The sequence below is a fragment of the Atractosteus spatula genome, chromosome 20 (genome assembly GCF_055471065.1).
Source record: "Atractosteus spatula isolate fAtrSpa1 chromosome 20, fAtrSpa1.hap1, whole genome shotgun sequence".
Classification (NCBI taxonomy): domain Eukaryota; kingdom Metazoa; phylum Chordata; class Actinopteri; order Semionotiformes; family Lepisosteidae; genus Atractosteus; species Atractosteus spatula.
In genome coordinates this window covers 13252098-13818336 of record NC_142725.1, presented here as the reverse complement: position 1 = coordinate 13818336, position 566239 = coordinate 13252098, and the positions used below count along the sequence as shown (strand labels likewise).

The 566239-nt window shown below is 38.7% G+C and overlaps 16 protein-coding genes across 28 annotated transcripts; 10 read left to right on the top strand and 6 right to left on the bottom strand.

The window, feature by feature from the left end:
- Positions 1-2646: 2646 nt before the first annotated feature.
- Positions 2647-4710, bottom strand: LOC148817590 (ventricular natriuretic peptide-like). The gene is made up of 3 exons (XM_088938272.1): positions 4510-4710; positions 4076-4379; positions 2647-3339 (listed from the first exon to the last, which is right to left on the bottom strand). Exons 1-3 carry the CDS (start codon positions 4621-4623, stop codon positions 3311-3313), a joined length of 447 nt encoding a protein of 148 aa, XP_088794398.1. The 5' UTR covers positions 4624-4710; the 3' UTR covers positions 2647-3310.
- A 1882-nt stretch (positions 4711-6592) lies between these two features.
- Positions 6593-8347, bottom strand: nppal (natriuretic peptide A-like). Its single transcript, XM_088938049.1, has 3 exons — positions 8118-8347; positions 7350-7657; positions 6593-6899 (listed from the first exon to the last, which is right to left on the bottom strand). Exons 1-2 carry the CDS (start codon positions 8199-8201, stop codon positions 7358-7360), a joined length of 384 nt encoding a protein of 127 aa, XP_088794175.1. The 5' UTR covers positions 8202-8347; the 3' UTR covers positions 6593-6899; positions 7350-7357.
- A 23651-nt stretch (positions 8348-31998) lies between these two features.
- LOC148817588 (uncharacterized) lies at positions 31999-41663 on the bottom strand. Its single transcript, XM_088938270.1, has 8 exons — positions 41494-41663; positions 38684-39812; positions 36682-36816; positions 36259-36433; positions 35178-35276; positions 33978-34069; positions 32922-33062; positions 31999-32307 (listed from the first exon to the last, which is right to left on the bottom strand). The coding sequence occupies exons 1-8, from the start codon at positions 41661-41663 to the stop codon at positions 31999-32001; spliced, it is 2250 nt and encodes a 749-aa protein (XP_088794396.1).
- A 2798-nt stretch (positions 41664-44461) lies between these two features.
- kiaa2013 (KIAA2013 ortholog) lies at positions 44462-52837 on the bottom strand. The gene is made up of 3 exons (XM_088938269.1): positions 50954-52837; positions 49168-50021; positions 44462-46341 (listed from the first exon to the last, which is right to left on the bottom strand). The coding sequence occupies exons 1-3, from the start codon at positions 51906-51908 to the stop codon at positions 46315-46317; spliced, it is 1836 nt and encodes a 611-aa protein (XP_088794395.1). The 5' UTR covers positions 51909-52837; the 3' UTR covers positions 44462-46314.
- Positions 52838-52907: 70 nt separating this feature from the next.
- On the top strand, positions 52908-69792 carry plod1a (procollagen-lysine, 2-oxoglutarate 5-dioxygenase 1a). 4 transcript variants are annotated; one of them, XR_016094599.1, is made up of 21 exons: positions 52908-52982; positions 53756-54131; positions 55872-55963; positions 56348-56481; positions 56873-57036; positions 57295-57407; positions 57646-57709; positions 59926-60023; positions 60397-60498; positions 60913-61044; positions 61985-62106; positions 62514-62618; positions 62960-63085; positions 63408-63549; positions 63921-64034; positions 64481-64546; positions 64907-65011; positions 65413-65559; positions 66506-66786; positions 66878-67003; positions 68301-69792. XR_016094599.1 is itself a non-coding variant. In XM_088938268.1 (21 exons), exons 2-21 carry the CDS (start codon positions 54038-54040, stop codon positions 68454-68456), a joined length of 2328 nt encoding a protein of 775 aa, XP_088794394.1. In that variant the 5' UTR covers positions 52908-52982; positions 53756-54037; the 3' UTR covers positions 68457-69792. The 4 variants fall into 4 exon arrangements, 3 of the variants coding, with proteins under 3 accessions (XP_088794394.1, XP_088794392.1, XP_088794393.1); XM_088938268.1 differs by having other exon boundaries at positions 66506-66631; XM_088938266.1 differs by lacking the exon at positions 66506-66786.
- Positions 69793-71134: 1342 nt separating this feature from the next.
- On the top strand, positions 71135-90879 carry mfn2 (mitofusin 2). Of its 2 annotated transcripts, none has more exons than XM_088938264.1 (18): positions 71135-71503; positions 75749-75927; positions 76758-76893; positions 77788-77950; positions 80949-81073; positions 81307-81415; positions 81812-81919; positions 82316-82469; positions 82762-82829; positions 82925-83046; positions 83246-83372; positions 83518-83622; positions 84270-84372; positions 85233-85453; positions 85768-85923; positions 86248-86444; positions 87113-87247; positions 88765-90879. In XM_088938264.1, the coding sequence occupies exons 2-18, from the start codon at positions 75753-75755 to the stop codon at positions 88832-88834; spliced, it is 2274 nt and encodes a 757-aa protein (XP_088794390.1). In that variant the 5' UTR covers positions 71135-71503; positions 75749-75752; the 3' UTR covers positions 88835-90879. The 2 variants fall into 2 exon arrangements, with proteins under 2 accessions (XP_088794390.1, XP_088794391.1); XM_088938265.1 differs by lacking the exon at positions 71135-71503 and adding an exon at positions 73585-73663.
- An 87549-nt stretch (positions 90880-178428) lies between these two features.
- Positions 178429-179559, top strand: LOC148817584 (uncharacterized). The gene has a single exon (XM_088938331.1). The coding sequence runs from the start codon at positions 178429-178431 to the stop codon at positions 179557-179559; it is 1131 nt and encodes a 376-aa protein (XP_088794457.1).
- A 12204-nt stretch (positions 179560-191763) lies between these two features.
- Positions 191764-415684, top strand: prdm16 (PR domain containing 16). 4 transcript variants are annotated; one of them, XM_088938064.1, is made up of 17 exons: positions 191764-191903; positions 260157-260506; positions 297280-297330; positions 378143-378271; positions 385695-385797; positions 390944-391145; positions 391761-391908; positions 392483-392636; positions 394543-396043; positions 396370-396454; positions 399169-399338; positions 400171-400248; positions 404799-404968; positions 405426-405597; positions 407747-407989; positions 408603-408777; positions 410691-415684. In XM_088938064.1, exons 1-17 carry the CDS (start codon positions 191867-191869, stop codon positions 410823-410825), a joined length of 3903 nt encoding a protein of 1300 aa, XP_088794190.1. In that variant the 5' UTR covers positions 191764-191866; the 3' UTR covers positions 410826-415684. The 4 variants fall into 4 exon arrangements, with proteins under 4 accessions (XP_088794190.1, XP_088794188.1, XP_088794191.1 ...); XM_088938062.1 differs by having other exon boundaries at positions 396367-396454; XM_088938065.1 differs by lacking the exon at positions 408603-408777 and having other exon boundaries at positions 396367-396454.
- A 1191-nt stretch (positions 415685-416875) lies between these two features.
- tprg1l (tumor protein p63 regulated 1-like) lies at positions 416876-424111 on the top strand. The gene is made up of 6 exons (XM_088937992.1): positions 416876-417352; positions 418759-418850; positions 419527-419577; positions 419993-420118; positions 421339-421492; positions 422005-424111. Exons 1-6 carry the CDS (start codon positions 417098-417100, stop codon positions 422197-422199), a joined length of 873 nt encoding a protein of 290 aa, XP_088794118.1. The 5' UTR covers positions 416876-417097; the 3' UTR covers positions 422200-424111.
- Positions 424112-426481: 2370 nt separating this feature from the next.
- On the bottom strand, positions 426482-441776 carry wrap73 (WD repeat containing, antisense to TP73). The gene is made up of 13 exons (XM_088937993.1): positions 441679-441776; positions 440305-440376; positions 439806-439958; positions 438789-438905; positions 433225-433297; positions 432346-432449; positions 430921-431007; positions 430287-430421; positions 430049-430126; positions 429539-429644; positions 428659-428784; positions 427989-428180; positions 426482-427108 (listed from the first exon to the last, which is right to left on the bottom strand). The coding sequence occupies exons 2-13, from the start codon at positions 440371-440373 to the stop codon at positions 426999-427001; spliced, it is 1350 nt and encodes a 449-aa protein (XP_088794119.1). The 5' UTR covers positions 440374-440376; positions 441679-441776; the 3' UTR covers positions 426482-426998.
- Positions 441777-455349: 13573 nt separating this feature from the next.
- Positions 455350-498038, top strand: tp73 (tumor protein p73). Of its 2 annotated transcripts, XM_088938249.1 has the most exons (13): positions 455350-455438; positions 457141-457279; positions 472378-472623; positions 487985-488171; positions 488439-488554; positions 489841-489950; positions 490906-491048; positions 491144-491232; positions 492135-492259; positions 492769-492920; positions 493271-493403; positions 495626-495719; positions 496218-498038. In XM_088938249.1, the coding sequence occupies exons 1-13, from the start codon at positions 455380-455382 to the stop codon at positions 496542-496544; spliced, it is 1920 nt and encodes a 639-aa protein (XP_088794375.1). In that variant the 5' UTR covers positions 455350-455379; the 3' UTR covers positions 496545-498038. The 2 variants fall into 2 exon arrangements, with proteins under 2 accessions (XP_088794375.1, XP_088794374.1); XM_088938248.1 differs by lacking the exons at positions 455350-455438; positions 457141-457279 and adding an exon at positions 470105-470383.
- A 4651-nt stretch (positions 498039-502689) lies between these two features.
- Positions 502690-519176, bottom strand: LOC148817579 (uncharacterized). 2 transcript variants are annotated; one of them, XM_088938054.1, is made up of 9 exons: positions 517850-519176; positions 510127-510708; positions 509514-509584; positions 508902-509010; positions 508682-508812; positions 507726-507833; positions 507090-507208; positions 505566-505722; positions 502690-504972 (listed from the first exon to the last, which is right to left on the bottom strand). In XM_088938054.1, exons 1-9 carry the CDS (start codon positions 518092-518094, stop codon positions 504824-504826), a joined length of 1671 nt encoding a protein of 556 aa, XP_088794180.1. In that variant the 5' UTR covers positions 518095-519176; the 3' UTR covers positions 502690-504823. The 2 variants fall into 2 exon arrangements, with proteins under 2 accessions (XP_088794180.1, XP_088794181.1); XM_088938055.1 differs by having other exon boundaries at positions 505556-505722; positions 517850-519175.
- A 1741-nt stretch (positions 519177-520917) lies between these two features.
- On the top strand, positions 520918-531286 carry rer1 (retention in endoplasmic reticulum sorting receptor 1). 4 transcript variants are annotated; one of them, XM_088937991.1, is made up of 8 exons: positions 520918-520988; positions 522568-522653; positions 524457-524561; positions 525391-525490; positions 526503-526581; positions 528295-528430; positions 528646-528700; positions 530062-531286. In XM_088937991.1, exons 2-8 carry the CDS (start codon positions 522573-522575, stop codon positions 530070-530072), a joined length of 567 nt encoding a protein of 188 aa, XP_088794117.1. In that variant the 5' UTR covers positions 520918-520988; positions 522568-522572; the 3' UTR covers positions 530073-531286. The 4 variants fall into 4 exon arrangements, with proteins under 4 accessions (XP_088794117.1, XP_088794113.1, XP_088794114.1 ...); XM_088937987.1 differs by having other exon boundaries at positions 520922-520988; positions 528646-531286; XM_088937988.1 differs by lacking the exon at positions 520918-520988 and adding an exon at positions 520999-521140 and having other exon boundaries at positions 528646-531286.
- A 1381-nt stretch (positions 531287-532667) lies between these two features.
- Positions 532668-536891, top strand: LOC148817577 (taste receptor type 1 member 1-like). Its single transcript, XM_088937985.1, has 5 exons — positions 532668-532931; positions 533114-533866; positions 534174-534383; positions 535313-535433; positions 535960-536891. Exons 1-5 carry the CDS (start codon positions 532668-532670, stop codon positions 536889-536891), a joined length of 2280 nt encoding a protein of 759 aa, XP_088794111.1.
- A 3139-nt stretch (positions 536892-540030) lies between these two features.
- On the top strand, positions 540031-545112 carry LOC148817576 (taste receptor type 1 member 1-like). The gene is made up of 6 exons (XM_088937986.1): positions 540031-540137; positions 541220-541517; positions 541648-542400; positions 542715-542924; positions 543800-543920; positions 544178-545112. Exons 2-6 carry the CDS (start codon positions 541260-541262, stop codon positions 545110-545112), a joined length of 2277 nt encoding a protein of 758 aa, XP_088794112.1. The 5' UTR covers positions 540031-540137; positions 541220-541259.
- A 3285-nt stretch (positions 545113-548397) lies between these two features.
- Positions 548398-552085, top strand: LOC148817575 (taste receptor type 1 member 1-like). Its single transcript, XM_088938493.1, has 5 exons — positions 548398-548655; positions 548785-549525; positions 549802-550011; positions 550746-550866; positions 551151-552085. The coding sequence occupies exons 1-5, from the start codon at positions 548398-548400 to the stop codon at positions 552083-552085; spliced, it is 2265 nt and encodes a 754-aa protein (XP_088794619.1).
- Positions 552086-566239: the final 14154 nt, after the last annotated feature.

The following is a 566239-nucleotide window of genomic DNA, read 5'->3' as shown; positions in this document are numbered from 1 at the left end:
TATTTGGTCTTGAATGACAGGCGATGCACTTTGGGGAAAGAGTGAGGACAGACCTCAACTGAATTATCTGCAAATGCTATGAGAATTAAGCATTTATGGTAAATACCCAACACATTCTGTGCTCTCAACTTTTAACGTCATCAAAACATACGGAACAATTGTTCCTTAATTGGTTACAAGATACAGTACAGTTTCTATACCCTATGGTGTGCCAAAAGTATTTCACTCCATAAAAATTTAGTAATACTTTTAATTCTCAGCAAAATAAGACCAAAAACACAAGTATCTCTGAAATCACAAATCACACATTACATCAAAGTCTTTGCCCTTTGCCCTATACCTTAAAGAAACTAACTTGTTATACATTGTCATCTCAAGTCAACTGAATTTACATTTTGTGTCTCTATCCTAGAAGATACAAAACACCAGAAAGATGAACTCTTCCAATACTAACTTCTAGGATGATTTTGTCAAATGCAACATAGCATCGAAGTGAAAGCTTTGATTATACTGTAGGTCATTTTAATTAATTGAATACAGCAGGATCAGATAATCTAGGTGTGGGGTCTTCAGCCCTGGTGTTATAGGTGGACCTTAAATCATCAATTTCTAAAGACCTAGAACAATTGTGATAATTAAAGAAACAATTAACAAGAATTTATTAAACAAGATCCCGTAGCTGAACAAATTATTTGCTTAATTTATCACTAACATTACAATGTCTAATATTGACAAACAAAAACAAGTCATTCAGGGTGAAATTATAAACAGGATTGAGGCTCTCCAAAGCTAGGGTTGGAGGCTCATGATCTAGGTATAGTCGAGTAGATGCAATTCCACATTTATTGTTGTTAAACCTGTACAAAGCTGACGAAACCTATCCAAATCGGCAGGTTTTTAATAGATGCATAGCTCTTATGCTATTAATTCAACAACGAAATTGAATTTATTTATTTCAGTGTATCGGAACAACCGCAGTAATCGTAGTGCTTCGCGTCTGGGGTACTTTTCCTGCAGCACATTGCCCGCCATACTTTGTGAAGGCATAACAACACGATGCAACAAACCGGTGCATTCATGGACTCTCGAGAATGGTGTCGATAAACTCTGAGCTTTTAAAATGAAATAGTATATTAGTGAAACCGATAACCTCCAAACTCCAGTCAGATCACGACCCAGTCGGAAATCGAAACCAGAAACTAAGAGCCATCAAGAAGCAGGGAGCCACCGTGTTGCGTTAATTGGCAGTTTCACAATTTCTGCGTCAGTGGAAAGTATAATCGCATTTGTAAATGTGTTTGAAGGGTATGCTGATTAAAGGAATGAAAATCCAAACCGACTCGGTTAACCGGAGTATATTTAAGTCTCTTCTATACGACTCGAACACATTCTTTAATCAGTTATTTAAAAACTGTATTTATGCAGTATACAGTAGTTCTAAGCATTTCCAATGCGATCTTTTTATTTGTTTATTAATATTCTACGTGTCTGCATCTGTGTACATTTTCATGTGACTGGGTACAGGATTCAGTCACTGCAGCAGAGTGATAAAAGGCGATCTATACACCCTAAAACAGGGGTCTCAAACCTGTGAGCCAGGTGTCTCAAACCGAGCCTTGTGTCTTTTGGTTTTTGTTCCAAATTGTTCCAAACCGGATAGTCAATAAAAAATTAACCTATTCCTAACCAAAATGTAACACAGCATTTCTCTGAAGGTCTTTTACAGTTGAATACACGAGAAACTTCATAAGAGATACAGTTACTCTATCTATAAGTCACCTCATAGTCAGGTCAGAGTATTACAATTATACACTTTATTATTATTACACTATAAATTACTACACCCACTTTGTAACTGAGAAGGTACAAAAACCAAAAAACACAAGATTGAGTTTGAAGCCCATGTAGTGAATAGTTTAAAATTGAAATATTATATAACTGGAATATTATATTTCCTTAGCAACCAAAAGGGGAGGGGGGCACACAGACTTTGTGTAAATTAATTTAGATAAGATGAGGTTTGGATTTGGTGCAAAACGCCATATAAAATCCAAAAAGCAAACGTAAAAAACACCATTAAGACAACTTTGCGCTGTCTTTGGAGAGAAAAGTTCAGATGGTTTCGGTTACATGTGATATCCATGACGTTTTGGTGATTTGTTTATCCTTTTATGACGTCACTCTAACGGAATTTGATCATAATCTTTTTATTTAAGAAGTATGTAGTTGTTTCATCTAATTTACGTTGTGAAAATAGCGATTTTGACTATGTAAAGTTCATATACCGTATAAACTCTATACTGTACTGTATGTTTAACCTGTAGGATTAGGTCTAGGTATTAAACCAAGGAGCTCAAGTAACGGTAGATATAACAATGAATTCAAAACAGAAATTACCCAAAGTTTGTATTCTTAATTAACTCTGAATAACTATTCTGTAACTGCTTTACTTTGGTTTTGGTAGTGTCCACTATTATACGTCTGAATCTTTTGGTGTTCTTCATCAAATACAGAACATGTAAGTGTCACAAAAACTGGTCACCAAGGGTAATTTTTATTATTGGTACCGTCCAGTCCAACAACTCTAACAGATCACTCTCAAAGTATTTTTAATCTAGTCACGAACTACACAATGCAAGCAAGACGTAAATTAAACGCTCTTTATTATAAATAATTTTCCAAAACATCGTTTGTTCTAAACATTCAAATAACAACATATGCATATAACAGAATTAAGAAGCAGAAAATTATAGAATGTGAGTTAAAACTCTATTCTAAATATATTGCCATGTGTTTACGATACTCTTAGAAAACTGATTTGGTGTACTGCATTCTTCTTGAACGATCTTAAACGTTTCCTAATCATTCTTTCTTAAACTGTATTTCAGTACTCTTGTTTCTATTAAATAATTTTCTTTTGTCGGTTTTGGCCAGATTACTTCTCGCTGTCACTAATTGTAAACTACAAGTGCAGCTACTCAATCTACTAGTAGGCTTTCTTCTGTGTCCTGATTTCTAATTCGCGACCCCAGATCCATTTGAAGGAGTCCTGACTATATTGAGTACCCCAATTATTCCATTACCAACAAACTATAATTTAAGCCGCGAAATCACTCTGAGATATAGTACGCAATTACAGATTTTTGAGGCTACAAAAATCTCCAACAGGCCTTCTTCTGCTTGGTTGTCTAGCTGTATAAAATGTTTGTGGACGTTTTCTTAAATTCTTTTTTTCTAATTCCAAGTGGAGTTTGACATCTGGTGACTGTCGAGTTGATCCTCTGTGCCGAGTCTGTACAGGGCGTGAAGCTCAGTTGCCGAATATTCTCTTCTTGGTACCTGGCGGGAGAAAAAATACGCTTTTTTAGGAAGTTGAATAGGTAAAATTACAGTCTAGTGAAATGACCTACTGCTTATATTGATTACTATAGAATAATAGCACAAATCTTATGTACTGTCGAATATTCTCATACAATGTGTAATTACAAAACCGAATATCCCCCACTCTAAAAATGTGTAGTCAAAGAGTTTGTCAGATGTCAGTTGTAGTTATACATGGAACCATATTTACTGATGATGCTGTGCTTGGTGACGTTGTTATGAAGACACCATAGGTTTACAAGCGGTGGTTATTACAAATTATGTTGTATTTCTAACTATACAGTAAAAACTAACGAAATATGCTCAGAATTAAGACCCAGAATCATTCATAGAAACTCTAAGTTTCCAACTGAGTAACATGAGCATTCTGCAGACACGTGTTCAAATATTCTACAGCTTGCTTCAGATTATATTGTAATGCAACTTCAGTACATACAGTAGGATCGTTTTTACAAGAAGGTTACTTTCCTCTTATTAAAAGGATACAAAATGTATTTGACCTTCAGTGAAGATGGGCGATTTTACGCACAGATTGTTAAAGCATTGGAGTGTCGAACTGTGCATTTTGAGTTCCCCAACACATAGTAATTTTGAAATGTGTTACTATTAGTGATTTAAGATATGTCTGATCGTACAAACAGCACCTCTTCGTGACTAGATTTCTTAAGAGAAACTGAATGTAAGGAATATGTACCAAATTTGGAGCTGTTGCATCCTAATCCACTCCAGGAACCAATTCTGTCAACTCTATTTCCAAAACAACCACCGAAAGACTTAGTGGTCCTCGCCAAACCAGCCAAATCTCGGAGTCGGGATCTTGGCGAATTTTCTTGGATTAATCTGTTAGGATTCAGCAACAGATTTTCCTCTTGCTGTCGAAGAATCCCCGGAGAAACAAGAGCGTCTTCTCCTGAATCCATACTTAGTTCTTCTGATCCGGGGTAGAGTTCATTTTCTTCACTGGGGGTCAGTTTCTCTTCTAGTCGCTCAATTATGTCCTGTAGTGAAAAAGTACAAGAAAAAAAATTAAGACAGTTCTCCCCACTACCATATTATCAGCTGGTTTCTCACGGTTGAGAAGTAGGAAACATTTAAGATTTGAAATTACTTTTGCCATGGAGCTCTTACCTTCAGGGTGTCGAGATCTTGGGTGCTGTACCTATTGAACAAAGTGCTTGCCCTTGCTGCATTGTATATTGTCAACAAAATTAAAAAGGAACAGTAAACGTCTAACTTTGCCATTCCTTTTCAGATTCGGAATTCGTGAGACTTCTTGAACGCTGCGTGTGAAATGCGTCTACAACGTGATTATTCGGAAGGTGTGCCTTTAATATATACCCGGACCGTGCTGTCGGCATCTGTGATAAACCGCTTGTTATGACAGAAATCAACTTGACATTCCATCACGTCCGACTTGATAAGTGCTCTAGTTTCAGCTAAGGCGTGACTGCCTTTTAAGATAATATTTGGTGGAGTCTTAGAGCTGAACTACTCCAAAGTGCACATTGAAGACCATCCAGTCCGCGAGTAATTTCTGTTGTCACAGGTAAAAGGCGCAGCTGACCATTTTTGTAAATATTTTTTATTTATGCGTCGATAACGCATTTCCACGATTCCTACTTGAAATGGTTTTAAAATGTATGTTTCAGAGTACACGTTGTGCAGACAGCGCACCATTCCCACGCCTCCAAACTCCAAACTATTTTAGTAGAAACTGTAATACAGCTGTATTCTGAATATCTCGACTTCACATAGAGTTTTGGATAGTACTGTACTGTAGTTATGTGGTTTCTTGAAATTGAAGTGTTACTTTTATAAGCCCCTCTTGTCACGCTGGGATACATGAAACACTTTTTAAAGTTCTTTGCATGTAACGAGCCGTCAGATGCATTCGTTATTCATTTGGTGGTGGATGCTGCACGTTGGTGGTGGTGGAGGGGAGTCCCCATTACCTGTAAAGCGCTTTGAGTGGTGTCCAGAAAAACGCTATATGAGTGTAAGCAATTATTAATATTATTCAGTGAAACCGACTGAAACTCTCGATCGTGTATAAGGTATGGCTGTAAAGTATTACTTTCTTAATTACTGAAAAATAATAGATTTGTAGCGGACCAGTGCGTGTTAAGTGATATGAATATGTTGGAGAATAATACACGGTGTTCTGTCATCAGGTAACTGGTTTTGAATGCTCTGAGACCGCTGGCGCTGTAGGCTACACATCTCCTGTCGAGTGGCCTCGTGGCCACTATGTGGCCTACAGTATGTGCTCTTTCTTTAGTGTGATATAAGTTGAAAATCAGTAACAGACTCCTTCTCTTCAATTGAACTTGAAGCCTTCAAGCCTACCTTTACTCTGTGTGTGTGCGTAAATATTAGTTGATTCCAAACAGAATAGACCATATCAGAAAAGCGGGCTCTTTATGTAAAGAAATAGATTTAAAAATACACGTGTATTTGCCTTTACAAACTTCCTCATCCCGTCGTGTAATAGGTGTATGGCTTTACAATTTGACCACTGTTGATGGGACTCTGTTGGTGGACAATGTTTTCTTCACTGTATTTGCGATAAGACATAAATCATGTCTTGAAACATACATATGCTTAAATGAAAAAAGCACTTTTAAAGTTCGTTTCTCCAAGGTCTTCTTAAAGAACTAAGCGCTTTTGCACAAAATAAATGGCACGGAAAGCAATCACATACTGTAGGGGATTGGCATTCAGAGAGTGGTTGTGTTTGAAAATAGCCGTTGTGTTTTTAGCTCAATAAATGATGTAAACGTCCCACTATCGAGCTGTTTTAATGCTACGAACATGGCAGGTACTGTAGCTCCAAGGTGTAAAGATGTCACTGTAGCACAAGAGCTTCGATTTAAATTTCAGTCCAATATGACGCACACTGACAACAGAAGTCCCAATAAAATACTGCTGTCACACGGTGTCCCCAATGGTTTGCAAACTTGAAATTACTACTATCTTTTCCGTGTTATTTTTCATTCATTTAAAAAGAGAACCTTGTGAAAATGAAGAACAGAAACCTTCCACAGCATGGAGCCAGTTCCCTGGTAGTGTCTTTAAGGAAAAGACAAGTTTGAAGTTTCATCGGTGAATCTATTTGCTTGGTGAAGACATTCACTTCGTTTTTAGAAGGTAAACAAATCATTGAGCCGAATGCAGAAAATGCACGTTTCGAAATGACAAACAGAATTCACCATTTACTTACTAAGCAAAATATTTATTTTGTTTTTATGCAATTCCATAGATATTTCAAGGTATTTTGTACAAGAAGAATAAATAGGTAAAACAATATTAATAGACTTCATAGCCTAATAGTTTCATTTAAAATATATACATCTCTAAACTAGAACCATTCAATTGAAAACAAACACATTACATCTTTATTAAATACTTTCATAATAAATACTGTTGTAAACTTTCAGGCCATTCTTTCTGGAATGAGTAGAAGAGCGTCCATTGTGTAAGGTGACTTTCCCGAGTTTACTCCTTGGGCTCGGTAACACCTGGAAAGAAAGAAAACATACCCATTCGTGAGTGCGAGAGCAGGACAGCCGCAGCTCAGAGCCGCTCTGTGAACTTCTCTTCTCATCACGCACAGCCAGGCTTGCAAGTCTAACTTTGCGCACGAACTAACGCACGAGTTAAGATTGTTTTTTTGCACACAACAGCCTAGCCTCCTGGTTCTGAAATAAAGGACACCTTATTAATCTAATCAACACTAGGCTTGATACGGTATGCTGTAGCTTTCTCACTTGGGCAGACTTTCGCGTTTTCGCTTTGCGCCTTAAATCCTGCGCGCTGTGTCTCATGGAGACTACATTGTAGAAAACATACTGTATGTCGCTGTAATATGCGTTTTCTGCACTCGATCTGATTTAAAATTTGCAACTTATCAACGAGCAAATAGTTAATGGGCATTCCATTTGAAAATAGCCATCGTATTTTTAGCTTACCGGCCTGGTTAGCACCCCAGTCCACTCGTGGAGCCGATCCTTTCCAGCCGGACTCCGAAGCAGCTCCTCAGATTCCCTTTCTTCATTCTCCTCCATGATCTCTTGGAGGATGTCAGAATATCGCTGAAGAGCCGCAGCATCAGGTCCTCGTTCGCAGACTGCTCGGGATCTCTTGAGTTTTGGTTCCACGGCAATTCTGATGCCGTGTTGTAGGCACCATTTTCTGCTGTCAAGTCTCCTTCTCCCTCAGCCTCTTCTGAGGCGGGATAAGGTGGATTACGTTCCTCTTCCAAGAGCTGTGTGAGGGTCTGAGAAAAAAAACCCAACAACAAACTGTTAAGGAGCCCTGACACGCAGAAGAGCAGGTGCTCGCCTTACGAATGCCAAGCCATTGGCCTTGCTCGTTATTATACAGGAATACATTGCCTTTCACAAGAGGGAATAACAGAAAAGTTCCTTCACAACCTTCACACGAATCCAGAACAACGAATTTCTGAATGTAAGGTCGTACAGACACACCTGCAATGCTGTACAGTAGGTTGGTGTTTAAATTCTAAAGGTAACACCACGAGATTTTCATATGGAAAATAAATTAAATAAAGACGCTTTATTTCACATTATTGATGCTATAACAAGGATATTTTATTTCTAATTTGAGCAAGTGTTTAAATAGTAGCTTGATCCAACTGAAAGGAATAAATACAATCTATACGCTTGGAATCAGTGTCAGCAAAGTACTCTTAAGTCCACAAACTCTAAAAGTCTTACCTGCAGGTGGGACACCGGTTTAGCTCCAATCTGGTTCAGAAGCAGCACCAGTACAGCGCAGTAGATGCTGACTTTTGTCATCATTCTTGAAATTCAGTTTGGGTTTTTTTTTCTCCTTTTCTGCTTCGTGGGGATACCGAGACTCCTTTTATCAAATTTACCGGAGTTTTATTACCGTGAGCTTCGGCAGGTTTCTCTTCGCTCTCCTATGCCGGTCCTCTGCTTTTATATCGCTCGTGAATGTCGTCACCGAGACCTGTGCGATTCCAATTAAATGTCCGAGTTAAAAGGAAAAGTGGGCTTGTCGTTTTCAGAATCTCTGAAGGACTATCTACTACCTTGCTGATAGATAATACCCATTAGTCTGTTGTAATAACCTGTGAAAACAGCAATCATTCGTGATACGAAGGATGTGTAATCCTAATTACGGTGATTGCTGTAGTTAGAAACTACCGCTGCTTGAAGAAAATACCAACAAAAGTGAAAGATACTTGACGCCAACCCATTTCAAGGCAATAGAATAGATAAAGCATATAAAGTTATCTCTATTAATCAACAAAACATATCGATTATGTTTAAATTCTTCAATGCTGTCTAAACATTTTTGTTTCTTTTTTGAACATTTTTTCCTTGAATAACAATAGATCACGTTCAGTATTAATTAATTTAATACTAATACTAATTAACAGTAATTAATCAATGCTGCTCATATTGTGACTAATATAATTGTAAAATACAAACTAAGGCAAATATTTAATGTGCATTATTTACTTTCTTGATTCTGAAGTTCTGACTTTGTTTCCATCATGATACTTTGATTTGAAAACAATAAATAACCTGTTGAAAATCAAATAAAATGTCCTGTTAGTTACAGCTGGACATGAATGTAGGTTAGCTGTTGAATCAAAAGTTGTGCAGTCAGCATTTAGGAGGCTAAAGGTACAACAACTGATCACCTGGCTTTAGCAAATTAATTAAGAATATATCAACACCTTGGATATGTGAAACACCTGATTGTATTGCCTTATTATTTTTATGCATTTTGCTTCATGGCAACTGGTACTGTAATATGAATACATATTTGTTGTTCCTAAAGTGTCACTAAAGTTTTGGTGCATGCTGTGCCAGTCTGTAGAGCTGGCTGCTCCATTTCATGGTCTGATCACAGACAGATCAGGTGGTTTGTAATCATTATAACTGCATTGGGCTTTTTACTTATTCACTAGAATAATCGCATGCAGATGACCTTATTCTGCACGTTTCTTGATGCAAGAGATATGAGTCAGGAAGTTTTGCTGAAAATCTTAAGAACTTTAAATTTCAGTGCAATAAAAATGTAAACATTAAAAAGCAAATATTTACTCGAATACACATAAAACAAGCATTTCAGAAACTTCACAATGGTTCATATTTAGTATTTTTACTGTAGTTTGCATTCCCTATGCTTATTGAAGACATGGTGAGTGCGTATGTTAAACACCTCAGCTCAGCTGTTAGCATTCACAAAGTCTGTGTGTAGGGCAACTACTGTATGCTGCTAACATCTGCTAAACTTCCAAATTCTTGTGAGCTTGTAAATATAAGAATTTTTTAAATTAATATCCGTAATACTACTGGTAGCAGCGGTACAATACAGTATATTCTGTAATATATTAGCGGTAATAGTATTCTGTCATTTTATCTTTTTGCCTTTGTTTGACCACTTGAATTGATATTTCAAACCCTAGATTCAAGCCATCCAGCAAAACCTAATATCTGGGAGAGTACTAGAACAAAATCACTTGTGCTAAAAATGCCCATTGGGTGGGCTAGCTTCAACATCGTAAATAGCAAATTACATAAAAAATGAAATTGTTCCTTCTGATTTAACAAAGTCAATGCTTATTATACCACAGACACCAGCGTAGTATTAAGAGATTGTTGTAGTTATATTCTCAAGTTGTACACATGGCCTCTCAAAAAAGAGCTGGTTACATGGTCACGTCACCTGGCATCCAGCCTATTCTTACTGTAAAAGAAGGGCTACCCTGAACCAGCATTCCTCACACTGCACGAGCTATGCTAGTTTGCATCACAAACTAGGCTTTGTGCAGTGTGTGGCTGTGAATGCTGTACTTTATTTGTTAAATATTACCTTTTGTCATGCAATAAAATATAACCGCACAACCAGGTTATGCATTTTTGTAGATTTGTTTAAAAGTATGTTACACATACTCAAGCTACAAATCTGCATGTACATGTGCAAAATACAAAAAACTAAATATACTTACAATATTTAATCACGAAGGAGATATACTGTGCTCTCTTGCACTTAGAAAACTCTGGCTTTGGTTCCCTTATTCATGTTCATAAAATTAAAAAAGGGCATAAGTTAACAACATTTATTAAAGGAATTTCAATATTAATTCAAGATTAATAAATACTTATTCAAGATGAATAAATCCCTAGGGCCTGATGGTACCTTGCCAATTGTATTCAAGGGAACAAGATATATTATTCAAAAGCCATTGATGCAACTCTTTCAACAGTCACTCAAGAAAGGGTTAGGACTGGAGAATTAGTAATGTAGTACCCATCCACAAGAAGGGTGATAAATTTCAACCCAGTACATGTAGACCAGAAAGACTGACATCTATTAAGTGTAAGGTTATCCAAATAAATATCAGAACTAAATTAGAAGATAACATAATTTAGAAAAGGTAGATCTAGCGTAATCAACATCTTAGACTTCTTGGGCGGAGTGGTGGCTCTGTGGATAAGGATCTGTGCCTGTGGCTGGAAGGTTGCTGGTTCAAATCCCGCAGCCAGCAGAGGAATCCTACTCCATTGGACCCCTTAACCCCGACTGCTCCAGGGGTGCTGTACATGGCAGACCCTGCGATCTGACCCCAGACTCTCTCCCTGTCTGTGTGTCTCATGGAGAGCAAGCTGGTGTATGTGAAAAGATCATTCCTAATGCAAGAAATTGTAAAGGGTTAATAAAGTGATGTTGTTGTTCTTTCAACATGCCATGGATTTGAACAGAATACATTAGTTTGATTTTGCTTTATTTAAGGAGAAAGGTATGTTGCTGTAAGCCAAAATGTTTACTTAAAACTGCAATGGTATAATAATCATGATGTCATACTCCACATATTCATTTAAACCTCTAAGAAATCATCCCTAAAACAATGATGGTTAATTCCAACATTTTAATACTCTTTTAATCAGCTATGATGATTTGTTGAAGATGGTAGTTTTCTTGTCGTTTTCTGCACTAGTTATAGCTCCACAATTTGTTCCAGATTTACTTTGCTTCCCATATATATTATCTTTCCAGTTTCTTTTAGTGAGTCAATAATGTAAACATTTTATCAAGGAAATGTAAGGCTTCAGAAAAGACCTTTTGGTTTCTACATGGCACTCACAGCACACAGTTTTAAATGTCACGGTTTACAGTTCAAAAGCTATTTCACCCTGCATCTCTCAACTGGTAACCCACTGAAGTTGTGCAGGTGTGAGCCTGGTCAGTACCTGGATGGGAGACCTCCTGGGAAAGCTAAGGCTGCTGCTGGAAGTGTGAGTGCAACCAGCAGGGGGCGCTCAACCTATGGTTTGCATGGGTTCTAATGCCCCTGTGTAGTGACGGGGACACTATACTGTAAAAATGACAGTGGGTAAAATGTTAAACTGAGGTCTTGACTCTCTGTGGTTATTAAAATTCCCAGGGTGTTTTTCGAAATGGGATCTTGTCCTGGCCAGATTTCCAATAGGCCTTTAACCAGTCATGGTTAAGCCTTTAACCTCCTGATAATGCCCATCTGACTGCATGATAAAAGGTAAGATGAACTGGCTTACTGATTACTTGCAGGGGGGGCTACCCATCTGAAATGGAGTCCCTATTCCCTGTGAAGTGCTTTGAGTGGATGGTCCGTATAAAAAATAACAATAACACAGTTATTATTACTATTAACAAAAGTTCTCCAACCTCTCCCAGCCAAGACTCAAATCACCCAAGACTGCAGCTTTTGCTTCATCCTGAATGGAAAATCCTGTGACAATGTTTCACACTTTTCAAAGTTTCCTCTTCGAAATGGCATGTTTTTTTTCTTGCCTCTTGCCTGTTTCTCTTCAGAATTCAGTCCACTCACCTCCTTTTGGAGCTTCTATAGCTGTCAGAGCAAATCTGAAGAGCCCCTGGAAGTAGAAAGTACTGTATGTGTGTGAATTAATTGCAGGGGGTCACCTACTTTCACGGCATGAAATGAGTTCTCCACAGACTGTTTGCAATAATAATGCCATCCTTTGTGGCCTACCATGTTGAATAAGATTCTAGAATCAAATATCTAAATATTTGATGTATTGTTAATTATGTTGTCCACGTTTTGTATTGTCCATACAGGCCCTAAATGTGATATGATATGAGAAGATTCCAAAAATGTTAGAATATTACACATTAAAAATTGGAATGCATTTATTACATCTGTCAAAACAGCTTTTTGCTCTTTTTGCAAATTCCATTGCCATCCACAGCGATGACATTTTTATTACATACACTTCCATCGAACTATTCTCCAAGACTTAAATGACCCAGGTCAGTTGGGTCCCTTATAAGGAGTCATGTGGATCACCATGGTAACCACAAATGATCCAAATACAGCACATGTACAGTATCCCAAACCACAAGAGAGTAAAAAACAATTTAATTATTTTAGAAACACAGGAATATTCTTTTTAAAAGTCTATGACCATTCTTATTATACAGATTCTCTGGGATATCTCTACTACCCATAAGAAATCCTAATAAATTTGAGCAAAGTGTTGAATGTAACACAGAACAGTACACATGACTTTTCTTTTGATATTCTATATTTTTTTAATGAAATCTCTTCCTTTTTATTACATTGACTCTGACTCTAGAAACTGGTGGCTTACTGTACTGATTTGGTCAGGTATTCAGTTGTATAAAATGAGATTCCTCTGGGTCACTGGGAAACTGCATGCCTCTGTACTTTTTTCTCGCTGAAGTAAATGAAATGAATAATTCTGATGAGCATGGTGAAATTATTTATTTCTCCTCCTGTCACTTTCCCTTTTTCCATCTCAAAACCGAATAACTCAAGGTGTCTGAATAACCTGTGCAGAGGATATAACCAGATTATCTCCCTGATCATCCTGCTGAATGCATAAATAAAAATCAATATCAAATGGAAAACTTATTAAGATACTTCATGCCTCAAAGCTATTGACCACGCTTCAAAAATCACAACCCTAACTTACTTTTTTATCTGATTTATAAGGCTGCAGAAATGGAGATCATCCAAGGAAAATTGTATTATTGGCAAAGTAATTGACTTGGTAATGAACAACTTCAAACAAAAATGAAAGACTTTCAGGCTGAAAGAACTGTAGATGTAGATGTTGTTGTGTGACACTTGAAACTTTAAATGACGAATCCAACATTATTGTTGGTAGGAGCTTCTTATCTCTGACCAATGGAATGTTGGTATCAAATAGCAGGTATTCAATTTATAAAAAGCAAATGGGTCAAGGATTAATTTGATCTGGCCTCTTTTCCAATAGAACATTTGTATTTTCTTTAGTTGTGTGTGTTTTCAGTCAATTTTTAAATTGAAGAAAAATTGTTTGCACTGTTGCTTTGCCCTTTTTGAATCACGAGTCTGTATGACTATGTGTCAGTTGTTAATATACTGTATAGAAGATCCCAAGCTCTAAGGCACATTTGTACACTGAGCTCCTGTCTGGCATGCATCATTATTTTGTGAGGAAGCTGACTTTAGGGGTTAATTAAAGTGTGTTTGTCATTGCATCAGCTGTGATTATGTTAGTCGTTTAATGTCATTGGCATTTCTGTGCCATATGAAGCTGCTATTTATGAAATAATTTATATAGAGGTTCCATTCTGTTGTGAGCTTCATATTGTAAGTAAAGTAATTTCCAAACTAAATGTGATGCATAGTTTTGAGTTTTTAGAAATGAGTTCCCAGTTTTTAGAAATAAACATGGAAATTAAAAATTATTGGAATAAAAATTGTTTTAAATAGAACAAGCTTTGAATATGTCTGACCTACAGATTAAATGAAAATTTATTTTCCATGTTTAGGCATGCTGCTCATATTCTATTCTCTTTGGGTTTAAATTGATTTCTCGGAAATTACCATTTCTTAGCCTTTAAATAAGCTTTCCTAAAATATGTTTTAGTAAATCCAAGTACGTTGTAAAGCTCTTCAGTCACTGTTACACCTTTTCTATAGTTCTTCATTAAGAGAGATTGTAATGTCTCTACAAGAATAGTGAAGGGTAAAATTCTGATGTCCCTAATGCACACTTGTTGATCAAAACATTTATATACCTGTCCATCCTTCAACATATCCAAATAACAGAGTCATTACTGCATACTGAATTAATTAATAGTCATCAAATAAAATATTTCTACCTTTTGGTGTTTGCAAATACCAATATTAAATTAGGTTATTAATGTCAGAGTATTGGGGAATGAATTAAATTCCAGGACATATTTATTATGTTTCATGAAGGTATATTTTATAAGGTTTGCTTTTAAAATGTATTTGTGCAGGAAACTAGGAACAAGACCTGCCTTACGCCTTACGTACAGTGTGTAGATGTGATACTGCTATCAATTTCCAAATAGACATGAGCATTTCCAGTGTCTTGTTAATCTTCTAATAGATAACATGCCCAAATTTCTGCAAGATAGTGCATTTTATTTCATTTTCAGTTAAAGACATATCCATGGAATTGAAAATTGGTTCCTCAGTCACTGCTTCTTATCATCCTTGCATTTTCTCTTTACCTACCAAAGTTGTCAAAGACTTCCACGCGGTGCTGAACATTTTGGAGTGTTTATTTAAACTCTCTACAGTTCCCTGAAGAAGCACATTTCCCTACAGCAGAGTTTTTGATCGGCTTACACACGGTGCTGAAGGCTTCTTCTAGCGTTCCACTGAATGTTTTCCTGATAGTGGGTTCGTAGCCATGGATACAGAACTGTATCTTCACTTAAAGTTTCTGAGGACTTTTGAACTTGGCTACCACTTTTTATTGTGTAATACCCTGGAGGCCTCATGACATATAACTAAGAAGTGCTCATCACTTCCCTGCGTTGGAGAAGGAACCAGGGCTGTGTTATTTACGTGTCTAACACTGTCTTCTCCATGTATACCTATCCCCCCCAGTGCTGTATGAAAAGCACTTTTAACCTTTTATTCAATACTGTACTCAGTGAACTTGTTTGATCCAAGTCTGAGCCCTGGGCGTGATATGAGCAGAGGCCTCTTGAGTGAGTTTGCTAGTTTCAGACATGAAAAAAACACGACTCTTTCTTCGCAGGCTGGAATGAAAATTTGCATGGTCCCTTTAAAAGTATTATTCCTACTGGTTGTTATTGTTATTAACCAAGTAAACACTAAATGATGTAGTAAATATCCTTAATATTAATTTCTGTGAATGTTTGCATCTGGTCTACCTTTATAATATTCACACAAACACTTACAATCTACAGTTCTACTTTTGCAGTGTTTTTGTACAGCTCGAAAAGCCTACTCAGTAAGAAAATACTGAAACATGCATAGATTCCCTTGGTGTACTTTTATAGGGCAGGCTGTTTGAAACTTTCAGTTTTCTTCTAGAAATATAAAAGAGCTTGGAGGCACTTTCACAGCGTTCTGAAGAATTTGAGGAAGTGTGGTTTTTGCTTGGGTACTCTCAAGAACACATTTATACAAAGGGTAATAAATGAAAGAAGGCCATTTGAGTCATCTGATCTTTTTGGTTGCTAGTAGCTCATGGATCAGAGAACTTCATCCAGCTGTTACTTAAATGAAGCCAGGCTATCAGCTTTTACCATTGTGACTCTGCAGCTTGTTCTGTACTCTGGGACTCTGTTTGCTACTCACTGTTTTTTTCAGTAGCTTTCTATATTTCCTTTCACCACGCTGTTCACAATTTCTTCTTTCACAAGGCACGGCTCATTGAGCATCTGCGTCCAGATGATTTAGTGCTGTGCTGGTAATTAGCATGTTGATGAGGGAGGGAGTCGCAGTGCTCATTTTTTGTCTCAGTGTGGGTCACTGCATCCTTTATGTGAAGGTGACTGCTGCCCATGGGCTGGAGGAATGCAGAACATCAGGCAGAGAAGGAGCCTTGGCCAAGAGAGGCTTTTTATAGAACGAGAAAGGGGTTTCATTTTCCCAATCCAAGAGAAACTCTATGGTCTAAACTTGGATTTTTTGTAACCGAACAGAGCTGATTAAAAAAATATTCCAGTTAAATATTTAAACATTCCTCTTTCCAAATTGTTGCCTAGTTTTCTTTAATTTTGCATGATGGATCACCGTGCCTATAGTATTCATTGACTTTGTATTACCCTCAATATTAGAGATATAAAGTTTGCATCATTATACATATGATTATCCAGCTCTGGAATTAGTTGTTTTTTTTGTCAGAATTTCAAAGTGCATGTGTTACATTTTGCCGTCTCACTGTTGAAAGTGGTTACTATGACTTCAGCATGACATCAATGGACTAGTCAGTGTCTTCCATTTTACTGCTGCTGACGTGGGGAAAGGTGTGGGTTCATCATTAAGGTGCTGGTACTGCATAATGCCATGGCGCATGATTGAAAGCAATGACACAGGCTGATTTGGGGCAGGGCATTTCCGATCACAAGAATTTACAACTGGCCACATTCATCACATCCAGCTGGTACTGATGGCCTCAAAAGAGACAAGGGATGCTTTAATTAATTTCAGTTTTAATAGAATATTACCATCAGCTGTGTCTCCTTACTAAGGTATTAATTGAAATGTAGTTAAGAAAATGAATGTTAAACTCAAAATGTTTTTTTTTAGATTTTACGTTTTTTTAAATCTAAAGTCTTTTAAAGAAATGGTTTATGTGTCTTTAAAAGGATTATGTAATGCAGAATAAACTAATTCTGACACCTTTTACAAAAGGAAGTAAAATGTTTGATAAAACTGTATTTCCTACAGTACGGATTTAAGTCATGGTCCTCAAATTACTACCGCTCACCAGTTCTCTGAATACGAACTTTCATGGCAAAGTTTCGGTTTGGGATGAATTAACAAGAAAGCTGTGTTTGCAGACAATGTTGCACTGCAAGAATTAAATTCACTTGATTGCTCCCTGTTGCAAAAGGCTGCAAAATGTCAATTAGCCCAACTCTGGTTCCATGCTGAGTGGTAAATTTGATATCTTGAAGTTAATTACTCATCATTTGCTGGATGTCTTTGTCCTGCTGGGGATGGTACGCTTCATGGATGGGCAGGACCCTCTCACTGTAGGAAATGGATTTCCTGAGGAACTGGAAAAAAGCATACTCTCTCGATTTTGGGGACAGCCAAAAGTCACTTGGCATCAGGTACATTCTAATATGCTCTAGTACCACAGTGATAAATGTTATGGAAGCAGAGTGTAAGTATGATTTCTAACACATTAGCTACTCACTGTGGAACCTCCACATTGGTTAAATTGTAAATGATTTACATAACATACAGTGTTGATTTTCTTTGGAACTTCAGCTTGTTCCAACTACTGTTTTTTATTTTTTTATTTTTCCATTCTGTAGAATTTGTCAAGCAGTGAGATCTGGATCAGTTCAGCCAATGTGGCCTTCATGTTGAGAGGACTGAAATGTTTCAGGTTTACATTTAAATGCATTTCCTTCATCTGAATGCTAAATTGGTCACACATCCTGTTATGTTTAATTGAAAAGCTGGCAAAGATTCTCGGAAAGGCTCTATTTCCATGGTAGTCCAATGGTCATTAACATAGTCAGGTAAAAATTTTACTAACCTGGCCGAACCCTGCCAGTTCTATCTTTGGAACCATGTCTGGCTGAGGAGTCACATGCTTCTGTGACACTAAAGACCTAATTTTTCCCTGGATGATGTTGCTGTAGTTCTGCTTTCTTTTACCTTTTATGCTGTATTTTATTCCTCAATATTTTACAGTCTTATATGCAGTTATCATGATGTATGCATGTGCAGTAAGCTTTTTGAAAGGCAGCAAGATGTACATGTAGGAATAAGTGAGAATAAAATCCTGTGTTGGCAAGACCCATCAGACACTACAGAGGACTGGCCCTCGTGTCAGTGTATTAACAGTGAAATGGGACTAATTGAGAATTCTGCCATAGTACTGCATGTTCTAAGGTTAGCTGCTCTGTTAACCTCATATTAAATTAAATAAATACAGCTTTTTCATTGTTATGATGTACTGCTAAGAGACTTTTGAAGTTGTATCTTTTGCACTAACATCCTCCTACTTGAATTAAATTGGAATTCTAATACTAATCTACTGAATATTAATATTTCACTGGTTCAGAATGCAGACTCACATCTGTTTCTGCTCTTACCTTTATAATAACACATATCAGGTAAGACTTGCTGTGTACTCTATATTCTCTCTCCACTGGTGTACCCCAAGGTTCTGTCCAGGTTCCCATTCTGTTCTCCTCCATGCCTGCTCCTAGAGTCCTCTCATCTCCTCCCACTGCTTTTCCTGTCATTTTTATAATGACACTGCTCAAATGTTCCTCACATTTCCTTTCACTGATACTAATACTTCCTCCCATATCTCACAGCCTCCTCCTCCTTCCAGCATCTGAACTTTATTTGCTCTATGTCTGGCCTTTCCTACTTCCCTCTTCTTTCTCCCTCCCTTTGGACTTCTCCATCTCTTTGCCTCTTCACTCCGCTGCCACCCTCTCCCCTCCTCCTCTGCCAGCAATCTTAGTGTTGACCCCTCCCCTCTCTCTCCTGCTGCCAACACACTTTGCACCCAATCCTTAGCAATTATTCTGCACAGCACCCAGTCCCCTCCTTCACCCTCTGGCTCATATGGCTTATCCAGAATTATTTGGCTTTCTCATGCTGCTGTATTCCTCCTGTACTCTGATTATGATTATTTGTGATTTTCGGGCTTGTATCATTTTAGCCCTTTGAATGGCAAGGAACCCCTACCTTGCCAATCTTGCACTATCCCTACCTTATACTGCAAAATGAATCAAAAAGTAAATTTCAAGATTGTGAAGTAAAAAATCAAACCAACTGCCTATTGCAGATTGCAAGACCAAAATGTAAAATGTGGTTATGATGTCTTAGTTCACAGAGGTTTTACTGGAAACCAAGCTTTAGGCCCTTGATTTCCAATTTAAGGATGAAAGTTTTAATTAAATTCAATTTGAAAGATATTACTACATCTGTCCTCTTAGTTATCCAAATACAAGAAAGACTTGAAATAAAACACAACTACACTTGCTGGTGGTATTTTACAATTTTGTTGCCAACAAAAACAGTTGAGTTTTTAAAATTTAGTCAAAACTAACCAACTTTGATTTTTAGAAAGTTCAAAACAGAACCGTGTTGACAGAACATATTAAGGGAAATCAAATTATACATTGAAACATGGCATAACAGAAGGAGTTAATTGCGAAGCTGCTTTCACAGTGTTTAACCCAATGGAAAGTCTAGCAGTGCTCTAGTTTTTAGGAAAGGGCTACAGTCTGGTCTTTTCCAGTGCAGCAAGGCTTTCAGACTTCATAATCAGACCTGCAGGTCAAAAGGACATTGAAGGATAAAAGCAGAATCTCACACTTAATTACGGATAGGAAGAAGGACCCATAGCCACTGGGTTTGCAAACCTGAGCTGTCAGCACTGTCTTTGCACTTCATTATTAGATACTGTCTTATCAAAACTTACACTGCTTAAACCAGGAAATGAAGTAACCAGTTCTTCTGGAATTCACATAACTTAATTCTGATATCTCTTCAGAAATGTCTATATGAATTTTACTCTGCAATTTTAGACATTCTCTTTTTAGACAATATAACCATGAATACAGACAGGATCCAAAACGTCCATAGCACCACAACCTTTCCTATGAAATTAGATGAATTACATGATTTATGTACAGCTAATCGTGGAACTCTAGAGTTTTAAGTACTCCAAGGATATGGTAAAATATTCTGGGTTGCAGTTATTATTCAATAATACAAAGATCTTTAATGTTCTGCATTGTACTCCCAATGCAGTAATGATGAATCCAAATATACTGGTTCATACTGTATCTGTAATTCAGTAGTGATATCGGTCTATAGTGTTTGGTAATGTAATTGTAAGTAAGAGGTTATAATAGTCTACTGTGCTATATTGTCATCGTCTCCATCTGATCACAAGAGTTCACAAGTCTGTTTTGGCACTGGGACCTCATGTTCTGCAATCCTGTTCACTAGGGACCTTCCATTTTCAAACTGACTTCCACACAAATCACAATAAAGTCCATTAGAATGCTGTAATGCTGATATTAAAAATAAAATATTCCAAAAAGTTGTGTATACAAATAGATTGTAGTGTCAGCTCCATTTGCTTAACTAACATATTTCCATTCATGACAGGAAAAAATATTTCTGAGCATTTCAAACGTATTTGCTGATCTCGTGGTGAAGTGTTTCTGAGGATCCACTAAATGGTCTCCAAAGATGCCATTTTAATGCTTGGCAATAACCAATTTAAGTTGCTAGTTGCAATAATGATCTGTGCGTCTGTGTTTGTATGTCCCCTGTGATGGACTAGCATCTCGTCCAGAGTGACCCTGGATTGGATAAAGTAGTTAGAAAATGGATGGATGTTACATTTACATTTCGTAGCCTTTGTACGTTTTTTAGGAACTTTTTAATAATTATTGGAACTTTCCCTACGTCTAATGTGCAAAAAGGATACAGATTTCTTGTTTTGGACAGGGTGGTGATTATTATTGATGAGATGAAACCAGTCATCTGTTTTCTTCAGTAGGAATTAGCACCTAATTTATTAATAAAAACGATCACTTTTTATCAAAGGTGAAAATAATATGACAGCAGAACTAATTAATAAAGGAATAAGGTAATATTCAGATATTTGAACTATTATAGTTTCTGTTGAAAATCTTTATAATTACATTTGGATAAGAAAGGTTATACCATTATGCATATCTGCATAACTGTTTTTCCTATGTGTTTCCTTCATATTCAAGCTTTAATAAAAAAAAATCAGTGTTAATGTGTGGAATAGGCAGAAGAGCCTGTCTGTTGCTGCTTTGCAGCGTTTGTTTGTCATAATAGAATGACATCTTCCATTGAGAGCAAATCATAAATCTCTGGTATTAAATAAAGGGCATTCTGGAACAATACTCACCTCACCTCAATATTGAAGGGAAGAGGACTTGCAATCTTCTCCAGTGATTGAGTGACATGCTGTGGGCTGTGACTCCTCTTAGTGTTTGTTCCAGATAACAAGCAGCTCTCCTATGTCTGTTGTCATCTCTTTAGTGTCAGTAGCAATGCTTTAGATTAAAAAAGACGTTTAAGACATGTGCATTTCCCCGAGAATTCAGCTCAAATGTGAATGGAATTAAATAGTATTTATAAAAGACAGCTTTACTCAGCAGCCAGCTCCCTGTTGATTGTACAGGTTGATAAACAGACAATTCATTTTTTTCCAAATATCTCAGTTGTAACAGTGGTAACAGTAATTTAGTTGCAGGTAAAAGTTATGCTCTATGATTAAGAGAGCATAAGAAGTTTGCTGATTCTTTTTTCTTCAGAAAGCATTAGGAAAGATGGGTTTTTAATTTCTCTATCTCTTAGATAGTCACTGGATGTGGAGACTTTGAATGAAATGCACACTGACAATTTTGTGGCTGCAGCAAAACACCCATTTATAGATGTAATTCCCAATTAAAACACTGTTACAAGCAGAGACACTCCATTACTAATTCAACAGATGACAGAGTACACAAAATTTCATGCAGCATATCACAACAGTCTTGCAAGATGTGATAACCACAAAACACTGTGTATCACAGATCATATTTGATTGAAATGTTTAATAGATTTAATAAAAAATTGTCTTAATTTTACAGCATAAATAATCCGTTGTAGTATATTTGTCTCTTGTATGCATAGCCTATATATTATCACTCTGTATCAAAAGGTATTTTCTATATATTGTCACCTTCTCAAGTGTCATGGGTGTTGTTTTTTTCATTGGTGTTGAAGTGTTAAACTCCGGGTTAGACATTACATCATATCAACCACATGGAGAAAAACAGACCCACATGACTGTGAATCAGTTTATGGCACTGTTTTATTTACTGTACCTGCATATCACACTGCATAGCCTGTGTGTGCCCTTTATTTAACACCCAATATGTTCATAAAGAAGAAGATGCTACACTACCCATGAAAAGCCACAAGTAAATTTCCCTTTTTTAGACCCATAGCAGGAATTTCTTTAAAAGGCTTTGTTTCTGTTGTAGCTCAAATGCTTAAAATACCATTAAGGGTGATAGCAATTTCAGAATCATGTAAGAAAAAAACAAAAATAAAGACATGCAAAATATATTTTTCCTGTCATATGGTTATGGGTTCATCCAAACTGGGAACATGCTGGAGTTAAAGCTGAGTTAAAAAGGGACAAATTAATTGTTCAGTAGTTAATTACTGTACATTCAAGGAATCAAATGCATTTTTGGTGACATTTGTATAAATTTAAGAGAAAGTAAAGGAAATTGATTACTTTGTGAACTGAGTAGATACACATACAGTATACATTCAATACACACATAACAGAAGTTCAGTTCAGTCTGTTCAGTCAAGGGAGTCCAAATCCATCAGCTGAAACTTAAGTCTTAAGTTCAGATATACGTTTCATGTCACATATTCAGTTAGTGTTTTACAATTCATCCATTCATCGTTACGAAAAATATGTTTGTAACGGTACCGTGAATTCAATGTGATGTGTGTACCCTCCTGTTTCATTCAGGCTCTCAAGTTCCAGTGTTATGTCTGGGAATTTATTGTCTAAATACCCACATGCTTACAAAATTATCAGGTTTCCTTATCACACAGGGATGACAGTTGAAGCCTGCAGGCAGGTAACGTTTTTATGTGAATTTAAAGCGAACTTTCTAATTGTTGTTCAACTGTAATCACTTCAACACTATCTAACATTCACTAAATTCACTATACAGTAGGTAACTTACTGTACTTACAGGGGGTAAGTTTGTATGGCAATATATTTCTTAAACATGGCCCCTAGTCTTTTGATTAAGAATTCAAATTATCTTTTAAACTATACTGTATGTTGACTACTGTATTGGAAGATGCAAGAAAGGAGTTGCTAAATGACCTCTAAAGACGTGGCAGAGCTGCAATTCTTGGGCCAGTTCAATTTGTCCACATTATGGTCTTGTCACCAACGTGTCAATGACACCAGACACCTCTGTATCTTGGATTCCTCAGGGATAGTGGTGTGAAGTGGCTGGGCGCGTCTCCCATCAGTCATCTGGGAAGCTACATCATACTGTAGCTCGTGGCTCCTGAAGGAATTTCATTCCACACATCTGAAGTCGATGAAATCAGCCCATTGTATTCTCTCTCCCAGCTCCTTTAGAGAACAGTAAGACCACCTTTAGATGTGCAGTGACCGCATCTGGTCATTTTAGCTAGTACCATATACAGTACTATCTTTTTGGCAGTTTTAAGGTAGTATAAAGTAATTTTATTATTTATGTACAACAGACACACATATTCCATTGCTAGTATACAGTATAGCAGTTAATTTAATTAAAGTGTTCCACAATCCTGTAGTTTTGTGTTACTTCCACATTTGGATAAAGTCATGTCAGAATTAAGCATAAGGAAAATAACATTGTAGCATTGGAGTGGCAGTAGGTGATCAATGAATGATGCCTATGAATTCCATTCTCTTTAAAGAGGACTTTAACGGAAGATATTCTTTACTCCTTTGTTGTTATTTGTGGGAAAACTGTAAAAGTAATGTTTTTTTAGCTCTGAGTAGTCTTTTACACATCATGTCAGAATAAAAGTGCAAAGTGAAGTAAAACCACTGATATTCACAGAAACTCATGATGTATTTTAATATTTCTTGTATCTTCAGAGGTATAATTCCACGGGCAACGGATATGTGAAATTCTCAATGTTGTCAAATGGTTATCTGTGAGGTTCTAATTATCAGCTGATATGATGATTATTGGATGGAAGTGTGGAAGTATAGGAAAGCTCAGCTGCTCCATCCATCCATTATCTTACCATTTCATCCATTTCAGGCTCTCAGGGGAGCAAACATGTGCTGTACACTCCATGCAGACAGCACCCGAGGTCCAGAACTGAACCCTGTGTCACAGTATGGCAAGGCAGCAATGCCAACCATCACGCCGTCAGGCCACCCAAGCTTAGTGTCTGAAGCGCAGAAATAAAATTTAACTGAATATACATAGCTGTGAAGATGGTACACGTAAATAGGCAACCCTCTAACTTTCCAAAGACAGCTTAAATACTAACATGTCTGGTCAAGAATATTTACAGAAACATTTACTGCCTACCTCTAACTAGTTTCCATGTTGAAAGCACAAGGAGTCTTGAATACCTAAAATCTGTTTTAAATATGAATGGAGGGGAAAATATGTAACTACCTCCATTAATTAGCTGTTTAGAGAGAAGTCCCACTAAGAAGCCCTAAGCTGCTACATGAATGTGAAAAAGTGCAGTCTGTGCATCATTAAAATCTCTTTAGTGTCTGTAATCCGCTCTCCATTAATCTCACAGAAAGATCGATGACATATCTGCAGGGCACATTGACTCCTGTAGTGACTAATGAGTGATTAACACTCTGGGAACAAAAACAAAACAAAACTGAAGCAGAGACTCGGCAGCCACCAACACTTCTGCTAAAACAGATCATTCTGCTTTTCAATGGTTGATTTTTCTCTGCAATTGCCTTTAAAAAAGAAACAGAGAATTATTTTAAAAAGAACCAGAGCTGTTGCTTGTCTTTTGTCTCTATTCCTGTGGCCAATAAGAAAGGTGTTCTTCCAAGCTAATGGCCTCCTGTGTTTCAGGCTCCCACTGAGATACTTTAAATAGTACCAGAAGAACCTTGCCACTAATGGGAATTAACCAAGGAGCCAACATAAAAACCTCTCTGTAATTTGCCTTTTTCTGTTGCTTTTGAACTTCTTAGGGAAGCTTTATTGTAATAAGCTTCTACCCTGCACCCCTTGTGTCCATTCACTGCGGTCTAAGTGGTCTCCTTCCTTTCACTGCCCTTTCTCTGTTGTTGTTTTTAAGCAACACCCTCCATTAGCTGACATAATCTCTCACGCACCCAGCCGTGTACACAAGCCCAGTTTTACACAAAAGACTGGAACTGACGCTGAGGCCGTGTCTCTGTGGTGAAGGTGTTGTTTCCCAGTAGTTGGCAGCAGTGCGTGTGTACCTTTTTGGGATCCGAAGCATGGCTATCTTTAGTTGTGGAATGCAGGCATTGCCCTCGGCCATGACATCATAACACGGCATGATCCACAAGAATCACCTAAAAGGGATATGGGTCAATGAAGCACACGTACAGGAAAGAATGCAACAGCTCAGGTTTATTGAGATAAATCTGGGATAGGGTTGCTGTAACAAACCATTCTGAAACTGTTCAATAACATCCAAACCTAACTTAGTTTACTAACAAGATCAGACTCCACGTTTTAACAGCTCTGGGGGTTATTCTAAGTGAACGAAATGGCTCCATCATCAGATAACTGCATCAGCTACCATATTCTGATTTTTATCTGCAATCAGATTTAATAATCTAATTAAATGTATTTCTATGCCTCACAATGTGGATTGAGTCTTTTTTTCTCTTATTGCTTATGAGGTTTGTTTATTGAACTCTAATTTGTAAAGAACTGGTAGTATAGAAGTGTTTTTTATGCAATCCAAAGAAAGCTCTCTGAAAAGGAAGAATGCAGAAGTCAAAGAAGCTTGGCATAGGATTGTACTGCACAGAATATTGGGTACACTGACCATTAGGGTGCAGTTGTATAGCTGACTGACTGGTCTGAGGTAAAGTCTATGTTGTAATCCACTCTGTGTCATTCTCCACAATCCAAGATGGAAGATTAACCTCTTTGGTGGGAATAAATTACTCCTGGAAAATCCTAAATTCCCTGGGTGCGTGGATTAGCGTGAAGCCTGAGTGTACAATTCCATGTGATTGGAACAGAAGATGTGCTCTTACTGCTCCTGGGCCCTGGCAATCCTCAGGTTTGACTGTAATAACTCAGGAGCACTGGAGGTGATGTAGATGTCTTGTGTGGTCACACACAGAGATCGGCCCATTGTTGGAATTTCTGTTTTGATGAATCCATTGTGTTGACTTCACGGGAAGATACATACAGCTTTTCCTCAGAGACTTATCCTCTGCTAATTAACTTGCCTCTTCATGTTTCTATTTATTTCGAAGACTGAGAACTGATATTTGAATGGATTTAAAACATTGATCTCAATATACATTAAGTAGACAGGGTTTGATACCAAACATTTAATTTTCTATACTGTATATTGGTAAAGTTGAATGAAGCTTTATGAAGGATCTGGGAAGTGATCTTTCATTCATATCCTAATTAAAAACAAATGTTTGTGTTCCAAGAAATTTTCCTAAGCTACTGTATTTTCTTTTTGTTTATTGAAGCTGGTTAGTTGCCATTGTGTCCCTGTTGTTGTTTTTTTTTAAACATATAGTTTTCAGGAAAACAAAGTGACAGAAAGGAATAAGAAAAGACAGGATTTCTTCCCCAGCCCTCATTCTTTCAGTTGTAAGAGAAAGTTCTTTTGATTGCAGCTTGTTAGTTATCACATCGAGGGCTCTTTCTGGACACCCAGAAACAAACAAAAACAAAACAGTGCGAACCTGATACCCTGAAATCACCCATGTCTGAATTTCATTACTCTCTGGGTGTCGACTTCTGCAGTTACCTGAGTCCTAATTAAAAGGCTGGTTTTCTCGTCAGTGACACTGGCTCAGCCAGTGGGGGGAGCAGGGAGTTGGTGTATGTCGTTATGAATCATTGCCCAGGCAGGCATTAATATTCCAGGAGAAAGCGATGATGTGGGCATCAGGGAGACAGTGAGAGAGGGCTGATGGCAAGACAATAATCAGATAGCCTCTGTGACAGCTTTATTATCTAGTGGAATGCACTGGGAGTAATTTCCACTAATGATTTAGCCAGTTTCCACACCTCAGGAGAAGTGGGTGTCACTGACATGTGGACGGGCGACCCCAGCAAGCAGATGGAGTTCAGAGCAAGAGGAAGGATTTTAGAGCTTTCTGGGAAACAATTCTTCAGTTCCAATCCACCTTAATTTACTGTAACTGGTCTTCTCTGTGAGCAGGGTGCACGTGAGACAGGGCTGGGACTCAGCAGGAGTAGTTAAGCCTTTGGCCCTGAAGTTGGTAAATGGGGAAAGAACGCGATTAGTGAAAAACAGGCTGGGCATCTGTAAATGACACTTACGAAGGAGTGTTTGGCTCCAGTCCAGCTGCACAGAAAGATTTATTTATAAACAGACCTCACTGCTCTTGCCTTTTTAATTTCAAGTTTCTTTTTGAGTTGAATTAAAAAAACCTCACAGGACAAGTTTGTAGTACACACCAAACCTTCTTACCACCTGATGAAGATGTTTGCCAGTACTGAAGCAATGAAATCTCACAGGCAAGGAAGACACCGATATTTTTAATTAGTTTATATTTGTGTTGTTTTTTTTTATTCACTGAAGACCATATAGGGTCTTCAAGGGCAATTTCCTTCATGTAATTAACTTGGAAAACCCATAAAAAAGTTTCGGAATTTGCCAGTAGAGACTTTAAATCATCTGTGTAACACTGTACCATTTGTGAATAATAATAAAAATAATTGCTTACACTTAAAGAGCTTTTCTGGACACTTCACTCAAAGCACTTGACAGGTAATGGGGACTCCCCTCCACCACCACCAACAGGTGGAAATGTACATTTATGTTCATGTCTCCTAAATGTGTCCTGAGTTACCACAGGCATGTAGTGACAGTGGAAGGACTGAAAGATTTTGTGAAGCATTCTTCATCAAATTTAAATTTCAAGCTGTGAAAGATGAAGATAGAGCTTATAATAACCCTAACAGTATACATCAGACGTCAGAATTATTCACAGAGATTGAACCTCAAAAATAGATACAGGTAGGCTGAACTGCTTTATGCAGCAATGTTTAGCTCTGCTGTTGTATATGTATTGTTCAATTACATGAAAGTGTGGGGTCAAGCCAAGCTTAGCATGGACTGCTTTCAATAATTGAAGCAAATCATCCATCATCATTAAACAGCATAGGTTACAGAAGAAGCAGTGGGGGGGAAATGGAGCAAGTGGTACTCATAAATAATACTCCTTAATGGGGTTTCATTTGTCAGGGAGAAGTAGCAATTGTATTAAAGGCAGACATATGAAAATGTCTGCTTCCATGTTCCAGAAACCACTTACAAATCCACTTTATCCAGGAGCAAACTGTTTCTATCATCCATCAAAACTTTTCATTTCATGCTAATAACTTTCTAGCATCAAAACTTTAGAGTTCAAAGTCCCATGGTCAGACTTGCCAGAAAGTAGATTGATTCATGACAAAGAGCATGGATGGTGTTCATATGGGATCTTGCTCAATAAATCTCAAAAACTTTGGCTTATTTCCGATAACAGTGCGTTTTCTAACCCTTGTGTTACAACAATATAACATTTTTATTGTTGTTTTAAAGACCACAGTGTTTAGAATGTTATACAGAACATGGGAAGTCATGCTACATATACTAGTACTACTATACTAATTCATTCACCTGATAGTTTTTTTCTAATTTCCTAAACATTTTTATGTTCCATAAAGAAATTATCTACGCATACGCCCACATACTCAAAAATGCATCTAGACTTGCTAAACACAACTATTGAATGAAATGTAGTCAAAATATTATCAGTTATAGCACACCATTAAAAATCTGTACTAATTTTCAATTCAAAATTACACACACATTTCATTGTGGGTCGGGGGGTTACTTATTTTTAATGCAGACAGATGATTGAGAAAGAATGGAGCAAGCCCTGAAAATTAACTGCACTCTCTGAAGTGGAAAGCATAAAACACAATACTGCCCTCTAGTAAGATCACCAGAGAACAACTGGTTTTAACAGTCTGACAGCAGGTGATTTCCTAGAATCAGCTTTAAGGACCATTTCCAAAGGATTTACTCTAACATTCCTAGAGGTGAAGTGGAGTGGAGAGGCGGTGTAATTCTCAGGAACTTTCCTGCTCTGCCTTGGGAAACTCCCATTCCATTGGCTTATTAAAAACATTCTGTGCCTTTTATTTGTGCAATAAAAGTGTCTAGTGCTAGAGTGAGCCGGCTCAGTGCGGTGAGAGCACAGTAATGTGACAGCAGTATGTGTCACATAAGAGCTCCGGCTATGCTGGCTTTTCCCAGCTCCGCGGCGTGACAGGCCAGGTCTGCTGAAAACTTGAAGTGCTTACAGGACATTAGCTTCAAGTCATATGATGTCCCTGTGCTGTCACCAGTCTGAGAAAATCCACCTCATTTGTGTCTAATGGGCAAGATATGACACTTTATCAGAAAGGTTACATATGAGGAGATACTATGGACCCCCTTGTGTGCTTAGCTGCCTGTATCCCCTCTCATCCAGCTGTTCTAGCAGGTGAGATTCAATAACATGATAAGGGTCCCAGTCACTAGATTCCATGATACTGTGTAGTGTTACCTATTTTTAGTCTTTAACTCCTGCTCTTAATTTACCCTTGTGTGCATGGGTGCTATAAATAAACAGTTCAGATCTATTTAATATGTTCTCAATTGATGGGCTTTTATAGAAATAGAGCTCAATTATATATCCTTCTATGCAGGTTAATGAGAATATTCTGGCGTTTGCTAGCTTGCTTGTGCACACATTTGTATCTGTACCTCCACCACCTGTAGTAACTAGCAGGAATGGTCTTTGACTTTAAAAAAAGTTTTTTTTTTTAAGTTTCCAGCAACCATGAAATACTACCCGTTGTATACTTGAGCTGTTTGTGTCTGGGAAACTTACATTTAAAAAGTAAACCATTACAGATATAACAAAGAATAATTTTTTCTTACCACAGTGTCAACTAATTGTTTCAAAAAGGCACGTGAACTGACAAAGCTAAAAAATAAAGGAAAAAATGTGTGCAGGTGTGAGAAGTGAATTATTAATTATTATAATTCCTTATGGTTTTAATTGTGTTAGGCTTTCAGACAGTAAATAATACTTCTTCTCACCAAAATCTGTTGTAAGTACAAATGCTGTCCTACACAAAGTGTTTCTGTGGTACTTTGAGAGAAAAGAGGAACGAAATAGCTAACTGGCGCCCTCTCCTGGCAGATAGTGCGTACTCACTCAACACTGGCGGTGCTTTTGTATCATTGTCCTCTGAATAACATCTTTTTGATAGCTTTGACAAGATAAGATATTCTTTCAAGCACCAAAGATGCCGAATTCAAGTAGAGACCGTGCTTCATGAAACAAATGATGTATATTTCTCAAAGGTGAAATGAGAAGCACACAATTGGTGATTAATGTGTATCTTTGTTCAAATAAACAATATTCTTTTAAAACGTATTATTTTCTTTTAAGAATAAAATATGTTTAGAATATATTCTTTGTATTTCTTTGATTGACTGATTTTCAATGATAAATAAGTAAACGATAAAATCTTATTTATTATTGAATTATTGTCCCAGCAAAAGCATATCATACTCTGTTTATTAGTGTGTAATTTATTGTGACTATTTAAATTGTAGCTGTGAGCTTTTAGTTGATTACACGTGAAGATCTCAAAATAATACACAGATGACTATGACATTTTTTTGTGACTGACAAGTCTTTAAAAGTTTTATTTAATTTTTCACAATGCCATGCTTGTAGTTTTCTTTCTAAATTCACGGCATTCGTGCAGCAAAAAGGATTTGAAACAACAACATAAACCTAATTAAAACAGAAATATTCATGAAGCTCCATGTAAAAGAGAATTTATAAACCTAGAAATTTAGTTTTGCTTTGTTCCACCCAATGTAAATTTCTGGCATTAGCAGTGTGCAACAACAAAAGCTAGCTTTTCAGTCTGCTCCTGTGATCAGCCAAGTGCAATTACACCTGAGGTTCATTTTATTAACAAACAATTGAGTCTTAGTGTACCAGCCTTCTACTTCACTGGCAAGCCAGATCAGGTGAGCACTACAGATAATTGCTGTAATCATGGAAACAAGGTAATTTGATGTAATTTTTTCTGAATAAAACTGTGGCAAGAAAGGCCTATTTTTTTCTCAAGAGGACCACATCTGAATAAAATAATTGTTCATGCAAATAACTTGTTTGTAATCTTCCGTCCATCCATACACAGACCAGCATGTGAAAAATACTTGTAAATGGTTCATGAATTTGCATTATAATTGTATTCTAAAGCTGTAGCTTCTGGGACAATTTGTAAGAGAATTATTTCTTTTGAGATCATTATAGATCTATCACATAAAACCCCTTATTAAATCTTCTTCCCAGACAAAATTGTTCTTTTCTGTTGATATTTCCTCTTTTTATAGTCAAATGTTTTTATTTCAGACTGCTCTAAATTTTTTTGTTTTAGAGTGTTTCATTTAATCCTATTACAATTATACAGAACCTTTCAAAAGTCCTTTTTGAAGGGAAAACAGGAAGAAAGATACATTTTGACTAAAAGTGCAAAGTCTTAATTCTGTTGTGGATCTTCCTTAACATAAGAAAATACTAAATTTAAAATTAACTCTAAAAAACCTCGTCCATTGTGAAATGCTGTATGAAAACAGCATTGTATGAAAACCTGTATGCTGTATGAGAACCATCTTTCAACAGTAATCAATTCTGGGGAAAAAAATACAATATATACAATACATTCATATTCTGTCCAGAGGAGCCAGCGTGTTTATTCCTGATGGACTGAGCCAGGCAGCAGGTCAGTTTTGTTCCCTTGTGTAGAGAAAGCTGTCCCATTGCTGGTCCAGAGTCTGGGGCTAGCACCTTCACTGCTGCAGCTCTGGAGCCCTCCGGTCATTGATCCCAGAGTCCCGGGCGTGCCTGGGGGCTGCTCCACCAGCACCGACACGCACAGTGGGCTTTCTGGAGCTGTGGTGTGCGCAGGCTCTGGCAGAGGCCGGCCATTAGGGCTGTAATCCGCCATGGAAACTGGGGTAGTGTTCTCACTGATGCTCCAGACTGTGATGCTAGTGTTAGACTGTTAGAAAACAAAAATTAAAACACAGTACAGCATGTAAATAGATTGACTTTTTATTTGAGTCACTTGTAGGAAATACCCAGCTGAAAAAAGACTGAATTCATTTGTTTTTGCTCTTATTTTGTGATATGGACCCAGAAGATTGTTTGGCACTTTTTTAATACAGCAGATGTTCTGTGACTTGAAAACCCCCAGCATTGGCCAGTATGTTTCACACTATTTTTTTCATTGCAGTGTAGGCTAAAGGCAGTATTGAATATCATGTGGAACAGCTCTACCTAGAGAGCATGATGGCGTGGCTGTTACCACCACTGCCTCACATCTCTGGGCTCCTGGGCTCAGTTCTGAGCGAAGCAGTCTTTCTGTGTGAAGTTTACTTGGATCTTCTCCAAGTATTCTTCATGAGACTTTCAAAAGACACGTTTGTTGGTAAGTTGACAACACGAAATCGTGCTTTCTACGGGGAATGGGAAGTCCTTTTCTATGTCTCTTGGAGTGCACAATTTAGTGTTGTTGGGAGTCATTAACCTGCCCTGTCAAGAGTGGCTCTTCTGCTGTATGATGCCAGCCCTTGAAAAGCTGAGATAAGGTTCAGTGGAAAAATATGTCCCCACCTGCTCAACAGATGCATTGCTCCCATCTCCCCCTTTCTTGTTTCTTGATAGATTGGGATTCCAGTGACACACCAGGCTGTCATTCTGAACGCTGTAATTCTTGTGGCCTACCAGCCAGTATGTGTTCATTTTACCTTTCCCCTGAGAGCAAAGAGAAACCTCAGATGTAGGCATATATTTGCATCTTCCATTGTATGCTCACTTGATTTGTAATTTGTAAGTGGAGAAGTGCAATATCATTCTAAAGAAACTAGGTCTGTATTTTAGCGATTTAGAGGAATGAATTGCGAATCCTTCCTTTGTTCCTTCCCTGTATTGCTCCGACCGTCAGAATTTATTACAGCTTTAACACTACAAAACACCCTTAAAGAGCTCAACACCCTTAAAGGCCATTATCTCTTGTACTCCATGAAAGAAAATCACACAATAATTGAAAGGTTAATTATACTCATACTGATGTGACAGGAGCTAAGAAGCACTAACACTCATATAAAGATAAGTTCCCATCTGTGTAACTTTGTGTCATGAGAAATTAATTACCTGAAGTGCTTTTAATAGCCTGATTACTGGAAATACCTAAAAATTACAATTTAATGGTGAATTCTAAGTCTCTGTAAAATTATATGAAAAGCAGACAGAAAGACCATTTGTAGATGACATTTTTGACAAATGCCTATACTACTGTACACAGTAGTAATCACAATTGTCCCTATATTTATATGTACAATATGTGTATAGCAATCACCTACAACTTTATACTACTTTAAAACTTTATATTTTTTATAAAAACATGCTACTGTATTTAATGCAAAACCAAACCATCTCCCCACAGTTCTTTTAATAATGTGTGACAAGAGACACTGTGAAAAAAAAATGAAATGTCTCCTGTATTTGTTCTCATTAAGATTGGTTGAATATATAAAATGAGAATACTGACAGAAATCTGGGAATGTTTTTATCTTTCTGAACTAAAAACAAAGCTTACATTTATAAGACTCAGGATGTGCGAGAATGAACCGGCCTGGGAGATGAGATGGCTGCCGCCTCTAATATTACCTTAACTTCTATTTCCCCTCTCAGCTGAAGCTCATAGGCATCATCCTTTTTCAGAGCGAGGTAGGTGGCAGAGCTGACATGAACCTTTTGAGCTGCCATAGAAGAAAAAAACGTCATCACAGAGCTGTGGTGTATGGCACAAATCTTTAACACTATGCAAAATGAATTTGAATTTGAAGGGTTAGTTTCAGATATTTTAGGTCCCACTAGTTTTAAGATCTCTGCCTTGATTCTCAGCTCCATATTACATTCATGGCCTTCACTTTCCACGTCCACATTCTCTGGACTCGGCTTCTGTGTGCCCCCAGAACAATGTCACAGTGCTGCTCTTATGATGGACAGTGATCCTTCAGAGTGCTTCTCCCTGCTTTGCACTGAGACTGGAGAACAATCTTCCAGAGGGCATTAGTGCTGGCAGCACTGTGAGTTCTTTTAAATCAACAGTGAAAACTTTAATTTCCTATCTTGGCTTTCACTGTTTCTTTTGTTTTATTGCCGTTATTCTATATCAGCCATTGCATTTGATACATAATGTATATCCGCATGATTTATGCATTCTGGGATTTTATCTTTGAAAAAAACAGATCTTTTTTTTTGTTTTTGGAAAAGAATACAGAAATTGTTATAATGCAAAAAACAATCCCATGTTCTCCCATACATACACAGGGACCTGATTAAACAAGCAGAAGCAACAATTTTGACAGGAAATTATCCCTACAGCAGTAATAATAATTAATTATTATTAATTGTTAATTGTTAGTGTTATTATTATTACAGCAGTACAACAGTAAAATCCACCCCAAACCCCCTCTACCCCCAGCCCATCATCCCTGCCCCGGTGGCAGCTTCCTCCTCCAGTATCCAGAAATCCCAAGAATCCACACCCAATGTGTAGCTCTGTAGTGTTTACTAGTGAATACAGGCTTAATGTATATAAACTATACAGAAAACTACCTAGGCTCGTCCTCTGTCTTGGAAAGCAACCTGAAAGACCGTGTGTTAGTGTGATAGCAGGAAACAATGAGATTTTAACGATGGACTCTGCATCTTGTAAGACTGAAATAACCCCGTCTCTATGGCGATATAATAACTGAAAATATTCATGACACAGTTCCCGGGCTTGAAAAAATGAGAGCTCTTTCTTCTAACAAAAGCTGAATATTCAGACCCACTGCTGCAAACAAGAGAGCGTCTACCTACGCAGGCTGGTGGACTCCATCCTCGAGGCTGTGTTGACAGTGTCTCCAAACAGGCAGTATCTCGGCATCTTGTAGCCCACAATCCCCGCGACACAGGGACCTGATTCAACAAGCACAAACAACAATTTTGACAGGAAATTATCCTTACAGCAGTAAGGATGATCCTTTCAGCATCATTGTAATAAACTATTAGTCTTCTTTATTTGCTGTCAGAACTGCTTTACTGGAGCATTCTGGTGTATCTGCTCTGCACATGGTATTTTGTCACAATAGAACGTTTCTCCATGAGAAGTTAACAGACTGCAGGCCCAAACATTAACACTGTTAATTGTCTCTGGTTTCTGTATTACTTCTGTCAATTGTGATTTATTAAATCACCAGGTAAGAAGTGTAGAAACCAAGAAATTCGAGCTTGAAGTGTTCGTTCGTCCAGCCAAGCTTTATTGTTTGCATACAAGGAACCACAATAAGGACCATAATAGTTATAGTACCTATCGTAGCTCAAAGGTGATATGGTCCTACAGAACTTATATATATTTTTCCTCCCCCCTCCACCCCCTTCCTGTCTTTGATGCAACTCTAGGAAATAGAAACCTTCTTTTGTCATCAGGAGTTTAGTGTAAACATTCACCATTTGGGTAAAGATTCACCATTTGGGGGTAAGTACAGGGGGGGAAGCATCTGTGATCAAGCAAGCGTGATGGTCACAGTTCATCATGTAAAAGCTGTTAGCAGGCTCCATCAGAAGGAACAGAACATTAAAGTTCTCTATAATTTAGGCTCATACAAAATGTACCTCAAGCGAACAGGAGGATTGAAGCAGTCTAGCTTGTATGAATCAGAAGAGTGAGAATGTGCCCAGGCTAATAGGTGAGCAAACAAGAAGAACAAAATCAAAAAGAAGTGCATTAGAGACTAAGATTGCACTTCTTTGCATAAAGGTTTACAAGAGTTTTCAACAACCTATCCAACTATGCAGTAGAAAAATCCTTTGTCCCCCAGTCTCCTACCTTTGGGGTAGGAGACTGGGGTCAGTTAGCTGCATGGATTTCTCTCATTTGGAAGCCTTCTTATAGCCTTACCTGTGTGGATGCCAGCCCTGAGCTGTAGCCGTTTACTAGGCATGTGTGGTATGGGCACCTGCCGCACAGCAGCCACCAGGTCCAGGGACATTTTGGCAATCTCATCAGCGTGCCGGTCCCCATTCCTCTCCGGAAGGCCACTTACCACCATGTAGGCATCTCCAATAGTCTCCACCTGGGAAGAGGGAGATCAGGAATAGCCTTTATCCAGTTAGAATCGCCTTTGGGGTACAATTGGAAACCATTGCAAAGAAGGAGCAACCAGCAGGTGGAATTCATAGCATTTTTTCAGCAGCTTAAACAAACTATTTTCTTTGAACCTCAGAACTGTGTTGTTTTTTTTTTTTTGTTTTTCTTCTGGCAAACCAAAGAAAGAATCTAAACTGCTAAGATGAAACAAGCCTGGGGCTGCTTTGTGCTTACCTTATACACGTCATAGGAGTCAATGCGGGTGTCAAAGCACATGTACAGGTTGTTCAGCATCTCCACTACCTGCAGGGGGGTGCACGAGGCTGAGATAGCAGTAAAGCCCACAATGTCCGAGAAGAATATTGTCACCTGCCCAAGGGAAAGGAAACCACCTCTTAAGGATCTTAGGTATTCAACGTATTATAAAAGTAAAAACAAAAGTAAACATGGAAGGCAAATGAGTTTAACTGAGAACTGAGTTATGAGTTAAAACAGTAATGGAAGCTGAACATAGAACCGAAGATTTTTGAATTCCCTTTTGTATTAGTACACTTAATAATAATAATATGCAATTATCAGACACTTGTCACACATCAGCTGTCAGTGGAGTAGAAGAACTTAGAGGGGGAAAGTAGAGAAAGTAGAGGGGGAAATTTGGTCAGGACACCAGGGTAATACCCCTACTCTTTGCAAGAAACACCCTGAGTTTATTAAAAACCACAGAGTGGGGACCTCGGTTTTAAATCTCATATGAAGGACAGCATCTTTTAACAGTATAGTGTCCTGGCTTTCAAAACATTTCTGAAACTCCACAAATCAGTACATGTACTCTGGAAGCAAATATAACATCACCTGGACTTCTCTCCTCTGTGTATTTATTTTCCCAACATACGAACATGTAAACAAAAAATTCTAACATTGAAACAGTGTCCATACTAGACTTTTATAGCTAGTAATAGTCAGCATAGTTAAAAACTGAAAACAGAATCTCTACCCATGAGAGCCTTTAAACTTCAATTTTAGTTTTTTTGTGTTATTTTTATAACTCTAGCTCTTAGCATTCCTGTACTATTGTGTGGTTTTCCATTGCTTTTACACAGTTAGAAATTAACTCAGAATAACATGCATTTCCTTTCACTGAAGAAGACCCCAAATTTAGTCCACTATTTTTCTAACACACCAAATCAGCATTCATTTAATGCAATCAAATACCCACACGAATGAATCGATTTCTATGTTTGTTGCTTTAAGACCCAGCTTGCTCTAATGGATCAAGCAAGCCCTAATGAGATGAGCATTCTTTTCACCTTCATAATCTGTCTTATCTCCTAATGAATATGTAATACTATAATTATAGGTAATTATTTGGACAATAACTGCAAATAATATCATTCATATGCTCAGTTACATTGCTCTGTTCCCAGCTCATCTAAAAGCAATTGTCTTCTTTTGTGTGCAGAAAAAAAGCAGCCTGCTACATCTTTTAGTTTTGTCACTTGATATGAAATTTCTGCAACAGCAAGCAGAAAAAAGCTATTCACTTTCTTTTGATTATCATCAAAGTCTTCTCGAAAAAAGACAAATAGTACAGTACACTGTTTTTTCACATTTTCTGATTTTTGCGAGAGAAATAAATCAAATTGTTATAAGGAATTACAATGCTAACTGGGCAATGTGAGGCACATTCCAGCTTAAGAAGACCACAGATAAATGGTTAATTAATAATGATTTTAATACATTGTTTTAATTATTTTTATAATTTTAAGAATATAACAAAAAAGGAAAGGACGGGCTATTCCCTTTGCTTGTGTCCAAATGTTTGAGGCCAATGTGCTTTACTCTCATTGATATGTGTGCAAATCGCACACTAACCTCTCAGATCCTTGTGACTTACCTTTCACATAAAACTGTATCGTGTTCAGCCATCACCTATAGCAGGGATCTCCCGCCATGGTCCCAGTAGATTTTCTGGGTAATCTTTAGATCCGAATTTTCTAAAGACTTCAAAAATTAATTTAAAACAATACAGCAGGTGATTTTTTTTTTAAATAAAGTAATAATGGAGTAATACTCCAAATACCAGTCTGCCCTAAAAGATCTGATTCATTAAGAAAATAAGAACATCTTACTTGCTTAATGAATCACACTTTCAAATGTTCCCAAATGTGATATAGGGTGACCTATAAGACACCCTATAAGATTTACATGATCTCCAAGACATGGCAGTGTACCTTACCTTCTCATAACTCTCAGCTTCTACGTGTTTCTGCTGACGTAGCTGCTTAGCTACAGATTTAGGTAACATCTGGTGCAAGAGGTCTTCTGCCAGACGTCTCTCCTGCTTCAGGTCCTCGGTTCTCTCCTTTAGACTCCTTGCATAGTTCTCTATCCACTCTGTCATCTGCTTAAAGGACAGTAGCACTATGGGATAGATGAGACAGGCAATAGACAGCAAGCATAGCTTGAGGCTCACAGTGGAGATGAAGTCTCTTGATTTCTTCTTCAAAGTCTGTCTCGCCCTGTCCAGCAAGCAGTCCTGTACATCACCCAGCCTGTAAATGACTGCATCGGTGTGGCTGACTGAGCTCATGCTGAAGGAAGTCCACAAAGGCAGGAGAATTGGAGGCTTTCTTAGCCCCATTGCATGCTGGGATACATTGCCCTTTTCCAGCCAACAGCTCTGCAGATTCTCTGACACCAACATAGCAAAACTCAGATGGCTCACCGCGTGATACCAGGAAGTCACAAGGTGTTGATTGGGCAGGGATGAGAATGACTCCATCATGTTTCGGGCGGCCACTTGGAACCTCAGGAGAAGTTTAAGAGACAATACATCTGCCCAGTCAGGATTGAACCTCACTCTCCAGATATCCAGCTCTGGATCTCCCCAAAGGTCCAAGAGCTCTGAAATGGTCAAAGAGAAAGCAGTTCCTGTGACATTTGTATCTGAGCCTTCCTTTTCTCCTGTGCCATTAAGGACAGTGGGTAGCACCAAAAGAAGTGTCTGACAGATTTCCTTTTGATCTTCAGCACATAACTGTCCAGAAACATTAACTTCAAGATCCAGGGTTCGACAGAGGTGGCTGATTCTCGGTATGATGTTGGTGGATAAATGCCGACAAGCTCCAGGGGACGTGGCGTTACAGGAGTCTTGGTCACTCTGCAGCTCCCGGATGAGCCCGAGAATGAGGACGGTCTTGCACGAAGTGAGCTCATTGAGCGCGGCCTCGGTGTCCCGCCAAACCTGCAGGCTGGTGCCGAGGTCCACGGACACCGAGCCGAGGAGAGCCAGGAGCGAGATGACGCAAGCAGTCAGAATCCGCCGAACCGTCCGGTTGCTGCCAACATTCGAGGAGGACGAGCACCTGTCGAACATGACACAGCACCCCCGAAATGTATCACAACAAGTATGTCTGTGCAATGTTATTTTGCTTTGTAGCACATTCAAAACACAAAGAAAACGAATTCCAGATAAAAATGTTTTTTTTTATATATAAATTATTGTTTTATATATAGTGTTATTTTTTTCCTCTCACAACGAAAGAATTTTTTATGCTACAGAAAAAAATACAATTTATACCAGCCTAACTGAATCGTAATAGTTAATTTGCTTTCGAAACTTTGAGAAAATATTAATTTAATTTACCGTTAATTGTCTGCCAATTATTATTGATTATTGTTGCAAAATATATGTTTAGAGTCATTAAAGGCATTTATTTCTGAAAACCAACTCAGTTAACTTTTGAAGAACTGGATCACCAAAGTGATCTCTGATTTAGGCTATGCAAAATATTTATTTCCCATTTGTTCTAACTTCTACGTTCTGTGTAACTTTGGCAGAAAAAATACACACAGTTCGAACAAGACATAGCTTTAATTAATAAAACATCTAATTTGAAACAAATTATTGAGCGACTTTCTATTTATCAAGAGAAATATAGTTTACGTTCCTCATCAAAGGGAAGTCATTTCTATTTAATACACATTAAGCAATTTGTACACAATTCTGTAACTCTGCTGAAATTATCTGTTGGGATATTTTTTTAATGTTTGTTACTAACTTTATCATATTATTTCATTATTTATTCGATGGACCGGAGTACTTTCCCACAGTATAGTTTCGCTACATTCTGTGCTTCTGGAATAGTCTCCGATTTGATCCTACCGGGAATAATCGGCTTTCTGTTAATTAATGATATTTCATTATGCCTTTAAAACGTCGCATGTAGAAGAATGCAAATGCTTTCGATCTTCAAACACTTAATCTGTACCTTACAACAAATATTAAAGGTCCGTTATTTTTTGTTACAAAATTTCTTGTCCTGTTTCACTAAAATATTTTCTTGGCCCGGCATTAATTACATTTTATTATGAACAATACTTGCTTAAAACAATAAATATTACATTATTACAAAAATATTTAAAGCGAAACTCCGAAAAAAATCATCTTGTGGAATAAATAAGGCTTTTCATATAAAAAACTGAATAAAAATAAATCTTCCATATTTGCCTTTTTATTTTCTTGCTCAATACCCTGGATAAAATAGCTCCATTAAAGTGTGGACTTTTTTACTCTAAATCCCAGTTGCTTTCTGGATATACATGAAAATATATAAAGTTATCTATAATTGTTCTGCAAGCATTTTCCAATAACTTTATACATTGCTCTGTAAAAATGCTGGAATATTTCGCATAGACTTTTTTTTAACATGCACAACCTTTAGATAAGTAAATTTTTAGAATTTATAACAACGAATGCTTGTATATCAGTGTGAAACTCTAACATGTGGATTTAATAATTACGTTGTTCTTTAAACAATAAATATCAATATCGATGTAAGATGTAAATATTCAATTTATTATCTTCAAACAGCGACTTGTTTCTATATTATTTTCTTTTTATAGTGTAAAATAATGCCTTAAAAGGTTTATACTATAGGACAGATTATTTTTAACCACAATTTTTGAAAGCTAATCCCAGTGTTAATATTGTAATGTTCCCGCTGTGATGCTGTAGTATTAGTATGATTAATTCGTTTCTCTTGCCTGCAAAGTTCACAGTCGCTCTCGCTGTCCTCTTTCTTTCTTGGCTGGGATTTCCTGTGCGGTTTGGCTTTCTTCTGTCGGATTTTAGTAAATGTCCCTTTCAGCGACGACGAGGAGAGCGCCCCAGAGGCAAAACAGTCCTTTTTCATAGACCTCCCTACTCCTGACATCAGATCCTAATTAGTGGGTTACAACTTGAGCCGCAAAATTTAATTCAGCTACCGAGGAAGCTCAACTTCCAAAATAAAGGTCTTAATTTCCGCATAAGCACGGGTTCGGTGTCAAACAATCTCTTGTTCATACAACCTGGATGCCAAATAATGATGGAAAAGCAAACGGTGACGTTCCTCCTCTATGATTTTATTATGAAGGATTAGTAGTGTCAGACAAGGACGGTGCACAGAGATGTCTCTTTAATGAGCCGATTAAAGGGTCGCTGACGAATAAGCTCATGTGCAACCTTGTCGGTCAGTGGCTGTCTAATGGAAACTACGGCTTTGTTTCTGTAGTTTCCACTGCTGTTTTTCATTCCTGTAATTGTGGAGAAGTGCCTACTAAATTTCAATCAATTCCCTCTAAAGGGAAGCTTCTGAGATAATCGTTTCTCCATTTATTTTTTTAAAGCTTTATACTGTAGGGTACTACTGTTTGCAAACTGATATTATCATATTATTGCTGAGTAATTAAAAATAAAACAGTTGAATGAAAATTGTATTTGTACTGTAGGTATAAACGATATGAGTGCTCAATTTCAATTCAAAGGTGAATTGAACAGGTTTCTAATCATGCAGACTGAAACAGGATTAATGCATAGATCGGAATTTTCTAGGCAGTAGTACAGGTAAATTACTTTTAATGGATTCCTTCATTTCTGCTGTCTCAACCAACATTAACACAAGAACTATTGGACTAATAGGATAAAGCAATATGAATCGAACTGGTGAACACCAGTTAACATCAATGACCTTGGTACTTCGTGAAAACAAATGTTGTTGAAAACTTTGAGAGCGTAATCTATCTTCGCTCTGTCGGTACGGCCTGTCAATTGTTTTCTGGATCAGTGGTGAGTGACCAGGGAGCCTCCAGAGGCACAGGAATGTAAAACCGGTTACAAAGGGAAGGACGACTTTCAACCCAGCTTAATGATCTGAGAATTGTAGCCAGCTGTTTGCAGGACCATCCCAGGGAGTGACACGATATGGCAGGTGGGATACATGACATTTATTTACTAGGACTTTTTTAGTAACACTAGCTTATTTTTCACATTCTTATATCAAATAAGATGAAATAATTTGAATATTTTTGTTCATTTTGTTTTGTTCCCTTTTGTTCAGTTTAGGACCACACTGTGGTCTTAATTCAGTTTGCCTTGGAATCTTGGAATCTTTTATTTAGTGAAAATGTTTATCACACAGACCTTTTCGGTCTTAAATCTTTTCAGACTGTTGTGTGGTTGAAGTTAGAAGCTGCTGTCATTACCTTATACATTGATTGAATGCAGGCTTTTTCACCAAAGTCTCATATCTGTGATCACCAGGAGAAATCCCAGTATAATTCAATCATAGACATGTCAGGCAACCAATCAGGTTAGAAAAGGTAGCTGTAAGCCTGAAACTCCCTTAAATTGTGTTCTTTAAAAGATCTTTATCAGCTCCTATTAACTGAAATTAAAATGTCATCCTGAAAGGTTTAAAAAATGTAAAACTAGACTGTTAGCTTGAGGAATAATCGTCACTGAAGATGAAGACGATTGGCCCAGTTGTCCCAATCCATCTTCAGAAAGACATATATATATATTGATTTTGTGATGGGTGATTTGAATTGGCATTTCATCCAGGGTGTACCCTGCCTTGCGACTGTTGCTTACTGGGATAGGCTGTGGCTCCCCCATGACCCTGTACTGGATAAAATGGTTAGATGATGGACAGATGGATGAGTGGTTTGTCATTGTAACCTGAAAGAAAAATAGAAGTTAGTTGAATACACCGAAGAGAGGTTAGTTGAATGCACCAGGGTTTATTCCTTACGCATGCTTGATTGCAATCAGTATTTAGATTTCTTCAATAAATGCAGACCTAATTTGAAATTTTACGATTTTTATGAGCCTTCCAAAGCTACATAGAAATTTATACAGATGTCACCGCAGTCTCATCGCTTAACTCCTCAGATGGTTTGGGACTATTTTCAATACTAACCAAAGCCTTTTCTAATGTTCTTTCCCTGGACCAATGTAAAAAAGAACAATAGGATCAAGGGAAAACAAGCCTGTGCTTTCCCTAGTCCTGGCCATTCTACTCCCTGGCTGATTGCTATGACAAGTACGGGAGCACAGCTGATGCTGCTGGAGACAACTCTTTGTCTCCATTCCTTGAAATAGGTCTTCTTCATATCAGCAAAAACCCTTTCGTGCTTTGTGTAATACATAATTGCAATTGCCCCAAATTATATCCTTGTCCTCTTGGGCCACTGGTTAACAAATGCTTGCATTTGCGTGCATGTGCGTTTCTGCAGGGGCGACTAATTGAGGAGTGTGATGGCCTCGTCTACTAACAGCTCATTAGAATTAGATAGCCTTTTGATGTGCTGGTGTATAGGCCAGGAGGTTTCACATCACAGCTGCGGCCCTTTATTTTTGTGAGGTCTGTAATACAAGCATGTGCAACAGTGTTTTACAGACAGGATAGGGGTGGTTGTCAGGCTGGGAATGAAATGCATTTTGAGATAGAAAGCTTCCTAGTAGTGTGGCTGCCTCAGCTTTCATGAGAACATTGGTTGCGTAATGCTTAAATATTTACAGAAGCAATTGCCTTTGTAGTGGCAATAAAGTTCACAATGCTTTACTCACACATGCCAGCCTTGCTGAAAAAGACAAATCTCAAAGCCATGTTAGTTCATCTGGATGAAGATATGTCTGGCAGTTTCCTGTGAGTTGGAAATGGGGTTAGAAGAATAAATAAAACAAATGAAATTGATTTTCTTCATTTATTCTGGATCTAGAAAAAACAGCATTTGAATCCACTTGAACACCCATTTATTTAAAACCCTTTTTTATTAAAATGGTCTGAAATAACTTTCAAACGGAGACCTTCAATCACAATTGCACACAGTTTCAAGAAGAAGCCTCACAAAAAAACTAATGATTTTTATAAATGTGTCATTTACAGGCACAATCTGAATTTGTTGGTCACAATTCAGCCATTCTGTGCTTGTTTAATCTTCAAAGTGTTAATTACGTGATTTCAACCCAGTAATGATTTTTACAAAAGGGATTTCCTTTGAATATTCACCATGGAGAACAAAACAGAATTCTATAAAACCAAGCTGGGTCATTAAAAAAGGGAATACAGGTAATTTACTCAATATATTCTCTGAAACCTTTCTGAAACTCCAAAGCACCAAAAGGGTGATTTTCAAAGCTTTTTACTCCAGATTTCCGTAACATTGTTGGGTTGCGAAGGCCTGGAAGAGCCTATTCAGCCATGCTGGAGAAGCTGACACCCCCGCTTTGTTCAAGAAATGGCTGAATGAGATCCTTGAATCACTGAAGTGCTAACTAGCAAAAGGGCTGGATGAAGGCTGAATGGCCTCCACTCGTTCCTAAACCTTCTTATGTTCTTATGAAGTGGTGAGGGCAGCATACAACCTTCTGTAAAAGACAAGTCTTATAAACAATATAGAATTCCAAGCATGAAAGTTGTGATTTGTCATGGCAACCAAAAACTTAATAAGCCCTTATTGCGTAACATAATGAGAGCGTTGGTCTTTAAATGAACTAAGGACTGTGAGATACATCCATTAATACACAAGACATCAATTCATTCAAAAATAAAATAAAACAACATCTTCAAAATCTAAATGAAGCATTAAAATGCTATTCTGATCCTCTCTTGGGACCTGGGGTTTCTGTTGATTTCTATGTAAATGATCAGAATTAAAGCAGTTATAAGACATCTAAATGATTCTAGGCCCATTACCATTCTATACAATGACCAACCTAGAGTTGCCCTGGAAAGTTAATTTACCTCTGGCATTCAAACTATATAGACCTGCTCAATAACAATCCTCTCCTAATATTTAGCTATATGTGATTTATGTGAACTGCAGTCTAGTATTTCATCGGAACTTCATAATTACACAGTTAATTCAATCCCTTTGGATTGTCATAATACTTTGACAGTATTATTCATGAATTACCTGCAGATGATTTTTCACTGTCCTACTGCTCATCAACAATATAACTTCTTAAGAAAAAACTAAAACAGGAAACTTAATGAAGACGTTTATGTACATGGTTAGAAAGCTCTAAGGTTTGCAAAACCCTTCAGCTATTAGCTGAATACAATTAGCCTTAATAATCCACTATAAATGCAGTATTATAAATAATTTGTCTCGGGAGAACAAGATAAAATTATTTTAATAAATCTTACTGCAGACAATGAGGGAAGAATGAGGGAAGAAAGGTGGAACAGTTTTCCTCCTGTTGAGTTTTGGCAACTGAGTGCTAGCCCTTTTCCAGTGGTGATCACCTGAATTTCATCTAGGGGTCACCCTGTTATAATCAATGGAGTCAAAAGCTGAAGGTAACATCCTTTCCAAAATCACCATTATCTGCAGTCACCGGTAAATTAAATATTACTTCCTGTTTTGTATGAAACCAACACCAGTAAAGAAAATTAAACGTGTCCCAACCCTTCGCTTAAATATAAATATAAAAATAAATTAAAAAGTGTTTTCACACACACACACGACTTCCAAACATATTCTGGATGGGTTCTTTGAAGGTCCTTCAGATCGTGTATCTGATGATTTCTTCTTACAGTCTCATAAGTCATCATTGCTGGTCATTACCTGGTGAGGTTTAAAAATGGTCATTAAAATAGCAATGGTGTTAATGTCTTATTAATCTTATTCAATCAAACTGTGATGAAAAGCTTAATGTCATGTATTTTGCCCCCTGAATCCCAGAGAAATCTAAAATTTGATACGTCTTAAACCTGAGAAATGCACTTACAGAAAACAGCACAAACACCTTTCTCCTAGTGTAAAAGTAAAATGAGGTCAATTACAACGGTTAAGAATTCTTAAAAAGACAAACATTTACAGTTTGTCAGGTTAGATAGTGGGACAAACGAGCATAAACAAAATAAAAAAAAAACGAATTATAACGAAAGCACAGTTCAAGACGTTTCTTTCGGGAAGTTAATGGAAACAAGAAGTTCATTTTCTTTCAAAAGGTTCAAGCACTAAGTTTCAGATATTTGATGGAGAAAAGCACCGGCCAGGCTAGCATAGATTTCTCCATGACCACAGTCTTCCTGTGTACGTGGAATAGGACTTCAGTAGCAGCATCAAAATTAACGCTCTTAGATTCGGCCTAAAAAAAAAAATGAAGCTACTGTATGTAGAACAGTATGGTCAAACAATCTAATGATTGATTTCAAATGTATTGTTGTTTACCAATGGAACAGCTGCATTTCCCTTTTAAATGCCAATAATATCAGATTAGTTCAATCTTTTAGAAGTGTGTTCTAATATATTTATAATCATATATTAAACTATATATTCTAATGATATATTTAATTTAAAAAAAATTAAAGAAGTTTACAACTGTAAGGGATAAAAGATTGCAAATTTAATTATGAGTGACAACAAAGTTGGTGTTTCGTAATGTCAGTATCCTAAATTAAATTAAATGTGAAATTAATGTACATTTCATTTACATTAATGAAATGTAGGTGTAGTAAATTATGGCAAATTTTATTTGATGCAGAGATTGAATGAGACTAAAAAGAAACACAAGTTTCGTCTATGGTCAAAGAGATTTCTAAAAAAATCAAAATATCAAAATATATTGATTTCTATATTTAAGTATATAAAATAACAGGCATTATTGCCAAAGCACATAAGAAATTTGTATAACCAAACTGCAAAGCAGCTCTGTAAAGAAACTGAAACTTTCAATGAATTTCATATTTTAAAGTACAGAAAGTGCAGCAGTGCAAACCAGTTGCTGGGATAAATCTTCACAAATGAAACAGCGTCTTTGTGGCCACACAATTAAGACACCCAACTTCTGTAATATTATTATTGATTTAATTCCACCAAATCAATGAAAAACTCACACACCAAGAAACCATAAAAAAGCAATACCTCTGTTAGCGATTAGTCTGATGTCAGCTAAGAAGTGTTATTGCAACTTGTGTAACACAATTTTTAGAAAAGCACCCTGAATAAGCAGTCATACAATATCAATGACTCTCCACACAGTACTCCTTGAAGAGTGTTGAAAGAATGTGATGAAAGGTCAACGGCAGTTAAAATTTAACAAAGGTGTGCAAATTAGCCAACTAAACAAGACAGGCAAGAAGTACTTTTTAGAAGAAGTGAATTTTAAGGAGTGGTTTTACCACCTGAACACTCATGTTGCTCATTCAAGTACTTCAAGATCTACATTTTTTTTTTCAAAGCATCAGAAAGTACTTGTCAGGTCTGCTTTGTCAGGGAACAGTTTGCCCCATGCACAGTAAGTTTACAGAATTCTGTTGTGTTACACAAGTGTACTTCCTTGATGTTTTCAGAGCTATGTCTGTGGTAGAATACACCTCACTGATAAAAACCATTGTCCCACTCTGTAAACACTAGAAAATGCATCTAGAAAAAAAGTGATATGAGCTGTCCTTTAACACACACAAAACTTGTATAACTGTATTAAAACTTGGGAGCTGTGTGTATTAAAGCACCAAAGTGTAAGAAAAGGGAAAAAAAAAGATTTGCGAGAATACATTTCCAAAACTCAACATTTGAAGACATCAGTGGAAGCACAATTTTGAAATCTGAAGACAAATTAAACCAATGCTTCTGGTACCATAGAATCTCATGTATTGTCATTCATTGTTAAAAGTCACTAAATCAGATTCACTCCATTAATGCCCTAACTAAAGCCAAAACACTAATTTCCAATTACAATTTATCTTATTTCACAGTTTTATACCTATGGAGAACTATATTTACATTTAAATGTCTAATTTAAGGTGTATTAACCTTAAAGTGACCTACTGTTACTGAAAAGCATTTTTCAGAAAATGTAATATGTGCAGTTCCATTTAAATGAGCTCCAGTTGAATCCTGAAAATGACAAATTCTTTATTTCTGGGCTCTAATGCAAACTTAATTCTATAAAAGTCATGCTGGATTATAAATACATAAAATGTTTGATTAAGAGTCTTAGCTAGGGTTCAGTTCTTGTCATTGAAACTCAGACAAAGACATGGTGATACTCTTGCACTGATGCTTTCAATTAGACAGAAAGGCTTCCACAGACAGACTTTAGAAACAGACGTTGAGAAGTGTTAAAAACCAGTTTTAATTTTATTTTAACTATCAGTAAAAAAGGATGTAGTTTAAATACGACTGCTGCATCCTTTCAGTTTTCTTCAGATTTATTTACTTGTACAAATGGCAGAAAAGGAAGGCTCTGCAAAGCAAACGTTTGCAAAAAAAAAAACTCCCTGAGAATGGCCTTCTAAAACAGTTTGGAGAGTTACTAGATAGCCACTCCAGAAAATGAAAAGAAAAAAGGCAAAGACAGTTGTCAGAATGAAAACGGGCAAAAAAGCAAAATAAAACCGTGCCCAAGCAAAAAAGCAGGGTCAACTGGACTGTCGGTTTCTATACCTTGCTTCTGAAGAGGGGCTTCGCCCCTGGTCCACAGTACTCATTGTAGATCAGTTTGAACAGAAAGAGGTGGAAAAGCGTGATGAGAGACGCCACGCTGAACCAGAAGAGGAATGGCAGGCCAGGGTATTGCTTGGCCATGTGATCCTCATGGGCCAGGATAGCCTTCAGGTGCAGGGTGTGCCTCAGGTCCTGCAGGTGGGTCAGGTCTGTGGAGATGTAGAGCAGAGGCGTGATGGGTTGGGTCACCATCACGGGGAAGGTGTGCCCTTTGACCTCAGAGGTCAGCTCCACCGGCTCGTTCATGCAGCCGGCCTCACAGGCAAATAGCTTGACCGGCTTCTCCTGAGGCTTCACTGACACATGCAGGAAGGGCTTGCCTTCGGCGTCAAGCAGCACCGCCAGGTTGATCAGGTCTTTGTTGTAGTGGATGCCTCGCAGGGAATAGCTGTTGTGGAGGACATCGGGGTCTGCCTGGAACTGCAGGTGGTTCTCGGTGAACTGCAGCCCCCCAAAGCTCAGCACCATGCCCTGCATCACCCCGTGAACCCCTGCTGCCACCAGCACCTTACAGCCCCGTTTCTGCAGGGTCAGGTTCCAGAGGTTGACGAGCTGCAGGATCTGGGCGACGCTGGTGACCCGCGCTGGCCACAGGTTCTCAGCGTGCATGGTGGCGTGGCCACTGAAACAGTGGTCAGCGTAATTAAGGCTGGACTCCAGCCTCTCACGCTCTTCCACAGTGATCCTTTTGTCCAGCAGGGGCGCCGTGGAGGTGGAGAGGACGTAATAGAACGTGGTGTTCACCGTGTCACTGGACGGCGTGTGAGAGTCCATAATCTTTCTCATTTCCACCCCTGTGGAAGAACAAAGCAGGAAAAAAAAATATACTCACTGTAGATGCCTACCATTGACGTGACAATTCACAATACAAACAAAGGCATTTATAAAAAACAGAAATCCAGTTCTTTCAAATCTACACTAGAGGAAAATAACAAAAATCATTAAACATTTGCTTTGGCATTTCATTCTTTTACATCACACTGGACTACCCCAGGTAATGAGATGTTGACTTCAGTATGATTTTTAATTTCAGCTCAGTACTTGTTTCTCAAGAGTACCGGTATTTATTTCGTTTCACCTTTTATTTTATTACTCCTAGCAAAAATTAGAATTCTTCCAAATTCACACAAGTACATTTCTAACAATGCAATAATGTTTTCTAAGGTCCCCTCAAAAGCAGAAAAAGATCAGTTATCAGATAGTATATTACAGATAAGTCTGATATTAAAACATAATTTACCATTTAATGCGTTAGAAACACTGTATCAAGTCATGCGTCTCAGAGGGTTTTTTTTTCACTAGGTTAAAATGCTGAAGCAGGGATCTAGACATCTAAAAAACTATAACTTGGCCCATTTCCTAGAATAGTCACTGAGCCCATGTGATCCTGGCAATCGACACCAGCACACCAGGGAGAGGTCAAACTGAACACAGCATACAGCCTATTCATATTCCCCTACAAAAGCTTTAAAGTTCTAAAAATTAAAAAGTGGTGGGTTCCTGAATTTTAATATGGTACACCCAGAACTCAAACTTCAAGATGCTTATTGGAAACGACTTCATTACTAACATCGCATTTCAATTAAGTTGGTATATAGGAGAATATACATTATGCAGGAGGAATTTGTGAAGTATATTTATTAAGCGTGTATTTGTTCTCACTCATGATAAAGATCTCATGATAAAGTACAACAGAAGCTTTCTTCAACAGACTTGATCCTCTTACCAGATATAAACAGGTCTGTCCAGGCCTGCTGATGGTCCTGGTAGATTTCTTCCACACTCATTCTCAGCAAGTCCCCCATCTCCTTCTTAGCCCCGTCCCTCAGCCTGGTGAAGGTTTCTTCCAGCTTGGATGCCTCGATAGGCTCAGAGGTGTGGACCACCGACAGCACGTTCTCCACAAACTCCGTCTTGGCACCCACATGCAGCCGGCCAGCCAGTCTCTTTGTGGCCACTACCACCAGCACGATCTGCTTCTTCTCGGTCAGCACTCTCCCCGAGGAGAGGACGAACTCCTTGTCCTCCACCTTCTCCACGCTCGCCGAGAACTTGCTCCCGAAGGACGGGGAGGGGGCCAAGGTTTCGAAGGTGGCCGTCCTGTCGGAGGGGTTGGTGATGTGTATCCTCTGCAGGTAAACCCTGGGCCGGCTGCGGTGGGCGATGAACTCCTGTCTGACCGTGACACAGTCCCGGGTGGCCTGGGAAGGCCCCATCAGAGTGCAGCGGGCAGACAGTACCGAGCCTTTACGGAACCAAAGCATCACCGCCTCGGCCTCTGAGCGCTTCGTGGAAGCCTTCAGGCCCACCAAGGGCGAGTACTCCGTCAGATAGACTGGGGCAGACCCAGACTGGGCCGAGGAGATCCACAGTTTGTTGGAATCAATGTCCACCAAGAAGTGTCCATTTCCAACTACAGCAGGTACAACCACCTTACTTTGTGGGGATATAAGAATTCCTTCCCCTTTGTCTGCGACCTGCTTCCATCTCTGAATTTCTGTCTGCAAGCACTGGCCTGTTGCTCCTCCAGGCTCCCCTGAACTGCTGAAGAGCCGCAAAATACCATCTGAGCTGAGGTACCAGTATATAATGAAGAACAACAGCAATCCAACAAGAACTCTCCTTGCCCAGCTGCTCGACAAGAGCCCTGGCAGCCCCTTTAGTCTCTGCTGAAGCCACATTATAGCATATGTTTAATTCTAAAACTTAATGCAAAACCGATTACTTTTCTGTTACCAGTTTCTGTCATCCATCGTTTATTTTACAGGCTTCATCTACTCACGGGTATGTACATTTTTCCAACTCCCAGTATTCTTTGGTCAGCCATATAAATATATATTTTATAAATCCAAACTTCAACTAATGTGCAGCATCCCTCCAATGTTCACAGCACAAGGTACCTTGTATATCTACAGCGTTTTTCCCCCCAGTTACGATATCGAGTTTTCTTGGAGTCGAGTGCAATCTAGTTTATGGACAGTCTTCCGGGTTTCGAATTTAAATACATATAAAATTGTAGCGCTCTTTTAATATCGGTTTGACTATTTCACGTTCAGATTTGTTGAACATTTGAACCAAATCCCATAAATATCGACTGTTTTTTCATAGCGATTTTCATGGTCGGAGTACATTATAAACAAAATATATAAGCAGAGAATTTCTTACATGCTTTACCGCAGCGAAGAACTTCCTAAAGTTTTAATTCTGGCACATTCCGTGTTCAGTGCAAATACTCGGTGAGCAGATTAGCTTCGATTGAACTGGAGTTCCTTGCTGGAGCCATACCTCACCTCGTTTTATTCTGCAGAAACGTTTATTTTTGCGTGCGGTGCTGTATTTACGCAGAAAACTGCATACGGATCTGGTGTAAAAAGTCCAGATATCTCGATTTGCAATGCAAATTATGTAATCGCCACAAACGAATTACCCAACATTCTTCCTTTCGCGTTCTGCTAAAGTCCCACTATGTATTTTTTTCAGCATTTTGCTTCCTCGTAAGCTCTCCTTGAATCGCAGCCGCCTGTCCGTTTCCCCTTCCTTGTCAACGCTTTGCTGGTTTCTCCATTTTCACCAGGCGCTACTCCTCTTCCCGTCCCAGTTCCGACACTTCTGGAGTGAGTGCCGTAAACCGCGTCCAAAACAACAACCGGAAGTGTCGCAAAACACCCCCCCTCCCTTGGTTTTTACAACAATGTTTTTGTTTTCATAAGATGGTTTATGAACTTTGCTTCGGTACAAAGAAATTCAGTGTGAAGGTGGGGTGTGAATATTATGTAGCTGTGAATGGCAGAGTGGAGGGAAATAATTATTTTGTAATTAATATAGATAAAAAAAATCCCCAGGCCAATTGGCAGATGATCCCTTAATAATAACAGTTGAAGAGTTACTTGTAACTGTCACAATTTAGCAACATCTATCTTTTCATAAAAGTTTTATAAAGCTGGAAGCCCCAATTTAAAAACAAATTGTGAAAAAAAAGTTGTAAAGCGGGTATTGATATTAGATAGTTTTGACAATAATATACTGAGTATATTTTTCATGTAAATTATGATTATGATTTTGGGAAATATGTAAAACCAATGGGGTGAGGTTCAGTTATCTAGAACATTTATGCGAGCGTTGCATTAGAAAGCCTGTTGACAAAACAGATCAAATTAATAATACGAATATAAAAGGCTGGAAAAGTGCGGAGTGTTAATAATGAAACTGGCATGTTTTACAATAATGTTTTATATATATATAAAAAAACGTTTAAAGATTGATAGTTTCAACCGTGATTTGCTATCAAGCAGGAGAAAGTGAGGCGCTTCCGTGGCTGCATTGCATTAATCATACAAAGTTTTAGGATTTACAGCTGTTATTCTAGAAAAAAGGAACAGTCGCAGACATCTAAGGGTAACTGCATTTAAAAAGTGACAAATTGGAGTTAAAATATTAACTAAATTATTCCAGACTCGTTTCCAGATTATTTCTCAGGGGATGAAGCTGTGCACAACTCCCACATGTTTTTTTTCCCCCTTGGGCATAGGTTTCTGTCGGGAAAGCCACCCCCCTCTGGTGTGGACAGAGGTGTCGGGGTGGCTAGCGTTGCTGATTCGTGGGATCCCCGAGTGATGCGGTAACTCTGTTGTGGGTGGAGAGGAGTTCCGACCCCACTGGCTCTTAAAAAATCTGGTTCAGAGTGGGATGAAAACAGGGAAATCGGAGGGAGGAAGAACAGCTATTTTGAGGAAGAATAAGGAACCGAAAGTGCGAGCTGTAGGGAATCTGGAAATTGCCTGAAACGAAAGGGTGTAGGAAAGGGGAAAAAATGAAGACCGGGGTACTAATGCCGTTATGGGGGATTTTATTCACCGTACTTTTGGTTAAGGTGAACTGTGAAGAGCTGCAGCCCATACCAGAAGGTAAAGTAACGCTACCGTTAACCTGAAGAAACGTCTGGGGGTAACAGATTAGTTCGCGTGATTTCATCAGGATATGCATGATTGCATGTACACTTTCTGGAGGATGTTTATGCATTCTTGAAAGCTAAAGAATGCTTTGCAGCTTAAAAGGATATTAATCCTTTTAACTTTTAGGGAGGAATTAACCAACCACTACACTTCCTTGCTGCTTGCACTTTTAAAGCAACTCCCCCGCTCTAACTTCAGTAATTTAAGTAGATTTTTAAAATATTGCCTTCAAAGTTTCTTTAATAAAACGACAAAAAAAAAACACAACAGAATTTCATTTAAATCTTGGCACATACATTCGACGTGCCATGTACTGTATACGTGCCTACAGGCACGATCTTCATGGATATTTGGTATTTCAGTCAGTAGTATGGTAGCCGTCAAACGTTTCTGGACTTTTTAAGAAAACTCTGTAAAAGTGCTACTGTTGTTGAACTGCGGATCCAGGTACCTTGTTAATATCGTGAAAAACGTTGGTGGAAAAAGCCCATGGAATATTAAGTTTTCTCGAGATTTCTGTAGCTGCTGACGTGGATGTCTGCCTGCACAGCTGAGAAATGAATAAATTTTAAGCTAAGGTTGAAACGTGATCGTTTTTCTAGAGGACGATGTGTTCTAGTCAGTGTGGACTGCGCGGTGGGTTGGGTTTGAGTGGGGGCGTTTTGTGTCTGTAAACCGGGACGAAAGGTTTGCCACTGCCCGCCAGCAGCCCGGTTCTGATTTCCTCTTGCAGCAGTCGGTACATTCCAGCTGTGCGTCGGCACGCAGGGCTTTGTAGGGGGAACTATTGCTAAACGCATCCATTTACTACCTTGAAACAGTCTGATTTATAGTTGATGAGGTGTATATGTGAGATTTTCTCAATAGCAGACCTCTCTTTTGGAAAAACTCAATATTTCCTAATGAAAGAGAGCACATATCGCATTTGCGTTCATACAGATTGTTCAAGGGAAATGCATGTATGCGCAGGGGAGAGAGAAGTAATGTTGCCACAAGTGACACTATACAATATTAAATATCTCAACACTATATCCAAAGGTATGCCGATCCGTTTTGATAAATAAGGATGAGAGGGTAGTGCGACTCGAGCGGTGTATGAACTGACCAGGTGGCTTGTGAACCCCTGACCTTTCAGTTCGGTTCTTGGTGGTGGTTTGGTGAAGTATTTCACAGTGTGGTGGCATTTCAGGAGCCTCCTTGGTCTGCCTGCAATCTTGCCTCCCTGTGTCTGTAGCTGTTGCCAGTAAAGGTTTTCAAAGGTTCTGCAGCTCTGATGCAAGAGGATCTTATCTTCCTCTGCATTCTGGACTGGAGTTTTTCCTGGACCAGTATTTTTCGAAAGGACAAAAGACCATTCTTGGGGCATCCCAGGGAATTGGCTTGCATGCTATGACTGGGGCTTTGTACTAGATCCCCACGAGGCCATTGCTAAGATTTCTTTCCTGAATTCAGTCGGAGATTTATTCCTTCTTAGTTTCCGTTCCTGCACAAATGCTGTGTTGAAGACCTGTATGCCTTATTCAATGATTGGAATAAACAATGAGATGCTGAAAATGTTTGAATCTGTTTTCTCCTTATTATCCCTTAAGTGATTCAAAAAGTTATACAATAAATGTATAATGTTTATGGGTAGAGTTTTTTTTATGAGAATACTGTCATGCATCCACATTTGTTTTTTAAAATTCTTTTCAGAAAATCTTTTGGTCTTGACTGTTGCCACCAAAGAGACAGATGGATTTCAACGTTTCATGAGATCAGCCAAGTTCTTCAACTACACTATCAAGGTACAGGTGAACCATATGCGCTCCATTTACATTAACATTCTTAATGTAAAGCATCAGGTTTTCAGATTGTAATTAAAACAGTTAGGCTTTATTGCAGAAAAGGCTATTTCTATTACTCTGAAGGCAAGTGTTGATAAAAAAATAACTATATACTGCAGATGTTTTTTTTAGGGGATTTTATTTTTCAAGTCCTCATCCCTGAATCTACAATAATGTGAGATGATAATGAGTTTAGTGTACTACAGCCTGTGCCACCAAAAGGGTAGTAACAGAAACTAAATAGAACGATGCATTAGATAACTGTTGTGTAGTTGTTGAAATAGGCGGCCTTTAGTTTGAAAAGTGTTCTTTGGAAACGCAAAGGGTTTTTGTTTCATTTCGAAGGTGCTAGGAAGGGGTGAGAAATGGAGAGGTGGGGGCTACCTGACTCCACCAGGAGGGGGCCAGAAGGTGCGGCTCCTTAAGTCTGCTCTTGAGAAGATGGAAAAGGAAGATCAGATCGTCCTGTTCATCGACAGGTAGAAATTAAGCCTGTTTTTTATATAAGCTCCCAGATTTTCACCTCACTGCGCGATTAGCATGCTATCCTATCCCTAATTGGTATGCATAGTATCAAACCTGATTGCAGTGTTGCTTGGTTAGGGATAAGCATCAAATATAAGGAGTGCAATCGTCAGTATTAAGCAGTTTATTTAACACCACTAATGCAAAGGACATCTCTTTCAGATTACAAGATGCTAACATGTCATACAGCCTTTCAGCATCATCAATATACCCATAAGAAAGTTTTAAGTTGACACGATGTAAACGATGTTTGATTTCGTAGTGGTAAATGCATGAGATCAATGGGAGGGGGCTGACAGTCACAGTCTTGACTCAGTGGAACGGTGTTTCTTCACATGTGGGCAGCTATGATGTGGCCTTTGCATCGGGTCCGAAAGAGCTGCTGAAGAAGTTCCACCAGACTCGGCACAAGGTGGTGTTTTCTGCGGAGACCCTCATCTGGCCTGACCGCCACCTCGAGGACAAGTACCCGTACTTCAGAGAGGGCAAGAGATTCCTCGGTTCAGGAGGCAAGTGTCAGGTCTTGCTCTTTAAAGATTTCCCATGCATTTGAGTGAAAGCCATAGACCGGATTCTGGAAAGGAAGCTGAGGAATCTTCTGAATTTGAATTAATTTGCTTATAAGCTCCAATCAGAGTTTGACATTCCTCTTATATCATGTACTTTCATTACTAGTTGAACTTTGCTGTGTGTTAATAATTAATTCATATTTTGTGGCACTTTTACAGCAAAGCTCAGAGCCAGTCAGTAAATGTCTGTCTTTTCAGGCTTCATTGGCTATGTGTCCAACATTAAAAAGATGGTTGAAGACTGGAGTGGAAAAGACGATGACAGTGACCAGCTTTTTTACACCCAGATTTACATCAACCCAGAGAAAAGGGTATGAAGAGCCTGCAGCTACATTCATTTTTAGTTTTAAATTAAGTTTTACCGAATTATTTTCAATGCTGTGTCTTCTAAACATGACTGAATGTAGTTTATGATAATATATAATATGTATTATAATATATACTAGCTTTTCTCTCAGCATTTTTTCTGTCTTCACTTTAATTTTGAGTTTGTTATTCTTTTTGTAAAAATTGACTGTGTAGTAAATTATTGTTTTACTTTTTTCCCAGAAAAATATAAACATTACTTTAGACAGCAAGTGCAGAATATTCCAGAACCTCCATGGAGCTTTAGGTAAGGCTGTTGTAAAGGTCTTTAACACATTGTTTCGTCTTTGGTAATAGCATTGCACAGATATTATTTAAAATGGCAACACTTCAGTTTAGGTATCGGATATGAGTATAAACTATTAAAAAGTTATGAACTATACTATTAACAATTACGAATTGTGAATAACAAGCTAACGTCTTCAAATCACCCTGTTAAGATTCATGTTGTGGTCAAGATAAGGGTGTTACTAACATTTAATTAATCTTCAGTAGATTTACAGTAGATTCTCATTTTTGTTTCTGTTACTCAATTCATGTACATAACATATTCAATTTACAAAACATTTATAAATGACATTTACAAGCCTAATCTGCAATGCGAAAAAAACAAGATAAAAAAAAGATTTGGTAGAATTTAAACTTCCTTGTGACGTTAAAAAGCATTTGAAAAAGTGGAACATTTACTAGATTTCCCATTTATTGATCCAGCTCTTTAGGAAAAAGATGTAGTTGATCCTAAGAATCTATCCATATTGTGTGGTAGGGAACAAAGTCTGAAATAAGAAATAGTAAGAGGGGTGAACACATAAGCATTTTAATAGAAGCTATCCAAGTTTTTTGTGCTAGACATACTTATACAGTATCAGAAAAGAGCATTTTCCTCATGGGAAACTCAAGGTTCTGCTACTTTCATTTGCTTTGCTTACTTTGGGTTTGGGCACTCCAGAGTTCCTGGGGAATGTCCAGAAACTGTCTTAAGACAAGCCATCTTCATTGAGTTATTTTTTTGTCCCTTTTCGAACGCTGGTTTTAAGACCCTCACAGAAAAGGAAAAGCCGCATTTGTTATTACAAAGATCTGAACACCTTCATTTTTTTCTGTGAGCCTGACTTTACTGAGCCAGCGGTCACTACTTTCCTGGAAAGCTGCCCAGCAGTGCTGAGCTGCAGCAGTGCTGCTGGCTGGGGCTGCGCTTGTGCTTGGAATTTATGAGTTTGCTGAGAGATGTGTGTAGACACACGTAGCCTTGGTGCTCAGTAGGAGTCTGCTCCAGCACAGGCGTTGCCTTTCAACTTCCTTTTTACTAGCGAACAGATACTTATTATCAGTTATTGAAGAGGGAGAAAGAAACAGCTGCCTGGGACTGACGTTAATTAACTTGGAGCCCACTGAGATCTTACAACTCAAGACTCTAATTGCCTTCTGTTAGCAACTAATTTCATACATCTTAGAAGTAATGAAAACTGGATTCCTCTTTTCCATTTTGGACCCAAAATGATAGGCCTAGTGTTTTCTGCCTAAAATTAAAAAAATAATAATAATTCTGTTTTTTGTGGCATATGGTCAGATTTGCTGGTGCAAATTGTCTAACAATATGTCTATTATTGTCTTGCAATATATGAATTACATAGTTCCAAAGAATTTTCTGTGACCTATTGCTTAAGTGGTGATTGACTTGAACAAGGCATTTTTCGTAGTATAGTTGTAGGTTCAAAGACATTAGAGTAAATGCAGTGAATTACAAATGCTGTTTGAAAATAATCCCTTGTAGACATGCTTGTAGCTGTTGGAACAAAAGCAAAGCAGATTTTATTTTTTGTTGAAGCATTTTTAATTGATCTAGGGAAAATAAACTCGTATCCAAATATGCATGCTTATGAAAGCAGAAACGGGCATTAAACAGGGATATCAGTTAGCGTCATGCAAACCTATGTCTATAAATACATGAATTGGTAGTGGTGAGTTTGAAAAGAAGGTACTGGCATTAAATCACTTGTTTGTGCACTAAAGGTTTTGTAAATTTACTATCCTCAACTTTCAGTGGATGTTGTCTTTATTCTGAAATTCCAGAGGACTTTTAACCTGAAATAACAAAACAAAGCTCTAGAAAGAAAAGCAGAACGTGTGGAATGGCCTTAGGTGTTCTTAGGTATGTAATCACTGGCAGCTTTTCTCAGTCACAACACAATAGGTATCAGCCCCTAATTATGAACCACTCCCTTCTTCGTTTCCTTGACTGCTGAGGCTGCTCCTCCTTAAATTGTGCTTTAGTCTATTTGATGATTCCTTGGTTGTGCCGACACATGTTTAATTTTGCTTTTTATTAGTATAGCATATAATGTGTAACATTTACCTTTTCCACTACCTTGTGACATTTAAGAAGACAAAATCAAAGGTATTGAACATAGTGACAGTTCCAGTATCCTTTTGCTTTCTTCCATGTACCTGTTTTACGTCCAGATGAAGTAGTATTGAAGTTTGAGGACGGTTGTGTTCGGGCCAGAAACGTCGCGTATGATACACTGCCTGTTGTTGTCCATGGCAACGGGCCTACAAAGGTACAGCTCAGAAGTATTAATTCCAGCCTCAATCACAGTTCTGCTGTAGATAAAAACTATAAAAAAATATTTTGTTTCCTTCACAAAGTTGACTACTTCTTTGTTTTAAATTGTCAGTCATTAAATCAGTAACATTTTATTTACAATTGCTGCTGACACTGTGATGAAAATGAAGGTGGAAATGGCACAACTTTCTTTGCTTTGGTAGACACTTCTAAATACAGTACCTTGTTTCTGCTAAATAGTGAATAAAACAGTTTAGTATCTGTGATTTTATGCTGGTGCTCAGTAAACTAGAAATTCAATCCACTCACTCTGTCATTTATTGATAATTAAGGTCTTTCTTTTCTGAACTGTTACCTGTGTTACTTAGCTCCAGCTAAACTACCTTGGTAATTACATCCCACGAGTGTGGACCTTTGAAACTGGTTGTACTGTGTGTGACGAGGACCAGAAACCTCTCTCTGGCCTCAAGGTAGGCATTACTAGGTAAAATAAATCTTGTGTTTTCAAAACATTCCTTGTATTGTGTACTGGCTAATGCCTAAGTATTTTTAGTGGTTCTTTTATACCTTATCAACAGAATAGAAATATTATATGTAACTATTTGGCTTAAAAGAAAATTATTTTGATTTAGAAAGTATGAATGGATGTAAAAATTGAATTAGTTTTCATATATTGTTTAATAACAATTTTAATTCTTAAATGTTGTTTTTTTATTATAAAGGAATGAATGGCTTTGGGGTTTTGGTGATCTTTTCTGTAAATGTGGGAACCCAGAAGTACTGCATTCTGCAGTCTGTTTCATATTCACAGCTTAGAAAGTGCCTCATTGTTGATTAAAGCATCTGAAATTTCCATTGCAGTTATTTATTTCTCTTTTATACAGGAGAGCGAATACCCCATGGTCTTAGTAGGGATCTTCATTCAGCAACCAACTCCCTTTGTGACGGTGTTCTTTGAGCGTCTGTTGAATCTCCAATACCCCAAAGACAGGCTTAAGCTTTTCATATACAATCATGTGAGTGTGCAAGCAGTTATTTACTGGAGTAACAATGTCAGATATCTTCATAACCAGAGAATTATATTTATTTGCAGTCATGTGGTAAAATTCAAAATCTGTGTCAGCCTTAAGATGTGTAACTATAGTAGTACTGTATATATAATACATAAAATAATAATAACAACTGATTTTTAAATATATTAATACGTGTTAAACTAATAACTGTCTTAACATATTTGCCATTTTATTAAGACAAATCACAAAAGCACATTTTTGTATGTATGGAAGGGTATCTGGTAAATGGTAAAGGATTCACAAATTACTGTTCAAGAATTGTCCTCCTCAGATTAGTCCACCCAACCTTTTTTGTAAAAAGAAACCAATGCTCTTCAGACCTTATTTTCTTAGATATGAAGGTTTTTCCATATTTTTCCATACAATGTAACAATAACATATGTGTGTTATCAGTCTTCATCAATATAAGGCAGGAGTTATCAACACTGAGTCCAGTGTTTTGTTGTAAAGAAAAAAAAACAACTAAATCTTAATTGAATTAGTTTAACACTTCTTCCATAACTTAAATAAATATAGAAAACCTGCTGTATTCCTAACCCCCAGTAAAGAATTGAGAACCCAGGGTCCAAATGAGTGTGATGGTAAATACTGTCAGAGCTGAAGAGGTGCCAGGAGAGGAAAGTCCAGAGCCCTCTAGTGTCTAAATAGTGCAAACACAGCTTTTCTTAGCCTGGCGTCTTACAGTGTGAGCAGCAGTGCCCTTGGTAAAGCCTTTATGGGATTGATTTTCATCTGTTGCATAATCTAAGATGTTACTGTTTGGACTAGGATCACAGAAATTAACCCATGCGAGAAGTGATCATGCTTTTCTCATTAGGAGTGAAAGTACCCAGTTATCTGCTCTCAGACAGCACCTTTTATAGTTTTCTGGTTTGTGGTTTAGGAGCCTCATCATGAAAAGCAAGTCAAGTCATTCCTGGAGAATCATGGGACAGAGTATCGCGCTGTGAAAGTCATTGGTCCAGAGGAAGAGCTGGACAGCGCAGCACCGCGGAATTTGGGAATGTACGTTTAGTGTCAGACGATCACTTATGAAAACATAAAATAGTTCCTAAAAGCTAAGTGGTATATTGTTAGTTCAATGCCACTTATGACTTGAATCCTAAAAATATCTTTAAAATGCATTTGATCTTATTTTGTCTGTTTTCTAGTTGTTTTAAAAATGTGTAAAAAACTTTAAAAACAGACAGGTTTATTAAGAGCAACAAACATCTATTTGTCATCTTAAGTTCATGTCATGATCATCCATATGGTGTGTATTTTGGTGTAATTTTGCTTTAGCTATAAAGCTTAGATGCTTAGCTAGACTTTTTTCTTTTATTAACCAGACACTTACTGTGTGACACCTGCATGTGCTTTCTTTGTACTGAAGTGCATCACAGTCCTTAATGGTTCTTCGTGATTTCTTCCAGAGACGTGTGCCGCCAGGACACGGACTGCGAGTATTACTTCAGTGTGGACGTGGAAGTTGTTGTAAAAAATGCAGACACCCTCAAGATTCTAATTGAACAGAACAAGTAAATGTTATTTTCTCTATTTCACATGTAACCTTAATCTGAGACTCCATTCAGTTCATATGTGTATATATAGAACATAATCCCTCTTTTGGTAATTTCAGTTGGACGTCATATAAAAGCATTAATTTGTTAGAGAACATCTGGCATCCATAAAGAGTAATTGGCTACATGTTGCACCCACTGCCCTTTACAAGTCTGCCTGTGGGTAAGAAATGATGGGTTTAGACAGTTAAATGGATGAGTGTGGATAGAGGCGATACACAAATTATATCAAAATAAATGCAACTGAGCAATCTTTGTTGTTTGTAACGCAGTGTATTTGCACCCTTTTCCCCCTGAAGGCCCATAATAACCCCGTTGATGACCAGACATGGGAAGCTGTGGTCTAATTTCTGGGGTGCTCTTAGCGCAGAAGGGTATTATGCCAGGTCTGAGGACTATGTGGACATTGTTCAAGGAAGGAGGGTGTAAGTTTAACCATTTAAATTATCTTCCTATTATCTGGTAAAAAAATAAAAATACAGTATATTTATTATGCAAAGTACAAATGTCTGCCAAATTGGACAAAAGGACAGTTTCAATATGTCATATAATATTGTCAGTTCTGTAGGGGGTGCTTTGATTTAATTTTTTCATGTGGTTGGGAAGTTGTAGTAGTATACATTTCTCAATTAGAATAACATAAAGATGGCAGGATTCCTATTCTTTGTCTTAAATATCATTTGATGAATAATACAACAGTACTGACTGCTGTACTGCATTTCTCTGGTAATGTGTTTCCTGCTGCAGAGGGGTCTGGAATGTGCCCTACATCTCCAGCATCTACCTCATCAAAGGCAGTGTCCTGAAGTCAGAGCTCCTGGCCAAGGACCTCTTCAGTTCTCCCCATCTGGACCCTGACATGGCCTTCTGCCACAATGTGCGAAACCAGGTCTGTACTTTCAAGAGGTTTGTCTTAAGGTTGCTACAGATGTACAGAAAGAATTGCCACAAGAAAGACACCCATCTTGGGATCAGTGGGAAATATAACTAGCAGTCAGACTACCTGGTCGTGAGGCCCTGTTGTCAAGCCTGTCAGCTTTCTCATTTAAAAGATCTAATTTCCTGTTCACTTTGTCACTGTCTTAAACAAAATGATTTTTGCTTTAAGAAAATGGCTGGGAGCTGGTACATGTGTTTAATGATAACTTCTTGAATATGATGTGCAGAGATATACAGTACTGAGAAGAAAATGGAATAAATTATGCCCTTACACATGTTTGATATTTGCCTCTCATTGTTCGCTCAAACATTTTCCCTCAGGGAGGCTTCATGTATGTTACCAACAGACATGAGTTTGGACACATCCTTTCCACTGAAAACTACCAGACCTCTCACCTACACAATGACCTTTGGCAGATCTTTGAAAATCCTGTGGTAAGAGCAAAGGAACTTTCTGCAGTGTCGTTGCTGATGTAGTGCTCTTAGATACTTAAAAAAGCAGAAACATAAGTGAAAGCAGGTGCAGTTTTTACTGTATTCATAAAATGCTGAAATTTGGGTGAAGGATTGTTGAGTCATAGTTTGACCTCTCAGCTGTTTGCAACACATTCCTACAGATACAGACACTTTATCACCAGTGAGTACACCAATTTGCTCTGATGTTTCTAACTTCTACTCTATATTATACACTTTTACAAAGATTACACAGGTTTTCTGGTAGGCCAATGCCCAAGTGTATATGTTTCTTAACTGCTCTTTGCTTTCACATTATAGGAAAGAATAACACTGAAGATCTGTGTCTGATAAAATCTTAAAAGTGGAACTTAAACCCTGTCTGTAAATCGGTTTCCTTAGTCTGACCTTCTCTGATTGTTTGACAGGATTGGGAAGAAAGATACATTCATGTGAATTACAGCAGGATGATGAAAGACAAATTAATAGAAACAGTGAGTATCTGTCCCCCTCTGTTTATCTAGACTCCTGGGTTTAGATTAGCCTGCATAAGCTGTATTTGGCCTCATTAATGAAAAATAGTTCATTTTTCATTAAATCGGACTGTTGTTTTCCTTAATTGCTTGCTATGGTTGGAAGAACCCTTGCTTTCAAAATCACAACATGACAGGTGTTTATTTTTTAATCTGGGGATCATTACCACATGGAACAAAAAGGAGTACTCATGTTAAATTAATAAAATATACAATTTAAAAAAAAGTACTGATGTCATCATAACTAACATGTACAGCAGGCAGTAGTGTTCAGTATCGCAGGCAGTGAATCCCAAACTGAAAAATTTCTCTATTTAACAGCCATGTCCAGATGTTTACTGGTTTCCAATCATGACTGATGTTGGCTGTAATCATCTTGTTGAAGAAATGGAACATTTTGGTCAGTGGTCACATGGCTCCAATGAGGTAAGTTGACTGGTAATGTAAGCCTAATACATGGACAGTATCAAATCCTACGTATCCTAAGTATCAGTAGAAGCACATCCTGAGTGTGTTTTTTCACGGATGCTGTATTATCAAAGATTTTCAATATATTTTCAATGATGGTGCAGACTTTATACATTTGTTTTTTTAACCATTAAAACATTGAATAAAAAATAGGATATTGTTTAATTGTTATATCTAAATAATTAGAGGTAAACTGAAAATCTGAAAATGACTGCAGAAAACTTTCAGAAGCTTTTGAAAGGACTCTTAAATGATAAGTATGAATCTGTGGTTCAGTAGATCAGTTTCAAAAGTAAATTTTGTTTAGAAGGTAGCATGCAGCCTAATCACTATTGATTTTTTTATCTGTCCCTTTCCAGGATACTAGGATCCAAGGGGGTTATGAAAATGTGCCCACAATAGACATTCACATGAATCAGGTTGGCTACGAGAGGGAGTGGCACAAGTTCTTGCTAGAGTACATTGCTCCAGTTACAGAGAAAATGTACCCAGGCTATTACACCAAGGTAAGCCACCCTGAACACGGAAAATTTAGTAATGGTGTGTGATAATATTCTTTGTATTCATATATTTTTTTATTAAATTCATACTTCATACAGAAATAATAGTTCATAGTTCAGCTTTAACATTCTTGTGTGTATTTACTCAGTTTCCTTTGCAGAGAAAGAAGATCCACAAAACCACTTATTGTAATGCATCTCTGCAGTAAGTGCTTGGAGTGCCAGAAAGTTTTTAAAAATCACTTGTATATTCTGAATCTAGGCTGAGGAGAAACCGAGGTCTTGATAAAAAAAATGCTTATACTTTTCAGTTTCACTATACTATGGAAAAAGTGTGTGTTTTTCTGAATTTCTAATCATTCTGCTTAAGTCTTAGAAGGAAAACCCAGCATCCCAAGAAGTGTTAGATAATTCTGAGTTGTAAATCCAAAAATCATTTTTGTTTTACAGAACATCAAGCTGTACTAAACAAATCATGTTGCAACAAGATGCTGCCAAAGTACACTAGAGCAGTAATATATCAAACTAGCAATTCCCAGTCCTCCTCCTGGACAGGTTTCATTCTGATTCCCACTGTGCCCAAAGTCTTAATCATTTATTTTAGCCAAATATTGCCTTAATTGTTTTAAATACAACAGGTCCAAAGTATTTGATCATCGAAATCGTGTGTTCACGATATAAAACCCTCGGACATTTGTGAGGCCAAACAGAGTCATTCCATGAAACCTTAAATACACGATTTCGTTACTTTAAACTGCAAGACTGAATCAACTGCTTTGTCTTGCGTTTTAGATTTTACAAAGTTATAAGAAATAAGAAAAATGGTTTGATTGAAGAAAAACATGCATGGCATTATCAGACAGTTATGCCTAGGGTGTTTTTCTGGTCCTGAACACCTGTGGATGTAGCAGTATTGTGCTTGTTGCTGACCTACATTTCTTCTTTTGGACAGTGTACCTCTTATCTCAACTTTGTGGTGAGGTACAAACCTGACGAGCAGCCACTGCTCGAGCCCCACCATGATGCTTCCACTTTTACAATTAACATAGCTCTGAACAGCAAAGACACTGACTATCAGGTAATTGAGTACACAGCTGTACCTACGCAGAGCACGTGGAAAGCCAGGGTCCTTATCTAGAGTCCAAAGATGCAGGAGGAGGTGTCCTGTCAGTTCTGTCTGTCTTTTTCTTTTCTGGGAATGCCAGTCTTGGAACCTTTGCTGGTATGTTTTAGGTAAGGGCCAAAGCCGTCATGGCTGCCTTGCTTTCAGCTTGAATGCTGCATGTCTCCTTTTGCATTATGCTGCTGTTGTCTCTCTTTGCAGGCTCAATTTGAACTGGCGTTTGTAGTTAGGTATAAACCAGATGAACAGCCATTTTTAAAGCCTCATCACGATGCGTCCACTTTTACTATAAATATTGCTCTGAACCAAGTTGGGATTGATTACGAGGTGAGTTTGAAGCTCTGTGGTCGCCATGAGTCCATTTATCCTTTTCAAGCCCATATTCCCACAGCGAACAAGGCCATCTCGCAGAATTCCTGTGCGAAGAATTGACGCGGTTTGCTCTGTGCGATATGGGCATAGGAGCTATGAATTTTTAGATATAATTAAGAAAATAACACAAGAATAGGATTGGTGTACGCAACTGGAAAAAATAGAAAAGTTATTTACTGAAGATTCTAAACCAAGGTGACCTGGATAGGTCTAACTACATTGGCTGCAGCATGTTTTATTAATACGTTATTGTCTGTGCTGTTTATATATCACATTCACTACCTTAGTAAATGCTTTGGAACTCCTGTGCTTCAATAGATAAATTCTGAGAAACATTAATGATATTAGTTCAGGTGGGTTGCTGTGTCAGCATGTGTAGGCTGCAAAGGACCAAGTAATAGGTTTATTCCATGCTGAAAAGAGAACACATTTCGGCTGAGGAGCCTTCTGCAGGTGTCAAGACACCTGAAGAAGGTTTCAAGACTTCAGGTGACACCTAAAGAAGGCTCCACGGCTGAAAGGTTTGTGTTTTCTTTCTTCTCTTTTCAGCATGGAATAAACCTATTACTTGTTCCATTAATGATATAAGCAATGCATCTAATATTTGCACTATACAGATTTTTTCTCTCTCAGCATTTCATCTTGTCCTGCTTTGCACGTTGGGTAAATGAGGAATAAAACAAGCCTTATATTCTAAGACGTGGTGTTCTTATGTGTTCTTTAGTAATACCCTGCATCAACTGCAAAGAAGAAAAAATAAGGCTTCAGTGGGTTACTGCACATGTTTTTTATCTTTAGAGAGTAGAGTCTGAATTCAGCTGTAAAGTAATTGGTTAGGAGATGTTTTTTCGTCTTGCCCTAGCCTTGCAACAACTTTTAAAGCAAAAGTGGTTTGCAATGTTTAGCATGCTTTAACATGAAAGAGAAACAATGAAACTACATGATATGTGAAAATAGGGATAATTGAGCCGACAGTACTTTTTAATGACGTTCAAAACGAAACTCGGATAGCTTTTTATGACCGTCACATTGGCACCAGCAGGCAGTTTCCACTGAGTTTATATCCACTCTCTCGGTAGTCACACCCTTAGAAAATTATGCGTTCAAGTGCTATTTTACTTCATTCTCATGACGGATAATTCAAGCCTGCTCATATTCTAATTTGTGTTTGTGGGTTTGAAATCTGTGATGGCTGTTTCTTTAACCTTGTGGGCCAGTAGCTTACTGTTACCATTTTGTTCTTTTTGCAAAGGGTGGTGGCTGCCGGTTTCTCCGATACAACTGCTCTATCCAGGCCCCACGAAAGGGGTGGGCCCTGATGCACCCAGGACGCCTCACACACTACCACGAAGGCCTGCCCACCACCAAAGGCACAAGATACATTGCAGTGTCATTTGTTGACCCTTAAATGAACAGAAATCAAGTTTATGTATTTTTTTAATTGTCTGATGTTATGTGTTTTAATGATATTGGTACAGAGTTAGATTGAGGAATAGCGATATTCTGATGTAAAGAAACCAGATTACTAGAAACTGCTCTCTCGAGGAGATGGGGAGGGACAGGCCACTTGTTTGACCTCCATTCCACAAAACGGGTCAGACAACTGAGTGAGGCAATGTGCTATATCAGATTCCATTAAGAGACAGTACATAAAATACTAGTAAACCAATGAATATCTCTCGATCTTTTCAGGTTGAGGCTGTGGAAAAATAGTCTGCAGTCCTTAAATAAGAGCTGTCTGCCAAAAAGTTTCAATATCATTTATATATGCTAACACCATATAAAGCCTTAAAACAGATTTACCAAAAAATTCAATTTTTAAAGCAGTGTACATGTTTACATGGATTTTACTTTTGTTTACTGTCGCAACTCTATTGATGAATGAAATCTGAATTCTATATGTAAAAAAACGGATTAATTTGATGACTGCCAAAATGAAATATTCAGAACTGTTAAATGTAACTCATTGGTTTCTGGAAATTATGCCCTTCTGTATTGTGTTAAACGTGTATTATTTTTAGACCAACCACACATTATTATCATGAATTTAACATATTTTAACCATCTGGACTTGGAGAAAGTGTTAAGAAAGTAAAATGTTAGCTTTATGTGTATTAATATATACAACATCACATTCTTCTGGAGTGAAAAGATGACATTTACTGTAAGACAAACTTCTTAATTTTTTAATTTTAAAAACAAGGTACTGCCCTTCCTTTTTTTTAAAAAAAGGTGCAAATATAAATTTGTTTTAACTACTGATCAAAGGTTAATTTGCAAATCCCTGCCATTGTTGTGTAACATGCGCTGAATTGAACAAACGATTGTTTTGAAAGTGCTCTTAATTTATTTTTGGGGAAAAGGAAGCGTGTTCATTTTATACGTCTTAACAATACTGGAAATTGGATTACACAAGTAATATGAGAACTATGCAGCATTTGACTTAATGACTTTCTGGAGCCACATGTTAATAAACAATAATATCAATAATCAGTATTCAAGGAAACAGTAAATCACAAATTGCTGGCCATTTATACAATACCTGTGATGCATAGTGTTGTGTTGTATGTCACATCACAAATATGATACATTGAATTTATCAGACCTATTGTTAAAATTTTGGATTTTGCTGATTCATTTTACACTGTAACTGTAAAATCATGTGGCTTGTAAGCCTCTCATTTTGCCCTACAGCTCAGAGCAGATTGGCAGGAAAAAGGGAAATTAAAAAAGGATTCTATGAAGTTTGCAAGTGTTCTTTTTATGCATTCAATCTGTCAATAATTCAAAGTTCAAGAAGCCTTGTTGAAGAGTATAAAAACGATAGATAAACTACATGAAAACCCTCACAATTTACTAGTATTTGTCTCTGGTCAGGACGAGGATGGTAGACCTCCTAGGAAAACTAGATGGCTGTTGTGCCGGTAAAATAGTAGGTGACACTTGTCCCTCTGGAACAGAATTTTCACACCAATGCCCCTGACAGAGACATGTGTGCAGTACTGCCAGGACTGTACATAGTGGTGTTGGGGGTCCCTATAGCCTATGGACGGCTCTGCTGTAGGAGACATTACTGTGAAGTCCTGGCTACTCGATCATCTAATAAAATCCCTGAAGAACCTGTCATACAGCACTTTTCTCAGCGTACCCCATGGCACACTGGTGCACTGCTGGCTTTGTTAAAGAAACGGTAAAATTTCTATGTGGCAATTTCACCCTAGTGTAAATCGTTTTCAGCACAATGGTAATGATGCCCTTGATGAAGCCACAAAAAAGTTTTGCAAGTGGCACCTGCAGCAGAATTCTTAAATTATATGGTGGTAGGCACCAGGTTAAATACAGGGGTGTGTTAGCTCTGGTGTTCTGGTGATTTTCATTCTGGGCTTTCCATAACCTGACCTCCTTAAAGCCTCTCTTAATTCAATGGGTGAAGTAATAACTCACTTCTCCAGCTGATCTGTTATGTGGTATGGCTGTTGGCACATAATGGCTGTCACAGCACCTAGGTGAGTGCTGAACGGTTGTTTGTAAGCTGTTAGTATGAGCTTAAAAACACAATAAATTATACATCTTAAACCTTAATGGCCTGATTTTTTAGTTAAGTTTGTTTAGACATAAAACAAGAAGAACTGCCACTATTGTAGGTCATCATTCACATCTGACTCTGTCAAGACAAATTCTTAACAAGTGTCCACCTCGATTCTGCATTTAAATTTTTTTCCTTCCTCCTCACTTAAGCCGAGACTGAGTTCATAGAGTTTTTATACTGGGAGGACTTTGAACTCCCAACAGGCCATAAAGAATTAAACCTGATATAGTTAATAGCTAAATATGAGGCTGCAATCAGCACAAAATTGCACACATCGCGCTGAATTTGCAGACATGGTGTTTTTTTTTTACGATTTGAGCAAAGAAATGCATAGTTATTACAATACATACGAGGTTATAGATCAGCTCAATATAGAGGACTGTTTATTGCCGAATAAGTTCTCAATTTAAACAAGAGTAATTCATCAGAAAAATAGACGTCCCAACCCTTCATCACCAGCGCTCTTTGTCGCTTTTATTGAACGTACTAGCCTCCTTTTGGTGGCGCAGTTGATGACGTATCGGGCGTTAATGGCTGACAGGGAGTGAGAGTGAGAGACTGAAGGTGAAGGAGGCATGATACATGTGAAATTTCAGCTATAATTGGAAGGGTCCGAGGGATCTCTTTCGGACTTAAAGTAAAAAAGCGGAACCAACGAAAGAGCCGAGAAAAGTGCTTCGCTTCGCCCGCAGAGGAGTTGGTACCTCGATCGAACCAAGTATCTACGCCAGTTGTGGGAAAGTGACCCAGCCGTAACAATATAACGATCTTCTACCAGAAAGGTTATCCAGATTGGATTTTAGTTCGGCAGAGCATAACGCAAAGCCCAAAATGCAAGACCTGTGATCCACGCCTTACCCTTAAAGGTACAGTAAGAAATACAAGTTATTTCTAATGTGTATAAACGAACCACGGTATTGCATAGTTGAGTCACGTAGCTGTTTAAATAGATGTTTGATTAGTTTCATGTATACAGTAATATATAGTTAATATTCGTTAAAACCTCCACCCTGCAGAATAATTAAAGGCCTAGTGCTTTCCATAGTTTTTTAGCCACTTGCTCGGCCTTTCACGATGTTACAGTGGAATAAATGACAGCTTTTGTATTGGTTGAAACAGCAGAACCTATCGGGCACCGGTGCATATGTACAGTAACTGCTTCTATTTAACACCGCTCTCTTGGGTAACAGGTTCAGTAATTGCCTAAGTTAAAGGAAATGCTGAAATGGTTATGTTTTTGTTCACGATGATATCCTGCTGCCTTACATTGGTTTTTCTAAATTTTAAACAAATAGGAGCATCCTTAAGTCGAGGGCAAGGTGGATTCAAGCGAGGGCCTCAGATTTTTACTTTTTTTCTTTTAACGAGATCAGGGAAATGTATTGCTTGACAAGTAATTCTGATCACCTCTAAGAGTAATGTGAACTAGACGACGTTACAGCTTCTACTGTAGAGTACTGCTGTGTTAAGGAAGCAGACAAGGAATCTCTTTTATTGCAGATGATACTGTGAAATTTCACGTTAAGGTTTAAATAAACGAATCCTATTTTGATACTGTACTATTTCTATAGAATATTAGAATTTACCATAGAGCTGTATTTTGTTTTGGGGGGGGGGGTGTTTAAAGTTGAGTTGAGTACGTTTTTTAAGCTTCTTGGTTGCATTTTCTAGCTGTTATTACATGCATTTAAATTGTAAATGTTAAGTTAATTTCTATCTGTACTGTCTCTCTAGGGGGTGGTTGTGCACTGTTTATTATTTATTATGATTTTTGGTGCAGTTCTCTTTTTTAAATTCATTTTGTGAATTAATAATGGCGAAGCTGTAGTTTATTGTTTTGGGAGAATTTGCAAGGTCTTTAAAATAATCAATAAATTGATCTGGAAAAGTGCACTGTGGAATGCAGGAATATAATAAGCGCTTTTTTCCATGGTAACTAGGGAGTTTCCAGTTCTCTCTGGGCTGACTTGCCCATCGGTGACTGCTATCAGGCAATGTGGGTGAAAGGTTGCACGGGGCTGAATATTATTAGCTGTGAACTGAGGGAAGTTTAACCCTTCAAACAGCAAGCAGAGAGAGCAGGTTGTGGTCTGTACTAACAGAATATGAGTGTGTGCATCTAACCACATGAGTAGTAGATAATGATAAGCATCTATTTCAATCCTTGTCCTTGCAAGAAAAAAACATTTTGTGCATCATTAGAGGGTTGTGCTCTATAAGCAGCTTTTTATATTGTAATCTTTATCATCATCATCATCATGCTTACACTTATTAGTAGGAGGCCATGATTGGTAAAGGCCAGGACACCAACACCCCTACTAACTACTAACACCCCTACTCTTTTCAAGAAAAACCCTGGGATTTTTAATGATCACAGAGAGTCAGGACTTCGGCTTTATGTGTCATCTTTTCGTGTTTCTTTGTCTGATCTTTAGATACACATTAGCTTTGTGTGGGCTAGAAAATTAACAATGAGAAGAACATGCGGGATGTTTTGCATCTGCATTCCTTCGTATTTGGGTGTCTCAGCCATGTTTGGAGTCTTGTCCACAAAGCTGTGCCTTATGCACCAATAGTGAACAGAACCTGTGCATTCTGTAGCTTCATATTGTTTCACCAGAGATGTGTGTGGTGTGTCTGAGGAGGTGTGTCTGCAGTCACTTGCACAAGAGGGCAGACAATTGCGTGTTTATTTGACCCAGCCTAGTGCATGTCAGAGAGGCCCAGGCAAGTTATGCTGTCTGAGTGGTCCTGCCATTCTTACAGAACTTTTACCTCCCCTCTTGGCAGGAAAGAAAGTCACGAGCAGCACTTATCCTTGCTCTCCGTCTCTGTCGGGCTGCTGGATTTATACTTGGTAATGCTGCCTTGCAAGGCTAGGTTAAGAGAAGTGATGATTGGTGCGCTCAGTAGCCGTGCAGAGGCATGTGGGGCAGGCACACAGGACTGCAAAGACAGGACCGGGGTGGGGGGAAAGGCTACGGTTGATTCACCGGTTCTCTGGAAGAAGCAGAAGGCCTGACAAGGTGAGAGGCTCGTTGGTAAATGATCCTGATAATGATAAGAGTTTGTCGGGATATTTGTGTGTTTCCAAGAGTTTGCAAGATTTTGCACCAGACTCTAATAATTCAAACGCAGCTTTTAGTGCCTGGCTTGAGGTTCTGAATACAAAACTGTATAACCGTCCAACAGATGTTTAGTATAATAGTAGGTGACTTTTTGACATGCTTTGATCCACATTCTCTGCATTGTTGTTGGTTCACATATGTCACGATCAATTACTTTGTTGTAATTGATTGATTACTTTGTTGCATGCATCATACTGAGTTTCGTCTTTATCTGGTGGTGGTGGCTCTGATCCACTGTAAAGGAGAACCATGAATTTGAGTCTTGGGGAATGTCACTCACACAAAGGCTGTGTGACTGGACTCCCTGCAGCAGGAAGTGAGCTGGACATTTCCCAAGAGCCCTTTCAAGGTGACTTTCTCACAGACAGGGTGGGCCTGCAGTCCATCCCTCTGAAGAACAGTCTGGCTCTCACTATAACCGAGATGAAAGTCAGGGAAACATTTGTTTATTCATTCAGCAATAGAAAAGATTAGTTGAGACCTTTTGTTTAATGAGATTGGGGATTTTGATTATGGCCCTGCTGCACTATCAGTGCAGAGGTGCACTACTGTTGCCAAAGAACTCAGGCTTACTCTGAGTTCAAGTCAAGTAAAATCAGTTGTATGTGCACTTTACATTTATTTCTGTGTCCTTATATGGATTTAAGTATACAGAAAAAAAAATGTACTTGACATGTTTATAAAGTACTATGAAGAAATACACCCACGAATTGTTCAAATAGTATTAAGGGGTATTTTCTCTAAAAGCAACTGTCATCTTCTTTGGGGAAAAAAAGGGTTTTGAGAATCCAAGAATATTCTCATCATTAGAAACATTAATACATTTGATAAACTGTGTTGTTAACACACAAAATACTGTAAATGCTTGCTAAAATATGTTGCCACTTAATTATTTAAATTGTCTAAAGCAAATCCTTTTAAAGTACAGGAAATAACCGAATGGCACCTGAGACCCATGACAAGCTGTACCAAGAATATTCTTAAGATATTGTTCTGAATATTGTTATTTAAATTTTTCAGTTCTGTAGAACTTTTGAGCACACCAAGTATTTTGTAGTATCACCACCACACATGATACTACAAAATGGACGTTTTTAGTACGAATGTTTTACTACCTGCAGGTTAGTTATATTGTAGTATAACAGAGCTTCAGCCAAGTGATTTCTTGTCTTTAGTGAAAAGATTTAATGCCTAGTTTACCGGAGAAAATCTCATTTATGCTGAAGTTTGGGCTCTACTGTGAAATATTAGACTTTTTTGTGTCACCAGTGATCTCTGCTTATCGCCCTCTTACGACTCATAAAGAGTCATTGCCTTTATGAGAAAGAGACTATGGCAATATTACTGTATTGTATTGAAGTAGCAGTTGTTTAAATTTTAATAGTGTTACCTAAGCAACGACCGGCTTTTGTGACCTACAAATGAACTTCATCAAAGTTAACTTCATTATAATTGCATACCATGCTTGCTTGTATTTGTGAACACATTTTCCAGGAATAAAATCTAGGCTGAATCGCCTAATTTGTGTCAAGGTTATTCAGATGGCACAGATTTCTCTTTGGAAATTTAGAGAAACTTTGAACAGCTTGCATAATTAATTCTAACTCAAGGTCGGAGGCCTTAAAATTCTTCCAGTGCAAGTATCCGCTGACTAATTTCTGTTTTGTGTTAAAATTATTCTTTTAGTATTGTAAGAAATGTTTGACAGTAAAATTCCTTCCTTTTTATGAAATAATTACTCTTCCAAAATGCAGTCTGATACTGCAGTTCATCTTTAACTACTGAGTTAAGTATTCTGTTGTGTGCTCTTGGTGTATGAGACCAAGCAACTGTTTTTGGACAAGCCCTTAATCACCTTTCCTGAGATTCTACTAAAAAAACTAGATGGCAGAGTTTTAGTTATGTTAAAAAGTCAGATCCATGGAAGAGGACCAAGAGCGCAGACACAGGAATGAACCCACTTTTGGTTTCTTTGTTTTACAGCGCAATGTCTCTGATTTTCTCTCGTACCAACTCCACTGCGATCAGCAAGAAGGACAAGAGACTAATGGCGGAGGTGAATGCCTCGCCTCTCAAGCACTTCGTCACCGCCAAGAAGAAAATCAATGGCATCTTTGAGCAGCTGGGTGCCTACATCAAGGAGAGCTCGGCCTTCCTTGAAGGTAAGCATCTTCTACTGCCCATCGCGATATTCCAGTGAGGCTTCACAGGTGGCCTGAATGCCTGTTTCAGTGGTGGTCACGTGGACAGTCGTTCCTGGGGATTCACTGGGCATGCCTTGTAGAAAAGTGCACTGCACCGCAAATTAACAGGTAACAAATCAGTTCTCCCCGTTAGGATTCATGTCAAAGAGGGAGATTAGGTTCTGTGGCTCAGAAATGCAATTTAGATTTTGACACAGAATATAAATTCATGCAGTATCACAATAAAAACATGTTTATTGTAAATATTTACTATTAAATTGTACTATTTAGTTATTGCTAAGCATTGGACAACGAAAACCAATTTTTGCTTGAGTATAGCAGCAATGCATTTGTGAATAAACAGGCAAAGAAATCAATGTATAGTGGAGGCATACCTATATCTGATGGACTGCATAGCATATTGTAATTTAATGTCAAAGAAAAACTTCACAGAAAGTGACTTAGAAAAGTCAGACTACTTGTCTCATTTTCTGAAACAAGGTAATCAAACAGTTAATTTGTTAACCTAAATATTTGCATCTATGCAGTGGCCTTTTCCTTTAATTTTCATGTTTTTGCTTCATTGCTTTCAGTAAATGCATATTTCTTTTCCACTTTTTTCCCAGTGTTTTGAGTTTGAGTTGAGCATTGAGTACTCCAAAAGTAAGAATTGGGGCAATTTTAAATTGGAATGGTACTAAACCGTTTGAACTCTCCTTTTGAAGCCTGACATGCAACTCTTAACTCTGATTGCAGTTGTCCACTTTTTTTTTGTATTGTGATTTTCTTGTAAATGAATCTTTCTGCAGAGACATACAAGAATGAGGATTTGGACCCTATTGCCACAGAGGAGCAGGTGATGGAGGTGAAAGGTTATCTGTCCAAGGTTGCAGGGATCAGCGAGGTTTTGGCCAGGAGACACATGAAAGTGGCCTTTTTTGGGAGGTAAAGCACAGTGTATATTAGACAGGGCAATATTGCTGTGTTTTATTGAGATACTGTGTAGTGTTATGGCCCAGTCACCATAACCATAAAGCATAAATACATTATTCCCTTATCCTAAGAATTGTGATGGAGTGGAGAAGTGTTGAAGTAGACTGAACTGCTTTTGAGTGCATTCTGGCATTTCAGTTCACTGTCCCTCTGTTATTGTATCACTGTTTTATCTTACAAGTATGAGTTTCTGAAATAAAATTCGGATTAGGTTATTCATATGGGGGATCTCGGTTTCTCATATGGATGTAAAAACGCTTGATTACTGCCCACAGTATTTCACGTCCTGTACACTGCAATCCTGCTGCATCAAAACCTTCTGATACAGTAGATGAAACATAGAGTATCATTATAGGAGTGCACACTACACTACACAGACCGAAACCCCGAAAGAGGTGAAAACTCTCGTGACCTTTCTCTAAACGATTAAAGCCAGCTTTTATTATTTCTGTGTTTGTTTTGTCTTTGAAAAAGCTGAGTATTTTCTCATAAATGTTTCTAGAAATATTATGAGGAGATTATATTTCTGTAATATTTATAAGGAGATCCTAGCTAAAATTCATTAATAAAATGAGAAAATGCATTAAATAGCTTGGTCAGGTTCCCCCTTTTATTTTATAGTAAACGAGGAGAGTACATTCTGGAACTGGACAAATTTTTACTTGAATTTTTTGAAATTTTTAACTGAAGGCTTCTACTGCCAAGACATTCAATGTTTAAACAGGCTGTCAAAGCAATAATTTTTATCCTGGCTGTATGGATGTGCAATTCAGGTAATTTAATCTTGTCTGGTTGAATCACCCCTACCCCCACCTGCGTGACACGTCTGTGTTGCCCTCCGGACAGGACGAGCAATGGGAAGAGCTCAGTGATCAATGCGATGCTCTGGGACAAGGTCCTGCCCTCGGGCATCGGGCACACCACCAACTGCTTCCTGCGAGTGGAGGGCACCGATGGCAACGACTCCTACCTGCTGACTGAGGGCTCGGAGGAGAGGAAGAGTGTCAAAGTAAGCTACAGCAAGGGCGTCCTGTTGAGCAGTGATTCCTGCTCTCCGAGGAAGTAGTCTTTCCTCTTGTAGTCACGGACACAGGAGTGTAGCTCAACCACACAAAAATATTAATTTAAAACTAGATCAATATCTACAAAAATAGATCATCTGTATATAGTTACACTATTGTGTTATAAAAAGTGCTATAGGGAGTGAATGTAATAAATCTTATAGCCGTACCACCAGATTGATTATGAACTTGAAAAGAATTCATTTGGGAATACAGTATGGAAACTCGTTTGGTGTCTGTAATTCTCTAATTGATTATAATACAGTTATAAGTCTTTTCTTCAGTGTGTTGTAGAAAAAGGATTTATGTACATTTTTGTATAATGCTGGGATCTGAAAGCACCTTAATTACTTATACTGCTCCTCTCACCTTATCACTCATGCTCATTCCTTGGAGCAGGGAGATAGCAATACTTGTAGCCATTTTTTATTCTGTTACATCATTTCTGTCTACTTATGCTGGATCCACTTGGACCAGATCACTAGGGCACTGTCCCTGTAACTCCACCAAGTTAAACTGAGAGCTATTGTAGGCATAGCTGTTGTTTCTCTTTATACTCATTGCTGGAACAAACATCCAGATTAACTTCCTAAATCCCAATTCAGATTAGGTGTTCAAATTGCTACACTGCAAAAGGAAGGCCTAAGTATAGAAACTAAAAATGGGATTGATGTCATGGGGTGTAGAATATCCCTTTATCATACAGTGTATGCTGTGAAAAGAACTGCTGTCGTTAAACTGTTCTGAAGCATATGCGTCCAGTTCTGCTGCTGAAAAAGTTAAACTGGACCTTTTTGTTTCACCAAGAACAATCTTAGCTATGTATTGCTTGCAGAACCTGAGGTCAGGGTGTGGGAAACTCATCACTTGTCTCGGGTGGAGTTTGGGTCCTATAAACTCATTGCTGGTATGGGATGGGGTGCTGGTGTTCAGTGGACAGTGGACAGTGGACAGCAGGTTCTCTTACCCATTTTAGTTAAAAAGCAAATGATACCTTTCAGACATTTTCTGAAGGGCATCACGTATATTTACAGGCATTACCCACTCTTTTAACAAGGGGAACACTCTTCCCCCTCATTGTGAACCTGATTAAGTGCATGCACTGTCCTTAATTAAATTTAGTTCTTATGTAGACCAGGATCCAAAATTAAATCTTTCTTAGATGAAGGAGTCTGTTTGGGTTAGTGAATCATTTAAGCATTATACTGAAATTACCATTGGCGGAAATTTGACTTTAAGACCCGTGTTCTGAAATTTGAAACTGAATTTGTGAGGTTTTAAAAAATCAGTTTATTCAGATTTTTGAACATGCTTTAATGATACAATGGGCAGTTATTGAATGTGTTCCCTGTATTGCCAGTCCAGCTGTTTTGCTGTGTAGCTGTGTAGCATTACAGGGGTGAGGGCTATTCCCACATTTAAGAGAATGTTTAATAAAGAAAACTGTTTGATACATCCGCTGTATTGTCTGGAATACAGTCTCTGGCTCCAGGAATAAAAAGTCGACCACAGGGTTTTCTCTTCTGCCAAATACCTGAGTGCTAATAGCTTGCCCTGTGGCTGTCCTCCTAACTGGAGCTGCGGATGAGGTATGACAGGGCCTGTGCACTGTCTGCCACAAATTCTTTGGGCCATTTCCAGAGCTCAGAGTCTCAGTACGTTGTGTCTAGATGACTTGGCAGGTTGACAGCCTTTTGGATAAGTTTGACACATCAAGGAAGTAAAAACAATGGCTCATTGCATAGCCTAATTCAGCCTTTTACAGTATGTAGGCTTTTTAAATCATCTCTTTCTGCAGTTGTCTGTGGAGGTAGCGTGGGGAGCTGCTCCTGGAAGGCCAGGAGAGATGGGCAGAGGGTGCAGGTTGCACATCTGGAGCCCAGCTTCATTCTTCTGATTGCTCACCTCAAAGCCTGACCTTTTCCTGCTCCGTGTTGTCTTACCTGTACCTTGTGAGAAAACACAGCATCAGAGACATCTGTTGAAAATGGCAAGTCAGCAGTGGCTGTCTGGCTGTGCTCTGATGATGTCCTGAGTTTTGCATTCTTCACAATGCAGCCTTGAACTACTCTGTAGTTTATCAGTTAATTTGGTTAAAAAAAATGATGATGCATGTTGGTTCACTTACTTTGTATTTTGCTTCACTTATAACCCAACACTTAGTTTATATTTAAGAATGTAAATATATAGGTTTGATTTCACAATGAGCAATAACGCCCAGGCTGGTAGAAACATCATGCACAAAAAGTCCACCAAGTATAACTTAATTAAATTGATTCACACATTGGCATATGTGAATTTCAAATGGATGTCACAATCTAAGACTGAAGAAGCTGATAAAGGGAACAGGAGAACTTGGCATGGGAGCAAATAGGAGCAGTTGAATAAAATGATTAAAACCTTGACATGGTCTGAGATGGACCGTTTGTGTTAATATGTATGAATGCATGTGACCCCCTTCATAACATTTCTGGAGGGTATGTTTTACCTTTTAAGTATAAAGGGTAAGAGAACCTTCTGCCCTGTGTCTTTAAGGGACACCACCCACCTCTCAGGCCAGTGAGTTTATACAGGACACCAGCCCCACCTCAGGCCAGTGAGTTTATACAGGACACCACCCCCACCTCAGGCCAGCTAATGAGTTTGCCACACCCTGACATGGAAATACTGTACATAGCTAAGATTGTTCTAGGTAAAACCAAAAGGGTCAGTTCAACCTTTTCAGCAGTATATTTGGAAACATATGCCTCAAAACAGTGTAACGAAGACGGTTATTTCACAGCACATTGAGAAAAGAAGAAAGGGACGTCCTAGCCCCATGGCATGAATGTTTGTGTTTAAGGAATCTGATTTAAAAATAAGAAGGTTTTGAAGTGGCAGGTTTGCACGCCCCTGATCGGAGTGCCCAGTGAGTGAGTGCCTGTCTTCTCTCTGCTTGCCTGTCAGACGGTGAACCAGCTGGCTCATGCCCTCCACCAGGACGAACACCTGGACGCGGGCAGTCTGGTGTGTGTCATGTGGCCCAAGGCCAAGTGTGCCCTGCTGCGTGATGACCTGGTGCTCGTGGACAGGTAGGGCCTTGTTGCTCAGAAGCGGCAATGTTGCCATTTCTGAGCATCATTTGAAAAATCTGTTTGTTTTATGCACACTGAAAGTTACATAGAAAAGCATTCGTGTAGCTGGTGTGCGTTTTTTTTTTCCACCTGGATTGCCTTCAGTTTCGGTTCAGTCTAGTTGCTTAGCCTGTGTTTGCTGTGTGCTGGGCCTGATGCTCTATTCTCTCATCCCAAATGCATGTTTCCAGCCCTGGGATTGATGTCACCACCGAGCTGGACAGCTGGATTGACAAGTTCTGCCTGGACGCCGATGTGTTTGTGTTGGTGGCCAATTCCGAGTCGACACTGATGCAGACGGTGAGAGGGACATGTGGGATCTAATACAAACAGATTGTGACGCTGGAAAAAGATGGAAGATAAAAACGTCCTGTTTTTATTTCCCAATATTAAATCCCTGAGGTACAGTGATTATGATAAGGCTAACTATAGTCTGCTGATGTCAAAGAGAAATCAGATTGATAAATGGCATAACGTTTATTAGTCAGCCAAAGAAAGAGCTGCTGACACTGAGAATATATAGTCTAAGAGATTACTTCATAGAATTATATAACAAAAATGAACATTAGACAGATTTTCTAAATGTTGTTCCACTGACCTTATCTGGTACTCTGCTGATGTATTATTACTCTCTCCACCTTACACCACTATGTTTCAATTCCACCTTAAAGCCTTTCTTCTTTGGTCTAACTTTAGGAAAAGCAGTTTTTCCACAAAGTGAACGAGCGCCTTTCCCGACCAAATATCTTCATACTGAATAACCGCTGGGACGCCTCGGCCTCTGAGCCCGAGTACATGGAGGAGGTGAGGAGAAGGCAGCTGATGACGTCGGTGCTCACACTGTGCCTGCCATTAAGGCACATTTAAACTTCTTTCTACCTACAAGCCATATTGTTTTCTAACTAATTCTGCATGTCCTGTGCTAAGTTATATGCGAGACAGATAACTTTTGCAAGATTAGAGGAACTGTAGAATTATAGGCCGTTCATGTGTACTTTGTATTTGATTGGTTTTCTTGTGAAAATATCGTCAGGGGTCCAAAACCAGAGATGAGGCAATCAGATTTGAGCTGATCAAAGAAGGTTTCGTTTCTGAAGCCTGTGTCACTGGGCTGTGGTTTTCAGGGCCTGGGGGTAGGATGAGTGAGATGATCAGGCCAGGAGGTGGGGGCGAGTTCAGTCTCTCCGCGCTGTCGTGTAGGTACGCCATCAGCACATGGACCGCTGCACCAGCTTCCTGGTGGATGAGCTGGCCGTGGTGGACCGTGCTCAGGCCAGCGACCGCATCTTCTTCGTGTCAGCCAAGGAGGTCCTGCAGGCCCGTATCCAGAAGGCCCAGGGAATGCCAGAAGGAGGTAGATTGTTCAGTGCCTCGCTGTGTGGTGTCATAAATCACTTGGGTGGAAACCTCTATGTCAAATTGGATCAGAACTTTGCATGCTTGAAGTAACGATTTGGAAAGGCCTACTTGGACATTCTTAAATCATTAGTTCTGTTCATGTTAGGCTTGCTTTTCCACCAGCAGGTGAGGCAGACACCTTTGTAATGGGGGGAGGGGGGAACGCAAATCCATTTGCATTTGCCTTGTAATGTAATAATATGATATTGGTGATGACTAATCACACTGTGTTTTACATTGTTTAATAGGAGGAGCTCTAGCTGAAGGATTTCAAGCAAGAATGTTTGAGTTTCAGAACTTTGAGAGGCGGTTTGAAGTAAGCGAGCACTGTCGTTTCCTGACGTTGATAGCGTCTGAAACGCCACTGCCGTGCAGTTTCTCAGAGGACGGTTTCGGCTTGCTCTTTTGAAGGAGTGCATCTCCCAGTCTGCAGTGAAGACCAAGTTTGAGCAACACACAGTGAGGGCCAAGCAGATATCGGAAACCCTGCGGCAGATCATGGATTCAGTTCACATCGCTGCACAAGAGCAAAGGTGGGCATGTTCCCCATCGTACTGCATCACTTACTGCATTGACTTTAATTTTCTAAAAGAATGTTTACTGGAAGAACAATTTATTTTTCGACAGGGAGTGTCATTAAGGTACAAGGTAGCTTTTAAGTAGTTTGTTGAAATGATTTGAAGGCTTTTCAAGTGACGTGACCAATGAGTCTTGCTGTCTTTGTGGTTTTAGGGTTCACTGCATGGAGACCAGAGAAGAGAGACAGGACAGGTTGGAGTTCATTGATAAGCAGCTGGATTTGCTGACCCTGGACTGTAAGAGTAAGATTAAGCAGATCACGGAGGAGGTGGAGAGGCAGGTAGGATATCTAAGTAGCCTTCTAAGATATACATATCCTCTACATGAGATAAAAGATTAGCCACTTTATCTGTTTATAACTATAACTATAATCTGTTCCATGCTCCTATTTCAGTTAATAATATTTATTTCTGTTTTGCTTAAAGGTGTCCAACGCGATGGCTGAAGAGATTCGGCGTCTGTATGTGTTGGTGGACGATTTCCACATGGATTTTCACCCTTCCCAAGTGGTTCTTAAGGTTTATAAGAATGTGAGTGCCCTGTGTTGCCCCACTGTTGTTCTACTCCAGTGATTGTTAGCAGTGCATTTTATATCACGTATTGCTGGAGAATTAAAAGAGCGTCTGATCATGTGAGAAAATGAAACTTGACATCTTTAAATAGTGTAACCAATGCTTTTGTTTGACAGTATCCTCTGATTGCTTTGGTGATAAGAGAACTGTTGCACTTGTGACTGTACATCATCTCATCTTTGTTCCGTCTACAGATTTAAAGTCACAAAGAAAATGTAGCAGTGCTCCAGATGAGATGTTTTTGCATATGAAGATATCATTTTCTCACGCATTTCTTCATTTGCGCGCATTTACTTTTACATTTTTTTTTTTTAAATGGACCTTTTCGTACTGTAATTTTAGGATCGCATTGGAAAATTAACTGTTATCTTCACCCAACTCATGTAAAACAGTATTGTGCCAGAAATGTGGGGTTTTAAAATCTTCAGTATTCTGCGTCAGAATGGAAAGAAGGTTAAGATTAAAATGTGACGTCTCCCACTGGCCTTGAAAATAATAGCACGACTTATAGTGGGGCTTTTGTTTGGAGTTTTGTTGGGGGAGTTCTTCAAAAATGTTGAAAGTGAGTGCAGTGTGTTTTACCCTCTCCTCTTGGCCTGTCCCAGGAGCTCCACAAACACATTGAGGAGGTCCTGGGAAGGAATATGTCAGAGAGGTGCTCCAATGCCATCACCACTGCCCTACAGACCACCCAGACGGAGATGATTGGTCAGTCCCACACTCGGCCTTGCTGGCTCTCCTCTCTTCATTACAGTGAAATCATATCTTCCATTAAAGCATATTAGATTCTGTTAATGCATTGTAGGTTATCATTTTTTAAATGAAGACCTTCAGTACATGGTGGTTTATGTTGTCTTGCATGTATTACGAAGAAATGACTTGTGTATTTTTTGTAGTGGAAAATAAAAATGCTACCGCAAAAGTAAAATGTTAAATTTAGGTTCCATGGGGTATTCAGAGCTTCTTGCCAATTGAAGTGATTAATGCAAATTAGATTTTCAAGGTTGCTACGTAGTTAAACTTGTTAAGGTTTACGACTCCAGATTTCACTGGTTTGAATCTAGGCCGTGTTACCAGCCAAGCGCCTCAAGAGGCAGTGCACATCTGCCAGGGCTTCACCAGGATAGGGTTGGGATTAGTGGACCAGTAAGCTGCCAGGCACATGTTGTCCTGATATGAAGTCAGTGAGCACTGGGCTCAGGACTGGCCTGCCCTGTTTGGCCCTGTGGATCTTACAGTGTGTCAAATGACCAATAATTCTGTAAGTGGGTGTGTTGTAGGAGCGTGTTCGGTACAATTCAGTTCAAGTTTTATCATTATCTGGGGGAGATTAGTTTTACAGCACAGTCCAACACAACAAGGAAGACAAACTTTACCAACAGAAAAGATAGTACAGGAGCATTACAGGAGATAAGAGAGTTATAGAATTTACAACTCGTTCTCTTGTAAATATCACTTGATTAGTAGTTGAAAGTCAGGTCTTTACATTATGGGCGAGTCAGATTTTTAACAAAATTAAGCTCGGATTTACAGAAGTAACTCTGCTGTTTTCTGCCCTGCTCTGACAGAGGGCTTGAAGCCCTTGCTGCCAGTCACAGTGCGGGAACAGGTGGACAAACTGGTCCCAAGGCAGTGCTTCAGCCTGAGTTACGACCTCAACTGTGACAAGCTCTGCAGTGACTTCCAGGAAGACGTTGGCTTCCACTTCTCTTTGGGTTGGACCATGCTGGTCAACCGCTTTCTGGGGCCCAAGAACACCCGCAGAGCACTCATGGGATACAACGACCAGGTAAGGCCATGCTGCTTCGCGATTCTCTGCTCAACACTTCCCATGTTTTCTCCAGTATCATGGCTTTCCTGTTAAAAAGCAACCATTTCAACATTCATCTTCATTGTGTATCTAACAGTACATCTGAGATCTCACCAGCTAAGTTTTCCTTTTTAGTCTAGAAGGAAAGAGAATCTTAACCTGGTAACAGGAACATAAAGCAGCCTAATGGGTTTAAGTCTTGAGTGTTTGTTCTGTCGTTGAGCATTTTCTGACAGAGCTATGAAGGTGGGTCGCTCAGGTGTGTGTAAAAATCTTCTCTCCTGGCTTCACAGGTGCCGCGTCCCTTGGCCATCACCCCTGTCAGCACCAGCATGCCCCCCTTTCCTCAGGGCTCCTTGACTCAGGAGGAACTCATGGTGTCAATGGTGACCGGACTGGCATCATTGACCTCCAGGACATCAATGGGCATTATTGTCGTAGGAGGAGTGGTAAGCAGTCAAATGAGTGCCAGCAACACTCTTAGTAAGTTGGAGCAGCTGTTCTTAGGATTTAGAACCTGGACTGCTCCAAGAAAATACCATCTGTTATCCAGGTTAACTGGGGGAGAAGGGAATTTACAGAGACAGGAGGCTTTCTTCAGAACTTTAACCCAGTCTCCTTTCACCTTTATCTATTAGAGCTTCTTGATTTTTAGTTTTCAGTTCCAGGCTGAACTGTGTTCAGAAGTAGTCCATACAAACCCAGTCACTGAACAGCCTTTCACGTGTCTTGAGACTGATGTTAACCTCATCGTGCGTTTCTCTGTGCCTCAGATTTGGAAAGCGGTGGGCTGGCGGCTGATCGCTCTGTCCGTGGGACTGTACGGGCTCCTGTACATCTACGAGAGGCTTACGTGGACAAACAAGGCCAAGGAACGAGCATTTAAGCGTCAGTTTGTTGACTATGCCAGCGAGAAGCTGCAGCTCATTGTCAGCTACACCGGCTCCAACTGCAGCCACCAAGTCCAGCAGTGAGTTATCTGCATTCCCTTACTATGTAATTTTCTTTAAAGAAGAAGCTCAGCAGTCTTCTCAGAAAATAAAGCCAAGAATTAAGAATTTATAGGCTTTCCACTGCACTATTTGCATTTAATCTAGTTGTTAATTGAGTTCTAACGAGTTTACTAGGCATGGCACTTTCTCATTACATATAGTCTTTTAAATCATTCTTTTTTTAGTCTAACTTGTATTTCAACCAACAGAAGATTTGCTAGGACCTGTTTAATATCCAGAATGGGCTGATAAATATTTTAAAGTCCAAAAAAGGTCTAAAATATTGCTGCATATACATCATGATACAGTAGTCTTTCCTAGATGGTAAAGGGCTGATGCTGCCCTCTAGTGGAAGAAGACTGCTTTGTAAAAAATCAATGTTAACTGGTCCAAGGATCTTATCCAGCCATTTCTTGTACTAATCCAGGGTACCAGCTGTAAGAATGGCTACAAGAGGCCATTGATTCTATCCAGCTTGCCTGGGAGTTAGCATCTAATTGATTATGCATAATGTTTTTGTTATAGAATGTACATAAGATAAAACAAGTGAGGCGCTACCAAAGAGACTATATCGATTACCTGAACGACTGTCTGTTCTCCAGCTGTGAGCAGCGCCACACTAATCGCATGTTGTTGTGCCACGTAGGGAACTGGCGGGCACGTTCGCCCAGCTCTGCCAGCAAGTAGACGTGACTCGCCAGAATCTTGAAGATGAGATCAAAGAGATGAACGCGAAGATCGAGCTGCTGGACTCCCTGCAGAGCAAGGCCAAGCTGCTGCGGTAAGGCCTGCGCACGAGCTCAGCCAGACGGGCTCTCACTGGGCCCTCTGCTTCGACTGACGGCCTCTACTGTGAAGCTATATGATGCTTTTTTCAGAGAGGGGTGCCCTGGTCCCATACTGTGATTTTTTTGTTAATAATAACAACAGTAATTGCTTACACTTATATAGTGCTTTTCTAGACACTCCACTCAAAGCACTTTACAAGTAATGGGGACTCCCCTCCACCGCCCCCACCTGGATGATGTGACAGCAGCCATAGTGCGCCAGTACGCTCACCACACACCAGATATCAGTGTGGAGGAGAACAGAGTGATGAAGCCAGTTCAGAGATTATTAGGAGGCCATGATTGGTAAACGGCAGGAGAAAATTTGGCCAGGACACCAGAGTAACACTCCTACATTTTAAAGAAGTGCCATGGGATTTTTAATGACTACAGAGAGTCAGGACCTTGGTTTTACGTTTTATCAGAAGGACAGCCCCCTTTTTTACAGTATAGTGTCCCCATCGCTATACTGGGGCATTAGGACCCACACAGACCACAGGGTGAGCGCCCCCTATTGGTCCCATTTAGGTACTGTCCAGACTCAGACCTGCTTAGCTTCAGTGGGTTGCCAGTTGCGAGTTGCAGGTTGATACAGCTGCTGATGTTCTACTTTGTTAATAGCTAATTATCTCAGTGATCAACAATACATCCTGATCACTTGCTGATGGTTGCTTAGAGTAAAGTTTTTAAAACCTTCAGGATTCAGCCCATCATTACTAGAATTTAATAATTCTCCTCTTTTTGTTTTTGCGGTTCTCTATAAAAATCTGCAGTCATTTGCAATAATATTGTTGAGACATAATCTGTTGAGCATTTAATCTCTTTATAATAGTATCTTAATGTTTGTATTTGTTTTTGCTATCCTGGATATTTAATTACAAAAAGAAAACTGAAGCACATATGACCGTCACATTTTCTGAAATCCTTTTGAAAGCGGCGGATTCAGTATTGTTTAAATATTTTTAAGCCATGAACAGCTTGGCTATTCTTTTTACTAAGCAATCTTTAAAGCAAAGTGGCCCAGATTGTCACTGACACATTTTGTCAATAATTTAATTGGGTGTTAGTTTTTAGAATTGAATTCTTGAGTGAAATGGAGAGATAGTGGTTAAAATGCTGCTTTACGGCTCCTACATCCTTGGTTTGATTCTGGTTTGTAGTGTCTTTTGTGTGAAGTTTGTATGTTCTCCCCATATTCACTTGAGTTTTCTTTACGTGCTCCAGTTTCTCATCAAATCATACTGGTTAGGGTTAACTGGTGTCTCTAAATTGTCAGTGTGCTTGTGTGTGTGCCCTGCAATGGACTGGTGTCCTTTCTAAGGTGTAGCCGTGCTGGGAGAATGGTTGAATGTTATTCAGGTCTTGGCAGTAACAGCAGTTGTACCTGTCTTGGTGTGAATGACTTGGATTCCTTGATCCTGTCTTAACCTCCTAAGTGTTGTTTTACTTACCATTCTTTTTGGGATTTCAGGAACAAAGCAGGCTGGCTGGACAGCGAGTTGAACATGTTCACCCAGCAGTACCTGCAGCAGGGTCGATAGAGCCAAGTGAGAGAGAGAGCCCAGAGAGATTCGACTGGAATAGCTAGGCTTTGTACCAAAATCTTCGTAAAATGGGCCAGGAACCTTCACACTGGCCAGAAGGTGGACTGCAAATGATTCACTTTCTAGCTTGGACAATTTATGAGATTCGTCTGGTCATTCATTTTTGGCATTTGATATTTTTGTTTCATGCTTTTATAAGTTGATAAGTAAGTAATATCAATTACATGTGTTGCCATTGGAGAGAGATATTTCTTAAGTAACTAGTTTGTTTGCTGGGTCTTTTAAGTATTGTTTGTAATTTATAATTAAACTGCCTTTTTAAGTATTGTAGGTGCCACCTTGTGGATAAAGATAACTTAAAAGCACTAGATTATCCTATACAGCCATGCATATTTCGAGTCTAATGTTTGGTTTCGGAAGTAATATTTGTGTTTGTTATATGTCTGCACAGTTTGGCTGAACTCAGTCCTGCTAAAAGAGTGCATGTCTTGACTGTACATAATTAATTTAATGTCAGGCCTAATGGTTGCAAAGCACCATGCTTTTGAAAAGTCTGATCATTTTTGTAGAATGTGCCTACAAGTCCCAGGTCTTTAGCTGTAAAAATATATTTACAACCTGTGTGGAAACTACGATGTAATATTATCATAATTGTTTTCCATTTATATCTGATTTATTGAACTTGAAATGCAAACAAGTGTCTCCCCTCTACATCCCTTCTGTTCCACAGTGGAGTCCGAGCCTCTTTGTTTATGCAGTCGCCAAGTGAAGAAAAACAATGTTCTCATTCTGCCTCACTTCACTACACAGAAAAAGAGAAAAGCTTATTTCAGTCTGCATTAAAATAGCAAATGAATTGGTGTACCTAATAGGAGCCAAGACAATAATTCAAGAGAGTAATATTTAAAAGACAGCTGCAGGAAAGGACATTAATAAAAACAAGATTACTCAGACCTTTTTGACTTTTGCATAGGATGCACTTAAGCAAACGTAAAATATTCTTTATTTCACAATGATATTTCAAATATGTTGGTTAAGGTACATGATACATTTTTATAGTGATAGTTTAATTTTAGCTTTTGCACATCAGAGATCACAGAAAACAGGCTTAAACAGAATAAAAAAGAAGATATAGGTGGGACTTCTAAATTTTCCTGTAGTGCTGATGAGCAGTGCAGTAAATCGTGTCCACGAAGAAAGGATTTGTGCTTTATTAAAGAAGTCTCTGAAATTGTTTTTATGTGGAATTGTAAAAGAAAAAAGTTAAATATGAAGAAAAGTAACACTAATTTACGGCTGTAGGAAGACAAGTTGTATTTTTACTTCGTGTTGAGGGTGCTTAGTTTTACCAGTACATTCACTGAACTAGCTCTGATGAATGGAATCGCATTGTGTGATGTGATATCCTTGATGCTGGTCTGAGAGAATTATCTCAAGGGATTTATCTTTTGTGAACTGCTTTCAGTTTTAAAAGCAAGGAAATGTATGCACCTGGAGGTATTGAGAGGAGGAACTGGGAAATGTTTGAAATATGGTAGCTCTTAAGATTTGTAGAACACTTGACAAAGGTATCGGCACAATTCTGGCTCTTTTTAAAATACTCCGAACGCTGTATCAATTTCTACATTTAGCATAAGTTTTTTTTTCAGTCAGAGAGACGGATCCCAAGAAGACACTCAAGCAGGTGTCTTTATTTCTTTATATTTTCTTTCATTTGACACTGGAGTGTGGTTGGTGCCAACTGATTTGAGTGACTCCGAAGAAAGCTTCAGGAGCAAAAAATGCACTTTATGTTTTGCTGCTTGATTTAAACAATTTCCTTGTAATTGTATCTTATTTTATGTTTTTTTTGTATTCTTGTATCCGCTGCCACATTCTTTTTCGAGTGACCAAGCTAGGTAAAGTAAATTATTTACTACTTAAGGAGTGTTAAGGTACAGTGTGGTCTTTCTTATGGTAGATGTGCATGCAGTGGCTGTAGTACTCCTTTGCAGTTCTAATTGTAAAAGGAACGTCTAATAAAAATAAGCACGATTACTTTGTATGTGTTCTTCAGTCCTTGTTGATCATCGTGTCGGGATAAGACTTCTCTGCTTTCAGCTATGGGTGATTGCTCTTTTGTGAGCTCAGGGGAAAGTACCTTTCAGTGGTGGGTGAAAAAGCCACTTGCCCCTCAAGTAGAAAATAACTACAGCTGTGCTTTCATCAATGAACAGCACTGCATTTGTTTTGTCCTCATCAAGGTACATTTTTCAAATCGATTCCAATGCAACCCTGGTCCTCTCAGCTAGAAAATTTAAATGGATTTTTTTTAAACCATGTATTTTATTTCTTTTTATTCAGTCTTATCTCCCATCAATCTCAATTATTTGAAGTTTTCTTTATTAGAAACATGCAAAAGAATCTGTGTTTTCTTAAGGTGATTTTCCATTTCTGCAACACTGCAGAAGCTAAGACCATAGTTCAGATTGGAATAGAGTAATGTTGTGAAACTCTTCATTATCCATCCCTTAACAGTCTTCTAAGTGATTTATCTAGAGCCCAGAGAGAGGCCAGCAAGCCCTTGAGACCATGTGGCCTCGATCTCCAGTCCTTCTTGCAGAGGCAAATAGCAAACATGAAAAGCAAGGGGTGATCTCCAACTTCCAGAAAATAATTCTTTATTTCCTAATTCCTTCTTTCCAAAAAGATTCGTATCATTCAGACAACAGTCTGAATCAATGCAGTACTTCTGTCAACGCAAAGCTGTTTCAGCACCAATTGATATCAAGGATAATTTTAGCATGAAAATATGAGACTGTTTTCTCTTTAATCAATAATTACCACTTGTAATTAACCAGAAGTAATTACAAATGCAGTTAAACCATTACTATTAGATTAATTTCTCACATTCAAAATTCCAGTCAATTTGCAACTCAGAGATGTGGTGTGTTTTAGGAAATAGAGTAGGGTTAGAACAATCAATCTTGATAAAAGTTATAAGGTTAAAGATTTGTATTGTTGAACCAATGTTGGGTTTCGTCTCTTTTGTCCAAATGGTATCTGTTTTGTTATTTTGGGAATAAGGAATTCTTTTGTGACCATTTGCGTTTGAGTGTCTCTCCTTGCTTTTGGTTTATGTGATACAAATGGAACGTGGCACCTTTTTATTTTCAAATTGTATCGGACTGTGGATGAGAAGACCACCAGACCAAAGACTTTTCTGTATCTGTATGCAGGTTTGGTAGCAAATGACCAACCAAAACCTTACCAGATTTTGTACCTTTTTTTTACCCAGAACACTATCCTAGAACTTGTATTTATGGTGATGCAGGATCAAGTAGGCCTGGCTTCAGGTAGGTGACACCACAATCAGCTGGTTCTTGCTTGGTTGATAAGTTCTGTGCCAGAGGGACTTCGTGCTCAATCCTTAGCTCAGGGTCCATGTTTTAGTAAATGTGGCTTTTAGAGATTAAGCCCCCTTTCCTTTGGCACCAACATTAGGCTTTGAGGAGATCTTTTGGTCAGTAGTCTTGGGTATTCATCAAATTCATGCCCCTAAGTCACACTCTTTAATATTTACTTTCTTCTCTGATCCAGCGTAGGTAATTAAATATGATGGTTAATGAAATTTAGCCTCCAGTCTGCCAACCTTCCCAATATTTTTTGAACGTATTTGTGAATTAATATTCTCTGCTGTACCTTATGATAATGAGTCCTAACACATGACACCTGTCATGGGCTGTAAATTATAATATAATACTTAATTAAAGCAAAAGTAATTAAAGGGATTTTAATTAGAAACAGGAAAAGGATGCCAAAGCAGAAAAATGTAGAACTGTTTTTTATTAAAGAATACTTTTTTGATTGAGTTGCTTAATGGAAAAATTAATCTTATTTCAATGAAGCATTTGTACATTTTATGGGCAAAGTTAGGCAATAGAGTCAGGGTTAAATGAAGTACTTAAATGAACATCTCACAAAGTTTATGAAACTTGCACTTTTTCTTTGGTGATTTAAAAATGCTAAACCCAGCACATCATGAATAATAACCGGATTATAAACTGTGCCCTAAATGTTTCTCCTGAGATAAAGTGACTGTCTTGATTTTAATCATGTTATTAGAATTTCCTGGTTGCGAGTTGTAAGAACACCTTAAGCTAAAAATGATGACAAAAAGTATTGAGGACATTTGCATACTGCAATATATGATGTTGCAAAGCAATTCTGGTTCTACAGAATGGCATCTTCCTTTAAGGGGACATAACTAGCAAGGAGGACACCCCAAAAGTGAAGAACAAAACAAGAAGTAACCTGTAGTGGTTGGATGCATTTTCTTTATGGATGATGAATGGTCTTTTAAATAATTATATACAGAACACACTGGGCAAAAACTGGCACTGCTACAGTTGTTTTTGTGCTGCCAATTCTCTGCCAGCTCTAGGAGGTGCTGACCCACAATCCCTCTTTGAAAACGTGTTGTGGTCTGTTGGGTGGTGCCACCCCTGGTTGAATTGTTACAGCTGCAAAAACAAAAATAGCGTTGCTTCGTAATACAATTAATTAATCTAACCCCATTTACAGGATGAGTCAGATGATCCAATCGATCAGAATGCCTTCCTGCTAGTTAATTTCCAATTCTCTGTGATGCGATTCTTAAGATTGTTTGGGCGAGCAAGAGGAGGATAGTTTGTGCGAGAGGAATTTCAGCCAATAACAAGCCGTCGTGCTTTGTACTGAAAATCTGAGAATCAGCCCTGACCTTTTCGGTAGTTTCCTATAGTCCTTGGCCTAATTAGTGTACTTTTCCTTGGAACCCGTTGCTTAACAGAAAAATAAGTCAGAGGCTTGAATGGTTTTTGCTTAGCTCAAATGCTCATCTAATCGTTTTTCTGTAGTTTTTTTTTTAATTGAACTGTGTGTCAAAGCACATCATGGCGGATCACCATTTATCACCAGAGAAGGAAAAAAATGTTTTGCAGCCTGCCATAACCCTAATTATCGTGCTGCCCATTACCTGAAATGCTGCCATTTATAACTGTGATGTTTTACTGTTCAAGCAGTAATTAAGTCAGTAACGAACTGCAGACCGCTGGGCCTTACCCTTCTCCCCGAGCTCATTTGCATGTTAATTATCATTAGTGTTAAGGGAAACAAGTCCTAAACAGCTTAATTAGTAGCTTAATCATTTTTTACATGAAATTTTCTCCCTCTTTTAATACTTTTTTGGCCGCAGGAATTTATTAAGTCAGATTATCGTAGGGTACCTTAGTTGCAGTTGTCGCTTGAAGCTCAGGGGTTGGAATTACTAAAGGAAGTCATGTTTCTAAAAGTGGCTAGAATAGTTTTCTTTCTCTTCCTCCATATATATGTACAGTACATGTAAGCCTATATTTTGAGTTACTTCTGTGGTTATAAGTAGAAGACAATACTGATAACTTCACCTTCATATTTAAGTAAAGAAAGACCAGACAACTGAACTTCAAACTATTGATTAAGCAATATGATGGAGTTCTGTTATTGAATTAACCTGGAAACTTGATTTGGAAGATCTGTGAAAACTTAACTACGTTATCTTAAAATTAGAATTGCAATTGACAAAATGTACTCATCTATTTGCAGTCAGGTCAGTTGCTAGATTAAAGTATTGTAATACACGCGCATGTTACCAGAGTCAGTGTAGATAACGCGAGTGAAGACATTAAGCTCTCTACCATACGTGTTTTCATATACTAAACATCAGTGTGGATAAGAAAACGTTGAATAACGATACCGTTGATCAAGCTGTTATATTAAAAAATCTTTGCATTTTTATGCAGTTTGCTATAGTCTTTAGTCCTTTAATTTTTGGGGTGGACGCACGCTTTCTCTTCATGTATAGTTATATCAGTCCCAAGAAACGCGTTTTTTAATATGTGGTTACAGACATCCTACTCGACCGAAAACATTTGACAAACGAATGCCATGTTTTCTTTCACCAAAAGAGGGCGACAAAACACCGTCTCTGTGGGACTACTGACCTTCAAAGCGTTTTAAAAACGCGGTGTAACCGACGTTTTTCAGCTTTGCCAGCTGGTCTCGTCTGGTATTGAACTTTCTAGTACTGCTTTCAGTGGCTTGTACTTTATTTGCTGAGAAAAATCCTATTTATAATTCAGCACTGCCGAAAACACAAAGCAGAACTTTTTAAGGAAGGAGGCAGAACAAAAGGTGTTTTAAAAATAAAAGTAGCAGGTTTAGACTAGGACTGCGTCAGTGTTTATCTGACCATGGCAGTGAACCCTTACAGTGCGGCTTGTGGAGACTTTACAGGAATCTTTGCGGCCTAACAGTTATGTTTTCTCAAGAAGCCTAACAAAATTTCAGAAAAGGAGAATGAAACTCCTTCACAAATGTAGTATTACTGCAGGTGCCAATGCACAGTAGTAAATAGTTCCCTTCATAGCCTTGATGAATTTACAAAAGCATTCTACAGATTCTGCTGGTCAATACCATACTTACCACTCTGACAGGTGGCATACTGCTTACTTTAATCAGTTTTTATAATTCATGTTATAAATATATATAAAGCATAGGTGATCATTCCTGGTCTCTGAAAAAGACAGCCCTCCAGATCCACTTAAAATATCCGTTTTCAGAGACACGGTGTGAAATTTGAAATATGGAATTTTGTACACACTTTTTGCACAGTTTAGTAAGTTAAATACTCAATTAACTCTGCAGTCCTTGAGAGCTACCGGATGTTGGCATTTTCATTTCAGACAATCCCCAAAGTGCTCATTTTGAACAAATCGTCAGCTTCAGTGGTTTTTCTAAGTGTTTAGAAGCTGACAATTTTGGAACGAAACCTGCTGGACTCTGGCTCTCTAGAGCCAATAACCAATTTATCTGTGTATCTCTTTGCCAATTTAAGATACAAGCAACGTGTTCAGGCTGTTGAGCTTTCAAAATAATAGAATGTACCAATTATAAACGATGCAGTAAAAAGCACTCAAGTATCAGGGATATAATTAAATACAAACAAATCAAAAAGTGAATGCCTTTTTCTAGGGCAAAAAACAAGAAAAATCACTCTCAAAATTGCAACAAAGATGATGATGCTCCCAGGTAACACTTTTTTATGGGATGTTTTTATTCTCTGTGGTCTGTGGACAAGACTGCAGCAGATCTATGCAAAGGGACTGAGCTCCGACAGTTTCAGACACTACTCTTTGCCCTTAACTCATCCCATTTGAAAATATCCAGGTTATTGCAAATGTTCCCAAACTTCCTGGAGATTACAAACTGGGCGTTAACCAACACTAGCTTTGCTCTCCTACATATTAAAGCAGGGGCTGTCTCTATCACATCAATAACTCTGCACATCAATGACACCGACAGATTTTTCAGTCACCCTTGATGTCCATTGACTGCCAGGGGAAATCTTCAATTCACATTAAAAAACACTATTCTAACTAGATCTCATTTCCTATAGGGGACACACTCAAATATATTCCAAAAAACGTTGCACCAAGTGTATTACATACAGATGATATCCTTAATTATTGCCGTTGTCCTAGAAATAGAGGTAGTCTAAAGCTGTTTTAGCTTTATAGTATGGAATGTGAATAGTATATCTATTATAAGAAAAAAAGTGCAACCTTCTAGCTGGATATTCATAAATTCAATTTATTCTATAAAATGCAGTTATCTATAAAGACAAAATTTCACATTTTTAAAAATATTTCGTGAAATTATATATTTTCTGCGTTAAATGACGACGTTCAAGGTACGCAAACGCAAGCAAATATTACTGCCAATACTGGTGTGGCTCTTATGGTTTCACAAACACCTACATTAATTTAGAGATGAATGTCTGGTAGTCGTTAGATTTCTGAAAACACGAATGAGACAATCGCTATTAAACATCCCAAAAGCACTTATAAGAAATCTGCGTTGTCCAAAGAAGTTTATATATTTTTTTCTTTGACATAATGTAAGCTAAACCACAAAACCCAGTAGTTTATTAGACAGCCAAGCTCGAGGACTTGATTAATTCCTACCCGGAGGATTTCTGAAGTCATGGGGAAAAACAAACTATTTTTCTAATTAAATAAAGGCGGCGCGAGTGGCCATTGAGGTCCCCCCAGAAGATTGTCCCATCAGGCACGAGACAGGGTGACTAATGATTTTATTTTTATCATTAAATAGAATTATAGGCTGTTACTTAAAGCTTCTGGGAGCCTAATTGAAAGATAACCATTTCTTCTTAATTTGCTTTTCGCTAGTTAAGGATTAACATTGGATTTCTGAACTGAGAAATGGAATTATACATTTTATTAAGTAAATTAAGATTTGACTTATAAGATAAAGCACCGTGATCGTCCTGCTCAGTACAAAGCTTTTGCTGTGTTTAGCGTTGTAGTGAATAACACTGTTGTTAAATTAAACACCTTTTTGCCCTTTTTCTTACACAGTAAGTACAGTACAGTTCCTACAAAGCTACAAGCTCTAAACGATCCAACACTGAAAAATACAGTAGTTTGGAAGTAGCTGTTTTAAAAATGGAGATCGGTGTTTTTTTTTAAGACATTTTAGGTGGTGTTTATTTTTAAACAATATTGTAACCTTAAGTGCAATAGGTTACGTGAATATAAGACAAACCAAATTTGGTCTGATATTTTTTAACATTACAAGAAATGGTTTTACAGTAACATCTGGAGAGAGATAAGAAAATCTACACACATTTTAATGATTAAAGAAATATATTGGCATATTCAGCCTAGCCAGTGAAGTGTATCTTTTCTACCATGTAAGGAATTTTTGTATCAATGAATTTTTTACACCTGTAAATCACTCTTAACTTTATCCTGTTAGGATGCAACAGCAAGCAAAACATAAATTCACGCAGTTACAGTGAGATAAGTTTAGTGTTTCAAGGTAAAATGTCACAGCTATGGCAAAATCCATAAACACAAACCCAGTGTCTTAATGTATCTTATCACAATATTACTGCTTTTAAAGGGGTCTCCAGTCCTGGTCCTTGATAGCACTTGTGTCTCTTTCATTCTTCAGCACCTGCTGAGGTTGGGGCTTATGTTGATGTTTTGAGGAGAACGGAAAGTCATCTCACATACTATTCATAATAAGGGATCATATGCATATCACAAATTGAGCATTTTCAGAGAGCAGACTCTTGCTGAAGCATTGGATAGAATTTGAAAAGAGAGATGAAACCAGTTACCACAAGCTGGAGCTGCTGGTTTTGTCAAACTGGCTTGAAGGTGTCCTTGGACAGAGGTAAAAAAACACTGAGTTAATGCAGACCAAAATGTGGTTAATTGTGTGCCCTGATTTCCCCCACAACTTACAACTTGCAAAAGCACACGATCTTTATGTTATGTCTTAATATTTCGATTCACAGCCTCTTGTTCTAAAATTGGGAGAAAGGCTTTAGGGCCACGATTATCTGGAGGCTTTGTCATGGTCATTCACACTGTCGCAGGAAACCTCTACTGCCTTATCATGAGAGGACCGCGTGGTTGGCTGCTGTGTGGAGGTAAGAGCTGTGTTTTCATTTGGTTCTTTTCACCAGAATCCATAGCATATCAACAATGGCAAATGGCTTATGAACCCTTTTGCAAATCAATGCCCTTTTTCTACCTTGTTACTCTGAGTAAAAGTTGTCACCTACCCTGATGTGCCTTTTAGTTAAGGAGCAGTGATGTGACATCCCTCAGTAGTGCGGTAGTTGACCAAGTACCTGGTCTGGAGTGCTCTAGTGCAATGTGGTCTCAGTCATGTGTTGAGCAGTATCCTCTTTTCTTACTCTGTCTGTACTTCTCAGTCTCTCTTTCACATACTGTATATAGTATGTCTGTGTATGTTGAAAATCCCTAAACCTTTTCAAAATCCCATTTAAAAGATTAGCCTCATTCACAGCTGTTAAGGGGAATTCTGTATGTGGACCACAGCATAGTTGCTGACAGGGATGATAAAATAGGCAATAACATCCTGTCCTGCATTCCACCTGAGAAGTATTTGTTAGGTTTGACCTTTTGTATGCTCATATGCTGTACCTGTGTCTGTGTAGCTGCTGCAAATAAAATCCTCTTAACTCAAGGAACTGTTCTTAACTCGTGTACATATAACACTCTCACTAAATGGATGGCCTGATTTTTTCTGAAGGTCGCTTGTGTTACTGCCGCTGCACAGTGCAGTATGTTACATGAAGTTGTAAAATGTGTATTTATGATGTTGATGTTTCAAGCTTATGAAAGCACTAAAGTTTGAGGTTTTAAGTATTCCCATTAATATTTTTGACTATTGTTGACTAAAATATTAATAAATTGCATCAGGACCAAACGTATTCAGTGCGAGGCAGAGAGGGATTCAAAATAAGAAAAGCATTCTTACATCGCCAACATAGCTCAGTGCCCATTCGGCCAAGGAAAAGAAAGAAAATCTCCCCGGTGACTCCATTTATAAGTAAACCAGTGAAAAGATCATTTTGGGAAATAACAGAGACACAGGGACTCAGCAGTTTTATCCCCCTGTCTGTTTGTGTATTGTGTTTCTCTAAGACAAGTAAAAAAGAAAAGCCCTTTTTATTTCAAAGTGACCGTGGTGTTAAGCCTCATAGTGTGTTCCTTCATTTTCCCCCTGAAAGATGATATGGCCGGTTTAACATCAAGCCGCAGAAAATGCAGAGTGGAAAGATGTTTAGCATTCCTGGATCCTCTCAGGTATTGCCATTAACACTCTAAATGTGTTTACTTTAACAGCAGTTCAAGGCAAATTGCCCATAATGGCTGCAGAAGGACACAAGTTGCACAGAAAGGGGGATTTGAGAGGCATCTGAGATAGGATTTTTTAGAATTTGCTACTTTGAAGTGTACAGTACCAGCTGCACGTGTTCACTTGTCAGTGGATAAAAAGCTATATGGGTAATAAAATGAATCCTGTCAATTTAATTCACGTTTATATGTGATTTGTTACATCTGTAACGGCTGGAGAAACAGTACAGATGTCAAGTTGCGCACATGAGAAAGTAATACTTTTACAGAAGCCCAGGTTGCCTCCTTCACACTCTCTTTTCAGGGGTGAGTCATAACAAAGGCTTCGTTTCTGGACACCAACAGGTGTGTGTTTCCCTTCCAGCCACTAAACCTGACATGGCCTAATTCTGAACAAATGTCACCTTTAACTTTTCTCCCGCAAAACCAAGTGCTTTTGGCAGTCAGTCCTTCACGCACAGCAGTGCAATTCACTGTGTTTACTCCGGAGTCGCAGACACACTTATGGTGTTTCAGTTTGTTTGCAGTCCAAATTAAGCCTCTTAAAAGCCCAATTGTGGTTCAGACAAGAGCGCATCCTGATGTTGTAAATATGAGATGGGTCATGTGGTTGACCACACTCCAACTGGGAACGACTGCATCGTCTATCAGCTACTGTACTCTCTCCAGTTACAGAACTAGGAAAAATCTACATAATGTTGCAGGCTACAGTAAATGATCTTCTCTTTTGTTGTAATCTTAACCTGTAGCCTAAGGAAAATATAGTTTTTGAGATGTATCAGGGTAGATATCCTAAAAAAAAGAAATGGTTCATGTTTTATTATTGATTTATATCATTAATGGAGGTTTCTCATATTTTGATTGAACCATTTTATTTCTGTTAATGATTCATATCCAATGCAGATATAGACCTAGAGCCTTTCTTTGATTTTCTGGGTCAGTCAGTTTTCTTTTATCACTTTGCAAGAGTGAGCATGTCATATGTTCTTTGATTGTCTTCTTTCCTGCTCTCTCTATAAGTACAGTATGTATTGCCATTATAAATATAATGCATACAATGTGTTCCTAAAACTGTTCAAGAAGACAGGACACTAGGAAGTTTGGTTTGGATCTGTAGGCTGCCTGAGTTGTTAACTGCCCAGATGCAGCTGTGTCAATAAATCTGGACGGTGCTCCTCTTAAATTATGAAGAAGTGCTGAGAACCACATTTCAGCATGTGACAGGATGCCAGCCCCTTGCTTTTCACTCCACACCTTGGCCTTGTTTTCAAATAGCTGTGTGACTTATCAGTTTTTAAACTGGCTAAATGTATTTTTTAAGAGTTCCATTACTTATGCAGTTCCAAACTTTTCCTGCACTCTGAGAATGTAGAGGCTGGTGGAAAGAGATCTGGGTGGCAACAGAGGGCCAATCGATCATATTATTAAAACGGTGCGCATTTCTTTAGTTGAACATAATTTCGTCATCATTGCAGTCTCAACAGAATAGTTTACAAGGCATCTGTGCACTTGTTACTCACTTTTCACATCATTATGAATGGCCTTTGCTTTCGTTGCTTGTTTCTTCATTTCTGTGGTTCTTGAGTTTGCTCTGTGAAATACAGTAGAGTAAATGCTGGGCAAGTTAATTCATAAAAAGGCAAATTCCTGGCTTAAAAACCCTTTAGTGCGAGTGTTCAAAAAATAATTATTAAAACGTAGACTGGAATTTAGAAAGATGACCAGGAAAGTAACCTTCAGCCCCCCTGAATAGGGCAATCTGGATTGCTTATGGAATAAAAAGAAAAGGAGCTGTCAGGATTTTTAGTGCCAGTTGCTGTTGTGCTGATGTCATACAGTATTGGCTACAGTGTGTGCTGGGTGGATTGTGTGTGTGGGCATAGGGGACAAAGTGCTCTTTATGTGGTGTTCTGCGCTCCAAGGCAGAAACATTGTTCAGCAGTAAAACATTCTGTAACGAAAACCACATGTTCAAAAGCAAAGAACTTACTTTACGTTTCATAGCTGAGCTGCTTCACTTTCTGGGAACAGAAGCCTTAGACTACAGCCTTGCTTTCTTGTTCATTGCTGTCTGTTTCACATGTTCTTAGGAGGAAAAAAAAGGAGAAATGAATAACAGATCTGCTGAAGCAACATTGTATGAAAACCTTTTGCTCTGTGTGTTCTGATCACTGATGAAAACTGAGATGAAACATTTTACTGGATAAAATTTCTACACATGCAAATAATAAATACATTCCATCTACAAATAATGATCTTTTGTTGACTAGAGGGTAAACTGCTTTGTCTTTAATCATCTGAGATACAAGAATGAAAACACGTGGCTGTCATGTTCCTGAACGCCGAGCGCCAAATTATATTACTGGAAACATTGACTTAAAAGCCCAACTTCAATGGCTGTCTCTTAAAAATTGTGATCCGGTTTTTCTTGATCATTTTTGCACTTGGTTTGTTAAGCAATTGAAGTGATAAACTGTGTGTCTTTCAGGAACTATTTTAAATACAAAACAGCCTAGAAAGAATTCTGTGACACAGAGAGATGAACAGCTTTTAACCACATCAATACACGCAACTGAACTTTATACACTATATCATAATTTTAACTGAACAACTAATGAAAACAGACTAACTGCTGTATTAGTATTAAATTAAATTGGTATTGCGTCATCATCACCACACCTTTGTTCGTTACAGAAGCCTAATATAATGAGAATTCCTTGTGTACATTGCTTTGATCTCTCTTGTCTGTGCCTTCATTTGGAGTCTGGAGCCACCTGTGGGAAGATGTGTCAAGGATTTTCTATCAGACAACCTCAACACATTTGATGTTTAAATAAGAGAGCAGGAGAGGGAAGGTATATTCTTGAACAGTGTTTCCTAATGTTTTTCAGACCTTTTTTGAGAATGACTGAAACTTTCTCACTGGTGTTTTGTTCCTTATGTGTGAGAAGAAGGCAAAATTTATGGTCTTTACTCAGCGGGAAACAGATGATAGTAAAATGAATGCATATGTATAAGCCGTAGCTTTAAAATGAGCCCAGAGATGTAGGAACCAAGTTCTTTAAGTTCATATTTAGCTCTCATTAGATCCCTGATCTTCTGTCTTTTTTTCCTTAGCCTGAAACATTTACAGTTTCCCTTGATGTGAAGCACTTAAAATTATGGTGATTGCATAAAACATAATACCATGTCTGGAAACAGAAACTTATACTGTGGCAAGGGACTTAGCCCTTAACCACTGTGCAAGTTTCTCAGTTCTCATATTTTGGTTGCATCTTGCCTGTGATCTAGCTGCTTGGTGTTGAAGAGAACAGTATTGCAACTCAATTTTATGGTATGATTCTTACCAGTTTAACTGTCTTTCAGTTCGCAACATAAACTATACTCCTGGCGGTGCTGGCTCGCTTCTCTTAAGCCTCCCAATTAAACCCCAGCTCTGCAGGAGGGCAACCTAATTAAAGCGACAACATGCCTGTTAGCGATGTATGGAGTCACAGTCAAATAGGTAACAAAGTTTAGATCTTTTGCCTTGAGCAGGGTATGAACCTGTGACCTTGTAGCCCTATAGTGTCTGTGTTACTGAGCAAACTGCCTGCTTTTGCTCGTGCAGGGGGCTAAACAGTTTTTAATTTCCTTTTTTCCTCCCTTTCTTCCAATGTAACAGGCCCTCAGAAGGACATCTGTTCACAGCAAGAGTTCAGAGGGGCACCTCCACCCACAGATGCCTGCAGTAAAAATGACTGCAGAGCTATTTTTAATCAATTACATTGCTTTTAAAAGTTAGTGCTGCCAGTTGAAAAGCAAGCGTGCGCTTGCAGTGTATGCACGGCGGTGCGGTTGTGTGTATTTGAGCTCGCACTATGTGTGCATGTGGGTTTGTGTGTCCCGTTGGGTTTGGACTTCAGAAAGAAAAATAATTTTGAGGCGAGGGGGATTTCTTTACATAGTTTGGGTTCCCCACTGTTGCAGCACAGACCAGTGCATTGAGTTTCTTTGTGTAAAGTGGTCCATGGTGGAGTTCTTAAAATTGAAGCCAGATTAACTGATAACTGCTACTGGAAAAACAGGGGAGTGTGTAAGTCAAGCGTAAGAAATACCAGCCTGCCAGCTGGTACTACAGTTACTTCTCCTGTGGGTTTTTGGGGCTTTGACTGGATCTGTGGCCTTTCAGCATTCAGACAGCTACTTATACACTAATACTTGACATTTTATTTAAACCTGCAGTGACAGCTGAGTAAACATCTTAAAGAGTGTGGGTGCCTTACATTAAGGTATAGTATTGTTCCCTGCATTTGTTAAATATTAGCCTACAATCACTTGAAGCGGCTACTGTCACTTATGTCCTTTTATAAACACCCAATACAAGGTGTTCATAAAGCAGTCATTTGACATTTTGTTTAAAGATATCTGCCATTTTTTTAATATCCTGAAACATTTGCAGTATTTGAAATCAAGTGCCACACTACATCAATGTGTATAAAAGGCTCTTCTGGGCTTCCCTGTTAAAGACACTTGCCTGAGTGCAGGTTGAGCTCAGTGTTCCCAGGTCTGAACCTGGATCATGTCACTAGCTGACTGTGACTGAGATCCCCAAGCGGAAGTCAAGGATAGGATAGGGTGGGGTGTCTTGGCCTTGGTGCTCTCAGCAGCACAGAGACCCTTGGATTCCATGTGCTCGCAGGAATGCAGATCAAGAGTCGCTGTGCTGTGTTTGGGAGGGAGGTGCCTCCCCTCTAATCAGAGATGGCCCTCCAGTCGGGGGCAGTGTTGCCAGTGATGTGATATAAGATTAGTGGCCTACGCTTCCTCAATCTCTCTGCAAGTAGCCGTGGACTTTGTGAATGTGAAAACCATACAATTGGCTATTCGGATTTGGATGCATAAATCAAAAATAATAAAAAAAAAAGTGTTAAAATCTTAAAAACAATCCCATGTTAGTCTTCAAGCCTTAAGATGCAATATTCATTCTGCAAAAGCTGTGTGGAAAGTAGGCCAAAACATTACCAGTTTTTAAAACATAATACATATATTCACCTATTCGCCCGAATAGTACGTGATTGAGGGGTTTAAGGGCATCCATCATTCATTTTAGCTCTTACAGAAAAGAAGCATTTCCATAGTGACTCACAATGCTTCCTGTATGACAAGAACCTCTCATTACTCGATGCACATGCGGTAGAAATACTTTTCCCTATACATATTTACAAGTTAACATAATGAAGATCTTAAAACTGCCCTATATTGTAATAAGTTGAACAAATAGGCCATGGTAGCTTCAGTCATTTGTGTGTGCTTTCAAACATGCATGTGCAATATATTTATCTAATAACTCCATGAGATGTAATTGTTGAACAAGTGCTGTTTAGAGTCAGAAGTCAGGATGGATGGTCATTCCAGAACTACTGACAAAATGCGTTCCCTTTGGAATATTTACATTTTTGTCTTTTATTGAATTTAGCCAATATATTATTAAATTTGGGGACGCTGGGGTTGGCAGCAACTGGAACTGGTTAGAAAAAAAGGCAGGAAAGGACGAAAGCAATTAGAAATCGGCCACTAAAAGTGGAATGGGAGCACTGATATTCTAGCTGTCGAGAAAGGATATTTTATTTTCATTTCTTTGTCCACCACCTGCCAATATGTGAATGCACTCAGAAGCAGATTTATTTTAATTTTAAATTTTAAGATCAACCAGGCTTGGAGTGCTGCAAAACAGAGAAATGATTCCAGATGTGGTTTTTAATATAATAAATAATATTTTAATTTCAAATGGAGCTTTTCATCCCATTTGAAATAAGCTCTGAATGGAATAATTTGCAAAAGTATATAGGGCACTGTAGAGAAGGTGTGTTTCAGTTTAAGGCCATAGTATACCTTTGTTTTATTTTATCTTCATCTTTCATTGTTGAATTGTTTTCAGTCAGAGAATATTCTACTTGTTTCATTTCTAAATAGAAAGTCTATGTAGAAGTATTTCAGTTGAGTGAACCTGACCTTCACTGTGGATAGAAAGAGTAGCAACAGTAATAATCAATTTCAAAGCCTCTGTTATCCAGAGCTTGAAAGACAGTCCCTTAACATTGGTTCTTCAGACAAGACATAGAAGCGAAGGCTTAACACAACTGCTTATTTGGTTTCTAGTAGCCCAATGATCCAAGCCTATTTCCTAAAGGATCCCATGGAGACAGTTACAGTTAAAGCTAAGGAATATGCTTCATACTCTATACATAACTTCTGTCTAAAGAAGTGTCTCCTGTTTTCTGAGCTTATTTTCCATCTGTGTTAGCCCTTGTGTCATTGCCTAGCTTGAAGAAGACCCCTGATTTGACTGTGTTATTGAGCTTCAAGATCACGAATACCTGAATCAAAGCTCCATTTGATCTTCTCTGTTCTAAGCAAGACATGTTCAGTTCCCCTATCCTAAATATGACTTCCATTCAGATTGGGATTTAGTTTGCTTGCATGGATAGGAGCAATATATGTTATATTAGGTGGTAGCTAAAACTTAATACAATATTCCATATAAAGTCTTACTACTCCAATGTGTAAGTTTAGCATCCTTTGCCTTGATCTCTACTATTAATTATATAACCAAACATGTTTCAGTAGCATCGGTCCTTTAGGCTGCTAAGATATTCTTGGCCTAGTGTTTTTTAACTTGTGTTCCTGGTAGTATGTCCAAGAATGCAGCTGGAATCCTGGGTCTGACTAGATAATCAAGTGTAACTAGTAGTATTGTCACTCTGGGTTGCACACTGAATTGGTTAATAGTTGCAACAAACCTTCTGCTAGCAAGCCCATTTCACAACATAGCCCCTGTGGAAACAAACCTGCATGTAACAGAGTTAGTTTTCATTACTGGAGACACTTTTGAGTAGAGTCAAAATGGCACAAACCCTGTTTTTTTTATGGAAATAAATGTAGTGCTCATTCTGTTTCAAGACTGATAATACTATTGTCAGCCTGAAAAGTACACTTCAAAATCTTGCTTACTCTTTTGCTCAAAGTAATTACATTGCTAAATTTATTGGCTGAAAAAAATAGACTTAAACAACTCTTCCTTTTGATTGTGGACTGTGGGATATATACAGTATGCTGATCTATCTATGCAGCAAAATTCAAAATGGGAGTTTCTCATTTTTTGCGTCTTTGTTCTCCTGGTTTTTATGAGCCATTGCTGTTTGAAAGAATGGCAGAATTTTTCATGGAATCCCAACATGCTATCAGTTGTTTTGCATTACCTTTAAAAATGGAGGATTTTACAGACATGTTTGTAATCACATAATTATCATAGAAGCTCCAGTCGTGAACTGGCCTGTAGATGCTAAAGCAGTTTGTTGCAAACTGATTGTTAGGTAGTGCAGCTCTGCTAAGCAGCTGTGTCCCCTCTTCTGGATCAAAACTCAAACCTACTTTCATGTTTCGCTGGATCTCTAAAGGCTACAGAAGTGACCTTATATCATCATCTTGTTTCAACGGTGTGAGTGATTTTTCTCTTGATGCTTTTGAATGCACTGATTCTAAACTAAAGTGCCTTCAGAGGATTTTTATGAATGTTTCATTTATCGACTCTTAAAAATGAGAAGTCACTTGTCTAAATATCCTTTTTAAACTTACAGGGGGATATGCCTGTCATTAGGTACCAATTCTTGACTTGTACCAATCTTGGGCATTATCATAAGCAGTTTCCCCAAAATTAAATCCTGTGTTGTGTCTTCTTTCTGGCCTTGATAGACCCTGAAGCCCTGAGCCCTTTCCTTCTCAGTTTTTACCTTTCTGCTTGGCAGTGACATACCTCCAGCCACTCTCTGTCCAATATAAACACCAAGAGATCTTCAGTGTTATTGCTCCCTCCACCCTCCCAACCCCCCTCCATCTCAGCTCAGCATCCATACTCTGAATCGCCTATCCCCAATCTAATTTATGGAATATTTTCAAGGTAACCGTATATGTCGGCAGCGACGATAACATCTCCAGGCCCCCATGACAGACAGGAACTCGGCAGCGCACAGTTAATAACATCAACTCCTCAAGAACCCCTGCGCTGGCAGGGGCAGAGGGAGAGAGTGAGTAAGAAAGACCAGTGTGCGGGGGTAATTGGGACCATGTGAGCTTCCCCAGAAGAGGATTAGAAGAGAAACGGAACTCTCCCAGCCTGCAGATCACTTTCAATTAGATGCGCCCAAGGCAAGCAGGAGGGACTTGGTGAAAGATTGGAACAAGAAGAGGGGTGAACTGTGTTTCCATCGCTCTGCCCTGGCCCGACTGGCTGGGGTCATGTTTAAGTGGTGTTAATGGAAGGCAACGAGCTGCACTGCTCACCATTCCAACGTAAATCAAACTGATGGCATGTGAATAGGAGAAATTGTGTGTAAGGCCAGAAATGTCACTTACTGTACATTCAGCATAGGAGACCCTGTTTGTTTCAGGGGGAGGCTGGGATCTTATGGATACTCCTTCACGTCGGAGTGACTCCACGTGTTGGCATTCTGTGTAATCTATGATGGCACGCAGGCCTTTCCAGCTTTCTTTGTCAATTTTATCCTAAGCAAATGTGAATCCGACACTTTCCCTAATGTGTCCATGTTCCCTTTCATTACATATGTGAGCTGTTTCTGTTGCTTTGTGCATGACACTGATGAAAATGTTACAATGAATGTCAGTTGCTGCTTTAGAAACAACAGAGGTGCACCTTGGTATGTAAACCAACTGTACATAAACTGCACTAGTTAATGACTTTAAAAAAAAAAAAACTTGCTATCACATATTTCTCCTGCAGACAGACAATGTTGTGATGACAAGGAACAACAACATGTAGTCCATGCATCCAACTTGAAACTCCGGCTGCTGTTAAGATGCTTTGCTTCGGACCAAACAAGGAATTTAAAGGGGGATTAAAATCCAACCTGTAATGTATGACTGTGATTCAATTATGGAAGGTGTTTTGGAATAGTTACTCCAAAATGGAGGATCGTTCCTACTCTACTGATGGCTATAGACGTGACATGTTGGCATTTGCACCATTCTGTCATAATGGTAGTTAGAAAAATTTGTGCAGTGAATTGCAACTCCAAATCATGACTAACAAGCTGTTCTAACCGGTTTTACAGATGATTACCCAACAGAGATGCACTCACCAGGTACAGTACGATAAGTGCCATGTTTGTTCATTAAAAGTTTATAATTGGTTATCACCATTGGCTAGAATCACTTAATCTTCCACTTGAAGAGACAGGTGCTAGGCGAAAGTTTAGCATTGCCACTAAGATATTTTATTTGCTTTCCTCCTGACATTAATCAGTGTTGCGTGCTCACAACAAATAGGACAAATTAAATCATGTTTGGCTTTGGAAGTCTTTCATGCCAACAGATGCACAGTTATAGTGTCTGACAAGAATGATTGATACAAGTGGAACACTCCTGTGGATGTTGTAAACAGAGCCCTACAAAGAATCACTTCATCCTCCAAACCAATCTTGTAGGCATCTTTGTTCAGGGCACTGTGAGGACCCCTTTGGTGTGGTGATTTTTATTGGCCAGCGATCATTTTTAGGGCAGTGTTTATTTTTGTAATCTTGATGTTTTTTTCTTGTTCCTTCCAAAATGATAGAAATCTTACTGTTTTCTTTTAGGCATCATTTAGTGTAACTGCGTGTTTGCAATTTGGGTTGCACAGTCTATGCTTATCAGGATTATGTATTAAAACCTGAAATGTCAGATGCAGATTTCTCTTAAAATTAGGGTACCTAATTTTCAAAAGAGGCAATCAGAAGAATGTGTAAGTCCTCACAGAACGGAGAGCAACCAGAAACCTGATTTTGCTTCTTTATTAACATTTCAATTACAAAATCTAGTTGAATCTCTGACAACGTTTGTCTCCCCTGTTCTTTTACTTACTAATCCATTTCACCCTTTTTGGCATTCAGAGTAAAATTGTTTTCTTTTTGTTTTCCATTTCAGCAACTCAACTAGTTTTCTTTGCCACAAGATTTTAATTTCTTCTGGTACATTTGTGAAGCATTTTAAATGTTTTCAATTGTAGCTTTGGCTTCAATCTCTTTATGTAGCTCCTAGCTACTGTCTGGACTGTATACAAAGCCTCATTTTCCTCTTTCTGATGCAGGCTCATGTGCAGAAGGTAGTACTTCAGGTGCATTTGAAATACCTTGCAGCTTGGTAGATTTCCATTGCATTTTTAATTGCCCTCTCTTCTTTTTCCATTTCCATTTAACTCAATTGAAGCCAATAGCAGATCTATTGTTTCTCATATGTTATTTTTTTTTATTCTGACAACGAAGTGGTATAGTGGCTAATGCTCATAAAGGAAGAAACCTGTTCATATTTAGTGTTTGAAAATGCAAAGCCATATGAGGTATTAATTCAATCTGTATGCATGGACAGAAGTATTCAATGTATTTACTTTTTAAATACGTAATAAAATATCGTTATAGGAAAATGGGCCTAATTATTAATGTTACTGTTCATGGGCATTCGTAATGTCGACATTTTCTCCCTCAATAACGGACAGAAATGAAGGTATCAAGGGTTGGAAATCCTGATACATTTCAACAACTGTGGTGACGTCAGGATTTGTATTAGCAGGGGTCATTTTTCAATATGAAATGTCAAAGACAATGTGTTTGGGCATATTTTTTGTACCCTGTTGGAGTCCAAATGAGAGCTGTTGTTTGGAACTGTGAGCAGACCAGGTTAAGGGCCTTATTCACTGCCTGCCCCAGTGAGGTAATTATGTGTTTTTGTTTAGAGTCTCTTGACTCCCTCCCTCTGTCTCTCTTTCTCCTCTCTCTCTCTTCCAGAACTCTGTTCTTCACAACAGCAGGCCCCCTCTGGGAAGAGGTGCCCGAGAAGCTGACTAGGCCATACATCTCTGTCAAAATCTCTATGAATAAATTAACCTTTTAAAGATTAGTGCTCTCTAATACCGCAGGGTTTTTTAAACAGAACAAACACTGAAAAATGTTTTGTCAAAGCCTCTCTAAAGTTGTTGTCAGCTGTGCAGCAGAAACTTTAAAAGATGCGATGTCCGCTTTTGCAAAGGTCTGGCTTTGTCAGGCTGCCTAGCATTGTTGCTGATCACATTGTACCTTGGAAAGTGCTGGTACTATTACAGCAGGAAAGGTGCTTTTTCAGGGGGGGGGGAAGACATTATTTATTCCAAAGAATGCTGAATATAAAGGATTTCCAGAAGCTAGTTCGGATACATGCTCTGAGTACATACTTTTACTATGTCAGATGTCAGAGGTCAATGATAACTTCCTATGAAAAATAATTATAGACTCGGACTGTACCATAATCCTTAATATGTAGTACAGCGCCATAGCTGCTAACCTGTCCTCGAAATAAAATCCTTTAAACTAATTTTTAGTTTCAATTCATTAACTGTGCAATTCAGTTTTTATAAAAATTTAATTTAATTGGACGCCTTTTCCCACTGCTTTTAAAAACTAGAGGAGTTTAATGAACAGAAATGTATATACAGCAACAACATTGTAGCTGTGAAAATATGGAAGAAGGGGATGCACATTTATTTTGATTAAGCATAAACAGGAGGTGAGGAAATACACACATACGGGTGAGTAATTGCCAGACAATGGCAGTTTTTGTGTATCCGTGCAAGAGAAAGCATCAGATGTTATGGATAATTATAAATTTTCAGTTGCACCAGTTTATATAGTTTCCTACAATATGATTCAACATAACGCTGGGACATTCTCCAATTTTATAAACACCGTAATTCCTGTGGCTCCTTCTGGAAAATCCTCTTGGGATGAAATATCCCCCCAAAGTGGAGAGTTTGGGTTTGTAGTGGCTGAGGACATTATTCAGACGGAGAACACGATCTGGAATTGATCCAGCACCTCTAGGCCTTGAAATGAATATTTGAATAAAGCTCAGATTATGGCCCTCAAAGGGTCATCGCATCTACTTGTAAACTGTTTTTAGTTTACTTATTTCTTTTTCAATGCAATTTTAAAAATGCTAGCATCTCAATTAAATAGTTACTGAACACACAAATCTCATCATCCAGGCAAGCAAGTTGGTTCATGCACTGTTTTATGAGTGTAAATAATTAACTTAGGTGTATTCAGCAAAGTATTGTGTTTCATTTATTTTGTTTGTTACATTATCTAGCCATACATATGTCGATGTATGTGTAACTGTGTGGACTTGGAATCTTCAAGCTTTTCTTAAAATAAAGCACTTCCATGTTGGTAACTGAACTAAGAATATCCACCTTCATTTTGAAGTAAGTAATTATAAAGAACAGGTCTTAAGTCCCAATTCCTGCATGAAAAACAAACGATTCAATGTTACACTGAAAGAATATGATGTACTTTCTTTGCCACTGGTATAGAGTTACACTAACAGGGCAAGTGAAGGAGTCTCTTGGACTTCCTGTCTCATAAACTCTGTGCCAGTACAGGCAGTCAAGTTTCGTTTTTCCTCTTTGTCACATTTTTGGTTTTCAAAAAGGTAGAAGTGGGACTTCTCAATAATAAGAATCTTGAACGTCCCGTTTTCAACATGCTTGGTCAAGCTTGTTTCCATTTAACTAACTGGTAAGCGGGTCTGTGAAGAGGTAAGCAGGGTTGTGAGTAACTGTGTGACAGTTTAAAATATGTGGCTGTGTGCGAAACTCCTTTTCAGGGCTTGAAGAAGCCCTGCCACCTTTGACAAGAAAAAACTCCTTCAAAAACTTGCTAACTACAGAAGACGATGACCGCCAGTGCAAAGTGTTGTTGGAATACGTGCAGATGTTCTGATTGGCCTCAGTTTTTTGTATTGCTGCCCCCGTTTTGCAGGTCCCAGTAAACAGCTGGGGTTGTAAACAGTCCCAGTAAATAGAAAAACAGGGTGAGGCCCATTTTTATCCTAATGGAAGAGCAGGTGACCAGAGAGGGCAGTGCAGAAGAGCAGCGTTTGTACAGGCGAGGGAACAGAAAGTGTTGTTCTGGAATGTTTTATGCATAAGCAGAAACTTTATATTTTACCATATATACTGTATATTTTTTGTGGCTAGCTGCTTTTGCACACGGTTGGGTTTTTTTTTAAATTTAAATTAGATCAAGACGTTATCAGGTCATTTGCCAAAAGAAACAACCAAAGAAACAAGCAAATGTCATATATTTTAAAACCTGGAACCCCTGTATCACAACATCAGAGCACCTTAAATACTAAAGACAGAAGGCGGGTATTCTATAATATAATTCCATGCATTAAATGGCATCTATTTTAGCTGACATTCACTACATTTAATACATCTTTTTAAAAGAAATGACAATTAATTTTTTGACTGTAGTTATTCATTGTTTTTCATTATTATTGTTAAACTGGCCTTTCAGAAGCCTCTGAGGGTACTCCACTAAAAGAAAAAGGAGGAGTGTTCTCACTTAGTCTCTACCAAATATAATCATCTTTCTCCATGGTTAAAGTTCAGATGCCTGTTGACTTCCAGAGGGGAAATCTGTTCGATTTGGGCTGCCCTAGAGACCAGCGTGCCCTGGCAATGAAATCAGTTCTGGGTCACACTGTGGAAGCCGTGGAAGGAGAAATTTCTTCTTCTTCCAGTAGGTGGCGCCATAACCCATGGCATCCACACCAGCTCCCTATCGCCCTCTCTGCCTTGCCTGTCCATTGCACACACCCAAGCAGCACTGAGCATATGGAAATGCTTGATTTGATATAGTGTCGTTTTACATTGCAAAAATGAGTGTATGTATTTTTTTTTGTTTCAAACCCACAGAGCGAGAAATGTGATCTGGGGTTACTACCAGTGTTTAAAATAAAAAGCAGACTTCTTATTAAACCATTATCTGCCAATACAAGGGGATTGGAGATGGGGGTCGAGTGAAGTATTGTAAACCATAAGGTATTCCTCATCCTCTGTCCTCATATCACTGGTCTGAATTAGATTAAATAAAACAGGGCTCTATTTCTATCCTGCACTCCCATCCTTTAAAGGAGAACTGCAGTCCCAATTTCTCCGACCGGTTATTAAATCTTGTCAACAAAATAATTAATTGGCAGTATTGCAAAAAGTTCCAAATTCCAAATTAAGCGCAATATCGTGCACTTTCTGACAGTAATGGAAAGTCGCCATGTTGTCAAAAATCATTGTGATGTGAACCAGCTCTTCCTGCTCACTAGTTACTGTAATGACGAATGTAATGTGATGTACAAGGTTGTGCAGCAGACATCACTGCAGAAATATTCCAATGTGATCTGCATGCAGAGTTAACAAGTAAGTAGTATTTGCTGGCAAAACCGTCTTGAAATTGAGAGCAATATTTCTATTGGCTTAAAAGAGACGTATTCACAAGCCTGCTTGTGTACAGTGTAATAGGGCTGCTTCACCTCACCGGAATATTTGTAGCCTCATTCTGAATCTCAGAATATGACGCTGCACATACAGTACTGCGCATACAGCAATTTTTGTTTTCAATTTTGTGATGTCTATTGGACGTGTTACTGCGTACATTTTACTTTCATTTTAGTTTGAAATGCAGTCATCAATGCTGATTCCTTTAATCCCAAAATACAGTATAAAAATAACATTGCAGTTCCCCTTGAACAGACTCATTAGATTCCACTACTGCACAGGCCCATAGGGAAAGTGGACTCAACCTGGGAAATCCAAAAGTTGTCAGAAATAATCTCAGTAATATTCAGTCACTTTTGTGAACACACAAAAGTCTGGAACAGGGATGCTCTTGGATTTGATCCCTTACAGGAGTTGACCAAGTAGCACACATTTTCAAAAGGGGATCAAAAGGTGTTTTTTTCTTTCTTGTGAGGGTTATCACAATGCTGTTCTTCCCCCTAGAAAAGTGATGTTTTATTTTCTTTTTCACAAAAGTAAAGAATTTTTTTATGAGATTGTTCTAACACGTTTTTAAAGTGAATAGATTACAGATAGGTTTAAAAAAAAATCAAGTTGGTAGATTGGCAACTTGAAAAAAACTGATAAATTTGAAGAACTGTCAGAATGATCTGTTAAGCATTAAATAAAAATGAAATAATGGTTTCTGGGAATTTCATACATTTAATAGTATGTATTACTTGAACAGTTCATATAGGTTTTTTGTAGACGTAGGTATTGGTATACTGTATCTGAAAATGTTATTTTATTAGGTAAAAACTGTTTTTTTTTTAAACTGTTATTTACAAATGATGTTTCTAATAAGTGTATAGACCATTTATTTTAGGGCTCAAGTTCAATTAAAGATTCATTGTGCAGTAAACCAATATGTCTGACAATATTGTCTATACATGTATATTCACCAGACGGAGACCACATCTCCCAGCTTGGTGTTTCTGAAGAGAATGCAGCACTTTATAATTAAACTTTGTCATGCTTTTTCTAACTGTACCCTGTGGAAAAAGCACTGACCAATGACACTCCTGCCCTTGTTATATTTTTTCTTGTTTATTATTTCCTATATTTAACAGCTGTCTGTCTTAGTCCGCTGGATTGATACACAGAACTCTTTGACACATTTTCCCCTGCGTCTAACAAGATAAATGCGTCTGACTGTGGAAGCCGCAGTGTTTCTGTGCAAAACTTGAAATTTTGACAGAGAGGGAAATCTATTTGTTAAGGCATTAATAGATTAATTTGATTAAAATGTTTATGCAGGCCAGCTTCACCAGCTAAAAATACCTGACAAAGAACTCTATTCATATTGTCCGCAGTACATCACACTGGTTCTGTTTCACAGAAAAAACACGTGTTCTATTACTTTTCCTAATGCAAAGGTATTAAAAATTACCAGTCGTATATTAAATTCTGGATTCAGGGAAAACCTCACAAGGGGACAAGTGCAGAGAGCTGGAACACACAAAGATAATTTAACAGCTTTGTTATGACATATAAGACAAAAGCACCATTGACTACTAGTAGAGTAACTGTTTATTTTCTTAAGAAAAAAAGGATTGGGTTCTTTCTAGTCTTAAGAGCTTAATGTCGCCCCTTTGAGTTTGACACACTGAACTATTTCACTGTTATGTCACTGATAAAATATATGAAGGATTTTATAGGCTTTGGTTTACACTGAATGGGCCATATAAATCTGATAAACCTGGAATATCTCGGCTTTTAAATGAAAAAGACTTTCAATATCACCAACAGCGTAAAGAAAAACTCTAGGCAGGCAAGCATGACAGCTCAGTTGTTAAGTTCAATTCAATCATTTTTTTTTGTCTAAAGTTATTTTGCAGTAATTCCTCACCTGAATATCCTGTGTGTTTTGACATGTCCCTCTGTCTTGAGCAATATGGAGAATGTTAAGTTGTCAGATTTTGACAAGTGTTGGGAGGAGATGCACACGGCTTTTTTTCACCCCTGCCTGGGTAGGAACAGGGCGCAAGAGAGAGGAGTCCAGACCTGATTGGGATCATCCTGGGCAGGACACTGTTATTATACCCAAGCAGTCTGACCAATGTTTTTTTATAAAAACAGATACCTCTCCAGGTTTTTGCAGTTAAACTTTGGTCTTGATTTGGACTTTTCTGGTTAAATATAAAGGATTCAATTTAAACAAATCTCCTGTTTCCACTGTAAGGGACTGTTGAATAGGAAGCAAAAGGGGCCAAACCAGAGATGAGACTGCTGTGAGATGGGCACAGAGGTATGTTGTTATGATGTAGACCATCAAAAACTGAAAATAATCGTGCCAGTTGCAATTTCCTGAAATGCACTGAGATTTTTACCGAGCAAGGCTAGGAAATGTGCAGAGCCTTCGATGGGAAGTCCTGTACACCCTGGATGTCTTTGCTGCAGCTGGTGACTTCACTCCTGAAAATCCAGCCAAACACTCACTGACTCTGGCTGTTAGCTACTGTGCTTCCTTCTCAGGAGGCTGAGGCAGGGCTGTAGCAAAACAAAAAGAAAACAAGTCCAGCCATTTTACTAACACAGTAGAAGTTAAAACTCCTACACTTAGCTGGAAGTATAGATTACTTGTTTTATTGAGGGAGCATTTGGCTTTGTGATCCAGAAATCTGGCTGTTTATTTCTCGCCTTGGCCTTATATAATAAAACATTTTTTGCATATTGTTTTATAAAATAAGAGAGGAAGAATGTTCTTCACTACTTCATCTCCATGGTAGAAATTGTAATCAGTAGAGCGAATATGAAGAGTCAAACTAGGCAAGAAAACCAATGCAGAGGTGTGGTACAAAACCCATTTACCTATTCATAAATATTTACAAATACCATTTTAAAATGTTTATTTTCTATTGCCACATTCTGCAGTGCTTAGTCCACCTGACACTCCTTACCAGTTACTGCCTCATGCATTTCTAGGTAAGGGAGCAGGATCTGTAGCTTTCCTTGTAGAAAACAAGGCCAAGATCACTTTTAACAAAATAAATGGACCTGTCTCGGTACAGCAAAGCAGTTTCTCAGTTTTGCCATGATGTAGCTAGTGAGACACAAGTGCTACACAAAAACGACAAATGTTCGCTGCTTCCTTCACCTCCAAGTTGGGGTCGGTTTCCTAATCTTTGGCTTGTTGAGACCTCAAACGGCTGTCACCTTGCTTGTCACGCTCTGCTGCCCACAGCCGATTGGCTAGAGGCAGATTTATTTCTGCCTGTCACAGCCAATAGCGTGCCAGCGTCGCTCATGCCACTGTTTAGTTACAGTGACAAACATGCTGATTAGAGAGGCCGCGTGATTGATGGTTATTTGGTGAAGAGTAACAGAGTTTTTATCGGGTCATAATAGGAGTGACACTGAACAGCTGCTCAGAGCTGCAATTGTGGAGTACTGCCTCCATAGGTCATATTTGAAAGGTCAGGAGTTAACAAACAATTTTTTTCTGTCCTACAATTTATAGGAAAAAGGCTTGTTTTGATTCATATTGGTAGATATGCTGTCATCGTGTTACTAAGTTAAATTGCTTGGTCCCATCTTCATTTAAGTGGAGCTATGAAACCAAGCACTAGGCCACACATTACACCTATTTCTGCTTCTTTGTGGTTTTAAAAATGTGGGTAATAAATGATGAGAAGAGCAGTTGTAGCTTTGATATCCTCCACTCCAGGCCAGAAGCCAGGAACATGCCTGAAACACATTGTGTTTAACTAAGCCCAGGTAGACTGCACCAGTTGCTACTGGGTGCTGAGCCAGTTCCAGTTCATGCATTGACAGCTCATCTGAAAATATCCACTTGTGTGGCAAATCTACAATTTAAGATCAGGTGTTAGCTTTTAAGGAGGCCATGAAAAACCATGGATGTGCTCAAGTCTGTGGAATGAAATATTTAAGGCAAGAACTTTCTAATTCATGTCTGAAATTTTTTGCAAGCCTTTGTACCTGAATGAACCTCACCAAATCGAGTTATAATTTTCTGCCTCAGTTGAAACATATTCTGCAGGGTAGGTTCACCTTTAGCTTTAGAAGTAGTTGCTGCATCATTTAATTAATAATGTGTGTTTTGCTCAACATAGTTTTGTCTGTTTATTTATTTAATAAGGGCAGTGGTGAATTAAATGGAAGTCTCCTCTCTGGAGGCTCTGTAGATGAAATCAGCAGAGACATTCGTTACAACAGGACCCGATGTAAATATTCATGCTTATGTCACAAATATCACAACAATGCAACTTTTGTCAATCACCTATTAGATAAAGGCTTTGGTTTTTGTCTTCTACAGTAGGATGCTGTTGTGAAACAGATGTTCATATTCTTTTTTATATTATATTCAAACAGCTACTTGGTTGTGTTACTGAAGTACTTGAGGCAGGGTCCTGTGACGTTTCAGGTAAAGGTCTCTCTCTCCATATGATTTTACAGGCTACCTCACTGGGAGTTGCTTGAAATTGGACTCTGACAGTGGGGAGTTCAGTAGTAGCCCAAGGCAGTGAATAATTTCTCCTGTATTTAAAATACTGGCATGCGGAGAGCAGGCTTAACATGTTACAGGTTAAGTAATGAGTAATCTACAATGGCTTCTTCTGTATATCCTCCATTTATTCTCATGGTTAACTGAACATTGGCAGGACAGGGCTGGATGTTGTGGGTTCTGGGCAGGTTAGTCTGCTGTGCGCTCCGGTTTTAAAGGTGAATCTCATAACTGTGGTTTCTGCTGACTGATCAAATGTCAGGCTTCATCTTTTATTGATGTGAAAGTGAATGGTGTTGGAGGACTAGCTTGTTTTGTCAGAGTTGCCTCACTGTGTTGCATTTCTGCAATATGTTGTTCATCCTGTCTTCGTAATGAATTTCTTTATTTTGTTTTCAAAGCAGTTCTTTCCATTTTACGGGTCTTTACCTTAACATTTAATTTCATTTTCTGCTCTTGCAGTATTGTTTCAGCAGAAATGATCTTTCCACTCTGATGTTCCAGAAGCTTTACAATACAGTACCTTTAACTGCATGGGGCTACATTTGTCAGGAAAGGGCTGACCTTTTAAAGGTTTGTTTTGTACAGTTTGCATGGTATACAGGTTCCCTTGGTAATAGCAGAGTACATGGATGGTGAAGTGACTTATACTTTACGATAATACTGCTCAAAGTGTGGGATGCCATCACATGTAAATGCATGATGAAAACATGGTATAGTCATGGCACATCTAAGTCTTGGTTTACCATGGCAAGCTCTCGCATGAGCGTCAAAGCCCCATAGCAGAGCTCCTCCATTGTTTTTTAGGTTAAGCAACTTGTTGTGAAGGCTGAGTCCCCTGAGTGACTTTCTTGGGTAAATCTATTACCAGCGTGTTATTAATCTGAAGCTGCCCCCTCTGGCACTTTTTTTTCCCTTTCCCCGACTCTCTCCCTCTCTGGTTTTTCTATTTATTGGGTCCTCAGCTTCCTGAACTCTGAATTCACGCTGCTGTTACACTCTCCACCAGCTTCGTTTAATTATCAAAACATTTGATGCAGAAAATTGACATCGGCTTGCAGAGTTGCCTACCTCCCCCCCTCCTCCCCCTCCCACCTCCTTTCCTTCCACTGCTTCCACACCTCTGATGCCCTGGGGGATCCCCACAGTAAGTCAGTGCGTGTTGTGATCCTCGCAGCCTCCAAAGCAAGCACTGTAGGCCAGCAGTGATAGGAGGAATGCAAGAGTGAAGAGTAAATAAGATGATACGAATTCAGCTGCCTTATGACGTTTGCGCGTGCATTCAGTAACACATCTTGCTTGTTGCTTCCGGATTTTTTGATTTGTCGATAGTTTGGGAATGTTGTTTGGGAATGTTTTTATCTTGGAAGCACAACCACAGTGGTGTAAATGACCTTGGACTTAAGGGTTCATTCTTCTACTTCAGAAAAGTCAGGCTTCATGATTGTAAGAATGGCTGTATGAGCTTGAGTTTCTTTTCAATCTGATCTTCTCGCTTAGTACAGTGCTTCATGGCAATTTTTGCATAAATCAAGCAAACCGCTATGTTATGTTGCTTGCATTAAATAGACCAGTACAAGCCACTCCATTTTTCTTCTGCTCTATTTGGAGTGAGTATGTGTTGGAGAGGCTCTGAAGTCTAATGGTTAGAGTAATGGAGACATTTCCAGGAAATCCTGGCTTGGGCTCAAATCCCAATTACTGAAGTTGCATGTGAACACATGTATGTGTTTTTTATAACGTTGGGGGAACTTGTTCAGTTTTTAATTCCAGTGATACTTCTCAGAGTTTAGGGTGACCAGATATAGCCTAGCTTTGGTTTCTATGAACAAACAAACGTTTATTTATTTTGTTATGTTTAGAGCCCTGCATGTTCAAGAGAAACTTGTGTTATTGGAGACTGTCATGAGGGACTGCGGTAAAAGAAGGTTTTTGGTTTTGTGGTTCCCAAGGAAACAGGAAGTGAGGGAAAAGAACCACTAGGATTTGCTGGACTTAACCTGAGCTGGGTGAGCTGGTGTACATACAAATAAAAACCCTTTAGGATCAGAGCTTCTAAATATCCTGTGTTCTTGATCTGCGTAACAAATTGGAGCTCTGGTTTCCTACCGTCTTCCAAAGACATGCTGGGTGGGTTAATTGGGGTCTCTCGGTTGTCCCAATATGCCTTGCAGTTGACTGGCATCCCAGTAACTTGATTCACACTGTACATTTAAAAAAAGCTGTTAATAGACACCACAGTAATTTAACATTTGTCACTAATTGCATTGGAGAATATATAAAGCAGTGAATAAGACTGATTTTTATTATTATTCTAACCACTGATTATGATTGTCCCAAATTTTGGAGCGTTAAAAATCTGGATAGTGTAACTTCTGCTATATTTCTGCCCATTTGATTGGCAGGAGTTCTGATATACACAGGATCTTAAAGGAAAAACGGATAATATTTATTCAAATTATTTTCACAGACAGGTGTACAAAGGTAAAGACTGACAAAACAGCATCAGTAAATACAAGTTTAATTTCACGCACTGCCCTGCCTACCTTACTTTACTTTTCAAATCTTTTTGAGGACTGAGTGATTTTCAACTCATTATACACGATGCTGTGGTTACAGGTGGACTTTATTCTCCAGATCTGAATCACTGTGTAACTTTCCTTGAGGGGCAACAATAAAGACAAAGCATACCAAAATTGTTTTACAGACCACAAAATAATACAACACCAGTGCCTTTACAAAAGAGGTGTTACATCAGTTGAAGCACTGCAGAACTTGTTTGACTTACTGTACCTTTGTAAATATATGATATTGTGTTCCAGACACATTTTGCATCTTCTTTTATACTCTTTACTGACATCTTGAATAATTAAAATGACAAAACTTCATACAGCTGTGTCTTGTATTTCACATTTATATAATAAAAATTCCAAATGATCTTTGTTACTTTATTACTCTGGAATTCCTTCAGGGAAGAGTGTGGATTGAACAGTAAGTCCTACGAGCAGTGCAGTCGAAGTCTGGTGAAAAAGAGAGTGCTAAGCCACCGTGAAATAGAGGTTGCAGTTGGTTCTGGGCCTAGTTTATTTTGTCACTCTGCCAAACCATCTGTATGGACCAAAGGGAACCTCAGACATTTACAGTGCAGCCATAGTACTTGAATTCATCTTAAACTAATGCTGTGAAGGTGGAACTTAATAGTTTCAATTGCAAGGTCAGGACCTACAGCTTCCATACGTTAAAAACACAGAGTGCCTTTTGTTCAGCGAGTGACATTCATTTTAAAGTCAGTCCTCCAGCTCCTTCTTCTTTTCTCTTCTGCTGTTATTAAAATATTAATCCTTCAGTACAAATACAGAAACGTCCAATTTATTGAAATAATCTAAACAACAGCAGGAAAATCTCCCTTTTTAGTACTGTCAGGTGTTTGTGAAAATTCATACATAAAGACCGTATTGAATTAAGACTATAAGCAGCAGCCTTATTAAAAAGATTAACTGCAGAGGCTAGGAGGAGACAATTAAAAGGGCCACCCATGTAATTAATGCAGTAAATAAAACACATCATTCCCAATAGCATGCCTGTGCTCTATCATTTTTTATGTATGTTTCCCTAATAAGGATTAAGCTGATAGTTCTTTAATAGCGTCTGCTTTTTTAAAGAATGCCACAGTTACAGCTGTGGCGATAGTTTATTGGTCTGAGTCAGAACAGAGAGCTGTTAAAGGTAGAAAAGGACTATAAATGATCAGCAAAGCATAGTTAAGAGCCTGCAAAAACTGAAATGATTGCAATATGGACTTGAGTGATCTGGCACCAAACGTCACCTGTACAACAAGTGATTGGTCCATTTTTGATCACCATCCTGTTAATTGTAAGCTTTATTACATGCCCTCATAAGATGAGCCCTGTTAATGAAAGCTACTCACCAAGATCTGAAAGCACTGGGCAGCTGTTAGTGGTTGCTTTCATACTCTCTCATTGAAGAATAAAAGATTTAAAGTGGTTTTGCTGGATATGCTGGTTCTTTCCTTGGGTTCCCTTTTTAATAAAAAAAAAACCCTTACAATGTAACTTATAACTGTGTTAATGTAAAAATGTGTATCAAATCTCTTCTGCTTGAAGACGTGATGTAGGTCCCTACTGAGTATTTGTATTTACATATCTGACCACTGCCAATTTATACATTTTTCAGGAATTCACAAAGGAAGTTGCAATGTGTGTTGCTTTGCTTTATGGCAGAAGGACCTGCAGTTATCTTGAAAGTAATCTTTGGGGCTACAGGCAAGATATTTGGCAATAGTCTGAACTCTCCTTTTGCCTGTTGAATGCAAAGGTTTAATTTCTCCTGCTGATTTTAATGTGTATGTGCAGTATTTTAACGGTTGACTTCATCTTCTCTAGCTTTCATGTTTTTTATGAATGACTGCCAAGTTACTGTACTGTACATCTGAAATGTGATGCCACAAAAATGAGCTTTTGAAAGAAAAGACTAAACTTAGCATTTGATGATTTTTTAATGAATGATAAACTTATGATCTTGTCAGAACTGATTAAAGCCTTCTGCAAAGATCCAAAGGTTTATGAGATTTTATCCTTCTGCAATCTTCTCTGGAATCCTGGTGTCATGTTGTTGCTGTCCTTCAGGAGTTTATATTTCCTTGTGTCCATCTTCCACTTTGAATAAAGTAATACAATGATTTATGTAGACCTGATAATTTATTACAGTAAATCGGACTAACAGATATTGTATTCTAAAAATTGCTTTGCGATACATTTGACATGATTAACCTCATTTCCCCACTGTTTTCTTATGGCTCAAATTCGCAGGGGAAAAAAAACAATCAAATCAGTCTGAAAATGGAGTACTATTTTCTTCTTGCGCAAATAGGAAGTGGTATAAAATTTGCATTTGTTTATCAAACATTGACCCTTAAGGCCTTAATACGCTTAATAATGTAATTTTGACACAACTGGCTTTGAAATTTAATCACTGTTAACACAGATCTTATTTGAAAGATAACTGGAAGTGTCATTCACTTAATCTGTAGGTTGACTGAGAATAATATGGTGTGGTGCCAAATTATTTTTTCTTTTTTTGTATTTTTTCTCTTTGGTTGGTTTGTTTAGCCATAACTGCTTTCCCATGCCTTTCCAGGGATTGTTATATCTTCATTGGCCAGCTGATTTGTCTCTTTCAGTTTATTTTGGAAAAACACACAAAGAAGGGATGTTATCAGAAAAAAAGGATTTTCTAAGGTTTCAAATAGGCCCTTATTTCTCATTTTTAAAAAATGTCTAGAGAATTAAACATTTTTTTGGACCGTTCATTTGTTTATTGTATCTACTGCTGGGCTGGCAACGGAAAGTGGGGAAAGATGAGGTAAAGACAGAAGCTGTGGCCATTACACACTTCAATCCTTATTTTAGAACTAACACAGAATGCAGTTATTGCCACTGCTCAATTCGCTGCATTGTGGTTGCAGTGTATATTGTAGTACTGTATATGTGCTTGCGGTATCTATTTTTGAGGGCTGATTTTAGAATGTGCTTGGATATTCCAGATACACAGAGGTGTCAAAACCACCGTTGTAGTATTTTGTTTGAAACAACACTAAAATAGCTACTTGTACACTATGAAAGCCAATGCTTGAATAATTGTGTGTTTTCTGTACTCGTCTCTGTCATCGGACAGCTTCAGAATCCGCAGGCGTTTGCCACTTTGAAGTTGGTGTTTGTTAGCTAGACCTCGGAGGGGAGGGGGTTTGAAATGTGCCGCCCGAACACGAGCCTGTTCTCCCCTCCAGCCTGCGAGATGAAGACTTTATGGCCGGTGGGTTATGAGCGAGGGTTGTTAACCGCTGCTCCACTGCCACCACCCACCCCGGCGGTGTCTATATGGGGACATTATCTCTATTAATTTCGTTCAGGAAAGATGATCGAATTCCTGGAATACAGTGCCATTTCCATTTGCGGGTTTTGGCACAGCGCAAGAATGATGACTCTCCCGAGTGTGAGTGCTGGTGTGTGTGTGAGTGCACGCAGCTCAGCAAATGTTGCCCCAGGCCCTGTTTTTGCTGGGTGACAATGTTCCTTTATTCTCCTCTCCCTCTCCTGTTTTGATTTCTACTTAAAGTTTTATGTTCCTGCCCCCCTCGAGGGTGCTATTACCTTGTATGCTAATAGAGCTATGCATATTCTATTAGTGCTGTCAGTGCAAGATAAGAAACATATTCAGTAAGGAGCACTTGGGGGACAATAAACCCAGCAAGGGGTCCTTCTGTTCCTACATTATCAGTCATCTTCACATTTCAATGGAGCTTGCTTATGTACTCTAATACATGACTCAGGACCAGGAAATTGGACTGCTTATAGCAGCGTAACCTGACGACTTCAAAGTTCAAACCCTCCAGAATTAATAGCTTCCTTCATTCCTTGTCTTTGTGTTTTATTTTCTGCCTCTTCCTTTTCTTTTTCGCTTTTTTCTGGTCTATTCACAGTGCAATCGGGCCTGACATTATTGCAGTGCATTGCCTGACTGGTCACTTTTAAGAAGGTGGGTCCCAGAAGCTGACAAATTAAACACTGCGTCCTTTCTCCGAATATTCTCTGTGCTTTAAAAGAGAATAATCAGTGTTAAAACGTGTGTTTCTCAGAGAGTGGAGGGTATGTACAGTAGCATCTGTTTTATAAGGTAATGAAATCCTTTCTCAAAGCAATAAAAATGATTAGAAGTATAGACAGTTTACACTGCTGCTTCACAGATCTAGAAGCCTGAGTTTGCTTCTGGCCTCAGAGAAGCAGCATATTGTATCAGAGCTTCAGATCTGAAAACTTGTTCTTTCTGGGCATTGTCACTCATATGGTAGACTCAAGTCATCCTCAAGGAAATGATCGATATAAATTGAAAACAGAGTTGAGTTCAGTCCACTCAAATGAAATTTAAAAGGTAGGAAGTTCTGCAATTCAAACAAATGTAATCTCCAACTATACAGCAGCATTATGCATCACTATTATAAATGCCAAACAAACTTGACAAAAGGGTGAGATTTTCACCCTTATTTATTTATTTATTTATTTTTTCATTCCTTTTTATTTTTACAGTGACATTCTCATCTGCTAATTCCAAATTTAATTCGTCTTTAGGTGGTCCTGCATTGATTTTTTTTTCTTTACGGGACATAAAAATATTCTAAAAAATGGTAGAAATAAAGAGCCCTACTGGTGACTTTCTCAGGACATCACTCTTTATTTTTCTAGTAGTTCATGTGAATGGGAAAGACACCTCTGATATAAAATGCAAATAATGACCATGAGTTTTTGATAGGTTTTAATGGTATTAAGCAGGGTGAATCTGAAGTGTTTTCATCTAACAGGTCTGATCTTTATTAGAAATTGCAATACGCTAACAACTCTGCTCAATGTGGGAAGCCTTAGAATTCCCAGTCTTTCATTAAATTATGAATGAAAATCTTTTTCAAGATAATTTTAAATCTCTTATTATGGCATGTTATAATAACAATATGCAAAACCCATGTATCATTTTTACCAGGAGCGCCAAACAATATAGAACTGCAATTATAAAGTTATCCTAAGGCCAGGGTAACACCTATGACTGCTCTTCTGCAATAGGAGAGATTGTTTTTATGAAATGATAAATCACACTGTAAGATAATAAGACCCCCAAATTATGTTTCATTTAAAAAATCCCATTTTGTTTCTTACCTAAAACAGATGAACCTTTTACGGAAATGTGGAAACGATTAGTTTAAGGGTCGTCTTTTAGAGTAATTCCCAAATGAAACTAGCAGGCCCTATATTTATGAAGCTCGTTGCAAAGGGCCTTAATGAGGCAATTAAGCAAAGGGTCGACTGACTTTGATCTAAATGTGGTGATTTTTACAAAAACATCTCATAGTGATAGATACTCATAACTCAGAGGCCTTAATTGTGCTTAATTTGTTTGGAATAAGAATGTGCTTTCAATTAGAGACTGGATTCAGCCCTGATGTTTAAAGGAGGCTGTCAGGGAAAATTAAGAACCACTTTGCTTTCGAAGTTACTGTTTTTTATCACAAGGCAAAGGAGAGCCTCAAACAGAAGGTAAAGGATAATTAAGGTGAAAATACAGGCCTATGAGGTATTTTTTTAAAAAAGAAAGACAAATGTATAGGGCACTCCAGGAAAATTAAAATTGCATGTTAGGTCTTAACACCAACAAGGCCATGGTCTGAAGCAGACATTACTGGGTTTAACTGCCCTGATTTAGCGACCATAACTAAACCATTGTGAAACACTTTGTAAAGGCTAGCCTAGACTCAAGATAAATATAAGGTAAGATAAAATGAGCTTTATACTATCATTTGGGAACATGTTTCTGATAAGATAATGCCACATGTGGTTAGATTTTAGAAATCTGTTATTCTAAAATCTATCCCTAACAAAAATCCCCATAAACCCTACTATCATTTAATTTGATTTATTATAGTAGCAGGAGGCCAGCACAGTCATGTGGTGGTTAGCATTGCTGCCTTGCAACGCTGGGACCCTGGGTTCAATTGCAGACCTGATGTGCTATCTGCATGGAGTCTGTGGGGTTTGAGGGAATGGTTTCCCCATGTTCATGTGGGTATCCCCTTCGTGATCCGGTTTCCTTCCACAGTCTAAAGACATACTGGTGGGTTAATTGGCTTCTGAGAATATTGGCCCTGATGCAAAGTGTGTGTGTGTCTGTGTATGCTCTGTGATGGACTGGTAGCCCATCCAGGGATAGGCTCTGGTTTCCCTGAGAACCTGTAGTGGGCAAAGTAGTTACAAAATGGATGAACTTCACAGAGATTCTGCTTCACTGAACCTTGAAGATGCCACACTGTACATTCATTAGCATGTGCGCTTTAATAGTATGAAGCCTTTGCTGATGGAAATACGTGCTTTCTTTTCTGTGGAGGGCAAAGAGATGCTTTGTCTGGGTGAATGCATTTTAGAGCCAGTACCTCCAATAATTCTGAAACATTGACATGTGTGACCTGCTGTATCATTAGCTTGAAGACAAGAAGGGAAACTCTGTGGGACGTACTAACAGAAACTGTGCACAGACCACAGCAAAGCTCTTCTCTCTGCAAAACAGCTGTCAGTGTCATTGACTTGCGCATTGACCAAATTCAGCCCATAAATGTTAAGACCCTGTGATACATGGCCAATACAACATGTTGATCCCAGACTGAAACCAAAAGTCTTGGGAGACCCTGGTTGTACTGTATAAGGACAGGCACTACTGTGCTGAAAGAAAGAAGAATTACACCTACATTGCTGTTTCTGTAGCAACAGGTGGACAACGTGTCTTATTGCTTCTGGTGTAACAGCTGTTTTTGATGATTACAGTTAACAGCAGCAAGAAGATGCCTAAAGCTTAATCACGTATTAAACCTGCTGCAAGCTTCCTAAAATATTGCCATTTTTTCTGGAGTGTTGTGCAGATGATCTTACTTTGGGACTGTCATCAGATGCAGCTCACTTCAGAGGAACTAAACTGAGAACACATGGCTTCTATTCACAGGCCTCCTCAGGACATTTCATGACAAGCTGGGTAGAGAATCTAATTAAAAGATGCCCAGATGTATTCTCCATCTGGGTTGTAAGAAGCTTCCTAGCATTTTAATTTAATTTATTTCAAGCTATCAATCTGCAATTATTGTGGCAAAATCTGGACTTTCCACATATTTCTGCAAAGCAGGTGTTTGCTGTTTCATGCACAAATTTCTATTTTACCTTTCATAAGATGCAAGATACAAAGTGATTCACTCTGATGAATATTGGGTCTTGAGGTTTTTCAAGTTACACATTTTCATTTGCATTTCTGCAAAATGAATTCATTGCTAATAGAACCTAATTCTCTTAATCATCGAACTGCTTCTAAAAAATTGTATCAATTACATTTGTAATAAAAATGGAACAAGTTCTACACCCAGTGTAAGTGCCATTCCAATTATTCTGAAGACTTCATGCATGTCTTTTATACACTAATCTTGAAACTCTGCAAGTCACAGTTGAGTTGTGCTGAATAGTTTTCTATACAAACATATTAGGAGCACACAACCAGATAATGCTTTTTTTTAAAAAGAGAAGACATTAATTTCCATCAGCAAAAATATTTACTTTTTAGATTTTTTTAAAGCCTCACGGCACATTTGTGTATGCCTACATTTCTTTTCCTGTTGCGGCAAGATATTCATCTCAATTCCCTTTTTCAAGATATTATACCAAATGCATTCCTTTACCTTTTGTTAAAAAACCCAAACAATTTGCATTTCATCTTTCAAAAACATTTGTGAATGTCGATGTGTTGCCCAGTAGCTATGTATTGCCCAGTAAAAATGGTAAAGGCCAGAGGGAAATTTGGCCAGGATGCTGGGGTAACACCCCCTACTCTTTACGAGAAACGCCTCTTAATTACCACAGAGTTGGGACCTTGCTTTTAATACTCATGCTACGGACATGCTCCTTTTTACAGCATTATATCCCCATCACTAGACTGGGGCATTAGGGCCCATATTGAATGTAGGGTGAGCGCCCCTACTGGTCCCACTAACAAGACTTCCAGCAGCGACCTTAGCTTTCATAGGAGGTCTTCCGTCCAGGTACTGGGCAGGCTCACACCTGCTGAGCTTCAGTGGGCTGCCAGTTGTGAGCTGGATTTTCTAGAGCATTTGATGTGTAGATTTAGTTGAAAGTTTGCTTAATGAAAATTCAATAGTAGAAATGGCTTGCAAAGCAGTATTTTGTATCCACCCTCTGGTGTGGAACAGGGAGCAGAGAATGCCAGCTGTGAAAGCCCAGGCAGGGTTTCAGGGCTGCAGATGATAATTTCCATGCTTTCAGAGTGAGTCTTGAGATATGTCACTGCCTTTAGCTTTAATCATATGATGATGTTCTGTAATCTGTTTCTTAAAAGCTAGCCCAGTGTCTCGCTCAGGAGCATGGTGGTGGTGTTAGACTGTTCTGTTCCAGGTTCTGCCACCACCTGTCCCAGTTTTTCCTGAGTTGGCCTGGTTTTGAGACCTCCCAGGGCTTCTCCTTGGAAACAAAATAAATCTGAACTCGCTCTTTAGGTGCTTTGTTCAATGAACAGCAGAATGATATAATAGATTTTCCCAATAGACGTTATTATACAGAATACCTTCTACTCTGCAGAATTTAAGAACTGCTACATTTCTTCTGCTGGTTTGCTCTCAAATGATCTGAGGTCACAGTGAGAATCAACAAGAGGGGGGTAAGCGGGTTTTAAGTACTTTTTCCTGCATTATGTCAGTTACTAAAGTTTGAACTTATTACATTTGTGTGTTTTTAAGTAGGGTGTTCAGTTGCTTGTAAATCATTTTGCAAACTGATAATGATGAAGAAGGTGATGCTCACTATGAACAATAAACAATGAAAGGGGCTTCCTACTGTACCATTACTAAAAGGATCACAGAAATAACATTTTAATTTAATCATTTAAGAATTATTACATGGCAGAATGAGAACATGTACAGTAAATATACTTTTTTATGTATTGTTCACAGGACAAAAACATGGAAGAAAAAAGGCTCCCTGAGATGAATTAGCAGAATGCACAAATTTCACAACTGAAATGTTACTTGAACTTTTTAAATGTAACTCCTGGGGGAGGCCCAGGAATGGAGAAGCAGTTATATAACCGATAGGCAGAAGACTGCTGGGAAACAAGAGGTTTGGTTGAGCAGGCCTGGTTTAAGTTTTCCTTTCGTGCAGACTCTTAATGAAAGGTACATTTGTTTTGCTTTCTTTTAACCTGTCTAACATTCCATTTTTTAAGAAAACTGTTACGATTTCAAGACTTCATGGTGCATTTCTAAAGATGGCATTCTGATGGTTGAATCCCTCATTTCCTCTCTAAATAAGCGTTTTCATTTCAAGCACTTGGCAGGTTTGTGGAGTGCAATCAGCTTTGGCTGTGTGCTCTGCAGCCAGATTGTTACTGCAGGCATGGAGCCCGGTTAGGAGAGATCAGTCATTTACTTTTCTCAAGAAGACTGTAAGTGCTGCCTCTGACCACAAAAAGCGGCTTACATGTAGTGAAAGATGCAGTTTTTGGCAGCCGCTATCTCCCCCAAAAATGCTATTTGTTCATTTCTTCTTCATAATATTAATTACTGATAGCTTTATAAAACTCTAGCACTTATGTGCAAAGGAACTCAAATTCCATGTGACATAAAATTCATACTGTAGTTCAAGTCTTTTCTTGATTAACTAAAAAAGTGCCTCTTCATGAATACTTTGGAGAGTCACTTCGGTGAGAAGCCAGTTGACTTTATTACCATCTTCTTGAAAATGGCTTAGTCAGCTCTATAACGGGTGTTATAATGTATGCACTGCTTCCATCTACCAGTTTGGTCAACAAGTTGCTGACAGATAGCCTGGTAATAGAGAGTGATGGATCAGACAGCGACTGTGAGAGCAGGGGAATTTGAAGAGCACAGCTCAAAGAGACAGGCAGATGCAGTCTCTCTCTCCTGAGGTCTTCCACTTAATGGGCCATTAGATCTGACTCATCCTATCAGCTGCCTGTCAGTCAGGGCATTTCCCAAGGGCCTGCTGTGCAGTTGCAGATCTGGATCGTGCATGTACAATGTCTGGTGGAATCTGTAGTTGCATCAGAGGTGTGAATTCAAGCAACTGGGGTTCTGTTCTCCTGGGATGTTGAAAGAAAGGCAACATTGTAACACTTAAAACTTTCCAAGGCATTCAGATATAATAAAAATTGGCTTGTGTCGCTGCTGCAGTCAGCCAGGCCAGAGAGCTACTGTCTCTAGTATCAATTCATATCAATATTTCCCTTCACCTGCACAACTGATAAACCCCTGTTTTTATCTTGTCCTTGTACTGTCTTTTATGGGGTTGATTCTTAACAGAGCCACTCCTTAAAAGGTTGATTAAATTACTTTATTGTCCTAGATGGGATATTTGCTTTGCAGGCAGGTAAAGACATACTGTAATGCAATACATTTAACAGATATAGCACTTTACACAATACGTGTAACACACAAAACATTTAACAGATGTATGGTGAGAAAGAAAAAGTAATATAGATAAAGTAAATATGTAATCAGTTGTCTAAACTGAACAGGTTGATAGCTGTAGGAATAAAGCAAGACTTAGTTAGACCTACAAGGTGGATTAATGAAGTGTGACTAGCTCACTTCATTATGAAATAGAAAATTTATTGAAGCCAATTAACCTACCAGTATGTCTTTGGGAAGTGGGAGGTAAATACACAAAAGTAAAGAGAACATGAAAAGTCACACATAGAGTAGATGCACCAGGCTTGAACTGACCCCAGTACCCTAGAGCAGTGAGGAGGCGACTCACCTGCTATTACATGGTGCCATCCTGCTTAGCTAATAAACCATACAGTGCTAAAATCCACATTCTGACTGTTCCATTGGTTCTGTCTGCTTTTAACAGTCCTCTACGTAGTTTTGCTTTCACTTACTCTTCATATCTGCCAATGAGGACTGTCACTTTGAGAGCTCTCTGTGAAAAGGGGATATAAAAAAATTGTTCATTCTGCTGCAAAAACATTGGAATGTAGCATTGGAGACCGCATGCTTCTTGCCTGTCTGCCGAATGGCATGTTTTATAGTCCTCTCATTTCCACTCCAAATAATTATGTTGGTCACTCTGATTTCCCCTGTCATGTTTTGTGTCGATAGAGCACTGTTGGGTGAGTTCAGAGCTGTAAACTGCAAGAGCTCCAGCTTGGTGGTATTGACATGGTGGACTGTCAGTAAGTCCTAGAATGAAGAGTGGGTTACTGACCAGGACAACGTCTTTAAAGAAGCGTTAATAAAGGTGGACTGAAAGTTTTGAAGATTTAGCAGTAATACAAATATTAATTTGCTTGATCCTGACATTGCCTAAGAGAGAGCACAGGCTTCTTAGTTCTTTGTATTTCCATATGTATCACATGTGTGATATATCCACTAGACATTTTCTGTTGCTTTTTGTCACAAAATCTTGCCAGGAGACTTAATTAGGTCAGGTAATTGTGAAGTATGTGTAGACTTAATCCCTTCATTGGAGCAGCAGTTTAATGGTTTCCTTGTCAGTACCTTGGCTTTAAGAAAACATGTTCCTTTTCAAGTTTAAAACACATTTTCCATGCATGCGCGCTGTGTTGAACACTGTGCTTATTGCCGACCTCCTTTCATCCCCTCTGCAGTCTGCTGAAAGGAATTATAACGTATCCTCTCTGTTTTTGGCATCAAATCTTGCTTTGGGTCCCTGAAGTGAGGACAAATTGTTCACTTCCTTTATTCATATTAAGTACAGTATAGTTTAAAAAAATTACATGTAAGTCTAGTTGTTGTTTCTGAAATTGCTTAAAGATTTTAAGATATTCGAGAACATTTGACCCCTTCTTAAGAAACCACGAAAGAAAAGGGGGACGAAACAGCTGCTAGCATTTTTAGTTTCTATAATAGGGGTGTTAGAGACTCATAAGCCAAGTATGAAGAATAGTTTTCTGAGCTTCACAGCCTAGTGTGTCTTTCAGAAATCCATTGTTGGTGTGTCATGTTATAATTATTATTTTTTTATTCAATGTTATGGTAACTTTGATCCAGTAGGATCCAAAGATGCTTTAAATCCAGGAGGGGATGCATCTCATCCACCAGCGTGGGTGTTGTGCTGCAGCGGTTATACTGTATGACAGTGTGACAAGAGCAGCTCTGCTCTGCTCCTGCTGGGATACAATCACAGTCGCTCACAGGGTCCTCACATGCACAGTGTACTGTACATCGGCTAACTCAGCCACGTCAGAAGACCAGGCCTTCTGCTGAGGCAGAACTTTGCTCCATATAGCTTTCCAGGGGTGATGTCCCTTCTGTAACATGTCTGGTGTACTGAGCCCTGTTCCACCACATCTTGCCGGGGAAGTGAGAAAACGCTTCACCAGTTGAAGTGTTGACCTAACCCATCTCCCGTGTAATGCCATGCGTTAGTCTAGTTCATGTGGTCGCAAAGTTTCTATGAGTAAATCAGGCACTTCTGGGGAAAAAAGCATTCTTTTTTTCATTTTGATCATCAGTAAGCAATATTAACAACACAAGAGATTCTCAAACATTTGATTCTGAAAATGATTTGAAGTTATTGTAAGATTAGCAATTTATTTTGAATGCTAAGAGGATCAGGTACTTTAAACACCTTGTTACTCCTACCACATATATTGTTCTGTTTATAGTTTTGGCTAAATTATCATTCTTATACATCAGGCTTCTTAAATGTAAAGTATTTGTATTATTTCAGCTTTGCATTGGTTTTACAAAAGTGTTACAGTGTTAATCCTTGATAATAGGTTTATTGGCATTGTGTTGTACTGTAGTTCTAGTGTTTTGGAACTGGCAAAAAAGCAACTTATAATTATCTTTCTTTACTTGGTTTTCTTTTCATGCTTATTGGGCAAAGATTGCAATAATTGCACAACATACAAAGATTGAACATGCAAGTAAATAGGTGGTGACACTGAAATGTTATTAAAATGATTTTAACAATTTAAAGACTAATATCTATCAATGACCTCCTAATCAATTCACATAGTAATTTTTAAAGTTTTCCATAAATAAAACAGTTGATATTAAATATTTTATTTCTCCCCTAAATGAATGACAATATTCTGAATATGCTGAATCAGTTTATTTTAAACTGTTTAATTTTATTTGTATAAGCCCATAAACATAATCAGTTTCCTGCCAGAAGACTTTTCAGAGTTTGTTTTTCCATCAATAAATGATGCGAGTGAATATACACTGACAACATCCTGTGCATTGAACAATGTTTAAAATCATTTTTATTTTGTTTCCTTTTGGTTTTCAAATCCATTTGTAAAGTGTTTGTTTTTGGAAAATATATTTAAAGCTCTGCTAAATGTCTCTGTCAAAATTCAGCTTTGATTTACACTCAAGTCACCATATTTTAATATTGAAAATAACTAAAGTTAAAAGCAGTGGCAAGATTGAAAAAAGAAGAAAAAAAATGTTTGCCTGCCCAAAGCATAGCTGGCCCGTATCATACGACAACAGCAGGAAAAGCCAACAGCAGAGGTGAGGAAAAGTGATCAAGAAAACAACTCATGTGAAAGAGAGACGAAATTTATCTAAGATGTAAATCAATAACTGTAACAAGAGGAAAAATAGAGGCAATGCATTTTCATTCTTGTGGGACAGTTCGGCCCAGCTGAGCATGACCTGTTCTAAGGAGAGCTGCGGTTCTCAACATCCAAACAATATGAATATTGAACGCGGCTGCTGAGTAATTCTCCTTTTTAGAATGCCGAGGGTGAAGGAGCTAGATTTGACATTCGGAGACAATAAATGGCCCCTGACATCTCTTATAGGTGAAAGTCGTTTTAGAAATTTTTAATGGCCCAGTATAAATCTTTTAAATTATAAATCAATAAATAGTTAATACAATAATAGGAATCTTTATAAATATTTAAGCAAGGAGGTATAGAGAGTGGTGGCGCTCTGTGAAGGGGAGAGCCTGAGGTTGTGTCAGACACAACTAAACTGTAGCCTCAGAGCAGTGCTCATTTTTCCTGGAGTTTGGGCTGTAATCGTTCAGGATTAACACAAAAATAAAAACTGAGAGGTGAGACACTGCATTCTGCTAGTACACCAATGCACCAAGATGTAGCTGAACTAAACGTACATCTCTTGAATATGAGTCAAAGGGCTGCTGCACATTTCAAGCATACTGCACCTAAAAAAAGACAAAAGAAACAGGTGGACAGACTTTTTCAAAGGTCCGGTTCGAAACAATAGTGCTTGTGCGGGTCTCTTTTAACAGTAATGCCCAGATGGATGCTGTTTATGTCTGAAAGGAATTAAATAAGCTCCTGTACAATCATAAATGAATTTGAAACAGATTACACAAATGATTAATCATGTAATGAATTAATTTAACAATGTCATGTCAGTTGTTTAACACTGAAATTCTATTCTTACTGGGAATTTCTATACCTACATTGCAACTCCATAGATACAGAGATGTACTGTAACTCCACTTGTCTCCACTTGGTTAATTCACTTGAAATGTTTACTGACAGTGCTGTTGTCCAACATAGATGAGTGTTTTATCAACTTCAGCATCACTGATACTTGCTGTATCTAGCACAATACAGATGTGCTCCCATCTCTAACCTCAGATACAATCACAATGGACAATGTATAACATTTAATGAGCAAGAGGTATCACAGATCCTCAAACCGTTGCTTACAGTATTTCATTCAGAATTTCATTCCGTAGCACAGTAAACAACTACAGCAGAACTTGCCATATTTAGTCAACCAAATTAATGAGTAATGTTTCTGATGATGTTTCTCTGCTAGCATACTGTATAAGCTTTCAACAAAAGAAACATGAACACAGGCTGAAATCCTCTATAATACATAGAACTGATGATTTTAGATGATAATGTGTTTGACCAAAATCCCGCAAGAGGCTAATTTCAGCCCAACGATGGAACTTCTTAAATTCACTGCTGTTCATTTCAAGAAAATAATACGCTTTTCATAATTCATTCCAGGCTTAGTCATTCTTGTTGAAAATTCCTGTTTTTCTTTAAAAGCTGCCTTTCAGTGATGGCTATGTTACAAAGGGTAAATTTAATTTATAGGCAGTGTATTCATATATCATGAGACCTTTGCTACATGGGAGAAAACACCACTTGCATGCACGTGAGACATAGGCAGTGCTAGTGCAGTTATTCAAGAACTTAAACGGGCTGGAAGGAAAGTTTTCATGTAACACCCTGGTTAAAAATCTGCACCCTTTGTCACACAGATTGATTTCCCCTGTATGAATTTTTAACAGGAAAAGGAAAGTCAATTTTAAATAATGGATACTACTGACGGGGTTCACGTTATGTTAAGGGAGTATACTGTGGATACCTGGTTTTTTAAATGACTGGTGAAGAAGTTGTGACTTGCTGTACAAATTCCTGTTTAAAAGGAATGTTTTCTTAAGCCTTGACATTTTCACACTCAATCCGGTTTTTGTTTTTTTTATCCCGATCTGCCTGATCCCTGTATTGTCTTTTCCATTTGGAATCAATTTAGCGGAGCATTACGGCAGTGTGATCAGCAAGTGAATATCTCTTTCATCAGCCGCGCTGGAAATGACACCGAGGGTGACAGTTCAATTTGCCAGTAACGGATGGTTGCTATCAGTGCACGCTGGCTGTTGATTTTTATTTTGCCTGCCAGAGATATTATGAGCTCACAAGGACCTCCAAACCACAGTCATCTCATCTCCTACTTAGAGGATAAATCTTTACTCGTTTATTTGCCCCTGTCAGAAATCTACTTATCAGGCAAATTATCCCTATTTCCCTTTACCCCCATAAAAGAATTATTGATCTATATTCTTGTTTTTTTTCCAGACTTGTTGTTCTTAGGACTGATATCCCATCTGAATTTTTGTTCCCTCCATTGCAGCTATTAGATCCATCAAACGCTAATGATGTCTCCGTTTTTTTTTCCCTGCTGCTGTCATTCTTCGCAAACATCTCCTTCAAGGAGACACTTTTTCTCCCTCTGTCCGCCCTGGAGGAACCACCTGAGCAATTCATTACCCTCCTGTCCCCACATCTTATAACAAGGCGCATGATATAATGAATTTAATTAGATTTAATGTCGTTAGGATCCCTTTTTATAGCTGGAGATAGAAAAGAACATTTGTTACCTAGGTGGAAGCAATTTACTGGAACGTTAGACAGCTTTCTCACGTTCAAGGCATCCTGGGAAGCAGGTGCAGTTTAACTGCGACCTACCGACGCAGAAAGTGCCTGTTGAAGAAATGTTACAGGACGATATGCAGGAAAAAAATGTTTATCTCTCTATGTTGAATCACTTTGGACTACCCCTGGTGTTCGGCGGTTTGGTGCCCGAGAAATCCGAGATAAAGATTTGGCGTAAACATAGTTGGCTGAGGTAAATGATGACCTAGCCATGATGACAAGACTGTTAGACCCCCTCTCTCACCCCCATTACATGTCATGAGCTGAGAAGCTGCTGAAAGGGCAATGTTGAGGTAGTGTGAGGGATACAACACACTGAACGTGACCAATATCTATACTGAGTCGATCTAGCAGAGGACTAGTCCTTCACTCTTCAGCATTTGTTACAAAATGATAAGAATTCAGTAAAGCTCCTGTGGCACTATTTCTAAGAGTAGGGATGTTAATGCTTGTGTCCTGATTAATCCCCACTTTGGGCTTTCAGAATCTGGCCCACCGAAGTTTTTCCCTTTATCCAACAGATAATACATCACCTTGTCTTAAGATAGGTGAGAGTCGGGACCTTGATTTAATGTCTAATCTGAAGACACAGGATTGTATGCCACACTGTCACACTGGGGCTTGTGTTTGCTGCCCTCTGGGTCACCAGTACAACTTAACAGCAGCAACCTGGATTTATTTAGATGTCTCCTGTCCCTGATACCCAAAATAATTAGGGATAAGCAAGCTCAGGCCTTGCTTTAGCCTCTGAAATTTGGCAAGATCAGGATACAAGGTGTAATGCTGCTGTTGCAGGATGTTATTTCACAACAGTTCTGAGAATCCGGGTTGCACTACATTCTTTTATTTAGTAAATAATGTTTTTTTTCTTCCCCCGGTAAAAAATGTACAGAGACTGTTCTTTGTCATTCGGCAAACAAAGTCACAGTGACATACTAAACACCAAGCTTTTGTATTGTGTGAGTTTTGCAAACATTCTAACAGTATGACTTTTGTTGCATAGGCCATACTTTCATAGCTACAAAGTATATTAGAATCAGAGTGTGATATGTGGAAATATCTTGTGTTCTTAGTAGATTTTATAGGTAGATGTGCCAATCAGATTGCTTCCTGATAAGTCAAACATGGTATTTGCAGTCATCTGACTTTAGTGAGCAACCCAGCTCACTAACCAGGTGAGGCCCCTTTTATCCATATTTTTTTATTATGTGTAAGTGGTATCAAAGCTTGAAGAGTATCCGAAAGGACCGCAGAAAATTCCTTGACCCATTACACCTGCTCCCCTGGGCTCTATAGAGTTTCAGAGACTTTTATAGTTTCACTGACCTCTGAGGGGGTTGCAATTTCTCTGTCATGTCAGTCTTTATCTAATTTTGGTAATTTTATATGCTGCTGGAAAAAAAAGGACATGAAATACATTTCAAAGGCGTTGCTATCTGCTTGGGTCTTTGCAGCTTATTATGTTTCTGAGGAAAGTTTGGGCTTATGGTCTTGTGGAGGATTACAAAAAGCCCATAGTTGGCAGACAGCATAGAATGGCTCTGGAATTACATCTGAAGTGTCTTAGTGTTTACGCAAATGTTTTGCTAATTTTCATGTTTCCTTTCATGTAAACAAAAGGCGTAAACAATGCTAAGGCTTCATTTTCATTTATTAATCTTATCCTTCACCGCCTGACTTGCTTTGCTCAGCCAATATCTTACTTAACATTTATTTTATTGCTTTTTAATTTGTCGTAAACTATTTTAAAAATATTGTAGCTTTTGTTTATGTAGTATTCCCCAAAACTTGCTTTGGACAAATTCCTCTTGACAGTTTTTAAGAAACATCAGACTGTTTTTGCAAAAATCACTTCTGTGTCAGATTCACATTGAGAACTGCAATAATTTAGTGGAATTTTTTTTAAAAGAAAGTGACTCAACATGCACTATGTAGGAGCGGAGCTATACGACCCATCAGCAGATACAGCATTAGGGGACAACATGATGAAGACTTGCTTTTCTTGGCTGATCAACACCCTTTCCAACACTCTCAGCTGCCTCTTTACCAGTTTCAAATTTCTTTTAAAAGTGTATTTTTAACAAAGTTAAAGCTGTGTGCTTCTTCATTTTCACCAGCTCATGCCTGTTGCGGCTTCATGACGGTTGTAGTTGCCTCTGAAAGCAAAATGCTACTTATTAGAGAAGCAAGTGCCACAAACACATCTGAGCCAGAGGAACGGGATTCCCAGCCCCTTTTACAGAAAAACTGGGGCAAGTTCTTGAGACAAGTTAAAAAAAATGTACTTCCAGGTGTCATTTTCACAAATAAGAAAAAAATGGTCAAATCCCGGGCAAAATGCTTCAGCAACATCCATATTCTGAGCTGTAACAACAAACAAAATGTTTTACTTAGCAAGAAGGAGCATGGTGTCTCCGTAAGCTAAACAAGCATTAGTCTAACAGGATGATCCTGTCAGTAACCAGCCCAGACTAACCAGAAATATGCCATTGAAAGTGACGTGTGTATGCATGATATCAGCACTAGACTGTAAATCTTGAAGCAGTTTTCTCCTGGTATGTTGCTCATTTCTTGTTATTATTCTACTCAAATCATATCCAGGGCTGCCTGGGGACGACACACTATACATCATTTGGCATCGCAGCACAAAAACCCACTGAAACGTGTTTAACGCATGGGGTTGTATGTGAAGAAACTGAAGGATCACAGCCCTAATTGGTTCAAACTGCACTGTCTTCAGAAGGAGTCATTTCAGGGATGTCTCCAGGGAGTTTGTATTTCACAGAGATTTTCTTAATAGTTTCTTCTCTGCGTTAATAAGCGGAGTGGAGGTTACAGAAAATCCTTATTAGGTGGGGGTTGATTGATCAAATCCTTGCACATGAGACATGCTCAGATGTCAAGGACTAAGGTCATGGTGTATATTGGTATGTAAAAGATATGTATGTATGGAATTTGCCATAACCACACCATTTGGCAGGTAGCCTAAAGCGGGCTCAAGTATGTATGATTGACTCTTTGGCTTGTATTTTAATACCAACATATGACCCTTATGGAATCAAGGTGCAAGTGGCATTGCTAATATAGTACTGTAAATTCATCACACAGATATTTTCTGTGGCTGAATTAACAAATGAAAGGAACCAAAGAATGAAGCTTAAGGTCTGTAAAGGTGCAAAGGCAAATCTGTACAGTGAAATAATCACAACAAGAACAATTCCAATGGAGGGCATTTAGCTTCATCTTCATCTTCATCTTTTACTCAGGAGCCTGGCCGGATTCTCTCTCTAGCTGTTTCGTAGGCTTTGTCTTGGCCATGTTGGATCGAAAGGGTGTCCTGGGAAAGTCTTCTTTTGTACAAGCAGCCATTTCAAAACTATACTAAGCCAGTACATTATTTGCAAAAATCCTAAAATGATTTTCCTGTGGAATATCTTGTAAAAAAAAAAAAAACCTCAGCCATTCTCTGAGAACCCAGGCAGGCAGCCAGATGACTTTCTGGTTTTTTCAAGGTCTTGTTCTGGGATGGGAGATTCAGGTTGTTCGCATAAATGCAAGGTGATACTGTAAGTTGTACTGAGAAGGTTAAAAGAGACCTATCAAAACTGAATGAAGTAAGCCAGGTTAGTCTGTGTCAAAGTAATGGAAGACTGAAACTCTTCTGTTTAGCCACCTTACTGATTATCAGCCTGCTGTGTGTAAAATACTGGCTCAGCACAATGGTTTTTTTAAATTTAGAGACAAAATACTATATTAATGGAAGGAGTGGGGGAAAATATCTTCCATTTTCAGCAGCTTTTTGAGCAGATATTTCGCTGTCTCTAACGTGTCAAAGAGCACAAGCCCGTGTGCTGGCAGACATGTAGGCTTTTCACAGCAGAAGAGAGAGTGATTCATAAACAAAGCAGTAGTTAAAGTTTAAAGAGAAGGTAATGGAAATATAATGTACAAAAAATACAAAAGAGAACCAAAATGTGTTTTATTACAGAAAAAAGACTCTAAATAATAAATAAGATGTGCATGTTTTACAGCCTCTTTCTTATGCGCGAATAATAAAACATGAGAAAATGCGGAATATGTATTTGCTTGTGACAAAAGCAAACTAGTTGTCTGCCAGAGAGAGGGGCTGTATTAAGTTGAGTATGTAGTACTGGACCAAACAATTGTTTTAATGGACTGTGGCTTGTAGGAAGATAAAGTGACTCTATTAGAATATGGATTGCTGGACAAAATGAAAATGACAAGTTTGCTTGCTAAGATGTTTTTTTTTCTTTTAAGCTGTTTTTTATTCTTTAAAAACCTATGTATTTTTAAAAGCTTCAGTCCAAGTTCAGAAAAACTTATTTTTTTACATAGTAGTAATGGAAAATGCATTGATTATTCAGGATTTCACTTAACCATTAATGTTTGAATCCAGGTCTATGTCTTTCATCCAAGGAAAATTAAAACGGAAAACAAATCTCTTCAGTGTGGGCATGAAAGCTTAGAGCGGATAATAATATTCATCATTTTTTTTCTGGTCATCATTTGCTCTGCATTTATCTTTTGGTGGTCATTGTATTTTAAAACTACCAATTCCATTCCCAGCACTATAAAGATCTGTTTATGATGGTAATGCAGACCATGTCTATTTAAAATATTCTGGATTGGGCCCATGCTAAGCATAACATTTTTTTGTTGCTGTTTTTGAGAAAGAAGTACTTCTTCATGTACAGTGTAAATCCTTTACTGATTTTGCCTTAAGGATATTACAGATTTATCTGAACCTTTCTGGGCTTTGAGAGTTGAAATGTTGAGCCAATGACGAAGACGTTCAGGAATCTGCTTTTTAATTTACTTTAAAAAAAGAGGGATTCATTGAAAATGGGGACATAAACAAGCTCTACTTGGCATCCTCCTTTCTAACGTTTTTCTGTGAGAACCATGATAATAAATGAAGTCAGAGGCCCCTTTAAGCATTGACAGAGGTTTTCTCACAAGCCTGGTCTCTGACAGGGCTCCATATCCAGACTTGGATGAGCTGAGAGAACACTAGGGGGAGCTAGTAAATAATGTTCCCCAGGTGGGTCTCTTGGAATTGAAGCACATACAGTTTACAGACTACTATGTAAATTTCTTCACAGAAGTGTCAGTTTAAGTTGAGAGTTTTCTACTTACTTTTTCTAGTGGTGTGTGTGTGGGGGGGGGGACTTTTCAAGAAAGCTTCCTGGATAAGAACTCCCATTAACAGATGTAAAATTGAGTTGAGAATAATGCTAATTGTACTTAGAATGATAAATGTAATGCAGAATTGCATTTCAATGCATCTGTCCTACATTGTCAGTAGCAGGTTCAGTGTCTGTGCATGCTGATCTTGATTTGAGCTTGATTTCTAGACTTGATCTGAGAGCTTTCCCTTTGTTTTTAGGGACCGTGTGGACAGAGTCTGAGAACACCCAGGGTTCCACAGATATCCAGTAGAAAAGTCCTGTTATAAGCAGCAGCATACTTAGAGACCTCAGTGAATTTTATCTCATTCAGGTTTTGAAAAGAACAAATTCCCCTTGATCCTTTCTCTGCAGATGTGTGTTTATAAATTGACTGGGCAGCCCTCTTAATAAAGAACTATTAAATTCTCAAGTGAAGTCCCGGTCTAGGTCCAGTTTGTTTTTCATGAAAACCGTGATTGAGTCATTGTGTCCCAGAGTTCAAACTACACAATTAAGCATTGAACTTGCACTTAGTAAATAAGCAAAATATGAGCTAGGTTATGGTCTTAGGAAATCACTGAAGCAGCACAGAATTTTTATTTCCTTCTGAAAAAACCCGAAAACCTAATTCTTCACTCTTCAAGATTGAAAGAATGATAACCTGCATTTCATTACATTTCTTTTGTATTTCTATAATAGTACTTTTGTGTTCTTGCTTGAATTTTTTTTTTCAGGAAACATTTTCAATTGCATGACACCAAGATGACATGAATCTCTCACACTGCTGGAATGTCCATACAGGTATATGAATAATAAAATTAATTATACCTTCACTATAATTTCCGTTTTGCATGATAGTGTGATTTTCACTTATTGTCTCTTTGTAATACTGATGAAATCTTAATACAATAACTGGAAAAACAATTGAAAACCATATACAGTAATACAATTTTGATTTTCAAAAAACTGAAAGCACAGATTCTTCTTAAGTGAATGAGGATTTTGAAATTAATCCTGCAGATGTTGCAGCTTTACAGCTTTTTTTCTTTATACTCTGTCCAATCGTTTTCAAATCAAGAAAAAGTTTTATTATACATCATCTGGATCTTATTTTGAACAAGGTAAATTTCAGTGTTTGGGTCCCTGCTGTTTGGGCTTTTGTGTTCTCCTGCTTTGTGTCTTGTACATGTTGATTTTGGGTCAGCTGTTGGAAGATCAGAACCTCCTACCCCCCGTTCTTGCTGTTCATCAGCGTTACCTGCCAGAGACGTGGTTTAAAGTGCTTTCCCTGCTCACAGAGCTGCCCGTTTACTCGACTACACTGCCAAACCACGGACTTCTGTCACCACAGTTGTCACTTCCACCTAGACGCCTCCAGAACTGTCAGAGGTATTTGCCGGTATGCATACATTTTGAAACTGTTTGAGTAGGACAAAGAGAAAATCTTGTCTTTAAAAAGTTTTATCTTACATGAATTTTAAAACTTGAGGTAAATGACAAGTTCTAAACATACAGCATTGTGGTTGAAAGCCCTTCTTCTCTCATACTCAAAAGTACCCACTCCTTTTTTTATCAATATACCCTGGAATGTGAAACTACCCTGAAAAACTTTAACTTTTTGGCCCAATTGGAAAACGTAACAAGAATAGTTTGTATTTTCGCCTTGTCTTTTCTGTAAGCAAAGTTAACAAGGAAAGGAAGATTTTTCTTCCTGCTAAATGCAGTAGGCTGGTGTATTAGGAAGTGCATGTATGTGTTTACAAAGCGTTGAATGCTGGCCTAGTTGGCTTTCCTTTGGTTTTCTACAAAAATCTATTAATAAGATGTTTCTTTTGAGAAGGTAAAAAATATTCATGCTTTTTCTGAAGCAAAAGCTTAAAAAAACTCCCAAATTCCTAGTGTTTTTTATACAGTATTCCTCTACTGATCCAGAAATAAAAACATGATAAGAAAAATGACAGTACCTTACAATTTCTGGGTATGCAACCCACAATCTATAGAAAACTTAGGAAACACAGGACACAAGGCGGGGGTACATTCCGAATGCTAGTCCATTGCAGGGAACACCTACAAGGAGGCACAAATCAGCTGAGCCAACATGTCTTTGGAAGCTGTGTGGAAACTATAGCACAGGCAAAAGCCCATGTGGACATGAACAGAACATGCAAACTTCTCACAGAAGGTACTCCAGTGAAGATTCAAAACTGAGACCAACGAGCTGTGAGACAACAGTGCCAATCTCTGTGCCCCTCTTGATTTTTTTTCTGTAGTATTGGTTCTGTAGTGTTTTTTACCTTCCTCCAAAGTTGTCTGTATTAAAATAGACTTGTTTTTTTTAAAAAAACATGCCTCTTTTGAACACATTACTGTATGTAAATTGTCCTTTGATGATTTTCATCAAATTCCAGAATTGAATTAATTTTTGCTCATCCCTACGCTCTTTCATCGAGTCAAATTTTTACTACTGTAGGAAAGTAGGATTAGATGAATTTGTCAGTATAGGCAAAACAGATGAGCATTGCATTGTATAATTGGTACAGTGAGTAATGTGTTGGACAATTTTTACTTTTACTTTTTTATTTTTTTCTTTACTAGTCAAAACCACTTCTACCCCCAGCCCCGGGTTCCTGAGTTTAACCCTCAGTATTCACAGATGCAGGTCTCAATTAGAGGGACCCCCACAGCAGTAGAAGAGCATGTGTTTCTGATTTGAGAGGGAAGGTGTGCCTCAGGTGGAGCTGACAGCATCTCAGTTTGCCAGAACAAAAAGTTAGCATGCTAAGCAGCGAGGCCTCTAAAAAGCAACCTGTGCAATTAATCAGCAGTGGGACACATTAGAGCAGAGTTGTTTAGATGAAGCAGTTTAATTTGTGGCATGCAAGGAAAACTGCTCAATGTATTACTGAATACCTGCTGAGGATCCACTAAACAGCATACTTTATATTCTATGCTTTAAATCCCAGGAGCGGTGGACTGCTGCAGAACAAAAGGGAAGCCTTTTGTTATTAAAATGCATAGCTGCAGATGTATGGAGCCCTTTTTTTTTGTTCTTTCCGTTCTTCAAATTCCCCTTCTAAAATTTACATAAGTGTCGGCAGCCCTTCCTCCCGTCTTATTTTCATTTGAATTCTCCTGCTCTCTGCGGTATTCTCGATTTTACACTTTGCTGCAGCAGGAGTTATCAGGTCCAGTGGAGTGTAAAGGATCTTGAGCAATGCCAAACGAAAGCAAATAATCTGGCCGACATCAAAGCCTCCACCGACTCCTCCCACTAACCCCTGCAACTGCCCACTGTAGGAGTCCTGTCACTGGGTAGACTTGTTTATTTTTACCCTTATGGCACTTTCCTGGTCTGGGCAGCCAGGTCACTTCATGTTGTGTTCTCAGATCAGGGCAAAAAAAGACTGGAGAGCTGAAAGACCCGACTTGATGGTGAGCTAGTTCCTGACATTTCCACTATCCCCACCCCCCTTCCCCAGAACACGTCCCACTTCCACTTTATTTCCTTTCGGGAAAAGTGGGAACACAATGAAAAGGCTCCCCATTTAGGCGTGCCTCTTACTTTTGTTGTTTTTCAGCTTTAAATGAGCACGTGGACAGAGACACAAGAGATCGAAGAAGAGTATGGTAGATCTTTATTTTCTTGGGTGGTCAGGTACAGTATGTTCAGCAAAATACCTAAAAAATGAAACACGACAAGTGAAAGAGATCCCTGATTTATGAAGTGGGAAAGAATGATTCTAAGGGTTCAAAGATTAAAAAATGTCTTTGTCCCTGGTTTTTATAAGCAACATCTTAAATAGGATGTGCACCTTCACAGTTCCAGTTGCAGAGGAATTTTTTATCAGTGTTGGCAGAATCAATTTCTCATGCAGCATTTATCTTTAATGAAAAATGAATGATAAATGCGATAAACTAGTAAATGAAATGATCTTTGCATTTCATTTTGCTTGTGTGGTTTCAGAGTGTTTTTAAAGTATCATGGTCGAATTCAGTAGTTTCTTTGCCCTGTCATTGTCCTATCCTCAGCTTTGCTAAATTATTCCATTGCAAGATGTGCCACTAGACTACGATCATCATCAAGAACAAAATGGCACTGGTGAATTAAACTGTGTCATGCAGGTCTCTCATGTTTTCTAAGTGATGTGACTTTGATTAAGCTACTGCAGAGGCTGATTATGGCAAATGCGCTGGGCTGCCTGTTTGCAGATCGTTTAACTTTCAACAACTAATTACCACGGTCATCATCATTAGAGTTCTGAGCATCGTGACACATTATGATAATGCATATGGTAATGAGCAATTAAGTACTGGAAAGAAAAATGATTTGCGAGTGTACGTTCCCCGTGAAAGCTGCCAGTGGAGTATTTAGATCTGTGTCAGTGGACCCCTTCCCAAGTAGTCACTTGATATAATGTTGACATTAATGATTAAATGTTGAATAATGGTCTATAAAGCGCTCCGTAAGAATTGTTGCCTTGCTGGAATTCAGTAACGATAATCATCCAGAACAAGATTTCCAAAGCTGTTCTAGTGGAGGGATTTTGCTTTAGTGGTTACCATTAAAAAGGGACACTCTCCTCACACCAGTACCAACATTGGTTTTAAAAATCAAATATAATAATAATAATAATAATAATAATAATAATAATAATAATAATAATAATAATATTGATATGATTGCATCATATATTCTAAGCAGCGCTGCAGGGATCTCCTTCTGAAATCTGACAGTGGATCTCCAGTGAAGAACATAAGGCAGGATCCTCTGGTTTGTGTTTTACTGTTCATGCTGAAGAAGTCTACTGGGTTGGATACTTGAGGCTGATACCTCTCTATTGTTCTCTGTTCAAAATTGAACCAGAAAGATCGAGTTGCTTTGGCCGGTCAGAGTAGGCCATTATGTTAAGCGGCTTGTGTTCCTCAGTGTCATTCCGAGGCAGAAATATCTTTTGTACATTGTGGTGACTGAAATTGTACACAATATTCTAAATGAGGCCATAGTGATTTACTTGTCTTCTCCATTGCGAAGAAGACAAGATTGTTGAGAATCTTAATCTCGGAGTGAGATGTTTTTGAAATTATTTGGAGACCCCGTGGAAGGTCTGTGCCACTCCCTGGGATTCCTGGACCTCCCTGGCTTAAATCACGGAGGTCTTCTTAACTGAAAATCAATTTACTCGGTTTTTGAATTGCATCACAAATTCCTTGCAGTTTCGTCCGATATGGATTTATTACATCATAAATAAAGTCTGCTGATGCTTTCCACTGTACAAGAGCCGTGGAGTCAGGGGAGACCGTTTGCAGGTGTAGGTCCTGACCAACAAAACTAACAATTAATAACCTACTCCACTGAGGAACAGTAAAAATAATGGATGGGAATTGATTTTAACAAGTTGTAAATACTTCAAACAACCCAGATGAATTACCAAGACTCTAAGCAGTCTGTTTGGGCTTTTACAAGGATTTGTTGTCCTGATGCTGGGTACAGTATGTGTGAAGCAGTTACAGCAGTATTTGTTCTGTGTAATCTCTCCATTATGTTGCATTTTGTTTCAATACATTTCCTTTCAACACTGCTTCTAATGATAGAGTGCCTCTTTTCTCATGACAAATCAATTCTCGAGGATCGCTTGGAGATTTCTTAGGCCCCACTGACAGATCTGATTCCCTCTTAAGGCTGTTGGGGGTGTTTCTGGAGAAAGACAAGGTGCATGTTACAATATCGACAGACTCCCTTTTCCGCCCTGTCTGAAAGGCACAGCTGAGTCACAAAAGATGAGACGCGCTGTGTAGCTGTCATTTCCAGGAGCCAGATTGATTTCTTTTAACTCACTTGTAAAAAAACAGCTGGTCAATAAAATCTTTACTGACAAATACAGTACATTTCAGTACGTATGCTTGTTTTTTACTTCAAATCAGTTGGTAAATTGAACTTTCCAGCTTGCTTTATTTATCCTTCACGAGACTTTCTCCTAAAGAAGATAGATTTTTTGTATTTCTCCTGTCCTGTTGTATTTTATGTGACTTTCTGTGGAGAATCTGTACTTACCCTCTTATTTGTTTTCTCGTGTGTATACATTTGGCAATGCAGATGTTAATGGTTGAATGTTAAATACAACAAAAACAAAAGCACTGCCAAATGCAGTCGTACAGGCTCCACATCTTTCCAACTATCCGTCCATCTTGTTAAAGGGATCCACATCCATATTGGTAAATACCGTGCCTGCTGTTTGACTTGGCAGCTGTACATCCTGTAGGACTGTAGAGAATCTGTTGCCCCATAGCAATACTGTAATCTAGGATTTACTTTGAAATCCATAACACATATCAAAGGAATTTGAAAGTGTTTTGCTATAATTCTATGCAGGACAGAATGCTTAAACTGGCTGTATACAGTATAAGGAAGAATTGCATGGTTATTAAATGCTCAGCTGCTGCTTAACAATTATGCTTAATGTATCCACATTTTATGTTATTAATAATTTTTAAAGTTTATGCAACACATGGATAATGTTGTTCATTAAGAAAGCTGTTCATAATGCAGCCTAATGACGAAAATCTGAAATATTTTCATATGTTTGTCAAATAAATAAATAGCTGGTCTTGATGCTGGTATAACTTAGAATTGAAATTTGTTTAATAAATAAGAGGAAATGTTGTTTATTTAGGCCCAAAGTACCCTCTCTGTTTTGTTTTAATAGAATTCATTCCTTCCGAGTGGCATAAAACGCAAATTTCAAGTACAGTTCAAGAGTTGTAATTGAAGTCAACACAAAGTAAATCATTTTTGTGGCTGTAATTAAAAATTCTCACTGCTGTAAAATGTTCACAATATTATGTTCATACATGCAGGCCTTGAGAATAATCCATGTTGTCAGCCTCGATTCACTACGCCACATTAAATTCTTTCAGATCAATTAAACTCCCCAGCTCAGTTTACAAACCACTGGACTTAATGTTTTTTCCTGACTTTATTTTTTTGCATGGGACACTCAGACAGGGAATTGTGCCACAGTATGGATTTATTGTGCCGGTGCCAAATGAACAAGAGAATAGGAAATGCATGAATTAGTAATTTTTAACAGTAACACCGTGGGCTGTTAAAATGAGTGATATGAGCCGCCATTTTATAATATGGCACAAAATCATACTTTCACAAGGCTGAACAATATGTGTGGCCAGGGTTTGTATTTGAATATTTAATGCTTTTTAAGGATTAAAAATTTAAAAATAATCTTGTTGATTAACATGACTGGAAATAGATGCACTAGGACTTTTGAGCCTTATATACAGTAATAAGAATGGTTCTGAATTTTTTATGTGGAATTATTAAGCATATTTTCAAATACACATTCCTGCAAACTTGATAAACCCTCCACAATAAAACCTTCCGCAGACACATTTTTTGGATGAACTGAAGGGTGCGGAATGGTAAAGAGCTGTTTTAGGGATTGCTCACACCAAATGTGATATGATTTTATAGTGCGGAGCAATACATTTGCAGCAATATTATCCATTCACATCCGAGGCAATGCAGGAATGATGCAAAAAAGTAACAGATCCTTGAGCAGTTAAACATTCTACACACTGAGAAAATAAGAGAAGTAGTCTGTAAGAGCCACAGTACAAGTTACTGATTTATATGTTTCACATCTTCTATCCAAGTCATATACACTAAATCAAATAGAAATAATGCATTTTATGCTTTTACATTTTTCCATGTAATGGAGCCATTTTCACACATTTATAATGAGATAGTCGCTAACCAAATCACTTCTTGTATTTTCTTTTTGTTGAAGTGATGGGTATTCAATTTGTTATATGAGTTCTCAGCCCTTTTTCTATCATTTTGTTTTTGTGTTGGATCAGTGTTGTCCCAGCACTACCTGTCTTTTTGCGTCCAATGTAAAAGATGCTGATCCAAAGTACATTCTGTTGATTTTTCCTCTGCTGTCACTGCTCACATCACATTTGTGATGTGCGTTGTCTGGCATGAACAGGCTTGAGCAGGATGATGTCTGTCCTCGATGCAGTGCTGAGATAAAAGCTGCTTTGCTGGGTTAAAGGTACCGTATCCGTCCAGCTTATCACTGTGTTGAATTTGTCTTATGCCTTCTTGAGTCTAGAGGATTTGTCCTTGATGGCTTCAGCCCTTCATGTTTTACAGGGATCTTTAAATGAACTACTTAAAACCCACAATACTTTTGCATTTACAGTGCCTTGCGAAAGTATTCGGCCCCCTTGAACTTTTCAACCTTTTGCCACATTTCAGGCTTCAAACATAAAGATATAATTTTTTTATTTTATGTGAAGAATCACCAACAAGTGGGACACAATTGTGAAGTGGAACGAAATCTATTGGATTTTTGAAACTTTTTTAACTAATAAAAAAATGAAAAGTGGGGCGTGCAAAATTATTCGGCCCCCTTGCGTTAATACTTTGTAGAGCCACCTTTTGCTGCGATTACAGCTGCAAGTCGCTTGGGGTATGTCTCTATCAGTTTTGCACATCGAGAGACTGAAATTCTTGCCCATTCTTCCTTGCAAAACAGCTCGAGCTCAGTGAGGTTGGATGGAGAGCGTTTGTGAACAGCAGTTTTCAGCTCTTTCCACAGATTCTCGATTGGATTCAGGTCTGGACTTTGACTTGGCCATTCAAACACCTGGATACGTTTATTTGTGAACCATTCCTTTGTAGATTTTGCTGTATGTTTGGGATCATTGTCTTGTTGGAAGATAAATCTCCGTCCCAGTTTCAGGTCTTTTGCAGACTCCAACAGGTTTTCATCCAGAATGGTCCTGTATTTGGCTGCATCCATCTTCCCCTCAATTTTAACCATCTTCCCTGTCCCTGCTGAAGAAAAGCAGGCCCAAACCATGATGCTGCCACCACCATGTTTGACAGTGGGGATGGTGTGTTGAGGGTGATGAGCTGTGTTGCTTTTACGCCAAACATATCGTTTTGCATTGTGGCCAAAAAGTTCGATTTTGGTTTCATCTGACCAGAGCACCTTCTTCCACATGTTTGGGGTGTCTCCCAGGTGGCTTGTGGCAAACTTTAGACGAGACTTTTTATGGATATCTTTGAGAAATGGCTTTCTTCTTGCCACTCTTCCATAAAGGCCAGATTTGTGCAGTGTAAGACTGATTGTTGTCCTATGGACAGACTCTCCCACCTCAGCTGTAGTTCTCTGCAGTTCATCCAGAGTGATCATGGGCCTCTTGGCTGCATCTCTGATCAGTCTTCTCCTTGTCTGAGCTGAAAGTTTAGAGGGACGGCCAGGTCTTGGTAGATTTGCAGTGGTCTGATACTCCTTCCATTTCAAGATGATCGCTTGCACAGTGCTCCTTGGGATGTTTGAAGCTTGGGAAATCTTTTTGTATCCAAATCCGGCTTTAAACTTCTCCACAACAGTATTACGGACCTGCCTGGTGTGTTCCTTGGTCTTCATGATGCTCTCTGCGCTTTCAACAGAACCTTGAGACTATCACAGAGCAGGTGCATTTATACAGAGACTTGATTACACACAGGTGGATTCTATTTATCACCATCAGTCATTTAGGACAACATTGGATCATTCAGAGATCCTCGCTGAACTTCTGGAGTGAGTTTGCTGCACTGAAAGTAAAGGGGCCGAATAATTTTGCACGCCCCACTTTTCATTTTTTTATTAGTTAAAAAAGTTTCAAAAATCCAATAGATTTCGTTCCACTTCACAATTGTGTCCCACTTGTTGGTGATTCTTCACATAAAATAAAAAATTTATATCTTTATGTTTGAAGCCTGAAATGTGGCAAAAGGTTGAAAAGTTCAAGGGGGCCGAATACTTTCGCAAGGCACTGTAATTGGGGTAATTCATTAATTTAATTAGGTAATGTACAACAACAGATGGAATGACTATGAGGAAAAGCTCTTGGTTTGCTGGATAAACACAATGACAGTTTATTGGTAATATTTTGTCTTCTTTTGTGCTATACTGTAGCTTAAAGCATTTGGATAGTTAACTTTCATGATAAATTGTTTATTCGTATCTATCGGTTGTTTGCAATTTAATATCCACCACCAGTCTTATGTCTTGAAAGTAATAACAAGCCTGGTTTACACGATTTAAACGTTTTTGGCACATCATTCTGTACAATGGTTCAGTTCTCTGAAACAGTGGGCCAAGCAGTTTCATCCAGCCCTGAACCTAGTGGAACATCTGTTGCTTTTGATTCAAATATGAATTACTAAACACTTATATTAATAGAGGCCTTTCAATAATCTTCTTTCAATTTGCTTAGAATTTTTCTTTCCTTGTTTTTATATTCTGTCCTGGGATTCAAGTATTTGCAAAGTTTTTTTGCAACAATTCCAGCATACTGGCGGTTTCTCCTCAGTGTGCTCACCCTTATTCGTGACTAACAGCTCTTAATCACTTTTTATTGATGATCAGACATTTTTTTTCCTTTTTCAGAAGTCTGTCTGGGAATATTTCAGGTCAGCAGCTAAATGAGGGAAGCTCATTTTGAAAATGAAACCAGTTACAAAATCCCAATAAACATTTTAAAATCTGAAAGCAAATTTTAAAATATGACCCAAATAGAATATTGGACATTATTGAGCCTGTGTTTAAAAACCTGACTAAAGCAAGAACCAGGAGGACAGTGATCTATCAAGTGATGAACATGGTGACTGAAGTGCACTTGATAAAGGGTTTACACCCATCTTAATGATAAACTATCAAGTAATCAGCTGGATTACTAATTTTATCATGTGCCCATCCATTCTGAGTTTTCACTTCAGTATATCAGTGACAAATGCAACAACAGAAACATCTGTTAGAGACACATTTGTTGAATAAAATGCTGTAATTGACAAAATAGTATTGTAAAAGCAGTAGATGTTACCACAAGAGATCAATATTCAATATTCGGGATACTAATAATCACAGACACCTCTCTGATAGTTATTTCAACTCTAGCAAATTTCTTTAAAAAATATCTATTTTTTAGAAGTAAATTAAGTGACGCCACAGTGACATCTGCGTCTGTGATTTCACACGTTTTATGTAGAAATTACAGTTGCAGTATTGAATGACACTGAGGCAGGAGTAACTAAAGCTGAAGAAAAGAAAGCCAGTGATGTTGAGCTAGCTGTATGCACACATTTTTATGCGGCATCTTGTTTTATTGCTTCTCCTGATACATAAATATGTGATCAGAGCACGACACTTAACATTAATGCCGTTAAATAACTGATATGGTGTAACGGTAACACTACAGTAATGAAGAAAGCACATGAGCTTTATAATGTGACATTCCTGAAGTTCTTTGAAGGAAAAGATCTTGAAGTGGGGCAACGTTTTGTGACATTTTTTTTAACAGCACAAATTCTTCAGTCATCGTAGGGATCAGATCCCACTTTTGTAGTATCTTTGCCTGTTTTTGTCTCACATAGGATATATTATACTTCTCTGTCCCTTTATGTTAAAAAAACAGGTGCTGGTGTTGCCATCTGCTTTTTACTATCTTAGTGATCAGTATAATAATACAATTTTATTTTTGAGCACCTTACAAGAAATCCCTCAAGAATTGGGTCTTTTCTCTTTTTTAAAAAAAAACCATAAAGAGTTGGCTTAATTTTAATTAATTATACATTTTTTTTGTATGTTCAAACAAGTCCATCCAACAGTCTATTTTCCAACCACTTTATCCAATACAGGGTTGCAGAGGAGCTGGAGCCTATCCTGGCAAGCAGCGGGTGAAAGGCAGGATACACCCTGGATGGGACACCAGTCCATCACAGGGCAGACAGACTGACACAAACACACACTCACACCAGGGCCAATTTGCCCAGGAGCCAATTAACCACCCAGTATGTGTTTGGCCTGTGGGAGGAAAACCATCTGAACACATGAACTTCCACGCAGGTAGCACTCCAGTGCCCCAGCGATGAGAGGTAGCAATATTAACCACTGTGCCACCCCACACTAGTCACCTGTCTTAAAAAAGTCCAATACAATGGATATAATGAAATAGGAAAATGTGAGACAAAGGAGGAAATGTGGGTAAAAAGGAGAAAAGGAGAAAGTTGAATCCAATAATCTGGACTCACACAAAATCGGTCCATTATTGTTAAAGATGGGGCTCTCAGTCCTTGATTGTAGCCACCAGGCTCCACTGCCATGCTCCAATGCAGTTCATATTGTAGTAGCCCCTAGCTGAAAGCTGGGTGGTTGTGTTACAGTACACAGACATACAGTATTCATGAAATTCCAACAGCCGTGCAGCAAAACTTTTCCCTGCAGTAAGTAAATCCCAGCAACTGTTGTTTTGGGGTGGAGGCGACACGGTAGCTGGGAACAGGAGCCCACATTAACTGACTCCTCTCTGGATATCCCCTTGTGATACCGAAAACCTCACAAAGCACTTTCAAATGAATGGATAAGTGCAGTTGAATGTGTGCTCATTTTAGCAGCACAATCATCACGGAATAGATAAATACATTTGAAGCAAATACATTGGTCAGATGTTTTCCATGTTGTGTTCCTAATCTTGTCCTTAATCCCATTAAGACCAATTAACTATTTTATTTTTTATTCAGTATGAACCACTCATAGCTTTTATGTGTTTTTTTTATTGTCTGCCATTAAACGGGGATCAGTATAGTTCCCCTATTCAGAATAAGGACCCTTCTCTTGCACTGACTCAGCAGATTCTGTTTTATTGTTAACTGTAAAACACAAGCTAAATAAAAATGCACTGGAGAGTACAAATAATTTTGAATACCTTCAACTGGCAGGGAATGTTTTATAGTATTGGTAGGGTATATTTTAATTGTGAGAACATTTGAAATCCGATCAAATAAAATATTTTGACATATCTCAACAAAGAAAGGCAAATACTGTACATAGAAAATTATAGAACTAAACTACAAAGGTTGGTTTAGGTATGCAATCAAGGATTCCTCAAACAGGGTTTCTGTTTTGGGGTTATTGTTTCTGCCATATAATTACTGCCCTCCAAATAGATGAGCTGAGGGTGTGCCTTACTTACCAGGGAGCACAAAATGCCTAGCCTGGCCCCTTTTCTCTTCCCTCTGTCAGATAACTCTTCCCTCTGCACCCCAGAGTCTCTGCTGGCTTTGCAGCAGCAGGAAAACTGCTGTTATTCTGCATCCAAGCCATAAATGTGTGTAATAAAAATTGTGTACGCCATATGTGCATTGTGGGTAATGCTCCATATATTTTAATGGTACACTGGGCCGGGTCATAGATTTTAAAACTTTTTTTGGCTGTTGTTGATTGGAAAAGTTTGGTACTTGACTTTTTTTTTTTGGTTTTAGAAAAACTGTACTCTGAAAACTCCAATACTTTATTGTCTTGTAGATTTTATTTGTTTTATTTCAATACACAGTCCATTTATTTGCTTATAAATCTTTATTGAACACCGTTAAGCCCGTTTTGGAATATTTAATTTTTCTTTTTGTCATGTACATCGTCGCTCGATTAATCGCAAACGAAACAAATGACCAGGGCCCAAAATCATAAAGTGGTACATGTATGTCTTTGGCTAAGAGCTCTTTTAGATTGTAATGATTCCAATATAATTTTGATGAAACTGGCTGCTGAGTTTCTCCAGCACTTTCAAGTGTCATGTTGTTTCTTGCTTTTTTTTCTAACTGGGGAATAAGATACAGTAGCTAAGACATTTGTTTTTTTCACATTTATAAAGTCTTTAATAGTAATAAAATAAAAGAAAATACAGCACTAAAGAAACGTCACTCTCAACAGGAGACGTTTCCACATCTGTCTGCCTTTTTTATTGTACATAGTCATAAATCGGCATGATTCATAGCATTACAGCAAGTTGAAACACATTAAACTCAGACCACAATATCAGTATTCTTTATAGAGGGTTTCTATGTTTTTTCTGCTGTGGATGAATCCAATTAACTGTCACATTTTATCAAAGCTTTATATATGTTACCTTGATCTCATACACTATTTCAAGGGTGTTGAAGTCTGGATACCATTGAATACTCCATTCTGTCCAGCCCGCTTCATTAGGGAATGGAAAATATTCACTGGGACAGAGGGCTTTTCCTAAGAAGGGAGTGGTGCTATTAATTAATTGATTAATTGATTAATAGGTAGAAGAGAAATTCCTATTTCAAATGATCAAAGAAATATTTGTTTGCAAACAATTTCCTGAATAAAATGTTACAGTTTGATCAGGCATTGTTCTATTTTTTAAATTGGCTACACAATACTGCATTTGTTTTACATATTAAAACATTGATATTCTTCATAGCTGCTATATCAGACATTTTTTTACATATAGAAAACTCTCTGTCCAGGGTGCTGAAATGTCCAGTCGACTGCAGCTACTTTTAAACATTACTATTAAAATAAAAACTGACCACTGGTCTAATTAAATGACAGTAAACACTTTGGATAATCTGATCAATTATCAATATTATAACTTCATAAATAATCAATCTGATGCTTTTAAAAAAGTATGAGACCTTAGAATTAAGACACTAATAAAAACAGTCAAATACGTTTTATGGCGGAAAAAAATATTGACTGTATTGTCTGAGAAATTATAAATTGGTCACACTTTAATTTGACTATGGTATATTAAGATTGCCTATCAACAATCTTTTAATGATATTAATAATGTTATAAACAATGATATAGAAATACTACTAACCCTCACACAAAAGTTAGTGGTCTGGTTCAGGGTATGGTCATGTTTAAGGTTTACTTAATCTGTCGCAGAGATATATAGCAAGGATAAGGTATATCATGTTTGTGTTACTGTACTAATACTTCAGAAATATTTATAAAATATTTATAAATGCTATCTGCAGTCACTTATCTAAAATGTTAGCTATGAATGTTTACAGTTCTAGTTATTATAAAAATAATAATTGGCTTTAATTCACTTTGACATTAGATCATTTCATTAAAGTTGTCTTTCTCATGCTCAATGTACTTTTAATTACCAAGCATTTTATAGCAGCACTGACAGAGAACAGGCAGCCTGCAATGAAGGGAGAGAAAATAACAGACTACATCTTTAAATCTAAATGCCCTTTAAATTAAAGCCTACTGTGTGTTTGGTTTGAGAGAGTTTTTGGATCGCAGATGTCTCAGAGTTTTTGATAGCATCCCAAACTCAACAAAACTGATGAACTAAGAAGATGTGGTTACGGCTGTTGTCTAAACATGATGATGTTAAAAGCCGAAGCCCAAGATTTACTGCCCCTGCAGGCAGGCTTGGACTGTGTTGTTAGAAACAAGTTACCAAAGGAGGATTAATTTGATTTCATGATCTTTTAAAGTATAATTAGAAGGATGGGATTACTTGCCCATGATGATGTGCCTGATGGAGTCCTCCCTTGGAGGACTCTGATGCATCTGGAAGAAGACAGTGGTCGTTGAGCTCTGCCAACCGGCTTCTTAGAATTCTTGTCTGTTTGCTGCTCTTGTCACAGCGAATTAATGTTGGGCAGGGAAGATTTGTGTCTTCCTGAACTGAGTGTAATACGACACAATCCGAATGCTGACTACCCTATTGATTTTGGCAAAATCTCCTTTTTGCTGTCTTTTTTTTTCAAGCTTCTCATCCTCACATGTATTGTGGCCTAGAGCAAAATGATTGAAGTAAACAAGTAATGCATTTCCATCATTGGTTCTGTCTGTCTCTGTACAGGGCAGGAATCCAGACTATTCACCTTGAAAACCAGTGTGGCCTTACAGTAGTATTTAGAAGGCAAAACCCATACATTTTTACAATAGCTGTATTTATGCACTTGAGATAGGACAAATAAATGAATGTTTGTCCTTTTGCTTTAATTTACCGAATGGGATGAATAGCTACATTTGGAATGAATAATGGATTCAGATCTTTTCAAATTCCCTTCAATACTCTTGAAAATACACAAAATCTTTAAGAAGATATGTTAGCTGTATACATTTACTGGGTAGACACAAGTAAAACTGGGTAATTTTATTTATTCTGGACTACTAGCGATGAGAACTCCTTGACATCTCCTCAAACTAACTCATTCCTCTTTTGGCTAGCTTTATGTTAAATATTGTGTAGGATTTTCTTGGGAGATGGAAAAAAAAAACTATTCCTGTAACACCTGGCACACCTGGAACGCAAGGGTTTGGATTCAGGCGAGCAAACTGAGCTCAGGAAGAGAGCTTGAAGTTCTGTCGTCTGTGTGTTTCAATGTGTTACAGGTCAATTAGTCAGTCTCTATAAAGGAACACAAAGTATAAATCTGTAAGGTGGACCAGACCAAAAAAAAAAAAAAAAGATGTAGAAAACATCTGTCATTTTGAACTTAATGGGTTTTTAGTAGCGCTAACATGTTTTATAAATCTGAATGTAAATAACTGAGTTTTCTCAAGGGCTGCTTGGTGCTTGGCTTGCTAGGACTTTGCCTTATTGTTAACCTTTGAAATCCACAGTGGTTTTCCTGTCCATTTCTTCGTTTTGAAATAGCGTTACCAAATCCAGGACACTCAATCTTGATGGACTGTGTCAGGGAAAAGAGAAACTTTCGAATCCATAAAGCCACGGAGTCCGGAAGCCCTGGACAGAGGGCAGGCTGGAGGGGAGTTTGGGATCTATCCCCCAAATCCCACGAGAGGGACGGAGGTTCTGGGCTGTGCGCTGTTCACACGTTTGAATAAACACTGCACGCTTGGCGATAATCAGAAAGCACTTTTTTTTTTTGGCCGGGTTGTTTTGTGGCTCAAGTTGTCTGGCCACCCAAAAAGCAAAAAGGGGGTTGTGTGAGTGTTCCAGAACTCTACCACTAGTCCTTGGCTCTGCTGGGAAAGGAAAGGAAAAAGCAGGATGGAAGCAGGCCAGTTCAGAAACAAACCTGATTTATTATCACCAAAAATCAGCTGCAGATGTCAGCGTACAGCTCCCCTCTGCTGCCAATTAGAGACACTCACGCAAAGATCTCCTCTCTCTTTTTTTGGGGCCAGGCCTTGCCACTGATAACTTTATAATCCGGCTATGGATCTGAAAATACCCCGTACGGCACATGTCAGTGCCTTGGAATGCTGTGTCCGATGTGTTCGGTGTATAATGCAATGAGCAAAAATGTCCTTTTAGGGTCTGTTTCTCTTTTCCTGGAAGAATTTTGGAATTAAAAAATTCATCCTGTGCCATCATGTGCAATTTCAGATTTCACAATTAACAAAGCTTGAAAATATCCCTGAGGGTAAAGTCCTTTTAAGTACCACATTTTACAAGGACTCTTTGGATGGTAATTCACCATCTTCTTTTGACAGGTATTTTTCTTCTTTTTTAAAATAAAAAGCTGCCCAGGATTACTGAGATTTTGTTTCTGTGTTTATTATTGACTCTATGTCTTTCTTAGCTAGGGGTGAATCCTGTAGATAAAAAAATGCCATTTAAATCAAAATATATTCTCATTCTAAGTTTATTTTCATGTTTTTTAGGTTAGACCTCTTTAGGAAACATTGTAAAAGCTTTCTCAGTACTGTTTCATTCACATTTCATCCAGAGAAGTACCAAACAGTATCCAAGTGTGTTATCAGGCTGGAGCTTAAAGCAAAACCTTATAATCAGATTTTCACACTGAGACCTTAAATTGTTTGTGTAATGTGAAGGCCACAAGACTGAGCCAGAGCAGATCACTTGTTTCATTTATCATTGTACTGTATGAGTACAGGTGCAAAAAGCATAAGACTGGTCCTTATATTTGCAATGTAAGATGTTGTAGCAGAAGAGGATATAATAACAATGCAGCAGAGTGATGTTTGCATTGAAATGAGGATTAATTCAACATGGGACTGTATTTTAAGGTTTGAGTTATACACACAAGGTTTAAACCCTACCCACAAGTCATGGTGGGGGAACAAAAGACAGCCACAAACACTAAAAACAATCAAAAGAAATGACGAACACGGGACAGAAAAAACAATACCTCCAAAATTGCTAAAATAAGTGTGAATAGATAAATGATGTGAGAAATTGGTTAAACATCAACAGAACTTCTGAAAGTGAAATTGTGAAAATAGGTTTGAAGTCCAAAAAAAAAAATAGCCCCCTTGGGTGAACCTGCAACATGATCAGGCAGAGAATTCCACAACCGCAAAGCCTGAACACTCAGTAAGCAGCAGGTTCTCCTTTCTTTCTGAGCCTCACCCTGGGGAACACAGAGCCCACAATCAGTTGACCTTAGAGCACACTGACGACACCACTGTGTACTCTGGTGCCACTCCATTCAGTGTAGACATAAGCAACCTGATTGTTAAATCATTTCTATGCATCATGATATCATCATCCACATCTCAGACTTTCTCATTTGTTTCAGGTCTACAGGCATAAAACCTAATGAATCATGATGCTCTTGTCCTGCACCTTCTTCTGCAGGCTAGTCTGATACTATGATGTTATCAGTAAGCTGTTACTCAGTTTCTCAAAGACATTTTTTAGTTGCTGACGTCCATACAGCCTCGATAATGTTGAATGTATAATTTCTTTCAGTCAGTCTCTGAAGTAATATATTTTTTTTAAAATGTTCAGCCTTTCATGTGGGGTTTTTACATTTTTAGGCAGGGGAGAAACGAATGTGGAAAGAAACACCCGCTAAATCATTAGACTCTTTGCAGTATGTCACTATGTTTGACGGAAATGAATTAAGTTTAGTTTTTTTTTTCAACAAATGAATGTTGCAATTATAAACATGCTTTTAGAATGCTCAGACTATCTGGATAGTGGTATTTACATGACGAATGTGCTGTCAGTTTATACAAGAACTCAAATACATTTTTATGAGATAATAGACGTCTGTCCTGCAACAATGCCACTTTGTGATCTGAAGTAATCAAAGGTTAATTTTTGGTTTATAGCTTCTAATGGTCCATGAGCTAAATAATAAAGCCATCGGTACCAGGTTAATTAAATGTTTACAAAAGGTCCGTAATTTGATGCATTACTGATCTATGTTTAATGCTAGCAATGCTTGGCCTAATATAAATATAGTACATGACAGAGGTGCAGGTCTGTTTCTAATAGTGACTTTTGTAATAACATTTATGGGATTAACTAAGAAAAAAAGGAAAGTACTTACCTGATTTATTACCTAAGGTTTTTTTTTTTTGCTTAGTGCAGCACTTTTTTTAACAGAGTTCTATTTTCTTTCATACTGGAGCTGTGTGAATAAATGCTAGCTTGTGTGTTTCTTTTTGCCCAGAGGGCTTGATAGCAGACCCTTGGCCACCATCACCACTAGGCTCTTCGAACAGAAAGTTTAATTTCAGCGTTTGAAGAGTGAGGGGAGGGGAAGACCGAGGGAAATATAAAGGAAGGGAGAGAGGGGGTAATGGCTGAGTAGAGTACAGATGGGGAATGAGGAGGAAACAGAAACCTGCAGAAGAGACAAAGCTGATTTGTTGGTGAGAATTACAAACAGACATTTTGCTTTGGTGAATTATTAAAGACTTGACTAACCCTACAGGTACTTTTATCCAGCTGTTTGTTTCTCCACTTTTCTGCACACTTAATTGTAACAAAAACAGAAAACTGTTTTTTGTAATGCAATCTTAACTTCCCTTTGCAGTAAACTGTTTGACTTTTTATCTCTTGTAGATAGCATAGGGAAGTATCAGCCAAATAAATAATTTATTGGTTATACTGGACAGTTTTTCCCCCACATACAAGCATACATATCTTTTTTCATACAGATTTTTTGTAGGACATAAATGGCTGAACATGATGTTCTATAACATTCCAAAAAAGTATGAGCTATGAAACGTTCTGTAAGGACTACACAGCCAGACACAACACATTCAACGATACAAAAATGGGTACCTATGATTTTCTATCCCAGAACAAACCAACAATAGCCCATTTTTTCCTTTTTTCTTTTTATTATGCTGTCTTTATTTTTACCTAGCTATTGCTCATCTAGCCGATTCAAAGTCAGTCTTCCAATCTCTCCTCTTACCTCTCCTGCCTGACCTCTCCGTGGGGTTCAATTACCACAGGCTGTGCTCCGCCTAGTGGTATATTTGAGAAATACACTTTAAAAGGGTAAATGGGACTGCAGTTGTTGGGGCAATTGTTGGAAAAGAAAATCTTATTTCTGGTTGTTGTGCTCAAAAGTGTTAAAAATCTGAAAAAGCAAAAAAATTTTTTTGATAGAGGAGTATATTTATGATTGTTCTGATGTATTTAGCATGTGTGTAGATTAAGATACGTTCACACTGTTCATGCGGGATATTTAAAGGGCATTGCGTCCTAAACGTTGGCGTGGTCCTTTTTTGCTTCTACATTTATGCTCTAGATCAGACGTGAGCCGAATGCTAAGAAAAACTGACTGCAAAATTAAAGTTCCTTCGGCCTGCCAGGTTATCAATACGTTTCTTACCCAAATGTACCGAGCGTATTCCCTTAGACCTAAGTAAATCACGCCATAATCTACGTTCGTGCGGTAGACCAGTAGCATATATAAATTTGGATCCACTAGGAGCCACTTTTCTGGTATAACCATACTTTTCAGTTTGATAATTAATGCTAACACTGCCTGTTAAGTGTTTTTCTTTAATCGATCATAATGTTTACGTATTTTTCAACGCATTATATCACCTACTGTAGCACCCGTCAAGGAGAACACGCAAGCACAGGGTAAACTATACAGTGGTTCTTTTCCTAGTTTCGCATTTACAGCATAATTCGCAAGAAAATATTGCCCCTAATATTGATTAAATCAACGAATCGTAGCATACAGTACATCCTCAAAACCTGGCGTGTTTTCATATCAAATTAAACATAAAAAAACTGAATACCGTGTAGGCCCCCATAGAAACGTTAGTGAAAAGTCTAAATACTTTTAATGAATAAAGCTACAAGTATGAACACGGTTCTACACTTAATTTGATTCATGAATGGCTCCCGCTCCTTCATTAAATTAATTAAAACAAGCTGAAATTAATTAACAATAAAACATACACAGTACGCTGTGTTCACATACTGTAACTCTCGTATATTAAGAAGTAAAAATATAACGTTAATGCCCAGCTTTTGTATAAGAATTTTTTAAATATCTGAGTTCTGCTCATTATTGTGTTTTAAACAACTGACGATTGACTCGGAACCATATCCTGATCACTAATGTTAGGTTAATACATGGCTCTTAATAGGTCAAGTAACGGTGTTAGTACTAAAATAGTAGGAAGAAAAAACAAGATTTTGTCTGTCAATGGATTTATTTAATGCTTATTATTTCTTATACATTTTACTAAATGTCTTAACTGATGGACTAGGCTATTCTATAATACTTATAATACACGGTAATCAATTGATATATCAAATGAAAGAGTCGCCTATTTATTTCTATAATTAGATAAACCATTTATGTCACTAAGAGACACCAAGTGCTGTGCTGTGTAATGATAGCAGGTATATTGAATCCCTTCATTTATTTTCAGTTAGATGCAAAACGGTCACCGGTAATAATCTAATGGCACAGTGCTATAACACTGTTTGACTTTTGGATTTGCTCAATAATTCTTTCCCCCATTATTCAGCATGGTTGCCTGTACCTTGTGTTGATAGGCGTGTATTAACAGTGTTTACAGTAGTCATGTATGTTCAACACCAGAGCTCGAAAGTCAATTTGCTTCCCTTAATTAGGTGCGCATTATCGACTGCTATCAAATACGGGTTCTTCTGAAGTGCCTAATGTTGTAAAACTATTATTTGTTTTTCTTTTCCCCTTTTATACGTTAAAAGAGGACAGAGGGACATTAATGTATTTCTCTAATTGATAACAAGCACAGTAATCAGTAACAAAGCTCTTGTTGGCAGTAGCTTTTTGATCCTAATAGTTGACAATTCGCGTTAATACTGCAATTATGGTGCACTTAACGAGCGCTGCAGCGTTGCTTTTTATACAGGAGAGCACCACCTTAGCTTTTACTCTGTTTCCACAGCTTTTAAAAGATAAGACTGCAATAAATTGAGTGGAATTAGAACAAATTAAGATGTTGTGGCTGAACTAATTGCCCAGAGTTGACATGGAATTAGTTCTATTTTAACGCATAATGGAAAGTCATGAGTTCCTTTCAGTTGTCTTGATAGAGTTTTGAATGGTAATACATGTGTTAATTATCTGTCTTGTCTGCCTGCTTTTGATTGTCTCCGTCTGTTTCTCTTTGTGCCTGCCAGTCTGTTTCTTCCCAAAAGCCAGTTCCTAAATAAAAGAAACTTGGGCAATTAACAAAAGTTACGAAGTGAATTTAAGTGAAGTACCACACTCACTTTAAACTTCATGAACGTCAAACGGCAGCTGCTTGATCGGAAAACACAGGTAATAAATTTAAATAGTGTGGGCTTTCAAGATGTCGAGCTTGTTCATAGTAACTTCATCGATTTCTGCTGGCTGTCCCAGCGCTTCATGCTTGCATTGCTTTGTCCTACAGAACCATATGGAGCAAAAGTGCCTTCAGCTTAGCCACAATAATAGAGAAAATAAAAGGATTTTTATTTTGAAAACCATTGAAATAATACATATATATTTGGTTAATCACAATGCCTAGACTGTTCAATTACTAGAGGAATGGAATGTTCTCTTTTTCCTTGGAGTCACGTCTCTCTTTCTCCAAATTCTCTATATCATATATAATATCCCTGTGTCAAATGAAGATTATGGGTAAATAAACCTCTTTACAACCAAGCATGCTCAGTAAATTCTCTTTCAAATTCAACATGAATTCTGTGCTACAGTTAGTCTGTTTTAAATCACAGAGCACTATGTGCACTTGATTCTTATGAATATTTTTATCGCTAATTCATTTATAGCTGCATCTACCAGCACTACGGATATCATTTTGCTAGTCATTAATTAACATAGAAGTAATTGAAATCATTTTGAGTAATTTTCAGAGATCTTGGTTTGTCAAGAAATGAGTATTGGACAAACTGTTTCACAGAACTCATTTAACATTTCTTATTAAAACTGATCATGTAACTTAAGGCAGATTCTTTTCATTTTATAGCCTGTGATTGATATATTACATATGTTTTTATGGGAGTAAACAAATTTCCTTGTTATGCACCCTTCACCAATTTAGGGCCAGTGAGGCTAAGAGCACTTGCAATATATAAATGTTTATTTACTACCTGGCTACTGATTGAGAACATACCTACTCACTTGGCTTCAGACAGCTTTTAAACAAGAGATTTATGGTGCATTTCCTGTTATGATCTGTAGAAACCAGCTCTGTTGTATATGGCAGTAGACTCGGCTACAATTGTGTCGAAGATGACCACTTAACCTGGACTATTGTCGATGTCCCTCCAGTTTCACCTGTGTTTAATACAGTAGTGAATTTAATCTACAGGGAAAAGAGAGCCTGATGTCGGACACAGTACAATCCAAAACTTTTTATGTAATTGAGTCTGACAAAACCAAAAACCAGAATTGCTACATGTGTTAATGCCTGGCATTAAAGACATTCGTTTCCAATTTATTAATTTCTCTGCACCTAATGCCATCCGTTTATGCAGTTCATTCCAATAAAAATACTAACAATGTTAATAATTCACACTTCCCCCCCCCAAAAAAAAAAATTCCAGCAAATTCCACACTTTTCCTTCAGTTACTTATACAGCTGTGGAAAATGTTATACCAATGTTTCTTAACCAAAAGAATTTGTTCATTGCTGCATTGCACTGATCTGTAAAATGTGTGTAATGAATATGTAAAAATAAAATATCTGAATAAAAAAAGCAATGTTTCTTGTGCAGGACTGAAGTTAGGTCTGGGACTAATCAAAAGCAAATTCTGCTGAAGTGTGAGCCTTATTTTCCTGCATGTCTGTGCTGTAGTATCAAGGGTTGCTTTGCGTAAGTCTAATAAAAATACATTAATGACTCTCCATGTGTTTGCTGTGGCACTAAAGCCACAGCTTTTCAAATTTGGGGGGTTTTATTGGAAAGTGCTGGGAGCTGATGCCTGAAATCATGCACACCTAACACCTCATCCTGTCTGTTTCAGTAGTAGTTAACTAAATAGAACATAATACTTTTCTACACAGCCGAATAAGCAAGATTTCTGTGACAAGGGTAGCCCTGCTTTTAGGACTGTTTAAAGCACTCTGGGATATTTTAAGGCAGTTCTAAAAATACCATTTGGCCAATTACTGACACATTAACTGGTTCTCATCTGACACCACTGAAGGAATGTAAACTGTTGCTCTGTTTGGGAATGCCTTTTAAGGGAAACCAATGTAGAGATTTTTATATTTCTCCGAACACCACACCTCCCCAGAGAGTTAATTATTTTGTTCAAATGCTGCTCAGACTGTCGGTGTAGGAAATATTCCAACTGCGTTCACACTCTTTAAATCTTCCGTTCCCAAATCATTTTACGCAGGTCTGCAGCAACCAGGAAACATTTGGTTTAAGGGGACGATTAAAAGAACCAGAGGGCACTGATTAGTTGTGAACATTCGGCATTTCGAGTCATGAAAATAATTTCCAATGTGAGCGATCAAATATACATACAGTTAATGTGTAATTGCATGCTGCTAACTAATATATTACTGCACTTTGGTAAGCCTTTACTGTATATCCTACAGGTTTTAGGTTCTGTAACTTTGAAAAATTCTACGCTGGTCCTCTTTATAAAAATACATTTTTTCAAGCACAATTTCTAAGATGAGCTCATTTTAAGGCTGCTTTAGGAACACATTTCCTTGTAATATTGTGTGAAGTAAAAGACAGCCACAGTTTGTATAATCTCAATTACAGAAGGACACGCTGTTGAACTAGCTCAGACGCAGCCAACAAAGTGATGGGTTTGTGGGTAAGGTGGATAGCGTTTTAAATTATAGCCGTCATTCTGATGAACTGCAGTTTTCCTTGCTTTTATTTTTGAAGTATTTAGGATTCGTCTTGCCCTCTGTTTCATGTGTGGTTTCCGTGATGCTTGTGTGAGTGGTTGTGGTAGAGATTTCTTCTATTTTCTTACAACATTTTGAAGGAATATCATCTCACCCTTGTAACTTTGGAAAGGGAAAGTACTTTTTTTTCCATCCCCATTTGAAGACATCTGTAACCTAAACTACTGACCATTAAACGGGGTGCTACTCCAGACTGTGGTTTATTTTAAGGTTCTACATGTGACCTAGAGAGAAGCCTAGGTAGATTTTAAATTTTGGCTTCAAGTCACCCAATATTCCACAATAGCAACCAAAATCCCAGGTGTCATCTATCAAGTAATCAATACTTTTGATATGTGCATTCACTCTCATAGATGACATTATGACATTTGTACACAGGAAGGGAAAGAGCAGTCACTACTGAATGTAGTCATTTTATACATTTTCTACATGAGGTCTAAGCAAACCATTCTCAATGCTCTGATTAAAAAAACAAGAATGCACTAGGTACAATCACAAATGCCTCAAAAACCACGCCGTAATTTGCAGAGTAGGCTCATTTCGGCACAGTTATTTGAAAAGGAAATACCTGGTCATGTGACTTGTTCAAGGTTTCAAGACAACATTGTGGCATAAAATGCTGAATCTTTACTTTCCAGTCAACCCTTCTTGAAAACAGCCTAAAACATTTTGTAAGATATTAAAAAAAATCTCATGAGCTCCTTTAAGAGATTGAGAAGACGCATAAACTTTGCTGACCAGATGTAGTTTTGCAGTAATGTATACGTATTTCAGCTCAATAACAGCACCAGAGGCAATAGGAATGATGAATGGCTGTTGTCCTCTAATCAATCTTGGGAAATCAAAACTCTTGCACATGTGGGTAGAAACTGGAGAGATGTTTGTGTGTGCTGTGTAACCAGCAATTGCAAAATCCAAAGCAAGGGGCAGACTGCACATTTTTCAGCAGCGGTGACCTCTCACCCTGGCAAGGGGACATTTTTAACAGCAGAAAAAAAAACTTTTCAGGGTGGCATTTTCTTGTTTTGATTGTGATAATCATTCTTGGCACAATCTGATTTTGTGCCTTTTGTCGAGATCAAGTTTCTATAGCAAGGAATATAGATTAGACTGTATATTTTTTTAACTTGCTATGATTATCTCACTACAAAACTGTTTTAGGCTTCTGAGTTACATCATTGCAGTGATACAGAATGGACTGGCTCTGTGGCCCTTCTGTATACATAAAACAATGAAGGTTTCCAGTGTCATAACTGCAAGAAATGTCAATGTGGGCTGAAACACCCAGTAAGTCTGAGAATATTATAAAACATCTGTAGCGCAGCCACAGATGAGCTCATTATACCAATTTATGTTTTCTAATAAGCAACCTATATGGAGATCTTGAAAAAAATTACAACACTAATCAGCTTTATTTTTAGAAAGTTCATTTTTAGCCTTCGAAGAATTGGTGTCACCCCAAAAGATGCATTTCTATTGCTTCCATGAGGCTCTGATGGTTGGCATTGTTCAAACTAAATGGCCAATAAGTGGTAGAGAAGTCACTTATAAACTCTCTGCGATACAAACATGCAAAGACCACCAGATATTGTCCGCTAGCAATAACTGACTAGTTATTTCCACATGTTAATGGTGACACACTAGAAACAGCATTTCCTATCTGGTATATTTTCTATCTAAAAGCAAAGCTCCCTTTAAAGACATTTCCTGTGAATCTGAATTTGTTTAAACTATGAGATAGTGCTGTCAGACATGTAGCTTTCACTTCATCAGCCTCAGTTCTTCATGGCTGCTTAATGGCTGTTTTTGGGGTAATATTTTCTTTTGCTGAACATTTCAAAATAAATGTACTGAAATGATGTTCTACCGCGTTTAGTTTCTAAGCCTGTATATTATTTCTCGGGACATTTGTTAACTGCAAGCAAAGCGAGTCATGAAATTGATCTGAATTTGGTCAATCTTCCTTCACCAAAAAAGCCTCAACTAACAGAGAATTATTTAATCTTTCAAACAGCTAAATGTTGAATAGCTTTTTAGAATTTGCATTATTGTGGTAAATTCTTTTGAGTCTCAACTCTGAACTTTAAAAATGTAGCCTAGAGTTGTAGGTACAGTAAATACATTTATCTAAATGCATTTTGGGAACTGATGATCCTGGCTGAGGTCACATCAAAGCAAGCATCCCCATGGTTAAAATGATCACATGGTTTGTATTTCTACAGCGAATAGAGCATTAGGCAGCTGCAGAAGTTTATTTCAGATAGCCAGTGCGGGGCGCTGGTTCTGCAGGTGGCTTGCTCTTACTCTACCTGTGCAGCTGGGGGTTTTAATGTCCCTGTTTTGTCTTTGTCTGTGGTTCGGTCCAAGTCTTGTATTAAGTATCGATTTCAGGTGAATTTTTCATACTTTTTCGTTTCATCTTGCGGATGTGAGCTGGGATAAGACTGTGGTTTTCCAGTTTTCTGGGATGAGCTCTCGTCCTTGGGATGGGGGGTTGAGGATGGGAGTGGATGTCTGGACCGCTGGGTCTGCCTTTGGAGCAGATGTCCCTGAGCCCCCGGAAGTCTGGACACTTCCAGTAAAAGACACTTACAGGCCTTTCTCTTCCTTTAGTGCTCTCCCTCTCTTTTAACTTCTTTATTTCTTATAAATTGCATGTTTTCTCATATATCATGCAAAACATGAGACATTTGTTTTATTTTCTGATATAATCCCAATTTATACCTTCAAAAAATGTCTAAATTCCCCATTATTATAGTTTCTCAATGACAATTTGACAGCCAGTGCATTTCCCTGTGTATCTGTTGAACTGTTAAACCTTGAGCACTAAAATGCTTTTGATGATATCATAAAATAAGTATGCAGTGATGACAGAACCCTTTAAAGAGCATCGTTCTGCTGAAAAACTGTTATATTTATGTCCAAAAAAGTTCAGAAAAAACTTGCTGCAACCAGAGGGGGAACTGTTGCTGGCATAAAAATAATCCATGGATTTTTAACAAAGAATTCCTATCATGATACACATGATAAAAACATATAGAAACAAAAAGCCCTGTGATAAGAGACAGAGACGTATACAAAGGCTGATAAGTACACTGTAAGTCTTTGAAATCCTTCTTCAATAATCTCACCACCTGTCTGAAATTCACTATCTCCTTACGAGGGGATGAGAACCGTCGCGATATTGTCCACACACAGGGGCAAAGCAAATGACTGAAAAAAAAAATAACAACAACACAACATGTCTAATGAAAAACTGGGCAGCTGCTAGCCTCTCATCTTTTTCTTTTCCCTGGGTTCTACAAGCTGACAGACTTGTACCACAAAAAAAAAACTGAAAAGAAAAGAGAGGGAGGAGCTGGGGATGGAGGAGTCCATTAGTTTAAGAAAGAAGACGAAGTAGAGGGGGAAAAAAAAGTCTTTGCAGCAGCACAATACCAGAGCCTGGGTTAAGTGCTAGGATTTCAGCCGATGGGATTTGGGGTCCTACATTTAAGCCGTTCCCCAGTGCTAGGGGCCCACCGCAGTCATCTGCCATAATCAGAATGATGATATACAGGCCCATTAAAAGAGCTTGCTGCTGACATGCCAAACAATAGCCCCTCACAGCATGGCCAGGAAGCCTGCCCATCCAGGTGCACTTCCAACTCTTTATAACGAGAACAAATTCTTAGTCTCCCTTCAGCCATTATTGTGTGTCCAGAGGAGCCTATTGAAATTAGGTTGGGAGGGAAGGGAAGGGGGGGGGAAGCAGGGAATGGAAGGTGGTGTTGGAGGTGGGAGGTGTGGAGAGGAGGTGGAGGGGGTGAGGGGGGGAGTAGGTGGCAGTATAGGATTGAGAAAGCCACATCAGTTTTAGCCCCATTTGGGCATTGTTGAAAACATGGGACATTTGAGGAGACTAGGGGACTGACTCACTGAGATTAAAAAATAGACCTTCCTTTCTCTGGCCTGTTTACCTACCACAGTGTGCAGTGCATCCAAATCCGATGCAAAAAAAAATGTATTCTCAATGGGATCCACTGAAGATGGGGGCAAGGCACATCCAGTGGTCAGGAAGAAGGATGACAGTCTGTCCATCAACGGCGACTTAACACAAAACAGGGGGAAGCATAGAGACTGAGTTATAGGAAGTCCTGTGGCGGTTCACTGAGACGTACACCAGGGTACAGCTTGTGTGAACATACATTGCCCCTATTATTGAGAGCTTTTCCCAAATGGCAAGTATAGGAGATGGATTTGAAGGCTTCACTGCACAAATCCCTACAGTCTTACACAGGAGAATAAAGTACCCTGTGTGTGGTCCACTTATTGCCTGCTTGTAGGTAACTCCTTGTAAATTAAAAATGTATTGCTCTCTGCATATAAAGCCTTTGCTAGATACCTGAACCACCAAACCAGTTGTTCTAACAGTGACCCACAACCCATTGTTTTTAATTTTAATTTAGAAGTTTTTCCCTTTTTTCTTCTCACATCTCAGGTAGGATGAGATATAGTACATGACAAAATTTGTACCTGTCAGTACTGTAACACCTTGAGCTGGACGTGAAGGGATTTTCAAAGTTTGTAAACTGAACAGGCAAGATGATGAAGTAATTAGCCACTTTAATTTTTGTTTTAATCTTGGAATGTTCGATTAAGTCATCTCTTTTCCGTGTTTTGAACCATCAGAAATCTTTAAATGTATGGCAAAGTAAAAGTCCGTGTTATTAAATATATCAACATTAATCTTGTTGAGCAAACTGAAAGCTCATAGCTGTATTCGGACAGTAACCCTTTCCTCAATGTGGCTGAAACATTACCTTCATTATATGTTTTGAAGTCCACCAGAAGAGGCTACCATCTTGCTAAAATCCGACAGACTGCAGTCGTGTTTTTGTCACACAGTCATCACAACAAAAAGAGTTGTTAATAAAGTCACAGTTAGCAACTTGGGGTTCACACAGTTAGGATGAGTGCGACATGAACACTGGGTTTGATGCGGGTAGAGATCTTAAACTTTAGGCTTCAGGAATTTGATAGAAAGTCAGCAGATATTCTGGTTTATTACAAAGCGAGTGATCCTGCTTAAATTCAGGGATTGGACACAAATGATTTCATATTTTGCTTTCCTCCCCTTTTTCCATCTCGATACAGTGACATGGAGCTGATAGGGGAGAGACTCTCCAAATGTTTTCTATTACATCTGTCTGCACATGAGAAATATTTCCCTTGCAACTGCAGACAGGCTCCAGAATGTGACAGCATCACAGAGATCTCTATTTGTATTCATCTTCATCTTTTTTCAAACAGTGTGGAGAAGGAGCATAATCTGGGGTTAAGGTGCCTTGAATAACTAATTTTCCATCAAGGGCTAACTGTTGAAGGCTGACTCTTTTTTTTCATTTCTGATAAGCTGTTAACCACTAATTTCAAGTCTTTGCAAAGGAATTTATTTTCACTTGTTCATTGCAGTGTCACTGGAGGGCCCCATCTTGTTCGGCTGATTGAATAACAGATAGTGGCAGCGTCTGACTTTGATGTGGGTAGGAGCCTCCTTTCAGTTGTTTGTTATTCTTGGCAAATGAGTCTAGTGAGGCTCTCGAAGAAGGAACACACTGCAGAGTCTTGTTACACTGCACCAAGACAAAAGTGTAACTCTATCCTAAAATATAATACTGCATGTTAGGTGCCATTGTAATTTACTGTCCATGAAAATGTCCAGTAATGTAATGTTCTGGTGTCAGGTTGACAAAGAACTACTTGAAATCCCATTGTGTTTCCAAGAAGCCCAACAGAATAAAAACAAACAAGAATACCTCCCAACCCCAGGTACTAGGTGACAAGCTATTGCATATATCAGATGAGATATCAGATTTTCTAATTTTTTCATCAGGATCTGCAGCATTATAATATTTTACTGTATTTTGGAAAAGATTACTGTGTTATTATGTGGAAGTTTAACAAACTATTAATGGAGGAATTAAGAATTAAGTGTTGTGGCATACAGCGTCTAGATTGTTATTGCAATGCACAGTATTTTCAATTTTTAAAAGAACAGTGGATATTCAAATTTAGGAAGGCAACAGTATTATTATTATTACCCATTTTTAATGAAAGGTAACATATAAAATTGACTGATTATAAAAAGCACTGCAGATTAGCTTATTCCTATGCAAAATCACCATTGGAAATGTCCGGTAGTGTTTGGCACCCAAGCTCACAACCGGAAAGTTGTCCAAATCAATGACATTCATTGTACTTATTTACCAGTATTCTTGGAGTAATTGTTTGTTGGGAGAGTACTAAAGCAAATCACAATTTGTTTGTTTGTTTATTATAATATGATTGAGAAAATGTTGCTTCTCTGATCCAGGAAACATCAGCGTGGCGAATATCTCTGCTTTGAAGAGCGACAAAATGTAAATTTGCTCCAAATGCTGAACACTAGGAAACCTTTAAAAATCACCAATGGCCTTCAGCAAGTAATAACACAATTTATTAAACAAACAAACAAACAAAGGGACTTACAAAAGGTTTCCTTTGTTTCAACAAGCTATAAAAGTTTTAAAATGCATGCTCCCAGCTACGTGTTAGTGGTAAGAATGGGTTTATTATTCTGTACACCAGATTGAAGAAGAAGGCCAAGTGGTAACAATTTTAAACGCATGTCAATAAACTCTTAATACTACTGCTTCAAAGGATACCGTGGGTGTTCCGAGTGTAATGGAATTGTTAAGCATGCTCAGGGATTTCATGTGTACTCCCTGGAAAGCAGAGGATGACAACCTGCTAATATCCAGAGCTGCATATATGACGTTTCATTAAACCAGCCCTCAATCACACCTCCCCTTGTTCAGCAGTCTCGCCACCTCTCTCCTGGTCCATATGGATTTTTGTTTCCAGTAAGAGTCCGGCTGCAGGATCCTGGAACGTTAACATTTAAAAACCTGCAAATCTCAATCCATGACCAACAGAAGCAGGCCATCTGCATCTCACAAACACTGAAAGGCCGTCTTGATACCCACTATACAGAATGTATGTGTGCATCAGTTACAATTTAACATTTGCAAAAGAATGCCAGCAATATATTCTTAAATACAGTACATGTTCAAAGTACTATACATAAAAAGTGTTTAGAAGAAAGGTTTTCATCACCAGGAAAGTGAAATCGACGTAGAAATAAGTCAAATCAAAACTGTTGCTTGCAGGCAACACCCCTTTTTAAGTTTACAGTCTTTGTGGCGATGTTTTTATGTGAATAATGGTTGAATGAGTTCCAAAACAAAAGACAGCAGTGTACGACGTTAAAAAAAAGTCAAACATTTTTGGTTGCCAGGCACTCTGTTTTCTTCATGTCACTGTGTTGAACAAAATAGTTAAACTACTATTGTCTGAAGTACAGAGGTGCCGTAATTTATCTTTATAGAATAATACATAATACCTCAAACATTTAAAATCCCCCTGGTTATTGCAAAGTGAACACTAGTGCAATGCATTTAATCATCGCAGGCCATGTATTTGAAAATTTGGTGACTTTTTGAAAAATAGGAGCGATTAACTCTGTAGCTCTGTTGGATCATCTCTGCACAGACCTGCTTCATTTCCATTTCTGCCAAAATGATTTTCCTGGAACTGTATCCTATCTTTCAAAGGACAGCAGAGTGTGCTGCTAATGGCATTCCCTAATGCAGAAACAATGTGCAGTGTCATGAAAACCCAAGGAAAAAAAAAGGAGGACAGACACACAACCACTCTCACACAAAAAAAAACGTACCTGATCTGGCGGGAGTTCATGGTGACAGAGTGAGCTCTGCAAAGGACTTGAATGTCATCCTGGGAACTATAAACTTTCAGTACCTGCTAGCATATGACCACAAAAGGTTTACGGATCATTGATAGCCGATAATGAGAAAACATTTTGCAGTGAAACCAATCTGTAGAACCCGGCGGACCTGGAAAATATGACCTGTTCACACAGACAGATACCCTATAACATGGTCTGTTGTAAATGTAATGAAAGAAAAGGGTAGGCAAACAAAGAGAGATTCACAAGAAGTCAACTTGTGGAATACCTCTTTGGTTTGCTCAATGCCAAATGAAAAAAAGGCACTAATTAATTATTTTTCAGATGTGGTTTCGCAGAGTGGTTGTAACCCCCCCCCACACACACACACACACACACACACACACACACACTTTTACAAGAAAATGTATTGTAGAAAGAATACTTTAAAGCAGTATTTTGTTTTTTTTCCATGCCATTGGTTTTACAATGTAGAATTGTATTGCTGTTTCTCATTGTATTTGTTTTATGTTAATGTATCCATGTGATTTTGCACTGCTGTTGATCATATTAACACCTTTGAAAAACATATAAAATGTTTATTTTGTGAATAAGTTTATTGCTAAAGCTTAATAGGAAAGAAGATGTATTGGACCTTTAATCTCATTGATATTACCGTTTTTACTTAAAGTATCCTGTTCATATTGATATATCTGTCACTTGAAACACCAGAGATCTTCTTATATTTTGTTTACACTGAATCATATCACATGGCAGAAATGTCCAGGAATGTAAAACTTCTTTGACACAGACATCCTGCAGTACAGTATCTGGATAAACTTTCAGAGATTTCCTATGGAGAACAGAGAAAATACATACAGTATACAAACCAATTCGAGGATTAGTACTGTCAACAAGCCAATAAGTATATCATGCCAATAAGTAAATAAAAAAAGAAAAAATATTGAGAAAAATGCAGATGAAATGCATGTGAGGCTTAATTTATCCATAGGGTGTGAGTCGCACACACACAATAATTTGTTCAATTGTGTTGTTTGTATTGCCTCAACATCTGTGATTAATAAATGAACTCAGATTTTATTGTGACATGGCAAAACAATGCCAGTGAGTGGATTTTTTTTATTTCCACTAAGCCTAACCCAAACTTCATCACAAAGTCTTGAAGGGAGGTGCAGTGTGTTCTCTATATTGTAATCATTTTTGTGACAAGACATAATAATCCTAATGTTCATCATCTCCCCTCATGTATGTAATTTAAGGTGCATAAATATTTGTTCTTTAGATTACAATATGCAAAAAGCTTTGTTAGTGGTGAAAGACGAAATAGAGAACTTATTGTTCTTAAGCAATAAGTGGGTATTCTCTGCAAATATTGTCATCCTGCACAGTGAAAAGGCAATGTCAAATGATGTTTCATTGACACTGTATTAGAAAGGTATGATTAAAAATAGGAAGCAATCAGTTGACTGATTTTTTTTTTGTTTTTTGTCACAGCAGTGGAGTCCACTTGTGGCTTTCACACTAATACAACAGACGTATCTGACACATTTTCTTATGATCTGCTTTATTTCCTATGCATATTAACTCAGGTGCTAGAGTAATAATACAGGACAGGAATAGCAACGATTCTCTAGAAAGTCAATTTTTTTCCTGCTTACCTTATTATTCTTGCACATAAAGTATAGAGCTTCAAATTCAAATATAAAGCAATGAATTGTTTTCGGAATATTGATGAAAACAGCTGCAACAAATGACCTGCATCATCTGAGCATTCTGCAGCACAATTACAGCATAATTAATTTGACGATAAGTAACTGTAAATCAGGAAAGACATATATTGTGAAATTAAAGTCAAATTGTTTTTATAGTAATGTTTTACTTCACTAGGATGTTCACTCAGATTAGCAGTACAACAGCAACTGTACAATTCTTTTAATCCCAATAATTTATATGTAAAATGTCCAGCTCTGTGTGAATGTCTGCCATTATAGAGATGGTAAAATGGTGTTTGGGAATTTCAATAAATTAGCACATTGTTCTTCTAATGCTAGGTATTATTTATCTTTCTTAAACATATTTCAGCGTATAGAGTGAACTGTCACAATACAGCTGTTTTCCATCTCCGAACGCCGCTGCTTCGCTCTGGAAGTCTGTTTGTGATATTAATTCACATAATTAAGGCGAGAACCCCAGTCCCATCACAGAGAAATTGGTAAAACTGCGAATTTCCTTCATTAACGTCCAGGTCTGCCCCATTTAATTTGTGACCAAGCTTTTAAAAAAAGTTCTCCTCGGCCACATAGACCCGCTTGCTTTGAAGATCCAGCGAGGTAGAAAAGTCGCAGCTTTGCCTGACCGAAGGCCACATTAATCATTCTGACAGAATGCAATGCCTTTGCAGATGTACAAGCTGGAAACACGCTGATACATACTATACATATATGAGCAATATGTTCTACACCGCGACTAAACAAAGGGTTCTGTATTCAAACCACTTAGATACTTAAATTCATGGTAATGTAATGTACCTAAATGTTTTGGCTGTAGGTCCAAAAGTGTATAAATTACAAGAAACAATGCCTCTGTTCATCAGTACTGCGCATGCGTTGCTGGGGAGTGCAGCAGGAAATTCGCCCATTGCCAGCGGCTACAATAGTTGTTTAATTTCATTTTTAATAAAAGGTAAGTATATATTTTTTTCTCTCGAACCCCTAGAAACGTGAGCTACAAAGTGTCAGTGGAGCACAAAACAAACTGAACAGTTGTTCATGATTTAACAATAGGATGAACGATTTAAGAATCCTATTGAACGAAAACAGTAGTCTACTCCGTCCAAGTGTGAATAAACGGCACCGAATTGCTTTTTTCTCCAAACCACGTGTTGCAAAACCTTTCCAAAACACCAACCAGGCGATCCCTATTGGCGCCTAAGATCCATGGTAAATGTAGGTTAGTCTTTACAAAGTTAAATACAAAGTAGTTTACCGTAAGAAGAAGACATACCATCGCGCAACGACATACCTACACATTTGAGAAAATCTGCAGTGTCGAGAGGAAACAAACTACAACACTTTATTGCGTTTTCGTGTTCAACTGTGACGTCATAATTCTTTACTCAAAAGCCCCGAGTGTCCGAAAATAACAGACAATTCTAAGTCACAAAGCGGCCTGAGTTTAAATGCGCGCCGACCTTGTTATTGGAAAGTTTAACCGACAGATTAAAGGGGAGTATGTTCGACCCTAAAACCCTGGATTTGCCTGCTGTTATTATCGACAGCGGCTCTTGGGTCTGCAAAGGCGGAATAGCTGGAGACTGCACCCCAAGATCTGCCGTGACCTCAGTAGTCGGTCGCCCCACGGGTCCAACCTCAACTCTGGGATGTGAGCGTGAATATTATGTCGGGGAAGAGGCTCGAGCAAAAGACGGGGTCCTCTCTTTAAGTTATCCGCTGACCCGTGGCATTGTTAACGACTGGGACGATATGGAGAAAATTTGGAGGCATGTCTACGAACGTGACTTAAGGATGCAGCCCAGCGAGAGACCTGTTCTTCTAACCGAAAGGCCCTTAAATCCCCCTACTGACAGGGAGAAGGTGACCGAGGTGATGTTTGAGAGTTTTGAAGTACCCGCAATGTTCGTGGCTGTGCAAGCGCTCTTAGCCCTCTACGCCTCAGGGCGCACGACGGGTACGGTTCTAGACAGCGGCGAGGGGGCTACCCACGTAGTCCCGGTCTACGACGGGTACTGTCTACCACATGCCGTGTCCAGACTCGACGTGGCAGGGAAAGACGTCTCGGAGCATTTGACAAAGTTGCTAATGGCAAGTGGCACGGCATTCCTTGGGACATCCGACGGAGACGTTGTGGAGGAACTGAAGGAGAGACTCTGCTACGTAGCACTGGACCCGACCTCCGAGGCGGAGAAACGGACGGAGGAGACTGAGAAAACTTTCCAGCTCCCAGATGGAAACACTGTGAAGATCGGGAATGCTCTCTTCAGAGCTCCGGAAGCGCTTTTTCATCCACTGGATGTAGGAGTGGAAGCATTGGGCATTGACAAACTGACTTGGAAGAGCATTACAAAATGTGACTTAGGCATCCGCAATACCCTACAAGCCAATATTCTAATTGCGGGAGGTTCGACACTTTTCCCGGGCTTTGAAGAGAGACTGCTGAAGGAGATGAGGCTACAGGCCCCTTCTGAGCTCTCACTGAAGATTATAGCGCCCCCAGACAGAAAATACTCGGTGTGGCTCGGCGCCTCTATTCTCACTTGCCTGAGTGCCTTTAAACAGATGTGGGTGACCGTTGATGATTATAAGGAGTTCGGACCTGCAGTGGTCCATAGAAAATGTTACTGAAACCCACCAGTCCGATTCCACTTTGTTGTGACTAATTTAGATCCAGATCACTTTAATTGTGAAGAAAAGTGGGGAAGTGTGTGACAATAAAAGTTTCAATCTTATTATTTAACCCCCTTTTTATTGTTTTAACAGAAAATGGTCTGAGAAACGATTTAGCATTTGTTTTGGAGATCAGTCAGCGAATGGCCTGGATCTTAACACTGTAGGCTAGTCTTAATTGCAAATAGTGTTGATAGTTAAACAAGTTTCCTGTTTGATTGTTAACGGCAGGGTTAATGAAATACACAGACATACGTTTTGTATTCCCCTGCTATTGAAAATCGTGGGCGCTATATAATGAAGTCTCGACTCATGTGGAGGTCAGCAGTACACGAAATTCCACTGTATTCCCAGTACGGCGTTAATTAACGGAAAACTCTGTAATTATGGCATCACTGTTTATTATGGTTTGTGGAGCTGCATATTTAGAAATACTACATTCACCTCTCCAATGACGTGCTGTTTTTACAAATATTTCGTTTAACAAATACAGCTTGCAGGTATGAACTAGTCACATTTTTAAGAAGCATGAAATCAGGAAATGGTTTTAAGGCTTTAAGCGCTGGAAACTAATCAAAGCCTACTTGATACAGTTGATTAACATATTTACATTTCAACAGGGACTATATCATTATTTTTAAAGTTCTGTGCATTTGTCACGGTATATATTTGCATAGGTAAAATGAAATCACGAGGAACTGGTGGGAGATCATATTTAATTCTTTGTTCACAGATATCCCTCGCAGATACAACATTTCATGCAAAATGAAAACGAGACTTAGTGGGGCAGCAGCTAATAGTACGTCTAAATTAGGAAATCCTTTCTAAAAACATCCGGTCCTTAAACGCAATAAATACACCTTAGCCAAGTTACGATGTCATACGTCTTTATTATGAAATCTCTTACTTGATAAAACACTATCAGTTGCAGTAAATGAAGGAATTTGGATCGGTACTGACGTCAGTGAAAGCAGTTCTGAAGTTACGTATTAATCGAGTAAACCTACAGTATATTGTGCAGGCAGTATATCGACATGACAAGCGCAAGGACCAGGAGTAAACGAAATATTCGAATTTTTCTTCACGCTCATATCGCTAACAAAACAATGCTGGGTATGCATAAATATATTGACAGAGAAGGATGTAGAAGTGATCGATATTGCTTTTTCAGTCTTCTGTTATGCTGTTTAGAGGGCGTGTATTTTAATACACCTGGAACAGAACAAAATGCATTTTCTTCTGATTTACCCACGTCGGATAAAAATAAAAAATACAACACATTTGAAGTTGGTGCAGTGTGTTTTGGCATTTACTGCTCTAAGCAAGGACTCTTTCTTTTGAGACAACAGGTGTATGGTGCAAATGTATTGTTCCCTAGATTTTTCTCTCTCCAATACAGTTTTGCCCGTTCTGAGCGTACTGTAAGTCTCTTATATGTCATTGCAGAAATACCGTGCGATGTGCGATGCGCTCCCCTTTCTGTTGCTAACAGACACGTTGTGGGATCTGGATCTTAATGTATGATACAGATGTTTACGAAATGGGACTATTTGAATAAAAGACATCCACCTTCACAAAAAAAGCGTATTTTCTGACTTTAATTACTGTAAGATTCCAGCCCGCCCGTTCATCATTTAAACCAACAGGGCTGTCTAACGAGTGGCAATGCCTTCCTTTGTCGACACTGGAAATATTCGATGACATTCTGCATATTTTCCTGTTAACTTCGTAAAATTATACTCACTTTATATAATGTTTATAGAGAAGGGATACCAGTATATTTATATCAGAAACTTTGCAAAATCCTCAGATCAAAGACCATTTAAAGTACCACAGAGAATATTAAGGGGAGATTCTGATTCGTTTGAGTTTGTGAAATAATTTAAGTTAGAGTCGCTCAGACCGTTAAGTGGAATTTCAAATGATAATGTCTAATTAGTAACCTAATATCCTGTCAAGCTGTTGAAGAAAACGCAATGTGATAGAAAGTGAAGACAGTATGAAACGAGGAAGAAAAGAGGCAAAAAGGCAACATTTCATGTAATCATATAATTTATTTGTAATAATTTTATTAAACCGTCTACAGCATCCAGGCTGTTTAAATAATCCTGAACTAATGCAGGCGTTTAAAAACGTTTTTCCCCTGCTGAATTAAAAACTAGTAAATACGTTACCGAAGACAGTTTTTTATTTTTTATATTTAGTAAAAAATAATTTAAAGCTTCTGAAGTATTCTTAAACATTTGTCCTTTTTAAAAAGAAGATAAATTCAGTCTATGCATTTTTTTTCCTCTTGTGATTTTTTTTTTAATGTTTCATGACGACAGCAAATTAGGAATTCGATTGGACAGTCTGATATTTAGGTAACTAGGGAAACATGCAGTGAATATTTCCACAGAGATTTTGTCTCGCATTTCTTTTGCAAAGGTGCTAACAGTTTTGCTAATCTGCTTCTAGGAGCGCGATCGCACGAACCACGTGATCATTTCTTTTCCAGGTCTGTGCTGGGTTCACGTGTGTTTCTGCTTTAACGTCGATCTCATTCTAAATGATCTCCAACGCGCGGAATACAGTATATATAGGTATATCGGTTGGTCCACCCATACAGAAAATACTTACCAAATTGGCGTTTATTATCAATTAATTTTAGTTAACGGCAAGTGGTTTTATATTCAATTTTGTATAAATATATTAGTAAGCTATATATAAAGACCAATAAATTAACATAAGAATTGGGTAACGAAGAGTTAAACGTCAATAATTATTGTCCCTTTCCCATTGTTTTCCCCCTCTATGCTCTGAAAGATTAAGATTATGATTCCGAGTGTCCCTGTGGATAGTTTGATTGATTACATCATATTAAGGTCACTTCTACTTTGGGGTAATTTTCTTCTCTGCCCCCGGGCGCTCTTTGGTTGTGCATTTTTATTGCTAGTTCTGCAGAGGCCTCGCTCTGTTGTTTTTCTGTGCTATCGGATTAATGATCTCAGGTCCATTCAAGTGAGACTGCGCGACCTTAGGGACTGATATATTGTATTTGCTCTAATATGGTGATGATGATGATGATGATACGCTTTTAACATATAGCAAGTTGAATTGTAAACATGTTTTCTTACGCATTCTGTTTATAGTAGGGTATTTGTTCAAGCCCTTTGAAATACATTAATCTATCATTATTTAATATTTCTGTTTTGATCATATACTTCGAGTCTTTCTTTCCGCTTGTTTACGTTTCTAAGGTTTTTTTGTATAGGTTTTTCTCTGGATACAACTTGGTTTGGTAAATTTTATGTCTTTAAAGATGTCATTAATATTTAGTAATACTTCATTAATATTTAGTAATACTTCTCATTTGTCAGGCTGGTAATGTAGTGTTAAATACACAAATTAAGTCTACAGCCTGGGCAAAAAACAAACAAACCCAAACTGTCCATTTATTTATAATGCACTTTACTTTTTGACACTATAGTATACATTATTTGTGGATTGTTAGGTTATATGACTTCTTTCAAAAAGATGATCATGGTAAATGTATAACTTTGCTAGTGTGGGGTGAATGATCTGTATTGTAAACCTATTTGGGATGAAAAATCATATTCTTGAAACGCGTCTTAAAAGGAACGTAGTCTGAAAAATTGCTCAGATCCGCGTTATTTCTCGGATGTTGGATGTAAAAGACGTGTGTGATTTCTTACGCGTAATGTCCGATCGGCGTCGGGCAGATTAGGTTTCGGTATATCCCTCAGCGTGAGCTTGTGTAGGGCTGTTGGGATGCGATGGGAAGCTGTAAACACGTTTTATAATCACAGGGCGAACAACTTAATGGCAACCAAAACACAACTTAATCAGTGGACGTTAATACAATATCACCTTTCAATTCAGCATTGGCTTGCGGTATCGAGACCAAATGGGCATGAGTACTGTATATGACTTGTCCTTAAAATGGTTGATCTTGGAGATCAAAGCTAAAGAAGTACTGTAAGACCTCGCTCATCGTTAAATATTGTCTCTCTATACACAGATTTAGACAGAAAAGTAAACATTTTCAGCACACGAAGCAGAAAGACTGTTGAACATGCATGCCGGTTGCAGAAAGGCTATTGGTGGTTAATTTTCGCAGCAGACTGCTGCCATCTTCTGTGACAGAGTTAAAATTGACTTTTCATTCTTTGATTGACAAAATTGCCAGTGATCTGATGGCCTTGGGGATAGAAGGTAAGAGCAAGACTGACTTCTCCGAACCTCAGAAAAAAAGAAACACGCTGGCTTACATTCACATTAGACTTGCAAGAAGGTTGCTTTAATGTGTTGGACAACGACACAACGACCCGTACACCATTGCTGCACGGCTAATCTACAGCTGTGATATCACAGTCGATTTGCGTGCACGGGAGGCGTTTTCTACACCCTGCCTTGTTACTCGTGACTTCACAGTGTCTCTTCAGGCATGCGCGTCTCCATCATCTGTTCATGATCCGTGGAATGTTCAAGTATAATAACATATCGATTCATAATTGGAAAAAAAAATAATGTATTAATAAAACTATATTTAAATATTTTAAAAACAGACCAGCATGCCCCTGACTTAGTTGTTCAGAGTGGTGACTCTTCACGAGCAACGTGAAAATAAATCTTTGACATTCACTTAAAAGTGGTTACTGCGCGTCACCTGAAGACGTTTTTCCAATTTTTGAAGCTTCTTTTTTAATGAAGGATTTGGCGGCACGTGGTAATGAAATGCGCTGATCTCTTCAGTTTGGGAAAATGTCCCTTTGTGAGCACTTGGGAAAATGAAGTCTTTATTAGCCGCAGCGATCATTGTTCTTACAATCCACGTTAAGATACACTTTCCACAACAATACACAACCCACCTTTGAGCACACGAGACTGACAAGATTGAATGATTAAAGTGGAGGCGTCGAATGACTGGCGTTAATGAAACATTGTAGTCACCTGCAGCCTGCATTTGAAATCCAGTTTTGTCAAAAGCTGCCTGACTTCTACCCAGAGCCGTTACCTCGCAGGTGAAACGCGGACACAGATCAGCTCCCGCAGAACCATCAATTTGCGTTTGGAATGTATTCAAATGGCTGTGGAATGTATTCTTTCGTTAATTGATGTTATTGTTTGTGATTACAGGCAGTCCCAGTTTACCTTCACCCCCCGTCATTCCCAATATCCCAAGGGACAGCGTCAAACACTATTTAGTCAGTGGCAGATACTTTGAAACGAAGATGAAAAAGTAAAATGACGAATAAAAAAAAAAGCAGTGGGATTAGCGGTCAGACGTCCCATTTCCCACAGACGCGCAAGGTCTTGAACCCAATTAATGGGTAATAATTACCAAGCCGACTTCACCACAGCCACTGCTGCCCTTCATTAAGCTGCGGAGAAAAAAGCGCTCGAGTGAACGCCAGGGGTACTCCTGTTCTCGCAAAAAGGTGAAATGTTTCTACCGGGCCTTCAACGTTCTGCTTATTTTAACCCAGAATCTAACAATAACGAGCTCACAACTATTCATGAATCTGTAGATGCTCTGCCTTAATCCATGTTTTGCCTATTCCTATTACAAATAATGCAGTACACTCTCTGACATGTCTTTTTTTTTTACTGTGGGCAAACGTTGGGCAAACAGCCCGGTCGATGGGAAAAGCATTAGATGGGCTGCATGCCCATATTTTGCACAGCGTGGAAAATCGGGCTCATTGTTTACATCATAATTTTGTGTACTAAAGTATTTACTTTTCCCGAGTCTGTAGTATATTTCAGTGGTCAAAAAAATCTTAAGCATTCGGCAGTCGACATCATTCGGTATATTTCCGGTTTAAAATGGGTGGCCTATTAAATTAAACTTAAGAGTGCCACCATTGGAATTTTGAATTTAAAACACCCGAGGTGGTGAACCGCACTTTTACTTAAAGTGGTCCTAATCACTACTGCAGGTGATGCAACACATTAAAGGCAATATTACGGATGCAGAAGTCTAAATATCTGCCTAAGCGTGTGATGGGGAAATGCAGGTTTTAAAAGGAAGTGTTTGAAATTCCTGATTTTTGTAACTTATTTCTGAAGAATGCGTGTCTGGGACAAAGCGCTTGTACTCTGGGTGCACGTTAAAACGTATTTGGCATTTCAGGTTGGTGTTTTGATGTACTTTAAATGTCTAAAAGGCTGCAGCAATCATTTTCTGGCATAAGGCTGTTGCGGATATCTCATGAACCAAGATGTTATCTCCCTCTAGCACATAAATCCGAGAACTGGAGTGTAAGCCATTTCTACTGTGGATAAAGCTTCCGTTTCAGGGTTAGGATAGAAATCCACATGGATTGCAGACCACACGAATCTGATGATGTATTTTGTCTTTGCACGCTCTTGAAAAGTCTTTTGCTGTTTTTGTTCCATCTATGATTTTATAATGTTTTGAAAAGACAATAGGCCATTTACTGTATATTCAGTTAAATCGACGGAAACGATTTAAGCTAATAAAAGATGCATATAGGAGCTAAGGTAACTCTGTACCTGAAGTAAAAAATGCAGAATATGCGTTTGCTTCTGGGGACCCAATGATTATTGCCAGTTGTTTAGACCTTGTGTTAAAATAGGCTGTTACTATTCTTCATAAAATTGTGAATACACATATTTAATTAACTGTCCCTTATAACCAGCTGTCAGTAAATGGGGCTATGGCATTATTCTGTGCAAAGACAGCGCAATTACACTGATCCTTCCGATTGTATTAGATTTTTCCTGAAAATAAAACCATACTGTATGTAACGTCAAGGTAGGTATATTATTTGCGAAGCAGTTGCTCATACGATATGTTGTATAAATGAAGCTCTCTGAAAGAAGATTGAAATGTATTGACTGGACTATTTTACATAGAAAAAAATTAAATGTAATATAATGCAATGTTTTGCGAAGCAAAGGTAATGAACAGGACCACGAGCAAAGTCGGGAACTGCCCTCACTTTTCAGCTTTGCGGTATTTGTGCAGAATAGCTCTCTTTACGTTAATAAAATACATCACTGGCCATTTTTCTTCGACACTAAAGGAAACAGACACGATATATTACATTCTCTGTTCTATTATTTGTATTCCTTGGATTTTCTCAGCTCCTTCATCGTCTCTGTACGGCTTAATTTTATTCCATTGCCCGTGGCCCAGTGAATGAATGAACTTTGCGTACGTTACTATTAAATTACTCTTTTTTAATCTAAAAACCTGAAAGATCAACTGAAATTCAGTGACCCTTAAACACACCAACATAAAAGGATCATGAAAGCCTGTTATATTTCCCAGTAAAGGTGGACTTAAGGATCGGTATTAGTCAGGATAAGTAAAACCTGTAAAGGAATCGTGTTTAATAGGTGTTCATTAGGTGAATGTACCTCTGTCCTAACCGTTTGATCAAATTAATTCTAATAATAAATTGCTGGAAAGAGAGTTATTGATGTGTAAGAGAGAAAGAAGCGGATATAACTGCGGCCTGGACTGCAAAGCACCTCTCTTCCGGGGTCTGGGCCAGCATCCCTCCCTTCCTGAGCTCAAACCACAGGGAAATGGCAACAATCTGGAATGAAAATACTCCAAATATGTGTTTTAGCAGAGCCATCGGATTCTAAGAGCTCGTAAAATTCAGACGTTTAAATGACGCATAAAACTATACCCCAATGAGCAAACGTTGACCAACATGTTTTTTTTATAAGCATGCATGCAATTAAATGCTCTTAAAGGTGTTGCTTGCTATGAAATAATTTGTCCTATACGAAAGCGAGCAATTTCAGAGACTTGCATAATACGGCTTTTGGGGTGTTTTTGAAAGCATTCGTATAATGAGGAAACGGGTTGCGGTTTCTCACTTAAACATTTGCAAATGATCAAATCTTGAACATTGATCACAGCAGAGAGATCTGAAAATTCGTTACAATTGTATCACATTACTTTCTTTGAATGTCCAAAATATCCTTATCACACGAATTAATGGGCTGGCACGAAACGCATTTTTCTAGAATCTTTGTGCAAAATATCAAAATTCTGTTTAACTCAAGTTCTATACTGCATGGAAGCAGTCAGACGTCCAGTATGAATTATTTTAGATTTATTGTTTTATAGCACAGTAGTGTTCTTTTATAGAAGCTGCTGTAAGTGAAGAATGACGCAAGAGTGAACTGACATTTTTTTTTCCTATTGATATGAAACACAACACTACATAGAGGCTACATAAAAATCAACAGTTACATTACATTTTACGGAACATAGTTGCAATTCACTGAGGTCGCGTCATCGTGAAGCGATTCTGACCCCGTTTATTGAAAATATTTGTTCAAAGCTGTTTAAACAATTCGTCAACATGAGAAGAAAACGAATATTCCTTCTGGTTTTGGGAACTACACATTATTACAAAAAGCAAAACATTGCACTCTGTCTCAAAAACAGTTAACTGTCCAAATAAAGACCTGTAAAACTTAGAATAGACCTATCATGTCTATGAAAAAGGAAACAAATTTAAACTGAACTGAAGTCACCGATTTTACCTTCATAATCAGCTTTCGTATATTAATATAAGTAGAATTCGGGTGAGAACTGCTTAAAAGCAACTGCTGAAATAATAGATCGTTTTTACCGACTTGATATACACATATGAATAAAATACACGGTCTGTGCCATTAGATGTATATGCTAATGATAGTCTGTGCTTTAAAATATGGTTTAATTCCATATACTTTGTGTCATTTCAATTTTTATTTGACAGAATCTGGTCTATACAAACTTTCCAGTTTAATCCAACTGTATAACAAAATTATACATCTAGTGTAGGTTAAAAAAGAAGCATCATGCGTGATCATGGGAGTTATACTAAAGCTGTTTTAGGAATCTCAAAGAGTAGAACATAGAGGGGAAAACTCGCTCTCTAATGAAAAAGGCACTGGGACATTCCTAGGAACTTCTTGCAAAAAAATTAACGTGATCATTTTTGATTGAATAAATAGGAACTTTTAAGGAACGTCTTACATTTGTGACATTCTTGGAATCGATTCTGATTTCGCAATACCTGTTTCTCCTAAAACAATCTACTCTCCTTATTGAAAATGAAAGCTTCCGTACAATTATTATATTTTTATTACCGATAATAATGAAAAATTAAATCCTGTGATCTCATTCTGTAATAAGAGATAATGTTGTAACTCCTAGATCCTGGCGGTTGTACGTGGGAGCCGCCGTGTCCCAGTGGCGTTACGTTATACCTGAGCTAAGGTGCACAGATCAGGGTAAGTAAATCGAGCTTTTTTATGGCAGTAATATTCGGGGTTAAGGTTTACAACCGAGTCTGCTTTAACCCATGGGTGGTCACTTCGGTTTTGACCGTGAATTACATATCCAGTATTTACTTGTCTTGGAGAGGAGTATTTTAGATTGCTTCATCACTCCAACTCTGAAGAGGATAGGTGAACATGCAGTTGGTCTTGAGGTACTGGTATGGGAGTCTTCAAATACTCTTCCAACAAGTAAAATAAAAACATTAAATAAAAAGATCCATATGCTCAACCACTTGGCACTTTTGCACATTTACATAATCATGACCCCCCGTTGTCCCTAATTTAGCGTTAGTGTCGAAAACATCGTAAGGGGAATTTATCTGTTTAAGAGCGAAATTATAAGCCATGAATTTTAAAAGTAAAAATGTCCACAAAAGAAAAACGAGTAATATTAAATATTAGTATTCAATTCTTTATCATTTCAATGCGTTTTCCCCCGCGTGTTTATTCCTATGCTTTAAAGAATCAGAATTAGTTCGGTAATTTACGCCTGACAGTTTAATGGAATACCAGCAGAAAAGTAGAATTAGCAGATGTGTACCTACTGACAACCATGGAGTCCACAAACCTATAGCAATGCAGAAGGCAGAGAACTGACTCAATAAAAATCTCTCTGTCCAGTCATATTTAGCACTCAATCACAAGAGAAAAATACATTTAACAGCGTAATATAAATACATCAATTAATGCAAACCCATTCTACCCTGATGTAAGTCTGCATTTTTCATAATATTGAGTGAAAATGATGTCCAATGATCTTTAATACTTCACATTTCTGACCATATTCATTCATGTATAAAACCAAAAATTGTAATGATTCTGTCTCGTCTTCTTTTGTTTAGAAATCCAGTTTAACTGTAAATATCAGATACATCTGTATGCGCAAGGTAGCAATTAAATGTTGTTACTTGCCTACGAATGATATGGTTCATTAAGACGATTTGAAAATTAAATAATTAAAGCACATTGGTTAAAATCTAGATACATGGAATGTAAAGATTTCAAGAAAACAAATCTGACTTTTAGGCAATCTGTTTTGTGTAAAATGTGACATTTGTGTAATTAGGAGAGGTTATAACATGCTTTTCTACTTTTCTACAGCGTCTGCTGCTATGTAGAAAACGTTTTAAGCACGCAGAACATATGGCTCAAGAACGAAAAACTTATTCATTAGAAAAGTGAAGCAGGCATTAGAAATATGGTTATATATCTTTTCTATTGCTCTGATGAAGAAAAACCTAAACTGAGTTCTACGTAGAAAGTAGCAAGTCGGTACACAAAATATTTTACAAGCTTTTTTTTTTCAAAAACAGAAATTTCCCTACGCCGAGTCTGACTGCTGTGCTGTTAAAGTCTAATATTTCTCCTACCAGCACAAAAAAAAAGTAATATTTTTTCGGAAAAAAAATAAGCGATCGGATGTCAAATTCATTCATATCATAACGTGTTTTATTTAGTATGAAAACATATACATTGAAACATTTATTGTAACATCGAGGCGCTTCAAGTCAACTGGGGAAAAATAGTTCGACGGTTAGACCACAAAAAAAAAAATTAAAAAGGTTGTAGCTGAATTCATAGTATTTATGTCCGATACAGGCACCGTACAACCTTTTTTCTTTGTAGTTACGAATACGCCTGTACAGCAAGAACCTAAATGGTTTCTAAGAAGGTTAAACACCTACCGACACAACAGACGCACAATGCCGTTCATAGATGTGTACATCACATGCACAAATATATAAAACAGGTGCAACCGAAGGTGATACTTACCACATCACTAGGTTTAAGTGGCTATTTGTCTTCTGGAAGGCTATGTTAAATAATGCTGTTTTATTGTATACAACTGCAAAGTAAATTGGAAGTCGGATCTCCTGTAAATAAAGGAAAGATATTTCCGGATGCAAAATATTTGAGGTTTGCGTATTTTTTTGTTTTGTTTTGTGGTTATATAAAAACGGTTGGTGAAAAGGGGGAAAAGATGCCCTGTGCAGAAATCACCCACCTGGAATCCGGCACCTCTGACTGTATTCCGAGCACAGTGTACACAATGCCTGAAAGCCTGCTGTGCTGCGTACGCATTGGGCAACATATGAAACGCAGTGACCGCATACCCGGGGTGCTAAATCATCTCTTGTAAAACCATAGGCGCTATTCATTTTACCTTAAACCTATTGATGGATCTTAATTACTGGTGTCAAAAATAACTGAAGGGGAAAGATGGAAAAAATGGTAGGGCCAGCAGAAGTTAAAATACAGAAAGGGGAATGTCTAACATCCACAAACTAAATTTTTGCCTCTGGGGAAAAAAAAGAAAAAAATAAGTAAAATGCAGAAGGAGGAAAGGTCGACCAAGACTAAAATAGAGTGTATGTACGCATTATAATGTATCTAAAAACAAACGCCACAGAATTAACTATGACTTAAAAGTAATGTGCTAAATCTAGAATAACAACAAAATTTCATAATTGCTCAGCAGCATTTCATACTTTACCTTGCATCTCCAATTTACGATGTCACGCTTTATTTTATTAATTTTAAATCAGAATCGATACTGGTGTTGATAAAGATCGCCTTAGAACGCCAGGATGCGACCTTGACCCCTTACCCCGTGCAGTGTCCAGTGCGAGACCGGAGCCCGCAGGTTTGAGAAAATAGAGTTATAGCTCTTAAAGGGGCAGCCGAGGAGGGGGAAAACGGAGCTGGGGATGGTGCGGAGAGAAGGAGGAGGAGGGGAAGAGATAAGTGATCTAAAGGGGAGACGATAGGACAAAAAGTGATGATGATGAATACATTGGAAAGTTTTTTGGCCCTGGCGAGGGTGTCAGATTGAATGGCCTGTGCGCATGTGCGGAGGTGTCCAAACTGACAATGCTTGTGAGATGAAGATAGTGTTGTTGCTGCTTCTGGGCTCAAGGAGGACGAGAGGAATCTACAAGCCGACAAGATGAGATCCAAGGCAAGGGCGAGAAAACTGGCCAAAAGTAGGTCTTTTTTTTCCTTCTTCCACTTTACCCCGGCAGCTAGATCCTCCGGGCTTCTCGTGCAGATCACAAAGGTGTTCTTTTCATAGATCAGGTCCTGCGAGAAACGCTCCTTTGCCCTTGTACATATTTCTGTTTTCTTTCTTCACAATAATTTCAAAGCTGAAACACACCAGAGCCTGGATGTCCTCGCTGTTTTCTGCTGCGGCTGCCACGGCTTGCTCGTTCACAGCGGCAGAAGTTTTCTATATGATGAAGCTGCAACGCTGGTGTTTGTCGTTGAAATTAGAAGGAGAAAAAAAGGTATCTTACAGAATTCCTAGCGGTTGCGACGCTGTAGGCTCGGCGATTTCTGTGCGAGGAGGTTAGAAACTGGATAGAATCGTTAAAACGAAAGTTAACTAAAAGTTGACGAAAGGGATAGTAACTTTTTTATTGAGTCGTTCCAAGTCTTGTGAAATAATATTCCTGGGTTTTGAAATAGTGGGCGCTCTAGCACTGCTCATGGCAACACGACTTTTAGAATCCAACGAGAGAGCAGGCTGTAACACACGCACTCTGAAATCAGGGGGACAAGTTATTTAGGAGAAAGATTCTGTAGGAAAATGGCTATGGTTTCATAAAGCTTTTTCTGTCTTTTTTTTCCTGTCAAAAGAAAATGCACCTATGGAGTTTTTTTTCTTCCTGGGCAGTGGTGTTTCAATTGCGTTTTGATTTCATCTGGGAATAGCAATCAATATTGTTCCTGGTACAAGAAATATATTTTGCTGGACTGTTGCTTACTTCATGGTATTTCACATGGGAAATATGTTGATTCTTTTAAGTCTGTCGTGTAAGCAGTTTGTTTTGCTAAAGGGACTGTGTGGCTTTTAATTTATGAAGTTTAGAGACTACTGCACGATCGGACTTCTGTGTAATGACTAGGCTTTTACTTTGACGTTCATTGTAGGTTATATATCTTGAAATGTTAATGTATTAAAATGCGTGTCCACTTTTCCTAAGTAAAAATTCTAAAATAATCCTAACGATCACTGGTGTTTCTTAAAAATGTATTGATGACAGTATATCCGCTATTTGCGTTCGGTATTTATTACAATGAAGCACTTACCCGGATTTGAGTTTGAAAACGCACTGTTTTTCAGGTAAGTCTCTAAAAAAAGGACTTAAATCTTATAATGTATTTTGATTGTAAGTTAAAGCCTCAATTTTAAACATCTTGGCATTTCAACAAAGCTGAATGCCAGAAAACTATGAAGTTTCTTATCTCTTAGTTGCGTGTTTTACTTTTGAGTTTACGAGCGAAAAAAAAGTAAACTGAATTTCTCATATTTAAAATGAAGGAAACAACACATTCCTAAATCCAGTTATTCTATAATCTCCTATTGTTTAATAAACCGTCTACAGATCTCTCAGATCTCCACTTAAAAACTAGACTTCTAAACATTGCGGATTGTATTGTACTGACATGCAATATTTTATTTAAATGAGAAAATGTTTTGTTATATATTAGGGTGCACCTAGCCAAGGCAATATTATTTAAGCTAGTTTCGGTTTTTGTTTATATATGTGAGAGGCATGCTTACACATACCTACGTATCAACATGAATGGGAACCTTGTACTGTACATATAGTTTCGAAGAACTTTTTTCACTAGCTTAATACCATTGTTGATTGGATCGCTTAAATTTACTGCACTCCAAAATACTTATGGTCTAGCAATTTAATAATATACTATAGACGTCCTGTGCTTTCTTTAGTGAGCCCTAATCATCTCTTTTGGAATTAATTAAATTTCTTGTTTTAAGTAACTCAACTATGCACACGTGTCGGTGTCAAGACCAGAGGTCAGGTCTCTTTATGTGTTGTGATGCAAAATCCTAAACGCACGGATGTAAACGCTTATTTGTAAAACCTTTCTGAGAACAGATGGACACTTTTATCGAGCAAAGACCAACGCACAGTGGCTGGACTGAACAATTTAATTCTTTAGAAAGTGCTGCATTTATTAAGCGGCCTATCGCGAGGAATTATTGCTAATGCTATCTGAAAGTGAATAAGAGACTTTAATTTCTAAGTGACGGAGCTTTTAAATGCATAATGTATTACAATGACTTGCGCTGCACTCAGAATTGTTCCGTATACCCACCCCCAATACACACCCTCCCCCAATTTAAAGAACTATTTTTAAAAACACGAAATCAAAATGACATAACATGAAAAGAAATCATTTTTTAATCCTCAGCATCGATTGACGTGCTGTTGAAAATGCATTTATTTTGAAGTGTTTTCTGTTGTAGTCAAATGTCATATTTCGAAAGTATCAAAATACATTGCAAGTGGAACAGTGCTGCGCATTAAATAAATATAAGATAATTATTTGTAAAATCGTTTCAAAATGATATATACAGTACAGTATATACATTAGCCTTCGCTGCTTTAGCATAGGATGCGAACTTCACCCATATATTGCGGGTTTTGAAATGTGCAGAGAAAATTCTCTGTTAATATTATGGAGAGATTTGCACACGTTGAAAGGAAATTAGTCGACTTATATTTAGAGTCATCGGCTTAGTTTTGAACACTTCACCAGATTTCCTCAAGGATCCTTTAGATTGTACCTCTTGTACATTTCCTTAATTTATGTTGATAGGGCGAAAGGCGCAGTGATCAACTGTTGTCTTTACAGGTCCTCCATGATTAATTAAAATGATTGGGGAGTTCATTTTTTTAAGTTACTGTACCTGTACATCTAGGTTACATAAAATGTATTTACACCGACGCTGCGTGCAGATCTAAGTCAGTGTAACAATCTGAATAAAATAATAACGTTTCAAAACATGGGAATGTGGAGGAAAAAATATATCCAACTAATTAAACTTTGAAAAGTCTAAACATACATCGAATGATTTTGTTCAACCCCTACGTAGTACCATTTCTAGGAAAATGAAAGTTTACCTATACGCCTTTATTGAGTGAGTTACAGTATTAACCTGCAATACAGTAAAGTAAGAGATGTGCTGTGCAATTGCAATTGATTTTTTAGGAATGTGAAATAATTTAATTATTTACACTGGTTAGTTTTCCAAATGATTAAAACTGAAAATCTGCATAACATACACGTAGTCCGTACAGCATGTACTGTACTTGGGGAAGTCTGGATTTTTGTTTTATTTGACCTGCACATTACGTTCTTCATTTTGTTTTTGGAAGTAAAATTGCAAATTATAAACAGTACAGTTCCCGGGTTTTATACTCCGTTAAAGTACAACAGATTTAATTTATTTTCATAGAACTGGAGTTGTTTGTTTGAAATGAACGGACTGTGAAAAGCTGTTCAAACACCTTTGCTGCCTGACGAACACATACCCGTTTTTTGCAGTCTTTCTTTTTCTGCCAGCAATTTTTGCAAGTGGTAACCTATTATTCTTTATTATTAGTCTTTAAATTAGCAACATTGCTGAAAAACACAGATGCCTAAAAAGTGCCTTATGCCCACTGAAAAATAATTTAGTTAAGACGTTGAAAACAATCCGGTATAAATTAGTATTCAAATCAGCATAAGTATTGTTCTTTTTGTAAAGAGAATTTAAAAGAAGCCAAGGTAGATGAAGGGCAAAAGACGAATTTCTAGTGCTCCGTTTTGTAATTCCTATAAGGTAATTACAGGTCCTTTCAGAGTTACAATTCCAATGACATTAATGCAAAGCAGGCATGATTCAAACTAGTAAAAAAAAAGTGAAAGGAGAAAAATTTAAACTCCAAATCAAATTACCAGTAAAGTGAAGGAAAATGAGCAAAGACATGCTGAACAGAGAAGAAAATAGATTCTTCTCTAATTGCAGCAGAGCGTTTTATTGTACTAAGAGGTACTTGTTTTCTTTAGATCTATTGGGAACTTTAGAGGAATTTTATTACGACTTGTAATACCACCTTGCCTGAGTAATCTATTTTGTTTTTATTTGTTCTCATCGGATGAAGTCAACAATATACCAATACTCAGACATTTTGTTACTTTAATCACAGATAGAAATAACCATTATTTTTAGCATGCATTCGTATACACTACGTTGTTCCAAAGTGTAGGTCTTTGCGGCAAGAACGCTCGAGTACCAGGTAATGTGAACTTAAAGAATTATCTGTGACAGTTGAGAGTCTTAATATTGAGATGGCTGATTTCCCACGGACAAGAGGTAGCACACGTAATGGAAGTGCACTACGACGATGTCATGTTTTAAGAGAAGCAATGATATGTTTGCAGGCGTGCGGGCGTACAGTAACTGTACCTGTACTGTCAATATCGCTTTCAAAGAAGTAGGACTGGTCCATAATATTAACAGTAGTACAGCGTGCATCCCCAAGTCACCTCCAGTGTCGAAGCGCTTCTGCCCCACACTTATTAATATTCTGTGCACATTTCTGTGGCTATATGTTATCTCACACTTTGGGTAATCCACGCCTTTCGGCGAAAGCTTTATGTTAAACAACTCTTCCAAACAGGTGAAAAACATACATGGGCCTATAGCAATCCACCTATGTGTTTACAAGTACAACGACATACGTTTGACTCTTTATTTTAGACCTATATTGATATATGAAATGTTATTCAATTTTACCAACTGGAATATGGTATTTTGATAAATGGGAGAGAAATACAGGCTTTTAATACACTGTCTCAGGTATTACTCCGAGTTGTATTTGAGAGGCCTTTCCTGGTTTGGATACTACTGCCCTTCAATCGTGTCTCGGAATTTTCTTTTAACATTCTTTTCCCACCAAAGGCCGGGCGCTCAAAATACAGCACCGAATTTGTTAAACTGTACTCTGAACAACGTGATTCCACATAGGTTAACATTACTTCAGTGCGCAGCTGCGCGATAGACTATATAAAGGGGTACAGTGAGTCTCGTCTTGCTCAGTGATGTTCAGTCCCGCACAGTTCATGGTGTTTTGGCAGTCACAAAACAGCGTTTAAAATGCACACACACACTCCTTAGAGAACACACATTTTGAACCGAAGCCTAGTCTCCATCGCTGCCTAGTTTGAGTAGTATCAGAAGTCACCACGAGTAAAGGCGCGGTTTTTAAATTAAAGTACTTAAGGTTTATTTGGGTTTCAGTTGTTTGATACACTAAGTAGATTTAATGTAGCCCGGTAATGGAAAACCATTAACTCTGTATGATCAACAAATTTCAAACTGCGCAATTAAGTATTTTTACTCTCCGTATTTTGTGATAGATACTATTGATTTTTGGCAATGCTAACAGTCTGTGCGAGTCTACCACAAAAACAGACAACAGCGCGTCTTTTGCCCCGTTTTGTAAGTACTGTTCAAGATCTAAAAAACCTTTGAGTTGTTGTGGCTTTGACAACTCTGACATCCCAAAGTACCCATAGCAAAGTTTAACATGTTTCAAAAGAAAATAAACTCGGTACTTTCGTATTATATTATTATTATCTGAATGTTAAGTTACTAGCATTCAGATAACATTGTACAGCGTCTTACAATCTTTATATCTTTACTATGCAGCTTGTTGCATTATGCTTTCTTTTAATAAGGAAGCAGTAAGACAATGCACTTTAACATAAAACACCATCTTTCATTTATTGTTAATAATTGGAATTTTTTTCTTATTTTTGTGCAGTACATAATTAAGTCTGCTTTTCAAAGATGTGACAAAAACACAGCTTTGCAGTAACGCAACTGAACTTCCGAAATTATTCTAGCCAAATTGACGTTGCTCAAGTGACAGAACTGATTTCATTTTTTTTGTTTTTATTTTTTACATTTTTTTGTAAACGGAGCTTAGCCTTGGAATTGTAACTTGACCGGAAGAACTTACATCATTATATAAATATATCAATCAACTATCAGCGCGCCCTCACACAGCGAGTCATTAATAAGAGGGAGCTGTGAAGTCTCTATAAAAGTTGAAGCTTTGTGATAGCTGACCCTCGGAGAATACTGTTTATTCAATGGCGGAAGACACTTACTGAATTAAAGGAAACTGGCGCATACTGGAAATTAAAAGTGCTTGCGTTACAAATGATTTATTTGTGTGTGTGTTTGAAAGAAGATAAAATGCTTATAGTGTTTAATAAAGGAAAACAACGATGAACCCCACAAGCTGTGAATGTTCAACTTGTCCACCTTCACACTGCCCTGCTGTTGGTGTTAATGTATTATAAAACGTATTGACATTGCATTAGAATGACCTTTAACGAGATTTAAGAGTGACAATGGCAATGGCTTTTAATAGTTGAAAAAGTAACAGTCTGATTCTGACTACCTGTGTAATGGGTTTCAAAACAGTAGCAGCGCTTTGGTAGCTCTCTAATAAAGCGAGTCACTGTCATTTCATACTGAGAACTGTGTGGGCACCCGTAAAAGTGCTGGAAGAAAAACAAAATCTTCGGTCTCAAAAACAAAAAAAAACTCATGAACTCAGTGCTGACTCATTAACTCTTGGCATTTTTGTCACTGTAACAGTGTCTTCCCTAGTCCTGCAACGACACAAAACTGAGATAAATGAATACATACTTGCGTACGCATATTTTCAGCCTTTAGTTTTCTGCAGTAGGATGAGAAAAACACTATTGCAGATTTAAAACATTGTAGTCTGACATGGAGCCAGGCTTCTGCGTTATATTAATATATTGTGGTAGTTCTGCTGTAGTACTCGTCTTCGAGAGCTCCATCTTGCGACGCATGTTTCATAAGATAAAGATGGTGGAGGAGGATGGTTTTTGAATCCTTTAATCTCAAAATGTTCCACCGCAGTTCCATCGCTTCGGCGGTCTTGTCTTTTAAAGCCCACTTCGCTTTGTGCCGTTTGATTTTCACTTTAAGGCTCTAAGCAGATTGAAGAGCTACCACTGCTGAGCCGAGCTTTCACCGCTGTTCAAGGTGAAACCCCAGCCCATGCAAAGTGGAAAGGCTGAGTAGGTAATGCAGTCATGCCAGCAGGAACTGGCTTAGAGATCTGTTGGAACGCTAGGACTATCCACCCAGGACTGTTCTTTCAAGAGTCCTGTGGTTTTTGGAGGTGAAGTAGTCTGGGCTTGACCTCGCTCTGTATGTCACGCATGACTCGATATAGATTATCCACATAGAGTTAAGAGTTACACATACAGACCCGGCTTAATACAGCGCTGTGACTCAGTGTAGACAACTCAGGTAAGGTAGTTCAATGCGTGTATTTGTCTAATAAGCACTCGCAGTGAATGCAATGAAAGCCCTGAATTAATATTTGAATTAGTTAAGTATTTTCCAGGTGTAAGGAAGTTTCTTACTCTTCGGCGCCACTTTGAAGTTTGCTCTGCTGCTGCGTCAATTGAAATCATTATTATCCAGTGTTTTGCTAACTAGTATGAATATCTGTAGTATTTTGAAGTCATTTTGGCAAGTGTAATAATTTGAGGGTATCAATATATTTAATTTTTATGAAACAGAATTAATGTTGCCCCCCAGAAAGAAACCGTTTCGCACATCACTTATGGTAAACAAATGCTTCAAAATAAAAGACATATACATATATAAGAGTGCAGACACAGACCTCAGAAAGTGGTCCATTATATACAGTATGTGTTAAAAGCACTGCAGAGCTACCCATCAGCTTATTGTGTTACAAACAGTGCTATGCAAACTGAAGGACATGTGCAGGTTTCTATGTATTGAAAGTCAGTCACTCATTTATTGTTTCTGCATTGGGTTTGTCACATTTATCTGCATACTTAAACTTCAACAAGGGACACTTATTTACATGAAGAAATAAATCATTGTTATATAGACGTTTTGCAGTACTAGTAAAGGAATTGATGGATTGGTTGATGAAGTGTTTTTGTAATTAATTACTTGACGCTATCTTCTGTTCCCTATTTCTGTTTCAGTCTGATCTACCTGGTGCCCTGAAGGATTGACACAGAAAACAGTTTCAAAATGACAAGATACATATTACTCCATTTTCCACATCACTCATAGATTTATTCTGTGTTTTAACCTCATGCAGTTTTTACTGTACAACTTTCAGGGATTCACACATGAAAGGGTTTGAGCAATACATACATTAACCCATATTTAAACTATTCTGTTCATATGCTTCGTAATGTCAAAAAGATGACCTACATCTTGATAGCGTCTGCGTGATTTGCAGAAGTCTTGGAAGAGTTTAGTGCTAGTGAAAGATGTTTTGGCTCTGCTGATGCTGTGATTGAGCTACATCTATGGTGTTCTGTCTGGAATGTGCACAGCACAAAAGGCTCTGTCCCAAAGGGGTTGGGAACAAATGTAACAGGAGAAATCTAAAATATGGACCTATAGGGCAGCGTTTTTCAAACTGAAAACAATCTTCCATGCCACACTATAAAGATAATAAATAAAAAAGGAAAGATTCAATATTTTCATGTAGTAGGCATAACATGCTAAGGAGTATAGCTCAAAAAACAGTCAGGAAATTGCAGCAAAGAAGGAGTGAATCCTGGTCTTATAGACTAACTTAATAGGTCTATACAACATGCAGTACAGCGTGCACAAAATTAGAATCAATTTTTTAATTCCAAATTTGTCTGTGTACTATGCAAATATGTTAATTTGTTTAAATACAAATGATACACCAAAATAATAAAGAAGACTGCCCTGAGTTTTCATGCTGCTCTTCTCTCGCAGCACCATGGTAAAAGCTATGACTTGCTTTGGACTTATAAGCATAGAGGGCTGGTGGTGAGAGCTATGTCATTCCACCGACTGAAGGATAGCTCGGCTCTGCACACCTTGCGCCCAGTTTAAATAAGGTGAGGTCTGTGACTCATAGATGAAAGCATGAATGATCCTTATCCTTGCTGGACAAGTTGGAGGAGGAGAGTTGATAGTCAAATTCCTACTGATTATTGCAAATTTCTTAAATGTGGAAAAAGATGTAAAAATAACTTTCTTTTAGCTAACAACTGTTTCTTTTTTTGTAGTACAGGAGCTTATGTGACATAAAAAACAAACAGTAGCAATTCTGCATACATTTTAGACCATGATTATGGGGAAAGATAGTCTATTCACCAAAATAGGTATATTAACCTATTATCCAGCTAAACTTAAAAACTGGAATTGAATTCAAATTTGTATTAAAAGCGAACACTGAATGATGAAAGTCAACATCTTATATTACTTGTTCTTATTATGAAAATAAGTAATATATGTTATTTAGATTTTGAACGAGCCTGATCCAAACTTTCAAATAGAAATGCCTTACTGAACTTATCTTCTGCATTCTTTGTGTATCACATGTCTTGTATTGTTGATCAAGTATAGACCAACTATTTTCGTACTTGTTTCTAGAATCACATGGCCTGGTTTCGCAGACTAACATACTGTACGGTATATGCATGGGGGAGGACAAACAAATACGGAAGACAAAAGCAAAATGGAACAGATCAAAAGTCATTGCCTTGGCATCCTAGAGGGAATTAACTCTTCGGTTGCCATTGCTCTGGAGAACAAAAAGGAATTGTCAAAGCAGAACTTTTCTCAGATTTCTGTCCTCTGTCATTCCTCAGTCTATTGCCATGTAGTCCACTCTGAAAAGGCTCAAATTGGCTTTGGGACAGTGTTCTTTTTTTTTCTCTTCCAAGGGTGCCTCTGCGAAGACATTGCCTCTGCCCTTGATGTTCCAGCTTTAGAGATAAAAAGACAAATTTGGTCCCTTGTGCTTTCATGATTCATTTTCAGGGAAAAATGCCTTTGTCTGTCGACTTTAATGTTTTCTAGTTTTCAAAGCTTTAGTTTCCTCATCTATCTAATGTATTTATCTGTTATCCTTGGTGTTTTGTTATTAACCCAGAGATGGGCATGCAGTAAGTGTCTCATTAAAGTGGATTAAAACTTCTATAATGGCCCTGGCAGAGGAACAACAATTTTTAGGGATTCTTTTTTCCTGAGATCAGGTTCTTTGATTTGAATGATAAAGGCTACTTTTATGTTTTCAAGGCTTTAAATGATTAGACTGTCAGCCTAGCATCATTTTTGACAAATTTACTGTGGGGGAATGTTGAGATTCATAGTAATTGACCCATCATTATCAAATGACTGTGTCAGCCAGTCAGACCATGCCGGCACTATATTTGTTTAATACTTAACTCTCTTTGAAAAGAAGAAAAAAAGAGGAGAAAAAAATCAATCCCCAGATGAATGCTCTGCTTATTTTACTGCTTCTTTGACTATTTCTGTCCATGAAAATTGGCTTAATTATATCAGTGGAATGTTTCTTTTTTCAGTTCGCAATGCAATTAGCCCATCTCACTGGCTGCAATTTATTTTAATAAAAAATTAAACTGGTGGCATGTTGATTTTCAAGTTCCCAGGAGGGAGAGCACTATTGGTGTGTTTAATTTCATTAACTACAGTGTGGCCTACTGGAAAAATATATAAAAATCTTAAACCACTTTAATGCCAACATCTTAAACAAATTGTTACTGCCTTAGATCTTACTCTTGGTAATTTTGGAATCTCAGAACTGTTTTTATAGAACTCACATAAACACATAACCAAAATGTCCAAGTTCTGTTTTTAAGAAATAAAATATAATTTTAAATGGTGATATATTCATCCATTTTTTAGCAAGAGTTAATTTGTTCCGTACATAAGAACAACAGAACGGTGACAGTCTATGTTTAATTTCAAGCTCAAAGCATCATATTTAAGAGATCCTGAGTGAAGATATTGATATATATATATTTTATTGCACCTGTTAATTAATTCCAGAGTGAGTACTCAAAATATTGCTGTTGATACACAACATTACAATACAAATATTTGTGTGATGTGGGGACATTTTTTGATTGTCTTGGACATTCCTGAAGAGCAACGTTTTAAATAGAAAAACTAACATGACAAAGGCTGCAATTACCCTAGACAGAATATAGAGAATAATACTACAGTAAATTCTCAGGTACTCTGGATTAAGATTTGTGTAAAGTACTGCTTTCAAAACGGGTCTGAAATATTTTAGATGTCTGCTTTTTGACATTTCCTCTCTTAGAGTGTGGCAGATTGTCAGGAGAATGGGCACAGTGTTCATTCTGTTAGGTTAAAAGATAAATGCTTAAAGGTTCTCTTTATCCTAATAGTTTTAGAGTTTGATGGGCTGTCTTGTTATTTCTCAGACTTGACACCAAAATAATATTATGACTGCCTTGCAAAAATATCTTTAGACAATTAAATGTAATTGTTTCTCAGTTCTCTTGGTGAGGAGATGTTGCTTGTTTTGTTTCAAATGTTAGTTTTGGATGACCTTCCAATTAAAGGAAATAACCTTCTTGCTATGAAACAGATAATAGCATTGAAAAACAGATCACTAGATAGGTAAGAACTTTCCTTGGGCTACATAGTATCTTTAATATCTACCAAAAGATTATGGATTCAAAAAATAGATTAAAAACTTTAATATATGGATCTCCTGCCTGATCATAAAAAGACATTATGGAAATTAAATGAGTTACTCTGGATGTTGAGAAATGTCTTTTCTCAAATTTCTCAACTCTATGTTATGGGATTGTATTTTGTAAATTTAGTAGTTTAATAAAAGCCGTTTTCTGCAATTGTCATATTTTAGAGTAAGTTACAACACATACTGCAAGCTTTTTTAATCACTATATGGGATGGGATGTTCTGCAGAAAAAGCAAAAGGGAGAAGTCAAGACCAGTGCTTTAGAGCTTGTCAGCACATGCCAATTAAGGCATTGTAATTCAAATGAGGAGCGATAGATTCTGTGTAGTGCACAAATTTGTTGCTGTGTTGCCCAGACCAGTGTTTCCGAATTTTTGCAATCGGGATTGCCTAACAGCTCCTTTATGTTCCAAATTCTCAAAAATTAATTGGACAAATAAAACCTTCTTTTTTTCTGCAGACTGCTGGTCCACAAACAATTAGTCTTATAGTTGAACTTCGGACCCAGAACATGTGAATATTTTAAATGAAGCATGAGGCTTGGCAGATTTTGTAATAAATGATTAGGTACTGTTTGGATCTTAACGCCTGGCACTTTGAGCGTTTCCTGGACTTTGTGGAAAGCACTAACGTGGACTGTTTGGAAAGAATGATTGCTCATGTCCACGGTCTTACCTGGACTAATTGGATTTTTACGACTTCTAGGTTTCTCTGAAATGAACTGTTCATTCATCAGAATGAGAAAAATAGTGTTGCCATTTGCATTCTGATCATCAGAGGAAAGACGCAGAACGTTCTGCTCCAATGACTGAGAAGCCTTTGCTTTCCTCATAAATCATTATCAAACAAAATTATTTTGCAGGATTATCGCCTGTTTGGTGGAATGAGTTTCCCAGTGTTGTAGCCTATGTTTTATCTAGGGGCGCTGTCTGAAGTGTTTGTAGCTCTCCGTTTCTGAAACCGATATCTGTGAACACTAATGTACCCTTCCTACGCAGAGATCACAGATAGGGTTGGGGGTTGTGCTGTGGGTATTCAGACTTGAGTAAAGCATTTCAAGATGTGCCTTTAGCTTCCCTGCAATACTGTGATTTTGTCTGTCTCTGAAATGTTATTGTTTTATCCTCAGAGTGTCCAGTTCCAAAGTAATGATGAAGTTGCGTGTGAAAATATTGAATTGCAAAAACATACAGGGCAAAAGCTTGTGTGATTGGGGCTTTCAACACTGGACCAATGCTCAGCCAACAGCTACTGAGTGACGGGCAACAAATGGCGTCCTTTGCTGAACAGAACTCTGGAAACCCCTTGTTAAAGGTCTCTAAATGATGCCAATGATGTGGAAATTTGGAAGTTCGGTCCACTCAAAATGCCCCTTTTTGTTTAAAATAGGACAAATATCTGCATTGATAGGCTGAAAGGAAAATAAAACGGGCTTGCTAATCCAGTACTAACAATAAAATCAGATTAGTACATGGATTTAGAATTCCTTTCAACATCTTTTATGGCCCTAGGTTTACTCATGAAATTAGTTGCACATTTTAGTGCATGTTATCACTCCAGGTAATGCTTGATTAAAATGATGGAGTAAGTTAATTACATTCCAGTTGAAGTTCATACTGATAGTTTAAGATCCTTCAACAATTAGAGACCACAGAACAGTAACATTAGATCTGATGATCACTTACTTCATCTCCCAGGGGAATTATAGATGCTGGTAAGTTTTGTAAAACACTGGTTGTGTCCTGACATCCACATCTTTGCATTAAATGAATAATTTGTTTCTAATTAATGTGTGATTTGTTGAATGAATTTGGTGTTATAAAGTGTTTGATTTTTGTTTATACCAGTATAACTGATCAACAGCTAAAATGTAAAGCAAGATTCCTCTTATTTCATGATACGATGCTGTAACCAAATATGGGAATAATTGATCAATATGCTTAGCAGTTATTTTTTCCTTCTGAAGAAACATTCAAGCATTTTAGAATTAAAGTAGGTACATTTTATGGATATTTTAGATATAAAAATAAGTAAAAATGTGTTTAAGGTGACAAATAGAACTGAAGGTCTTAAGACTATAGAGTTTTATAGTTTACACACATAAAGCTTTTCAGTAAAAGAATAGACACCAGGGGATAAATTAGATTTTTCTACTGCTATAGTATATAATTGGAATAAATCTCAGTTTGCTTTTGGAAAGAAAATATATAGTAGGTATTTTTTTTAAAGAAGTTGATCACAGTTCTTTTAAAATTCAGAATGTAAAATGGACTTTTGTTAAAGACTCAGTCTGAACCAGCTGCAGTAAAATTAGCTTATTCATTGTGCTTCCAAATCCAACACAACTGCATAAACATGACGGAAATGAGCTCTGAATTTTATTTTCTCTGTTTACATGTGTGATGATGGATCCTTTGCAGCTTGTATCTAGTCATTGCTTTGACACACACACTGCCTTCACAAAGAAAAGGCAGGCTGTCCAGTTCTAGCCAACCAAAGTCCTGCAGTGGGTGCGTGTGTTGGGGGGGGTCTGTCAGATTTAGTTTCAGTAGGAAAATCTGGTGCCATAAAATGTAGTTATGACTAACTTCACCTGTTGGCTGGATTGCCTGTCTAAAAAGAAACTTCACAATGTAATTGTGACAGACCTAGCGTTTCTTTGGAAGTTAGGTCTACTAATTAATGTTTATAACGGCCTTAGAAAACCAGGTTTGTATCTCCTATTTATTTGAAGTAGTCTTGCATTGTATAATATTTTAGGATCACTGCACAGAAAAGTGACACAATGAAAAAGAAACTGTATATAATGAGAACATTAGGTCTTTTTAATAGCTTGTGGAGGCATCTTCAGTTTCCTAGGTCATGGCTGAAGGAGCCTGTCTGTGCCATGTGGTAGACTGCAGGTGTGTTCCCCCGCACAGGTGCACAGTCTGCCTGTGAAACATGCCCCCTCTCTCCCCCTTTCCCAATCCCCCTCCCCCTTGTCTACAGTAACTGCCTGTTGGCATCCATGCTTCTCACCGGCTGATGTCTGCTGCTCCCATTCTTCGCTTCGGAACATTCGGCCTTCTGCCTTTGAAATGACGTGGCTGCTTTGTCCTCGGTGATAAAAGGTGGCATAGCCACCCTTCCACGCCCCTTTCCCCTTCCTTTCATGTCCCTGCTCGTGGCTGCTGCAGAAGTGCAAATCGTGTCCTCGAAGGGGCTACCCTGAGCTGCTAGCAGTCGAATCCAGTCTGCTAATTACACTGAAGATTCCGATTCCCAGAACCACCTGGCCTTCTTTTCTCGTCAGCTTTGATGCCAGACATCCCCACCCCCCGCCTACTCCTCCTCCTCTCCCACTGCCCCCTATCCATCCTCTGCGAAAACCTCAGATTTCTCTTTCTCTCATTAATAAGGGTTTTAAATTGCTTTCTGACCCTGACAAACTGCTCTTGTTCAAAAGGAGATGAGGAAAGGATGGGAGGGTGGAGAGGTTAGGGTCTGTGGGGCAGGGGGTTTGTAAAGTATGTATCAGAAGTCCATTACCATCAGCCTGAATTCTGTTGGGTCTCCTGAGGAAACGCCTCCTGGCCCCCACCCACTGCCTTCCTCTCCCCAGCCAGACAGAGCATCACATTGTGAGAAAAGACTACAGTGAGAAAGAATGTTGACTGGCATTCTCCCACTGCCAGCCAGTCCGCAAGACTGCCTTGAGCGCCCATTGGTGGAGTCGAGCTTTGCTGAACATCTTGCCTTCACTTCTGCCTTTTCTACTAATGCTACTATTTCATTTTCTTCTTACATTTACTGCTGCTTGTGATCTGCAGTATTCTTTTATAATGTTGCCGAGAGAATTCTAAAAATAAGCCTTGGCCATTAAAATTGCTTGCTGGAGAAAAATAAGTCATGCAGTTTGCCGAGCTAATGTTCACAAAAAATGGCATATTTACTTTATATACATGATTGTTCCTCGTAGAGATGAGTTTAGTTTATATTGTTTATAAATATCTAAATAACCTGGAGAGGGCTGCAACTCTCGACGAGACCAGCAGACTGAAAATGGATGGTTAACCCAGGGAATACATAAGGAAATATGAAAACTATCAAATTTCTATGGTCAAGTAAGGGTTGAGCTGGCTGGGCTTTTGTTGTCTACTAAAGCTCATTGCACCTCTCTGTGAGCTTTTTTAGGGTGCTGAAGGGTTGAATTAGAGGGCCTTAAAATTAATCTTAAAGCCTCTGCATACTCTTTTAGACTCTCTTAAGAGACATGTAATTGGCATGGTGATCGTTTTTTTATTTCTGGTCTTCTCAGGTGATAACGTACCTTTTCTCATGTTCGATATTATTAGAAAAATGTTGTAATCATCCTATACAAAGAAAAAGCAGCATAGGTATGAGAGACAGCAATGTCCACCAAGTGCTATTTGTAATGGCTGTCATTATCTGCAAGATTTGGACAAGGGGAAGTGATTTGTCATTTTTTTTAAATCTTAACATCAGTACCACTGACTGCTGATTTGTAACTATATATTATACAGGCAAAAAAAGCCAGGAAATTCTGGGAAATTAAGTAAACGAGTCTACTATACTGCCTTCTTTATGACATTAGGACCAGCATTCCTAGGGACATGTACTGTAAAAGAGAGATTTGCATCACCCACACGGAGAATGGAATTGTATATTAGAAAAATACCTGCTCTTGTGACATCCATTAACTTCCTCATTTTAAGAGCTAATGATTAACTCTCCATACAGAATGTAAGCTGTTTTTTTCTACCTACATTATATTTCTTGTTTTTTATGTTTTGCAGGACAGATTGAGATAAACTTTGGAGCATATTCAGTGCTTAAGAATATCTTTCTCTGAAGTTGCAATAAGTTATTCATTCTGTTCTTCCATCACTTTTAGTAAATGACAGATGGCACTAGAATACCAAATTTGGGTAGATGTCTATAATTCTCACTTGTTTTCATATGGATGAAATAATCCATAGGTTTCAAATGCAGTTGTAGATTACCCATGTGCACACCTTATATGGGTCAGTAAATGAATGTGTCCTGTTAAAAAGAATTAATTAAATCCCAGAAAGGACACTGTTCTGTTTGAAACAAAGTACCTTTGCACCCATAGTTGCTTCATTACTTGCTTGATACTTGAGGAAACACTAATGATTCAAACACGGCTAGGGAGCTCAATAAAAAGGGGAAATCATTATATATAATATTTAGAATGAAATCAAAGACTGAAGGTGAATTTGCCATAACCCCAAGACAACACACAAAGGTGCAGAAAGAAGACCCAATTTAAGAATGGGTTTTCCTTTTTTTATAAATTTATATGTGTGGCTTGCTTGGCTCCGGCAGATTTTAATTTTTGGAACTTTGCTTCACAGTATAAATGACGGTTTCTGAGGTCTAAGTCAAAAACGTCAAAGAAAAAACCCCCGCAAACCTTCAGGGCTTTTCAATATATGACATAAACTCCCCTCAAACACATGTTTCATCATTCCTGGAGACATGGAAGATAAAATAGTAGTAGAAATCAATTAAACGGCATTGTGCATTCTGTTCTTCAGCCACCTAACCCTCTGTACTTCTTGGCATTCTTATTGTATCTTAGTGCTACAAAGTTAGCCCAAAAGGTAATGTTGCACACCTGAAGGAGGGGAATCCAACGTTATGTGTAGACATTAGAATAAAATGAAAATTGATATCATTCCAGGCATTGCTAGTTCTGCTCTGTTAACACTGATTGTTATCGGCATTTGATTCCTGGGAATGCTGGCCTTAGAGTACCAGAGCAAAATCAGCCGTTGCCTTTACCTTAGAGCGAGTTTTAGACAGTTTTCCTCTTTTCACAATAAAAGTTTTTTTTTCCTGTTGTTATTAACCTGCAACGTTTGAATAATAATTTATTATTTCTCTAAATACATCCTTAGGTGCACTTAATAATGGTTTATTTTTAATCCTTAATCAAATGTGTTGTCTATTTGATATAGAGAAAATTGAATACAGTAAGCAAATCATTTGTGATCTACATGATCCCAATTTATATGCATCTTTACACACACCCTTTATTTATATATTTTAATTAAGAGTCAATTATTCTTGCTTTTACAGTTTTGTCATGCTGGCAGCTAGGTTATATCTCTATATCAGGGTTAAAGCACTCATTTATATGAGTCTATTTTTTTATCAAACTTTAATTACCGTGTGTTGCCAACTGTTTTCTCTCTTAACACCTTATTGAGATCATCACATGTGTACCATCTCCTGTCACATCTGATTATTCAGATTATAGAGCCTTCATCGGTGGAGAAACCCCTGCTTAAATCTGCTTCAGAATGTGCGTTACCATGGAAAATTATTCCTCCTGAGGGCAAACTTACTTTCAAGGCATCCCCAGAGCCATCTGAATCTATGTTTGGAATAAAAATAGTTTATATGACTGCAGTGTGTTCGTAGGTCTTTGCATGTTTATATGATCTAATCTATTACATCTCATTGTTATGACAGATAATTAGTGTTTAGGAATATTGAAAAACAATTACAGACTATATGAAGTAATGTTATAAATGCTGTTCCAGTTCTCCCTGTCCTGAACCATGGCATTGTTTGTCTAATGTTGCCTTTCAGCCATAAGTGAAAATGACTTGACCCTACAGACTAAGGTTGTGTCCCCATTTGCTGCTTAGAAAGACCCCCCCCAAACACACACCCCTTTAAACTGGTTTCCTATACTGAAACATTTCTGTGAGAAGGCTTGCGTCCTGCAAAAGCCAGAAAACTGAAACATAATAGTTGAACCGCTCTCCTCTATTAAACTTGTGGAAGTCGGCAGTATTACGCATTTTAATTAAAACTAGGTGTGGAACTGCAGTGCTTTCTTTTGACACCTTCGTATTTATCTACCGGACACAGTTCAGGGCAAGACCCATGGAAGGGAAGATTTTTGTTTTTAAAGGGACTTTTCTTTGATGCCAAGTTCCTCTGAAAAAAAGCCTCCACATCTGAGTTGAGTTTACTGAAATAACAGCAAATGTTTGTCTTGTATTGTATGGCACGCTGCTTGAGGAGCAATAAACCCCTTCTTCCAGCGCCTAAAGCGCCTCTTAATAAAATACTAAAGAATAACTTCTTTACCTTAATCTCCCCGATAGATTACATTGCTCAGGGCTGAAAATTAGCAGCAGCCGAATCAGGCACTCTCTCACTTGTGACTGGTAAATAAACTTTACGTGGCTGTTTTGTGGCTGTGGGGGAATGTCCTTTTATTGAAAAGATATTAGAAACAACATGTGGCTAATGTGATAAAATTTTCCATGGTCTGGTATAGATCTGAAGGCTGTAGCCACATATGCCCATTGACAATTAAGGGTTCGCTTTAAAGTCAAACTCTACGTGACCAGCAGCAAGCAGGTATATTGAGTCCGGTGTATCATCCAGAACAAATAATAACTGCCCTTATCCACAGGATGCTTTGTTCGGATTGCATAAAAGGCTTTATTTTTCATTATAATGCTGGTAATCTTTTTATATACAAGACTTTCATTTTGGGGTTTGGTTGGAAGTGGGGCTGGTTCTTGTAAAAGCAGAAGTTTTACAGTTTCCTGTAGTCTCAAGCCGTGAAAGCAGCTAGCTCTCTGTGTGGATTCGAGCTTGTGAATGAAAAGTTCTGAGAAAAACACAAACGAAACACAAGTATTTCCCTGTGACGTGTGTGACCAGCTTTAAGAGTGCGAGAGACATTCACAAACCAAGAGTAAACGGTTTGCCTTGAAACAGCTGCCAAATCTCAGCATTCTGACTCTTAAACAGGGTATTCATTTCCCTATTAATTGCCTTCAACATACAGGGCATTCCTAAAAGCAGGACTAGCCTAATGCTAAACTGACAGTGTGGGATGTTCTTGTGAAAGTTGAGGTTTGCTTGCAGAGTTGTGAGAGAAAGCTCTCTTAAGGACTGCTGGCTCTGCGCCTGCCTGTATCTACTACAAATGGCCCTCACCTTTCTTACGCACTGAAAAAACAACAACAAAATGTCTTTGGTCAATTTTTTTTTGCTGAACTAGAGCCTTTAATAAATCCACTGTTTTAAAGATAGGCCTTGCCTGATGTGAAAGATTTTTTCTAACCCACCATGGCATTTTTGTTTCTCTGGCTTGTTTCTTAGTGTTGGAGAAAAGGCAGCATGTGTGCAGTGTGGTTTGTGAGACTGCGGAAGTGCGTGGTCAAAAGTGGTGAGGTAGAATTACTAGAGAGCGTTCCTCTGCTCTGCTGCACTATACAGTTTGAGGCCTGGGATGTTGGCCGAGGACCAGCATGTCTGGGTATTTATACTGCTTCCTCAAAAGACATACCCTAAGAATAGTTTTGTAAGGTAAATATACAAGTTTTTTTTTACACTTCAGTTTAACTGCTGTTGGAAGCTCTTTTTAAAACATATTAATTATACTGTGGAATAATATGACTAAAAGCCCCAAGATTTCTGAATTCCTTCACTGCTGGTCACAATTAGGTATAGAAATCACTGATTTCTAAGGGTTCTAAGTCTAGTTAAATACTCCACAGATTTCATTGGAAAATCTTTTTGGATCCGTGAAGACGTCTGTGTTTTAAAGTAGCCCTTGATTATAGTAAATGAGCCTTCGATTCATTACAAAGTGCAGATTAGACTGTGTTGTAACCACAGTTTAATAACATCAGGCAGTTGTAATGAAAATGGGGGCAAAGGTGTCTCTCCATGTATTCAGCTGGAAAAGCAGTTCAAGTGTGTCCTTTCTGTAACGTAAACTGGACTTTTTAAATTAGGAAGCGTAGCTGTAAAAAAAATCTCCATGAAAGAGCCTGAAAAGAATTGTTTTTACTGGCTCTGCTAGCTGTGCCTCCAGTCAAGTGTTTCAGGAGAAAGAAAAAACAAACAAGAGTTATTTATTTTTCAGGGCTGCAGGTGCCTGTTAAAAGCTTATTGGTTTAAAATGACTTGTTAACGTCTTCCAGTGAGCGCCAGGCTTCTTCAGGAAAGAAGAAAAAGGCTTCCTGGCTGGATTTCTTCTCTTGACGCTCTGGCCACAGGTCCTCTCACTGCTCCTCCCAAGCCTGTTTTGAAGCAAGTGTCTGGGATTTCACTGAAGTGCTCTCTTCATTCCTATTTACATAAATGCAGATTATTTGCAAAAATGACTTTTGTCTTTATATTAGAACTAAAACTGTAATAAACGTGAAAGAAAACAAAAAAACAGCATGAAATCAATGTAACACTGCTTTACTGTGACCTCGGACTTTAATGCCAAAGGGGTGGCCCAGTGGACTGCTTAAAACAGAGACCAGGCTTCTTCAGATATACTTTGTTATAAGTTGTGTAGTGGCAAGTGATTAATGAGTGTCTTACAGTAATTCCACTCTGCTGAGCTTTCAAGAGTTGTTGTGTTTTTCACACCCTGGCTTTGCCACTTGTTTGTGCTTAGGCCCAAACTAATGCGTTCTGAGGATAATAGCTTGAACATACAGTAAGGTTCAATCAAATAAGCAGTTAATGCATCTTGGGGTTTGTGCAATGTTATTTTAGTATTATTTTGGTGGTACCAAGGGGAGCTTAATGTAAAATAAACAATTACAGATCAAGTGTTTTATCATTTGCATCAGTTTCTAATATGAGAGCATGCACTTTCATGTGACCTGCTCTACAATAGACACACAAGTTCAGAATTGGTAACCGTGAAGCTTTATCTTCCTTGTGTTTGAGGAAAAAAACCTGTTTTGGAACTCGGGATCTCAAGTGTATAGTAGAATTGTCGAACAGCGCTGGGAAAAAACAGCAATCCAGGGCTGTTAATCCCTGGGTGATTGAGGTTAGAAGTAATTTATGATGTACTTTCAATATCAGTGCTGAGCCAGACCTCTTTTAGGCCTTCCCTCTTATATCTGGCTGTACCCTATTCCTTGAACGGCAGGAGGCGGACTGCTCAGTGCAGAGTGAGAGGTGGTCAGGGAGCCAGGATGAGCTGGATCAATGGGTTGACAGCAGGAGAGACACACAGCCTCCTCCAAGATTCCTCCTACACTCTCCCCATTCGCTCCAAGGTGTCCTGGCTTTCCCTTCATAAATTATTTATCGGAATTAATTCAGACGGCTGTACAAGCTCATTAGGAACTGAAATACCAATTGTGAGATCTGTCCAAACTGTGAAATGGATGACAGAAACATTCTTGGCACGGAAGGAAAATAGAAAAGCTTAATCAATGATGGATGTAACAAAAGGGTGCTCCAGATTATTTTCAGCACTGCTTTCATTGTGCCCAGGAGTTGACTTAAAATGTTGCGGTTTAAATCGGCTTGTGCACCACATACAGACTTTTTCTTGCCCTCTCCCAGCTGACTAGATATACTAAAATATGTCTGAATTTCTGGCAAACTGCAAACCACCGGGCCTCACTTTAATAACCTCCTGGGTGCGAAGCAATAAGGTACACAGACTTTGCTTTTGAGAAATCTGTTAGACTGTTAGAGGCACTTGCCAGATCTGTAGGTAGTAACAATTGAAATGACAAGGCAATGATTTCAATTGCTAAGATTTGTAAGCACCATTATTGACTTTGAAATGAACTCTTATTTAGCGTGTGCAATTATATGTACTGTACCTGACTTTAATCCTGAAGCCTCGCAACATTTTCGTTGTACGGGTTTAGAACGTGTTGACTTTTCTTTTGTAAGGCCATTGAGATTTTGATGTTGTGAAAGCCCCCATAAAAGTTGATCTTCACATTGTAAAAAAATCTAGCATATTCTGCTCCTTAAATTTCAGTGTTTGATTATAGGGAGCAATTGAGCCTCTACTGCTTAGAAAACGAGCAATTTAATTAGCATACTCAAACATAATAAGGAGAAAATAGCTAACAGCATTATTTTGCTTAAATTAGTATATTACATTTACAGTTCTTAACCAAAAGGCTTTTTTGCACATTTTTTCAGTGTCTTTCAAAGAAAGATGCACAGTTACTCATGAATGCTGCCATGGATGATGTCATTGTTCTGGTGGTGTTCAACAACTGCTGAATGTAATCTGTCAGAAATTTGATTTGAGTGTTAGTACCTTACTTCCTGCAGGGTCTGTTGAGGTACACCTTCCTCTTAATCTCTGCTTTTAAATGATTCTTTATGTCACAAAGTACTGTTGCATGTTTTCTTATTGATATAGTAAATGGTCTCAATATGTAGATAGCTATTAACAAAATTAACCTGATGACTTTTATTGAAGCAATAGTAATACAATTATTATGAACCTCAGAGGCTATGCTGGATTTAGACAAGGGCTTGATTTAATTAGAGAGCAAGATTTCTCCTAACCCCAGATCCATTTCCAATTGAAAGGGTCATGCCTTTTGTTTTTCATTGTCTTAATCTGACAGCATTTTAGAACTCAGGAGCTCATAATCAAATCTGTGGGTCACAAGTGGTTTTGTTTGAGTTCCGCAATTTTATGCATTTCTCACAAATTTGATTTTGTATCATGGTACCATTCAAGGAGAATCAACCTTTGAACTTGTGGAGAGGTTTCAGTTTCTCTTGTTGGAATGCCATTTATCTGTTTTGTTCAACTGGGAAAACATTTTTAATTCTGTAACATAAGTAATTCAACTGGTCTTTAGAGAGGAAAGTTAGCCTGCCCATTTCTGAAGTCTTCTGGCTGCACGTGCTCACTGCTTTTCAAGTTAAATCCTGTAGGCTTTCGAGTCTATCATTTGTCGTACTGGGATTATCCGTTACGGTGTTGTGTTCTTATTTTTTCATATATTTTGTCAATTGTTTTAATATATGTACATATTATGTAATATATATATATGTAATATGTGAGTGTATCATACAGTATACTGTATGCGCCAAGGAGATATTTCTGATATTTCATCCCACTAATTTTGTGTTGTAGAAAAGCAGAGCTTGATATACAGTATATAACTTGGTACAAGACAAAGCATTATCAGGGCCAGCTTTTACTTTCTTGTGTTTATTATATTTAGAGACAAACTTCAATTTAACTGAAGGAGCAGGAGATTCTGTTTACAATTGGCATGTCTACTTATACAGCTGTTGAAAAAGACAACTTATTATCACCTGTCCACCAAGTTAATTTGGGAGTAGGGACTCCAAGAGATTTCTTGATTCCTTGTTTTTTTAAAGTGCTGCTTCATAATGTCTGTTGGAGTATTAGTCAGCAGGAGCAGTCTCAGCTTTTGAAAAAAGACAGGACTGCATTTTTTGTCAATTTCTTTTCCTATTACTCACAGAAAGCCAATGTAATCTGCCATCAGACTTTAGTTAGAATCAGCCAATTAACATAATGTGGATTAGTATGCATTAAGGTAAGAATCCTATAGACATGAACTAGTTTTGACATGCTACCTAAAGCTCTAAGTCCACTTAGATAAGTTGACTATTTACTAAACAAATAATTTAAATGTCAAAATGTGTTCTTAAAAATAAGCAAGCATTAGCCTACATCCTGACAAAGTCTACTTCAGGTTCAACAACGGCAACTAATATGGAGTTCATTTAAAACTGAGGGTTGTGAGGGTTTTGATACAAATTGCCCCAGATGGAAATTTGTCTGGAAACGGGGAGAAAAAACCTTAGGATATTAATATCAACAGCAACTAATTAAACTGGGACAAATGGTCTCCTCTCATTTGTAACTTTTCTTGTGTTTTTATTAAACATAAAGATATGTAATCCTATAGACTAGGTGATGAACTCCTAGCCATCTTTGAACATGTCACTGTCATGATCTAGAAAATCTTCTCCCGATGGAGAACCTTTTAAGCATTCTCCAACAAAACCTCTTATTGCAAAAAACCCAATAAGAAGGTTTAAAAGAGAAGCCCATACAGTAGATCTTTTGTGAACTTTGGCTCTTGTTTTCTTTTAACCTTCATTTCTGCCCATATCACTTTGTACTTTCACTTAAGACAGCATTTGTGCGTGTTGTGAGTTTTGTGGGGCTATCACAGTTTCACCTCAGGGCTTGTTAGCTGAAAAGATGTGAGGGACACAAGTCATTAATGGAACAAGGGTCTGTCTCCCTCTGTAATAGCCACAGAATCAGGTCCTTGCTCAGGGCAAAGGCTCCTGAAGGATAGGAGAAAGACATTTACTTTGCACTGGCTTCCAGTACCTTATCTTTGAACTTGTGCCCAGATTAATACACCATAGATCAAGTTTTAAAGTTGTTGTGACCAGCTCTCTTATTTTTTTCCCTAGGAAAATACTTCATTTTCACCTGCCTAGTGTTTGTCACACTATTTCCAACTGCAGCCTTATTTGGCAGTATAGTTTCTTTGAACTCCCCAAATTAAAGTGTTCAGTGACACCAGGGGGAGATAGTTTTCAGGCTCTTGTCAAATGAAACATTTTTTTCCCCTTAATCTCTGAAAACAATGCTGAAATTTTACTTAATGTTCAGCTGGGCAGTGCTTTCTTCAGGAAAAACCTGAAATGCTTTTGACCTTGGTCAAAAATAAAAGCAGGGTTTCCAAAAACAAAGCTCAATCACCACATGTCAGAGGAGGATCGTGGCTTCAATCAAGTGATATTTTATATGAAAGGCTTCAAGCAGGCATGCTGTAGGTCTTCTACATTTCATTTTGCTTATTGTCATAGAGATGCATTTCCTCCAGGTTACCAACAGCATCTGGTTCCATGTGGAATCATATATTGCAGGGTTCACACCTTTTGAAGTGACTTTAATTTTAAACAAAACTTAAAATGTGTCACTGGTGTAAAATATATAAGTATATGTGCTTGTGAAAGTGAAAGTTTGCATTTTGTGTTTGGACTACATAGATATCAAAAGATTGGTTAAGACCCAGTTAAACTTTATTTTTAACAATGAACAAATGTACAGTATCTCTCATCAGCTCTCCTTTGCAGGTGATTTGTTTGAAGTGATAGGATTTGTTATGCCACACGTTATCTTCCCATCCTGAAATAAGATCCTTATACATGTTGTTTACGAAACACACTCTTCAATGCATTAATTACCATGTGCCTCATGCTGTAGAGAAATGCAGTAAACAAATTTTAGTAACAACCTGGCTAGTGCATGCAGGACACATGTCAGAGACCATGCCAAACAAGTCTTCTCAGTCCACAGGAACCTAAAAATAACAATGGATTCCTGATCTGAGTTCACAAATCAAAAGTGCCATAACAAAGTATGGGTATACTTTTTGAAGTATTAAGCTGAATTACAAAACTTCTTTTGCTGCTTGTTCAAGAAAAGTTATTGCGCAAATGAAAAAAAGGAGTGTTTTCTCTGGAACAAATAATATCACTAAGGCTGACTCATTCCCTGAGCAAATGTGGAATGATGAGCAGGAGCCCGAGTCATTCTGCTGGCTGAGTTTGGAGCATCATTTACTGTAACTGGCGCAAACCTCTGTCCTACAATAACCACATCCTTCGAGTGTCTTCAACAGAGTCTGTTTTATGATTGAGCAGTGGTCAAGTAGGAAAGAAAGCTCTCCAATAAGAAACGTTATTGGAGGAGAAGGGGGGTAGGATCTGCCATCTGAACCATATTGAAGATATGGACTGTGACGGAGTGTGGAATTTGTGCAGGAGAAAAAATGTGACTAAAAAGTGACTAATATCCTTGATGGACTCTACCACACATGTTGTACAACGCCACAAATCAAAGAGCACTTTTTAATGTTTTCCCTTTTGCCAAAGAAAAGTCCGGTTAAAGCAGTTCAGTACAGCCATCCTTGTTTATATTTCACACTAAGAGTAGGTGGGAATCTAATCATACTTGCAGTGGAACTACTATTGCTGAAGCATGGCATAGGAAAAGACTGGAGTAACTGCTAGAGTGTGTCCCTTGGAGCAAAGCACACATACAGCACGAGCAGATTATAGAGATCTTTCACAGCTGAGAGAAAGGAAAAAAAAGGATTCCTCTTATGTTGTTAATGGCACAGGAAGCGAAACTAATTCACAGGTTACCACTACAATGCACTCAGTTTCTGAACACTGTGTTTGTGAAGATTTGTTTTTGTTCTGGGACTGCCGTTTGTGGAGTTCCAAGACTTTTACAGTGTCCAGGGAAAACAAAAAGACTGCTAAAGTCAGCAGGTGTCACTGATCCCAATTTTTAGTTTTTTAGATCAAGTGCAGCACACAGAAGCAGAAATATTGTGAGGGAGCAAACAGAGAGACAGAGCAGGCAGGGTGAGATTGTTCCAGAAGTGGGGTTTTTAATGGACTCCTGACCCCTTTTCTCCTCCACTCTTTCTGTCACTGACTGGCATGTGCACGACAGCTAGACAGCACCAGGTACGAGCAGCGATGGGGATTTGAAAAGCTCACCGTGTCAGCGGTGTCTCTGCTTGCTGTACCATTCAGTGAATCAAACTGAGCAAGAAGAATTCACGTGGCAATTTCCTGGCATGGTGCAGATGTTACAAAAAAGCCACTTTTTCTTCATCTGAATGGAAAAAATTGATGGATGTGTGGAGTGTTTTCTTCAGACGCATTTCCAGTATAAGTCTTCCTTTATGAAAGTTTACTACAATTTGATGCATTTGTGCTGTTTCACTATGGGTTTTCTAAACACATGAAATAGTATATTTATACCATCACTTAGTTTTACCACAGTTTCCCATGATTTGTGCAATGTTTTCACACCTCTCTCTGCTTTCGTGTGTTTGTACCTCTTTACATCCTTTAAAGCCTGCAGCTTTGTAAGTTGATTAGGCTCACCTCACCTTTTAGTGCACAGTAAACCTGTCACAGGTATTTGGGCATCTGATTGAGGTTTTTATTCCAAGGTTTTCCAACCTCATTTCCAGCCTTATTCTAAGGCTTTCCTGTTGTTTAGATGAAATATTGTTAACTTTGAAGAGTTTTAATTATTTTTGATGATGCCATATGAGTGATCTGTGATGGACAGGCATCTCATCCGAGAAGGTGTATCCTGGTTTGTGGGGTTTGTTTACCTAATTAGCTCTCCATCATGACCCTATATTGGACTAAGCAGTTATGGAACATGGATGGATAGATGGATGCCATAAGGACTAAAGTGCTCTTAGATGTTTCATTCAGGGTGTAGTCCCATCTTGCCCTGTGTGATTCAGAAATGTGCAAATTCTTGAAGATTGATAGATGAATATAGTAGTAAATCTGGGATTTCATCCAATAGCAACTGAAAAATAAGTATTACTGGAAACCTTTAAAAAGCAAACACTTTCTGAGGTTTTCTATATTTCAATAAAAAGAAGCAGCCATGCTCCGATTGAGAAGTTTAGTAACCTAATGTTTCTTACAATAATGCCTCATAGCACATTTTTACTTGTAAACTCTTATTGTGTCAATGAAGCAAGTATTAGCAGTATCATGGACAACAAAAACCCACAGACCCCCCAGTAAAATATGGTGGTTAGGTTACATATGTGGCTGAATTTGAGATATTCATCTGGGGTTTGTCATATTAAAGTTCAGTCTATGTCTATTTCTTCTGTAATTATGGGAAGATTTAATTTCTCTGTTTCCCATTGGGAATATTTTATGTGGGTTGGTTTGGGCTTTGCAGAATAGGAAATGATCCATTCAAGAGCTTAAATTTTGCAAGCTGAACTTTTACTTTTGCACTAAAAAATTGCCATGAACCACAATTCCATGATTTAATGTAATTTAAAGGGTGGGATATGTGCACATGTATATATACACTATACTATACTTTAGTGTAAGATGGTGTTTAAGAAAGGTAAAATAACCAAAATTATATGAAAAAATAAAGGCTTCTAAAATGATGTGATGATTGTGTTGTTTTTGGATAGAAGAAGCTTTTTTTTTGCTTTGTGTGTGGCATGCATCTGTCCTTGGCAATGTAAGTATTTAAGCCAACACAGAACATTTTCCATCTCTAATGCTACAAAATAGAAAAGTACCAGGGTCCTGGGGCTGCAGATGACATTCCTTGCTTGTCCCTGTATCTCTGCTTCTTTCAGGTCTGCAGCATTAATTAGCTGTGCTAATTAAAACAGGGAGTAATGTACATCAGGAACTGCCAGCCTGCGTGCTTCTCTGTCCTAGTTATATGATAGAATGATATATCTGGTCCAAAACAGCAGACCAAATTAAAGTGGATCCAATTTTCAAAGAACTAGGCTCCCTATATCTTCTAATGGCTTGAAAATTACAAATGGGTTTGGATGTTTTTTAGAGAAGGCATACCACTTTTTCTCTGAAAGCATCTTATCATCCAAGCTTGAAAAAACTGAGGTTTTATGGATTAACAACTATAATCAAATCTAAATTCGCATTATTGAAACCTGTTTCCAAAGAAAGAAGAAAAGGTGCTTACCTCTGAAGTTGTTTTTTTTTATTTTAAATGGGGACATTCTTCCGATTCTAAGAAGAGAAAGTGTTAACACTCCCTTGTGTTAACTTTGAGCTCTTCGTTCCAGGTTACATCACTAATTCCATGCTACATCAGTAATATGTCACATGTGCTGGGCTGGGTTCTGGACTCACACCTGGAAGTCTGTGGGTTTAAACCTGGGTGGGACATTGCTGTTGTACTCTTGAGTAAGGTTCTTCACTCAGATTGCTTCAATAAAAAACCCAGCTGTATAAATAGGTACAAATGTTAAATGTCTTTGGAAAAAAGTGTCTGCCAAATTATTTAATAATAACAACCACATACAACAACTTGTAATGCTGTGTCAATTTTTTTTTTAATGGAATAAATAATTGCTCACTCAGTCCTGTATCAATTCCAGCACAGACAAGTGCCCTAAAACTGCACCTGTTTTGGTATTTCTGAACAGGTGTTCTTGAGATATAACAATGACAGTCAGCGTTCTTACCCAATAAATCACCTGAGATTTAGAGAATTGCCTCTCAGTGACCCGAATCACTCATTGTTTTCAAAAGAAAACATCAGCACCATCAAATAGGCAATCATGAGATTTAGGATTATGCATCTGTATTGGCAGTATCACATCTCAATTATTTTGTTATTTGAACCAAGCACAGAGTATTGTTTTACAGATTATAAGAAGTGTCTGGCTGTAGAAGAAATAGCAGTGAATGGCGTACATATTGATCACTTAAAAATTAAAACAGAAAACAAAAGAGAGGATTTAGGTAGTGTGATCAGAACTCAGGACAGAAAGGGATCAAAGTAAATCAGATTACTTGGTCTGGGAATGTTTCATATTTGTGATGTTTCTCCTTCACGGATCTACAGTATTCCCAGCAATGACACTGATTGCTGCCCAGCAGGCAAGATGCAAACTCCTGCTGTAGCAGTTCAGTAATCACAGTCTTTGAGAGATGCATCATCATCATTTTTACTGATTATTTTCTTTGCATTTCTATATTTTTTGGCAGTTTACTCTGCATAAATTTTAAGCCCCGTGCTTCAGTGCACTTTATTTTAAATTATGCTGTACCTTATAGCTAGTTGCCTTGAAATGCTTGCTTATTTTTCACATTGTAAACTGCAGTCCATTTGTATAAAAACCCCCTTTATCCCCTTTGCCTTTCTTCTCTGCTCAGTAAGCCCAGATGATAGTGTCTCCTGACCCAACTGGCATCCGCGTGTCTTGGGCTCTGAATGAACTTGGCACACACAACTTTTTTTTTTTCCTCCCTTCTTCTTCTTTTCCATCCTTGACATAAATACAGACGATTCACAAAAAAAAAATGAGAGATAATGGCCACTGTCCAATCAGGCTGTGCTAATCAGCGAACATCGTGGGAAAAGCACAGGACGAGGGACGAAAAACAAGGCATTGTCTGGGGGAGATTAAAGTCCCGAAAAGCCCTTATTGTCTGTGGAACGGATAAATCTTCCTGCTGTCACTCAAACCCTGAATTAAATTCTCCTTCATTTCTAAAAGGGGCTTATCTCTTCTCAATTGGTTGTTGCGCTACAAGCATAAGGGAATGTATTTTGTGAACTTTTGTCTCGGACACCTTATAAAAAATAAAAAACAGAGGAGAGAAAAGGGTGTTTGGGGTTTTTTTCTTTGGGGGTTTGAAAGAGGATGTACGTGTGGGGAGATGGCTATCATGTGAGAGGAACAAACGGACTCCGAATTGATTGACGGCTGCATCACCATTGAGGGGGAAGCGTATTGAGCCCTGCTGTACTGTCCTGCCCCCCCCCCCCCTCGCATGCCAAGCCGCTCTTGGAAGTGTGGCCAGATCCGGAAAAGTGTCAGCCCCTGGCAGAGCTCGGCCCGCGTGGTGGCAGGAGTTGAAAACTCAGCCTTGCGTCACTTTATCACTCATCCAGCGGCAGGATCTGCCAGAATCTGCCCCCTTGACGCCGCCGCTCGGATACGTCTGACCTGTGTGCTCAGCGTGCTTTATGTTTTCACAAATCCAGCCTGTGCTGGTCAGCAATTTAAAAAAAAAAATGGTGGCGAAACACATCCTTTTTTCTTATCCAGCAATCCAATGGTGTCTAATTGCTGGAAAAGGGAAATCGGAATGGAAGGAAATATCGATGATAAGAAGAAGAACAAGTCACCTCCACCCCCTGCTGTTAGGCCCTAAACAAGATTTTCCGCTTGGTGTTTGGGCAAACCACTGCCGTTGTTGATGTTTACAAGCTGATTTAATGCTCTGCCGTTGCATTTCTTAGCTGTGCTTATTCCCCCCCGAACTCTGCTCCCGGCAGACAGATTTGGCTTCTTAACAAGCGGGCTTACACCTGCTTACAGGATTAAATTAATTAGCACGAAACAGAGATGGAGAAAGTGCAAGGCATTAGCACAATGAAGCAATGAAGCCATTGTCCCAGGCAACGTGATACACTAGAGAGGATGCGAGTTTGTTTTCAGGGAAGGGGAGGTAGAGAGGAGGACGGATGAGAACCTTTCCAGATTTGTTTGGGTGGGAAGGCTTTGCAGTGGATTCTGCTCTGCTGAATGGCAGCGGAAGCCGTTAATGTGATGTCATGAGGGCCTCTTTACTAATGATAGCATTGAACATGGACATTATTTTCATGATCAAAGTCTTCTGAGTGTCAGCCTCTTATCTGCCTGGGTCAGAGCTCTACAAAAACATGTTGTTGTTTTTTTAGCCAGAGAAGAACTCTGTACTTTATTCAAGTTTTGGAAAGCAAAGAAATGTTAATTTCTCATCTTAAGTTTTGTTTTATTGTAGTAATAAAGGCCTTTATGTAGAGACATCAGAGACACAAGAAAATGTTTTGCTCATTATTGAATTTTTCCAAGTGGATGATTTTGAAGGAAATGTTGATGAAAGACCTAATTTACAATGGATTTCATTTGGGTATAAAGCTTAGTTTTTGTGTTGAATTAACAACCTGTAGCTTTTATGGAAACCAGCCTGCAAAATTCAAAAGTAACGACATAGGGTTGCTTGACCCTTGTGAGAATAGCCACATGGTCTGAACTTCAGTTATCTGAAATCCATGGATGATAATCTGATATATCACATTACAGTATCAGCCTTTTGGACATCATCTGTCAGCAAGGCAGTGGTTCAAAGCTGATAGAAGACAGACTTGCAGCTCAAATAGCATCTGCCATAGGGGAAGACATTTGTCCCTTTCTTTTCATAGAGATCTCCAGCCCAGCAGGATGAGAAACTAAAATTGGCATGGAACTACTAGGTAGGAAATAGGACTCTAATCAGCAGACTCCATAACCTGTGGTGTACCCTTGCAATCCTTTCCGTATGACAGTGATTAGTATAACGCACAGACAATGAATGCCCTGAGCTGGGATTCCTATGGTAACCTTCCCAATGCATTCCTCCCACAGGCTCAAACCTACCCAGAGCTAATCACATTCTTAACTTGCCCAACAAACTGCATGCTAATTATGCTCTTAACCAGTTTGTGTGCTTTGTGTGCCTGCTACTCCTCAAGTTAGCCTAATTTGCATGTCTAATCAGGAATCAAAGTCTCAGTGTTCCCCTGTCCTGTTCAGTTTTCCACCAAAATATAACTTCATGGTGGTGGATTACAGCATTCGTCCGGCTGGTTAGCCTTTATCACTCACTGAAAGAACAGTGTTTGTTGAGTGTCAAGACAGTGTGGGTTCCCCACAATAGCCTTGCTTGGCATTTGACACCTTGTGACTGTATCTCTCTCACCTTACCAAGCATGTACCAGGCGCTCTTATTAGCTGTGGGAGGAGCAATATTCTAAACGACAGAGGAGACGCGGCAGTGTCTTCTTCTGCTTCTGCCATTTCTGTAGATCTTCACAATCCCTGTCCTTGTACACAGATTTACAAATTGTGCACAAGTAAAAAATTTAGCTTGAGCTTTTGTGCACTCAGAAAGGTGTGATGAGTGTGAATACCTACATGTCATGGCATAAAACTATTTCTGCACAGCAAACAAGCACAACTTCATTTTTATATGGTCCACAAATAAAATACCTTGTCAGCATGTAAACATTTCAGGGTTGTTCTGAAACATATTCAAATGTATAGTAAGTATGCCGTATGCATTATGAAAATAATGTATAAATTAAAATTACAAAGCAGGCTGCATACGTCTGATCAAGAAGTCACAGAGGCAGCATCCACGGCACTAAAGCAATAACCTTATTGTCAATGATTTGCCATTGATTTGTATTTTATAAGAACATAAGAAAGGTTGCAATCAAGAGGAAGAAATTCAGCCCCTCTAGGACATTTGGAAGTAGGTAGTTAATCTATCCAAGGATCCCATCCAGCTGTTTCTTGAAAGAATCCAAGGTATCGGCTTCAACAACATGGATGGATAGCTTGTTCCATACTTCCACAACTCCTACATGGATCGGAGAATTGCCAACAGTGTTTGTCTTTCATTTTTAATCCCTGTGTTATTAATAACTGCTGCTATAAAGACCTAGGGAAGGTGAATACGTTCTTAACACTAAACACCATAAAATCAATTTCTGTTTGCCTTCTTTCCCCTTAAACGGTATCAGCTGTGGCAGTGGAAGTGTTAATGTACAACCGATTTTTTTAAGTGAAAGAATCTTCGTAACAGGACTAGTCACAGAGCCCTGATCCCATCAGGTATTCACGCCATTGTCAGCCGATATAACGGTCGTCTGTCAGCCCCTCGGTCAGAGGCCTAATCTGTTTTTTCTTTGCTTTCTGAAAAGGGCCCAGCGCCACGTCAGGGCGACACGCCGACTGCCTATTCAGTCTCCCTGCAGAACGCAATCATCGGACAACCCAGCAATAACTCACTCCCCGACCGACCCCCTTTGAAAAACAAAATAAAGGTGGCCGCCTCAATGCTGTTAGCCCGGCGAGATAAATCATGCACTCAAAATTAACTTCCATTGAAAGCGCAGAAGAAGAAAAGCCGTCCGTGGTCAGGCAGAGAGCTCTGAAGAACGATGACTCGAGTTGATAAATGTCAAGGCGGATAATTTGAGGGCTGTGATTAAGATCTTATCTAGGTAGGAAGTTAATGGAAAAGACTTAATAAAAAATCTGTGCAGGGTTCCCCAATGCAACTACATGTACAGCTAACTAAAACTGAGCTTCTTTTCCATCTTTTTTTCTTTTTCAAAGGAGTGACATATACAAAAGTGGAATATCCTGCGAATTTTATAGAGAGGAAAAAAGGCAATGCGCTAGATTCAGATTAACCATAACCATCAAACCGATTAGAAGCTTCCCAGGTGATCTATAGCTTTTTTTCTTATCAGGCTAATTGAAGACAAGCTCTTTCATGGATTGCACAATAGGTCAGACAAGAAAAGAATTTCCACACTCATGATTACATGGACTAAAAGAAAAAGAAGAGAAGGAGGAGGAAAAAAGCTGCGGCTGCTATTGATTTGAAGGCTCTCTCATCCCCAAACCATTTATAAGCCCATTATAATACTGATTTAATTTTCTGCCTCATTTTTGAAACACCTTTACCCTGTTCACTTTTTCCATTGCGGTGCAGGAAGTTAATAAGCTTTTTTGCAATCAATTAATTTGTAGCATTCTACTATTCTACTGCTCGGCACTGAAGTTGTATTTTCCTCTAACTGTGTCATTTATTTGAATTATCTTGTGTACTCACTTCATCAGAATCCTACGTCTGTTAGCATGAAATATTTTGTCACCTGTTCCAGGAATTCATAATACATTGTCGTATCTTTTGTGCCTTATGCAATAACTTCACAACCAGGCCTGAGTCTAGTCAACAGAAAGCACTATTTCTGAGAGCTGCTCTTTACACAACAGATACAATGAAAGGGAAGATTAATATTTGAGAATGTTTAATAAACTTCCATGGAATCTCCACCTACAGCAGGGTCGTCGGCTTGTGAAGCTGTGTAGTCCCTGTGTTTCCTTTCTCTTCTGTAAAATGTTTGCGTCTGCTGTATACAAGGAACTCGCAATAATAAAAGAATGAGACTTGCTGTGGGTTAACAGCATGATCTTTTGCCTTTGGAGAGGGTAATGTCAGAAAGAATCTCTATGCTGGTGTGCCTTCAAGGATTCTGCCTGGCTGCCTTTGTAGGTGAAATAACGCATACAGTTTGTCTAGGGATCAAGTCTAAGAAGTACATGGTAGCATTGGGTAAAATAAGATCCTCTTACAGGAGTTTCCTACACTGACAGGCTGAAGGAACTAAACATTATTAGTCTTGACTAGAGAAGACTGCGAGGGAACCTTATACCAGTAGTTCATGAAACTACATGAAAGTGCATTTAAAACCAAGAACAGGTAGCACTTCTTTATGCGGGGAAGAAGCTAACCTACTGACCTACTTTGTCACTGAAGTCAAAACCCTGACTTCATTCAAGAAATGTCTGGATAAGATCCTGGGATCAATTAGCTGCTAACTACTGAAGAGGCTAGATGGGCCCAATGGCTTTTTCTTGTTTGTAACCCTGTAAACCTGTGTAGTTTTTCCCAAAAAGCCTCCTTCCACAGGACCACCATGTTCCTGTTTGCTCTGAAATTACAGAACTCACCTACCTGACAAACACACTGGCTGCCTGGGCATCTGGGAAGCTGTTTTTAAAAGTCCTGTTAATAATCTTTCCGAGATAAGTAATGCTGCAGGGGTGGAAATTGACAGGTAAAGCAAATAGAGAGCTGTTGAGCAAACATGGGAGGACAGGAGAAGAAGACTAATGATGGGACAGAGGCAGCCTGCAAACAGATTGAGCCGAGAGGAGGAGGGAGGAATTTGCCTCTGCTGTGCAGGCAGGGGGTGAAAGAGAAAGAGCCGTGGTGTTGCTGGGCAGGGGGTTGGCATGAAGTTCGAATGGGTTAAACCGAATGCCCCTCTTTCTCAGAAACGTGGCCGTCTCAAGGCCAAATCTCTTGTGAGTGTCTGTCACTTGGTCTCATTCTTACGTAAATTGCACCTGTGCAAGCCATTGCTAACCAATACATACAGAGATAATAAAATGTTTACATAAACCAGAATAACCTTTAAGTGCTTTTACAGTAGAAGATGGCACCATTGCAATACAGGCAACCTAAGTAAATTGGTTTGCAGATACTGTACATCATTTTGCAGTCAGCCTGTGTAAGGTTGAATTTAATAAGGAACCCTGTGCATACCTTAGGTATTTTCACATATGCATATACGTTTTCCTTAAAAGATGTACAAAGATTTTTTATGAGTGGAATGTGTTTACCTTCACAGTTCTGTAACCACGTCGGCGGAGTTTGTTAGCTAAGTCCTTGACAGGAATGAATTAATTGAGTGCCCTTGACTCATTTGTCTTTATTGGGAGTCTAATTGGAAAAGTAGCAGGTGTTAATAAGGAAAGGCTGGATGTTGAAGACAGAATTTGTGCAGACTGTGCAGTGGAACTCTAACAATTAACTTAACCATGTTTAATTAGACTCAAAGCTGAAATTAAACCATACACATTTTTTTTTCCTTTTCAGTAAAGGGAGATAAGAGGAAGGGTGTGTGTGTGAATATATTGCAACACACTTTCATTTATTAATCAGCTTTATAAATGTATAACTGCTGATTCTCTGTAGTAGCTTTATTTATTCCTGCTTTTTAGCTGTTCAGATGAGGGAAGTCCCTTAATTTTTAATTATAGGATGTCTAAGCAAGTATAGCAATGCCTGATTTCAAATGTAACATAGATTATTTTTTATGGATTCCAAAATAATTATTTCTCATTATTGCTGTTCAAAAAGTAATTCTACTATGTTTCTTGTTTAATGTTTAAGGTTAAATGTTATTTGTTTTATGTAGAGCTGACTTGGAGCCCATATTGGGACATTTAACAATATAACAGAGACTGCCACAAACTGATTTTTGTCATCTTCTTGTTTTTGGAGTAAAACCTGATCAAATTGGAAATTGGCTCGGTGCATTCAAAAGGCCCATTTTTGTAATGGAATGTTTGTTATCATTTTAATGTTTTGTTAATATGACTATTGCTGCTTCTTTCACCTTTCAGTGAAGAGTAGATGGTGAAGTAATCAAATGGGTAGTTCAGGTGGGTAGCTGCGTCAGCATGCGTAGGCTGCAAAGGAACCAGTAATACGTTTATTCCATGATGGAAAAAAAGAAGAAAGAAAACACAACGTTACGGCCGTGGAGCCTTCTTCAGGTGTGAAGAAGGCTCCATGGCTGAAACGTTGTGATTTCTTTCTTCTTTTTTTCAGCGTGGAATAAACTTATTACTTGTTCCCAAGTAATCAAATGCTGTCAGTGAGTGTCAACAGAAGTGGGCCTGTTGAAATTGCAGAAGGAACTGATGCACAATTTGACGTTGTATTTGCCCTTACAAGAGTCACCACTATCAGACCATGGAAGAACTTGAGAAGGGTTATGAAGAGTAGGTCTTCAGCCCATCTAGCTTGTTTGGTAGTTAGTATTTAATTGATTCCAAGATCTCATCCAGCTGTTTCTTGAAAGAAGCCAGGGTATCAGCTGCAACAACATGGAGGTGGAACTTGATCCACACCATTAATACAGGTGCTGCCACAGTGTCCAGCTTTTTGTCATTTCCCCATCATACACAGGTGTGTTCTTATATTTTGCCTCTAGAATACCATCTTAGAACAATGGTATGGGGAAATCATTATCAATGGTAAAAGAACTTTGTGCATGTGTATTATACTAAGCGCCTTAGCATGTCTGAGGTGTGTTGGAGTTAGGGTGTGGAGACGTGTATTATTTGTGACTTGCAGCTTTTGAGGAGTGTGCTTCAAGCAGGAGGCCTGTGAAGTGAAGTCTTACTGCTCCCTTCTGCCCTTTTCATAGCTTCTCTGGCAGAGCTGTATTAGAAACACTTGATTCCAGCCATAATGTCAACCACACCCCACATTAGAGGCTGAGGGATCCATGCTGCATGAGACTCCATGACTGAAATCTCTCATTAGTGTCACCGACAGCTTACTTTGAATTATGGTCTAAGGCTCTCCAGCAAAGTTTGCCAGGGAGCAAATGAATGTGGACAGCTCTGGAAAATAAGCAGTGCGCTTAAGATGTAGAGCTTCAGCAAACAACACAACAGGCACATCTTATAGAAGCTGAGGTAGCAAAGAGCTCACCACATTACTGTCCTCTGGGACTCAAGACAAACCTCCAAAAAACAAGGAAGCAGGTATAGTTTTGATGAAGTGATGAAGATACTTTTAATAATAAGATACTGTATTTTAGGCCTCAGTGCGCCTGCACTGACAAATTTTGTTCTAATTGTTGTTTTATACACTTAGCATTTTTCTTTTTTGAAGGAGTGCTTTTATATAATGACCCAAATAGCCAATTGCCTTTGAACCCTTCTTTCCAAAGGTAGTAAATAACTGCCTGGAGTACTGGGGACTGTTCCCACCCGCTTCAATTGGGGTCAGAGGTTACAGTGATAGTCACTGGAGCCCCTCAACCCCAAATGCTGACCCGGCCTGGCGCTGCTTGGCTTCTGAAGTCTCCCAAGATCACAGTTTGAGGTGGTATAGCTGCAGGCATGCAGTGTTGAGAGCGATTAGAGAAGGCCTCGTTATAATGGTTGCCATCTGGTGGAGTCCACTGTTAAAGAGGCCACTATACACCCCTGTGTTTTGTACACTTTCAGCAACATTAACTCTTAATGCTTTAATGCCTTTTTATCTTCAGATTTCACCATGTGGTTTAGAAGGAGGAATATCAGATAGTGCAACATGCTTGAGGATGATACAGCATGTACTGTAAGAGGCAGGAGACCCTGGGATCCTTGTCAGATGAGCTCATAAACGACAGACATATTTTTCCCACTTCTGATCGGAGGTCAGAATTCTGCTGCTTATGGTCCTATAACCAGAACAGGGCTTTGATTGTGTTTTCTAAAACAAAAAAAACATGCTTGCATGTGTATGCTCGCTGGAAAATCTCAGATTGTTTCATTCAGCTGTCAATAAGGTAATTTTCAAATCCAACTAACTTGGACTCGGAGACTGGCTTATTTCCCACACTCCCATCCTCCTCTTCGGTGGAATAGTGGTAGATTACATGTTTCTTTCTGGTTTTGTATTAGTTTTTGATTGAAGGTAATATTTTTCTCCTTTTGGTTGGATTTTGGAGGTGAGTAAGTAAGAATGGTGATTAAATTCAGGAATGGTGATTTTTACAACAGAAACAACGTAATAGATTTCTTTTTGTGCGAACAGGTCTTTATGAAGTTTCTAACAGACAAAATCTAGAAAACACCCCCTTGCTGTAAGTGGTGTCCCTCCCCTCTCCATATTACTGACTAAGGGATCGCTTGTGATCTCTGGGTGAAGCTGTGAATGAAGCAGCATAAAAGCTGCATAAAAGCAGCATAAAATATGCATAATAATTTTAATCTTTTCCCCTTGTGAACATTTACATCTTGCTATGATTTTACATTTCTTTTTGCTTTTCCGAGCGTGTATCACAATCTACAGTGCTCGTGTTTGCTTCAAGTCTATTTTTATTGAGGAGCGACAGTAGGGATGTGACATCAGAAATGCCATTATTTGTTAGGGCAGAGTACTGGTCACTTCACCATATGTTGTATTTATGGACTTGTTCTCAGATTTGCTGTGGTTTATTATTTGTAAGCAAAGTTATCTAAAGCAGGATTTGCAACACTTTGTGATTTACTGTGCTCTGTTAACTTTTTCATCATTTTGGGATCTTCACAAACCAGGCACTTTATCTTCAAGCTGAAGAGAGCTCCTCTTAAGCACAGACCCTTACATTGAGAAATTCCATTTGGCAGGCCAGATTCCTCATCTATTAGTGTAGGGCTGGGGAAGAATAAACAGAACTCAAGAGTGTGGAGAAATGAAGTGTCATTATATGAGCTGCAAATGTAAACATCTCTGCTCAAATGATAAAAAAGCACTACAATAAAATGATTTACTTTGGGGCAGATGAACTGTGTGAAGGAGTTATTGAAAGGGAATTAACTGTAACTGAAGCTATAAATGCATTTCCTTCTAAATTTGATTAGCAAAGGAAATATTTTCATGCAAAACAGTTTGGATCTGTCTTTACTTTGTTTAGATGTGTTTCATGTTTTATTTTTAAGTATTATAGGAACCGTTGAGACTTCAATCAGTTGAACAGACAAACACTGTTAAAAGTAGTGAGACATTTGGAATTAATGTCTATAATTAAAGTGGGTATGTATACATATGTTTTAGAGCACAAGTTCACAATGATGGTGCTGAGGACCCACACCACTGGTTTTTGTTTCACCTTGAACCCTTAATAACAGGTGTAATTTGAACTCTTTTATGTTTTAATTTTCTAAACATGTAGGAGCATGCCTTTTAACAATTGCATTTCTTAACTTAAAACCTTTAACATTTGAGCGGAAAAAAACAAATTTGTGAAGGCTCCAACTAAGGGACTTGTTGGTTCAATTAAGGTTTTAAGTAAAGAGCTCAGCTGCAAAGAAAACCAGCAGGTGTGTAAGTCCCAAGGACCAGCGTTTGGAACCCCGTGTGTTAGAGAACTACCAGTTAGTTCATTGCCCTGTATTACCATCACTCATTTCTAATACCACTTTTCAAGTCCTGCTTGCCGGCATTCAATAAAAGTGTCAACAGAAAAGGAGTTTCTCAGTCCTATGATTCAAAAAGTTCATTGGGAATATTGCAAAACATTAAATGAAGCCTTATTTTTTCATAAAAACATTTTTATGGTAAGAAATGTAATAACATTTGTTTAGATTCAAACAAGCTTCTTTCTGCGGTCTCTGCAATTGTTTGCTTTCTCTGAACCCAGTGGTATTTGGGAGAGCTTCCCTAAGTGAACAATTTGAGACATGGAACAGTAAAGGAGTAACTGTGAATGCTGCAATGTTAAGCAGCATATACTTACCATGCTTTCTTTACTCTGTGATGCCCAATACACTGTTTGGATATGAAAAATACTCTGATAGGCGGAAGCTTGCCTTTGAACTTGTGTTGTACTAGGATTCCGTAAAGTGTGTAAGACTTCGGACAGCTGGGTTACATGTCTGACGAATAATCTTAATGTAAATTTACTAGTAACACTAATGGGGATTAGTTTGCTTTCGATTGTGGAAAAAAACTTTTCTCCACATATCGAAGGGAGTATTTCTTTAGCCACTTTAATGGTTGTTAGTCCTTGTGCAGTAAGCAAGGTAATTGTACTCTCAGCTGATTAGTAATTTGGAAGGCGATAATGGACTGCCAATACCTGAACACTTAAGCACAATTAGATGGGGGTAATAGAAGTCAATACAGCTGAGGTAACGGATTGGTCAGTTAGTCAATAACTGACCCCAGCTCTGATTTGGTACGTTTATTTTCGAGAGATTCTCCCTGCCTGGCTTCTGGGTGTTAAAGCGGATGTCTGTCTTGTTGATTGTCACATAGATTTGGAATAATAGTGTAAAGTGATTATTTGATGATTGGCCAGTAAAGAATGGTGAAAAATAAGCATTTTGAAAGGTGTTGATCCACCTTGCTGGCAGGGAATGACATATATAGATTGGATCAAAAAACAACTTATACAGTTTAACTTTTTCTTGCTCTGTGCATGTGAGGTGGTTTAGTGTGCTATTGGGCATATACAATTTTGTTATTACAAAATAATATGTTTAGTTTTTCATCACATATATTCCTTATGTTCCATTTCACCGTAATTCTTAAAAGCAGCTGTTGAATGATTTCGAAAATAAAATGTTTGCACATCACTGACAGAGACAGAGCGCGATTGTTTCTCACATTAGTTATTACTGAAGGCTTTGCAGTTATTGCTGATGTGCTGGGCAGACCCTGAATGGAATAAAGGAGCAGAAAGGAAAATCAATCAAATCAATAAGCAAAGGGAAAAGAGAGACAAGAAAGCAGTCTTTGAACTTAGGGCTAAGAGTCAGAGACCCGGTATAACAGTGACGTTAACCCGATTCATTCAGAGCTTAACATGTCTTTGTTTATTACGGACTTCACTATTGATGTCAAGGGCTCCGTTAAAAAACATAATGAGACTAGGCTAGAGACCCTTGCAGCAATTAACAGACTGCTTAATTAGCAAATGAATTGAAATCAGAGTGGCTGATCTTTGCTTAAAGACTTGTAAAAGCCAGGCCCGTTATCTGATTACAAATTGATCCGTGCAAACTGAACCCTACGGTAATTTCCCAGCTCAGCATCTTAATACTTTGAATATCTGAATTGTTTTCATTTTTTTCCTCTTTTTTAATTCCAAGTGCCTCTCATTAGCTGTTGATAGCGGAGCTCATTTATTAGCATCAGTAATGAAGATTCTAATTAGTATTACAAACACCAGCTTCTTTGCTTATTGTGTTTGTGTGTGGGTGGGTGGATGGGGTTCTAACTGTGTGCTAATTACTTTCATGTAGTTCAGACTCACAAGCCAGTACAACATCAGTGTGCTTAAAATAACCTTAATGTCTCTTATTTTGCATCTCTGAAACTATTTAAGCACCCACAGTCCAGAAACTCAGAGGCAGACGTAGCAGAATGTCTGTGAAACTTCTGCCAACTTTTTAAGTTTGGATTTTTCTTGCTATTTATAGAAGAATGTGATCATTGTTTGAATAGCAGCTATAGACTAATTATGTGTGACTGCCTATTAAAAGTTTTGTTCATCCTGTTTTCTTATTACTACATTTTAATTCGTATTCATCCTCACCTTTTGCACATTTTAAGAATTTTGTGTCTCAGTTTTTCATCGCTAAAACAAGCTGCTGCATTGCATGAGTTCACCAGTATCATGTTGATTTTACCATTGACATAAAAAGGTTTGACAGCCAAGCTTTTGAAACAGTAAGTGACATAGGACATGTTTATAAAATACAAAAAATAGATAATAAAATATTAATATAATGATACACAATGCATAAGACTACTGACCATTATTAACAACAAACATCTGTTAGTAGTTTTTGGATTCCTGGCAATAAACTTTCTTGTTTTGATTAAATTAACAATTACAAGAGCTACAATATTTCTGCTATAGTCACGTTGGTAAAAATCAATATCAAAGGTCATTTTGCTAAAATACAAGCAGATCCAAGGTATGAAATGTCAGTTATGAAATGTGTGCTGTTTTGGACCAGGTCCATGTAACTGTTAAATCCACATGTGACACACAAACATTCAATATTTGTTGTATGTTCTGAATTAAGGTGGACAGAGCTTTTAATCTTTAGCAAATGTCTAGACTCTTAGCACTCCAAGCCACACGAACAGTTTATGCTGAGGTTTGCCTACAAAAATGCCAAAGCATGTCTTTCTTTCATTACATATAAATAGCACCTTTAAAATTTCAAACTTGGGCTGGGATTTGTTCCTGAACCAAATGTTGATTGATGGTATTATGTAAATTTTAGGAAACCAGCACACCAACATTTTTCTAAATTGAAGTTTTGAGGATTCTTTAACATTGGGCCTTAAGTAGTTCCAGCTTAAGAGCAAACCAAGCTTGTGATCATTTACCACAGTGACCATTTACTCCTACTGTAGGTATATAAGCAGGTACAATATATGTTGTTTTTAATGGTGTCCCTTTCTATAAGCTTCCTTCCTGGCCCCTTTACCAGGTTGGCTTAGAATAGCTGCATACTGTATGTGACAGATGAGGTGCAGTTCCATGCCCCAGAGTGGCTTAATTTATATCTGTCTTGTTTGACCACAGTAAAGGTCTTCATTTTGCTGAAGACACATTCAGAAAATAATCATTCTTTTCCTCCTTACTATGGAGTATGGATGTTTCAGCACAGGAGGGAGTTTTGGAAAAGACCATTTTAGAAAGACACACCATTATAACCTTTTGGATAGTAATCTAAACATTTGTGTTTTGAATAATTAATCAAATACAGGCTTGCATTTGTAAATCTCAACCAGAATACAGGCTACTAATCAAGTTTTGGTGTTTTGTAATGAGAAATCTTCTAAAACATTTAGCACTGACAGTTGAATGGAATGGAAATGTGTGTGGAATCTGTGACTGTGGTTGTGTCAGATGGCAGATTGCTTTACCCCAAACAGATGCTAACCTAAGCCCACGGATTTAGTCTTAAACCCTGTTCTATCACGCTTGTAATGTGCACTGTAATCCTCACTGAACAATTTTGACAATAAGATGACTTTTCCCCTTTACTCATGAAAGTAATTTAAACTTAGAATCTGTTTAGTGGTCAAGGCTGTCAAAAGGTATGCCAGATCTGTCAAAGAAAGGATATTAAAGTCAACTAGGTGTTGTCTGGCTCGTACTGGACCTGAAAACGCCAATACCTTATACAACTACTTTAACATATTTTTTCTTGAATGCAAAAGAGGTCCAGATTAACAGAAATACTGTAAATCTAACCAGGTGGATTATTCAACCAGTTGTTGAGAAGAAAGAGAAAAAAGTTCTTGTAAGTCTTCAAACAGTCTTTCTGAAACTAGAGTACTTAGGAAAGAGACCAAAGAATTGTACCTAAGTCGAGTAAATGTACTCTCCACAGACAAGGAACAGATTTATTTTACAGCATGAAAGAAATAATTGCACCATGTATTCTTGTTTTTGTTTTACCACTTGTGTTTATATTCAAGACCATTTTTTAGAGAATACCAGCTTGGCTTATTTTGAAATAAATAATTTTTCTTTTGTTTTGTGCTTAACTAACTGTAGTGGGAACATCTTGGGAACACCCTGAAAGGGATCTATATTCACGTACAGTATGTCCTTCTTGTCAGATTTCTTACTCATCCCAGTGGAATACTGATTCCTCATGCTCTTGCTCTGGTAAAGCTTATCTAATACGTATAACAGATTTGCAGCTGTGCCAAAACTTTTTTTTTCTAATTGTTTCATTTTTTTTGCATCTGTTGAAATAAATATCATCTTACTTTATGAGTCAGTGTGTTTGAGTGCAGTGACTAGAGTTTAACCCCCCCAGCCTCTTTTATGCATTGTGTGTCAATTTTTGTTCACACATTAAACCCATGCAAATGCAGTAAAAATGACTAGTGGAGTTTTCCAGTCTCCATGCTAGAAATAAAAAGCCTACTTTAATATACCCACCTGTAAAATCTTAGTGTTGCCCGTAAATTATTTTCTGTCAAATAAGATAAAATGCTGATTATTGCGCACATATATATATATATTCATTCACAGTGTGTGACAGCATATTGGGGTTCATTGAAAGGTATTCTTAGGATAGAGTGTATAGTATGACCCACTGGTAGAAGATAGGGAACAGTACCAGCAGGTTGGAATAATAAGGAATTTCCTGAACAGTGCAGTGGGTGAGTTGAACTTGGGAATGGGATAGGATGATGAACATACCATGCACCTTGTAAGACAATGACTTTGACCTGACAGCAGGGATAAACCTGAAAACAGGACAGGACAATGACACTCAACTTTTCTTTAAATTGCAAACCTTCGTCTATAGTGGAAGAAGGATCAGTCCCTGAATCAGCCTGACTTCCTGGCTATTTCCAATGACTTCACTGTGGGATGGAAGAGACGCTGGAACATGCTGGACCTGTTCTGAATTAGGAGTCAGAAAGCCGGACTGTCCTGCTGAACGTAGTCTTCTTTTCATGGGTTGCACAGTGAACCATTGGTACATATGGAATACAGATAGTATAATGGCAGTGTTCTTGAATTAATTCTTTGTAAATAAAACCTCCTCCACTGTTCTGCCTAAGAATTACCATGTACTGGAACTTCATGTTTAAGGGTATTGTATGCCTTGTTTTGAAGTAGTACCTAGTGCCTGTATCTCTTTACAAAGATAAATAAAAAAAACAAATAAACAGTAATTCAAGCATTACCAAACAGAAAGTCCATGAGGTAATGTCCTTCCCTTTCCATTCTGGTTTAGTGCGTGTAATTATGTGATTAGTGTGGTTTTTATTACACAGATTGAGGCTACTGTGGTGGAGGGTTTGAGGAGCAATGTTTATGAGTTTGTACTCTGACCGTTGAGCATTCAGACCCCCAGTTCTCAGTGACAGAAAATTCTCTTCTGCACTTCAGTGGAGTGGCCAAAGAAATAGAGAGCTGCTAATATCTAGGCTGACAGTCTGAAAGTAAAACGTCAAATACAAGCAGGGCTTTAGAAGAGCCTTCAGGAACTGAAGAAAATTAAACTTAAGGCCATTTATTCCTACCGTGAAGACTCTAAAAGGTGGTATTAGGTTTCGTTTTGCTCTGTGAACTAACCGATCTACCTGCTATCTTTTTCTCTTTAAAAAAAAAGCAAAACTTCACTGCTGGGCCACCTGTGTTTCCTCTTACAATACACTGTACATGTATTAATCGTGTTCTCAAGAAGGAGCCGGTGGTATTATTTAAATGCAGGGTTTAAATTCTGTACGGTTGTGAAGGCATTCAAGCATCAGTATCGCCAGTTGATTTTTACTGATTTTCAGATTACGTGCTCAACATGTGATGTTTCTTGTTTGCGTAATATTATTTTATTAACATTCCTCCATAAGAAGAAAGTATGTTAAACAGAATTGCCAGGAAATATTACTTACATATATTTTTAAACAAACTATTAATCTGCTGATTTGAGTTAGATATATGATCAAAGTCAACTAGAAAGTGCAGATCAAATGGCTGATCAGCATCATATTTAGTATGATAATTCAGTTTTCTGGGACATCTGTAATACAGACACATGGCTTTAATTAGCTGAGCATCTGTGAGTAAATATTACAGGCTTTCAAGGTGGTTTGTGTGTTTAGTGGTGTATCAGAATTCCATTCTTTTTAAGTCCATATTTCTTTCTGAGTTTGGAGAAGAGCCATTTGTTTTGCTATGAGTTATGCTTCCAGTTACTTAGATAATCACTTGTCTCATTCAAGTGCATAATGAGCTTTCCCTTCAAATGGGAAAAAATATTACTTTTTCTACACAAGAAAGTTTATTTATCATATATATCCACTGCACTTCTGCCGCATTGCAAGTCAGTTTTCAGTTTTGTTTTTAGGCGAGCAATTTGTTCTCCTGTTTTCAGATGAGGAATCTCGTATTGAATACAGGCGCAGTAGAGATCTCTTTTGTCATCACAGGTAAGACAAGAGCAGGGACCTGTCTGCAGTGATGCAGATCTATAAACATGGAGTGCACTTTATGCAGCCTTGGCTATCGAAAAGCACCCTGACCTAATTAAGCTGAGCTGGATAACAGTCAAGCAATAAGCATCAGTGCTCAGAGCTTTTGCAAAGCCAAGCTTAAACTTAAAGAGATTAGACAACTTTTGCAAGATATTAGCTGTTCAAAAATGAGAAAAATGTTCTTAAGCCTCTTGAAAGAAAGGGGCAAGAAAACAGGCCGCCTTTTGTTTTGTAGCCGGGGCTGGGCAGCGCCAGGCTGAGGAGAAGTGCTGAGCCTCTGTGTGCAGGACCCAGAAGCGCCACTGATCCCTCGCCAGTAAACCCAATCAGCTCCGGGAATTAGCGTAGGGATTAGACTCAAACCTGCTAGCGCAGCGGTTAAAAAAATAAGGGAAAAAAAACGCCCACCCAGGAGGTCAAGTTTGGTGGCAGTGCAGAGGAGGTAGAGTGTGGGTTCTTCAGGATCTCTGGTCTGCACGATGATCACCTCTGGCCAAGCAGAGAATAAATCCACTGTTTGCAAAGAACATGAGAGCTGTTCAGAAACTGGTGAAGTTCTCAAATTCTTAAAGTCTGCTTGTCTTCTATGCAAATATTTGCCAGAGAACATAGGAAATGTTTTATAAATTTTGCAGCATATTTGTTGTATTTAGAGCATTTTTAATCACTTATATATTTTAAGTTATTCACTAGTATTATAAGATCAGGTATGTGCATTCCTATGCTGCCTCCTGTATCACTTGGCCCATAAAGCTAGATTAGGAGGTGTTCAAATTTCTAAGAATAGCGTTCAGTCTGGCTTGCAACATCGCTAGTGTTTGCAGCAAATTGTGCTGTGGAATCAAGGAAATACATACCGTAGCTTAGGAGACACAGCCAGGTGTTTGACAATTCCAGGTTGCTGTCATCACACACTTTTCAGAAATCACCTCTTCATCAGTGCTCTAAAAGCCTCTGCCTCCCACCCACCCCCCCTTAACACTTTTCCTGAGTTCTGTATCGCCCAGACAGGGCCATGTGAGGAGTGTCATATGGAACAGATTTAGTCACAAACCCCTGTATCATCCTATCAAAGGAATGCGAAGTCCCTCCCGATCCCCCTGCAAAGCTGCATCATGTGTACCAGATAAATGGAGGGGACATGAGGGCTTTGGAGGGAGGACAATGCCTTTACTATCTCAGCTCTCACACCACTTTCTCATAGAGAGCCATGCTTTCCTCCTGTGCATGCAGTCTCTAATGGGGGATGTTCTTGTGCATCCAGAATTCTTCCGCACTGCTTCTGCTTTTGAACTGGGTCACACGTCTATGTGATACACCCCACGTGAGCGAACGTTAGTTAACATACACGATTTTCTAATGCCACACTCCGGAGGACCACTTATAGTCCAAACGCTGCTGCTTTTCAAGATCACTGCTGTGTAAATGAAGCCGAAATCACACAGAAACAGGTGCCTTTTCTGTATTAAGTTGGAGGATGTTACAAAGACTTAAATCTTCACTGTTCCTATATAGCTGTATGATGAACACGTAACATTTTTCTGGATAATATGAATATTAAATGTTCTCTATCACTGAATAAGTTAATAACAGCAGAAAGTTATAATAGAAATGTCACCTTAAAATGTAAGTTTCAACCAATTACCATGACAATCTGCAGTGTAGCATAGCCATAATCTCATACATATTTCAACTTTTTGTTACAAAAGTAATAAGCAGTTAAAAGCACAACTATCTGCATAGCAGCTGTATTCCCTTTATTGTTTTAGTATGGTAATATGAAAAAGACCTGTTTCTTTGATACAATAAGCAAAGCTTGATTTCTCACCTCTTGGTAGCACACCTTCCATCGTTAAATAATAAAAAGTTAACAATCTTGTGTGCAGTACTACTTTGACATTCGTGTATTTACCATGTTGACAGGGTTTCACTCTGGCCAAAGAGTCTTCTGTTTCTTAAAATCATAAACATTTCCCTTTATTTAAAATATACGTGGTTTGCACAACCAGGACAAAGGCACGAGGCGCCGACAATGACGTGTCATTCGTTGTGCAACTACTGGTGAAATAAAACTCTCGCAAGAGAATAAAGACTTCCTGTCCTGCCTTTTTTTTTGCCAACCAGTCCCCTCACCCATCGTCTGACTTGACCTCTGGCGTGCCCTTCGTTTCATCTCGTCATCCCCGTGCACTTCTTTTTATCTCTGTCACATTGACACTGGAATTCCTTCACGTTAGCAGCATCACAACACAGATAGCCGGCCTCGGCCCGCCTTTCCTCGGCCTATATGAAGCAATGCAGAGGCACAGAGTTAATTGGTAACCAGGTTTATGTTAGCTGGAAGCACAGATTGGACACACCTGGCAGAGGGATATACAAAATGTCTGGTTGTGGTGAGTGTTTCTCGATTTCTTGACTCTTCCCGTATCTTTCCCAGAAAAAGACGCTTGTATTGTCCAATTCCTCCACACCACTGCCTTCCACACTAACTACGTGACCCATGCGATTAGAAAATAAGCCGCGCATGGTAGGTGGGCTGCTGTACTAGAGTGGTTTTGCAGGTAGTAATGTAAGGAGCCTGTCTGTGATTCCAGACTAGGTCACTGTAGCCAATTCCTGAAATTCAGCATAGGAAAGTTAGTGCATGGAATGATCTTGGGTGATTTGTCATTTTTCAAAATGATTTTAATTTATTTTTTTTTCCATGGAGAGAGAAAAAAAATGTAGACTGAAGCTCTTTGTGCTGAGGTTTCGCTAGTTGGAGTTACAAATTAGACCAGCATCACTCTGGGTCACAAGTCATACAGTGAAGAACCTTGTCTGTATTTCTGGTTCACTAAGCTTGAAATGACACACGTAGCATGTACTGTAGCTCTCTTTAAACTTCAGTTTGTAATGGGAAATGGGTTATTGTAGATCATTAGAGTAGTATACTGCACAAGACAACAATCCAAATTAGAATGTGGTCAGCAGTAAAGTAAAACTTAATTTATGTAAGATACTTGGAGAATTAAGGATCTTATTTTAATTAATCAAATTTTTTAAATGTCATTTTTGTGTATTTTTAAACTGCACATTTAAGATGGAGTCTACAGTATGTATACTTTTGTTTTCACTATTTAGCCTTCTTATTTCAGAATGTTTTGCAGTTTACTCTGTTGTTTCCAGCTTCCTGCTAACTCCTGTTTAGGGAGTGGGAATCGATTCTGTCCTGTCTCAACAACGCACGCCGCTATGCTACTACACCGCAGTGGCACTCAGTGGGTCACTGGCTGTTGTTATTTTTCCTCCTTTCTGATTAGGTGTTGACTTGTTTGGGCTGCTGGTGTCACAAGTCTTTGGATAGTCATTCATATCTCTAGAAGAAGGGTGTCAGGGAGCAGAAGCAGCCTCCATTCTTCATTTCTTCATTGCTGCACTCTCCCTGTCGCTCCTCTTCAGAGCTCCTGCACCAGTCGACAGCTGGGAGAGTGACCCCTTGACCTTTCATTGCCAAATATGTGCTCTCCAGTTGTGTCTGCTTACCAAAATGTGGCAGCTCGGGGCAGTTTTCGGTGCTCTTTGCGACACCGGAGTTGCTCTGTTGGGAATAATGGGACCATCTCCCAAGATTTCCAACCATGAAGTGCCTGAGCAAAACAAACCTCCTTGCACTTTCCTGGTCAGTGTTGTCCTACTTTCATATCTGATCCTAGCCTATTTATTCCCACTCCTGGGCTATTTATCATTCGAATCTCACTGCCCGGTGCTATCTGCACTCTTCTGTGTATCCTGTAATTAGCACGTGCATCAAAACATTTAGGAAGCTGAGACTTTGGAGTAAATGTCGGGAGATGTTTTGAATTTATGGCTTGCCCCAGTCCAATACCCTCAGCGCACAGGCACAGAGAGGTGTTTGTAAATAAGGGAGGCGCTGCCTCAGCTGAACAATCGCGGTTGGGGTGAAAGTGGCCTGTGGTACAGGCGAGGGAGTGTTAGGGAAATAACAAGGCTTTAGGGCTGTTTGGGTTTTGCAAGAAGGATAATGCTGTGCTTGGCTTCTGGACATCTCCACTTTTGCCTTTTGTCTGCTGGTTACAAATCTGTACCTTAAAATAAGGAGCCTGTGATCCTGTTGTGCTAGTGATTATGTTCAGAAACACAGTAAAAGCAATTCTTTGCTTTTTCTGTGAAAATCCATACTGAGTGTACTACCTCTGTTACATCTGTTTCAATCTCTTGGTTTCCTTTCTTGGTGTTAAAAGGAACTTTTAACAAAGAGGAAACTTGTGCATATCAAGCTAAAAGTGGCATAAAGTGTTTTCAAAGCACAGAGAAATCACAGCAAAGCATATAGGGAAGTCAGAAAGCCTGCTACAAACCCTAGAAAGCAGATTCAGGGTATTAGTGTAATGAAACCATGGGAACATTGTAAAACATCCATCCATTCATTTTCTGACTGCTTTATCCAATTCAGGGTCGTGGGGGACCTGGAGTCTATCCCAGCAAGCAATGGTTACAAGGCAGGGCACACCCTGGATGGGACGCCAGTCCGTCACAGGGCATACACACACACAGACAAACACACACACTCACACCAGGGACAATTTTCCCAGGAGCCAGTTAACATACTGTACAAGTACGTCTTTAGACCATGGGAGGAAACCGGAGCACTTGGAAGAAACCCATGTGAACCTGATATTTATAGCGCTGCAGAGAAAGTTATTGAACATGTATATGATGACATCTTATAAGTCTTATAATGTCATCGTATAATGACATCTTATAAGTAAATGCAAGGGGGAAAAGGCACTAAATCAAATATTAGGAATTGCACGTGATTGGTTTATGAAAGCAATTCCTTTATGTGTGGTTACTCTAAAGTCCAGTTCATGATCAAAGGGTAATTGGTGGAAATACTCATATCTGCCAGAGTGTAGGTAATTAAAATTGTCCTTGCTGGAGTCTAATTTAACATTTTTAAAATGCAAGGGAATGGGACTCATTTCTGCACTATTCATTATGTCCTCACCTACATCTCCATCCGCCCTTGTGCCTTGATTTCTGTTGAATATTTAGACTGATGAGCCCAATTTGAGGGCATTTCCCACAAGCACCATGATTAATGGTCCTATGAGGTAGCATCAGCATCCTGTCCCAACCCAGCTTGTCACTTCTGCAAAGACCCTGGCCCACACTATGCTGTAATTGATGACACAAGCTCACAATTTGCAAATCAAATGCAGGAGAGGCTAAACAGAGCTTAGATCTGACTGATTTCCCCCCCTTTTTTCACTTATTTATTAAGTGTCTTTCCCATTTGTTAAACAAATGGGCATGGGGATCAGACATTATCTCCAAAGCTTGATAAATATTTTATCAGGCATAATGGAAATTGTCAAACCCATCTAATTGTACCATGCATTATCAAAAAGCGGGAAAGTCAGATCCAGCCTTTGATCTTTCTCTCTTGTGAGTATGTGATTTTTTTCTAACTCAGATATAAGTGTAGATTCTGCCTTTGAAATCTGCTTTTCCTGGATTTACTGCCCTCCCCCCATTCCCAGACTGCTTTCTGCTATCTGACTCTCTGCATTACATAGTGTGCTGCACAAACTGCACTGGTTGTTTTTTTTTGTAAGCTACACAAAGCTAACACTTCGATTTCTTTGCTTAAAGATCTACAGAAGCACTGCTGGCTTTTCTGTTTCATTTGGGTGCTTTGTAATTTGAAAATTCCACCTGCATCAAGGTTCCTCAGTGACAGTGAGCATTTCAGGCACAACAGTTTTTGTTAAAAAGGATGTGATGAGGAGACAAGAAACACAGCTATCTCGAGACCGAGAGCAATAACTTTGGTTTTGGATACTATATACTGCACAGAAAATCTGACTGCAGTTTTGTTTATCATTTTTTGCACTAAATGTTACTCTGCAAATGATCTGTCCATGGGAGATAATTGTCCTGCACACGACTTTCTTGATATCACTTACCCTGCCGTGTGAAATATTGAAATTTGCGTCTAGTTGGGCTTTCAGCCACTATCAACCCTGTGTATTTAAGAAGCTGTCCCAATTCTGTTTTTTTTATTATTTCTGTTCTAGGGCTTGCCCCACAGCTGTCACTGTGTCCGAAACATTTTTTAAACTCAGACTAACAAGAGACAAATGTGCAGTGATGTTTTAATTTATCTTGCAATGAGGTCTCCTGCCATTGATGTCTCCACACATTTAAGCCATTAACTACAACAAGCATCTGAAAAGGAAAGACGTCCCTTTAAATTAAAAATTTAAACTTCCATTTTTTAAGTATATTTTGAGAAGCATTCTATCACTTTGATGTCATTTTAAGTGTGAGTTTCAACCATTTCACCAAGAAAATGTGTTAATAATTGTGTTAGACCTTGGAAGAAGAAATCTGAGAGTCTGATTTCATGTCAGGTTATACAGTATGCAGCTGATGTAACAGACATGATGTCTTTTCATTTAATTTACAGATTAGTTGTTGAAATATGGGTAAATGAAAAAAAGTCTCTGGTCATAGGTTCATTAATAGGGTCAGTGTCTCAATGCATGTTAAATCTATATCCAGTTTATTAGGGCACAGTAGCACAGATCCACATTGCCTGCATATCAAGCCTCCTTCCACATGAATATGTGTCCTGTATCACTGGGATTTAACTGTGACACTAATAACCTGTAGTATACAGTACTGTCATATTCTTAAAGTACTAAAATTACACTTGTACAATGTAATTACTTCTCTTTGATAAACAGACAACCCATATATTCAGTCCGAATGCTAGTAGCTGTAGTAGTAATGCTAGCATTACTGTATAAAATACCACAGTGCTGATATCTGAATTTGATTGATTCTGAAACTTATTTAATGACACCCTAGGAAAGTGCATTGTTTTTCAATCCTGAAACCATCCAGGACAGGTCTTGATTATGATGATTATTTTGTTCTTTGTCTTGCATCGGAAAGACCTGCCAAGCTCGAGAGGCAATGAGATCATTTATAGCCAGCTACTAGTGTGTGATAACTCTATTAAGAAAGCACAATTTACCTCGCTGCCTCTTTCTCTGGTTTAACTGCCTAATTTGTGTGCCTGTGAGTTGGTCTGGCCTCCTGCCTGTCTAGGGTTCTGTCTTCCTGCCTAGCCAGGCTGAAATCACTCACCAAACATGGGTATAGCCCTCTAACAGACCCAGTATCTCAGAGCTTCACAGGTGAAAGGCAGCTGCTACTATGCTGTAGCTGTTTAAGCCATCAAATCTCTTTCATCGTTACAGCTTATCTTTTCTCATACAAAAAAAAAAAGAAAAAAAAAAGAAAAGGCCTTTTTTAGGCCATCTGCAACAAGATCAAAAATATCTTCTATGTGTGACAACTGCTGTTGTTTGCAAATGATTCCTTGATGTGTTTTTTTTGTGGATAATGCTCTATTGAAATCGGAAGCAAAATATCTAAAGGAACCCCCTCATATAGATTGTGTCACAGTCATTCTCTGCCCCTTCCTTTTCCCTCTTCGGTTTTTCAAGGGCTTGTGAGGTTTTTGTATTGAGAGCGTATTAAACACTAGGAAGGTGTATTTTTTATTCTTCTATTTCCTCATTCCAAATCTTACTTGTAATGTCTCGTTTTCTGTCAAAGCTAAACGACGTAATCTCTGGCTGTTGTTGTGGCACAGTCCATTTGTGAACTTTGGGTGTAATGACAGGCCTTCCCTTTTATTATCGACAGGCAGTTTCTGATTTTCTGAATGCGGCATCAGTTCGGGAACTTGGTTGGTCCTGTCCTAGTGCCTGAAAACTGTACTGATAATTATTGTTGTATACGTGTATATCTTTACATCAGTGCTGATAACACCATTATCAAAACTCCAGCACAGAGTGTCAAGAACATCCTGTTTTGAGCACTTCTGAGGAGTGCACGCAGATATGCAAGTTTAATTTGAGCCTAGGCTTTCCTGAAGCATTTCACAAAGACAAAACAATCTAATTAGATTGGAAGTGAGCTATCAATTTAAATCGGTATTCAAATCAAATTTTGCTAAACACAAAACATCAGGAAGCCAAACAGACCCAATAACGAATGGAAGGCAGCCCTTTGGCTGAGTGTCTTTAACTAAGTCCTTCTTTTGCAAAATGATGCTTTCCAGACATTACCTGATCATTGTTTTAAAATGCTTTTTTGCTTTTAATAAAATTAAGGAATAAGTGAGTACTATTACAAGTGCATAAGCTTATAATAATTGCATTTTGTGCACAACTCAAATTATTACAGTCCTCCTAGAATTACCAGCGCTTAGGGGTTTGTTATTTTATGGGGAAAAATGTTTTTTGAATTATCTGGAATATTTCAATTTATCTAGTAAGACAATATCCCCTTTTGATGGTCAAATATAAAATGAAGCCAATACTTTCAAGATAAAAAAAAAAAACATTTGTATCAGTTTAGTGTATTTCCCGATTTTAGAGTATGGTAGAACCAGATTACGGCATGAAAATGGTTTTTATTTACCTTCTCTAAAGATTGTGTTCTAAGTATTTCAACTCGGACAGCATCATTATTAATCTAGTTTTATTTCAGTAAAAACAAAAACAAAAACAAAAAAGAGCCTTTGCTCTTGGGCTAATTGCAATGAAATGTGTTCTTTAGGACATATACTGTATGCAGATACTTTGCCCCTCCCTGCTGTGCTGATTTACCATACTTTCACTGTCTGTTGTTGAAGACGTTGAAGTACCCTCTCCCTTTGCGCTATCTAGGGAATGCCAGTGCTCTTAGTTAGGTGAAGCTCAGTGGTGTGACCCTGCATTTAGATGGCCTGAAGAAGTCTCGTCAGTCTGTGAAATTTATCTACTGTAGTTTCACCAGAATACTGCAGGGACAAAAGACTTAACTCACACCAGCAAGACCGTCTAACTTATGACTAATGGAACCAGTGCAGTTCCCTTCCCCTGGGAGCAGAGCCTTATTTGGGATGTCATACAGTGTACAGACTCACAGATAACAGAGACAAAAGAGGGGGGTCCACTCGTGTTACATAGACAACCACCTGAGGTAAAGAGAACCATTTGTTCCCAAATCGACCTGACGACCTCCAAATTACCACCCAATTATCCTGAATTCACTGCAATTCACTCCGTTTAAACAGGAAAATTGCTTTTCACTCTCTCTGTCTCTGTCTCCCTCTCCTTCTATCTCTCTTTCACTGCCTTTGGCATTCAGGGCGGTGTGAAACAGAGCTGTTTTGAAAGTGTAATGCTATGCAATGGTACTGTATATAGACCATGACCATGATGAAAAAGGTTTAAAAAGCAGATGCACAGATCTTTCTCTCTCTCGTGGGTCTCCATTGTGACCTAGTTTGTTTTCTTTTATTACAGTTATTTGGTGTTAATTAATGTTAGCCTGTGATTTAACATTTTGCAGATACGATGGAGTACTTTTTTAGTTTAATTAAAATATTATCTAGAGAGAAAAAAAAGAAAATAGTTTATCACTCAGGTGTTTTCTGTGCAAGATTAGCACAGTATGACTGTGGAGTTGTTGGATCTGTTATCTGATGCTTCTGTGCTAATTTGACTCCTTTGCTTGGTAGATGTCTTATCCAGTTTTTAAAGACAAAGAAATCATGTTCTCTGTATTTGGCTAAACAGGCGAAGGCCTCCAATCGTTTTGAGTTTTGAAGATATTTGAAACTAAATGTGCAAAAGATGTACCTTTGAGTTTACACATAACCCTTTAGTGTCAAGATTGATGGCTATCAATGGCAAATACATGTTTCAACACCAAGTGAAAGACACGTTGTTGAGTGCACCATGTAGTCTCAGGTTGGATGCTGAGAATCAGTTCTCCAGTCCAGCCCAGAAAGCCAGGTCATTTCTTGTTCACAGAATTCTTTAGAGCTGGCCTATTGTTGTGTACTGTATACAGTATTGTGCGCAATGTAATTGTGCGCAGTTTCTCAGCTCTGTTCTGCTGAGAAGAGGAAGGGACCTGCTGCATTGTTTGAAATGCACTTGTTACCATTCTCAGGCCTTCCCATCTGTTTTCCTGCTTCCTTCCCATTTTATAACAAAACCATTTCCACTGCAGTCTCCGCTGGACTTGTGTTTTAGCAGGTCTGTCGCTGTGAAAACGGAGAAGGCAAAAAAAACAGTTTTGGACTGGCCTCAAAAAAACAGTTTAATGAGTTTGCCCTCTCTTTATTCAATGGTTACTTAATTATACACTGAGTTATTGACACAGCAGAGGCAACCATGTTATTTGGTAAACTCTCAAGATTCCACAAGTTGAATCGCTCTGTAAATATTGGAATGTGTGAGCCAGTGGAGTTGTCCTGTGTGTTGGCCAACAAAATAGATCAGATGTTGAGAAACGGTCCAACAGACCACTGAGTTATTTTTTTAGTCTTTAAATGATTTTGCTAGTAGTCTTCTCAATCGAAATTGCAGATCTTTAGTCGAAGGAAAATGTTACCCAGTAAGATGTATCAACTAGGTGAACAATAATGAAAAATGTACTTTTTTAACATACATACCTTTTTCTATGTCTTCTAATACCTTAAGTACATACTGGAGCTTAAATGGGTTTTTCTACTGCCACATTCATTACGCTGTTAAAAAGGCACCGTCCTTCAGATGAGACGTAAAACTGAGGTCTTGACTCTTTTTGGTTATTAAAAATCCCAGGGCATTTCTCAAAAAGAGTAGGGGTGTTACCCTGACATCCTAGTCAAATTTCCCCCCTGGTCTTTACAAATCATGACCTCCCTAATAATCCCCATCTTAGAATTGGCTGTACCACTCTGTTCTCCTCCTCACTGATAGGTGACATGAGGTGAGTGCACTGGTGCACTTTGGCTGCCTTCTCATCATTCAAGTGGGGGCTACACGTTGGTGGTGGTGGAGAGGAGTCCCCATTGCTTTGAGTGAAGGGTCCAGAAAAGCACTGTATAAGTGTGAGGAATTATTATTATTATAACTTTACAAAGTAGTCCAAATTGAATTCAGGTGCAGTTCCTTTAGTTGCAATGGAGAAATCCATGGTTTGCAGACCTCAGAAGGCACAAGGTTTTTAATGTGTGTTGTTAGATGCCTTCTTCCCTTCTTGCATCTGAATGAATCATTCCGACCGCTACTCCTGAGTTCCGTCAGAGTCAGCTCAGCTCTATGCAGGACTCTTTTAAACATATTTTAATGAGTAAAGTGCTTCAGATGTCAGCCAATTTTACACTCTGCCACTGCACAATGATTTGAATTTTTAATGGCCAAATTATTCAATCAAGACCTCCACGGCTCTAAAGAAACTTAACACTCAGGCGGTTTGTAATAGCAAGGATCTGCATTTTTTTAAATTGTTTCTGAAGCTTATACAAAGTATAAAGTTAAGTAGACTTGATCATAAGTGGATTATAAACTTTGACACCGAACTATTTAAATGCAACATTTATTTCTTAATATAATCTGACTTTTGATTAATTTGTTCAACCTGAAGCTTAGCTGTGAATGTTCCTTTTGACTCACTGCAGGTACAGACGTCTACACCAAATAAACTGAAATCAAAATTATCAGCGGAAGTAGGAATGAAGGGTTTTATCTGTAGATCTATAGAGTCACTTCAATGTCAAAACACATCTGAAAGATGTATTTAGATTAGGAATCAGTAAACCTTTTGCATTAGCTTTCTAAATTATGGCAAGACATTCTAAAATCTAATCTAAGTTAGGACACTTAATGCTTAACCCCTGATGGTAGTAATGATATCAGCCATGCACATTACCTACCTTCATCTGAGCCAGTTGTTCTGTTCCTACAATTTATCATTTACTAATGAATTCAGTCCAATCTGACATGACAACTTCTGGGCCTCCCCTTTATAACCAGCTGAAAGGTTCTTGAAATCTTTTTTGAACTTTTTTGTCTTTTGCAAAGACTTGAACAGATCAGAGAGCCACAGACTCAATCACCGTCAATGTTATCTTCTCTTGAATCAAGTCTTACATGAAGGAAAGCATGTGTCTGGACCCTTAACTCTGACCTGGAGGACACTATAGGGTGGTCAATGAGCCAGAACAGCCTGATTACCAATCCCAGTGCAGCAGCTGACGTATTGAGTGACCTTGGCTCATTCACTTGACCTCTGTGCCCAGGTCCACATGGCTGAAAATATTGTTTAAATGGGACTCCACTGAAAATGAGATGTAATGAAACTGAGACCAGTAAAAGAATGCTTTCCTGATGATAGCACTGTGATAACACACTTGCATTTTTATTCATTTTGACAATGAATCTTGTGGTTGTTGGTCCAAACCAGCAAGCATTTCAAAATGTTGGTTCACATGTGCCCACAATATGCAAGCCAGATATTAGTTAAGTGCCAGTAATAGTTTAATGCCAAAATTTGTGTTCTCTGACACATTTTTAGACATTTTGTTGTAATGTAAGCCAAGGAGTTATTTTTAGAGCACTCTTCTAATTTTCTGTGACCCTTGTCTCTCCCTGTGTGTCTCCTGAATGTGACATTTTTATGTCTACACACTTCATAGACCTGTATTTTTTATTGTTTTGGAGATCTGCCTGTTCCCTAGCTAGGGAATGTCATTTCACAGCACACTACCACATACATAAAGCAACCTCCATTCCTGGCCTTGAGAGGTGAGGCAATTTATTCCAGTCTGACCAGCCTGGTTAGTCCAGTTTCCAAAATCCACCTGCTCTACATTGCCTGCTTTAATACACCGAGGCCAACGTATTGTCTCCCAACAAACTGTTCAAAGCGCACAGGAGACCAGATGAACAGCAAGTTAAGCAAACCTGGAAGAAATCTTTCGGAACCCCTCTGTGCCGTATTTGGGAAGGTCTTCCTTTTCAGCACAGAAAATGTAAATACCCTCTCGTTGTGTGTTTGAATCATCGGCTCGCCTGACTTTAGCATTTCTCAGCAAGGTTTTGCTTCGGCAGCAGAATCATTTCATTTCCCTGTGCTTTGGACCTGTTCCCTGTTCTTCATTTTTTTCTCCCCCCTCTCTCTCTTCCTCTCTCTCTTTACGTCTCCCTAGTTTTCCCGGTGCTCGGGCAGGTCAACAGCATGCTAACGCTTTTGTCAGTGTGATTAATAGCACAGTGGATTGCCGTTAATTCGCTGGCTAATGACTGAGACTGAGGCCAGTCTCGGAGTAATCGGGTGATGTATGTGGGGAGTGTGCACCCCATGGCAGAGGTGAAAATCATTTCAACGAGTCAGATATTGTCGCTGGGAACGAATGGTTCTCCCTGTTAATAAAAATTAATGAATTTTTTTTCTCTTAATTCCCACTGGGCTGCTAAATGAAGCTGTATAGTGAGTGAGCACAGGGACACGCACATGTGATGGCTGAGGACCTGTTCTTCAAGCTAGTACCACTTTCTCTGTCTCTGTGTGCATTAGATTATTGGCTTTGAAACGGTGCTCCATTTTCTGTGTTTCCCCAAGATAAACCCTGGAACACACTGGATCATGAAAAGCGATAGATAGACTTTTAAGTCTCTTGTGTTACAAAGCAGATGAGAAATATCTAAAAATCATGGTTATAATATTAAAATGAGCTCTTATAAATAAAAAAAACCTCAAAATAAATTCCAAAATTTATATTATTAGTGTCCAAACTGTTAATGCAGTAGCTAATCTATACTGTAGTACAAAAATATCCTTGATAGACATAGCTTATGTTAACATCTAGCACAAGCAAACTGACGTTTTTTTTAAATAGAAATCCATTGTGTTTAATTAGCAAGATCAACTCTATCTATGAAGCGGACACAACCCAAAAAATGCTTGATTGAACTCATGTGGTGTTTCCTAAAGTTTATTTTTCAGTGAAAAGGTATCCTATCTGTGGGGGCAGTGAGGTGATTTGGTAGACAGAGAATGAGTGTTCAGAGGAGACTCTGCCCAAAACTTGGTTCTCACTTTACGATGTTAGCACCTCCATTCTGCAAAGGAAAGAAAGGCTGAATTTCTCCGGAAAATCTGTGATCCGCTACAGTCCTTAGCGTAGTGTTCTCGCCTGGGGGCGGGGGGGGGGGGGGGATTGGAAATGGTCTTCCAGAAACCATGGAATTAGAAAGTCGGAAGAAAAAAAAGGCCAAATCGCATTTCTGCAAAACAAAGAGGCTTTTTCACAATGAACAAGCCTTGATAAAAATTACAGTGCCATCGCAGGTCACTTCACCAGTCTAGCCTAGGGCAGTGCTGGAGCTCTTCGGAACTCAGAGCAATGGCAACTTGAGATGCAGATGCCAGATTCCCTCAACACATACGAACCATAAATAATAGGCTAGTTTCTATGCTAGTAGCAAGGAATTAAGTAGGCACAGGTAGTTAATAATAAACCTGCAGACTGCAGTGAGACTTAAAGCTACAGAGTCAGACAACTAGAATTCTAAACTTTTCTTTTCCCTTTTCACTATATCTAAGGACTATTCAATTTCTCCTATCCCTCAGTAGGACCTCTAAACAATCCTTGAAATTTCTAAGATTTTTTTTCACGTTAATTACAGTAAAACTTTCTAGAGAAATGAAAATGTGTAAAGGAATTCCATGCCATAAATCTGTTATCATTGTGTTTTTCATATAATGAATCAACGGCTAAGATTTCTTTTTAAAATACAGAAAAATACAGAAGCTCGATATATCCTCCTTTTCTCTCTGTCTCAGCCTGACTTCTCTCCCTCGCACGCTAGAACATGCAGTTCCCCCCTTGGGTGATGTTTGTAACTCAATTTAGCAAATGTAAGTTGCTATTGATTATTATTAATATTTATCATGTTTGCGAAAATGTCTTTTCCCAGTGCTATTAATCTGCTGTGTTAATAAATGTCTATGCAGGCCTGGTGCAAAGCTCTTGGGATCAGCACTGACTAGCATGGCAATCACGCAGGCTGACAGCAGCAGTGCACAGCAGTGATATTACCTGCCAGCAGCTTCAGTGTGAGCTCAGGCAAAACTCAGGACAGTCCCACGCAGATGTGTGACCTACTATGCCCCTCCTGTGTGGCAGTGTAACGAGACCCCAGCAGAAACTCAGAAACATTTGCTGTGTGTGCCGTTTTAGGGCCTTTTACAATACCTTTGAATGCCATGAAATTAATTCCGTCTTATTACATTGTTTTAAAAACCAAATAGTGGAATCTGCTTTAATGTGCTCAGACTTATGTATTAGTTTTCCCCTCTTGTACGAGATATTCATTGTCTGAAAGACTAAATGTGAACGCGGGGAATTTAATGATGGACTGAAAAACCCTGTTCTAGCACAACTCACTAACAAGTTACAGGCTGTGGTTGTTTCATTCAACTTGCCATTTCTCTTTTGTTTTATTGATGAAGTGTTAATGAGGTCACTTAATAGTTCATATGAACGCTGGTTCTTTAACCTTGACAGACTTTCTGCCCTGGACCTGGGATGTTCACTATATTAACAGTGGCCTTATTCATTGTCTATAAACAGATTTTTACAGAAGCCAAGAGTATACATTGTGCCTACCTAACCCTAATTCAGCTTTCATGTTTACAGTGGAATTCCTTGATGGGAAAGTTAACTTGGATATCATACCCCGTACATAACACTGAAGATATTTTGTACATTTTCTTCATTGCCGAAAATTCGGCTGATTTTCAGGGGGGTCTTTCACATGTCTTTCGGTGTCATTCAAAAAATCATTTTCCAAGTGTTTCTTAGGTATAATACACAGAAATGCACTGAAGAGAAAACCGCGTCTGTTAGTTGTGCCTCTGTTCTGTCATGCACAAATCATGGGTGAGCCTACAAGGAGTAAATGTTTCTAGTTTAGTTCCAAAAAGGTGATTGCAGCCAAATTGATGATACAGGAAAAGCTCGATGTGTCCTTAGACACACGGAGTGCAAGTTAGAAGCGTCATCCACCTAATAGGAATGAGTTAGTGTAAGTTTCTTTTTGCATGCACAAGGGATAACCCTTGCTTTTAATCTGGGCTCCAAATTCTGGCACTCTGCTTTCTGGAGAAGCAATATTGCTACTTTAAGAGTTACTTGGAAATGTTCCCTGCTGTTTTTACTAGGGGAAACAGTGTGTGTTTTTGGAAACAGTGTACAGTATTGTAACTAATCCCCCCCCCCCCCCCGATCTCCCCATCTTCCATTTCTTCTATATGTCAACATTAAAAATCAGCCACAATGGAAAAGCACATACAGGCTTTTGAGTTTTTTTCAGTTCTTTTGATTTTTACTGCCAATTTCTTTTTTGCGGGTTTAAAAAAATCTGCCTGGATTAGAGCTTTTGCTAAGATAAAATCATCAAAGGCATGATTAAAGAGTAACAGGTAGGATTTTTGTGGCTCTAATGATACCAATAATTCTGTAAGTGGGACCATATTTGAGGATTATGAGGAGCGTAAGTGCTAGATTAGTCAGTACTGGGTGTTTGAACACCACATTCGGGCTGAGTTCAAATGTTTTGAAGTTCTTGCACAACAGCTTGTTCATTTTTCATATCTATCCTGCCTTCACTCTCACTAGACTAACCTATTCCCTTATAAAGACTTGAGAAACATTGCATTTTCTTTTTTCCAGAAACATGCTTTTTGCAATCGCCATTCAATTTTATTGAATGGTGATTTTCAATAAAGAAATTTTTTTTATTCTTTTTACCCTCCTAAAAAGAATTTACAAAAGGACAGACACTTGGAGTTTTGTAATATTATCCAGATTTCTCTTTCACCTCGGTTTTTACCTTACAGCAATGATGTTTTTTTATACTTTTGCTCCCCTTTATTCAACATACGGTAGATAACGATGATTGCTATGTATGCTTACTGCTCCCCAGGCTTGATCAAACAGTGCTGAAAGAAGTTTTTGCAAGTTATGCTGCCAAAGAATTAGTCCACCCGACTTTTTTAATATTTCTTAGTAAGCTTGCATATTAAGACTTTTAGTGTTTTTCCACCAGAAATCACAGGCAAATAAAATTTAAAAAATTGCGGATCTTTTAAATAAGCTACTTTCATGTCTTAATACCACTAAACTGTAAATAAAAAATAAGTAACATGCATTTTTTGCACGCCATTGACACAAACCATTTTTAATAATATTTCTTAAAATGTTATCTTTAGAAATGTTTATTATTCCTATAATTAATTTCTCTCACTTGCATTTCACCATCAGATAAATAACTAATACCTTTTTTGCTACCTTGATATCCTTATTTTTTTAGGTGGACTACTCATTGGTATTAATCAGTTGTGACGATTTTTAGTTATTATTCTGTGTCTTCATCGTGGAGACAATTTTTTTCTTAGATGGTTGCAGACTCCGACTAAAAAAGAGATGTTGAAGTCCGCATTCTGTGGTGAATGGAGCAACATAAATCAGGCGAAACATTACTTAGTTGTCATTCCAGTAGGAGCTGTGAAACAACAGCTCTTTGTGTAAGCTTGCTAATTTTACACCATTCAAATTTTATTCTTGTCAGAATATTGGAGTCTTGCCTTGACGCACTTTTGCTATCAATTTGTCAGCCATTCAAACTGTTATGCTTTAGACTCTCAGCACAGACGAAAAGTCTTTTGAGAACCTGTGTTTTTTTGCTGTCTACTGCCCATTTACTCAAAACCCTCCGAATATCTAATCATATGGAATTTATTGACTACAACCTGCTGAATAGGTTAGACCCTCAAAAGGACTATGAGGAATAAAAAGATTGTTTTTGTTAAGACAGCTTCTGACCTTTAACTTCGGGGAAACTGGCAAAGAATAGCACCTAAGAAAAAGGCATTCTGTATGGATGCAATGTTTCTTTGTTTCCAAGCATGGCTAGGAATAACAGTAAAGCTGTTTAAGGAACAGATTTACAATTTATCAAATAAATCTGAATCCTTCATATCCCAGCCCTGGCTGCACAGTAGTTTCCAGTGCAATAACAAGACTGAACAACTGGCTCATTGTAGACTGCACAGAGAAGAGGAGGACCCCCAAGGTGTGAATTAATGATTGACCCCTGATGTAATCAGGATAAATAGTCCCCTGCAAAAAAAAAAAGAAAGAGAAATTCAAGTTTTCTTCCTGGAAAGGAAGCAGCTTTCTGTCAGTTTCCTACCCTTCTGGGAGACAGTCCTAACATCATTCTCACTTCCAGACACACTGCATCTCTCTTCAGCCAGCCAGAACAGCTCCTCACTTATAAGTCATATTTTTTTTCCTTTTTGGGGGCCTCCTAATTATTTCCCTGAGTTTGCATTTTTCTTTTTTTTTCCTGTCCAGACCTTTTCATGACCAGAACAGGGCTAAAGCTCCTGTCTGTGCTGCACAATGCAGGAACATGATGTTTTAGGGCTTTTGCTCCATCATTCAATGAATTTTGTAAAAACACAGAGCAACGAAGCCAAACTATAAAGCTCCACCAACTGTACCTTATTTTTGTATTAGAACAGGCCTACTCAGAATTCCCTTTTCTTTAACATGAATGCTGTATTGTTCAAGAAATGTATGGCCATAAATATTTTAAGGGCTTGACTGGAACATTCTCATGGGTTTTCTGCTTTAGGGCACCAACCTAAAATGTTTTACATTATTTAATAGATTTTCCAATCCAGTCCTTAGTTGTTGAAAATGGTATACAGCGGATTAAATGCCAGAATCTTTTATTATTATTGTTGTTGTTTGAAAACACTTTTGATTCCATATATCTGCACCATATAGAGATCTTAAAAGTGCTTGCAGGCAGGCCTGCCAGAGAATTCGTTCACCTGCGTGCGGAGGTCTTTACTATTTCTCAGTAAAGCCAAGCACAGTTTTTTTGGAAGGTTGGGGGAAAATTGATCTACCAAAGAGGACCAGCTTTGGAGTGAGCTAAGATGTTCCCCAGTTAAGTGTTTTTGGCTGGTCTGAATTCCAGTGAAAATTTGATCATTAAAAAAGGGGTTGAACTTTTTTTTTAGAATCATGATATGAGGCCAAATATGTAAAATCTTTTAATTTGAAATTCTAGTTTTTATGTTCTAGATTTTCCAGATTTCTTATTTTCCACTGATGCCAGATTGGAAGAGACTAATTTGAGTGTTAAGTATTGGAGCCCTTATTCTCCAGTGGGTATTCATTAATTTATGATGTGTAAGTGTTAAAATAAATTATGCTTGTTTGAAAAAAATCTATCTTTATTGAACACTTAATTAATATAGTCTCATATTGAACTTTCGGATCACTATAGTTTTAATTGTATTGCATAAATACAATTTCCAATATTGACAATACTTGTATCTTAGCTCCATGTGCCATAAATTGATTCAACAAAAAGTAGAATTTCTTGGCATCCCAGTCTTTTGTTCATAAATCACAGACTTTTTTTCTTCTATGTTACTTCGAATTTATAATCTTTTTTTAGCTCTATTTTAGAATTAGGCCTCAGCACTAATATCTTTAGCTTTTCTCATGATCTTGAGCTAATAACTATAACTGCCTTACAATATATTTTTTTACATGTAAAGTTTATTGAAAGCCAATATATTAAATGTTACAAATATATAAAAGGTTCAGAATATGTGAAACAATACCTCAAGTCTACAAAAATAAGTATTTAAAATGAGCTGGGTTCTAAAATAGTTTAAATTTCAAAATTAATTTAATTGAATGGATTATTATTTTTTATTCTTCTGTGACTACATGATTTTTTTTTACTGCACTGGTTTTACCAGAGGGGAAGAGAGATTGACTGAAACGGAAATTTTGTTCACACTCAGACACACAGTATTTCACACAAGAACCAAAGCTATATCCACAAGGATGAGAGAGAGATTTTTTTTTCAGGTTTGCTTACAAGTAAATAACCTTCAATTTAAAAGAAAACATTTTCGAGTCATAAAAACTTATGTTCTTGGCAGGGCTGGCAGCGAGCTCGGGCAGAGTGATTGGAAACACTCCTGCAGTAATTGCGGCCTAGTTAACTCTGATTGCTGGTCCTGTGTTTGGATAGCAAACTGCAGTGGTACGTCTACAAATTACACTGAGTCTGTCTGTGTACTGACACCAGGGTTGTCTAGGCAACCTTAAAAGAGATGTTTTAGTGTTTTTTTTCTAAAGTAAGATACCTTGTGCGAGTATTATTTTTTATTTAAGAAACTTGCCAGATAGGTACAGTATGATGCTATGCATGTTTTAATGTCCGCACAGTCTTGATGAAAGGCGTGTGCTTTGTTTTTTGTTTTTCCCCTTAGACTTTGGTTGTAAATACGCCTCCTACCGTTATGCATGTAGCTCTGCTTTCAATTTACAGTATGTGCAATAAATTCAAATTCTTTTTATTTTGCACTTTCACACTCGCCGTTAATATTTTGAGAGTTTCTGAGGGTTTTTTTCCAATTTAAAGCTGTCTCCTTGAGCCTTATTCAGTACATAAATTCCTATCACTTAGGCTGTCTGAGCCTTCGGTTTGGTTAGTGTAAGAATTGTAACTTCTTACACTAAGTTTGGATAACAGGGCTCTGGACTTGTAGCTGGAAGGTTCTGAGTTCAGATCCTGCATGGGGTAAAGTTGTAGCTTTGATTTAGGTATTGTACTGAACATACAGTATACAGTAGTCAATATATGGTTATTAATAGTTAAAATAACTGTTATGAAATCTTAAAACTAAGATCAGTTCATGAAAAGACTATCAGTATGTTGTTCCTAAAACCACAGAATCCCATCCAGTGTGAAGAAAAATAGCATAGTGCTTTAAAACCCCAACTAAAAGACAAAGGCCCGCATACAGTATGTGGAAGCCTGTGTCACTAGGGTTGTTATTCTCTGATATTTGCTGAAGATACTTCTAAGAAACAGTGCTGCTGTAGTCAGCCATACAGTAGACCAATGCCTAACACAGGTGACTAATGGAAAAAAACACAGATGAACAATAATACCTTTAGACAACAGGGTCATTTCATCATATTATCTGTAAAGTGATCCTGAAGAAAATTGCTCCAATTTTGACTGAATAGTATACAGTATGTCAGACATGGAACAAGTAAAGGTTAATTCTACATTGAAAAATGAAAAGGCGAAATGCGGTGTTTCGGTTATTGAGCCTCTACACCTGAAGAAGGCTCAACAGCTAAAACATTGTTTCTCCTGTCTGTTTTTCAGTGTGGAATTAACCTTTGCTTTGCAGCCAGCCCACACTGACTCAGCTCCCCATTGGGACACAAGTCAGGCGTAACTTTTATCACTTCTGTTACTAACGAAGGACATTTTCGGACGTGCTAAAAATACAAATCGAAGTTTTCCCCCTGCACTGACATTTTTTGCCCGCGGGCGGCGGGGTGTGTTTCAGGTGACAGTGAGGCAGTAGATAACATGTACGAAACGGACCCAGATCTGCCCGCTGCAGAGAGCGCCGAGGAGGAGGGCGAAGACAGCATCATGTCCCCCATCCCGGTGGGGCCTCCCTCTCCTCTCCCCAACACCGAGGACTTCACGCCCAAAGAGGGCTCCCCTTACGAAGCCCCCGTCTACATTCCTGATGACATTCCCATCCCCAACGACCTTGAGCTCCGAGAGTCCTCCATCCCCGGGGCAGGCTTAGGGATTTGGGCCAAAAAGAAGATCGGGCTTGGGGAACGATTTGGACCATACACTGGAATGCAGAATGCCACGGTGAAAGACACCACTTTTGGATGGGAGGTAAGTCGAACTGCGAAACCAAACTGTAAGAGAAGGAGCGGGAGTTATGTGCCAAGACCATGGGGATACTACTGTACAGTACAGTATGTCCTCATTTCACCAAATGATTTCGCAAGAGATCATCACCCTTTCCATAGACGAACCCACAATGCTTCTGAACTTCCATAAATACTACCAGTTGCACCTATTCGACAACCCTTTTTGGTTGAAGTTTTACAACATGGACACAGTGTTTTGTAGTGAAAGAACGGCTCAGGGTATAATCCTGAACTGTGAACCAGGGGTACATGTGGGTTCCTAGAAACTTGTTGATCTTATTACTCTTCTTTAATGTATTTACACTGAACTATTATTTTTCATTTCAACACATTAAAGAACATTGAAGTTGCTTAACCAGACTCATTTACTCAGTCTTAGTTTTTTCACATGCTTTAAAGGACGAACACTTTGGGCTCATTTTAATATCTGTTGTATGTGAGCTGACATTATTAAGGGAGTGCTTGATCTAAAGAGTTGCTTAGTCTAGTATTTTTAAAAAGCAATGTAGCTTAGGTAGCAGTGATGAAGAAACAAATAACTTACCTGTATCATAGTTACCTACAGTATATACAGTATATGCATTAAAAATGGCATAACCCATGTGACTTTTTTTGCCCAAGATCAGACAAATGCTTGAAGTTAATGTGATCTCATCTACAGTATAGTACCATAACTGTAGTCCTGTAAATCAGCAGCACAATGTGGGCTTGTTGCTTACTGTATGGTATATAAGTGTTGAATCCCCTAAATGATGTGAAAAAGCTTATTGCTTTTTCTTGGTTTTCAGTTCAGTGCCCCGAACTGTGCTGGAGAAACATGTTACAATTAGCAGCAAGACGCATGCTGTATGGCACAGTGCCACAGAGAAGTTTCCTTTGTAAAAGTTCATATTATGACTAGACCTTTAAAACACTCAGGGCATCTTTCCAAAAACTACACTCTCTCACTGTAAGCGATTTTGTTAGGAATTACAGCTAATAGTGCTCATCAGCAGACTGTATTTTACCCATGAACATGTTAACTGTAAATTCTTTTTACACTGCTAAATTGTTACCTGAAGGATTCCATTGAAAAGTACATAATGCCAAGCCTGTTTCGGTGCTGTTTAAGATAATTGCATCACATTTTATAATATATTCAAATATAATATAAGAGGTTCTTTGTTTGTTCAAAGGGTTGTTGTGGTCTTGTCATGGTGGAGGGGCTTGAGAGCTCCAGGGAGCTCTGGAGTTACATTAAGTTTTGGGTCACGCTTGGCAAACCGGTCGCAGGTGAGGGGCCAGACGAAGAACGATCCAATTATGGTTCCATTAACTAAAAGGACCCTGAATGAATCAGGGACACCGGCACCAGACTCTGGAGCCAGGCCCAAGTGTGGTGTTTGCCAGCTAGCGCCTGATGGCTGGACCTCCTACAGTATGTAACCCGGCCAGGCTCAGCCCAAAATGGCTGCGTGGAGGATTGTCTTGTGGTTTCACCACCCGCAAGACAAACGGTGTGGGCCGTGTGCAATGCCAGTCAGGTGACAGGCACAAGCAGGATGGATCTGAATGGACTAGACCTTGGGTGTCTGGACCAATTTACACAGCCGTGTTGTCAAAGCTGTTAAGGACTGGCTGGATGGATCCATCAGCAATTAGCAATCAAATGAGCCAATCATATGGGTTGAAGACCTCTGGGCTTTGTAACCTGTCTTGTGTTCTTATGTTGAAAGTTTGCCTTGTGTCATATCAAATGTAGAATGCAAAGATTCACTCATTTTAGCCCTGCCAGGGGAATGCAGCCTATGACAGAACCCTAATGTCTGTTGTTTTCTGCAAAGCCTTTAGGGCTCACATTCTTATCAGAGATAGCCAAAACAACCAAGCACTGATAGCTATCACAGGGTTCCCCAAGGAATATGAAACAAGAATATGTCATCTCACTGCCTCTGGTATTAAAAAAACAAGCAGCTCTGAAAATGAACTATGGGTGAAAATATAGGCTTGAAATTATTGATATACCTGTAACTATAATCTGTCAAAGTTATGGATTAAGCGAAATGTACAGTGTTATTAGCATTTGTAAAATAATTCATCAGAATGAACATTTGTTTTCAATTTCAGATATATCCATCTCAGTGAGATGAAAAACAAAACACTTCCTAAAGATTCCTTGATTGTTGGATTTTGCCAAGTGATTTCTTTCAGAGCCTGTTATTTAACATGGACACAAGTGTAAAACTTCAGCCTGTGATTACAAAAATAATTATTGCTGGAGAGTGTGTTCCATTAGAGCTGGCAAAGCAGAACCAATTCATTTTTATCAAGGGATACCAATCTCTCATTAAAGAAAGTTGAATATAGCATTTTAAGACTTGTGTGTTATATATAAATTACCACCCTGCTTTCATTAAAAGACTTATTCCAAAGATATGTACTGAAGGTGAAATGACCCAGTGTGTATCAGTATTTTGGATTCCCATATACTAATTGTATGACTGTAAAGACAGTTCTTTATATGTTTTAGTACTTCAGATTATCAGCACCACTTATCTTTTCTATCAGAGCAAATCTGTTAGTAAATGCAGGAGGAACTGTTGATGGGTACAGTATGATTCAATAGCTCATGGCGTTACCACTCATGGCTCATATTAATCATTCATAATAAAGACTGTGTGTGCATGTACATTATTTCTCGCAGTTCAGAGGTGTTGTCCAAGTGCTGTGTCCGCCTGCTGCAGCGGTGCTGGTTTTTAATGAGACCGATTCAGGTGGAAGACGTGGAGTCTGGTCTGCCCCAAGGCAGCAGCCACTGCAAGGTGTTAAGTTAGATTCGTTTCAGCCAAGATGGACAGCTCAATCTAGGAGATGTGTTGCTGGAGGCCACATCCATTCACCTTCTCACAGGCTCCTCTGCCGAGAAAGTAATAAGACTCAGAATCATCTATTTAAAAACCATTACACTCCTTTTATCATAACATAATATAACATTCACACCCCGCTTTCCTATTTCAATCAGGGTGCCTCTTTAACCCCCTGCTGGAGCCTCAGAGAAGATCTTTCAGCAAGCTTCCTGTCAGCTCAGGGCCTCAAAAGAGTGATGTGCTATTATTAGAGCTGTGATCCAGTTGGATAATGTATTGGCTTTAGAGAAGACCATACAAAAGCCTCTACCGACAATATTACCTAAGCAGTACCAGCCATGCTGCCTTTGGATTGAGGGACTATGGAGTAGATCCCCTTTAGGGAACATGTTTCTCCATGTGCTCTACAGAGCCGACACCGTCAGTGCAAGTCACCCATTCTCTTGCATTCTCTGGTGTAGGGCAAAGGGCAGTGTGTTTAGAGCCATTGTGTTTCTCATTGTGTAAAGTTTTTATTTAACTTGCCTGTTGAACTGATAGACCATGGCTTGATATATTATGATTTCAAAACTGCGGAAAGAGAAAAAAATCAAATTGAAACTTAACTTTCCTAGGACAGCTATAGGCTGTTAACAAGCCCTGAAGTTACAGTATTGAATGCAGAAGAATATGTATTTACCATTTATCCCTAATACTAACTTATATAATATATATTATATTATATATAATATATATAATATATAATACAATATAACTTATATATATGCATATGTCTTATTAAATAAAAATGCATAATAGAATAATATTCTTGCAAATATGAAAAAGGGTGTCTATGGATTATTTGTGAGATTTTATAATAGAATAATTCCTTCTCAGTCTATTAAGACATGTACTAAAGCAGCATGATTGTACTACTCAAAAAATGGTAGCCATATTGTAAAAGAACACATACACTTACTTGTGAGCTAATTATCTTGGGATTGTCATGGTATGGCCGACTTTGTATTCTGAATAATCAAGTGGCTGCTAAGTGGCAGTTAAATATTAACAAGGTGACTCTGTTATTAAGATTAATGGAGCTAAGTGAGTTGACTCCCACTTCATTCTTTTTCATGACACAGAATAAAAGATCTTCAGCCTCACCTCAAATGTTTTTCACACAGGATTTATCACTATGTCTTTTTTCAGTTGATGAGTCAAACAGCTTTTTTTTCAGAATCATAGTACTCCAGAGTTTGAAATTCAGGAAAAACACAGATTGAATGCTTTCAAAACCTGCAATGATGCTGTTTTTTCATCTTTCCCATAACCCTGTGTTACGTACAGGATTGTTCTGTTGTGTTTCTGTTATTCATTGCGTATTTTCACTATGTTTCTGTCCTACCCTGCCTTTTAAATGCAAAAAAACAAAGCCATTGTTCTTGAGAGGTAAGACCTTGAGTGTCTGTTCGTTAAAGACGACTAGATGAAAATTATTGATTCTAATAAAAGTCTAGACAATTAACACTCTCATTACACACTGTGTAATTACTAACTTGCTATTGATTAGGCACCACAAGTCGATCAGGGTGTCTTGTTTTCTACAAGCTACCAAGCAAAACGGTAGTAGTGATTTCATAGGAATTTCGTTGGGCTCTGCAGGAGGAAAGGATTTTGTCTTCCATCTTGGTATGAGTTGTGATGAGATGCATCCTAGGCTCCATTGTTGTTAGCAGAGAGGGGTTAGAATAGTTCCTTATTTCTTTGCAGAAACTGGTACTACTTTAGGTTTTTGTGATATACCTCTGCATGATAAATGTGAACTGCTTCTTATAATACTTTTCCCATTTCTGCAAGCAGTCACCCTAAGACTCGGACACTATGTCCAGTTGAAAACAATCACGTTCCTGTCTTATTTTCTTTTTTGTTGATATTGCAGTTCCAAATAGTGTGGTTGATTCATATCCCAGATTGCTGCTACAAAGAAGCAGAAGCAGTGACCTTGATATGACTTGTGTTCCCTCGCAGATCTGCTATTTGCACCTATCGCATTGAGTATTTTTCCATATCACCATTTCTCTTCTGATCAAAAGACTGGTACACACAGTTTCTGTTATTTACCTTCCTATTGACTTTGCGATACACTGTTTTTTTTTCCCTTTTGGTCTACGTGACAGGCATTTCGCTTTCCATGGTGATCCTCATATTTCTGTGGCATTCCTTTGTCCTCTGATCCCTCCCTGACAGCTACCTTTCATGCCAGTGGTTCAGCTTTGTTTGTCCTTCAGCTAACGTCCTCAAACACTCGCTCCGCCCTGACGCTATCTGCCCTGACCCTGCCTCCCAGCCCTCTCTATTTGCTCCCTTTGTGTTACATCACTTAAAGCAGCGAGCAAGTGCCAAGATAGCACTTAGTGGGCGCAGTTCACAACTTGTCTGGTCTGTTTGCCCATGGAGGCGTTTATCTTGCATGGTGAAAAAGCGCGAGGTACGGAGCTGATAGTGTGCAGAGAAAAACGTTGCACACGACGACGATCGTGCCCGATTTCAATTTCGTGTGACCTTTTCGTTCAACTGGATTCATTGTTTTTTCTCCAGTTGGAAGTGACAAGACCCGAATCATAGCTGCAGGAATTGCGCGTTGTCTGGTCCATTTGAAACCTACAATTCTGGCCATGAAACAATCAAGTGAATATTGAAACTCTGGATACCCAGAGGATGATTGTTCAGCTCAGGCATCATCTGCGCTCATAAAAACCCTGCCTTTGTTGGAGGTTTCAAATTGATGTGGCATGGGAAGTCTTCCACAAGAGGAAGATCACCATGACAAAGGGATGTTTTGAAAAAAAAAATAACAACACTCTCAAAGCCTAGAATGGCACACGTACTGAAGAAAATGTTCAAGCAACTCAATGACAAAAATTCAATCCATGAGATTAATAGAACATGTCGACAATTTGAGCTGTCAAGGCACATGGTTCATTAGCATCCTTAACAAATCAAATCAGTGGATGCAGATAATTAAATGACGTGAAGACTGCTTTAGGCAGCAAAATAGATTCCGTAACATAAATACTGAAAAAGTCACTTTTAATCGATTATATTAGTCAACGACTACAGTGGTTTTTCTTAACCTTAAACATTTAAAATACCTGAAAGGAGGTTGTTTAACTGAGTGAGTTCAGAAAGTATTAAGTGTCAGGTGTACATTTTTTAAGTCATTTTGTGTGAAGCGTTAATTTCTCAGCAACTTTTCTACCTTCCTCAGAACAGTATTTGCTAGCTGTTTCAAAACCTACGGTATGCGTGATATGTTCTTTTTTAAATTGAATTTCAGACTGCTTTTTAACAATGTTAGGCGATTCTCTGAGATGTTTAAAACTTCCACCTTGTCCTTTCATATCAAACCTGCTCTGTACATCATAGGCAGGACTTCAAAAGTTATAATGATAGCTTTGTGTAGTTCAGCAATACTGTAGATGATTTCAATTGTTTTTTATTTCACTAATACAGCAAGAAACTTAAATTTATGAATGAAAAAAAGTTAAAGACTAACTATAATACAGTAATTTTAGTCTGAGTTGTAATTTCTTCCATTTACTTTCATTTTATTTAGGTTTAAAACATGCTATTAGCCAATTTAATCCAATTTTCCCCAGCTTTCAGTGCACTCCAGTGGAACAGATTACACCTAATATTAAACATATGGTCCCTGTTGCTGTAGAAACACAAAGTCAGATTTTAGGAGCTCTTGAAAATAAATATCATATATTTCTTCAGTGTTCAGCCATTGTCAATTTGTTTCCTTGAACAAATGCTGCTGATTTTGTTTTGATAAAGGAGGTTCATGCAAATTACATGTCAGAATTAATTACTAGATTGATACCTTTTAATTTGCTAGTAATGTATTACAAACATCTGTTAATTAATCTAAAACAAGATGAAAGTTGTCTATAAAAGAGGGAGAAATGAGATCAAAGAGTCTTGCATTCATTTTTGACTGCTAAAGAATTTGTACTGTACAGTACATCAGCCATGCATGTTGAGACAGTGGTGCTCACTGTGGTACATACAGTACACTTGACGGACAACTTAATTTCTCCAATATATGGAAAAAAACTTGTACAGACATTTTTTTACTTTAATTATTTTAACTTAGAAATATAGAGTTCAGCTGCAAAAGGGGATATAAGAACATTAAGAAAACAAAGAAACTAAAAATGACCAATTTCTATTCCTTCTGTATAAACAGTAATTAATAAACAAAGCTGAAAAGCACATTTCTCTGTGTGACTCACTGCATGTTAAATGTATTGTGATGCTTATATAAAAAAATACCACACAAATCTTACAAACTAGTTATCCTTCCAGTCCAACTTCTTCACTTACAGTGTAATTCACTGACAAGGTTTCTAATAAATCACCCGATCATTTGTGCCATTCTGCCCTATGGGAAGGAAAGACCATGATTACTCAATGACTGTGTAAATAGTGACATTTGCCAGTGTTGTGTGTATTGTCAGTTATGCAGTGCCCTCAGTTGGAGACATTGGTATGGATATGTGTTGAGTTCCTTTTTAACTGGGACCCTTCAGTTCATCCAAGACTTCTTGTACTTATAATGTTCTATTTCACAGGGAAGATTGGCCTTAAACTCTTATGAAATAGACACCAACACCGTTTCACTTAATGCTGCTGGACGAAGTTAAGAACGAGTAGATGTATGCTCCAATCAACAATAACTAAAAGGAAATATCATATTTGTGTGAATTTGTGAATGTATATGCGGCCGTCCCTCTGCATGGAAAGACGTGTCATGGAAAACGTATATTTTCTAATGCTAAAAGTTTTATTTATTTAATTTTTGTTTCTACCCAGATGCATCCATTGAAAGCAGTCTCTTTTTTACAATGAAAACCTGCATGATCACCTATTTGTACAGGCAGGCATTTACTGGCACAGTCTTTACCCAAGGGTTCTGCAGCATCAACAGGAGTATCTACCTGAGATTTGAGCCCATGACTCTCTAATCCAGTCTAGATCCCTAATCTCTGTCCTGTTCTGCTTTTAATTTCTCATTGTGTCTATAAACATTGTAGAAAGATGGGAATACCTTGGTATTAATTAATGATACAGTGGCACTCTAGTGTCAAATGGGACACCATGTTATTTCTTGAGTTGGTGGTCAGATTACTGCACATACTGTACAGTACACTTTCAGTCAATGACGTTTCTGTGCTGTTTGAGCTGATGAGTCTCTGCCTTTTCAGTTTTATTTGTTTGGTTAGTCATGTAATCCAACTCTGTGGTTCACTTGCACATCAGGCATCTTCGAAACATCTTCAAAAATATTTCCTAATATGTAACTAGCAACGCAAATATATAACTAATATTAGAAATGTAATTAATTTGAAAAAAAAAACATTGTTGAAATATGTACATTGTTTTATTTTAAATGTGCCAGAACTTTTTAACCACTAAGCAAAGCCCTAGGAAGTAATGAATTTTCTTTGCAGTAGTAATTTGATTCTTTTTCCAGATAATACTATACAAAAAACATTGCTCATTAGTTTAAAGAGCATGACAAATCCTACATATTTTGTAAGAATAAGTCAATTGCTTCTACACACTGAAAGATACTTGATTTAAGTTGGTCTGTAGCAGTGTGATTGGTTTTACAGATAAATGTTATGAAGAAATTGCACTTTAATTTAAACTGCATGAATATTCTTACGGATTTTGTCAGAATCGGAGTCAATTGCTTGTGCTCACTGAAAGATACTTGATTGTTAAATGCTAACATAAAGCATATATAGTAGTCTCCAAACATACTTTTTGATGTCCTTAGGGATTTTATAGTGAAATGTTTGAAAAGCAGTTTTATTAAAATAATTCTCTCAGTAGGCAGTATAACTTAATCCAGTAATTTAAATGATTGGGTATACTTAAAACTATTAAGCACTGTAACTGTAGTTTGAAATGAAATGTATATTGTGTTGTGTTTGTTTGTTTTTCATGTAAAGCTGAATGACTGATTCATCTCCCCAGCACAGCCACTGGAATTAATTGTGGTTTGTGCTTCTTTATTAACCAATACCTATGAGCAATTTCTAAAAGTTTGCATCAGTGCAGCAGCAAATAGAATAATTTTGGTTCTTTTAAGAATCATTATTTTGTCAATGCTACCTGGATCCTGTGTATAGTACAAGGTTTCCATACCCTTCATTAGGTGAGGCTGATAGGGTCTTTGTTTTTTTTTTAAATACTGTGCGTTGATGGACACTGTGACTTTTGTCTCTTTTAGAAGCATAAAGTATTAAGATTTTGAATATGTAGTAAAGCTTTGTGTCATTTTGTTTAATCAACTGTTCATGATTGTTAAAAACTTGAGTAACTTTGTTGCATAAGTGTTATCATCTTCTAAGAGAAAGAGTTGATTGGGCACTGGGCCTTAGGTGATTTAGCCAGTTGTCTGCCAAACCAGAAGAAAATAGAAAAAAGAACACATGCAAACATGAAAGAACATTTGGCCATTTTACCAAGTGCACAACACCTTTGTGTCATCAGTATTTCAGGGGCTGGACTAAGGCACCTCAGGTAGGCACTACCTAAGGCACCAGCTAGGGAAGTTCTCAAAGAGTCCTGTTTTTTGTAGAACACCTTAGTAAGTGTAGCACAAACATGCAGTATTATAAGTTACTTGCTGTCTACAATTAATGCTACAAATGTCCATTTTTCACAGCACTACAGTGATGAAGTATAGGACCTCTCCTGCTGCTCTTCCTATAAACTCACCCTAAGACATTTATAATGTCTTAGGATGAGTTTACTGTTTATTTGTAAATGGCCAATGTTAATCAGTATAATGAATCTACCTGTGTCATGTCAGTTCAATAAAACATCAATGTACCTGCTATTAAAAGATGTAATTTTCCTGTAAAACCTCACAAATCTATTACATTTATAAGTAATAAATTTGTATTGTGAATTACTGTATTTGTACTGGAGAAACTGTATGGTAAGGTACTGTTGTATTTTAGGGCTGATTCAATTTTTCAGTTTCTTCATTTTAATAATCCTTATCTTTATCTGTCTACTTTTTAGTAAGTTGTTACAAATGCTTGTGTGCTCTGCGTACTCAGTAGTCTTCCTTTGGAAGCATACATGTTACATGGAATTACTGGAAAACTGAATAGTCTCAGTGGTTTGGAAAGAGGTGTGCTTTTTAATTTTGTTAAAGAAGTAAATAAACTACTTCCAGACTGGCAACTATTTAGTTCTGATCATAGTTTGTCAGGGAATATAGAAATGGATGGAAGAGAAATAATTCAGGACAATAATATGGGGTTACGTATGACAATTGTGATTGATTGCCCATAATTAAAATTATTTAGCAGGCAGTTTTAAAACATTGTTCACTTGCGATTACTTCGAAACTCCTATAGTTTGGTTCAACAAGAAAAATTGGACAATTAATTTTATTTTTGTTTTATATACACTTCTCAACTAGAACATTATTACAGTTACAGCCTCCCTTTGTATATATCCATTGCCAAACAAGTTCAGCTCCCGCAAATAGAAAGAAAAATTAAAAATAGCTGAATGACTTGCTTAGACACCTTAATGTCCTGAGTAATAACAATAACTTCTGGTTCAGTCTTTGGCCCCTTACACTATCTCTGTGATATTGCTCAGCTTCTTAATCATCATTTCCTAACCAGATGTCTAATGCCTTTTTGCTTTATCATGCAATTGAAGGAAATAGGATTGTAGTGACGTCTGCAGTGAGTTCCACTGATCCACCTGGTAGCACGCCCAATAAGGCAACAATCCCATCAGCCCGGATTCTGAACTGGCAATGTCATGTGACCTCCCAAGAATGCCAGCTTCAATGTCAGGTGCTCTGACAGAGACGCACTTTGTCTGAGTGAGGATATGGGTAGAAACTGAAAGCTACTTCATACGTATCTCGAAAATGATTGATATTGTCAATTAATGTGTGAATTTTTAAGTATTACATAACGAAAATGACTGATTCATTAATGATGTAATAAGTAATTTCAACACACATTTCCATTCAAAGGAAACGTTTCAAAGTATCACGCTCCAGTGCAGGTTATTTTAGCTCCAAATACAAAATTTAAAATGTTGATACTAGTTTTCATTGCCATATGAATGCTAGTTCTGTTTTCCATTTGTATACTGGCTTTGGCCATCATCATGTTTTTGTTACTTTTTGCAAACTAGGAGCACATTCTTCTACTGTAAATGTGATGCAGTCTCAGTGCTCTACTTGGCAGGGAAAGCCAGAGTTCAGGTATATACAGCAATGCCACCTACTGGTCAATGGAAATATCACAAATCCCTAAAATGCTTCTGAAATACAAAAGGAGTATGATGAATTGCATGTCACTGAAAACCCTCCAGTGACCGTGAAAACCTTCTTGGCTTTTGAGAAAGAGAGGACTGTTTGTGAACGTCCCCTAGTCCAATGTCCGATCAATGTCTGAACCTGCCATTTCAGAGCAACAATGATGCAAACTCAGCTGGCTGCCACTATTCCGTCCCCATGGCGGGTGGCAGCTTTTCACCTCATTAACCAAGGAGAGAGGGCCTCACCTCTCGCCTGGTCCTGCCTTTCCTGATCCATGAACATGATGGATCACTCTGGTGCCCTCAGAGCCTGAACACAGGAGCTGAACTGAGATCACAGGCGCCTGGCCTTCCCACTGCATGCGCTCCACACCACCTGCTACACAGACAGCAGCGACGACCAAACAGCTTGCTAACATTTGCATGTAGTCTGGCCTTTTCTGAAAGTTTGACTTTCACTGGCCTTCAAGCCAGAGGGTATAAAGAGAGAAAAGGAGGTACACAAGGGATTGTGAAACTATGGAGGAACAAGCTGCCCAGCCATGGGTTAAGGTTGATACTCTAGTTTCGTGCCAGAATGGATGCATTTTCTATTGAATAAAAGACAAGCTAGATGGGCCAGATAGCCTCTTTTATAGCTGTTTTTATGTATCTTATGTATATGTGTTGCCTGACTTTTTGTCTTCTCTCATGTTGTTTTCAAGTACTATCAGAGCTCTTGCTATACTTTTTAAAGAGGAGACTGATATGAATATATTACTTTATAAATACTTATGATGCTCTTATTGCCAATGAAGATGGAGAACAAACAAAGAGGCTTAGCATATGGTTAGCATATAAAGCATTGCATATGGTAGAAATTAAGCTAATATTATTGTATCTTTTTCTTATGTTTTCTTCCATTGCAGGTGCACTGTAAATGTAAGATTTGTCTTTTAACTTTTGTCGGTTGTTAATTTTAAGGAACTATCCCTCACCCCCCTCTTTCTCGTCTCTTCCTTCTTCTCCTCCCTGCTATTTGGATCTCAGTGCTGTTAATTCTACCTTATCAGTGAAGTAATTTAGCAAGCGCAGCTTGGGTTTCTGTCAGCGAGGACTGGACTATTGTCTGACGCAGCTGTAGTTGAGATAAACCCTCACACGGAACAAAGTCTGCCTGACCTTTACAACCAAAATCTCACTTGTTTCCCTCAAAACTAATTTATCAGGCTTGGTTTTGGCCTAGTCTCACAGCAGAGGCCTCAAAGAACATTAGGAAGAGGTTGAATGAGCAAGAGAAGGATGGGAGAGAGGGATTAAGATGCCTGGCTGGTCCTGCCTGTATTTCCACTGCCACTTAAAACTATTAACTGGAAACTGCAATGCAAGCAAAGCATTCAGCTGCATTTTCTGCAGACCTCTAAAGGTCTGAAAGACATGTGGAATTCTATTCAGTGTTTTTTTCTTTCATGCTCTTGCAAACCTTATTAAGGTCAAGAAAATAATTAAAGTCTGGTGATACCAAAACTTTTAGAGATGGGAAAATGATTTGCAAACTGTATTTGTTGTGCCCATACAGCTGAATCTCTTTTACTGTAGGTACTGCAATGTGTGACATACTGTACTGTACAGGTTATATCGACAGCAAGATTATCTGAGGAAGCAATTATATTCCTTTTCACTTCCTTTAAAAAATAACAAACAATCTCTTTTCCTGTACTCTAATACTATTACTGATTAATTAATCATGAGCATCAATAACAATAATAATAAACTATATTTTACATAGCACCTTTAAAAGTAGCTTCTCAAAGTACTTATCTGATTCAGTATTAAAATCTCACGAGGCAATAGAAGATTAAAAAAAGAGAAAGAATTTCTAATCAAGCATGTTTATCACGTAAGTGATTCAGGTACATTGACAGGCAAATACTGGAGAAGCCTGTGCCTGTTGTTCTCTTGAAAGAGTGGGAGAGGGGGATGGAGGCTGAGGGCTTCCTACCAGCAGTGGAAACGCATTAAAAGTTCCATTTTGCACACTGTCATCCTTCAACTTGATGAGCACTTAAAAATGTAAATCCAAAATCCCACTGTCCGTCAGTCTTCTTCATCAAAAGCCACTGGAGGCAGGGGGAGGGTGCGGGACAGGCAGTCCGGAGCTGAAAGGAGAGGCTCAAGTGCGCAGTGGGGCTGAAGCTGGCCACTCCAGGATTGTCAGGGTCGCCCTTGAGCCTGCCTGTTCGCTGGGGTTCCCAGGGAGATGAGAGCCAGGGAGAAGCACATAGGGATTAACTTTTCACATGGCTGTGAATCTGTGCTTGAAAAGACCTGACAACCAAACAGCTTTATTAAAAAACAGAAAGAAGAAGAAAAAAAATAGACTGTTCACATGATGACTCTGAGGGGTTTGTGGATATGGAGTGTCTTTCTGTTTTAAGAAAGCCCTCCCTGTATGAATGATCAGAATGGCTCTTATCCCTCTTGTGTCTTCGTCACCCTTCTCAAGTTGAGTGAATTCTGCGTGGATAAAGAAAAATGCAGCTGCAGATCATTTTTTAGAATATTTAAATCGTTACGTTAAAGCATAATCTTTATGTGCTGTAAAGGCAGAATAAAGCATTTGGTCCTTAAGATGTTCCAAGGCAGGTAATGCACTTTTTAAAAGTATTTGCCCCTCTCTTTCCTTTAGCAATGTTTTTAATTACCTACCAATGAGTTCTTTAACTCCACTAATCATTTACACTGTTTACCTGCTTCTCTTTTAGCAATTACAGTTATTTGGAAAATGTGACTGTACAACATTTGGTCCTAGGGGACAATTTAACTGAATCTGGCTTGTCTTCTGTTGCACATGAAAATAGATCGCCAGTCTGCACATACCATTTTAGACCTACTTTACAGCATCTCTTGGCAGAAACGGCTCTGCTCATGGAGCTAAGCCAGGTCTACTAGAAGCTATGTAGTGTGGGAGCTTTAGTAACAAGATGCAAACCATGGAATTTGTTCAGCGCATTTTGGTCTATGGGTAAGATCCTAAGTTAGAATTCCTTGTCTTTAAGGGATGTTTTATTGTAGCCTTGATAGAGGTATAAAGAGCTCCAAAATGTTACAATAAGAATTCTTAGAAAGATTGGCAATGTTTTCAAAGCAAGAGCTGTTGCGTCTAGACACTTACTGTATAAGGTGGTCTTTGTGTTGTTCATGTTTGTAACTAATCATACTGTACTATGCAATCCTATATACACTGTACGCTTCATTACACTGTACAATAAGGCCTTTTCATTTACAAATAACATTTATGCTGATTATATGGCGATCCTACATACCTCTATTTTCTTTGGTAGATAAGTACCAAATTCTCAGCTTGGATCTTAGGTTTAAAATGAATCCCAGAAAACGCCCTTCGCAGAAAGACTTGTACATACAGTAAGAACAGGAAAGCAGGAAAACAAAAAAATAAAAAAAAGAATAGAGAAACGCTGAGTAGGTCAGGTGAAATGAGTTATTTCTAGGATGGGTGTTATGTACTTTTTCTAAGTCTTCACTGGTCACACTGGAACTTCCTGGGCTAGAGGCAAGAAATAATTTGATTTATGAGCAAAAGATTTTGGAAAGGCACTAGCCTGAAAATGTGATTGCTGTGATTCTCATTTCAGTTTTCTTTTGCCCAGCCCATTCAGCACACCAGAGTTTATTAAACTGAAAAAAAACCTGAAAGGCCTCACATGGGTGCTTAAAAACAGAAAACGTGAGAATGGGAGAAAAGGACAAAAAAAAAACGATGTATTGTAAATTGGGGTTCTGTATTTTCACTTCATGGCTCCGACAGTTTCCTGCTCTGATGAATTAACTGTCAATTCATGTTAGCAAGAAAAATCAAAACAAATAGTACACCCAGAGTTGTATTGACTTTCTCAGTGAGTAAATCAGGAAATCAGGCCCTGTAAACTGGCCACTTATTACTCTTACCAAGTCACAGCAGATGAACAAGAGGGCAGTGCTGCGGGTTTTTACTGTGTCAGTGCCTCAAGTAATCTTTACATTAAGGTCCTTCCTCATTGCGATTCTGGAGCAAGACGGGTATCTACAGTACACATTTTAAAGCTGTGTGTTTTGTGTAAACAATAAAACAATAAAAAAGGATTGATTCACTCCTGTGTTTTATCATTTCAGCATTAGAAATAGGCCGGCTTCCTCTGAAAGCTTTATGCAAAGAAACTGACCAAACCTAAGTGGACATCAGCCAGGCCTCTTGATGATCTGTGCTGACGGTTATCTTGTCAGCTAGCGCCTCTGTTAGCTTCTTCTGTGGTTTTGAACTTCCACAGTAAACAAAGAAAGACTGGTGAAGCCTGGTGAACACCCTGACTACACTGCTTGTCATTGGGACTCTTCATAGCGCAGTCTCAATCAAATTCTTAGCTGAGATCAAGAGGCACTGCTACGTGTTCCTCTTTGTCACATTATGCATTAAGGTTCTGTCTCAAGGTTTCAAAGCCTTCTAGGAATATTGTGCATTGCACTTCGAATGTACCTCTTATGGATACATGTCACATTTTATGTTGCCCTAACTTTAATGTTCTCTACTCCCATCTTGGCATTTCAAGATATGCTCCTTCATTCTTTCCTGTCCCACTCTTACATTCGTGGAAGATAAATAGATTAATCTGATATTCACATTTCACTACAAATGTGGATGAGATATCAGACCTTCTATCTCCATTTTAAAGGCCTCTTAGTCCCAGGGTTTGCCTTGTGTTTCTCCAATGCCAAGTTCTTGGATAAATCCCTTAATTCCTGTACTTGAATGTTCTTTGGTGTTGAAGTAATCTCAGTTCAGATATTCATGTTTAAACATGCAAACACACAGGTAATTGATAACAATTAATTAAAATTGTTGATGTCTGGTTTGGTACAGGGCTGTGGTGAAAAGCCCATTTAAATGACATTTACTGATGTTAAATCTTTTGCTTTACTAAGGACTAGAATAACAGCAGTCTTATAGAACAAAAGGAGAAATGCATGATTTATAATATGTAAATAATGATAATCAATTATCAGGTGTAAAAAGTGGCAGTCTGATGTTATTGGGGTGGTTTGATTGGGCTGTAATGAAAGGTCATAAAAAGGGAATTTTTCTGGTGTCTTCAATAAAATAGTAGTAGTAGACTTCTTAGTCAGTATGTGTGTGTGTATTGGGTGGGGAGTTTGTCAATAGTGAATAGGAGCAGCCCCAACTTCCACCAATCTTACACACATGTACAGACACACACATACCCAGGCAACTAATAGTTTTGCGGTGAGACCAGGGCTCGCTCAGATCGACAGGGATTGTTCACGAATTAGCCAAAGTCAGGAGCACCTAAATAGGGCCACAGAAGTGAAGGGGAAATGAAAGTTAGGGCACGATTGAGCCTGAATTAGACAGCCTATTCAGAACCACTGAAAGCCTCCAAGCCTCCCTTTCTCTGGGAGTAAATTGGGAGGAAATCTGGCTATTGTCCTGTGTTTTGAAGTGGCTGGGTCTCTTTGTGAGGTGCTTACCTATAGATGAGTGGCTAGACAATGAAAGTGGATGTACAAGGGTCAGAGCAAGGCCAGAGAAGGAGAGAAGTAGCTGTGTCAAAAAATGCCTGAAAAAGAAAGTGCGGACTACAACAAGGAGACATCTGCATGCACGTATAAGCTCTTTTTTCATCTGTCCATCTAACGGTTGGAAATTCTTTAACAATGCAGACGCGTGGATTCGTCAAATAGAGAAAAAAACATGATTTCCATTGGAAGTGGTTCTTTTTCTAAGATATGACTTTTTGCTCATAGGGTTTGCTTGTATGGATGATTGCTCAAAAGTGTAGTTGTGTCCAATTTGGAAATATTAAGGAACTGTTTTAGTCTTCTGTTTTGGAGAAGACATAATTGGCAACTGTAAAACTCCATACATTCGCATTGCTTTCACCTTGTATTTATGATTGGTAAAATGAGAAGGTAGGTCCTCCACTTTCACAAAGACATGAAGGACTTTTGTCATTGCCAAGTGGTGAAAACTACAGTACATATGCATTGTCCTAAAGAACTGATTGTACTGCAGGAGCAACATTGTCTTTTCACATAAGGGGAATGATACATTTCAGCTGAATTTAAATGCTCATAGCTCTTCTGTATCATACAAATGAATGTATTGGTTATGTGCACCCTCTAGTGCACATGGCATATAGTATTGCCTTTTTTTTTAACGTGTGCCACCACCAAGATCAGATCAAGAGTGCATAAATCAGAATTGGCAAAAGAGTGGGATACACATCTCCAAAGTGAAAAGTCAATTTTTTTTCTTCTTAGCACCTTTTGCAGTCTGTAATGTAGCTGAGTCCTTGATTTTTTTTTGGTGTTGTTTGGACGTAGTAGGGAAAGGAAGTCCCTCTGACAGCTTTGGCTAATTTGAACACCATTTACCCCTCAATGAAAAACCATCAAGACTAAAGCAGTGCCGCTAACCAATTGACCTTATTCAGTGGAGGAATGATATGCTGGGAAATCAGCCAGGTTTGCTGTGGTTCAGAAAAGAGCAAATTGGATGCATGCTTTGTTCTCCTCTCTCCCCATTTCCTTTTCTTCCGCAGCCCTGCTCCAGTTAAGTCAGCTCGTCTGTTTGGTTGGAAGCCTGCAGGGCTGGAGCTACAGGTGATTCTGAGTGGCTGGAGGTGTGTTGCAGGAGGAGTGTCTGGACAGCAAGTAGCACCACCAACACGTCCCTCACTGTTGGGGAAGTGTAGGGCCAATGAAGGAATCCCCTTGGCTCTAGAGCTCAAAACAAGTCGCTCTTATATTTACTGCCTTGGAATAATAGTTACCTTCTGAAATGAAAATTCACCAGTTATTGTTTTTTTAGAAAATTAGTCTTTGACATGATAGAAAAATTCTGTTTGAATACCAATCAATATTTGGGAACTTAGTCAGCCCACCAGACTTTACAACCCAGCTATTTTTAGATCAAACTGCATGTGTTCTTTTATAGCTATGGAGAATACTGGAGTTTGATTCACTGTTTCAAGCAAGGATCAATCCACTGCATTGATCAAGCTCTGCTTCAGAGGGGAGAGTGCCCCCTACTGACTCATTAACAGAGCTTTCACCACCTGAAGTGTTAAGTATCCCCCCCAAAAGTGATCCCTTTAATTGTCTCATATTACCCGAGAGCACTACAGTATATCATGTGCAATTAAGGCCACTGATGCTGTTGTTATCATCTGCGAGGTTTTGTTAAACCTTATGATGTGAGTATTAAAACTGGGAGAAAGAAGGATTTGTTTGGCGTTGCTGTGGTAAACACAGGGAGCACTGTCATGCTGGCAGCCAGATTGAATTTCTTTCAGCGTTCTGCAGATATTAAGAGCAACTGTTTAAGGTCTCGGGCGCGGTGCTCAGTCACTGTCGGGGTAATGATGGTCAGTAATGAAGTGGGTCTTTCCTACAGACCTGGGCGGCTCTAGTCCACCTTCCCTCCTCTCTGCTGGCCCCAGTGCCCCTGTTGCTTCATGGCGTGTTTCTCGTCACTCTGGGTACCCTCTTCCTCTGAGTGCCCCCGGGCCTTCCGGAGTTCCCCTTCAACATTCTGCCCATGTCCGCACCCTCATTAATCAACGTCAAGCCGGGCAGAGCACAACAAGAGCAGCATTCTTCCTCTGCCCCCTCAGTCCTCATATATCTCATTGTTCTCCAAACTGATTCACATGGCAAGAAAACAGCCTATGCACCAACATGAAAGAGATGAGACAGAAACGAAAAGAATAAGAAGAAAAAGAAGAGGCATTTCTTTTTTTTTTCCCTCCCTTCTCCCTTCCTTTCTCAGAATTACTCTGCGCAATACTCGGGGAGATGATAATTTAAATTATTCATCGAGAAATGAAACAGCCATTGAAAAGGGATGTGTATGATGGTCTTTGTCCTGAGCTCATTGTCCGTTGTTTGTCATTAACCTTTACTGTAACTGGGCTGGTGCAGCCACTTTTTTGCACAAAGACTTTTTTTCTCTTCCATGGGAAAAGACATTTAATCGTGACAAAAAAAAAACGTTGCTAAAGCTAGTTGTCACAGCAGAGCCAATTATCATTTGCTGGACATTATGCTATACCAATAATTCTACAAGTTTGTTCAAATAGGAACAGGCAAGAAAACTATTAATTTAAGGCATCATAAACAGATACATCATGCATTTTCAAAACTGAGCTGGAAACATTTCTCAGCCCTAAAATCCAATTTCTTTTTCTGACAAATCATAATGTTTTAAGCTTGCTCTTTGTTTGCAGAATGTATCATTTGTAGGTCCCAGTTTGCTGCACAATGGAGTTATAGTTTGTGAAGTACTTTCACTGCCTCACTGGCATCTTCTTCAGGGATTACTCATTTATGCAGGTTATTGTGATGACAGTAAATAAACACAGGAGCACTTGCATTGAATTGATATCGGTCTAAGCAAGACAATTTATTAATGCAAGTTAAAACTACAGATTCATATGGAGAGAATTAAAACTGATACAAAGCTAAAGCTGTTTTGGGGATCAGAGTAATGTACAGTGTGGTGCTGAGATAAACATTAAAACTGTAAGTTAAATTTATGTTCAAAATAGAATAGAACAATGTTATTTCTTCTTTGCCTCAAGATAAACATAGACGTGCTCTTTAAATAAAGTAAGTGACCTGTCTTAGGGAGTGAGGGGAATAAAAAGCAAAATACCAAAAAAATCCCCATACAAACAGATTTATTGTTTTGTTGGTAGTGTTGGTATTTAGACGACAGACTTGAAAGTGAGAGTGGAGGGGGAATGACCCCTCCGAGATGATAGATGACCCCTCCTGTTCATGTCAAGGCGTTCGTTTGGTCCAGTCAGTCTACATCCTCCGAAGATCAGATATCTCATTGTATGGCAGTGTTTGGCAATAGACTTCTGTCTAGCAACCAAAGGCAATCAGTCTTTTCATCTGTGATCTGAGCTACATACAAATACAGTTCCTGCAGGGTGGAGGTGCAGAGTGGGGGCAGGGCAGTGTGTGTGAAGCAGGCGATAGATGGGAGGCAGTAAATTACATTGCCAATCAATCTACTCAGTGGCCCTGATGAAGGCTGTCTAAACTTTCTGTTTCTCCCCAGAGGGCCATTAAGAGTACAGGGTCCAAACTGGACTGGTCAAGCCAAATAATTAAACTCCATACTTTTCTATTGGTATGTTATGGAAGCGCAGGGAATTTTAGAAATGTTATCGTAAATATTTATTTGATGCTCTGTAAAAAATTTTGCAGGCATCCAAGAATATTGTACCCACTAATTTATTTTGCCGATGAAGGAAAAATTCCTCTCCCAGGTTCCTGGGTTTGCCCTCAGGTGGGTTACCTGTACTGTGATGTGTGAAGAAGACTCTGCCGTGTCACAGTGAATGGGATCTTCTCACAGAGCAGTGTGCCTGCTTTGCACAGTTAGCTGGCGTGGATTTATTTTCATTTGAATCGCGGTGTGATTTCTGAATAAACTGCATGCAATTTCCAGATACTTTTGTAATGTGTCTTAAATTCCGTATATCATTGAAACATTTTTAACTACCCCTTGCTCATAATCAACGAGCGTTCACGTTAGTTATCAGCGTCGTTAAACAAGCAATAGTTTTGCACTTAACAAATGAATGAACAGCTTTGTCCCAGATGCAGGATTGCCACTACTGATGTTTGTGCCTTAAACTTCGCAGCAGTGAAGCCTATCCAAAAAGAACTATACTGACAGAGCACTTCTGGTTCAACTCACAGTAGGGGAGCTATAGAGAAGGAAAGGTGTCCTGTTCCAAACAAACAGCAGTAGAGCAGGAATACCCAGGGGGAATGTTAATTTGCTAATTTGTTATTTTATATAAAAGAGGGGGGGGGGGATTGGGGGTGGGTGGGGGGTGGGGGTAAAAGCGAGTTGAGTGAGCCAGCTTGTGCTTTGACAGGGTTCAGCTCAGCAGTCCAGACAACTCTGGAGTTATTTTCTCAGAGAAAGGAACAAAAATACCATGACAGTTGGAGCAGATTTCTTCATGCCCATACAAGGTATTAAGATGTCTCTGATCCACAGTCACCTCCTCCTCCTCCCCTGTCTCTCACTCTCTGTGTCTGGGAAGGTAGCCAAATGCCACCAAGGACACTTGGGTAATAAATCATCCTTATTTCAACATCTGCAAGCCCCAAAGGCTACCCCTTGCGAGGATGGACCCTCTCTTTCTCCCTGTGTCCCCTGGCTGACAAAACGGCTATTGTCTGTGCCCAAGTGAAGAAGAGCTCTCTTTTCCCCTGACAAAGGCCGTCTGAAGCCAAGATGTGGGCTGCCAGAGGAGATGCCTGGATCTCCACAGGGAGCCCGAACTTTCTCTCTCCCCTCCTTTTTTTCTCTTTCTGCCTTCATACTTTCTTCTCCTGTGGGAGTCGCTCACTAGAATCCCCCCTTTCATTACCCCACAGTTTCAAACTCGTATAAAGACATCAAGTGAAGAGAAAAACAAAATTGGCAGAAAGAGATATTAGGCATGGCTGTCACTTGGATTCTTCAGTACTTTTATCCGGCGTTTAAAAAAAACAAAACAGCTATCTTAAAAGCTCGGATTAGAAGCTTGTTGTTTCATTCATATTGGGAGAAAAAAAAAATTTCTGCAGTCCAGAAAGACAAAAAATAAAATATATCAGGGTTTAGATGTACTGTAGTTGGGGGGTGTCTGTGGGGGGAGAGGCTGATCTATTCATTAGCCTGTTCAATATTCTTTTAATGACGGAAAAGGGATGTATCAGTTCTGGGGGGGTGGGGGTGAATTGGGGTTCACAGCTCCAAGCAGAATGAATTTGGAATCAGCCTTCATGGCAAGGTTTCTGGCTCACAACTGACGGCATGGTTTCTCGGTTTTCCAGTGGGCACCACATTTTCTGATTGCCTGTTCAGCTCTGCAGTAGAAAGGCGTGTTTCTAGTACTGACGACCCCTATGAAAGGCACGAGCTATCAGAAAATCAGTACAATATAAAGCATTTTGAAGTCAGGGTGGTTAAAGTTGCGTATTTGTTTTTATTTTACCCATTTCTTCCCATAAGGTTTGGTAGGAAGAAGTTATGAACAAAAGAACAGTTCTTCCAAACAGCACATGTACATTTCCAGCAAAAATTCTCGAAGTGAAGACCTGGCTGATTGTTATCATGCTCATAGCAACTGGTCTCTGTTCAGTTTGAGACTTTATCTTGGGTAGGTCTTTAGTCTTTGCCAGACCTATATTAAACCTGTAGTATGTTGGCAGGAAAGAGTGCAAACGGCAAAACTGTGATGGCTGGGCTATAGCAGAACAATAAAAATCAAACTTTTTAATTCCTTGAAATATTACTTGACTTGAATACTACATAATACATTTGGAGTTCAGAACATCATGTGCACCAACTATGCTATACTGTATAGTATGTTGAAAATGAGTACCCATTTTATTACAACTTGAATGATAATCAATACTGTATGTGGCTTTAGACTTTTTAGTTCAACCGAAATGTTTTTGTAAGTGTAATAAATGTAAGGTAGCAAATAATGCTAGTGCCAATAGCATTTATGGTATATTTTTTATTAACTGGAGCATATATTCATGCACTAATTATGTTAACATGTTGTAGTTATGTTCACACTTGACATTTGTAAAAGGTTCAACAGTAGAAATGTTGTGTTTCTCCTTTCTACTTTTCAGCTTGGAATTAACCTTTATTTGTTCTCATGTTCAAATCCTTACCTTAACACCAGACGATAGAGGTTGTTTGAGAGGTACAGAGCCATGTTGAGGGTAACTTAGGTTCACTGCAAGTCACACAAAGGGAGGCAGAGCACCACTGAAACAGCTGCAATAGGTGTTGCTGCTGACATTCTCTGTTTATAAAGCTTACTTTATGATCAAGTAGCCTCACTACATTTTCTTACAAACCAGGGAATGCACATCTAAAAATGGAGGAAAGGAACAGTAACTGAAACCACTAAAACTGGATTCCTAGCTAGTTATTCTCCCAGCAAACATTTTTATTTCCAATTAGTGCAAGAAGAATTGCTAATTTGCTGCAGTTGGACAGGCCTGACGTCTCAATCTGCAAAGTGTCAGTGCCATGAAAGGAAGTGTTTCACACTGCCCTGGAGAGCGAGCTGGGCCTCTGAAGAGGGTCAGGGCAGTGGGCCCAGCACCAGATTGACTGTCCTGGATGCTAAATTACTCACACAAGATGTACATTGTCTCCAGTGCCAGCTCCAGAGCATGATCTCTCTTTGGGGGGTGGAGAGCTGCAGAGATTATAGAAACTTGTTAGCCTTGGCTTGCTGTCTGTATACAGTATGTTGCGCTTGGAGAGAAGGACAGATTTTTTTTTTTAAAAAGAGGTGCATGGAATGCATTGTATGTAGAACATAAGACTAAAAGTAAGCTTCATCCTACCACCAGTGACCTGAATGCAGTTTTGCTCAGTGTTTGGATTGGGCTTTTAGAGATGCTTTGTAGATTTCTGTAAGCATCAGTGAAGCCAATGTATGCATTGTACATTGTATCTTTTAGGAACCTTATATATGAATCATACATCATCATAATGATGATTACCTATTACCAGATCAATATAAATATGAGTCAGGCTTTTGGTGACTATTAATACTGGTCAGCAGCTCTCCACCATCTATATTCTACCACCAGAGAAACAGTCACTTGGTTCACCTTACTAGGAGGGAGACATCTCACCCCTTTGGCTTAGGGGGTTGATGCCAAAGACGTTCTAAATGTATTTACTTAATATGGGGTTTGTCTGAAACTATGTAGGTGTTTCAATTGTATAGATTTTTATCCACAGACGATATCCAATATGTTGGATACATAGTACATAGTTTCACATAATATTGTCCCTGTGAGTCATTGTGATGTTTTCACATGAAAGCATTCGGCATATGCCTTTTCAGCTTCTAATGGATGCCTTCTGGGATCTGTTTCTTCTGATAGCTTCCCCAGCTCCTGCTTGTTCTGACAAAACGTGGTCTTCAGGTTGAACCAACCCAGACAACGTTTTGCAAAAAAAGTGCTCCCATCCATTTTCTAGCTATTATGCTCCAGCCTGTTTAAAAAATAAATGCTTGCTTTGGCATTAAACAGAGGCAGATTCCAAAGCTCACCCACAACAGACAACCCCTTTAACATCTCCAGTAGGGCTGTTATCTTGTCTAGGGCTCTTGCGATAACGTGGTTAACAATTCCAATGTGTTGCTGGCCTTGAGACCTGTCACTGCTGTGACAAGTGCAATGGGTCAAGGATTTTGACATCCTTTCGTTAACATTTCATCAGCCAGATCTCCCACAAAAGCAAGCGCTGATTCACTCCCTATTCCTAAGGAGAGTTGCTCGAGAGAAATATCTACCTAGATGGAAGGCTTTGTTTTCAGGGCCAGCGGAAAATGCCTTCCTTGTTTTTTTGGAGAAATGGTCGAAATTAAGACATGCCAGGACTGTGTGTCATAATTTATCCAGCACCTCTGGATAAATTATAGTTATGGCATGTATAAATAAAGCTATCCTGTGTTTCCACTCATGAAACACACCCACACGTTCTCACTCACTGTGGCACTTGGCTTTCTGAGTTCTGACCACATCCTTCGCCTATAAGTCAATGACAGTGAAGAACTGACTTTGGAGATCAGGATATAATAATGCTTTTCATTCCTGTCTTTTTATTGTGTTTTTACTTTGCTCCACATATAATATTAATTACTTAATTGAGCCCATTTGCTAAACAATAACAGCTTTACACCTTTCTGGATATTACACAGATTATTAAATTATACAAGTCACATTCATGGAGATAATGAGAATGTGTTTTGTTATCTCTAATATTATAACATTTTTTCTGGTTTAAACTGGTGTTTCTCCTTATAACCAATTGAAACTGAGTGTCAGAAAGCCAGCCTCTGACAATTCAGTTGCTCATAAAATCATCCATTAACCCGAATGATCATGAGACAGTTATAAACCATAGTTCATGCAAAAAATTAGAATCTCTCCGTGTGGCACAAATGTAGTTTTCACTGCCCAGAATATTACACAACCTTAGAAAAACGGTTGATAAATTGAAACAATATTAGCAACCATGTTATTACTACTGCTGAGATTTGTGTTAATCACATCAATACAGAGCATATGCTTATAAGTTTTGGATGTTTGTGATTATTGCATATCATGAGGCTACTATGTATTTTAATATCCGTTTGAAAGTTCTTCTTGATAAGACCTGATTTACAGGCTTCATCAAGCTTTCCGACTTAAATTTTATAAAGCGTTTCTGCTGACACGGCAGTAAAGTGTTATCTTGTTCTAATAAAGTCATTTGTGATGAGACGAAGTTCATGTCTGGAGCACACACACAGATGGCAGCGGTGAAGAGGGGACAGCTCACCGAATTCAGCTTACTGCACTGACCCCAGCCAGAACCAACCTTGTAAGTTAAAGTGGGGAAAGAGACATTACTACTGTACATGTTTTGCTGTCATGAGATACAATGTGAGGTCTCCTCTGATGAGCCAGTGTAGCAATATATTGCCACTGCCTCATTCATTTACACACTTGAATGTGTTAAACCACAGTGTAGGTGTGTAGGTGTACAAACAAAATAATCCCAAACAATTAGTAGTTACAGAGTACTTTTGGAGACAAGAATCACAAACAATGGATCAAACTTACTGTTGTGTATCTTAACATTTCTGCATGGAAATTTATTTGTATTGGGTTTTTTTTTTGTTTATTGTGCTCAAGCTATTTCACAGCAATGCTCAATTTGTGCATAACAAAGATTTGACCACACATTTTTGGAATACATTCAGGGCCTGTAGTCTGTGCTGTCAACTAACAGGTAGAGCAACAGACCAAATGTACTGTTTATATGTATTGTATATTTTGCTCATTTTGACCGTTTTGCCTGTCAGTTTAATTCTGTTTGGAGCTTTTGTATTTCTCTCTTTCAAAATTTCTTAATTAATCCCATTCTAATGCATCCACTCAATCACTCTTTGCAGTACTTCCTATTGTTTGTGCCAGCTAGATAACTAAACCATTCAGTTATTCAAGGTCAGTGTCAAAGAACAAAAACTTCTTTGAATGCTGAAAAAACAATCTAAAGATTCTGTAGAATCTCAGATAGCGCAGTGAAGGTTCATCTTTAAGGTAATCTGCTGTTTTAAGTAAACAGACTGCAATGAATCACTAGTGTGCTATATATGGGGAATGGATAATCAATTTCATTAGCTGCATCAATCATCACAGTTTGACATTTATTATAGAGATGATGGGTTATCTCGTGGACTTCAGGACAGCCAGTGCAGTGATAAATAGCTGCTATCTCTGAGTTCAGGAATAAATAGTGTGCCGCTGTCTCAGTGGTAAGAAAAGAGAGAAATAGATCACACCAGTGTTCCAATATCCTATGGTTTATGGTGCCAATGAGGGCTCTTCAAGTAACATGAATACAAAACATGCAAAAATACAGTTTTACTTGGAGTTTGCTTTCTAATAGACATAAAATCAATAAGTAGTTCAGGTGGGTAGCTGCGTCAGCATGCGTAGGCTGCAAATGAACAAGTAATAGGTTTATTCCATGCTGAAAAAAAGAAGAAAGAGAACACAACGTTTCGGCCGTGGAGCCTTCTCACACCTGAAGAAGGCTCCACGGCCGAAACGTTGTGTTCTCTTTCTTCTTTTTTTCAGCATGGAATAAACCTATTACTTGTTCCTATAAAATCAATAAGGTTGGGTGAGTCTGTTTTAACACTGCATTTACATTTCATAACTTCCATTACATACCTTTCACCTCCAGATCTGTATTAGCAGTGTAAGTTTGAGCATCATGCCAGTTAAGACCATTTGACCAGAACAGTCTTTATTCTTGGTTTGGACAGACGGCATTCTCATCAAAAAGTTGTAGTTGATTGGAACATTAGCAATATTTTAGTAGTACTTTTCTCTTTAAGTCTTTGAATTTCCTAATGAGACTTACAGTTTATGAAAGAATAAAAATCCTGGAAGATTTAAATTTTGAATTAGGCACATGTCAACAGTTGACCTGTAGCACCCCAAGCAGAGTCCACAGTCAGTTGGAAAACTCAGTCATCTCCAGACTGCTTTCTTTTTCAAAACATCTAATTCCCCAGAAATTAGTCACCAACATTTTGTGTCTGTAATGAGCTGAAGCTAAAGAAAACAAACCTACAGTATTAAGTTATTAAAGATGATCTCTTCTGCTTTTGGTACCTCTTGGTGTTAACATCCCAAGAAACATCCAGAAGTAAACCCACTGAGATCTTGGGGCAGGTTTTTAAACACACCTCTATACCTGCGTCAGGCCAGCAGAAAATGGAGATGCATTGTTATTGCTGTGTTTCAGTACATTATCTCAAAGCATTAGCATTGGATATCAATGTTATGTTAATGGTAGAAAATTGAAATAATCTGATTGGATTCCTTTCAGAATTGGGAGGGTGCAAAACTCTTGAACTGTGGTTCATTTGCAGCACACAATTGATGTTTTTTTCATTTTTATCTGAAGAATCTCAGTTCAAATTCAGTGAATGCTGAAATTATTATTTTACAATTACAAACTTTAAGCACACTAGAAAAATTAAGGAGGGTAACGTGTATCTTTTTGTAACTTTCCTTCATGGCCATATTGTTGGAAATATAATGTACTTGTAAATCATTTTTTTTACCTTTAGAAGGCAATTTGGATGCTTTTCAATTCTGCTGACAGGTAAAATTAGTCAGAGTTTAAATTTTACTTAACATTTTTTGTGTCACAAAACCTACACTAAACTGAATTCTTGAACAGCACAGGAGCGGTTGAATCATAGGAGATCTGGAATAAAACCTGACACTTTGTGAATTAGCCACTTTCTAGCTGTAAGTACAATAATGTTCCAGAAGCAGTGGCTTTAAATATGAAGACAAAAAATTGGCTAAATGTGGCATTTGCTTCCAATAGCTCCCTGGTTCATGTCCTGTTCTCACTACAAGGGCTATTGCTCCCACTCTGTCACCGCACTGACAGCTGCTCAGCCTGGCCTGTCATCTTTAAAGAGACAAGTCTGTGGCTCTGAGGATATCAAAATGACAAACACCACCCTCTGTCAGAGAGGACCAAGCAGGGCCACATTCCCAGACACAGAAGCTGCCCAGAGAGAGGCTCACTGCCATAGAGAGCTCCGAGAAAACTGCTTCATGCTGAAAATCTCATGAAAACACTGGTGAAACCTGACTTACTGTGCCCGTTTCCAAGAACACGTTATTTTTGTACTTGTCTACTGGAAACCATGAAAGCATTTGTCATGGCCACGCTATTCTCAAACACAGGCTTTGTGGATAAAACAGTTCTCCACTCCAAAGTGAGTTTTCTCCAGGTCTGGATGCTGTGTTCTAATGCATTTCTCCACTGTAAAGTCCTGGCAGAGTCTGAATACACAGATTATGGCTAAGTTAGAGTTTTTTAATCAGAAAATGGTCACAGGTGGGTTTCTGACTTAAGATGTATCAGTCACTCGACTGTTGTTTTCAGCACTTAAGAGGAGAGATGTAGTCACAACTTAAGAGGACTGTTTTACTGTTATTATATTAACATATAATATTTACATAGGCAATAATAAACTCATTTTAAAAGGTTCCATTTATTCCATTTTTATTTGACTTCTGAGGTGATTCTAGAATGTTTGGATGTGGCAATTGAACCCTCATCTAGGCCCCAGCGATGACGTGATTTCTTTTGAGGGCAGCAAATGAGCGACTCTCCTGAAAAGTGTATTTGAGAGTTTAAGCATCTGTTCTAGGAAGTTATTCATAGTTTTACATCTTTTTATTTAGATTGTCATTAAATAAAACATGCTAGGCACTTCATGAGTGTTGTAGTCCATCATACTCTGACATTCTGAGTGACCTTGTAAACCTTAGGAACATGAAGTGAATGATGTTTTGTCAGTTGGGCAAACATACATTTTTCCACAGCCTATAGCATTTTTTTCTTTGCATTTAAATATATGACCCATTAGTGGTGTTAATAAATTAAACTGTCAGTAAGCACAGGCCTTAATGAGAAGGAGCTTACACTTTTTAAGAAAAGCAGCATTTGTGCTGCAACAAAAGGGTGTTTTATAAAATTACGAGGTGTTTGCCTTGGCAGTGCCTGAGTGCGTGAGGCGATTAGTTCTTTCCTATTGATGAGACAACGTTGTAGATCCCTAGAAACCCTGAAGATATTCTGCCCAGCAGGACAAAAGGACCATTGACAAGGCGTTAGTGCAGTCTGTCTGCAGAAAGAAGCAATTTGAGATCTTAGACAAGCCCTGCAGGTCCTCTATCATATTGAGGTTTTGTCAGGATGTATGTTTTAAGATCAACTGCCCCCATCCTTTTCTGTAGCGTTCTGTAAAAATCGAGTGGTAATGCTCGTTGGCAGGAAACTCACGGTTGACTTGTTTGTTTAGTTGGGAAAGAAATCTCAGAAACCGACTCTCATCAAGCCTCTCCAAAGAAGTGGAGTAGGGTCTGACCTGAATTTAAACTTGTGCAAAAAGGGACCATGCGTTTACACTTCGACAATTCACATTGATGGCCTTAGACCAACTCACAATAGACTTTTGACTTTAAATGTTTTGCTGTAGCCGGTGACTCAACCTTTCTGTGTGTAAAGCCACAGTCTGGAGGTAAACTCACCCTGCTATTCTACGCGTGTTGTGGTTTCAAGTTTTTCGGAGGAAGTGCCTCTAAACATGATGAGCGCTGAGCAACCCTTGTGTCTGTACAATAATTATAATCCATGTTCAACTTGCCATTTACTGGTCAATACAAAGGGGGCACTGAGCACATGAGAACAAAATAATAATCACAACAGTATATTTACATTGAAATATTCAAAACAGAGTCCAAATATTGAACTTAGTTGGATAAACGATATACACAAATTACACAATCAAAATAGTCATTGTACTACAGTATCTCTTGGGCTTCATTCCAGGACTCAAATGGCAAAAGATCTCATCTCCCAAGTATGTTTTTTTAAATATTTGCATACAGAAGAATTTCTGGTTTGAATTATGAACCCATATTAAATTTTTCAAATGGTAGCATGCCAACAGATATTTCCAAACACACAAAATAGACTTTGTGAGACTGGTCAAGACCTAAAAAATAAATATAGATTTCATAATAACAGCACTTATGTGCACAGATTTTGAAATACGTGTAGCTGACAGAAGGCCATTTTTGAAAAACCTCAATGTTTTACATATTGAATTGCATTGTGAAGATGCCAGTGAGATGAAGGATATGTGACCAGAGATATCAGAAGAGATTGTGATTTGCACATAAAGCTTAGAGCAGGAGTTGCTCCCCTTTAAAAGCAATGGCACCAGATTTTTCAAAGGACAGAAAACAGATTTTTCAGGCTTATTCCACAGAATAGACTTACTTCATTATTTAACAATGTGTACATTGGACTTTATGCTATAATTTCACACATGCTAATAAAATATGAAGAAAGATGACTTTAGGGCCAGAGGGGGGTCTTTAATCTGCAGAAAGCATATCTGAATAATACGACTAATCTTCTAAATCTACCAGGTTGTATAATTTATCGCAGGGGACTGTCAGAGCAACTATTATGGGAAGATCTATCACTCCTCTTTTTTTCACTTATGATTATTACTGATCATCTCTGTAAATGACTTATCAATAAAGTGTGTCTGGAAGGGAATTTATCCATATTGTTCTGTCAATACGAAGTTCAGTGTCATGGCTTAAAAGGACAAGGCAGGGGGGGTGATGAATGGCAGAAACATAAATAAAATCTGCCCCTTTTTAATAAATGGGTACAACAGCTTTGAAGAGCAACATCAATTTCTATTTTGAGTTAATGAAATTAAGTATTACTGTTGCTGTATTTGCTGAGTAAGCTTTAACTTTTAAGAAAGTTCCTGCCATTTACCTTACTAGGACCATGTGAAGGCAATACTTGGCTCAAAGCTGGAGATTTCATTTTCATTTTAACTTTGATTTTTGTAAAATGTTAGCATTTTAGGTATTTAGAGTTAGATATTTACTTATAAGTTTTATACGTCTACAGCATTCCATTGAAATATTGGTACTCCCACCACCAACTAAGTGGTTTGCTCATTAATTAAGTCTAATAACCATTGTTTGGTAAACTACACTTATTTGACAGCTACCTGTCATTACTAAAATGAATGAGTGTGCTATAAACATATAAGATGTGTCACGGTTTATTAACCAATATTGTCTCAGGTTCAGGGTTTTTACCTGAAATGTGTAACAGGAAGCAGTGGAATAATTTTCAAGGAGATACGATGGCTCTGCATGCTGTCATTATGAGAGTGATGAGGCTGTGGTTTATACTTTTATGTACGTATGGAGGTCTTTCATAGTCCTGGTAACTAATTGGGCTTGATTTTTAGAATTGCCTCCCATATCTGTTTTAGAAATCCTTCTCTATTGTACTCTGTCTTTCAGAGCTCTGAATTCCAGGATCACACCCTTCCCAGTTCCAATAGAGCAACTGTTAGCTTTGCTATGTGATAAGTAAGTAAAGACTCAAAAGGAGGCTACAGTCTCCTCTTTCACCTTTGTATTTGAAGAAAAGGAACTTGGGCATTCTTTAGCAACACATTTAGCTGCACAGTATGTTTTTCTCACATTCATTGACAACAGGCTTGAATTTGTTGATAAGAACAGAATAAGGAATCAAACAATGCTAAGCTGGGAGCGATTATGTTTAATAACCCTCCTATCAATAGTCTCGCAGTGTTTGGCAAGACAAATGTGACATTTGCTATCAGTACGTTCTCGATGTTTGCTTTGGCCGAAAGTTTCAAGTCCTCAGCTTATTAAAGTCATCATAAATATATTCTATCAGATTGTCGTTTAGCTTCCTGGTATTTGCTGTAGAAATGTTTATCAGCAGCTCATTGTGGAAATATGTTTTAAATAGTGATAGCTGTGTGCTTGTTTCTGCTGGTTCACTCCGATATCTTTCCAAATCCCAGAATAGCCCGTTTATGCTCTTTCGTAAAATGAATGGCTTTGACAAAGAGAAACAAAATGAAGGAAAACAAAAACAAAGGTGGTTTAGAAGTTAAAACAGCAGGAAAAATGGACAAGGGTCTCGGCACTTGTGCCTCAAGAGACAAAAGAATCTGACTTTTATGTCCTCCATCTTGGCTGACAGATTGGATGTGTTTATTTTTCCCACTCTCACATTATTAAGAACAGCAGGCTCATAGCGTATGTGTTAAAAGATCAATATGGCCTGTAACATTACCCATATGATTATCATGCTGGCGCTAAACAGCATAGATTTCTCAATAACTGCATAGCAAAACTTTCAAATTTGTGGGTTTCTAGTGTGGTTCTTACAGCCAATGGGATGTCATTCAGTCAGTTCAAAAGGCCTTGAGGTTTGTTTTCTGGTGTTTCTTTTTGGAAACTTGTGGCTTATTACATCCATAACCATCCATTGGCTGTGTTGCTGGATTGCCTCATATTATCCAGACTTGAGGAGAATTGTTTTTGGCAACTTTCTCCTGAGTTTTCCTAAGGCAAACCCTGCAAATTCATTTGTATTGCTTTGTACCCCCTCAGACCAGCTGTGATATGAGTTATGTTCTAGCTCTTAGTTGGCTATAATTGCATTTTAAGTGTAATTAGACAACTCTAATTAGATTGCAGCATCATTTCGGGGTTATAGCTGAGATGCTTTTGAGGCCTTTTTTCCCTTGAATGAGAACTACCACATGCATATGAGTGAAGAGGGAACAAAAAGCAGTTTTGAAAAGGGACTCTAGTCTTCCTGCAAGCTGCAGTGGTATTCTGCTCTGTGTTGCAGCGCCTCTGTAACTGGTCTGGAAAAACAGTGCTGGTGCATTAACAGCATGACTTGAGTTGTTTTCTAGTTTGTGTCGGCGATTCAAGTGCGTCAGTACGGATACCAGAGTAGTGCCTTTGAAAAACGTCTTATGGAGTCACTTGACAAAGCTGTGCTTTTACATAAATAACAAGGAGTTTTACAGCTTAAAAACCACACACTCACACACTGTAGGTTTTAATGAAGTTCAGACAGTTCAGTTGCATCATGTGCAGGTGTGTGAATGTTCGTCAGACCGGAGTTTTTATTTGCTTTTTTAAGTTGGGTGCAATAAGGGTGTTACTGTCTTCAGCAATATTTTCAAAGCTCACAGAATGACAGAATAATTGCAATGGTTTTATAGCATTTCTCATTAACATAAGAGGTATTGACAGCCTCACATAAGCAAGATTTATACATGTTAAAAAGGTTTTGCAACACATTTTATGGCTGTACAGAAGTTTCAATTTACCTTTGCAAACTGTTTTCAATGTATGTGTTCTTCTACTTAATGATTTCAAGAAACAAAAAGAAGTGCACTACCACTGAATAAGCAGCATGGAATTAAAGTAAATAAAGCCATAGCAAATTAGCTTTGACTCTTTTTTCCTATCTTTTGATATGACCAAAACCATTTTATCCGAAGGAGTCTGGAAAAAAAAAGTGAAAAAATGTTTATTTTAATTAAAACGTTAATTCTTATGTAGTATTAAGCACTGAGAAAGTAAAATCAGCAGTTCAAATATACATCATTCTTCTGTTCAAGTGCTTAATATAGTATTATGTTACCGCTTTCCAGTTCAGTACACATTTACGCCTACATTTGCCTGATTGCATGAAAGTAAAGTCATCCCCCTATCTGAGCATGGGTATGGTAGCATTTTCTTGTCCACATTAAGCTGCTCAAGTATAAACTGTTGCAGCTGCTGTATGTTTAGCTTTTATCTCCCACTGTCTTCCCAAGCCCAAAAGCCTGGGCCCCACACGTTTGGAGTAATCTCATTTTGCTTGTCTCCCATGCATTGTGTGGCGTTACGGGTTATTGTACAAGAACAATTCCAGCAGTCCATCAGGAAAAGTGCGCCCCCATTCTCTTTGGTAGAGCACTTGCTTGTAAAACTTGCAAGTTTAGAACTTACTTAGTTTAGTCCAGAGAGTAAGGTGATTGCTTTATAATACCTTTTGATATGGTGCTATGCAGGGCTAGCCTAACATAACATCATTTTTAATCTTGTCATAACACACTCATAATGGCAGTGACAGGAGTGTTAGGTGAGATTAAATTAAATTCTTAACATAAAGGCTTTTTTAATTATTGTGCAGGTTCAGTGAGATTCTCTTCACAGTTAGTCCTAGGCTTTATCCAGCTAGTGTATCTGTAAGGAGGAACTTTGGTGTCTTATATAACTGACAGATGTGTTTAAGTGGGATGAAGGTATAAGACGTCTTTATAAACACACTTAAGACAGACCTCTTACTTACTACATCTGTCATAGAAGGCCAGCAAAAAAGAAATTCAAGCTGCTATGTCCAGATTATTCCTCGTGTATGTTTAACATTGTATGAAGTAAAATACGCCTTTAGTCTGATGTCTTAGATTAAAAATTGTTCATCTTGGTATGATATGAATAATGCCCTAAATTAAGCATAAGGATTTCATGACATCTTTATGAGCATCCTGTGATAATTCGTCTATCCTCCTGGTATATGTTTTCTTGTAATTGTTGCCTTCCAGTCTACCTGAATTTCTTGACTTGGCAGTATATTTCATATATCCTTTGTAGGAACTGTGGTGCTGGCCAGATAACAGTCAATGCAAACTGGACTAGAGGAGGCTGAGCAGGAGTCATGGACTAGCTAGTTATAAAGCAAGCCATTCATAGCCATCTATCAATGCTAAATTGTGTTTTTGACGCTATAGATAGACTACACTTCACATTCATCCTGTACAACACTGAAAACTTACAATATACAACTCAACTGCCTGCCAGCACCCTTTCACTGTTGGCTTTCAAATCTGCACCGCTGCTCATGAGAAGCCCCATCAGGCCTCTGTACTCTCAGAAATGAAGGAAATCCTCAGCATTGTAAAGAAATAAAAACAGTACTTTAAAAACATGACACTGTGGGATAATAGTCAAAGCAGATGGAAAATATGTTCTCATATCCGAAATATGTTCGTGTCACATGCGATACTTTGGTTTTCAAAAACTGAAAACTTATTTAACAGCATGGTTTTTCTGTTCACACATCTAGCTCATTCTGGTAACAGCAGGCAATGAAACACTTACTGATGCTACATAGAGAGCACTTTTGGAACATTTCAAAACCATGCCTGTTAAAGAACCTGGCAATTATGTCATTGACTTCCAGAAATCCAAATACGGCACCTTCCAAACTCAAACAATGCACACTAGTGAAAGGGTAAGTGATGAGCTGGGATATTCCATCACATGCTTTCCAAGATGTACCTCTTCTTTTCCCTGCTTTGTTTACCTGGTATCTTGGTTCCGTGATAAACAAAAACATTCTGAGAAGAATAATCTCTTCAGTACATGCTGAAGGAGAAATCGACCACACACAGAGGGAGCCCAGGTACATTGTAAGAGGAGGCTTTTTCACACAAAAAAGAGCAAAAATTCAGAGACTCAGTGCATACAGTTTTCTTCAAGTTTGTTTTGTTATGTATGGTGTGTAATGTCATACAATGTGATGAATGTGCAGTAAAAAGCAGTGTAAATATGGAGAAACAAATTCACATGACCAATGGAAAAAGGAGAGAGACTACATTTTATAGTAACAAAAGTGCACATTTTTGTATTTTCAAAATATGTTATAAAAATGCAAATGAAATACACAGTTTAGTTTTATGGAAATGAAGAATGTCCTAAGGTCTTAATGCATACAGAAGATTCTGACTTTTAAGAGGTCATGACTGTGAGAAGTTCCATGAAATTTGCATTTAAACAACATGGAGTGTGTTCAGGAAATGAAAGGAACTTCTGTCAAGTTCTGGGTAAACTTTGGAATATGGACTGATAATCCCAGATAAATTTCAAATACTGCTTGTTTTTTTCAATTATTGAGCCAGTGAAAGAGTTGCACTGAATTCAAGTAGTGTGGGGTACCATTATTACACCAGAAACAAGCTCTCCCTTCTTCATCAGAAAGTTCTTTTGAGGCAAAACAGACAGTGAACAAATTATTCACAGACTACAGGATAAATATTGATAAAGGCTTAATTACACATGTCTTCAAGGGCTTAGAATCAAGAGTCTCGGGCTAATTTCCTGCCATACTGAACAGCAAATTGTCAGCAGCTCTTTGCAGAGCTTTTCACTTTGTGCAAAAAGAGAAACTTAAACCCAAATGCATCTATGGTACTATATGGGAACTTGAGGTCATTCTAAATTCGGAGGTATTGCTTCCTTAGAGTCATAGATTAGTATCAGTTTATGACATGGTCACTGCAGATTTTCTTCAAGACACCAAATCTTCATCGTGCTCCAATATTTAGACATTTGCCTGCTTTTTAAAGTCTTTACATTATAAAAATTCCATGTTTCACTGGGTTAATGTCTAACGATTTTTGTTTTGTTTTTTCAGCAAATGCTTAATGACCATGAAGTAACATCACAAGATGGCTGCATCAAAAAGGTAGGAATTTTGTATCTTGGTATATGTGTTATTCTTTCTCAAAATAGAACTACAGAGCTGATCACAAGGTCTCTGAATCCCCCCATTCCGAACAAGCAGATCTGAAATAACAAACACGTGGAGGTGAAGTCATACAGGACTCCTGTTAGGGCTATCCTCCCCTCACTGCACACGCTGCAAACATTTCTGTCTGAGCTCCCACAAAATACAACTGGTATTTCTCGTGAAAAAAAACTAACTTGTTTTTCATGTTTATGTGTGTACTTATCTGCACCACTGAGACTTCCAAATACCTCATGCTTTAGGTTACTGTTAAGTACTGTTATAATAATGAAATTAGTATTTCATTTTTCATCACAGAGAGCACCTGTCTCTGTTAGCCCAGCACCTTTGGTATTTTTTCCACGGCCATGTATATTTTCTTATGTTAGAAATATATTAGTTAAGATGCACACACTTGAGCAAATGCTTTATTTTTTTCCCCATTTGTAAGGATTTTATCGAACTGGGCTAATGCACATTCCCAGTTATTGATGGTCCTATTAGATGCAGAATGTGGGCAAAGAAAATATGCAATACATTTTGAACATACTATAACAGCCTCAGAAGAAAAATTGCATTTTTGAGGCAAAATAGAAAGCAGAACAAGTAGAAATGGCTTGTTGATTCAGTTCAGAGAACCAGATAATACGACTCTCGACAGAACAGAGTTTCTAAACGAGATGTTCAGAATCCTGTTATCCTTACACTGTACGTCAGGAATCTCAAACTCCTCCTCTATTAAGCATATCCCATAGAAGCTCCAGTGGTACGTTTATGAGGTGATAAATTTATTGAGGGGTGGGCAGTTCAGTTTTATGGCCAGTGTTAAGAGGTCGAGGAAAAAAGGTAAAGAGTTCAAGATTAAACTTAATGGTCCATGAAAGAACAAAGGCAGGGACACCTGTTCTGAGGAGTAGTGGTGGGCACTTTCGGAAGTACTGGATTTGCCTTCTGAGGAAAACGCCAAAAAATATATATTTTCAAAAGTTTCCTTGGGACTTTTCTTGTGCATTAATTCCTTGTAATTTTCTCATTGTGCCTTGAGAGAGTTGTCTTTAGAAAGCACTGGAACAAAAGGTACTCCAGTATTAGAAACATCCTTCATGAGCTCCTTTTGTAGAACTGTCACAGGTCTGCATTGTGGCTGCCTCAGCGATTCTCTGGAGTCTTAGCAGTATTGAGAACAGTGACAATAATGGTGGTTTAGTGAGCAAAATGCATTGTAATGGCTTGTGTTTCAGATTGCAGATGTTTATAATGGTGTGTGAATGTGTCAACTGGTTATAGAAAATTTGCATCTCTTTAAGAAACATACTCTACATACATGGAAATACACACATAAGAAATAGTTCGGAATAAACTGAGGCCTCTCTGGGGCTTTCAACTGGACATTTAATCCATGTGATGTTTAATTTTGATTCTGGTTGTATGGGTGACTCGTTGCTCCCTGCATTTATGATTCTAACTCTACCTTTAAAGACAGCAAATACATGAAAAGAAAGGCATTAGACTTTTTCATTGAAGTAGTGAAAAATACATCTAGGCTTTCTGGCTTTCATTCTGTGGTACATTTATACTGTATGTCCTCCTTTGTCGCCTTCTTTAAATAGACAGCTCCTGCTAGGGCGGTTGTCTGAAAGGCCGTGCTGGTGCAGTAAGCTTATCTACTGTACACGGATTTTGTGTGTTCTCCTAGAGCAGCAGTTTAGTATTAGCCTGAAGCTGCACTGCCGGCAGCTGTGCTTTTTTGGCCACCATTGATATAAAAGTAAACTCCCCTACCTATTGTTTTGGAGCTCTCTGGTAAAGAGAAAAGTTTCATGAAGATTCACAAAGCCGCACTGGATAGTGTGAGAGAAGAGGGGATGCCTAATGTCTCTCCAGCTCGGCGGGGAAGGAGGGGGTGGGGGCAGCTGATTTTGTCTAGGCACAGTGACAAGGGACCTGAGGGACTCCTCTCAGTGCATGGATCTCCATTTAGTCTCTGTTTACTCAGAGGGAATGGCTAGGGGCTACTGGAGAGAAAACATCTGTGTGAGATAATCTATAACGTTATCTATCTATCACTTTCCCCGACCCTCTCCCTCCCCTTTCCCTGGTCTCAGGAGAGATGGCTGAGCGACTCATAATAAAAAGACATTGCTGAAGAGGCTTTAGGGAAAAATAAAGAGACGTGTTAAGGGCCAACTGAAAAATGGATAGAAGATATTATTATAGCTCAATAGCCTTCTTATCAAAATCCACTAGGATAGACGTTTGGTAAAAAAAAGAAAAGAAGTGTTCTATATTTATTCTTTGACTTTCAAGGGAGCTTGCTGTTATCCTTCAACAAAAACACTACTGCTGAGAGATAAAGATAACATCAACTATCACTGCTGCTCCAGATTGGATCAGCCCTTGTCACAGTGTACAGGAATAAGTGTCTGTTTTATCCCCAGTCTACTTATCTCACAGCTATTCAAGCCTGATTCAAGGACGGTAGCAATGCTTTATCCCACACTTGAGGAGTTTGGGGTAATCCGCTGTAGGGTGTCTTGACGCAACGTGCCAGCAAGCCATGACAACAGAAAAAAAAACTTAGCTGTAGCTTTGGTCAACACGCTGTGTAAAAAAGGAATTACAGCAAATCGATCCTTGATGAATTGTCATAGAATAGATGAAGTGTTATAGAATTTTCCTTCTGTGGCATTAGGAAAAGGTCATCAGTGCTGGTTAGTGCCAGTGCTTCACAGCTCTTTGGCCCAGAGATTGATTCTGTTCTGCACCACATTCTGGGTGGAGTTTGCATGTTTCCCCTGTGTCCACATGTATTTTCTCTAGGTGCTCTTGTTTCTCCCATTGTTATAGGTGAACTGGTATCTGTAAATCACTCCTGTGTGCCTGTGTGTGTGCTCTGTGATGGACTGGCATCCCATCCAATGTTTAGCCCCGTCTGTCTTTCTGTGTTGGTGGGATAGACTCCGGTTTGCTAGAATCCTCACTATAAGTTTTTTTTTTTAAATGGATGTAAGAATGAATATTATGTCTAAGATTTGGCAATACTAACTGTGTCTTTGTGTGTTGAATTTAGGCTAGAAAATAAGGAGACTCATTTTTCTTTACACTTTTTCTCTTCATTCAAGGAATTTCTTACCGTCTTTGATGTATTTGATTTATTTAAAGACAACGAATTGTGTAAAGGGCAGTGAACAGCAGTCTGGACAAGCAGGCCTTTGCGTTGCTTATTGTAAAGTCCACATGATCAAATTATGAAGGTTTTGCTTGGGTCGGGAAGGTGGGGGTAGCTTGGGTTTAGCAGGCCACAGAAATATGTTAAGCCTAAAATTTATGAAGGTTATTATAAGACAGAAAGCATTACAGGTCACAAAAGCAATTCGATCCTCCGGGGCATGTTGTTTAAATGTGATGATTGATTGATAATTATGATAATTTGTTTGAAATGATTATCTGGATATTATAATCACTGCCACCCCTGCTGTGCTGTGGTGCTCTCATTTTCCGTAATGTGGGCCATCACAAATGCCCCCTGGTTACAGGGGATGTGAAAGGGGTCTCCTGGTCTCCTCCCAAGGGGCTTTCTACACTGATGAATGATGACCCAGAGGAGCTGAAAATCAGACTAGAATAAACAGTCAGGAAGACCAGGGAGGGCTGTTAACTATCTTTAGTGGTGCAATTATATGCTAGGCCACACAGCCTGGGGCTCAAGTGGGGCCTAAAAGAATGTGAGACCTTCTAGTAGCCCAGCTACCTCCTACCTAAGATGTGACTGAAGTCTCTCTACAGAGAGAGCACAGTCCTGAGTTGTTCTTAATAGTATATCTGTCTCCTTTCACTTTTTTTCCCACAAAATGGGGACGTTTTTGAAGGCCTTAAAGCAAAGGCTTTCTTGAAATGACAAGTCTAGGAAAAATAACTCTTTAAGGGAGTTAAAATATTTAATGGAGAAAAAACCTGTCTTTGTAGAGGTACAGTACCTGTATATGTTTTTTCCCCATTTTTCTTCATGTACACAGTAGAATATTGTGTTTGGCTATGAAATAAGATCCCTTTCAGGTGTCGTCTGATGTTTTCAAGGGAGTTAAGCTGTGTTCAGTTTCATAACTGCTTCTCTGAAAAGAATGTAATGAAGACATGGTAAAATTAGTAACAAACTGACCATATCAATTGTAATTTTAGATAACAGAAGTGAATCAATAATAGTGTAGTCTGTGTTGTATCATGTGTTAACTAAAAGTTTAGAGTACCTGTATATCCTATTGAAATGGAAAAAGGATGTATCCAGGTTTCTCCAGTCAGAACAGAAAAACCCTCTTAGAGCAGGAGTATTGAATACGACTGTGTATACAGTACTTGAGCATCATCAGACATTATAGTGTTCATGTAAGAAGTGCCATTTAGTCTGTACTTTTTAGAAACATACACATGTATATTTCTAAGCATTTTTGACTGGTGAGGGTAGATATTTAATGTTGGTCTACAATATCAGTAAAGATCTAAAAATAAACTCCTTGAATCAGCCTATTTGGAACGTTGTGTATAAACACGGTGACTGCTTTTTGGCCTGTCTTTGTGGCTAAACTGACTACATTTCATTAAATGTAATTTGAAAGACGAACAGACTTCTTCAATTATTTTGAGAAAAATGGCTTCCCACGCCGGGCTTCTATAGACAGTCTGAAAACATCCAACAATTTAGCTGTAGCTGTCAGGCTGTGAGGAGAGGAGGAGAAGAATAATATTAGCATTTTTTTAGATTAGTGTAAGTTGACTTCATGATGATATAATTTTTTTCAGCCCAGGATCACTTGCATTTTAATGGCGTTGACTGATGTGTATTTGTGAGTGTGAATTCACATTGACCTGTACTGAACCTCCATTCATTCTCACAAACCAGTTGTAAAATTACAAAATAAATTGTAAGGATTAAGCGACCCAGGATGTAAACTGGAACCTGGACAATATGTCTTTAACCTACATGCCTTTGAGCAGTGGGAAAACCCTGAGAAAACCCACATGACAATGAAGAAAACATGCAAACTCCACACTCAAGAATTCCCTGGCTGTAATCGATCCTAGGACCTAGGAGTTGTAAAACAGCAGGGTTACCAACTATGTTTTCATGCCACTCTGTATTAAACTTTGTGCATCAAAATGACTATGACAGTCTGACTTAAATCCTAGTATATTAAGAAAAGTACAATTGCCACTTCACTGCTCAGACTTCCCTTGGGTAGTTAGAGTAGATCATGAGCAATATTTTGTGTTGTACCTGCAAATAAAGTATTTTATTTTTTGCTTTTGAGGGTGAAAGATGGCTTTCTCTTCTTAACATGACCACATCAGCTTTTCTTATTCTTCCAAATGTGTTTTTATAACTCTAAGACAACCCCTCAGACTCCATTGCAATGCTTTAATTTTTGTTTTGCGTTAACCCTCATTGGAACTGCAGAAAAAACACAAGTGTGGGTATTAATCACCCTCTTTTGTAGTTTTGTAAATGTTCTTAGAATTGTTTTGTTTTTTTAATTCCGTGTTATTGCGTCCAAACACAAAACATTTTCCATCTACCTTCCTCTGCTATATTTATCTCTCTGCTTGTGTAAAGTTGTGTATGGCTCAGTGGGAAACTCTTTTATAGACAGGATGGTATTATTATCCCCGGTTCCCCAGACCGCAATGATGAGACTAAACTACACAGCAGTTTTACTGTAAAGGATAGAGTTTCTCAGCGGTGACAGCAGGATTTTCCTAAATAAGGAGGCATAAAGTCCAGTGATCTTCCCTTATGCCTCTGCTAGTTGGGTTGATGTGAGAAGGGAAGAGGCCTGTCTGTGCAGTGCAGTTGGTTCCTTGCAGCTGGAATGCAAGTGGGAGAGAGAAAGCTATAGAGGGGGCGAGAGGGAAAGGGAACTTGTGAAAGAAAACCGTGTAACTTTCATTTACCATGTCAGCCTGAAGTTGGTTTTTATAATCTCTCACTGAATGGGCATTTTTCCCCCCTTTCTGCATTCCAAACAAAGGACCAGACAGTTGCTGTGTTTGTCATGTGAGAGTGTCTTCTTTACGATATTTCTTTCTCCCCTTTGTCCCTCCCTGGCAGTAATAAAGGGAGTGGGAGTCCATTAATTCAGTGCCTGAATGAAGAGAGTGGCTGGTCAGTCGTCTAGGCTAATAACATGTGGGTCCGCTTAGGTTGCCATGGAAACTAAGTATTTCGAAGAAGTTAGCGAGCAGAGCGAGGGAGTGGTGCTCCCAGTCTTCCACACATTTTCATAAAGCGTCGTCATTTTCTCAGCCACATCACATCATTAATAATGGCAAACCTGATTTTTTTTTTCTCATACCGGGTTCTATTGCATTTGTAACTTGACAGCACAAGAGGGAGCATTTCACTTGAGAGTGGTTTGTGTGCACGTTTACATAAAAACATGTGCAGTGTGACAGTTTTCTCTTAAAAGTATTCTTCAAGAATATTAGGAAAGTGTTTTTGGAATCAGAAAGTGAGTTTCAGTACTTTAATGAGAATTCAGTTTGTTCTCGGTTCTTCTGAGGGCTACGAATTAGGCAGCACATAATACAAATGCACAACACAACGCGCTTAAAATATTCCCGAGGGAATTCAAAATGAAAACTAGTCAGTTGTTCAGCAAGTAGCTTTTTTTCCCTCAGTTTCTGCTACTGTTCTGCGCTTTGTCCTCAGTTCTACTGGGAGTGGAAGTGCTACCATTTTCAGCTAGTCTGTAGATATTGTAGGTTTCTAGTGCCGAAGTGCCTACAGTTTGAGAGAAAGGGAAAAAGGAATGCCAAAATGCCCAGGAGAGGTGCGCTGCCAGGAGGCTCTCGTCGGATCGCGGAGACGAGCTCCGTCTGGAGACTGTGCCCGGCCATGTGAAGGTCGTGTGAACAAAAACCTTTCAGCGGCGAGGAAGCCCTTGACTCCCCAACCTCCTTGACATCCTCACAAACCTTGAAGATTTTCCGCAGACAAAACACTGTATTAAAGAAGAGGGGTACAGGAGGCCGCCCTTTTCAGAGAAGCGGGAACCTGCTCTTGTTTGCTCAGGAAAGGCTTGTCGAGACAACTGAGTTGTTAATCTGCTTCTCTTGCAATTTCTCTGAAAAACAATTGAAAAATTAAAAGGATGGTTCTTGACATTAGAGGGTCTTCACCGCCAGCTTAATTTTAATAGTTGACATTGAGGAATAAGCCACCACTTCAACACTGCCACTAATTTGTGCTTAATGAATACTGTATATAGTACTTCTAGTACTATAAATTAATGCATAAAGCCATCAAATAAGCAAAGAATAACATTTGGTATGTTATTATGTTGTTGTATGTTTTAAAAATATCTAATGTGAATGTTTTTGTATATATTTTGTATGTTTTGTATCCACCAAGGCAAAGATTTTAAATTTTTAAGTCTCATACTGTACAGTTTGTCACACTCTTTTGTTTCCAAAGACTTAGAGGTTCCTTAAGATGCTTCATGACTTGTGATGTGTTTGTGTGGGCTATAGTATTTGCTCAGTGGAACAAGTTACCAAACAGAAACCAAACCAAAAAAATTGAACTTACCCTCTTTGTAACCTTTGCTCTGTTTTAGGTTGTCTTTTTGTGCAGATTCATGTCTTTTTGTTGTATTGTTTTCTAAAAGGCATTAAGAAGCAAGCCAGACATTGGTGCCTCAGGACCTCCAAGGCCAACTTCTTAAGTCCATGGTACTGTTTTCAGTGTAATGAATACGAGAAGACTCATGTTGAGTAGAAACCTCATGTTAGAAAGTATTGTGCTGTGAGATAAAGTTCAAGGCTGAAAAAACCAACTGTAGCAGCGTAAACTCTAAATGCTAAAATCTCCATTGAACCATACGGTGAATATCACCAACAAATTCTAGTGTACATATACTTCAAATATATCTGCAGTTCAAGTGTTGTGGCTTGTCCCAGCAAGCAAATATGTACAAGGGAGAAGCAAATGTCTATTTGTTACTCTGGATTGTCCTGCAAAACAGTGTTCAAAGGAAGTCAGTCGGAGAATACCTAAATATTCCCAGTTAATTTCTCATCCTTTTGAATTGCTTGTCACAGCTATCAGCACCTATTCACAAACCAAATTCCTCGTTTGTTTGTCAACCTTGTGATAGATTTGAGCAAGGCTGAGTCATGAGATGCCTGACCTGAGTTTGCACTGTTTGAGTAGCACCTTGGGGTGCGTGAATTATTAAAATAACAGATATGCAGAGAGTCGCGTCCTCTAGTTTGAAATGGAGACCCGGTATTTTTAGGACTGTCTAATGTCTTTGTCAACCGCTAAATAACTCCCCAAAAACAAACTGATAGTAGTTCTATGCAGAGTTTTCATAGTGATAATATATTGTGTATATGTGGTGTTTATTAATTAGACCATTGCTCAGCTATTGCTAAAACAAGTCACACTTAAGACAGTCTTAAACACTAAATTCATATTTTTGTGTAGCAGTGTATCCCTTTAACCACAATGTACTGCAGAACCTGAATGACAGGAAGATGGTTATCTCTCTAAATTGGGGGATTGGTGTGGGAAAAACGTTTTTTGATAATAATTTTTCAACCTAATAAATGAGCCAAGGGCAGGTAAAAATAAAAAAAAACAACAACATCAAGTTGCATAAATCTCATATAAAATGATATGGTAAAAGGACAATTAAGAGGACAAATGTGTGTTTCCTTGTGCATACATATAATAAAGAAGAAAGAGTTTCCTTATGCTGTGTAATTAGCTGCATGCTGTTTAATTGTTTTTAGCAGCTCTTACACTCACAGAAAATGCATGCCTATAATTGCACAGCCGAACTTGGTGTTATGCATATGTGCATAAGACCTGTTCATAATATATGTATTTGTAAGAATTCTCAGCATTCATAGTTTTTTTTAGCTTGGTATGAAATACCTTGTGTCTACTATGGGATACACTAGTTTGTTGATTAATCGCATGGCATTCCCTTGTCTAAATCTGGTATTAATTTTCAGTACGGAACCTTTTGCAGTGATACCTTAATGGGAGCAGAGTGTTCATTAGATGCAGCAGCGATTTATTGCTGGCATTGCTGAAACTGTACAGACTGCTACAAGATTAAATGAGGGCAATCTGCATCCATCTAGTCACACATCCGAGCTGCATACAGCAGCGCGTTTACAATTGGAACTGTCCTCCATGATGTCCAGATGTGAAACAGTGGTTCCATCTGCTCTGCATATGGTAAAGATTCTATAGCAGTTCTCGCTAAAGCTAGGAGTTTAAATAATCTCAGGGTCACACCGAGCCTTACCTCCATGATATTTCACATGTAGTCTTCTATCGTTTGGGTAAGTGCTCTACATTCAAAAGAACTGCTGTGTATAAATATTTTCATCTACTGCAATCTGTCCTGTCATTACAGTGGGAGACTCAAACATCTCATGTTATGGTGGAGATAACACAGCCAACACTAAGAGATGGGCTCTGAGGTGGAGGTAGTTATTAGAAAATGAAACTTGCCAAGCTGATGTCAGAATATTATGGTAGACTTTTATTTTGCCATTTGTTTCACGCACCTAAAGGTGATTTATGTTGTGAATGAGAATCTAATGAGAAACTGTGTCATGAAGGAAAAAAAAAATTTCAAGTTGCAACCCTTTCCACCAGCCCCAACAGCACTGAGTTGTGTTAAAGAATACACGCACCAGTTTATAAGTCATACCACTCCCTGCACCTACCTATGCCTGTCAGCATATCATACTAGCTGCATTATTCATTTTCTGGATATGTTTTACCAGCAGCAGATGAGTGCACATCATTATTTACCTCTGCATACGCAGAAGTTATTTAAACATTCCTTTTGTGTGTCAAGAAACTCTGTATGACTGCCACAGTGATTTATTCTCATAACCATTTGGTGCTTTCTTTGACTTAATATTGAAGCTGCCGAAGTTTCTTCAACTGCAAGAGTATATCCCCTCTGTTTTATTTAGCATTATTTAATTTCTTAAGCCTTTCTCCTGGTCAACACTTTAAGAGAGCGCTGTGTGATACAATGATGTTCAGGGATGTGAGTGACGTTTTAACAAGGTGAAAACAGAATCCATTTAATTTGATCGAAACTAAGCCCCAAAAATGGACAATGATGATAGAGTTGTTGATGAAGGACAGCAAGAATTAAATGCCCAAGCAACTTTAAGCTTTGCAAATTGCATCCACTGCAGACAAGTTAATAAAACAAGGATTTTTCCCCCCTTTTTTGAACACTTGAGCTCTAAGGATTTTAATCTTCATTACAGAGAATTAACCCACCAAGAAGCCAGTGGTGCTGCCTGGCACCAGCAGGCCTGAGAGAGACACCAAGAAAATCTGATCAAATGAACTGTTAAATAACTCAGTCTAATCCTTCAGCATGAAACAATAGGTGCTTGGAACATCCATTTACCATCCATCAATCATGCTTTCTGGCTTAAAGATTTATCATTATTTATTGCAGAAAAAGCTTCCAGAGCTCAGGACTGCCCTTAAGTCACCCAAATGACTGTGCACTGAGGACATAATAATGTTGAGGTTTCTAATCCATTTCTCTTACCTTCTACAAATGTAAAATGTTTGTGCAAAGCAAATGAACAAGTGATATTCTTATTTTCTAGTTTTAGCATTATTAAACCAGCAGTTTGACATACAGTACCAGGTGCAGAAAATGTGGAGTTAAAACGTTTCAACTTGTTTACAAGTCGATAGCTCTGAGCATACTATTCATGCTTTCCAATAATTTGACAATTCAGTTATTACCAATTAATAATTATGTAACAATCTTGCTAAATAGGAAGAACCGCCCAACACATTACGAACCAGTGGCATTTAAGGAACATCTTCAGTTTGTGTTAAAAAGTCTCAAGCAATTTGTCAGAATAGAATCAAAGCATTGCTATGTACTGTATATAAGTCTTCAAACAATTACATGAACATATTCTTTTATCCTTTTAATTAAATTAAATGTCTTAATTATAAACTCATTAATTAATGAATATGTACACGGAATAAGGTATTCCATAACCAACATATAATAGAACTTCTGTTTCCTGGTAAATGTGACTCTGGTTGTGTCCCCAGCCTATTGTAGAAGAGGGATCTGATTTCACCCTCCTGCTTTAACAACCCTGCTGTGCGTGCAGGTAGGATTGTGTAAAAAACGCAGCAGGCGTGCTGACTGCCTTCATTTAGTATGCTAATAGGAAGGAAGAAGACAGTTTCCTTCTTCTAAATATCTAAGTAATTAAGATAATTAAAGAGGAAAGCTAATTGGGTAAACAAGCCATAAGCCTGTCACCCTTAATTAACCGATTACAAGGAAGAACAACCGGGGTTGGCGGATAATTAACATGTTCTTATTGAGAGAACTGTTAGACACGGGAATTATCTGATGGAGAAACAATGATTAGCCTAAGCAGGGGACCTGGAAAGAGCCGCGGAGAGCGTTAGAGAGGCAGGCAGTGGTTGTGGTGCTCCCGGTTAGATACCCACGCCAAGGACCCTTTACAATGGCATTTTGTTATTGTGCTCATTCACGAGGGGTAATCCTTTTACTGAATGAGAAATCCTATCGGCAATCGTACCACAGAAAGTACCACGTAATCGTTACAGAAAGAGGAGAAATGGCTTGGAGACTGGGCAAACCGTTTATTTCATTCCAGACAATGCTAACTGTTCTCGGTGGAATGATTCACATTCTTGATGACACCCATTTGAGAGAAAGCTTTCCTTCTTTTGTATTACATTGAATTCTGATTTTGAGCTGTTCTTTGTAGTCTAATCTGACTTCATTTTCTCTGTCATTTCTTTGTGTGGGGAATTCAGGTCTTCAATTTGTACTTAATGAAATAAAGTTAACTTTCCTCTTGTTACGAGGTTTAGAAAGACAATGAATAAGAAAGATTCTTATCTCCGTTAAGTAGTTTGTGAGCTTAAAAATGCTGTTTTCGCCTCAATCTCTGTAGAAAATTTTCACTTTTCACGGAATGAGTCATGTTTCTCCTGAGTTTCTCTTATAAGTATATAATTCAGACCACCTCATGTTCACTGTGCTTATGCTGTGACTGATTGACAGATCATATTTACTTTTTTTAACATTTTAAATATTAAGCAGTCTTCATCTTTTGGGTTACAGTTCACAGAACCGAATGGCATATCATATACTGTAACTTCCCTACCAAAAATATCAATGAATGAATGAAATTGTTTAAATGAAAATGACTTGATAAAATGTGCAGAATGTTTTTTTTTCTATCGGACTGTAATGCTATTGTTTATTCTTTTGTGCTAATACACTTGAGTTTAAATCCTTTGTTTATCCCTCAGAATCCAAGCTTTTCCAAAGATTTCAAGCAAAGGACTTTACAGTTTTCCTAATGCCCTAATTTTATTAAAAATGTGCATTAATTAAAAAGCACTCTGTGCACCCCAAGCACAAATATAATTTTAGTTTAAATTTCCAACCCGATTACAATAATGCCTCAGCAAGTTATCTGCTAATACAGCAGGTTTACCTCGGTTCTTTTATTGTAAATTTGATTTAAAATTTCACCATAATGGGTATCCTTGCTTGCCAAACATGACTTCTTAGCAGGTGATTTGCGTCAAGTATTTCTGAAATAGCACCTAAATGAATTAGCAATAAAATGGACTTAGGCCTGATAGCAGGGGTTCCCATTATTGCAGGTCTAATCACTAAAGAGATGCCATTCACTTGCCTTAAGAAGTCGCATTTTTCTCCGCTTGCTGGCCACCAGATTTCATAAAGTAACATATCTCTAATGAAAGGACTCTGCTTGAACTGAAAAACCCCAAAGGTTTGTGCAGATTTTAGTTTTGATTACCGCTGGCAACAGGCTCTTAGCGGACGCCGGAAACAGCGTGTCTGGTGAAAGAGCCACAGCATGCCATATTCTCTGAAATTATTAAAAAAGTGCCCCACCGCATTTAGTAGTTTTAATCAGCTCTGACTTTTGATAGTCAAACAATAGCTAATTACAGTAGCACCTGCCTGCTAGGTCATGGGTGGATTGTTGTTAATGAGGGTCCTTGTATTCAGCATCTTTCTCTGGAATACATTAAAGCTTCAGGGATCTCCTGCACAGGCTCACTTGCACAATTCTTTCATTTGTTTTTTTGGGAAGAACTGACGTAGAAAAAAAAGAAAAGACAAAAAGCAGATCTTTCATTCCATCTAGTCTTTGTGTGGCAAATGTTTTCCTTTAAAATGGCCACAACCTGGATAAAGGGCACGTTTGCATTTTAATTTTTTAAAACCATTTCATTGCATGTTCCAGGTAAAGGGAACTCAACTGCTACTTTCCTTATCTTTTATTGTCTGATTTTTGTCTTCCAAAATGGGAAAATAAATTGGATTGTCAAAGGCTATTTTTCTTGCCTTATTACCAAGTGTTAAGAGCCCCTCCAACAATGCAGTAATTAATCTTTAATTAATCACTTTCCTTCATGCTCGCTCATGGTTCACACTGCCAGCTGAATAATGGTGATTGCTTTATTTTGGGTCAAATGGGCCTGGTCATAGGTTTTGATTTCCCAACTTAACAGAGATGTAGTTAGTGATAAAAAATGGCAGAAGTCATTCTTTCTCCCTGTCCCCCCTTCCCTCCTCAGGGCACTTGCAGGAGATAATGAGATGGGGTAGAATAAGACTATTAAAGGACAATTTGATAGTTCACACACCATGTCCAGGAGTCCAAAAACAAGAACTGTTCAGTCAAGCAGAGACAGCTGTACCATAATCTAAAGCAGATTAAAGTGGTCTCTGTATAAAGGCAGCGATCTAAAACAATCTAAAACATGGAATGTCCAATTTAGCTGTTTTCCCCAAACTTTGTGTGGTATCATTAGATACAATACAGTTGTTTTGTGTCAAAGGGGATTGTGTATAAATGTTGCTTTGGATTAGGAAATGTTTTAAAGGAAACAGTTTCTCAAACACCCTTAATTTATTCAACATGTTCTTCATGCCTATATTTAAAATGATGTATCGTTTTGTTGAGAAGGAATATTAAATATAAAGTTGATATCACTTGTTTGCCACTTGCTTCATGGCACAGTGAAATTATAGTATGCATATATAGTGCATGAAGTCTAAACTGACTCATTGTGTTGTAAAGGTGGGGGTTTTCTAGAGAGAACTGCTAAAACCACCAAAGTAAGGAGTGAGTTGCCCGCTCCTGTACTGTTTTCAATAATGAACCCTGTGAGATATTAACCATGTATTTTGCCTCTGTCAGCAAGCCTCTCCGTTTTTGTTCTTTCATGTTTCATTTATTTGACCTCAACCCCCCTGAACCCCATGCTGTGCGGTAATCTATTTTTCTTCTATCAGTAACCATATTTGCCATAGCCAATCAGTTTGATTGATCATCACCTAGGCCACAGGTTTGCAATCAGCTGTTCTGTGCAACCCCCAAGTATTTCCCCACAGACATCAGTGGTGTGACAGCAGCATAAACTGGCCATTTATCAAAGTGTCCCTTTGCGGACAGTGCCTGCTCACCCCTCTCGGGGGGGGGAGCACCCCCCCCCCCTCCACAAGGCTCCCAGCATTTGTTTTTGCAGCTTTATGAGGGTAGCCGCAAAGTCACTGCACAGCCCGCCTAGATCAGTATCACCTTTGGCGGGATGCGCTCTGATTCTCTTTCCTTTAAGAACAAACAGAATTACACCTCAAGCCAGGAACAATACCTTCAGGATGGAATAGGGCCGGCAGAGAGTAGAATATTGCTGACTGCATGGCCTACTCTTTCTGCATTGGTCCTGCAGCTCTCAGCCTTCATATAAGGTCTCATTAAGACAACTCAGTTTTTCACAACAGCAGCCTAGTACACCCCCTTGTCACAAGCATATGTTTCCTGCAATCCTGCTCTGCACGTATATTGCTGAAATAATAAACTAGATGGATTAATGCGACTCTTTCTGAAAATACATTTCACCAGCTTTCACCAGAATAAAAACAATTTCTGCTAAGAGTGTGTTTTAAGACGTACCAGAAATTTGAATTTTCATCATACTCTAGCTGGGGAAATAAATAGCCCATTAAAATAAGCGTCGCACAAAGATTCTGTTTAAAAACAGTAGTGTGTAACACGTTAGTAGACTAAACCAAAAAAGAAGGGTAAAAGATAAATGCTCATTTGGTGACAATTATACAGTAGAATTCCTCACCTTCATTTACAAAGTTGTTAGTAGAATTTAAAGTTTTCTATGGACCCAATGTCAATTAAGTCAGTGCACTCCCATCTGAAAAGAATTAGATGACCTCTAGCCACAGCTACTGTAGTTAGAGTAGTCTAGAGTAGTACAGTATCAGGAATAGTCTCGAGCAAGACTAAGACTACTGTATGTTTGGGCAGCTCTGAAGCTCTGAATCTATTCTTGGGAAGAACACCAAATGTTCCAGGCCAAAAAACCAGTGTCTTGAGAGTTGAAAAATGCAAGAGCACTTCAGGCGTGGGGATGTTTTATAGTGCACGGGTCAATACCAATAATAAAAGAGATATTCATGGACATGTCAGAGGAAGGTGGACCACTTTCACTCTAGCATATCAGCCAGTTATTTAAAACCTGTCTTCTCTCAATAGCACATGGGGGACATTAATCTGCCACCAGCATTACACTAAAGGGCCTGTAGTCAAGACAAAAGGCTCTCTTTTGACCCCGTTGGTAAACCCAGTCAAATGTTACCATTCTTCTTCATTGGGAAAAAGTCTTCTGTAACATCCTCTGTGTGCATTTGTAATTAACTGTATGCTCCACTCCTTTAATGAAAATACTTTTCTGTAGTGGAGACTGTGCTGTATAATGAGTTGCAGATCCAGTTCATTTTCAGATGAAGGAGCCACTCATTCATTTTATTGCAGTTCCAGGCTGCGCTGGCTTGGCAGTGCTCTCTCTATCATGCATGTGATGACTAAGATTGCAGGGGCCGCATTATGTTTGCAATCAGGATATGGGGTTATCCTGCTTGACCCATATACTGAGCTCTATTTAGAGCCATTTTCTGAATGATTCCAGCGTTTCAGCCCAGCACTTTTGCACATGTAGTGTAGAAGCTGACAGAAGGAGAATGAAAGAACGTTGTAAATAAAAAACACAGCAAGTCATCTTAATCAGCAGGCCTAAAATTTTGTGCAAGGTTGTTTAAATATTTCCTGCTTAAATTAGTGTTTCTTTTTTTTAAAAACTGATTGTTTTATGTTTAGTCTGATGTACCATTGATTTAAAGAAAACTATAAATTAAAATGTCTACACCGTGTTACATACAGAATAACAAGCCTGTAATTGTCTTCTTGGACAATAGACAGATTAAAAACAGCAATAGGCAGTTTACAGATATGCTCTTTATGCAGATATGCAAATCAGTTTATATGATTGAGATTCTTAGTTAAGAATGCAATCCCGTTAAGTGAAAATCATAACTAATGCCAAGTTTCTACTTCAAGTAAATATATATATATATTGCCTCCATATACTGTATATAGATAATATACAATATTATAAATGGTATGAAAACTGTATCAGTTTGGACAAAAACACCAATATTCTGTAATTGGCATTGATGTCTATTAGTTGATAAATCAAAAGCAAATGTTGTTGTTAGAAGCTTATGGGCCAGAGTACTTTATGTGCCTATCTTTATAATAATCAGTCATTCCCTTGTAATCAATTTTAAATCAATTCGGTAGATGGTCCAAACACTGCAACATGGTGTACACCTAAAAGGCCTGGAAAGTAGCACTAAAGTTTTACGATTCAGATATTCCAAAGGCAAAACTGCGTGAACAGATTAATTTTATGTATTTTAGGGTGGATATCTAAAACTCAGAATGTGTGAATACTGTCTATCAGCTGAAGAGAGCTGAAGAGGAGTTGAACAGCTTCTCTGATTTCCACTGAGTCTTCAGGTTAGGTTCTCCTATTGGGAGAGGAAAACATTGTGATGCTGTGAGTCAGCTTTGCCTGGGCTCTGCGAGAGAATATCATGTACATCCCCGGCCTTGCTGAGCACCAAGTCTATAAAATGCTAAATTCTGCCAGAATCCCCTGCTGGCTTTATGGGGCTAGTCTTACAAAATGACACAAAAAGGAGGTCAGCAGAGTAAAATCTTCCAAATAATATTTAACTCTAGATAAAAGTAGCTACAGCCTCTTTGCCTCTTGTAGATCTTCATTGAATCCTTAATGAAAAGCACACACTGGTGAACAGACACAAAGATTTTATTCCTCCAAGATTTAAACTGGTTTTCAGTAGAATTCCTTTTCATTTATATGCTAACTAGCTTTTCTTGTGCAAATACCAAGTATGTGTGTTTATATTCATCAATTACATTAATCAATTATCAAACAAAAGATGTTGTGTTTGTAGCAAAATACTGTATAACATTAGACCTCAACTAATCATTAAATTCTAACATAAACTTTATTTTTTTAATTGACCACACCTTACTATTTAACAGAAAGACAATTTAACAGTAAAATATTATATTCTTATAATATAAATAACAAACACTGATTTTTTATTCTTAAATGGTAAGAACTATGCTAACTATGTTCTGTTTGTTACATTAATTATTAACTTGTGGTATAGTATATACAGTAGATACACAAGGACTACATATGGTATATGATTACCAGAAGATGCATGATCTGGTGTTAACATTTGCATGAAAAGGCAGTTATATTTTAGGAGCAGGAGCAAATTGGTCAAAACACCGTTTCTCACATTAATGACACTGCTCTCCAAAACGTATTGGGACAGGAAAGTCAAAATTGTCTTTTTTTTTTTCTTTACAGACGAGCAATTTATACAGGCTTATATGAGGGCACTATACATGTTATATTTGATATAAGTATTGGGACACATTCACTTTAAGTAAAAGGATTTGGTAACATTGCCAGGCCATGTCATTACCTCCATCATGCTTCAGGATTTCCTAAGAAGTACAAAGATGAGCCAGGAAAGTTTTGGAAGGAGGTTTTATGGACCGATGAGACCAAAATAAACCTTTACCAAAGTGATGGAAAGGTTAAAGTGTGGCGAGCTGCAGATGTTTGAAAGAACACCACCTCAGCTGTGAAGGACTGGGCAAGTATGGCCATTTCATGATGTAACTCATGAAGGCAGAACCAGAATGGGGGCTGAGGTTGACAGAAACATTTTGTCTGCTTATGTAGAAGCAAATGCTTCCAACTTGCTGTTCAGTACTTTAGGATGCTGGATGAAAGTGACCCAAAACATATGGCCAATGTACCCTGTTCATCAAGAGAGAAAAAAATCCTAGACTGGCCAGATTTACTTTACACAAGTAAATCTCCTGATTTAAATGCAATTGAGCATGCAGAACTCCCCAAGAATAGGCAAGAACTCAAAGAGGCAGCAGCAATGTATTTCAAGTAATTACACAAAGAGTTTAGTGAGCTCTTACAGATTTCATGCCATAATTACTTCAAAGAGATATGCAACCAAATACGGACTTTCACAATCTAAAATGTACTTAAAGTGAATGTGTCCCAGTACTTATCATTTTGAAATCACAAAATGTATGTTTTTGTTGCTACATTGAAATACCTAAAAATAAAGTGTACAATCACATTTAACTTATCTTTCATATTGATCACACTATCACATATGCAACGCTAGACTGCAAAGCAAAAATTATAACTTTTGACTTTGGTTTCTCAATATTTTTGCAGGCTCTGTATGTAGCTCAGTGCTCTACTCTGAAACTCAAGAACCTTAGCTGAAACATTTTGTTTAAATATTATCACTGGGTAAGTTTTTGACACGACTCTGCTTTCATTAATTTGAGGATAAAATGTTTAATCTAATATTCATAACATCAGCATTTTTAGAGTTGGCATATTTTTATGCTGTAGAACCACCGGTATGAAGAAAACATAGGAAGGTGTAAAAAAGGAAGCGTTTTTTTATTCAGTATGACAAGGATGAACTAACAGAAAAACAAATATCCTATTCGAAGTGCATTTTCAGTGCCACATCAGTGTTTAGATCTGGTGACAAAACAGGTGTAGACACTCCACAGCAAAGCAGACGAATCCTTTCAATCAATAAACAAACAACACTTCTTTAAACCTGTTAACAGCTTGTTAGCCTTAAAAGTGAAAAAAGTACCTTCCAAAAGCCTGCATCCCCCACCTCATTTCACAGGGCTGTCTAAAAGGAAGTCTCTTGTACTTTAGTCCCAATGAAGGGAATGAAAGCTTACACAGTGGGAAAGAGCTGCATTGTTGTGCACATTAGTAGTGTGTTCCCTGGGCCGAAAAAAAAACACTAAAAACAATTCCAGGAGGCTAGTATTAGCTTGTGAGTTGTGATAAGACGTTCTTTCATTTATAGGCAGGGTGGGTATCACAGCCTTAGTCCCCCAGCAGTTTTCTTTTCATTTAGCAATGACAATGCATAAACAAACACGGGAGAGGAGACTGGAAATTGCAACTGGCAACACTGGAAGTCCATTTGTAGCCCATGATAGTTAATTGCCAGTTGATTTATAAGGCACTTCAACAAAAACCAAGTGCTGCAAACCTATAGGCATTAAGGTCATTCTTCGTCTTGACTTTTCATGATTTTGTCTTGTGTTTAAGTTTGACGTTTTTTGTTTGCAGCCATGGTGATGGCAAATCTGTGCCCCCTTCTGAAAATCATAAATTCCCAAAAATGAGAGAGAGAGATTTTGTCACAGGCCATATAAGGCAAAATTGGTATTCTCTTCTAAAGAGGCAGATCTAATCCTACAACTTTGGAAATATTTTATTTTAGTTTGTATTTAATGGCACATAACTATACATCGACCGATGGAATGAGATATGTTTAAGTCTGATACATTTGTCTGTTTACTGTACATGTTTAAATCTGATAATTTGTTATTGCTAACCAGTTACGTTTCGGATTATTTTTTAAAGTAAACTTCCTTAAAGTTTTAAAATATGTGTGATGAAATTACAGAAGAGCAAAGTAATTTTTTTTCGTATTTAAATAAGATCGTTTACCTTATCTACAGATCACAATTTACAGGCATTTAGCCTGCTTAGTGGAAACACTGGGGGAAAATTCACGAAAAGGGGTTTCAGTGTATGTGTATGCCCTGCATTGGCCTGATGCTCTACTGTGGATTATTAAAATGAATATGTTGAATAAAGAGATTTGAATTTTCCCCTTTAGAATTACGAAAAGGAATGTTCTTAAATGGTGTCCACAGAAGATAAAGAATCAAGATGTTTCTTGAGTTGTGCGCTAAAACTTTTTGCAGTGTTTGAACCTCTGTTGCATGATGATAACATAAAACTGATGGGAAATGATTTGTAACTGTGGAACTAGTCGAGCTGTGTAAAGGCGCCCTCTATTGCCAGATGCTGCACTCAAGGTATTCAGTTTCACTTGTAAGAAACCGTAGCAAAACGTATTGACCTACTCTACACAAGGGTTTTTTGCTTCTTTTTAACATTCTTTGTTTTATAATATATTTTTAGGATCTTCTGAAATTCTATAAAGTAGATTATCTTCAGTAATAAAAACGAATTGTTTATAGGGCAGTAAAATCATACACTACAGAGAGTTATTCAGCTTCAGCTAATAACAGCTAACAGTTCTGTCACTGTTCTTTTTGCTGAAATTCATTAATAAGACTTTCAACTTGCAGACACAGCAAACCACTGAAGCCAAATAAATTGTGGGGTGAAAAAAGATAGAAATAATAGTTAAACTGAATATGTCCACATAGTCAGTCAGGAATATGTTTGTACAACTGCTGAATGTTTTGTTTTCCCTGCTGTGCCGTGAAAATGATACAGTGCATGTATCTTTTACAAATTAGCCTTCTACTACTATGAAGCACTTTCTTCTGTCCCTGTCTAAGTAGTCTGCCAAACCCCTGTTAATTTAAAAGGTCACTGTTATCGTATTCTGTGTTCTTGAAACAGAATGAGATAGGGAGAGGCTTTGTAGATCTGGAGGGCTTCTGAGAAAGAACTGACTCTGTGTAATGCACTTAATTTATATATACAGTACATAGTAACACACAATACTAGCATTCAGCCATTGAATGAAACTACTATTATCTTTACTAAAGAATATGTTTTTATTTATTTCATAGTGCTGTATATGGGGAGCAGCGAAAACAATATTTTAACCCTTTTATTAAAAAAAGCTGTCCTGGCTTTGGTGTGCTTTACTATGATTTTCACTTGTTACATGAAACCCCACCATAATTGTATGTTCATTGATGTTTGTTCTAAGCAAAAGATTTTCCCCTTCACATTTATTAGAATAAATGCATTGTAGATGAACTTCTATTGCTTGTATATAAAGGTATTGTATTTAGATATAGTATATGATATATGATATAATAGTGTATAATTTTGCACTTCAGTTAAAACAGGGCAACATAATTTCTAAAAAAATTACCTGCTTATAAAATACAGTATTTATACATTTCAGAATGTTCTAATTAAAAAATTACAGATATTAACAGAACAAAAAGCTAAAGCCTGAAATCCTTCTTCAATATTCTAGAACACTGCTTTATCCTCTAATTTGTATTTCTGTTAATACTTTTTATTGTATGTATAAAATTGTTTTAAACTGATTCATATTTCCATATTTAGATTTAAGCGTTTGAAAACATTATAAATACATAATCATGGGCACATTATGATAACAAATATGTGTGCTATTTTTTTAATTCAGTTTTGATTTAGTATTATTAATTTAAAACATTATTATACGTTATAATGCAGTCACTAATTTTTTTAAAAAATTGTAAAATATTTATAATTATATAAGGAGTTTGGTATTATTGGTATGTACTGTACATTATTTTACATTAAAACTGTTCAAGGTTTGGAAAATAAAATGTACACAGAAATACTTTATTTACAATATAGTAGCACTGAAATACAGACCAAATAAAAAGAGGCCCAAGTCACTAAATAAGTACAGTAGGTAGATAATGTGAATTGATGTTATTATGCTCCTAAATGTGTGTTACTGTTCTGTGTTTCTCAGTAAGTGCTGTAGAAAATTAGATCTTGCAATTGCTCAGTGACGTGTGTTGTTCGTACTAAATCCCTGTTCCTATTCATTGAGAGAGTGAAAGGAATATTTGATTTCTGTGTTTTAATAATCCCAGGACCCCTGCTGGCTGCAGACTCTTCCTGGAACCCTTACAGTAGAGCGCGCTGCTTGATTCCCAGTTTTTACAGCGCTATCAGAGCCTCTGGAATTTTTGGGAAGCCTTCCAGCCTGCAGAATGTCGAAATGTTGTTAGGCATGTTCTGAATTTGTGGTTAACTCAAGACGGTCCGATTTTGGAAGAAAAAAAAACTAAACAAAAAAAAGAAATGCTGCTTTTCCATAAAATGTTTTTAACCCCTTAACCACAGCAGTGCCTGTCAGACTGATACCACGCATGCCCTCCATCGTGACCTCAAGCTACTGTGGGTTTTGCTGCAGTAGCATGCTGAGAACACAGGCCACCAGCATCACCTTACATATGTTACTTTATTGGGACGCATGCTCATCTGTTTCAGAAATAAATTATCTTTGTAAGTGTGATATTTGTGGCATTGTCTTTACATGTGTAACCCATTAGAGAACGAATAAAATTAGATATGTTAACAGAGCTAAAAGCTTGTGATGAGCCAAGTACTAAAATGTAGACATTAAACTGATTTATCTGATCAGCAGAATAAAGAGATCAGTAGCTTTCTGCAGAAGGCTGCTGTGGATTGACACATCTGTATTACATATAACAGCATCCCAGCAGTTTGACGCTGTCTTCCCAGATACAAATAAATCACATCCTGAGCAGCACAGTGTTACCACCTGACTCTGTGGGTTCTCGGTGAGCTTTAATGTCATGATTACTGCAGTGGCAGTACTTTCTAGCTGTTCCGTGAACTTTGTACAGTATGTCCATCTTACAAGAAGTATTTCTGAAAACAGAATTATGCCGTGCACTTGCTTTTCATGGCAGGCAGTCTGGCTTTATGTGTCAGACCTTTTCGCAATACGGCAGACACACCATTAAATATCATTGAAAACCACCCATCTCCCTTTAACCAAGCAACCACTGTGTGCTGGGTTCATTCAAGCATTCCACAGCAAATAACACCATGGCTGTGTTCTTTTAAAGAAACCGACTGAGATCCAATGCAAACGTAACTTGACTTTCATCCTTGACTAGCCATACTCCGGGATTAAGTGACTTACTGTGGGACTATCTGAATTTTCTGTACTGAAAGGGAAATCCTTCCAGCTCCACATGTCAGGTCTTAACTGTTTCCTTATTGCGGTCTTCATGGCAAATACGTCCAAGGAGAGGCGATTGTGATGCAGTATATCTGGGATGTGCGTTCTGTGGAAATGGATGACTCAAAAATCCCCAACAAGTTCTGAAGCAATTAAAAAAGTATTTACTGGAGGGTGAAAAGAAAATGCAACAATTCGATAAATTGAACACGTTTGCCTGACCTTTCACCTTTATCAGTGTGGAACTATTAAAATGTAAATGCCATATTTTTTTGAAGAAAAAAAAGCCAATTATAGGATTTTTTGGTCAAAGTGACAAAGTCAGCAGTCTTTATGTAAATCTCTCTCAGATCCTACAGCAGAGTCCATGGGTAGCCATGCATTTACCTTCCTCTTTCCCTGGGGGTAATGTTCTCTCACAGTGGTGCTAGTAATTGAATCAAGTCAATACAGATACCAAAAGAATTGTAAGTCATGTAGGTAATGGAAAGCAGATGTGGGCAACGCTGGCTGCTACATTTTGAGATGTCTTAAAGGTGCAGAATCCCCCTGCACAAGATATATCTTCCTTTAATAGATGGCGTCCACGTATGGTCGGGCGTGAATCAAGTCACATGTGTGCTTTTTACGGCATGCAGCTGACACCCTGTAACACCTCTGCCAGCTCCAGTGGACTGTCTTTAATATTCTTGCTGCCATAAAAGACAAAGCATCCCTTCTAGGATCCTTTAATGAAATACGAAAAACGCTCTTTAAAGGATGTATAAAACCAGATCTTTCAGAAGGTGTCCCTCTAAAATTTCATTGAAAGCAGGCCGCAAGTGACCTAAGAAAGCGTATGGCCCCGTTCTTCGTTTTTATCCTGTTTGTTTTGTTTTGCCGGTTTTTCCATTATCGTCGTCTTCGCCCGTTCACCTCTAACTCCTATAGCCAGGCTCGCACAGAAAAGGTTATGGCAGTCAGGGCTTAAAAATAAATCGACCATGATGCTTGCAGAAGTGGGCGAGATTTATAAATGGTATCGGGAAGGGAAAAAATACCAACTTGAAATGCCACCAAGTGGGAACTCTGAGAACGAGCGCCTTGTATAGTTTTGAAATACATTCCTCCGCATCAGTTCCATATTTGGTTTTTGTTTTTTCGGCTCACCAAATCCTCCTGACAAAGTTAAATGCCTAGTGGAAGGTTTAAACATTAGACATTTCAATTAGTCAAAAACTTGGTATATTGCAAGTTTTGCAAGTTTGTTGCTCTATATGTTTAATTAAATTCTATTTACTAGAGAATTTGATTAAAATTAAAAATAATTTAATGAATTATAGGTATATGGAAGAAGGAGCATCCAGTTTTTAACTTATTTTAATGTAATTATGTTGGTCAGCACCACACTCTCATAAGGGGTGTGTTCTATTCATTACTGAAGATATACATTATAACTGTGTAGAGTTTTACTCTCTTAAATCGTAGCTTTAAAATTCATGTTGGAAATGTAAGGAAATTGCATTTCCTTTTCCAGGTCATTATTTAGTTTTTAAAAAGTAGTCCTGCCTGCAGTTATTTGTTTTCAAAAACACCTTTGCTACTTTCAAAAAAAACTTTGGATCTGCCCAACTATGAAAGCTTTATACAAACAAACTCAACATCTGTAAAAAAGCTCCTCTGATGAGCGATATGGACTGAAGCAAAATTTACAAAGTTTAAAAGTGCTCTTAGAACTCGCTCAGATACTGACCAGCTTCCCTCCATGGGCGGCAGTGGAGAATCTTTTAAACGGCAAACACTATGCTGCTCGAAACCGCAGAATCTAATTTGTACAGGAAAAGGATCATCATGCCTACAGCTGATTTTCATGTACTGTCTGATTTTAGGCATTCAAGAAGACGCAGTACAACGGGAGCAAAATCTTGACTAAGTCTAATTTATTTTACTATCATCTTCTTAGAGGATAGTTTATGTGGCTTTTTGTTTCCAAATCCCTTAATACCATATTAGAAAAATGTCCTGTGGGCTGGGTCCACACAAATCATTTGCTAAATGCTAATTCTAAGTGCCTAGCTCTTTCTGTAATGGATGTGTTTACTACAAATCACACAGTTTATCTTAACCACACACAGGACTACACATTAAATCTAGGCTGTCTCTGGAATCCCTTGAAAACTCATTCATACACACCCACAGTGAATACAGATAATAGGAAAGAAAGAGAAAATCTAAAGTCAAATTGAAACAGAGTAAACACACTTAGTCTCTTAATAAATAGATTTGTCCTGCATTATTTATCGATCAATATGAACTCTGCAAATGTGGAGTTGTATTTGCAAATCTTCCACATGTGATAATATATGATCCTGTCTGTTTTTCTATTGATTTTAACATCTGATAACCATTTAAAACCCCACTCCCTATACCCAAAAAGTGATCTTTCCCATACTAAACAAGTTAATTCTTTCCCTTATAAATGGATGTTTTCACCCAATGGAAAAGACAGAGCTGTGAAAGATATTAATGGTAAATCAATATAATAAATCAGAAAGGCCTGTGCAGTACAAGTGCACTACAGGGGCATCCATTACCCAGGAAATATACGTCCGTTTTATTAAAAAAAGAAATTCTGCAATGTCTCCTTTAGCCTCTCAGCTAGCGAAGAATTGTAACCTATCTGGAAAGCCTGGGATATTGCGAACATGGTGACAGTAGGTTTGCCATATGTATCATGTTATGCTTGTTTCATTATTTGTTTACATGCTTCATTGGAGTCAGAGATTCTTGTAAACCTCTTCTCAGCTTACAAGAGTTTAACCGCCTGTGTGCACACGGAGGTTTTCTGAGTCTGTGCTGCACAACAAGCAATGTATATTTCTCTGTTGTCAAACATGGGAATGTTTTCATATACCCAATACATTCCCCAGTTCTCCCGGGACACGATACTAAAGACTGGATTGCCAACAGAGTTTCCAGTTTTACAACCATTAAGCCCTCGATCTGAATCCTCATTTAAAAGTATCTGGAAAAGCAATGTTGTATCTGGGCACCTTGATCACAGCTGATATCTAACACTATATATGAAAGTATTCAGTTTTGTTTTATGGTGTTAAAGCCCCAGAGGAAAGGGGCAAATAAGAAGTGTAAAGACAGTGCATAGCAGGCACAGGACCTTTGTTAAACTTCTTATTTGCAAAAATACAGATCAAATACCAAATGCAGAATTAATGCCATTTCTAGACTACATGAAGCCGTTGGTCATATTTAGATTGTGTATATTTTGGTTCTTGGAAATGCGGAGCATGGTAGCCTAATTGCTTTAATGTTGAATAAGAAAGGTAGCAAATTATAGATCATATGCTGTTTTTTTGGCCAAATAGGTAATTCCTGCTCTCATGGTGCAAATAATTCAGCATGTCCCAATCCATGGCGTTTTTCCATCCATAGTGCAGGAAATCCATGAGATAATGCCTTTATAATGTGAGGAACAGGCAGGGGTCTGGATACTGTACGACACTGAAGAGAAGTGTCTTCTGACATGCATATGGATATAACATTTAGATGCATTTGAAATTCCCCTTAGCATACATACAATAAAAAGCACAGCTGTAGCACAGTAACAGAGACAGTAAAGTAAAACGCAATGTAGTCTGTTGCGAGATTAAAAATGTTCCTCTCTTTGCCAGATCCTTATTATTTCTTGTCATTTATGCCACGGTGAATATTTGATACACACAGTGTGAGTGCTAGTCAAACACACCAGCAGACAAGTTCAGGCTTTCCCTCTAGCTTCTTGTGGAATTCTCAATGGCCCTGGATTGCATCCTCTTCCCCCATGTGTTTAAGGGCTTTGAGGCTAGTTCTTTGCTTGTTCGATATGGTGTACAACATGACATAAAAGATGTTTTAATGCATGCAAATTATCCGTAATAAACTCAACATTTTAATTGTGAAATCTAAGAAGCGAGACAAATGTTATGCCTCAGATCTTTGCAAGACACAGCAGCCTCAGTCTACTCACAAATTGAAGTGCCTAACAGCCAATGGGGACTCCCCTCCACTACCACTGTGTAGCCCCACCTGGATGATGTGATGGAAGCCATTGTGCACCAGTATGCTCACCACACACCAGAAATCAGTAGGGAGGAGATCAGAGTAATGAAGACAATTCATAAATGGATATTATTAGGAGCACATGAGTTGTAAAGGCCAGGGGTAAAGCAGAGGACATTTGCCAAGTGAGAGAAGAAAAGCATATATTTGTATGACTCAGTGATATACAAGGATGGGAGCCTAGTGTAATTATGGTGATCCATTTGCACTGGCCGCTTCTGTGTAACAGATGGAACCTCCGGGGACTCAGAAGAATAATGCTGTCAAATCTTGAGTTAATGTATCCTTGCCCCTAGTGGGACCAGCAGGGAGTGCTCACCCTGCAGACTGTGTGGATACTGACGTGATACTGTGGCACTATACTGTAAAAAGGTGCTGTCCTTTGGATGGAAACCAAGGTCCTGACACTCTGTGGTCATTAAAAACCCTAGGGTGTTTCTTGAAAAGAGCAGGGGTGTTATCCCAGTATCCTGGCCAAATTTCCCTCTAGCCTTTACCACTCATGGCCTCCTTATAATCTCCATCTATGAATTGGCTTCATTTCTCTGGTCTCCTTCCCACTGATAGCTGTGTGGTGAGCGTACTGGCGCACTATGGTCACCGTCACATCATCCAGGTGAGGCAACACATTGGTGGTGGTGGAGGGGAGTCCCCATTACCTGTAAAGCTCTTTGAGTGGAGTGTCCAGAAAACAGCTATTTAAGTATGAGGCTATTACTATTATTTATATTGAAAACATTAGGTAGGAAAGCTCTTCAAGTGGATGAAAAGAGGTCGTTCTCATCTGTTTGAAGAGGGCAGAGGAAGAGCTTGTTGTGGGAATGGGAGACACGGGGGAGGGTAAATTGGGTCCCGCCCTCCACAGCACAAGGTAAACCTGACACCTTTTTTCCCTGACTGTGAAGAAAATGCTTGGTAATGACCCGGCTCAACCCTGCCAGCTCTCTCTGACCTCCCTGCTTTACAGGGAGCTGCTTAATTCTTACTAATTACATTCCACACTGACAGAAAGCTGGCCAGCGCCGTGTCAGTTCAGGTACTTTCACATCTTCGGTTCCAGGGGAGAGTGTCCACCACAGTGGGGGTGGGAGGAATCGCAAGTGATGACAAAATAATTAACGCAAGTGGAAGAACCTGCCCCCCTTCAGAAAATAAGATCACTTCACTATGTCAAGGACTGCTATCAACAACAGTACTAAAGAAAACTAAGTCAAAGTCTACAAATATTTCAGAAGATCCAATACAGTTTTTATCAGGCTCAGGTGGAGACTCAAGTCTCCATTCAACTTAACTTATTCTCAGTTCTTTTCATTCTTCAGTCCTTGCATTCATGCCTTCATCATTTGAAAAAACAAAAAAAGATGACGTAAAGACATTCTGTAATAATTGCTCAAAGACTTCTCAAGAATTGTTTCAACAAACTGGCTTATGTGGAGTCTGTGGTTTTATCAATGTGTTATGATTTTGATTATCTTAAATGCTTATTTTTCCCGAAAACACAATTTAGTATTGTCATTCCCACAACAATTCAGGGACTTTTTTTCTTCTCCTTTCCTTTCACCCCTCTCAATTTGTGGATCTCTTTTTTTTTCTGTGACATTAACTGGTGTTGGAGTGGTACAGTATATTTGAACAGTATATCTCGGATTCAGATTATTAATACAGACTTCAGACCACTGTGTTTCTGCTAGCTCGTCCTGAACCAGACCATCGCTAGGAATAAAAATTTCTATGCGGTGTGCATACTTGAGATTCCAACAATAGAATAATGTACAAAGGCTATCTCATTTTTTCTTCCTTTTCATTAGCTTATGTTCCAAACTCTTGTGACTGAGTAGGTCTTAGAAATAACAGCAGACATATTGGATACTGTCAAGACACCAGATAGTTTTTGTATTACATTACATAAATCACATTATTATTTTTTTCTAATGTAATGGTTTTAAATTATTCGGCAGCATTAGTGCTTGATAAATAACATTAGGCTTTAGGGGGGCAAAAAATGGACACTACATTTTTTTGGGTTTTAACATAATGCAGCTCTTGTGTTTTCCTAAGACAAGGGGCCTTCTGGACCCTAAATCCGCCGGCTATCTTTCAAACAGTGATAGTTACGGAAATTAGCAGTGCAGAAATCCATGAGGATCATTCATCAGGGGGCTTATTAACTGTCTTCAAGAGGTTATGAGGAGCAGAATGGCCTTTCTCTTCTGTGGGCTCACAAGAGCTTCCTCACCAGCCCCAGCTGTGAAGAGGCGCTGCCTTGCACACAGGCTCAGGCCTTTCTCCTTCCAGAGCCTGTTTTCCTTGCTACTACTTTTTCCGCACTTCACCTGCAACACCGTTGCCTTCTCTGCTACTGTACAGTGTCTCAGGGCTCCACTCTCCTGTCCGGACAGCTTCACTTGCAGTAGATGTACATGGTGGTTTTGCTTTCCCTGTGGTTTCGACATGTGGATGCATACGAACACAATAACACATGGTTACGAATGAGAGGCTCCCTATCTTGTTTGGCGAATTAGCGGGACCATCCGAGACCCACTTCATATTGACGCTTGAAGGATCCTATTGAGATATCTTCACCACCATGTCTAGCGAGTTTTTTCCAGAACCCCAAGCTCTCCCAGTATAGAATTTCCTGTTTTTCTTTTTCCTGACATTGTGTATCACACTTTACTATTGAATACCATCATTTCACTGTTCCTTAGGGCATCTTTCTCTGCATTTACTCTGGATAACCACAGTTTCCTTTTATAAGGGGTACTGAAGTACACTGGATATCTTGATATCTCTTAGAATATACCAGAAGATTTCCTCACAATAAAGTAGGTTATATCTATTCTAAAGCACGGTAATGCACTAACATGGTGACTGAAAAAAATAATAGTGATTTGTGGATTTTCCAATTTGTAAATGCCTTTTAATTGATCTACGGAGCTAACCAAAAGTTTAATACACAAGTCACCTCGGTTGTTTATTAAATTAATGCCCCCCCAGAAAGTCCTGGAATGAATTGTTCTGAATGTATATTGATATTATAAAGGGAGGAGTATATTTATACTCACCCGTTTGTAACTAAAGGCTATTTTAATTCCTAGTCTTGATCTGAAATGAAATCATAATCTTGTCAAACTGAGGCTCAATGTTCTTCAAATAAAATGTTTCACTGCATTCCCCTGCAAAGGTAAAAGTAGCTAAAAGTTATTTTCTGACGTTACAAGTCTGTGGATAAGGAGTACAAATAACCCAGAACTGGAATTAATTATAGTTACTGCAAAAACTGTATAAATGTACTTTTGTATGCTCCGAAATACTCTTCACTTTGGTGAGCAAGCACCTTGTAATAGTGGTATTTTAAGGTGTATGTTTTCAGAACATTCCGCCACATTGTCCAAATAATACTTAAGTGGTTACAATTAATGTCCTGAAATCCGAGATGAACACAGACTTCTTTGGAATGAACCTTAATAATTATTAACATTGTAGTGTTACTATAACAGCTCCATATATCATTTATTTTAAATGTAGGACTTGTACTGTGTCCATTGAGTGGATGAAAGACCAGGTGTGTTGTGTCCTGTTAACAAGGTTAGGAAAGGCGCCTGTGATTTCTTTTAGCTTCCCTGACTACCAAGTTAAAAGGTGTTTGTGATCATGTTGAAAGGGGCTCCTCATGGCTGTCAGTAGTATAACCTTCACCCTGTGTTGCACTGATGGGAGGCAGTAGCAGAGTTTAATGAACAGAATTGAGCTGAATCTTTGTTCTCAAGCTCAACAGTTGACCTTAATGAGTTTTCTGCAACAGGGTCTTGTCTAGAGAACACCATCCCATTTATTTAATAAATCCGTCCTTACAGGATTAAAAGAAAGAGAATTATTAATATAACTACTAAATGCACTCATTTAGGAGTTTTTAAAAATCTAATTTTTATCTGTTTTTTAGAAACACAGTAGTGGTAAAAGAAGCAATACTGCCAGCTGAACCTCAAAATTAAAATTAGACTAGGGATCATAATTCTTAATCCTCTCTTGGATATAAATATTTTGAAAAACATTTAAAACATTTAGAAAAATTGAAAAACAGCAAAAAAAAAACAGTGAAAAAATGTATATATTGGTACTGTTGTACTTGGAAATGTATCATTTATTGCTCATAATTACTGTGGAAATTCCTTGTAACACCTTTTTTATCATTGACAAACCATTTCTTCGATTTACAATGTATGCTATAATCCATAGGTCCTGGTGTGCAATGTCTGCAATTTAAATACTGCAAAATTTACATCTCAAAGCTTTACCTATCAATGTAATAAAGCTGTCTCGACATGGACATTGATTTTAGTAATAATATCTGGCTGAAGGTTGCATTGATATCTCTATAGAGATTCATCCATCTATGAAGTAGGGCATGGCAGTAATAGGAATGACTGTATGGCCAGGGGCAAAGTATAAAGCTAACTTATCAGGCGCACTGAACTTTGATGCTTTGCTGGTAAATATAATTCCATTATTTTTTCACAGCTGAAGAGATGAAGGTGTGCAGGGCCATGAACTGAGGGTCCCAAGGGAATAGATTTTTAGCTGAGTCGGAAAATGCTATTGTTGTTTCCAAAATTAGTTTTTTTTTTCAAGGTGATCTGTTTGGATTTTATGTGTTTGTTTGTTTTGGTTGGTTTTTCCCTCTTTTCCATCTCTCACAATGCAAAAAAGGTCTTGCTTCAACAGAAGTAGCATTTCCTCCTGCAAAGTGTATGAAATTGTTACAGCGATGAAAGCAGAGCTTTTGTTCTTTCGTCTCGCTGTGGTTTCCCAAGTCCTTTGTAAAGTTAATCTGACTGTAAACCAAATACCATGACAACATCAGTGATGCCAGGCACGGGATTGCTAAATCTTGCTTCGTTAATCTATTGTTATAGCTGCTTTTTTCATCTTAATGCATTATTCAATCAGATTCCTCTGTTTTGGTAGTATTGTGGACAACAGTTCCAGCAGTTGTGTTTTTAACATCACAATAATGTGGATTTAGGCTATAAAGGAGAAATTAGTAGAAGGGTGAAAACATAGTTCTTCCCCTCTAATGTTAAAGAGGATCGGACTAGCAGTTTTGTCCAGAGTTCCACTTTACTTTTCCCAGTAAACAGTTTAAGGATTAATTATGAATTGTAAATTACCACTCTTATAAAGGCAGTTTGCTGATCCATCTTGACTTCAGCTGCATAGAGCCTTCAGTGTGAATTGCTGTTAATTTAATATATACATATAACAGGGAGACCTCATCTTTCATGCCTGCAGGCTTACACCAGAGAGGCCCTTGTTGAGCAAATATGTGTTGTTCACATCACATTGAGCCTAAGCTGCAAGTAAGCTTTTTGGTTGTCCTTTGGGTCTTAAATAGTAGACTCTCTGCCCTGCAATTTACTAATGAATAAAGTGTCATGCATATATATTTCATAGTTCTATGTCTTCAATATGCATGACACTTTATCATAGTTGTAGTTAGAAAAGGATCGAAAAAAATATTCTCTGTCCTTTTGATGCTAATACTGTATGTGTGTTCAGTTCATTGTAAGAACTGTGGGTTCTGTAATACTGGGATACAATTAGACGGATCTGATCTTGAATTCTGTAACCCTGCGCCCGTCTTAACAGTCTTTACTGAGCTACAGAGAAATAGACCAGAGGTAAAAATGCCAGGGCTGCATTCTAGAATTCCCTGGACACCTTCACTCACACTGCCACCTCTGTTCCTGTTTACTTAAGCAGAGATTCGTGGTTGCTGTCACCGCATAAGACAATACGATCCCACTGAGTGCAACTTTCTGTGAAGACTGCTTTGCAGAGAATTGCTTCTGTCATATTCCAGGACTACAAGACTAAACAAAAAATGCCTTATAGCATTGCAGCAGTTTGAAAAACACTATACAGCTGTAGTTGTTGTGAGTTATTTGTTTATGACAGTAGAATTCACTCAGACAGATCTGAACCATATGACAACATACTGTAGGCCTTGTTTTCTAATGCATCCTTAGGAGAGACAACAAAGCCCCAGCTATTACCCAAGTAACATTTTTGTCATAAAGCTCAAGGTATTTTGGTGTTACATGAATGATCTTGAGTTGCTATTTTTAAGACAAACTTTGATTATATCTGCCACATGAGAGTCTGGTTCCACAGTGTCACTTGAAAGAGCTTCCAAAGATTTGTATACAACTCCTGATTTTCAAGTCGCTCCAGAAATACCTAGTTTGTAAAGAAACTTAAATTCATTTCAGTACAGTAGTCTATATCTGAGCTGAGACACACTGAATTTTCCAAAGTCTCCTTCATCTCTCCTCCACATCCTCTTTTTTATGGTTTTTAGCTTCAGTGCCTTTTTTGCTTGCCTTGTGGATTTAAAAACAGATGTATGCAAATCAGACTTGTGTGAAATAATTACATTTTGGAATGTAAAAGTAAGTGCGAAAAGGGGAAAGAAAAGGCTGTTCGTGTGTCCCCTGTGTGTGACCCAGGGTAGATCAAGATAGGAATACTGTGTCATGGCCACAGGGCTTTTGTATAATAAAGCAATACAGGATTTAATAATTTGGAGCTTGAGCTGTTGACTGGTCGATCGTTGATGTGACCTGTCTGGTCAGGGTTTCGGGCGTTTTCTCATGTCAAATAATTTTGGGTGTCTGTTGTAATAGCCGGGGCAATTATTAACCAAAAACAACTGAGAGTCTGTTGTTGGGGGAAAAACGGAAAAGACCTTTCTGCCATTTCACTTAACTGCCAACATATAACACAACTCAGAGAGAGGCAGGGGCCAGCAGTCCAGTTCCCAAATTGGACCCATCTCTTTTCCCTGCTAATGAAAACCAGATCATCGCTCAAACAATCACTGCTCTGTTACTGCCTGTCACTCACACTTTTCTCGAAGTGTCTCTCTCCCTCCCACTCCCTCACTCTCTCTTTTCGTCTTTCGTGAAGGTCTTGCTTCTGAAAAGGGGGCAGAGGGCACTAAGAGAAAAGCAGAACTATATAGTTTATTAGTGACTCGGAGTAAGCAATGAGTCCTGTTCCGACACTCCTCCTTAATGAGAGCTCTGGAAGTGTGGCACAAATTAACTCTTTCGTTTCTTTTACCTGAACTCTATTAATTAGCAATAGAGGACGTTCAATTTTCTGCACTAGAAGTCTATACGTTTAAAAGAAAAGAAATAAAGTTGATTGATTCACATTGGTTTGAAGCCACAGGATCAAAAGAAAACAACAGCTAGAATGTGCCTCAGTCCATGAATGAAAAGCAGGTTTAGGCTAGGGCTGACAAATCTGGTTACAAACTATGTTGTTTAAGGAAGATGGAGGCTCTTAGAGTCATACATAACAACATTAAAAAAGAGCTTAATCTGCACTTAATTTTCTCACAACCATCCCTCACTCTGGTACCCAATAGTCCAATGCATTTCCAAGATGTAATCTGTGATCTTTCACAAAGAGCTGCTGTATTCTTTTTTTATAATGCTAATGGCCTCATTAGGCCAAACTTAGCAAACATCATCATTTTTTGTCAGAAGAATTGTGTTTTATATGCAGAGACCTGTGTCAGTGTTCTGCTTGCAGTAGGCTGAATCATTTCCTACTTTTTCTATTTTCTTTTTCAAACCCACTGGAATTTTGCTTATCCAAGCCAAAACCCCTAGACTCTAGGAGGAGTAAGGGGATCTGTGAATGGTGTGAAAAGTATTAACTGCCAGTAATAATTGGACTCAAGCCTAGAGGAACCCAAATATAATCTTACAGCAGGAACACTTGTAATACATTCATTCTGGAAACTGCCCAACGCTGAAAGCAAGACATAGTTGTTGGAATGGTTGTGCTCCCAAACTGTTTGTATCATCAAAATACAGCAATATTGCCTTGTCTGTTTGGCCAAGGAAAATAGCATGCTGTTTTTCCTGGCTTATTCTTTAAATCTTCCTTTTGCTCTTTTGCTTTTTTCCCCTTTTTCTGCACAAAGTTTCAGTATCTGGCATGCCAGTGTTTAGGTGTGTTTCGGCATGTACTGTGACAGTGGGCTGCCTTCACTCAGGGCTCTCAGCAAGCCTAAACTGGTGTGAGCTCTTCATACAGTGATAAAATTGGTTTTGGTAAGTGTCTGTTTTGCTTTAGAGATAGCTGTTGAACTTCTGAAACTGAAGAAGAATTCCTAAATGTATAAATGTTTGACCTATGTATCAGTAATGTTTTTTTTTTTGTTCAGGGTAATGGGTAATTACTGGGGCAGCTGTGAGGAGTAATGGTTATGTCTGTAGACTTGTAACTTGATGGCTGTGGGTTCAAATCCCAGATGAGGCACTGATGTTATACCCTTGGGCAAGCTACCTCACAGATTCCTTCCCTGGATCATACATTGTGTCAGTGGATACTGTCTGGGTTGTCATTGTAAAGGAGAACATAGGATCAATTGATTTATCTGGTTCAAATTAGGTTTATGAATAATTTTGAAGTGAAATATACATTCTTTTGTGATTAATTTCATGTGTATAAAATGTGTGTGAACATATATAAATCTATGAACATAGAGATTACATAACAGATATACAATAGATGCTGTCTAGCCTTAAATGTGCATATGTACCCATTTATACAAAGTTATTTTGTATTTATATTTCACACCTTAAATCTTCATGTGGTTTAGTGTTTCTTTTCCAGGAATATTAAAAATTTGTTTGCTGTGCTGTATTTTAGAAAGCCAGTCAACAGCAAGCGTGTTGCCCTTTTTGTTATTAAACACATATTTAATTATTCCTACACTTTGCATAATCATGGCCTTAATGTTAATAAAAGATGAGTAAGCATAAGTACACCTATAATATCCAAGCTTCAGTGTTTTTCTCCCTGAATCCAGAAAAAGAAACTGCAGCCATAGCAGGTGCCAGTTTTGATTTTCAATAAATTTTCAAAGGAAGTCAGCGGTACGCCAGCGCATTCCAGTGGCACTAAGATGTTTGCCGTTTCATCCAACTGCCTTATGGCCCATGCCACAAAAATGCCAACTGGTGCATATTGAAAATAGAATTTGGCCATTGTATTTTTAGAATTTTCTGTTTTTAAGACCTCATAGTCATTCCATGAGTATCAAAAGTTTATATTTATTTTGGGAGACATCTTTCTTTTAACTAGGAGCAGGTATGGCTTTTCAATGGTTGTCATCACTGCAGGGGTTGCATGCACAGCCAGTGCTCCTTGTGAAAACACTTGGCGCTTTATACCACAGTGGCGAGCGCCTCCTCCTGACATGCGTAGGAACTGTAGGGAAACATAATAAAAACATTCTGGAACCCCGGTGTCCTGTACAGGCAGGAAAACAGGCTGTGTGCTTTTAATTTGAGATGCATACTGATAATGTTTGCCGAACAGACAAATGCAGCTCACACATCTGTAAAACTCTTCTTTATTAGTTTGCTTCAGGCCTGCTTTTCTGTTGAATCAAGCTGTTCTCTGCAGCAGTTGATCATAATGTCTCTGTGAATGTATGCCATGTGTTTGTGTGGCCAGGGTTGAAGTATTTAACGAACAGCTCCTTGTCAGCAGATGAACAAAGGTCAGACAGGGTTGTTTTGACTCAGTTTTGAATGTGATCTGAGTTGTGTGTACAAGCAATCACATGCTCTTGAAAGAAAGTCATTGTAGATGTTAATGTAAGGAGCTATGCCTTACTGTATTTCTGGACAAAAATCGGTACAGAAGGAAAAAAGAAAAAAAAAGACCCACACAGCTAGTGGATTTAATTAAAACAAATACGGTGATTTCACCGGACAAGCATATGGAAAAGTGAAGCAGCCCAACTACCTGCATGGATGTGTGCTTAGTAGTATTTTTTCTTAGACTCAGGTGTAGGAATAAGTGAGAGGCCATTTGAAATCTGGGACCAAGTATTTTCCAGGATATGATTGGAGTTGTCTATCTGTTAAATTTGGAATCCTAACTCTAGATGCAGATTAAATAGAAAAGATTTTTTTTCTCAAAGAAAACATTAGGAAGTGTAGGGGACGAAGACAGCCTTACAGTGTGGTGTTCCTCTGTACTTTGTAAGACAGTTTTAAATGTAAATCTGTAACAAAGTATGTGATGGAAGGGGACAAGAAAAAGCCATAGAAAACAAGCTTGATTGGTATGACCTTGGCATGTACAGCATTTTGATCTATTTTTTTAAAAATCACCAAAATAAAATTTGATATTCCAGTGGAAGCCATTAGATGTTCTCTTTATACCAAACAGACCTTCCAGGATTATGTGTGTTTGGATGTTTGAACTCCTCAGAGACCTGTCATTCCCTGAAATGGAGCACTGTTTTTTTAGAGTTCATTATCGCAGACATGCACGAGACAATGTGAGCTATTCCCACTAAACTTGATTAAGAGCGCACACTCCAGTGTTAAATGTCTCTACGTTGTTTCTTGTTAGGGGAGTTCACTGATTGCTCATTTAATTGTTTGAGTGAGTGGCTGGAAACTGCTGCTGCTTGGCTTTCATTCCCATCTGTGGAGAGCTATGAAATGCCTAGGCGGCTACACTACCCTGGGCCCTTAACTTAATATAAGCAGCTATTCACTGTGTAACTTAATATATGTTTTATATGAATCTAAAAGGGCTTGTAAATGCTTTAAAATTTGGGTTGTGTTTAGTTAGGAATCCCATTTGGTTACATACATACCTTGTACTGTATTTATACACAAGAACAGAGTTTATCACCTCAAAGCACCAGTGCTTTGATTTTCTTGAAAAGTTCGTCTTCTGTCATCATTGGCTTGTCCTGAAAAGTGCTATCTGAATTTAGTTTTTTGCATCGGCTGTGCTGAAACATTGTCACCACTGTTCATTGCCTAGAAGAGACAGAGTAAAATGGCTCTTAAAATTTATAAAGCTTTCCCATCATTAATGTGAACTTAGAACTTAGCACATTAGAATTTCCTCATTTGTTTTAACTTATGAAATACCAGACTATGGGCTTTTCAATGACAACTTAAAAAAATGCATAACAATACCAGCTAAATGTCCTGCTTTTATAGAGGTTTATCTCCACTATTATACTGTATACATTATATAGTGCCCATGGTCCCGTCTACAAACAACCTTTGACAGAGCCCAGAATTGTAAAAGAAAGAATTGAAAGGATGAAAGGTAAAATGAAGAGTGAGTAGAGAAAGAAAACATAAAAGAAGACCAGGCCGGAGAGAAGGAGGGAACACAAGGGCAGAAGTGATGGGATGAGAGGAAATGGGTAGGGGCAATTGCGCGGGAGATGCTGTAGGGAAATGACACCGAGAAAACTGTGTGGATTTAAATGACATCTCAGGGGACAGTATCAAGCTTCACGCTTCCTTTTATCCCCCAGAACAGCGAACAAGACCTGGCTTTTAGCTGGTGGAGAGTTATGGAAAACTGAGCCTAGACCACACAGATAAAGGCCTTACTCTGTTCTTCTGGGTTTTTTTTCTCTTAAGAAATTTAGAGCAGATTCATCCGTCTCTGAATCAGTGTCTTGCCTTTCTCATTGGTATAGAGAGATTTTTTTTACAAATAAAGATGATAAATGAGGCTTGACTTCATTTTGATCCAGTGTTATCATTTTTAAAAATCATGCTCAACATTTACATGGAGTTACAGATAATTACAGTAGATCTCGTTCACTTCCTGCCGTTGGTAAACTGCGACCACTCTTTTTAATTTTTGATCATTTATGACAGGGTCATTAGGTTTATTACTCTGCTCAGATTTATTTCAATTACTTCTTTGTTATTGTTGTTATCCTTGTCCTAAAATAACACACATTTATTGTTTCTCATAGACGTTAAGCTTAAGCTTAATGTACAGTGCTATGTACTAGGCCTTAAAAGGAACTGGCAGGTTAGGGGCAGGAGGTTGTCTTCCTACTGAACGTTTTAGGAGGGGAAGAGCTATACCTGGGTTGTTTGTGCTTTTTTTTTACAAAATGTTGTTCAATTCTAGCATCTACTGTAGCACAATTTCTTGTGTTTTCTCACACCAACCCAGAGCATTGCTCTTCTATCCCTCAGCGGAGCTGTGAAGCAGACAGCACACTGTTCGCTCTCCCTTAAGGATGAGGCTGAGGTTAGCCAAACCAAAACTGCGTGCGTTAAACATGCAAGCGGTTAACACTTAATACAAAACAATGCAAACAGAGTTTGCACGAGCATCCGAGAGACAGAGAGAGAACAGAGCACTGGCATTCTGCTCTGACCAATTTGAGTTAGAATTATCAAATTTGCTCATTGCAGCTAACCCTAATTTAAATCCCCACAATAAAGCCCAGTTTGAGAAGCAGATGAAAGGCTGCCACCCACCAAGACTCCAGGCCTCATCCCAGGAGTAACACTGGGGGATTCTGGGCAGAATCTGGGTAATTGGTCTTTCAAACAGGGGCTGATTATGGAAAATTATACCCCCAGCATTTTTTCCTTTTATTTGTTTAAAATAAATAATTTCACTTACATATTATGTGGCTTGTTTTCGTGATTTGCTATTGCTTGTGATACAGTATATGGTTCATATCCAATTTGAGGGGAATTCTGACTAACTTGAGCTGAAGCTGAAGTACAACAAGACGTTTCATGTTGCAGGTAATGCAGAGTATACTGTGTGCTCCTGACAGAAGGGCAATTTTCCAGCATTTTCTCTTGCCCTTGGTAAAACTGTTAAACGAAACAGCATGCTGTAACAATAAACAGCTCATCATGTAGAGACAGAATCTTGAAAATGTAAAATAGTAATATAAAGGGAATTGTGGCTGTAGTGATTAAAAAAGAAAACATCTTTACTTCCTTTGATTGATTCGATTGACTCCATTTTAGAGCTAAAAAGATTCATGCAGTTTTGCCTTATATATGAGAAGTAATTGTAGCTTTAGAGTTCCTGTATATTCAATTGCATTCAACTACATTTCCCAAGCATAAAAAGTCATCATCATTTCATGCATTTTTGGTTGTATAGAAATAGCAAGGTAATAATTAATAATGGTTACATTTGCTTGCATTTTAATAGTGATTTTCATCCCAAAACACTTTACATAGTGGAGAAGATCCACTGTATCCACCACTGTAGTGAAGATCCCACCTGAGCAACTCGGTTGTAATTCTGCCCCAGCAGCTCCACCACACAGCAGATCAGGTATAGAATCGAGAAACGACTTCACCAATTGATTTGTGAAAGCCCAGTTTAGAACTTAGCCAAGACACCAGGATAAACACCCTTAAACCTCTGTCACACTACAGGACTCGACGCGACTTCTAGTCAGAGAGCACAGCAAATTTAACGACTGCACTTGCTGAATCTCGCTGCCTTTTCTGTCCTAGAGGGCGTCAAATTATACGACTAGGAATCGCAGGGGGTGACTAATTACACGATTCCCTCACGACTTTTCATCACGGTTCCAAATCTCGTATTGCGCCGCAAACGTACCACGAGGTCGCCTCATTCTGGCAGCCAATCGACGTGGAGCACACTGGAATAAGAGGAGGAGCACCGCAGGAAAGTAAACAAACGACAAAAACGGAACATCGAACAGATATCTGTGCTGGCTCCAAAGTTCGACGAGCCTCTCCTCCATTTGCCCCGTCCAAAACACTCGCTTTCCTTCTTTCCTTGCAGCTGCATTGTGTGCATTGTACTTCCGGGTGAGCGCTCGTTGGCTGTGGCTGCCGCAGACACAAGAGCCCACCCCTACGATTTGCGACTATAATCAAACTGGTTTGATTTTCTCGTAGCAAGTCGCAGAGAGTTGTAGGGGCCGTTAAGAGCACTATGACTGAGTTGCTGGGGGTGTCACACTACACAACTGACAGTAACAGGCACGCTGCCACTCTCTACAATTCGCTACAACTGAAAATCCTAGGAAAAGTCGTGTAATGTGATGCAGGCCACACTTATAAAAAATGCCATAGGATCTCTACTACTGGCTAAGTAGTCAGGACCTAAGTTTAACATCTCCTTTGAAGAATGGCACCTCCTACAGAAACATGTCCGGTCATTACACTGTGGCTTTGTTTTGCTACAGTAGTCTGCTTTTCCTATGAGGTCTCCTGTCCTAGTACTAGACCTAGCCTAGCTTAAATTCTGAGATCTGACAGGCTGGCAAATCTGCTGTCATGATAATATCCTCATGAGAAAATTTGCATTAAGGTAAAGGATTTTCACTTAACTCTTGTCAAGAAGTAGAATTTCTCCTGTTTGTCATTTCTGTTTGATTTGGCTGGTGGCCTGTATGAAGTTCCCTGGCTAATTGCTTTCTGGCCCACTGGTCAAAGATGCCTTATCTCACACCAGGGTCAGTCAGCTGACTGCTGGACTGACCTCTGCAACTGACCCATTAGATTCTGACAACTGCTATCTTCATTTCTCATCCCAATCACATGGTAAGACAAAGAACTAGGGCCTTCTTGGTTCAGGAATTTTTGTGGGTGACTTGGTTATGTTGTCTGCAGTACCAAAAATGACAAATCAATATTCCACTTTGTCTAAGGTCTTCCTTTTATTATTGTAATATTGCGGAAATACAAGCTGTGATTTGTGCAATATGCAATACATACTGTATGTTGCTAGGAATCAAATGAGTAAAATGTGTCCTCCTCTTGTCTGTAACCCTTCCTGGTGTTATTTTGATTATACTTTGTTATTCCAGTAGAGTACAGTGTGCCTTTTCTGTTTGCCCCTATGCTTTCCTGCCATTTGAATTACGCGCTTAATTTGTGTGCATTTTGAGCAGGAACAACGTAAGGCTACTTGCTTGTATGACAGTCAGCAGCTCTAAAATGAACCTGTAGTTTGCTACAGAAAACTGATGTGTGAGAAAATGAAGCAGATCTCTTGAGGGAAGAGATACCAAACGAAAGCCCATTAACATACAGAAACAGTCTAAACAGTAAAAGACTAATGAATTTGTTAATATCACCTGTGAATGTTAATGCAGACTATAAAAGGAAGCACAGAAGCCTAACCTACGGTACCATTGTGTCATCTTGAAGACGTATGTGTAGGAAAATAAGGCAGGCAAACTACGTCACGTAAAGTACATAAAGCGTGCACGATCTTTAAAGCAGACATGATGTGAAAAGTCATTAAGTCTCTTTTTGTTTTGATTAAAAAGGAAAACGTAAAAAATGGTGGCCCGAGTGAGATGGAGTACCTCTGACAGGTCTGGTGGTTGCTGAAAGCTGGCTGGCCCCGCCAAGAAAACGCAGATGTCCACTTAGAGCTGAGCCGCGACAAGGCGGAAATGGGGCCAGAAATAAATGGCCTGTTGATTTACTCGAGTTACATCATTTTCTTCTCCTCAAGAGCCTATAAATCTTGCGCTTCTTGTAAAAACAGAGTTTAGAAAACAAATCAGCTGCTTCTGAGAGACAGGCCTGGGGTGGAGGGGAGGGGGGAGATAGGGGCTGGGGCAGCCCCCTTCGTGCTCTCAGCCCTGGCAGCAGGGCGACACGCAGTCACAGCTCCCTGGTGCTTATCTCTTCCTCGCCACTCCTGTCCTCCCACTGTCAGTCCCGCTCTGTTCTTATTTGTTCGGCAGACACCCTTATCCAGACCAGCCTGAATCTGTAGAAAAAATCAGAGCATAAAAATCATTACAATCTAAACACAAGACAGGTAAACACAGTAACAATGCAATGGTGCATATTAAAAATTTAAAACATGCAACGTAGCAAACAGTAGTAATACAACTGAAATAAGTCAAATTCACTTCACTGTCTTACAGACCCTGGGCCTGAATTGACATAGGCTTGTTTTACTGGAGTTATTATTTTTTTGTTCATTTTTAATGAATTACATACTTTAAATCCACTCCACCTATCTAGTGAGACCATCCATCCATTTTCTGAACACTTCGTCCAATTTAGGGTCAAGGGGGAGCTGTTATTTTGCAGTACTGTGCGCTATCGTATCAGAATCTAAGATCAAAGTTAGTTTTCATCAGCTCAGCAAATCTGCATGTTCTTTAAAGCTAGAGATTCACAGAGATCCGCCACCCATGAAATCATACAGATTATTTCTTTTCCACCCTTTTAAGTCCAGTGACAATAATTACAAAAGGCCTGACAGCTTTTTTTCCCCCAAAACTGCAGCTTGTTAAAGAACGAACATTGTAATGTGCAAAATGGCTTAAGAGCGAGACACTGTGTCAGTGTGTAGACTGCAAAGGAGCAAGCAGATGTGAATCCAAGCTGAAAAGTAAGGAGAAAGAAAAAAATGGAGCTTCTTCCCGAGTGCAAAACAAACATGTAGGGATTGAAAAGTAATACGTGTCAACATTCAGTATCCTCTGTACTTCACTCTAAAGAGGATTCAACAGAAAAGTCTTGTATATATCATTTTGTATGCCCTGGAAAATATTTATGACACATTATCACACTTTTAATGTCTGTTTGCAGAACTAAACATTCTAGTTTACTGTGTCATTCCAGAATGCATTAAAAATGATTGGTCCATCCCCACACTTCACAACACTGCGGTTAAATGAAGCTGTACTGTGTGTTACTTGCAAAGACAGATGTGGAAACAGATGCTAATCTGATCCCAATTCTTTTTCTGCTTCTCTTCAAATAGTCAGACATTTGCTTCCTGTATGCGAGAGAGTGCTTTCTAGTTGATTTTAATTTGCTTTAAAAATTAAAACACCAAAGCTGCACTCCACAGGAAGAATCAAGACCGGGGGAGTTGAGTTGTTTTTTAGTACCTGTGAATAACACGTCTAAGACGACCAGTGCAGCTGAAAAATATTCGTTAAAAGTGAAACCTCACAGCGTGTGGTACAACACACCTGTGTCTCCCCACTCCCCCACCCCTCAGAAATACTGCTCTTTTGTGACCACCTTGATACACACCAGACTGGAGCTGCCAATAGATCCTTCATAAGATATTTGAATGGAGGGGGAACATATATATTTTTTTAAATGCATCGTTTATATTTTGGCCCTGTGTCCAAAAAAATGAAAATACCCTCAAGGTTTCAAAAGAGCAGTGAAATGTAGGAGGTGGAATTTAAACCCACAATCTGTGCGAGTCTGCAGTAAAAGAGGTTTTCTGGGCTCGTTATGTGATCAGCAAAATCTAATGACCGCGTGTGTATGTGGAATATAAAATGATGCCAAAGTGACGAGAGTTTTTTAATGAGAAATGAGCAGAATCTTGTTAACTTTACAAGCAGTCTGTCCTTGGTTTCTGAGATACTGTATCAGGTTTAAGCAGCTATGACCTAATATTTTTATTGAAAGAACTAGCCCCATTTCAAACTGCGTTATGAATTGGCTTCGGTTTTCTCAGTGATTGATTTTAATCACAGTGACGCCAATGTGGTGTCTCACCTCCCCAGTGCTTTGACCCTTCATACCCAAAGATTGTGAGTTCACTTCCAAATTCTGCCAGTTGGGCTGGGATCTGAGCTCCTGATCACAGCTCTTGCGTCAGATTTCTCACTCCCTCTGTATCATTCTCCAGCACAAGGTGCTGCACTGTAATGCCACTCAGTTACTCCTGAAATTGTTCTCAATGGGTAGCTTGGAAGAACAGCTTTCCAGGCTGCCATTAAGTTAGACAGACCTTTAACATGAAGAAGAGGTGTAAATGAAAAAGATAATAGTTATTTAAATATGTTTTGTCTTCATTTGAGGTTGTCCTGAATACTGAATAAATTAAAGTGTGTCTGCCACTGTGCTCAGTTTTGCCCCATGAGTAGAAAGCCAAAAGTGACTTCCATATTGCAGTCTTATACGGAATACTGTAGTTCAACAATGGTCTTCTGCTATCTTCTGTAACATTTCAAACAGTTGCCTAACGGATGGACTTTGGTTTTTGAGATTTTCTTATATGTAAGAGCTAGAAAAAGTAAATTAATATGTTAAATTTCCTTTCTTCCTCTGTGATTTTGTATCTGACCCTTTGAGATACACAGTTTCAAGAGCCCCAGCTTTAGAGATCTGATCTCTTACAGATTTGTTGGCAAAGGGCAGAATTGCAAGCTGACGCACACTTCTCTTTGAATTGATTTCAGCATTTAGCTGTTTGCTATAAAAAGATCATGGGAGGGAACAGTGAATGTTAATCATGATATCCTATTTACGAATTTCGGACAGGCGTTTTTTTTTTTTTAGAACCTACCACCTTTTGCCATGATTGTTCATGAAATGAGGCTAGGCTCAGCTCAGAAAGTAGGCTTCCTGACTTATCCAGCTACAGGAAACCTTCTAACAAGGGCCCACTGATAATCCTCACGGTTTAGACTGTCTTGTGTATTTAAGGACAGAGTAAATCTGTCATTTTTTTCCCCCTCTTGCAGCTGGAAAAAATTAATCTGTCTCTCCTGACTGAGATGGTAACCCTTCCATAAGCCCCCATTGATTTTCAGCGCAATTTACCAAATATATATTGAACAGAACAAGAATGCTTTATTAAACTGGAAGGCTGATGTTGCCAGCAGAAACTACAGTTCAGAGTGAAACAAAACGCTCGTGTGGGGACCTGAGCCTGTCGCTCTGAATTCCAAACTAGCCTTCATGGGGCTGAAGCCATACACTAAGAGGCCTCTCAGTCTGCATTTTTCAAAGAGTTGCTTGTCACTGAGGTTTGTGTTATGCATTTACCCAGTGTGACTATATTACTTGCCTGAAAAGGACATTTTGCCGTGCAAAAACAATGGATATTTTCTTGTTTACCTACAAAAGAATGTTCCTAAACTAATGTTTTGACTCATCTTAAGGCACCAGTGTAGAGTAGAGGTCACTGTTAAGTTGCGGACCCAAATCCTGGACATTGCCACTGCTGTTGTACCCTTGAGAAAACATACTGTACAGTAAGTCTCTCAGATTGCTCCTGTATGATTCCCAGTTGTGTGAATGGGCACAAATTGAAGTCACTTTTGATAAAGGCACCACCCACATTTTAAGATGCCTGGTTAACTATGATTGAAGAAGCAAAATGGAAAATAAGACAACACTTTTATGAGTTTGTAAGCCCGCTGTGTAAAGATACATTTAACAGGGTATTATTCTTAGTTCAGACTTAAGAGATTTTTTAGCATTTATAAAGTCAAACAATGGAACACACATAATTTCTCCATCCAGATCCCTGATGATTTAGCGCAACCTTTAGAAATGGCCAAGAGGTCCCCTCTTTGTGATATACGGCAAATCCAAACATTGAAAGCAATCAGCATAAAGAACACAACATAATCTTAATTGCACTTCTTTAGGGTTTTATTAGTTTCATAAAAAATGTTTTCTGATTTCCCTTATTATTCAGCACTGATATTACTGTCTGCTCCCACGATCTCATTTTCTAATCCTGGCTTCCTCAGCTCTGCACACATTGACAAGGGTTCGGCTATAAAAGGAGCATCAGTTCTTCTTCTGTGCCTCAGATAGGTGTCCATGATGCTTTCGAGGCAATGCTGTAAGTTCTGCACAATGGATTTCCAGACCCTTCAAAAGATTAACCTTGTGAGCACCTGAACAATGGAGGAAATGCTTTTCCGAGGAATTAGGAATGCAGAGAACCTTGAAATCTTGCTTAATTAGGCTCCTGTCTCTTAGCTGTCTGGATATAATAGAGTGAGACTTCTACACGGAAAAAAAGGATGTGGGGAAGCACATGACGAAGACAAACATAGAATAAAAATAGAGAAAAAAGCATACAGAGGCAGATGGCTGCAGACCGGAAAAGTTTCAGGAAAGGCGGGGGCATCTTGTCAATAATAATGACAAACTTTCTGAGAGAGGCCCTTCAATAGCAGACCTCCCCTGGGAGAGACAAAGCTTAGCAATACCTTAAGAAAATGCTTTGGCTTCCTGTCCAAGGCCAAGGGAGATTATACTGCAGCCTACCATCTTGAGAAATGCATCCCAATATGTTCTTCCACAGGAGGCTTTTGGCGGGTCTGCTGGGGCTGTAGGCCTCTGCAGCTGCCTGCCAAGAACTATTGAATCCTAAAGTTGTAGTTTTGACATTGTTTGAGCCCCTAGCCCTGGAGATAGACACTGTTTTTCATTCTGTTTGACGGTTATCTCCTATACAGAATTACCGGCCTAATATATCTCCTTTCATCAGTCAGGGATAGGTCCAACAGAAAGAGAAGACGGGGGGGGGGGGGGGGGGGGGGAGTTGGGGGTTCTGTTTTGTCTCAGGGATAAAAAGGTGGGCTTCTGGCAGCATCCAAGGCCACACTCAAACTCCGAGGGGCACAATGTCCCTTCTGTCTCCGAGAGAAAAGAACTCCTGACAGGAATCAGCTTTCAATTAGCTCTCACCCCCCCCCCCTCCCATCACCATTCCTCTTTCTCCCTTCCCCCACTGCCCCACCAGAGACCCAGCCTTTGGCCTGCAGTTTAGACAACCTGCTACAGCTGAAGATTGAAAGGTAGATAATATGAAGTCTAGTTATGACCAAATGCATCATATTTATAGGCAACAACATACAGAGCTGCAGGTATTGTAGATACCTAAGTCAGATTCCCCTTAATTAGGGGCTAAACATCTTTAGGAAAATTATTTCACAATGTTCTTAGTCACAATCACTCTTACAGGCAATAAACCCTAGCCCAGTGTGCTGTTGTTCTATGCTTTCCCTTATTAATGAGTAGTTTCTTCATGTTGATTTTTTTCTTTTTTCAGTTAGTGTTTTAACAGGCCAGACTAGGGGTGTCTGAGATCAGATCACAACACAGAAGGCTTTCCTTTTGTCCTGGAGTGCAGTCTGTTGTATGTATTGTTCATCGCACCAAAGTTTGGATAACATGCTTTGAAACAGTGGGCTGATATAACTGGGAAGTGTCTACCCAGCTGGGCAGCAGACGGAAGAATGCCTTGGCTTCTCAGAACTTCCAATAAATGTTAATATGAACTGGATGGAAACTAAGAATTTAACTCTATGGTGTGTATTTTCTGCTTGTTTATATATTTAAAGACATTCAAGATGCCCTGTAAGGTGTGTTTTCTAAAGAAGTGAAAGCAGGTACTCAAAGAAGCAGGTCTCTATTCAGGTGCAGTGAAGAAGCCTTCACCCATCTTTCCATGTGGCATTCAGAGAGATGTGCCCAGACTTCAGCAACAGCCGCCTCTGTCTGAGAATCTAAAAATAATCCCCAGTAGATTGGCCAGGCGTATTTTCTTTAAGTATAGATCATTGTTCAGGAATGTGCAATTTGAAAATAGACGTGATGTAGTTCATCTGCGCTTTGGAGCCAAGGCAAAATAAGGGAATAGATATCTACAAGCAGAAGTTTGCTGTTCTGTTTTTCAGATGGTTTCTTTGCACTTACATGTACAGTATGTTTCCAAAAAAAGAAACATGTTATGTAATAGCTGTTAGTGTTGTCATTCCGCTTGTGGATTGAAATCAAAAAAGGACGTAGTTACATCATCAGTAACGAATTCAGTCCCAAAACTTAGTTACCTGTAGCTATGCACAGAAGAGATTTATGAGAAAATAAACACTAAAATTGTCTCATAAACCTCTTCTGTGTTTAATACTAAAATTGCTAGTAGTAGAAATAGTAGTAATTATAAAAACTTTTAAATTAAAGATTAATACCACTATTCTTTGGTCATTCATTCATTAATAGGAAGTTCAATCACTGATTCTGTACTATGTGGAGATGGAAAGGAATGTGGTTTCATAACAACAACCATTGTCTCTCACGCTGTAGTTGGAGCAGCAGGTGTTGTCTACAGGGACCGTGTGAGCTATCTGAATAGAATCAGGATATGAATATGGGATATGTGCATGCAGGAGCACCTGCAAACCCACGACAAAAGAGATGCTTAGAGCACAGGAAACGGAATCCTGGACACATTCCATCTGACATCCTCAAGATGAAGAGTCAGGCTTCCCTCGGCATTCAGCACGAAAGAGAACAATTCCCTCTGTTGCTGGTGTACTGTCTGGGGATCCCATCCCCCATATTCATCTGTGTCACTCATGTCTCTCCATTTTCGTTAACCAGCTTCAGATATATTCATTAATACAGAATATAGTGAAAAGGACACAAAACACAGGAAGCCATCCCTCCAGTGGTTACTGCGTGTCCCTGTGCTTCTGTTTTGCTGTTTTGAGAAACTCACCCAGTTTGATGGACCCTGATAGCTTCCATCACACTGTTTTGAAGGTGGTTCCATGCCTCCACAGCTTGTTGTATAAAATCAAAGAATTTACTGTATATTTTTCTTTGAAACAGTAATCTGAAACATTTCAGAAAAAACACCACACGTTTTCATCCTTAACTGATGACACCATGTTTACATCTCTACACATCCATGTGAAGGACTGTGCATGCTTGTGTTTAACCACACAGACACGGTGTCTGTATGTGGGGACCTGAGATGAATACATGTGAACTGTACTGCGTGTGACTTTTCATCTCCAGAGAACTAAATTATGTCACAACTAAAACCTATAGCTTAAACCCACCTTTATCCCATCTGATGTTTATCTTGAAGCCGGTGTTGCGTTTTCTGAAGTGTTACTATATATATACAGTACAGTGCACGTATTGTACTGTAACTATGTGTGATTACCTTAAAAAAAGCTAATTCTAAATCTCTAAGAACTACAAACAGTATACTACTGTTCAAGAAAGGGATATGAACAAACACAGCAAGAATTTTGCTTCCAACACTGTAGTGCCTTGTTTGCTGGGACATAGATGTACATATTTGTAGGTGCTTGCTTTTAATTTGGGGGTTGAGGGAGAGAGACCCATTTTGCCCTATGATGTGGTGGAGAGAACACTTACTGTGCAGGAGTGGAGACAGCACGGTCCCTTTAACAACCGAGAGCGCATGTTTCCCCATGGCAGTCCTAGCTTGATTCCTATCAGGGAGGTGATGATGTAGGGGCTCTGCAGACAGAAGCAGATTGAATTCTCAGCCAAGGAGGTCGAGTGATACCTCTCAGTATGTTCTGACCACCCACCCAGCTCTCCTGATCCCCCGCTCGGGCTCGGATACCCTACGGGCTGTTGTGGAGACCCAGCTCCTTTCTCCTGGCGTGCTCTCACCCAGTGTCCATCCTGTGACCACTGACAGGACCCAGAGGACAGGATGCCAAGAAACACAAACATCAGAGGCCAGGAACCAAACTTGTACTTTGAGCTTCATCCTTCAATTAGAAATATGACTTAAAGTATTGTTTGTAGCAACGGTGAATACAGGATCTACAAAGTAGGTCATGCCACAAAAAAGCATATTGTTTGTTCCAATATTCTGTAACATGAATTCATCTTGTAACCGCACTGTAAAATGACAGGAGAATGAATGACTGACATGCAAAACCGGTATAATCTGTAAAAGTTTTCACCAAAGCTGTCTAGTTAGACAAAAGAATTTGACTTTCAACACCCCCACACACACATCTAGTGGAAACTACACAATTTGAAAAATAGTGATCATTTTTCAGAAATCCTTTAAACATTAAAATATAGTACAGTGCATTGTGTGTACAGTACCCATACTCATAATGCTAATGTACTGTGAGGCTAACAGGCCTACCACCTCTCCCTATGGGTGTAAGAGGTGCAGTGGCTGGTTTGATCAGTGATCCTGCCCCACATCAGTGGCTGTGTGGTGTGCCTCACCATAGGTCTCTTCCCCTGGTTGTAACCTCTCTCCTCAGAGCTGCTGGGGGGCATCAGGGCTCCACTCTTCCAACAGAAGAGGACCTGCAGTCTGTGGCTGCCACTGTGACTTGGGGTCAAGAGGTCACAGAGATAAGGGCATACGGGTTTTGTGAGGAGAAGCTTGACTTTCAGCTCACAGGAAGAGGGGATGAATAACGCAGAGAATGGAAGGAGAAGGGACAGTGAAACTCCAAACCCACTGCACATCTGATAAGACTGCTTGCATTAAACTAAGTGCAAAAGAGAAGGGTAGTGGGGAAAATGTCAATAACTGCGGGGGGGGGGGAAAGGACAGCAATGAATAGGTGATCTTTAAATGGAGGGAATGATTATTGGTATTCATTAGGATGAAGAAAATGAAAGGTGAGAAAATTTTGCAATGCTTTTGATAGGTTGACCTTTTTTCAGTTCAATAAAGTTTAAGAAAAATAAATCCCTTTGATTACAGATACGCAGAAAAATGCAGAGTTGTTTCCCCAAAATATTTGAAAGCACTGGCATTCAAGAAAAGAATGAAAACCACATGCAAGCTGTCATGTTTAATGATTATCTAAGGTGATGTAGGTGTTTCTATTACTTTATTGACATCTTCTGTACTTTCTCACTATTGACCAGCATAGAGTAGAGTAGGAGATTCAACTGCATCGGCAGAGAGGCAAATTTATTTTTGTCTGATGCACATTAATTAAGCACTTTCTAGCCTTTTGGATTTTACTTGTTTCTGTATGTGTATTTGTTTGTTGTTTCTTGTGGAAAATAGCCCTGTTGCTTTCTAAATGAAGCACATGTACCCTATTAAATATTATCCCCCTGTGTCTAAGGTTACAACTCAGAGACATTTTGATGGCAGCAATATTTACAGACACTGACTGGGGAGGAGGGAAAGTGGAATTATTTTACAGATTCCATAGTAAAACGGTCAGCTTGAAAATAGGAGATTCACCACAGGAGACAATTGCCAACCGCTGAGCTCTGATTACGATTCTCCTCTGTACATGTAAGTTGAGAGGGACAGGAAACACTCCAGGGAGCATAAAATTAAAGCTGGAAAACCAGGGGTATCTAGAAGAGTCTCATAAAGACCTGTCTTCACATTTGTTTGTCATCTGTATAACAAAGTTTTGGTTGCTGCTGTTCTTTTTATGGAGAAGATTCACAGCAGTGGAATGATTCCAAAAGCGGGTCTTTTCGACTCAGACCGATCTGCAGTTTTACCCTTGTCACAATTCTCAGTATAGAGAACCTTAAGTACAAGTGCACACTTTTCTTTCCCTGTTCTGATCGCAAGAGATTTTCCAACGACAGATTTGACTTCCGTTATTTTTTGAAAACGTTAAACCACTGAAATCAGAAAAAGAAATTCCGAACTGTTCTGCATCAGCACGCAGACAGGGATACATACGCTCGGCTGTGTTACATTTGGCACACTTTGACAGCAAGATAATGAACAATAAAGAGCCTTCTTATCAAGACAGACAGACAGATAGACAGACAGGGCAGAGCGAGATAGAAAGGGGCTAAAATTATAGTTGGATCGAAAGATAAATTGATAGTTTTACAGACTGATGTAATGATGAATGGATAGACACAGGTGTTAAGACACTGGAGAGAAAAAATAGGAAGGTGTCAAAGTAAAAGGAAATTAAATGACTGTGCTGTATTCACACAAGCTGGGCTGGCAGGGACTTAATTTCTCTCATCACTGAGTTGCCACAGGATGCCGGGGAAGGCCTGCTTTTTTCACGCACACCTAAATGGTTTCCTTTTATCATTTTATTGTTATAATGTCAAGAGAAAAAAAATTAAATTCTTCTACGGAACAGGGAAGGGGGGGGGGATCTAAGTGGCTCGCTGTTTGAAGGCGGTGGAATGAAAAGAGCTAGTTTCATGCCACACACCGTGCCCGAGACAGCCTATTCAGCAAGTGGGAAAGCTATCTGATTAGGAGGCTGCAGAGTCTCTGTGTGACGTAGACAGACTCCATTCAAACGCTGCACTAATGCAGAGCTGAGAGGAGGCACTGAGGGCAGCAGGTCAGGTCCTATCTGTACTCAGCAGGTATCGGTTTCAGGACAGATCGGGGACAAGCTGGAGTGAATTTCAATCACCCAACACTAGCTATTGTACGCAAATGCTGGTAAAGCTGGCAATAACTTCCATGCTATAGTTGGATCTGCCCTGGGTACTCAGTGCAAGACAGACCCGCCGCTATCAGGGGGTTTAAGCAATGCTTAAATCAAAGGGTTTAGACACAGGAGATCAAAACAACGAGACAAAAAAAGTCATTCTTTCCCTTCCTCCTTCTTTTTTTGCTTAATCCAGTCTGTGGCACGCAAGCACACTGTTGTTTGTGGGGTCTCCATGGGCTTTACTTGTGACTCTGCTTTCATGCTCAGAGTAGTGATCCTTCTAGGGTGACTTAACACCTTGTGACTACTGAGGAGCAGCTCTTTTCTGCCACTGCCTGCACTAAGCTTCCCCTGACTAACACAAGCACATATTCTCCAACTCATTCCTGGGGCCCGATTATTTTACAAGTTTCTTTCTCTTTAAAGTGAAGAATAAAAACAGGCATGAGTGCTGGAAGAAGGAGATAACTTCAAATCTGATATGCTGCACGCTCCTTCATTCAGCTTTTTAAAGTTACATTTTAATTTTACCCAAACTTCTCTTTTCTTCCTTCTGCCTGCAATTTAACTTTAACTACCTGATTTCCTCTCTCTCTCCAGGTACCAAATTGTAAGAGAACTGCCCTGTCAGAATTTGTTCCATAGACTTCTGATAATATACTGGCCTGATTACAGTTTGTTTGAGTCTTAAAATTAAAAGAAAATATTCCATACTTCAACTGGCAAATATGAAACTAAATAATTTTCTGTATGAAAACTTCTGTTTCCATCATTTTATTAACCTTTCTATTTGCTAGATTCGTTTAGGAGCAGGTGAGATCTATTGGTTACATCTCTAGACTTTGTATTGGAGGGCCATGGGTTCAAGTTACTGACAGGACCACTGCTGTAGTACCCTTGAGAAAGGCTTGAGCAAGCTCCGACTGTCCTAGTAATGCTTCAAAAGGAGAATTTGTTCTGACTTTATTTACCAGATCACATCAAGGCACAGTGAAAATCAAGGTGTGTCCCAACCCTTTTCTTGTTCATTAATAAATTGTGAACAAAGAGTTAAAGACTGAGATGTTTCATTTATTTTGTTCAAATTGTTTGCCGCATAGTGTCAAATATTCTGCCTGCAGTCCTTTATGGGGTGTTTTTGGTGGGGGGGGGAGGTAGCAGAAACAAAATTTCAATAAAGTCCCAACCTCTTGGCCTTCTGAGAATTTTCATGGATCAGTGAATCCATCAGCATCTTTCACGTCCCTCAGAACAAAATCTGAGCAATTATTTTCGACATCTAACATCAATAATCTAATTTCATTTTTTTCCCCTTTCTTCCAACATGGTACGCGAGGCAGCGCACGCCATTCTCTTATCTTTGTCTTGAGGAAATAAAAGACAGGCCACTCAATAAACCAATTTTTTGCACCATCGATCCTGCCATTGAGTTTTCCTTTTTTCTTCCTTTATGGAAATTCTGTCGACGGTGGCACAGTGTTAAATTATTAACTAAATGTTACGAGATGCTGGGGAGATGCGTGCGTTTTGTAAAGATCAGCGGGGAAACATGGCTTGATCTCTTCTCATGAAATGAATAGCCAGAGGAGTACAAGCTCCTGAAATAGACACTAATGGAACAGGATCATCTACAGCAACTGAAAGCTGGGTCTGCTTCTGGAGCAGTGATGCAGGCTGTGGCTTACATTTAAAAAGGAAAAAGTCTTGAAAACGCTGAGAAATGGCCTACGTTACAAGCATGTAACAATGTACTTTTCAACCCATAAACACATTTTAAACTTTATTATTGCTAATAATAAAACCATCATGATCATCATCAATAATGGATCTAGCTTGAATGCATGATTTTTATGGTGTCCTCCTGGTATCGCGTATGAACCATTATATAACACTGAGGGTTTAATAGCTATGTAACACATTGCAGTCAAAATATGACAGACAATATGTTTCTTGCAATGCTAAGCTAAATGGGTGAATCTGATCCACTGACAGAATGTGTCTCCACTGTCAGATTGTGAGAGGCAGTTGAAATGTAATAGCTGGGATGGATGGTGCCTACTGTATTGTTTGCTAACAATGGTTAACAATGGTTGTCTACAATAATTCACCCTCTTGTTATGCGTTTTTAATTAGTGTAGCAGAGTTATGGGCCCCAAGCGGGCAGTGTTCACTGTAGAACCATACCCCCACTGCACACTATTAATCAAAATGGCTTGTTAAATTTTAATTTACATATATGCACGTTAGCCGAAATTAGCATGCTGATTAATTGTGCGTGCTGGGAAATAATAATTTGCTGCATTAAGACAGCCCTCCCTTGTTTACTCTAAATACCCCCTCCGGTCTCGTTTTGTCAGAGAGGTCACATTTCAACGGCACCAGGTGAAGAAAGCGTCTCTCTCTTTATAACATAATTTTCATCTTGCAAATGCTGAGGTCATTTTTTAGAAATGATTACCTATGGCAAAGAGTATCATGGCAAATCAGGCACCACAACATCAGAAAGCTTATCCAGAGCTAGGCCACACTCTGATCATACTTAGTATATACTGTACTGTTTTTTCTCTCAATATGTTTATGAGAATATTGTCTTGAAACTTTTATATATTGCCTGCAGATCCTTTCAGGACAATCCAGGCACTACCCTGTAATTGAGAGTACTGTGAATATGAAAGTAATGTTACTTTTGTGTTCAAATTAATACCACACAAGTAACTCCAGAGCAATTTGTAAGCTTCAGAGCTTAGGTATTACTGCATTATCTCTTCCTACAGTATATGGTTTTCTCCTAAATTTCCTAAAACTTGATTTTTATTTTTTTTTAAATGTGCAACCAAAAATAGTCTAGAAAATGGAGAATTGTTCAGTCCCATTGTATTCACGTCCCTAAACAAGACCTGAATTTCAGAGCAAAAACTGGGTCTTTTTTGTTTCCTTCTGGCATCAGTGAGAGGAAAACTAACGTCGGTTCATCATTTTATTCAGGAAGATGAGTATGAGACCTCATGTCTCAGGCACAGCACAGCACACATTGCAGGTGTGATCCCACCTTACACTGCACATTCAGCTTCACTGAAGCCATCAGACTGAGGTCTGGACTGCCTTTGTGGGATGCACCCCAGAGAAACATCAGGGCCCTGACTTGTCATCTTAAAGACACGCTGGGAAAATGCTGAAGCTTTTCCAATGCAGACTTCAATTAGAAAGTACACAGGGCAGGGTTATTTAACAAACCAGAAATTTATGGAGGCACTTGTAAAGAGCAATCAATAAACAATGATAAATAATGAAGCTTAAGTGGTGAGCAGCTTCATTTTTCCATTTAAGACACAGTGCCGTTCTTGCGTGTCATTACTGCATTGATTGAGGAGACTGGAGCGCTGCAATGGGCCGGGTTTGGTAGATGTGTGTCTCTGCTGCTTTATTTATCCCTTGCGCGGAGCCTAGGCAGAGGTTTTCATTGCATAACTTCATCCAGAGAGAAGAGCACAAATCAGCATTAACCCTTCATCCAGTAACCTCAGGTACTTGAAGGACGAAAGACCACAAAGGAAATCACTTCTGGAGTCATTTTGAGATACATGAACATAAAATCATCCAAAAAAAAACAACTCCTCATAGTTAAAGGGCAGTTTAGAGAACAACATGACATTTTCAGAAAAGATCTTCTACAGCATTCCAAACTAGCTTATTCCCAGCTGATACCACTAAGAGAAAGGGATTCTAAAATGCGCACACAATGCATTTGTGTGACATTTTCAATATACATATACAGTATACTGATCTGTCATCCATTTATCAATCCATCCTTCTGTCTGTCTATCACTCTGTCTGTCTATGTATGTATCAATAGAATGGATACTGAATATCCAGGAGATGCAGTCTGTTTGTACATGTGCAGTGTCCAGATCTTGCCTGCTCAACGACCCATCTCATTCTGTTAGCATGTGGCCCTGTGCTCTGGCTCCAGGTTGTCCCCTTGAGATGCCTGTCCCAGCGGAGTTCAGCTCACTCAGGGCCCTGGGGGTGAGGGGATCGGCCCCGTGTTTCCATGGAAGTGTCAGCAGGCCAGTGCCCTGACATATGACGAGTGATAACAGCTGAGAAAGGTGCTGATGTGGTCACATTAGTTAATGAGGTCGAGGCCCTGGGTTGTGGCCCTGGTGATAACCTGTAAATTCTAATACCACGCAGCTAGCAGCAGGGGATTCTCAGGCAGGTCCAGATCCACACGGCAGAGCTGTCAATCATCTGGTACGTCTGCAAACACAGACTGAAAAAAAAATGCCACGGCTTGGACTGCTCTTATCTGTCTTTTCTCGCACTTATTCCCCATCTGCTTTCATCAGGGCCCATTAGCTTGTGCGCCTTTGTCTCTGCCTTTAACATTCCCTCATGTGTTTTACATCGCCCTGAAAAAATCGGCTCTCACTGTTTAAATATAAGGGACTAAAAAAGTTTGCTTACTGAAAACAATATAAGTGCTCAGTCAGCAATTTGTATTCAGGGTACAATAGCGCTGTGTGCTGCGATAGTCTGATGCCAGGAAAATTATCAATTAGGGAAACATTTTCTGCCAGGTATGTTTAGTGAAAAAAGCTATCTGGAGCACATTTAAACCATTTTCCCTTAAATTTTAATTCTAGATAGGGGGAAAACGATGCCAAAGTAGTTTAAACTCTTTAGCGTCACATGCAATGTTTTTTTTATCCCTTATTCAGTTACTTTATGTTTAAGGCTGCTGACAGCAACAGTCATGCGAAACACGTATCTTTTGTTTGTCAGTGTAATTTTCAATCTTCTTCTCTATAGCATCTGTGTATCTTAAAGGAGTGCAAGCAAAGACAAAATATTAAATATTCATAAAATATTATGAAAAATGTTAATATTGACTGGTTATATAAAGCTGTGTACAAACGAGAAAGGAAAGGAGAGAATCCCAAGTAGGTCTGTTGTAATGCACTGGCTCGAAATTTATTTTTTTCTGTTCAAAAAATGACTTTACTGCTTCAGGAATACTTTATTTGGTAGTGTGTTAAAATACTTACTTTTAAATTATTTTCTCAATTTTGAAAGCTATCTTGTACATTACAATATTATTATTGTTGGACTAATGCAGGAGAATTTTAGGAACAGTAATATTCAAGAAATTCTGCTGTGCCACAGTGCCTCTAGTGGCCGGTAATATTACCAACACTTTCTATGTTCCTCCGTCTGATTAGTGGTTCACTGTTTGTCATTTAGGCACGTTACTAAACTGTAGGGTAAAACTGGTCAGAACCTTTACAGTTCTCTGGCTGTGAGTTGCAAATATTCTATACTGCCATTATAAATCAGACTTATTCTATTATTTACAACCTATTGTTGGCCTGCTGTGGTTGACCAATGCAACACCATGGTTTAGATAAAATATTGAGCTAAATCTGTTGGTTACTGCAATCCAGAATTTTCACTTATAACCATTGTCATAGGTTATTTTCTGCAAGAAGCCTGAAAGCTTTAAACATACTTGTAGAAGTGTAGTCACATGTCATGGTCACAGATTAAATGGGTTAGATCCCCAGAACCAAAAAGGTGATAAAAGGTATACGATTTGACAGAAGAATGTCTCTCAACTTTAGGATTTTAGTCAAGTAGATTAAAAGATAGATTAAAAAACATTCCAAGTTTAATCTATTCAATCCATATCCATATGGTCCCTTTCCCTTTAATTCTGTGGAATGTCTTATGTTAAAAAGCAGTAAAAGAAAAACTGCAGTGTCTAATTTTAAGGGTTGAGTTTCTCCAAAAACTTTTTCAGGAGCTGCTAGTTCCAACACCCCCAGTTCCAGCTGCTCGGTGATGGATTGCAGTGTGTCCAAACTGTTCCTGGGCTGAGAGTGCTCCTGTGCTCTATCTCTGATCAGGAGGGAAGAGAGCGTTCACACATCCTCTCATTGCTTGCTGTCACATTAACCCATCAGCAGCTCACTCCCTGTGTTTTGACAGGACCTTTCTTTCCTCTGTACTTTCACATGCCCCTGTCTCAATGTGAGCTTCTGCCTTGTGATTCCCTGATACGTCTTACCATGCTTTCATACAGTTGAGCGTTTCATCTTGGATACTTGGTCTAATTGATGTCTTCTGGCTGACTGCAGCCAGTTGTTTTTTTGTTGAAGGCCATGGCTATAAAAAATCAGTATGTAGCTTTACCTCACATGCTAATACGTGAACTACTGGGAAATACTACTAACTGTCTGTATTTTGCAAGGATCCATGAGCTATAAACAGCACAGAATGGCTCTATTTTATTACTGTAACACATTTCTAAGTACACCCGTGTAATTTCACTTGAAAGATCTTATTTTCTAATCAAATGAATGAAAAGGAAGAGCTGAGATTGTTTGTCATGGACATGGATTACATTTGTAGCTAACTGGAAGAGTTGCGATGAACATTGCTGAGCAGTCTGTAGGGTTACCTGCTCCTCCTGGGAAGTATGGCTGAGACTCTGAAAGTCCTGCCTATGTTTCTAAACTGCTCCCAGTATTTTACATTTTCATGCTTTCTTGCCATTAATCATCTTTGTATTTTTCCTTTATCTTAACAGCTCTCTTCTTAACATGATCCTCTTGTTCTAAACAGGGTTGTGGCAGAGGGCTATGCTGGGGTGTAATAATGCCCCTCTTTATTAGAGTAAATTATAGTGTTTTATTTTGCTTGTGCCTGTACAAAATCTGTAATATTACTGAATTGAAGTTGTTTTCCTGCTCTTCCATTTGGGCCCCATTTCTTATAATCCGGAACACTTCACAATAATTGCTGGCTTGAAGGTAGAAATGAAAGGAATTGCACACTAACAGTGTTTTTTTTAAAGTACTCTATAAGGGCCATTCTATGATATTACAGTGTCTTAAAAACAGGTCATCCGCTGGGATACAGGGGTGATGGATGTAGATGGCTACACCTTGCCACCCATCCACCTCTCCTGTCCCACTCCTACACAGAATCTCCATTTTTTCACTCTCTCACCATTTTCTCTCTCTGTATTTTCTTTGCTTTATTTCCTCCCCTTTCCTCACTCCTTCCTTTTTTGCTCAGACCAAGTGATTATGCCAGGAGCTCTCCCGCTGTTCCTAATAGCCCAGAAGGCTAGAAAAATGTGATGCGAACCTCACATCGCACGCCTGTGACTGAATGGTTTCACTGCAATCACCCGAATGCACACTATTAACTATTACTGTCAAACAGGGGTCCAAACCTTTATACATTAACTCCAGTATAAAGATAAATTAATACATATTGCGGTGTCTTGACTGGCATGCTCATGATATTGTGTTAAACACGGAACAAATGAATATAGCCCTGGCCTCTAATATTAGATGTGCGGTTTAATTAAAAGCCTGTCCAATATATCTGCTTCTCAGTACTGGCCATCCATTATCTCAGTGTCAAGGGCCAAGAGTCATTGTTAGGGTTAAGGTTAAGACTTGGGCTGGGGTTAAGAGTAGTGCAGCTCATAAACATATTTTGGGATCAAACTGGAAATGATTTGCTCAGCTTTAAATTATGGCAGCCATAACAGCAGTCAGCTTCTGATGTATTGTCCAACAACATGGAGTGTGGGAGAGAAAAATGCACGAGACTCAGATTGGCGCTAAAATTGGCACTTACTGCGAATCAGCCCAAAGGTATTGGAGCTCCATGGGTTTATTGTTACTGCTTGAATCTCATCCAGATGCTGTGAAATAAATGTGTTTAAACAATGGGCTACAAAACAGTAAAATAACTGTTTCCCTCCTGCATACAGTACATCCGCACTATATATAGAATATATTCACTTCACTGTTTGTATGCGTTAAGAAGCACAGATGCTTAAGGCGGCTTTGCTGCAAAATATCCACCAACTGAACATTAAGATGTTTTTTTTTTAAATGCCTTTTAGGAAAAGTAGAGGAACAACAATTTTCAACAGCTCTGACAACTACTGTTTCTGACACAGGACAAGGATGCCTAGTTTTTACATGCAGATTAAGAATGCAGAGCATAACGTGCATTTTTTTTTAATTTCTGAATATTAAACAGAAAGATTGCCTTTGTCAGGCCCATCTCTCGTGGCTACATGGAGGCTATCCTGGAAACACAGAGCACAAAGCAGAGCTGACAGTTAACATCATCGGCCGATCACTGGACCACAGAGAAAGGAGCAGTTTAGAGTAGCCTCTGAAACCGAGCTAGCATGTGTCTGGGTGGTAGAGAAAAAAATCCAGACAGAATGTGGGGAGACTATACAGACTCCACACAGAAGGCACCATGCCCTGGAATGAAACCAAAGTCATAAGATTTGTGTGGCAGCAGCACTAACTGCTGTATCATCGTGCTGCCACCTTTGTAAATCTTTATTTAATATCAGGCAGCGGTGTTTATTACAATATTTATTAACATCAGTCACTAAACAGCGCATGTGTTAGTGCTAAGCCACTTGTGAGTACACTTTTTGAGAAAGTGTTACCACACAGTGGAAGCCATTAGCAAGTCGGTCTCATCTGTTTCTAATCATGTAGAGTTCAGGTTTATCTGCCCTGAAGACCCGGGACACTTAGGCTTTTCTCTTTTTCCCAGTAATAATCCCTCATGTTTTGGAAGGTCAGAGCTTGCAAAACATATGGCAGGCGTTTTGAATTTGAAAGCAATATTGAAAGCTGCAGAGTGCTGTGCATTGGAAACCAATAAATGAATTTGCATTTTACCGCACCAGGATTTAATAGAGCAATGAGATCTTGAGTAACAGGGATATTGGAACCATCTGCAGTGAATCTTCACTTGCAGTTTCAAATGGGTTCTAGTTATTCCTCTCCAGCCATCACCCCCCCCCCCCCCACCACCACCTGTTTCCAACCATTATTCTCTTCATATCCCAGCCTATATTTTCAGGTACTCTCTTCTGCTTGTCCAAAACTAAATGAAATCATGTTATTTCATTTGAACATCTTTTTCCGATCGTGCTTCGAGAAGGATCAGGCATAGGTTAACACATCATGTTCCTCCTCTACACTACGTAGTGACAGTATGACAATAAAAAAGCAATCAAAGTACTCAATTTTTTTACTCTCTACTGCAAATTCAGGAAAGCAGGGATGCTGGAACCTATCCTAGCAAGCAACAGACACAAGGCAGGGTACATCCTGAACATGACACCAGTCCATCACAGGGCAGCAAACAAAATGTTAATGTAATAACAGTATAGAATTTGAATCAGGGGATATAATATTATAATTGCTCAATGCACTAATATTACCTCATCTAGAAAGACATCACTTCTCAACAATCAGTCTAGTTAAGAGAAATCGGGTACAGTCTTTGGCTTAAAGGAATGTCCAGCAATAGCAGGCTTAAAGAAAACGTTCTAGTCTTAAACAGAGAGGACTATATAGAGACCTGATTCAAAGACTTCTTCAGGATAAACAATTATACTCTTACCAGAGGACAGAAGTGAAAATTGTGTCGAATCTCCTTTGAAACCGAGAACAAGGGATAATTTCTACACAGAGCATCGTGGGAGTATAGAACAAGCTACTCAGCACTTCTGAAGAAGCTGATACCCTGGCATCTACAGTATCAAGAAATGCTGGGTAAAATACTCAGGTCATTTAGCTACTACAAACCAAACGAGCTAGATCGTCCAAATGACTTTCTCTTGTTCGTAACCTTTCCTATGTTCTTATGAATGAAGGCTTGTTTCTCTTTAAAAAAAAAACAGGAGAAATCGTATTTTTGGAGAGCAACTATATACAGCCATCAGCACTTTGGCATTGCTGCCCTATCAGTGCCAACAAGTGCTAATGAATCCAGCAGTTTCTCAACAGAAGAAAGCATGGGTGCGTTGGAAATGAGTACACAGATTATGCTGACAGTATTTTTGGCCTGAATACTTCTGAGGCCAGCTGTGACGGGGCAATGAAGTACAGATTGTAAGAATGTGGGTCATAGTTTTCAAGGCACAGACCATTGTATTTATTTGGTATCTGATTATATGAATTTATTTTACTTTTGCTCTTTAAAGTCAAAGCAAATCGTACATTCATACCCATTTACACAGCTGTGAAGTTTAGTGGACTGTTATGAGTGAGGTAACTTAGTCAGTGCTCCACCCAGGATATGAATCTGTAGCCTGCAGGTTAGGACTCCAGAGCCCTGACCACTCCCTGCTTTCATACAAGGAGATGGTGACTGCAAGATATGTACTATTATACTTATTCACCCTATAAAATAATGAACTCTCCAGGACTGATTCATTTAACAGATTTCAGTGGTGACTCTTTCATATTATAGCTGCAGCTGAGTTGAAATTGCAGTGGAATACCAGAAACAAACAAGGATTGTGTCTGTTTTAAATTGAATTCATAATTCCTGAAAGAAATGCAAGGACCGGTATTTAACAGATATTTGTGTAATGTCTGGGTGGAGACCATCAAAACCTTTGTTGCTGTTATTTGAGTAACTATTTCCAAATGTGACACATTTCCTGAGCAAATGCTCACTGCATTTTAAATACAAATTAAAAGTGAAAAATTGGGTTCACTTAGACATAATTGCATTTTGATTACTCGCATTGAGTTGTTACTGTCCAGGAATGCTATAGAATGCACTTTTGTATCAAATGAAGGAGGTTCTGTCTGTTTTTAGTTTGGTAATAATTACAAACAAAAGGCAAGGATCTTGATAAATTATCTCACAAGCCTCTCCATCTGTTTATTGGGACTTTTGTTTAAAAATAGTTCCTTTTCACATTAGTGAGGGTTGAACTCCTGCCATTGTAATTCCCAAATTCTCTAATCACAACAAAGTGAAGCCCTTCCTATCAAGACAAGCACGTTTCTGTTCGCGGGAAAAACCTTGTTTGCCCATGTCCTGTTGCTTTTATGCTTATTGACTCCCTCCCCTCTTTATCTGTTTAATTCATAAAATTTTATTTATAATCTGAAAAGAAAAAGGGCAAAAAAAATTCATGTTAAGTTTGAAACCAATGTGGATCATCCAGAATTGCTCTGAACACAGCAGGCAATCAAAGGGTTAATCCAAAGCTGTTTGAAGGATAAATACACACTTCCTAGTACTGGTTTTATTTGCTGTTAGGCCTGGCAAGGATGTGCTTCTTGGAGTGATTTAAAGCACTTGATTCCTGTCCAAAGAGATTTTAATTTACATCTTAATTCAGCATTTAAGGCCCTTAGTTTACACTAGAGATAGATTTCTTTTACACTTAATGTGTACCATCAAATAAATCTATAGCCTTTCTGCTGTTTTTCAGCTTTTGAAGAATTCTGTTTGGTATTTCAATAAATAAACTCTTGAAGTTGTATTACAAGAAGGTGTTTCAGATTGTCTTGATCTAATTTATGGTTTCCTGCTGAGAAAGTGGTACCTAAAATGACTGTACAGGCCCTCCAGCCTCAGCTAACACAGTGCAGCTGAAGAGGATGACACATGAACGTAGAAATGGATTATTCCCTCCATCAGAATTCAGATAGGATATCGCAATGAAAGGCAAAATGCTTGCTTTCATAGTAACAATGGATGTTTTTTTAAAGCTCTATCCAAATAAATGTATTTTCTATCTCCATTACTGCCTTACTTTAACAGGCTTTTCTGCGCTTCAGATATTGCTATGTTTCTAATAGAAAGGCTTTGGCTTGTGTTGCTCAGTCACGTCATGCTGCTGTGAAACCTGAGAACCGCCCACTGCATGGGAATTCTAGCTCCTGTTATTCTCCTCCACTGCGTTCTGGTCAGTGAACATGGGAACAAATCCTAAAAAAGATCTCCCTTCTCTTGATCACTGAGGGATCTCAGTAGTCTGTGGCTCTCCATTCTGGTGTGGCAGCACCCCTGTGTCTGCCAGTTTGTGTTCTGTCTAGGCCCTTAATCACCAGTGCTAATTGCTATCTGGACCCAATCGTCTTCCTAATTCAGATGTTTTTCTGCACTCCGTCCTTATTTTCAAGAATGCCCTATTGTAATTAAACTGCATGTTTTCCAACAACTTCTGCACACAGACATGTAGAAATGTATGCAGACTTTCCACAAAGTGCTAATTAAGAATTTACCCCTTTATTTCTGATTTTTAGTAGGTGGTTAATTGATGATAAACAGGTACAGGTAGGAATGACAGTGTATCAGACAACTCCCACACCCTTCTGCTTTATCCCAATGCATTATATTTCAACTATCACATCTGAAGGAGGGCTGTACTGAAGCTCACTAATTAGCAGTTCATACAAGCATACGCAATTCTAAAAAATAGCTTTTTAAGTAAAGCAAGTTTAAATATAGGCCTCAAATAGAAAATTGAAACATATTAGCCTGTGGTTAAAAACCAACAGACACAGGAATAGTCCTGAATGAGGATAGAGATCAGCAAAAGAGCCAGAGATCAGTCTCTATATTAGTTGCTCTTTCCTTCAGGTCCAGGTATCTTAAGGGTGCCATCATAAGGAACTCCAGCTGCTCCATATTTCCTCTTCAAAATTGTTTTGTCAAAGTTGCTCCTGGGCATCTAATTGGGCAGATACAGTAAGCAAGGATGAATCTAGATACAAGTTAGATATTTGTACAACTGATAGGGTCCAGGTGCTGTGTACAAAGAATGCAGGGTCTTTCACTAGTGAAAATGTGTCCATTTTTGTTTCATTTTTGACATCTGTGGTTTACCAGGATAATTGTTTCTTACTGTTTAAATACAATTTGGTTCTGTATTGAGCAGACACATTGTTGATTCAGTGATGAACTGAGTTGTTAGCTGGTAATTAAAATTGCATTTGATTCATTCAACTTGTGGGTTCACATATAGTACAGTACGAGATTTGATCAGGCATGCTTGTCCACCTGCTATTTTACCAATATGTCCTGCAACAGTTTTTCAGATATGTACAAGTATTCAAAAATGAATGCAGATCAGAAAGGAAATAAGTAACAAAATGAAACAAACTGATTTGTACAGCATTACACTTCTGAGTTGCTAAGCAGAAATCATTTCTACTCAACCTGATGCATAAAACATTTTTAACACTTTTTTTTAAACAATGAAGCCCAGTCTTGTTACTCTGGAAACATTTGGCAGTGGTTTAGCACAATTTAACACTTTCTCACAAAGACCTTTTGCATGAGCCTAGGTAATTTGCGCTGCACACATCAAACAGTTTCTTAGTATTACTAAATGTTCCTTTTAAAGCTGGCAATCAAATCATGAAAGAAAAAAAATGTACCAAACCACTGGGTTTGTTTAAAGACATATCATTTATAAAATGTTAATATTTTTAATTGACAGGACAGTGATCAGGTCCTGCTTATGGGAGCATGACACTGAGGAAAGTGTGTTTTAGATTTTTATTGCCTTAAACCACATTTTCAAACAGCTATACCTTTTTAGTTGCTAGAGAAGAGTTACATTTTTAATCTGGGATATCTGTTCTGTCTTTTTACATTTCATACAGAGGCCTGGTATGTTGCAACAGATCACCTTAATTAAACAGGAACTGGCTGGTCCAGCTGTAGTCTAGAATAGGACAATAATGGACAATAAATACTGTACCTGTAGTGTTTACAGTCGCGAAACATAAACTCCTGAGCAGCCTGAATGGTTTGGAGGACATTGTTGATGTGAAGTTCTTGTGTCACTGATAATGAGTTGCTAATGTTATCTTGGAAAACAATATCTCTGTCTATAGTAATGTAGTAAAATGCCTCAAACATTTCTGGTGTTTTGACACCATAAAGGAAAAGCTAATGGCATACTATATGTTGCAGGAGTATGTCAGGCAAGACAACCTACCCCTTACACTGCAATATTTCTTTCCTACAAACTTCAGTACATCAACATAGGCCAGATTAAGTCATTTGCAGCTTTAACTAGTGTTTCATACCTTCAGAGGAAAGTATGCAATCTACAGATTCAGAGTGTTTAGGGGGCTACCTTGAATATACTAAATATATAGGTATACACGGCACCTGCTTTGGTATAATGAGCCAATATATCTCCTCTCTAATTGCCCTAAATACATATCATAAACTGAAGCAATAAACCCTACTTCCAAAGACTGCTAGTAAACCAGAAACATATAGCACAACAGCCCATACCTCAGTCACGTTTACAACTGGCTATAAATCATGCTTGATTGTTTCATTATTGAGGCGCAGTCTGAAAAATAACTTTTTCTAAGGCAGCAGGAGGAATTCCCCCAGCTAAATCTGGTCATACTACAAACATGTGCATGATTCACCCAGAGAAATCCGGTTGCATCTTTGGGGAGGAGAGGTGTCAGTGATGCTTCGTAAGCAATACTGAAATTGCAACAAGTTTCAGTGGAACGTATCTTCTCTAACACTTATCATTTCATGTCAAAGGAAGAGGCAGCAAAGATTAATTCAGCGCACTTATTTTCATCCTTAACAAGACAGAACCCGATGATTCATTCATTTTTATAATATAATTAAATAAAGGAAATAGTGTCAGGTTTATTGAGGGTCTGCATAAATCATGCACTTCCATATTCCAGGGTAAAGTAATTTTGGATATCCTACTCTGAAGCTTGTTGAAATTTGTCCTTGTGCCTTACTGTAAACCCTTGAAATGACATGTTGCAATAGTAATGCTGATTAAAAGTGATTGATAAATACGATGATAGAACCTGCTGAGCCAAACAAGGAAGACTCTCTAGATCTTTGGTCAGTGTTGCCTCTTGCCGCTTTCTCCTATGAAAGTAAAGATGGGGATGAAAGAGTTAAATTAAAAGCATGGCCCCAGCGCCCTCATCTCTCTCTGCCTCCATCCCCATCAAGCTTGTATTTCCATTTAATCCTTCTCATAATAGGCTGCTATTCTGCAGATTGGATCTGTCTGCCTCACTAATGGGGCCCAACAGTGTCAAACATTTCAGCAAAAATGTGCCAGCCGTCTGCAGAAAGCTGAGGAAACTGCTCTGGACAGGAAACTTTATTATTCTTTTTTTTTAGGGCATTTTGTTTTTTTGGCTTTTGAAACCTTTTGTATTTTACAAGAAATACATACTGCATATATAATTTTCCAGCTTAGCTGTCCTTGAATTTATGTGCCTTGTTTTTTCTTCCCTCGTTGTACAACAGTTTTTTTTTCTGTAACCTTAAATCATTTTTTTAAAGAACTGAATGATTCATGCGTTGTCGCATTGTCTGGCATGTCAGTCTTCAGTGATTCCTTAAAAATGTGGGATTCATTGTCAGAAATTGGCTTTTCTCCTTTACACATGCTCTGCATTGTTGTCTTTGACTGCTTGCCTAAATTGTACATAAAGGTTTTGAATATTTTATGATTTTAATGATTCCTTACTTGGTGATTAATAAGTCACTTTATTGTATGCTATTTCTACATTACTTTTGGTTCCTTTTTTAACAAACAGCCTGTTTGTTGTCAGTAGGCACAAACGCTAGCTCAAAAGGAATTCAAAGGCTCCACATTGGTCTTAAGAGGAAGTCTCCAAACAAAAGTGATTTATTGAGCCAATATTTTGCTAATACATTTTTGTGTTTCCCAGTAGTTCTTCATGAGCCTAGGCTCATAGATACTGGAAATAACTTTTTCAATGAATAAAATACAAACAGAAGAAGACAGAACAGGGAGCTGTGTCAGATCTGCAGAGGAACAAGCAGACCTTTATTTATGTACTTAAATGTAGAAATAACACGTAAAATACACAAATGTTTTGACTCTGGAGCCATCTTCGAGTGTGTCACACACAAGAACAAGGCTTGTAATGCTGCAATGTAGCTGTAATAATGTGTTTTACTCTCTTTCTACTTTTCAGCAAGGAATTAGCTGCTGTTTGTTCTCATTCATAACAACTTGATTTCAAATCAGTGCCGCCCACCCTGTTTATAGCATTTTCTCCAACCGATGCAAATTTCTTTCAGTCTGGGTTTAACGATGGGTGCGAGCGTGAGGCTGTCGGGAAAGTGTGCGCTTTCCTATGTGCGCGCTTGCTTGTCCGAGAAGGTTTTCTCTCACTCTCCCTCTGGGTTCTGGGCTATGGGCTAGAGTGCAGTGACAATATGGATAGCAGAGACAGGTTTTACAGCCCCTGCAATTACCCACTCTCCAACTCCACGACAGAATGCGCAACAGGCCAGATGTGGTTTTTATGAGCTCCAGATCTGGCTGCTTTTTAATTATTCAGATCCTGTTCTAAAAAAAGTGTGTGTGTGTGTTGTGGGGGGGGGGGGGGGCTGAAATCATGAATGACTACGAAGGAAAACAGACCACAATTTTAATACATACTCAAAACATCTAGGTGAGATATAGACATTTTCCTCAATAAACTTTTATTACTCCTCAAAGATTTGGTGTTCTTACATATATATTTTTAAAAAAGTATAATTGTACATTAATGTCCATAACAGCACACCTGTGCCCTATTCCTGCTTTTTAATCACTGGGAGAGAGGAAACGGACCATAAATACACATGCTGCCTTACTTAAGAGGGCTTCTTGTAGGTGTCAGTACCTAAATACAGTTATGACAGCCATCATGGAATATATTAATGCTTTCATTCCTCTAAGAAGGCTTCATTACCTAAGTTTCCAAAAATCCAGACGCTGTCCACCTTATTGCAGTAAAACACTTCATAAACAGTTAAAACTCCTGTAGACATCACGGTACAGACTTTTTCAAAACGGTTTTTGTACCATAGTGTTAAACTGTGAAAGGGCAGCTTTGTGGTATTCCAGATCAAATTGCAGGTCATTTTACATTAGTGCTTTAGACTCCACTACACCTGTTGAAAAAGTAAGAGAAAATAAATGCAGTATCAGAGCACATACAGTACATACAACTACATACTGTATTGTGGGTTCAGGGGGTTTAAACAGTAATTCAAAAAAAGCTAAACTTGCAAAGTACATTTAAAAACCTCTTAACACTTCACTGGCACTGAGAGTGTATGTGTGTGTCTTTATGTGTTATTTTTAGTTTCACCTGCATAATGTATACACAGGATCACTTTGGTGTTATTTTGTTTTTTGCATGTGAAATTACAGTTGAAACTTAGTCCTGTTAAAGTGTGAACAGTCTAGGTGCAAACCAACCAAAAAGAAGGTACTCCTGAACTGCTATTAAACTACTATCTTTTTTAGCAAGTTTTGATTTGTATGTTACATCTTAAATAAATACACCATACCAAATAATGGAGTAGGAATATAGTGTTCCCTCTAAGAGCACACATATTTCTGTTGTTCTTAAATATGAGTTAAGCATTTGAATTTAGTGTATTTACTGATACATCCTTTTTCTTTCCTAATAATGAGAAAATGTTCCATTTCTTATTTATTCTTTAATATAATAATTAAAAAAACATAACCTTATTGCATTATAAAGATTTGCATGGTGCTATTATGTATTTGTTATTGGTAAGGTGAATTCTGCATTGAAATAAATCACTGATGCAGTAAATAAGACTGGTAAGGAACAAGTGTTTGCTGAACTAAACGAAAGCAGTGTTATGAGTCAAACGACAGATTTTTGTAGGTTTGGCATATTAGGACAGTTACATAGTCCAAGACTCTACTTCTTCGTTTTCCTTTGAAATTGAAGTAAAAGCAGTAACACTTCAGAAATAACTCTTGCAAGGGGAGGATGGAACAAACCACATTTATCAACTTCCTCAAACCTGCACAAGCTGCTGTCTGAGCTTTACAAGATTATTCTTTGTACATTTATAAAATAATTGAAAAAAGCTTTGTGAGCCTGCCTTCTGTGCTCAAAGAATGATCACACACATCCAGACACATGAAGATGAGCCTTTTAAACTACTTGTCAACTGTGGGGCTCCTTGTGTGGAGTTCTTCCGCAGTGCAGAAGGCCCACATTCAGCCGGTAGCCCTGGGTTTATTGATACTACTGGTAGGGGGTGAGAATTATTGGAGAGGTGGAGCTTCTCCACCTAGGGCCTCTTTCTCCACCTCGTCCTCACTCCAGCAGAGACTGCTGAAGTTAATAAAATATGATTAATGGGGCTTTTTTTTCTTCCACAGTAATCTTTGTAACAGACAAAAGCTGTCAGGCAGAATTGCTTAGAAATCAGCATTATTGGTGACCCCCCCCTCTGTCTCTTGTGCGATAGGCAGGGGCTGGACTGTCTCAGCAGGCCCCCATCCATCAAACTGGAGGCCGGGAGTCAGTATCTGCTCTGTGTCAGACTCCTTATTGGACAGTCTGGAGTGGTCTGCAGGCCGGAAACAGAGCCCCCAGACCAGGGAAGGAGCAGTGGAGAGAGACCCTTAAGAGACAAATAACAAGCTCATGTCCTAATGAGGAGGAGAGCAACAGATCCTTTTCTGCTTTTAATCCCCGCTCATGACTTGTATTGCGCAGTAGCGGGGCTCTCTTTATCCCTGCCCGCTATCAGTAATGTCAGAAAAAAAACTTCCCTGCCCTTTTAGCATTCTGTTTAATTATAAACAAGATAATATGCCTTATTAAATTTCAGTGCATATATTAGCCAGCTTTTTCAATGCTACAACCATGTCTGTCGTTCCATCTCACGCACATTTGGAATTTTGGGCTTTCGTTTTGTTTGCTTTCTGCGCAGGTTAGGCGAGGACTTGAGGGCATCTTGAAGGAGTTAAAAACACGAGAGTTTTGTGTGGAGTAATGACTGCTGTCACTGTAATGCAGTGAGCAGGAAATCCTGTGTCGGAGGTATAGGTTACTTCTGCAGCAGATAAAGAATAATGAATGGCTGCATGTGTGCTTCACTGCTTGTAGCGCAAGCTCCGGCTCGAGGAGGTAGACTTGCGCTCACAACGTGAAGGGGTGGGTGGGTGCTGGGAGATGTGAGTGTTCTGTAGTCTAAAAGCCAGAGAAGTTTATCACGTTACGCGGTATAATCTCAGCCCCTGCTTTGCGTGAAGCAGCCCGGGGTTTTGGGGGACTGTAGTGAGCTTTTCCAAAATGACAATTTGCCGGTGAGAATGAGGAGTTAAATGGGAGTCTACTCCTATCTGCAACACCAGGTGACACACGGCTGATGTACCCTTGAGCACAGGACCTCACCTGAATTGTTCCAGTAAAATACCTGTAGCTGTATAAATGGGTGTAAGTCTCTTTGGATAAACACATCAGTCAAACACATATGCATTAAAACAAAATCCCTATCGTTTTAACATATAGGCAATCTGACTATTTTGATTTTCAATGGATTTTTTTCTCAAAATCATGTCCCTAATACGTAACTCCACAAGTACTGTATGTAGGATTACCAGACATTTCCAAAGATGCAAAGTGCAAATTCCCTGCATTGTGAACGTATTTCCAGCCCTGCAGTATATTTAACCATCTTCCGGACGTAATGGATTTTTTTAAGGTTTTGGCTAGTCCGAGGTTGTGCTGGCTCGTGGTTGAAGGCATCATACCTCACAGTGCACTGAAGGCGCCCTGATGTCTCGGGGATGGAATGGCCTGTCTTGTGAGATTATTTATGTACTGCAAATTACCGTGCAGCGCAGGAGATAAAGACACATTGCAGTTTTAAAGGACAAAAAAAATGTTGCAAAGCATCAGAGGAACTAGCTTGAGATTTTAAGTGGCCTGGGTTTGAGGTGGTTTGCTGGATTTCCACAGCTTTTTAAAAACAGCTTGACCCTTGGTCTCCTATTCCCCCAGCTGAGGCAGAGTTTTCAGGCATGGCTGCCCTCTAGCTGTCAGTGAGCTCTGGTCAGTCCTCTTTGTCTCTTGCTCCACATAGAGCATGGACACTCACTGTCATACAGTACTTCTAAACACAGAAGCACTGGAAGGGCTGTTCTCTTCTGCCTCTTCAATCAAATGGACAGCCCTCAGCACTTACTGTACCTCAGATCTGCCTCCAAAAACCATCAGCTGTGATTAATTCAGGTGTTCTTGGAGTGTGGAAGAAAGTGTAAATATTTACCTGTTTTTCATGCTTCTCCCTCTCTCACTGAGGTGACAAAATGGTTCACTGTGTTAGTGGCTCATATTTAATTAAAGATAACTAATGTACTCTATCGTGCACTGAAAACATGCCCTGTATTTAAGGGCACAATTCAACATCTGCCAGGTGTAATGAGCAAGAATTCATACAAGGCCACTATCACACACTCAGTGTCACCACTGGCCAGATGGCTGTTCAAGCAGGAGAATTTGGCTTGCTGTAGTGAGGGAGCATCCTACAAAAAAAGCAGCAGTAAACATCAGATTATCATCTGATGCTGCTCTTTAAAGAAAACCCAGGAATCTGTTGACAGGCCCTTTTTTTTCACTTCCCCAGGATACTAAAAAACAAACAGCCCCATCGCATTAGCTGCTAGGCAGCTATTGTATTCAGCTTCTCTCTTTATATGTTTGCAAACCCTTCCTGGTTTTGTTCACGAAGCTCTTTACAAGGAAATCTATTGACATCCTACATTTTTAAAGATGCCAAGTTCATGAACCTCATGTGGTTCGCAAACAAAACCCCAAGCCCACACAAAGACATGTTCGAATCCGTCTCTGAGCGGAACAATTTCTCAACGGGTTCGGTAAAAGCAGTGCCGCTGCTGTGGGTGTAATATACCTATGATGCAAAAATAAACCTAGCCAGATGGGTTTTTTTTTCTTATTCTCAGCAGCAGCACTGAATGCTGCTTGCTTCCTGTGTTTACTAAGCCTGTTCTGAAATGGTGAGGTATTAAAGAGGATAGCTAGTGAAATCACTCCCCCTCCCTCCCTTTAATTTTTGAGGTGTAATCTTACGGTTAAGATTCTGTCTGTATGTAACCTCCTGACCCCCTACCTCTCCCTAACCTCTGTGAAATCTGAAGTTAAGTTTCCACAGTGTGGTTTGATTTTTGTAACCACTTCAGTCTTAAGATTATAGTAACCTGGGTGTACTTCAGTGCACAGGCCCCCACACAGCCTGCTTCTTGGGGAAACCACAGGGCACGTTCTTTCACTGCTTTCTTAAATTGTCATTAGAATCTGCAGGTTTAACACGAGGGGAGAATTTGACAGTACAGCTGTGTTTCTTATTTTTGGTATAAGTTTCATTTTCTAAAAGTTATACCAAAACTCACAGGCTCACAGCTCCAAAAGACCCACCCAGCAGGACTATGATGTGTCCTATGAATTTGCTAAATGCATATACAGTATAAACAAGGGCAGCAGGGTGGGGCAGTGGTGAGCATTGCTGGGATCCTGGGGTGCTATCCATGTGGAGTGTGCGTGTTCTCCCTGTGCTTGTGAGGGTTTTTTCCTGGTGCTCCGGATTCCTCCCGCAGTCCAAAGACATACTGGTTGGCTTCTGGGAAAATTGGCACTGGTTTAAGTGAGTGTGCTTGTGTGTGCTCTGCAATGGACTGGGTGAGTCATGCCTTGCACCCATTGCATGACAGGCCCCAGGCAATCTGGACCCTGTACTGGATAAAGCAGTTAGAAAATTGATGGATGAATGCATACCTGTATATAAATTACTCAGCTCCTTGAAACGCAGACAAGTTATTTACATCAGTCATCAGGACCTTCATGTCCCCAGTTGTTATACTAAAAGCTAAGAGATAGCTGGAGCACAGCAGTGAGTTGCAGTATTCACTGAATTAATAGTCTTAAGGAATAACGTTGATTAATTCTTATGATGAAACAGCTTGAAAGAACTTCAGAATGGTCTAACATATTTTTCACAATTTTATTTTAATAAATTGCACTCATCATTTTGGGAAAACAATGTGTAGAGGAAACAAAAAAACATTTGGGTCCTTCCAGTGTGGGAAAAGGAAAATCTGTGTTTTGGGGTGTTGGGTGGCAGACACTGTTTCATTTACAACTGGTTTTCTCCCATTTATTAGTATTTTTTTCTCATCATTTTGGCTCAAATGAGAGGGCTGTCTGGCAGATCCTGGAACACATCATTGAACGTTAAGTGCACACTATTGAAACAGCATCTGTGAGTAGAGGTTGTAACCTCCTGTCCACGGAAATATGAGTATATTATTCAAAGGTTTTTGATGACCATGGCCTCCTGGCTCGACAGGTTATTTGACCTGCTTTTAGTCAAGTAACAGCCTCCCCCCCAAAAAGTATTCAATGAGGACTAATAAATGCATATTAAGGTAAACACAAGATGGTCGCACTCTGAGCATGCCATTGCCCCTGTGTGAGTGAATAGAAAAAGCTAAGCAGTGTTCTCAGGAATGAAAGAAGGTCACGACTCTCCTGACAGGTCTTAAAGAGCAGCCGCCTCACACTGCCTGCACAGACTTCTTCGGACTGGAAGACGGGGTCTCTGTTTATGTTTGCTCCGGTCTTGATCGTTGCCAGTGCTGTTGGTGTGAAACAGACTGACCGCTCAGATATCTCTCACTCTCCTTGTGTGCTACAGGCAGACTTCATAATGCCATCAGTGTGTATCCTCTTTAAAAAGGAGCATTTCAGTTTTATTGAATTATTATCATTGTTTCTTTTGGTTTTGAATATATTAAAGTGTGAAGAGAAGTAGTTATTTCTTGCATTCATTGAAATCTGAACCTTAAAAATAAAAAGCAGAAAACAATAACTAAATTATTTTTACAGACTACAGCAGAGGAGTGCCCCCATTTCTATCAGTCTTTTATGCTTGTGTATGAACTGAGATTTTAATAACCTGCTTAATAAACCATATTCTGCATAATAAACCAAATTTGCTGACTGACTGAGCCAGAACGTGAGATTGCAGTCTGTGGTGACTGAGCTTTATTGTCACTCTGTTCCTGGAACATTCTGCTCCTTGTTACGCCAGGGACAGAGCAGACATCCTATTCTTTTTTTATTATTGCACATGAGTGTTCAAAGTGTCTTTTTATGCATAGATGATTATTCTGAATTTGAAAGAATAAATTAATGCAATTATTTATGGTAAGTGGATTTGAAAAGGAGAATAAAATCATGACTTCTTTTCTACCAAGGAAGATCTTAGAAAAGTGAGCTTCAGCTTGGATTCTGCCTTAGAGTTAGCTTAGCATCTCAGCCCCGACATTTTCATACTGATTTCATGTTTGTACTTACTAGACTACTAATAAACCCTGTGCTGAGCTGATCTTTATAAATGTGTCTTTAATGCAGACACACTCCTCAATTAATTCACTACTTACCTCTTGAGAGTGTTTCATCTTGCACTGGAGAGCTAATCAGGCCCTCACATTCCAAACACCTGGTCATTTTAATAGCCTCTTAAAATAAGGGTTACTTCAAAACCCCAGGACACATCTGAAAAGTAGTTTTTTATACCATGTAACAGTGTTTGCTTGTTTGCTTGATACCGAGAGAGCAAGTGACAGCTTTGTGTTGTGTTAAGGAATGGGGCGGGGCTGCTTTCAGAATGGTTCTGATTGCTCCCACGTGCAACTGCTTTTCCAGAAGAGGTGTTTCTCTGACGTAATGAGCGTAAAAATAAATAAACACTGTTTTTTTTCCTGCCTTCTGTTGCACTTCATTAAGCTGCTCTAAATCACTGCTACACCTGGAAGATGAGTGCTTGCAGGTCCAGCATTGACTGCAGCTAATTAGACTGGAAACAGACCTTCAGCTACCTCTTAAGGTGCGGCAGTGATTTTGAGGCAAGTCAGAAGTCATCTGCTTCCAGCTCATACTAAACTGTTTCCCATCTGCTAACTAGAAATATGTGCGCTGTGCAGTCTTCAATAGGTGACAGATGACCAGTAAGCTAACCTGAGATCAAGCAAAGTCTTTTGTAAGCAGGTAATTGTGTTCCATGTTTAATTAGCATTTTGCAGCTCTATGGATACGAGAATAGAAGGGTATATAGTGGTGATTCCTATGGGATAAAAACAATATTTTTGCAATTGTGCTATAAACATGGATACACCCGGAGTAGTTTAAAAAAGGTCGGCACTTAATGAGAACAGTCCCACGGGGAACTTTTAAAAAAATCTTCTTGACAGTTAAATTTCTTTGCAACTTAAAGTTTTCAATATCCTGAAGCTTGCGGGAACAGGAACAAACAGATGTTGTTCATTCTGTTGGCCTTCATCAGTGTCGTTAACCTCAAGCGACATTTGAAACTAAATTCTTGGGTTTTTTTAAAAAAATGAAACATAAAATAACAAATTTCCAATGGAAATTGGGAAGCAGCTGATGCTTGAGTCAAAAAAGATAATTAAATGATGTTTCAGCGAGTGTACATTTTGATGTTATTCAATGAATTAATTGAAGGGCCTGATTCCCTTCTTTTCTTACTATAGTTGATATTGAACTGAGCTACAGAGGAAAAAAAGCAAAACTCCAGGGGTACGTGGATAATTTCTGCTCTACAGTGAATGACCAGTGTCAAGTATTTTGCTTTGAAAGATGAAGGCTCTACTCATGATGCATTGTGTAGGTCTGAAAAACATACATCTTAAATCTGACCTGGAATGCATAATTAAAAAAAATATTAGTTCGGAGAGCGGGGGGGGGTGGTGGTAGTTGTGACTAGTGAGGTTTGGGAAAGAGTGCTAGCTTATTTTAATGTTTTCTTTGGTGCATTTACAACACTATTTTTTTTATGAAAAGCAATATGTAACTGACCTTTTTGTACTTCATATGTGTCATCGCGCTGTATCTGCAGTTCACTCAAAACTCCCCAACAGAACCGTTGGGCATATAGCAACAAAGCTACCATGTGGCCAAAAATCAGCAGCTGCTCGCTGTAGAGGGCGTCAGATCAGAGGGTGTGGGTGCAAGAATCAGAAAGGTGAGAAGCCAAAGCAAGTTTGCAGTAAATGTTGCTCTGCGACTGATTTCCATTCTAGTACATCACTTTTTAAAAATAATTTTCAAAATAAAAGAAATCTGAAAGTACTTACTAAACTCTATCCTCAAACAGGTGTTTTTTTTTCAAGTCAGGTTCAACTGAAAATGTACTTTTGTATAAGTACTGGATATTTTAGAGGTCTTTTTCGAGAAATGCAGTTTCATATCATAGAACCCCTTTATAATCCACTAAAAATGTATTAAGATGAGTCATTTTTATTTTTTATTATTTTGTAATACAATTACAATATTTCATTAACTCTAGCCTATTTATATAAATGTTGTTTAAGTAATTAAGTTGAAAATTTACATATTGTTTTATGCTGAGGGATTGCTGTATATTCTACTGTATGTGCAAAATAGATTGAAAATAATAGCAAGAAAAGCATGAAAGGAATCATCCTAAACCGAAAATGTTGCTGAAACAACAAAAACATTTTTTTGTAATTCTAAAGCATGTATTAGGAATGTGTTTAACTGTAATGCTAGATTTGTTCTCACAATTCAAAAATTGTTCTAAAATTGTTATAAGTATCATAAGTGTTTTAAGTATCATCAATATAAATACACTGAGATTTGAAGTGTCTGAAATTAAAGTTGTAGCATAAAGTAATTTTAGGGAAGAGTATTTTGAGTACTGACGTAAAAAAGATTATTATTGGTTGTTACACATCACTGCACTTTGCAAAAAGCTGTATTTTCAGAAGATTTCATAATTATCTAAATGCAATCCAGCTTGAGAAGACTTCAAAATCTTATTCTAGAATTAAGTATGAACAAATGTGGACAATAACTTGTGTAGATCGTTTTAATTCATTTGCTACAGTTTAAAAAAAAATAACCTGTCAAATTACACCATTTTCTTGAGAAAGATTGAGTCAAAAACGATGTCAAAGATTACAGCTCTTACGAGGGAAGATGGTTAAAAAAAATCTCAGTGTCTCTTGGAGAAGTCAACTGATATTCTGTCAGCTATGAGAGTTGGGTTCTGTTTTTTTTAATCATTCCCTCCTTTTATAAAAAAATAATCCCCTATTAAGTCTCTCCAACCCTGCCACATTATAATAGGGAGAAAAGACCCAGAGTTTTATATATGGCCGGCTCCCTGTCATTACATTTAATTAGAAAAACCTGTGCCCATGAATCTCTATTGTCCCGGCTTCCGAAGATCTCCACTTGAAATCAGCTCTACTCGATGAGAAATTAGGATCCTTAAAAGCCAGTGCTGCAAGTTTTCAACTTTAATTACCACTGGAATAATTCGTTTCAGGCCTTCTATTTAAAGTCTATACTGCAAACAGGAGCTCAGCTGCAAGGAACACACAATATTTATTGCCTGAAATTCAACTTCTGCATACTGTCGTTTTGCTCTGTAAGGAATTTTTAAGATAGCTGTGTTTTATTTCACATTTGTTAGCAATTCGTATCATTTTAATTTACCTTTGCAAAACAAAATCCGATCTAGTAGCAGCTGTAGTAAACTGGTCACTTTACTGCACACTGTGCAGTTAATAGGCGCTTAGTGCTCTCCTTCCAGAGGGAAGAGGCTTTTATTGTCTTTCTCTTCATCTTTCAGTGCTGTGTAATCCAAACCTGCTTTTCCCAAATCTGTTGTCAGTGTAGTGTGCCAGAGAGTGATAAAATATGTCTGTAGAAAAAAAGAAGCATTCGTACAGAAACGACTGATCTAGCAGGCTGGATCTTCCTTTCAGCCTCGGAGTCTCTCCTGCAGAGTTAAGATCGCTTTTTAGTCTAACAACATGACTCCCTTGCTTCATGCCACTGTAAAGTCGTACTCACACCCACTCCAGTGCAGTGCTCTCTACAGCAGCTCCTTCATCCAGCTGAACTTGTTAGGTCCATCATCATGCAGTCACTTCTTTACACAATGTCTAGTAGGAATCTGGAACAAGCTAACCAGCCTTTTTGTTCGAACAGATTCCCTGGGATCTGTCTACCAAAACAGCTGGATAAGATTCTCACATCAATTAACTACTGGCAATCAGAATAGCTAGATGGGTCAAGTGGTCTCCTCTCATTCCTAACCTTTCTCCAAACAGCACTCAAAACTTCAACCACTCTGCAATTCACTGGCTTTGTTATTTTTTTCTTTTCCCCAAAGTATCTGATACAATTCATACCAACTGCCCACATCTAGTCTTATTCAGAATTTCAAGTACTGTACACAGTGATGAACTCTTCGGTTGGGAGTGAAGAAAGTTTTGCAAGATCTCTCTTCGACAGGGATTTGACTTGAGAGGTTTCAGGTTTAGAGGTGAATCACGGCTCTTGGCTTATGAGAAAGTTGTAAAGGTCCACACAGATTGAAAGTGGAATGGATCACCCATGCACAACACCTATCTGCTTAACACACATCACAGTACTGCGTGCAGAGGAATCATCATTTTCTTGAAATTCCTGAAATTGTACATATGACAAATCATCCGCGTGCATTCATAACATAATTTTTCAAACTTTTTTAAATGGATAGGAATGGAATTGTTTTGTCCTACAAGTGTACCTTTTCAGAACATGGTTGAATGCTTTGCATAATTCTCTGTATATCATAATAACCTTCTTATTATACAAACAATATATGCATTATTATTATTATTATTATTATTATTATTATTATTAGAAAAGTGTTTAAACTCTTACAGTTGCATTTGATTCGAATAAGACCAGTTCTGAATGAACACACACGTGAACTGATCCATAAGGCTAGATCTCATGTCATTTCTTTTGTTTCCCCTTAGATTGGGGATGACTTGGGAAATGTGAAATTCTGCATGGATGCCAGTAACGGAAGTTGGCTAAAATACGTCCGGGTTGCACCTACACTGGAGGAGCAGAACCTAACAGTGTGCCACTTCAACGGGGACCAGGTGAGCGGTGGATTTTACTTCTGGCATTTTGGAGCTCGGGTGCTGAACTTTCATTGGGTCTTAGGGTACAGTTCCACACAGTGGGGGGAATGAGGAACAAGTTCCGCAGAATGTGATTGAAGCTGGGTTGGAGCCAAGACTTTGCCTTCCTTTGTGAAACTGCTAGATGAGTTCATTCAGTCAGGACCGGCATCAGTACTTCAACACAAAGGGTTGTGGGAGTATGGAACAAGCTGCCTAGCAATATGATACTCTGGCTTCCTTCACAAAACAGCTGGATGAGATCCTTGGATCAAGTAACTACTAACTCCCCAAAGAGCTAGTTTGGCTGATTGGCCTCTTCTAATTTGTGAATATTCTGATTATCTCAAAATGGCAAGAACCTATTAGATAAGAGCTGTACTCAAATAATGTATCAGACGTTCTGCATCTCATCCTCAGACAAAACTTGCATTTAAGGCCCAATAAGGGTACGGCGCTTTTATTTCAATAGAAATCCAAGCAGTTTGATCAAACACTGCCCCCACCCCTTCTGTCGAGAACAGAAAAGTCCTATTGTACTTCCAGGAGTTGTTGCTTTCTGCACTCTGCAGAGGAAGTGAATCAGAAAAGAAACAAATTAAAGAATAGCTGTGACTTATCTTGAAGTTTTGGCCTCTTTTCTGGATGTCCTGTTTGTTGAATATTAGAAAAAAAATATTTGAAAGTTAGACTTAATCACAGATAAATACTCTGGAACACATTTAAATGGCAGTTCTTGAAAGGGTTTTTTTCTTTGTTTCGGCTTTCAATCTACAGTAGGAAACACAGTCGAAAATGAGAGAAATATGTAGATCTTATAAAGCTGAGGGGGAACTTTTGATTAATAGCTGATCAAGCATTTCCCTCTATCGAAACCTGAAAGGGCTTCTGGAATGACACTACTGGTCTATGTGATTTCCCTACCGTTACCTCACTAAAAGTGAATATTCGGTTTGGTACTGATCTCACAGCACACTGTAGAATTCTTCTTTGAATGTGGTGTGCAATGCTTTTGCAACAATTCTATGACAGCTTCCTCTTTAATTTTTGATCCTCTTTGGTTTTGATCCTACCATTTCTGAATATATAATGCAATGATTGCCATATTGCCTTTGCTTGGCATAGGACAATAACAAAAACTGATCACCAAGACGCGTTGCCATTTTACCAATACTTTCCTTGATCCCTGCATTGATCTAATACGGTTTTTCCTTTTCTTATACATATTGGAGTTGTATTCTATGCCTTATTGTTACGAGTGATTCTCTTCACAGCAATGGCCTGTAAAAAATATAAACGCCAAAGTTTGAAAAGATTCTGGTCAGGAGCGATCATGATCAAGAGGCCCAGACACTTGATTGGCTCCAGGGTTGTTTCCTCCTTTCTTTGTGTAGAGTATTTCAAAGGCACTGCCCACTATTATCTTTGTGCTTTTTGTTTGTTCATTGTGCTTGTGTTTGTTAGTCAGGGTTTCTGAAGCAAAGCCCTTAATCCATTAACCTATCAACAGACAGGGGGAAAACTCAACAATCCCGGTGATCAGCTTCGGATCTCACCCTCACGTCGTAGTCCTGTTTGAGGGCTTCGCTATGGTGTCCTGCCTGAAGCCAGCACAGTCTGAAAACCCCTCTGCGCATATAGCAATAAAGCCCGACTCTGGGTCTCAAGGGCTTCTTAACAGAACAGTACTTCAACTTGTCCAGTTAAGCAAATAATGAGCCCAATTAGGTAATTGAGCGCTGAGATGAAAGAAAAACCAGAAAACCTCTGGTGCTCCAGAACTGGAGTTATGCTCCTGGCAGAACAGGCACAATAAATCACACTGTAAGTTTGGTGGATGGCATGCCTTATTGTCTACGGTCACTACACACCTCCTCTCCGACGTGATAGGCCCTCTGCACACCATGTACAAGCCCTGCTGGATATAATTCAATACAAGAGATTAAAATTTCAATGTGTATATTTTCCAAAAGAATGCAACACACAGTAGTTAGATTTTGCTTTTATTCAGACTTTCATGTATATTTCACGAAACAGAAAAGTCTTTTGTGCGTAGGGTACTCAACCTTTAATGGCTATTTATTTTTGCAGTAGAGCAGTGTGTCATTTTCTGAGCCACACCTTATTTTTTATTTAAAAACTGAGTGCAGTTCATAAAAATACATAATTTATCACTTTTTGTACTTCACCAGCTGCACAACTGCACTTTGTTTATGCATGAGTTTCCGGGATGCAAGCACACAAAATAGAAAGTAGAAATTCAAGGGTCGGCCACTTTCTGCTTCAAACATGTATTTTTGATGGCACATAAACCAATATGATTTTAAAGGAGGCACCATTCTGGTGTATTTACAATAAAAGTGCATTTATAAAAAAAATGGTTTAATGGTGATTTGCATTTTGATCTGTTGGGTTCCATAATTTTAAACTGCTCTAACTAAAAACGTTACCAGCAGTTAATGGATGAAGCTAAAATTTCTAAAAAAGTAATTGTAGGGTATTTAAGCAATCAGGTGAATACATTACTTAATATAAATGTATCCAGCGTATTTCACAGTGAAATCTATTATGTGATCTATTAGCAATTTGTCTAAAAATATAAATGCATAGGAAACACAAGCATGTCTGCATGAGGAATTGTGTTCTCGAAGGCAGTATGACAATGCTAGCTTGCAAGAAGTGCCATTTTTGTACAAACAGTCCCTAAACAGGATGAAGCAGCAGTCCCTTGGACAATACTGATAGGAACAGGGACCTTTCAGGGCCTTTTCAATAGGCACTCTGTTTAGAAACCCCATTAACCTCTGAACCCCACAGCCTTAATTTCTCAAGATGCACTTAAGCTGTTTGTCATTACAAGAGAAATGTACATCATGTCACGCCACATCCTCACACAACCCGTGGCCTGTAGGCAGCAGATACTGTATACCTCCAGCCACTTGCAAGCGCTGACTTTGCAGCCAGCCTCATGTGAGGAGTTTCAGAAAAGCAGTTCCCAACAGAAAGTCTTGAATTTCCAGTTTTTCAGGGCCCGCGATTATGACTATTAACACACACAGACCCAACTGTGAACACTGCTTGAAACCAGTGGCACACCTTGCGGAGTTCAGATAAAATGAAAGCAAGTAGGAGTGTGGGAACAGATAGTGTGTATGAGTGTGTGATAACGCGTGTGGGACCATGTGTGCAGAGGCAGGCCGTGTTTACACTCTGTGGGCCACACTGGGGATTAACCACCCCCAGTCTCTTCCTGTGTGGTGCAGTAATATGGGGGTCCTGTTGGTTAGGGACTGAGCATCTTTCTCTAGAATCCCAAAACTGTGCACGAAGCCTAATTAGACCTGTTCAGCTTGTAAAGTGAACAAAAATCCTTACAGCAAGTATTTTAAGAAGTTAATATCAAGTGTGTCTCAGTTAAATGACTCTAGTGTTAAAATATTACAATATTTAAGGGTGAAATGCTGAGATGATTAAACCCATACCTACTGGTACACTGGTCCATTTTGCAGTTGTGCTCTGGATCACTACTGGACAACTAGACAGCTGGGGTCTCGTCTAATCTTTCTCTCTGTTTTAGCACACCAATTCAAAGATAAACAGGAGCAGAGTGAGGAAACATATATGTTTCCTATGTTGGGACAGAGAAGTGATTATACTGTATCTTGGCATTGACAGATGATACAGTATATCACCTTGGACGCTTAAAAAAACACTTCACTATGAAGAGGCTGCATTTTTTTTACTTCTGTCAAAGCATTTAAGATTTACTGTAGGTGTAATACACAAACAAATCTTGACCAAACCTGTTAAAACGTCCATTTTGACTGCACTTCAAATCAGTTATCAGTTATAAGTTTGTGATTAATGAATTAATTAGCAGGTGCAATATAATGAATCTGAGCTCTGAACAGGACATAAACTCAAACTGAGTTGCCAAAGTTAAAGTTTTTAGCTACATTTGATTTTCACCATCTTATAATGCAGAGTGGTTCACAAATCTGAAATAAAACAAACATGTACAGTAACAACCATTGCACTGAAGCTTGTTTTCAAACTGCCAGATAGTTCGGTCTGAACATTTTGCCTCACTTTTGTTTCACTTTCATTCATAAAAACGACCATATACAAATCTGGGTTAAACAAATTGACAAATAGCCCAAATACAAAGGGATAAGCTTTTGCTTTTCAGATGTCCGGAAATGAGTCCGAATCTTTGAAAGAAACCCAAGTCAGATGATCAGGATAACTGTTGAATTTAAAAAAGGTTATAGATATTGCGTCGCCACTTCTAGATTTGAAATCAGCACAATTAATGTACTGTACTGTGGCTCTTGTTTTGTGAAATTTTATAAAGGGGAAAAGATGGGGATTGCACGGTGATTTCATACAAGATTTGTATCTTAAAACAGAAATATAAGAAGTGAATCTATTGTTCAGCAAAATATTTTTATGAGCTGATATATCTTTAATTGGTGCAATAGTGTTGAAAGTGTATTCTTTTAGATATTCTTAGACCATTTTAAACTACTTAGAAACCTTAGATTTTTTATTTTAAAATGTTCGATTATTATTCAATAAATATCATTTTAAATCTATACCTAGGTGATACTTTGTAATATGTAATTTTATACAAACACATTGCATACGTTTTTCGGGCTTTATATATATATAGTATATACTGTATTCCACAGGACGTTTTTGTATTTTTCCAGATACCTAATGGCTGGGTTATTTAATCATATATATAGTCAGGTAAAATGAAAAGTGTTGATTAATTTCAGAATTTTATTTATAAAATAGAATGGATATATTTTTGGTAAAGTGACTTGTGAGAAACTAGTACAGGCTTTTGAACGGGCGCACACGTTATCGTGCAGTTGTCGAAAATAAATAAAACGATGTGTTGAACTCAGTGCCCGCAGACTGTCCGGAGGATAAGGCGAGAAATGAAACAGGTGTAAGGCTGCAGACTGCCAATGTGAACTACAGCACATCAGACGAAAGCAAGATTTTGCGTTAAATGAGATCTTAGGGGCGCAATAAAAACAATTGTGGTGTCGGGAGGTTGTGCATTGTATAGCATGTTTACCTGTAAAAAAAACATTTTATAAAGCAAGATGTATTTTTCAGCGGTAACAGATTAATCTTGTGGTCAGAGCGGATAGACGACGTGGGGAGGGGTCTCTGGTGTTGATCAGTCAATCCTCCCGTTTTAGATAAGAAAAGGGGAGGAGTGGCTGTCGGTTAACTCTCCGGGCTGTGAGGGGCAATAGGGAATCACTAATGAGAAGAGAGCTCACCTCATTAAAGACGCTTCTCAGACAGACTAGACTAAGAGAGTTGAGGGTTCAGTCTCAGCGAGGACACTTCTCGTCTGCCTGCCTCCTCGGCTCTGCTCAGCTCCGGCGCGGGGCCTTGCCTTGAGCCAGGTCTCTCCAGTAATGGTAATATGGGTTGTGTTGCGAACTCCACCGGGACAGAACTGTTATTCCAACTGGAAACCTTAAGATCAGCCGCACAACTTTCCCAACTCTACCACCAATCGGAAAGCAAAAAGGTCAGAGGGAAAAGAGCAATTGAAACAAATATATTAATCTGTGAAATCGTTGTTGTTATTATTATTATTATTATTATTATTATTATTGGATGTTGATGTGTTGTCGCTGTTAGAACAAATTGTCGTGGGCACTTCTTGATGTAGTGATTTCTGTTTCTGTTTGACAGACACATTTCATGGCCACTGCGAAGTGTTGGTGAAGTTTGTCTTTTTTTTTTCATTCTTCTTTCAAATGTTAAAGATTTTGGCGAGTCCCAAGCGTCAACAACTGTACGTTTGTAACTTAGCTGGGAGCGCCCCCTTGTGCGTAAACGTAGCACTGAATCGACTCATAGTGATTGCTGGTTTTGTACAGTAGGATAGAAACAACCTGATACCATAGTTTTTTAATACGATTCTGCGTTTCATAGTAAGTCGTGTTTTGAATGCAGATACTTAGATTATTAAATGTTTGTTTTAAGCAATCTGTGCTGAAAGTGCTAGTTTATCTCGCTATTGCTTCCCTAGCCTGAAAATACTTCCTATAAATTGTGGTTTATCTCCAGATCTGACTGAACTACGAAGTGCCAGCATTAAAACGTCCCTTGTTTTTAGGGTTTTTTCCCTAGAATGAGGATGTTCTCTAACGACATTTGTTATCAATGATCTTTTAGACTATGATACACTTTGTTCTAAAAAGTCTTCAGATAAAATATCGGCTTAAATCGAATGAGCTGAATTGTTAGCGTTTTAGTCTTTGAAGATTTATAAGATCAAACTTGCTTTTCGATTTCTTCGCATTTTAGAGTTCCAGTTTGTGCTATTTGAGGTCTTAAGAGTTCCCAAAAATCCCAGTGAAACGGGTTGTTTTTCCTTAGGCTAGGCTGACCTCTCAACAGCTAAATTAAATAGATCGTGTTTAATGGTCATTTGATTTAAAGAACAAGAAAAACGTCATCGTAAATGTTAGATAAGTAATATTTTTTTATAATTAAGCAGACTTGGATATAGGAAATGTTAGGATAAACATATAAATAAAGATAAATTCTATTTAAACCTTCCAAAATGTTTTTTTTCTCTTTGCTTGATTTACATTATAAATATAATGAGTCTCTCTTAATATTTTGAGTACTGCAATTTTCCTGTACTTTTATTATTTTATGTACTTGTAGTTTCAAGGTAAAATAAAACGAAAACAAATTAATATTTGGTCATTTATTACCCTTTTAACACAGGACAAACCGTTTGGGAGAACTGTGGACTGGAAAACAACCATTTCGTTGTTTTCATCTTCTAAAATTTCATCTAAGAATTTCATCTTCTAAAACTGTGAATTTGTGATAAGCCCGTGTAATTATTTCAGATGCAGAAAATAAAGCTGTACAAAATTGTTTTTACAATTGAAATTCATATCTTACTGATCGACATTTTTTTTTCAATCAGCTATTTTCATAACAGTAGCTGAATAAATTGCATACAGCATTATTATTTTTCTATTTAATTTGAAATACAAATACTATTCAAAATAATATTTATATCATCCTTAGTCGGAAGCATACATGTTTGATATACAGCAAATGTTTATCAGAACTGTAGAAATAAAGCATGAACCACACTAACTAATCATTTTATTATATATGCACTTTACACTCCAACGTCTGTTTACTGCTCTCGTTTATTCATCCTTTATAATCTGAATAATATAGCATTTATAGTATGTTTGTCACGTCTGAATTGTTTATTTGCAAACTGTTGAGCTGTACAGAAATACGATGTAACTGAGAGAGTAAATGATCGCAGTTATGGGAGCACCAACATACTTTTTTTTTTGTAAAGGTAAACGTTTCTCACTCTTTTCTCTTCCAGATTTATTATAAGGCTATTAAGGAAATTGAAGCGGGGGAGGAGCTTCTGATTTATATGAAGGACGGAGCTTTCCCTGAGGGATCGATGGCTCCCAACCTGGAAGGTAAATTAATGTACATCATTACCGAACATTTTAAACAAACCGAAGCCAACGTTTACAGCGCCGGTGTACAGTATACCTCCCGTGTCAACTCCGTTAGCTCGCTGTGGACAGTGTTTTCCCGGGACACCCAGTCAACAGTAACTCACTTCTCCTGCTCCAAAAACTTTACAGTTATGTTCATTACTATTGAGGGACTTTTATGTCTTGTCATGGTCTTCTTTCGTGTCATGCGACGTTATTGCAGTATTAAGTTAGTGTAATCACTAGTGTAATTATTTATATTAAGTACTTCGTCAACAAACATGCATTGGGAGGTATTATTAAAACAACAGAATGTACCTTTGAAGCCACTGTGAAAAGGGCATAAAAAGCTGTTTCTCAACAGCTGAAGTAGAAATGATTTTAAGTAAAGACAAATTCTGTTTCGAATTGCGTTTCAAGCCGAGAACGATTCCCTCCGGTTTCTGGTAACTTGTTAATACGTGGACAGTAAACGTATTAACGTGCCTTTAACGTGATAGATTTTGATTGTTACATATTGTTACATGGTGGAGATAAAAATGTTCTTATGAACGTAAATGTTGGTGAAATCACGTGCATTTGCGGCTTAGAGGAGAGCGACGCAAACACCTGCATTTTTGCTATGTATTAAAGATGTGCAGAACAAAACCACTACGGTATATCACAGCCGCCTGAATTATTAGCGCTTCTCTTGCTCATCTGAGACTTTTCTAAGCCGCGCAGCGTTTGATATTTGCCCAAATATCTGTTTACAGGATGTGCGTTTATAATGAACCCCTAATGAAACAAAAAGCATCTCTGTCACAGTGTTATAAAACTGTTGAACCGGCGTGCTTACTAACTATAGATATAAGGTTTTACAAGGCTTAACTATGTCGGAAAGGCCAGTTAAATCTTTTATCCCTTTCGGTACTGTATTTTAAACGTGTGAGCGTACATTACCAATTGTTGTATAACATGCATCAGTTACCACCCGCCTCGCAAATATATTTACGTATTCCTGCTAGTTAAAAACTTGCAAGGTTTGACTGTTTTCTCGTGGGGCTGATCCTCAGAATCCAGCACCTGAGATTTGTAAGTCGAATTTGTTTTTATTTTTGGACCGTAAACCCTCCTGGTTCTGTGAAACAGTCGTGAACTGGCAAGTGGAGACGTTGAGCCCAAATGTGTAATGTGTTAGAATTCAATTGCCATCTTTCTAAAAAATGCATCACATTATATAAATCTTTAAACTAAGATTAACTTTAAACAGAGTACAAAATACATACTGTGAGTGAATGTGTTTTAATATTTGCTGACAGCTATTGTATAAGATACTAACAAGAAAATCTATGACTTAAGTGCATATGTAAAAAGACCTTTATGATATTTGTGGAATATTAATTAGTTAATTGATGGTTGATGCCTGTCTGTCAAACTGAAGCTTGAAGTTCATAATTTATCATGTTGCTTTCACATTATGTACTGCATCTTGCATGTTCCAATGCACAATTGCTGCTAGCAAGATATGAATATGTTCCTAAATTAATACCAATAGTATAATCATCACTGAGCCACACCTGCCTTTTATTTTTGCCTCATGGAGCTAAACAGTATTGAAATATTTAATTTAAAACAGCTGTTTTTGAGTAGTATTTTTATCATATTTGATTAACGCAAAAATTAAAACCTTCTTACTAGGCCTTTAGATAGTTTTAAATTTAGGATGGGTGAGTTTGTGTCTTCTACTCCCTAGCTGTTTATCTCTTTTATCATGGAAATTATTTTTGGCTGCAACTTTAACTTCTCTTATCACATTTAACCATTATGTTGCCTAGCCTGTGTCCATAGGACATACCAATATGCTTTTATTAAAAAAACTTTGAGTACAGTGAGTGTTTGTATTGTTACATTTCAAAAATCAAAAGCATCGTTGCATCATTGTTTTACTGTAAACACCCAGAGAGCATTATTTCATATTTGTTAATCTGGCAAATAATTAAAAGGTCTTTTGCCACTCAGATGGCTGGATTAATAAAAACCCTTCAGCTTTGAAAAAAAATATCCAGGTACGGAAACATAAAATGATGATGGCTCGTGTGCACGATGAAACAGTTCTGTCCTAATGTAAAATCAAAGATTGAGACAACTATGTGCACTACAAAAAAGGTGATTACCCACACACTACAATGTGAAATCTACCCTCAGGTTTCTTCTACGAAACCTAGACATGATCCCCTATGGTCCCCTAATTCTCTGGCCAGCATTCAGCAAAGTGGGGTTGTCAGGTATAATGTTTTGTTGTGTTTCCCTTGATTTAAGGGGGGAAAATAATGGTTACATTTTGCTTGTCACGGGCAATAAAAATAGTCGAGACAGCACAAGGGGTTCGTGAGGCACAGACATTTTCTAACGCATACAAAATGTTTGTTCAGGAAGATAGGTATCTTCTGATCTCGCTGCCAAAAGTGGGAGAGTGAAGGGCAGTCCACCCCCCTCATTTATCGGAGCTGGAATTCGGAGCGGACTCAAGGAGTCTCCTGAGACTCCAGTAGGGCTTGTAGATTAGTCACTAAACGGCACATAATTGTGTTCCCCTTGTTTCTCTGAAAAAGCTATTAGTCTGCGATTATTTTTTCTGTAGCATTCCTCCTTTGTCCTTAGTGTTACTGATGGAACAGCTGATATCTCACTCCAGTCTTTTTTTCATTTGTTATTTTACCCTTACTGTATATTGTTACATTGTAGTATTTTTTAAATATCCAGTAAAAAAATAATTTATTTTCTGTAGAGGAAGCTTGACAACTGCTAACATCCTAGTTGAAGAAGAAGCAAGCAGGACATAACTGAGTCTTTAGAAAACGCTGCGCTCCTACTAAGACAAAAGAACCTCCTCAGTTTGTGTCATCTTGGTGTTGTTGCTGGTCCCAATCAAGGAGTGTCTGATGTTTTGAGACATTTCTATTTGCCTCTCATTAGCAAGTGTTAGGTGTTCTTTTGAGTACCATTAGTTTAACATTATTGTAAGAGTCTTGCGCTGGGCTGTTCTAGGCATCCTGGGAAATTCACAGTTCTCTTTCCCTGCTAAAAAATGTACTTTATAAAAACATATTCTTTAAAGCAATCCAATTTTACAATCCACACTCTTTGTAGATTAAGCAGTCAAAGGGATTCTAATTACTAGGTCTGTTGTTTGCGAGAATTAATTCCTTGTATTTTAAAATAGTTTTCCTACAAACCTATATTAAGAAATCTGTATTTCCTTTACATTGTGAGTAGAGGGTTATAAAGCCTGTACTGGATTGCCAATGGTTGATTTTTGTGTCATTCTTTATCCAAGCGTTCATCCATTTCCAGAAAGCTACTTATTTGTGTTAAGGGTCACAACAGCCCTGAGACTATCCTACAAAGCACAAGGTGGGACATAACGCTCTATGTAGCTCATAAAACTCTAAGAATGTGCATTTTAATCAAGTTTATTTTTGCACAAATACAAAAACACATAATACATAGGTATAGAAAGGGATATTAGAATAAAGAAATGGTTTTTGAAGTACAGGGACATCTAAAATAAAATTGTTCTATACCACATTTGAAGTGTTAATTAAGCATTACCAACCATTGCATGCTTAAAGTTTTATTTCACCTACTTTACCTGAACACAAACTGGCGCAGACTGCTAGGCAGAGAGGACACAGGGCGCTAGGCTCACGCAGGGTGAGTTTCAGGCTTGCAGTCGGCAGCGCTTCTGTCGGTCGAAGGTTAGTGGGGGAGGCAGCCTGCTTGCCCAGTCCTTCAGAGAAGTCATTCTTCTGGAAAATTTACAGCTCCACAAGGACTGTTGAACTTGGCGCTTTTGTCAGGATGTTGCCTTGTAAACCATATAATAGCTGCCCTAATTTTAATTCATTTGACCTCAACTGCAAGAATTTATTATGTATATCAGAGGATTCTTCCCTATTTTCTGCTTGTACAAAAAAAGTCATATTTTCATTCACTTGCTAAATACAAACTGCAACACTTTTGGAATATACTGTAGTATAATTGCAGCATTGCTAATTAAGGCATAAGCTAAAGCAATGTATTACTTTTAATTGATTTTTTTGTTTTATTATGTAGACGTTAAGCTTTAAGTGTTGTTTAAAATGTTCGTAACATGACTTTAATTGGGTATTTGAAACTTGAGATGGAGGGATGCATTTATATTAATTCATTGATTATTTTAATTATTCACTAAATGCACTTGCATGAGAAGTGTTTCATGTGGTTTCCCTGAAGGTGCTTGACTGTTTGCAAGCAAACATGTTAATTTAATGATTTTTTTCTCTTTATGTATATTCATCTAAATGTTAAATATTGTCTTTCTTTGGTTGTTTTCTATGAGTAACTATGTACCAGACAACGCTGATGAAAGGATACGATAGCAAAATATAACAATTCTAATGTAATAAAATATTTTGAATTCTCAAAACTAGAAACAATATCATCAAATTAGGAATCTTTCTTTAATGTTACTTGTATTTGTATCTTCCTGTTTTTTAAAGGTGGTATATTATTCCACATTACATTTTTTCATCTTTCTGTGGGTGCACATCAGATATTAATTGTCCATGCAGCTGTCTGCTGTACTGAAGGAATACGTTTTGTATGATTTTCCATCAAGGAATGTAATCTGTGTTTGTATGTGTACTTAGTCTAATCTTAATCTTAAATTGCAGTTTATGATACAGGGTTCTTTAAGGTTAGTTGTCCTTTTTTAACAACTGTATTATAAAAACCATACCTTATTTACCTTACCTTAAGTACCTTAATTACTGTACCTTAACTGGAGCAGTGATCTTCATACAATTGGTATCCTGAACAGATCCTTCCGGGAGCGTGGGTTACCAAGAACATACAGTAGATGATGTTTGCACATAGGGACATCTTCTCCAATAGTTCCCTTTGTATGTATGTCAACCATCTTTGTACCATTGTGCATTGTTATCCAACCTGGCACTTTTATATACACTCTGTACAATACAGTAATAAAGGCCTGACGTTCACGTAGGAGTTTTCCTGGGGAAAAGCTCGGTAACGGCACCAGGCCAGCATGGGATCTGACTTTTGGGGCCCTGATGGGTGGTTTGTTTTCGGTGTGTGCCAGATGAGCAGATGTACCGCTGTGAGGACTGCGAGGAGCTCTTCCCGTCCAAGCTGGACCTGCGGCGGCACCAGAAGTACTCCTGCAGCAACGCCAACTCCATCTTTGACACCCTGAACGATGACTTCAAACAGGAGGGGGAGGAGAACGAGGAGCCCATCCACGAGTGCAAGGACTGTGAGAAGATCTTCCCCAGCGAATACAGGTGGCTTCTCCCCTGGCCTGATATTCGAGCTCTTAAACACTGCATGGGACTCTAGAGCCGTTTTAGTTTCTTACACATATTAACCACTGGCCTGAACTTAATAATAAGCTGCACAAGACGTCCAGAGGCAAGACTTTTGTGATCAATCATTTTTAGCTTTATAGAACTTTTTCATTATTATAGAATTTATAGAATTTTTTTATGGTGAGCACTATCTCCCCATGGGCTGCTGAACTATACAGCAATTAAGCATAATTTGGTTTCTCAAAAACTCTTTTAAAGGAATTCATAAATGTGTGAAAAGTGAAAAGCCTGTCTTATATGGTTATAAAAGGCATACTGACATTGTAGAAATGTTTCCACATAATGTACATATGTGTGAATTACAGAATACCGTACATTTAGTGTGTACAATAAGTAAAACTAGCATTTCCACACCATAATTAACAACCTAAACTTGTAAGGAACGTTTGGGGTTTCATCTTTCAGTGCTGAGAGATCCTTTACTGGATTACTGTACCTTTGTTGTATGCAGTGGATCAGGCATTTGAAGTGAACGGTAGGGGTAGGGACTGCAGCTATACTAACCTGAATGGGTGGTTTTGCTCTTTGCAGCCTCGAGCAGCACATGATTGTACACACAGAGGAGCGTGAGTACAAATGTGACCAGTGCCCCAAAGCCTTCAACTGGAAATCCAACCTCATTCGCCACCAGATGTCACATGACAGTGGCAAGCGATTTGAGTGTGAAAACTGTGACAAGGTGAGACATGAGGATTCAGTGGAAAGCTGTTTTTGGTTAGTGTAACTTTGCGCTGTTGTAAAACGTGTGTTTCTACAGATTAATTTCTTGATTCAGGTAACCATAGACAAACTACTTGGGGCATTTTGTCATTTCAGTAACAAGTTTTATGGGGTAAAAACTGCTAACCATCCTGCAATAAATAGGACAAAATGACACAAATCCAAATCTTGTAAGAAAGACTTTTTTCAATCCCATTTTATCAACAAATCCATATTTATTAAAACACCAAATAGGTTTACTAGGTCAAAAGAGTTACTCTTAAATTCGAGCTCTTTCTTGGAATGGGAAGTATACAGTATGTTGAACAGATGTTGAATCACAGCAGGATTGTCTCCTTTTTATTTTTGATACTTCACTCCGGTGCTAAAATGCTTATTAAAACCGGGAGGGGGGAGGGGGGAGGGGGAGTGAAGGAGTGCACTAAACGAATAGCAGTTTGCTTGAGCCAGCGCGGTACACTCCGCTTAGAGAAGTCGGGGGGGGGGGGGGTCTGCCTACCCGCCTCACCCTGTTGTGTCTGTTGCCCCCGCAGGTCTTCACAGACCCCAGTAATCTGCAGCGTCACATACGCTCGCAGCATGTCGGCGCCCGCGCCCACACCTGCCCAGAATGTGGCAAGACCTTCGCCACCTCCTCTGGGCTCAAGCAGCACAAGCACATTCACAGCAGTGTCAAACCCTTCATCTGTAAGTTGTCAGAGCCGTCTTGTCTAAGCCTCAGATATAATTACGCGTGTCCAAAGGCCTCCCGTCTAACTTCATCCCGAGCCAGTGACAGCTGTAATTTTATAGGTCAGAGCACTAAATGAAATTCTAGAGCAATTTGTTTTGCTTTTGCCTTTTTTCTCTTTCTGTTTTTTTTTTATTTATTTTCCTTTGAGGACCTAAGTTCCTTTTTCTTAACAGAGCACAGCTCTGGCACATGCAGACTTGACATGTACCACAAAGGTAAATGTCTCTCTGTAGCAGCTCCCCATTGATGGATGCTGACGGTTGCCATTTTGCCTCTGATCTTTTTCTTTGCTTTTGCTTTTAATGCACTATTTATATTGTATGTGTATATGCATACATCTATACATTCATATACTGTAACACAGGATTTTTTTGAGGCAGCTTAATTTGGAGGAACAAGAATTTTTGTACTGTACTTGTATTTTTGGAATAATATATTGAGCGGCACATTTATTTGGGAGATTTTTAGTAACTGTAAAATATACCAAAATGTCTTGCTCAGATATTTTCTTGTTTTACAGTATATGCAAATGTGTTTATATATATATATCTAACCATGTAGAGTATATTTATTGTGACAAACCAAGGGGCAAGGTCATACAGGGGTATACCACTGAAAATTGTAGTTCATTGAGGACAAAATGGACAGCTAAATCTGCAAGTCCCAGCAGTCCACAAGGACATGCAGAACCAGGCTTCCGTGTCATGTGATTGTACATTTTACATTGTGATTACAGGACCTCCGGGTCCTGCACACAAAATACTGTAATAAACACCAGTTGTCCAATCTGAGGTGCTAATTAGCACGTTCTCAGCAATTTAAAAATATGTTCTTCACTTTAGCTTCGTAAAACAAATGTAGCTCAAGGCATTAATGATTGCCAGTGATTTTTTATATAAATGTGAGCGTTTGAAAACCACCCTAAACCTCTGTATTCAGAGGCATAAAAGACCTGTGATTCACACTGTGATTAACATGATTCATAACAGCTTTAATAAACAGCTTTAATTTCATTATCGATCCTCATTGATCCACAAAAAAACTGACCACTAATACACAATTACGAATTTAAAACAAGAAGCTCCTCAACCTCCAGTCAAATAGATAAAGCAATTAAAGTAGCTGTTGGAACAAATTGGCTGGAAAATATATCATTGAAGGTTGTTCGTTTGTTTTGTCTATACAAACCTATAGACAAGACTTATTATTTCATGTTGTAAGCAGACTGAGGACTTTGGATGCAGATACTTTCACAAAGAGCTCATTACTTTTATAAACACCGCATGATACATGGATTTGACAGCTCATCTTGCATCCTGTGAACGGAAACTTTATCATTGAGGACAGAGAGAAAAGCCACCAGCCCACCGTGTCACAATATATATATATATTTAAATACATGCATAAATATATGTATATTTCTTGTTTATAATGTGTTGTGATTGGTGACTTAAGTCACAGTATTAGAGAATGTTGTACTGTTAGGAAGAAATATATTCTATGATGGAATTGCAGGGATTGTCTCTTAATGAGTCGATGAAGATGTACTTAGTTTAACAGATTAGTCAAGAAACCTGCATTTCATTATGCTAGTCAACATAAGCCAATAGTAAGTCACCTAGATATGTTAGGATAATCAAGGTGAGAAAAATAACTATGTGCTTTGTTGAAAATATATTTCCCATTGTTTTTCTCTAAGGAACAAAATATATTTTTTAAATAGCTTAACTCTCACCATGTGTTAATTTAGGGTCAGTTGGTGACTTGCTCTAGACACAGATTTGTCAGAAACCATAATGGACAGTGTATAACTATTTCAATTGAATTAACCAGGGCTCTTTGGAATGTGTGCTCTCCCAGGTGAAGTGTGTCACAAATCCTACACCCAGTTCTCCAACCTCTGCCGCCACAAGCGCATGCACGCGGACTGCCGCACCCAGATCAAGTGCAAGGACTGTGGGCAAATGTTCAGCACTACCTCCTCCCTCAACAAGCACCGGCGCTTCTGCGAGGGCAAAAACCATTATGGCCCAGGGGGCATGTTCAGCCCGGGCATGCCCATGACCTCCAGCCCCATCATGGGTAAATCCAAATCCCACCACAGCCTCAACCACACTGGCCTAGGGTTCAATGATTACTTCCCCTCCCGGCCACATCACACTGGCTTCCCTTTCTCCCCAGCTCCGCCTGCCTTCCCAACTCTCCCTCCTGGGTTCCCTGGACTCTTTCCCCCAACACTGTACCCTAGGCCCCCTTTGCTACCCCCTAGCCCCTTGCTCAAGAGCCCCCTAAACAACAGCCAGGATGGAAAGCTGCCCAGAAGTCCCCTGGAGAACCCCTCTCTACCCATGGTTTCCCCCAACAACAGCAGTAGCAGCGGCCACAACAACCGCTTAGAGGACAAAGCCGAAAGCAAACTGGACACGTCCTACACGGACAAGTCCAAGGTAAAGGTCAGTGACATGTCGGACGGAAGCGATCTGGAGGATGTCAACACCACCAGTGGGACGGACCTGGACACTACCACAGGCACGGTTTCGGGGTCCGACCTGGACAGCGACGTGGAGAGTGAACGTGACAAGAGCAGGGGGAAGGCGGCTCCCGAAGCCAAGCAGGACGACGTCAGCAGCAGCTCCATCTCCATCTCTAGCTCAGGCAACATCCCCCCCAGTGACAGGCCCTTCCTGTCCTCCCAGCATTCCTTCTTCCCTCCCCCGGATGAGCAAGCACTCCCAGCCTCAGGAGCCGCCACCGACTCTATCAAGGCCATTGCCTCCATAGCTGAGAAGTATTTTGGCCCAGGATTCATGGGCTTGCAGGAGAAGAAGATGGGCTCCCTTCCTTATCATTCCATGTTCCCCTTCCAGTTCCTGCCCAACTTCCCTCATTCCTTGTACCCCTTTACGGACCGGGCCCTCAACCCAGGCATGTTCCTCAAAGCAGAGCCCAAATCGCCCAGGGAACACCTCCAAAAAATGGGCATCCCGGGCACCGAGTCGCCCTTTGACCTCACCACCAAGCCCAAGGAGACCAAGCAGCCCCTGCCACCCAGCAAGCCAGCCCCTCCCTCCAGCACCCCCCTGTTGCCCGGGGAGGAGCAGCCCCTGGACCTCAGCATTGGCAGCCGCAGCCGGGCCAGTCACAACGGAAACGTGCTGGAGTCGCGCAAAAACCACGTGTATGGGAGCAGCAGCAAGGTGGTCTGTAAAGATGACCTGGCCGGTCTCCCCCAGCCTCAGGCTCTGCACCAGCAGCAACCGCCTCACCATCAGCAGCCCCCGCATCAGCAGCCCCAGCCCCAGCAGCAGCCCTCCCTGCACTACGCCAAACCCTCTCCCTTCTTCATGGACCCAATATACAGGTATTCACACACACATTGTCTTAGTCAGCCCTCCATTTCAACCCAAGAAGAACAACGCTTTAATGCCTTATCCGTACCTTATCTGCACAATCTAATTTAAGTAATTTAATAACGGGATGAGTTCAATTCAGCAGTTCTTGCCAGGTCCTCTCCACTGATAGGAAAATATGACTGGGAAGGCACCTGGGCATTTTTTTAAGAAGCTTTAGCTCTGTACCCTGTGGCATGTGTGACTGAAATGCTAAGGCAGCTCCTGAAGTTTTGCTAGGTGCAGAGGCCTTTCAATTTGACCTTCGTACGTAACCCTTTGTGCTGTGGTCCAGCAGGGTGGAGAAGAGGAAGCTGATTGACCCCGTTGGAGCCCTGAAAGAGAAATACCTGAGGCCTTCGCCCCTGCTCTTCCACCCACAGGTAATACAGCATGCCCCTCAGCCATCAGGCCAATCCCAGTCTTCAGATGACACTCTTAGCAGTAGTACCTAATGAAACAGGGGAAAAGACAGATCATTCATTAGCTGCATCACGACCCACTTGATTTATTACCCATTACCCACTGGTATTGAAAATATTCATCATGATCTCTGTGATCTAAGACCGTGCACATTAACATTGCATAGAAATTATAAAAAGAGAATAGACTTCTGTAAAAATGACAGTCCGTTTTCTTTTCCAGTCCTAGTGTAATGAAGGAAATTGGTCCTGTTGTCCTGTATGAGTTTGACCATTTTTAAGCTGCATTTGAAAGCTAGCCAGCCATGTCTGTTTTCCTGAAAGGTGAGACACGGGCTCACCGATTACTACAGCAGTTACACTGAAAGAGAAATATGTTACTCACCCAGAGTAACAAAGACCAGTCGCTGTTTTAAACATACCCCTTCCACTGCAAAGTAATAATCATAATTAATAGGAATAATAACCTTTCGGATTGTGTGTGCTATCCCACGGAACAACTTCTAAAGCTAAACATAGTTCTCACATTGTTTCTCCCAGCAGCTCCTGTAGAGCATATAGTTAACAACTTCCCCCCATTTTTCTTCTCTGGCTTGCTAGATAATGCCGGCGTGTCCATCAGGGACATCCTGTGTTTGTGTCCAGTAGAATAGCGGCTCTTGTTGGGAACTGGTTTATCTGCTCTGGGAATCTGACCCTCTCTCAATGGTGAGAAATCCCTCGTTTGCCCTCCTCCAGGCTGGGTGGCATAGGGACAGCAGCTGCCCAGGAGAGAGCGTGTCAGAGCTCTCTGTTTTGAAAAAGAAGCAGGTTTTCTGGCTGTGCAGTGATGCCTAACATAGTCCTAAAATTCCAACTTAATTCCAATTTAACAGCACCATTACAAAGAATTTAAGGTGGTCTATATTTTTTTAATTTGCAATTACCAGTTACTTTTCTTAAAAACCCATTTATAATTGTCAGTTGTTTTTTAAAGAGTTGGCTTTCTGCTTATGACTAAGGTACCTGCTCAGGAGAAAGTGACAGGTACAAACGTGTTCCTTGAACACCCACTCTTTACTGAGTTTTTCAGTTACTGGCATCACTGTCATGCTGGAAAGCTGAGAGACCTCTGTCTGACTAATCCCGGCTCTACCAGTTTGTGGGACTCAGGTCACAGTCCGCTGGTAGCTTGACCCAGGGTCCAGCTATTAACACCTGGGCCAAAGAGCTTGACCTGCACTCCGAGCAAGTTCCTCGTCTGGCTGGGCCTCTCAGGATTGCCCTAAGGGACAAGATTTTTAGTCCTTCCTGTGGGATAAAATAAAATATTGTTGTTGGAACATTTTGTTTCCCCTCATACTAATTAAAGAAAGTCACGGGACGATCCAACAGCGGGAGTTTAGTAGAATGAGGATGCAGCTCTGGTGCCTAGGAAAATGCCAATTTCTGCTCTCAAGGAGCTAACTTGTTGTGGCAGGTCTACATTTCAGCTCTCGTCCACTTTTCCCCCATTGCACTGCAAAACACCATATTCACAAGAAAAACTTTGAGATAGAGGAGGAAGACTTAAAATGTGTTTTGAGCTACACACTGGTTTACTCTGAGGAAAAAGGTTTCAAACCTGAGGCCGGTTGGAAACTGGATACGTTACAATGCTAAAAAAACGCTTCTCTTTTCAGTCATTAAAGAAACAATTAAAATCCAACTGAGACTATATTTGTTGGTTTCAGCATACTCAGAAACAAAGAATGATGTAAGCTGTTTCTGGAAACAAACCAGACAGCAAATCCTTTGTTACAAGGTTAATCGAGATATGATATCAGTGAGCGGTATCTTTCACTACATTGTGTTGTCACCTCTTCATTTCAAATAGCGCATTCAGGTTGACCGTGGTGCCGTCTCTCTCTCAGACGGGTTGAGAGCACAGTCTTGGCTCGGCAGATCCCCAGGGCCCTGTTAAGTGGCTGTAAACGTGCGATAGGTCAGGGAGGTGACTTGAAGCCGCACAATCCAGAGCCGACCTTCTGATATACAGCTTCCTCCTGTCTTCCGCCCCCTCGGTAATGATGCAATTCCAGCCCTTTCAGGAAACATTAACTGCCTTGCTATTGTGTTCTATAGACAGTGGGGGCCACAATAGTCTTCTCCAAATGTCCTCATCTACCTCTGTACAAGCCACTATGTTACATAATGCATCTTTTTTATTTTTCATCATTTTTATTTCGATTTGCTGATATTGCCCGAATATTGGTCACTGTATTGCCATCCCCTCATGTGATTATTGAGATGTACGTCTCGGTGGCTAGCCTTCTGATTTGCAACACTAGGCAGAAAAGAACTGCAGGTTTTATTAGATCCCCATATACCTAGCGATACAATGGCAGGCTTCACAGACAGAGCAGTGAGAGTGGAGAAGCCGTTTGTACGCTGCATTCTTCAAACAAACCATGCATCCAAATGAGGAAATTTCACATTGGCCTCGTGACAGTGAAGACGGGGGGGTCTTCTTAAATGGAATGCACAGCTTCCCTTTATTGCAGATGTAATGATATGTGTGCTTTATTAGCTATTGTTGTCAAACATTTGATTCAATCAGCATAGAAAGCGAAGACAAAACTGTGCTGTGACTGGGGGGCGAAAAAACAACAACTTGTGTCTTCCCCCACGATCAGCGGCTGTTTTTCTTGCCCCAGATGTCCGCCATCGAGAACATGACAGAGAAGCTGGAGAGTTTCGGCGCTTTGAAACTGGACTCCTCCAGCTCCCTGCAGCACTCCTCACACCACCTCTTCAACTTCCGTTCGCCGCCACCCTCGCTCTCTGACGCCATCTTGAGGAAAGGCAAAGAGCGCTACACCTGCAGGTACAGTGACGGCCGTCCCAGACACATACAGCGCACAGGTCAGACGGATCACAAGGACCAAGGGAAGAGCACAAAATGGTTTTGGTGGACAGGAGTCGTGTTGGCCATAGCAGGCGGCATTTAAAAGCTTTTCTGTGAAATCAGGGTAGTCATCTGGGGAACTCTTAGTCTACATGGAACAATGCTCTGTTCCAGAGGCTGCTGTCCCTCTCTGAACCTGGTGTATATTAATGTATTTGGTTACAGATGTCAGCTCATATTAAGTGCTACATTGCATTGCGACTAAAGAAAAGTTCTCAGAGAGGGCTGTAAAGGAAATAGCAAATGATTGTAAGAACGGTAAAGAAAATACAGATTTCAGTGTTAAGCCACTACCTCTGACATTTCCTCAGCATGTGTCACAGTCTGGTATTTTTCATATTAACAATATAAATGAGTGGTGCCCTAAATGGCTCAAAAGGTAAAAGTGTCTGTTTGGAGGACGGTGTGGGTCCTGGTATCCTGGGATTGCTAGTTCATGTCTGGGCTATGTCATTAGCTGGGGCCGGCCTGGAGTTTTCACCACTGCGCCTTGCTGGGAGCATGGGAGCTTTATGTATGTGATTTGTACGAGCTGCATCAGGGTTCCCATGTCCTGATTTTTGCTGGTGGTTCTGTGGGGCTCGCAGTATGAAGAAGGTGTGAATTCATGTCCGTCTTGATCTCGTGCTGTGCAAGGATTCTTGCAGCTAATCTATAGTGATTTCCAATGGGCTGCTGGAGGAAAAATATTTGGAGATTTTGAAACCTTAAAAAAAATGTAATAAGAATATTTTTTTCTTATTGTCATTAGGTACTGTGGGAAGATCTTCCCCAGGTCAGCTAATCTCACGAGGCACTTACGAACACACACAGGAGAGCAGCCTTACAGGTAAGACATCTGCATTTTCTCCCCTTTCATCAAACAAAGGATATAAATAAAAAAAAGCCATTCAACCCATCTAGCCTGTTTGGCCGTTAGTAGTTAATGGATCCAAGGATCTCATCCAGCTATTTCTTGATAGAAACCAGAGTATCGGGTTCAGTATCATGGCAGGGGATCTTGTTCCATCCTTCCACCACTCTTTGGGTAAAAGAATGCCTCCTGTTTGTCTTTAACTCCAATGTAAACTTTAAATGGAATGTTGCATTCTGAGCTCATTCAGCCACTAAAAAATGCACGAACTATCAAACTACTCTAGAGTTTATACTCAATAATTTATTTTTACAAGTGAAAAGAGTACAAACAGTATAAGATCGTACGACTAATTGTTTTTTATATATTTTTCTTCCGCTGCCTAAGCTATTGTGTGTAGGCCCTGTGTAAGTGTGTGTCATGTACATTCTCAGTTTTGAGAAGTCAAGAGCCTTGTGCAGAGACAAGGAGACAGAGAAAGGAAAGGAAGATTAATTTTGTCTGCCCAGATGTTTGGGAGGTGGAAGAACAACTTCTGCACAATGTAGGGTTGTAATAGCACCCTGGAGATTTTCATGTTCTGTTTATAGAACCAGTTAATTATCATTGATTTGGCTCTCAAACAGCTGCACTTTCCAACATCAGTAACTGTGATTGCTGGGGAAAGCTTTGATTTCCGAGGTACAGCATGTCATGGGGAGCACTGGATTAATGGTGTGGGCAGCTGATTAGCAGGGATGGGCAGTGTCACCAAACTTCTGACAGTGCTTTGGACTTGGCATTCCGCACTCCCCCTTCCCAAAGGAAAAAAAGGAAAACCATTTCCCGAAACCATCTATTTCAACCAAGTCTCAGCTCTTTTTCTGGAGCACATCAGACCATCTCCTGCAGGCTGGAGGGGGTGTTTACGAGGGGATAAAAGAATGTCTTGAACACAGCCCATGACCAATGAAAACAAACTATCTCAAAGCAATGCTATTAGGTCTAATTGCTGTAGCATGCCATTCTGTAGGAGAGGAATGGGATGAAAACTCACGGTTTACAGAAATGACATTCAGGAGAAATTTAAGAAGCTAAACAGCTAATCTATGGCTGTCTGCCATGTGAGACAGACCGTTTTAGTTAAGATGTAATGCAGGGAATGGAGTGATTTTTAAAGGCCCAAACCACATTGATCATTTTTTTTTTTCCTGAGCGGAACCCAGAGTGACCATGTTTTTCTGACCCTTAACCCCTGGAATCGCAGGTTTGACTTTGCTCCCCTTCAGAAGTGTAAAGTGTTTTTCCTGTCACGCTATTGCTGGCCGGCCACTAGTCCATTTCATTGAAGAACCAGTGACCAATTAGGAACACTTTTTAGCTGTCTCACATGTCACAAACGTGACTGCTAATGGCAAGAAAGACTCATCTTCCCACTTTACAGCTCTCATGACTTTGTCTTTGAATTGGGTCAAAATGCAGGAAGCCTTCTTTAATGTTTTTGTGATAGATACCAATCAAGGACGACTGTGAAATTTTCACTGCGAAAACAAGTGAGAATGTTAAGAAGGTTGCATCTTAAAGCAAATTTGTGCTGTTTTCTGATAAATATATATTACTATATCATAATCCTTAAATTTGTGTTTGTATTCAGAAAGTACCAAAATATCAATTGCTCTTTTGGACCTTGGAGAAATTGTGGCCAACAAGTTTTTCCTTAGAAGAAATTTTCTCCTGAAGGCTTCTCAGCTGAAACGTTCTGTATTTTCTTCTTGTTCAGTTTTCAACATGGAGTTAATCTCTGCTTTTTCTTTAGAGCTTGGCATAGGATAGAAAGCCATATTTAAATTATGATTTAACATTAGAAGTACAGTAGTGTGTTCCATCGTTTCAGAGAGATATATAGGGACAGATGCACAGCGATTGGTAATTTGCTTTCTTTGTTAAAGAAAATGATCCTTTAAAACGGATGTCTCCAGAACTTTGGCTAAACCAGGGAAATTGTAGCTGATAAAGAGTCGCATTTTTCTATGTTGGCAGTGGCAGTGCCAAAGGGACTGTGAACGTTGCTGTGAAACTCTCACGGGACCCAGGCAGTGCTTGGTCAGCTCAGTCATTATAATCTACTGATTAGCTCATTTAGAAACAATTTACCCTAACAAATAGCAGCAATCATTATCTCTGCTACTTCCAGGCAAATAAGGCAAGACCAGCAGAGAGAAAGAAGGAGTCTTGTTTAAAAAGCCCTTCATGGCTCATTGTAGCTGGAGATTTCAGTGGTGGAGATGGTATCGGGCCTATTGCACAGAAATTGGCCCATGTGGGTTGACCACTGAAAGACCCCATTCAGAATGTAACGGTCCACATACAACCATGTAACATTAAAAAAGGCAGTCCTCTTACAGCAGTGAAGTAATTATAAATCCCCCTGGACGCAGTAATAAAATTTTTAAAAATCTTTTTTTTTCTTTTTCTTCTTCTTTTTGGCGTTTGACCATTCCTGGTGAACCATGATGCACTAAGTCTGGAAATTAGTGAGGAAAAAAATAGCTCTGTAGAAGAACATGAAAAGGCCCAGCTTCTGATTCCAGCGCTTGATGACGAGAGATTTTCCCAAAGCAATTAGCACTGAAAGCCAGCTTTAGAGTAAGGGGTAGTGGGGGGAGGTGGCAGCTGTGTATCTGCAGTCAAGGAGCACAACTTCCTAACAAAGAGAGACTGTCTAAAGAGTTAAACACAACTTCCAGAGTGTTTATTTATCATCGTGGAAAATTGATGTCCTTGTGATTAATCTAGGTTGCCCTGTGATACCCCTAAGGGCCAGCTCGACCACGGAGAGTCTCTCAGTACCCTCTACAACTGTCTGAAATATTGCATGTTGTTGAGTAGTTCGAGCTCTGGGGTTTTAGGTAGTAGGTTCAAATCACAGGTGGGTTACTGCCCTTGTGTCCTTGAGCATCGTATATCCCTTGCTACATAGATGAGAGCAAATTGAATTTTTTCCCAATAAAAATATCGGCAGTATAAGTTGATATAATTATTTAGGAACCCACTATTGATGAGATCAAAAGACAGCTCAGAGACGTCACATAGAGAGCGGGCTTTTTTTGTGTGTTGTATATATTATGCTATGCACCCTTTACACTTGCATTCATACATTTTGTGATCAGCTTGATGTTCTTACAGATTGTGACTTATGCTACAGTATGTTAAACAGTGAAAATGTGTTCGCTTAATTGTGCAGCTTCATTTTAATAATAATAATTAATAATTGCTTACACTTATATAGCGCTTTTCTGGACACTCCACTCAAAGCACTTTACAGGTAATGGGGACTCCCCTCCACCACCAATGTGCAGCATCCACCTGGATGCTGAGCATTTTGAGCATGGAATCCTACACAGATATATACACAGATTTCAAACACTGAGAGACTGAAAGATAAAAAAAACACATTTTCACCCTCTAGATCAATTTTTAATGCACAGTCCGAAGCATCTCAAAGCCCTGCTCAATTAATGCACTTAGTAGTTTACATTACTTGGGAAAACAATGATTGTGAATCATGCAACAGTACATGGCAAGACTTTGAGAAAGTTTTGTTTGTTCCTGAGCCATTTTTAAAACATTGCAGTACCACCAATAGCACGTGTCGGAAGATTTCTGAAGATGTCGTTTCTGGGCGTGTGAAACCATTTAAAGAAAAACATTTTAAATGCAGCGTTTTGTCTTTACCACAAGGTGGTGCAATTGTTTTTCTTGTTTATTTTACTCGCAGACGCTAGCAAACTCCAGATCATAATACTAAACCAGCAATAATGTCTTGCTCAGTGAAAAAATAACAACAGTTCTAATTTTGTTCATATTTATTTTCCACTGGTATTTTGGTTTTAAAGTCTGTTTTCAGTATAGGATGATGAAGTGGTAGTTTACGATCACTTTCAGACCATTTCCTTTAATTAAGCTTGAAATACCTTAATTCTCATTTTATTCCTTGGAAATTGAATAGTTTTCTTTAAAAAACGTTCCCCCAGCCTTTTTGTTAGATATGTGGATGGATGAACAATCATTGATTCTAAGCCAAGTATGCAGAGAATACCATAATGGTTAATGTTTCTTGGACTGGCCTTTGCTTAAGTCATTTGTATATTTAAAGATTTGATTTCTTTTTGCAAAGTATGTAGCAAAGGTCCAGCTGGAGCACCAAGCATTGAACACCATCCAGTGTGGCTTTCAAATTCTGGAGCATTGCTCTCGGCTGTTCACTGGTCTTTACACGCAGACTATATTTATTTTTTCAGTAGTGAAGCAAAAAGAACCAGAGGTACTCAAAAGCTGTTTGGTAGTACTGTATCTGATTTCACCCCCACATGACTCTGAGGCTTTGACTGTCAGAACAGGCATGACAAATTTGTCCCGAAAATAAAAGAAGACAAACAGAAACGTGCCTCCTCTGTTTAGACTGGGGCATTCTGCAGTCGCTGATTAGTGTTTATGGAGCAAAGCTGGGGCGCTCACTGCATCTCTCCCTCTCCCTCCATCTGCAGATGTAAGTACTGTGACCGATCCTTCAGCATCTCCTCCAACCTACAGAGACACGTGCGCAACATCCACAACAAGGAGAAGCCCTTCAAGTGTCACCTGTGCAATCGCTGCTTTGGTCAGCAGACCAACCTCGACCGTCACCTCAAGAAACACGAGCATGAGAATATCCCAGGTACTCCTGGCCATGTGCTGACACCGCACAACAAGAATGTGTCCATGACTTTCTGTTATATCTGTATTTCTCACCTTGACTTCACAGGATGAGAGGCTAATTGATAGTTATGGTCAGAATTTTAGCACTAGATAATGTCTGTCTTTGTCCTCCCAGTCTCTGGACAACCATTAATTAATAGTTTTAATTTGTATAAGATAATCACCTTAAACATAATCAGATTAGCAAATGACACTGTTTGCCAGGGTATGGATTAATGATAAGCCTTTCCCTCTTGGTCCTGCATTTGTAATATGTTGTTGCTGTTGTTGCTTTTAAATGTAAACAGATTAAGCTCATTTGTTCTTGTAAGTAGCTGTCAGAAAGTCTTTGTATGCTTTCAAAGTTTTTTTTCTGTATTGCCTTTTTTTTAATCTTTTAATCTCAATCTTGTAATACCTTGTCTTTTTCCATCCAGTGAGTCAGCATTCTGGGATTCTGTCAAACCTGGGAACAAACATCTCTTCTCCCAACTCGGAGCCAGACAATCATGCACTTTTAGATGAGAAAGAGGACTCCTATTTTTCTGAAATCCGGAATTTTATTTCCAGCAGTGAACTGAACCAAGCATCCAGTTCAACAGATAAAAGGTAGACATTTCTGTCCCGGTGTGACATATGCTAACATGTGCAAGCTGAACACCCGGTAGTTCTTCACATCTGAAATATGAAAAGTGGTTCATGTTTCTCATGTAGAGACGAGCAGTAACTGCTCTCTTTAGAAACTGCATTATAGTGATTGGTTGGGAATTGGGAATAGGTTGTCATTATGAATTGCTACCTAGTATAGTAAGAGCAAAAGCATTAAGATGCCTTCTGCTTCTTCCCTCTTAGTCCGTATGTTCATACTGTGCTCACTGGGCCAACCAGGACTTCCTTGCTGCTCCCTGGTGGTTCTGAGACACTATGCAGTCTGAGGTGGCTGTGAAGCATAACCGCATGAACCTAAGGAGTCAAATGTTTTAAGCAGAAATGACTAAATGTTCCATTTGCTCCCTGTCGAAGTCTCTAATGCTTAAGCTTAGCCAGATTCACACCAGGGGCAGTTTCCTTGCTTATGAAAACACACAACAAAATTCATTACAGAAAAAAAACATATGCCCAGATCCAGTATAATTCACAGATGCTCTTCTGTAAATGTTCGACCCAGTGTGGCAGCCCGCGGGAATTTAATTTGTGCGTATACTGTAGATGTGTCAAAGGAAATAAATGCTGTCTTAACAAATGAGCATGAAAAATAGACACTTAAATTCTTTCTGTGACATGTAATGGTCTTCCCTTTATTTTCGTCACTTCTTCCATATTGCCAGCACGCAAACGCCTAATCATTTTTTTTTACTCAAAGACATGAAAGGCCCTATGGAGGAAAAATTAGTCCAAGGCATCTGGGATCAATAGTCCATCCCATCTTAGACAAGTGAGCTTGGCATTTTAATATCTGTAATTCAAATAAGTGCTCTGTTTTCTGTCTGTCTGAAAAGCGCTCTCCTTGAAAACCTCCCTCACTGACACACAGCTGCGTATTGCGGTCTTTATACAGACCATACCTTTGCTCTCTGGTGCATTTTGCGTCGAAGCATTTATAAGCAAGTCAGGCTGATTGAAACGAATGTGTCAGGGAAACAAACTTAAAAGAAACAGGACTTCAATTTTGACTTATTTTTTATCCGAAACAGGCTGTAGAAGCAAAACACACGAGGAGAAGGGCTATTTCGATTTCAAACTGACATAAAAAAATGACCCTGGCACTTCCTGTAACAGATCGCGGCGGTTTAAGACCGTCTAGCCCTGACAGAAACAGACAGTGCTGGAGCTGTGGCAGGCTGGCATGATTGGCCCTCAGGGAGAGTTAGATTGGGGCATTTATCTGCAAGATAAATTGATCAAACCCCCTACTAACACAAACACCCCACTGACGTGTTTAGACTAGATGACAAAACCCAGGTCCCTGCAGAACTGCGCTCTGTCTGGATCCAAATAGTTTCTTTCTCTTTCAAACAGAAAATTTGACTATATGATACTTAATCTGGATTGAAAGTGGAGAACAAACAGGGGCTGTTCCCCACAGTTCTCATACTCGGGTCTGATTTGATAAATGTCACTGCATGCTCACTGTGGTAAGCTACTTGATGAGTAAATTTGACCGAGGAAATGACATCATTAGCTGTGAACCTGCAGGCCTGGAAACCCTGAAAAAATAATTATTGTGTGTGTTGATAGGCTGTTTGCAAAGCAGCAACTTTCCCCATGACAACTCTTAAAGAAAGGAACTATATGAAATGGACTTTGGATGGATTTAAGCTGACCTTCTTGTAATAGAATATTTAGCCTGCTGGGATTTGCTCTTCAGAATGTCTTTCATTAACCATGAGCCTGTTTGTTTATTACCTTAATTGGGCCAGTAAAACTTTCTGAATGGGTTTATTATTGCTTGACATTGTCCAGCACATTAGGGTATATCAAATAGTGACTGTTACATCTAAATTTGGAAAATGTCTTAATCAGAGGGCTCTTGTGCAAGACCGCTCTGGTAAGAATAACACAAATTTTGCTTTAATATTGGAAGCAAATGATTTTTAAACCTTTCTCATCGACATTTGCTCTGAATGTAAATGTTAGCTTAACGATCTATAAGAAGGGGTGCCTAGAGTTGTTGCTCTGCAAATATGCTAGGGATGTGTTAATGCAGCCCTAAAGGCTGTCAGCTGTTGGGCCTGAATTGTGACTGCTCTGTCTCCAGGCCAGAGATCCAGGAGGACGATCATCCACAGAGCTGTGCGCTCCCAAACTCCAAACTCCGCAGGCGGGGGGCAGACGAGGAGGAAGATGAGGAGGAAGGAGAGGGGGATGATGAAGACGAGGATGGCAGTCTGACGGAGAAATCGCAGGACGAGGGTGTGTCCCCAGCCACTGTGCCCCAGGGCAGCTACGAAGATGAGGAGGAGCCGTCTTCTCTCTCCATGAGCTATGAGCAAACTCGAAGGTGAGCCACACTCCGTGCTTTCTCCAACATGTCTCCCCATGTGGTGACTTGGTGTACATCATCTGTGGGCTCCAGACTGAATTGCAAGATGGTATAGATAAAGGACGCAAAGGCGTTTTGTCTGTCTCACATTCTTACAATTCAACATTGCTGATAACTGATTTTGGTGTTGTGTTAAGCATGCAGCAGACAGTGTGCATCATATCCACCCCATTACCTACTGTACTGTACTTCATCACTGTGGTGCTGTATGTGTAAGTTCCACTAAATCGTTCAGGTATGGGCTATTAGCCCGTGGTATCTCTCGTCCTATTTTTATCACTTGTCATCTTGGGTCAGAGCTTGACACAAAATGAAACAAGTAGCATAAAGTGCATGGGACAGTGTGTGTTCTCATCCTCCCCAGCGGTGGGTCATCTCTCTCCTCACTCCCTGCCATCCTCCACTGCCTGTCTGGTATTGCGCTGGGTGGCTGGTGCAGCCACTCTCTCTCCCCTGCCCACGCATGCAGAGTGGGGCGGCTTGTTTTGGCTGGGCTGGTTGGGTCAGGGGCGGGAGAGCTAACCCAAGGTGTGAACACCTCCCTTCCCCAACCCCTCGTTCGTTGGTGCAGGTGTATTGATGAGGAGGAAGCGGGCCTGTTAGAGCTGGAGCAGATTCCGAGCTTCACCAAGGGGCTGGACCTCCGTAAGGCTGCAGAGGAACCATTTGACGTTAAAGACATGTTTAACTCCTCCTTAGAGTCTGAGGCATTAAAAGAGACGCTGTACAGGCAGGCTAAAACCCAGGTATGTGATTTCCTAAACAAAAAAGGACAAAGGGTGTCCAGTGTTGGAATTTCTTCTGTTTTAAGAACCAATGAGTTTGTCTTGCAGATAGGTCTTTGAGATTTAAGCTGCAGAGAAAAATAAAGATCCATTATTTTTATACTTAATTACTTGTCCCTCACTGATTTAACTAAAGCAGTGACCTAATATCAATATCATGTCACGATGTACAAATAGAAATATAAAAACTATGTTGGGAAACCTTATTTGCCTGTTGCACACAGTAAGCAAAGGAAAAGGTACCATTGCATAAGCAAACAGAAGAGAATATATTTAGCTCTTTTTTACTAAACAATACCAATTGGCGGAGAAACAGAGAAAAATACTGGCCTAGATGCTATTTTTAGGGTAAAGTCTGAGATAAGTTTGATACCTTGATCTGTTGGAGTTTTGAGGTTTAAATGTAATCAGCTGCTCTGCACTGAGAAAGAAGTCCTCAATTGCAAAAGATCAAGCGAAGCAGAGACCTGTATCCACATTGTGGTTAAACACACTGGCTGTGGTGACTGGAAGCAATCTTTCATTTATAGCACACATTGAACAACTCTGCAACTGCTAACAGAAAAAACATGCATCATCTTAATAAAGTATACATTTATTTAATGGACCGAGCAAACAGTAACTCCCAAAAGCATGCAGATCACACAGAATGATGCAACCTGTGAAATTGAACCCGTGGTTTTAATTTCAAACAGTCAAAAGATAGAAAATAAAAGAGGTGTGTAACTTGAATTCATTTAACGAGAGGAAGAGTTTTAGTGAGGTTTTGGTAGTGCCTTTTATTTAACTTTTATCATTTTATGTAGAATTTATTTATGAAACAAAGGTCACAGAAAAATCTTTCAGTGAATTTCAAACTTTAAAGGACCTCTTTGATATCCTAAATGGGACTAATTCTATTCTCAGTCATCAGTCATCTTGACCATTGAATTCAATAGTCCCCATTAAGGAAAAATGGTTCAGACTTCGGCTGTAAATACCTCCTGTTTGTCAAGATGGTTTTCAGCCTGATATCTGTTGTCTTTGTGAAAGGGAAGGGGGTGGGATGGATTTAAAAACTTGAAATTGCTGCTGTTACTAACTCTTATTTCCTTTACCTGCACTTGAATCTTCTGGTGCATTCACCAAGAACTGAAATAGTAGTCTTCTGATTATAAGTCCTTGACTGTCATGCAAATCATTCTGATATGTTGTTTTTTTGTTTCCAGCCTTATGACTGTTAATATACAAAATGCTATCCAAAATAACTTAATTTAACCAATAGAAAGTCTTACAATGACAACAGAGCCATAGCTTTTAATATGGTCCATTCCAAATGTTACACTCTTCTTTAGCTAATTTTCTATGTTACCTTTGCATCATTGTTAAGGTTTCCTTTTTTTCTATCAGTGTACAGAATGTGATTGTCATGATTACTTTTGTAATTCTGAACATAAGAACTGTAACAAACAGGGGACGGACGTTTTTCAGTCCATCTAGCTTGTCTGCTAGTTAGTAGCATCCAAAGATCTCATCCAACCATTTCTTGAAAGACACCAGGTACCCACTTCAACAGAATGGCTAATGATTAATTGCCTCCTGATCTCGGTTTTAAATGCTCTTCTGCTGTGTTTTCACTTGTGTCCTCTGGTTCATGTTTCTCTGTTAATTCAGAAGAGGTTTCATGGAGTGACCTTTTCTGTGTCTGTGAGGATTTTGAATGCTTATTATTTCCCAGTTTGGGGTTTCAGGAGAAAACCTCTACAAATCCTTACAAGTGCATGATCCTTTATTGCAGCAGAATGATCCCCAATGCTTTAGGCTCTAATGTGGTTCTCGTTGCATCCAGAATGACCATATCGCAGTACTGTTTCATTTCTGTTTGTGTTTTCCAGGCTTATGCAATGATGCTGTCTCTGTCTGAAAACAATCCTTTGCACACATCCTCCCAGAACTCTCTGGATGCTTGGCTGAACATGGGAGGGGGCACATCAGAGACTGGCAGCTTTCACCCACTCAACCACATCTGAGAGCGAGAGACCGTGAGAGAGAGGGCAGCAGAGTGCGTGAGGGAGAGGGACAGAAGGAGCCAGGCCATGCCAAGGACAGTGGGACCAACTCCATCAGACCAACAGCAAGAGAAAGTGAGAGAGACGATGTGAGGCACCCAGGGACCAGTGGCTCCAGCCTTGAGGATCAGTGGGCAGAGAGACCCGCCCAGTAAGAACATCGTGGAGGCAGAGAGGCTTGATGTCCTACAGTCAGCCCAGCTCAGCTTGCCTTACTATTACACCACTTAGTACAGTCACTGTCCAAACAGTATTTAGCAGCTCTGGTGTCTGTTAGCACACACTCGGACAATAGAAAAAAGCACAGCGCTGTACTTCAGAAACTCGATCAGATTAAGAACCTTCTGCTTTCTGTCTTCATCTGTAATGGGGACCAAGGTCATTTGTTGAGTTGATACTTGTTTTGTACTGCTACTGCATAAGCCTCCATAGCGCACAATGACATTTGAATTCTACAGCTGTCAAAATAATAAGAAGTCTAATCATTTTTTAGCAATACTCCCCCTTTGCTGCCGAGATCTACAGTCGCTCAGTTTACAGCAGCCACCTTCTCTTACCCAGACAATCCCAGGTTTGAGACGGCAGTCTCCAGGATTCATTGTTTTGAATCCAAAGAGCTCTGCACTGGAAACAAGCACTGTCATGTGTTGCAGAGCTATAGAGTGAACAGCAAAAGTCATAGCAATAAACAGAAGTGGTATCTGTCTAATAAGGTTTTTGGTGGGGTGCTAAAAGATATAAAGTACTATCAAATTTCCTCATTAACCACTGTTTCCAGAGATTAATCATCATCAATCATTATCATCATTAATATTAGAGTCCCTGACCCAAAGAGTAATGAATTGCTTCCATTTAACATTACATTTCAAATTGAAAAGTCGTGATGGAATTCCAACAACATAAGCTTAATGGAATTATTGCTTTTCTGATGTATGACTTGCTGCATTCCCAAGGGAGGCTCAAAACAGATAATTCAGTGGCCAGCCTGTGTTGTTTTTACTGCACATCATCTCAGCATGGCTGTCTCTGTGAACACTCAGCTCACGTCATTCCTTGGCGAACTTGCCTGACCGCAGTGACTGTAATTCGTGCCGCTGTATAACCAACAGGTGAGGGGCTTTGCACAGGTGAAGTACTACAAAACAAGGAGCAGCTGCAACTGCTGGAATAGCAATTAAATTGAACAAACGCTCCCAAGCAGAGCACGCATTCCTCGAAGAGGACAGTCCGCAGAGTTGCATAAAAAGAAAAATATTGGTTTTAAAATGAATCACTTAATTTGGACTTTAAATTATTTCCCATAGGGGCCAATGAAAACAAAATGATCTTTGTTCCTTGTTCAATTTTAAATTAATTTTTATTGAACTCAACATTTTTTTTCTTTACTTTGTATATTATTTGTTCTGTAAAAACAGTATTGTTTCTTTGTTTCTTAGACACCGAGATGGTGCTAAAAAATTCTAATATAATTATTTAGTGAAGGACCAAAATTGTGTACTGTTGTTGTATGATATTGCATAGCAAGAGTGGTGTGTGCCAAACGACCCATAGAAAATGTTTTGTTCTCAGACAATCATTTCTGTTCGAAGGGTTTGTGTTGCTGTTGTTGTTTTGCTCTTCTTGCTTCCCGTAGACGCGATTAATTATTGTGTTACTCTATTTATTTTGGGGGGGTTGGAGGGTCTAATGGCTGTTGAAGTAAAATGTTGATTAGAAAAGGTCTCCCTTTTCATTTACGATTGACTCTTTCGAAGGAGAAAGGAAAGATTTAAACTGAGCGATATTAAAATCCCCAAGACCAAGCAATCATGTAGAGTACCAGAGTGCCAAATTGGAAAGAAAAGCATAGAAAGAACATAAACTCTTTCTTTTGAAAAAGCAATTGTTGTTCCTCTTGAAATTCAGTATGTCAGATTCCAAACACATCAACACTACGTATCATACTGTAAGTAGACATCTTTTCTGCGTGCTAAGAGTCTCATTTAGTCTTAATGTTTGAGCCATATTCTAAGGTAAAGATTAAGGAATTATTACTATAGATTAAATGGAAGGTAGTATTTTGTCATTTTTTTTCAGTTTTCTCATTTCATTGTTTCACAGCCGTGTTCTGAAAGATCACCATCAATCATTTTTGCAGGTTGTGTAAATCCTATTAGATCGATGCATACTTTTAACCCCATTCCTGGTTCAGTGAGCGAACGCTTGTGGTTTTGTGCGCTGGAATCGAGAAACGATTCTTTCAAGGGCTGCGTGAGAGAATGAGAGTCTGCCGTCTTTGGAAACATCAGATGATAAGGGAAAGATTAAAAAGAAAAAAAACTGAAGCAGAGTTTTTGTCAGAAGACTATAGCCTGTGCAGTTTTTTTACTGTAAATTACTCTCTTTTGCTGTTTAAACTAACAGTTTTCATCTGATCTTGACAAAAGTGTCCTACTGGTTAGAGGAATTGCTTTTTTATGTGTGCTTGTAAATATGTACTATTCCTGGCCCACAAACTTCAGGAACATCAATCAAAAGTGTAGAAAACAGTAGTTCTGGACAAAATTATTGCATGTACATAGAGCTCTTACACAGGATTAATTCAGGTGTTGTTTAAAATGAAAGTGAAGACTGGTTTTGACTGCAGTGCTTTTGGAAGCAGTACCGTATTTGTTTTGCAAGGAGTATCCTTGCTCCTCAGACAGTATGACTTTCTGTTTGTCTGCCTGCCTGTGTGAAGATATGAGTAGATCCAGCCTATGTGCACTAACCATCCATAGCACCCTTAGTGAACTGTGAAGCCAGCCAGTGAATTGTGTGACAGGAAAAAAAAAGTTAAGTCTGTAAAATATGAAAAAGATTGTTTTATTACTTCATTGTTTGTTTGTTTTTTTAGAAAAATGTTTATAGATAGAACATTAACTGTTGACGGTTAAATGGAAAAACGTTTTTTACTCCCGCATCGCTGTCGTATTCTCCAACTTGCAGCCTCCAAACACCACCCCTAGAGGGCGTCCTTGCATTTCTACCAGCTCTCGGGAGAATCCATGTGCTCAGTGAACGTGGACAAAATCGGTCACGCCTTTTCTGTTCATCCCCTCGTTATTTGACTCAAAATGGGAATTCTTAGGAAGTGCTAGATGGGCCGTCAAGAATATTTAGGACACTCTGAGATATTTTCTTTCCGGATGTCACTGCGTGCAGTTGCTCTGCCGATCCTGAGGACGACGTTATGGGACCACTTATCCAAATCAGCTGCTGGAATTAGCAAAACGAGACCATGCCTCGTTCTCCACTCAAGATGATTCCTCCCTCAGCTCGACGTTACCTTCATTTTATTAGAGGTAGCACTCACCTTTGACAGTGGATGTGGGTTTTTTCTTTCCTGCTCCATTTATATTTTTCTCTGTTGCTGCCTTGCGCAGACAGCTGGCTGTTAGGAATGAAGTTATTATTTGTGTCAGGGACTTTCAGGATGAGGCTTAATTGGTTCAAATAAGCACTTTAACCGTCGGTAGAAGATGCCCTAGGACACTGTATCAAACAGCGTGCCGTGTCCTGGTTGAGTTGAGGGTCGAATTATTGACTTGACGTACCCAGCGAAGCAAAGAGTATGACTCTTGAATAAAGAATGCTGTTAATGTGTTTGAGCGCTAAACCCCGTGCTTTAAAATGGTCTTTTAACACCCCAAGGACACCCCTGCTGGAAAATCTGAGCTGAAATACCTTCAGGGTGACAACTGTAGCGCGATCCCAAAATTATTTTCAACATACTACTTAGGCTTTTTGAATGATTTAAAACAGTGAATTGTGGACCGGCAATCGACGCTCCTTTTCCTAGCACACTGCAATACAAAATGACATCAGTAGATGGCAGGGTTGTGTTGTTTCAGTTGTACTATTAACTACTACGCGGTGCAATTAATGGCAGTAGAAGCTTCTAAAGTATTATTTAGACATTAAGAAATATTACATAAATTAAGTACATGGTAAACATGGGAATTTTTACTACTTTTAATATATGCAAAGAAAGACGATGGGTCACCATGAAGCAAAACTGAGGTAACTTCATGTCGCATACTACTGTTGTAAGCGTGCGTAGGGTTTGTAGATGAAATGATGAAAAAAATAACATTACCAGCTTTCTTACAAAGTTGACTAAGGGTCACTGCAGAAATCACTTGATGTGGCTGCTGGTCTTTTTCCACTGTTACAGTACAAACATAAGTAATATGGTTTCTTTCAAACTGTATATTATTCTAAAAAACGATTGTTGTATATGTCTGGAATTCATTAAAAATATATGGGAAAGTTTTAAAATGGATGGTGCTTGTTTCAATTGGATCTGAATTGTATATCGCCTCTGTTATGTTTATAAGAAAAAATACTGTGCATGACTTGTGTTTAGCGGTCATAATGGTGTCCATTTGTGAAATTTTTATGAAAAATGTACAAGAAAAATGTTTAAAAAATACGTAGATGCACTTATTGTACATGTGGTTAGGTTGTACATTTGGAGACTTCAAGTCTTTTACTGCCTTCTAAAAACAAACAAAACTGGGCAGGAGGTTCTTCAATAAAAACAATATGCTTGAGGGGAGAAGTAATTAAAATTGGAAAAAGATTGTAGAATAATATTAAAGAAAACTATTTCTGAAATTGCAGTTCATTTTGATGCTTGTGATTATTAAAGATGTACTTCTTTAGAGAAATTCCATTAAAAAATCTCTGATTCTGATGTTAATTCTGTAGAATAGGAATGTATACCAAATGTAATCTTTCCAATGCTATGAAGAATTTATACATGAAATTGATATGCAATAAAACCTGTGTGCTTTTTATATCGAATCTCCTGATTTTTTCAAATGATCCTGTTTTTTTATTATTTTTAAGAAGAAGAAGGTAACTCTTGGTGATGTATATTAAACAAGTTACTACAGTATACTTATTTATCTGCGGTAAATAATATTAGTAACCACTTGGTACTTCTCAATAAAGTAGCATTTTTTAAATGAATAGGTTAGGCCTGTTGAAGCTGGAATTTTATGAACAATCGTGGTAACAGCATACAGAAGTAATAGCAGCTACTGTACTGTACATCCACTGGCCTACGTCAGCAGCAGGAACAGTCGGGACAGGGTGTTTCTCGTATTCCAAATTTCTGTACCTTGCGTGTTGCACCAATTTTTTAAAACCGCTGTGATGGGAGAGGAGGAGCTGTCCAGGCCTGGAAAGGTGGTTTGTAGCGCGTCTCATGCTACGCAGATCACACCCATGTTTTCCCTGGCGTTGGCAGTCTTAATACTATCTAATAGAGTCTGATACTGCGGGTTCCTAATATTTTGTCCCATGCTATTCCTCCCAGTTGTGGCAGATGCTACTTTATTTCAGAGTCTGTACTGGAGTTCCTTCCGAGCAAATAATTCATGAAATGACTCTAAAATTCTAAAATAAATTGAACATAATGTATCACAAATATCAAAGACGTATTTTTCTTTGTGAACCCTATTTAAAAATGTGTATCACTTTTACACGTCCCTGTGGATATAAATTCGATATACGCGTGACGCAGAATTACATACTGTATATGGGAATTACACCTCTTGTCTAAAACCTCTCAAATTATGGATTTTAAGAAAGTTTCTCACACAACTGAACCCTGCTACGGCGTCTAGACACTATGAGTCATATTATGACTGTGAACTGCTTTCTTTTTAATTACTGTTGCAAATATTTCACTATTAGCGATACCTCCACAACTGTTTCTTTTACACAGTTTGTCCAGAGTTTTACCTGGAATCCCCCGGCCATCACAAAGGTAAGGGGTTAGTGTCCCCTGTTTGTTTTGCACAAATGCATTATTCTTATCCACGTTATCAATTCTTGATTCGTGATTTAAAAACATTCAGTGTTCAGATGAAATGTAACGCAATGCCTGCAGAGCTTTGAATCGCACTACAGTCCTGAAATGGGCGATGGTAAAGATTAAGCGATCGTACTGCTTTAAACTGGCGCGATGGGAGGAAGGAGGAAGTCTGCAACGGGAAGAGATTCTGCTTGGTGGGGTCAGGGTGGGCTTTAAAGCCGGAGTTGATGGTGGTGTTCTGCGTGTATTTGTAAACACGCAAAGAACCGAGTTTTGTCCGTGCAAGAGGCAGTGAGCTTTGGGTCTTCCTCGGTTTTTTTTTCCCCCCCCTGACTGTTGGGCTCAGCGCCGCAAAAGCCAACCGGAGGTAAAGTCGACAACGGCAAGAATGCTGCAGCTCAACGACTCGGTGGAGCCCGAGAGCCCCGGAGCCGCTGTGCTCCACACCGGGGAGAGCGAGGACGGGGTGGAGGTGGCGTTCACGCCGCCGGGGGCTGCGGGCGTCCAGTCCCCGCACGGCTCCCTCGGCATGAGCCGGGCAGCCGCCTCGGTGGCGTGTTGTTCCCCGCTGCAGTCCCTGACGCCTTTTCACGTCCACAACCCGACAATGCAAGCCAAAGTGAAAGATTACTTCGTCTTCAGGGTGAGTTCCGTTCTGTTGTTGTTGTCGTCGTTTCTCTGGCAAGATCGTGCGAGCGATCCGCGGAAGGTGAGACGGAGATGGATGTGGGAGATTTTTAGTTACATCGCGCAATTCCAAGTGCAGATATGATTCTCGGAGCTACAGTAAGCAGTGAACTGGTGGGTTGTTTTGTTTGTTTGTTTTTTTGCCCTTGTTCGTTGGTTTTGCAAACATGATACGCACTACCCCTGAAAGCAAATAATCTTCCAATAGCAATACCGTCTGTAAAACCACAAAACATCTGCGGAAATGCGAGCTGGTAACTGAACAGTGAAGGCAGTCAGCAACGCAGAGCTGGATAGGGCACCTGAATGCGTTTCCTCCAGGTAAACATTTCGTTTTGAATACTCCCAGTGCAATATTTGCGCTAGTGTCATGCTACAGGCCTTTAATTTTGCACAAGTGAAGAACAAACCTACCACATCGCAGCAAGATACTTTATGCATTATCTCGACGTTTTTGTTGTTGTTTGCACATTTCTTTTGTAGCAACAGGTAATTATGCCTGCTTCGTTAACGTTTTTGTTTTCTGAGTAACGGGTATTTTGCCAGTCGTTTTTCTGTGTTTGTATACTTGTTGCCGAAGTCGATACCCTGGTTTCTTTCAAGAAACGCCTGCATGAATTCTTCGGATTAATTAGCCACTAACTACGGAAAGGGAAGATGGAACGAGTGGTCTCCTGTCCTTTGTAATCTGTTTTATGATCTCAATTGATTGGATGTTCTAACATGCCTGTCGGCTCTTAAAATGCAGCACAACAATACTGACTTGTTTGGAGGCACCTGGATAGAAAAGGACATAATCGGCGCTTTAACACCGATTCTAAGAAGCGTAATGTTTGGTAAAAACCAAGGACAAGGAGTTTTCTGTAAGGATAAATAAGCAAAAAATGAACATTGGTTCACTGCGTAGGTTTTTGATAATCTGGCTTCAAACCGTTACGCCAAAAGAGTAGCAAACCACCGCAGTACTTGGAATAAAAATACTTGAATTTGAGATGCAAACAAATTCGTAATCCCTTTCGTTTTAAAGGGGTTGCACTTGCGTTTTCAACATTTGTCTGGAGTCTGGCCATTGTGATTATGAGTTACTGTACTTTAGTAGCACTCGGTAGACAGTGCTGTCTGATTCTGGCCCTGGGGGGTTGGAGAGACCCTAACAAGCTCAGTCAGCTCATGCCGGGTGACCAATGTAAAAGCTCCCCGCCCGTGCACTGGAGCCTTTAAGGGACCTAGAAAACCACCAGACTCCTGCCAGCTCTCTGGACCACGACTGGACATTCCTGCGATGAACGCGTTGCACAAAAACTGCAGAAAGGCCTGCAGTCTCCTTGCTTAACGCATGTCCTTTTGGCGTGTTTCTATTAGCCAGGGACAGTTGAGCAAGCCGTGAATGACATCAGAACGGTCGCCATGCCCTCAGAAGACGGGGAGGTCCAGAGCGTGTGGCTTCTCACAGAGTGAGTGATGTCAAGAGCAGAGAACACCCGGCTGTAGGCAAGGAGCCCCCTTCTACCCTGGAAGCTGCTTGTACGCCTGATGTATTCTTTAAATGATTAATATGGCTCCTCATGCATTTTAAGCATAGTCTGTTGTAGACCAAGAGAGGGTTATCTAAGACTTCATGTCTTGATGTATCTTGAAGGATTAGATATTTTAAAATCTGGACTGGGGCTGAAAGGAACAAGGGTGACATTCTATTTATTTTTCATAATAGATGAGGATTTACTGTTGCAAAATGATTTTCATATTTCAAATCCCATGAGTAGGATACTACACAGAGATTATGGTAAAACAAATACCATACATGGCATTCTTCTCCGAGCATCTAGATATACTCTATGTATGTTGGAGCTGAGGAGCAGTATTTAATAGCTTGACACTGTAAAATGTTTAACTTGGAGCAAACAGCAGATGGTGTCTGTTCCTGTTTGTGGCTGAACAGGTCAGAGAATGGCACCCAGAGTTCAGAAGCAGGAAGGTGAATGTTGACCTTCGGCAAAGGGCTAATCTGTGACTATTCCTAATATGTTTAGATCTGTGGAAATGTGTGCCGTCACAATGGAAAGATTACAGTGCAGAATGGTCACCTATGTGGGTTACAAATGTAGCCAAATTCTCTCTGTTCCTCCACAGGATTGACCACTGGAACAATGAGAAGGAGAGGCTGGTGCTCATTACTGACAGGTACTGTCGTGCTAGTGAATTGTGGCATTTTGTTGTCTAGGTAGGAAAAGATGGAGTGATGATTAATGGTAACAAAAGCTGCCAGTCCTGCGAGAACAGTAATAGTGAAGTTCTGAAAAGCCTTTTCCTTAATATTGCATGGAAGGTCGTTCTTGGTTTTTCCTTCTGAAGTGTACCTACGTACAGAAACCCCAAATAATCTGTTGCAGGTTTGTGTTGTATTTGCCTTATAATACAATGTCTTGTGCAGTAAGAATGGCATTGGTGAATTTGACAAGAGTACACACGAGGGGGTCCTTCAGCATCCACATCGTCTTGACAGCTCTACCGATTGCCCCACCAATGTCTGGCGGATGCAGTGAGACCTTTCGATTTCCTTCCGTGCTGAATCGATCCGTTCTCCTTCTCCGGGCAGGTCATTGCTGGTGTGCAAGTATGACTTCATCAACCTGCAGTGCCAGCAGGTGATTAGAGTTTCTCTCAATGCTGTGGACACCATTTCCATTGGAGAGTTTGAGTTCCCCGCCAAATCCCTCAACAAGTAAGACCGCTTGTGTGCATTGTGTCCTAAAGAGAGCATGCTTTCCCTGAAGGTCTATCTTGTAGGCACATGTTCCAGAAACTGTAGATTACAACACTGTCTTAAATATCGTTTATGTGAAGATTCTGTGTCAGTGGGGGTTTTTAGATTTTTTTTCAGAGCTTTAGGTAGTGGCTTGCAGAACTGCTCTCTAACAGCACTTGAGCACCTTTGGATTCTTGACACCAATTCCAATGACTGAGGAAAGAGTGGCTTTAGATCAGAAATACCATGCAAGGTGTACTGGAGGCTGGGCTCGAAGAGATAGCCTGGGGTTAGGCTGAAACCTCAAAACATTTTGCAGGTACTCCTGCTGAGGTATGAGTGTTTTCCTTTTTTTGGATCATCCCAAAGCACACTTTCAAATATGAAGGCAATCGGCGCAGTTGCTAAAACCGTAGTATTGATACTTTAAACTTTCCCGGAATTGTTTCTGTAAGACCTTTTACATTATGGATTCTGTCCACTACACAGCCAGTCAAACCACAGCTCTTTGCCAGTACCTTTTGAGATACCTCAGCTGTGTCTTTCGTTCTTGGTAGGTTTGATTTAATTACAGTTTACAGTGTGTGTTTTCATTTTGGATGAGCTGTAGTAAAGCTGGCACGCTTACTGTGATCCTCAGTTGTTAGGGACAATTGCTAGTGTTATTTTTGCTGTAACTGCTGTGATTTTTGCCAAAGCAGATTGTTGCTAAAAACATCTAGCACATCCCTGTAGATAGACATGTTCTGTTCACTTGTAACACTTTCAAACTATGATCAAAACCCAGCTGAAGTGTTTGCGCGTGTTTTCATCGTTTCTCACCACACTGCAAGACAAAACGTAGCTAAAAACACCCTAACTGGGACAAATTGGCAATTGGTTTTCATTTTGAGAAGATGTCCTCTATTTTCATATAGTTTCCATCTGTGGCCCAACATTGCTGTTTTTTTCCCTGTCTGTAGCTTTACAGTTTTGGACCCTCAGCCTTTTTACGGTTTGGTTGTACTGTAGGATGTCCTATTAAAATTGTTTAACTTGTAACAGCTTTGTGTTTCCTTGGCTTTTTGAAAGAGTGCTTGGTGGCTGTGTGTAAAACGCACACGTCATCCTGACGTAACTAACCGATAGCAGCACGCTCTCCTGTTGAGTAACAGTGGATTAGTTCTAACTCTTCCCGGCTTGGTGTGCATTTCCAGGAGGGAGGGTTATGGAATCAGGGTCCAGTGGGATAAACGCACCCGGCCGACATTTATCAACCGCTGGAACCCCTGGTCTACGGACGTGCCTTATGCCACCTTCACAGAACACCCCATGGCCAACGCCGACGAGAAAATTTCCTCCCTCTGCCAGGTAACTGCACAGCCCGTCCCTTTCACCATTTTACCAGTTTTGTATGGAACACCAAATTATTAATTAAATCCGCTAGCTGTATGGGTCTTTTTTTTTTCTCCTGTCCAGAAATGCAGTAAGGCATAGCTCCTTAGATTAACATTTACAATGACTTTCTTTCAAGAGTGTGTGATTGCTTGTACACACAACTCGGATCACATTCAAAACCGAGTCAAAACAACCCTGTCTGACCTTTGTTCATCTGCTGACAAGGAGCTGTTCGTTAAATATTTCAACCCTGGCCACACAAACACGTGGCATACATTCACAGAGATGGGGACGTTATGATCAATTGCATTTGTATTTCTTTAATTTTATTGCTGCTCTGGGATATCGATTGTTGACTGGAAAATTGCGAGAGATCCTGAGTCACTCCGTCTTAAGATTCCAGTCACTGTACTTTCACTGCAGAGCATAGCAAGTTGTTTTCCCCACACTGTGCTCTGTCTGAGTGATGTCCCTGTCTGTTGCAGTTGGAGAACTTCAAGACCCAGCTGATCCAGGCAGTGAAGAAGGCACACAAGGAGTTCCCACTGCCCGGAAGAGCCAACGGAGTTCTGATCCTGGAGCGGCCCCTCCTGATCGAGACCTATGTGGGCTTAATGTCCTTCATCAACAATGAGGCGAAGCTGGGATACTCCATGACCAGAGGCAAAATCGGGTTCTAACTTGTTCTTTTTAGGCTTGTTTTTATCACTAATTAACACATTATTCTACAGTGTGAGCTAAGTATACATTTGTGCACTATAACTGTGACCAGATCTCTGTCATCTGTTACTTCCCTCAGTATGCTAGACGTGTAGACTGCAAATTAATAATGCATCAGCATGAGCTAAACACCAGTAGCCAGAGAGGTGATCTGCATCACCCTCTACTGCCAAGCAGCTTATTATATATTACTGTACAAAGTGATTCTATCAAGATGTTAATTTATTATTCATTTTGTAGAACTTTTATCTTGGAACTATGAAAAGGATTACATAGAGCAGTGTGCTAGTGGAATATTTTGAGTGAGGGATACCGGTGTTTTTTCTGATTGTATGAAGTATTTTCAAAAGTCCCTTTTTCTCCCTCGGGCAACTTGTGTACACTCTGAGGTGGTATCAATGCAAACGGATCCCGGTACAGATATGGGGCGTTTTGCAGAGTGTATGTCCTCATTTTTTTACTGCTGTGTTGTGTGAAATGTGGGGATGATTGTTGGAACCTGTGCTGTGGAAGATGTTTGTTGTAGGATGCAGATGGACCTGTCAGTCCTACAATATCAAGGCAGAACACCTTTGTGGCACGCGTGCACAAGTATAGGAAGCGCTTGCTAAGATTTGAAGCGCGTGTGGTCCTTTTCCTGTAAAGGACTGGATGTATTTGCATGGACTCGGCAGAGCAGCAGATATCAGACTGCTTTTCAGCTGATGTCACAGCTATGAGCTGAAATGTCCTGAAAGCTGTTGTACATTTAACAGGCATTCTGTTATGCAGTTTTCCTCCTACTGTAAACCTTCTCTGCACAGTCAGTATTTTTCCTGGTGACCAAGCACAATAATTTATTGGAGTTGCTTCTGCTATTTCTTGTGATGAGTGGAATGAAGAATTTATTCCATTGGTCTTGAACCAGTTAACATAAAGATCGCTTTATAGCTGGGAATAAAAATATGCTGCTCATTTTTCAGCATTCCTGTTTGGTGCGATTGCTGGCAAACGCTTTCAGACTGTGAGTGTCCAACTGAAAATCGCAAACTTTCCTTTTTTGTTTGTATGTTTTAAATGGAAATCCATGAGTTTTACTGCAACAATAACCATGTTTTAAGAATGTCTGGGTTGCTGTCTGTTATAGTAATGTGAGCTTTTAGTGAAATGCATTGCATGAGACAGGATTAAATTAAAACATTTACAAATTGCAAGAGGTAGGTTTTAAAAATTTCCCTTGGCAGAAAGAAATAAAAATGAAAGTCCTGTAAAAGTTGTCTAATTATTGTATCGGTGATCACTGCAGAACCCAGAGCACACAGAAACTCCTTCACAGAAAAAGACAAACATGGCTTTTTAATTTTTTTTTATCTTTTTAGATGTAGTGTGTTTATGTCAAGAGGTGCCTTGAAAACAAGCCATGAGTTGTTGCCTAAAATGTTCAGCATGTTCTTTTGCTGTTTTTATAGAAGTTAACCTTTCTGCCCACTTATGCTAAATTTATTTCTGAATTTTAATGCTTTTTTTGTGGTTAAATTCAATAAGCGATTTGGTTAGAGAATGTAACTTGACTTAAGAGGGAAATTGAAGTGTAATATTGGCTGTAGTCTACCTTTGGTCCAGCATGAATCCATTTCCAGACATGATACGGTTCAATGCTGTTTTTGCCCATTTTTTTCTGTGAAACTACGCACTGTGGTTTTTGTGGTACCAAAGAAGAGGTGGTCAGGATTAGAGAGTCCTTTGTCTGTAATAATGAAAGTTTATTATGTAAATGTGCATGATTGTTGCATGCTGAGTTCGGGACAAACATCCTAATGAAATAAAATGGTGACATTTTCTGTGATTGTTAAGGGGGGGGGGGGAACCCCTTGATAAACATTTAAAATGTCATTTGTGTGCGTTTAAACTAATTTCAAAAGCCAAGTGTGTTTTAATTCTTTCAATTTGAAAATCAGTTTCTACAAGAGCTAACTTCTACACACGTTCAGACAGGTATGTGATTTTGGGATATGGATGGGGGGTTTTCTTTTAAGGTAGTGGCTTTTGTATAATGTCATCTTTTTGCAAAATGTAAACGTAGGAGATTTATTTTTGGATGGTTTTAATGCAATTCTAAATTTTAAAGGAGGAAGAATCATTAATTTTTCATGAGCATAGAATAACAACACAATAGCCTTGATACACTTGAAACACTTAGGGGAATACAGTATATGCACAACAGTCCTTTAAGTTTTTGACAGCAGTGCAGTTTCTGGGAGAACAATTTTTTAATCGTCAAATTCTGGTAGTTTTTTGTTGTTCCGTTGTGCTTTCAAGGGTGGTGCTGCAGATTGTAAAAGCCAACAGCTTTCTCAAACTAGTTGTATGAACACTACTGTACAGTACCTGGATGTAGCGTCTGCAGTACCCTACATGCTTGTTATATGAAACAAAGCTCATCAAAAAGGGAGGTGTTCTTTGCTGCTGAGTGTTATCAACACTCTTGCTTGTTTTAAAGGCTCAGGACAGAATGGCTTGTTTATTGTAACTGTAATTTATAATCTTTTACCTTAATTTAGTGACTACATGATGAGATTGGAAATGGCAAAAAGGAAAGGTTGATCAGAGTTAGGTGGTGAGAACAGGATTAGACTGGTTGTGTTTTTCATTGGGGGTCTTCAGAGTGGGCTACAAAACATCAAGTTCCTCCTAGTAAGGATATTCCAGTTCAGATATTAGTTGACATTTGAAGTTGACACTCGCTATTAATGAATTCTACAAAATTACTTGCTGCCGAGTGTTGGGATCTGGGACCCCCATGTGCCTCTGGCCCTCAGCTTGAAAGTTTGTTTAATGTGAGCGAATGCTTTTGTGATGGTGCGTTTTGATTAATGTGATTTCTTTGAAGTGGCTGTCTCGGCTATCTACTGATGTGTTTTTTTTTTTCCCACAGTCATAGATCGCAGGTTTGATATGAATTTCATTTTACTGTTCGCTTTAGAAGTTGGCAATTGTCTGTCTTTACTGCAGCTGGGTTGAGACTAATGCCTTCTTTAGGAGAGTCTCGGAATGAGTATTAATCTCTTTTGCTTACAACGCTATTGCAATTGCACAGACAAATTAAATTGTCTCACTGCTGCTGCTGTGCCTGTAGTGCTGCGAAATCCAGGTTTCACTTTTCTTAATTTGCAATTTCTTATTGCCGTTTGGTAATCACCTCACTCTCATTACCTGGTTAGTGTGCACCAGGCCCAAGGGAAAAAGATGATGAAAACCAGATTCCTTATCAGAATCTTTAGCATGAGCCACCCTACTGCACAATCTGTGCTTCCTGAAGAGTTGGTGTAAATTGGAGAAGAGATGCTGATGCTGTGGTCAGGGGCTACACTGGATCTCGCATGTCTCTGAAAGGTGTTAAGATCGCTGTTGCTCAGTACATCCTGGCTTCCATGAGCCAACACATCCCCTGTGACACTTGGCTAGCTGTGTATTGCCAATGGTCACAGTCTGCTAACGATATTAGTTCTGATCACTTAGTAGCACACCACTCCTCTGAAGTCAAAGCTCTTCACCAAAAATAGTGGTAGTATATTACTATATTGTCATAAAAAGCAGTATGCTTGAGACGTGTTGTTGCAGAGCTGGCAGATGCGAGAAATCTTCCCACTCAAAAATGGACGTGGGCTGATTTTGGTAAATCCAAATGAAAAATGTGATGGCAGTGTTATGATGGCAAATAGGAAAATTGACAATGTAATTTGTAGCACATTTTCTAGTTATGAATGATTTAATAAGAATCACTTATTTGTTCAGTCTAAAGAAAACATAGCATCCAACACCACTGCAGTATTTATTGATGATTCCTAAATGTGCTAATGTTGCTAGTAAATGATTAATAGAACTTTTGTAAATGGAGTATAGTTTTAACACTTCATTGCTATGCAGCAAAATGCATTCAATACAATAATATTATTTCATCCCCTTTTCCAATATTGCTCATTAATATCTTGTTTTATGGTGGGGGAATCACAGTGAAAATAACTCTCTACTAAGCTCTATATGAAAATGTTTTTACTTACCTTATTTATAAAAAGGTGATTGTTGCACCTTGTCACAACTGAAGTCTTCCTAATCTGAGCATGTTCTGTTCTGTTCCAAGGACCCAAAATAAAACTTCTCTGTCTTAGTGTACTATAACTGAGTGTGCGTGCAATGAACTTGAAATGGTTTATCAACAGTAGTTGTCAAAATAAAAACGCCCATGAGTTAGTGGTATAGACTGTAATTTGTGTCAAAGTTTATTGAAAAATATTGTACCTCTTCTAGAAAATATAAACATTCAATATTTACACAGGACAAAAACAAGCAATATTACAAATCTGTACATTCTTAAGCAATGATTCTGCTACATTCAGTGTGTGTAATAAAATACATCTTTTTGGTCCCTACTGATTATTTGTACCTTAATGCTGAGCTATAGACTACTATTTTTACATTCCAGTTCTTTGGGGTGAGTCGAAGGAGTGATCATTCCTTCTAAACTAAACATTTTATACTTCAGGTATCATTGTGTTCTTGCTGGTGTACAGGTCAGTGTTTAAAACTGACCTTTACATTTGGATCTCTGGTAATCAATAGAAAAGAGTACATTGTATGGTATGCAGTCAGTCTGGGAACTATTATTTCTACCCTTAAGGTTTTCATGTCTGAATAACATTTAGCATCTGTCAAAGGCTGATATTACCATTTACTTTCATTCTTTTCACCACAGCCTGCTCATGTATACCCCCCATCCTGTTCAGCTTTCCTCCTGTTCTTCCATGTAGCATAAGCAGAGGTGTTCTTTGCTCAGGAGAACGAGGGAATTGCCACTAGAGTGCCAGCTCAGCGCGAGAACCTGGAAATTTCCTGAGAAGAACAACAGTCTGTTAGAACAATGCTGAAAAAGCTACCATTTGATATGAATGAAAACCCTCCCAAGTTTTAGTGGGCGTTAAGAATAGCAATTGCAATCAGTTCTGGGCATGAATGTAGGCAACACTAAAAGAGAGAGAACTGTCTGCCAATTTCTCATTCTGTCAGTGACATTTTGGTTGCATATAAAGGTAAAGATGGTCCCATCTCCTGTTGTGGGGTCAGTCATGCTGATGAGCTCTGATAAGGGCAGACTTGCTGCTGGCTGGGACTGGAGTCCCGGGTTTGGAAATTGCCAGATAGTTCTGTCTCCTGCTGAAGAAATCTGTATTGCTCAGTCAAGCTGCTTGTCTGTCACAATGCAAGAGCAAGAGGGGTAAATAAGTGAAGCCATGAAGAGTGCTGTACTGTCTACAAGTCCATGTAACAACTGTTAACAGTTGGGAGTTCTAAAGCACTGTGCTAACAGAACTGATGCAGCACAGTAACGGGTACAATGTTAAAGAGGTAACTTGCACACAATGGGTGAATTCAAAATTTTGGTCCATCATTTGTCTTTTTAGTTTTAAAAAGGCATATCTTTTCAACCCTGAAGTCTGCACTGGATTGAGCACTAACGGCCAAAGCATTTCTTTTAACAAAAAGAAGTTAGGGAAAATAAAGAGTGACATTTATTCTGGTCTGCAAAATAGATCTATTTCTTTATGGAAGACCAGGATGTACAAATTAGAAAGGAGTCTTATGTATGAAAAGTAACTGCATTCACATCCAGGCAACATCAGACAGAAGACCTCCAGCCACCTGTAACTTATGTTCTTTTCGGCAGCAGTCACCTGCCCTCTCTCTCCACACGCTAGTGCTTGTGTTTCCTTACCTTCGACCGGCACTTGCACAGAGACGCAGCCAGCCGGAGACCACAGGAAGACCTTGCTGCTCCCGGTGCAGACTGCCAGACGCGGGCGTCTGGGGTCCCACTGGAAGCCGCGCACGGCCGCCACCTGCTGCAGGACCACGAAGAGCCGGAGCTTCTGCATGTCCCAGATCCACACGTTGTTCGGCATGCTGTCTGCAGGGCGGCAGACAAGCAGGGCAAGAAAAAAATCAGCCCTGGTGTGAATTCCAAAGGTATCGTTTTATGAGATCAGGCGTGGCTGTTGTCTCCATGTGAATTTGGAAGGAGGGTGGCTGTTTGAGTACCCACAGCTCTCACACAGCCTGCACTGTTTTAGAAAGTTGAGTGTCAGGGGTAATCCAACTGGACAGACGTGTCAGGTCATGAGAAGCCCCTCTGTGAGCGAGAGGTGTAAGTCTTACCAGTAGAGACCATTTGAATTAGGATTCAGCCTTGATGACTTAATGTGTTTGACACACATGGCATTAGTGAGTTTGGCTTTATTGGCTTTGAGTAATATTTATTATGAATAATTTTAATATATTGCAGGGATGTTATTACGCAATGACCTAGAAACTGCCATAAAAGCTGAAAAAAAGTAATTTACATACATTTATAACAAGAGGTCTGTATTGCATGAAGGCATGCTTACCATTTTTCGTCGCAAGGTACCGGTTATCGGAGCTGAAAGCCATGCAGGCAATGCCAATTTTGGGATTTGCTCGATCAGGATCTGGTTTAACAACAGGAATTTGAACTGGCAGCGGGCAGATCTCATCTATAAAATTGAGAAAGAGGTACGAATCCTTAAAGAGAATGCATACATATATCAATATGTATTAAGATGCACTTTAAACCTTCAAAGTATTTCCAACTGTAGTACAAATATTTGTACATGTAAAAAAATACAGGAATATGATGACAATCTACAGTGTTCTATTTTTTTTCTTTTTGGCAATATGTCAGCCTTCTCAGTTTTCAGTTTGTCAGTTACTGAACAGCAGGTGACAGGAGGACAGACAGGCAGGTCATGCATCTATTTCTGCAGGAATCCACATTTCCATGTGACATTACAGCACATGCTTCATGCTGAAGTAGTGGATGCTGCTCTCTAAAAACTCCTAAGAAAGACTAGATGGAGGGGCTGAGGGTGGTAATGAGCTCTTGTTCCACCTCAGTTGAACTGCTTTAAATGCTTGTCTGATCTGTTGAAGCATGAGAACAGCTGTCTCAATTTAACCTTTAACCGGCATCTTTGAACTTAGTCCACCCCACTAAGCAGGTATCAGAAAGAGCTGGAGAAAAGCTAGCAAATAGGGCAAAAAGGTGTTGAAAGACAAAGGTGTAGATAACTTGGATACTGCTCCTTCTCAGCCTTGAAACACTAGAAAATCTGTTGTATGACAGAGGGGAAAAAAAGATGCACTTTGACATGGAGCAATGCGCTATGGTAATACATTGTTATGATTTACAGCAATGTCAGTACAAATTTTTTAAGGTTTAATTCATCCCGATCGGTTTAGGCCACTCACATTTGCTCTGGGTGCTGAAGAGCGAGTTCCCCATGGATAAAGTGTGGTGGAAGGACAGATCCTCATTTCCAACAACAGTGTGTTTTTCTACCTCTTTATACACAACCTTGTGAGCATTAGAAGAAAAATAAAGTGAGCACAGCAATCCGGCAGATGACACCTTTGAGAAAGGGCATTGCATCAATGTGACAGAGAAAAGCACTGGGCTGTGGGGCAGGGGAAGGAGACTTGTCTGGAACCTGACCCCTTACAACATTCTTAAAGCTGCAAGGAAAACAGCAGACCCATAGGGAAAATAGTGCATAACTCCAGTAACAGAGGCTGCAAATTCATGTATACTATACATGAAAAGAACAATTCAGTATCTCTAAGCTGGGAATAAGTGACCCTTACTAGTAGTTAAATACATGGCTCTTAACAGAAGACTGATTTTTCTCACATATGCTTTATTTATTGGCTACTTCACTGTAGTTACACAGTGTAATGTACCTTAAAACATAACATACTTACCACCTTGGAGTTGCTAATGGCTGCAGGATGCTCAAATTCTGTGATCTTCTTCCAGGTAATGTGATTTAGAATTCGCACCTGTTTCAGTTTAAAGAATTTTAGTAAAAACAAATGTAAAAGTCGAACCCACATACAAACCCACAATGGCTGTGGCGAGCAAGTTTAAAGGTTGTTTAATGTTGCAAGAGAAACTTTGGAGATGAATTGAGAAATACTAATAATAATTTGAAGAAATTACCTTTTCATCATAGCTGCCAATAGCCAGAAACTGACTGCTGTGGCTCCACACGACAGACTTGATGCCTAAAGACCACTCATAGGCACTGTAAGTAGACAGCAGACGCCCATCCAGAGAGTACAGCAGCACCTTGTACTGGGAGATATTGGTAGGATTGCGTTTTGGCTTGCGTATCACAGATTCCTTCTTTACAGCTTGTCATTGTTCATTTTAATTATTTTAGGATACCACTCGAACTTTGTGGTCATGAATTTGGCCAGCCAAGCTTATATCAGATAAAGTTTTATCTTGGCTTCCTTAGCGATTACATAGACCTCTTATAAACATCTGGCCAGGGAGTATGAAATGTTAACAGGTTTGGCTGAACCACATAAGAAATGAACTTTCAAAAGGCATTAGTCAATTCATTAGAAACTCAGTAAATAAAGAGAAAAGGATCACAAATCGCATCAATTTACGGCAAAGAAAAAAACACTTGATAATGGTATGAAATCCCCTATATATAAATGCAGAGCGTTTATATTAATTCACACGATTGTGGCTCATGACCTAAATGGTTTTATCTCTGCAAAGTTTTATCCGTGTCCTGAAGTGTCATGCAGACTGTGTGAGTTAATCCCAGCAGGTCAGTTACCTCCAGACAGGAGTCCAGCACTGCCAGCACACAGCCATTGGGAGCCCACTCAAGTCCAGCCAGATCCTGAGTCTCTGTTTCAAAGTGCTGGAATGAAGGTGACATTCCTATTACGCTTGAATTATACTTAAAAAGGCAAGAAAAGTAAAACAGAAGAACGTATAAATCATCCCCCTCAATTTTGTAGTTTTCCTACACTGTTCCAGCACATCACTATTAAACCATCAATTTCTAACGTACCTGTAAAAGTAATATAATCATTTGAGCAGGTAATATGTACAGTAAAATGATGTAATTTAGAGATTATTTGGTCACAAAACCTTAGTACCCATCACCCTTCAAGGACTTGGATTTCATTTACTTGCTCAATGTTCAAGTGTTCCCAATCTTTAAGAAGCGTCTGATTTATAATGGCCTATAAAATTTACTTAGGTTGGCGATTTGTGGTTTATGAGAAATAAAGTTCACTTTTCCATCCTGTTCTTTGCAGCATGGCATCTTTAAAAGCTCCTGTAGTCTGTACAGGTGTTCATTTTTACACTGCAGCAAAGTTTTCTTTCACACTTTTACTAATGGTCTTATTCTTTAATGTTTTGTATTCTTCTAAATAAAGAAGGCTTTTTTTACCTTCTTTTTCTCCTTACCTCACATTTTAGTTCACATTTTGAGTTTTTGTGTGATCAGCAGTGTTTTTGCTTGTAGTGGACAGTTCACACTGGAAAGAGTTAATTCCTGCTTTTGGCTGGTTGCCATGACAATCACTTCAATTAAAGCTCTACAGGTGTGAGGCCTGAGCTGTGTTTTAGGGACCTGCTCCTTGGAAAACCCAGGGCAAAACAAAATAGCATAAGCTTCCTCATTAAATAAACTGAATTTTTAAACATATACTAAAACATATACTTGCTGGAAGTATGTTCCCTCCTTCACACAAATAAAAGGCTCTAAACTGTGCAAATGGACCAAAGCCCTGATTTGTGTTTATAGGAGTCATGAGTGAAAAGTTAGTTGCCAAAGTCAAACAAAAGACAGCCCCCAAAAGTCATGACTGTCAAGATGGACAATTGAAACGTCAGCACGTCTGATCAAGATGTTTAAAGGTAAGACCAAACCTGCTTGCCATGTGGTTTCTTTGACCACTCTTTTTTGGCATAATTTTTGTTTTTGTCTGCAGATACAAGACTTAACTTTCTGTGATGGGTGGTGTCCCTAATTCATGAAACTAATACTTGGATTGAGAAAAACAAATTATGTTCCATTACAGACAGCACTATTACAGATTTCTGCATTACAGATAGCACCTGATTATGCTTTGAAAGGTCACTGCAAGAGATTTCAGTAACTGTTTCATCTGAACTGCTCTGGCCCAGCCCCTGGCTCTGGCCGAGAACAGGAAGTCTGCTTGCCCCTGGGCTGGGGGCCACTCACCCTCAGCAGCTGCCAGTCTCTGCACACAAACACGCTGACGTAATCCTTACAGTCCCTCCTCTCTGCCAGGGCCATGTAGCGGCCGTCTTTGGTGAAGTCAATCCCTGAAATCCACAGACCATCGCATACAGATCTTTAACATCATAAGTATTTACAGAACTGGTGAACTACACTTTAAATTCAGCTTAAGGCTTTCTTTAAGAGTCTGCATAAACCTTTCTTCTGTTGTTTGACAAACGACAGCACATACAGTACTTTGGCTGAGAAAGCATGCCTGTTCTTTTGCGACAATCCTCTTAATACACCTACAGAAGATCAATTCACAAAGCTTTGCTGTAATAGTACCTTTCTGTCTTTTCCAATACACTGCAATCGATTGGTTCACTTACACCAACAAGAAAATCAGAGGTGATCCCAGAGCAATCAGAACCTTAGCTCAATAAGAACACTCAATGTATTTTACCAAAAATACATTGAATATTATTGGATCAAATTCAGACACACAAGAGATTTACACAACCAAATGGAATTATAGGGGAACAGATGCTTGGAGTATTGCATGAGTGTGGCACACAGTAAATTCAAATGGGGCTTAAATACTGTTGCTTTCAAGATTGTCCTGAGTGCTGTAAATGCTGCCATAGTCTCTGGAGGGCAGCAGTGCGTGGCCTGTGCCCAGAACGATCATTTTTACTTGATGCTGACAGATATGTTTTGTATGCTTTTGCCATTTATTGCCTTGAGGCACAGCTGTCACCAGATGCTAATGCTTACTATGCAGGTCCAGCTCTAGAGTTACCAGTCAGTGCAGGACAGCAATTCATAGCTAGCAGGGTTAATGCAGGTCTGTCCCAGCCTCTGTCAAACATGTATACTCACCCTGCTGACAAGCTTTGGGGTATTTGATATAAGACACAGATTTGGTGCACAAGGACCAGACTGTGACTCTCAGCTGTCAGGGGAAAAAAAACAAAACAAGAAACAGTCAGTTCTCTTAGCAGGTATAAAACATACACACAATGTGAAGCACATGTATCAGTTCTTTACCTATCTAGTGTGAAATACTGATGACTAAATCATTTTATTCAGCATACATGCTGTACTGAAGATTAACCTGTGGTCTTAGCGTTGTGATATTCTGTAATTGATTTACCTCTGTTCTCCTGTAATATTAGTAGTCCTTCTGAAAGATACTTGGCTATAACGAAAGAGGTTGGCAGTACTAATGGTGTTAAAGCAAGGAAATAAGTTCACTATACATCCATGCTGTCTGAACATGCATATTTGACAGCAGTGTGGTTGGTGAAAGACTACTGTAAATACTACTGTTCATCTGAGGAACAGATCCTCTACTTTCAAAAAGGTGTGGCTACTTTCTTTCTACATTTTTCCAAGGTTAAAAAACTTTGTTTCTGAGCATCACTCCGTGAGTTATCCATGGATCTGAAAGGATTTGCACTTGGCAAAGGTCAGACAAAAGCTGGGACTAGGTCAGTGCTGAATCCAGTTATTCCAATTCATTTTCTGAACCAACACTTTCCTGTTGAACGTGACAAGGCTCTTAAATCATGAATGAGCTTTTGCTGTGCTCAATCTGCAAAGTGCTTTTTATTGTAAAGGAATGATCTGCTATTTACTGACCATGTATGCTTTGTAACATAAACCAAAAAACTACAGATTTTTTTATACATCTTTGAAACCCTAAATGAAACCATCTGTTGCACTTTTGTATACAGAATGTGCACCTGCATTGGAGATTGTACTAAAGAGATACAAAATGCACCTGAAGACTGACAAAAAGTTGATTTTTTAACTGAAACAGTGGAGAGAGACAACAAAAGAAGAACTTGCATTCAGCACATCCTCCACTAAGACACCTGGTCTGTGTCCCAGACAGGTTTTTAGTAATACGGCAAGCAAAATTGTATACTATATTCTAAATGAGGCCTAACTAGAACATGATGCCATTTTAACATGAAATCTCTTAAATTAGTTGAATAAGTATTGTGCTTTTCTTAATGTCAGACCCTGGTAGATGCTTCCAACACTTGTGTTCCTCAGCTCTGGCCTCATCTGGGCACGTACAGATCTCCCTCCAGGAATGACATGCTGTTATAGAGCTGCACACGCGATCAGACAACACGGAGGGATGCTTCCTTCTCGGTTTTCCCCACACGTTGCTATAGAAACCACGTCAATAGAGCTCAAACACATCTTGGGTGAGTCTGGTCTTATCGGGTGGAAGAGGGTAGGTCTCTGTCAGAATGCGTCCCTGATTAATGTAACCCAAGAGCTTAGGCAGCAGCAGCAAAAGGTATATTAAGAAAATAGGCGAGAAATGCCACTCAACAGCTCCGGCATCCCACGCAACATTTCTGTAAGTAAATCTACACCTCAAAACCCACACAGATCCAGGCCGGACAGGCATAACTTTACCGGGAGCAGTAATAGGGAAGGGCTCTAACTGCCCCTTCAGCTGTTGTTCAGTGATGCGAGAAAAAAGAAGGCTCAGTAACTACAATCTTTAGCTAGCCATTACAGGCCTTACTGCAGTTTAATGAGCAGCACCCAGCACAGGATTAGCTGGTACGTCTAATTAATGTGAGCTTTATCTGAAAAGTGCCCACAAGGTACCTTGGATTGAGAAGGATGACACTCTTCATTAAACCACTGAAGCCTCACAGCTGAGCAACACTGCTGTATTCTAAAAGTAACCTGATAAAACAGCACCCCCTGCCAGACAACCAAAAAAAAAACCAAATGATGCTTTTAAACAGCTGATAGAGGGAGGTAGAACTCAGCAGACAACAGTTATAAAAAATGTGTGAGAGACTGACTTTGTGGGGAATCTTTACATAGATGGGTCTGTCAGCAAAGGATTAGGTTGTATGCATTCCACATCACAAAACATTTTCAAACTAATATAGCACAATTCTCCTGTTACACGGTTATAATTTTCAGCAGTCTCTAGTACTGTGGGTCAGACATTAGACTGCGTTGATGGATCAGGGATCACGATAAAGTTAAAAAAGAACCATTATATTTGCAGTTTTTTATGTGCAATTAAAAGTTCCTTCCCATAATTTTTTGCTTCAGTTAAGATCCATGGATACTCGGCAAACGTTCATGATACAGAAGATATGTGACAACTATCTATCCATCCCTCCACTCATTTTCCTATCACTTCATCCAATTCAGAGTCACGGGGAAGCTGGAGTCTATCCTGGAAAACCACAGGCACAAGGGAGGATACACACTCACACCAGGGCCAGTTTTCCCCAGAAGTAAATTAACCTACCAGTATGATTTTGGACTGGGAGAAGAAACCCGAGTTATAATAATTCCTTACACTTATATAGCACTTTTCTGGACACTGCACTGAAAGTGCTTTACAGGTAATGGGGACTCCACCACCATCACCAATTTGTAGCCCCACCTGGATGATGCGACAGCAGCAAAAGTGCACAGTACGCTCACCACACATCAACTACCAGTGGGGAGGAGAACCGAATGAATAAGCCAATTCGTAGATGGGGATTATTAAGAGACCATGATTGGTTAAGGCCAGGTTACACCCCTACTCTTTTTGAGAGACGACAGGAGATTTTTTGTGATCTTGGTTTTACGTCTCAGTCAAAGAATAGTGCCTTTTCACAGTATAGTGTCCCCGTCACTGTGCTGGGGCATTAGGACCCACACAGACTGCAGGGTGAGCGCCCCCTACTAGACCCACTACCCACTAACACCTCTTCCAGCAGCAACTTGGGTATTCCCAGGAGGTCTCCCATCCTGGTACTGGCCAGACTCACACCTGCTCAGCCTCAGTGGGTTGCCAGTTCTGGGTTGCTGGGTGATATAGCTGCTAACAAAGCACCCCAGGTCAAGGTCAATTGAACCAAGGGCCCCAGCACTGCAAGGTAGCAATGCTAACGGGTGTGCCACTGTGCTGCACATGATCACTTATGCTCCTGATTATTTTTCATTACCAGTCAATCAGCAAGTGGATTAACTGTGTCCATCTGCACAGGCCACATATTACAATTACAACTATCTGACACCAGGCGATGGTTCAGATGAAATAGAACATTAGGAGGCCAAATAATCCTATAAAAATACATCCTATAAAGATACAAAGTCCATTTCATTTCTAAATATGAAAAGCAAAACATCCTGTCCTTCCATGATGAGCCACTTATTGGGACAACCAACCATATCTGAGTCACTACAAGTCTTCAAATGTTCTTCATTTTATAGGCAAAATGACTATTATTTAGCTTGATTTGGCAAACAACAGTCATGTCTTTTTATTACCCTATAAAAAAATAACTGACCAATAGTAAACAAAAGTTTGCTAGTGTGTCTTTATGTGGAATTATCACCCTCAAAAGGCCGAGACGTTCCTACAACAATGAACAAAGTGAGGTGCTTCAGCCTCGACTCAACCGGGCTAAATACACCGGCTCAGCCTTTTTTCAGTCACTGCCGTGTTGAGACAGCTGTTAGGTTAGTGAGAAGTGACTGCCCGCACCATTTACTTGGGCATTTTTAAATTACATGTTACTCTCCTGAGCAGGATTATAGTGTGATGTAGTGAACTGAGTGTGAGGGCAGTTCGATAAAATGTGTACATTCCTTAATAAACACCATAATGGATACACCTGAATGGACCAATAACACGGCTGTCCAATTGAAAATGATGCCTTAACTCTCAATAACAGTGTTATTTTTACAGTATCACTTGGAAGTCCTGCTTTGGCACTCTCTTCTGTCTGGTACTCTGAGCCCTCCTTGACAGCACAGCGCGAGCACACGGAGACGCCAAACCTGTGAACAACAGTAAAGTATTTCCACCTCCCAACCCAAGAGCCAGGCCCATTCCCATAGGGCCATTCAGGCTCAGGTCTGCTCTCCCCTCTTGGGTTATCATTTCTGCAGTCCTGTCTCTTTCGGCCGGCCGTGCCAGCTGTGAGGGGATAAATTGTGCTGGAGTGTCCCAGTGGTCAAAGGATATACTGTACTGTACTTGGGTGAGTGGAGGTGGAGGGGGCAGGCAAAGAAAACAGACGCTGTAATAACCCCCAGCAGCTGTCTTAAACAAGTTAATTTAGCATCCTGTTTACAGCCGGCGTGAAACTGAATCTTGATACATACACCAGCCCAGCCTGGCAAACTCTTAATGAGTCGGAGGGGGTGAAGGTGAGGTCAGACTGTGACGCGGCACCCCCGCAACTCCTGGTCAGATTTTTCCTCATAAAAAAATCTTTTTTGAAGAGTTCCAGAGTCAAGCCAGCTTTCCAGTCATTTTCCAATTTACAGCCTCCTGTGCCATTGATGTAGCTCCCTGCACACTGATAACCAAACTTGTTTGAATACGTGTTTGTTGTCTGTTTCAAGAAACATTCCTCTGGACAGCTTGTCCTTCCTAAATTCAGGCCTGGTACACATTACACCCTTGGCAGCCCAGACAGTGACCCTCACCAGAGCTTTTTTAGCCACACAAACAGTGAAACATCAGCTTGGTTCAACTTTGTGAGAAGGACAGACACAAAGAAACATACCAGCCTCCCCCCCTACACACACTTTCCTCCCTCGGACACAGTTGCACTTGGACTCAACACCTGTCAGTAATTTTTGGAGTCAAGTTTAGGCGACAGTCTAGCCCTCCTGAGGCACAGTGCCCAAGCATAATCCAAACAGGCTGACGGAACAGACTGCATGCCACATTATTACTTTATTATAAATACATACAGGACGACTACCATTTTCCAAGAGAAATGCAGATGTGCAAGGTAAATGCAAAGCACTGCTTTTAATGTACTTGAACATACTTATTCTGCATGCAAAGTAATGTTATTACCTATTAATTAAAGTTTTGCTTGCTGCTCCTAAAAAGAAAAAAAGCAAGATAATGCTATATATCCGGTAAAGTGTTTTTTTTCTTGTAAATAAATAAAAATCTTAGGAAAGCCTAACTTTATGGATTGGATTCAAGTTTCCTGAAGGGGGCAGTGTTATTATAAAAAACAGGTAAAAACCTGTCTTCTTGTGAGCAGATTTACAATTCATATGACAAAAGCCATACGCAACTCTTTAAAATAGGCAAAATATTAAGAAGCTCCTTCATATAATAATATTTTGTCTCGGGTTTACTTCTGTCAATCTTTGTGGGTCTAAATGTTTCTAGTACAATCGCAAGGAAAGACTAAATAATAATGCAATTATGTACCAAGTAAAAAAAAAAACTGAATAAGCAAGATCTGCTTAAACCCATGTTTCCATCTGGATTAGCGTGGACTGGAATGAGAGTTTGCCACAGCAGGCAATGAGAGGGTTAAGGGAAGCTTTAAAATTGGAACTGTCTGGCTGCTATTTTCAGGTCCTTCCTTACAGGCAGCAACAGATGACCTCAAGTAAAGTAAAGCTCCTCATGACTTCACGCTTACATGAAACTCCGTGGTGTTGAGAATATGACGTCCGTCCGGACTCCAGCGCGACGAGACAAGTCCCGCTGATCCCTCGTCTATCTTACAGTGCCAGTCTGGCTGTTCCAGTGACCACACCTGTGGACACACCACGGGAAAGCGTTAACTGACCCCAGCCCTGATAACACTCTGACCCACAGGAAAGTTTCCCTTGCCGCACGCCCACTGACTGCCCACTGAAAGGGTTACAGCATGAAGGACCGGCGCTGGATACCTTTGCAAAGGTAAAGATTTCACGTTTCTATGTTGCATTTTAAAGAAAACGAAGCTGATTAACTTCCCAGCAGAAAAAAAAACAACTACTGTATCACTGTCTAGGGACTCTGGCTTTTTAAAGTTTTGTACACCAGCTGGTTGTTGACACAAGCACAGGAGATGAAGTGTTTCATATTCCATATATGTATTTCACTCCTGAAGGCTTGATTCATTAACCCCCTACCACGGAAAATCGATAAACTTTAAAATCCATGTAAGGAAATGTAAATGAGGTCAGAAAAGCTGACTAATGCTTTGTGAAGACTGGCTAGTTACATAATCCAAAAACAATTTTTTTAAACTATTGCTGCAGCAGTCAGTTTGCCCAATAGTGTCGAAAAAATGAAGGGTAAATCTAAACATTTTTAAATCATCACTTTTTTTTTTACACCTTTTATTGCTTCCTTGCTTGTTTTAAAATTATCCGTCTAATTTAAATTGACAAAGCAAAAAGACTGGGATTATGGTTATAATAATTCCACCCACAAGCTATTTCTATTTCTTGCTTATTTTTTCAGTCATGAGTCAGTAGGATGAAACAATAACATTTAGGCTTTTTAACATTTAGTCTAGTTGTACAAATTAGAGGGATATTTACAGGACTAAAACTGGTCAACTTGGATGGCTTCATAGCTTTTTATGATAGATAAATGTAGATACAGTCAAGTACACAAAGCCTTAACTTAGCTCAGTAACAGAAACCAATGTATAGACATGACTTGCCTGCACCAGCCCTCTTTTGTACAAAGCACAGAGGATGAAGAGAGAGTCTGAGGACCACTCGACATGCTGGATCTGGTCCAGACAGGTATACAGGTGCAGAATCTGCAGGGTGTTCAGGTCACGCACCACCAGGCGGTACTGAACACAGGTGGCCTATGACCCAACAGTAAAGACCAGTGAGGAAGTAGGTCAAAGCCATTGCATGGTTCTGCCTGAACAGGGTTATGACAACAGAAGAAGGTAAAACACAGGACTCGGTACTTTCTCTTAAGCTAAAAATGTTGGTTTAAACTGCAAAAATAATAATGCAGAAATCACGCTCTTGGATTAGGAAGGACGTTACACATAAAATAAGATAAGATAAGATCACTTTATTAGCCCTATACAATTTCTTGCATTAGGAATTTGTCTTTTCGCATACCCCACCTTGCTCTCCATGAGACACACAGACACACAGATAGAAAACAAATGAGCCACAACTTAGCACAGTGATACCTACTAGATATTTGCCATCTGGGGAGATCTTGCAGAGCTGATTAGAATGTTTAAAAACTTCAGAGAAATTCATCTTCTAAAGGAGAAAAAGATCAGAGTCGAGTTGTGCAGTTTAGCCATACTGAACAAAAGAAATGTCAGAGCGGCCCAATCCTGGAGACTCGGTGGGTCTGCGGGTTTTCTGACTCTCTTTAAAGTAGCAGCATGTGAAGAGGCAGAAGGAGCTGCTCAATTGGTCCAATTAAGCCAGTATGCAGCTCGTTCCACTTGCTAAGAGCTAAGCGAAAAAATGAAAACCTGCAGACTCACTGGCCCAACCTGAAAGAGTTCAACACATTATTTCAGACAGACGAGCAGGAGAGGCCAAACTTGGTCCTGGAGAGCCACAATACAGCTGGTCTAAATTGTTCATTTATAGAGCCTTGGCAGATGTGTGTTTTTTCCAGTTTAGAAAATCAATTGGTTCGATCAGGAAAGCCATCCTGTGGTCTTTGACAGCTACAGGGTATGGAGCTGTTCAATTCAGATTCTCTCTCTAAACTACTCAGCTGAACAAATCCGAAATTATTCAAAATATTAAAATTCTAAGTGCATATCAGGTGAAAATAAAATAATTAATTAAACAATCCTGTTGAATTCTGGATCTCCAGAACCACAGCTAACAACCTTGAGATAGACCCTGCGTAGCAAAATTGAATGATTGATATGAAGAACTGGATTACAATATGAACACCTTTGTAACTTTGAACTTCTGTTTCATCATAAAGTAACCACGTCTGTACATCATTCTGGTCGGACTTTTCATTTCGAAGAATACTACAGATACTGTGCATCTCAGCCGTCAGCAAAACCGATGCCGTTATTTTTTTCTTATTGTTGCGCTTAAATCTACGTTAAGTTTTTTTTTTTTACTTTTTTGTTTTCAATCACATATCGTATTGTACTCGTACTATTAAAATGTAAACCAAAAAAATGTTTAGTTTAATGCAATATAGCGGACAGCACCTTATCACCCTCTGCATGTCGATTACTCTCTTGAAAACAGGTAGCAACACGAGACCCAGCATTTTGCAAACGCTTTTTCAAGGCAACCGAAGCAAATGTCATAATCGAAGTAATATTAATATATAAATCTAGTTAAAAAGACTAGAAGCTATGAAAACCCAAGGTTTGTAAAAAAAGTTTCGATATTCATGACAGCTACTCTGGTAAACAAGTTGATTCAACATGCACAGACGAGCTTTATTAGTTACAGTTTGCCTGTTCATACAGTAACGCATAACCTACTGTTTTGAAATGAGAAATCACATACCACCACCAAAACCGAAATATCACATCATTACGTTTTTCAGTGGCAATGCAACATGCTCACATTTACCTGTTTCGAGTACCTTGTATTTCCAAATCAAGAGATTATTCTCCAGCCGTTCAACTGAAATCCTCTTTGAGGAAGTAACGTAACGATCTCGGATGATTGGCGTGACGAACAACCTATCAAGAGCTGTATTTGTATTAGTAACGCCTCCAATAAGCGTTTGACCTCATTCTTCGGGACTCTGGGAAATGTATTTTGTGTTTACCTGGTTTCCATCGACAGTAATATTTAATCAATTGCTGTCTGACGGTTCTTGTTCGCAGATCAGCTTTACGCTGCTCATCACCGTGATTAAGTCATGACATACACATATACCCGCGACTGACAGTCATTATGCTTTAAATATATAAATTGAGTTTTGAAGTGTTTTTCCTGTTCAGTCTAAAAGACTGAGAAACGTTAAACCGTGTTATAATGTTGTTGCACATCGCTATTCCAGTAACTAATATGCGCTTCAGTCAATACCTTCGTTAAGAAGTCAAATGCGTTTTCTGCTGAATTTTACAAACAAAACCAAGTAAGGGAAAATGAGTACATTCTGATAGAAACGAAAAGCTATAATTGAAAGTGATTTATTCCCACCGACCTTGAAAATGCAACGGCTAAACTACAGCTGCTTATTGTTACAATTTTGTTAATTTGCTGTCTTGTCGGAATAAAAGGCAATACAGCAGTCTCTGGTGTCTGGGTACGCCATTGAGCCTTACAAGTTAACCAGACCCCCCAGTGAGTAAACGAAACCCTTCCCGCTCCTGAGCGCTCCAACGGCGGCCAACACGCCTTCAGCTTTCCCTAATTCCCACAGCCCAGCCCTCCCGCCCCACTTAACAGACTTTCCTCTCTTGGAAACATGTAGCCGAGAACTGCCTAACCCGAAGAACGAGGCTACTATTCGGACAGGTGTCTCAAGATGATCTCCTGACATTTTTCCTCCTTTTCCCGGAGAGGAAAGAGTTAAAAGGAAACATTGTACAGTATATGATTATTACTTAATGCAACAGCTCGCTGTATTGTAAGCTGGTGAGGAAACAGTCCCAATGGCTTGACGGTTGGGGTTTTTTTTTTCTATAGTTTTTGGTCTTCGTCGTAATTTAAGGAGAATCGTTTTTGCTTGGCGCATCTCTAATGTCATTTGTTTTCACCTATATCATTTTAACAAGGATTGTTGCTTACAATTTCTTAGGTAAGTGCATTTCTTCCCGTTTCTATCAGCAGTATATTAGATGCAAAAGTTCACAATGATATATTAAGTTACATTTAAAGACAGGGTTACAGTGAGGCATATTTTTCCGTGAACAATACGTGTGCCTTTTGTCAGCAAAAGATGGACAGACGCTATTGTGATTTTTTTAAGAGACTCATCCGAGGCACGCGTTAAACCAAGAGGAAACTGACACTTGTCCACGCTCAAGTTTACAAGCACTTTCTTTTTAAGTACAATTTATTGTGCAGTACGTATAAGATTTGATGTAAAATAATGTTCTATTTATTAAAGGTCAGAACATTTAAAATTATTGTTGGCTAGGCTTGTGAAATGACGTTTAAGGTGGAAATGCAATTGATATATATACAGTATATTGATATATATATGATATATATATATATTACTCTGATTTTTTAGGATATGAAGCTTGTGTTTCCTGTACTGTACGTCAACTTAATCGAGGCATGTATGCTTCTTTTTTGGCGTAGAAACATTCAGAAGCATTTCTTTAATCGACAGATGCTTTTCTGAATCTTGGGAATGTAGATATCAACGCCTTTGAAAATATATAAGAAGTATTAAATGCATATAGATGTTACACAATTTATACTGGTTGTCGATTGAAGCACGAAAATATTTTTAAATTATTAAATTAACACGAGTCTTTTAAAACGGATATATCCTGCTAAAATAGTTACGATTCTATCATTTAAATCCTCTCGAAGTTTTTATTGGTATTATTTTTAACTTAGTGCTGTAAGATGTTGCTATAAAATCCTGACAAAATGTAGTTGTATTTTGTACTGTATATCATGGCTTTTAAAATTCTGAGCAAAACGAGCAACATAAGAAATTTATCAGGCACTGGATACGACTGAACAGTACGAACCGATCAGAAATATTTAAGGACCACTATAGACTGAATGACTTGTTTACATTTAAAAATGTATGAATGCAGATGTCCATATATAAAATAACATTAGTCAAGAACAAATGTGCCCCCAAAACAAGAATAGCATTTTAAAACAGCAAAACTAAAAACGGAAATTTAAAGGACTGGTCTACCTAAGGAGAAATTAGCTAAAAAAGCTTTCAGGCATAAATTTAAACATAAATCGTAAATGTAAATCTCTGTCCAGTTTTCAGAAAAAAAATACTTTTCTTATTAATTTAAAAAATGGCGTAATTGAATAAGTAAAGATTAAGTTAAATAATTAGGATTAAGAGCAAACTTTATACAATTATATTTATCCTTAAAAGAGTTACATACTATGCTTTTTCTAAATCGTTCCAAAAGCCCAAAGGTGCTGGTGTACACCAAAAAAAAAAAAAACAGACTACATTTTTAACAGTTTTTAAAAACGTGCTTTACAGTTTGTAAGTGTCACTTGGTCAACATTTTAAGTATGCTTTTCAAGTAACAGTTCGTTGGGAGTAAGGTCCTCTTCTGCGTTATACTCTAACCACTCAAAGCCGTTCTAATAAGTATTAATTAATTTTAAGGATCAGGTCTGAGTGGAATCAAATTTATCAATTGAATCGGGAATCTATTTTATGCGGCATGTGACAGTTTTTAATTTGCGCCTGTTTTGCATTTTTTTTATTTTTTCATTTCTAGACTTGCTGGTGGGTTTTCTTGCATTGTGCAAAGCAACTTGTATGTGATGCATTAAATATGTTGTTAAACATTAACCTTAACATTTTTCTACCTTTCAGTAGCGCTAGTTTGACGATGAGGAGTGAAATTCGGGGTTTGGGGATTTATTAAATTCTCCTTCTCCCCCTGAAAAAAATTAATCTGTACCTAACAGTATTGCATTATCACAAATTAATGAAAACCTTTCCCAGTTGAGAATTAATAAGCACATTCATTTATTACTGCGCGGGTTAACAAGAAGTTTGCAACACTACGGAGAGTTCCAATGTATAGTCCAGGGAGGGATGGGTAATGACCCTGGAGAGGAATGACTTGTATTGTGTTACTATGGTGGTTGCCATGGGTGCCACTGTAGCTAACTTCGGGTGTAAAATAGGTGAATCGAAAGTACGTGGTAACCTATCTAGGTTGGTGAACCACACAGCGGCCATGCATGTTAACCTGTTAAGTCTTGGATCCCTTAGGGGAAAACAAATTCCGGTATTATATTGATTTGGGGAAGGAAATGCTGTTATTACTGTGCCATACGTTAACATACAGTATGTTTCCCATGTACTGTAAAATTCTTAATCTGCTTTTTGCGAAATCTATAGTTTTTGTGTTTCATTTGCTTTATCACACCATCGGTGCGTGAACACCGCGGTACCCTTCTTGTAACTGAATGCTAATAGTAGTCGTGGGCATTACGCTTTCAATGTAAACAGCTTTCACTCCGGAGGTAAAAGATCTGAAGTCCGGTGTATTCTTACTACAAGGGCTTATTTTACGCCTTAGATTGGAATGGAAGAGCATAAGAACTAATCTTGCATCGAGGCGTTAGAAACTGTTGAACTGCCGCCTGAGAGAGCAAGGTGTTTCCCCGCCACCTCAAGATGGAAATTCAATTCTCCTCGCGAACACCTCCAATGGCTGACTCTTAATTACTCGATGCTCGGTACCCTTCCTCGATCCGCTGAGATCTCAAGGCAGCAGCCTCTTCGGGATTTGCACGTGTCTAATTGAACAGGTGTGCCGAGGACTAAAATGTAAGGCGCGATACTGTTTGATGAACACAAAAAGTATTTGGTTGTGCAAGAGATTAAAGATTAAAGTGGAGATTATGGAGCGAGATAGATCTCCAGGAAGAGAATTAAACTCCCCTTAAAATAACATTTGAGACCTCTCAAGAAGAAACAGACGAAGACCACTTGTCCTACAGTTTTGAATTGAAGTTGCAGCTACCTGGAAAAGAGTTGAAGTGAATTTCTAGGACTCTTTTTCGCAACGCACATTAAACGGCAGTCACATAGAAATAAGAAGTTGCAGTGTGTTAATTCATTATTATGAAACATTAATTCATTACAGGCCAAGAAAACGATATCTGAGTTTATATGATTTGAAAGAGTCATTCTTAAGTGACCTATAGAGTTTCCCCTGGGATTACCCACAAACAAAGGGAAACATTTAACCCCAAGACAGTACTAGAAGTGTGTAAAACCAACACTGTCACAGAATGAGTTGGTCTGCCCTGTGGCTTCCAATATCTTCTATTTATTAGTGGCATTTTTTTTTAAACTCAGATTTCAGTTTGATTTTGGTGAATAAAGGACTTTTACTGAGAATGCTTTTTGAAAGGGGGATCTTCCAAGTAGCAAAGGTTGAGAAAACCCTAAAAACACAGATTCCTAAACTCCACAATGCTTCAAGACAGAGTGGGAGGTGAGAGTGGACTAAAATCTAACATGCCAAAAATACAGTGGTAAGGATGTGGCAGTTTACACATTGCTGGCATTTATGAATTCAGATTTTTTATGTAATGATATGGGAGGACAGCGCTGAGCAGTTCCACTGAAGGATTGAATCAGGACCGTAAAATAAGTGGGAATAAATACCACTTACCTTTCTTCATTTGCACTCCTTCTGTTCCCTGTAGAGCACCAGGGCCAGCGTTATCTTTGTAATTAGTGGGTCCTTCTCATCAATTTTTGATCAAACATGCCCAAACAGGTGTCCCTTCTTGCAGTCCTTCCCGGTGATTTCCTAATTGGTTTTAATAACAAGACAGGAAAACTGTCAAATCAGTAACACTTCCGGCAATTTATACAACCAGCTGCAAATTCAACTTTGCAGGAGCAAAATAAGGGATTTAATTGGGGAAAAAAAATGGGGCATTCCATGTGTGAAGATGCAGTTCCAACTTAAGAAATACTGTGAAACACTGACAGTGCATTTAGAATTTGGTATATTACTAGTGGTACTATATTAGAAGAAAGCATAATACACTTAAGAATAATATTTTAAGGCATCTTTTAATTTTAGAGGAAAATATGCTTCAGAAAAGTTGATGCTTTATTTTTAGAGGGAGGGCAATTATGATGTGTTGCAAAAATCAAACATACCTCATAATATGGCTTTATTTCTCAAAGATTTGAGAAGGTAGTTCTATAGTCTCCAGTTCTACAGATCTTACCATCATTCATAAACAACTTAAAAGAGAATCCGAGTGACAGTTCTGATACTCATGCCCATTTCATTTGCAGAAAACCCCTGGTCATTTACACTGCCAGGACTGCTCACGTTTCTGTAGTGTCGTAGGAGCTGTAAATCAGCCAGCTACCCTTCTACACCTTGGTACAATTTCGGCACATACTCTATACAAATAACAAGAAAAGAGAAAAAAATGTTTATGGTAATAAAGATGTTCAGAACAGTCATAGTGCATTCATTACAGACCATGTTAATGCCCAATGCTTTGAATTGTTTATTCTTTTTGTTGCCATTTCTCATTGGCTACAAAAATGAAAATGTAGAGTCTGGATAAAAGTTGATATGCATTGTCTAGCTATTTCAATGATGTACCACATGTGTAGAAGTTAATATTTTAAGAAACTACAGTATTGCTTTACAAACCACTTGACTGAGTACACTCAAATAGTGGGTCAGCATGCATTTCCAAGTTCAAATCAATAATATTGACTAAAGCTAAGCCCCACTAAACAGGATGCACATGAGCTTATTCTTGTTATAACTATGTTATACTCAGTCCTGGATAACAAGAAGCAGGGTCTTCAGATGTTCATTGAACTCCAGCTCTTTATTACTAAATGAAACCAACCATAGTCTTAATTAGTGCAGATTAACAAGATCTTTAATCACTGAATTAAGGCAGTTATAAACACAAACCACAGAGACTCTGGGTTTGAGACCCCCACTGTTAATGAAAGCAGCAATTTACATGCTTTTATATCCAGTGAGCATGTAAGGTCTGTTGATTGAAAGTCTTCTAAATAACACAAATGTTGTAACAGAGGGGTCTGAGTTTCAGACACATAGTGGAGAGCTCTGGAGTTTCAGAAACTGTTAGTCTCTCCAAGGGTGCTGGTGTCTCTCAGATCCTTCCATGCACATTCAGAAAACGAAACTTTCCGCAGAATGACACCTCTCCTCATGCTAAAGAAATGTTTTTGCCATCTGCATGACATATCTCCTGCTGAGCTTGTTTGCTAGTTAATGTTAGTTAACTCCTTAATGCTCTAGTAGTTAATAATGCCTTCACCCTTCATAAATCTCTCTTCCTTTAACTCAGCCATCTTCAAAATTTCACCAAACTGCGTGAAAAGTCATCTAACTTCTTGACATGGTAACGCACTTGCTGTGCGTAAACTATTGAAAAGCTTTTAAGGGTGTATTGCTATCTACCTATGGCTTCTCCATGGAATAGTCGGTCGCACCTTCACTTTACTGCGTAATCTGTCCAGTTTGAAGTAATTCAATAGTCCCGCCCCACAACACTACTATCAGCTCCGACTTAAAGTGGGAGCCTTTGCCACACTTTTCGCATATCTTTCTCCGTTGCCTGGGCGATATGGGACGCTACATGCTGAGCCGCAATAAATGTAGTAAACAGTACAATAGCAGGCCGCTCCCGTGGATTTTAAAAGCCCCAGAAGACAGTTGAGTGCTTAAGCAGAGGCGAGGGGAAGAGTAAGTTACAAATAATAATAAGCCGTGCTTTCTCGTCTCAGTTGTAACAACTGAAGCCATAGGCGAACTCTGAAACCGCCACGGTGGTTTTCTTTGAGTAAATCTTGTTGCTTGTATTATTCTCAGTCGTTTTGCCGTTCCCTTTATTAGCACAACAACATTTTTACACGAGTAAAACTTTGGAAATTAAATTAATCTTAATTGAATGATACTATTTTGCTACTGAATGCTTGTCGCGTACTTTAATTTGAATTCTAAGACACCGCTTTAATTTGCGTCTGTAACGTTTCTGGAAATATACTGTAGGCTACTGCTTTTTTTCCCCAAAACCGACGTACACTGAAATAGACGCAGACATGTCCTTGACGCGCTCTTATACATGATAGGCTTTATACCCTCCTTTTCTGCCACAATCCTGCATTGTATTTAATCTGCGTTTTAAAAAATATTTAGATATGATCAGTTCGTTGAGCAATTGCTTTGGATCAATGGTGTTGGAATGAATGGGACATAATTCTTTCGAGCAAACTAGCCGAAACGATACATACTGTAGGTACTTTAATATTGATGAATTCTCAACTTGTGTGACATCTATCCTAGGTTAACTTCGAAACAACACATAAAATACGTACAGGGTAAAGACTTCGACATATCACTGCAGTAATATTTCAAGATAACTAAGAGGAGCGTAATCATACGTAATTACTGTATATGTTTCATTATGAGAGGCTGTTCTCTATGACCTAATAACAAACTTTCGACTGCAGAAATACGATGTAGTATTATATATAATAATAAATAATGCGCTATGCTGACCACAAATACGATGGTGGTGTAGTTTAATTTATGGTGTGGTTTTTAATAAACTCAACGTGATTGTGCCGATCATTCGTGTTTACAGATTACTCTCTGCAGTACACCCTTAAATCACTGTTGTATTTACACTCTTAACCACTCGGTGAAAGTAGAATTGTCTGCGCACACTAGTTTAAAGTGTTTTCTTTTAAATGAAAATAAATCAATTTTATTTTGATGCTGACCCAAAAAATCAGGGGGCTTCAGTTCTGGCCCTGTAGATCTTAAATTCGTGGTTGTATATGTCACCATTAAACCACCAGTTTCTAAACAGGTTTGAACAATTGAAGTGTAATCAACTAAGGATATAGCTTGCTAAATTAGGTAGTTTAGAAACCTTTAGCCCTCAAGGGCTAGAATTCTCTTATTTAACAAATTGTTTGTATAGTAATTTCCAGGTGTTGTCAATCTTTAGAAACTGGTGGCCTGTAAGACTAACTGGATAGGTGCTCTCTGAGATCAAGGTTGGAAACCCTTGTCTCAGATGGCCATTGATGAGACACCTGGAAAGGATGTTAGCATCTCCTGATATGATTGATACCCGATTGATCCCATGAAGCCAGTCAGAGCTCAGCTGGAATAAAACTTAAAGACCCATGGCTCTCCAGAGCCAGGGTTGAAGCCCCCTGCTCTAAAACATGGGTCCCAGATAGGCCCTTTCTCTCAGAACCACTTGTGGAGATACAGAGTAGTTTTACTACAGTGTTAGAAGTAGGTAACAGGGTAAGCTAAAGAATGTCTTTCATGAACCATGTTATTGATAAAACTAACTGGAAAAAATGTTCCTGAGATTTGTAGAACTGAGTTTATGCTGCAGTATAATTCTCTTTAAAACTAGAACATTTGAATTGGCATGGAATTTTGTTAGGATAAGTCATCTCTGAACTGGAAAACACTTTGCAATTCGATAGGTATTTTTTCATATATCCTGTATAAATGAAAGCATCATACCCAATGTAAATTATACACAGTAAATCAATATACATTTTTTATTTCATTTCTTAATTGTATAAAGAAATATTGTCTTTGTACAAAGGTACAATAATACCTTAAGCTACCCATTTTGGATTTACTATGTAAACCTGATGCTAAAGAGTTTTTGCTCTTCATAAATGGAATCTATGTGCAATACCTTTGACCTACTTACATTTGTAAAAAAAAAAATCGAACAAATCTAAATTTTGTTCTGAAGCATTTTACAAAATATAACATATTTTAGTCGCCATTTTGGTTACAGCTTCTCATTTGTGCTTTGTGCCACGTTTTCCCAGGCTTCAATCTGCCTCATTCACTTCTGTGGCAGTTATTTCATTCAAACAAGTTTAACCACGTGATTTCAGAGTGGTTATCTTCCGTTTTCCAACGTGGGTTAAAGTCATTCTGAGCTGCTTTGGCCTTGCAAATCGACAGGATCTGTAGCACCTCCAAAATTAATGCACCAGGAGTTTCACGAGAACTTGGTAAAGTACTCCATATTTCTTCCTTTCTAGTTCATTAATAAACGTAGTGTTTCGGTTGTTTTAGAAGATGGGGCTTGTGGCAGGCCTTTGCAAGGGACTTTTCACATCACCAGGGGCCTAGTGTGTATTTACAAGCCTTGTAGTCGAGTCTGTTGCTGGACTGATACACCTATCCAAATCCCTGAGTTCATAAACAGCAAATGTACCAATGTGGGACTACAGGACTTACATCATTCCTTTGCTGCATTTACACTTGAGCTGGAAAGAAGTGTAAATTACTTTCTAATAAAGTTACAGTGTAGTAAGATCGTTTTTTTTTAAAAGAAACACAGGAGCTTTCCTTTTTTGTTTCGTTTTTGCACCTCCAGATGAACTGTACTTTCCTTCCTAAGGAGCTCGAATGACTGTGAAAATTATTTTGCTTGTTTGCGCTATCAATTTATTGCTCTCTTCTCCTTTCTCTTTGCCATTCTGTGTGGCTGTATTGTGCATTTTCTGAGGGGCTTCGTCATGTTGTTCCACTGTGCTTTCAAGCTAGTTTACATTTGTGCCCCAAAAACGAAAGCATGGTTACCAAAATCCTATCCGCCCCTTTCCAGAATCTCCGTCGCATGATGGCAAAAATGATATTTGCTATTGTGAACTTTTATACTTCAATCATGTATTGAAATACGTGAAATATCTGGAATGTAAAATTTTAGGACATGCTCACCTTTCACCACACGTTGTCTTCTTACAGTTTCTGTCATTGTTTATATTTTTGGAATACAGGGTTATGCATTCCGAAAGGATCTAGGATCATCAAAGAAACAAGGTCCTTCAAGTTATTTGTTCCCACTGATAGTCTGAAGAGTGTAGGTAGGAGTGTGAGAGGAAGGTTTTAAATGCACATAGCTACCCATTGTAAAATACAGAAGAGTTCATGAAAATGGCCCTTTTCAGTTCGTTCTAAGAGATAAAAGTACGATATCTGTTGCATGGCATAAAAGAATTTGTTAAATTCAGTTATGTTATATAAGAAAACTTTATAATGGTCTTAAAGTGATTGCTTTGTGTTACTATGTTATGAGCACTTTCTGGGGAAGTGGGGGTTTGTACTTACATTTCTATTGCTGCTAGTTTAGGTAATGAAAAAAAATTGTAGTAGGATTCAGTAAAAAGAAAATATTCTGCAGCTGAAAGTGAGAGAGTAAAAGCGATATTTGTTTCCCTTTCAGAGAACACCCTCAGGGGTATTCTCTGAGGCTGCAGAAAGTTATCATTATTAAAGCCTTGCTGAAAGTATGTGTTAACCTGGGAATTTTGGAAGAGCATAGCATTTTCCTTCACACTGAGTCTTCTGCTTTGAAACAATGTGAAGGATCACCATGACCGACTGAGCCTGTGCACAACAATGGTGCAGATTGCATGTTACTTCGTGCAGCATGGACTAAGTCTCTTGGAGATAATGCTTCTTTCTGAAGGAGTATTCTCTGTGGCTCCCATCTTCCCTGCCATACTGTTATAATCAGTACAGCCCATAACCTAATGTGTTCAATCCACAAAGGGATGGTGCAGTATGCCCTGTACTCAATTCTGTATTGCTGTTAATATGGGTAATGAAAGGATTACAGTAGGATCCAGTAAAAAGAAAATATTCTGCAACTGAAAGTTTGAGAGTAATAACAGTATGACAGTCTGATCCATTTCTAAGTTTTTCTGTGCAATGTAGAAAGCATTAGAGGCCATATAGATCATATAATTGCACACTTTATTTCATCAGAACTTTGGGACAAGAATAAGATGCAACTGGCTCTCTTTTTGTATTGAAACTAAATGTTATCTTGTATTTGTCTGGGTTCCACCTGCAGTAGAAAGGTAACAACCATTGTGTTTATTATGTGTAATCAGGATCATGCAATTCATGTATGTCAGTATAGATTTGTATTATTAATATTCCTGTGTATTTAGATTATATATATAGCCAGCAGCTACATCACCCTGCAACTCAGAACTAACAACCCACTGAAACTCACCAGGTGTGAGTCTGGCCATTACCTGGATGGGAGACCTCCTGGGAAAGCTAAGGTTGCTGCTGGGAGAGGTGTTAGTGGGATCAGTGGGGGGCTTAGGTTTGTGTGGGTCCTAATGCCCCAGTATAGTGATTGGTAATATGGCGCCGTCCTTCGGATGAGATGTAAAACCAAGGTCCTGACTCATTAAAAATCCCAGGGCGTTTCTCGAAAAGAGTAGGGGTGTTACCCCAGTGTCCTGGCCAGTTTTCCCCCTGGTCCTTACCATTCATGGCCTCCTAAAAAAATCTTTATCTTTCAAAATGGCTTCATTATTCCATTCTCCTCCCCACTGATAGCTGATGTGTGGTGAGCGTACTGGTGCACTATGGCTGCCGTCACATCATCCAGGTGGAGCTACACATTGGTGGTGGTGGAGGGGAGTGCCCATTACCTATCAAGCACTTTGAGTGGATTGTTCAGAAAAACACTACGTAAGGGTAAATTATTATTTGTTTAAAACACAAAACCATCTTTAAAAGCATCCCAAGTGCAGTTAATTACAGGGTCCACATGAGGGAGCTCTTGTTTTTTTCAGCACTTGAGAGAATGAAATAAAGTACTTTGAGCAAACAACCTTACCATCATCTCTGCAGGGTGTACTGGATATGATGAATGAACGAAGTGAATCAAACTTGTAAACTTGTCGAGATAAGTCACATTACATAATTATTTCAATATGCCGCTTGAACACAAATCAGAATTTTAATCAGGGAAAATACAGAATGATATTTTTTTTTAGCTTCAGGGTTTCTTTTTAGCCGCAAAAATGAGAAGCACAACAGATGCTTTGTTTCCATTTGTGCATTCTTCATCAGTTCATTAAGATGAAATGTCTGGAGGTAGTTGATCACAATGCATTTATCTGTACCTCTCCAACCCAATCTTATGTAGGTGTAGAGCAGCCTCTATGCAATTAGCATTGCTTGACATTGGAGTACATCGTACACATTTCCTGTTGTTCTCATCAGTGCATTCATCCATCCATCCATCCATCCATTTTTCATCCCTGCAAGCAACAGGAACAAGGCAGGATACACCCGGGCTATGTGGATAGGACACTAGTCCATCGCAGGGCAGACAGACACAAACACAGACACGTGCACACTCACAACAGTTTTTCCAGAAGCCAATTAATCTACCAGTATGTCTTTAGACTGTGGGAGGAAACTGTAGCCTCCTGAGGAAATTCACACAAATATGAGGAGAACATACTAACTCCACACAGATTGCACCCCAGGTCTGGGACTGAACCCAGGGTCCCAGCAAGACAACAAAACTGTGTCTGTGCATGTTCTTCCAAATGTACAGTACATCTTTTGGATATCCACATTACATGTGTGTGGTTTGAATTACTATTAATATGAGAAGGAAATTGAATGACCCTTTCATCTGTTTGTCAGGTGCTGCTATTAATGAGGGAACATCACCACAATGTAAATAACTATTTTATATTCATCTTCTAAATCTAAAAATACTAAAAAAATATTTCCTTTGGTTTTATTTTCGTCTAATGTGGAATGTAATTTCAAAGGAATATAAAATGGTAAATAAAAATGGAATGTGAGCCAACTGAAATTTCCCCAGTAATGAAGGAATGTAAACATACAGTATGTGAATTCATATCACCTGCAACCAGATACCTGCCAATATACTTCTACTGTCCAGATTCAGATTCCCATAACTGTCCTCCTTTGAGGAAGCATATTAAAACACTGGAAAACTGGAGCAAAATAATTGAGTTGTATTTTTAACTGAAACGGTTAATTGGGTTTTCAGTTGGCTGATCAGTAAAATCGAAGGAGGCACAGAGTTATTGAAACCAGTGTGCTGCTTTTCTCTCTTCCTGAGCTGTGCAGCAGTGTGCCACTGTATGGTATCTGCTCCAGTATCAGGTGTGCCACTTAAAAGCCTGCTCCTGAAAATCTCCGGGGAAGGACTTTTCCTCACTCTGTGCTGAGTGGAGGAAGGAAACTGGGGAAGGAACCCCTGATGGCCGGTCTCAGTGTCCCAATGGGGGCAGGTCCAGACATGCCTTAGCTGGCAGAGTTGAACCTGCCCTGGCAATTGGCTGAAAACTCGCAGGTCTGCGCTGCGTGTGGCTCCCCCTCCAGGCTGGGGAAAGCATTGCACTGAAACGGCTATGTGAGACGCGATGGGATGAAAACTCCATATTCATGTAAGATGAGGGTTGCTCTTCTAAAATAACGTGCATAGGAATGTGTTTTTTTTTATTATGATTATTGTGAAAAATTACATTTTAATTATGTAATCTGAAAGGTTGAGTTTAGATTTCTACCTGCTTTAAAATGCAAAACCATTTATGTCTGTTGTAGCATTATGGTAGAAATTAGTATTACTCATGAGCACAAGAAATCTCCTTTTTTATTTTCCTGGCACTTAGAAAACTTCGAGCAAGTATTGCTTGCCAGTTGTGAACGCCTGCAGTGAGACTCCTGTCTGTCTGCTTCTTGCAGAGTGATCTACCCTTCGGTGGATTACGCCCTAGCCAAGATGGCTCAGTCTTCATCCACTGACGAGGGGACCACCTTCGAGCACCTCTGGAGCACCTTGTGAGTTCACACTCCCTCATTACTCTAATGCGAGTTCCAGCAGTCAGGCGTCAGAAGTGCTGGTGAAATACCTCAAGCTCAGCGTAGCATGACATATACTTCCCTCTGCTTAAAAAGTGTTGGGGGACTCGTCCCTGAAACCCAATCTAGGTGTCTCTTGAGTCCCTTTTTTTAGTTTTGGTTGCAACTGTTTTTCTCTCTTTCACATCCCAACCGTAACAAGTAATGTCCCAGTATGACCGTGTTCTACAGGTGGGTTATGTTATTGAAGGTTTAGTAGTTTTTATTCAATTGTATGAAATTATTTTACAATTTCGCAAATACCCCAGTGCCTATGGCTTTGGAATTTTTCTGACTGCTGCAAATTCCAAAACCCTTGACTCATTTAGATTACATTCCTGTACCCAAATGCGATTTTTGATCTAATTTAAAGGTGATATTTTGTTTTTTCAGCCTATGTTTTACAGCAGCATAACTCCTTTATGCATTTTAAGCAAACATTATTAATTGCCCTCTGGGTATAGGGTTTTTAATCATTATCAACCATAATTATTATTTTAAATATTATAGTTATTACACACCACACACTACTCCATTCTGTTGAAAACTATTTTGTCACAATGTCTCATTCAACAACTGGTGAAAACAAAGACGAGGCCATAAATTCGTGTTAGCTGGCAAACTGCAGGACTGACAAGCTATTTAAACTTGTTCTGAGGTTTGTGATCAGTGTCATCTGTAAACTGTGCTTGAGGGGTTGAAGAGACCCAACAAACACCACTCAGTGGATGTGATGATACGTGTAAAGCAGCTCGCCTTGTTTCTAAATTAGCATATTTTTTGTGTTTTTATCTGAGAATGAGAATAGACCAAAGGTAAGATGAAAAGGGATGTCACTTGCCAAAACATAAGCACAGAAAACGTGGAAGATTATGTATAGTGTCCCACCTCCACCTCCATGGAGTGTCTCTCCAGAAGGCTGTGTGGACATTACTGGTATATTCTTTGCCATCGCTTTGTGTGATACTCGTTTCATCACAGCTCCATTCTAATGCAGTAGTGCCTATTTCCAGAAGTTCATTCCTAACACCCCTGGTCTTGAGCTACAAGCACATACAGTACTTACTGAGCCCTTAGCAGTGATCTTTTTACTTTGGCGTCTCCTTTGATTGTTACTCCTTTTGGAACTCAATTTAATAAATGCTGTATTACGTTATTGTTCTTTTCTGGTTCATAAAAATGAAGGAAAAAAACATTTAATACCCTTAAGGAAAGTTGCCACCACATGAAGTTGGAGTTGCGGCTCATTGTCAGCCCTCAGATCAAACTCAAACAAGCCCTGTCCATCTGGCGGTTTTATGTAATTTTCAACAAAGACTGCAGTGGGTCTCCTTGATCTGAACTAACTCCATACACAATGTCTTAGTCATCATGGCACAATGATAATCCATAATGAGTATTGCAGATATTTTAGGCAATTGAGTTGTAATTGCAGCATCTCCTTTGAAGGAAAATTGTGGGATGTATTTCTCCTCATCAATCGACTCTTTACAGCAGTTTCTTGTTTGAGTGCTCAATCATGCTGGATGTTCAGATTTCAATATGAATTTTTGGAAATGTTTGAATTTTTGAATGTATTTTAAACATGAAGCAACATAACATTAGTGAAGACATCCAAAATCTCCTGTTGTTCTTCTCTCAGGGAGCCAGACAGTACTTACTTTGATCTTCCACAAAACAGCCACTCTGGCAGCAATGAAGCTTCTACCAGTTTGCCTACAGACCGAGCGGAAATCTGCATGGACGTCTTTCACATGAGGGACATGAATGAGACTGTCATGGTAAGACATAAACACGCTGCGTGTTGAGAGACTCTCTACGTTGTTGAGATCCATCTCAAATTGAATCTTAAACATCGGTTTAGCATTTCACATTTGCTGTTGGAAAAATTTATCTTTTTAAAAAGAAAAGGGACAGTTTTTTTCATGGACAGGCACAATTCTGTGGACCGATTTTGTAGTACAAAAGTAGCATTTCAGAGAGGAAGAAATGGTTAATGATGGGTCAGAGACAACTGACAATGATTCGATTGGATTTGATTGGTACGGTATACTGTACGTGGTGTTTTGCTAAATCATAGCTATAACACTTCTTGTTGGCTGTTCCTGGTCTTGGGTTGTTGACAAGTCTCATCAAGGTTGTTCATTTCTAATATTTGATTTAACCAGATCAGTGAATTGAGATTGCCAACCTTCAAAATACCCAATTCTAGTTGAAATACACAAATAATCATACAGGGCAAAAATAGTGCCATTTTGAGTACGTAGTACAACAGCAGTGTGCTTTCCAGGATTTGAACATGCAACCTCTTAGTCCAAAGCCCTAATCACTACTCTACCCTGCTGTCACAAATTATACAAGCAATGCATTGGCTTGGAATTTAACCCCTGCCTCCCACATAGCTTGAGAGGATTCTACCACTGAAGAAACAATGAGAAGAAATAACTAAAGATTTCTAGATCATAACTACCAATTTACACTCGTACCCACAAGACAGTCTATTAATAGCAAAGTTCTTAGAAGAGTAGAAAACACTTGTGGGGGCTTTGAGTAAACTGTGGAGGCTCATAATATATATAATATAAATGCTGCATATCACAAATGAAACCCACATCATTCACAAATGAAAAACCTCATTCTGCTACAGTTTTTGGTCATAATCTGTTACCATTCTTAGATGTACTCAGACATATAAAGCAATAGAAATCTTCCGATTTTAAGACATTGTTGTGTTTGCTCAAAGTGGTTCATTTACAAAAAGAATCTTAAGAAAGTGTACCAAACCTTTTTGTTTTTCTTACAAATGTTAATGTTGACCAGTCATTGTTTTAAGAGTTCTGTTAAAAATAACACACTTTATATAATAAATGTAAGTAATTTAAAATGTTACAGAATTATATTAAAAAAAAGAACTTTGGAGAGCATTTGAATTATAATTATATCAGATTTAGAAAGATCAGTTCTATAATTCCAGCATAACTGCTCCAGGCCATCTTGAACATTTTCCCTTTTGATAAAGAGAGATTCCCACTCCTTTTCCCTCTCTTCCAAGACCTTTTCCCTCCTTGCTGTTGCAAACATGGTGTTGAATGAGTTGCTGTGGGATTTAATGGAAGGTTAACACCTTAATTAGAGCCCAAGCCAAGCCTGCAACATGAGATCATGCTGCTCTTCCATCTGTAGACCAGTAGACTCGGGTGACTTTGAAGTGTTTCTGTATGACACAAGCCAAGGGGGTTGATTTCTGCACTCAAAACTACCAGTTTATTTAGAGAAACATAAATGACATAATACATAATAGTTAAGAATTGCAAATGATTAGAAATTGAAAGCAAAACAGTCTAGATCCAGTGAGACTCTTAGACACAATTTCTGAATTTATGTTTTCTTCCTTTAAATAATTGTTTGTTTAATTCCAGTGGGGCAAAACTAAAGCTAATTTCCAGTGACATATTTAATGCCCTTTTTTATACTAATGCAGAATTAAAACAAAAATCATCTTAAAATATGCATCAGTAGCTCATTGGGCACATCCATGATGTTTACATTTTAATTCAGAAACACAGTTTCAATATGAGATTTTTTCAAAAATCTGTGTCTTTAGTGTTTAGCATTTGAGTTGTTTAAATTGCAAAATTAGTTTATTAAGAATCTGCATAACTAGCCATTTCACTTACAGTCCTGTCTTCATAAGGAAGATCTCGTGGTTATCATCGACCTGATTTCAAGGTAGCCCGTTTGTCTTCAGGAATGATCAGCAAATTAAATGATCTGATTTAATAATTAGAAGACTAATCCCTAGAAACTAGGAACCCCACTTTGTGAGCTACTGGAAGGCACTGTGTCTCCATACTAGTCCAGAACCATCAAATCCATCAGCATATAATTGTTTTGAGACTGCAGTAGTTACTGCACAGGACGTTTCTGGAAGAAACAACCTATGTATCAGCAGACAGAGTGTAACACCCTGCAGGAAAATAATTTGCATGCTCTGAGTCCTTTCAAGGTTAACATTGAGAGCTGAGAGATGAAATCATCATCTTCTGTTGAGCAGAGAACTGTTGAAGTGGTATCTGAGAGAAAGGTGTCGTTTTTTATTTGCAAATGAATGCTGCTTTGCTGTAGACACACCTGGTGAAAGCCGATGTAAATGTAGACATCATGGAAAGTTGTTAACTGTTGTGTTCCTCAAACCAACAGGTGGAAGTGTGTTGATGTGGAGAGGAATCTCCTTTAAGTTATAAACACTTTCAGTGCAAATTGCGGATAGCCTTAATGCTTATTGATACATTGATGAAGTCTTTGTGCCAATGTTGGTCTGTTCCAGCCAATCTGGAATGGCAATGCAAGATCACACAGGCCTAGGACTATAGTGACATACCTTCAAGAAAAAAATGTTGAGGTCCTGTCGTAGTTAGCTCTTTCTTGTGATCTAAAAACATGTTGTTGTTTAAGGAGCTCTACATGGTTGTCAAACTAAAAATGATAATGTTACAGTGTGTTGCATTTCATCCTGAAAACTTTTTTGATGTGGGGTTTTGTTCACATTTTCCATCATTGGGCTTCATTGGGCTTCATATCTATATTTTAAATATTTCATTAATCCATTAGACCTGATTGTTGTGTTTCTTCTGTGTCAGTATCTAATCTTTATGTTGTCAGGTATTGGTTTTAAATTTTAATACATTTTCTATCTTAGTTGTAAAAACAAAGGGTTGACTCCTTTGAATTTCAGACTCATGTTTGGTGTCTCCTATCAACACAGTAGAAGAACAGTTGTCAGAGACTAGATTTGATCTCCTCGACTGCTTAGTATGTGCTGATGCTGTTTTCATGTAGAACAAGAAGACTGCTAAAGCATATTGTGAATCCATTCTTAATCCACCAAGAGGTGTGATTTCTTCCTTCTCCTCCATCGTTCTCTTCCATCATACAGTACCTCTAGTGGGATTGTATCTTGTAGTTGCATTATAGCCTGAATGACAGGTAAATAGGAAGCGTATTGCTGTGCTGATGATCTTATGTGCTTGAGGTCACTTCCAGATTAGGAGAAATTAATAGACTGCAATTATTAACCTTTTATGGAAAAGAAAACCTCTCAGGGCAGTGACAAGGTGACAGCCTTCCATTAGGTATGTTTTTCTTTTAGGATCAGGCAGTTTAAGACTAAGAGAGTAAAAAAAAATTAAATATATTTATATATCTATACAAAATTTTAGATAAATTATATTGCTGATCCTATACATTAATCTCAACGTATATCTGAAGCATCCACACAGATTCCTTATTCTCCTATAAACTGCAACATTAAAATAGTTTACATAGCAAAATCTTCATGTACTTGCATAGAAGCTAAATTCATCTGAAAGGTATGAAAACATCAGTCACACTAAAATGCAGATACTCAGCTGTTATGAAAGCCGAATTCTGTTAATTGCACCCAACACGCTGGATAAGACAACAAAGTAGATATTTTTTAAATAAAAGATAAATAAGTTTTATTTCAAACATACTGTTTCCAATCAAGAGTCAGGCAGAGTAAAAACTACAGTACATTCTTGTGCGCTCAAATCTGTTTTCTCACGTTTATTCTTAAAAAGACTTGATCACAGACCTTTAATTAAAAAAAGGAACCCAGTCCCACCTTTTTATCTGCAAACTGGTACAGCCCAATACATCAGTGGGCAAGCCTGGGCCTGCCTTGAAGGTTAATGAATAGTCATGAGACAAAAAGGGGGAGGTCCCAGATTTGTTGTTAGATGCAAGCCAGTTGAGAGGGCCAAGGGAGATGGGGAAAGTTGAAAAAGCGATCAAGCCCTTCAAATACATCCATCACATCCCAAAACAGACCTGTTGCCTTTATTGTCCCTCCAGGAATGGCTGCCCAGGGCTCAAATCAGCAGATTTAATGTGCTAGCTGTCTCTGTCTGACCGTCCAGCCACATGACGGGTGTGATGGGACAATTCCCCATCGCACCCAAATTGTGGGAAAATTAAAATGTTGTACATTAGCGATCCGGCGCAGCGCTATAGTACGGTAGGTGGCTGGGACTTTCTTTCGTGGGCTTGTGCAGGACTTTTAAGAACTTGCTTTTTCCAGTAGCTAGACTTGACATGAAGTAAAACATTTATTTTCGTGAACATACAGTATCTGTTGTGTGCTGTTGAAGGCAATTGCTGTTCATAGTCTTCTCAAAATGCTAAGTGAGATCATTTTTTATTAGTTTATCTGAGTCTTGTTCAAGCACAGTAACATGCAGAATCAATGATGTGATGCCACTAACATTTAGTGGTTCTTAGGCGATTGCTGAATTCTGTACCAGTACGGGTGGTGTTTTCCAGGCTGTGCATGTCTGGTATCGCACAGGTACCTCCAGTGAGGCAGTGAGACATTGAGCAGGATAATGATTTCAGAGGTAACTGCATGTCAGGGCTCCAATACACTAGCATTGGTCACCTGTTGTCTTGCATCACATTGCTTGTGCTGATTTGTCAAGTGCTCTGTTAGTCTTTAGCTCTTCATTTTGAAGGCATTTCATGGTGTAGTGTGCAAAGTCTTTCTTTGCAACATGGTGCAGTAAAAAGTAGCGAGACTTTTTGACCAGTTAAAAAGCTGATCAAATACAAGTACATAAAAATTGTAAGGAATTACCTTGACATTGTAATGGATTTTTTAAATGAATAATTTAAGATATAATTAAAGTAAATATGCAGATATTAATCCAGCTCAGAAGGAAATGCTGCCTTTTTGGATCGTTCTGACAGTTTACGATTTTAGCACTTTGTGTCCTTGGCATCAGAGCATATTTCATATTATTTTAAATTCTGAATAATTTTCTGCAGATTGTTTTTAAATTTCGTGTCTTATCCCCTTCCCTTTTATTCCTTTTGTCTTATTAATGACACACAGGCTTTATACAGTTGATGTTTGATTTTTGTAATGTTGTTTTGCACATCTACTTCTGTGTTATGCTTCACTTGACTTTATCTGGGTCTTCTGTTTACTTAATTGTAAAAAAATTGTAATGAACTACCAAAATGACAGTGCAGTGTTTTGGTTTCTATTATGTATTTTTAGTTTAAAAAACATTTACTCTAAAACTAATAAATGGGATTGTTCATGATATTTATTGCCTTGGAATGGACTGGCATGCTGTCCAGGATATATCTTTCTTTGCACCCATTGCTTGCCAAGATAGGCTTTGCCTCTCCTGCGATCCTCTATTCAGTAAAGTGGTTAGAAGATGGATGGATTAGAAATAAATATTGCAGTTGTGTATTCCAAAAGGATTTCAGTAATACAGTGCACAATTCCCCATACATCATTGAAAATATCCGACAGTTTATACTGCCCTCATACCTTACCATATTATTATGAAATGTCAGTAATTCCTTCCGTAAAAAATGTGTAGATAACGCATACAGCATCTGAAAACGTCAGTAAACATAATGACAGAACGTGCTGCTGTGCTTGATTGACCTACAGTAGCCCTATTACACAATGCATCAAGAGTTTCCTCACACTGAATTTACACTGCTTTGTCCTACCAGTTCCTAACACTTATTCATGTAAGAGAACATAATTTTAATTGGTTTCTGCTTCAGTGCAAAGGTGCATGCAATTAGAAAAGCACAAATATTTCCATTCAAGAACTTCATTCATATCTAAAACCAAATAATCTCCTTGTGTAATGTGAAGTGTACTCCCAACAGACATCCAGTACTGAAAGAAATGGTGTAACATAAAGTTCACAGATTCTTTTGTGTAATTTAGGCTTTTTCTTTCAAAACATTTTTCATTTTATTATCTACCCTAGGGGTGCTGATGCAGCTCTACCATGTTATGCAGAACTGCCCCAGCCCTTCAAGTCAGAATAAGCATTTTCAGTACTGCTGTGTCATACAGTTTTAGTGCAACCTGTTGTAATCATGCAATACATCGTAGAGCTTAGGCTGTGCACATAAAATGTATTTTAAGCCTTATAACATATAACACAAATGTATAACATACATTTCCATTACATTAATTTTTCATGCCACTCTATTCTGCCCTGGTGGCTATTGGATTGCAAGCTGTTAATAAACAGAATAAAGAATAAAGCAGATTTATCATCTTTGTATGAATTTTCAGTCATGCATGTATACCATTTCTAAATATTCCATCAGTTTTGCAGTACCTAATTTGGTACGTTATATGTCTTCTTTATAATTTTGGTAGCTGTTCAACAAGCTACCACAAGTTTATAATGTCAGAGAGCAGCACATCAGACACTGATTCAAAGATCTCATTTAAATCTTAGTCAGATCATATCTGAGAGCCAACTTATTTCTACCCTCTCCTTTTGAAAGCTGCCCAGCTGTGTATTCTTATATGTCATCTCTCCTATTTTTTGTAACAAAGGACATTTGAACCAATTTTACGTGAAGTTATAGATGCTGAGAGACATTAAAAATCCAACAAATGCTACTGGTTCCAGTACTCATTTGGTCAGTTTTGATCCCTGTCAGTATATTTACAAAACTCCACAACTGATTAGGATTTTTCCATGTTAAATGACTTCTGCCAGGTTATGTCCCTTTAAAGATCCATGTGGAAGAGTACATAGGCTTGACATTTTTTGTGATAAGTACCTGGATAAAGACTAACATATAATAATACACACCTCTCATGAAAATGTTAGGTATTTTTTAATATTTATTTCTGTACATTATTTGTAGCCTTGCTTAGCAAGTTGGTACAATATAGAAAATCTATGGTTTGAGGGACAATTGTAGAGAACTTCAAAATCTCTCCCAGTGTAATTCTCCTATTTTAACACCAGAGGGAGCACTTTTGACATTTTACAGTGTACTTGATCTGTGACAATCTGATATACTGAGAAGCAATAAAAAAGCAACAAATTTTAATCTGTATATTATAATTGAAAGGAATTATTTTGCATTTTATTAATATGTTAATAGATACAAAGCTCAGCTTACACTTTATAATGTTGTATACAACTGTACTGAATGAAATAAAATAACATTACACACCTGCAAAACTAAGAGAACTGAAAACGAGTGCTCTTTTATGTTAAAGAAAGGGTGCTTCCTTACCTAGATTGCAGGCACTGGATTCATACGCACCTGTTGAACAGTTCTTAAAACTATGGATAGAAAGAGGAATTTAGTTTTCTCTGTGGATAATGTCTGGTTTGAGGCATTCAGTCAGGTGTGTGTGGAGAGGCATTGATAAAGCAAGGGTAAGGTTCAGCTGTGAAGTGCTGGAACAGGCACAAGAAGGTGTATAAGGTCGGATGCACAGACACAGACACACACTCTAGGGTCAGTTTTCTCAGAAAATTAACCTACCAATATGTCTTTGGACTGTGGAAGGAAACTGGAGCACCTGGAGGAAACCCACGCTAATGCAGGAAGAACATATAAACTCCATGCAGATAGTACCCCAGCTCTGGACTGAACCCAGGGTCCCAGCGCTGTAAATCAGCAATGTTAACCACTGCTCCCCCTTGCATTTGGTCATTTTATCACTGATTTGATTATTTGTATTCAAAGGAGGAGGTTATTTAGGTTTCATGTAAATATGATCCTTTTCAGCTGGGAAGTATTTCTGCATTTTAGAACTCATTAATGAGTAGCGCAGGCGTACCTACAAGGCCTCATTTGCATTTTATCTTTTAAAATGCAAAACTGGCATTCAGGTGAGTAATTTTTGGAGGTAGGCAGGAGCATTTTGGCAAGAACAGTTGTAAAATGATCGTGCAGGCAAAGCCTTGTATGCTAAGAACTATAGAGGTTTAGCCATATACTGGGGGGTAACTTTTTTTAATCCGTAGGAGTAAAATGATAAATAAAGGCTTATCTGAAAATTTATGGTACCGATACACACTGTGTTAGCAATTCTGTTAAAACTTGTCTGGGAACATGTCAGGGCCCAAAAGTGTTTCCATGCGTCTATCTAAATGTGTGTGGTTAGCTTTGTAAGTGCGTTCCTGGGATTAACTGGTCCAAATTATCCAGGAATGATAGTGTCAACACCTCCCCCACCTTTCATGGAAACTCCCTAAAAGTATAAAACTGGGATCACAATACTCTTTTGAGGTGCTTTTGTTTCAGGATTCAGCTCGGTGAGTGGTTATGTGTCCTGACCTTTGAAAATTCTCAATATCCAGATCACCTTTACATGCACCTCTGCAACATTGAACCAAATCAAGTCTGGTGTTTCCTAGAAGATGTGTGCAGCTCTTACAGTATATGTTTCTTTCCTTATACTTTGCTTCCTTGTCAAAATCAGGTTGCTGACTAAGGATTATTTTTAAATTAAACCTTTATTCAACCAGAGAAGTCAATTGAGAAATGATGAGACATAGAACAACCACCTGAAGAGCTCCCATTTATACAGCAGGTATCTTAGTCACTTATTGGGGTGATTTATGAGTATATTAGGGTTTTCCAGCAGCTATATCATCCTGCAAGTCACAACTGGCAACGCGCTGAAGCTGAGCAGTTGTCAGCCTGGCCAGTACCTGGATGGGAGACTCCCGAGAAAGCTAAGGTTGCTGCTGGAAGAGGTGTTAGTGGGATCAGTAAGGGGTGCTCACCCTGCAGTCTGTATGGGTCATAATGGCCCAGTATAGTGACGGGGACACTATACTATAAAAAGGCTCCGTCCTTCTGATGGGACATAAAACCGAGGTCCTGACTCTTTGTGTTCATTAAAAATCCCTGGCCAAATTCCCCCCTGGATTGATACCAATCAGTAGGGTCTCCTGCTAATCCCCATTTATGCATTGGCTTCATCACTCTATTCTCCTCCGCACTGCTAGCTGATGTGTTGTGAGCTTACTGCACATTGGTGGTGGTGGAGGGCAGTCCCCATTATATATAAGCACTCTGCGTGGAGTGTCTAGAAAAGCGCTATAGAACTGTAAGGAATTATTATAATACCAGCAACAGCTGGGATTTGAACCCGCAGACCTCAGAGCCCTAGACACTGCTCCACAATGCTGCCACGAGGAATCAACGTTTTGGTGACCCTAATCAAAGGAAAAAATTTTTTGGAATAATTTAGAAAATAATTAGCAACTCAGTGAACAAGTTCCAAACTGAATGACATGTTTTATCAGTAATTCTGTTACACAACATCGTCTTCACATGGTCAGATTTGCCTGGTGCCTCTCTGCCACTGTTTGAGGGATTCCACAGATCTGTCGGAATTGGATTTGCTCCATAGCAAAAGCCCCAGTCCCCCTTCAGAAGTATTTTAGAGACATGTATCAGGCTTGGAATGTTAGGACTGACACATAGGATTGGTGGTGATGCCATTGATAACTGTGTATGTAAAATTGAAAATATAACAAGAAAAAATGGCATCATCATTATTTGTAAGCATTTTTTCATTTACAGAGAATTGATTTTGAAAAGTGTGTATTTATTTCATACACTTCTAACTTGTATACCATTACTGCAATGGTATACGTGTTGCAGTATACCATTACTGCAACACGTCTAATAAACGTCAGTTTATTAGATTAATCTTCGCACCAGTAAACGTCGGCTTTGCTTTTTGCTTTCTAGCACTGTCTGTTATGGCAGATAAGGGCAGACCTGCTCTCACAAGCTCAAAGGACCAAACAACAGGTTCAAGGTTATAAACAAGTGTGTGTGTGGGCTGTGTTTGCTTTCATTGACTACAGTGCTCCATTCACTGAGATGAGGTTGTTGAAATGCTGAGTGCAGCTGAGATTTATTGGCATGTGCAACAGTCACGGCCAATATTGCTCAGCCACCCTAAGAGTATAAATGAGAAAATCTGATTCAATAACAAAGCACTGTCATTTTCAGATATTAGTCAGTGTGCATTGTCTGATTCCTCTAGTCTAATTAAATAGGCTGGTGTTCTTATGTATAACCACACCACTTAACAGAACAATCACAGGCCTCAGTTTCCTTAATTATCCTACTTCTGAAGTAAACCACACCCTCCCAGTTTACTGTACTACTGGTACAATGGAGTCATTAAGTAATCATAGCTCTTAACTCAAGCAATTGAACAGCCACAAGACAGCTATTAAATTCTAACATACAGTAACTCTACTTGTGTATGTTTCACATGCAAAAATGTATTTGATATGATAATAATGTCCCTGGAATAGTGTAAAGGATGCAAGCAGAGGTAAAAAAATATAAAAGTAATATTTTATATTTTGATGATTGTTCAGCATCTGAACAAAAGAAATGTGTATTCTTGTTTTACACTTGGAATATCAACAATATCAATTTTGCAGTTATTTACAGTCCCAAGAACAGCATATTACAAGTACTTGCACTGAAAACATTTTGGGTTGAGTTGCTATACCCCTCTAAATTCATTATAGTTCCTTGCATTTGTATAGCAGATACAGTGTCATCTCAAAGGATCCCCAAGCACTTCACATCTAGGAGAGGACTTGCTTTATCCACCACTGAAGGTCGGCACACATGTACTGTAGGCAACACACAGTCAGTAGGCACCTGCAGCCCCACTCCGCTTCTCCTGGTTGCTGTGAAGACATTCACTAATTCAATTAAGAGGGCAATGTAGGTAGATCAAATTGTGCAAGCCTAAGGTGAAATAGATCCTGGACACTAGTGTTAATAATTTTATTTTTATGAGATCTTAAAGAGCCAGGTGCTCAGGACTTTTCTTTAATATCTCAAAGGAGGGCCAGTAGCTCCTATAGTCCTATGTGGCCTGTTCGTCCCTGGGTACTCTGCCCCTGGGAGAAGAATGTCGCCTAGTGGCCAACACCATTGACAGCAGCAGCTGTTTTTTCCATTAGTGACCAGGCTTAGCCTTGCTTAGTTTCTAAGATCTGGTGAAATCAGGCTGAATGCTGCTGTTCTAGAGTGCTAGCTTTGCATTTTGCTAATTTTCTGATGGGTAGCTTAGACTGTTCAGGTACCAAGGTAATGGTATGGAGTTGTGGTTAAGGGTCTGGACTTACAACTTGAAAGCTGTGGGTCAGATCACCCATGGGGCACTGCTGTTGTAACCTTGAGCAATGCAGTTTACTCTGATTGTTTCAATAAACTACCCAGTTGTATAAATCAGTACAAATGTCAGTTGCTTAATATAGTCGAACAATTTAATAACACATTTATTCATTTTTGGAACCATTATATTTCTGCTTACAAAACTGCTGCAGTTATGTCTGCCTGAATGAACTTGTAACCCACTGTGTCAAACCCATGTTTTTCTTGTCAAAACAGTTACAGGTTCTGTAAAAAAGATGCTTGGAACCTCTGTCAATCACCTATCACCAGAGCTAATTAGGATAGCTTTTTTGGCATTGTGGGCTGTCCAACAATCTATAAATATAGCTTGCCTGGACATGACATGAGATATTTTGAAAAGCAGACTGTAGCATTAGCTAGTTGAGCCTAATTTAATCAGCTAGTTTGATTTGATGACTTCCTGAATATGTACAGCTGAGATATAAGTGTACCCACCATTTCAATTCATCACACTCATTTTGGGGGGGAAATAAACATTGGCATATAGAAGCAAGGTTGGTCCAGTTAAGTACTGGCATGGAATAAGGAAAACCAAGGTCATGCTGTGAGGGGTGTTGGTAGACCAGAAGGTGGCAGTCCTTCCTCTGGTCTAGAATTTCCAGACCAGTGTCACAACATGAGGCACCATCTAAAAGAAGTGCCATGCTGGAGATAAGATGGTAAATTCAGGTTCTGAGTACTTGGTCATTAAAGATGCAATGAGACTGTTTGTAAGAGTGGGGGTGTTAACCTTGTTGTGCTGCCTAAATTCCACTCTGGGTTTGTATAATCTGGCCTACTTTAAATTGCTTTAACATAAGGTAGTGAAGCGCTGAATAAGTTGTGAAGCAGTTTCTCTCTTTTCCACACTTGTGTTGTGTCGTGGGCTGCTGGTGCAGAATGGCTGCTGTACACCGTCCAGGTGGAAGCAGCACTTCAGTGGAGGATTAAGTCAGTTTGCTCACATGTAAAGAGTTTTGGGATCCCCCAGGATGAATCACATAATTCTAAGTAAATTTAATTATTATTGATATCTTTTCTTAGCTGTTAAAACACTAATCCACTAAAACTTCTGTAGAGCTACAGAAAAGAAATTATCTTATCTATAGCCAGTGTTTGAAAGTACAATTCACCAAGAATCATAACTACCGCTTGCTAGTATGAATGCATAACCAGCTGCTTCACAAGAGAAAGCGTTGTGAATAAAATTTAAAAAATACTGCTTAAATCGTGAAAGGACTGGAGTGGGTTCACCACCAGTCACGATTTCTAAATATCTGCCTGTTAGAGGGCTTTCTGTTTACTATAGTAAGAGTGCAAGCCATTTAAAGATCATCAGCCTGCCCATATATGGAAACCCTCTATCGTTTTTTTTCTGACCTCTGATCCATGCTCTTGATTCTTTTCTCTCCTGAGTCTAGCAGCCAGTGTTTGTTCAGCATGGGCCTTCAGAAGGTGTTTTTCTACATGTACCTACCTGTGCTGGTGTTGTTGTCTGGGTTAGGGCATGCCATAATTAGGACAACATGAGCTTTTTTGTTTTTCTCTTTTTTTCACTCCCTCACTTCCTCACTCACTCTCTCCCTCTGTCTCTCTGGTTGCCCAATCTCAGCTAGCAAAGGTTTTCGGTCATACAAGTTTGTTTAGTGCTGTTTGAAGAAGGTGAAGAACATACTTTTTAAACTGCATAAAATACACGTTCCTGACAGTCCTAAGGGATATGCTACCTGCTTCCTAATTTTGCCTTTGCATTTTTGCAGTTTGCCTGGACTTTTTTTCTGTTTAAGATTAATCTGCTTTTGCCATTTTTACTTCAGCAAGTCTGGACAATGTATTACGTGAAGAAGAAGGTAACTGTTTGAGCATATTTTCAATGGGAGCTCAAGTCTTTGTTGCATGCTGCTGAGGGCAGTAGCTGCTGTTCCCTTCCTGCTAGCTTACACTGAGTGATCTGCATCAGAGTTGTATACATTGGTGAGAAAGCTTGGGTAGATATTCAGAGCCTTTGTTTTGCTTGTCTACATTGCGGTACTGCAGTTTGAACTTGCTTTATTACATTTTTATTGAGTGCTTAGATATTGCAAATATCATATGCGTCTTAAGCACAAAGTGAGATTATGAAATTTTACAAGATTGTGGATGTTTCTGAAACTACACTGCAATGCATATGTACTGTATAAGATCATTTTGTTGAGTATTTCATAAATGCATGTGTATTTAAAAGACAAGGCTTTTAGTTAAGGTATGAGAGTAGTTCATGTTCAGGACACTGCCAGTTTTGATTATATTTTTCAGTCTTTTTTATTTCATTCATTTTTTTTATTTAATTCATTTCATTTTAGTTCAGTGCAAGTATTTTGCAGTTATTCCATGAATAAAGTCATGGTCCTAAAAATGAAATCATACTGAGTTGAGGTTTAGTCATAATGATTCTTAACATAAGTTATATATAATGTATTATTGAATGGCATGAAAGATATAGCATTATTGATATTGCTCAGCAATCTTATTTGCTGAAAAAAATTCCATTGGTTGAAGTTCTCGTGTTTTTCCTAATGATCAGAGCTGCTGATTAAGTTTTACCTTTTTGCCCCCCTTTTTAGGATTTTGACATCATATTTTCTTTTTTCCTCATCCAAGATCAATTTCTTTTGTTTTATTTATCGCTCTCGCTCCAGGGTTGAGGTAAAAATAGAGCAGTTCTCCTAATCTGGAATGTTTCCCCTTTGTATGCATGTCAGTCAACTGAGCACATCTGCTCTCTGCAGCTCCTCCCTCACTGCCAACATGCAATCAAAAGACAGCACAGAAATTCCACCTAGGCTGGGATATTATGATTAATGTTCATTTATGTTGAGAGATACAACGACAAACCTCTTATTTAATTGGTTTTACTCCCATTTCAAATATTTGTCAAAAAGTGCTAACCTCGAACACATGAGTCTATGACAGTACATTTAAAATGTTCCATTATGTTATATGTTTTTAATGCCTTTGCTTGCTTATATATGACATGTAAAAATTATATAAGCTGGTTTTATCTTGTGTCCGAGTCTATATGTTTTTCATAAGAGCATAAGAAAAGCCCATCTAGCTTGTTTGGTTGCTAGTAGCCTATCAATCTGATCTGGCAATTTCCCATATAAGACCCAGGTATGATCTTAGACAAGAAGCCTGGGTAGCTGACTGGTGACTTCCATAGCACTATGTGTAAGAATCTACCTCCTGTTCTCAGTTTTAAATCCACTTCCTCATAGTTTTCACTTCAACAGCCGAAACACAGCACACACCAACCAGAGGACAGAGATTCTCAGGGTGTCCTTGTCAATGTCTTTGAGTACTTACAGTAATTCATGTGTACCTGATAATAATAATAATAATAATAATGCAAACTGATATTTTCAAAGGGATATAGACCATTTCTAGTGATCTAAACTCTTTTGTTTTTCAAGCCACAGAGCAGATTCTAAATATACCTGTACATACAGAAGATGGTTCCTGTAAAAGTGTTTGAATGAGATATATTTATTTATACTGATATGCCACCCTGAACTTTGATGTGTGACAAAAACTGTGATTCTCATGCTAAATCCCAATTGCATTTGTTTTTTTTTTAAATAAAGTGATTTGTATTCCTTAAGGAAACTGAAGCAAATAATGCTCTGCTTTGGCAACCAAAGGAAATGTCTGTTTTTGTGACTAATAGCCCTCTCTGCTCCAGGATAGTGCCTCTATCTCTTTAAGTTAAGGTCAGTGTAACCGGAGACTTTGGGAGTTGAGTGAATGTCTTCCAATTCCTTTACCTGTGTCTTCTCTCCTCCCCCTCCTCGCCTCTCTCTCACAGTCCCAGTACAATCTCCTCAGCAGCACTATGGATCAGAATCTCGGCACCCGAGCAGCCTCTACCAGCCCCTACAGCTCAGAGCACACCTCGAATGTCCCGACGCCTTCGCCCTACTCCCAGCCCAACTCCACCTTCGACGCCATGTCTCCTGCTCCTGCCATCCCGTCCAACACCGACTACCCCGGGCCGCACAACTTCGAAGTCACCTTCCAGCAGTCCAGCACAGCCAAATCTGCCACATGGACGGTGAGTTCTCACCTGTGCTGCTTTCTCGTCCACTCTGCTTCCTCTCCCTGACAGATTGCTCCAGGCCAAGGTGTCGCACTTCTTTCCCACCCAGTAGCACCAGATTCTCACGGGCATCTTCTTAACTCAATTATTTGCTTTTGCGTGAGTGTGCGTGTTTTAAATCAAAGTAAAAATGCATCATGGAGATCCTCACAGATCTACAAAGAACACATGCGCCGAAATACATTTTCACTCGGTGTTTATTTTAGTTATGCATTGCATTTTTTAGTTACTGTTTCAGACATGAAGAGTGTTTTCTCTAGAGCTCTAGTTTATTTTTCTAAACGTGTATGCAGCTGTGTGGAATTTGCCTTCAGAAACTGATTTTGGCAATATAACTATTTTGGCCTATAATTTCGGTAATAGCTGATTTGGAAAAGTAATACTTATGTTGTCTGCCTCTTCTGCAGTGCCACTCGTGTTGACTGTTTTAAAGCTGCCCTGTACTGAGCAATAAACTTTGTTCTGCAAATGTTTTGAAAGATTACACATGCTTAACTGTCATTCAGTCAATACTGCCAGGGTCTCTTGCAGGAGGTCTTAGGCTTGAAATCAGCCATTTTAATTGATTTCTCAGAAAACAAGAATGCCGTGTATCTTAGTTATGCCAGAGTTTGAAAGAGTAAAAAATTGTTACCTATTGAAGACATTCCTAAAGGTTATACACAAATTCAACCACTCAGTCATCAGAAGTGGATATTGGAATAAAAATCAAACTTAAATTGATAACATTAAATGTCTCTATTTTCTAGATGCAAATTCTCAAGTAGAAAAACTAAATTATGGGGAGAACATCTACATTTATGACTGTATTACTTTTACTATAGCTGTTTAAAAATCTGGGAACTACATTTGTGAAGTATATTTCATATAGATTAGTTTAAAATCTATATAGATTAAAAAAGATGACAATATTGACAATATTACAATTTTAGTCTAAATTAAGGAGATTTTATCAAATTGGGATTTTTAAATTTGAGACTTAAACCTATAAATCTGAACCATCTTCATATTAGAATAGCTTCTAAAACACAGGTGTGATACATGTATTTCTTAATGACATTATTATTTATTCAGTGTTAAAGGAACTTTCACAATTAGCATTTGAGAAATGTTGCTTTTCCTAAATGCTTTCTGTTACTGTACATAACAAATTAACCTAACATAAAAGAGATCATGGAAATATAATGTGTAGAGAAATTCAGAGTCTCTGTAGGAGAAGTCTTATTTAGGAGAAGACTGTAGGAGAAGTCTTCAGCAACTTGCATAATAAACATTTCAAGTGAGACCCACTAAATTCTCTGCCCTAGAGGCAAGGCACCTGAACTATGGCAGAAATGCTGCAGTGGAGGGCATTTGAGGAAACAGAACAATACAATATAGAACAGCCTCTTGATCTGTCACAGCTAAGAATCTAGCTAGTTCCTTTATGATGCTGTATAATACTAATCTCAAGTCATGGCTGCACCCTAATATAAAGACTCAGGATACCCCTGTGCCCGTGTCTTCTTTACAATGTTAATTTTTCCATAAGGCCAATACATGACCAAATTAACAATATAGACTTCAGTGTCAAGCTTTTGTAAAAAAGATGAAACCAGATTTAAATACCACAGAACCTTGAGGAAAACTCAATCCAGATGATGCTACCAGACAATGCTTTTTTCATTTGAATAATGAATATTTGCAAAAGGTTCATATACAGGTTATTATAGAAATACTCTGGCATTATATTAACTATGATTGAAAGAAATGTGTGCAATTCTTCATGTGTTCATAAAGATTGCAATTCATATGCTCCATATAATGCCTTTGACAGCTTCCTCTTAGAACAACGTATAACAGGATAGAGGTACTGTATCTAGCTCCAAAGTGTCAAAATATACAAAAATAAGCTGAATATTAAGCAGTTGCAGACTTGTAAGGTTTGTGCTCTATCTCTAAAAATCAGATGTAATTTTTTTTTTCATTGAAACCTGCAACATGTTCACTACGGCCAGTGGCAAGCCGCTCGGCTGATTTTTCAACTGTCTCAGAACATTCCTCTAAAGCCATATTTTTTTAAATGTGAATGGAAAGATGGTTAAAACCCAGAATTGAAAGAATTCTAACTTGGCCTTTTGATATTAAATGGCCAATTAATCAGATTGTACATCTTATGAAGTAGATTTGCTAGCAATGCAGTATTTACCTCTCATGCTATACTAAAAAGCATTTTCAATCTATTTTAAATACATTGATACAATTCTATACCGTTTCATTAAAGAAATAAATATAGCAAGAATATACAGATTTTGTGACTATTAAAAGGGAGTTTGTGAAATGGTTTCAGAAAACACAGTATGTAAAAATAAGCTCTTAGCTTTGAGCTGTTTCAATATGAAGGGTAGTAGATGCTTAAACCTGTGAAATCGATGCCATTGCCTCAACGTTTTCTCTGTTGTCCTCTGCTGTTTGTTTAATTCGTTCATCCGTGAATTTCATTCAAGACTTCAAGGTGTTGTAAAGTGATACATCCCACTCCAGCAAAAATCCTGACATTTTCTCTTTCTCTTTTGTCCAAGCTGTCACCTCTGGCATCTCAAATTCTGACATAAAAATGTCACAGCGAGTAAGCATGGACAGAGTTATTCTTTCTTTTCATGTTTTTTATGAAGAGTTCAACAATAATAATCTGAAACAGTAAAAGCATTAGACTTCCCAGAACTATAGTATTTTGGCCAAGTAAGCTGCAGTCAGTGAGTTTTATTTCCATTCTGTAGTGTGATGGGAACATTTTTTTCTGTATTCACATACATAAAAATTCTTGCAGCTACTTTGATACACCTATCTCTTTTTTGGTGATGACTATAATTAGAGTAAACACATTTTAAACAAGTGGAGGTTTAATTCCCAGATTTGGAAGAGCTTTTAACTGAAAGTCACATCTGAAGAGGAGTCTCTGGCTTTTAAGGGAAATATATCAGTGTGTATTTGAATATAATGCAGTACAAAGAAAGCAGAGATCTTTGCACTATATCCCTTCCATTGTTTGGTTCTGTATTATCTCTTCAGATTACTTCTTTAATCTTTATGGTTACTTAAGGTTATTTAACATATTTGGTGAATGATGCTGTAATAGTTTTAAGAAACAAATCATTTTACTTTTTAGATGAATATAGTCAGGATAACCAGGCGTCATTTCTATTCAAGACTATTAATAATATCCATCCTGATGGTAGTGTCTCTCATCTGCCATTCATGGGATGAGCTGGAATTTTTGTCTTGATCTCAGCAGTTTGTGAAAGGCAGTTGCTGTTCTCATGAGGTTTTTTTCAATTTTGTTATTAGTTTATTCTAAAATTGTGTTAATTATGTACAAAAATCAGTCATCACTCTAAAATATTGCATTTCTATGCCATTAAACAGAAACGTTCCTTAGTAATTTGGTTAAAAACATTATTCGAACACTGTACTCAGGGTGGGAAAACCACTTTGAACTGCAGAAACTAGGTGGAGCCTGTAAACGTGGTTTTTTTGCTGCGGTTAATCAAATTAATCCAAGGTTTTCAGATGATTACTTAGATTAATAACACTGACATTCAAGGGATGGAAATTCCTGAAAATAGAATGAATTAAACTGTATTTTTGCTAAAACAAATAGCCAACTGTGGCATCTCCTTTGGAGAGGATCAAACTTGGCAAGAAAACAAGTGCTGTGATTTAATGTGACACTTATGTCTCCACACCAAGTGGTCGGTTTAAAAGGAAATTGTTTTATATTGTTCAGTATACTTGGAAAGGTTTTGGCCTTGGAGATGATAAACCCCTTGTGAAGTCTTCTTCAAGGTGCATGCCACGTTCAAAGCAATCTGTCAGCTTTGTCTCTTAAAGCAATTAAAACCATTTTACGGCTTCATTTCATGACTGCTTAAAAGTAGTACTTAGAAAGATTGAGAACTATTTACATCCCCTCAGTCTAACAAGAGACATTAACTGTAATTAAAAAGCTCCAGTTGTTCTCCATTGTGAGTCACTGTCATGGATAGGAGTTTGAAAAGATGATCCTGGAATGATTAAAATATCAAGCCTCAAAAGGGCTTCTGTGCATCAGCATTTTTTCTTTTACTGGAGAGGTCAGACGTCTGGAAGAAAAACGAAAATTTATGGGCACAATTAAAAGTGCTGTAAATTCTACACATTTAAACAGGTTACAATATATTTAGAAGAGAGCATTTTTTTAACTTGCGAAATAGTCAGGGAGCAACTGACTATCTTAACAGTGAAATAGATCGGTTTGGGAATATACATAGTAAAGGTAAATGTAACACGTTAAGGGAATAGAATCTGAAATTTAAATTTGGGCTTCTCTGACTGTAACCTAGAGTTAAATTCAGATATACCTGAAAGAGCATTCCTCCTACTGTGCTATCAGAAGAGGAATAGTCATGTGAAAAAGAAGGACTAGAATATTAGTTGTGCATAGGTCAGAGAGATTATCAAGGATGATGTTGTGGAGTACTTTAAAATCAGGGCATACACCTTGAAAAGTTATTTAAAAACTGGACAAGCCAGTTTCTATTATAGTCAAGACTGTATCTAAGAACTGAGTTTTTGCTTTTTGGCTTGTGTGGCTTTTGTGTCGCAGGGTTAGATGGGGTCATTGAGGTAGTGTTACTCCAAGGTGAATTGATAGTGGAAGTTGTGTTCTATAAGGTATAATGCTCTGTATGTGTTGAGGGGAGTAGTAGCTTGCAGCATTGTTGTCCCCAGGAATTGTGCTTTGTGTCTAGACTGGGATAGCCAGGTATGTAAAGAAGTATTAGTTCCTACCCTGGTCATGTCCAGCTGAGCCTGGGCACAGGCCTGTGGAATTTCCCCAGGTCACAATGAAATTTCCTCCGGATTGGTTGGCCTCACTCTCCCAAGACCAAGAGCACTGAGCTGCCAGGATCTTGGTAGGGTCACAGTGAAAACTGGAAATGGACAAAAAAAACCTCAAAACACAAAAAATGGTCTAGTGGAAAAAATAAACCTATTCTTTCTAGCTGGCATGAATGTGATTGCAGATTCTCTCAGTAGTGATCCACTTCGAAGATGGGTAAACAGAAATGTCTTATGAGCAGTCTTGAAGTGAAAGTGTTAAAACGTCTATGTTAAATAACTTAGGGAATTCCCAAATCCCATAAGTATATGTCTGCATCTCTATCCCTTCTTAAACAAATGTAGTTTGTGTATATTTTACCTTTAAATGGTTTGCATTTCCTTACAAAGAATGACTCACAAAAGAGCTGGCATTTGGGAAAAATTGCTGTCTGCAGATTTTTGTAGCTGACGGCTATGGATAATGGCATAGGGGTACTATGTTGCTTAATCCCAGTATTCAATGTGTTCCACTGGGGTATTTCTTCCAAAACATCTGGAAAACAATTGTGGGTGGCTTGCATCCTTTTGACACTGAAATCTAAAAAAAACATTTCATTCTGCCAAGTATTTTATGCCTAATGTTTACTAAAACATTTTCTTAATCACTGAAGCAATAAGCACCCATATTCTGGATCATAACTATATGGTACTGAATTTCTGCATAGCCTGCTAAGTGCACAGAAGTCAGGCTACTTCTGTGTACAGGAAGCAATTAGTGATTGAAAGGACATGTTGCTTTGTATAGTACCTATAGAAACAGTGTTAGCTGAGAACTGAAGTGCAGTGATGATATGAGCTCATGGTTTGAAACAAAGTATTGAAAGACCCAGTTGGTGTTTTTCTTTACTGTATGGAAAGAAAAACTACAGGAGTTCAGATCTCTCTTCAGATGAACATCCTCAATCAATAAGATGTCATTAGACATCATTAAAGAGAGCATGTGGCAGGCATGAATGTTTCTTTAGGCTTTTTGCTTTCATTTCAATCACAAAACTATAATGTGTATATTAAAGACAACTGGCTCTTTGAGCCAATGTGCACTTCTTTAGTTTAATTCAGATTTAATTCCAAATGTAAAACTTTTGTTGTCAAAAGCACTCTCTGCACAGCACAGGACCAAAAGTGTTATAAATGTTGAAAATGAGGTTTGACACCTTGGATTTTTTTTAATGAAGACCCCTAGTGCCTTTTTTTCCTGATGGCGTCTGTCGGTTTGACGAGCTTGGGCACGCTGTAGATTCAGGCGTGTTCAGAGCTGCTAGTACCATCTATTACCATCTTCTGGCTTGGATGTGTCCTGACATGCTGTAGACAGGGGCACATCCTGTACCTAATCCAATATGCTTCTTAGCCCTGTTAGCTGTAAAATAGATGATAATAAGCATTTTCACAAGAACAGTTTAGGATCCCTAGTGCAGTACCACTCCTTGCTTGATGATTTCCCTTTTCACATTAGCCGGGAGTGAAGTTTGTTTGCTTATATCCCGAACAATTAAGGTAATTGCAGTTCTTGATATAGAGGTATACGCCTGTTTTAGTACTAACTGCAGTTTTGCATAGTGCACAGATTACTGAGGATTCTAAGTCGAGGCAGTAGAAATATTTCACTCTGACTAAAGCTAACAGTGTTAGAGATGCTATAATATACAAAACAGTGGTGAATAATTTTCTTAATATATATCCTGGCACTAGGTTTTGAAAAATGTGTTTTCATAAACTATTTTTGCTGGAATAGTAAGGAAGCATGGTACAACTCAGTAAGGAGAAAAATCACATACACACATTAAGTATAGCAAGTATATATGAACGTACAGCTGCTGGAGATTCATTAAGGACATCAAAAATGAAACCTTTTCCATGAGTCTTTCTGCAAGTCTCAGTAACTATTGTTTCTTTAGGAGGTTCATGTTTTGTGACTAAGAATACAAGCATGGAAAGGAAGCTAAATGTACAGGTACTTAGTTAGGCATATCGCTACTTTTTCCCAATAAAGATGAGATGTGTGCATGTCTGAACAGGTCTTATATACAACCTCTAGCTTAGTACCTGTGTCAGAATGAGTAATGTATCAATTCAAATCAAAACGCCCATCCTGGAAATCATTGTTAAAGCGGATTCAGTTGTGCCTATACATTGGAAAAAGTGCATTTCTTTGAAGCAGGGTCCATTCTGTTAAAGTTGTCTGCCCATCCAAAGCATGTGTGTATGTACAGTAGATGGCCATTAGGAAGTCAGCCTGTAAGGATAATATATATTGCTATATAATTAAATGAAAAAAAAACTGTGGTTTTGCAGCAGTACTAGTAAGAATGAAACAAACGACCTTTGCAGCTCAGAGAGGAATATTATTTATGAGTTAATTTATGAGTTAATTATTGAACTATGATCTATTAGTGTTAGCGATTCTGCACTATTCTGAATTATATTATATATTTGAGTTACAATCTCTTTATCCTCATATACAATCACAGCTGTATACCGTTGTTCATCTGGAGTGGTATTATTCGCTAATTTATTGAGTCAAGTATAATAAGTAGCACCCTGTGTTTTAAATTGGCACCAAAACTATCACTTGATAGAATAAATAAGTGGTCAGTTAACCTAAGAAGAGATAATTGTTGGATATAAAGGGCTCCAATACTATATGCAAATCTTCAAATTCCAATGCAAATACATGTATGTAGGCAAATGTATGTTGAAGCTGCTGCTCCTTCTTTTTGGTTATAATATCTAGAATAGACTATACACTGTACAGTACATCTGACAGGAAATGATATATGTTGTTTTAATGATGTAACTTATTTCAATGAGAGTCTTATAGTTATGGTCAGATGCTGGTAGTAGTCTTTCTGCCTCTTACTACTTTGACAATCCTATTATGTCATGTGTTTTTTAGATCTTATCTCCCTTGCGATAAGGTACATTAAATTTCAGTTCGGCCACACCTTTGAACTGAAATCAGAACTGATTTTTTAAGGCCACTCCTGTAATTTTGAAATTTTCCATTCTTTTCACTCCTAGAGTGAGTTCATTAAACAAATTCAGTTCACGTCATTACCTTGACAAGGTTCTCACAATGAAATAGTGTGTGCACAAATTATTCAGTTATTCTCACAATATAGATCATTCAATTTCAGATAAAAGAACTGCTTAATACTTTTGTGACTTGAAGCTTTCCACTGCTTACAGCCTGTTTCAAAAATCTTGAAATCTCCTTTAGTTTAAAGTGGGGGAATATAGCCCATTTACATTCAGAGCTCCAAAAACACATTTATAGTTTATTAAAAATGTCACCTCTTAAATGTCACAGTAAAAGATGCAGGCAAGACACATTCAACTTTCCTTAGATAGCTTATTCTTTAGAGACTGGGGTAGTACTTTGGCCATGAGAGTGTTAACTGAAATTATTTATGTCAAAATAAATGTGACATACAGCTTGAAAAATGTCTGAGCAGAGTAATTTGAGGAAAGACTGAAGACATCCAGCACTATTAATACAGTATGTACAGTACATACTGTAGACCATTCCAGTCTAGGAAAAATTACTTTTCTTACCTGCCAGTTTATTAGCAGAAAGCCCCTTTTGTAAAACGGCACACTCTTGGGATTCACAGATGTTTATATTTGTGGATTTCATCCTTTATTACTTAGTAATTACAGTCCATAAGATGACAAGAAAACAGAAATACATTTACCTGTAAATCAAAGTAAACAAATAGAAACAAAAAGGCTTTTTGCACTGCAAGAAGAAAATAATTTTATTAGGGAAAATACATTTTCAACCAGAAAAAACGCTGGTGATCTTTTCTTTAAAAATTGCAAAGCCGAAGAAAATTACAGCAAAGCAGTTGGAATGAAAAGATGTAATCATCTAGGGTATCTGGGAGCCTGTTTTAACGTATTTACGCAGGACACTTAACGGTATTTGTGGTTCACAAGCTGAAACATGTCCACCAAGATGACAGACACATTATTATCACTCAAGTTCTCCCAGCTTGCCCAAACCTGTCCTGGGACACAAGTCCACAGCTGCTAAAGAAATTGCAGGCAGAGCCCACAGCTCTCTTTCCTTCAGCCAAGTCTCTGTGGTTTCGCTGGGAAAGCCTCAATGCTGTTTTAGGCAAGTCTCATGCAGGTCCTACATGGTCTCTGGTATGCAAGAGAGAGTTGGGACTAGTAGTATGGCAGCAGAGAGTCAACTCCAGAAAAGAAAATTAAATAAAATGTGAATGTAATCAGCACTGAACAAGTCAGAACGATCATCATAGCACAGCTGCAGCTTTTTTTTTACTTTTCTTTATTCTTTGTTAGCTATGAATCTGTTCAAACAGATTACCCTGTGTCCCACTTAAGAGTCACATGTTTTTCTTTTTAGGTTGCATCAGTGAAACTCTCTCCTTTTGTCAGGCAAAACCTGTTTAAATGATTGATGTGTTTTACAACAAAACATCACTAAACTACATTATTTGGAAAAGAAAAGAAGAACATTATGATTTCAGTATAATATAGTGCCATGATCACTTAATCTTTATTTAAAGATTCACAGATAGAATCCCACATTTGTATTATATACATCTGAATTTATTTTCTACTTACCCGGGAACTAGTACATTAATGGGGTTTGATGTATGAGGTGTCTTCTGAGCCGTAAATCCTGTTCTATAATCCTAGTGATGTCATGCAGTGCCCTTGTGTTCACTGAAGGTCTTGCTTCTTTCTGATCTAAAACTGCTTTCTCCTGGGGATTAATAATTAAACTTCCCCAAACTGATGTAGTGATTTTCAAACCGAAGGATGCCAAAGAGCTTCACCTGAAGTGGGTCCTCTCTGGTATGCAAAGGATTAGTTTATAAAGGAAAGACAGTCCCTGTCCCATTCTTTACACTCCATAGATACTGAAATCCCTGCCCCAATTGTCTATTGATTGCCCTGTTTTCTATTTTGTTTGTTCAGGAGACACTTAATATTGAGTTGTTGCCTTCCCACTGCACAGCCTTGATTTGCATAAAAGAATGAAACAGTACTGGTTTACTTTATGTGGGATATGCAAAGCAGTGGTAGATTGTGCCTGTCCCAGCATGGATGAACAATGGAATACTCCAAAGTTGTACTCAATCTGTTTGAATCCCACATTTAAGAACTTGGATACCTTTCAAAATCACGACATTGGTGACAGTTTGGTAATAGTGTTTTGGTTTTTAATTGTCTTTGCGTTAATCATGGAGAGAACACAGTTCTCAAGCAAAGCAAATGCTCCTGTTTTGTTCTGAATCCCATCCCAAACTCTTGTGCACTTGTTTATGATGTATTATGTCATATTTCACTGTAACAATTTCTTACAATTTCTGAATTTGGTCGTTTTTCAAATCCACATGTGTACATTTTACGCATCGGATGATCCTGTGCTATGTGTAGTATAATACACTGTATAATAGTTCTGTTTTCGTTTTTAAAATATGTTCATAATTGCACTTCATGAAGGTGCACTTCAAAGACCTGAATGCTCGACTAAAAGAAATTTTACAACTAAGAAATATTTGTTTGAAATGTACTGGCCTTAAATTTTGGTTTAGTTTTGTTATAATAAGCTCTCCATACCTACAAAAGAAGCCTTTCAATGTGTAACATCTACACATACCCGAACAGGCTATGTCATTGTTACAACCCAGACGACTCAATATATTAAAAACGTTAATCCATCAGAAAGGCTTCTGGAGACCTTGCATTATGTAGTTTATGTTTTTTGCAGGTCAGCACTGTTGGGACATGCATGCTTCGGTAATTGCTGATTTTATATTTAAATGTTTAACTGTATTTTAGCTATAGCAGTTTCTCTCCCACCCCCCACCCCCAGCCCCGCCCCTGCCTTAAGGCAACCGTTTTGCTGTTCATCTAGAGATTTATCCATGTCACAACAAGGACTATGGAGAGAATCTGTTACCCAAGAACTGACTCGCTCCCAAGTTCATCTGCTCCTACAGAACCGTTTACTAGGCGTGTCTCAATCTGCCTGGGAATGTTGACTGTGGGGGGGGCACGAAAGATTTTGACAACTAATGGAGATGCACGTGTGTGAATGTACAGTATATGTGTATATACATTATACACACCCTGCTTCTTCACAGATGTTTCAACTCAGTATAAAATGCTTTTCAAATGAGAAGCAATGTTGCTTTTTTCAGGATTTTGCCCAATGAGAAGCTTACAATGTCCCACACGCTAAAAAAACTATGACGCAGATTACCCTGTATTAGTGAGTTATTGAGAGAGTAGTATTAAAAACCTGTCTGAACAGAAGGCCACTGGTTTAAAAAACATGTACTTGGAATATCAACCAGTATGTTTACTCCCTTATTGTCTAGCATACACAGAAGACATCTATTTTTTTCTCTTTGACCTCTTATTAATATTGCATTATATTTGAGAAGAATATCAAGTGTCATACAATGCATAATTGCTTTTTCCAATGAATACATTTTACTGAATGTGAGGCAGTACATGGATAAGTGAAGCATTTCCTTTCTTAATCACTTCCATCAAAGTGATAGAAATATCCGATTAATATTTTTTTATTATAAATTGAGTAAATGTACTATTTGTTATAAAATAATAAAAGGCACACTACAGAAATTTAAAACACATGAAGGACAATAAGCATGCAATATTCAGATTGATTTATTGTAGTGTAATTAGATGCAGTGTCATTATTGACTGGGTATAGTTGTACATTTTATTTCTGAGGTTTGACCAATGTGAGTGAGCTGAAAATCTGAAATCTGAAAACAAAACCTGCTCTGCAACAGAAGACATAAAACATAAGACAGATTAGAAGCAATTTGGCCCATCTACCTTTTATGGTTGCTAGTCACTGACTGACCAGACGATCTCATCCTGCCATTTCTTCAAGGAAGCCAGGGTAGCATGGCTGAGTGGCTTCTTCCAGGTTCCCACAGCACTTGTGTAAAGCACCTCCTGTTAATAGCTCTTAATGTACTTCCCTGCAGTCTCCACTTGTCCTCTGGCCGATGTTTCCTTTTTCGTTTTGAAGGCGTTCTCTGGGTGGACTATGTCAGTGTTTTCGGGCACTTGAGTCAGAACCCTACATGGTCTTCTCTCTTGAAGCCTAAAAATTTCTGGTCCTTTTAGCTTGTCAGGGAATGACATTCCTTTACCCCTGGGAATGTATCCAGTGACCACAGGACTGATTCCAGAACACAGTACTCTAATTGAGGCTTTAATAATGCATTATACTGTTTCAACGTTGAAAGTCTTGATTTCATTTCCAGACTTCTGGCTATGTATTGCAATATTCTGTTTGCCTTTTTTTATTTCTTCCTCACATCGCCTAAAAATGAAAATGTGTCCCCATAAACACCATCTTTTTTTTTTATAAATAATGTCTTCAAGCTCATCATAGACACTGTGTATACAGCGAAGTACTCAGATCGGCTGTGTTCAGCCTCACTTAACAGTGCCAAAACCTCACATTTGTTATCAGATAAGTATGATTGCGGAAACCCAAAACGCTTTTGTCTGTTGCAGCACCAAAAACCAACATGCCGAAAAAAACCCGTCCTCCTCATTCTTCTTCACAGCTGTCAGTAATTGGAATCCTCCTCAAATTTCAAAGGGAATTGCTCACATCAGGTTCGGTACCCTGTCTGGGTCTAGTCTCATGCAGGCAGACATGATGACAAATTGCTGGCTGTATTGCACTGCAAACAGCTGAATTCAGAATTCACCAGACCCTTATTATTCACGGAACTCTCATGGCAAGAGAGCTCTCTGAGGAAGGTTTTGTGTTCACATCTAAGTGTGTAAACTGTAAGGTTTTCTCTACCTTTAAAAGGCCACAAGTAAAAAAAAAATGATGTTAAAGATGTTCCCAGTTTAAGAAATTGTAATGACACATCTGATTTAAGGACCGCATTTACAATGTCTTTATACAAAGATACATTGATTATCTTTATCTGTGGCTATCACTCAAGATAGACAAAAAAGATAAGGCCTAACATCAAAAGTACTGTGAAGTAAAATGTAACTAGGACAGCTTAGCAAGCATCACCCTGTCAACAGTCCAGAGAACTTTTAAAGCCAGAAAGCTAAGAGATATCATCATCTCAGATAGATAGAGAAGGTGACTATTGATCTTCAATGGTTAGATCAGAATCAAACAATAGTGCTTCTGTAGATTACCACATTTATTGTTTTAGGGCTGGAAGACAAAATGGCATGAAGAAAGGGATGATGATGTCCTTCAGGACAGTTTTATCTGCCATGCTTTATTGCTTTTAGTAGATAATGATGTATGACTTTTTGCTTCTTGTATGATTTATTTAGGCATTTACCTTTTGACACTTCCTCAAATGTCCATTAATGTGTAAGGCATTATTTCAATTTGAATCTGATCCATTCCAGCATGTCTATACAATTTGTTTTTGTTCTCTGAAGTCACTTTTTAATTCCCCGGGGTGAATTTCTGGCATTTCTTTTTTTGAATGACGCTTGCCCCAGCATGTTTTGTAAAGGAATATGCCATGCCCCCCCCCCACACACACACACCTCCTTCATTTCTCATTAATTGTTCTTTTGGATCTCGTTCACTCCATACAATCACGGCACTGTTATCACCATGTACGCGATTCTCTCCAAACAGCGAATGTTGCACAGGAATGTAAAGGCTTCTTTCCCTCGACAGTCCTTTGTGTTAAATAAGATGCCATTTTCTTCTTCATTTAAAGTCACCTGCATAGCTGCGGTACCAATAATTTGATTATTTTGTCTTGTCTTGAATATAATTTGTGTGCTTCTAGGAAAGGAGAATCTGCAAACTAATAGGCACTGTGGAAAATGTATTCATTTATATGCCCAAGGGAGAGGAGGAGCAGTGTCACTTCAGCTGACTGGCAGAGAGCCTACAGACACCATGAGAGTTTCTTAAAGATGTTGTGTAACAAACCCCCGTCACAGTCTGACCTTTTTTTCTGATTTGCCATCAAGAGTTAGCTAATTGTGTAAGTAATGTTGTGGCTTCACAAGTAACCTTTTATCCCCTTAAGAACTAACCTAGCTTTAGCTAATCCGTTATATTGTGGGTTTCAAGTCAGAATTGAAAACTAGGAATTCTCAAATATAAGGAAATAACCAGATTTTCTAGATTTAATTAACTTTTTCCCTAAATCACTAGCTTTTTCACTTGTTTCTGAAAACCTTTTACACAATCCACTTAAATTCTCCATCTCTCTGTCTGCGTTCTGTTTTCTTTATATATTCAGAATGTTATAGTTTGATTTTTGTTAAGGTATGTATATTTTTTTGGAATCGTCTGTGGTGGTATCACTAGACAGAAGCTTATTTGAACTTATTTGAGTGTAGCAAAAATTGTTCTCCTGGCAGAAAAGTGTGAAGTGAAAGCTTTTGTGGTCATTGGTGATTTTGTGTAAGCAAATATTGAATGACAGTTTAGTGGAATGTTTATGTTGTATTATATATATTTGCGTGAGTCTGAAAGTATGTTAAGGTATCATATGTATTTAATGCATGGGTCTAGGCACACACGGACTGAGTCAGGCCAGATTTCAGCACTTCAGTTATAATTATGTTGAATAAATCCCAGTTATCATTATTGAAACTTGCACTTTAAACATATGCTCCTCATGCACTTTCAGGAAAAATGTATTGACATACATGTGTTTGATGTACTTCACAAAGTTAAAGGGCAAAGAAACCCTTTAGCTGTTACTATATGTATAAATCTAGGTTTCTTGCTTATCTATCCCAGTGTTCTTCAATCTTTCCTTCTTTTCAGCATCTCTTTGTCTCATTCTTCCTAGTGGGGGTAGAGAGTCCATTATCCTATTCCACAGCCAAGCTATCATTCTTCTCCTGCAAGTCGACACCAAATCATGGCTGAATTCCCTTCTCCTCCCAAATCATGTGTCTTAGGGTTTGCCTGATGCCACTGAATATAGATTTACAGTGAGACAAGGCAGGTGTTGGAATATAATTAGTGCACTGTATGTTAAATATTAATGTTCTCTTAAGTGATAAAATGTACTGTGTAAATATTTACCTTATTGACAAAATTTTTTAAGAGTCTCATGCAATTACAAATAATAGGAAATGTGGTAAGTATGAATAAAGTTTCACATTGTCTTTGCTACTTTATGGCACAATTAATACAATATTACCAGTAAATATAAAAAGACCTCTGAAATTCACCAAAGGTATGGGTAGAATTATTAAATTAACAATGAAACTGGCATTTAAGTGTAGCCATTAAAATGCAGCCAGTGTGTGAGCTGAGATCCAGTGGAATCAGTCAGGCTGATACTAAATGATGACATTTCTCCACCAGGTACTAAGTAATGGTGGACAAGTGAAATGACTCCCTGTCTTTTCTCCTTGTTTCTAGTACTCACCCTTGCTAAAGAAGCTGTACTGTCAGATCGCCAAGACATGCCCTATTCAAATCAAGCTCTCCTCACCCCCTCCGCCCGGCAGTCTCATTCGGGCAATGCCTGTCTATAAAAAGGCTGAGCACGTCACAGAAGTGGTGAAGCGCTGTCCCAACCACGAACTGGGAAGAGACTTCAATGATGGTAATGTTAACCACAGTGATTGGCTTGTGCCTCCAATTTACTCTCTCAGTTTGGCCTTTAAGCTTTGACTGCCTTTTCTTCTTAGCCATCATTCATGAAATTGCAGTGTCTGGAAAAATAGAGCGGCATGTTTAGAAATTCTATGCCTTTCTTGGCTACCGAGAAAATGCGAATCTCAGAACGGCGAGTGGCACAGCATGCTGTAATTGCAGTGTGAATGGTGCTCTTCATTGGCCACGTAAATCTAACTGGTCTTTCCTTCTCCAGGTCAGGCTGCACCAGCAAGTCATCTCATTCGGGTAGAAGGAAACAACCTGTCCCAGTATGTCGATGACGCAGTCACAGGCAGGCAGAGTGTCATTGTGCCATATGAATCCCCACAGGTACTGTATGTCGACCTTCTGCAACTTCACCTGAGTCACTCTGTAGCCATGGAATCACCTCTGCAATAAAGGAAGTTTGCAAGGGAGTTGCAAACTACCGTCTCCCTATGTGAAACTTAGCTGTGTTTAGTGAAAACACTTATTAGGAAGTGTAACCCACTTTGAGTTCATGGGTTCTTACACCTGCTTCCCCCTGACCAAATAAGGGAGCAAACCACCAAGTCTTGAGATGTTTTTCTTACTGTTAAATAATGATATGAAATAAACGCATGGCAATTCTACAAAGTTAATAAAAATCATAGTTACTAAAAAGCAAAATAAGTCTGAAAGATGTTTGTTTTGTTTTTTAAAGAACAGCGTTAACAACTTAGGAAATTCCACAATATACTCAGAAACTGGAATCTCTGAGTTTATGTGGCAATCGAGTAAGATTTTTATGTTGTTATGGGAATTTATTTTTCTTTCCTTAGGGCAGAGTTTTTGCTAGTTTTTCAGGAACTCTTGTGGGAAACGTCCTTGTTTATGTTGGTCATGTATTCTCATATTTCCCACTCAGTTCAGACCCAGTGATAATTCTGAGCATGCCCGAGAACATGTCTTAGCTAGTTCATAAGGTAGAATAACAAAAGCAACTTAACTACTAGAAGCTAGACTCCTTAATCCATTAAGATAGACCTTTTTGCAGTTATATTGTAGATGTGTCATTTTTTACAATAGCCTCTTGTCTGTGCACAAGAGCTTCCTTACATTGTTATGCAGCACCATCTAGAGGCTTAGAAATACCTGCCTGCTAACCAAGACTGAGTCTGAATTTTGGCACAATAAGCTTAACAGTAACATTGAACACCAGACTCACTTCAGGATTCAGGATTTTCTTTCACCATGTAGCTAAAGAACCATAAGCTCTTAGCTGTATTGATTCATCAGTGGAGTTGACAAGGGTTGATAAATTAAATCCACCCAGTGGAACAGTGCATTTCATCTTTTGCTACAGTCTGTCTTGCATCAGGAATGCTCAACCTCTGGCCCATAGAATTCACTCCATTACAGAATTATCCTTAATTATTAAATGGGTAAATAGCAGGATCAAAGTAGCAGTTACATTATTGGTTGTTGTATTGAAGTATTTTCATAGAGCAGTTGAGAAAGCTGCAGTAGTCCTAATTTATATCTTAAGCAAAATTTCTCTTTGTCTTTCAGCTTATGTCCTTGTGATTGTTCTTATTCATTCAAAATCCATTGCATTTCAGCAAGCTATTAACTTGTTTGTTTTCCTTCTTTTGCAGGTTGGAACTGAGTTCACAACAATTCTGTACAACTTCATGTGCAACAGCAGCTGTGTGGGAGGAATGAACAGGAGACCCATTCTGATCATCATAACTCTGGAGACACGAGAGTAAGGGGCTTTTTCTTATAGGTCCTGCGGCTTCAATGCAAGCTATGAAAATGTATGTATTTATATACATTTCTTTCATGTGATTACAAACATGTATGAGATTTATTCTTCAGCTTTGTGTTCAGTATACTAAAAGGTAAAGCTTCGTTTAAGCTTTTAAATTGGCAGTATTTCCACCCTGAAGCCTGGATTTCTTAGATCTGTGAAGCTAAGCAAGGCTGGACCTGCTCGGTACTGGGATGGGAGAGACTTCTAAAGCAAGCCAGGATACTGCTGTAAATGATCTTTATCAACCACTGGGTGGTGCTCTTCCCCTGGTGCATGTTTTCCGAACGGGGATATAGGAAAAGAAGGAGGTCCTTCAGAGGAGATATTAAACTGAGGTTCTGACTTCTTGGTCAATAAAGTTCCCAGGATCGTATTGTTAATCCCAGTTCCTGGCTAAATTCCACTATGGGCTTTCTCAGCCTGGTCTTCCTATAGTTTTCCTTTAATCAGTTGGTAAAGTAATAGCTCACTTCTCTCCTTTGTAGTGTGCAGTGGGCAGTAAATGGCTGCCATGTGTGTGCTGCACTTCAGTGGTGAATGAACAGGGTCCCCTCCTATATGTAAAGCAGTTGGGGATGTTTTGGAATTAAAATTCTATACAAAGGCAAGTTAGTACTGAGTGTCACATGTTGGATAATGAATAAATTTTAATTGATGCAAATTCTATAATGTCTCTGGCACCAGTTTTTTCTATGGTTTATACATTTTAAAGACCAGCCAGTTGTCATTTAAAGACAAAATGTGTTTTAAGTAGCAAAAAATAAAATACTGTTGAAGCTATAAGGGAGGTCCCCCAATGTTGCTTATAAATAGGACTCTGTCCTTTAATACCGCTGTAAATATGGTGGAGTTTTACATTTGTTTTCTAGTTTCTACCTTTGAATTCTAAGCTTGTGGCTCTTGGCAGTGGTCAGGTCCTGGGCCGACGGTCGTTCGAGGGGCGGATCTGCGCCTGCCCGGGCCGGGACAGGAAAGCAGATGAGGATCACTTCCGGGAGCAGCAAGCCATGACTGAAAATGTGGCAAAGAACGGCAACGCCAACAAGCGCAGTAAGAAATGTGCCTCTAGCTTGGTCCACGTGCAGCGGGTGCTAGTTGGTGAGCTATGATTTCCGCTTCAAAATCCAAATTTCTCTCTATTTCAGCTTTCAAACAGACTCCTCCAAGCATTCCAGGACCAGGGATTAATACCAAAAAGCGTCGACATGGGGAAGAAGAGATTTACTATATTCCTGTAAGTCACAAACATTGTCAGATCACATAGCCAGAAGGATCACAGAGGGTCAGATACTTCACATAGTTCAGGGGTTTAGTTTTACCTATGCTTTATTAAAACAGCACATTTTAAGTCTGTAAACTTTAGGTAATTCACCAGCTTTTCTGGTGCACATTGCTTGGCAAGGTGTCTTTTTCCTCTCTTGTGTAATGTTTCATGTCTTGCTTGGATGGCAGTGGAGAAGTGAACGTGCTTCTGTATTTTCGCTTTTTGGCCACGGCGATGCTGTGCGTGCCACGGTTCAGAAAAAGGCCCTCAAAAAGCTGAAGTTTTGGTCTCTCTGCATTGTTTCTGTCAAATTCAGAATAAAATAAAAAATTAGAACCCTAACATTTTAAAGCTCTGAAAAGCTCCAGATATGTGATCTCTCCTCTCTACACACTCCTCTGTGCAGTCTTAGATCTTTACAGTCTGGCCTCCCTTGTGCATTTAGAACCAAGTAGCACTCCTTTGATGAGCCAGTGTTTTTCTATGTTGCATGAAGACTCTAGGAAAAGCTTCTAAAACAATAACAGCAGCACTGCCAATGCTTACAAATCGGAATGTAAGTTTTGAGCTTTGACATGATTTATTGTTTGTTGTTTTTAGCCTTTTTGTTGTCATTTTTATCTGTTATTTTTGTGCAGTGCTTTTGAAAGATTTTAGCATTTTAAAGGTGCCATACAACATAAAGATGATTTTTGTTGTTGACATTGTTATGTTAGCAAGCTTTGTAGAAATTTGTTTCTGCCCGCTCTGATTTTTTGTTAGTTGAAAAATGACAGCAGGCTGGTGCCATACTGCTCCTCCCTTCACGTGTTTTCCTTTAAGGTCTGCTGGCCAGCTCTGTCTTCCTAACCCTTTCTGGGTGTGTTGGGCAGGTACGCGGAAGGGAGAACTTTGAGATCCTGATGAAGATTAAAGATAGTCTGGAGTTAGTGGAACTGGTCCCTCAGCAGCTGGTCGATTCCTACAGGCAGCAGCAGCAACAGCTACTGCAGAGACAGTGAGTCCCTCTACAGTCATGCATTCTGAACCAGTTGCTCCCTTTCAGAGTAAGAAGAAGCAACTATTCTTCCCAAATACACAGAACAACATTGAAATTCTACAACATGCATTTCAGTTCAGTACATGCAGGTCCTGCTTGTGTGGTTGAGACAGCACATGAAACAATGAGCCCTAAGATCGGCACAGGTTGCCAAGAGCAGTAACTGTGATTGGCCATTAGAGGGAGCATGCTCCATTTCTGCTCTTCTCCACTGATGAACCTGAGACTAGCTGTGCCTGCAGGCTGTGACTCTGATGTCTGTCCAGTACACCGAGGAAAGCTTCTCAGAGAGAGCACTAATTAAGAGCTTATGGGAAATACACTCAATTATAGACACTTTTATCCCCATTTTTTGTTAATTTAATTATTTCGTGTCGACTGGCCTCAGTACGAATGCTGTCTAAAACTGGGCTATGAAATTGCGGAATGCGAGTACTGTACGTACTGTTATGCTTTTTCCATTGCAGAAGTCACATCTCCTCGCCCTCCTCCTACGGCTCTGTGCTGCCCAACATGAATAAGGTCCACGGAGGAATCAGCAAGCTGCCATCAGTGAACCAGCTGGTGGGCCAGCAGTCTCAGCAGAGCCCCAACACAGTCCCCAACATGGGGCCCATGGGTGAGCCTTCGCTGTCACTTTCTACACGTGTAAAACAGGCCAGTCTCACACAGATGAGCTGCCTTTAGCCCTGCTCGCCCAGAGCTCAGATTTGCCCCCCCATTCTGAGTGACTTCCATTGGAGACAATGACTGCATGATTTGTTATAAATTAAGCATCTCATGCACAGATTCACAGACCAAAAGCCTGTTACCTGAGCTTGTTTTTTTCTTTCTTCACAGTTCTCAGGATTTTAAATATATTTACATTCTAAGCCTTATTATTACTTATTATTGCGTAAAATACTTGAGAAGTGTTACACAAATGTGTATGTTTGCCCATTTTGATTGTGTCTGTTTGAATCTCTTCAGGTTCCAGCATGCTGAACAGTCACCACATGCAGACGAACGGTGACATTAACGGAGGTCACTCCACGCAGACCATGGTCTCTGCTCCCCACTGCACCCCTCCCCCTCCGTATAACCCTGACCCCAGCCTAGTCAGGTACTTCACCCTCCCCTGATGGGGCCCCCCACTTCCCTGAGAGAGCCACAGCCCCCACATCCCCTCCCTGGTCACAGTTCATCCAGAGAAAATATCCACTCATGTACCAGAGTGCCACTGACATTACACTGAGATATTCATTCACTCCTTCCAGGGCTATCCAAGCCTGGTCCTGGAGAGCCCATGTGTCTGAAGGTTTTCGAGATCTCCTCTTTAAAAAACACAGCACCCGAAGAGCTGGGAGAAGCTGTTTGAATTGCTTGGTTAAGCCAGTAACAGCTGGTTAAGATCATTAAGAGCCAAGTTGGAATGAAAACCCACAGACACACTGACCTTCCACGACCATGACTGCACTGTTATAGACAAAAAACTGTGTTGGGCTAACATTGCATGATCTGGGGGCCTGTATATTAAATGTTTCCCCCTGCCTTGCAATGGGGTTTCTTTAATATCTTATACTTTAGGACCTGTCCCATTCAGAACATATAACATTCTGTATTTGCTCAAGTGACGCACGTGGATGTATATTTTCTCAAATCACTTTTCAACCTGCTGTAAGGGGAAATGGATTCTTGTATTTTTTTAATTCCCTTAGATGTCTTCTAGTTAAACGAAAGTCTGTTCACATTTTGGTTCAGGGCTTTATTTCAGCCTTGTATCATGGGTTAAAATGTGTTTGATTCCTTTTTAGTTTTTAAGAAACCACTTTCTCACCGTTAACACTGCCTTTTTATAACTTAGAGTTCACATTTTTCTAAAAGGTTCACATTTCAGTCCTGCTATAATATTTATTGCCCCCAAACACATTCTTTTCCTGTGTCTTTGCTGCTCATGTATCAGACTTTTAACAAGATAAGTTGTGGAGTATTTTAAAAAAATAAATCATTTTCTGCTGGTCAGAAAAAAGGTTCCTGTTGGTTGAAATAATTAGTCATTTGTGTATGTTAGAGATTTGTGAAACAAATACCATCACTGGAAGTGTAGCACAAAGATCTTGGGAACAATGAGACTTCATCATAAAAGTAAAAAATATATTATCATGGCTACTTTTTAAAGGAGTAGCATCTGTCCACACAAACATCATCTCTTACTTGATTCATGTTTCAATGTTTCTCCTCTGCTTCATTCTTGTTCTTTATTTCTGTTTCGATTACAAACCATGTTGACTTGTCTGCTTACAGCAGACAAAGGTTCTGAAATGATTTCTCTAAGATGACTGAAAGAGACAGCAGGGGCATCACAATAGCCTTGCACCAAGCTTCAAAACCTTTATTGCAGCATTGTTAGTGCAACAATTGTGTTTCCCCCAATGGCACTTCCTGTCAAATTAGAGAAGCCTTTTTCTTCAGGAAGACACATCATGGTGATTAACAATCTAAATGGAAACAAGAACCAAAAATCTCTTACAGGAGTGAGAGTGATGAATGGGCAATATAAACTTCTCCTTTATGTAAGAAACACTCAATTTATTTGTACTTTAATTACAATATTTGTTTAGTGTATAGTGGTCTTGCCATATCTCTAAATGCATTCATTTCAGGGTCATTTCTGTCATTCTCCCAGTACTTTCCTGCATTGGAACTCTAGGTGATGAGGTGCTCCTTTTATATACATTAAATATTCAATAAAAAAGTAAGCAGAATGCTAAAAGAAATGGGATTGTGAATGCTTCCAAGTTTGTATTATACACTAATTATTAAATGTTGCTATAATATATGTGATACTGCATTGGTCCTGTAGACCAGATTTTTTTATCATTGTATTTATAATAAAAAAATTAAATAAACAAAAAAGGCTTAAGAATCATTCATATTTAAATCTGTATGTTCATTATTGAAAGTGTTTCAGCAAATTAAAAGAAGGCTGCACGCTATGTGAGCTGAGAGTTAGGTTAGGATCAAAACTAAGTAGTCATATCTGGACTTTGTGTTAGTGATGGCTAGCTGAATGACCAATAGACAATTCTGAACTGTTCTAATAAAGGAAAACGTTTTGGCCAGTGGGGATAATCACCACAGCAGCGCAAAGCTATTTAATGGAGTAAAAATGGCACATTTTAATTAGTAATTTTAAAATGTATCCTTCAGCCTTTTAAATTCCCCTGCTTTGGATTTTACATAAATAGCTCTGTTCTTTAATTTATACATTAGCTGTGGTGGGACTATAATTTATAATGAACCTGTCCCCTTGGTCTCAGTGGGATTCATTTTCTTTCTGAACAGTTTTTTAACAAGTCTTGGATGCCAAAACTGCATTGAGTACTTCACATCCCAGGGCTTACAGAGTATGTACCACCTGCAGAGCCTGTCCATGGAGGTAAATATCCCATTCACTCTCAATCTTGTTTAATAAGGATATTGTACAGATATTGTAGTAGACAGATTGCAAAAAAAAATGTTAGCTCGTTTTGTAGGTCCTATCCCTGGTAGGTGAAGCTATTTACCAAACATGATTCTTTTGTGGTTCAGCACATTGGATACTTTTTTTTAATTCAACAAGCAAGCAAAAGTGAAAGGTGTAAAAGTTGTAGAGCAACCTGATATGCCGCTGAAAATGAACCCATTTGGAGCTGAAACATTTTGTAATTCTTTTCAGCAAATTAAGTTTAACGATGATCTTCACAGTCTTAACCCATGTAGAGTCTTGATTTTTAATTGAAGTATTTGCATTCATGCACCACAGAATGTAGCTCGAAGGTCAGAAACACTTGAAGCGATTAGGGTGCAGAGAGATGTATCTGTGGTGGTCCTGCCATCCCAGGGCTGCTCCCAGGCTCCGGACTGACCTCATGCCGGTTTGTGCCCTTTGCCGCAGGACCTGGGGGCCCTGAAGATCCCGGAGCAGTTCCGGCTGGTGATCTGGCGCGGCCTGCAGGAGATGAAGCAGGGCCACGACTACGGCCAGCAGCTGATCCGCTCCAGCAGCAACACCTCCACCATGGCCATCGGCCCCTCCGGCGAGCTGCAGCGCCAGCGCGTCATGGAGGCCGTGCACTTCCGCGTGCGCCACACCATCACCATCCCCAACCGCGCGGGCCCGGCCGCAGCCGAGGACTGGGCCGACTTCGGCTTCGACATGCCCGACTGCAAGGCGCGCAAGCACTCCATCAAGGAGGAGTTCACAGACAGTGACATCAACTGAGATCCCGCCCGGACGACCTTGGGTTCTTCGTTTTTTAAATTATTCTTATTTAAAGTTCTGAAGTGAGAGGTGGGGGGGGAGGGGGTGGAGGCCAATGTTTTACGGTATCCGACAAAAAGGAGAACGAGACACGTCCGTTGCCTTCTTTTTCCCGTTTTATGGGGAATTTTGAAAATCCAGCCACTTCCAGAATTTTCCTGCTTTAGTGGTCCGGCAGGGGTTTTGGAACGCAGGCCTGCGGTGGTTTGTGTTTCTTACGTTTTGGTGGCCTCTCTCATGTGATACACTTGTGTTTCGACAAAACTGAATAATGAAAGGCCGTGATAAGTGGAGTGTTGTTGTTGTTTTTTCTCTAAGAAATTGACAGCTCCAGCGGCAGAGATGAGCACACATTTCAGTTCGCATTGTCTGGCTTCGTGTAGGAAAAGCATGTTTTGCAGCTGAAGGTGTCAAGGCGCTGTATGGGACCCTAATTCCCCGGTGTGCGTTTTCTTCTCTTCAGGATCCAGTCCCGAACTTTTTGTTTTTATTTGGAAGAAAACCGATCAAAGATAAAGGCAAGCAAGTGAAAATTTGGCATGGAAGAATAATGCATTCGAACTTGATAACTGTGAGGAAATGCTGTGCATTATGATGTTCAAATTCCCTCACATAAAACAAGCAGCAATAATGTGGTAAAAACATTGCATTTGAAACTGCGTCAGTAAACAAATTTGAGCCCAACTCCCCAGACACTCCTTTTCATCCACACGACCAGCTTTGGACTGAAATACGGGTGTTTTCGTAGGTCCTTTCTTTATCTGCAGTGGTTATTGATTTTGCAGCACATTAATTTATTTGATGGACTGCCAGATAAATGTGGAAAGAATTAGAAGTGTTTTTCTTGAGCACACTAAATCAGAGAACTATCCTCACTTATGTGTTTATATGTAAATTGTTGCATTTGAATTTTTTTTTACCTTGTGTTGTTGAAACAAGTGTTCATTGTGTTTAAATGTTGTTTTAGAGATCAGCTTGCAGACTGCTGCATCTGCATTGTGTATATTGATTCTGAAGATATGGTAATTGTACATATATATGACTATATTGAAGAATACGTGAACAATCACGATTGTGTTATTTTATTTTTGTGAGGACAACTTCACATCTGAATTGTGACACAACAGTTTTTATAAGATTTTTTTCCAAAAACCAAATACAAGATTGTCACTTAGTGTTTTTTCTTTAAAGAAAATGCTGCAAAATGAAAATTCTAGTAATATTTTAGCTCACCCACATTTGTAAGGAACTGTACTTCCTTTCAGACATTGGGACTGTTGAATAGTCAACAATTTAAGAAACAGCATCTCTGGAAATGAGTTACAGGAGATTCAGAAATTTAAACAGGTGTGTTGTTAAAACGGTCTATTTAATAATATTATTTCTCACAAAATTACTACATTTTCTGTGCACAAAAGGATGCTTTTCTGATTTGTAAAGTTTTATTTTTAGAAAGAGATTAACTAGGTCAAAAATTAGATGCATAAGTGCTGTATTTTATTTGGTCTTCCAGACAGAGCATTGATATATAATCGCATTAGGTGAAAACAATCATGTGCTACGTCACCAAGTGATTTGTGCACAATACTTCATGTTCATAAAACCAGTTCAGATGCACTTGAGGAAGTACAGTATCTAAGATTGTATTAGTACAAAATGAGGAATGTGGTGGCTAGTAAAATTTACGAGGAGCGCTCAGTATGTGCACCAGTATTTAAGGCAGCTCAAACAAATCATTTCTGCAGGTAAAAAAACATACAGCTTTAGTTGCGTCATAATTGGTTAGTTGATTCAGGACAGACTTTATGTGAGTCTACTCTCTTGTCTGTGTCCTCTAGCTTAGTTTCTATGCTAAGACATTTTAAAAGTCTGAAGAAATTTTAACTACTTTACAGTGGGCCATTTATCGATTTCCCTATAATCAATCTAATACTACTGGGAAGTGATTGTGTTTCACACTTACTTGATAAATTAGAATGCATTTTTTTTTCAAGACACTTCTGAGATTCCTGATTTATTGATCGCATATATTGATTTTCAGGGCTGTGTGTACACTACCTGCCACCATTTAATCCTTTGTAATCCTGCAAAACAGTTTTCCTGGGAGTGTTCTTTTGTGTCTGAGACTGGAGGGTTGTACAGTTAATTGGCTTTCTTAGCTTGCCACACATACGTGTTAACAACAAGTGGAGTAACTAACTGTATATTATTAATTTGACTAAAGATCAAGGTAAAAATAATTTGATACCTTCCTTATTCTCAATATATGTACATATTGAGAAGCACTTGAAATGCATCATATGCCATTGTTCTAATACTGTTTTGCTGCACTTTAATGCCTCTTGGTATATCTATTATTCAGACATTTGCATGGGTGTTCTGAGTCTCATATTTGGCATACACAATACTCAGATGATGTACAACAAGGTGACTAAAAACTCAGAACAGAGCTTAGACAAATCATTTCTGAGCAAAGCTAATTGGAATAATTAACACAACAACTTCTGTTATTTGAAATCTGTTTATGCTTCCTGCGCAGCATGGTTTAACTTTCCCGGAAAATGCTGATCACCCCCTGAGCGTACTGAAATCAAAAGAAAGATTACAAGAGATGTTACTCCCATCTTTCTCATCTGGTGAGATGAGGAAGCAAATCTAAAAATGTATGCAGCCTTTTTGCTGGAGGAGCCCAGGGTTTGGGTCAAAACCACCTGCATGCAAATACCTGTTTGAGATATCTATCACCCTTTATGTACAAATATATTTCCTACTCTCCGTTCTAAATTAATTCCCTTTTATTTTCCAGTTGTGACCTCATGTCCTTGTTTTGTTTGAGTCTGAAGAAATCTATACTATGCTTTTTGTGGTACAGTGCCTACAAAGCATATCACTCTGCAACTCACAACTGGCAACCCACTGAAGCTAAGCAAGTGTGAGCCTGGTCAGTACCTGGATGGGAAACCTCCTGGGAAAGACTAAGGCTGCTGCTGGAAGAGGTGTTAGTGGGGCCAGCAGGGAGTGCTCATCTTGCAGTCCATGTTGGTCCTAATGCCCCAGTATAGTGACGGGGACACTATACAGTAAACAGGTGCTATCCTTCAGATGAGATGTAAAAGTGAGGTCCTGACTCTCTGTGGTCATTAAAAATCCCAGGGCGTTTCTCAAAAAGAGTAGGGGTGTTACCCCAGCGTCCTGGCCAAATTTCCCATTGGCCTTTACCAATCATGGCCTCCTAATAATCCCCATCTATGAATTGGCTTCATTAATCTGCTCTCCTCCACACTAATAGCTGATGTGTGGTGAGTGTTTTGGTGCACTATGGCTGCCGTCGCATCATCCAGGTGGATGCTGCACATTGGTGGTGGAGGGGAGTCCCCATTACCTGTAAAGCGCTTTGAGTGGAGTGTCCAGAAAAACGCTATATAAGTGTAAGCAGTTATTATCATTATTACAAAATATACAGTATCATCTGAAAATTGTACCAAGAGGCATAAAAATCACAAAATAAGTATCAGAACAAGCAGTGCAGGTATTGTGTTTTAATGCCACTCAGTATAGATCAGGAGAAGAATGACAGGCAGAAATTGGATCCCTGTGGTACAAGAGTACATCTTCTCAGTTAGAGGTTAGTGGACTTGTGTTAATATTCTGTGAGATACTGTAGTTTAAACATAATGAAAGAGACCTATGCTGTTTCATTTGTGCCAGATGTTATACTTTTCTCTATGATATCTGCAATCCTAATTTTTCTGCTTTGCTCTTAGGAAAAAAAACGGTATTATTTTCATCTCTGTAGTATTTTATTGCATTTTCTGAATAAGCCATTTTAATTCTCCTTGCAGGGCAAGGTGTAATGCTTAAATTCCGTTTTTAGTTGTGCTCTTAGTTGTGATAGCTTGAGATACACGTTTCATATTCTGTACATATGTTTCGTTATTTTACCTCAATGTTCAGGAAGTATCTTGTATTTACGGAAAACAGTTGCAGTTGTAATCGGAATTCTTGCATCCAGTCTTGAATGACCTTTACATTTGTTACGATTTGTTTTGTGCATTTTGAAGGGTTTCAGATGAGTGATACTGTTTGACCATTGATACTCTTGGCAGTGTTGTGCAATGCTTGTTTCGTACACTTAATAAGGTTAAATTAAGGGGCGCAGTAGTAAACAGTGAAGTTCGAACCCCGAGCCCTTTGTGTTCTTTTTTTTAGCATCACAGATCTTTCACGTTAATTTTTACATCCTTTTGTTTTACGAATTGGAAACAAATTTTAACATCTTGTAAAATAAGAGTACCTCTCTGGTGGAATTCAATTCTGGTGCACGTACTGTAGCAAAGAGCAGCATTCAGTGTTATCCTTTGCGGTTACTCGCAGCTAGTAGCAAATTAAAGCACTTTATTGCTTTAAGTTTTTATGAAAAAATCACGTTTAAATGTTCACTAATGCTTTTCTTTTCAAGCAGTATTAATAATGTAATCCAAACTGTAAACTGTCGTTTATTGTTATTGTTATTATTAATATTATTATTATTGTAATGTTTCTATGTAAAAATAGACGTTCCAAGTGTTTTTGTAATACAATAAAGGACATGTAATATTGTATCTAGTATTGTTTATACAGTAGCAACATAAAACGTTTTTCTCAGAGGTAAAACGTAAGCCTGTAAAGGCATAAAATATAGAAGCCTAATATGATTTGTTTCAGTATTTTTCTTCTTGATTCAGACACCGTGAACTATCGATTAATCTACCACAAGGAGTCCGCATTCCGTAGATTAGAAACCCGGACATTATTACGGGAACCAAATTGTTTTTCCCATTTCCTTTTTGATCAACAAAGTTGCCAAACGGTTACAAGAAATTCGTTTGAAGGCACAGTACCTGAATGTGTTTTTGTTTGCGGCTGTCAATAAAATTTGTTTTGCCATGTTCACGGTGACTACGATCATAGGCCTAATCTTTACGGATTGATCTAAATAAAGAAAAATGCTAATAACGTCTGCCCTCTCACAGATAGTTCAAATGGTATAGGATGAAGTATAATGCACAACGTTCAACGTGATAATATTTGAATCGACAGTAGCAAAACACAGGTTATTTTGAGATACACCTTTGTATTTTTTTAATTCATTTTCTCCCCGTGAGATGCAAATTATTGTTATTTGCATTAAATACTAGGAAAAGGGAGGGAAAAAAATCCCAAAGCGTTTTCGAGGAAATAGATTGCAAGTTGTGATATTCTGTTTTTTATCAGTGGTAAATGATGTGCTTCTTGTCCTCAACGGTAAAATGTACTGTTCCAGGTGTCTAAATGCCCGACAGCATGACAGTTGTGAATAATAGACAGATGAACGATGACGTACTTATTCATTATTAGAATATGAATATCAACGATTTAAACGTGGCAATCCCAAAGTGTACTTATTAGAAAAACGGGACTGGTTGAGACTTTTTGGAAAAATTAATAACGTCCTAATTCTCATGTAGAATTTCACTTGCTCTGTAATTTGTTCTTAATAAACTGTACTTTTTCTCATTGATTAAAAAAAATGACATTCAAGTTTTAAGGCAGCACTACGGAGAAACTACAAGTTATGGATTGGTAAATACAAATGTACAAAGTACATTTTATAATTAGTTTCAATAGTATGATTTGATTGTTAACACAGTGTAAATGTAAAGAGATGTAAGGAAACCCTTATTTTGAGCAAAAGTGCTTTTTATATTAGTAAATATTTTGTAGGTCCAATCAATGAAAATCAAGGAGTACCATACAAAAAGCTAAATCAGTCTCATTGTTGCTTGGAATTGAAGGTTCTGGCCAAAGTTCGTGACGCATGAATAAGATGAATATAAGATGAATATAATTACTTCATAAGTTCAGTTTTTTAAGTGTTGGGTTAACCCACTTTCAGGACAAATTAACATGATTTCATTAACTCATATTTTTTAGGACATATCCTGAAGAGAACATCTTGGAAACTATTGGTCTGCACTGAATATTATTACTTCAGAAGGTATCCCAATTTTTCTGTCGTTTCCACATATTTTTGTGTGCTCTGCAAAGTGCTAGTTAAAGTTTTTAAAATGAAAACACTTAGAAATATGCAAAACTTGTTTTATTAAGGTAGGAGGCAATACCTTATGACTACATTTATATTCATCATTTTTTTAAGTGGACAAATGTACAAGTGATTCACAAATATTCCTGTTCAGGAAAGAAAACTTTTCACACAAGAAGCATTAATGTTCAAAAGGTAACCTATACTTCATAAAGTCACTAACATACTCACCACAAAGAAACAGTACCCAAGTTTAAACGTTTGTGGTCTCCAACATACAGTACAGACAATATACACACTGATTTCATAGACTGCACCCCCACACACAGAAATTATTCCTTGATGAAATAATAGGCAACAATTGTGACCTGTAGCTTATGACTGCAGATCAGCCATTTGATTCTAATGTATTCAGCAGTGGTTATCAAGGGATCTTCTTCCTCATATGCAACATACTGTAAATGTTGCAATAAGGACATTTTCTTTAATATAAAAGAGAGGAAAAAGGTGAAATTGGTAACATATGCAGGTAAATTGTTTTATTGACTTTTAAATGAGCACATCTTAGATTCCATTTTAAGAATCGGTGTTTTTACTACTAAAAGTGTACTGCGATAGGAATATGTATTGGATTTACTGGATCTTAATGGACTGATGAAATATAAATAGTTCGGACAATTAGATAGACAGCCTAGGCTACCTGCCCTCTGTCTTTTGATTTGTTAAGCTCAGTTTCAAATGCAATTCCATGGAGTTTAAATGTAAAACAGACGTGGAAGTTAGACGTCAAGCACAGTCTGTACAAAACAAAAATATTTAGGATGCTCTGGAAGTCAAACTAGCTGCAGCTATAGGATATCATGAAGTTCCCACTTGGTATTTCGGTTTTCCAAGAACAGAAACAGTATACTCAGCCTCCTGATGAATAATACATTTGAAACACCTCATCGGGTGGATAGGCAGCTCTCCATTTAATTTCAGAAGCACTGGCTGTAGGTATTACACTTCCAAGTCATGTCTGTGTGGTTTCATGACAGTTCATAGTGTGGTAATTTTCAAGTTGGAATAAATGATGACAGTTTTTAACTTGGAAAGATTATGTCTGAGCACATAGGGGGCTAAACTTTATGTACAAATGCACACATAAGTTAAATATTGTTATTTATATCTGTCCAAGAACATGAGAGCTCAATACTATGAAGAACTGTAGACCAAAGAATTTGTCTTTTGGAAGACAGAGCTAGCTGCAGAATGTTGCACTGTAAGGATTAACAAATAACACCTGGTTGGTAATGTTCACGTTACAAAAAGAAAAAATATTTAATTATTAGCTTAGAAAAAAAAAATGATAATGACTCCTTAATGTGTTCTTTGAACACTTTTTGGCATTGGAGATTTCCAGACATTTTTATACGTTGACAAAATTTAAGGCACAGATATTGCATTTCTGATAACTTATTCTTATACAGACAACTTCATGGCCATAGTTTAATAACTTACATCTAATTTTTAACAGATATGAGAAATTTGTAAAACTAATAAAAAAGAAGAAGAGAATGGAACTTTTAGGTATAAGTGTGATTTGACAGTTTTACCAATCAATTGTTCTATTTTTGGACTTCTGTACATTTACAAAAACAAACTCAGTGCATTTTTGTGCTTAAGATATCAATATTCTATCCAACACAGACATGTTTGTTTTAAAATGATTTAGGGAACTCTACAAGGCATGTTATGTCAAACATGTTATGTCAAACAAATAAAAATGACATGTCCCAGAATGATTGTACAGTAGCATTGCAAATCAATGGTGTAGGGAGAGTATTCTGTATAAACAGGTCAAATAATTCTGTCCATGTATGACCTTGAGGTTTCTTTTTTCAGTTTAATTAAACACACCAAAAAATAATAGCAGATCTTTCAGGGCTATGTGTTGGAGAAGCAAAAGAACATTTCTTGAGGCAGTTAAAAATGAGCTTCTAAAAAACAGTTTTGTCGGGATCTTGTTAAGAGGAGTTTCAAGAGGCAAAAAAACAGGCAACACAATGAAATGAAAAACAAATGCATATTTCAGTCCTGGCGACGACGGTGGCTATTCAGAGATAAGTGCTTCTGCGTAGGTGGACTGTGAAGTCTGCGATGAGTTCCTAGGCTCTAGACCGGTGGAGTCCAGGCCTGATCACTGGACCTCAGTCTTGATGACGGTGGTGTCGGGGGCTTCATTTCGCAGGTCTACTGCAGAGCCGTTTCTCCACGACTGCTCAGCTGCTGCCGCCACCTGGATTGTCCACAAATACTGCTCTTTGGTGAAAAAAGGTGTTTCCCTTCCTGCCAAATTGAGACCAAGAGGAAATGGACATTACTGAACTTCTGCCTACCAGTTCGACTGCGAATTGCTGCTATCCTGCACCATTGCTTACACCAGGAACAAAAACGCACTGTATTATATGCGTGAAGAAGAACTACTCTAGTTATTAACTACAAGAGGTTTGGATTCATTTTAAAGGAAGAGAATGAAAAAATCCAAATGCATTCATCAAATGCAACATTTAACAAACGCAAATATATTTACATTTAGTCACTGGGCAGATACTTTAATCCAAAATGACTTTGCAAATGCATCTGCTCATGGTGCAAGAAGTGCATACAACAACAAAACCACAAAAAATGGTACCATATGAAATAAGTCCTAAGATTTTGACATGCTACCGAATTCACAACTGACAGTTCAGAACTTGACAGCTCATCACAATAACAAGAAAATAGTGTACTGTCTTCTTAATCCTCCAGAATTTCCCTGACACAGTGTATGTACAGTACTCCTAGAAAAAGGGCATTGCAACTCATTAACATCCCTTCCTCGAGTCCAGGAGGATGAGCTGAGCTAGTGCGCAGCAGTCTCCGAGCTCACCAGCACCGACCTTTGAGAGTCCTGAGGAAGTGGCGCAACAGTTCCCTGTAGGCTTCTCTGTAGCGGTCAGACGTGGACTGTAGGCACAGGCCAGAAGAGGTGCTATGGTCTGAGATTCCCAGAGGGTTCCGGTTCTCCATCTGCAGGGAACCTTCTGAGCCATGGACCTGGGGAATAACAGGACCCAGGAAAACAGCACCAGGTAAGAGCTTTACTCATTCACTTGAATATACAGTACGTCACCCCCAAAACACACCGTCAGCCACAATGTCCCATTACTACACTGTCAGCAGCCACAGCTCAAGACGCCCCACATGAAGCAGTCAGCAAGAAACTGACAGGAGGCCATTCTGCCTGTCAGGTTTGCTTGGTAGATAAGTTACGTTTCTTTAAGATTTTGTCCAGATACTTCTTTATCAGAGCCCAGAGTTTAGACTTTTTCCAGCTGACTCGGAGTCCGGTTCCAGGCACTCGCAACTCTTTGTGTATTGATGCGTTTCTAATTCTCAGTCCTAAATTAATTCTCTTTCATTTTAAAATTAGATTCAGAAGTCTCTGGGCTGACCCTCTCAACATATTTTAGGATGTGGCTTGGATTAAATCTCCGCCCAATTTCCTTTCCTCCACATTTAGGAGATGTACATGCAATCAGTGGGTCCAACTCCCATCCTTAGTGACAATTAAAGGACAGTTAAAGGTCTATGAAGTCTCTTATAAAACTCTACTTTACCCCACTGCGCACATAGAAACTAGTCCCAAAAGGACAGCTGATTTATTTTTACTCAAAAACAGAAAACAAGTGTTTCTTTAATCTTGTAACAGAAACCACAAAGAGTAAACAAACACCTCTCGCTAGAATCTCAGTGACTTCCTGTCTCACTTCCTCCAAACATCTTATCAAGAATCAACATATGTATGTAAACATCGCTGAAATGTCATGAAAACTAAGATTTAGCAAAACACTTATTTTATGATGGCAGAAGTGCATTGCATGCACAGAAGAGGGTCACACGCTGCCCATCGTTAAAATTAAGGAGGCTCTATAGTCAGGGCTCTGAGCTTTTGGTAAACTGGAAAGCTTATTATTCAGATCCTCACTGCAGACACTGCTGTTGTAACCCTAACTGCTGTAGCCCATCCATCCATATAAATGAATACTAGCTTTGCTGGGGGGTAACCCACAATCCCATTTGGGGGGTGTCACATACTATTTTATGGAGTATGTTTCATACTACTGAAACTGGGAAAGGCTGTGCTGCTGTCCTTCAATGACATACTGTTAACACTGGAAGCAAGCAAGCCTTGGAAAGCAGCTGGAAATGATTAACTTCTCGAATGTCAATGTGCTACGGAAAACTGGAGCAACACGAGGCGATTCATCTCTTGTCTCGGAAAAGAGCGAGTCTTTCATTAGCTGCTCTGCACTGGAAAGCGAGGCTTTGTAAACGGAGGGGAGAGAGGCCACCGACAGCGGGTCAGGGCTGGGGCTGGGTGGCCTTGCGCGGCCTGCTTCACACTTGGGACACACACACACCTCCAGGCTTTGGTCACAGCTCTTGTTGCAGTGCTGGCTGACATCCAGGGAGGCGATGGCCCCGCTGGGGAATTTCATACTGACAGAGATGGAATCGGCATCGTTCACCGCAGCCACCTCTGCCAAGACACCGAGCAAGAATAAAACATTCACCGACATCCTTCACCGGCGTTATACTGTGAGCATCGCATGTGATTTGCATACAACCCTAAGCTTTGTTACATTTAGTCTACATAGAGAATGCGACATCATCTTATGTAGCATCCCAGAGGTTTGAAAACAACATGCATCACAAGACTGTAAAATACATGAAAATCCAAAGCTTTGGGACATTATACAATACACTGAATAGGAAGAATCACACAACATAAGCTTGATCAATGTCTACAAACATCCACAACTACATTTTTATCTGTCTTTTATCAATGCATACATATAAACAAACATCATGCATGTTTCTGATATACAGTAGAAGCAAAACAGAGCGGAATTGTTTAAAAAAACATGAAACTGCTACTTTTAATTCATGGATCCATTTCAATGCAGGATATTTTAAGGTATTATAAGGGCTTATTGAATTAATGGTCTGCATAGGTATTAAGCGTTCCATTTGTCACGTTCAGCTCAGTGTTTTACCTGCACAGAATGCATGTCCCAGAGAAAAGATGGTGTCTGGAGCACTTTCTCCTAACAGCCAGCAGATAATATCAATATCATGTACAGCCATGCTGAAAAAGATCCCTCCTGTGACAAAGACATGAGTGAGGACATATTGCTTAATAATAATCATCATCATCATTATCATCATCAAATGCATTTATACAGCGCTTTTCACCCCTAATAATATCTAAGAGCTGTACATATATGAATGTATCCAGTCAAGTACAGCTCCAGCCCGAATGAAGTGTAGCTGCCATTCTGCACCAGTGGCCCTGCTACACAGCTGATCACATCGAAGAACAGAGTCATTGCTTTGACAATTCAAATAAAGGGGAACTGTACAAGGCCAGAGTGGACTTTAGTTAGAACATCTGGGTTAATGCCCCAACTCTTAGGAGAAGTCCATTGAATCTTCACCACATAGTCCTCTATCGCCATACATGTGGCTCACGAACGAGATTCTGGTCCAGATGGAAGACGTCACCCACTCATCCACTAATCACTAGAGATTCACAGGTAATCATTTTCAACTGTTTTTTACTTCACATACAGTGTATAGAAACAGAATGTATGAAGCAAAAAAGTAACATGGTTAACACATCCATGAAGAAGAGACTGCACACATATCGGTAGAATGTTTTATCAGTATGTTTAAAGGTTAAGGTGCTGCTGCTTTTTTAGTTATCCCAAAGAAGTGGTTAGACATCTCAGCAAAGTGTGTTCACAGTTCTGAACCTTTTCAAGTAGGGGTTTTAACATGAACACATATCGAATGTATGGTAACACATTGTGACCTTATGCCCTTGTGCTATACATTAAAAAAAAACATTTGGGCCAGCACTGGTTTAAAATCTCTATAAATCATTAAAACATAGTGAAGTTTTCGGTATTGGGGTGGCCAAGAGAGATGGCACAGTGGATGAAAAGCTTACCGGATGATTTGATCCTGGCCACAGAAGGACGAGGGTACAGTCGACTCACGGCGGTTATCCTCTGAATTCTACCCAAGGTGCCGTTTTCATGAACCCTCTTATACAAGAACTGCAAAGCTGGATCAAAACGTCTACAATACATATTAATGTGTTTCAATGCATCACATTACAGTGAAAAAGTAAGCCTGATGCACACAGTTTTGCAGAGCACAATGCTTACTTGTAAAATCCACACACCAGTGGTTTCCCCAGTCTTTCAGCCTCTTCAAAGCAGGACTCTGCTATGTGTCTGTCTAAACTAGGCAGCTTCTCACAGAACACCCCTTTACCTGGACAGAAGACAGTCAAGGAACAAGATCTTATAAGACCAAAATGAAGATATCTTTGTTTCAGATTTCAGTTTCAAATTTCTAATTCTAACAAGATTTGAAGTAATAAATATCTTCAAATGTTAATCATTAAACTATACTGCTAATCATAACTATACTGTTCAGAAGTCCTGATTAAATCTTTCCGTCTGGAAAGATTTTGCAATAACTTTGTAAGTACATACAGTAGAGACCTGCTTCAGGGCTTAAATTGAAGCTAGAACCTTGGATAGTATTGAAATACTTAAAAATACATTTTAACACATAGAAATGCCAGATGACCTGGTCATATATACTTTGAGAATGATAAAATAATTCACAGAAGATATATTTTATGCATCGTGTGTTTTCGAAAACGGAAATATACAAGGCCATAAATGGGAGCGTACACGATCAGTCGGGGGGAAAAGAAGAAGCCTGTTCCTCACATGCACTTCAGTTCGAGTTGTGCTTCAGAAGCCTACCTGCTCGTAATGCATCCAGAACTATGACCGAGGCCTCGTTTGGGGGAGAACAAACCACTACTCCTGCGACACTACAAAACAAAAAGAGTCAGACCACAAACTGAAAAAAGCTCCTCGGCGAGAAGCCAACATTGAACTGCATCTCAGCTGACTACACCCCAGTCCAGCCCCACACCCCCCCTCAAAAACACTCTTTTTAACACCAGACTGTTTCCAGTGGAACCGCTATGCCCCCACAGAAACTCTTCTCTAGACGGCTGGGCATCAGCTCCGCTGTTGTTCAGAAACATAAACAATTCCTTTCATCTCTTTCGGGGGCTTGGAAAGTGTGTGCAGGGGTCACTGAGATGTGACTGGTTGCTCTCTCATTTTGTAAGCGGCCAGTTTTGTATGATTTGTGTGAGAAAATGAGGTTCTCCAACAGCCATCCGAAATCAATTCGTAGATTCAATTCAGTGGTTTTTGAACTTGCAAACAGCAAGATGTTGATCAGCTCAGCATGTGAAATGAGATTTGTTTTGGGAACACAGACTTCGGCATAACCATTGGCACTATCAGCCATGATAGAACAGACCCCCCCTGCTCAGATCTTGTAGCAGCTTCAGAGTCATACCGTTGGTCGCTGAGCACGATGTCAGTGTCAATGGCACGAAGCACACGGGTATGAGTAAGATGCTCTTGGCTAAAGAGGCTCTCCACTTCCCAGCGCTGGTCCTCCACGATATACAGCAAGTGGCACCCACTCTCCTCTACCAGGCTCTGGCACAGGGCCCTGCTGCCGGAGCCAACGCCAAAGAGCGCCAACCCAACTCCCAGGCCACCTGGCAACCCTCCACCGGAGCTGTGCCGTCCGGAGGACACACTGTTAGACGCCTCTGTCACCACCAACCAGGGGCTGGAGGACCATGCCAGCAGCGGGGGGCTCTTGACTCGAGAGCCGACCAGGCCCTTGTTTGAGGCGATAGAAGGGGCGTGGTCAACCTGTGTGGAGGCGGAGCTCCCATTAGCAGTGGAGCTGATGCCACTGGGGCGGGGCGGGACCGCTGGCTGGTACTGGGAGGCTGGAGGCGGGTGGGCACTGGTGCTTGTGGAGGAGCAGTGATTTCCATGCAGGATCAGCTGGGACTGCAAGGCCAGGGGGGGAGTGGAGTCTAGCTTGACTGGTATGCTGGGGTGGACGTCGGTTGGCGATGGTCTGCAAGGAATGAAAAGGTTTATTTTTTTATCTCGTTTTTAACAAAAGTAGAACAGAGTTTATTCCTTGACTAAGGCAGAGGTGTATTTTTCCAGACATTTCCTTTCCTTTCGGGGCCTTGCTCCGTTTTTCAAAGTGTACAAAGAGAGGCAAAATAGAAACTGTAGTACAGCAAACCTTGAATCTGTATAGCGATTAATCACTTGTGCTTTCTGATGATGTGCAGCGAAGTCATGCTGCGGTATTTTGTATTTGATGTCTAACGAGACCAAAGCATTAATGCAATACCAGAGATGAAATGCCAGGGTGCAAAGTGCAGAGCTGGCACCAGAGTTATTCACTGCCAGTGCACGGCGCAGTAAGAGGGGGGTACTCTATTTCTGCAGGCTTTTAAAGAAAGCTAATCTCTTTCCCGCCCTCTGTTTACTTTCAAAGCCAACGGTGGCAAATACAGGACATCTGTCGCTAGGCAACAGGGTATCTGAATGGACCAGGAGCCATACATGAGAAAGGTAAGGTCTCACTTTTCACCACTGTTAGCAGTGACTTCCTGCTTACAGAAACCGTCTGGGTTTTACAGTTAAAGCAGTCGATTCTGTCTCTGAGACGATGCTGTGAGCACATAAGAATATAAGGAAGGCCGTAAAAGAGAGGAGGCCATTGTGCCCATTTTCTTCATTTGATAGTTTAAGTTTAGTGAATGTAAAACTCATTCCAGTCCCTTCCTGAGGTAGAGCAGAATGTAGTGTTTAAATACAGTACCTGATTGGGAATGTTAGACACCCTGCAGCTCTTGATCCCTATTCTAAATGCATTCCCCTTTTGTTTAACTGTGACTCTGTGTCCTTGTAACTATTGAAGTAGTTCCCTAGGTTGACTGTCTGTACCACTTAGGATTTGATATACGAGTCTCCTTTTTTCTACACTTTTACCTCATTTGACATGCATGACAATCTCCCAATCCTCTTTGTCACTCTTCTTTGAACTCTAAGGTTATAATATCCCTATTTTTGTGGTATTGTGATCAAAGCTGATCCCAGTCCAAATTAGGTCTTACTAATGCGTAGCAAGGTTTGAGTGAGAAGAATGCACATAAACACCCAGATTCCTTCCATGTGCGACCTCCTGCAGCTTCTGATCGCCCTTGTGATGTTCACAGAATACGCTACTGGTCCCTGCATAAATCACTATGCAATTGTTACAATTTATGTACATTTTCCAAATGTGTAACCAGTCTATGGTTATATCGACAATCTATGTTGTTGATATAGATCTAGAAGAGCATTGGGCTTAAAATAGATCCCAATTACAGTAGTACCATTAGTAGTTATATTCCTTAAATGACTTGTTGTTCCCTAATTATTCAGTAGTTTTTGTTCTGTGTCTTATACACCTTAGATACCTGACACTTTTAATTTAAAACCTTGTCATTTATGTAGGAGCTCAGCAAAAGCTTTCTAGAAATCTATGTATGTCATATACTTTACAGGTATCAGCTGTAATTGTAATTCAAAGTCGTCTACGAAGATGATTAAACAATCCCATCTTTTATTAAACAACCTCATGAAAATGTAAATTACTACAAAGTGAAAGTAATATTGAATCCCATAAAAATACTGATTTAATAACCTAACAAACCTAAACAACCTAACTGTCCCTGAGATTTATGTGTAGTGCAAAAAAAAAAAGGTTTTCTTCTGCACTCCATGTTCTGAGACACTTGCTTTCTTGTCCTTCCATGTTGGAAGCATAATCAAAGCTGTACAAAACACATCCATTCAGAATTGATTCAAAAGCAATTACACAGACTAGACATCAGGAAACGGACAGCAAGGTTTGGAAAGCACACCTGTTTATTCTGGAGCGTGCAGCACTGGAAGACGGGTGAGGTTATTCTGCTTTCCTCTGCCCCTCTCTGCCTGCACATCAAGAGGATGAGATCAGCAGTCCTGGTGTAAGGGACTGCAGTTCAGTCCTTCCCCCTTGTCCATTTCAGGTTCTTGCAGGGAGGAGTTTAATGATTTGCTTTCACTGGGATTGGCTGAGGACTGGCCCCAGAGTGGGCTTCATGTGACATGCCTGGCCTGGCCATGCCAGAGCGATGTTAGAACATGTAGACTAAACCCATTTTCCATGGGCACATCCAAGCTGAGTTAATGCCACATCTGCACCTACCTGAGAAGAACTGACGCAAGTTGGATATTTCTGCGCTGTATTGTTGGAGCCATACCTCTCTGAGAGAGCACCAGTCATAACCAGATGCTTTTTTGTACTCTTGCGTTCTTCCTTGTGGCATGGCTTCTGGTGTCAGGTTAAAGCATTTCCTTCTGGATTCCAGATCTTTTAGAATGTTGGAAAGCTCCCCCAAATCAACAGTGGCAAGAACTGTTCTGCACATCTTCAGCAGAACAGAGCTAAACGTGAACATACAAAAGGCTACAAACAAGAAAAGGTCATTTGGCGTGTTGAGCCTGTTTGGTTGCTTGTAGTTAATTGATACAGGGCTCTCTTGAGAGCCATTTCTTGAAGAAAGCCAGAGTACTGGCTTCAACCACATGGCTGGGTAGCTTATTCCATACTCCCACAACCATGTGAGCAAAGGAGTGCCTCCTATTCTTATTTCTAATTGCACTTCGACAGAGTTCCCAGTTGTGTCCTTCATGCTTCATTGTTCAGTCTGAAGACGTCCTCTAGGTTGACTTTGTTAATTGAGAATTTTCAATATTTGTATGGTCTTCTCAATGTATTCGCTCTTCAAGACCAAAATGTTTCAGTTCAAAGTGTAGAATGCTTCTTTCTTCTTTTACAACACTGCTCGATACCACTTTCTCCACCCCTCCCACCGCGCCCCACGCTGTACACTGACAGAGCAGTGTGATAATGCAGCATGATAATGGAATTCAGAAATGTTATTTCCTTGTTAATTAAAAACAGTTAATCATACACTTCTGAGAGCTGTATCACGATGTCTTCCTTCTTCTTTACATATTGAACTCATGTGCTCCTGAAATTTCATTGTGTAAACTCTCCTTTGCAGGAAGTGCTCTTTTGGGAACTTTTCTTGCTCTGTTATTTTTAATTTCTTGTTTTGGTTTCATAATTTCCATTTACAGATGGGAAAAGATTAAGGCAATTATCTTCAAGACCACAGATTTAAACCCAGGCTTACCCCCTCCTCTGTGGGAGAAGCATACAACAGCTTATATTACTAAAGGATAAAACCAAATGTACAGGAATTCAAACATTTTCAAGAGAAATCTGTATTTCCCCTCACTGCAACAATACTGCACCTCTGTGAGCTGTCTTCTCTGAAAAGTGCTTGACTGAAAGAGGTGGCACAAAAGTTTAAATTCCGCAGAAATGTATTAATTTTATTGCAACATTAGAATGTGCTAACAAGGCTCTGCAGTATGAAAATTAACAGCAGCTTTTATTTCTGTTTAACTTAAAGCATGACTGTCTGTTCTTTGTGAAACAATATCCTGTTTGTGTCATTTGTGATAAAGGTTAGTAAATTGGTGTCAAGACCAAATCTGAACTTCCTTAAATGTTTATAGCTCACCAGGAAACAAAATGGGTACATATCATTTTTGTTAATCTATATTGGTATGTCACACATTATGAATGAAAGACCTATATCCAGATCCTATACTCTGTTTTGTTTTGTACCAGTAGTTGATTTAAAATGGTGGCGTATTTCTGAAAAGAAACACAGAGACATGGTGTTGTTACAGCGAGGAGAATTTTTATAGGGCATATTTCAGAGTGTCTGGAGTGCTTAATGTCACTGACACTTTCGATTACAGCAGCATTTGCTATATAGTAATGAGAATTGAGCAAGTCATGCTAACTGTATGTACAAAGCCCCAAATAATGGTTACATTTACTAATGCTGCCTCCAAAAAATATGTTGCACTGCTGGGATGATATCTAATTTTGTTTTTTACAAATAATAAGAACCGATTTCAATGTATACCTACAAATAATGTCAACATCATTTAGTAGTAGTGGTGTGCAATGGGTATTGTCTGTTCTAATCTAGATGCTCTAGTTGACAAAGGAAGGTTAAATATATCTGACCTATTCTTTCTCACTTTCTCTGAGAAAAATGCCTAATTATAGGTCTGACTGTAAAGCAGAAAATAAAAGCATATGACAATGAATGAGATAAGGAGTTGCTCCCTCATGCAACCCAAGGGTTAATACAGTTTTTTTTTTTGTCACGTTCTTATTCAAGCTATTTTTACACCAGGGCTAAAAGGTTAACCAAATTTATTTTTTTTCCGTGGGCCGTAATGCTTGATGGTATTTAAGAAAAGGCAGGCAAGAGGAAATAACTGCAGAAATGCCTCCGATACTGGTGTTAAAATAGACTTAATAAAGCAGAGTAAAATTACAAGGCAGTGGAAAACAAATGCAGCCTAGCGAAGCCTGGATTAAAGGCCATATTACATAAAGGCCCTACTTTGCAAAGACAAGTTTGCTTCAAAGGCCCGACAGACTGGGGTAGCTACTCAGATTTTCCACTTCATATCTTCTCTTGCCTTCTTAACTGGAGACGTAGAATGGTCTCCTGACACACTTTAACCGGACCAGCGTACTTGTGGGGGTGTTCTGCTCTGCTTGGTTCCGACTTAAATACCACTAAAAGGTCTGATTTTTTTACTGCAGCACCCCACGGGCTGGAATGTTGATCATAATCTTGTGTAATGATCATAGATTATTGTAATATGAATGGTGGAAAATGCAGCACAGGCAGGAAACTTATTTCCAATCTATATGCTTATAAACCTTGGCGGGACTCTCTGGAGATGTTGCTTGGAGGCAGAAGTCAATATCTCTTTCACTTCTCAGGTGAAAGTTCACCTTTTTTTTCTTCTCACTAATATTTTTACTAAAAGTAAGACCACCAGAATTAATGGAGGGCTTGAGAATTCTGTTAGGAAAGTTGTATCTGCAAATATGTGGCCCCCTCCCACAATCTGATTGTTTAGACATACTGTCGAAACTAAACTATATCTTTAAATAAATTAAGGGTTCACTGAATTACTCTTAATATTAATTTACACAAACATTAGTCTGCAGGAAACTGATCTTTTAGCTCTAATAGCCACCAAAAATTCTCTATACTGTATGTTTGTATATATGAAACTTTAAATCATATCAAATGGAAGGTCTGTATGTTCAATTTAAAGCCAAGAATAGGAGGAGCTTCTCTATGTGGGAATATACAGCAAGCTACCCAGCTATGCTATTGAAGAGGCTGCTTGGTTTTCTTCAAGAAAAAGCTGGGTGAGATCTTTGGATCAATAAGATAGTAACTACCAAATGTGCCAACTGGGATGAACGGTCTGGTCTCACTGGTTAGCTCATTCAGTATCAAGTCTGTTACTGAGATTACATGTTGCTTCACTAAATATATCAATTTTGATTCATGCAGTATAGAATACCTTTCAATGTATACCTAAAAATAATGTCAACTAAAATGTAAATGTTTTAACAGTCACAATGAAAACAAAACATGATTTGTTTCTCTCCGCAGCAGTAGAATTAGAAACATCATTTCCATCTGACTAATCCGTCTGCAGATCTGAAAAGGAAGGTTTGGGGATTTTAGGTGATATTGATGTTATTTTAAAAAATGCCAGGGTTTTTGTTTAATTGTTTTCGACATATAAAACGTTTTGAGGACTTTCTCTCATTCTCAACGCTGACATAACTATATCCTTCTCTGAAATTTTACAGCCAATGGAAACACTTCCAAATTTGTCAATCACCTATCAGATCACAGTCTTTTAAATTATTTCTTTGAGGCTAATTTAGAAAAATGTGCAATGTGCTCAGGTTTTCGTTTGTGAACCCATGTCATGATGCCACGGGTACTGTCAAAAAACAGAACAGGCTCATTATGTATTGTTTTAATCCTGCCCGCTCTCATACCTACACGAGGAAGCAGAAAAGGGTCATGTCAAGCACGAGAATATTTGGATTTAATTAGGATTCGTGAAGATTGTGGGTTAAAAACACAAGTGAACACTGCTGTGGTGTCCTTAACTAGATTGCTCCAGCAAAGTGCAGTGCTGTAAAAATGGGGGGTGACTTCTACGGATAACAGTCAAATACAATTAAAATAATTCAAATAAAATTAGAATAATTATAATGATGTTTCCCTGGTTAGAACTCTAATAAACTGTAGAGTGAATATGCCTGAAAATGTAAAGTATAAAATGTTTTACAATAACAAATATGTGACTGGTCTTATTCTCTTCTGAATGACTTAACCCAAGTATCATAAAGTTGTTGTACAATACAGTTTAACACACTGATGTTAATACCATAATCAAGAGAAAACGCATCTGTATTTAATACGCATGGTGTTCTCAGTCAGGTAGAAGCTCTATTTATCACGGAGCAGTGCAAAATACCTCAATTAGAAACTTTTTTGGATGTATTACTCACATTAAACACGCTTACAAGGTCTATCATTACATGCTGCAATGTGCCCACTGTACCAACAGACCGGCAGGGGATTTTTAATACATTGGACCAAAGTTAAAAAGGCCCCAACCAGCACTGGTTAATTAAGGGCAATTGTTCATTTATCCTTCCTGTACTCTCGTCGCCTAGGGAACAGTTATTAAGGGGAAGGAAGGTGCAAACACAGACAAGGACAAGCGTTATCCGAAACGTAACATCCTGTTTACCACAACTTGACTCACGTTAAAATGCATGGAAAGATTAAAAGAAACTCGGCATGTTTTGTGAGGTGGTTTTAGGAAGTGTCGTTTTGGGAAGGCAGGGGAGGATGAAGGAAGTAAGAAAAGGTCAGGAGGATTAATAAACAGTACACAGCTACATACATAGCCAAGCAGCATATGTATGTGTTGTAAACAAATGGCGTTACAGCTGATGTCAAATTAAAAACGGCTGGTCTCCTCAACCAACCCCCCGACAGAACAGTTGTGCTTCCGTCCAGCATGAGCTGTGAGGGCTGGCTCTCACGGATCAGCGCCTGCACGGTTTTGCGGAATTTAAGCGCATAGGCAAAGCGAGCTGTGTGGTGCGCAACAAGCGACACAGGCACGGTCGTACGGGGACGTTACACCGGAGAGGCGAGCACTGCGAGAGCAACTGGACTTACATGAGCGTGGGCTTTCTCTCCCACTGTTGCTTGGCGAGCCGCCTGTTTCGGTAGTGCCTGGCTGAAGCGAGGTGCTCGAGAATCCTGTCCCTGCGGACCCTCATGGGGATCTCGCAGGATTTACAGTACAAGATTTCCACCAGGGTCCTCTCCCCGGACTCATGCTGCTCCACGACATGCCTCTTCACTGCCAAATCTGTGAACTCGGCGGCGTAGTCGTGCAGGGTCTTTTTTTTCCTCCCCATCGTGAGGGGACAGGAATGCGGCGACCAATGGTTATACTGCCCGACTCTAATCCACGGACTCACCCTCCTTCCAGGGAAGGTATATGTATGGCACCCAAACCCGTCACCAGATGACAAAACCTAACTGAACAAAGAAACGCGAATCGATTCCGCTTTGCATGAGCGCATCACCTCATGCAAACCACCAGCAGATTACGCTGTTATTGTTGCTTTGTTTTTCTATAATTGCGGTACAGTCAAAACGAAAGATTTTTTTTTCTTTATAGGTTTTGTAGCTTCTGTATTTGATTATTTTTCCGGTATTCGACGATACTTCCTCCCAGATCGTCCGTATTTTTGTTTTCCCCTTCGGTGTTTATCAAGTTTGTGAAGCGGTTATTATCCCAGCTTTGACATTGTTTGTCGTTTCCTTCCGCTGTCTTTGCCTCGCAATACTTTATTTACACCGCAGATTGTAACGACTCTTTTGTGCAACAGTTAAATTAGGTTGCACAATTTTCCTCGTTTCCAAAACCCCTCACAAGATTCATGTGCATCGCAATCCAATTTCCTTTTCTTGTGGACGTTTCCTTCCATACTCTTCCCCCTTTAATAGAAATATCTTTTTTGTTCTTGCATTTCCGTTTCTGTTATTCTCAGCAAGCAGTAGCATTTCTTTCAACTGCCCCGACCTTCGTATTCCTTCTAGGCTTCCACGATTTGATGCCAATTTCCTCGTATTTCATTTCTGTTAAGACATGTTAACTTTCCCTTTTCCGACAAAAAAAGGCAGAAGTTTCACACCAACTCAACGGAACGAATGGGTTTTATGGAAATAAAAAAAAACACTGATGCTATATTCCTTTTCTTTTGTTAAGTGTCTTAATATATCCCCCCTTATTCAATATCGTACCAAGACGTACATTTCATCTGTCTGGTGCGAGAAATTCGTATTCCGCTATACTACCGTCCCTACTACTACAACTAGATTACTAAACTATCTCCCTCCCCCTCAAACAAACCTTTGCGGTCCTAAATATACGTTAGAAAAGCCCCCTCCCCTCTCCGGATCTGATGAACAACTCAAACACACGCATAAAGGAACTGGTTTTTACTACCTCTGGTCTGAATCCCACTATGGGAAAGACGCACCGGTCCCCAATCTTGGTATCACCATCTGCAGGACTGGAGGGATAATATCAGGGAAGTTACCATGCATTTTTTAGCTCTTGAACAGAAATACTGTACCACCTTCACCCCCTAGTGCGAAGTGACGCACACCTAAGAGCTCAGCATCGGGTAGAGTGTCACAATACGTTTCTGAAGACCCCCCGAACTTTTTGGGATAAACCGGTGTCCAGGAAACTTGTTCTCAGAGCCTGATTTTATTTTTTAAAAACGGCGTGACGAGGTAGATCGCAGCTTCTTGGGTGCGACTGATTTTCAAAGGGTTTCGTTGCGGCCAGCTTAACCCAGGGAAAGTTTGGATGATATCGTATCACATAAATTCCCTGTAATAACTGATTATGTGCATTCCTCATGACGTATATGGTGTTATAGCCCCTATGTATCTACGAGTAGACATGTAAAGACATTCTAGATCCTACCACATCATGAATATAATACAGTATGAAGTAATTTAACTTTAATTTGGAGGACCTATATGTTGGTATAATTTAGTTAAAACTATTTTTTTGCGTAGTTGGGCATAATGATTAATGTCAGGAAGAAGCAATCTTTGGCGTTGGTGTGGTCTTCAATACATGAACTGCTTGCTTTTCGTAATTTATAGAATTATTCCCAATTTTTTTCCACCAAGAATAAACAGATTTCTGATAATTGTTGGATGGACAGTAAGTAGTCAGAAGTACATTCTAAACAGATACAAGGATTACCGGCCTGTGGTACAGGAAATACACTGCTGGCAATTTTCCACGGTAGAAAAGAAGAGATTTGCAATTTCTTGATTGTAAGTCTATTTGCGTTGGTTTTATCAGCGATAAAAAAAACAACAACAACTGATCTGTCCGAAAAGGACATATCACAAATACTTCTCAAGCACTAAATATTATGAATATCATATTAAAAAAAAAACATACATCGTGTGGTATGTAGTATTATACCTAATGACATCGACAGTCCTGGGCAGCCTTGAATCCCTAACGTTCGTGCATGTACCTGGGACTCGTGTTACCTGAACTACCGTCACCCAGAGCAACTCACAACTCGTAAGGCGCCACCTACTGGATATCCACAGAATCAATATTAATTTAATTTGTCTTAGCATTAATTAACACTAAACAGATTTCCCTTTTAAAAGGAAAGCAGGATTTCTAAAAAAAAAATATTTCAAAGAAAAAATTCGGACTGTCAGCGTTTGTAATGTTGGTGCACTTTACTACAAATAATCAACTAATTGTTTAAGTTTGACCTCTATAACAAACATTTTCTCACCAAACATGAAACTAAGGGACTGCAGTTATTGTAATTTCTGAATTAGTGTGTAAGGGTAAAGGGTCTGGCAGATTTTCAAAATATAAACGTGGTGTAAAAACGATCTTACGTTATTGTGGAAATACGTATTTAATAATATTGTTCTTTAAAAACGTCTCCAAAGAAGGAATGTCCTTTTGCTTGATGATATCCGCTCTACTGGATAGGCGCTATTTCTGTCAGTTACCTAGTGGTAATTAATATTGACAATGTTTTTTTCCAAAGAAGTTATTTCAACGAAATCCATTATATTCATTTCTTTTGTGGCACGTACAGGGCGGTGAACATATTTTCTCTGAGATCGACTGATCGTCCCTGTCGTATTTCCAGAAAGAGGTCTCGCGGAAGCAGTGACGTGTTCACATTCTGGGGGGCTGCACGAGAGCAAGCTCAAGCGGAAAGTGACACAGCGGCAGTAGCAGGTAAGGGACCCGCTGAACACTCGGACACCAAGTCATATATTTGCTAATGAATGGGCAATATTGGACATCTGTATGTGGAAATGTGCAGTGCTTCAGCACTGACGATTGAAAGAAACATTGCGTGGAAATTCACCCTCTTGGATCACAGATCGGTACGATACTATGCTTCTTAGTCTATCATAGGGTTGTGCTTAGCCGGAAGTGAGTTGTTCAGTTCGCGCAGTGCCCTCTGGTCGCTGTAGTTTTCGATTCATGTTGTCGGTGGTGTTTTGGCCGGGCCTTATGAAGCAGTGGACTACAACGTCCACGGTGCATCGAATAAAGATTGACAGTGAGCGCTATTCCGATGCACGATGGGAAAAGTAGTGAAGAGGTTATTCGTAGGCTGCTTCGGTGGATGGAAGCGGTTTGAAAACCAAACTACAAATTCCAGACGGAGTTGTGTTTTTGTCGGATCGAGGTAGAAAGACCCGTCATAAGGAATTGAGTTTTTCATTTTTAGATTTTTAATTTCACACAACACTGCTTTTACCCAGTTATAACTGTATGTGTTGTCCAGATTGATGACTGACGTGTAATCCTTTATCTACCCTACGGAAGAATTCCATTGACGTACTCGTACTGTAGTGGAGCTTAGTGACAGTACGTTTTAAACACGCCGGGAACTGCCGTGTTTCGGTATTAATGCCTTAATTGTAGCTTCTGTTTGAAACTCCAAGATGTCCCTGCGCTGAAAATGGGGGAAAAAAGTATAGTAGGATGTATTTGAGAACTTAGAAATTCAAATATAAGGGCAGTGTTTGCCGGTCACGGGTGGTTACAATGCGTGTTTTTTGGGGGCAGTGGAAATGTAAATGTGACCTACTGTACCAGGATGCAGCGCTGAACACCTTGGGTTGTTGCTATATTCAGTTGAAAAAGAGATTATGATGTTAGTCTGAGCTGCAGTTCGTGTGTCAGTGGTAAAGCGAATGTGAAACTTACGCCTCTTCCTTGCTTAGCATACAGAGGAAAATACCTTTATAATAACCACCCAGAGGGCGTTGTTTTAAAACACACCTTGTGATAGAACAAAAGGTTTAAATGGATGTATTTGTTGTCACCGTTAAGGCGTGTATTTATGATATCTGTGAACTAGTACAGTGAGGAAGTTGGAAATTGGGAAGATCTTTTTTTTAATATATAAATTATATACATATACTGTATGTCTATAGTTCTTCTGTAGTGCAGCTCACATCGTCATTCCTTCTGAGTATGTAATTGTCAAAACATAAAACCGGGTTCGGAATAACAATGGCGCAGTTGGATCTAGAACAACTCTGTTGTATTTAGCCACAAATAACGAAAAGCCAATACTGCTTTTGCAAACGAATCTGAACGAACTTTTTTCCCCATTGAAGTGAAAGCTTTTGTAAGTGCGAGGCTTTGTAAAGCGAATGCATGTGACGTGACGTGGTAAATCTTGTTTCAGAAGTAGTAGTTCTCATCCTGTAGATGTTGTGTGGAGTTTGCTTGTTTTCCAATGAGAGCAGCAGCTTCCTGACTGCACGGTCCTTATGTTGCTTTTCTGCTTACAAAGGCAGAATGTCAGAAGGCGACAGTGCTGGAGAATCTATCCATGGGAAACCTTCTGTGATTGGAAGCTTTTTCACACGGCTTGGACAGGTAGGCTTGTGCTGGGAACGTTTGCAGTGAAGATAAGGTCTCTTATTCCATGATCTCTGTCCTGTCTACTGGCCAGTACTCAAGCCCTTTGATAGAACATAATTGATTTAAGTGTGTGGTGGTGGGGTACCTGTATCGTAACAAATAAAAACATTGTGATGAAATAATAAATAACTACTGTAAGTGATAAAAACGCTTTCCAGATAATACCATCAGAATAATTTCTACAGGGGCTGGTGGGGTAGATCTTAGTGGTACCAACGGCGATAATCTTATTGATGACTTAAAGGAACATTTATTTTTCACCTGTCGGAAATGTCATGAAATCCAAGGGCTCAAGCTTGGAGCGATGGCCCTTGGACTTTGGAAATGCAAGGCTGAATGCACAGCTGGCAGCCAGCATTGTTTTCTTGAAGTGAAAATGCCAGTGAGGCAGCTGGAAACATGCTCACATTCACCTGCTGATATGGTGGGGGATCTGTTTTAAAAGGCGTAGGGGAAACAGGAAGGTTTGCATTGTCTTTACAAAATTCTCTTATAATCGCCAGTATATACAGACTTTTATATTTTGGTAAAAAGAAGTTTCCAAACTGATTTTCAAGCTTTTCCCACTCTGGCTAGAACTCAGGAAGGAGAATTTTGACTTTATTTTTGCCGTCACAGTCTTTATCTGAGCTCACAGTAGAGTGACTTCAGAAGCATTTTGGCCAGACAAGCTATAAGATCCTCTGCCAGACTCCTTTAAAATATGTTTGCATTCACTTCATCACCTTTAATATGTTTTTGAATTTAAAGGAAGTTAACTGGCTATAGATTGGTTTGCGTCCACTTTGTAACAGCCTGGAGTTTTTTTTTAAATTAAAGTTAATCTTGGGTCTGGTGAGACCTTTCTCCTTTTTTGCTTTGGGAGGTGTTCTTTCACATAATTGAAATGACAAAAAATGTAATTTTATTCACTCGGAGCATCAAACATACCTCCAAATTTCCAAACAAAAGCAAATAATTTAATAGCCATTCTTAAACCTGCATATTCTCTTTGTCTGAAATCTCTGCTTGTGATCAGATGATTTTGAGAAAGTGCTTGATGTGTGCTTGATAATTCTCACATGCTGATGTGAAACTTCATTGACTGGATATCCATTTCAAGTAAGGATTCAACTGTTAGAATTTTACTTTCAGAAATTCAGAATGAGTTACTGTGCTTACTTACATGATTAAGCAACCTACAAGTGAGTACCTACTTCATTCTTCAGTCTTTACTGATACTTAATGTTTTTTGACACAATATTCTATAAGAAATATTTTATATATTCCCATAAAAAAGGACTTTTCCAATTTCTTTTATATAATTACATCATCATCACTTTAGTGATTGCTTATCCAGGTCAGTGTCACGCTGGTCCGGAGCCTATCCTGGGCATCATTGGGTGCAAAGCAGGATACTCCATGAGCTTGTCTATTGCAAGGTACACACAGACACTCTCACACTCTCACACTCTCACACTCACACCAGGGCCAGTTTTCCCAGAAGCCAGATAACCCACCAGTGTGTCTCTGGACTGTGGGAGGAAACCTACATGAACACAGGGAAATTTCCATGTCCATGCAGATAGCACCCCAGGGCCCCAGAGCTGCAGGGCAGCAATGCTAACCACTGTGCCACCTGCATCATATAGAATTTGTTAGGAAAAACTTGATGAAAATGGAGGAAATACTTTGGTTGTATTAGATTTCTTAGTTTATAGTCATGGTTATAAAAGCGATCAATATGTGTGTGCTAACTGTCAGTGCTTCTTTTTTTAGATTTATCAGTCATGGTTAGATAAGTCTACACCATTTGCAGCAGTACGATGGATTGTCACTCTAATTCTAACCATCATCTATATGATTAGAGTGTATATATTACAGGTAAGATAACTTTCTCCTGTGCGTGTAGTGTAAAGGCATCTACGTGTTAGACTCACAGTGGTGTAGCTGTTTTGCCATTGTCAAAATAAAAGTGTTTTTGGTACAAACAAGTGAGTTTCATTGGAATTTGACATATACAGTACATATTTTTCAGTCACGTTTCATTTTATTTTGGTTTATCTGGACTTAGATGAACATTTTTGAGATAATTTTATTTTGTATAAAGAAACATTTTATAAACTAAAGTAATTAAAATTAAGCACGTACATTTTGAATTAGCTGTTAATGTCTCTGCTTTCAATTTAAAGCTAAAGCCCTTAACGTATAAGAGGTGACACATTTTATTTACCACTGATGCGTAGCACCCTGGTGAACAGGGTGAGTGATACATGGCAGGGAAATTTCATACAGGTAAAAATGTAATTTAAAATTGTTATAAACCTTGCAAAGTGATTTTTAATAACCAAGTAGGTGAGACCGTTCTAATGGATCTTATCTTACTGTCCAGTATCCTCTGTGACCATACTGGTCTATTAGATGGAAATTCAGGTCCAGAGAGAAATAGCAACCTGGTTTACTTTGGGGTCACTTATCCCAGTGCTGACCAGCATCCTGCCTTGGCTTCTGAGATCTTAAAAAGGGCTACAAAGTGGCACTGCTGCTGTTATAGCAATTAAATAATGTTTATCCATAAATAACAAAATGCATATACATAGAGTATGTTTATGTTCCTTTTTGTATATATAAATGTAGCTTAGGTTTATAGTTGTTGAAATGCTTCAGTTGCTATTGAGACACAGGATTAAGCTTTGGCTTCTGATTTTTGCAGGGATGGTACATTGTTACGTACGCTCTGGGAATTTACCATCTGAACCTCTTCATTGCATTTCTGTCACCAAAAGTGGATCCATCATTAATGGATGATGCAGGTAAATTAGGCAGATTTGGCATAGTGTAAGAAAGGATTACAGTGCACTATTTTTCAAATACAGCCGATGTTTAGAATAGATTGTGGTCTGAACCAGCACCTAAAAAAGCTCCTGCAAAAAGGGAAAAAAAAGCTTTGTCTGACTGTACAAAACAAATATGAAAAATGGCTTAATTAGCACGTTGGTATTTAATTCAAGTTCTGGAAATAATGTTCAGAACGTTAATTATGGAGTTCCTTAGAAGCTAGATGCAAAAAATGAAAAATAAAATGCTTACTTTGGGATAGTGAGAAACTAAAAGCACTCACTGGTTTATGGAACCAAGTGCCACGCAGGAGATCTGTTGGGCACTGTTTGGAATGTGAACGGAATTATTTAGCATATTATTTGTAATATGCAGAATATAGAAAAAAATGATACAATGTTTAGCTGTATTCAAAATTTTCTTTCACACAATAAAGAAAATGGGTCATAATCCTATATTAATTCTGTTAGTGTTAATATTCATTTATTAAAAGCAAAATATTTGTCTTTTTTGTGTAGTGCCTGTAATATACAAATGCAGGAGATACTGAATTGGAGTAATTGATGTTTACTGCAGGAAAAACAAGCCAAATATCTTCTTTCTGTGTTAGTTTTATCGAGCAAAAATGCAGTAGGAATTCAGGCAGCCATCTTTATACATAAATTGAGCAATCTGCCCAAGCTAACTGGAAATGGATAGGTGGAATAAGCATAAGTATTTACTGCCGTTGGAAGTGAGTCATTGAAGCCTGTTTAGTCAGTGAAGCTAAGAGAATATGCAAGTTTCTTAAGAGAGTATCACACCAGTCACACTCTTTTCCATTATGATCTGTAATTATAGAGTAGGTATTTTGTTCATGAAGGTGCAATACTGAGGAGAAGTCTAGAATGTTTTCAGGCTTTTGAAGAAGTAGAAGTGGAATTTATTGTTAGTTCAGTTTGTTGTATGTTAAGCCTTTCACTCTCAGTGCATCTCTTTTTTGTCTAGATGATGGCCCTTCGTTACCTACAAAGCAGAATGAGGAATTCCGGCCTTTCATTAGAAGGCTACCAGAGTTCAAATTTTGGTAAGAACTACTTAATAACCTTTCTGTGCTCTCTGCACTGCGCTGAGCTATCCATTTTTTTTTCAATTTCAATACTGAGGGAGTTCCCTCTGATTAACCAAAATATTAAAAAAATAGACGAACTGAACTTGTTTCCTTTTGTTTTTGTCTTACCCAACATATGTCTGTCTCCTCCCAGTGTTACATTAGAGGTATTTCATTAATAAAAGAATTACCAGTTAATCAAGACATCATTTTAATTTTAACCAAAGAAAACAGTATTTGATTATGATGAACGCTTTGTTGTATGAAGTGGCATAGCTGACTTCTGCTCTAATATTCCTTGCAATTTGTATAAAACTTAAAAAGGAAATATTAAATTGTGGAAGAATTTCCCCCTTTTTCCATTAATTACTATTATGATCTTTGTGTTAAAATTTCCAAGCTTTGTATTACAAATCCGGTTATTGGACACTTGAAAACCCTTTAGTGTTGAATCAGAGCTAGAGTGTAATGCAGGCACCAGTAACAAATGTGCAACCAATCTGAAATTAAATGTTAGTTAAAACACGCACCTAAACTGAGGCACAAGAGTGTGAGCAGTTCCCAACAGCTCCCACAAGTTTGTCTTGAACTGTGCAGAACAATCTCCTACAAACCATACTGCTCAAGTGTTTTAAAACTCAAGTTAAATGCATCGTCATGCATAGATTTGCATAAATTATAACAGCCAAGTGCTGGGAACATCAGTGCAATGTCAAAGTACAATCGCTTTTAATGTTGCATAATGTGGTAAAAAACCTCAGCAGAAAGATAGATGAGAATAAGGAAATTTCTCGAAGGTTAAAAAAAAATATTCTAGTGCAACATCAAAGACGATGTTATTCCAGGTCTGAAAAGGGAGCTTTGATTAAAAAGGAAAGTTACGTGAAAGGATGAGACTAAACAAAGTTAAGTCAGTTTTGCTGTGACTACACAGTTAGTGAGATGGACTTTGTGTATTGTATTTCTTAATCAGTGTTATGACATTGAGTGCTGTGTTCAGTGCAGTGATGGGGAAGGCATACATTGAACTTTTTCAGATGTGCAACATTACAAACTTGGAGAGCTTTAAAGTACACCACATCCATTCCAAAATCAGGAAATATGTATGAACATGATTAATGTTTTATGCTTCCAATAGTTGGTTAGTTATCTTTTTTTATATAATAGCACATTAATTTGACATCTAATTTTTATTAAGAATGTATTATCAATAAGGTACTTTATGCACAGATTTACCTCCACAAATTGTGGATAATAAGTATATATATTTTAATCTTATGGCAGAATCTTCCCCAATGCAAACATTAAACTCGGGTCTAGTAAAGCAAACTGTTTGGAAACTGGTGTATTTGACAGACCCCTGAATTTTTGTACTTTTTGGGAATTTTGTTTACCTTTATTCCCTCATATTCAGTCATTGAGTAGTGAAAAAGGTTAAGTTTTTTTTCTTTTACCATTCATTGATACATGCTTAGAGCACCAGCAAAGCTAAAGTTTTAATTTGCAAGCACTCTGTGAAACCAGTGTATTTACAAATGTGTTTGTTAGTGTATGTGATAGTAAATAGTAATATAGTAAACAGTTCAGAAGTATTTTAAATCTAATTAATAGATGGAAGAGTCAGTATTTGTCTGCCGAAATGTGCATTAAGTATTAATGGCGCTTTTTTTAATATTCCTCTTACTTCAGGCATTCAGCAACTAAAGGCGTTGTCATTGCAATGATTTGCACATTCTTTGAAGCCTTCAATGTGCCAGTATTCTGGCCCATACTGGTCATGTACTTCATCATGCTCTTCTGTATTACCATGAAGAGGCAGATAAAGGTATGGTCTTTTATGTTTGTAGTCAATCAGACTGTAAAAGATTTTAACAGCTACTATATGTAAATGAATAACTTTGTTTTTATGTGACTCCCTTTTTTATTAGTAGTGTTGAGTATGACATTTTAGAAAGTGTCGAGCTGTTACCAGAGCTTTATGATGATGACTTGCCATTTTAAAAAATATTGTCTTATTTTCCCTTTGTTTTTCCTTCACAGCACATGGTCAAGTACAGATATCTACCATTTACACACGGGAAGAGGACATACAGAGGCAAGGAAGACACAGGGAAAACTTTTGCTAGTTAGAAAAATATTCTCCACCTGGAAAAAAAAATCTTGAGTTTTGGGGAGGGTTGGGGAGGGGAGAGGGAGTGTGGGAGGGTTTACTAACAGAAAAAGAGTTTTGATCCATTGTGATGGTGTTAGGTAGTCAGGACGATCAACTCCATACGATTGTGCTGAATAGTTCTTGCTTACGAGTTTAAGTAGACATTGCCGAAGCTTGTTTTCCAGTGGTTTCATTGCCCTGTAACCCCTTGGGTTGCGCTATAGTGCTTTGAGTGAATTGTGGAATTAACTTTACAGTGGAAATCGGATTAAGTGATCATTAAGAACCCCACTCCTGCTCTGCTCAGCACTATGCCACTGACGATGGTAATCTTCCAGCTACCTTCAGGGAAAGTTTAAATAAGATGGCATGGTATTCATTGCCATGTTACATACAGTAGTGTCACATTTGACTGTCCACTGAATTGGAAGTTACTCAAGAATATCATTCCTTTAGTTATAACATTTTATTAAGAATTATAATAATTACTGATGGTTGCCAGTTTTGGCTTCTTGTTTTATACTGTTACCTATCAGAAAACGTCCTCAAAGACCTGGAGAACTAAACACAAGCTCATGCCCCCTTTGCTTGTGCTGTCAGACAGCTGATTTTAGTAGAGGCAGAATGGAAAGGACAGAGCTGAAGTGCCAACCAGAAGACAAACGCAGATCACCTTACAGGCCCGGGCACCCACATGAGTTGTTTTTGTTCAGTCAAGTCCTGAACCACAGTGCTGTACCTACCTCCACAAATCACTGTGGTGCTTGGCCAGTATTCCCCATCTGTGTTTGGCAAGTGGCAAAGCCTTGATTTGAACCTGTGATCTCCAGGCTGTAGGATTTAACCTGCATTCCAGGGAGAGGCTTCTGATGAAAGGCCAGGTCAAATGAATGTCACTGGTAGGAATCCTCAAATGACCATTAACACTGATTGTGACCTCGCAAAACTTGCCGTTTCTGCTGACCAGACCCTGTTTAAACATTAAAACTATTTTGACTGCATAGCCTGTAATCTCCATTCAAAAGTAGTTATGTGCAGAATTTGACCTGCTCTAGAAAATCTAGCCTAAAGGTTCATTACCATATTTGATGTTAGCAAAAATTATTTTTAATATCATTTTAAAGTGTTATTGAACAAGAGGAGCAATAAGACTAAATGTATGCTAAGACTTGTCCAGTGGATCATTCTACTGAATTACAGCACAGTGCATACAGAAACGTCTACCTGGTACATTAGTTTCTTTAGGAGTTTGTAATGCTGTTATAGAACTATATCATTCCATTTTTCTCTCTTTTTCTTTTCAGAACAACAATAAGAAAAATTTGGTCTTGCAAATTCATGGAGAGGGGGTTAATGTTTTTGCATTTTGCTAGCGTGCCTGAAGTATTTTGTGATAAATGTGACATCATGGGGTTATTTTGGAAAACCTGGGAGAAAAAGTGTCTGGATCGCCACTGTAGTGAAGGATCAAAACTATCTTTTTCCTCTAAAAGTGCATCATGTTTTTGGAGGGTTGTGTTGAGGGTTTATATATTTTAAAGGTTAAATAGTTTGAGATTATTTTGAACACAATTTTCTTTAAAAATATGCTGTTTTCCAAGTGTTTAATTTATCATTGTCATTTAAACATTCTAGAAATGAAAATAATAGAAATTGGACTTCAGCTTTATAAATCCATTTCTTCAAGGAAATTGCATGTATTATTGGTTTTTCATGTTCTGCAAGATTAAAAAAGACAACCTGATTTTAATAACTTTATTAAGTGTAATTTTTTTCACTCCAAATGCTATTAAAGAGACAGTGTCCCTTTTCTTTGTGGTGTTTAGAAGCCTTATTTACCAATCTTTTTATTGAAATGAAATTTTCCTTAATTTGCACATCAAATTGTTGCTTTTCTAATCAAATGAGGAGTTCAATCAGATGGTAATAGCAGCCTTAAAACAGCTGTGTATCTGTAGTGTAGTAAAACAATTTAGGTATGACAGGTGAAAAATAGACTGTTTTTCTCTGTATGAAGTTTTTGTTTTTAATATGCAAGAGGAAACTTTATGGATTGATTCTGATCTATGAGTGTTTACTCTAAGGTTTTTATGTAGCTTCCTGTAAGTGTATTTTAAGAACAAGAGCTACTTCATATGTTACAACTGCATTCATTTACTGTATCTGTTTTATTATATTTTTCTAAGGCTGCTTGGAGAGTAAAACATACCTTAGGGTTTTTTTACTTCTCAGATTGTATAGAAAGACATTTCATAGCAAATAGATGGTGCTCTTCTGTTAAATGATAGAAGGATAGTTCATATGTTTCTGTAAATGTGTTGTAGCTTGGGTAAAATGATGGGGTAATGGGAGATTTTGGAAAGGGTTATACAATGATAGTGAGTCAAAATGACTTCATTTTCAAGGAATATGAAGCTTGAGAATGCAGTTACTTGACTCACATCTGAAATACTATACAGTATTTTGCCACAATCTGTTCTGATATTTAATTCAAAGACTTTTGCAAATAAAGCTTTTTTTCTTGGCTACTAGAGATGTGTAAAAGTACTCTTAATTGGGTAAACCTGACTACTGATAATGGTAAATTGCAGTGGCTTTAAATTATTCTTTATGGTGGACATGGATGTGAATGCAAGGTGTGTGTTTTGTTCTTTTCATGATTCATTTTCGGAGTTGGCAATGTCTCTTCTATCTTTATGCCTATAGCAACAAAGTGCCCAAAATCCGAACCACCACTAGAGATTTCATTCTTTCTTTTTTTTTTTCATTCAACAGTTTTATATCGTTTTCATAATGACCTGCAAAAATTGTATAGAAAATGTAATCATAACATTTTAGAATTAACATATTTGTCAGTTGATTAAAATCTGGCCCTTTGTTTCTTTAAAAATTGAGGCAAATACTAATAATAGGAAGACTACTTGTTAGAGTGTTCTAAATGTTAACTTAGTATGTTTTACCTAGTAGATCTAGCAAATGGGCCATATCCAGCCCAGTATGACTCTGATTCTGATTACTAAAAAGAAAATAAACTAGATTTGCATTTTTTATTTGCAAGAGGTGTGACACCTGTGTTGAAGTTCTCTCTACATGGACGATTAACAACACCCAGTCCTAACGCGGTTGGTATCATTTTTATCTTAACATGAAATAGGTAGTGGAAGAAAGAAGATGTAAATGGATCTGCAAATCAATCAGAATATGATCAAGTACAAAACGTTTATGCAAATCTGTAACGTCATCATAGGTAAATTCAGATGATGCACCGTGAGTAAATTCATTGATACCAAAGATTAAATGAAAAAACACGCTTACGACAGCGGGCGACAATGCGCGGTTTTCAGTTCTTAATCTTTGCTCTTCTTTATTGTCGCTGGATTAATACATCAAATCCCTGCAAAAGGAAAGACTTTAGCTTGCCCGGCGATTATATATTGGGAGGGTTATTCCGACTTCACAGTGCTAAGGAGTATAAGTTTCTCTATAGAATACCTGCAGTTCTCGACTGCGACGTGTAAGTACAGTTTACCGTAAAACCATTTTAGAATATAGGAGCAATTTTTCTTAATACATTATACATTAACGCATTGGCTTTGTCTTCGTCTCCGTAATTTCTCGTTATGGTGTACATTTATGAGTCGCTTGTTATTTTTTTCCCCTCAGGCTAGCACTGAAGCTAGGTGTTTTGTAGCTAATAAACTTAGATTGAAATCACGTCGCCGAACTACTATGTCGTTCTACCATTCTGTCGACTATAATCAAAAAGCGTGTGTTTGGGGCGGTTTGCTTCAATGATCGTCATCTAAACAGTTTGTCCAATTTCATAGATTTCAGTATGCAGCTCACCCGTTACACTATTCTCCCTGCCAGGTGCCCGTTTTTACCTGGATATTATCAGCAGCTCCAGGTGATGAGGTTTGCGGTGGAGGAGATCAATAACTCCACATCTCTACTGCCCAACGTGTCGCTCGGCTACGAGATCTTCGACTACTGTTCCGATTCCCATAACCTCCAAGCGGCTTTAGACTTCCTTTCGAAGAAGCTGACCAGAGTTATTCCCGTTGTGGACCGCATAACAGAGTATCTGCCAAAAGTTCTGACAGTGATTGGACCTTTCGGTACCACAGAGAGCCTAGTAATTGCCCCGCTCTTCGGTTCTTACGGTATTCCAATGGTAACTTTTGCATCATTCTGTAATTAATGCGTTGTCGGTCTTATTCTGTTTCCCATTTTTAGTGGTACTGTAGTTCCTCATTTACGAGCCTTGTTTTTCTCACAACATTCTGTATTATGACCTTCATGTGAAAGCAGGGATCGAGGCGCATACTGTAAATCTGTCTTCATTTGTGTTTGCAGATAAGCCCCGGAGCTTCAAGTTTGCGTTTGAGCGACAAAATTATCAATCCTTCGTTTCTGCGAACGATTCCAAGCGATAAAAATCAAGTGCGGGTTATAGTACAGCTCCTTAGGAGGTTTAACTGGAATTGGGTTGCCTTTGTTGGTAGTGGCGACGATTACAGCAACGACGCCCTTCGGGAATTTGATAAGGAGGCTCGCTTGGTCGGCATCTGTGTTCCGTACCAAACAACTCTACCTCAAGACACTTCTAAAATTGGTGCCCTGTTTGACAGCATAGCCACGGTCAACGTGAGCGTCGTGGTCGTGTTTTCCACACGGAGTTACGCCATCCCCTTCATCAAAGCCGCCGTGGCGAACAACGTGCGAGACAAAGTGTGGATTGCAAGCGAAGCCTGGTCCATGAACGAAGAACTGGCCAGAATGCCTGGGATTGACACCATCGGCACGGTTATAGGGATAACTACTGGGGGTCTGGCGCCTTTAGAGGGGTTTGAAGAGTTTGTCCGCAAAACCCTCGCTCACCGCGACGGCGAGACCTGCACAGACTCCTCTCGCTCGGCTGTGGAGGAAACGTGCAATCAGGATTGCCCTGCGTGTGCAAACGTGACTCTAGAAAACCTGCTCAGTACAGACCCCTCATATCGTCTTCGCGTTTACTCTTCTGTTTACTTAGCTGCCCATGCGCTTCATCAGCTCCTAGGCTGCGACGCGAAATATTGCCGCAGGTCCGACCCAGTGCTTCCACACATGGTAAGATCTGCAAGTACTGTATACCGTGTTTTCGGTCTTTGACATTGTCACATTTTACGCTGCTACAGTCAATTGTTGCATTCCAAACCTTATCGTATTAGGATGATCAATTATTTAGAAGGACGTGTGAACATTTTAAATAAAGTTTTAAAAAAATCAAAATGCATATATGCTGAATTCTCACATACCGGTATTTTTGTCACTGATTTGATTTCATTTCTTTTACCGCTTTAAACATACTCTAACTGAATTCACTTTCCATTACTGCACAAGATTACAGCGTCTTTTTTTTTCTTTCTGATTTTAGGTTCTTAAGAAGCTGAAGACGGTGAACTTCACCCTGTACGGACGCACCATAAAGTTTGATGTAAACGGAGATCCGATTCCCTCTTACGATTTCGTGGTTTGGGACAGAACTTCACCGCGGTTTTATAAGAAGATCGGTTCCTATACTTCAGATCCAGAGCCTGTATTCATTCTTAACGCGAGTCTTATTCGCTGGTTCTCCAATGGAACGGTAACGACTTATCGGTGCAGCAATATTTAAACACTTCAGGGTTGACATGCACTTCTTATAATTATCAACCTGCTTCCTTTGAGTGAGTTAATAATGTTGTTTATCCTGTAAATGCAAGAGAAAGTTTATATTTTATTATAAAGTATTATAAAGTATTTTTGACGGTTTTGCGCCTACCATTGATAATAAAAATCTTCAGTAAAGCGGTGCAGCAGTAACATTGCAACCGAGAGGTTATTACTTGAAAAGATAGAATATGTTTGAATTGGTTGTGCCGTCTGTAACAATCATGGACTTCTGATTAATTTGTACTTTTTCAATTTGGTATAGGACATGACAGAGTTTTTGTACGACACGCCCGTCTCCTTGTTGCCATAGGTATTAACTGATCCTTCAGAAAACAGCTCTTGGAAGATGTCCAAAAGATTGCACGAGTACTGCAGTATTACTGTATTTCTTCGTCTGATTATTATATTATTCATGTGGGTGTGTTTAAAAGTTCAGTGTTTATACATATTTTTTCAGACGCTGCTCATAGTAATATCCAACAGGAGGCGACAAACGTCAACATTACACACGTTAAAAAGCTACATCTTTATCGGGCTCAGTCGGGAATTTGAGATGTTAATCAGGCAGGAATCATAGTTTTTATAGAAGCGGTAGTATTAGAATTTCAACCTTCTTATTACATTGATGATACCTGTGAGATTTACAGTAAATACTCAAAACCAGTGGTTCTCTGTGCTCCTCCTGGAGTGCCTCCAGTATTTCATCCGAACTGGACCCTTAATTACCAGTTTTAAATGCTGCTTGTAACAAATCTGCTTGTTGGTTTAGACTTTTTCTTCAGATGATAAATTCTAATTCTAATTTTCCTGTAATTTTTTTTTATTTTGAACTTCATTGTGATTCACCTCTGTCTTGTGCAGGTGCCTGTCCTGACGTGCAGCGCAGAATGCGAAGCAGGTTACAGGAGGACACCAACTGGAGCTCACAGCTGCTGCTATGATTGTGAGCCCTGCTTAAATGGAACCTATGTCAATCACACAGGTACCCTGTTTTCTGCTTTGGAGAACATGTGGTGTAGCACCATTGGCACCATCAGAGCTGTGAGTTTGAATCCCAGATGGAGACACTACTTCTGTACCCTTAAGATTGGGTAAAACCAGCTATCCAGATTGCTGCCAGAAAAGTGTAAGCAATCGTTAGGTAATTGTAACCTATATAAGATGCTTTCAATAAAATAAAGCAATAATCAATTAATATACTAATTAATGATGTAATAATTGGAAATTAATAACAGTTCATTAAAAATAATACTCTACTTTTAAATAAAAATCTTCCCACTTCGTGGCTTTTATATTTTGAGCAAGCTGAAGTTTTCAAAGTTTTCAAAGCAACAGTGTCTAGACCAGTGAAAATCTGACTGGCTTACCAATCGCTTGCGCTTTTTTTAAAGGAGTGTAGTAGTGACTAGGTTCTTATATTAAGTGTGAGCTCCAATTCTCACTGTCCCTGTTGAAACTAGCCTTTAATACAAAGGAGATTCACTTTTTATTGTTTTTGTATTTAATAGCTGATCCCTACAAGTGTGTGAAGTGTGAAACTGATGAGTGGTCAGAAAATGGAAGTTCCTGTGCTAAGCGCTCCCAAGAATACCTTCATTACACAGACCTCGTCTCCATTGGATTATTTTTGTCTGCAACCATCCTAATTTCTCTGTCGATAGCTGTGGGAGCTGTCTTTTTTTGGAATCGTAACACCCCCGTTGTGAAGTCCGCAGGGGGAAAGATGTGCTTCTTCATGTTGGGCTGCTTGATAGTGTCGTGCACAACGATCTTCTCTTTTCATGGGGTACCTCATGGGTGGACCTGCATACTGAGGTTTCCTGTGTTCGCTGTGTTCTACACCGCCTGCCTCTCCTGTCTCACAGTGCGCTCCTTCCAGATCGTTTTCATCTTCAAAATGGCAGTCAAGCTGCCCAAAGCTTATGATTTCTGGGTCAAGCATAATGGCCAGTGGCTCACTATTATGGCTTGTGTGGCCATTCAGATCATCTTGTGTGCCATCTGGATTGGTGTGGAGGGACCCCAGCCTTTCAATAACACAGTAGCCTATAAAGACCAGATAATTTTTCAATGTAGCTTGGGGAACCTCTACGGTTTATTCACAGTGACATCTTTCACTGCCTTTCTCAGCATACTGTGCTTCGGTTTCTCCTACATGGGCACTGACCTGCCTAAAAACTACAACGAGGCGAAGTCTATAACAATTAGCTTGCTCGTGTTGTTCATTTCATGGATTTCCTACTTCACATCTCGCATGGTGTACCAAGGGAAATATCTTGAAGTTATCAATGCTGGTTCAGTGCTGTCCACTTTATATGGGATACTTTTGTGTTACTTTGTTCCTAAGTGTTGCATTATCCTTTTTAAACCAGACCAAAACACACCTGCACACTTTCAAAGCTGTATTCAGAATTACACCAAAACAATTAGTACTAAATAAAGTCTGCCATGTGAGTAGGTTTTTTTTGGTTTAAGAACGTAAGAGCAGTTATACAGTAAATGTCTGTTTGGTAGTTAGTAGCAAACTGATCCAAGGATTTCATCCAGTCATTTGGAAGACATCCCATGGGATTATGTTGTTAATGCCTTTGTGCGTTTTAAATATTCAAATAATTGGTTTCTCTGTTCAACATTAAAAAGATTCATGTCTTTTACCCTTTCAGTGCAGAACATTTCTTTATGTTTCACAATGTGCCAGGTTGCTCGTCTAGACTCATACCATAACAGCAATATCTTTTATATAATGTGAACACAATTGTACATAATATTCTAAATAATGCCTTACTAGTGCATTAGAGCATTTAAACACAACATCCTATGATTTAAACTACAATTTATCTCTATATATTCACATTGTGTTTGCATTTTGTATTGCTTCTGCCATCTGCCTAGAAGATGTAAATGATGTGTCAACATAAATACCAGTCTTTTTCACAAGCAGTCTCTTCCAGCTTAGTGTTTTCCTGTTTATCATGAAAACTACAGAAGATTAAAAATATGATTTGCTTGGAGTAAAATAAAATTGAACTGAAAATAATGAGGATATAAAACAGAAAGCACAGCTGGTATTTTAATAGATATTTCCAGTGCAAACTTTAACCTGTACATTTGATTTATGGCAATTCTATGTCTTCTATAAGCTATTGCTTTGTGTTTGGATGTGTGCCAAGGAACAGCTATATATTGTATGAACACAGAAAAGAACAGTATCTAGCTTTTTCAGCTCCATGGTTGACCTACTGTAGGTGATACCTTGCAATGAAAACAAACAGAGAAGTTTTGTAGCTTTCAGCAGCACTTCTTAGAAGGCATATAAACCAAAAAACAACTGAACATTCAACCAATAATCTTCATTTATTTATTCATCTGATGAATAAATAAACTGGCATTTTAACTGTTGATCTCTCTTCTCTGCTTTGTTCAGTCTGTATTGGAATAATTGAACACAACATGCACAGTGTTGAAGATGGTCACAGTTTTTAATCAAAAATTGGCACATTTATAATGTGACTGGCACATGGTGCCTGGCAAGATTACTCTCTGGACTGGATGGCTCACACTCATATTGCAGGGCACACACACATTCATAAAAGTCAAGTAACCAGACCAACAAGCCCACCCACTCCAACACTGGAATGGCATTGAGACACACAGATGTGGAGTCATCTGAGACACAGAATGATGTTGCTAGCAGCTATTTCACCCTGTAACTCACTACTGGCAACCCACTCAGGCTTAGCAGGTGTGAGCCTGGCCAGTACCTCGATGGGAGACCTCCAGGGAAAGCTAAGGTTGCTGGCAGAGGTGTTAGTGGGGTCAGTAGAGGTCGCTCACCCTGTGGTCTGTGACAGGGGCACTATACTGTAAAAAAGGCGCCGTCCTTCGGTTGAGAACTAAAATCCAGGTTGTTACTCTTTGTGGTCATTAAAAACCCCAGGGTATTTCTCGAAAAGAGTAAGGGTGCTAAACCCAGTGTCCTGGTTAAATTTACCCCTGGCCTTAACCAATCATGGCCTTCTAAAAATCTCTATCTATGAATTGGCTTCATTACTCTGCTCTCCTCCCCACTGATAGCTGGTGTGTGGTGAGAGCACTGGTGCACTTTGGCTGCCATCGCATCATCCAGGTGGGGCTGCACATTGGTGATGGTGGAGGGGAGTTCCCATTACCTGTAAAGAGCTTTGAGTGGAGTGTCCAGAAAACGCTAAAGAAGTGTAATAATAATGTGTATTAAGAACCTCCTTTGAAGCAACTCTGCTACCCATGTTACTATGCATCCCAAGATAATTTAGGTACAGTGCCGCTTGGCTGGGCTTTAGGAGACTGTTTATTATGTTAAAGACTAAGTGAACAGTTGAAAGAATTTGAAAGTGAGGTTAAGCAGCAGGCATGATGTGTTGTAGCAGTGAAGGGGTTTGACATTTATTGTTTCATAAAGACAGTTCGAGCCATCTTCTACCCTTGTCGATCATAGCAGGTGTGAGAGATTGCAGTTCTCAATGGCAGTAGTATTACAGTATATGAGTTTATTACAGCTCTGATCTCTAATTGCTTACTTAAGCTACTTATCTGAGCACAATGCAGAATCATCTGGTTTAGTTTTTTTTTTAGCAGCGGCTAATTGATCAGCACCTATAAACCTTATGTTAAGAAGCAGTTAACCACCAGCTGCAGATTTGACACCTACAACCCAACAGCTAAGCAGCGGAAACAATATACAAAAAAACAAAACCACTGCTGCCATTGAATTTGGCGCTTGTGTCCGTGCCAGGGTACTGTGCAGAACGTCGACCAAAGTAACATTGATACGGTGAACCGGGTTTAAGCAAAAAGTTAATCCGTGAACCAGTGTGTTAATGCATTAAATTTAAACTGTGCTTTAAAAAAGTGGTAAAGAATGAGAAATCATCCTGGTCATTTAAAAGGTTATTTTTTAATCCGTTGGAATTGAGCTTTCTTGTATTTACTATTTAAGAATCCATTAAAATGATTACTGGGTGCATTCACTTAAAAGCGCTGACGAAAAATAACACTGTTTTAACCGAGGGAGGAAAAATGAAGTTTGCATATTGTTCATTTGCAACAGGAAAGAATCGGTACGCAACATTAGAAACACCTGCGTGGTATATCAAAAATAAGCATTGTAAATGCAAGAGCGGGGTGCGGATTTGCAAGGATTGTGAGTGATTCTCGCTTGAAACTGAATATGTTTAATAATTACATTTCCCAAGAACTTTACCCTTTTATTTGGGCTTATTATTCTTCAGAAAAACAAGAAATCCTTTGCAAACACAGGGTTGTGGTTTCCCTAGAAAAACATTCGAATTGTTCAAGCATAACGAGAGTGTATGTAAATCCATTGCGTTTGCAAATGGAGAGGCTAAATCTCACAACTCTTTCACAATTTCTTGGGGATACAGTGAGAAAACAGCATTTCTTTTTTTTTCCCTGGGGACCTTGTTTGACGTTCCTGGGTCTCCTCTCCAGAGACAGTAGCTATGCAGGGTTCCGACTTTTTCTTTGTGCTTTTGGGCTTGTATTTTCATCGGATAAACTCGACGTTATGTTGCGAGGACTCAGATTTTAAATTACAGGGGGACTACATTCTTGGAGGACTGTTCCAGATTCACTTCGCGCTCAACCAAGATACGACGAGCACCCATCCCGAAGAACTGCAGTGCAGTAGGTGAGTAAACTACATCGCCTCTATTTGCATTTATAACAGTTCGTTTATTTGTTTTAATATCTTAATTGACAAACGTATCTATATGTAGTACAAACGCTGGGGACTTTATGTGATGTGAAAACGACGTTTTCTGTATAAAAGACGTTCTATATAAAGTGACTTGTTTTTTCTTTGAAGTAACGTTATATAGCCTACAAATATCGGTTCGTGGTCCGTACACATTTTTTACACATAATTTAATTGAAATGGCGTACCTAATGAGCGTTCGTCTTTTTTCCTGTCAAAACGAGTTTTCGACAAATAACGCAAGCTAACCGAAAAATGTAAATCATAGTGGAAAACGATAGGTCTGCGAACACTAGTGCAGAACTAACCCTTTCGTGTGTAGTTTAGCTCCTACATCCGTTTTATTAGTTGCAAGTAAATGTCACACAATCTTGGCAAGAAACAGCCTGGTGGTATTAAAAGGTAAATGCTTAAATGTTTCTTCGTTTTTTTCCATCTGAATCACACGTACGATTGGAGCAACATCACACCCCATCACCTCTGAGCTGCAGAGTGCGCTCTCGTATAATTTACGCGTACCGCTGCAGGATACAGTACATCTTAAATTTAAGCCACCAAAAATTTTTAAGGTCTCCTTAAATCAGCGGCGCTTGAGAACTGGGAGAAGCTTTTCGGTCCGTTTGTTCTAGTTAAACCAGTAACCAGCTCTTTTAGCTTGTTAAGAGCTGATCTGGAAAAAAAAGACGTACAAACACACCCCGGGACTAAGATTGAACAGTCTGGATTATGCGGTTACTGAATTTCTATAAATAAAACCCCTTTGCTTCGCAAGATGTCGTATTACTCTAGTAGATTCACTCGCAACACTAAATATTTCTTATTATTACAGATGTTACAGTGCGAAAATGTTGTCGTTTGATTAAAGATTGTTTTTTTGTGTGAAGCAGTCTGTTCTTGAAGTGCTGCAGTTAAAATCCCTGCCGGCTTGAAGTAAAACTTTAAAACTTCAACGGGGGTTAACCCAAAGCATGTGTAGTTATGTACCTCCACAATCTCCCGTGTCTTTTATCCCACAGATTGAATTTCTTGCCTTCAGGTTATCAGCAGCTCCAGGTGATGAGGTTTGCAGTGGAGGAGATCAATAACTCCACCTCTCTACTGCCCAACGTGTCGCTCGGCTACGAGATCTTCGACCACTGCTCCCGAACACAGAACTTCCCGACTGTGTTTGACCTCCTCTCCACCAACGGATCTGTCCCAGTGCGAAACACGATCAGGGAGTATCATCCTAAAGTTATATCTGTCACCGGCCCTTTTGGAAGCACGACAACCATAACTATTGCTCCCCTGCTCATGTCAAGCTTTGTTCCAATGGTAACATTTTAAAAGTTCCTCATCTTGCAGGCAAATTCGCTTTGCGCCTGTAAAAATATGTTTATTTCAACCACGATGGTGAGGGAACGCAAACTGGTTGCTTAATAGGTTTTTATTTCTGGTTTCACAGGTAACCTATGGTGCCACAAGTACACAGCTGAGTGACAAAATAAAATTCCCCTCCTTTTTCCGAACGATTCCGAGCGACAAACATCAGGTGGACCTTATTGTTCGTCTGCTGCAGATGTTTAAGTGGAACTGGGTGGCGTTCCTCGGGGGGGACAGCGATTACAGCCGGGATGCCCTTCAGTTTTTTTCTGAGGAGATCCCGTCAGCCAACATCTGCCTGGCTTACCACGGAATGATCGCCAGAACGCCCCCCGAAATTGACCAGATGATCGATGTCATCGACCGCCTCAAAATCGGCGTCATTGTGCTGTTCGCGCAGCAAAACGACGTGACGCTGTTCATCCAACAAGCGGTCAAGAGGAACGTGAGGAACAAAGTGTTGATCGCCAGTGAGGCCTGGTCCTTAAATCACCAACTGCTCAGTTCCTCCGGAATTGACTCTATTGGGACCATCATTGGAATAACCATCCAAGGACTGGGGACTTTACCAGGGTTCAAGGAGTTTGTCTACAGAACAATGACCCGCCGAAAAACCCAGACTTGCCCCTCTGAACAGCGTGTGTCACCAATGGAAACTTGCAACCAGCTTTGTCCCCAGTGTTCTGGGGTAACCCCTCAAGATATCATTAACGAGGACCCAACTTACAGGTTCAGCATTTATTCAGCGGTTTATGCTATTGCACATTCATTGCACCAGGCTTTGCAGTGCAGTGTGAATGGATGTTCAGGATCAGGGCCGGTCTATCCCTACATGGTAAACTCTGTCAGCTTCTTGAATTTTTTTTGCTCGTATTATTTACATCTCCACTGTTAACATTCATTGTAATGAGGAATTGTTTGTTGATGTATGCCTTTTTGAATTATGAAGCATTTTTCAGGAAAGAATAACTCGAGTAAATCAAGAACAATCTGTATTTGAGAAGCTTTTAGATGTCTGCTATTTGGATTCAGACTCCTGCATCCTTTAAACTAACACGTATACGGGAAGAAGTAATCGGTAGGATGTCTTTTCAAAACAGTCATTATATATATTTCAGATGCTAATATTTTTCTTTTCAATGGTCCCAGGTGTTCGAGAAGCTGAAGAAGGTCAGCTTCACACTGTATGGACACACCATAGAGTTTGATGAATGTGGAGACCCATCACCTTATTATGAAATTGTGGTTTGGGACAAGACCTCACCTGAGTTTTTCAAGAAGATTGGTTCATATTCTCCTCAAACTCAGCCTGAGTTCATTCTCAACAAGAGTCTTATTCATTGGCACACAAATGGAGTGGTAACTATTTACTTTTTTATTTGCATTACATCATTTTAAATGAAGAAAAAAAGCTGTGTAGCAATAAAGGGAAGAGCTGAGAATTGGGAATATCGGTTCCTGCAACATGAACATTATGAACTGAAAAGGGCAGCTGGTTTTGATTGGACCATTGCTGTTGTTGCAGGAAATGAGACTGCCACTTTCTTTTCACAAGTTCAAAAGAGACCAACACATAAAGGAAGAGATGTGTGACTGAAGGTGAAGCTCAGAGCTTCACAAAATCACATGCACTGCTAAACTATCCTGTGCTGCAAAACTGTGGATTCTTAATTCATCTTATTGACAGCATACTAGTAATGTATAAACAAGAAAGGAGAGTTCTCTTTGATCTAAAGCAAGATGACAGGAAAATAATAGAGGCTCTTGTTGTTTTTTCAGCAAAGGTATACCTATGAAAGAAAATAATGTAATTATTTTCATAAAATTAGTCCAAACCAGTCCTGTTTCATCTTGGCAATAAAAGCAATTGTGTTTAAGGGATTTGCCATGTTAGTGCTAAATAGGATAATTGAGGGGAATTCTTGTGACCAAGGTAAGGGATAGGGCGGGGACGTGGGTGAGTCTTGGTGTAAAATAGCTTTTTTCCTGAGATTCTGCTCTCACCCATGAATAATAGGATCCTAATGTCTAACTCCACCTGCTAGTAGAGTCTACTGGAATTTCACTGTTACTTTAAGGAAATGTCCACACAGTGGACTGAAACTAGTCAATATAGCTGATTTCTATCATTTGTGCAAAGAATAAGAAAGTGGCCATGAGCCATCACACATCTCCCTGTGGGTGTTCTACTGCTCCTCTACTCTCCTCGAGCCCTTGAGTGTATTTTCCTGCAGGTGCCTGTATCGGTGTGCTCTCCAGAATGTCCAGTGGGTTACAAGAAGAACCAGGTTGGACACCATGAGTGCTGTTTTGAGTGTGAGGCCTGTCCAAATGGGACATATGTCAATTATACAGGTAAGCATTTATACAGCAGCTCCCATTAAGCTGGAAGCAAATTGCTCTGGAGATATAGAGAGGTTTGACAATGAAGAAAATGGCACAATATCAAAACAGGGTATAAAACAAGCAACTAAATAGCTGCACATAAGAATACTCAGAAATGTGGTCAGTGACTGGAGCAGAAACATTTGATGTCTAATATGTGCTGTTTTATGCTTGTGCTTTGTGTTTTTTTGTTGTAAACAATCAATCTCATGTTTCTTATTTCTCAGCTGATCCCTACACGTGTAATAAATGTGAAGTCGATGAGTGGGCAGAAGAGGGCAGTTCCAACTGTCAAAAGCGCATCTTGGTGTACCTTGACTATACTGAGCTCCTCTCCATTGGACTAATGCTGTCCGCGAGCTTCCTCATTACAATATCAGGGGCTGTTGCCATTGTCTTTGCTTGTAACTTTAACACCCCGGTTGTGAAGTCTGCAGGGGGGAAGATGTGCTTCTTCATGCTGGGCTGTCTCAGTGTGTCCTGCTGCAGTGTGTTCTTTTATCTTGGAATACCTGGGAGAGAAAAGTGCCTCCTGAGAAACCCTGTATTCGCTGTGTTCTACACTGCCTGCCTCTCCTGTCTCGCTGTGCGCTCCTTCCAGATCGTTTGCATCTTCAAAATGGCGGCCAAGTTACCCAAGGCCTATGACTTCTGGGTCAAGCACAATGGCCAGTGGCTCACTATTATGTCTTGTGTGGGTATTCAAGTCATCTTGTGTGCCATCTGGATTGGTGTGGAGGGACCCCAGCCTTTCAATAACACAGCAGCCTATGAAGACCAGATCATATTTGACTGCAGCATGGGGAATGAAGTTGCTTTCAACGTTGTAATAATATTCGTTGGTTTTCTCAGCATTGCCTGCTTTATCTTCTCCTACATGGGCACTGACCTGCCCAAAAACTACAATGAGGCAAAATCGATAACATTCAGCTTGCTCATATTTTTCCTTTCATGGATTTCCTTTTTGACTGCATACATGGTTTACAAAGGGAAATACATCCAGGCCATAAATGCTATCTCAGTGCTGTCTAGTTTATATGGCATTGTCTTTGGCTACTTTATCCCTAAGTGCTACATTATCCTTTATAAACCTGAAAAAAACACTCCCGCACACTTCCAAACCTGCATTCAGAATTACACCCAGAGAATAAGTAGTATGTAAGGAGGTCAATGATAAAGCAAGGAACATCTCAAAACTTTGAGATGATACATATAAAATCTGATTTTATTTTGGATTCAGAATAAACGTTTAGTGGTGATGGCACTGACCATTTGCAGGTTTTATGGGAAAAGGGGCTTAAATATACTTTTTGGAAGAAATAATTCATTAGTTTTTCATTTTTGATGTTTTCATTGCCTGGGAATATCTTGGCATTATAAATGTTGCTATGTTTTTTTTTTTATTTTCATTGAGATAGGTGTGTTTCTTCTTTTCTGAAAGTTAGGTGTTTGAGAAGGCAAGAAGTGCTTTGGATATTGATCCTGAGTGTCTTATTTGAGTGAGTAATTTGTTGATTTCCTTCAAGAGAGCTCATAAAAAAGAGAAAAGAGTCTTATTCTTTCAAGAAATGCCTTTTCCTTAAATCTGTTTTTTTTAAATGGGAAACAAAATAAAATGTCCTTCTTTTATTATATGGTATTAAATACTTTTTGATAGGTACAAAATATTTTATAGATTAATTGTGGATTGCAGGTTTTCGGTTTTATCCCTCAACTTTAAATTATTATTGAAATATACTTACTAATGTTAACGAGAAAAGCAATTTCTTTTTGTTTGACTTGGTGTTGCAAAAGTGTGAAAGTTTTGTTACTTGTGTTTATTTTCTCTGTAAAAATCTTTGGAAACGGGTTGGCTTGTTATTCATTTTTTTTATTCGTGAAGTGAGAGTCTTCTCAAGTTGTTATAAACACATTCAAAACAGACGCCGGGCTTGCTTCCTAAGGTTAGTAAAATAATAAAGCCAAAGGGAAGTTTAAATGAAATGGTTGGTGACTTCTTAAAAGACAAAATTTGCATTTGTGTCATTTGCAAGTGGAAAGATCTTTGCAACATTTAGAAAAAACACCTGCAACGAACACGTGGACAATTATCTGTAGATTAACAAAACCTCTGCTTGAGCTTCGTTTGAAATGGTCAAAGGTACTTTGAGTGATATCTTTCGTAGTAAAACACACAGGCGGAGAAAGATGCACTTTTATGTTAATTATAATTAACTTTAAACTACAACCAATAATACATTTTAAATGAAAACACGATACGCAAACAGAGAAAAAGATTATGTTCTGTCGTGCTTAGAGATGCTGGGATGTTCACTTCTGTCGTGCACATCGTGGTTACATGCAAATTAATAAAATGATAATTAATTTAAAGGGCTAAAAGTTACTAAGTTCGCGGTTGTAACAACTCAAAAGCAAGGATAAGCCAGTGAGTTCCAGTAAGAACAATGTCTGAGATCCAAAGTTTCTTGCAGATCTTGATCCTCTCGATTCTCTGTTATCCATGCAACAGCGCAAGAGAAAATTGCGCGTTATCAGAGTTCAGGTTGCGCGGAGATTACGTTTTGGGAGGGCTTTTCGAAGTCCACCTCCATGATCTGGATTTTCTAAAAGCGCAAAGTAACAGCCGCCCTGAAGCGTTACATTGCGATAGGTAAGTAGGCCTAAACCCATTAATGTTACATAAGTTGCTATCATATAGTTTCAAAAACGTCTTAAACTGTAGATTCGCTCTTCGTTAATCAGAAACGACCTTTCGATCGGTGATTTGCGCATTTTTTCACGATAAAACGGGAAAAATTAATTAGCAATAAAATAATCCCCATCGCCGTAATCACTGGAATTATAAATTATTGTTTCTAAATTATTAATTCTTAAAAGTGTCTTTTTAGCCTCTGGTTTGATCAAAGCGCTACGAAAATCCCAACTGTCCAAATAGACGGACAGTTGACAGCGTCTTATATTCACAAAGCAGTTGCCACAAATGTGGTTTTAAAGTTTTCGAGATAAAGCCGTACAATTTATGAAAAAGAGTTAACAATAATGCACACGATTCCGGCCGGACGTGGGGCAGAAATTTACCTGTTTCACTCTACAGTGGACCGGGAGACCTCACAATGGTTTCCTACACTTTGCCTTCCCCAATTTTAACTTTTTTTTTCTTTTGGATACAGCTTGTCGGTGATAGCGTATCTGTCTTAAATCGTTTATATTTTCAGACGAAAGCTCAGTAGTTTATTTATGTGGGGTTAGATGTTTCTATTATCTTAGCTGTAGCTTATGTGTATTTACTATGTCGAATTTCTACTACTGTAAATTTTCTTCATTTACTACGCCCAATTAATATATATATATACATGTATTTCAAAATAATCATATTAAAGCCTATTCATTTTTTTGCAGATAATGTTAAGATTTCTCCTTTGTTTAAACACACTATCGGGGAAAAGTTTTTATGTGCGCCATCATTAGATCATGGCTATTACAGCCTCTGATTGTATTGTGGTAGTCATCTGTATTGAACTTCACACTACACAACTACAGTATTGCGTTTGATGACAATGGAGACCTTCCTGCTTGGTATGACATAGTATTCTGGGACTGGACCTCATCTGCCTACAGTGAAATTGATGTACTCTGATTTATGTAAACCACTTTAGTCTAATGCTATATTCTATTATATATAGAATGTGTATGATTGTATTTAATTATGTTAGTCTGGGTGGCACAGTGGCAGAGAGGTTTGCATTGCTGCCTTGCAGCACTGGGACCCTGGGTCTACTCCTGCAGGTGGGCTGCTATCTGCGTCGAGTTTGTGTGTTCCTGTGTTCATGTGGGTTTTGTCTGGTTTACTCCAAGAACATACTGGTAGGTAAACTGGCCCTAGATATTAAGACCTAAAAATGAAGGTTTTCCCAATGGTCTGTTCAGTGACAGTTCCCCTGGTGTGGTAACCAATTCTATATCCCTGTATAATCCAGGATTCAAGTTTTCTTGCATCCTATGACACCAAATATAACTCAAAAATCAGTAATATCTTGTCCAAGAAGATGAAACATTAATGTATGTGGTCATTTTTTTACAAATACAATATAATGGAGGCACTAGAACATCAATGCGATGAATTGGTCATGACTGCATTGCATGTGAACAGATGATTGGAAGTTTATACAGGCCTACAGAACCTTGTGTCCCTGGAAACATTTAATGGTGCAGTAGGTCATTCCATTCTCCATCCAAGGTGTGATCATAAACAGACTGGGTGATTGTTTACATGATTTGTCTTCATCACAGAATCCTACGTTTCCTGCCTGTATCTGTTTTGTACTAACACTCTTGCTGGTGCTCACTAGCACCACAATATTTATTGTTGTGTTCCTCCAACATCTCTGTAATGTTTTCCTCACTTAGGTTTAGATTTCTGGTTGCAGTTTATCATCAAATCCAGGTGATGAGATTTGCTGTGGACGAAATCAATAATTCTACCTCCCTCCTTCCCAATATCTCACTGGGCTATGAGATTTTTGACTACTGCTCCATCACCAAGAACTTCCCTTCAGTTTTCAATTTCCTCTCCACCAATGGATCTGTTCCAGTTGAGATGAAGAGAAAAGAATATTTACCTAAAGTCACAGCTGTCATCAGTCAACTCAGGAGCACTTATACCATTTCTATAGCACCACTGTTAATGTCTTACCTCATTCCGATGGTAATTTTCTTTTTGCTTTTCACTGAGAATTTCTGAATCATTTGACACGACAAACTGCATTTGAAATCTGTGCATTTAAATCTTGAAATGTGAACATTGTCTGGAGTTTTAACTTGCTTTTTTTTACAGGTAGGTTATGGGGCAACAAGCGCAAAGTTAAGCAACATCGTTAGTTTTCCATCCTTCTTCCGATCAATCCCAAGCGACCGATATCAAGTCCGGCTGATCGTTCGTCTTCTACAGGAGTTTAAGTGGAACTGGGTCGCATTCATCGGAGGTGATGATGATTACAGCCGAGACGCTCTTCAAATCTTTGTAGAGGAGATCAGATCTGCTGATATTTGCTTGGCTTACCAAGACATAATCTCCATAGACCAATCCAAAATCAGTGGAATGCTGAATGCACTTGCCACCCTTGATGTCCGTGTTGTTGTGCTCTTTGCAAATCAAGAATTTGTAACCCCTTTTCTCAAAACAGCTATCAAGAAGAATATTAAGAAGGTGTGGATTGCTAGCGAAGCTTGGTCCTTGAACCTTATGCTGCGACAGGAGCCTGGCATTGAAACCATAGGCACTGTCATAGGAATAACCATCAAGCTGATACCCTTTCCTGGGTTTGAAGATTTTGTCTATAACAGAATGATGAATTTGGGCAGAGGTGAGGTGTGTTCAGATGCGCCGCACATGGAAGTGTGTAGCCAAGTGTGTCCCAAGTGCTCTGATGTAGGCCCTCAAGATCTCATGAAAGAGTTCCGTACTTACAATTTCAACATTTACACAGCTGTGTATGTTGTAGCTCATGCACTGCACCAGGTTCTGGATTGTGGCTTGAAAGGTTGTAGCAAGACTGGGCCAGTTCATCCCTACATGGTAGGTTAATTTTTAATTGCTAGCTGATTCTTGTTAGTTTTCTCTTTTTAGTTTAACATCTCTGTCCTCAAATATAACTTTACAGCATTGGACAATAACATAGATACATGGACAAAAATGATGCAGTCGAATAGGCTAATTTTACATTCTATTTGTGAGTGGTGGGGTGGGGGCTTTTGAAGCGTTTTAAAAAGAACACAGCATGCCATGATGTTTTCCTTTTCTTTCTTTTATCTGATTTGGAATTTTACAATTTTCTCTTCCATGGGAATACAGGTATTTCAAAAAATGAATAGAGTGAACTTCACACTACACAACTACAGTATTGCGTTTGATGACAATGGAGACCTTCCTGCTTGGTATGAGATAGTATTCTGGGACTGGACCTCATCTGCCTCCTTCAAGAAGATTGGATCTTATTCTTCAGATGAAAATCCTGATTTCATTTTACATGAAAATCTTATTTCTTGGCACACAAATGGAACGGTACTGATTTATTTTATAATATTGTGGCCATGTTATTAGCCTAAGAAGTGACTGAATGAACTTTAAGTATGTTTTCAATTTGTTTTTAATATTTTAGGCACTTAGATTCTTAATTTGTTAGGGAAAGAGTTTGTTGTGTACTTTTAAGTATTTTCAAGTCATTGAGATGCTAAAGACAAAAGACGGGAAACTATGCAACATATACCCTAGGTTCCATAGCATGCAGCATAAAAGTAGCTGTAGCACTTGACTTAGAGTTCTTCCATAGAGGATTGTTTCTACCAGACTAAGTGAACTGGGGATGTTCATCTCCGAGATGTCCATTTCACCTAGGATGGAAAATTCACATAAATGTCAGGAAGGATAAAGGAGAAAAAATAAAATCTCCTGCTTCTCAGAAGAAGAGGCCAAAAGCCTATGTAGAAAGTTTGTGCTCCTTGGTCAAAATATCAAGAAGTGCAACAAAATTGTGTTGGGCTTGTAAGAACAGTAATTACAGATCAACCAGGGTATGGTATGAATTCCACAAAGTTCCTAAATCTCTGCAGCATATCCAATTCTTGTAGCAGGATTACTATTCAATTGATTGGGTGATGGGGATACTGCCATATGGCACTCCGAACACACTGCAAGTGAGTTTTATGCTCTTTGAATTGCCTTCCACTGACATGGTACATCAATTAAATTGTGTCCCACACCAGAAAGGACTGTTAAACAAATCCTTTCTTTTACAGGTCCCTGTTTCAGTGTGTTCTTCAGAATGTAAAGAGGGTTACAAAAGACAGAATACTGAAGTACACAAGTGCTGTTTTGACTGTGAAGTTTGCCCAAATGGAACATACATCAATTACACAGGTATACCTCTCTTTTTATAGAGGAATTAAGTGTCTACTCTCCATGTTTGCTTGGGTTTCCTCTCCTGATACAGGCACAAAACTCAGAGACCATTGCCATTGAAACTCCATATACAGTACAGTCCATTATGTGCCAAGCAGGTCTCCAACCTTTAGCAGTCTAGTTGCTTTCTTCGTTGTGATGATGACAATTCTTGTACCACATTTGTGAGTATCTGACCTGATAACAATGTAGCTACATGCCTTTTTAAACATTCCAATTTCTATGTTGTTCATATTTAACAGCTGATCCCTACAACTGTATCAGTTGTGAAGCTGATGAGTGGTCAGAATCTGGAAGCTCTTCCTGTATGAAGCGTTCCCTGAAGTATCTTTACCACACAGAACTCGTCTCCATTGGATTAATGCTGTCTGCAGGCTTCTTATTCATTCTGTCAGTGAGTGTTACAGTTGTCTTTGCCTTGAATTGTAACACCCCAGTTGTGAAATCTGCTGGAGGAAACATGTGCTTTTTCATGTTGATCTGCCTGTGCACGTCCTGCAGCAGTGTGTTCTTCTACATCGGGGCACCAAAGAAGGAGAACTGCATCCTGAGAAATACCATGTTCGCTGTGTTTTACACAGCCTGCCTCACCTGTCTTGCCATCCGCTCCTTCCAGATTGTGTGTGTTTTCAAAATGGCAGCCAAGCTGCCCAAGGCTTATAACTTCTGGGTCAAGCACAATGGTCAGTGGCTCATCATTGTGGCATGTGTGGTCATTCAGATCATCCTGTGTGCCGTCTGGGTTGCTATTGATGGACCCCAGCCTTTCAATGACACTGCAGCCTTTAAAGGCCAGATTGTATTTGTGTGTAACATGGGGAATCTATATGCTTTTGCTGCTGTGATAGCTTTTATTGGCTTTCTCAGCATTGCCTGCTTTATCTTTTCCTATCTGGGCACTGACCTGCCCAAAAACTACAATGAGGCGAAGTTTATAACTTTTAGTTTGCTCGTATTTTTCTTTGCATGGGTCTCCTACATGACTGCATATGTAGTTTACAAAGGGAAATATATCCAGGCCATTAATGCTGTCTCAGTACTGGCTAGTTTATATGGAATACTCTTTGGTTACTTTATTCCAAAGTGCTACATTATCCTTTTCTCACCTGAAAAAAACACTCCCGCACACTTTCAGAACCATATTCAAACCTATACCCAGAGAATAAGTACTATGTAAAAGCATTTCAATGAGAAAATATTTAAACCTCATTAGGAGGTTAATATAAGGCGCATAGCTATAATTAGTAGTATATGAGAAAAACTAGGGGGAAATAATTATTATATGTAGTGAACGTTTATATCATGATTTATATCAATGAATACAATCAATGTATGTACTTAAAGTCGGATAACGGATTTTGCAAGCTTGGAGTGGAAGTGGAAAGTTTTTTCATTTTTCATACATTTGCATTTTGTTAATCAGAGAAAAAATAGAACCAGCATTGAATGTTCCAATGTAACAGCAATATGCAAAGTTCCCAAAAATGTGTGTACCATTGTTGTACTTGTGCTTGATTTTCAATAAAAATAGTTATTAGAGAACATGAGCATATCCTTTACTTAATATCATAACCTCATGTTTTGTGGGTTTTTAGGAGAATGATAATGGTTAGAAATAATGGTTACAAATGAGAAGATGACCTATTTTGTTAGTGGCTTCCTGATCTGTTGACATCAGACGTGCAATGTCTTTTCTGTCATGAGTCAGTACTGTGTTCATAAACATCTTTGAAACGTGATATGTTCTACATACGTAACTGGTCATTCATAATTGCCATATTGGCAATTAACTGAGATAAGAGATCGAACTACTTATCTCAGTTAATTGCCAGTTTGATGAAAGGAACAGACAGTGTTTTGCTATCAGGTAAGAAATTACTGTATATTGCATTTTATGCACTGATGATAGAACAATTATTCAAGCCACCATCAGATAGCAGCATTCTTCACCACAAAACACAATCCGAATAGTTGTTATAGTTGTTAAGTAGAATACTTGTCTTTATATTTCATTTAAAAAACAAGAACAAATACAGTAAGCCCATTGCATTACCACCACCATACCATTGCACTGTATCATTTAATAGTATATAAGGAAAATGCAATCATTGAGATTGACAGCAAATGAAAATCTTAAGACTTAAATGTCTCAGCTGGTACTACTGCTTTAAAACAGATAGCTAGGAACAGGTGAGACAGGCAGGAAAGAGGATACAGTCGTTTTGTAGCGTTAGCAGTATATGGATGCAATTTACTCGAGTTAGAAGATAAATAAGGCCTAAGCCTGCTTTTCTTTAGAATTTCCTTTCGTAGGGTGTTGGGAAATATGTTTGTAACCTGGTCTACGCAAATTAACGTAATGAAGACGTTTCGGGTTTTCGTATGAATAGTTGTAGAGTCATCGCGTGTTATAAGGACACAAATACATATTTAATGCTTTAAACACGTCATGTTCTGGGCGTAAAAGAGATTATAGACCCTGGGCTACAGAATAACGTTTTGTTTGAGAAAGCATCTTGGTCAAATCGAAATGCGTAAAAGCGCGTTGCAAAATTTAGATCTATTGATCTCAACTGATACATAGTAAAACGAAAATGAGCTGCTGCCTCCTACTGGCGACAGCAGTTAGGATGAGAGCTCCGTAGGGGGTTGGCTAATTTACAGAACTACTAGGATCGAATCCCCTGGGACCATAGCTGACTGTTTATGGAAAAATGTACGATTAAACGCGTTTAAATCAAGGCGAATCCTTTCTTTAAATTATGTGCACTGTATTTAGAAAAAAAGAGTAAACAAAAAGCAGATGGGAGCCCATATGATGAGATGGAAAACGCAGTCTGGGTTAAATCCCGGTCAATTTTGTAATCAACACACCTGAGAGGTCACCTGTTCACCTGGAGGAAAAGATGGCGGCCGTTCCAAAGTGCTGAACTTCGAGGCCTATCAATGGAAGCGATATAAACTAGTATTTTGAGATGTAAATCCGAAGTGAATTATATTTTAAAAATAAATGCATAATATGCCATCGTTTTTCAACATTTGCTGCATTGTTCAGGAGTGGATTTTATGCAACCGTAAGTTATTTTGCTGGGTAAGTTGGCATTTATTATTTTGTTGCGTTTTATTTGTGCGTTACATTTAAAAGTTTGAAACAGTACCTGCAATTACGTAGGTGTCATTGCAATTTGATTTGAAATCCAGTACAGTTATCTTTAAGTGTTTGGTTTACTGGTTTGTTGATGTGCTGTTAACCTTCAGTTTTTATTCATTTGTTTTTTTTAAAGTTCGACATAATGGCTTTTTTTTATAAACGTTATTGCAAAGGATCTAAATTACCGACATGCTGTTTTCATGTAGTAATAAAAATTAATAGTGAGGTTGTCGCTGATAGATTAGAAAGAACTTTTAATGAAGACAGCATTGGAAAAGTCGCTTCTTGATGTCATGGCAATAGTAGCTCTAATATTTAACGTTTCTTCCTTAAATGTTGGAAGTGCATTAACGATTATTGTACGATAATCGATTTTTATATGTTTGAACTTAAAACTATTTTTACATTGTATTCCGCTTTATATAAGAACTTCTGATGGTAGAACTAACATTTAATATAAATAACACATACTGTATGTATAAACGTCTTAATGTCTGCTATTTACTTGGTCTTTTTTTTAGTCTGCAGGAGGCAGCCGGGAACATTTCCTTCCTACAGTTTAACTTCGTTTCGAAGAAAAACGTTTTTTAAAATACCGCTTTCCAGGAAAGGTGAGTTCATTTTCTTTGTAACACCCTTGTTACCTCGTGCAGTAGTTAGTGTATTTGCCTGATAAATCGCATCTATTTTTGCGATTCATCTAAAGCCACACAAAAGCCCCTGTTCTACAGAACTGAGTCATTTAAAACGTCCGTGTTGTACGCCAGTGAGAGTAATTCCTAATATCCTTAAATTTTCTGGTAATCTGAAGTTTCTTATTAATGTAAGCCTAATGAATGTGTCTTAACTATTCAGGCTTTTTAGGGCTATGTGTATGTATCATGATAAAATAGTTGGCTGAACCGTTTGATTGCTCTGTAGAGCAAATTAGTGAATGTAGTGAATAGTAGTGTAGTGAATGTCGACCAAGTGTTCCCCTGTATGGAACACTTTTGTGTCTAAAATATTTTGTAAATGTGCTGTGCTGTTATTTGGAGGAGCTGTTCTATTGCTAGTCATTTTGTAATCTTTAAATGCAATGTTGCCTCTATTTTTGTGCTCACCAGTGTTTAATCTGACAGAGCCATGCAAGTACCCTTTGGAAGTGTCTGTTGCAAATTAACACTGATCTGCAGTAGTGTGGGGAAAAAATAGGATGTTTGGAGAACAGAGTTTCAGTCCCAGAGCTCTGAATTAAACTTTGTGTGTTTTAGTTAAATGACTATTTTCTAATGATCATTTTATTTATTCTAGGGTGTCTCAGACTTGGCCAAGAAAAACAGGAGCCTGGTCTTTTCAATTGTAGAAATTGTTTGGTGAATTGTACTGGTGCTTTTCTTCATTTAATTCTTTTATGTGAATTTGTCCTTCACTGTTTTATGTGGTAATCTTCTTGCCTCAGGTGGACACTTAAAGCCAGCCTGTTAGTATCGGAGCCAACCAAAGTGCGGAGGTTGATGTCCATGTGATTTTAGCAGTGAGCCCTCCCCAAAGGCTCCTAATTAACTAAAACTAAAATTGAATGGAGATAGGCAAGGGAAAGCCATGGCTGCTAACCCAAATGGCTGGAGGTGTGGTCTATATGTGCTGCCTACACTATATATACACTGTATATAAAGGGGGGAGATTGTGGCTATCTCCCTTTGTTTTCATTAGTGATCTTACTTCATAGTTAATTAACTGAGGGTGGGAAATGGTACCAGGTTTCTGTTCAGCCGGGTCATGAGGCAGGCAGAAGATCTTGTGCCAAAGCCCGACTCAACATCCTGAAGGTGTGATGGGAACTTGGCCAGAAAGCCTGCTTTGAGTACTGCAGAGAGACGGTTTGGGCTCAAGGGACAACTCAATGAACAAGCAAGATGTACAGCAAACGCCACTTTATTGAGCACGTATTAAAAACATTTACAGCCAGCGTGCAACAGGATCAGAACCATGTTTGAACACAACTGGATCGAACTTGAAACTGCAAACCACCCATGCCTGCTGCCAGGGAAGTGCTGGAGATTATTTTCCTAAATGAAAAAGAATACAAAAAGATGTTGTTAGACACTGTACAAAGTTACAAGTGTTCCTTCAAAGATTAAAGCAAGCAAATACTATTGAAAAGAACGGTATTCTTGGTTTAAACTAGACACATATGACAGACATCAAGCTGTATATGCAAATAACAGCTTTATTGTGGAACTTCTCTTATAAACATTTAAATTGGTTTATAAAGGTAACATTATACAAATGGAAAAAAGTCAAAAGGATATACACTGCAGCTAATTTTAAAAAGGAACAATCCAGTTAATGCTACACTGAAAACATTTCAGGGTGGTATCAAAATCTACTTGTTCCTTTACAGCTCAAACCTCAATTTCAAATAGGGTATGATCTTTATTGCCCTATACTTTCAACCCAGTAAATAAACCACCATACTCAAAAATAAAATGTATATAATATTGTACTTATCATTGATATTAGTCTTATGCTCACACATACAAAATGCATGACTGCCTGTCACAGTACTTTGAGGGAAATGTACGATGATGGCAAATACAGTGCCTTACAAAAGTATTCAGACCCAATGGTGTGTCAGTCCCATTTTATGAAACTACAGTTTTGTAAAATTAATTTTAAACCTGAATGCTCAAACTGAAGATTTCTTCTAACTCAGGAAAGGTACATTAAATGTCAGACAAAACTAAAGAGAAAAAAATGAAATGGTTAATTGCATAAGTATTCAGACCTATGAACTCAATATTTGGTGGCATCACCTTTAGCAGCAACTACAGTCACATGTGTTTTTGGATTAATCTCTACCAACTTTGCACACCAACCAGATGCACACTTTGCCCATTCATTTTGGCAGATTTGCCGATACAAAATGAAAACTGCAGAAGTGTGCATACTTTTACAAGACACTGTAAAATGAACCAGCATTGCTGTACATATATTGTATAAAACTACCCAAGGGGATTTGGAGTAACTAACTACTGTACAAAGGCTTGGGCTGAGAATACTACAGAACCAAAATAAACTCCAGACATTAGTGGGCACTCCTACACATGCTATAGTAATAAGAGCTAAAGAAGAGGACTCGAGGGTCTGCAGGCAAACAAATACAGCACAGAAAGTCAGACAAATTAGATAAGTGATCTGTAATACCACTTGACAGTCCCTGCCTTAGGACTCACAAGGGAAAAAAAGAGAGAAGGGTCTAACACCACCTGGTGAGGAGACACAGAGGCAGAACTGAAGGGAATGAGGCACACCTGGAATGAGGTAGCTCACAGTCCAGTTTGCTGGAATACAGTCACTGAGGTCCTGTGCTCCACAGGGTGCAGTGGGCCTACTTCAACAAGCCTGGCAGCTCTCACTGGAGAAGGTATAAGCCCCTGGTCTAGAACAGAGGAAAAGAATTACAGTAATTGTGTTGAAGCACTGCAGTTCATGCAAAGATTTTCAATAGGTCCCAAGAGGGAAAATGATGTTTTGTGAAAGAGCAACATAACTGGTTTACAACATGTTCAGGAAGACGAACATTTTATAAAAATCATTACAGTTTCAATTATTCTAAGCAAGTTAAAACAAGGCTTAAGTGGTACATATAATTTACAAGCATGATGCAGTAATACCATATAAAACTGATGAATAAATGATCCTTTTTGATCTTGCCTCTTTTGAATTGAAATTAATTTCTATTACATTGGCTCATTGGTGAAATGGTTACAATTTCTTTCTGGACCAGAACAACCAGCCATTCAGTAGACAGAAGGGCTCAAAACTGGTCCATTTTGAACCTTCTTCCTACCATAAGACATCCGTATCTTCATCACTGATCAACACAGAAGAGTGTCTGTGGTATCATTTTACAGATTTTAAACAGTTGTGAAAGGTTTTTAGAATTTTCATTTCACCCCATTTTCATAATTACTTTTTGGCACAATTACCTCACTCACAGTTTGTAGTTCATTTTAACATGTCACAGTTTAGGTCCTTGTCTACATCTCCTGACGTTTGTGTGTTGTGCCTCCTAGTAGTTGAAGACCAGCAAACACTTGAATACTACAAGCTTATGATAGGAAATGTTCATTAAAATCAAACATAAGGTCAAGAGGGGATTTAATATAAACCAACCCAGGTATTAATGAGGAGAGAAACTATTGCTTTAATCTCTCATTATATAACATATACCTCATAAGGGCAAACAGTCTCTCTGCTAAATGTAGGGGAGGTTAACCTTATCAGTTAATGGAGTGATTGTATTTTGCAGGCCTGAGACATATACAGCCTGTCTCAACAGATACTGCAGCAATATTACCATTGAGCGATCTTCAATTTGGATAGATCTTTAATGTTTCACTTCAAATATATCAAGTATGGGTCATCACCATTGCAGTATATTCACAAATTGAATGTATGCATACACTACTGTACATCACACCATGGACAGATCATCTCATAAATCATTGTTTCTGCAAGGCAGTCTTAATAAAGACAAAGGTTAACAGGAACTGCCTACTGACATTAAAAGTAAAGCACAGATTACACTGTAAGGGTATAGTTTCTAAGAATAAACAGAGAAAACCTTTACTAACTCCTTCAGACCTAAATTAGAAAGAATACTCGCCAATAGTCAACTCTGAGAAACAATTACAGAGCACTCAATGGGCAACAGACCTGGAGAAAAAAAATACTAATTATTAAGCATTCAAAATCCCAGTGAAGTTAGTGCAACTTTCTAGCGCTTTTAATAAGGAAAAGTTTTATTGGCGTTTCTGAACGACGTTAGAACAGAGTACTTTGCTAGTATTTCCTTATTTATTGCGGTTGATCTGGGTTATAACAGATCGCAAACGTAACATAACGTTAAAAATGAGATTCAAAATATCTTTTAGAATTAAAATAGTCATAATTGAAAAGATGAGCTAGTGAATTTCACAAGTTTTACATACTTTACTAAAAACTAAATTTACAGGGCTAATTTTTGCCGCCGTCTCCATTAACTACGGTTTGCTTAGTTCTGCTGTTTAATGACTCAAATACCCTTTTCGTCTCGCTTTTATTACGATTTCGCTAAAGTCAAAACAACAGGGCACGAATTCTAAAAATATAGCTTTAGGACTCTCAACCCATTTTATATATTTATCCATCGAAAATAGAGGGAATACGTCTGATAACGAGAAGAGAAGACCTAAGCTATTTTGAAACGTTTGATAAAGGATAACCGAACAGAAATGATGGCAAAAAGTTTTCAAACCAGAATACTTTTATAGAATACTTTTATTACAGCAGACAAAGAAGCAACAGAAATACAATGTGTTTAAATAAAAATAAACAGTTTTACAAAGCCTTTCTTCGCTTTGCATTTTCCGCCATCTTACCTGGCACAAGCGAGGAGGGCGGAGTCTCTTCGCGAAACACCTGCAGACCGGAACCCCGGCAAGCAGTGCCTGTAGTTGCATGGTGATTGTGCAGTGCAGCCACATTACCTGTACCATGAATTCCAACTTTTCTGCAAGTGTGACTGAACAGTGAAGAGCTCTGATAGAACATGTTTTATGGAAAGTGCGCACAGTTCTCATCAGTTCTAAGGCAGCATAAAGTTGCGCCTGTGAAGTGGTGTTCAGTGGTGTAAAGTATGCAAATAAAAATAACTGGAGATTCCAAATGTTAAGCTAAAACAAGAAGTATTGTGCTTTGGTAAAGGTAGAAAATAATTGTGCAGAGGCGTTACTAGCAAACAAAAGCATGGATATGTTTCTCAGAAAGCTATACTACAGCAGTGACTTTGCAGAGTGGATAAATAACATTGTTGTTTCTCCTGCTAAATGTTCAGAAGATTTGTTTCGTTGCAATTGACAGCCATCAAATAAATATAAACTGTGTAGTCTACACTAAACAGTGAAAAGAAAAAGCTCAGGATGCTCCTATTCATTGTCTATTCATTCATAGCAATCAAGCAATGAATTTGCCAGATGAATCTTCATGGGGTTTTAGTTCACTCAAATAACTATTTTATTGCCTCTCAGTAAACTAGATATGCTGGAATTACATTTATCATTGGTGGCCTGTTAGATTTAAACAGTGAAAAAAAGACATGTAAATATTCAAAGTGCTTTGACTTCAATCTTAAATTACCTGGTTTAAACCACTAATTTAAGGAAAACACTTTTGATTAATGTGACTTTTTCTACTAAAATTATTGTAATTTCTGTGCATTTCAAATATAGGAAAGAGTCTATGCCCATGCAGGTATTGCATACTTCCCAGTCTGTTGAAACGAGTCATTACTTTAAGTACAAACACCCTGCTTTTTGTATTTGACAGATGATCCCTACACCTGTGGAAGCTGTGGATCTGATGAATGGTCAAATAATGGAAGTTCTTCATGCACAAAGCACACCCTAGAGTACCTCCATTACACAGACCTCTTCTCCATTGGACTTTGTTTCTTTACAGTCATCATACTTGTGCTTTCGGTGGCTGTTGCCATTGTCTTTGCTTGTAACTTTAACACCCCGGTTGTGAAGTCTGCAGGGGGGAAGACGTGCTTCTTCATGCTGGGCTGTCTCAGTGTGTCCTGCTGCAGTGTGTTCTTTTATCTTGGAATACCTGGGAGAGAAAAGTGCCTCCTGAGAAACCCTGTGTTCGCTGTGTTCTACACCGCCTGCCTCTCCTGTCTCGCTGTGCGCTCCTTCCAGATCGTTTTCATCTTCAAAATGCTTTTTCAATGGATTTCCGGGTTACTTGTATTTTAGTATTCATTTTTTTTATTACTATGGAGTTTGTTAAGATGTCCTTCACATTTTTTAAAGAATTTCGGTGTGGTGTTTTTAAGATTAGAAAAAAAAACACTTAAAATGTGTTTTGGCTGTTAATTTCTATGATTAGCCAAAAGGTTGATATCATGATACAGATTTCTGTATTTTGCTTACTTTAAACTTGTAATACAGTAGAAAACACCTTTTCGCACAATTCAGCAAGTACGTGATGCCGCTGGAAAAATTGTTCCTTCTAGTAGTGTCTGTGTCAATAGCCAGTTCATGCCTTTTCCTCCTACTAACTGATCATGTTTGTTGTCCAGAGTGACGATTATAAATTTCTCCTTCCATTAATGTATTTTCCCGCTTAGTTCTTTTATTGGCTGAAACCTGTGAAACAATACCAATTATTTATGGCTAATTCCAATATAAAGGAAGGGCATTTCCTGTCGGAAACATTGCCTGTGTTATATACGTGAAAACAAACCATCTAAAAAAAGAAATTAGGAGGAAGGACAATGGAGACGCAGTGGAAAGAGGCAGAAAATTGTCAATTTGTACGAACACGGGGACCTGTTGCTCTTGGTTGTTTTTTTACCCCCAAGGCGTGAAACCGTTTCAATTGAACTCCATTGCATTCTCTTGACAATTAGCCACCCCTGCTACACTCCACGCTGCGCTTATCATCCACCAATTTCAGAGCAATTTTGCGGTGCATTTGGCGCGCGTAATCAGACAACTGGGCACGAACACTGAAGGCCAATAGCCTGGAGACTAGTGAAACAGTCTGTATTCATTGAGAGTTTAAGAATAACAATGTCTGAGATTGAATTGTCAGAATTTAAAATCCATATGCCTGTACGCCTGTTTGTGCTACGTTTAAAACGTGGTGTGTTCATACATTTGTCTTGTACTAAACTCTAAATGTTATATACACTGCATCTTGTTACCACGTCTAAATAAAAAAAAATGTTCTGCCTCTGGTGTTTTAATACAATCGAAGACTTTAAATGAGAAGAAAGACGAAAACAGCACATGCAGTTACTTGATAAATAACGAAAATGCAGTAATTATTCCAAACGACAGCGACTGAAACTCGTTGTATGCGTAACCCTGTTCGTTTAAGAACATAAAAGAATCCTTTATTCAGATAAATCGAGAACATATTATCTTCTTTACAATGGAGACATATTCAAGGATTTTACACCACTGTCACACAGAAGACGGGTGGAAAAATAACGTCTTCAGGTTGCTGTGCCATTTCCAACGGGATCGAAGGCCACGAAATGAACCCAGGATTAAACGAGATTTTTAAAGCAGCCAAATGCTCAATTCCATTGTTTGAGTAATTGGACGAACTCTGGTAATTCCAAAGACACGTTCTTAGTAATTTTGATAATGCCGCCGTTCAGACTGTCTGTGTGCTAGTGACAGGCATTGGTGTAAAGTCATGCCTGTGTAACCTATTCATATGCAGAAGAAGAGCGGCTCGTTGAAGCCCAGCGAGGACTGCGTTGTCTTCATTCCCATGGAGGCCTCAAGCAAGAACAAGGCAGCAATGCAGTCGCGTTTAGAAACTCCGGCAAAACTACCGCCACACGACAGAACGGTACGGCACTTGACACCTCTCGCTTTGGATTGCCAAGTAGGACGTTTTTTCCTAATGGAAACCCTGAATAACGTTTGTGTTTTCGCCACAGATCTCAAAACTGTTAATGGAAAAGAAAAGAAGAGCAAGGATTAACAGTTGTTTGGAACAGCTGAAAACTCTCCTTGAAACGCAGTACCCCAAGGTATGTTAAGCCTACCCGCACTGGCGTTGTCAACGAGACTGTAGCTAAAGATACAAAGAGAAACGCTTTCTAGCGAAAACGGCTCATATGCAATAGAGCTATTCTTTTGATAGCGTACTGTACGACTTTAATTTGCTTACAGATTTCCAAACACAAGCTTGAGAAGGCTGATATTCTGGAGATGACGGTTACGCACTTAAAGAAAATGCAAGAATCCTGTCAAGGTATTTGTTTTACATTGATAAATGGAAGCTTAGAATATCAAAACTGCTGGTGACCTCTAATCACGAGTAAATTAATTGTTTATAAATGAGGGCTTTAAAGACGAAGGCCAAGAACAGTTGTACGTCGAAAAAAGGAGCTGTAATGAAGCCACGGAAAAAAAAAATATGTAATGTACGGGTTAGACAGTCTACATTTGATCTCCAGATAATGTTATCCTATGGTAACAGGAGGGAAACTGTATTCATGAATCTCCACCGAAACTGAAAGACAAATTCCACACTACCATTGTATAAATTCATGAAGTCTTCCCTTGCACATATGCAGGTTTTAACGCTTTTCTTTCTCTTTCAGACTTCTCTGGAAATGAGACGAGCGCTCAACTTCACCTCTCCGGTTTTAAAGGCTGTGTGGAGAGAGGCGGCAGATTTTTAATAAATCAGCCCGACGGTAAGGGGATGGCGCTGCACCTGCTTAGCGGGCTATCTCGACCGCCAGCACCACAACACCCTGGCTTCGCTTTTGACAGCGCCATTAAGAAAGAAACAAATAGTGAAACTCCAACAAATGACAGCCCCCGAACTGCTCTCTATACTTCAGGAAACACGAACAGCATTCTGTCCGTGCCCAAGGTCCTCTATCCTCCAACAGAACCGAGCGTGAATGTTGTGCCTAGCGGAAGGAAACCGATTAATCAGACAGACGTTGACTTTTCAAAGTCAACGCAAGGTGCCAACATCCATATCTATTCTCCGAATTCAAAAAGTAGGACCTGTGCGTCTGGACCAGCACACTGGAGACCGTGGTGAAGAACTTTCTCCGAACGCCCCATCAGAGGCTATTCTTCAAATGCACTTTCCTCAGTGTCCTTGTAAAAATGTACACAAGTTGGTGTTTGCTATGTAAATGTTCAATAAATAATTAAAACAATTTCACTAATTTTCTTCATGTGAGCATATAATAAAGTATTTTTCATTTAACTCTTTCATGTCCGTTTTATTTAGTAGATGTTTGTAATTCATCAGATTTTTTTCCAGAACAAATAGCGATTAATCGATTAATCGTATTATCTTTATTTTCCGCGAGAAACCCGTTTTTTAAGGTCTGTTTCTGATGTTTAACGTGGAGTTCTTATACTAAGGTGGGCAAGACAAGTTCTCATTAACATGGAATATATCTAAAATGTAAAATGGAACTAATCTATCAAACCGAATGATACGTTGGATTTTTAAGGCGAATTAAGCAAGGAAATCAAAGATAATGACATCAGATTTTCAGCAAAAACATCAAAAGGACAATGAATTAGTAGATTTGTACCGTACTTTAGAAAAATGCTTTGGAATATGTCATTGTCTAGGGGGTTTCTCAACAAATTAGTTTTTCATTGTGCCTACATTGAAGGCCAGGGGTGTCGCAGATAGTTTAACGGGCATGATTTATAAGTTGTCATTTTCATTTGGAAATAAAAATAAGAAAATGAAAAATGTTCAGCTTTGTTTTCCCCCCAAGTTTTAAGTTTTAATGAAATCTCTTAGAAAAAAAAATCATCCAAGGTAGTGGCATCATTTAACACTGTTGTAATAAGACGACGAAGAGTGCTTTAAAAATAAAAACTGCATGTCTCGGAGAGCAAAAAAGAAGGCTCACGCTTCTTTATATAAAAAAAATGGTGACATTTGGCATTGTACCAAATATCACGACCTCTAATGTGCTGTAGGACGCCGGACAAATAGTTTTCAGGTGTTTTGTTACTTGACAGGCTTTTACGTGTTTTTTTAAATTGTATTCTGACTGAGGATTGATCGCAGGAACCATTCTGAATTCTCCATTAGTGCCACCCTCCTGTGCGATTCTGCTCACATAGTGACAATAGTCGCATCCTTAGGCAATGCTGGAGTTTATTAACAAGTCTACGTTTTTTCCCAAATTGGCCAGACTTTTTCAGTACCAAAGCCCTTGAAGTAATGAGTGATTGGGACGTTAAACCCTGTTCGACGGACTGCAAGCAGGCGGGATGCGGGAAAGGTCGGTGCTTCGTGGGTTGGCAAAACCCTGAAACGCTAAATGACCATTTTGTTGGACCATTGTGGACCATTGAATGGAGTGGTTTCGTGCTTTCCGCGAACGATGTAGCGTGAAACTAGGAACGAATCGTTTGATTGGTGCTTCCAAGTCTGGCATATGGAACCATCCCCTCACTCCGCAGTAACTGCAAAGGCATACAAATGGCGATTTCATACCAATTTTGTGGCGAATTTCAAGCAGTAGTCGAGCCACACACGTCGCAAGGAAAATGTTAAGATGCGATCAGCTCCATTATAACCCTCTTTGTGTATACAGGACGTGTTCTCCTGAGCCCAATTTAAACAAACAAATGTACGAATTTAAGATTTTACTCTTACTGGAAGATAATGCGAGGTGTTAAAACTGGTATATTAATGACGTTTAAGGTTTCAAGTATAATGGCTCAAGTTTCCACTCCGTAATCCTAAAACAATTTGTGGAGATAATATTATAGTTTGTTACATTAGCCATCTCCGACCTCTTTGCGTTCACGAAAGTCTATTCATCCATTTTCACTAAAACCGTCCATGTACCCTTCGTTTTCTTCTGTAAGTAACGATTCGTCTCGCTGTCTTTCAGCTTTGATTAGGAACTAAGCGTGTTGATAAGACCATAAAACGCGATTCGCAAATTCATTGAGAATTGAAACCCAACATCAGTTCCCCAGCGAATCGTTCTTTTTGACAGCAGGAAATACATCCTGTCCTGTTGTTTTGTCACGTCGAGTTAAACTAGGAAACTGGTGCTTTAAAAGAAATTACACCAGAACCACACATTGTGCTCTGTTTAAATTTAATTTAAGAGTAATAAGAAGTGGGTGTACTGTATTTAAATAATTTAGCCTACAATTAAAGTGGTGGTTATGGGGTCTCAGCACTACACCTATAAAACAGGAACAGCTGAGCTGGTGGTGAAAGCTGTTATAATGCCTTTGTGCATCTTGTTCTGCACATACTCTTAGCCCCTTTCACACTTGAAAAGCCGGCATATTTTCTTTTGCCTCAAAATATGAAGCGAGGAAAATCGGAGGAACGCCTCCCGGCTTTTGAGCGGTACACTCCGATTTTCCACTTTTGCGATAGAAAAGAAATTCCCTGGGAAACCTGTTTCCCCCCATCGGACATAATAAAACGTCTTTCTCTCTAGTGCCCCCCAAAAGTAACTAACGCTTGGCGAAACTTGAAAGATGGTGTTCATGGACCGAAGCGAGGGAGATACAGCGGTCCGTGACATGAGAGCCCCCGGATAAGGGCAGAATATACAGTACCTACAGCTGCTGCTGTTGTGGCGTTATTAGGCTCAGACGCTTCTCA

What these genes read in the sequence shown, in the direction of transcription:
- LOC148817590 (XM_088938272.1), bottom strand. Translation starts at nt 4,623, where the DNA reads ATGGCAAAGTTAGACGTTTACTGTTCCTTTTTAATTTTGTTGACAATA. An exon ending in AAGATCTCGACACCCTGAAG is followed by an intron (nt 4,380 to 4,509) that starts GTAAGAGCTCCA and finishes TTTTCACTACAG; the next exon opens with GACATAATTGAGCGACTAGA. An exon ending in ATGCAACAGCTCCAAATTTG is followed by an intron (nt 3,340 to 4,075) that starts GTACATATTCCT and finishes TTCTCCCGCCAG; the next exon opens with GTACCAAGAAGAGAATATTC.
- nppal (XM_088938049.1), bottom strand. Translation starts at nt 8,201, where the DNA reads ATGATGACAAAAGTCAGCATCTACTGCGCTGTACTGGTGCTGCTTCTG. An exon ending in AACCGGTGTCCCACCTGCAG is followed by an intron (nt 7,658 to 8,117) that starts GTAAGACTTTTA and finishes TTTTTTTCTCAG; the next exon opens with ACCCTCACACAGCTCTTGGA.
- LOC148817588 (XM_088938270.1), bottom strand. Translation starts at nt 41,663, where the DNA reads ATGTCAGGAGTAGGGAGGTCTATGAAAAAGGACTGTTTTGCCTCTGGG. An exon ending in GATGGAGTCCACCAGCCTGC is followed by an intron (nt 34,070 to 35,177) that starts GTAGGTAGACGC and finishes CTTCTATGGCAG; the next exon opens with CTCAAAAGGTTCATGTCAGC. An exon ending in GCAATGCATCTGTTGAGCAG is followed by an intron (nt 32,308 to 32,921) that starts GTGGGGACATAT and finishes GTTTTCTAACAG; the next exon opens with TCTAACACTAGCATCACAGT.
- kiaa2013 (XM_088938269.1), bottom strand. Translation starts at nt 51,908, where the DNA reads ATGTGGCTTCAGCAGAGACTAAAGGGGCTGCCAGGGCTCTTGTCGAGC. An exon ending in GACAGACCTGTTTATATCTG is followed by an intron (nt 50,022 to 50,953) that starts GTAAGAGGATCA and finishes GTTCTTCCACAG; the next exon opens with GGGTGGAAATGAGAAAGATT. An exon ending in AGCCCCTCTTCAGAAGCAAG is followed by an intron (nt 46,342 to 49,167) that starts GTATAGAAACCG and finishes AAACCTCACCAG; the next exon opens with GTAATGACCAGCAATGATGA.
- plod1a (XM_088938268.1), top strand. Translation starts at nt 54,038, where the DNA reads ATGAAGACCGGGGTACTAATGCCGTTATGGGGGATTTTATTCACCGTA. An exon ending in GAACCTCCATGGAGCTTTAG is followed by an intron (nt 57,710 to 59,925) that starts GTAAGGCTGTTG and finishes TTTTACGTCCAG; the next exon opens with ATGAAGTAGTATTGAAGTTT. An exon ending in ATGGCAACGGGCCTACAAAG is followed by an intron (nt 60,024 to 60,396) that starts GTACAGCTCAGA and finishes TGTGTTACTTAG; the next exon opens with CTCCAGCTAAACTACCTTGG.
- mfn2 (XM_088938264.1), top strand. Translation starts at nt 75,753, where the DNA reads ATGTCTCTGATTTTCTCTCGTACCAACTCCACTGCGATCAGCAAGAAG. An exon ending in GACCTGGTGCTCGTGGACAG is followed by an intron (nt 81,074 to 81,306) that starts GTAGGGCCTTGT and finishes GCATGTTTCCAG; the next exon opens with CCCTGGGATTGATGTCACCA. An exon ending in AGTCGACACTGATGCAGACG is followed by an intron (nt 81,416 to 81,811) that starts GTGAGAGGGACA and finishes GTCTAACTTTAG; the next exon opens with GAAAAGCAGTTTTTCCACAA.
- LOC148817584 (XM_088938331.1), top strand. Translation starts at nt 178,429, where the DNA reads ATGTTCGACCCTAAAACCCTGGATTTGCCTGCTGTTATTATCGACAGC.
- prdm16 (XM_088938062.1), top strand. Translation starts at nt 191,867, where the DNA reads ATGAGATCCAAGGCAAGGGCGAGAAAACTGGCCAAAA. An exon ending in GCCACTTCAACGGGGACCAG is followed by an intron (nt 378,272 to 385,694) that starts GTGAGCGGTGGA and finishes TTTCTCTTCCAG; the next exon opens with ATTTATTATAAGGCTATTAA. An exon ending in CGAGCATGAGAATATCCCAG is followed by an intron (nt 404,969 to 405,425) that starts GTACTCCTGGCC and finishes TTTTCCATCCAG; the next exon opens with TGAGTCAGCATTCTGGGATT.
- tprg1l (XM_088937992.1), top strand. Translation starts at nt 417,098, where the DNA reads ATGCTGCAGCTCAACGACTCGGTGGAGCCCGAGAGCCCCGGAGCCGCT. An exon ending in AAGATTACTTCGTCTTCAGG is followed by an intron (nt 417,353 to 418,758) that starts GTGAGTTCCGTT and finishes TGTTTCTATTAG; the next exon opens with CCAGGGACAGTTGAGCAAGC. An exon ending in AAATTTCCTCCCTCTGCCAG is followed by an intron (nt 421,493 to 422,004) that starts GTAACTGCACAG and finishes TGTCTGTTGCAG; the next exon opens with TTGGAGAACTTCAAGACCCA.
- wrap73 (XM_088937993.1), bottom strand. Translation starts at nt 440,373, where the DNA reads ATGAATTTCTCTGAAGTTTTTAAACATTCTAATCAGCTCTGCAAGATC. An exon ending in TCAACACCACGGAGTTTCAT is followed by an intron (nt 433,298 to 438,788) that starts GTAAGCGTGAAG and finishes TTCCCCTGACAG; the next exon opens with CTGAGAGTCACAGTCTGGTC. An exon ending in GTACCTTGCGACGAAAAATG is followed by an intron (nt 428,181 to 428,658) that starts GTAAGCATGCCT and finishes GCCGCCCTGCAG; the next exon opens with ACAGCATGCCGAACAACGTG.
- tp73 (XM_088938249.1), top strand. Translation starts at nt 455,380, where the DNA reads ATGGCTCAGTCTTCATCCACTGACGAGGGGACCACCTTCGAGCACCTC. An exon ending in CGGCAACGCCAACAAGCGCA is followed by an intron (nt 491,049 to 491,143) that starts GTAAGAAATGTG and finishes TCTCTATTTCAG; the next exon opens with CTTTCAAACAGACTCCTCCA. An exon ending in TGCAGAGCCTGTCCATGGAG is followed by an intron (nt 495,720 to 496,217) that starts GTAAATATCCCA and finishes CCTTTGCCGCAG; the next exon opens with GACCTGGGGGCCCTGAAGAT.
- LOC148817579 (XM_088938054.1), bottom strand. Translation starts at nt 518,094, where the DNA reads ATGGGGAGGAAAAAAAAGACCCTGCACGACTACGCCGCCGAGTTCACA. An exon ending in GGCCAGGATCAAATCATCCG is followed by an intron (nt 507,834 to 508,681) that starts GTAAGCTTTTCA and finishes TCTTTGTCACAG; the next exon opens with GAGGGATCTTTTTCAGCATG. An exon ending in CTTCCTCAGGACTCTCAAAG is followed by an intron (nt 504,973 to 505,565) that starts GTCGGTGCTGGT and finishes TCAATTTGGCAG; the next exon opens with GAAGGGAAACACCTTTTTTC.
- rer1 (XM_088937987.1), top strand. Translation starts at nt 522,573, where the DNA reads ATGTCAGAAGGCGACAGTGCTGGAGAATCTATCCATGGGAAACCTTCT. An exon ending in TTTTCACACGGCTTGGACAG is followed by an intron (nt 522,654 to 524,456) that starts GTAGGCTTGTGC and finishes TTCTTTTTTTAG; the next exon opens with ATTTATCAGTCATGGTTAGA. An exon ending in TTAGAGTGTATATATTACAG is followed by an intron (nt 524,562 to 525,390) that starts GTAAGATAACTT and finishes TGATTTTTGCAG; the next exon opens with GGATGGTACATTGTTACGTA.
- LOC148817577 (XM_088937985.1), top strand. Translation starts at nt 532,668, where the DNA reads ATGAGGTTTGCGGTGGAGGAGATCAATAACTCCACATCTCTACTGCCC. An exon ending in GTTCTTACGGTATTCCAATG is followed by an intron (nt 532,932 to 533,113) that starts GTAACTTTTGCA and finishes TTGTGTTTGCAG; the next exon opens with ATAAGCCCCGGAGCTTCAAG. An exon ending in ACCCAGTGCTTCCACACATG is followed by an intron (nt 533,867 to 534,173) that starts GTAAGATCTGCA and finishes TTCTGATTTTAG; the next exon opens with GTTCTTAAGAAGCTGAAGAC.
- LOC148817576 (XM_088937986.1), top strand. Translation starts at nt 541,260, where the DNA reads ATGAGGTTTGCAGTGGAGGAGATCAATAACTCCACCTCTCTACTGCCC. An exon ending in TGTCAAGCTTTGTTCCAATG is followed by an intron (nt 541,518 to 541,647) that starts GTAACATTTTAA and finishes CTGGTTTCACAG; the next exon opens with GTAACCTATGGTGCCACAAG. An exon ending in ATTGGCACACAAATGGAGTG is followed by an intron (nt 542,925 to 543,799) that starts GTAACTATTTAC and finishes ATTTTCCTGCAG; the next exon opens with GTGCCTGTATCGGTGTGCTC.
- LOC148817575 (XM_088938493.1), top strand. Translation starts at nt 548,398, where the DNA reads ATGAGATTTGCTGTGGACGAAATCAATAATTCTACCTCCCTCCTTCCC. An exon ending in CTTGGCACACAAATGGAACG is followed by an intron (nt 550,012 to 550,745) that starts GTACTGATTTAT and finishes TTTCTTTTACAG; the next exon opens with GTCCCTGTTTCAGTGTGTTC. An exon ending in AACATACATCAATTACACAG is followed by an intron (nt 550,867 to 551,150) that starts GTATACCTCTCT and finishes CATATTTAACAG; the next exon opens with CTGATCCCTACAACTGTATC.